Source organism: Pongo pygmaeus, chromosome 21, assembly GCF_028885625.2.
Source record: "Pongo pygmaeus isolate AG05252 chromosome 21, NHGRI_mPonPyg2-v2.0_pri, whole genome shotgun sequence".
NCBI classification, from domain to species: Eukaryota; Metazoa; Chordata; class Mammalia; order Primates; family Hominidae; genus Pongo; species Pongo pygmaeus.
The window spans coordinates 43,424,256-43,894,338 of NC_072394.2; the positions used below are offsets into that span (position 1 = coordinate 43,424,256).

At 44.7% G+C, this 470,083-nt stretch overlaps 6 protein-coding genes, 1 long non-coding RNA gene, 1 other non-coding gene and 2 pseudogenes across 62 annotated transcripts; 6 read left to right on the forward strand and 4 right to left on the reverse strand.

Annotated features, from left to right (window-relative positions):
- Nucleotides 1-44,097: 44,097 nt before the first annotated feature.
- Nucleotides 44,098-93,867, forward strand: LOC129021636 (uncharacterized). Of its 2 annotated transcripts, XR_008496099.1 has the most exons (4): nt 44,098-44,306; nt 74,756-74,904; nt 87,611-87,696; nt 92,238-93,867. XR_008496099.1 is itself a non-coding variant. In XM_054467306.1 (3 exons), exons 1-3 carry the CDS (start codon nt 44,146-44,148, stop codon nt 92,318-92,320), a joined length of 393 nt encoding a protein of 130 aa, XP_054323281.1. In that variant the 5' UTR covers nt 44,098-44,145; the 3' UTR covers nt 92,321-93,867. The 2 variants fall into 2 exon arrangements, 1 of the variants encoding a protein (XP_054323281.1); XM_054467306.1 differs by lacking the exon at nt 87,611-87,696.
- LOC129022207 (U2 spliceosomal RNA) lies at nt 92,674-92,862 on the forward strand. The gene has a single exon (XR_008496292.1). It is a non-coding gene; the product is annotated as a U2 spliceosomal RNA (small nuclear RNA).
- A 3,164-nt stretch (nt 93,868-97,031) lies between the features above and the next one.
- On the forward strand, nt 97,032-193,435 carry TOP1 (DNA topoisomerase I). Its single transcript, XM_054467307.2, has 21 exons — nt 97,032-97,526; nt 97,858-97,882; nt 129,955-130,057; nt 144,807-144,930; nt 146,229-146,284; nt 148,724-148,819; nt 149,804-149,879; nt 153,124-153,230; nt 161,441-161,556; nt 166,217-166,338; nt 167,210-167,332; nt 169,006-169,193; nt 170,160-170,304; nt 181,825-181,968; nt 183,001-183,186; nt 184,359-184,427; nt 185,268-185,382; nt 187,113-187,240; nt 190,641-190,735; nt 190,953-191,102; nt 192,143-193,435. Exons 1-21 carry the CDS (start codon nt 97,494-97,496, stop codon nt 192,243-192,245), a joined length of 2,304 nt encoding a protein of 767 aa, XP_054323282.1. The 5' UTR covers nt 97,032-97,493; the 3' UTR covers nt 192,246-193,435.
- On the reverse strand, nt 167,069-204,016 carry LOC129021638 (uncharacterized). Of its 2 annotated transcripts, none has more exons than XR_008496101.2 (3): nt 200,979-201,276; nt 200,736-200,895; nt 167,069-167,817 (listed from the first exon to the last, which is right to left on the reverse strand). It is a non-coding gene; the product is annotated as an uncharacterized LOC129021638 (long non-coding RNA). The 2 variants fall into 2 exon arrangements; XR_008496100.2 differs by lacking the exon at nt 200,979-201,276 and adding an exon at nt 202,952-204,016 and having other exon boundaries at nt 167,326-167,817.
- A 154-nt stretch (nt 204,017-204,170) lies between these two features.
- Nucleotides 204,171-242,948, forward strand: PLCG1 (phospholipase C gamma 1). 5 transcript variants are annotated; one of them, XM_054467310.2, is made up of 33 exons: nt 204,171-204,280; nt 204,766-205,103; nt 226,830-226,982; nt 227,090-227,183; nt 227,326-227,373; nt 229,647-229,731; nt 229,837-229,920; nt 230,154-230,188; nt 230,399-230,471; nt 230,574-230,675; nt 230,911-231,029; nt 231,112-231,197; nt 231,272-231,392; nt 232,123-232,291; nt 232,435-232,557; nt 232,640-232,741; nt 232,829-233,016; nt 233,383-233,583; nt 233,665-233,784; nt 233,868-234,048; nt 235,040-235,117; nt 235,956-236,059; nt 236,268-236,364; nt 236,646-236,715; nt 237,297-237,454; nt 239,376-239,472; nt 239,604-239,828; nt 239,912-240,060; nt 240,628-240,742; nt 240,869-241,030; nt 241,140-241,228; nt 241,341-241,528; nt 241,684-242,948. In XM_054467310.2, exons 2-33 carry the CDS (start codon nt 204,887-204,889, stop codon nt 241,724-241,726), a joined length of 3,876 nt encoding a protein of 1,291 aa, XP_054323285.1. In that variant the 5' UTR covers nt 204,171-204,280; nt 204,766-204,886; the 3' UTR covers nt 241,727-242,948. The 5 variants fall into 5 exon arrangements, 3 of the variants coding, with proteins under 3 accessions (XP_054323285.1, XP_054323284.1, XP_054323288.1); XM_054467313.2 differs by having other exon boundaries at nt 204,179-204,280; nt 241,344-241,528; XM_054467309.2 differs by having other exon boundaries at nt 240,628-241,030.
- Nucleotides 242,949-245,658: 2,710 nt separating this feature from the next.
- On the reverse strand, nt 245,659-414,607 carry ZHX3 (zinc fingers and homeoboxes 3). Of its 42 annotated transcripts, XM_054467351.2 has the most exons (9): nt 414,556-414,601; nt 414,036-414,085; nt 413,410-413,738; nt 413,067-413,151; nt 412,856-412,928; nt 336,783-336,875; nt 322,339-322,386; nt 270,084-273,093; nt 245,659-252,404 (listed from the first exon to the last, which is right to left on the reverse strand). In XM_054467351.2, exons 8-9 carry the CDS (start codon nt 272,941-272,943, stop codon nt 252,394-252,396), a joined length of 2,871 nt encoding a protein of 956 aa, XP_054323326.1. In that variant the 5' UTR covers nt 272,944-273,093; nt 322,339-322,386; nt 336,783-336,875; nt 412,856-412,928; nt 413,067-413,151; nt 413,410-413,738; nt 414,036-414,085; nt 414,556-414,601; the 3' UTR covers nt 245,659-252,393. The 42 variants fall into 42 exon arrangements, with proteins under 42 accessions (XP_054323326.1, XP_054323328.1, XP_054323319.1 ...); XM_054467353.2 differs by lacking the exon at nt 322,339-322,386 and having other exon boundaries at nt 336,772-336,875; nt 414,556-414,607; XM_054467344.2 differs by lacking the exon at nt 322,339-322,386.
- Nucleotides 399,373-399,909, forward strand: LOC129021644 (acireductone dioxygenase-like; annotated as a pseudogene).
- Nucleotides 408,544-428,309, forward strand: LPIN3 (lipin 3). Of its 8 annotated transcripts, none has more exons than XM_054467358.2 (21): nt 408,544-408,792; nt 413,560-413,759; nt 415,316-415,411; nt 416,383-416,651; nt 416,848-416,931; nt 417,528-417,648; nt 417,809-418,151; nt 419,569-419,668; nt 419,808-419,968; nt 420,354-420,447; nt 420,546-420,615; nt 422,391-422,483; nt 422,566-422,609; nt 423,641-423,767; nt 424,764-424,912; nt 425,085-425,171; nt 425,606-425,758; nt 425,961-426,075; nt 426,163-426,266; nt 426,443-426,636; nt 427,225-428,309. In XM_054467358.2, exons 2-20 carry the CDS (start codon nt 413,568-413,570, stop codon nt 426,585-426,587), a joined length of 2,547 nt encoding a protein of 848 aa, XP_054323333.1. In that variant the 5' UTR covers nt 408,544-408,792; nt 413,560-413,567; the 3' UTR covers nt 426,588-426,636; nt 427,225-428,309. The 8 variants fall into 8 exon arrangements, 7 of the variants coding, with proteins under 7 accessions (XP_054323333.1, XP_063515657.1, XP_054323334.1 ...); XM_063659587.1 differs by having other exon boundaries at nt 416,851-416,931; XM_054467359.2 differs by having other exon boundaries at nt 426,443-428,309.
- Nucleotides 427,688-434,709, reverse strand: EMILIN3 (elastin microfibril interfacer 3). The gene is made up of 4 exons (XM_054467363.2): nt 434,216-434,709; nt 432,789-432,911; nt 431,367-431,590; nt 427,688-430,779 (listed from the first exon to the last, which is right to left on the reverse strand). Exons 1-4 carry the CDS (start codon nt 434,632-434,634, stop codon nt 428,993-428,995), a joined length of 2,553 nt encoding a protein of 850 aa, XP_054323338.2. The 5' UTR covers nt 434,635-434,709; the 3' UTR covers nt 427,688-428,992.
- Nucleotides 434,710-437,420: 2,711 nt separating this feature from the next.
- On the reverse strand, nt 437,421-437,505 carry LOC129022211 (small nucleolar RNA U3; annotated as a pseudogene).
- Between the last annotated feature and the right edge of the window lie 32,578 nt (nt 437,506-470,083).

Consider the following 470,083-nt stretch of genomic DNA (forward strand, 5'->3'; position numbering starts at 1 on the left):
CCATAGGATGGGAAAAAGTATTTGTAAATGACATATATGATAAAGAATTTATATTCCAAATATATAAAACTATCAAAACTCAATAATAAGCAAAACGGCCCAATATTTTTTAAAATAGGCAAAAATTGTGAAGAGATACTTCCCCAAAGAAGATATTGGGATGGCAAATAACCACATGAAAACAAGGTTTGACGTCATCACACCTTAGGGAAATGCAAATTAAAATCACAATGAGATAAAATGAAGTATTCTGTCCCCCACAAAGACTTGTACAGATATTTCCACAGCAACATTAGTTGTAATAGCCAAAAGCTGGAAAAAATACAAATGCCATCAACAGGTGAAAGAATCAACAAGAAGCGGTATACCCATACAGTGGAATACTACCCAGCAATTAAAAGGAATGAACTGCTGATACATGCAACAATATGGATGAGTCTTAAAGTAATTATAATGAGTTTAAAAGTCAGGCCAAAAATGCATACTGTATAATTTCATTTATATAAAATTCTAGAAAAAAAAACTAATCTGTAGTGACAGAAAGCGGAGTGGTGGTTCACTAAGGATGAAATGCACGGGAGAGGTGGGAGGGGCAGGAGGGAGAATATCAAAGGATCATAAGGAAACATTGGGAAGGGATGATTATGTTTATTTATTATCTTCAGTGTGGTGATGCTCTCCCAGGGGCATACGCACGTGAAAACTTTTCCAGTTGTGCATTTCAAATATGTGTATTTTATTGTATGTCAATTATACCTCCATAATGCTATAAAAAATTAATAGGACTTGTTGATGGACTGGATATGGATATGGAGTTGAGAGGGGGAGAAAATGTTGATGATGGATATGGAGGTGAGAGGGGGAGAAATGTCAGGGATAACCTCCAGGCTTCTGGCTTGAGTCAACTGTTGGATGGAGGGGCAGTTTCCTGATGGGAATGTTCAAAAGAGGAGACGGTTAGGGTGCCTTAGCACGTGGGAGAGAGGTCAAGAACTGAGTTTTTGAGATGTGAAATTTGATGTCCCATTGAAAATGCACAGAATGTGGTTGCGAATCTGAGCCTGTGGCTGAAAAGAGAGATCATGGTTCAAGAAAAGGAAGAAGGGGCCAGGCGCAGTGGCTCACATCTGTAATCCCAACACTCTGGGAGGCCAAGGCGGGCAGATTGATTGAGGTCAGGAGTTTGAGACCAGCCTTGCCAACATGGTAAAACTCTGTCTCTACTAAAAAATACAAAAAATAAAAATTAGCCGGGCTTGGTGCCACTTGCCTGTAGTGCCAGCTACTCGGGAGGCTGAGGTGGGAGAATTACTTGAACCTGGGAGGCGGAGTTTGCAGTGAGCCAAGACGGCACCACTACACTCCAGCCTGGGCAACAGAACGAAACTTCATCTCAAAAATAAAGGGGGCGGGGAGGGGAGAGGGAACTCATGCAGGGAGAACCGTGAGCCAAGACATGGAGGATGGGAACAAGGGGGAGGAACAGAAAGGGAGTCCTTCACTGGGGTGGGGTCAGGGCAAGAAGCAGTGAGCAGAGAGGGAGCCCCCAGGTGGCTGCGTTGGGACCTGCTGGATTCACAGGGCAGGGAGGATGACAAGTTCTGGGAGTCCTAGAAAGGGATTTGATTTGAGGTGTTGGGACAGGAGAAATGAAGCCATCAGCTCTAGAGCTGCCACATCCCGGTGCGACATTCCACAGGGAGCTGGATCCTGGGATCTGGATGACCAAGGAGAGATGTGGTGCAGAGAGGGATCTAGGGCTTCTCTGGGAAGAGTATGTTGGCCCAGGAGGAGTGGGGGTGGTGGGAGAGAAAGATAGAGATGCAGGAGCTCTCAGAGAAGCCCCAGGAGAGCACGTGAGAATGGAGACAGCATCAGGCTAGGGGCAAAGTAGGGTGACAGCCAGACCCACGAAGTCCCCAGAGGTCTTACGGGAACATCTCAGGGCAAGGACCCAGAGCAGTGTGTGCCAAGGGCTGGTCACCAGGGCTGAAAAGGGAGACAGCCTTGGAAGGAGGGAGATGTGTTGGTCCCTACAAGGCTCTGGCATATACATCTCCTCATTGAGTGCTCACAACTCCTTTATGAGATCAGCGTAATCATCCACATTGCACAGACAAGAAAACTGAGAATCAGAGAGGTTAGGAGACTTCTCCCAAGGCCACAAAGCTTGTATTTCATCCACATCTGGGGGCTCGCACTCTCTTTTTAGGCACTAGGGTGCCCAGAATAAGGTTCGCAAGGGCAACCAAGCACCCACTAATGACCCCCAGGGTGGCTGTGCACAGGCACATCTGAGGCAGTTAGCATGAAGGAGGGAGTGCAGCTAATTGCCCGTACAAATTAATTCTAATGTGGTCGGCATCAACATACTTATCTTTCTTTAATTACATTAATCAATTAATGAAGAAGATGGCTTCCTCTTATTATGATTTCCAAGGCCCATATGTTCTCGAGAGTCCAGCTGGAGTTGGGCTTCTTCTCTGTCCCTGGCTTGAATAGAGAACTGAGTGACATCAATAGGAGAAATTGTCCCCCAGGCCTTCTCCACCCTGAAGCTGATCTTCAAGATGGGAGAGGTAAGAAAACGGAAGCAATGATCCCCGGAAATGGTAACCAGTGGAAGAGGCCTAAACTCCTTGATTCGGCATTCAAGGCCCTTCTCCAACATTGTTCATGGTTCCTTTGACCCAGGTTTATCAGCCTGGGCAGACTGATTTTCTCTGAGCTGCCCTTGCATCCCCCAGCCTCCAATGCATTCATGCCATTTCCTCTACCAGGAAGGCCAGCTCCCATCAGTCAGGGTCCAGGTCAGTCCAGTGGGTTTGTCACCTCCTCAGGAGAACCCTATAGAAGGCCCACCCTGCAATAATCTCCTTCACTTGTTAACTTTTTTCAGCTTTATTTAGGTATAATTGACAAATTAAAATTGCATACTTTTAAGGTATATAACTGGATGTTTGATACACATACACATTATGAAATGATTACCACAATCAAGCTAATTACCACACCCATCACCTCACTTGGTTACCATTTTCTTTTCTTTTTTTTCCTCTGTGTATGTGTGTGTGGTGAGAACACTTAAGATCTACCCTCCCAGCAAGTTTCAAATATGCAATATAGCATTGGTCACTATAGTCGCCCGGCTCTACATTAACTCTCCAGAACTTGTTCATTTGGCATAACTGAGACTTGGTACCCCTTAACCAACATCTACCCCCAGCCCCTGGCAACCACCATTCTACTCTCTGCTCCTATGTGTTCGGCTATTTTAGATTCCACATGTTAGCGAAATCTTACAGTGTTTGTCTTTCTGTGTCTGACATTTCACTTAGCATAATGCCTTCCAGTTTCATTCATGTTGTTGGGAATGACAAGATTTTCTTCTTTTATAAGTCTGAATAATAATTCACATTTATTATTCATATTTTCTTTATCCATTTATCTATTGACAGACATTTAGGTTGTTTTCATATCTTAACTACTGTGAATATTGGCACAGCCATAATGGAAGACAGTATGGAGGGTCCTCAAAACATTAAAAATAGAGCTACCATATGATCCAGCAATCCCACTTATGGGTGCATATCCAAAGGAAACAAAATCAGTATTGCAAAGAAATATCCCCACTCCCATTCATTCATTTTTCATTCAACAAATATTTACAGTCCCTCCCCTTGTGTAACTTCTAAACCTTTGGGACAGACAGACACTAAACAGACAAATAATTACATAGACCAGTGGTTCTCAGTCTGCTAGAATCATCAGGGGAGCTTCTAAAAATATATTGCTCATGCGGGCACAGTGGCTCACACCTGTAATCCCAGCACTTTGGGAGGCCAAGGTGGGTGGATCACTTGAGGCCAGGAGTTCGAAATCAGCCTGGCCAACGTGGCAAAATCCCATCTCTACTAAAAATACAAAAATTAGCCAGGCGTGATGGTGCAAGCCTGTAATCCCAGCTACTTGGAGGCTTGAACCCAGAAGGCAGAGGTTGCAGTGAGCCGAGATCACACCACTGCACTCCAGCCTGGGTGGCAGAGCGAGGCTCTTTCTCAAAACACACACATACACACACACACACACACACACACACACACACACACAAGTATGATGCTCAAGCTTCATCCCAGAAAAACTAAAGCTGAATCTCTGAGGGCGCAAGCTGGGCATCAATAATTTTTTTAATTGCCTAGGTAATACTAGTGTGCAGTCAGGCTGACATGCTGGCATGGGGGATAAAGGAGGGTAATTGTAAGGAGAGTAATCTGCAATGCTGCCACCCGGGCTTGCTTTCCCTAGAGGTTTTGAAAGTATGATCAGCCAATTGTGTTTTCTGTAATTATTTATTTAAATAAGATAAACTTATATTAGCCACCCCATCTTCCGTGTATAAAGAAGTCACAAATTACTTAGATGAGTGCTTCTCAAACTGTAGCAAACATCAGAATCACCTGGAGGGCTTGTTGAACTAGATCAGTGGGCACCACTTCGAGCCCAAGAATTTGCATTTCTCACAAGTTCCCAGGTGACACTGATGCTGCTGGTCTGGAAACTCCACTTTGAGAAACACTGAATTGGAGCAAGTTTTAAAGAAATTCAAGTGGTTGAGCACCATCCTTCCTCACCAAACATCTGCTGTTCACAGACTCTGTTTAACCAAACTGCTGCTTTCTCGCAGGCTGATGTAGAAAGCCTTCAGATCTCCTTTGTCAGGAGAAGAAGCTGTGAAAAATCATACCTCTCCATCATACATGCGCCTGTTTTCACTGCAGGACGTTTCACAACCCCATTGCTTCAGAGCAGGCAACTTCTCTTCTTTAACTGCCAATTTCACATCACAGCAGTGGCCGTCAGCATCAGCATCACTGGACACCTGTTAGACATGCAAATTCCTGGCCTACTCCAGGCCCATTTAATCAGAAACTCTGGGAGTGAAGCCCAGCAGTCTGTGAACTAGGAAATCACACAGGTGATTCTGATGAACCCTCAACTGTGAGAACCACTGGTCTATAAAAAATGTGTTAATTGACCCTTCGAATTCTTCAGGATCCTATTCACTCTGATTATTTGTATCATTTCTTCCATAAAAATAATAATAATTTCCTTCCATTTGTCAAGTCTTCCTATGTGCCAGGGACTGTGCTAAGTACTTTACATTAAAGATCTTATTTAAACCTTGGAACAACCCAATATTCATTATACTATTTTATAGATAAGGAAACTAAAGCTTGGAGAGGTTGAGAGTTCGGCCCACCTGTTAAGTGGCAAACCAAGGAAAACACTGCTCTCTGCCCCACCCTGGTTCATCTTTTCCAAACATTGGGCATTGTATTAAGTCTGTTTTCACACTGCTATAAAGAACTACTTGAGACAGGGTAATCTATGAAGAAAAGAGGTTTAATTGACCCAGTTCTGTAGGCTGTACAGGAAGCATAGCTGGGAGACCTCAGGAAACACAATCACAGCTGAAGGTGAAGGGGAACAAACACGTCTCACCACGGCGAGCAAGAGAAAGAGAGTGAAGGGGGAAGTGCTACACACTTTTAAACAACCAGATCTTATGAGAACTCACTATCACAAGAACAGCAAGGGGGAAATCTGCCCCCATGATCCAATCACCTCCCACCAGGTACCTCCCCCAACTTTGGGAATTACAATTCTACATGAGAGTTGGGTGGGGACACAGAGCCAAACCATATCAGGCACTTATCACACCCATACGGCTGTGGTTTATACCTCCATTGTAGTGCTTTCCCTCAATCATAAGATTTTTTTAATACCTCACTACTTTTTTCTACCCAAATACCTGCTTTTTAAAGCTAGTGTTCATTTTCTTAAAAAAACTAATTGTTGAAATGCTTTAAAATCATCTGTTTGCTGCCCTAACTGACATCACGCATTTTTCTTTTATGAAAATTGTGAAACTCAGTTAAATGTTTAAAATGCAAAGAGCAGACACACAAGTTTCCCTACTGGAATGAAATGGAAATGGAAAGTGGCACTTCACAGGTACAACTACCTTAAGGTCCATATTGCTTAAAAGAGTGGAACTCAAGAGCCAGGAGCCATGACTTGCACCTGTAGTCCCAGCTACTTGGGAGGCTGAGGTGGGAGGATTGCTTGAGACCAGCTCAAAGCCTCAGTGAACCATGATCATACTACTGCACCCCAGCCTGGGTGACAAAAAAAGAATGGAACTCCAAGTGAAAAGTATGTGACCTCGAGTCCAAACAGTCATTCTCCAATACATTGGAAGCCTATTACTCACATCCAAAGGTGTTTTAATCAGCCAGTCAACCCGTATCTACCATGTGGATGAAGTGGTCAACGTGACTCACCTGGAAATGTGCTATGGATAGAGATTATTCCAAAACATGGCAATAACTACCTGGTGTCTTCAGCAGGAGTAACATGCAACTACTCTGTGTTACAATCACAGACAGCCTACGGTGACCAACAGGCCCCAGTTTGCCCAGGACTGTCCCAGTTTTGACATTGAAAGTTCTGAGTCCCAGAAAACAGTTGGCCACTCTAACAGCAACATGCTTGACTCACATCAAGGTGCATGAGAAGGAGTTTCTGTTTCCCTTTGGCTAGCCAGGGGCCTGGCTCTAGGGCTCCCATGGGGCAGGACACCCTGGCCAGGACCAGTGTCAAAGAACTGCCTAGCAAAAGGAATATGTCTTAGTTCCTGCTGCTCTAACAAAATACCATAATCTGGATGGGTTTAAACAACAAGTATTTATTTCTCACATTGCTGGAGGCTGGAAATCCAATATATCTCTTGTACCCTCAAAGAGAGAGCTCTGGTGTCTTCATCCCTTCTTAAGGGGGAATGAATCCCATTAGGATATTTTTCTCATGTCCTATCTACTGCCCTAAAGCCCTGCCTCTTAATACCATCACATTGAAGATTTAGTCTTCAACATATAAATTTGAGGGGACCCATTCAGTCCATAGCAGGGTACTTGGGGACAGAAGGGAAACTAGTCTGAGCAGTGACCACATTTTCTCCTAACTACCCTCCCCTCCCCCAGGTAAACTCCAGATGATTCTGGGGCAGGCGCTCCACCCCCAGGTACCTACCTCTTCCTCCAATAGAAACAAAGCCCAGGCCAGTCCTCTGGGATGGGAGGGAGGGGACGTCAACAGAGGACAGAGACAGCTGAAGACTCCATTCCTGGCTTCCTCTCGGCTCTCCTGTGCCACAGAAGGTAGAGAAAGTGGGAGAAAATGTCCATCCAGCCCTAAAACCCTGGGCCTCCTGAGCTGGCTGGGCCACCGTGCTGCCCACAGTGGGTCCACAAAAGCAGGGGCTTGGCAGCTGAGATGGTGAGCTGATGAGGCCACCCACAATAGGTGGGTGCTTAGTGCACATCTAGACAATGTGTAAGTGCTCAGTGAATCTGAGCTGTTTTTAAGCAGCTATCGCCCGCTGGGACCCAGGACATGCAGAATGGGCTCATCCTCCCTCCCTCTGCCTCTCCTGTTTCCATCGCAGCCCCACCTCCTCCATTGCTGTGTGGCTGAGAGTTACCCTGAGTGTCAGTTTTCTCACCTACAAAATAGAAAGAGTAATAGTCCCAACCTCACAGAGTCTCCTTGAGGAGTAAATGAAACAGAGTGTGTAGTAGCCTGCTTTGGACGTAGTAAAGGCTCAGTGAGATCATCATTGTCATTCCTCTTATCGCCAAGGGCACCCGGGGGTTGGGGAGGCACTGAGGTAGGAAGAGGAGGGGTGGGTCCCACATCCTTCCTCAGCCTCGAAGCAGGAGGCCTGAGCTCCATATCCTGTTTGTTCTTTCCACAACACCAGTGCCGACTTCTCCATTAGGCACTATAGCAACACAGTGTCCACATTTTAGAGACCTACAGAATGTTCTCATTTCCTTCAAAATCAAGGAAAATATAAACTTTTAGGTTAGACAAACATGTTTCATTTTCTTCTTTCATCAGAAACAAATAGAATTTTTAGGACCCATGAAAATCTATTCTTGTGGGAGGGGACCATGAAGGCAGAAGCGTCTAGGGCCCACAAAAGTCACAATGCAGCCCTGCTCAAAAGACAAGAACAAAAACAAAAACCTGTGCCTGGGCCGGCCACGGTGGCTCATGCCTGTAATCTCAGCACTTTGGGAGGCTGAGGCGGGCGGATCACTTGAGGTCAGGAGTTCGAGAACAGCCTGGGCTATATGATGAAACCCCGTCTCTACTAAAAATACAAAAATCAGCCAGGCATGGTGGTGGGCACCTGTCCCAGCTACTCAGGAGGTTGAGGCACGAGAATCACCTGAACCCAGGAGGCGGAGGTTGCAGTGAGCCGAGATCATGTCACTGCATTCCAATCTGGGCAATAGGGCAAGACTCAGTCTCAAAAAAAAAAAAAAAAAAAAAAAAAAAAAAAAAAAAAAAAAAAAAAAAATCCTGTACCTGCCTTTTTTTCATCCCCACTGCTGCACCTGTCCTAACTCAACCCATGTCCACCTCTCACCTAGACAATGACCAGAGCCTCCCAGCAGGTATCCCAGCCTGTCTCTGAAATCCTTGTATCTGTCCTCCACAGAGCAGCCAGCACAATCTGTCGAAATCACAAATCTGACTTTGTCTCCTCCCTCCTGAAAACCTGCTGTGCCTCTGGATTGCCCTTAAGACAAAAGTCCAAACTCCCCTGCAAGGCACACAAGTCCCCAGGGGGCAGTCAGCTGCACTCTCCTGCGTGCGCCCAGCCTTCCTGCTTTCACACCTCCACACCTTTGCACTTGCAGTGCCCTCTACCCAGAACACCCTTTCCCCTGCAAACTCCTAGCCATCCTTCAAGGCCCAGCTCCTCTCAGAGAAATTCCACTCATTTGTCATACTGTGATTTTGAGTGAATGTCACTTCGAGGTCAAGGACTATGTTTTCTTCCTTTTCATCCCCCCAACCACCTCCCTAGTGTCTAGCTTACAGCGACTGTCTGGCAGTGTTTATTGTTCCCCTGAGGTCATGGTCAGCATCTGGGTGCTCCTCTAACCCACTGCTCGCTGCCCCGGCACTGCTGCAGTCCTGTGATTTCCAAATGCCAAGGGAAACTCTGTGGTCCTATTCACCTTTCCTTGTCTGGCAGGCTGGGAGTGCAGCCCCTCTGGGGCGCACAGACAGCAGAGTAGCCCTGAATGGGTCAACCTTTCACCAACAACACCCACCTCGAATAAAAGCCATCAGCTTGCCAGCATTGGAGAGGAAGCTTCACGTCCCCAAGAAAAACCCAAGGACCATGTTCAGAGACTTGGCCAGACCTGAGCCCTGTTCAGCCTTTGTCTGTGTGTGACAGTGTGCCTCTCTGTGCCTCAGTTTCTCCATCTCATAACAGTGAATTGGTCTAAAGCCTCGAAAGAAAGGGTTCTTCCAACTGGCTGCACAGTCTCTTCCAGGGCCTCCCATCAGCCCAGACCCAGTTACCAATGCAGAGAGAAGAGTGCCACCTACTGACTCCCAGCCTCCCTCCAAGACACTGAGCCACCAAAGGAGTCAGCGGAATGTGCAAAGCTCAAAGTGAGCAGTTGTCTGCATTCTCCCTTTGCAGAGCCGCAGCAACCTCCCCTTTCATGGGGCCAAGGGGCACCCCTCCAGCCTGGACAGAGAGCTTTAGCTGCACTGCTCACCCCTGCTGTCCTCTGCTCCAAGCCCCAGGAAAGCCAGGCGCCTCCACGCCATCCTGCGCCTGTGCCAGACCCAACATCAGGGTAGCCCCCAGCTGCCAGCCCCCCTCACACTGGGCCGGTGGCTGGAGGTGGAGAACAATGATCCCTATTGTGACTAAATTTCCTCCTGAAGATCTCATTCAAGATGTTAGAGTGAGCGATCATAAAAGGAATTAATAGTTGATTCGCTGTATAATTTCCTAGTTCAATATACTTTAGTGCAGCGACTAAATGAGGCGTCCCGGCCGTTCGGTGGGGCCAGATAGCAACTTTATCACTGGGATCTCAGGCTGAGGAATAAAAGCAATTCTTCTGAAGTAATTGCGTCTAATTAAAAGAAACATTTAAAAAGTGTAACCAAAAGGAATTCATTTCAAATGGAAAATTAATGCTGAAAAATAGCCCTGGGCTCTCTTGTCGCAGCTAATAGCCAGGCAGCCGCAGAATAATTAAACTGTTTTGAAATGTCGATACCATCCTCATCGGGAGAAGATGGGCACGGCTGAGCACATCCCGGGCATCAGCAAAGAGGATGGCTTCCAAAGAGATGGCCAGCAGTCGGACTTGAGGTCAGCCACAGGCTTCCAGGTGGGGTGAGGCCCAGGTCACCGCGGACAAGGCTGGAAAAGGTTTGTAATATGGTATTTAATGAAGGAAACCCCACTTCCTGGATATCTGAGCACCCCACTGACTCTTCAGAACAACCCTGCAAGTCAAGCATCATTAGTAGTATTATCATCATCATCATCATCATTGCCATCATCAGTTCAAAAAGGAGACTCCTTGTGACTAGCTACCTTGTCCAAAATCACAGCCAATATGTATTAATAGCAGAGCCAGGATTTGAACTCAGGTCTGCCTGGCTCTGAGGTCCACATCAATTCCACTACACTGGATGTTAGGATTCAGCATCAGGAAAAGGGCTGTGTGTTTTCCAATGCTGTCATTCTCAGTTCTGCCTGCATTAGACTCAACTGACACCCCCCTGAGGCGCTTTAAAAAAAAGTCCCAGGCCAGGCGCGGTGGCTCACGCCTGTAATCCCAATACTTTAGGAGGCCAAGGCAAGCAGATCACAAGGTCAAGAGATTGGGACCACCCTGGCCAACATGGTGAAACCCTGTCTCTACTAAAAATACAAAAATCAGCTGGCTATGGTGGCGCACACCTGTAATCCCAGCTACCCAGGAGGCTGAGGCAGGAGAATTGCTTGAACCCGGGAGGTGGAGGTTGCAGTGAGCCTTGATCACACCACTGTACTCCAGCCTGGTGACAGAGCAAGACTCTGTCAAAAAAAAAAAAAAAAAAAAAAACAGTCCCAGACTCTGCCCTCAAAGACTCTGCCTTTATTGATCTGGGAACAGCGTGGGCATGAGCATTTTTTTTTTGAGACAGGGTCTTGCTCTGTTGCCCAGGCTGAAGTGCAGTGGCATGATGACAGCTCTCTGTAGCCTTGACCTCCTGGGCTCAAGCGATCCTCCCACCTCAGCCTCCCAAGTAGCTTGAACTACAGACACACACCACCATGCCTGGATAAATTTTTTCTTTTTAAAGATGGTGTCTCACCATGCTGCCCAGTCTGTGGACATCAGTTTTTTGTTTTTTTTTTTAAGTTTCCCAGGTGACTTAACTGTGCAGCTTGGGTCTAGAACCATTAGTCTAAATCCCAGTCATCAGGCACCCTTCACCGCATGAACATTCCCTGAAATTTTCCTGCTCACTTCCCCCGGGGAGTTTTGCCTTGTGAAAAATCGAAGGGTGAACACTTCCCTTACAAGTTTGCAGCCAGGTTGAAATAAACTAAAAGAGACTAATTGAGAACCAGCACTTAGTAAATGCTAAATAAATGTTAGTTTTGAAATGGGGGGCAGCAAGAAGTAAGAACCCAAGATGAAATTGTCCTGAAGGAGTCCTGAAGCAGACCCCAAGGGAGGGTTCTTGGACCTTGAGCAAGAAAGAATTTGAGGCAAGCCCATAGGGTAAATTAAAAGCAAGTTTATTAGGAAAGTAAAGAAATAAAGAATGGTTACTCCATAGGCAGAGCAGTGGAATGGAATGTTTGACTAAGTATACTTACAGCTACTTTTTGGCTATATGTTTAACAAGGGGTGGATTATTCATGAGTTTTCTGGGATAAGGGCAGGCAATTCCTGGAACTGAAGGTTCCTCCCCTTTTTAGACCATACAGGGTAACTTTCTGAGGTTCGCATGGCGTTTGTAAACTGTCATGGTGCTGGTGATCATGTCTTTTAGCATACTAATGCATTATAATTAGCATATAAGGAGTAGTAAGGACGACCAGAGGTCACTTTCATGACCATCTTGATTTGGGTGAGTTTCGGCCTGCTTCTTTACCACAAACGGTTTTATCTTTAAGGTCTTTATGACCTATATCTTGTGCCAACCTTCTATCTCATCGTGTGACTAAGAATGTCTAACCTCCTGGGAATGCAGCCTGGTAAGGTCTCAGCCTTATTTTACTCAGCCGCTGTTCAAAATGGAGTTGCTCTGGTTCAAATGCCTCTGACAAAATGTCTACCAAGCATTAACTATAGCTTCTAACTCCTTTAAAACCTGGGGCCAGGGGTGGAAAACTAAATCTGAAAAGTTTAACAGTAAAGATGGTCTGGCCAGAAGGGTTATGTTCCAACGTGAATTTAAAATGGAGGGAGATCACGCTAGCTTTAGCACCAAATCTTACGGTTTTGTTTACAGTTACTTGAACTAGGCTAAGAGTTGCCTTCAATCAGTGATTACGGAGCATGTTTTAATGAACTAGAAGAACAATTTGTAATCCATGAGTTGTTTATTATGCTGACAGGCACTCCTAAAGACCTTGAGAATGTTCCCTAAAAGTTTGTCCCCCAAGTAGATTTAAACATGCACCTAAACCTTATTTACACCCTTATAATTTTCAGAAAACACCTTCTTTATACATATGCAAAGATCCCAGTGCCCCTTTTCTGAATTGCAAATACATCCCAGTTTCCAAAGATCATCAGCAAAGCACCATCTGCTTCATTATGACTAAACCCCTTAAAAGGGAACCCGGGGTCTCTAAGGGTGATGGAGGACTTGGGATGAACCACTCATAAGAGAAGCATCATCTTACCTTCTGATGAAATGGTGCTTATAGTGACCACAGGGGATTGGCCAAGGCTGAGAGATTTTCCCAACATTCTGAGGGTTTTTTGTTATTTCTTTGCCTGAGGACTTTCTCTGTCCACAGAAGCCACTTTGTCCACCTCTGTGGCACACCAGAAGTGCCACACACACCCAAAGCAGCTCTCAACCAATGCATGGTGAAAGTCAGTGGACAAATACCCCAGCTCCCTCACCCCACGGGTGGAATAACTCTATGGTGTAGTCCATACAGGCTCCCACAGTTCCCCAGCACGATTAAGCCTCAACCACCCTGGGAGCGCTAACAGGATGATGGCCTCTTTATTGTCTGCCTTCTCCTCCCTGTCTCACTTCCTCACTCCCTTACCTGTATTGCCTTTTATCTCCCAGATAAACTGCTTGCATTTGAGTCAATATCTGCTAAGACGGGGTAAGAACAATACCTTTGGGACCATTGGGTTAGCAGTTGTGGTGGAGATCCACCCCAATATGGCCCCTGTGCCTGCTGCATGAAAAGAGGATGGGCTTTTGGAGCAGAGATGCATAAGCTCCAAATCTGGTCCAGATATTTACCAGCTGTGTGACTTACGGGAAGTCAGTGAGCCTCGCTGAGCCTCTCTGTCTCCTAGTATGATATGGGAATAGTAATGGGAGCCACTGCAATGAGTTGTTGAAAAGATGCATTGAAATTCTGCAGGTTAAGCCCATGGCACAAGCAGGTGTTTATTCAAAAATATTAGTAGAAGATTTATTCCATAATGGACTCTGAGTGTGGCACAGTGGTGTGTGCAAAGGATGAGGCCAGATCCCCCTTCCTGGAGGTCCCAGGGAGATCAGATGTAAGGAGATTAGTCATGATGTTGCCATTTATGCTAGGAAACTCACGGGCTGGGGGCAGCCGGGGAGCTGCACCAAGATCTCCAAGAGTCTAGCAGTGTGGTCCAATAAGAAGCCACCAACCACATGTGGCTATTTAAATTTACAATAATTAAAATCAAATACAATGTAAAATTCAGTTCCTCAGTTTCACTAGCCACATTTCAAGTACTCAGTAGCCACATGTGGCTCGTGGCTACCATATTGGGCAGTGCGGATCTAGAACATTTCCACCATCGTAGAAAGTTCTGCTCTGGCCTAGTATCCAATAGACCTGGAATTCAGACCTAGCACTGTCCTTGCTGGCTGTCAGATTTGGGCATAGCTCCTTACCTCCCTGAGCCTCAGTTTCTTCTCCTGTGAAATGGGCTGTACTAATCATCTCACTCTAAGCAGCACAGTTATCGCAAGCACCAAAGTAAAAGTTTTCATGAAACCACTAGACTAGCACCTTGTCTGGAAGACTCTAGAAGCATAAATAATGTTGACCAAATCTACTTCAGCATTTGGTCTTGCCCTTCTTCATCTTAGATCCAGGGGTCCCAAACCTCCCTGTTTTTCTAGCTGGGCCCTCACCACACCCCACTTCCATCCCCACTCCCCGGTCCATCCTCTGTGATCCCTGTCCCTCTCATCTCCAACTCTGCCCACACCTTCAGGCAATCAGCACATAGACTAAGTCCTTACTGGGGTCTGCACAGACAGAACCAAAGGCTTGGACACATGAAAGGTGGAGATCACGGAAAAGGCTTTCCTGGGCTCTAAGAGATGAGCTTGGAAAAGGGATGTCCCTAAAGGCATGTTACTAAGTGGAAAAAGCCAATCCGAAATGGGTACACACTGTATGGTTCCAACTATGTAACATTCTGGAAAAGACAAAACTATGGAGACAATCAAAAGACCAGAGGTTGCCAGAGAGGGATGAATAGCAGAGCATGGAAGATTTTTAGGGCAGTGAAACTATTGCATATGGTACTATAATGGTGATACAAGTCATCAGACATTTGTCAAAACCCATAGAATAGCCAACACCAAGAGTGAACCCCCATGTAAACTATGGGCCCTAGGTGATACTGATGTGTCAAGGTAGGTTCGCTGATTGTGACAAATGTCCCACTCCCAGCAGGATGTTGATCATGAGGGAGCCTCTGTGTAAGGGTGGGGGTAGGGTAATGTGGGAACTCTGTACTTTCCACTTAATTTTGCTATGGACCTAAAAATGCTCTAAAAGAATAAAGTCTTCTTTAAAAAAAAATGATGGAACTGACTTTCAGTACCTTGGTCCAGTGAAGATGCCAACAGCACTAACCAGTTAGAGGATGGACGAGTCATCATTTGGGGGGCTAATGAAAAAGACACACTCCAACGCTCAATAATAAATACATTTTTTTTAAGAATGCAAAAGAAAAGATCCTGCTAGAGTAGAAGGGAGCAGCACTTAGCTTAGATCTGTGGCACCCAGGATGCCCTGGGACCCTCCTGTTCTTAGCCACACCCCAGCCTGACCCCACAAAGTCAAGCCTTGCAGGGTAGAACCTTCATAGTCTTCCAGCAATCATAGCCCCTGTGCCTGACACTTTCATTTCTCTTTATTTGCTCGTTCTCTTCCTTCCACCACACCATGCTCAAATCATCCAAAACTTTCCCTTTATCACTGAGCCTCCCTAATTAAGCTAACATTATTAGAAGGTTGGGAAAAAAAAGAAAAAGAAAACCCTCCCAAATTCTCTTTGCGTTTCAGTAGCTCTTTAATATGCGAGGCAACGAGAGATGAGCTGCTCCTAATTGCCAGTCCCTGGAGTAGCCAGTCAGAAAATGAATTGATGCGTTTTTTCCTTATGAACAATGCATGTAGCACAAATTGCAGTGGCCGTCACCAGAGATTTAATTACAAAATATCATTACTTTCACACATCATTTCAGATTTGGCCTGATCAAATCAAAGTTAGGGAGAGAGGGAGAGAAAACTGCACTTTTAGCAGGGGCATTCATTCAGGAGTGGCTGCAACGCGGGTGGGAATTGGCATTGTCGAAACTTCCTCGGGGCCATTGCAGGGGAAGCAGCTGCCAGAGATGTCTATGCAAAGGGATGTTTCTGAGCTTCAGGGTTTCAGCAGAGTGGAGGCTGTGGGCCTGCAGGAGGGGCCCCAGGGCATGGAGCATCCCTCAAGGAAGAAATCAGGCTGCAGAGAGTCTCAGGACCCTGCAATTCAAAGGAGCTACAGAAAGTCCCTTCACCAGTGGCTCATGTCTCCAGTTCATTCATTCCACAAATATTTGTTGAGCACCTAGTGTGTGCCAGATGCTGCGCCAGACCCTGGGGAGGCAAAATTGTCAGCAAACAAATGTGGTCTCTGCCTTCAGCAGGTTCACACTCTGGTTGGGAAAACAGATTTGAATCGAATAATCACAGCATAGTGAGAGAGACAGGAGGGGTAGTGGAGCCCAGACTCCCTGGAATTTGAATTCCTGCTCCATCCATCCATCAGTTTACACTCTGAAAATGGAAAAAAACATAAATAACATGAATTCCTGTTCCATCCTTTAACAGCTGTGTGACCTTGTCTTGGTCACTCAGCCTCTTGGTGCCTCAGCTTCCTCACCTGTGACATGGGGAAAATAACAGGCTGGGTGTAGTGGCTCACATGTAATTCTAACACTTTGGGAGGCCAAGGCAGGAGGATTGCTTGAGGCCAGGAGTTTGAGACCAGCCTAAGAAATGTAGCAAGACTCTGTCTCCACAAAAAATTTAAAAATTAGCTGGGTGTGGTAATGTGTGCTTGTGATCCCAGCTACTCGGGAGGCTGAGGCAGGAAGATCACTTGAGCCCAGGAGTTCAAGACTGCAGTGAGCCATGATGGTGCCACTGCACTCCAGCTTGGGTGACAGAGCAAGACCCTGTCTCTAAAAATAATAATAATAATAATAATAATAATAATAGTACTTGCCTCAAAAATGTATTGAAGATTAGATGATTTAATATTTATAATACACTTGGAATAGTGCCTGGTATATGGTAAGCTCCATGTAAGTGTTTGTTAAATGAATACAAACTTAAAACTGCAACTGTAAAAAGCAAAGTATGTTGTATTCTGAGAGTCTATAATAAAAGGATTCAACCTAGCCGGGAAATCAGGAAGGGCTTGAGCTGAAGTGCAAAGGAGGGGGTACATTAATTAAGGGAAACACTAAAGTAGAGTAGTCTTAGCAGAGAAAACAGCATATGCAAAAGCCCTGTGGCAGGAGGAAGCATTTTAAGGACAAGGCACTGGAAAAAAAGGCCAACGTGGCTGGAACATGGTGTAAGCTAAGGATGAGGAAGTTGGCAAGGCTAGTCTATATAGGGCCTTGTAGGCCACAGTCAAGAGTTTGGACTATAAAAATTACTCGTGAGCATTAGAATCTTCTCTCAGCTAGCTTTAGTTGTGATAGATTTATTGCAAAGGTGGCCCAAATTTTTTCCTTCCCTGTACCCACATCCCTTCCAATGAGACTTTACAGCTCCTCCCATCAAGAGGTGAAGTCTATTTTCCCATCCCTTGAATCTGGGCTGGCCTGGTGACTTGCTTTGCCTGATAGAATGTGCTGGAAGTGACACTGTGCCAGTTCTGAGCCTGGGCCTCAAGCAGCCGGGCATGATTCTGCTGCTTCTCCTGGAACCCTGCTCAGCCACCATTAGCACAAGTTTGGCCTAGCCTGCTGGAGGGTGAGAGACCACGCAGAGCAGAAATGGGTCATCCCAGCCAAGGCTGTGCTAGATCAGCCAACAGTCAGTAACACATGAGGGATCCCCAGCTGAAAGTTAGTAAAACTGTTCAGCCAAGCCCAGCAATGATCAGCAGAACCACCCAGCTAACCCACAGAATTATGAGTTACATACACAGCCATTGTTTTTAACCACAAAGTTTTGGAATGGTTTGTTACACAGCAGTAGCTAACTGATACACACATTGAGGGGTCGGGAGCATGGTAAGAAATGACGGGGGTGGGGACAAAGAAAGGAAGAAGAATTAGGAGGAGGAGGAGGAGAAGGAGGGAGAAAGGTACTATAGCAAGGTGTAATGCTGACACATCCAAGATGTGCACAGAGCTCTGGGAGCACCTAGGAGGAAGAACTTAGTTCTGCAGGGAAGAACGAAGAGCCACAGTCAGGACAGGCTTTCCAGAAGACAAAAAATGAGCACATGTCTGTCCAGGGAGGACAGGTGAGAGAAGAAAGAAGATAGGCAAAGGCATGGAGTCATGAAAAGAGAGGTGGCTTGGTCAAGAGCAGGGAAAATGGTTGAGGCAGCCATTGGCCCTGGGCACATGAGCATCAGCCTTCTATAGGCCATGCTAGGGGCAGAGCTAAAGGTGTAGCACCAGCTAAGGAGCACCCAGCTAGGAGGAGGCTGGAAGGACCTGATATGAACATTTGCTGTGGTTGCAGAAGATGGGGTGAGGGATTTGGACAGAGAATTCCAGGATAGATACAACCACAGCAAGGGGGGACCAGGAAGCAGGGATCCTCAAGACCCACATAGCTCCTGGAAGTGGTATAGGTCACAAGGGCATCTAGGACCCCACAAGCCAAGATCATTTCATGACTGTGTGGCCTTAGGTCTGTCCTCTCTGAGCCTGGCCTCTCGGAGGTTCTACCGAGGAACTCATAAATGAAGGCTGGGAAGGCATTTTGTAAACCAAACCGTGAAGCCCATGCAATTGGATGGGGTGGAGTTACTCGCATTCCTCATTCAGTGTATTTCCTCCAGTTTTATCCAAAAACGGAAGTTTTCCCAGAAAACCATGAATCAGTCAGAATCCCACAGGAAACAGGTAGCAATTGAGGAGGGTTTAATTTTTTTTTTAAGTGAGCAAAACACCAGGATGGTGCCACACTCCAGGAACAGCAACAGTGGGGAACCCTTACCACACCAAGGCCTGCAGGGACAAGGAGGAGAGCAGTTAGTGGGGGCTGGGGAGAGAAGGGGCTGCTAACAGCAGCTGCGGCTTCAGCCACCAACCTGGTGGGGAGGGAGCTGGAGAAATAAATGCCCCAAACCTCACTGTCCTCCCACCCTCCAGTCTCCAGCTAGAACCTCCCATTGGTTGAACCTATTCCAGAAGTTGGAAGCTTGTAATACACTCATAGGTCAGCCCCCAGGGCCAGAGCAGGGAGAGGAGGTGGGCAGAGGACCTGGGTGAGCACAGGAAGACATCAGCACTACCTCCATAGAGGGTGTGTGGGAGGAGAGGAAAGTAGGCTCTTTAAGACCTAGCAAGACATAGGCCAGGGACAGGATTCGGCGTCTCCAGAGGACCACCTCTGTGTCCAGGCCCTTCTCCAGGCTGTCTCCATTTCAGTGGTTCTCAAAGTGGGGTCTGGGGACCCTGGGAGCCCCTGGAACCCTTTCAGGGGGTCCACAAGGTCAAAACTGTTTTCATAATAATGCTAAGACATTATTTGCCTTTTTACTCTAGTTCTTCCATGGATATATGGAGGAGTTCTCCAGAGGCTACTTGATATAGCCACAATTACCTGAAAAGACTATTAAAATCCTTCCTTCCTTTTCTAACCGCATATTGGAATGAGACCGGATTTTCTTCACAGCCTTGAACCAAAACAAGTTATCAGAACAGATTGAATGTAAAAGTAGATGTGAGGCCAGGTGTGGTGGCTCTTGCTGGTAATCCCAGCACTTTGGGAGGCTGAGCCCGGCAGATTGCGTGAGTTCAGGAGTTGGAGACCGGCCTGGGCAACGTGGTGAAACCCTGTCTCTACTAAAAATACAAAAAAATAGCCAGGCTTGGTGGTGCATGCCTGTAGTCCCAGCTACTTGGGAGGCTGAGGCATGAGAATCACTTGAACCCAGGAGGCAGAGGTTGCAGTGAGCCAAGATCGAGCCACTGCACTCCAGCCTGGGCAACAGAGTTACACTGTCTCAAAAAAAAAAAAAAAAAAAAGTGGATATGAGACTCTAAAGATTTGCAAAAAATAGAGTACAATGACACTCTTCTCACATTCTTCTTACTTTAGAAAATACAGTTATTTTTCAATAAAAATGTTATTTATGTTGATATGTATTCGGCTTATGATTGTTTAAGTCAGTAAGTAAATTTTCTTTAATTTCTAATATAATAAATATTGATAGAGCTCACATAGAGAAAAGTTCATGGGGGGGGTCTTCGACAATTTCTAGGCACATAATAGGGTCCTGAAACCAAGAAGTTTGACACCACAATGCTCAGAACAACTCTCTAAGGAAGTTCCTGGTGACAGGCTCTTGTTCGGGAAGAGGAAGCTGAGGCCAAGAGAGGGGATGACAGCTAGCCGGGGTTACACAGCTGGTTGGTGGCTCAGCTGGGATTCAAATCTGGGCTGTCTGGCACCAAGGCACGCTCACACTCTCCCCATTGCCCCGGCAGCAAGAAGCCACAGGAGCAGTGGATGGTGGAACAGCACCTGGCTTCTGCCACCTCTTCTAAGAAGGGAACTTGACAGGGATTGATTGATCTCAATGATCAGCTACAAATGGTCTCTACACGTGGCCATGTTAATCAGCTCCTACCAGCCAGGATCTGACCAGTTTGAAAGGTTTATAGCAACAACGTGGTGCTGATTTATTTCTCCTTAATAAAAAAGTGATCAAGTGAAACCTGCATCTATCATTCTATTTATCACTTAGGATGATTTATTGACTAATTACACTTGCAGTGGCCGCTGGCTCTAAGTATGGACGATGGGGGGAGGTGGGGTCAGTCCGGCCATCAGTGCTGCCCTGGACACGTCTGCTGCCTTCCGTTCCAGCCTTGCCATTCACATATAGGCAAGAACATGCTCTCGAATATGGATGTTCAGCCTCTGAAGGAAAAGGGAGAGAAGGGAGAAAGGGATAGGTGAGAAATGGAGAGATTGTCTGGTCCCAGCTATTTGCCCCTTCCTGCCCCTTTATTCATGGAGAAGACACGGTGCAGAGAGCAGCAGGCAGGGCCGCCAGGTAAACACAGTTGCTCAGTTACTTTCAAATCTCAGATAAACAATGAACAATTTTTTAGGGTAAGAATGTCCCAAATATTGCATGGATGTCCTGTAAAACCTGGCAACCCTGGCCCCAGGGCCATGAGGGACCTGGTAGGGTATTCAGCTGATGTCACTATGAGAAGTTCCAGTGTCCATAACCATAGCCCAGTGTCACTCTGCATGCTGCCCTCCCCCTGCTCAACCCATGGGCGTCCCACTAGGGGCTCTGGGAGGATGTGACTTCTCGGAGCTGGTGGACAAATCACACAGCCTTGCTGAGCCTTATCTGCAAAACGGGGGCTCCCAGCCTGTCCCAGTTCTTCCCCTACATGCTGCACAGGGCTGATGGGGATGGACAAGTCTGTCCCTTGCCAGCTACATGGTGGAGGGCCTATGGCAAGGGCTGGCATTGGGGCTGGCAAGACTGGGCCCCCATCCACCCTAGGAAGGTTGAGTTTCCTTTAGTCCTCTTGAAGACATAGTAACTATAACTCAAAACTTTTATTTGTATCATTTTCCTTGAAACCTTGGCTTTGAGCTAGGAAAGGACAGAGGGTCAGCTGGCACAGCCTTTGTGGAAGAGCGCAGTGTATCTATCAAAGTTAAAAATAAGTGGATATTGTGGCCTCTAATCCCAGCACTTCCGGAGGCCGAGGCGGGCGGATCACCTGAGGTCAGGAGTTTGAGACCAGCCTGACCAGCGTGGCGAAAACCGTCTCTACCAAAAATACAAAAAAAATTAGCCAGGCGTCGTGGCACGCGGCTATAATCCCAGCTACTCAGGAGGCTGAGGCAGGATAATCGCTTGAATCCGGGAGGCAGAGGTTAGAGTGAGCCAAGATCGTGCCACTGCACTCCAGCCTGGACAACAGAACAGGACTCCATCTCAAAATAATAACAATAATAAATAAGTGCCTGTTGTATTTAAAATAGAAGCACTATATGAGGACTTAGTAAATCAATCAACCAATAACTACCCCTTTGACGTAGCAATCCCACTCCCAAGCATCCAAACCAGGGAATAACAAGGATGTTTCTATTAATACCCCCAAATCAGAAACAACCTGAAATCAATCAAAAGGGGATGAGACGGATGGACTGTGATGTAGTCAAAAGAAGACACAGAAGTCATCACAGACTGAGAGAAAGATATTGCCTAACCTGCAAAGATTTCCAAGATATATTATTATTATTAATCATTACTATTATTAGAAAAAAGCAAGTTGAGAACATTCCAGACCAGGATTCCTCAACTTTGGCACTACCGACATTTTGAGCTGGATCATTCTTTGTGGTGTGAGCTGTCCGGGGCGAGGTGGGCTGTTAGCAGCACTCCTTTACCAGTCTATACACCAGATGCCAGGAGCACCTCCCTCCCCAGTCATGATGATCAAAAATGTCTTCAGATGGTGTCAAATGTCTCCTGGGGAGTAAAATTCCCTCCCCACCCCGCTTTCCCACCCCCCACAGTGAGAACTGGTCTAGACAGCATTTTCAGGAATGTTTACATGAACCAAAGTAAATACCTAACTAGAACTTCTATAGGAACTTAGGTAAATGTACGAATGCATAGCAGAAAGTCTGAAGGGAGTCTCCAAACTGGGAGCTGGAGTTGTCTCTGAGGAGGGGACTGGGAATTTGGGTGGGGGGAAAAGAGGGATCGGGGAGACCTTTGCTTTTGTTGTATGATCTGCATGTTTGACCATGAGAATGCATGCATCTGTTCAGTACTTTTTTGTTCTTTGTTTGTTTTCTTTGAGAAGGAGTCTCGCTCTGTCGCTCAGGCTGGAGTGCAGTGGTGCCATCTCGGTTCACTACAACCTCCACCTCCCGGGTTCAAGGAATTCTCCTGCCTCAGCCTCCCAAGTAGCTGAGACTACAGGTGCCCACCACCACGCCCAGCTAATTTTTGTATTTCTAGTAGAGATGAGGTTTCGCCATGTTGGCCAGGCTGGTCTCAAACTCCTGATCTCTGGTGACCCACCGGCCTCAGCCTCCCAAAGTGCTGAGATTACAGGCCTGTGCCACTGCACCCGGCCATCTGTTCAGTACTTTCATTATAAGAGAGAAAGGAGGAGAGGGAAGGGAAAGGGAGGGAAGGGGAGGGGAAGCGAAAGGGAGGGAACGGGAGGGGAAGGGAATCAATGGGAAAGGAAGGTCAAGAAGGAGAAGGAGAGAAGGAAGGAAGGAAGTGAGGGAGGAAGAGAGGAAGGAAGGAAGGAAAGAAGAAGGGAAGGAAGGAGGGAAGGAAGGGAGGGAGGGAGGGAGGAAGGAAGGAAGGAAGGAGGGAAGGAAGGAAGGGAGGGAGGGAGGGAGGGAGGAAGGAAGGAAAGAAAGAAAGAAGGGAGGGAGGGAGGGTGGGAGGGAATGAGTGGCAGAAGCCAAGTCTGCAGCAGGGAAATCATGGGACCTGCTGGCTTTTCCTCTCTGGTCCTCAGTGTCCTCAAAGAGAAAGGCACAGCATAAACAGGTCTCTAAAGACCCCTCCTGCCCCGTCCTCTGTTGAGGAGAGCCCCAAGGTGACCTGGCCCCCTCCCTCCCGGCTGTCCCTCCCACACAGCCCAGTTGTTGCACAAAGAAAAGAAGTGCTTGGGGCTTCTCCTCCCTCTCAGCGTCTCTGATTATGCCTCCTTGTGGGAGGAGGGGAGGTTGGGGCCTGGTCAGCAGCCCAGCTCCACACCGAGGACTTGAGGACTCGCTGGGGCTTGATTAAATAATTACACAGAATCTACCGAGTAATCATGCCCGTCTCAAGAAGCAAGGAGCACCTTCAGAGGGAGGCCCCATTAGTGATTTGGGGGCGTGTGAGTGTATCTGTCTCCTGCCTATGATAAAATTATCATCAGAAGGCCTCATTTACAAAATGCATCCCTTTCCCCCATCTCCTTCAATCACCTCCCAAACCCAGAGATGTGTATAATGTAATCCCCATTCCACAGCAGAGGACAGGGACTCACAAGCTTTGGGGCTGGCTCAAGGTCCCAGCAGCAGGGGCTGGTGGCAAAGGTGGTCCAATACCAGAAAGTGCACACAGAGTGGGCACAAGGCTCAGGACTGAAACATTTCAGAAGAGGTTTTGTTTATTTTTTATTGTTTGGTTTTGTTTTCTCACTAGGATTATTTCTCTCCTTTCAGTTTTTGAAAACAAATCTAAAATCAGCCATGGGAGCCTCCCTAGGTCTTGCTGCCAAGAAAACAGCCAAGCATGGTGGGTGAGGGCTGGGACCCACTGCAGCCACCCTCATTTCCGATTTACCCAGGCCAAAGGGGACTGCCAGGTGGAGAGGGGAAGCCCAGGCCATCCTGGGGCTCTGTTCTCAGGCCTAGAGGCTGAGATCTTCTGTGAGCCACCTGCCCCCCAGCTCCAGGATAAGGACACCCCTTCCAGCCAAGCGCCTGGTTTAATTGGGAAGGAAAATAAACGGCTTACAAGAGGCTACACCAGGGCTCTCTGTGGCCCACATGGCCTGGTCCTGAGATGCCCGCTGCCTGCATGGCTTGGCCAGCTACCCACGCCAGGCCCCATTGACTCATTTACACTGGAGCAGTCCAAATTGATCAATAATGATTTGTCTCTCTTCAAGAAGAGGCTCGCAATCAAAAGGCCATTAAAATTAAGTGCTGGAGGAGCAGGGGCCAGGGAAGGGGGAGGGGGAAGAAAAGGGGGAGGGGTGGGGCCAGGCAGAGCTGAGTGTGAATCTCCACTGGACGTGGACACTTCCTTGTTGCAGGACCTTGGATGGGTCACGTCTCGTCCTGGTTTCCTCTTCTCTGAAACAGAAGGGCAGATGTGGCTACAGTATCAGTGACACTGTGTATGGAAACACCCAGCAGGAAGAAGCATGAACTGACCCTGCTATGAGTCTTCCAGCATTGGGATCCATGGGGAAGGTGATGGATACTGAGCAGGGGTAATGCCAGCCTGCTAGGTCAGATCACAGGGCAGCTACCCCTCACTGCCCAGCTGTCCTAACTCCAGCCCCTGAGTAACCACCCGTTACTGGGCTCAACACCCCAGGGCAGGGCCACAGCTCGGCCCTGCTCTAATCTCTGGGCAGAAGCAGCAGAAGCATCAGGACACCCAGGCCAGCCCTAGACCTTGGAAGAGGCTGGACCAGACAGGGCTCCCCAGCCCTCAGCAGCCTCTCAGCCCTCAGCCTTCCCCCTGCTATCTGGAGCATGGCATCTCAGGAGGCCTCAGGTGCAGAGAGGCGACCCCAGTGTCCCACACCCACCAACTGACCCTCCTACTGCCCTGGGTGTTAAGAGGCCAACATGCAGCCCTCTTTTGGGCACCCAGACAGCTAACATGGAGTCCTATGCACAGATGGCTGAGAAATGCACCCCTGTCCTCACCCTGCCTTTCTCAAGAAATAAAATGCAAACAAGAACAAAGAAAGAAAGCAAAAGGAAAAAAAAATTGAATTCTGCAGCCCATCCCACAAGGTCCAGGCCTTCCTTGGGAGAAGGGGAGGTGCCAAGAAGTCCAGATGTGCTGATCCCTGGGTTTACACAGCCATCTGATTCTTCTTGAGGACAGGAAATGAAATTTTACAAAGGTGCCCATTATGTGCCCAGCGCTTGTTACTTCATAGAACAACCACAAGGATACCACAAGGTTGGTATTAGTCATTCCTGTTTTTAAGGGAAAACTCAGAAAGATGAAGATCCTTGCCCAAAATCATGAGTCTCAGACCTTCACAGTGCCAAAGCCAAGATTCAAGCCCTGGAACATCGGAGGCTGACTCGATTCTTCCTCCATGCTTCCACATGGCCACCCAAGCACCTGACTCTGGGGGCAGTTCGGGCGTGGGCTGGAAGGAGCCTCTCCATGCTGATGCCAATCACAATCATGGCCACTACTTCCTATGCGCCCCCGGGTGCCAGGCTGCAACTCCGAAGGTTGGAGTCACTCCATCCTCCCCAAAACTCAATGGGGGCGGGATTCTCATTCACATTTCACAGTGAAGACGCTGAGGCACAGCAATGTTAAATGACCTGTCCAAGGTCACAGGATAAAGTCATGGCAGAGCCAGGTCTCCACCTGATGGGCTGAAAACCCCACAAGGGCAGGGGTAGTGCCCAGCTTTGCTCCCCACTGGGCCCCACAGAGTGACAGCTTAGCAAGTGTGTGCTGGATAGGGAGACTGGTAGAGGGAGGGAAGGAAGGATGGACAGGTCAGCACAGCAGTGGAAGAGAAACGCTAAGAGGTGACACTCAGAGCCAAACTGCCAGGGCTCAAACCTCAGCTTTGCCACTTTTTACCTGCAAGTTTCTTAATTTGTCCCTACGTCAATTTTCTTATCTGAAAAATGCAGATAATAATAGTTCTTACTAGCTAGGGTTCTTAAGAGAAACAAGTGAGTTCACATGGAGCCTGGGACATGGTGGGTGCCCTATACTATTGTGGATGAGTGGAGGACAGTCAGGTCTAAAGCTGTGGACTGGCCGCAGCCCAGCCCCAAGGTGTCCTCATGAGGCCTCCAGTGAGGTCAGCCCCACCCTTGCACACTGAGAGTGAGCGCCTCCTGAGCACCTCTCTGGCCTCACCTAAATCCCTTCCAACCCTGGTCAGCCTATGACTTTCCATCTGGGCTTCCCCAGTCCCCCAGGGTCCAGTTGCCCCAACCCAGAGGATAGAGACGCTCAGACCAGCCCCGAAAGAGTCTCCAGCCTGGGAACAGTGAGTGCCCCATCTCTGAGAGGTTAAAGCAGAGTGGGACGGCCACTTGGGGACCTGCAGACAGGCTTCTGGCTGGGAAGGAGACTGGAAGCCACTTTGAAGCTTTGTGCCAGCGATGGGCAGAGCATCATCGGGGCGAATGGCCACAGCGCCACCTGGTGGAAATATAAGAAATGACCTACCGGGCCCCAGAGGGTGGAACACAAGCAGCATCCTCCCTGAGTAGGGCAGGCCCCAGCCCAGGTGCTTCTCACAACATGGGTACTTGAACATTCAACAAATAAATGAGGCCCCAATACCAAGCACTTTGGTGGGTTCTTTTCACGCGCTATACCATTTAATTCTAACAACACTCTAAGGAAGGCATCCTTACCCTTTTTACAAATAAATATATTGAGCTCGGAGATGCAACGTTTATTTGACCAAGGTCACACAGCTAGCAGTGGCAGAGCCAGGATTTGAGCTCTCGAATTCTGACTCCACAGCCTGCCTTCCTAATCGCTAAGCCTTGGGGGATTCCATGAGAAAGAAAACCAGCACCCGTCCCCTGTCCCACCCCTTCGTTTCATGGAGCTTATACCTAGTCAGGGGAACAGACAGAAATCAGAAATTCATTAACTAGGTACCATGTGTCAAGCACTGGGCTAAGTTCTAGCAATACCATGGTGAAGAGGGTGGTCAGGGTCCCTGCTCGAATGAATCCTGTAGGGAAGGAGGACATTAACCAAATAATCACACAAATATGCGACTATAACAGGAGACGTAAAGGAAAGATTTAGGTTCTGAGACCCAGTGTCCAGGCACCTACTGCCCTGAAGCGGTGACATACTGAGCTGAGAGCTGAAAGGTGACCAGGACTTACCCAGGCGAAGACACACTTATTCATTCTTTGACAAATGAAAGCACTGTGTGTTCCCCATAGTGTTTTCCTCTTTTGTTACAATAAATAAATAGACTGCATATATGCTATTGCAACTTGCTTTCTAAGTCTACATAGTTTTTTGGTTCTTTGCATGGCAATACACAGAGATCATTAGTTTTAACTAAGGAGGCTCTCACACGACATATCTGCCTTATGCACCACGATGTATTTGTCTGTGCCCCTGCTGATGACACTTGAGTTGTTCCCAAATTTTAACTCCTACAAACTTCTACAGCCACATCCTCCAAGTCCATAGTCTCTCAAAGTGCATGCATATGAGTTCCCCTGTGGTAAGTGCCCATGTTCCCTTTAATACTTGTCAACATCGTTTTGCTGGAGAAGAGAAGAAAAAAAATTTTTTTTTTTTTTTTTTTTGAGATGGAGTCTCACTCTGTCACCCAGGCTGGAGCGCAGGGGCATGATCTCGGCTCACTGCAGCCTCCACCTCCTGGGTTCCGGTGATTCTCCTGCCTCAGCCTCCTGAGTAGCTGGGATTACAGGCACACGCCACCACGCCCAGCTAATTGTTGTATTTTTGGTAGAGACAGGGTTTCACCCTATTGGCCAGGCTGGTCTCAAACTCCTGACCTCAAGTGATCAGCCCACCTCAGCCTCCCAAAGTGCCAGGATTACAGGCACGAGCCAGTGCACCTGGCCAAAAATAATTTTCCATTACTAATAAGTTTATACAAAAACAAATTCATTCACTCGTTCATTTACCCCAGCTGAAGCCAAGTTAAGGATCTAAAACACATTTGCCAAAATGCTTCCCACTTTTCTATAGGTCTTATTCTTTCTTCAGTTTTCTTTTATAATTTTTCTAAGACATGACTTCTTAAGAGATACATGTAAAGGGTTCTAAATTTCATTTCGTAAAAAAATCACCTGTCTCATAAACATTTTGCATTCCTAATTTCAGGATTTCAGCTGACTACTCCATGGCCTTCAGGCTGGCTCATCTGAGAGTTGGTGGCACCTCCATAGTTACACCATATAACTTGCAGACACATACCTTCTTACAGATAGATGAGGCCTGGGAGTGATGGTTTACATTTCTTTTTTTTTTTCAACTTTTATTTTAAGTTCAGGGGTACATATGCAGGATGTGCAGGTCTGTTACATAGGTAAACGAGTGCCATGGTGGTTTGTTGCACAGATAATCCCATCACCTAGGATTAAGCCCAGTATCCATTAGCTATTCCTCCTAATGCTCTCCCTCCCCCAACCCCATCACATAGGCCCTAGTGTGTGTTGATTCCCCCCGAGGTGTCCATGTGTTCTCATCATTCAGCTTCCACTTATAAGTGAGAACATGTGGTGTTTGGCTTTCTGTTCCTGTGTTAGTTTGCTGAGGATAATGGCCTCCAGCTTCATCCATGTCCCTGCAAAGGACGTGATCTTGTTCCTTTTTATGGCTGCATAGTATTCCTTGGTGTATATGTACCACATGTCTTTGCTATTGTGAAGAGTGCTACAATGAACATACGTGTGCATGGTCTCTTTATAATAGAATGATTTCTATTCCTTTGGGTATATACCCAGTAATGGGATTGCTGGGCCAAATGGTATTTCTGCCTCCAGGTCTTTGAGGAATTGCCACACTGTCTTCCACAATGGTTGAACTAATTTACATTCCCACTAACAGTGTAAAGGCATTCCTTTTTCTCTGCAACCTCGCCAGCATCTGTTGTTTTTTTACTTTTTAATAATAGCCAGAATGACTTACGTTGATATCCAAGGGTAGACCAGTTCCCATGTTTCCCAGCCTGTGAGGAGTCTCCTGTGAAAATCTGAGCTAGCCAGCACTATATTTCCCATCGATGCCCATCATGTGTTATGGCCCCTGACCTGGGTGCAGGTGCCTGAGTAAACTGAAGGTTTCCAGGGTGTCAGCTCTAGAGGAGACATCGTCAGCACTGACCTTGAGGCCTGTGAAGCCCGTGGTGGTCTCTTTGGAGGAGGATGAGGGTTAGGGCAGGGTGGCTGCCCAGTTCCCAATAACAGCCCTTTTTCTGGAATTGCCCTTGATTCTCAGAACTATGGTGAACCTGGCCAGTGCTAGGATAGTGAAAGGCAAAAGGGACTCTATGGCCCAAACTTGCCACCGTCTCTACCAAATTTATTCTCTGGGCCCTCTCTATTGTCCACTTTGTCAGGAGCTAAGATGAGCTGAGCTAAACAGGGTGGAACTGAAAGTCGAGACCCCAAGAGAGGAGGCATCTGATCCAACAGCAGCTCCAAAATCTGCCACCAGGTAACAGCAGAGCTCCTGCTCTGTCTCTGGTCTCTCACTGTCAGGGGGTCCCCTGGGACTCTGATCTGCACCCAGTCTTGGCCTTGAGGTTCCTCTGCTTGTCTCAACTCTGCGACTCATTGTGAGCCCTCCAGTCCCCATCAAAAAGCACCTCTAGCAGGATAAGATTCTGTGGTCTGTTGGGGCACAGGGACTGTCTTGTGCCCCCTGAGAGTCTGTTTCCAAAGGAGCCTGTTCATTTCACTGGAGGCCTAGGGCAGGGCTACCAGGCAGCTCTGGAAAACCCAGGAGACAACACGGGGCAGCTCAGGCTGCCCTCAGAGAGAGAATCCTCAGAGAGAGGATTCTAGAGCCCAATAAAGTGTCCCTGCTGCTGTCCCCTCATCTGTGGCCACAAGGCCTTGAACCCCAACTCAGCTTCACTCCCTGCAGCCACAGGCCTGAGCCCAGCCCAGCCTGGTAAGCCGTATTCTGAAATTGTTAAAGAAAAAGATGAAGGCCTGAGGGCTCGCAGTCTGGGGCCATGTGCCAAGCCCTGCCTTCTCCCGTGCCCATCATTCCAAGCAGCCTTGACCTTACTGAACTCAAACAAGGACTCCACACCCCAACACCCAATGTACCAGCACAGGAGTCTCCCTGTAAGGCCCCAGATTTCTGGATGAGCACAGACCCATCTGATGGCCCCTAAGAGGCTGTCTGTGGCCTGAGTTCTGGTTTGGCACCCTATCCATGATCAGGGCAGACCAGCCTAGGTGGGAAAACGAGACCTGGAGAGGTTGGAGAGCCCGCCCAAAGCCTGGGGCCTGAAACCTGAGGTCTGGCAGGTTCCTGGCTCCACACTCTCACAGCTCCCTGTGACAATCCCTTCACTGCGCACATCACAATTATAATTCCATGATGCATATGCTTGCAGGGCCTTTTAATGTCCTGCTACCCTCGTGACCTGTAAGCCCCATGAAAGAAGGGACTATGTTCACTCCTGTAACCCCTTGCAACAAGTGCAATGTCTGGCACACAGTAGATGCTCAGAAAATAACTGGAATAAGTAAAATAATAAAGGAACATCCTCCTAAAGGAGACCTTAAGACATTTATAAAATGTTTTACAATTTACAAAGCACCCCCCACAGTTTTCCAATTTCATTCTCCCCACCACCCTGTGAAATAGGTACTGTTAGGCTGGGTGCGGTGGCTCACACCTGTAATCCCAGCACTTTGGGAGGCCGAGGCGGGTGGATCACCTGAGGTCAGGAGTTCAAGACCAGCCTGGCCAACATGGTGAAACCCCGTCTCTACTAAAAATACAAAAATTAGCCAGCCATGGTGGTGGACGCCTGTAATCTCAGCTACTCTGGAGGCTGAGGCTGGGGAATCGCTTGAACCCGGGAGGTGGAGGTTGCAGTGAGCCAAGATTGTTCCACTTCACTCTAGCCTGGGCGACAAGAGCGAGACTCTGTCTCAAAAAAAAAAAAACAAGAGAGAGAGAGAGAGAAATAGGTACTGTTCTGTCTCAAAAAAAAAAAAAAAGAGAGAGAGAGAGAAATAGGTACTATTATTGCCCACATAATGCAGTGTATTCATTTTCTATCTCCGCAACAACGAATTAACACACACAGTGGCTAAAACAACACAAGTTTATTATCTGACTGGAGGTCAGATGTCCAACACAGGCCCTATGGGCTAAAATCAAGGTGTCAGCAGGGCTGTGTTCCTTCTGGGAGCTCTCAGGAAAATCTATCTCCTTCCTTTCTCCAGCTTCCAGAGGCCACCCATGTTTCTTGGCTCATGGTCACTTCCTCTAGCTTCGAAGCCAGCAATGTCACATCTCTCTGACTGAAGCCAGAAGAGGTTCTCTGTATTTAAGGATGCCTGTGATTAGGTTAGGCCTACCTGCATAATCCGGGATAATCATGCATTCCAGACATTAGGATACACACATCTTTTTTTTTGGTGGTGGTGATGAGTGGGGAGAGATATTATCCTGCCTAACACACAGAGATTCACAGAGATTCATAAACAGAGAGGTGAATTAACCAGCCCACCTCGCCCAGCTTGTGACTGAAGTGCAATTTAAAGCCAACATTTTGGGGCCACAGAATCTGAGCTCTTTCTCCCCTTTTGCAGAGCCAGAAGGGAAAGACACAGGGGCCCAGTCTCCATACAGTAAATACACATTTTATTTTATTTTACTTATTTTATTTCATTTTTTGAGACAGGGTCACACTCTGACCCCCAGGCTAGAGTGCAGTGGTACAATCACAGCTCACTGCAGCCTCAACCTCTGTGGCTCAAATAATCCTCTCACCTCAGCCTCCTGAGTAGCTGAGACTACAGGAACACACCACCACACCTGGCTAATTTTTTTTATTTTTTTGTAGAGGCAGGGTCTCACTTTGTTGCCCACGCTGGTCTTGAATTCCCGGGCTCAAGCGCTCCTCGTGCCTCAGCCTCTCAAAGTGCTGGGATCACAGGTGTGAGCCACTGTGCCAGCCCACACTTTTATTTATGATTAAAGAGAAAGAAAAAAAAAAGATGTGCTTGTCTGGAGGGTGAGTCCATGTGGGAAAACTTTTTATTTGCTTGCCTTTATTATCATTACTTTAACAATGTATTTAATAAATACAATGTTTTCAACTAGAGGGAAAAAGGATTAACCCAAGTCATTGGTTGAGTGTGAAGGCGTGGAGCCCCCACGGCCCTCCTCTCTGCAATTAAGCAAATGGCCAGCAGATGGCGGGGCATGCTCACAGCAGGGCCTTGCTCTCCGGACCATCTCTTTTATGGGCCACCGAGCAAAGGTCTTTCCTTTCTCTTCTTCAAAACCCACTCTACAAGGAAATCTCCAGAAACATTCCAGCAGGCAAGACAAGGGCATAAAGGCCAGGGGGTCCCCCAGCCTCAGGACAGCAAGTGTGGGGACGTGCCCTACTGCATGCCCCATACCCTGAGCCAGGAACAAAGACCAGAGGTCAAGCCAGCAGGAGTTGAGGAAGAGGGTCAGGCGTGGCTGTGTGTCCGGAATTGGTGGGTTCTGGTCTCACTGACTTCAAGAATGAAGCTGCGGACCCTCGCGGTGAGTGTTACAGTTCTTAAAGGTGGCGTTTGTTCCTTCTGATGTTTGGATGTGTTCGGAGTTTCTTTCTTCTGGTGGGTTCGTGGTCTCGCTGGCTCAGGAGTGAAGCTGCAGACCTTCGCGGTGAGTGTTACAGCTCTTAAGGCGGCGCTTCTGGAGTTGTTCGTTCGTCCGGGTGGGTTCGTGGTCTCACTGGCTTCAGGAGTGAAGCTGCAGACCTTTGCGGTCAGTGTTACAGCTCATAAAGGCAGTGTGGACCCAAAGAGTGAGCAGCAGCAAGATTTATTGCAAAAAGCGAAAAAACAAAGCTTCCACAGTGTGGAAGGGGACCTGAGCGGGTTGCCACTGCTGGCTGGGGCAGCCTGCTTGTAGCTGCAGGGCAGCAGAAGGCAGGATCAGCTGGATTACAGGACACTTAGGATGACCGGACACCTTACACGCTTTTACACCCTTTTACACACATTTATCATTACATCTCCTCTTCCTTGTGGCCCAGTATGGCACCTGGCATCAAAAATACTGAACTGGCTGGGAAGATGGTTGGTAGCAATGCCAGTGCAGTTTTTGAACCCCTCCAAATTTCTACATAAAAATAAACAGTTCAGGTCAGGCGCAATGGCTCACACCTGTGATCCCAGCACTTTGGGAGGCCGAGGCGGGCAGATCACCCGAGGTTAGGAGTTCGAGACCAGCCTCGCCAACATGGCGAAACCCCATCTCTATTAAAAATACAAAAATTAACTGGGCATGGTGATGCACACCTGTAATCCCAGCTATTTGAGGGGGGCTGAGGCAGGATAATCCCTTGAACCTGGGAGGTGGAGGTTGCAGTGAGCCGAGATCGCGCCACTGCACTCCAGCCTGGGCAACAGAGTGAGAATCTGTCTCAAAAATAAAAAATAAAAATAAGCAGGTCAGATTAGCAAGAGCAAAACCTACAGACAATGTTCGCTTAAAATTAGATGATAAGGTATCCCCATGAACACCAAAACACAAGCGGGGAAGCACAGCCCTCCCATAGCCACCTACATGTCATCAGATCCCCCTACGTGCCCCCAGGGAGGCTTCCTTGGTTTAGATTCTGGCCCTTGGTGCCCCATCCAGCAGCCAACAGAGGGAAACAAGGAGCCCTCTCATGGACCTAAGAACAGGAGAATCCCAAAAAAGCCAGCAGGTATTCACGAGGAAGCAAGGAGGGACAACTGGAGACAGCAGCAGAAGCTGGGAGGGTCTCGCCCAGTCCGGGAGCAGGTGAGAGTCAGCAAGGACCGAGGGACTGCAGTGGCAGAGGCTTGAGAACCCTCAACACTGACCCACTTGGCTTCCCTTCCATGACAGGATCACATAGTACTGGACATGGGATCAAAATGAAGCAGGATCTGGACAATCAAAAGGAAGGAAAGAGAAGGCCGGGCGTGGTGGCTCATGCCTGTAATCTCAACACTTTGAGAGGCCAAGGCAGGCAGATCACTTGAGGTCAGGAGTTCAAGACCAGCGTGGCCAATGTGGTGAAACTCTGTCTGTATTTAAAAAATACAAAAATTAGCCAGTTGTGGTGGCAGGTGCCTGTAATCCCAGCTGCTTGGGAGGCTAAGGCAAGAGAATCGCTTGAACCAGGGAGGCAGAGGTTGCAGTGGGCCGAGATTTTGCCATTGCACTCCAGCCTGGGTGACAGAACGAGTCTCTGACTTAAAAAAAAAAAAAAAAAGAAGAAGAAGAAAATTCAGATAGAAGCGGAGGGAGGAAATTAAGCCAAGGAACCTCAGGAAGCAAGCCATCACATTTTTGCACATGAAAACCACAGGAGAGGGCGCTCTTGAAGTTGGAAACGCCATCCTGATCATCTCTTCAAGTTTGAGAACACTAATTCCACATAAAAACTAACAATGGAAAAGTCTTGAGGCCAAATCCCATGCAAAGTTAATTTAAGCAAAAAGAGAATAGGGAGCAAAATGACATTCCTGCAAACAGAAAAGGCATGCCAGCAGGACATATCTCGGAAGAGCTCAAAACTGTAACCTTCTATTTTAAAATGACCTAAAATTTCAATTATGCACAATGTGAAAGAACAACATAACTGAGAATTAGAAACTCATATAAATAAGGTGACACAAATCAGAAAAGAATTAAAAACTTAAGAAAAAAATTTCAGGAATGAAGACTAGAAGGAACATAAGAGCAAACTGATGCAACTTTAAGATAATGCCTTAAAAGAAAAAGGTGAAAAGGAAGAAATATTTTGAATCAGTAGGAAATGAACGCTATTTTCTAAAATCGTCTAGAGAAAATGACAAATATTGAAATTAGGCAAAGAAGTTCCAACGTATCAATAATAAGAGTTCTTGAAGAAGAAAACCAAAGCAAGAAGACAAGTAATAAAAACAAAATCAAGAGAACTTGCTGAAATTTTTAAAAATTGAAGTTACATATTGAAAGCACATACTGCATACCTGAAAATATCAACTCAGAATAATCAGACATATTCAAATAAAATTACAGACTTTGAGAAAAGTGGGGTGGTAAGGGGAGAATCCTTCAGCATCTAGGTAAATAATTGACTTACAAGGAAAAATCAATTATTATCAGACTTCTCAAGAGCAATGCTTTACACCAAAAGAAAGAAGTTACATGTTTAAGATGTTCAAAAACAAAGAATATGTTAATAATTTTATGTCCAGCAAAACTGACTTGAAAGTATAATGGGCACAGGCAAATTGTTATTAGCATGAAATAACTCAGGGAATATTGTTCTCATGGGCTCTTCCTGTAAACGTCTTAGATAAAAAGCTTCAGACAAGCAAATGACTAGGAAGACAAAAAATGAAATTTAAAAAACTGGTAATGAACATTAAACATATAGTTACTTATGCAACTAAGACTAAATAAGAATTGTAAAGGAGAAAATATAGCAGGTAATGGCTATACACTCTGACAATGTAGCTACAAGACCACTTTTTTTATTTTTAATTTTTGTGGGTACATAGTGGTTTGGTTTTGTTTTATTTTGTTTTGTTTTTGTTTTTGTTTTGAGACAGAGTTTCACTCTGTTGTCCAGGCGGTTGTGCAGTGGCGCAATCTCAGCTCACTGCAACCTCTGCCTCCTGGGCTTAAGGGATCCTCCTGCCAAAGCTCCCAAGTAGCTGGGACCACAGGTGCACACCACCATGCCCAGCTTATTTTTTAAGGGTTTTTTTTTTTTTTTTTTTTGGTAGAGACAAGGTCTCACTATATTGCAGGCTGGTCTCGAACTCCTGGGCTCAAGTAATGCTCCTGCCTTGGCCTCTCAAAGTGCTGGGATTACAGGCGTGAGCCACTGCACCGGGCCATAAGTGTATATATTAATATTTGTGGCTTACAGAGATATTTTGATAGAGGCATGCAACGTGTAATCATCAGATCAGGGTAAATGGAGTATCCATCACCTCAAGCATTTATCCTTTGTGTTACAAACAATCCAATTACTATTTTAGTTATTTTTAAATGTACAACTATTTTTTATGATAGTCACCCTGTTGTGCTAGCAAATAGTAGGTCTTATTCATTCTTCCTAATTTTTTGTACCCATTAACCATCCTTCTACTCTGTGTCTCCATGAGTTCAATCATCTTAATGTTTAGCTCCTACAAATAAGCAAAAACATGCAGGGTTTTTTTTTGTTTGTTTTTTTTTTTTTTTTTTTTTTTTTGCAGAGTCTTTCACTGTGTTGCCAGGCTGGAGTATAATGGCACAGTCTTCGCTCACTGCAACCTCCGCCTCCCAGGCTCAAGCGATTCTCCTGCCTCAGCCTCCAGAGTAGCTGGGATTACAGGCACGCACTCCTGCACCCAACTAATTTTTTTTTATTTTTAGTAGAGATGGGGCTTCACCATGTTGCCCAGGCTGGTCTTGAACTCCTGACCTCAAATGATCCAAATGATCCACTTTGGAAGCCTCGGCCTTCCAAAGTGCGGGGATTACAGGCATGAGCCACCGCACCCAGCCCGAAGTTTGTCTTTCTGTGCCTAGCTTATTTCACTTAACATAATGACCTCCAGTTCCAACCATGTTGTTGCAAATGACAGGATACCATTTGCATACTTTTTATGACTGAATAGTATTCCATTGTGTGTATGCACCACATTTTCTTCATCCACTCATCTGTTGATGGATACATAGGTTGCTTCCAAATCTTGACTATTGTGAATAGTGCTGCAGTAAACATGAGAGTGCAAATATGTCTTCGATATACTGATTTCCTTTATTTTGGGTATATACCCAGCAGTGGGATTGCCGGATTGTATGGTAGCTCTATTTTTAGTTTTTTGAGGAACCTCCAACTTGTTCTCCATAGTGGTTGTACTAATTTACATTCCCACCAGCAGTGTACAAGGGTTCCCTTTTCTCCACATCCTCACCAGCATTTGTTATTGCCTGTCTTTGGGATAAAAGCCATATTAACTGGGGTGACATGATAACTCATTGTAGTTTTGATGGGCATTTCTCTGATGATCAATGACTTTGAGCACCTTTTCATATACCTGTGTGCTATTTATATGTCTTCATTTGGGAAATGTCTATTCAGATATTTTGCCCATTTTTAATAGAATTATTAGATTTTTTCCTATAGAGTTATTTGAGCTCCTTATATATTCTGTTATTAATCCCTTGTCAGATGGGTAGTTTGCAAATATTTTCTCCCATTCTGTGGGAGGTTTTTTGAGGGTTTTTTATCATGAAGGCTGTTGAATTTTATCAAATGCTTTTTCAGCATCAATTGAAATGATCTTATGATTTTTGTCCTTCATTCTGTGATTCTATGATTCTATGGGTTGTCTATGATTCTATGGGATTCTATGATTCTGTGATTCTATGGGTTGTCTCTTCACTTGTTGATTGTTTCCTTTGCTGTGTAGAAGTTTTTTTTAACTTGATGTGATCCCATTTGTCCATTTTTGCTTTAGTTGCCTGTGCTTGTGGGTTATTATTACTCAAGAAATCCTTTACCACTCCAATGTCCTGGAGAGTTTCCTCAGTGTTTTCTTTTTGTGGTTTCATAGTTTGAGGTCTTAAATTTAAGTCTTTAATCCATTTGGATTTGATCTTTCTATGTGGTGAAAGATAGGAGTCTAGTGTCATTCTCCTGCATGTGGATATCCACTTTTCCCAGCACCATTTATTGAAGAGAATGTCCTTTCCCCGATGTACGTTATTGGTACCTTTGCCAAAAATGAGTTCACTCTAGATATATGGATTCATTTGGGAGTTCTCTATTCTGCTCTACTAGTGTATGTGTCTGTTTTTATGCCAGTACTATGCTGTTTTGGTTCCTATAGCTATGTAATATAATTTGAAGTCAGGTAATGTGATCCTTCCAGTTTTGTTCTTTTTGCTCAGGATCGCTTTGGCTATTCTGGTCTTTTGTGGTTCCATATAAATTTTAGGATTGTTTATTCTATTTCTGTGAAGAATGTCATTGGTATTTTGATAGGGATTGCATTGAATCTGTAGATTCCTTTGGGTAGTAAGGACATTTAACAATATTGATTCTTCTAATCCATGAATATGAAATATCTTTCCATTTCCTTGTGTCCTCTTCAGTTTCTTTCACCACTGTTTTATCATTTTAATTGTAGAGATCTTTCACTTCTTTGGTTAAGTTAATTCCCAGGTATTTTATTTTATTTGTAGCTATTGTAAATGGGATTAATTTCTTGAATTCTTTTTCAGGTTGTTCGCTGTTGGCAAATAGAAATGGTACTGACTTTTGTATGTTGTTTTTGTATCCTGCAGCCTTATTGAATTTGTTTATCAGTTCTAATAATTTTTGGTGGAGTCATTGGATTTTTTCAAATATAAAGATTATATAATCTGAAAACAAAGATAATGTGAATTCTTTCTTTCCAATTTCGATGCCCTTTATTTCTTTCTCCTGTCTGATTGTTCTGGATAGGATTTCCAGTACTATGTTGAATAACAGTGATGAAAGTGGCCATCCTTGTTGTGCTTCAAATCCTAGAGGAAAAGCTTTCAGTTTTTCCCCATTCAGTATGGTACTAGCTATGGGTCTGTTGTATATGGGTTTTATTATGTTGAGGTATGTCCTTCTATACCCAGGTTTTTTGAGGGTTTTTATCATGAAGGGCTGTTGAATTTTATCAAATGCTTTTTCAGCATCAATTGAAATGATCTTATGATTTTTGTCCTTCATTCTGTGACATGATGTACCACATTCATTTATTTGCATATGTTGAACCATCTTTGCATCACTGGGATAAATCCCACTTAGTCATAAGGAATGATCTTTTTAATGTGTTGTTCAATTTTGGTTGCTAGTATTTTGTTGAGGATTTTTGCATTAAAATTCATCAGGGATATTGGCCTGTAGTTTTTGTTTTTTGTTGTTGTTTTTTGTTTGTTTTGATGTGTCTTTGTCTGGTTTTGCTATCAGGGTAATTTGGGCCACATAGAATAAGTTTGGAAGTATTCCTCCCTCCTCTATTTTTTGGAACAGTTTGAGTAGGATTGGTATTAATTCTTCTTTAAATGTTTTGTAGAATTCAGCAGTGAAGCCATCTGGTCCCAGGATTTTCTGTGCTGGGAGACTTTCTACTACAGCTTCTATTTCATTACTTGTTACTGGTCCATTCAGGTTTTGTTTTTGGTTTTTTGTTTCTTGTTTTTTGTTTTTGTTTTTGTTTTTTGAGACAGAGTCTCGCTCTGTCACCCAGGCTGGAGTACACTGGCATGATCTCAGCTCACTGCAAGCTCTGCCTCCCAGGTTCACACCATTCTCCTTCCTCAGCCTCCCGAGTAGCTGGGACTACAGGTGCCCGCCACCACACCCAGCAAATTTTTTGCATTTTTAGTAGAGATGGAGTTTCACCATGTTAGCCAGGATGGTCTCAATCTCCTGACCTCATGATCCGCCCACCTCGGCCTCCCAAAATGCTGGGATTACAGGCATGAGCCACCATGCCTGGCCAGGTTTTGGATCCTCATGATTCAATCTTCGTAGGTTGTATGTATCTAGAAATTTATCCATTTCTTCTAGATTTTCTAACTTATTAGCATATATTTGCTCATACTAGCTGTTAATTATCCTTTGAATTTCTGCAGTATCATTTGTAATGTTTCCTTTCTCATCTCTGATTTTATTTCTTTGTCTTCTCTCTTTTATTCTTCAATTGTCTGTCTAAAGGTTTGTCAATTTTGTTTATCTTTCAAAAAAACTTTGTTTTGTTGATCTTCTGTATTGTTTTTTGTTTGTTTCAATTTCATTTATTTTTGTTCTGATCGTTAATATTTCTTTTCTTCTACTAATTTTGGGTTTGGTTTGCTTTTGCTTTTCCAGTTCTTTAAGATGTATCATTAAATTGTTTATTTGAAGTTTTTCTTCTTTTTTGATGTAGGTGCTTGTAACTATAAATTTCCCTCTTAGTACTGCTTTCACTGTATCCCATAGATTTTGGTATGTTATGTTTCCATTATCATTTGTTTCAAGAAATTTTCTGATTTCCTCTTTAATTTCATCATTGACCCACTGGTTATTCAGGAGAATATTGTTGATTTCCATGTGTTTGTATAGTTTCCAAAATTCCTCGTTATTGATTTCTAGTTTTATTCCATTGTGGTCAAAAAGATACTTGATATATTATTCAAATTTTTTGAATGTTTTAAGATTTGTTTTGTAATCTAACATATGGTATATCATTGAGAATGATCCATGTGCTGAGGAAAAGAATGCGTATTCTGCAGCCACTGGATAAAATGTTCTGTAAATATCTATTAAGTCCATTTGGTCTACTGTACAGATTAAGTTCAATGTTTCTTTGTTGATTTTTCTGTCTGGAAGATCTGTCCAGTGCTAAAAGTGGGATGTGGAAGTCTCCAGCTATTATTGTATTGGAGTCTATCTCTCTCTTTAGGTCTAATAGTATTTGGTTTATATATCTGAGTGCTCCAATGTTGGGTGCATGTATATTTACAATTGTTATATCCTCTTACTGCATTAACTCATTTATCATTATATGGTGACCTTATTTGTCTCTTCTTATAGTTTTTGTCCTGAAATCTATTTTGTGTGATATAAGTATAGTGACTCTTGCTCTTTTTTTGGTTTAAGAGGCATGGAATATTATTTTCCATCCCTTTATTTTCAGTCTATGTGTGAAGTATGTTTCTTGTAGGCAATAGATCATTGGGTCTTATTTTTTTAATTCATTCAGCCACTCTGTGTCTTTTGATTAGAGAATTTAGTCCATTTATATTTAATGTTATTTATAAGTAAGGGCTTACTCCTGCTATTTTGTCATTTTTGTTCTGTGGTCTTCTCTTTCTTCTTTCCTTCTTTTTCTGTCTTCATTTTAGTGAAGGTGATTTTCTCTGGTGGTATGATTTAATTTCTTGCTTTTTATTTTTTGTGTATCCATTGTATGCTTTTGATTTGAGGTTACCATGAGGCTTGCAAATACTATCTTATCACCCATAATTTTAATCTGATAGCAATTTCATAGTGCTTGCATAAACTAATAAGCAAAAAGAAAACTAATAAAGACTGTATACTTTAACTTCATCCTCCTGCTTTTAACTTTTTGTTTCGATTTATGTCTTACTGTACTGCCTATGTCTTGAAAAGCTTTTGTAGTCATTATTTTTACTGGTTCAACTCTTAGTCTTTCTACTTAAGAGCAGTATAACACACTACAGTTACAGTGTTATAACATTCTGTTTTTCTGTGTACTTACTATTACCAGTGAGTCTTGTACCTTCAGATGATTTCTTATTGCTCATTAATGTCCTTTACTTTCTGACTGAAGTATTGCCTTTAGCATTTCTTGTAGAACAGGCCTGGTGTTGATTAAATTCCTCAGCTTTTGTTTGTCTGGGAAAATATTTCTTTTTCATGTTTGAAGGATATTTTCATCTGATATAGTATTCTAGGGCAAAAGGCTTATTTTTCTTCAGCACTTTAAATATGTCATGCCATGCTCTCCAGTCCTGTAAGGTTTCCACTGAAAAGTCTGTGGCCAGACATATTGGAACTCCATTCTTTTCGCTTGCTGCTTTTAGGGTCCTTTCTTTATCCTTGACCTTTGGGAGTATGATTATTAAGTGGCTTGAGGTAGTCTTTGGGTTAAATCTGCTTGGTATTCTATAACCTTATCATACTTAGACAGTGGTATCTTTTTCTAGGTTTGGGAAGTTATCTGTTATTTTCCTTTTGAATAAACTTTCTACCCCTATCTCTTTATCTACCTCCTCTTTAAGCTCAGTAACTATTAGATTTGCCCTTTTGAGGTTATTTTCTAGATCTTGTAGATATGCCTTATTCTTTTTTATTCTTTTTTCTTTTGTCTCCTCTGACTGTGCATTTTCAAATAGCCTGTCTTCAAGCTCACTAATTCTTTCTTCTGCTTGATTGATTCAGGTATTAAGAGACTCTGGTGCATTCTTCAGCATGTCAATTGCATTTTTCAACTCTAGACTTTCTGCCTGATTCTTTTTAATTATTTCAATCTGTTTGTTAAATTTGTCTGATAGAATTCTGAATTCCTTCTCTGGTTTTTCTTGCATTTCTTTGAGTTTCTTCAAAACAGGTATTTTGAATTCTTTGTCCGAAAGATCACATATCTCTGTCTCTCCAGGACTGGTCCCCACTGGCTTATTTAGTTTGTTTGGTGACGCCATGTTTTCCTGGATGGTCTTGATGTTTGTGGATGTTTGTCAGTGACTGTGCATTTAAGAGTTAGGTATCTGTTGTACTCTTCACAGTCTGGGTTTGTTTGTACTTGCCTTTCTTGTGGACAGGTACAAACAAGCCCAGACTGTGAAGGACAAGTATTGTGGAAGGACAAGGCTTTCCACGTATTCAGAGGGACTTGGGTGTTGTGATCTAAGTGTTTGGTCACTGCAAATGCATCTGCATTAAGGGACACCCCAAGCCCAGTAATGCTGTGGTTCTTGCAGAGTTGCAGAGGTACCACTTTGGTAGCCTTGGATAAGATCCAGAAGAATTCTCTGGATTACTAGGCAGAGATTCTTGTTCTCTTCCCTTACTTTCTCCCAAACAAATGGAGACTTTCTCTCTCTCTGTCTGTGCTGAGCTGCCTAGAGCTGGGGGAGAAGTGACACAAGCACACCTGTGGCCACCATCACTGGGACTGCGCTGGGTCAGACCTGAAGCCAGTGCAGCATTAGGTCTTGCCCAAGGCCTGCTGTAACTGCCACCTGGCTACTGCCTATGTTTGCTCAAGGCCCTAGGGTTCTACAATCAGGAGGTGGCAAAGCCAGCCCAGGCTTATGTCCTTCCCTTCAAGGCACCCAGTTCCCCCAGGCCCCAAGCAGGTGCAGAGATACTGTCTGGGAGCCAGAGACTGGAGTCAAAAAGCTTAGAAATCTACCTGGTGTTCTATTCTACTGCAGCTGAGCTGGCACTCAAACCACAAGACATAATCGTTCCCACACTTCCCTCCCCCTTCCACAAGCAGAGGGGCCTCAACATGTGGCCATCACCACCACAGGCCCATAGGACTACTGCCAGGCTACCACCAACGTTCACTGAAGACCCAAGGGCTCTTCAGTCGGCTTGTAGTGAATGTTGCCAGGCCTGGGACTCATCCTTCAGGGCAGTGGGTTTCCCTCCCACCCAGAGCAGGTCCAGAAATGGCATCTAAAAGGCAAGGCCTGAAACCAGGGACCCCAAGAACCCTCTTTCTGGCCGAGTCTACTGTGGCTGAGCTAGTATCTAAGGTATAAGACAAAGTCCCCTTTACTTTTTCCTCTGCTTTACTCAAGCAAGTGTTCTTGCTATGGTTCTCACCATAGCCACCACAGCTGGAAATGTGCTGGGTCTCACCTGAAGCCAACATGTCTCAGAGTCTCAACCAAGGCCCATGGTAGATACCAGGGTATCGCTGCTGGTTCTTCAAGGTCCCAGGACTCTTTAATCAGCAGGTAACGAATCCTGCCAGGACTGAGTCCTTCCCTTCAAAGCAGTAGGCTCCCTCCTAGCCTAGGGTGTGTCTAGAAATATCATCCAGGAGCTAGGTCCTGGAATGGGGATCTCATGACCCTAACTGGTACCCTATCCTACTGTGGCTGATCTGGCATCCAAGATGCAAGACAAAGTCCTGTTTACTCTTCCCTCTCCTCTCCTCAAGGGGAAGGAAGGAGTCTCTTTTGCAGCTGCAAGCTGTGCTGCCTGGAGTTGAGGGGAGGGTGGTGCAAGTACTCCCTTAGGTGCCCCAGCTGGTGTCTCAGTAGGTCATGTGCCCCGCCCCAGGTCCAGTGACTCTGAGCCCAGCTCAGCACTAGGACTTGCCTAGGAACTGCAGTCCTTGTGACCTTGACTGCCATTCCAGTTTATTTACAACCCAGAGCACTTTACCCCCATGGTGGTAAGGCTTGCTGAAACTCAAGTTCCATCCACTGGGTTGGGCAATTACCCTCTGGCTAGGGCTGGTCTAAATACTCTCTCCATCATCAGCCGTCAGCTGAGTTCAGTTCGGTTTTGCTTTCACTGTGACAAAGCAGCATCAAATTCAATGCAATGTCTCACAATAGCTGCACTCTCCCTCTTCCAAGCACAGAGATTCTCTGTCTATGCCACATAGCCACTGCCATGGGATGGGGACGGGTGGCATCAGCAACTCAAGACTGTCTTCCCTACCCTCTTCATTGCCTCTTTCAACAGTATGAAGTTAAAATCAGGTACTGTGAGTGCTCATCCAATTGTTGGTTCTTATGATGAAGGTGCTTTTTTGTGTGTAGATAGTTGTTAAATTTTATGTTCCTGTGGGAGATGGGGAGATGGAGCCTTCTATTCAGCCATCTTGCTCCGCCTCCTACAACAGCGGTCCCCAACCCCCTGGCCATGGACTGGTACTGGTCTGTGGCCTGTTAGGAACCACGCTGCACAGCAGGAGGTGAGCAGCAGGCAAGCAAGTGAAGCTTCATCTGTATTTACAGCCACTACCCATTTCTCATTACTGCCTGAGCTGCACCTCCCATCATATCAGTGGCAGCATTAGATTCTCATGGGAGTGCGAACCTTATTGTGAACCGTGCATGCAAGGGATATAGTTGCGGGCTCCTTGTGAGAATCTAATGCCTGATGATCTATCAGTATCTCCCATCATCCCCAGATGGGACCATCTAGTTGCAGGAAAACAAGCTAGGGGTCCCACTGATTCTACATTATGAAGAATTGTATAATTATTTCATTATATATTACCATGTAATAATAATAGAAATAAAGTGCATAATAAATACAATGTGCTTGAATCATCCCAAAACCATCCCCTACCCCAATCCATGGAAAAACTGTCTTCCACAAAACTGGTCCTTGATGCCAAAAAGCCTGGGGACCACTGCCCTACAAGACCACTTTTAAAATAGGAATAATGGGAAGAGCATATTCAAAAAAAAAAACTTTTTAAACTGTTTCCAGTAATTATCTTGTTGATGCTATTACTGCTGTCATTTTGAGACCATTGTGTGTGTAATGTGGGATAAGGAAAATAAGTAATTACAGATTGTTTTAATTCTATCATCTCCTGTATTATTGAGGATCTGATTCTCAATGTGGAAGAAAGGAGAGATGTAATATAGAAAAGATTAAGTGAAAAACCTAAGTGTGAATTGGAATTATTAGTATGAACACAGGGTGCTATCCTCCTGGTTTCTGGCTGAAAGGGGTGTGTGTGATAAAATATATTTCCTAATGACCAAATCAGTAGCCATTTGCATCCCTAGCATCCAGACAGTGGTCATGAAACCCTATTTTCCATTTAAAAATAAAACAGGGCCAGGCACAGTGGCTCACCCTTGTAATCCCAAGACTTTAGGAGGCCAAGGTGGGTGGACTGCTTGAGCCCAGGAGTTCAAGACCAGCCTGGGCAACATGGAGAAACCCCTTCTCTACAGAAAATACAAAAATTAGCTGGGCATATTGGTGCACGCCTGTAGTCCCAGCTACTCAGGAGGCTGAGGTGGGAAGACCAATTGAGCCCAAGAGGTCAAGGCTGCAGTGAGCCGTAATGGCACCACTGCACTCCAGCTTGGGTGACAGAGTGAGACCCCATCTCAAAAAAATGTATAAAAATAAAAGGACTTCCTGGAGAAAAAGCTGATTCCAGGTCTGGAGCAGAACATTTTGAAAGCAGATTAATTTGGTACATCCTGTCGTACAGAAAGCATGGCATCAGAGATGACTCTCTCAGAGACGACTAGGGTTATAGCAAAAGGACTCAAGAGCCAACCTAAAGAGAGTCTCACTGGCCAAGAATGGAACCATTTGGGCTTCAAAAAGAGTAATTCTTATAGAAACTGTGGCTTAAGTTAATTTAAAAAAACTTTTTTAAAAAAAGAACTCTTGGCGGGGTGTGGTGGCTCACGCCTATAATCCCAGCACTTTGGGAGGCCAAGGCAGGCAGATCACTTAAGGCCAGGAGTTCGAGACTAGCCTAGCCAACATGGTGAAACCCCGTCTATACTAAAAATAACAAAGTTGGCTGGGCATGGTGGCATGTGCCTATAATCCCAGCTACTCGGGAGGCTGGGGCATGAGAATCGCTTGAACCTGGGAGGCGGAGGCTGCAGTGAGTTGAGATGGTGCCACTGCACTCCAGCCTGGGTAACAGAGCCAGACTCGATCTAAAAAAAAAAAGAAGAAGAAGAAGAAGAACTTGTTGTTGTTGTTTTGAGATAGGGTGTTGCAGGCTGGAGTGCAATGGCACCATCACAGCTCACTGCAGTCTCAACCTCCTGGGCTCAAGCAATCCTGCCACCTCAGCTTCCTGAGTAGCTGGGACTACAGGCACACACCACAGTGCCCAGCTAATTTTTGTATTTTTTGTAGAGATGAGGTTTCACTATGTTGCCCAGGCTGATCTTGAAATCCTGGGCTCAACTGAGTGTCCTGCTTCAGCCTCCCTAAGTGCTGGGAGTACAGGTATGAGCCACTACACCCAGCCGAAAAAGAATAATTCTTATAACTGATTGTAATCCATCAAATATGGTTAAATACTAGAGCTTATAATGATATTGAAAAGAAACCTTATTGGTCTCTTTCAAATAATGATAAAGAACTAATTAATTCTCTTGAACATTGGTAAATAGAATCAAGCATTTATTCTGCCTTTCCTATATGAACTGTACCACTGAGTAACACAGTAAATGAGGGGGAGTGTCACTTTCTAAAAGTGTTCCTCCTCATACATGAAAAAGAAAAGATAGGACTGGAATGCTATCACTTTGCTATCCCCGATGAATTAACGGACTTACCCATGATGAGCATCAACAGTTGCCAACATAAAAGGAGGATGATCCAACATAATGTGCTTCCGGATGAAACACAAGCCTACTGAGAATGTGGCCAAAGGGATTGGACCCAAGTCTGATCAAACCTCTGAGTCCAGCTTCCAAGTTGCAGGAAGCACGAGGACAGAGGAAATCATAGACCTGCATGGTGACAATGCAGTCAGCAAAATGCAGATTGTGGGAAACTCTACTGGCTAAACAGATAACTGATGAGGAAAAGAAAGGGTAGGGGGAAACTTATAGATTAAAAGAGACCTTAAGCCAGGCATGCATGATGGCGTGCACCTGTAGTCCCAGCTACTCAGGAGGCTGGGGCAGGAGGATCACTTGAATTCAGGAGTTCAAGGCTACAATGAGCTGTGATGGCATCCCTGCACTCCAGCCTGGGTGGCAAAGCGAGACTCCATTTCTTTTAAAAAAAAAAGAAAAAGTAAAATAAACAGTAAATAAATAAAAGAGACTTTAAAGATATATCTCTTGGCCAGGCACGGTGGCTCATGCCTGTAATCCCAGCACTTTGGGAGGCCAAGGCAGGGGGATCACAAGATCAGGAGATCACAAGATCAGGAGATCGAGACCATCCTGGCTAACACGGTGAAACGCTGTCTCTACTAAAAATACAAAAAATTAGCTGGGCATGGTGGCGGGCGCTACTCGGGAGGCTGAGGCAGGAGAATGGCACGAACCCGGGATATGGAGCTTGCAGTGAGCCGAGATCACGCTACCACACTCCAGCCTGGGCAACAGAGCGAGACTCCGTCTCAAAAAAAAATAAATAAATAAATAAAGTATCTCTTTTTTTGAGACAGGATCTCGCTCCGTCACCTCTGCTAGAGTGCAGTGGCTCAATCACAGCTCACTGCAGACTCAACCTCTCTGGGCTCAGGTGATTCTCCTATCTCAGCCTCCTGAGTAGCTGCGACTACAGGGATGCATCTTTTTCTTTGTGGGCAAGTCTAAACAATAGTATATAGGAATACATACTTAGGTGATAAAACAAAGTATTGCCAGAAAGTGATTATTGTGAAAGTCATGTTACTAGTTCATGGTGGAGGGAGTAAGGGGGCTAAGATTGGGAACAGATACTTGGGGAGGGTGTTTGCAAAGTGCTATATCTTAAATTGGGTAGTGGTTACAAAGATGTTTGCTTTATAACTCATTGAACCATACATTTGTCTTGGTGATTTTCTTTATGTTTATTTTAAATTTAAAAAGCGCTTTTTTTTTTTTTACAAGATTGAAATACTGAATAAACACTAGTAGGTTTCACTGTCCTCTCCTGATGGATGACAAAGGGAAAACAGAGAAGAAAGCAGTTTTCTCAGGGCCACACAGCTGCTAAACTGCCCAGCTGAGCTTGAAACCCAAGTGAGGTTCATCTGTTCATTCAACAAATAGTTGCTGACACCTGCTGAGTTTACTGCTAGGGAAACAGCTAAGTTAAAACAGCCTGACTTCCCATCCACCTGCCCTTCCTGTGAGAAAGGGGAAGATGGACATGCAAGGGACACTTGCTGGTCTTGGTACCCACTTGGGCATAGCCCCAGCGCCTGTCCCCTGTGCAAAGCTGATGTGCTGCTCTCAGAAGTGGTAGCTAAGCCCACGCCCTTTCGCCCCCAACTCTGAAGATGACAATGCATTCAAATTCACCAGATCATCTAATGAAGTTTCACTTCTGTTTCTTAGCACCTCCCTGACTCTTCTGTTCCCTAGAGTGGAAGGAGGGTCTGGGAAAGGGCCTTTGCCTGAGACTAAGAATTCAACATGATACCTCTCGATATCCCACCTGGGAAGGGAGCTGCCAATGAGCCGAAGCAGATGGGGAGGAGATAAAACTGGGCCATCAGCTTTGCAAGCTGGAGCCCCCTCCTGTATCTGCCTTATCTTCTGGTATCCCCAGCACTTGACCCTTGGCCTTGTAGAAAGCAGGAACACGATACATGTTTGGTGAATGAATGAGTGAATTAATTAATTTAATATATTAATTTGTATCTATTTCAAATAGAGTCTGAAGCTCAATTAATACTTTAAAAATACAGCTGGGCATGGTGGCTCACACCTGTAATCCCAGCACTTTGGGAGGCCAAGGCGGGAGCATCATCCAAGAGTTTAAGGCTAGCTTGGGCAACATGTTGAAACCCCATCTCTACCAAAAATTAAAAAAAAAAATTAGCTAGGCATGGTGCTATGCACCTGTAGTCCCAGCTACTCAGGAGACTGAGGTGGGGGAATCACTTGATCCTGGGAGGGTGAGACTGCAGTGAGCTGAGATCACGGCACTGCCCTCCAGCCTGGGTGACAAGGTGTGGCCCTGTCTCAAAAATAAATAAAAATAAAAATACTATATAATCATTCATTCTAAAACAGAACTTATAATAATGCCTATCCCTGGGGTCATTGGGAAGATTAAATCCATGAATAAATGTAAAACACTTAGACCAGCACTTGGCACATACCAATCCCACAATAAGCTATTCATGTAAACCGAGAGTAGGTTGTCCCACTCCATGTGGGATTAGGGGTCAGTATAGGACCAGGGTCAGAGATCAAGGGGAGAATCACACAAAAATTTAGTATGAGGTTAGGATTAGAGGACCAGTTTGTGTCCACCCAGCAGTCAGATTTTTTAGTTACCATTTACTTGTTTATTTATGTCCCACATTGTTCCAGGAGGAGTCAAGGCAGCTTTCAGGAATTCCAACTACAGAAATCAAGAAAGAGAAAGATCAGAGTTACTATGGACTGAATGTTTGTGTCCTCCCCAAAATTAATATGTTGAAGCCTAATCCCTAATGGGATGGTATTAAGAGGTGAGACCTTTGAGAGGTGATTAGGTCATGAAGGTGGGGCTCTCATGAATGGGATTAGTTCCCTTTTAAGAAGAAACATAAAAAGAAAAAAAAAAGGAAAAAATGCAAAAAAAAAAAAAGAAAAAATAATAAAAAGAGAAGAAACATAAGAGAGGCCCCTCTGTCTCTTTCAGTCGATCAATAGCTAGATCTCCCCCTCTCTACCATGTGAGGATACAACAAGAACACAGCCCTCTGCAAAGCAAGAAGAGTGTCCCCACCAGATACTGAATCTTCCAGCACCTTGAACTTGGACATCTCAGCCTCCAAAACCATGATAAATAAAATTCTGTTATTTCAGCCACCGAATCTGTGGTATTCTGTTATAGCAGCCTGAACTAAGACGAAATGGAGGTGTTACTCCCCAAGGGTACTCATGCTGGCACCCTGAGGCCTTCTCAGCACAGAGCTGCAATTGGGCAACCAAATCCCAGGCCTTACTGGTCGTTCTGAAGGTCACACTGACAGCCTATGGTCAAGCAGAGCCAGCTGCACGAAGTCCTGGTAAGAATTCCATGAGAATTCCATGAATTCCCCCATGCAAAGTGTTGGCACAGAGTAAGTTCTCAACACATGTTGCTATTGCTGTCAGTGCACAGGCTGAGGTGAATGCACAGTGAGCAGCAGGGACCCGCATTTTATCACTGGCCAGACCAGTGCATTCTCTCCCCATGAGCAGCCCTGGATTCAGAGCCAGAAAAAGTAGATGTTCAATGGCATCAGATTGGGGGAGCCAAATACATTCCACGGGGGCCACCCTGACCAGCAGCTGTAGAGATACTGGAAGTCTGTTGGCTCCAACCCTCTCTCCTCGGAATGTGCCTGGACAGGCTCTGGCAGCTCTGGGCTCTGAATGACCAAACCCCAGCCCACCAGACACGACTTTTCTCTATATAGCTGGATATATTTGGCTAGATGAGGAAAAGTCCACAAGGCACATTTCAAATGCTGGGTGTGTGTGTGTGTGTGTGTGTGTGTGTGTGTGTGTGTGTGTGTGAGTGTTGGGGGGTTGTATTCAGTTCCCATTGCTGCTGTAACAACTTAACCACTTAAACAATACATAGTATTTTACAGTCCTGCAAGTCAGAACAGGGCAAAAAATCAAGGTTTCCGCAGAGCCGCATTCTTCCTGGAGGCTCTAGGTTAAAATGTGTTCCTTGCCTCTTCCAGCTTCTAAAGGCTGCCCACGTTCCATGGCTTGTGGCCCTTATCCATCTTCAAGCCAGCCATTGAATCACTCTAACCTTTGATTCTACTTTTTGTTGTTGTTGTTGTTTTTGTTGTTGAGACAGGATCTCACTCTGTCACCCAGGCTGGAGTGCAGTGGCGCAATCACGGCTCACTGAAGTCTTGGCTTCCTGGGCCCATGTGATCCTCCCACCTCAGCCTCCCAAGTAGCTGGGACTTTAGGCATGCACCACCACACCCAGCTAACTTTCTGTATTTTTTGTACAGACAGGATCTCTCTGTGTTGCCCAGGCTGGTCTCGAACTCCTGGACTCAAGCAACCCACCTGCCTCAGCCTCCAAAGTTCTGGGACTACTGGCATGAGCTACCACGCCGAGCCTTGACCTCTGAGTCTATCATCACGGCTCTTTCTCTGACTTTCATCCTGCCTTCCTCTTATAAGGACCTTGTGATTACACTGGGCCCAGCCAGATAATCCAGGATCATCTCCCCATCTCAAGATCCTTAGCTTAATCACATCTGCAAAGTCCCTTGGGCCATGTTAAGGTAAAGTGTTTGCAGGTTCCGGAAGTTTGGATGCAAAACATCTTTGGGGGGCCATACTTCTGCCTGCCCCAGGAGCCTAGTGTTATAAACTCTTAAGATGCTGTGAATCTCCTGCCCTCTGCTCTCCCAAGAGAGGGACTCTGGAGCCAAAAAAACATTTCTAAGTCCAGAAAGAATTTTGGCAAAATGTCCCATCAGAAGATAAAGAAAAGGGGTGAATTATCTCTTTGGGTCTTTCCAGAGTGAGCAAGATCTTATGCTCACCTCTCTGTAGTCCCAACATTCACCTGTGTTACCCATCCGGGGTTCAGGGTAAAAGACAGCAGCCAGTATCAAGCTTCACCTGCTGGGAGTAACCCAGGCCACGAAAGACTTCTTACCTCCTTGCTCACTTGTGATTCAAAAGGCCATTGCTTTACCTCCTGAGATGGCCCAAAGAAGCAATGGCCCAGGGACCATTTTGGGGAGCTGCCTTCTAGATCTGCAGAAAGTATAAAATGGTTCCAAGCAAAGAAACACTGGAGTTCCCAGGGTTCCAGATCCACCTTCCACATCAGAGCCCCAATTCCCACTTTAACTGACTTGCTGGCACTGTGTCTGTCTGTGTGCCCCAGAAGAAATTTCTTCCAAATCTTCATAATAGGAATAAGCATTTTCTCTGGGGGAAAACTGTTCTGCTTTTTACCTGACAAGCTTTATGAATCATGTGATGGATTACATTTCCCTTTTCACAATGGCTGCTAGGAAGCTCAGAGTCAGATTTGTGGCCCACGGTTTCCAAGTACCTAGGAGTCTATAAACTGCATTGCTTGCACTAACCTCTCCCCTGATTGCTCTTAGCTTTCTTCTCCCATTTCCCCTTTGTCCCTATTTCTTCATCCCCCTATTTTTTACTTTTTACTCTTGAAATTGTTAGTCCTTGAGATGAAATAGAAATGAGGGTGACAAGATTGCCTTTGAGAGTTAAATGCAGTTAAATGTTGTTAAATGCTGGGATCAGCCAAGCCTGTCCAGAGCAAAGAAGTGAAAAGTCTCCAGGTGGAGTTAGAACAGCCTTCAGTTACCAACGCTTGATTGTAACCTGGGTTTCATGTGGTCCCTAGCAGGGTCTCCATTCCCCAGCCTGTCTTCCTCTACACACTTCTGCCCAGTGATTAATAGACCGGGTTCTGATCTTGGTATTTGACCACTTCCTCCTTCAGACTATGAAGGTTGACCACTTCCAAGGTATGTGTTTCCTGTAAGCAGAGACAAAAATCAGCCTGTCATTTAAATAAGAGGAAATGTATGACTTTTAGCTAAAACAATTGTTTTGTCCAGGTGTGGTGGCTCACGCCTGTAATCCCAGCACTTTAGGAGGCCAAGGCAGGTGGATTACAAGGTCAGGAGTTCGAGACAAGCCTGGCCAACATGGTGAAACCCCATCTCTACTAAAAATACAAAAATTAGCCAGGCATGGTGGCAGGTGCCTGTAATCCCAGCTACTTGGGAGGCTGAGGCAGGAGAATTGCTTGAAACCGGAAGGTGGAGGTTGCAGTGAGCCGAGATCAGACCACTGCACTCCAGCCTGGGCAACAAGGGTGAAACTCTGTCTCAAAAAAAAAAAAGAATTGTTTTACAAGTATGATACTTGATTGGTTGCCAGTTGTGGAGGTTTCTGCACACTGGCAGCTGGAGAGTCTCCTGGTCATTTCTGCCTCATCCATCCTGCATGATCTCCATGCCTCGGAGCCCAGACACAGTGCCAGCAAGTCACGTAAAGTGGGAATTGGGGCTCAGATGTGGAAGGTGGATCTGGAACCCTGGGAACTCCAGTGTTTCTTTGCTTGGAACCATTTTATACTTTCTGCAGATCTAGAAGGCAGCTCCCCAAAATGGTCCCTGGGCCATTGCTTCTTTGGGCCGAATAAACAAACACTGTGCTCAGCAAGATCAAGACAAAATTCAGCAACTAGTTTCCCAAAGCTGTGTCTTATAACTCTCATCAATTAATACTGTGTGTGTGTGAATATAATATAATATAAATGTATGTGTATGTATATACACACTTCTAGGTACAGAAACGCCTACCTATGTTCACCAATGGACATATGCTACAAAAGTAGTACACTAGTATACTCTTGTATATTACTCATGTATATATATATACACACATATATATAAAACAAATAATGCTAAATCCCAATTTAGCAAAAAATTACTTCCTATTGAATCTTCCAAGCTTAAGTGCAACAAAATGTCTGATCAGATAAGAGTTTTTAGCTGGACACGGTGGCTCATGCCTAAAATCTCAGCACTTGGGGAAGCTAAGGTGAGTGGATCGCTTGAGGCCAGGAGTTCGAGACCAGCCTGGCCAACATAGTGAAACCTCATCTCTACTAAAAATACAAAAATCGGCCAGGCGTGGTGGCATACGCCTGTAATCCCAGCTACTCGGGAGGCTGAGGATGGAGAATCACTTGAGCCCATGAGGCAGAGGCTGCAGTGAGCTGAGACTGCCATTGAGCTCCAGCCTAGGCAACAGAGTGAGACCCTGTCTCCAACAAAAAAAACAAAAGAGTTACTAAGAATAAGCAGTTAAGTGATAGAAGCAGTCCCTTATGAGTTTATGAATTTGAGAGATTTACAAATTTTTGCTTAAATGACTAAAATCTTTTATTTGGGTTTTAGAAGTGTTGAGCTGGATCCCTTTTCAATGTCAATTATAAGATAGCAGGGCCAGTTCCATTAAAATCCCTTCCATTTATTAATAATAAAATTGGGCCGGGCACAGTGGCTTACGCCTGTAATCCCAGCACTTTGGGAGGCAGAGGCGGGCAGATCATGAGGTCAGGAGATCGAGACCATCCTGGCTAACACAGTGAAACCCCGCCTCTACTAAAAATACAAAAAATTAGCCGGGCGTGGTGGTGGGCGCCTGTAGTCCCAACTACTCTGGAGGCTGAGGCAGGAGAATGGCGTGAACCCGGGAGGCGGAGCTTGCAGTGAGCCGAGATTGCGCCACTGCACTCCAGCCTGGGCGACAGAGCGAGACTCCGTCTCAAAAAATAATAATAATAAAATAAATAAATAAATAATAATAAAATTGATACATCTGCACATAAGCTCATCTGCATTGCAGGCCCATCCAAGAGTGATATCATCAGTACACATCAGCCAGAAAGTCTACAGTAGAAAAGACAAAAAGTCTAGAATGAATAGTGTAACGGTATGGAACAACTGGAATTGGCATACCCTGAGTGGGGCATGTAAATTGGTATAACTACTTCAGAAAACTATTTATTAGCATCTACTGAAGCTAAATCAATGCAAAACCCATAACCCAGCAATTCCACTTCTGGGTACAGAGATGCCTAGCTCTGTTCACCAAATGACATATACTACAAAATCCATGGCAGCACTACTTACAATAACCTCCAAATGGAAGTACCCAAATACTCATTGATAATAGAATATATAACCAAGTTGCAGTATAAATTCACATAATGAAATACAGCTATCCCTCAGTATCCATAGGGGATTGATTCCAGGACTCCCACGGATACAAAAATTCAGGAATGCTCAAGTTTTTTACATAAAATGGTGTTGTATTTGAATATAACCTATGCACATCCTCCCATAAACTTTAAATCATCTCTAGATTGCTTATAATACCTAATACAATGTAAATGCTATGTAAATAGTTGTTATACTGTATTTTAAGAAAATAATGGGCCGGGTGCAGTGGCTCATGCCTGTAATCCCAGCACTTTGGGAGGCTGAGGCGGGCGGATCACGAGGTCAGGAGATCAAGACCATCCTGGCTAACACAGTGAATCCCCGTCTCTACTAAAAATAGAAAAAATTAGCTGGGCATGGTGGCGGGCTCCTGTAATCCCAGCTACTCAGGAGTCTGGGGCAGGAGAATGGCGAACCCGGGAGGCGGAGCTTGCAGTGAGCCGAGATGCGCCACTGCACTCCAGCCTGGATGACAGAGCAAGACTCCATCTCAAAAAAAAAAAAAAGAAAAGAATGACAAGGGCTGGGGGTGGTGGATTATGCCTGTAATCCCAGCAACTTTGGGAGGCCGAGGCAGGCAGGTCACCTGAGGTCAGGAGTTCAAGACCAGCTTGGCCAACATGATGAAACCCTGTCTATACTAAAAATACAAAAATTAGCCAGGCATGTGGCAGATGCCTGTAATCCCAGCTACTTAGGAGGCTGAGGCAGAAGAATCACCCGAACCTGGGAGGTGGATATTGCAGTGACCCAAGACTGCATATTGCACTCTAGCATGGGTGAAAGAGTGAGACTCCGTCTCAAAAAAAAAAAAAAGAATGACAAGATAAAAGTCTGTACATGTTCAGTATAGACACAACTTTTTTTTAAATGTTTTTAATCTGTGGCTGGTTGAATCCATGGATGCAGAATCCATACGGGGGCTGACTGTGCACACCAAGTATAACCAATCAACAAGGACACACATCAATGTGGATGAATTTCACCAACATGATATTGGGCAGAAGAAGCCAGACACCGAAAAGAGTATACACAGCCTGGCCAACATGATGGAAACCCTGTCTCCACTAAAAATACAAAAAATTAGCTGGGCGTGGTGGCGCGCACATGTAGTCCCAGCTACTCAGGCACGAGAATCACTTGAACCTGGGAGGCGGAGGTTGCAGTGAGCCAAGATCACACCACTGCACTCCAGCCTAGGTGACAGAGTGAGACCCTGTCTCAAAAAAAAGAAAAGAATATACAGTATGATTTCAAAATATAGAAGTTGTTACCCTTGGGGAGGTAGCAAGTAGGAGGAATTATGAAGATGAAGGTGTCTGGGATGCCAGCAATGAGCATTAGTTGCATGGATATGTTTAGTTTGGAAAATTCTGAATATATGTGACCCTTCCAAAAAAAAGTTTTTAAAGTTGTGTCAGGTCATTACAGTACAAATGTAAAATTAGGGGAATTGTTTAGGAGTACCCCTCTTAGACCCCTAATTAGGAGATGGAGGTCTCAGTCTGTGACCAGGATTAGAGTTCGTTCTATGGCTGGAATCTGGGCTCAGCCAGGATAAGGTTCTGTGTGGATCCAGTACTAATCATCGCTGCGTCAGGGCTCAGCCTGGCAGGAGGGCTCGGGAGCCTTTGCTCTGTGTCCACAGCTCGACTGCTGCCGTTCCAGGATCTGACCACTTGATGTCTCCACTTCATAAATTGCCAAGTGAGGAAAGAGCTGGATAGAGCTGCCTAGACACATACCGGCCCTGAGCTGGGATAGGTTGGAGGCCATAGCTCAGGGAAAGACTTGGAAACTGCAGAGAATGAATCCAAGTGGCAGCAAAGCTGGCTGGGCTGGGGCTGGGGTCCAGGCCCCATGCAACAAGGGCAGCCGTGGGGACCACAGAGGCAAGTCCAGCTCAGAAGCCCCCAGCTTTGCGCCTATCTCAGCAGCGCTGGTCGGTATTCATTCAGTGTTTCATGAGCTCCTGCTCTGAGGAGGAATCAATGGAATCAATGGAAGGAATCACTGAGGAATCAATGGAAGGCAAATAGGGCACAGTCCCTGGCTTCATGGAGCTCACAGTCAGGCATACACCTCCTCTCTCCTTTCCATCTTGTCCCTGCCTAGCACGCCCAGCTCCCTCCAACCCAAAAGAACCTCCAATATTAGAATCTGTCCCCCACCAACTCCTCAACCAGGATCCCATTTTTCTTCTTTGTTGTCTGTCTCCCCCACTAGGGTAGATGTCTGAGGAGCAGGACTTTCATCTGCCTTGTAGACCCTGGTGACCTCAGGGTCAGGCCCAGATGACCAACAAATATTCATTGAATGGAACTTGGATAGCAGTGAGGTGGTCACATCATCTCTGCAGAAACAAGCAGAACAGAGCAGGGAAACTTCCTCTGGGTCTGTGGCACCCAGCTCCCCAGACCTTGCAATTCTGGAGGAAGCCTCAGACAAGGCTTTTTGTGGGGTGGGTGTGGGAACCTGAGTAGGACTGAGAGCTGGAGGTTTCAGGGCTGGGAGGGCTGCATGATAGAAGGTGCTATTAGCCGAGCTCATGAACACTGAGCAGTTCCACTTCCCTCTTTTCAAAGTAAGCGTGGTGGGGGAGGGAAGAGACAGGCCTTGTATCACCCCTTGATAGGCCCAGGGACCTAGCTATTAAAAACAGGAAATATGAGCCAGGAGAGAGTAAGGAGGAACTAGCTGGGGGTGCCCTGTCTGCCTCCAACTCCAGGGAGCCTGCCAGCCACCTTAATTCAGTCTAGGCAGATAACAGAGAACAAATAGACCAGCTTGATGAAGCCTCCTGAGATCCTGGGAAGGAGACCCAGGACATGAATCTGGGCATGACTTTGGAGGAACAGGTTGTAAGAAAGGGGATAAAGAGCTACAGCTGCAGGCAGCTACTCCCTAGAGGAAGGAGGAAGGAGCAGAAGCCTGAGACACAGACTTGAATGGCCGTGTGGATGCGAGCAGCTGTCCAGGACATTCAGAGGACCAGTTTGAGCCCATTTATTGGGAACCAAAGATGAAGATATCAGGACGGACCTCCAGCACCAGGGTTTACACTCTGCCACCCACTATGCACAGCCAATCAACATTCCCAGCACTGCCCAATAGAACAGTGCAATGCTGAAAATTTCTATAGCTAGGTTTTCCAATTTGGTAGTCATCGGACTCATGTAGCTAGTGGCTACCATATTGGACATCAGAGCTCTCACCCCATGTGTAAGGTGAACAAAGAGCTGCCTTCCAATATTTCTTTTACTCCCTCCCACTCCTTCCATTCTTTCACACCCTCCTCTTGTGCCTCAGGTTATCAGTCAATAATTATATTGTAATGAGTTGAATTTAATAGGCCATAAGCTCATGTAAAATGAATATATAAAATACCTTATTTTTGTATAACTGAATTTCATTTCTATCCCAAGTGCCCATCCAACCTAGTGGCAGAGATTTACTGTAAATAAGTTCAGGTTAAATGTGGTCAAGTGACTGCTTCCTCCCTCTCTTCCTCCAGAGTGCAACTAAGTCTCTAGACAGGTCAGAGTGTATAGCCAGCACTCAAGCATTGGGAAGAGGGGCATTTGGAGCCTTAGGGCCCACTGTCTATGCTAGGATTAAGCTATCAGTCCTTGTCCTATTCATTTAATCTTCAAACTTCATTTCTGGGTTCTTCGATTCTTCCCTTTCCTGCAGGGGCAGAAGGAACAGCTCCAGAATCCCTTCTTTTATTTATTTATTTATTTATTTATTTATTTTTATTACTATTATACTTTAAGTTTTAGGGTACGTGTGCACAATGTGCAGGTTAGTTACATATGTATACATGTGCCATGCTGGTGTGCTGCACCCATTAACTCCTCATTTAGCATTAGGTATATCTCCTAAAGCTATCCTTCCCCCCTCCCCCCACCCCACAACAGTCCCCAGAGTGTGATGTTCCCCTTCCTGTGTCCATGTGTTCTCATTGTTCAATTCCCACCTATGAGTGAGAACATGCGGTGTTTGGTTTTTTGTTCTTGCGATAGTTTACTGAGAATGATGATTTCCAATTTCATCCATGTCCCTACAAAGGACACGAACTCATCATTTTTTATGGCTGCATAGTATTCCATGGTGTATATGTGCCATATTTTCTTAATCCAGTCTATCATTGTTGGACATTTGGGTTGGTTCCAAGTCTTTGCTATTGTGAATAGTGCCGCAATAAACATACGTGTGCATGTGTCTTTATAGCAGCATGATTTATAGTCCTTTGGGTATATACCCAGTAATGGGATGGCTGGGTCAAATGGTATTTCTACTTCTAGATCCCTGAGGAATCACCACACTGACTTCCACAATGGTTGAACTAGTTTACAGTCCCACCAACAGTGTAAAAGTGTTCCTATTTCTCCACATCCTCTCCAGCACCTGTTGTTTCCTGATTTTTTAATGATGGCCATTCTAACTGGTGTGAGATGGTATCTCATTGTGGTTTTGATTTGCATTTCTCTGATGGCCAGTGATGGTGAGCATTTTTTCATGTGTTTTTTGGCTGCATAAATGTCTTCTTTTGAGCAGTGTCTGTTCATGTCCTTCGCCCACTTTTTGATGGGAATCCCTTCTTAAAAACTTATAGCAGCATCTAACTCTACTGTTCCACCTGTCCACATATTCCCATACTTTCTATCCCTTTGCTAATAAAAATAAAAGCAGCTAACATTTATTGAACATTTTCCATGTACCAGGAAAATTCTAAGCACTTTATTTATTTATTTATTTATTTATTTATTTATTTATTTACTGAGATGGAGTCTCACTCTGTTGCACAGGCTGGAGAGCAGTGGCACCATCTCAGCTCACTGCAACCTCCACCTCCTGGGTTCAAGTGATTCTCCTGCCTCAGCCTTCCAAGTAGCTGGGATTATAGGCACCCACCACCATGCCCGGCTAATTTTTCTTTTCTTTTTTTTTTCTTTTTTTTTTTTTTTGGAGACAGGGTCTCCCTCTGTCGCCCAGGCTGGAATGTGGTGGTGCAATCTCAGCTCACTGCAACCTCCGCCTTCTGAGTTCAAGCGATTCTCCTGCCTCAGCCTCCCAAGTAGCTGGGACTACAGGTGCCCGCCACCATGTCTGGCTAATTTTTTGTATTTTTTTTAGTAGAGACAAGGTTTCACCCTGTTGCCCAGGGTGGTCTTGAACTCCTAAGCTCAGGCAATCTGCCTACCTCAGCCTCCCAAAGTGCTGGGATTACAGGCATGCGCCACCATGCCTGGCCCTAACTTTTACGTTTTTAATAGAGACAGGGGTCTCACCATGTTGGCCAGGCTGGTCTCGAACTCCTGACCTAAAGTGATCCGCTCACCTTGGCCTCCCAAAGTGCTGGGATTACAGGCATGAGCCACCATGCCCAGTCTATTCTAAACACTTTAAAACAACTAGCCCATATAGTCTTCCCAACAACTCCCTGAGGTAAATACTGTTATTATTCCCATTTTGCAGATGAGAAACTGAGGCACAGAGAGGTAGTGTGAAAAAAGCTCACACAGATAGTATTCTTGTTGAGGCTGTGGATGTGTTAACTAGCTTGACTTAAATCTTCCACATTGTATTCATACATTATAACATCACTTTGTACCTCACAAATTTATACAGCTATAAATTGTCAATTTACAGTGAAAAGAGTTTTGATAGATTTTGCTATTTAAAAAATAACGAATAAAAAAGAAAGCATTCTTGGGCTAGGATCTCAAAAGCCAATATTACATATGCATTTACTTAGCAATACAACTTCCATGAGTCAATCCCAAAAATACTCTGGCAAATGTCTGACACAAGGTTCTTTGTTGCAGCACTCATTGTAATAACAAGGGGCTAGAAACTACCCAAACATCCATCAACAGGGGATTATGTGAATAAATGACGGTGTATTTACACAGTGGAGTACTATGAAGCCATAAAATGGAATGACAGCTATCTTTGTCTACTGTGGTAGAGTGATCTTCAGAATATATTGTTAGGCTGGGCATGGTGGCTCATGCCTATAATCCCAGCACTTCAGAAGCCTGAGACAGGAGGATCACTTGAACCCAGGAGTTCAAAACCAGCCTGGCCAACCTAGTGAAACCTTGTCTCTACATTAAAAAAAAAAAAAAAAAAATTGAAGGAAAATTAGCCAGGCGTGGTAGTGCACGCCTGTGGCCCCAGCTGTTCAAACGGTTGAGGTGGGCAGATTGCTTGAGCCCAGGGGGTTGAGGCTGCAGTGAGCCATGTTCACAACACTGCACACCGGTCTGGGCAACAGGGCAAGACCCTGTCTCAATAAATAAATAAATAAATAAATAAATAATAAAATATAAAATGTGTATACATATATTATATATATATAGTTAAGTAAAAGAAGAAAAGTGTATGGTATGCTAACATTTATGTACAAAAGAGGGGAAATCAATATGTATATTTGCTTATATTTTTTAAATAAAAGAAAATAACTTTTTAAAAAATGACTCGATGAGAAAGGAAGACATCAGAGTACAAAGAACAAGTAGAGAAGCTAGACTTACCTGAATATACTTATTTTGAAGATTTGGCTATGGAACGATGTAAATGTTCCACATAATCATTAAAACAAAATGGAATTTTAAATAAAGTAACCCCTAAAATGAAAGCAAAATGAAATGAATGTATCAAACTATGTATTAAATTGATGGTATAAGTGCTCAGAGAAGAATTATTTCAAATGACTTTAAACATAGTAATTTGTACATTCCCATCAGGATATACCCAAAGGACGAGAGGAACTGCCAAAAAAAGAAAAGTTTTTAATTTTTTTTTTTTTTGAGATGGAGTTTCACTCTTGTTGCCCAGGCTAGAGTGCAATGGTGCAATCTCAGTTCACCACAGCCTCTGCCTCCCAGGTTCAATGATTTTCCTGCCTCATCCTCCCAAGTAGCTGGGATTACAGGCACGTGCCACCATGCCTGGCTAATTTTTTTTGTATTTTTAGCAGAGACGGGGTTTTTCCATGTTTGTCAGGCTGGTCTCGAACTCCCAACCTCAGGTGATCCGCCCCCCCTCAGCCTCCCAAAGTGCTGGGATTACAGGCGTGACCCACCATACCTGACCAGTTTTTAATCTTAAAATGTTTTCCATAATCATATTATTAATATAAATTGTTATTTTATACATTATAAGATAAAGCAAATAAATCTAATGTTATTGCCACTAAAACCAACATTTTCAGCGTAAGAAAAAATATAAATATAAAATAAAAGAAATAAAAATGCTATACCCTAAATTGAAATTTAAAATATCAGTATGAACTCAAGATCTCTTAAAACTTTTTTTCTCTAGCTCTACCCACTAAAAAGGCCTAGAAACAATTACCAATGCAGTAACTATGAGCACCCCTAGAGAAAAGGTTGCAATATCAAAATACCATTTCCCACAAAAGAACCAGGGCTCCTAGGAGAAATAGCTGATTCAAGGTCTGGAGCAAAAAATGTACAAGATGAACCAGGAAGACTTTTTCATTCCAGAAAGCAATAAAGCTACAGTGTCATGTCAAAAGGACTCAGAAGCCAATGTCTTGAAGAGGCTCTTGTTGACCAAAGATGAGGCAATTGAAGCATCAGTAGGATTTAAAATAAAACAGATTCAAAATCCATAAGTTCATAATGATACTCAAAAAAAGAGAAGTCATAGGTTGGCTAATTATCCTGATTCGTTCGTTACACATTGTACACATGTATTGAAATATCATGCTGTACCCCATAAATATGTACAACTATTATGTGTCAATTACAGGCAACTTATTTGCTATATTTTCCTTGTTTTTCTGAGTTTTTTTTTTTTTGAGATGGAGTTTCATTCTTGTTGCCCAGCCTGGAGTGCAATGGTGCAGTCTTGGCTCACTGCAACTTCTGCCTCCTGGGTTCAAGCGATTCTCCTGCCTCAGCCTCCCAAGTAGCTGGGATTACAGGCATGCGCCACCACGCCCAGCTAAATTTTTATATTTAGTACAGACGGAGTTTCACCATGTTGGTCAGGCTGGTCTCAAACTCCTGACCTCAGGTGATCCACCTGCCTCAGCCTCCCAAAGTGCTAGGATTACAGGCGTGAGCCATTGCGCCTAGCCAATTTTTTTAAGTAAGTAGGTATGGAGCCATCCTTGAGTCAAGACAGTAACAGCAGTAGCAGTCTTTTTATGATACTTATTATCAAATTATATACTTTAAGAATGAGCAGTTTATGTTATATAATTTCTTTTTTAGTAAAGCACCTAAGAAAGCAAGAAAGAAAAGGGAGGAAGGCAAGGAAGGAAGGGAGGGAAAGAAAGAGAGAGAGAGAGAGGGAGAGAGAGAGAGAGAGAAAGAAAGAGAAAGAGAAGGAAGGAAAGAAAGGAAAGGAAGGAAAGGAAAGAAAAGAAAAGGAAGAAAAAGAGAGGAGGAAAAAAGAAAAATATAAAGAGGAGGGAGGGAGAGAGGGAGGGAAAAGGAAAACTTCACTGGATTCCCTTTGAGCATGTTAGGACACCAACTCATTATTTTGAAAATGGGTGAATAAAGGGAAAGAATCAAGCACCTTTTCTACTTTTTCTGTATGAACCATATCTCACTGTAACCAAATAATTGGCTAGAGGAAATTTCTCCTTACAGAATTATTTCAGCTAATTAATGAGGAAAAATCTAAAGAATTTGAATTTTGCATTTTGTACTTTACACCCTTTAAGGAAACAACGGATCTAGGCCATCATCGTCAACAGCTAGGAATTGCACAGAATGAGACAAATATACTGAATGTGCCTCCTGGTATAGGTACACAATATTACCTATGAAGCATTCTTGCTAAAAACACTTAACCTGACTTTATTAAGATACTAGTCACATGAACTAGAAGTCAGAAGAATGTGTTAGATCATCGGTCCCCAACCTTTTTGGCACTAGGGACCGTGCCGTAGAAGACAATTTTTGGGCTAGAAGACAGTTTTTCCACAGACAAGGGAGGGGTTCAGGATGAAACATAGAAGACAATTTTTCATAGACTATTTTTCCACAGACAAGGGAAGGAGTCAGGATGAAATTGTTCTAACTCAGATCATCAGGCATTACTTAGACTCTCATAAGAAGCACGCAACCTAGATCACTCACATGGGCAGTTCACAAGAGTTCGCACTCCTATGAGAATCAAATGCTGCTGCTGATCGGACAGGAAGCAGAGCTCAGGTGGTAATGCGAGCGATGGGGAGCAGCTGTAAATACAAATGAAGCTTCGCTCAGTGGCCCACCACTCACCTCCTGCTGTGTGGCCTGTTAGGAATCAGGCCGAGAACCAGTACAAGGGATTGGGGACCCATGTGTTAGATGATACCACACAGATGCAATCCACAAACCAGAAGGTAGAAGACTCTACAAGATAAATACTATATATATTTTTTTTTAATTTTTTTTATTTATTTTTATTTATTATTATTATACTTTAGGTATATCTCCCAATGCTATCCCTCCCCACTCCCCCCACCCCACAACAGTCCCCAGAGTGTGATGTTCCCCTTCCTGTGTCCATGTGTTCTCATTGTTCAATTCCCACCTATGAGTGAGAATATGCGGTGTTTGGTTTTTTGTTCTTGTGATAGTTTACTGAGAATGATGATTTCCAATTTCATCCATGTCCCTACGAAGGACACGAACTCAACCTTTTTTATGGCTGCATAGTATTCCATGGTGTATATGTGCCACATTTTCTTAATCCAGTCTATCATTGTTGGACATTTGGGTTGGTTCCAAGTCTTTGCTATTGTGAATAGTGCCGCAATAAACATACGTGTGCATGTGTCTTTATAGCAGCATGATTTATAGTCCTTTGGGTATTATACCCAGTAATGGGATGGCTGGGTCAAATGGTATTTCTACTTCTAGATCCCTGAGGAATCACCACACTGACTTCCACAATGGTTGAACTAGTTTACAGTCCCACCAACAGTGTAAAAGTGTTCCTATTTCTCCACATCCTCTCCAGCACCTGTTGTTTCCTGATTTTTTAATGATGGCCATTCTAACTGGTGTGAGATGGTATCTCTTTGTGGTTTTGATTTGCATTTCTCTGATGGCCAGTGATGGTGAGCATTTTTTCATGTGTTTTTTGGCTGCATAAATGTCTTCTTTTGAGTAGTGTCTGTTCATGTCCTTCGCCCACTTTTTGATGGGGTTGTTTGGTTTTTTCTTGTAAATTTGTTGGAGTTCATTGTAGATTCTGGATATTAGCCCTTTGTCAGATGAGTAGGTTGCGAAAACTTTCTCCCATTTTGTAGGTTTCCTGTTCACTCTGATGGTAGTGTCTTTTGCTGCGCAGAAGCTCTTGAGTTTAGTTAGATCCCATTTGTCAATTTTGGCTTTTGTTGCCATTGCTTTTGGTGTTTTAGACATGAAGTCCTTGCCCATGACTATGTCCTGAATGGTAATGCCTAGGTTTTCTTCTAGGGTTTTTATGGTTTTAGGTCTAACGTTTAAGTCTTTAATCCATCTTGAATTGATTTTTGTATAAGGTGTAAGGAAGAGATCCAGTTTCAGCTTTCTACATATGGCTAGCCAGTTTTCCCAGCTCCATTTATTAAATAGGGAATCCTTTCCCCATTGCTTGTTTTTCTCAGGTTTGTCAAAGATCAGATAGTTGTAGATATGCGGTGTTATTTCTGAGGGCTCTGTTCTGTTCCATTGATCTATATCTCTGTTTTGGTACCAGTACCATGCTGCTTTGGTTACTGTAGCCTTGTAGTATAGTTTGAAGTCAGGTAGTGTGATGCCTCCAGCTTTGTTCTTTTGGCTTAGGATTGACTTGGCAATGCAGGCTCTTTTTTGGTTCCGTATGAACTTTAAAGTAGTTTTTTCCAATTCTGTGAAGAAAGTCATTGGTAGCTTGATAGGGATGGCATTGAATCTGTAAATTACCTTGGGCAGGATGGCCATTTTCATGATATTGATTCTTCCTACCCATGAGCATGGAATGTTCTTCCATTTGTTTGTATCCTCTTTTATTTCCTTGAGCAGTGGTTTGTAGTTCTCCTTGAAGAGGTCCTTCACGTCCCTTGTAAGTTGGATTCCTAGGTATTTTATTCTCTTTGAAGCAATTGTGAATGGGAGTTCACTCATGATTTGGCTCTCTGTTTGTCTGTTGTTGGTGTATAAGAATGCTTGTGATTTTTGTACATTGATTTTGTATCCTGAGACTTTGCTGAAGTTGCTTATCAGCTTAAGGAGATTTTGGGCTGAGACAACGGGGTTTTCTAGATATACCATCATGTCATCTGCAAACAGGGACAATTTGACTTCCTCTTTTCCTAATTGAATACCCATTATTTCCTTCTCTTTTTTTTTTTTTTTTTTTTTTTTTTTTTTTTGAGACAGGGTCTCACTCTGTGGCCTAGGCTAGAGTGCAGTGGTGCAATCTCCGCTCACTACAACCTCCACCTCCCAGGTTCAAGTGATTCTCCTGCCTCAGCCTCCCAAGTAGCTAGGACTACAGGCACATGCCACCACACCTGGCTAACTTTGTTATTGTTTTTGTTTGTTGTTTTTGGGGGGGGTTGTTGGTTGTGGTGGTGTTTTTTGTTTTTTTTTTGTTTTGGTAGCAACGGGTTTTCACCATGTTGACCAGTCTGGTCTTGAACTCCTGACCTCAAGTTATCCACCAGCCTCAGCCTCCTAAAATGCTGAGATTACAAGCATGAGCCACCCTGCCCAGCCTCTTATTTCTTCAATAAACAAACTGAAGACAGAGCAAGGGAAAATCTCTCCAATCCTGCTTATTCCACCTTCCACACTTAAAAAAGAGAGAAAGGGAGAGCCTAAAGGGTAAAAGAGACTTAATTACCAATCGGTGGATTGTGTGGACCTTGTTTGGATCTTGATTCAAATAAACACATTACATGCAACAATTGGGGTATATAGACACACACACACACACACACACGTATAGACACATATATATATATATATATATATATATATATATATTTTTTTTTTTTTTTTGAGACAGTCTAGTTCTGTTGCCCAGGCTGGAGTGCAGTAGCACCATCTCGGCTCACTGCAACCTCTGCCTCCCGTGTAGCTGGGACCACAGATGCGTGCCGCCATGCCCAGCTAATTTCTGTATTTTTAGTAGAGACAGGGTTTCGCCATATTGGCTAGACTGGTCTCGAACTTCTGACCTTGAGTGATCCACCCGTCTCGGCTTCCCAAAGTGCTGGGATTCAGGCATGAGCCACCGTGTCCGGCCAATTCAGTATATTTAAACATGGACTGGATATTGGATGATATTAAGAATTGTTGGTTTTTTAGGTGTAATAATAATAATTGTGGCTATGTGTTTAAAGTTCCTTTTTTAGAGAGACATGGAGAAATGTTTTCTGATGAAATGATATGATGTTTGAGATCTGCACAGAAATTATTCCATAAAGGAGAGGGTAGATGGGCATATAATTAAAGAAGTTTATCCGGCCGGGCGCGGTGGCTCAGGCCTGTAATCCCAGCACTTTGGGAGGCCGAGGCAGGCGGATCACGAGGTCATGAGATCGAGACCATCCTGGCTAACGTGGTGAAACCCCCTCTCTACTAAAAATACAAAAAAAAAAAAAAAAAAAAAATTAGCTGGGCGTGGTGGCGGGCGCCTGTAGTCCCAGCTACTCAGGAGGCTGAGGCAGGAGAATGGCATGAACCTGGGAGGCGGAGCTTGCAGTGAGCTGAGATCGCACCACTGCACTCCAGCCTGGGTGACAGAGCAAGACTCCATCTAAAAAAAAAAAAGTTTACCCGTAAGTTGATCACTTTAAGCTGGGTGATGAGTATGTAAGGGTTCATTACATTATTCTCTTTACTTTTGTAAATGCTTAAAATTTCCCATATTAAAAAGGAAAAAAGCTAATATTTGCTTATTTTCATTCTTTCTGCACTTCTGCTATAAAAACCACCTCCAAGGCCAAAGGAACCAGAGAAATGTGATAAGATAAAAGGCATTATACAAAAAAAAAAAAATACATTGGCTAGTACTTCAAACTACTTAGAAACAGATGTATAGACCAATGGAACAGAATAAAGAGATCAGAAATAAATCCCTACAACTACAGCCAACTCATTTTTCAACAAAGGTGCAAAAAACACACATCGGGGGAAAGGACAGTCTCATCAATATATGGTGCCAGGAAAATTGGGTATTTATATGCAAAAAAAGTGAAACTAGACCCCTACTTTTCACCATATGCAAAAATCAACTCAAAATGGATTAAACACTTAGATCTAAGATCCAAAACTATGAAACTCTACTAGAAGAAAACATGGGGACACATTTTTTGACATTGTTTTGGACAAGGGCTTTTTAGATAAGCCCTCAAAAGCACAGGCATAGGCTGGGTGCAGTGGCTCATGCCTGTAATCCCAGAACTTTGGGAAGTCAAGGTGGGTGGATCACGTGAGGTCAGGAGTTCGAGACCAGCCTGGCCAACATGGCGAAAACCCGTATTTGCTAAAAATACAAAAATTAGCTGGTCGTAGTGACATATGCTTGTAGTCCCAGCTATTCTCAGAGGGCTGAGGCAGGAAAATCGCTTGAACTCGGGAGGTGGCGGTTGCAGTGAGCTGAGAGCACACCACTGCACTCCAGCCTGGACGACAGAACAAGACTGTCTCAAAAATAAAAATAAAGTACAGACATCAAAAGCAAACATAGACAAATGGAATTACATCAAACTGAAAAGCTTCTGCACAAAAAAACAATCAACGCATGAAGAGATAACACACAGAATGGGAGAAAATATTTGCGAACTATACATCTGGTTAATATCCAGAATATATAAGTAACTCAGACAACTCAATATCAATAAACAAACCAAAAACAAAAACAAAAAACAAACCAATAATCCAATTTTAAAGTGGAAAAAAGACCCGAATAGACATTTCTCAAAATAAGACTTACAAATGGCCAACAGATATTTGAAAGAATGCTCAACATCACCAGTCATCAGGGAAATGCAAAGCAAAACCATAAACAGATATCTCACTCCAGTTAGAACCACTATTATCAAAAAGACAAAAGACGAGTGTTGGCGAGGATGCGGACAAAAGGGAACCCTTACACACTGTTGGTGGAACTGTAAATTAGTACAGCTGTTGTAGGAAACAGTATGGGGGTTCCCCCCAAAATTAAAAATGGAACTACCATATGATCCACAAATCCAACTACTAGGTATACATCTAAAAGAAATAGGCTGGGCCCAGTGGCTCATGCCTGTAATCCCAGCATTTTGGGAGGCTGTGACAGGTGGATCTTGAGGCCAGGAGTTTGAGACCAGCCTGGCCAACATGGTAATACCTTGTCTCTACTAAAAATACAAAAGATTAGCTGGATGTTGTGGCACGTGCCTGTAGTCCCAGCTATTTGGAAGGCCGAGACAGGAGAATCACTTGAACCTGGGAGGCAGAGGTTGCAGTGAGCCGAGATGGCACCACTGCACTCCAACCTGGACAACAGAGTGAGACTCTGTCTTGAAAATAAAATAAAATAAAATAAAGGAAATGAAATGAAATGAAATCAGCATGTCAAAGAGGTATCTGTACTCCCATATTTATTACAGCATTATTCACAATAGCCAGTGTATGGAATCAACCTAAGTGTTCATCAACGAATGAATGGATGAAGACAATGGAGTACATGTAAACAATGGAATACTATTCAGCCATAAAAATGAACTAAATCCTGTTCATTTGTGACTACATGGATGAATCTGGTGACTTTATGTTACGTGAAATAAGCCAGACACAGAAAAACAAACTGTATGTTCTTATCTGTGGAACCTAAAAAAATTGATCTCCACTTGGCACAGTGGCTCAAGCCTGTAATCCCAACACTTTGGGAGGCCAAGAAAGGAGGATTGCTTGAATCCAGGAGTTCAAGACCAGCCTGAGCAACATATGAAGACTCCATCTCTACAAAAAATTTAAAAATTTTTCTGGGTAGTTGCGGTGGCTCATGCCTGTAATTCCAGCACTTTGGGAGGCTGAGGTGGGCGGATCACGAGGTCAGGAGTTCGAGACCAGCCTGACCAATATGGTGAAACCCCATCTCTACTATAAATACAAAAAAATTTAGCCGGGCGTGGTGGCAGGCACCTGTAATCCCAGCTACTCGGGAGGCTGAGGCAGGAGAGTTGCTTGAACCCGGGAGGTGGAGGTTGCAGTAAGACGAGATCGCGCCATTGCACTCCAGCCTGGGCAACAGAGCAAGACTCTGACCCCAAAAAAAAAAAATTCTGGGTGGGGTGGTACATTCCTGTGGTTCTCAGCTACTCAGGAGGCTGAGGCAGGAGGATCACTTGAGCCCAGGAGTTCAAGGCTGCAGGGAGCTGTAATTGCACCACTACACTCCAGCCTGGGTGACAAAGACCCTGTCTCAAAACAAAAAAAAAAATTTTTGTTTTAAATCTCATAGAAGTAGAGGGTAAAATAGTGGTTACTAGAGGCTAGGGAGGGATTGGTAGAGGGAGGAGGAGGAGAGGTTGGCCAATAAGTACCACGTTACAATTACGTAGGAGAAATAAGTTCTGGTGTTCTACTGCACAATAGGGTGACTGTAGTTAAGAATAATGTACATCTCAAAATAGCAGAAAAGAGGATTTGAAATGTTCTCGCCACAAAGAAACGATAAATGGTTGAGGTGATGGATTTTCTAATTACCTTGATTTGATTATCATAGTGTATATATGTATTGAAACATCACATTGTACCCCATAAATACAATCATTATGTGTCAATTAAAAATAAAATAATTACAGGTGTGAGCCACCATGCCCAGCCTGAAGTGCCCTATTGAACATATGAGTCTAGAGCTCAGACTATCTCCCTCTCAGATACCAAACAACCCTTATTTATTTCACACTGGCCTTCTCTCTTTTTTTATTTTATTTATTTATTTTTTTGAGACAGAGTCTTGCTCTGTCGCCCAGGCTGGAGTTCAGTGGCGTGATCTCGGCTCACCGCAAGCTCTGCCTCCCGGGTTCACACCATTCTCCTGCCTCAGCCTCCCGAGTAGCTGTGACTACAGGCGCCCACCATCACGCCCGGCTAATTTTTTGTATTTTTAGTAGAGACGGGTTTTCACCATGTTAGCCAGGATGGTCTCAGTCTCCTGACCTCGTGATCTGCCTGCCTCGGCCTCCCAAAGTGCTAGGATTACAGGCATGAGCCACCATGCCTGGCCCCACACTGGCCTTCTTTCTTTTCCTGAACAGGCCAAGTTTCCTCCAGCCTCAGGACCACGGCATTGCTATTCCTGTTGCCTGGCACATTTCTCCCCTAGATGGCCACATGACTAGCTCCTCTTAAACATTCAGATCTCAGGTCAAATATCATCTAATGAGAAAATCCTTGCTCGGTCGGGCATGGTGGTTCACGCCTGTAATCCCAGCACTTTGGGAGGCTGAGGCGGGCAGATCACCTGAGCCCAGGAGTTCTAGACCAGCCTGGCAAACATGGTGAAACCCCGTCTCTACTAAAAATACAAAAATTAGCCAGGTGTGGTGGCAGGCCCCTGTGATCCCAGCTACTCGGGAGGCTGAGGCAGAAGAATTGCTTGAACCAGGGAGGCGGAGGTTGCAGTGAGCCGAGATCGCACCATTGCATTCCAGGCTGGGTGACAGAGTGAGACACTGTATCGAAAAAATAATAATAATAAAAAAGAAAATCCTTGCTCAAGACCCAAGCTAAAGTCAATATAAGGAGTGAGCCAGGGATCCACATTGGTCAGATTTTGCTGTGACAATGATGCATAAAAGACAACTTCCAGAAGCCTGGTGCTTACAACAGTAAACATTCACTTCTTGCCCAGGGGTCTGTGGGTCAAGCTGGGGCTCTGCAGGGCTTTCTGGGGCTGGCTGGGCTGGGCTCCAGGCTGTGGGGTGAGTAGGTGGCTGTCTCATGTATCTTCTCATTTGGAATCCAGGCTGAAGGAACCTCCACTGTCTGGGACTTGTGGTTCTCATGGCCGAGGACAGTTGCTCAAAGGGATGAATGGAAACACTTTGTGCCTTGGGCCTGGCCCCTGTGACTTCCACACATATTCTCATGGCCAAAGCAAGTCACGTGGCCAAGTGCAATATCAACAGGGTGAGGAAGTATATTCCTCCTGTGGTGGTGTGGGCTGGGGAAAGTAAATATTTGCTGAACAGTAATACAATCTACCAAATCACCCAATTCTTTTTTTCCCCCTAGATGGCTATGTTTATTGAGTCATCCCTCCACATTTTTATGAAATACCATCTTTTACAAATGAATGAATGAATGAGAAATGTGCCTTTCAAGGCAGGAGGATCCTCCCCATGCTTCAAATGAGAAACCTGAGGCTCAGAGAAGGGAGTGAGTCACCCAAAGTCCTAGAAACCACCTGTGGCAAGCCCGGCCTGTCGGGCTCCTCAGTTCACTTCTCTACATACAATAAATGAGGCAAGAAAGTACAATTTTCTGGACAGCGAGGACACATCACCCATCCTGCCCTCCCACTGAGGCTTGTTGACAGGCCCATAATCGGGGCAAGTATACCAAAAAGTTTCCTTGCTGATTCAATCTCGGGGCTCACTCTGAAACCAAGTAGGACCTTGATTTGTCATTTCCGGGTCTCCGAACCACAAATGTTAAGTACGTATTAAATGAGTGAGTCACTGGTACTGTGGACATTTTAATTGCTGATTAAGGGTTCCATGAATTCTGGGTCCCGCCCCAACTGTGCCTGCCCCTAAGGTACAGACAGTCATCTCTACTTCTTTGGGGACCTGCAGTGTCTAACACCGACTAGGGTACACAGTGACACTCAAAAATGAGGCATAGGCATAGAGGCCGGGCATTGTGGCTCATGCCTGTAATCCCAGCACTTTGGGAGGTCGAGGCGGGCAGATCACTTAAGCCCAGGAGTTCAAGATCACCGTGGGCAACATGGCAAAACTCTGCCTCTACAAAGAAAAAAAAAAAGTCAGGTGTAGTGGTGTGCACCTGTGGTCCCAGCTATTTGGGAGGCTGAGGTGCTAGGACTGCTTGAGCCCAGAAGGCAGAGGTTGCAGTGATCCAAGATCATACGCCACTGCACTCCAGCCTGAGTGACAGAGTGAGACCTTGTCTCAAAAAAAAAAAAACAAAAAAAGGTATAGGGCTTAGGAAAATTCTGGAAGGACATGCCTCAAATAAACAGTGGGCAACCCTTTTGAAGCAAGTTTACTTAGAACTTTAACTCTCTGCTTTCGGTCTTTATGTAGCATTTGAACACTCCACAATCAGTATAGATTGCTTCTATAGGCGTGAGTATAGGTATGCTTCTGATTGCACAGGTAACATTCAGAGAACCAATCTGAAACTGGTCTAAGTCCATACTAGCGTGCAAAAAGCGTTACTTGCTGATTGGTTGGGAAACTCCTGAAAATCATCTTTCTCCAGAATCCTCCCACACATTGTCAGAAGCCTGCTTTCAGAAATACTGAGTCAATTCCCAACCACTCCTTCAGTCAGTAAGCCCGGGAGCACCTACAGCACGCCAAGTGCTGAGTGAGCCACCAGGGTGACAGGTGATAGGCAGGGAAACAGGTGGTAGCCAGAGTCAGTGGGGCCTGCATTCAAACCGTAGCTGACATAGATGGCACTGGACCATGGGCCAGACACTGTGCTAAATGCCCCACAAGGATTATCACGTTTAATCCACACGACAAGTTGATGAGGCAGGCACTATTATTATCCTGTTTGACAGCTGTGGAAACTGAAGTGCAGAGAGGCAAAGGAACTTGCCCAAGGTCACATAACTAGCAGATGGTGGAACTGACATTTGATTCCAGAGTCTGTGATCCCCACTGTGACCCAAAACTGCTTCCCACTAGGAACTTGTCCAGATTCCACAGGCAGTAAGTGGCAGTCAAAATTCAAACTCAGAAAGGTTCATCAGCCTCCAAAGAATATTGTCTCAACTGATAAGACGTTCTCCCTTCCAACTCCCTCCATTTCTGGATCCAACACCAACATGCTGGGTGACCTTGGGGAGCCTCCCTGGCCTCAGTTTTCATGGCTGCAAAATGGAAAGAACACTGCTTACCTTAAGGAGCTGCAGAGGGGCTTTTATGCGAAGACAGTTCCTCCTGTGGAAATATGGTAGGCACTCAGTTGAGATACATCTGTGTTCTTTCTGGTTTCCAGGAGTTTGGGGCAGTTGGACAAGTGGGCACTGGAGCAAGTCCGTGTGATAAGCTCTATGACTGAGAGTGCACTAAGTGCTGGGCCAGAGGCTGCACATGGGATGGAAAGCCAAGGGCTGCTGTGTACCCAGAAAACTCAACTGAAGGAACACTGGAATAAACAACCCTCAGAAGGAGGGAAGCTTTGTTCGTCATCTTTCCTGTTTTCCTAGTCTGGCCCAGTTCCAAAACCTCTTCTTAATCTTGTCAGGAGTTTGGCCCAGTGCCCCAGGAAGGAGCCGCCAGGAGGCTTATAGTGAGCCAAGTCTTCAAGGAAGTGATGTCTTCTGTGAGTCAAGAGAAGGCAAGAGACTTTCTGGGAGAGAGAAGGAGATAGGGACAGAAACAGGGAAGGGCTCAGCTGGAAGACCCTTTCTTGAAGAAGTGGAGAAACTGAGGCTTAGAACAGAGCAAGGTTTACTGATTGTGCTGGTGGCAGGGTAGGGGCAAGTAGCTTATCTTCCTTCCTCCCAGGCCAGAGTCCTCTCCACTGCATGTATTGACTGCTCACCCCCTTCCTATTCTAGGACTACCCAGGCAGGAGGAGCTGCCTTCACTCACCCTTTCCCACTACTGCTTCCAGAAACATCTCCCCATCACTACACTAGGGACTTTGTAAGCACAGATGTGGGACCGATGAGTACTAGAGAAGGAAGCAGAAGCTGCAAAGACCTTGGTAAGTTTGGCCATGCGGGAAACGAGGATGATAGATCCTCTGAAAGAAAGAAACAATGCTTCCCAATGCCTACTGTGTGTCTGCGCAATGCCAGGCACATCCAACATGTCGTTATGGGATCCTTGGGCTGTCACTTCACCAGCCAGAAACCTCTGTGGCCAGTGGTGCCTTTGCCAGAGTTTTGCTCAGGCTCACTGCGCCCACTTGGCCTGGCAAACTGTGCTCAGCTCGTGCTAATGGCCTGGATCCCATGCCTGCCAAGGGCGAGTGGAGCGGTAAGGGTGTGTGTGAGCAAGCAAGCGTGGGGTCCAGCCACTGTGCACAGCCAGGAACAATGGCTGTGGTGGAGTGGGCAGCTCCAGGTGCCAGCATGAGTGCTGGCTTCCTACGAGGCTGCAGCTGGAACAGGCATCCTGCAAGCAGCTTCCACTGCTGCCACTGGGGAATGCAATGGTTCTTGGGGGCTTGGATATGTCAGGAACCACAGACCCCCAAAGAGGGTGTCACAGCCCTGGCTCAGGGAGCTCCTAGGTCTGGGGTCCCCAAAGGGCCTCAGCTCTTCTCCCCTTCTTCTTACCCACAACATAGTGAGCAAGAGGTGTGTTTCAGCCCTGTTTGTGTTATAGCTCTTTCAGCCCTGCCATTCAGGAGGTCCTGAGTTCTTGTCCCATGCCCGGGAAGAATGAGGTACACAGACAAGTGGAGGGTGAGCAAGCTGAAGAGCTTTATTGAGCAACAGAGCAGCTCAGAGCAGACTCACAGTGGCTAGCTCCTCTCTGCTGCCAGGGTGTCCACTAATGTTCAACTTTAATGTTCAGCTCTCAACAGAAAGGAGCTACAAGACCCTGGAGTGGGTAGCTCCTCTCCACAGCTGGTCGTCCTGATGTCTGCTGAGCTTCCAGCAGAGAGGAGACTCCAGAGGGGATAGCTCCTTTCTGCAGCTGGTTGTCCTGACATCTCTCTGAGTCTGGCTGAGTCCAGGGTTCTTATGGGCTTCAGAGGGGAAGAAGTGCGTGCTGATTGGTCCATGGGTGGCCATGGGCAGGCCCAGAAAAGGCACCATAAGTTCCTACTCCAATCTGCAGGACTGGCAGCCTGGCCCCTAGGCTTCAGGCCTTCCCAGGATTGAAGGTGAGGCTTCACCAGGGACCCGCCCCTTTTTGCCCAGAGCCTATCTGCCTCCTGCCACTGTTCATAGCACCCAGGCTGTTCAGGCAGAGGGGCACCTGCAGGCCAGTGCTGAGCTGCCCTCAGCCCTTCCTTGGTCTCCCTTCCATGTTAGTTGGTGCCCAAAGTCTGAAGTGGGCCAAAGTGGCAGGGGGCTGGTGTGTCAGTGCTGCCCCAAGCATGCAAACACCCAGCTGGGTTGCAACAGCGCCTGGGATCAGCCTCAACTTTGCTCTGAGATCGAAGCAGGTGCCAGGAGCAGGGAGAGGCCAGGCAGTGGAAGCAGGTATTTCTGAGCCTGCAGGGGCAGGGGGGCCTTCCTGGGCCCCCAAGAGTGCAGAGATGCCTGGGTCTGCAGCCCTGGCTTGGGCAGCTGCAGCTGTGCCCAAGGAGCGTGAAGCTTCCACTGTGTCAACTCAGAAGACAGCAGGGCTTCTGCCTGTTCCCGGCCCCTGCTAGTTCTGTGGAGTGCCTCCCCCACTGCAGCCTGCATCATGGGAGTGGCCACTCTAGACAGGCCACCACTGCCATCAATGTTACATAATCTAATCATCACACTAACTCTGGGAAGTAGATTACATCCCCATTTTGCAGATAAGGAACCTAAGGCTCATAGGGGAGACATTTCCTGCCCAACTCTATCTCCAGCCCATAACTGTCTTCCAACCTCTAAACCTGGCTATCTACTTTGTCTCAGATATTCCCACTTATAACCCCACATGCTTCTCAAAGTCACCTTGAACTCATCCTCTTCCCCTGCCATAGATTTCTGGTCTCCCATCATAGCCTTACTACTCAGAACCCCAGATATTAATGTTGACTCCACCCTCTCCCCTATTTCCATCTCCAAATAGCCTGGGATTAGTGGTCCCCACTCCAAGTCTATTTCCTAAACATTGGCTTCTTCAATTCAAAGGGATGTAGCATAGTCCAGACTTTTATCATCTCCCTCTTAGATAACTTCAACAGTTTCTGTAAAAGCTCCTCTGCCTCCAGTTTATCCTTCCATCCATCCCTACCCCACTCAAAATGTCAGGGGCAATCTTTCTAAAATGCAAATCTGTCTAGTCTCAACCAGCTGAAAACTCTGCTGTGGCTTCACAGTGCCCTCAGATAAACCCTTTACAGAGGCTTGCCTGGCCTAAAAGTCTTGGCCCTTGCTGCCTTCTCGGGGGTCAGGTTGGGTCACTGTCTACCCTCTGCCCCTGAAGCCTTGGACGTCCTGGAATACATACAGTTCCTCTTTCACTTCAAGGCTTTGACCCCTGCTGTTTTCTCTGCCTTCCTCCAGCTAACTCCTTCTCATCTTTCAGGTCTCAGCTTAGTCACCACTTCCTGACCACCCTGCTCTTAGGCTTCCTGAGCTGCCCTTCCAGTGAATCCCGCAGTTCCCTTATACTTCCTACACTGGGCTACCCACCCCCTCCCTCTCACATTTCCCTGTGCAGCCCAAAACAGCCTTCCCCAGCAGCACAGAACACTGGAGCAGCACTCTCCAATGAAAATACAATGCATGCCATGTGCATAATTATAAATTTTTGGGTTGGGTGCGGTGGCTCATGCCCGTAATCCCAGCACTTTGGGAGTCCGAGATGGGTGGTTCAAGTGATCATGGTAAAATCCTGTTTCTACAAAAATACAAATATTAGCCAGGCATGGTGGCATGCATTTGTAGTCCCAGCTACTCAGGAGGCTGAGGTGGGAAGATTGCTCAAGCCTGCCATGAGCCATGACCGTGCCACTGCACTCCAGCCTGGGTGACAGGCTGAGACCCTGTGTCTAAAAAATAAATAAATAAAATAAATCAATTTTCTAGTAGCCTCTGTCTCCCAGGCTCAAGTGATTCTCCTACCTCAGCTTCCAAGTAGCTGGGACCACAGATGCACATCACCACACCCAGCTAATTTTTTGTAGTTTTGGTACAGATAGCATTTCGTCATGTTGCCCAGGCTGGTCTCAAACACCTGAGCTCAGGGGAATCCACCTGCCTCAGCCTCCCCAAATGCTGAGATTACAGGTGTGAGCCATTGTGCCTGGTCTCTAGTAGCCACGTTTTAAAAAGTAACAGTAAATAGATGAAATTAATTTTAATAACAAATTTTAACCCAATATTTCAACATATATCAATATAAAAAGTATGCATATTTCATTTTATTTTTGTACTAAGAATCTGAAATCCAGTGTATATTTCACACTCAAAGCACATCTGAGTTTGAACTAGCCACACTTCAAGTGCTCAGTAGTCCTGGGTGCTAGCGGCTATCAGATTAGACAGTGTAGTTTTAGAGGATGCTTACAGCTAACTGGCCTATGTCCTGTATTGGAGGACATTCATTCTGAGAAAAATTCATAGACATTTTCCTCTTTGGAAAAAAGGATTCTAAGTCAGACCAGTCACTGACAGAGTGAAACAGGATTTTTAATGCTTCAGGACCTCAAGAGTCTTCTCTGTGCTAGTGTGAGATGTGATACAGACCAGAGAACATGTAACATCTCCCCAGCTTACTTGAGCTCAGAGCTCTGTTTTCATAAAGATTTCTGGGGAATGAGATGTGATAAAGACCAGAAGAGCAATATAGCATTTCCCCAACTTATCTGAGCTCAGGGTTCTGTTTTCATAAGGCCTTACGGGGGATTAGTGTCCAGTGGAATGTTCTTTGGCAAATGTTGATACAGCCACATCCCTGACTCAGTAGATCCCAGGATCCCCACAGGAAGAATGTGGAGTTCAGGAAGTCTGCCTCAAGTGCCTCAGCACCTGAGACTCGATTACTGAATTGACTAAACTAATTATGGGAGGCCACACCAGGGCAGGACTAGAATTAGTGAACAAAAATTGCAGCGTATTTCAGCTCAAACAAGGATTTTTTTATTGTGTGTGTATGTGTGCGCACACATGTGTGTTTTAAAAAATTTAAATCTAAGTTGCCAGATCTGTCTAAAAAATGCAATATGTGGCCTTATGAGATGATGATTTATCTGTCACTTGTAATCAAGGCGTGATCAAGGCTAGAGTTCTCTGTGGGGTAGGGGGCTCCTAACCAGTCTCTAATTTTTTTTTTCCAGAACTTAAAAAAAGAAAGAAAAAAAGCAACAATGGGCAGAGAACTCGAGCATCAGAGGAACTGATAAGACATGCTCTGGACCATTTATTAAGAGCACACTTTGGGATTCTGGAGCCTTCAGTGAAAGATTGGTTTACAGCCAAATCCCTTTTGAGGCTACAGATTCTTGGTTCAGTTCAGATGATTTTTTTTTTTTTTAGACAGTCTTACTCTGTTGCCCAGGGTGGAGTGCAGTGGCCACCATCTCAGCTCATTGCAACCTCTGCCACCCAGGTTCAGCAATTCTCCTGCCTCAGCCACTCTAGTAGCTAGGATTACAGGCATGTGCCACCAAACCTGGCTAACTCTTTCATATTTTTAGTAGACATTGGGTCTCACCATGTTGGCCAGGCTGGTCTCAAACTCCCATATCTGCCCACCTCAGCCTCCCAAAGTGTTGAATTACAGGCATGAGCCACTGCACCTGGCCTATATTACACTTTGATAAAAGGTTTTAAGGCCGGGTACGGGCTGGGATTACACCTGTAATCCCAGCACTTTGGGAGGCTGAGGTGGGCAGATCACAAGGTCAAGAGATCGAGACCATCCTGGCCAACGTGGTGAAACCCTGTCTCTACTAAAAATACAAAAATTAGCTGGGCATGGTGGCGCACGCCTGTAGTCCCAGCTACTCAGGAGGCTGAGGCAGGAGAATCGCTTGAACCAGAGAGGCAGAGGTTGCAGTGAACCAAGATTGTGCCACTACACTCCAGCCTGGCAACAAAGCTAGACTCCGTCTCAAAAATAAAATTAAATTAAATTAAAAAAGGGTTAGCCATGCTACCGAGAGGCCCCTAACCACCCACAGACAGACAAACAGACAGACAGCAGATGGAATCAGACCAATCATCTCAGAGCCTCCAGGTGCCCATCAGTAAGATGCCTGGAAGGACCTGGAAGCTGAGGCCTTTAAAGGTTGAGTTCAGTGTCTCTATGTCAAGCACGGGGCCTGGTACAATGTAGGTGTTCAAATAGGTGTCTCTTTCCTTCCTCATATGGATTTTAGGTGTGGCAGTTCCAGAAATGCCGTGGCCTGCGTAAGAAGGGTCTGGAGTGCCTCATTTAAAGCTCACAAGGATCACAGAGGCTGGCACAGCTGGGCTGAGAACAGAAGGGGAAACGAAACCCCTTCATGGCTCACATATGCTCAAGCAACTACAAAGAAGCCACCTGTGGTCAGTTGAAGAGTGGATGGGGGAGAAAGAGGGAGCTTCAGAGAAGTGGGGGTGGTGGTGAGGAAGAGGGTTTTTAGGTGGTAGAAATGGAGGAGGTCAAAGAAAACAGCAGTTAAGAATAATAGGCAATACACCATAGGGTGAGGGTAGGGGTGGGGAAGGTAGGTTTTGGGTGGTGGAGATGGGAAAGGTTAAAAAAAAAAAAACACAGTGGTTAATAATAGGCAACACACCATCCATCGTGCAGAGGAAGAAACCCTGGACTTAGAATCATGTGATTTTGGCAAAACATGTAACCAAGCAGCTCTCTCATCTGTAAAAATGGGACAATAATAGTTCCTTTCTCTTGGGGTTATTGAGAGGTTGAAATCAGTTGATGCATGAAAAATGTACAAACCTCACTGTTGATGTTAATAATAACAGTATTGATAATATCATAGGAAGAAGCTTCTGCTTCTGAAAGGAGACCAGGTGGACTGATTTGGGAACCAAAAACAACCAGAAATCTAGAGGGGAGGGGAGAAGGCAAGGAGAGATCTTGATCTAGGTGCACTGGAACTTATATGCAAAATGCTGTTTTTAAGTGCATAGGTATTAATATTTATTAGAGGAAGAGATACCATAGCCCACATCAGCTTCTCAAAGGAGTCCATCTCTCACACACACACACACACAGACACACACACACACACACAGTAGTTTAAAAATGACTGATCTAGAGAAATTAAGAGCCAAGAGAAAGAAGCAGATGAGACAAGAGGCCCACAATCATCCATGGTTGGAATGAGCCATCTCCATGGACCGAAGACTTGGGATCAGGGGTGGCAGAGAGTATAAAGAGAAGAGGCAAAAAAAAAGAGTTTGTTGGAATGAAGACTTAAGGAACCAAGTCAGCTCACAGTGGGAATGGAATGGGGGTTAGTTCAGCTATCACATGGCCCAGAGCAGGCTCACAGAGGCTGTTGGCTGGCTGAAGGCTGGGTGAGTGGATGGATGGGCAGGGAGCCCGACCCAGCAGCTGAGGATTGGGGAAACTAGGGAGGCAGACTGCAGATCAGGAGGCGAGGAATAAGAGAGACCTTGACTCTAGAGGACTGGCAGGGATTGACTGGAGAAATGATTTCTGTTTGCCTGGTGTGATAGGAAAGAACTGTCAGCCAGTGTATACTTCTCCCTATCTAAAATACTTCTGACTCTGTGGGTGAGGATTTGCAAGAAGGCACTCTGCCAGGGAGAGGGACTTAACTGTTGGATCTATGGCTGTCTCAGGAACACTCTAGGGCAGAGTGGGGTGGGGTGGGCACAGACTTTTCTTTTTGAAAGTTGTGAGTTTGTATCCTGACTTGCCCATTTCATTCATGTATTCATGCAACAAATATTACTTAAGCACCTATTATGTGCCCACCTTTCTGCGAGGTGTTGGAGATGCAACAATAAATAAAAGATAGAATAGTCCCTGAACTTAAAAATCTTACATCTAGCCAGGCGCCATGGCTCACGCCTGTAATCCCAGCACTTTGGGAGGCTGAGACAGGCAGATCATGAGGTCAGGAGATCGAGACCATCCTGGCTAACACGGTGAAACCCCATCTCTACTAAAAATACAAAAAAAAAAAAAAAAAAATTAGCCAGGCTGGTGGCAGGTGCCTGTGGTCCCAGCTACTCGGAAGGCTGAGGCAGGAGAATGGCGTGAACCCAGGAGGTAGAGCTTGCAGTGAGCTGAGATCGCACAACTGCACTCCAGCCTGGGTGACAGAGCAAGACTCCATCTCAAAAATAAAATAAAATAAAGTCTTACATCTAGTTGAGGAAATGGATAATGAGAGTGCAGTATGATAGGCGCTGAGACTGGGGCCATGCGCAAGTTGCTATAGGAACAGAGGAAAAGGGCACTTATGCTTCCCCAAGCCTGTCTTCTTTTTATTTATTTATTTATTTATTTATTATTTGAGACAGAGTTTTGCTCTTTAGCCTAGGCTGGAGTGAAGTGGTGTGATCTGGGCTCACTGCAACCTCCACTTCCCGGGTTCAAGCCATTCTCCTGCCTCAGCCTCCCAAATAGCTGGGATTACAGGCGTGAACCACCACGCCCAGCTAATTTTTATATTTTTAATAGAGACGAGGTGTCGCCATGTTGGCCAGGCTGGTCTCAAACTCCTGACCTCAGGTGATCCACCCACCTTGGCTTCCTAAAGTGCTAGGATTATAGGCGTGAGCTACCACACTCAGACTTAAGCCTCAATCTTCTTATCTGCAAAGTGGGAATCATGGCCGGGTGCGGTGGCTCACACCTGTAATCCCAGCACTTTGGGAGGCCAAGGAGGGTGGATCACCTGAGGTCAGGAGTTCCAGAACAGCCTGGCCAACGTGGAGAAATCCCATCTCTACTAAAAACACAAAAAAATTAGCTGGGCGTGTTGGCTCGCACCTGTGATCTCAGCTGCTCGGGAGGCTGGGGCAGGAGAATCGCTTGAACCCAGGAAGCGGAGGTCACAGTGAGCCAAGATTGTGCCATTGCACTCCAGCCTGGGCAACAAGAACGAAACTCCATCTCAAAAAAAAAAAAAAAAAAAAAGGGAATCATGTTATTCACTATAAGGAGTTTTCTGGTACATTCAGGCCTCTGCTTGACACATATTAGGAGCCCGTTGCAGCCCATAATTCATTTATTCAACAAATGTTAATTGAGTACCTTATGTGTGTCAGGCACTTCTGTGGATGGTAGAAATGTGGCACTAAATAAACTGAGAAAGCCAGGCACGGTGGCTCATGCCTGTAATCCTAGCACTTTGGGATATCAAAGCAGAACACCTTTAAGCTCAGGAGTTCGAGACCAATCTGGGCGACATAGGAAGACTCTGTGTCTACAAAATATAAACAATTAGCTGAGCGTGTTGGCGCACACCTGTAGCCCTAGCCGCTCAGCAGGCTGAAGTGGGAAGATTGTTTGAGTCTAGGAGGTCAAGGCTGCAGTGAGTCATGATTGTACTGCTGTACTCCAGCCTGGGTGACAAAATAGTATTATTTTTGTCTCAAAAATAACAAATACATAAATAAATAAGCTGATACGAATTGCTGCTGTCATCAAGATTACATCCTACACGGGGAAAATAATAAGTAAAATATTCCGTAGGCCAAATGGTGACGAGTGCGTTGGAGACAAATAAAGCAGGGATGGAAAGAGGGAAGAACTGAGGGAAGGGGGTTGTAATTTTAAATAGAATAGTCAGGGCCTGTCTTAGTTTAGCAAGGATCTGAAAGAAGAGAGGCACTAGGCCATGGAGATATCTGGAGGAAGGAAGTTCGAGGTAGAAAGATCCACAAATGAAAGGGCTAATGCTGGAGAATGAGTGGTGTGTGATAGGCTTTTACAGAGCCCAGGGTGGCTGGAAAGAGGTGACCAAGGTGTACAGCACCAGCAGATGAGGTCAAGGGAGGCCTTGGAGGGGAGCAGGTGTGGCAGGGCCTTGGGGCCATTGTAAGTCTTTGACTTTACCCTGAATGAGATGGGAGCCACTGGAAAGTTTTGCGCAGAAGAGTGACAGGATCTTACTTTTTGTTTTGTTTTGTTTTGAGACAGAGTCTCACTCTATTGCCCAGGCTAGAGTGCAATGGTGCGATCTTGACTCACTGCAACGTCTGCCTCCTGAGTTTAAGCAATTCTCCTCTCTCAGCCTCCCAAGTAGCTGAGATTACAGACATGTGCCACCACGCCTGGCTAATTTTGTGTTTTTAGTAGAGACGGGGTTTCACCATGTTGGTCAGGCTGGTCTCGAACTCCTGACCTCAGGTGATCCACCTGCCTCAGCCTCCGAAAGTGCTGGGATTACAGGCATAAGCCACCGCACCCGACCTTCTTCTTTCTTTTTTTTTTTTTTCTTGAGATGGAGTCTCACTCTGTGGCCCAGGCTGGAGTGCAGTGGCGCAATCTCTGCTCACTGCAGCCTCGGCCTCGTAGGTTTAAGCAATTCACCCTGCCTCAGCCTCCCAAATAGCTGGGACTACAGGCGCCCACCACGACACCTGGCTAAATTTTTTGTGTATTTAGTAGAGATGGGGTTTCACCATGTTGGCCAGGCTGGTCTTGAATTCCTGACCTCAGGTGACCCGCCCACCTTAGCCTCCCAAAGTGCTGGGATTACAGGTGTGAGCCACTGCGCCCAGCCCTTTTTCTTTTCTTTTTCTTTCTTTTTTTTTTTTTTTTAACAGACAAGGTCTCCTCTGTCACCCAGGCTGGAGTGCAGTGGTATGATCATAGCCCACTGCAGCCTCAAACTGCTGGGCTTGAGATCCTTCTGCCTCAGCCTCCTGGGACTAGAAGCATGTGCCACCAGGCCCAGCTAAATTTTTAAAAATGTTCATTGAAATAGTATCTCACTGTTGCCCAGGATGATCTTGAACTCCTGGCTCTAAGTCATCCTCCTACCTTGGCCTCTGAACGTGCTGAGATTACAGGCATGAGCCACCATGCCTGGCCAGGATCTCAAGTCTTAAATAGGACCACTCCGTTTTAAAGGATCACTTGTTCTGACTATATACCATGGGATGACAAACATAGAGCAGGGGACACCAGTTAGGAGACTCCCGCATTAAACCAGGTGGAGATGATGGTGATTTGGGCTAAAGTGAAAGCAAAGGGCATGCTGAGAAATGGTTAACATCAGGATATTTGAAGGTGAAGTCAACAGGATTTGTTGACAAATTGGATAAGGGGAAGTAGGCAGGCAAAACAGAATCAAGGATGCGGGGCGTGGTGGCTCACGCCTGTAATCCCAGCACTTTGGGAGGCCAAGGTGGGCAGATCAAGAGGTCAGGAGTTCGAGACAAGCCTGACCAATATGGTGAAACCCTGTCTCTACTAAAAATACAAAAATTAGCCGGGCATGGTGGTGTGCAACTGTAGTCCCAGCTACTCAGGAGGCTGAGACAGAAGAATTGCTTGAACCCTGGAGGCGGAGGTTGCAGTGAGCCGAGATGTTGCCACTGCACTCCAGCCTGGGCGGCAGAGCGAGACTGTCTCAAAAAAAAAAAAAAGAGTCAAGGATGACCTGAGCCATTAACTATGACTGGGGAAGACCAAAGGAGGAACAGGCTTGAGAGGAAAGATAGAGGGTTGATTTGGGACACATTATGTTTAAGAAGCCTGTTGGAAGTCCAAATAGGAATATTGGGTAGGCAGCTGGATACATAAGTTTGACACCTGGGGGCAAGGCCCTGATTTTAGGTAGGAACTTAGAACTTTTCAGTATATAGTTGGTATTTAAAGCCACAGGAGTGAATAAGATAGTGAATCAAGAGGACAAAGAAAAAAGGTCTAAGGATTGAACCCAGGGGCTCTCCAACATCCAGCAATGCGGGCCTCACCTGCTTTTAATTTGGGTGTTCCAACGCTAGGTTTGAACATTCTGTAAGGACTTGTGCAAATATTTTCCCTAAGTTCTGTCTCCCCCTTTGAACCCAAATGCTCACCATGAAGGGAAAAGTCCACAGAAGAAAAAAAAATAGTTTTAAATAGTTGTTTAAATTATTAGGTTATGTTTTCCAAAAATAGAAGGAAAGCTAAGTTCTGGGTCAGTGGGAGAATTTAGAGTTTTTAGCATTATCTTTCCCCCATCAAACCCTTAAGGCTGGGCTCCCAAGGAAGAGTCTTCCTGGCTTTCCAGCCCTGAGGGCTCTCTCACGAGGTCCCAGAACTCTGTATTGTAATTGTCTATTTTCTCTACCTCCAGGTGGAAGCCATGTTGAGTTCATCACAGAACTACTAGCCGGGCCTGGCACCAAATAGGCATCAGGGAATGTCAGTGGAACTTGACTGCATTGCAGAATCTGATGAGGAACTTCCATCTTCCTGGGCTCTGAGTATCTTTCTCTAGTTCCACCACTAGAGCTGGTGTCTGTTCTGCCAGGCCCCTTTCCAGGCACCCATAGCTGATCCTGGAAAGGTAGGGACAGACCCTGTAGGCCTGGACTCTGTCCTTTGGGAGGAGAATATCCTCAGGGGCCTGCATGAGCCATCCTGAAAAACTAGTTCTGTGAGTCAATCCTCAAGTGAGTTCCTATGGGAAAGGTACCAGAATCTTGGAGGTGAGGTTGGAAGCAGCTTGTCACCTCTTAGGGGCAAAGAGGGGTGTCTCCTCCGAACGGACCTCACTCTTTATCTGACCCAGAGTTCCTGGCATATCAACTGTGCTAGTACTTTGTCAAGGGTGCTGGGATGAGCCAAAAGGCCCTGAACTGGAAATCGCAGACCTTCCTATTAGACATGAGTATGTCATGTCCATCATAAACAAAGAAACAAAAACCCTCTCTTAACGCCAGGCTACTTTAGTTGCTGCATTATATTCTTCCTACTGTTTGTAGCTAAATCTTTTGAATGACTTGTTCAAACTTGCTATCTCCACTTCCTCACCTTCTATTTCATTCCTAACTCAGGCCCATTCCTAAAATAAGGCTGTCCTTCCAGGCCCTCCCAAATGATGTCATCTAGTGTAATTAACTCCAGGCACTACCATGATACTAACAAACTGCAGTCCCTCTCCTGAGCTCCAAACTCACGTATTCAGCTGCCTACTAGACATCTTGACTCAGCTAACCCACAGACACTTCAAACTCAACATGTACAGAATGAACTCATCATCTTTCCTTAAAACAGATCCCAAGTGTTCCCTGTCTTTGTGAATGCACTGCCATCCTCATCCTTAACTCACCCACTCCCTTTCCTTGGTATATATATAATCAGTTGCTAATACATTAACCCTATGTCATGAATATCCCCCAAACACATACACTTCTCTCCATCCTCATGGCTTTTTTGCTGATCAGGGCCATCATCATCACTTTTGCCTCAATGATGACAATAACCTCTTAACTGTATTCTAACAAGCTTTGTGTAGTGTTTTGTTCTGTTTTAGAGACACGGTCTCACTCTGTCACTCTGTAGAGTGCAGTGGCATGATTACAGCTCACTGTAACTTCAAACTCCTGGGCTCGGGTAATCCCCACACTTCAGTCTCCTGCCTAGCTAGGACTACATGTGCATATTCCCATGCCTGACTAATTTGAAAAACATTTTTGTGGGGAGAGATGAGGTCTTGCTATCTTGCCTAGGCTGGTCTTGAACTCCTGGGCTCAAGCAATCCTTCCACCTTGGTCTCCCAAAGCATTGAGATTACAGGTGTGAGCCACCATGCCTAGCCAAGCCTCGTCTTGAATACTTTAAATCCATTTTCTTTCTTCTTTTTTTTTTTTTTTTTTTGACAGCGTCTTGCTCTGTCGCCCAGGCTGGAGTGCAATGGTGCAATCTCAGCTCACTGCAACCTCTGCCTCCCAGGTTTAAGTGATTATAGGTGTGTGCCACCACACCCAGCTAATTTATATGTGTGTGTGTGTATTCTTACTAGAGATGGGATTTCGCCATGTTGCCCAGGCTGGTTTCAAACTCCTGAGCTCGGGCAATCTGCCCACCTCAGCCTCCCAAGGTGCTAGGATTACAGGCATGAGCCACCATGCCTGGCCTGTAGGTAGTATTTTCTAAAACACATATTATGTTCCTCCATTGCTCATAGCAGCTCACAGTGACTTCCCAGTGCTATGAAGATAAACTGCAAATGCCTTAGAGATCCTGCATGAATTGGGCCTTGCTTACCCCTCCAGCCTCATCTCTCACTACTCCTCTTCACCCTCTACCCCTTAGCCATACTGAATTACCAGCAGTTCCCCACATAAACCCTGCTCTTTCCAGTTTCCAAATTTTTGCCCATCTGTTCTCTTGGCCTTGTGTGCTTGTCTCCCTCACTTGCCTTCTTTATTCTTCCCAACCTTTACCTGGCTGACTTCTGTTTCCATTTTGAGACCTAAGTTTAAGTGCCATTTCCACTGGAAATCTGTGCCTGACTCTGTAATTCTGGATGGCAGTTCTTCTAAAGGGCTCCTACTGCAAACACACTGTACTTTATCCTCGAGGCACTCATCACAGTAAGGGACAATTACTTGTTCCCTTTTCTGTCTCACCCACCAGACCTGAGCTCCTTGAGAGCAGGGGCCTTGTCTTTCTAGTTCACAGCTGAATTCCTAATACTAGCATGGTACCTGGCTTATAGTTGACTCTGTGTGTGTGTGTGTGTGTGTGTGATGCAGGGAAGCCAAAGAAGGGTCAGGATACAATGAGAACCTGGGGAAGGAGGGACAATTACAAAAGAAAGTCTTGGGCAGATTCCATACAGGTAGTAGCCACCAATGGGATGTGGAGGACAGGATCAAGGGTTAACTCAAGAGGCTTCAAGGTTCTGAGCCTGAGTGACTGGGAGGAATAGAGCTATTCGCTAAGCGGAGACCATAGAAGTGAAGGGCAGTTTCAGGAGAAAAGCTGAACCCAGGACCAAAGGGCTGTGGGGGTCATCAGGTGGACACATGAAATAGGCATATGGGTAAATATTTCTATGTTTCTAAAAAGAAGTCAAGGCTGGAGACATTCATTTAAGAAGCTACCTGGCCGGGCTCGGTGGCTCACACCTGTAATCCAGCACTTTGGGAAGCCAAGGTGGGCAGCTTATTTGAGGTCAGGAGTTTGAGACCAGCCTGGCCAACATGTTAAAATCTCGTCCCTACTAAAAATACAAAAATTAGCCAGGTGTGGTGATGGGCACCTGTAATCCCAGCTACTCGGGAGGCTGAGGCAGGAGAATTACTTGAACCTGGGAGGTGAGGTTGCAGTGAGCTGAGATCACACCACTGCACTCCAGCCTGGGCAACAGAGTGAGACTCCGTCTCAAAATAAAAATAAGGCTACTAAGAGGGGGGCATATAGAGAGAAGACAAGTTTGATGATATAATCTTGGGGATCCATTAAATTGTGCTGAAAGAAGAGAGGGAGAGAGAAATGGTATTTGGAGAGGTAAGAAAAAAGCCGGGAGAATTAATGGTCATTGGATCCAAATGCAAAGGACCTCAAAGAATGTGCTCATCCACCTCACTGAGTGCTGCAGGAAGGTGGAGAAGAATAGGCTACTCTATTTGGAAACTAGGAAGTCCCTGATTAGAATAGAAGCCAGACTAACAGTGTTAAAGGAATGAAAAATAAAGCAGAAAAGGCAGCACGTGTAGACTGTCCTTTCTGAATCTTTCAAACACAGGTGAGGGCAACAGTGACCTAAGGACAACTTGGGAAGCAGGTTAGGGGTTCTAAGACTGGGCTCCATACACACACACTGCTTGAGTTCAAATCATAGCCCCACCACTCAACAGCTGTGTGACTTTGGGCAAGTTAACTTACTTAACTGTCCTAAGTCTCAGTTTCCTTGTCTGTAAAATAGTGGAACAAGTAGCCCCTGTTTCATATGGTTATTGCAATGATTATATGAAAATGTATGTGAAGCACTCAGCACAGGGCAGAGATATGGTAAGCAACCAATTAACGTGAGACATGAATTTTAACAGGGTCAAGGAGGAAAACTGGGAGGAGGAGAAGTTGCCATGCAGGAGGGAGAGAAGATGCTTGAGTGAAATAGGCTCTGGGGAGGTGGAAGGGAGGGGATTGAGGACTTGGAGGGCTTGTGGGGAGGGAGGATGGGGAAGTAGGCCTTTTCAAAACACAAGTTTGGCTAAAGGATCACCTGCTGGTTACTGAGTGAGGCAGCTACTTCTGTTCCATTTTCTTGGGGAGTCATGCTGAGGCATCTGGGAGCTTCTCTCACTCCTAGAATCTTCCAGTGTTTCCTGGAGCCTGGTCTCTGCCTCTATGCCTCCCACTGCCTGCTGGTTCTCTAGCTGGAGGCAGCTGGACTCAGGCAGCCGCAGGATGTCCCAGCAGCACACATTGAGAGAGGGGGATTCAGAGAGAGCTGCTTCACAATTTCTCTTTGGGCTATACCCTTGACACAGGCCAAATCCTTCTGTCCCCATCACAGATACAGATACTTTCTATCTTCAGGTATTCCAAATGATCTTCCATGATTAAGGTTGCTTATGAACCACAATGGTCTCCCTGGACCTCCGAGCTAATCTGCTTTTTTCCAGTGTCAATTCCACCAAACTGTTCCCCCTCTGCTGCCTGTGATTGTTCTCATACCTGTTTAAAACCCTGTCACAGTTCACCTTGCAGTATCTCCACCAGCACTGGGAGGGCCTCTCCCACCTGCCCAGCCTACATTGGTTACATCTTCACTTTTACCTTCTGCTCCATCCTGACCAAAGCTATGGCTCTGCATATATTGCCTCTCTTCTTGCAATATCTTTTCTTCTCTTCCACAGGCTAGCACCCCCTCATCTTTCAAGAATAGTGTCCAACTAGAAACCTTTCCTAATATTGCCCCCACCACCACTGGTGAGTTGGATGTGCTCCTTTACTCAAGAGTTCCCACAGCAACTGGTGGCTGGCCCCCTCTTCCCTATTATTCCTTATACCTTAGCGTTACAGTTGGGGAATACGTCTGTCTCATTATCAGACTAGGCACTCTTCCAAAATGAGGATTAGGTCTTATAAATAGCTATATCTCTAGGGCTTAGTATAGGACCTACCAACCTCAAATAGGTAAGTAGTACCTATTTGCCTTCATTCCTCAGGGAATACTGGTTGAATGAATAAATGTCCTCATCACAGAAAGGATGTATTCTGGCAGGAAGACAATGGAGATACAAGTGGACTACTTTTCTTGCCCCAAGCCACATGGCCAGGATCCTACATCTTTGTTGCTTGACTGCCTCTCATTTCATAATTCAAGAGTTGCCAGGTTTCTTATTGATTCTGACCCTTTTTTTTTTTTTTTTTTTTTGAGACGGAGTTTCCCTCTCATTGCCCAGGCTGTAGTGCAATGGCGCAATCTTGGCTCACTGCAACCTCCACCTCCCAGATTCAAGTGATTCTCCTGCCTCAGCCTCCCTAGTAGCTGGGATTACAGGCGTGCAGCACCACACCTGGCTAATTTTGTGTTTTTAGTAGAGAGGGGTTTCTCCATGTTGGTCAGGCTGGTCCCAAACTCCCGACCTCAGGTGATCCGCCTGCCTTGGCCTCCCAAAGTGCTGGGATTACAGGCGTGAGCCACCGCGCCTGGCCTGATTCCGATCTTTTTATTCCACACATCTCAACTATTGCTGAGCTGTTTCATTCTAGGAGGCAAAGAGCTTTTCTGGTTGTTCCTGAGATCACCAGCCTGAATCTCCTTTCTTGAGCACCCAGCAGGTTCTTTTCCAAGGGTATTGGAATCTTGAAAGGGCAGCAGATTCTTAGGCATGGGTGGGGAGAGCTGGTAGAAGACATCACTGTCAAAGAATTGGCAAAGTCAAGAATGTGCCAGCATCCAAGGGTCAAAACGTCAGGAGGGGCATCCTGTTCCACAGCATGATAGCCCCAGAGGGGGTGCCAAAAGGATGACAGAGGCCTTGTGAGTACCCAGGAATCAAATAGTGATTAGGGCCAACCCATCAGAGTGCAATTAAGCAAAAGGGGAAATCAATTTAAAGGTGCCAGAACAGGAACCATGCAACCAGGCTTCAGGAGAAAGTAGGAACCAGGGTCCTGAACTTCATTCATCAGGGTCCTCTCTCTCTCTCTTTTTTGAGACGAGGTGACACTCTGTCACCCAGGCTGGAGTGCAGTGGCGCGATCTTGGCTCACTGCTGCCTCAGCCTCTCAGGTGTTCCTCACCTCAGCCTCCCTAGTAGCTGAGACTACAGGCACACACCACTATGCCCAGCTAATTTTTGTTTGTAGAGACAGGATTTTGCCATGTTGCACAGGCTGGCTTCAAACTCCTAGGCTCAAATGATCCAGCCGCCTCAGGCTCCCAAAGTGTTAGGCTTACAGGTGAGAGCCATATGGCGGCAGGGACTTCTATCTCCTATCTCTTCTCTTCCTCCACCCACTTTCTCCTATATCCTCCCCCACCTCCAGGTTTCTCTGGCCCTTCCGACAGCAAGTATCGCCAGGAACAGCTCCCTAATCTACATACTACAGATCTATCCACAAGAAGATAGATGGAACCACTCTTCTCTTCCAAATTCTAGAGCCTTAAGGAAGTTAACCTGAGTGGCTCAGCTTGGATCAAGTGCCTATCCTGGTCCAAACAACTGTAGCAGCACATCTGTGTATTTGTGTATCTTGTTCCTCCATAATCTTGCAGTCCGGGGAAAGTGTGCAGATGGATGGGTCCCTGAAAAGCAAGAGTTGTTTAGACAACCCTACAGGTGTTCAGTTCTGGGAGACAAGAGTTGGGCCAGGTTGATAACTGGCCTAAAAGAGTCAGAATCAAATGAATAAGAACTAGATCTTGGGTGACAACCTAGATCAAGAGTCTCGAGGTTCAGTCATTTCAAAAAGCTCAAGTCTCATTGCTTTTTGGCCTCTGGCTAAGATCATGTGCAGTATCTGTTCTTACCAGTTTAATATCTGATACATCCTCTATCTGAGGATAATATAATAAATAGATTTTTGGAGCAAGGAGATGGAATAAGAGCTTGCTCTGTCCACTCTACACATTGGCCTGGATTGCAGTACCTCCAGGAATGGTGCACCCTCTCTACCACCCCCAAAAAGCCCAAGTCTCAAGAGGTAGTCTGGAAAAAAGTGTTTTTGGATTTACCTACATTGTTTTTTCCAAGACGGAGTCTCACTCTGTCACCCAAGCTGGAGTGCAGTGGCACCATCCCGGCTCACTGTAACCTCTGCCTCCAGGATTCAAGCAATTCTCCTGCCTCAGCCTCCCAAGTAGCTGGGATTACAGGTGTGTGCCAACCATGCCCAGCTAATTTTTGTATTTTTAGTAGAGACAGGGTTTCACCATGTTGGCCAGGCTGGTCTCAAAGTCCTGACCTCAGGTGATCTGCCTGTCTTGGCCTTCCAAAGTGCTAAGAGTACAGGCGTGAGCCACTGCGCCCGGCCTAATTTTTGTAATTTTAGTTAGAGACGAGTTTTCACCATGTTGACCAGGCTGGTCTCGAACTCCTGACCTCAGGTGATCCACCCCGCCGCCCTCGGCCTCCCAAAGTGCTGGCACTACAGGCATGAGCCACCGCTCCTGGCCAGGTTTGCCTACATTTTGGAGATGCTGCACACCATGTCCCTCTTTTCAAGAGTCACATAAGTATTTACATATGGAAGACCCTGAGAAGGCACCTGGGAAAAAACCTGTTTAACTGTAAATATAATAATGTATGTATTTGTATGTGGAGCTCTTCTTTTAGTGGATTATCTATAAACCGTCCACTGTTCCCAATGCATACTTTGGAGACAGACCTACATTACCAGTTTTCACCTGCTAGTTATTTTTATAAGGGTTGGGATGGTCCATGAGTGAACAGTCTTGATTTAAAGCAGTGTTTCCCAAACCTCATTTATTTGCCTATAACCTTCCTGGAGTTTGTCTTATATGTCCGCTCTGTGCACTATTCCTATATGTTTTTATGTAAATCAATCACTTTTTTAAAAAGCCTCATCCCAGTTATATCCTTAAAACAATGGTTATTTTTTCTCATACACATCGAAATACATATCTATTAGAATTAAAATGCTTGTCCATGCACTATCAATAATCTCCTCAAGTACCATATGGTGGGGACATGTGTTTGAAGTGTTAGGAGTCAGGAGTGGTCTCTGTAAGACAGAGTAAGTCAGTCAACCTCTGAGCACTGCCAGCCACACATGCTGGCAGAGAAGTTCAGCCTGTGACAAGACTGCCCGGATATTTCCATGTCTGTGCACGGGGATGTCCTCGGTCTGCCATTGTGAAGTCTGTGCTGTTTTCATGCCTACCTAGTCTTCTTTGGAGGTACCTGGAAAGCAAATGCAGGCCGGGTACAGTGGCTCATGCCTGTAATCCCAGCACTTTGGGAGGCGAAGGTGGGCAGATCACGAGGTCAGGAGTTCGAGACCAGCCGGACCAACATAGTGAAACCTTGTCTCTACTAAAATTGCAAAAATTAGCTGGGTGTGGTGGTGTGTGGCTGTAATCCCAGCTACCCGGGAGGCTGAGGCAGGATAATTGCTTGAACCCAGGAGGCGGAGGTTGCAGTAAGCCCAGATGGCGCCACTGCACTCCAGCCTGGGTGACAGAGACTCCATCTCAAAAAAAAAAAAAAAAAAGCAAATGTAGATTCTCCCTGGGAAACGGGGGTTGGGAGAGTGGAGTAGTGTGGATGCACTGTTATTCCTGAAGGCCGTCCTCAAATTATCTTGGACTCACTGCAGCAAGCAGATGCCTCATCTTCTGGCCAGGGATTGATCCTGAGATGGGAAGAGTATGAGAAGAGACACCAAGAGCAAGGCGAAACCGGCTCTGGCAGCTTGCTTCAGAGAAAGAGTATAGCTTTGGAGTCAGGCCGACCTGAGTATGAATCCAAGACTCAGCACTTACTAGGTGCCTGCCCTCAAATAATTATTTTTTGATAGTCATTACATACCCACAATGATCACCATGGAGTGGATGAGGAAACAGGGACTCAGAGAAGTTAAACAACTTGCCTGAGATCACACAGGTAACAAACAGCAGAGCAGAATTCAAAACTAAGTTGATTCAACTTCCAAATGTGTGCTCCTAACCAAAGCAGGGTAACCTGCTTTGATTTGCCCATTTCTTGAGCACCTCTTCTGTAGGAGGGCCTATTGCTGGGTGCTGGGAATTCAGTGGTAGGCAAGATGGACAAGATTCCCCCCTCTCACAGACCTTGCTTTCTATAGGAGAAATAGACAGGAAACCAATTACTCCATTTGTAACTTAATAACAAGTGTCATAAGTGTTACAAAGGAGATAGATACTATAAGGCACCTTTTATTTTTATTTGTTTATTTATTTTTTGAGACTCACTGGCTCTGTTGCCCAGGCTGGGGTACAGTGGTGCGGTCTCGGCTCACTGCAACTTCTGCCTCCCAGGTTCAAGCGATTCTCCTGCCTCAGCCTCCCGAGTAGCTGGGATTACAGGTGTGAACCACCACACTCTGCTAATTTTTGTATTTTTAGTAGAGACAGGGTTTCACCATGCTGGCCAGGCTGTTGTTGAACTCCTGACCTCAAGTGATCCACCCACAGTGACCTCCCAAAGTGCTGTGATTACAGGCGTTAGCCACCGCGCCTGGCCTATAAGGCACCCTTGGTCAGCCAGTGGAAGCAGGGTCAGTAGTGCGCCGGAGAGTCACTTTGAAAAAGTGATATTTAGGTTGATCTTGAAGCATTCACAGGATGTGGTAAACACATCTAATGTTTACCATTAGATGTGATAAAGATACTGATGGTCCACTGGATGAACAGTTTTCATATTTACTTCCAAATGATTTCATAGATATTATTTCACAGATAACACTTAGGATGAAGGTAAATAAAAAGGAGGCCAATTAAAATATGAAATAATAATAGTGAAAGTGGTAATAGATGTGGCAATATCCACAAAGGAGTAATGGTTAGATTAGCATGTTGAGAAGATCACTTTGGCAATTGTTGGAATGCAGTTTAGGAGAGGGCCAAGAATGGAAGCAGCAATCCCTCTTAGGAGTGCAGTGTTTTTTGTTGGTTTGTTTTTTGTTTTTTTAGACCGGGTCTCACTCTGTTGCCCAGGCTGGAGTGCAGTGCAGCCTCGACCTCCTCCTCGGACTCAGGTGATCCTCCCACCTCAGCCTCCCGAGTAGCCAGGACTACAGGCACGTGCCACCACACCCCGCCAGTTTTTGTATTTTTTGTAGAGTCAGGGTTTTGCCATGTTGCCCAGGCTGGTCTTGAACTCCTGGGTTCAAGTGATCTGCCAGCCTCGGCCTCCCAAAGTGCTAAGATTACAAATGTGAGACACCACCCCCAGCCAGAGCATTGTATTAATCCAAGCAGGAGAACGCAGACTTCAAAGGCTTATGGGCAGCGGAGAGAAGCAGATGGAGTGAAAAGATGCAATCAGCGGGACTAGTGGGAAATGAGGGAAAGGAAGGTGTCAGGATGGGGCTTTTTCTAGCTGAGTGGAGTTCAGTTCATTCTCAGAGAAACTTGAGAGGCATCCAACTATAGATGCAAGGTAGGTGGCTGTTGGTCCCTTGTCTTTAGGACAGTTTGACTTTTGTAATACAGGCGACCTCACAGAGCTATTGTGAGAATTCAGCTGGGCACAGAATAGATGCTCTATAAACGGTAGTTCTATTCCCCATTTGCCCCGTCCTCCCAGCATGCCAGGGATACAGCGGCGGATAAAGGTTCAGTTCCCTTTGGTCTCTTGCATTCCCCCTTCCCTCAGCACAATTCCTGGGCTCATAGCGGATGCTCAATAAGTATTTGTAGAATGAACCAAAGAAATCAGACCCTTGGTGACCCAGGGCTACATGTACTCGGCGGAAAACTGGGGTTAAACCGGACCCTTGGTTGGTTGAAAAATTAAAATAATTTTTAAAAAGTGGGCGTGAAATAATCCAGAAGTTGGAGGGCCTGGACAAAGGCTGGGGAGGGGACTCCTCCCACCAGGCGGCCTCAGGGTCGGCTTAGCAAGAAAGGAGGCGCTGGGGAGACCTCTGGGGTCCCAGCTGCCAAGGTACTCGCCGCTCCAAGGAGATGCGGACGCCGGATACCAGCTCTGCCTAAGATTGCTGGGTCCCGCCGCGGCCTTTAAAGGCCCACCACGTGGCTGCGCGGTCAGCCCTGGTCCGGAGGCGGTGCCCGGGTGGCGCCTGCGCATTGCCTAGCAGAGGGGTTGGGGTTCCGAGAAAAGCCGTCGGGAGAGGAAGGGGAGGCTACTTGGGAGTGGGACGCCGTGGGAGGAGTCGGCTCCTTATGCAAATCACAGCGGCGCGCGCACGGTCCAGAGGCGGGGCTTGCGATGCAAAGCCAGGTCCGTCCGGCGAACCGCGAGGGGGCGGGCCGCAACCCTCTGCCTCTTTCCGCGAGCGCTGACGTCGCCGACGTGTTGTTTAAAAGCGGCCGCGCAGGCGCAGTGAGCCCAAATGCGAACTTAGGCTGTTACACAACTGCTGGGATCTGTTCTCGCCGCCCGCCCGGCAGTCAGGCAGCGTCGCCGCCGTGGTAGCAGCCTCAGCCGTTTCTGGAGTCTCGGGTCCACAGTCACCGCCGCTTACCTGCGCCTCCTCGAGCCTCCGGGGTCCCCGTCCGCCCGCACAGGCCGGTTCGCCGTCTGCGTCTCCCCCACGCCGCCTCGCCTGCCGCCGTGCTCGTCCCTCCGGGCCGACATGAGTGGGGACCACCTCCACAACGATTCCCAGGTACGGCCCGGCCTGACCCTGGCGGCCCCGGACCCCGGCCTGGCCGTCCCGCGACCTCCGGCGCAGGCCCCGACCCCAGCCCCGGCCCGGCAGCTTTGACAGGCCGGAGTCCCCGGTGAGGGGCCGCCTGCCGGAGTAGATCGGCTCTCTAGGCCGCGAGCGAGGGCCGCGAAGTTACAGTTCGAGGCGGGGATGGCTGCCCTCCGTGGCCACCCCCGGGGCCCCGTCCTCCCTGGGGGCGCAGGGTGGGCCAGGCCCCCGGCCGCGCGCGCTCGCCGCCGGAGGGGTTAAAGTGGCTGTTGTTTGATATTCTCTCCTTTTCTTTTTCCAGATCGAAGCGGATTTCCGATTGAATGGTGAGTGTGCCCCCTGCCCCGACTCCGGGGCCCCCCAGCCGCCGGCCGCCTCCCCCGCGCCCTGCCGGTGCCGGGCAGAGGACAGACATGGCGTCCCAGAGACTAAGTCCCGGCTCCTCGCTCACCGGCCCCATTGTTCCCATCGGGCCGCCTCTTGACCCCCTTTCCGGGGACCCCAGCTCCCCCAGATCCCGGCCCTCCCAAGAGGGGGCAACGGAGACCCCGTGTCGTCCGCCACCGGGCCTCGGGCGGTCTTTCCGGGCCGGGATTCCTCCCGGGAAAGTCGCCTTGTCGACGGTCGGGACTTAGTCTCTGCGCCATTTTCTTTTTCTCTCTCCTCTCCTTTCTGTGCCTGTGTCTCTTTCTCTCCCTCCCTCGGCTCTTTCCTTGAGCTGCCCAGAACGAGCTTTCTGCAGAGCAAAGCCGTATAAATCACATACTTCACCAGAGAGGGAAGGCTGGGGGACTGAATTATTATTTTTTAAACTTTATTTTGGGGGTTGTTCCCTTTATGCTTCGTGTTTGTTTCCTTTTCTGCTTCCAGAATGAAAGATTTCCTTAAGCAACTGTTAATTTTTTTTTTTTGATAGGCTGTTTATGATAGGAATTATGGCTCTAAAACTAAAGCCACCCTTTGTGGAGTTCTTTATATTTCCAGGTTGTTTTTCCCAAGTTACGTTCTTTGCAAAGGTAGCAGTACCTCCCTAAAGAAAGTTTGCAAGTTCTCTGTGGGTCACCCAATGTAAATGTTGGATTTTTTAAAAATTATGTTAGTCACTGGAACTTTTCATTGTGGCCGAGGTTCCCAATGCAGTGTTTTTCTGGAAACGCAGTTTAGTGTACTTGTTGGAAGGAAAGATTGTTGAGCATCTCTTGTGGACCTAGTGTGTTGGCCTTTTTGTTTGGGTTGTAGGGAGGAAAAAAAGATTTTGTTTATTGAAGCAAAGAGTGTCCAGTACCCACCCCTGCTTCCTGTTAATTCTTTTTCACAAGCCACTGTTTTTCAGGAATCAAGAACTAGCTTTTTTTTTTTTTTTCCAATTCTTTATGTTTTTGAACCCTTTTCAGCCAAATCAAGGCATTTATTCTTATTGTATTTCCACTTCAGTTACCCAGGGAAGATTCCTCCAATAAAAAGCTCGTCCTTGCAGGCTTTCGAACAACCCTGTTGAAGGAGAGGTTACCTTCTGTAGTGTGCTGGGAATTCCCACTGATTTTGATAGTGCATAATCCTGCTCAATTGAGTTTGGGTTCCGGGAACCTCTCCAATGGGAGAAGCTGATGAGTACGTTTTCTAATGTTGTAATCAGCAGTCCATCATGTTAGCCTGCTCTACTGAGAGCAACCTTATGTTCAGAGTTTGAAGTGGGGCATCCAGCAGGAGATGGTACTCAGCCAGGAGAGAATCTGGTTTAAAGTATGGCATTTCTTGAGCACCAGATATGTGCCAACCACTGTGCTTGGTGCTAGAGCTGATCCTGTAACCATAACACTCCCTTGCTCTCAATTCAGTCTATTGGGGGAGACATAATTAGTTAATTATAAGGTAACTACTGGGGCATATGTGTACCCAAAATGCTTTGGAGTATAGGGGAGTTAATTTTGTCTGAGGGTGGAAAAATTTCTCGGAGTAGGTGACTTCTGAGCTGGGGGTTGTGGAAGACTGGGCGCAGAGAATTGTCAGGGGTTGGAGTGTTTCTTAAGTACATTTAACCAACCTATCACAATTTTAAAAGAGGGAGGAGGTGAGGCCTGCAGTTTAGAAAACCACAGTATAGACATGTTTCTTTGGGATACAGGGACAAAGAAAGGATGTGCAGGTGAGGATGTAAGAAGTCCTTTTGACCTTGCTAGAGGAAGGTGGGATCTTAATATAGAATGTGTTCTTTTGGCTGTCAGGCTGGGCTGAGTAGGTAAGGTAAGTAATGAAACAAAGTTTAGCCCTTTCTTGTGAGAAAGTTAACTTACATGGTTCTCACCTAAGTCATGTGAATGATTGTGAGCTGGCTAGGTTATTGATCTTTACTGACATTTTTATAGAGGCTGAAGTAATCTGCGTATGTTGACTTTTAGAATGTGTTGGCTCACATTTAATAGCAATAATAGCTAATATTTATTGAATACTTACTGCCAGGCATGAATCTCAGCTCTTTCCATGGATCATCTAATTAAACGTAGTCCTTGGAAGGACGCTTGTGAGTTAGGTCCTGTTATTTCTGTTTTGTAGATGAGGAAACTGAGGCTTCAGTGTATTTACTAGCTTGTCCAAGGGCTGTGAGTTGGCCACTCTAAATCCCATGAGCTGAGCCACTATGCTAGAGTGATACTATGTGATACTAGCATGAAAAAATAAAAAACCACAAATCTCTATTTTCTTACAGAGCTGAAAAAGGAGAGAGGGAAGGAAGGATTTGATAATTTGTCATTTGCTTTTTATCTAAACAGAGAGAATCTCTCTGCCACCATAAAGGTCTGACATTGGTGTAATTATTCTTTGTGAATATTGTCTGGAAGATGTGGTGTTGGTAACTATGCTTGCTATCTCAAGTAATACATTGTTAACCAGTGATTGATTTATGTAACTATGAAAGACACTTTAAAAAAAGTAGAAATCAACGTTTAATTATGCCCAGACATGTCATTATTGAACTTCGTATTAAGAGATTGTTTAAGCATGCTTTTAAGAGGGCCTAACCCATCTTACAGATTAATGTACAAGTTCATATATTAAAATCAAACATCTCTCATTTTGCCTGCCCTCATCCCCTAAGATATAAAAGATTTCTCCCCCGCCCCCCCACTTTAGAGCTCATTCTTCGCAATGTTTAAAATTGTAGCTGTTTGTATGTAACTTAGAACATTCTGACCCATACTCAACTGCTGGGAGACTCTGTTATTTATATTTAAGATGTTGACAGTGAGTTAGGAATTTGGAGCAGAAACCATATCTAAGTCTAAGTGAAAAGACTTCCTAAGTATTGGTAGAACTAACTGTAGTGGGGCTGAGTCATTATTACAGTACTGTACAGGCTGCGTAGCTATCTGTAGAATTGATAATGGTAATACCAGGTTAAAGTGTTAGCGATTCTTCTGCTGTTTCAGAGGTCTTGAAGTTTTTGCCTGTCTGCTGTGGAGATAGGGAGTTCTCCCCCATTTGACCCCCTTAGCAAAGCACAATACTTGGCTCCATCAGTCTTTATTCTAATAAGTGGTATATGGGATCATGGTTTGACATCATCTTATGCTGATTCTGGTTGGCTTAATGGAATCAAATTGGATGAAGGTAATTAAATATGAATTGTTTCTGATGCTAATAGATAGTTGTACTTCTGTCTGTTGGGTATGGGTTGGGATGAGCGGTAGCATAGCTGATTGCGGTGGGGGGATTTCAGATAGCTGATGATGTGGCTATCTGAAAATTGCCACTACGTTTTTAAAACTGAAAAGTGATGGTACCGCCAAATGAAATCTGCAGCATCCTCAGACTCAATCAGGAAATACTTAAGCATTATGCTCCAGGGTGGTTGTCTTTCCTTACATTGCAACTGGACTACTTGAGGCACCTTTTTAGAATTAGTGAGCCGCTAGGATTTTTATACTACGCTTTGACATAAAAGAAAGTTGCTTGTCAACATGTGTTTTTTTGGTTTACCAGCGTATCAGATCTCACAAACAAATTTTAGGCTCGGATTGGATGTTTCTAGTAAAAACAAGAAAATCCAGGCATCACTAAAAGAATCAGAAATACGTTGTGGCTTGAAAGGTGCAAACTAAATAATATAGCTAGCAGTAACAGTCACCAACTCCTGCTTTTCTTTGGTTCAGTAGATAGAGTAAAATGGAAAATAGGAAACCAAGGTCAGTCCCCAAATCTCATTTTAACCAATAGCAGCAAAAAAAAAAAAAAGGAATTGAGTCTGACTTTTTCCCCTTGCTGTCAGCATAAAGATGGGGAATTGAGAGTTGGAAAGACATTCATTAGTTTGTTCAGATTATTAAATAACATGTCTTAAAGTTTATATTCCAAAATTGGGCTGTGAGGTTTTTTTGTTTTGCTTGTTTTCAGTGCATGTGTGGGGTGGGGAGGTGCAAAAAAAATGTTTGCCTTCTAATATACAGCTGTGTTGTATATTAATTATATAGTAACAGTTGTCCCCTGCTGCTAGTGGTATGGAAAATGATTCTGTTGTGCTTTCTGAATGCATATCATTTTAGAAGATTTCAGATTATACTAAAACCATGTTATTTCATATTAGTTGGACATGAATGCATATTTACATGACACATCATTATCAACTTTTGCCTTTTGCCATCTTTTTAGTGCAAAGTAAAACTGATATTCTTCAAATCCAAAGTTGTTTCCTCAGAAGTGTGTTTTGTGAGGGATTGCATCTTTCCCATGTGAAACTGTGTCGAACTCCAGTAAACTGGGTTCACTTGGGAAAATGAATTCAAATGTAATTAGTTTGAATGAAGCTGTGGAAATGTTTGAAATGAGTATTTTGACATTGGACCTGGAGGTTTTAAAAAAAAAAAAAACCCTCTTGAAAGAATAGTAAAATATATTGGATGTGGAGGTGAGAGTCAGTTGAGTGAATTTTCTGTGTTGTATGGTTTAGATTATCTGACTATCCCTTAATTATTTTGAAACCATTAACTTTGGATAATAAGGGCATTTAGGCAAACAGTTGACACATGGATTTCTTAAGGTAAAGAGTTTAGAGACTTCCAAACTAGTCCTTAAGAGGCGAATGGGTATTGTGTTTAAAGGAAGCTTTCAGATTGTGTTTAAACTTTGAGTAGTAATATTTGGAACTGTCTTTTCTCCCTATTTCCATGCCTCATACATCTTAAGTTTGGGCAGCAGCTTTCCATCCCCATGGCTCCAGGCCAATAGCTGCAGTAGAAAATCTAAAATAGAGGCCAGGGTTGGAATAATTAGCATTTTGCCAACCCCCACCCTCCCTGCCACCTGCCTATCTAGATGTGGACAGTATGTGCTGTGTTGATAGCATAGGGCCTGGGAAGGGTGGAGAGGGATGTAAATGAGGGCAGGGTGGACAAAGTTTGATTGGGGGTTGCGGGGAAGCTTGTAGAGGAATATCTGTTAGATATTAATGGTATTTTGGTGGCGTTATAAGAAATGGCTGATAGTTTGCTGAAGTGATTTAATAGTAAATAGGTATTGTTGAACATTTTCTGTGTGTATGGGAAAGATCCTAGATATTTTTCAAACTGGGAGAGAAGTGATGTTACTGGTATCTCATGCGTATCTCTGGAGTATATAGATCGTAATATCAACTTTGGCTATCTGTATCAAAGTTTGTATTAACTGTCTTTATGTGTGTCATTTATGTCTCTTAACGTTTAGTAAAGAAACAAATGCCAAGGGAGGTAGGCAACTTTTACTTTTAACTTCTTTCCTTTTCTTTTTTTTTTTGGGCGGGGTGGGGGGCAGACAGGGTTTCTGTTTGTTGCCCAGGCTGGAGCGCAGTAGTATGATCACAGCCCACTGCAACCTCTGCCTCCTGGGCTCAAGCGATCCTCCTACCTCACCCTCCCAAGTAGCTAGAACTACAGGTGCACGCCACCACGCCAGGCTAATTTTTGCCTTTTTTGTAGAGACGAGGTTTCTCGCCATGTTGCCCAGGCTGGTCTTTTGAACCCCTGGGCTCAAGCAGCCTGCCCGCCTCAGCCTCTCAAAGTGCTAGGATCACAGGCATGAGCCACTGTGCCCGACCCTTAATTTCTTTTTGGTAGGTATTCATTTTTCATTTGTTGTCTTAAGCTTCTAGTTTCACTCACTTACCTGTCTGCTAAATTTTTCTGAAATGTGTAATAAATGTTTTAATTTACTATCTCCCTTCTACCCTTCCCATCAGATTTGGGGTGGGGAGGCATCTCTACCAGGCCATTAATTCCCCTCTGAGCCTTTGAAATTAACATTTTTGTTTCTGTGGATTCAAGGAACCTAAAGAACACAGTTCATTAGCATTCCCAAGAAACACCTAGGTAAGCTCCTACAAAAGATGTTAAAGCAATCAGCATTTTTAGGGACTTCAGATCTCCTGTATTTGTTGTTGTAAATGATGATGTTGGGAAAACAATTTAACAGATCCCTGGGTATTCTGACGTTTTCCTATATTTTAAGAACGAAACCGACCCAGCCAGCTTGTGGTCCCATTATTCTTTATATTGTTTTTCTTAGCACACGCTAGCAAAGATAGATTCCTAGGACTTTTCTTGGCTGTTGGAGTTTATAGAAAAAAAGTTCTTTGTTGAAGGTTAGTCCTCCACCAAAATAATACACCCTTTTGCCCCTTAGTAGAAGTCCAAATGTTAATCTTGCTATCATATATGTATGAATGCCCAGATTTATAAAGCTTTGTAGGTATATTACTGATTGTGCAGGAGACTAATCTAGGAGGCTTCAGAATCATTGTCATTTGTGGATCTCATTGGCTAAGACCTTTTACTTAACCTGACTCCAGTAAGGTAGCCCCTTTGTTTCCTTGTAGTTGGCTATGTGAGCTCTTGCCAAGCAGCAGAAGGAGAAGTGGGATGAAGGGAATGAATTCTGAAAACTTATTAGGCACCACATTTTTATGTGCATTAAATCTGAATTGAATGAAGATAGTATAGGTTTCATAGGCTTGTGGGGAGAACCGGAGACCAGGAAAGGAAACGTTTTTTTCTTTTTACCCTTTATGCCTTTTCATGTCCTCTTTTTGATAACATGCTGCCTTGGTCCAGATTCTGGAAACCCCACTCAGGCTGTAATTGGTAAGCTTCTAGTACAGATGTCACAACCTGCCTTTGATTATCTGCTGGTAGAGATAGCTTGGACCCTTTGTATGTGGAATGTTAGGTCTAGGGGAAGAGTGGGGGTGTGAGGAGACAGCTGTGGTAAAATAGAAAATTGGTGTAGGATTCCAAAAAATCTAGATAAGTCCCTGTTCTTCCTATGAAACATGATCTGGCCACTGAACCTTGTTTTCTTATCCATAAGCAAGGATAATATTTATGTTTCACAAACTATTGAGAATTAGATAAGTATATGAAGGTGCCTCTCTGTCCTCATTGTAAAATGTAAACTTTGATGAGACAGCCTCTATTCCCAACTGGATCTTTATTTTGAATGTTAGGTTTGAAATAGTGATTGATGTTGGGGAGTCTGTCTTTCATTCGTATTCCCTGTTAAAGTTTTAAATCTTCTTGACATTTACACAGTGAGTTGTAACATGTAACTAGTGTTGTTGAGTCTTTACCTAATTGAATCAGCAGAGCCTACACTGATGTCTTCCAGTTACAAAGTGGTCACTGTAAAGTAAAAGGTGTCTTCATATATAGGTTTGGGCTAAGAATGAGCCAATTGTATATCTAGTTCCTACTTTTCTTCCTTTTTTTTTTTTTTTTTTTGAGATGGAGTCTCGCTCTGTCACCCAGGCTGGAGTGCAGTGGCGCGTGATCTCAGCTCACTGCAAGCTCCGCCTCCCGGGTTCACGCCATTCTCCTGCCTCAGCCTCCCAAGTAGCTGGGACTACAGGCGCCCACCACCACGCCCGGCTAATTTTTTGTATTTTTAGTAGAGACGGGGTTTCACCATGTTAGCCAGGATGGTCTCGATCTCCTGACCTCATGATCCGCCTGCCTCGGCCTCCCAAAGTGCAGGGATTACAGGCGTGAGCCACTGCGCCCAGCCTAATTCCTACTTTTCTAAGAATGTTTACAGCAAAGTGGTCATTGCCGAAGGAACTTCTAGCAGTACAGAAGATGGGCTCAGAAATGAAAGAAGTCTATTGATGTGACTAATTTCTCAACCATTTAATAGAATTATGGATTTTCTATTAAAAATGACCCTTTTCGATGCATTTAATAAAATGCCAAGTCCATTATTTGTTAATTTTTTAAAACCACAAAATTCAATATGTCTTGTGTCAGCATATTTTTTCAAAGGCCACTATTTTACTTCTCCCCCAAAACGTTTTTAAATTAAACAGAGAACTCTCAAAGCACCTGAGAATTACTTCAGTTTTTCATTTATTCAAATAGTTGCTTAAAGTGACCAACTTGGTTTTCTTTGAAATAGTAATTCTTGGGAATAAGAATACCTTAAATAATATAATAAAGCTTATGTGTGAGAATTTAGTACCAAATGCCATGTTAACAGTTATGCGTGAGTATAGGCATTTGGGAGATTCCATGAAAAAATTGGATAAAGTCAGTAGAAATTTCAGTAATAGCTCATAAGTCTAGCTGATGCTGAATATTGAATTGCCTTGAATTTGTTATTTTGGAAGTGTTACTTAAAGGAAATAAACGAAGGTCATTTAAGGATGTGTTCACTAGTGTTCATTAGATTTAAGCCAAATGGATCTTAGTAGAGATCTTAACGCCATTCAGCAGAAGGATTATCACAGAAGCATCACAACAGGCGCAGATTTATATTCAATTAAAAGTAGGAAGGAGGACATAATTTTGTTGTATAGAAATTATGGAATAGGGCCTAATTTTAAAGAGTCTTCAAAGATAAACATATCAGGAAAAATATAGCTCATAAAATATGGGAAAAAAAATCTGGGAAGATGAGTATTTGTTAATGCTCTGTAGCTCCATTGCCCTCAGTATACAAGGAATGTGCTCACAATAGGGTTGGATTTAAAAGTCTTCAAAGCTTTGGTCTCTTTTTCTTTCGTTTTCCTCTGATACAGAATGCGAATAGTCTCCCGCCCTCCAACCCCCTCTACATCCCCACCACCCCATAATAGAGACTTAAAGGGAATTTAAATTCGAGTTCTTGAGTTTCTGCTCAATGGCTAGGTCTTTGAACAAGTTAATATCAGAGCCTTAGTTCTTCACCTATAAAGTAGGTTTAATATTTACCTTACAACGCTGAGGATTAAAGAGCATGAGAGGATTACTTTATGAAAGGTGAAGCTTAGAACAGAATTTTTAGTTCCTTGCCAATGCAAAAAAAAAAAAAAAAAACAACAACACCGTTTTCAGAAATTGCTTTATTAGTCTTTTGTACAAAGGGAACATCTTTAATTTCTTTAAATTTGGACATATATCTATTGTGAAATTTTAACCAAGCTGGAGGGGTCACTAGGGAGCATTGAGTATTATACTATTGCTGTAAATCATAGAAAGGCTGGCTCCGGGGGGTACTGACTTGCTTTGACTTTGTGGCAACTTCAGTTGCCCAGTGACAAGACTTGCTGCATACGCACCACTTTGTTTGTTTCTCATACCTTAAATTGTGGATTAAAAATCTTTGGGGGGCAGGCCTGGAGGCTCATGCCTATAATCCCAGCCCTTTGGGAGGCCGAGATGGGCAGATCACTTGAGCCCAGGAGTTCAAGATCAGCTTGGGCAACATGGGAAAAACCCATCTCAACAAAAAAATACAAAAATTAGCCAGGTGTGTTGGTGCACGCTTTTAGTCCCAGCTACTTAGAAGGCTGAGGTGAAAGGATTGCTTAAGCCCTGGGAGGTGGAGGTTGCAGTGAGCCGTGAGCATGCCACTGTACCTACCCCATTTTGGGCAACAGAGTGAGACCCTGTCTCAAAAAAAAAATAATCATCATCATCTTTGGCAGTGATTAACTTTCTCTTTTCACACTTGGGATGGTGCAATATTTGGCAGTCTACTTAGGAAACTAAAATTTTCACGTTTAATTGTAAATGGAAAAGTTTAAGTTGCCATATTCATTCATACAAACATTCAGAAAGTGAATATTGTAACTAGACACAGATGAACAAGACAAACCCACATGCCTATCAGGATGAACTTTGAAATTAGCACGTTGTAGGTATATACAGTTACTTCCTCTTGAGATTTTTCATTAGGCCTCACTACAAAGGCTGCTGTCATACAACATGAATGGGGACTGGAGGTACTTTCTGGCAGTTAATATTTCACTATCAGTGCAAGAGAGTGGCGTCTCTATTTAGTCCTAATCGTGAGTTTTTCCCCCCTTAAAGAAATTGGAGACCTAGGACCTTGGATTTCCAAAGATTTCCAAACTCTTATTTCTTAAAATGTTACAAAAAATGGTTTTTTTTTAAGTATACCTATATACCCATTAAACTTTTTTGCCTGAAATAGGCAAAAAGATTAAGTTCTGTGTATTTATTTCTCATTATCTTTTTGTATCAGACATCCATGTTGCATGAATTTTAGAAAAATAGTTTTCGGCTGGGCACGGTGGTGGCTCGTGCCTGTAATTCCACCATTTTAGGAGGCCGAGGCGGGTGGATTACGAGGTCAGGAGATTGAGACCATCCTGGCTAACCCGGCGAAACCCCGTCTCTACTAAAAATACAAAAAATTAGCCGGGCGTGGTGGCGGGCGCCTGTAGTCCCAGCTACTTGGGAGGCTGAGGCAGGAGAATGGCGTGAACCCGGGAGGCGGAGCTTGCAGTGAGCCGAGATTGCGCCACTGCACTCCAGCCTGGGTGACAGAGCGAGACTCCATCTCAAAAAAAAAAGAAAAATAGTATTCACATTTCCTGAGCAGGTAGGTTGTCAGAATGGCTAGAGATGTTCACATTCTATGTGAGAAATCATGTGACAATAGCTAATTCAAGTATTTGAAATAATTTAAATCCTTGAACTGAATTGAATGAAATAAAGAATTTAAAATCACCATCTTCACATATTTGAAGAACTAAAATCTTAGAGAATAAACTCTACTTAAAGTCCTGGGAAGCTAATTTTATGAAACTATTTAAATATTATTGCCCCTTCCTAATCCATGAAGTATCTTGATATGGGTAATACATAAAAGCTGTTAAAGCTCTTCAGAGAAAGATGCAGAGTACATAGTGGTATTACTTACAGTGGTTTGAATACTAGAAAAGTGATCGGGACAAAATGTTAGACTTACTGTGCCTTAATCGTACAGTCAGTGCATTTTTGCAGGAATGGATGCAATGTGAGTAGTTCTTACTATTTAATACCAGAAATGAAGAAACAGTAGCTTCTTAGGAATTGATTGTGGCTCAGGACCTATTTCTTAATTTTTAATGCTTCCACTTAACTGGGAGAGGAAAGGAAAGGGAGAAGGAACACAAATTTGTTAGTCTTTATAACTACTGGCTTGTTACACTTGATTTCCAAACCGCAAGTGTTCCAGGGCCAGGCACCCAACACTGAGAAGTCCCTAAGAAGTATATTTATCGGAAATTTGATTTTTTAAAAAAACCTCATCTCTACTAAAAATACAAAAAATTAGCTGGGCCTGGTGGCGCATGCCTGTAGTCCTAGATGCTCAGGAGGCTGAAGCAGGAGAATCACTTGAACCTGGGAGGCAGAGGTTGCAATGAGCCGAGATGGTGCCACTGCACTTCAGCCTGGGAGACAGCGAGGCATCGTCTCAAAAAAGAAAAAGACCATGTTAGGTTCTGTTTAAGTAGTATTTCTTATACCCTGGAATGAATGAATGCCTCTTAGTCTTTAGAATTTGATAAGGTTTAGCTAGGCATACTCAATACTTCTCCATTTTATTACATATTTTTAGGAAGGCACTAGGTATTGTGAACTCCTTGAGAGTTCTAAACATCTCAGAGCCTGTTTTGAGTATTGATGGCATAGTCACAGATACTCCATTTCGTTTCTAGGGAAGTCTGCCTGCATTACCACCTAACCCCAAGCCATAAGTGTAACCACTTTTCTCTGGCTTTCATTGAGCTTTTGTTATCCTCTTTTAATATTTCATTCTGTAGTAGTCTGTATTTATGTGTTTTCCTTATTAAGAAGTGGCCAGCACTTTGGGAGGCTGAAGTGGGTGAATTGCTTTATCCCGGGAGTTCTAAAGCAGCCTGGGCAACATGTCGGGACCCCATCTCTACAAAAAAAACAAAATTAGCCAAGCATGGTGTTGTGCACCTACAGTCCCAGCTACTTGGGAGGCTGAGGAAGGGGGATCGGTTGAGCCTAGGAGGTTGAGGCTGCAGGGAGCCATGTTTGCCCCACTGTGCCCCAGAACGAGACCCTGTCTCAAAAAAAAAAAAAAAAAGTAAGAGCACTGTTTCATCCTATATGGTCAATACAGATGCTTTTACCAAATGTTTCAGTTGTGAAGTGCAAAATCCTTTCTCCCCTAGCTTGCCAGCTGGTTGAAGATCAAGTGAGAGACTTTTGAGAGCTTAACAATAAGTTTTCATTGTTGTTCTCAAGCTAATATGCCTAAAAGTCACCTGGGGATGGTTGGTGAAAATACGTATTCCTACTCGTACACCTTGAAGTTGATTCTATCGTGGAAGGTACTGAAAATCTACATTTTTAATGTATCTTCAACAATCCCAAATGATTCTGACTAATGCAGGTGACCCATAACCTCCTTTGGAGAAGTTGATCTATCTGAACTTTACTATTTTATTTGGCTAAAGATGTATATTTTGCTTCATTCAATTACGATACTCCATTGGTTAAGTTATAAAGCTTACAGGATGATGATGATGATGATTATTATTATTATTATTATTTGGAGACAGAGTCTCCCTTTGTCACCCAGGCTGGGGTGCAGTGGCACTATCTGGGCTTGCTGCAACCTCCACCTCCTGGGTTCAAGCGATTCTCCTGCCTCATCCTCCTGAGTACCTGGGATTACAGGCACACCACCACCACACCTGGCTAATTTTTGTATTTTTAGTGGAGACGGAGTTTTGCCATGTTGGCCAGGATGGTCCCAAACTTCTGGCCTCAAGTGATCCAGCCGCCTCAGCCTCCCAAAGTGCTTGGATTACAGTAGTGAGCCACCACGCCCAGCCAAGCTTACAGGATATGTTTAAAGGACCAGAACAGTATTTTTTAATATATGTTTATAAAAGCTTGATACTTCACTCTAAGTTAGTTTCTGCCTTTCAGTGAGCATTTACCAAATAGCAGATACAGTTAACTGCCTTTGCAGCTGTTTTACTGTGTGTCAGAATCCTAATCCTTTCTCCTACTTCAGTGTTTAACAAGCCATTTAATTCTGATGTTACTTTTTCAGATTGGGTGACAAGCAGAGCACAATGAGCAGGGTTTGTTTTCATACTAATACTAGGATGGTTAAATCAGGACTTTAGAAAGTAAGTGGAATAATTTAGTGGAATACTGAAAATCAATCTATGGAGCTCACTGCCTTTAGATTAAATTAGTTGGGGACTTCAGCTCCTGATGGTACTGATTGAAATGGAAGCATTTGAATAAAGCAGTATAGTTGAGGCTTGAACAACACGAGGGTTAGGGATGCTGACTCCTGTGCAGTCAAAAATTCGAGTTATAACTTTTGACTTCTCGAAAACTTAACTAATAGCCTACTGTTGACCAGAAGCCTTACTGATAACAGAAACAGTCAATTAACACATATTTTGTATGTTATATGTATTATATACTATAATCTCACAATAAAGTAAGCTAGAGAAAAGGAAATATTAAGAAAATCATAAGGAAGAGAAAATATATTTACCGTTTATTAAGTGAAAATGGATCATCATAAAAGCCTTCATCCTCATTGTCTTGTTGAGTAGGCTGAGGGGGAAAAGGAGAGTTTGGTCTTGCTGTCTCAGGAGTAGCAGAGGAGAAAGAAAACTCTCATGTAAGTGGACTCAAGCATTTCAAGCATGTATTGTTCAGGTGTCATCTGTGGTTCTCAATGTGTGGTTTCCTGATCAGCAGAACTGCATTGTTTGAAAACTTGTTGGACACGCAGATTCTTGGGCCTCACCCACATCTACTGACTCTTAAACTCTGGGAGTAGGGTCTTAGCCATTTGGGTTTTAATGAGTGTCTACCAGGTGATCAGATGTGCACTGAAGTTTCAGAACCAATAGAATAGAGCAAGATACCAGTTTTGTAGTAATTGAACCTCTTAAGCAGTATTCCTTGTTCTTTCACAAGGAACCATGGATGGAGTTCATTACTTGTGCTTTCTTACAGTTGTGAAGTTGGAGTTAATTCATAATCGGGGGAGGATCTTCTGGAGTATAAAAAAATTTAAGGAGCAGTTATATGATTAACACCAGAAAGGTTTCTTGTATTTCTACAGAATATATGCCACCTCAGTAGGAGAGGGTGTGTTCAGTCTTATTCTTTCTACAGCTAGTGGCCCAGAGAATGGCCTGCACATTTCAAGCCCTGTCAGTAAGAATTGTCTAGACAAAGAAGGTCCCTTGGTTGAATTAGTAATAGGATACATGAAACAATGCATCAGCACACTTAAAATCTTTATGGCCAGACAAGGTGTGGTCTTACTGTGTTAGGAGGCCCCTGACCATTGGAAACAAAGGCAGTTCAGGCTGAGCTGTGGATCCCCACGTAGGCCAGAGGTTTGTAGTCACTCTCACTCTTCCCAGGCATTAAGGGTTCCTTAATGGAAGCAAAGGAGGACAAGCCTACAGGAATGGGCCTGCCCTAATTGAGCTGGCCTGAGAAGATACATTTTCAGGCTAGACAAGTCCTTTTTCCCTTTTAAGTTCTGCCTTTTGGGAAAGAAGATGCATTTGTAGTGCAGGGATGTCCTTGTGAAAATATGACTTGTTATAGAGCAGTATATGAAATGCAAGTGCCCAGCTGGGCGTGGTGGCTCACGCCTGTAATCCCAGCACTTTGGGAGGCCGAGGCAGGCAGATCACCTGAGGTTGGGAGTTTGAGACCAGCCTGACCAACATGAAGAAACCCCATCTCTACTAAAAATACAAAATTAGCCAGGCGTGGTGGCAGACACCTGTAATCCCAGCTACTCGGGAGGCTGAGGCAGGAGAATCGCTTGAACCCGGGAGGCGGAGGTTACAGTGAGCCAAGATCATGCCATTGCACTCCAGCAGGGCAACAAGAGCAAAACTCCTTCTCAAAAAAAAGAAAAAGAAAAAAAGAAAAGCAGTTGCCCATCTTAAGGGTCTTGTACTAGTTAATTACTTTAAGAGACAAGTAAAAAAATTCCAGTGTTGTCTTCTATTAAGAGAACAAAGGTAGTTAGTAAAAATGGGATTTGTTTGCCCTCCTCCTGAAGCTTAAAATAATTGCTCTATCTCAGTTTTGTCTTATGCTTTGGCAGACTAATAACTTCAGTTGAAATGTTTTCTGGGCAGGTGCTCATTGAGGGCCTGATTCTCCAGAGGTTCTGTGCAGAAGCAGGCTGCTTTGAGATAGCCAGCTTAGCCAGGCCTGGGAACCACACAGAATAGTGCAGTGCCATGTAGGGAAAAGTCCTTGACTGGGCTGCAATAGGCAGAGTGGAGAGTGCTAGGAAGCAGAGTATTTTCCTGGATAATTTCATCCAGTAGAACTTTTCGTCATGATGGAAATGTCCTATATTTGTGCTGTCCAATATGGTAGCTATTAGCCATATGAGGGGGGTGTGTGTGTGTGTGAGAGAGAGAGAGAGAGAGAGAGAGAGAGAGAGACAGAGACAGAGACAAGAGTCTTGCTCTGTCATTCAGGCTGGAGTGCAGTGGCGCGATCTCAGCTTACTGCAACCTCTGCCTCCCAGGCTCAAGTGATTCGACTCAACCCTCAGCCTCCCGATAGCTAGGATTACAGGCGTGGGCCACCACACTCAGCCAGTTTTTTTGTATTTAGTAGAGACGGGGTTTTGCCATGTTGACCAGGTTTGTGTCAAACTCCTGGCCTCTAGTGATCCACCTACCTCAGCCTCCCAAAGTGCTGGGATTACAAGCATGAGCCACTGCACCTGGCCTATATGAGGCTTTTGAGCCCCCTTGAAATATGTGGCAAGTGGGAGCAAAGAACTTAATTATTTTATTTTAATTTAAATATAAACTAGCCAATAGTGGCTACCATATTGGACAGCTCTATATAAAATTTAGGTAAGACCCAAGAGAAAGTGGTTTAGATTCTGCTTGGAATATGAGTGATTGGGGCTCTTGGAATTTAAAAATCCAAAGACACATGTGAATTTGATGTATCATGAGTTTGAATAACAGCCTTCCTTCAGTATGTCTACATTGTTTTATCCTGACTGACATTGTAAGTCCTAAGAGGACTTACAATTGGTAAGTAAAGTTGTGTTTACCAAAGCAGTTGGAAGTTCAGGCAGTTGTCCATTTTATTTGACCCCTTAGAGCTAAACAGGTGAAAATTTCAGGTCCTTTGGATGAAGTAAGTTCTCATTTTATCTCAGCAACCCTATGAGGTAGGTTATGTCTGTTGCATAGTTGACAAAATAGATGAACTTATATTTATATACACCTTTATGGATTAGTAGCCTTTAAAATTGTTGGTTTTATCCCACAACTTCAATTGAAATATAACACAGGAATATTTGTTATAGGCATGTTGCCTATAACAAGAAGGTAATTTATTTGTATTTGTTAAATTGTTATCAGTAATAAGTGAATATCCTACTATAAGTGGTAGAGAATCAAAGATTGTAGACTACCAAATAGCACCCAAGAGGCTAACTCATGCAAGGTGTTGCTTATAGTAAAAGCTGATCAGAACTCAGCTTCTGTATGCCATCTGGGGTTATCTTCTCACTTGCATGCTCATGACCAGTGTAGGCTGCATCTTATAAGTAATCTGGCTCACAGTTAGCTAGACATGTATTAGTCTGATGGAACAAAATTGGATTGTAGCTTTGACCACTATGAGGACCACTGTCGTATAAGGTCTTAGATACCAACTTGAGTAAATTGCTTAAGGACTGGGAATAGATCCAGATTCCTCCAGGTTTAGCTTCAAGTTATGATCAGTTTTCGGGGGATGCAAGGAGAAAATGAATATGAATGAAATAAATAGCTGATATTTGAACATTTTTAATGCCCTAGGCAGCGTCTTAAGAATTCTAAGCTTTCATTTATCAATCCTGAGGTAGTTAACATTACTATTTCCAGTAATGTTAACTGGGCCAGTTTACTTTTGAAGAAATTGAATCTCACGGTTTAAGTAAAGTAACTAGCTCAAGGCTATATAATTATAACTAAGCCACAGAGCAGGGAGGCTAATCTAGGCCTACCTCATGCCACAGCCTGAGTTCTTAGTTGTGATACAAAACAAGGTAAAGGGGGACCTGGGGTGACTTAGTTGCCTCCCGAGAATTCTGGGCTGTGGTGGAATTACCCATCAGACTGAGGGCTCCCATCTCTTCACTTATGTGTCCTTAACAGACTAAATGCAGGCTCTGCTGCACTTTAATGTAATACTTTCCCTGTTAAGGGAAGCTTGCTTGCTTTTGCAGCAAAGCCCCCTGGATAGTTTATTTTTTAGCAGTTCAGCTTGTGCTTGGACCCAGTTATTCCAGAAATCAGTAAAACCTATTTGAGTATTCAAGAAAAAGGATCTTTTTGTTATCTAAGGATTAACTACAAACCTTATTTTATAAGGGTTCGGGAAGTCTGCTTATTTACTAAGGAATTTCATCAGAGGTGGTTAGCATTTTGTGAACAAGTATGATGTTGTTCCCACTTCAAGGGGGATAAATAACAAATTTAACCAGCTTGCTGCTTAAGAAGCAGAATTAGCAGTGGGCCAATCATTGGCCTCTCTTCAGAGTTCTCATGTGACTCACTCAGTTTTGCAGAGTGGAGGTAGATTTTAACCACTTTCAAGTCAAGTTGGTTGGCCATTCATGAGCTGTGTGCAGGGAGAGAAGAGAGAGGAGAACAAGTTAGCAGAAAGCTGAGGTGTGTTAGACAGGAGTTGTAGGTAAGTCAGGGAGAGGATATTCTTCATTTAGACCCTGAGCTTGAATAAGACACCTTTCTACAGGAGACATTGCGGATACTTTCTAGTTAATACTAGCGCAGTGTTCTGCAAACTACACCTGCTTTTGTGTGGTCCACAAACTAAGAATGGTTTTTGTATTTTTAAATTTAGGCATGTGCCACATAACAAGATTTCTGTCAACCATAGACCACTTATATAATGATGGTCCCATAAGATAGAAGGTGGTATTTTTACTGCCCCTTTTCTGTGTTGTAGATACGTTCAGATACACAAATACTTAACACTGTGTTACAGTTTCCTACAGTACTGTAACATGCTGTACAGGTTTGTAGCCTAGGAGCAACAGGCTATACCATATAGCCTAGGTGGTGGTAGGCTATACCATCTAGGTTTGTGTAAGCACACTATGATGTTTGCATGACAAAATCGCCTAATGACACATTTCTCAGAATGTAGTTGGAGGAAAAAAAATTGAAAGGAGAGTATTACTTCATGACACAGGAAAATCATTTGAAATACAAATTCCAGTGTCCATAAATAAAGTTCACTAGAATGTGGCCATGCTCGTTCATTTACATGTAATCTGTGGTTGTTTTTGTGCTACTGTGGCAGAATTGAATACTTGCAGTGGAACTTGAATGGGCTACAAGGCGTATTTAGTACCTGGCCCTTCACAGAAAAAGTTTGCTGACCTGATTGAATGTGCTTGTGTGTATCACAGGAAGCTTGCCAGGACTCTTGGTACGTAGTAGCCTCTAGCTCCCAAAGGCATCTGAGCCCCACTGGCAGGACTCAGTTACCTGTCTCTCTCTAAGCATGACTCCACCCACTAGTGTCCAAACAACAAAGAAAACTCGTATTTTAAAGAGCTTGACTAACCCCGTCCTTATTATCTAAGTTAGAGTAGCTGTGCCACCCCTTAAGTAGCTTTTCCTTCTTCCTCTCAAATAGGGGTTGGAAGAGTAGCAGGTGAGAACAACCTCTTTCTTCCTCAATTGTAGAGACTCAATAGTCTAGGCTATAAATTTAAAAAAAAAAAAAAAAATCCCCAAAGGCTGACTCAGCACATGCCTGCCTTTTAAAGGAACAGAGAGACCCAGTTGGAATAGAAACTGAAAATAAAATCAGCAGCACATCAATTTTTGTAGGTGGCTTGTATTTGGTATTAATATTGCTCAGAAGACTCAGGAATAAGAAATAATAATGCAGGGTTTCTTCAAAATATGGTTCTGGACAGTGGATTATAGTTACCTAGAGAGCTTGTGTTAAAATATCTGAGGATGATTCCAAGTACCAGGGCTCATACACAGGAATATTTGAGAACCACTGCACTCAAGCATTTTAAATTTTCCTTTTACCTAAATCCACATGGGCCAAGACAATTTTTAAAATTCATAGAATTCATGTGACCAGACGTAAGGGGTCAATAAAGGTCATTTTATAGATCAGAAAACTGAGACCCAAAGCAGAGAAATAAGTTATCTAAAACCCCACCAGGACATTGCATTAAAGGAGTTGCTCTAAGCATGTCTTCTTATATTAGAAAGTGAAATTGACTTTTAAATCTGTCATTTAGTTTTTGGCATAATAATAAAGCAATGAACGGTCTGTTCTGGCTCTAACTGCGCCTGGAATCTCCAGATCAGAAGACCTCCTTGTAGATCAAGTAACATACTTCTCTGAAAGACAGTTAGTCGGTCCTATCACTGAAGTCTGAATTATTTTTTTGATTTTTAAATATAATTAATTGGTCCCTGGAAATGAGAACCAGAGGAAGACAAGAAGATGAACTTGAATTTAAGGAGCATATGGAAGAAGTGGGATGGGAAAGAAGGTTGTAAAATAAGACAGACAGGGGTTGTGGAGAGACAGATTAAGGTAGGGAGAGAAGGTTGTAAAATAAGACAGGAAGGGGTTGTGGAGAGACAGATTAAAGTAATTGTGGTGTTGTAAAGCCATAAAAGAAATTTAAATGCGGAAGTGGCCTGGAAGAGAAAACATTCTCTGACCATTTAACCCTTTTGTGTGTGTGTCAGTTTGAGGCGTAAAGTAGATCAATAGGCTCCTTCTTGTGTGTCTTTTCCATGGCAAAGCCTTTAAGGATAATAATAGCTGACCACTAATCTCACACAGCTGCTGATGTTTAAGAACCTGATTCTTGAAGTGTTTTTAAGTCAGTTTGTGGCATTTCTTCTGAACACGTGGGCACTTTGGAAATTGTAGTGACAGGTTTTAGAAATTTGAAGTTGTGTTGCAGAGATGATAACAAAATTGGGTCTTTGAGCAACTCTGAGTCTTTTAATGCAGTGCACTTCTAAGTTTCTGATGGTATTTCCCCAAGTTTTGAATATTGAAGAGAAAGACCACACTTTGCAAAATAATTGGCAACTTTCATTTAATTCAGTTTGACCCTGTCTTGAACTTGGTCTTCGTAACTTCTTATGAGGGTCTTTTCCAACTGTAACATTAGAGGCTGATTCTGGAACTTCATGGAGGCAAGTCCAGTGAAACTTGGGCAGTTAGGGGGACCCTTTTCCCCCTCCCTTTTCAAAGTTAGTCAGTAGCTGCTACTGTTGGGATGGCATGGTAAGGTGGGTATTATGCTTATTATGAAACTTGATGAAGGCAGGGACTCAGTTTTGGGGCTGAGTTGTATTTCAACACTGAAGTGGCACTCAGTAAATACTTGAACAAATGAATATTGTGAACCCCAACTTCCTTAAGGACAGAAGAACTATTTATACTTGTCTGCCATCTTCTTAGCTAGAGATGTTTTTTTTTGTTTGTTTGTTTTGTTAGCTTTCAAGTTGAGGTCCCTGACAGGGGAACCCCATAGTTTCAATGATGAACAAGTCCATGACAAAAATTCTTGTTTATATGCAATACACATTTAGGGAGAATAAATGGTCATGTGGACTTTAAAAATTGGAAATGTTACTAGTCTCTTCTCTCATTCTTTTGTTTTGTTTTATGTTGAGGCAGAGTTTCACTCTTGTTGCTTAGGCTGGAGTGCAATGGCGTGATCTTGGCTCACTGCAACCTCCGTCTCCGTGTTCAAGTGATTCTCCTGCCTCAGCCTCCCAAGTAGCTGGGATTACAGGTGTGCATCACCATGCCTGGCTAATTTCTGTATTTTTTAGTAGAGATGGGGTTTCACCGTGTTGGTCAGGCTGGTCTTGAACTCCTGAACTCAGGTGATCCACCTGCCTTGGCCTCCCAAAGTGCTGAGATTACAGATGTAACCCACTGCTCCCAGCCCTCATTCGTCAGTTTTTTAAGGGTTTCTTTAGAGCTGAATCCTCCCAGCTGTTTTCTTTCCTTTTGAATTCCAGAGCTCTTTGGGCCTTTAGCCAGAAACAGTCTCTGTCCTGCTTACTTTGAAAGGCTGTTAACTATGCCCTGGAATTTTGGAAATGTTCTCCTTGAGAATTGCTTTAAAGTAGTGATAAGGACTCTTCTGTAGGCTACAAATTGAAACCAGCCACCATTAAGATGGCTCACAGACAGGGTGTCCTGGATTGAAACTGGACCAACATTGGTATAGTCTGAATTTGAAGAGTAAAAAGAAATACGCCCTTCCCTCTCCCCTAACAGTTGGGGGATACTTGTTTTTACTCCTCAACCATTCCCCTTTTAATGATGACAAGTTTTCAGGCTTTTTCACTGCCTTTAGTTTTGCATTAAGTTCCTGGGAGATTCACACACCCCTGATATTTACTGCACTCCCGGATGCCAGTTTTTTATCACTCAAGACCAGCTTGTTATCTGTCCTAGACAGAAGCAGCCTTCTTTTAAAAGTATTAGAATATACTGGGTATAGAGTGTTAAAGAGAATGTTGATTTTGTTAAAACTCCTGCTTTTGGGGATGTGATATGGGTTTGAAAGTCAGGGAGGAAGTAGAAGATGTAAGGGTTTACCCCAGTACAAGAGTTTTAATAATGAGGTGATAAATATTTTCTTTAAATAATTTACTCACCCATTGTGTTCACTCAAATGGTTCTAGTGTTCACTTTCCTTATGCACTAGTTGTATATTTGTAAGTCAGAGAAGAGCAGAGATTATCTTTGACAGATGTTATATTGTGAGTGTCTTTTTGGAGAAGGTAGGTTTTGATTGTGCAACTATGCCCCACCTCCATTCCCCATACACTTGACTTGATGATTATCTTTGAAGGAGGAGCCCATCATATTATACAGCTGCCCTAAGTCTCAAATCTATCATCAAAAGGCAGTGTAAAGGGGACTGGCTCAAAACATGGCAAAGAGTCTCCTTTGTATCAGAAAGCTCTCTGCCTTTGCTTATAAAGCAGCAAAGGACTCTTCTTCCTGCCCTGATCTGATTACCCTAAAAGCTTTGAGATCGTGGAATAGTTGATAAAACAATCAGTATTCTGTGCTGATGACTTATCCTTTTCTCCCTTAAGAAAGAGTAAATGTTTTTGCTTGGATTGAGTTTAGAGACGCCAGGTAGAATAAGATTGGCAACACTGTTAGCCACCTGCTGACCACAGCTAAGCAGGCATATGTGCTTCTGCAGGGGGATGCTATGGCGTTAACAGTGCCTTCCTTAAAACCTGTAAGTTCGTTAGGCTTCCGGGTACCAGGGTTGTTAGAGTAGGCCAAAGTTTACTTCCTTTTTCATAAGTGCTTTTCTTTCCTGGATCTCCGTATAGGAAGGAAAATCAGACAGCATTTCTCAGTTGTTGGCTCGGTGGGCATTGTGAATGGGTATGGTTGCTGCCTCAAATGCACATATACAACCTGAGCTAAGTTGTATGAAATGATTGAGTAGGCTGACTTCAGTTCTATGTAAATTAATCAAGGAGAAGGTTTAGGAATCGTTGTACAGCATTGACAGTTGTTAACATGTTTATAATTTCTTGGAGATTAGCCAGGAATTCTGTTAAAACTATACACAAATATTGATTGACTTTCAAAATAAAATTCTTTAAAATCACTGAAATTCTCTGAGCCCAAGTTTCTTCATCTGTAAGATAAGCAAATTTACTAAGGTCGTGGGTATCTAGTACATGATGGACAGAGATTTGAAGCTCTTTACCACTGATTTATGCTACCTTCTCATAGATCTAGTAGTTAAGTGACTTTTACCCAAGGTCATACACTGAGTGATAGAACAAGGAATTTGAATAAGATATTTTTCACTGTTGAACTGGTCTGCTTTCTCCAGCTTCCTTCAGAGGTCCCTAAAGGTGACCTCTGTGCTGCTCTGCAATGCCTCTATCACATTAGGGTTTGGTCATGGTCTTTTGTGCTCATCATGTTTGAACATGTTTATCAAAGTATTTTACAGACTTGGTTATTTCTTCCCCTAATATAATTTGTGTATTTGTCTGTTTTCCCTATGGAGAATGAACTTTTTATCTTATATATGCCTGATGTGACATTGATTTGGCCACTTGGGGTTGACCTTGTACTTGGTTTCCATATCTGCAGCTTCATTGTCATTTTGGGTTTAGGCCAGCTTTCAGGAATTTTTTAACAGTTGGATCAAATTTTGTTGGATTCATTTGATACTGAGTTTCTTATTCCTGTATATTTTGTTTCCTTTCTATCTAAGCAGAGAACTAGGACTCTAGAGTTACAAGAAGTGGGAGTATATCTATAACTTTTTTAAAAGAAAAAAAAAAGGACCAGGCACAGTGGCTCACTCCTGTAATCCCAGCACTTTGGGAGGCCAAGGCGGTTGGATCACTTGAGGTCAGGAGTTCGAGACCAGCCTGGTAAACATGGTGAAACCCTATCTCTACAAAAATACAAAAATTAGCTGGCCATGGTGGTATGCACCTGTAATCCCAGCTACTCGGGAGCCTGAGGCAGGAGAATCGCTTGAACCTGGGAGGCGGAGGTTGCAGGGAGCTGAGATTGCACCACTGCACTCCAGCCTGGACAATAGAGTGAGACTCTGTCTAAACAAACAATCAGCAAAAAAAAAACCTCTGTTTTGGACACATGACTTTAGGGAGATAAACATAACTCTGGGATTTTATTTTTTAATATGCTCCTGAAAACAGTCAGCTCTCCCATTTCCTAGCTGGGAGAAGTATGTCTCACTTAATTTTGCTCATTCAGGAGAGGATGAATTTTTCAGCAATGATAGTAATAGTTGGCTGTCGCGGCTCATTTCTTGCTGCAGTGTAGCACATCCACCAAGAATGCCCTTTCACCTTCCTTTGTCTTGCCAACTCCCTCTTAGCTTTCAGTAAGACTTGGCTCAAACTGCATCCTCCAGGAAGCCTATGTTAACTCCTAACTGCCACTCTTGGATCCAGGGTTTTTATTTCATCTTGTTCGCTGGTGGAACCAGGCTGTTTTATCTCATTATATTACTCTTCACTTTGAAACAAGGAGGCAGTTAACCTAGATTCAGTATTTTTACTCTTAGACTTTTTCCCCCCCAAAATGCCCATAAATTAAGCAATCTTACTGCCTTACTGCGCTTACTGAAAAATAGCAGCAGGGCAGAAAAATAGAAAATCTTGCTATCATGTAAGAGATGTGGAAGTAATGGTGCCCACATGCTTCATTTGGAAAATGTCTATTACCTTTATAAAGAGTTTGTATAGTTTCTAAATACAGGAGCATCATGATGCAATAGAGACTGTTACTTTAATGTTAATTGACATTTGAAATTTTGAGTTTCAAATGTTTCCTAAAACATTTTTTCTTAACCCTTTTGCTGTTCCATTGATCTGCCATTCTACATTCTGCCTCCTTTGTTTCCCTGTCACTTATTAAAAATACTGCCTCTTAACTTTGTCATCATCCACTTATTTCTCTAGATACACCTTGGAGTGTTTTTTCAGGCTGAATTGTTAGGCATGGGATTGTTGGGTTTAAAGAGGGAGAGTATGTGAGTTTGTTTGATTTTGCTAAATTCTTCCTTCATGGGGGTTATACCAACTAGATGCACCTTATTTTCAGAGATGGTAAAATGAGGCAAAAAGTATCTTAGATTTGAGGAAATCGTTACCACCCAGAGTTGTGAAAGTTAGAGGTGATATATGTAATACTGCCTTGCACAAAATATACATTTAGTAAAGGATACTGATATGGTTTGGCTGTTTCCCCACCCAAATCTCATGTTGAATTGTAGCTCCCATAATCTTCATGTGTTGTGGGAGGGACCCGGTGGGAGGTAATTGAATCACCCGGGCAGTTACCTCCATGCTGTTCTTGTGATAGTGAGTTCTCATGAGCTCCAATGGTTTTATAAGGGGCTTTCCCACCCCGCCCCCCCGCCTGCCCCACTTTGCTTCACACTTCTCCTTGCTGCCACCATTTGAAGAAGGACGTGTTTGCTTCCCCTTCCACCATGATTGTAAGTTTCCTGAGGCCTTCCCAGTTCTGCAGAACTGTAAGTCAATTAAACCTCTTTATAAATTACCCAGTCTGGGGTATGTCTTTATTAGCAGTGTGAGAATGGACTAATACAGATACCTAGATACCCATTATTATCTTTTGTGAACTGGGACTATTTCTCTATCGTAAGAGTAGTAAGAAACTTGAGTTGAGATAGTGTTTGAAAGCACCCTAGCATGGTGCTGGCACCCATATTAGTGCCCTTTTCTCTTGTGTGCCTTGGGCAGCCAGCTACTTGAGATTATATCTTAATTACCTTAATGGATTGTAAACTCCTTGAGGGCAAAGTCCTTGTCTGGTGAGTCTTTAGCAGTATGCTTTGGACTTGAATATATTTGGTTTTAAATTGAATTAGTCTTCAGAATATATTTCTGAAACAGTAGGAAAAGGATTTCTTTTTTTCTTTCTTTTTTTTTTTTTTTTTTAACACATTAACCCTCAACTCCTGTGTAATGCTACCTAACACCTATTCCTACAGTAGGAAAAGACAGAGACACTTTCCTTTTGTCTGTTGGGAGCTTCTTTACTTAAAAGCTTTTTAAACCCCAGGGAATATGTTAGGTAACAATAGCAAAAGATGTTGATTCCTGTTCTATCTGTTTAACCTATCTGTTTAACTTATCTGTCCTTAGGGAGTAACTCCAGTTAAATTACAGTGAAAGGAGTTAGTTGCCGTAAGTCTTCTGTTTTATTAAGATTGCTTTATTGCAGGGGGCTTCCTCCCATGTCTTCATCTAGAATTTTCACTAGGAATTAAAATATTTGTTACTAGAAAGCATTAGTTGGCCTGAATTCACAATGAATTAGGTTTTCTGATGATTTAATATGCAGTGGTTTGCATCTTTCATATCTGTCAGTTAAGTTCAACACATTTCTTTTTGCACTTAACAGGTGCTTGAAGTGGCAGGGTCCTTCCTCTAAAACATTTTAAATAATACTAGTAGATGAATTCCAGTTAAGGGGAAAAGGTATGTGCTGAAAGTAATCTTCAAGGCCACAGTATGTTCTCTCCAAACACATATTTTCACCACGAGGGATGTAGATCTGCGTGCCCTTATTGGCTGTACTTTTTCACTTACTGGCATCTCTTCTGACCAACATCTTTAGTCAGATGTCCCACTGTTACCTTAGATACAATATGGCTCAGGCTGGTCCATCATTTCTCCAGTATTTTTTGCCATCTTTATTCTGCACAAGTTTCTTGTTTTTGCCAAGGCCCCTTGTTCCCCCAGTCACCTGGACATAAAGACTTTCTCTGACTCTTTATTACACTGCATTTATTACACATAGTAGTGAGTTCCTGGAACTGGGTTCTACTTCCATTTTCCCAAATGTGCTTTTACATTTTTTCCTTCCTTCTTAGTTCCTTTGCTATCACTTTTTTTGTAGATTGCTACAGAAACCTCTAGCTATTTATTTTGCTTTTACTTTTATCTCTTACTGTTCCTTAACACAAACCCTCTCTTGGAACTAGGCCAGTCTTCTTGCCATGCCCTCATATAATAACACAAAAATGAAGGGTTGGAAAGGAAGAAGCTTAAAGATAATGTTCAACTTATGAAAAGTTTCAAGCATACACATAGAGAAATATAATGAACTCCCATGTGTCTGTCACTCAGCTTCAGTAATTATCAACCTTTTGCCAGTCAAATTTTGTCTATCCCCATATCTCTTGGTGCCCCCCTCCCCCCACCACCACCAGAGAGTATTATAAGCAAATTCCAGGCATCATTTACGTGGAAGTACTTCAGTACTCATCTTTAGAGATTCTTTAATCTGTCAGTTTACCTACTGCAGATCATCTCTACAGTTTCCCTTTCAGTTGGTGATTTAGTTTGTTTAAATGCTTTTGGCGTTCAGAAGGCATCCCATTCTTTTAGTGGTTAGTTCTTTTGTACTGACCTCAATTTGCCCCCCTATCATTTCTCAGCAGTAATATAAATTTATATTTACTCAGAAATTACAAATTTACTAAGTAAATTTATATAATACAATATAATAGTCATTAAGATATTTGAAGAAGTTGCCATGTAATACACTTTTTGACACACCTTTCACAGCACACATAGCACATGTAATAACTTTTATTTGTATTTTAGAGAGAGGGTCTTGCTCTGTACCCCAAGTGGAGTGCAGTGATGTAATCATAGCTCCATCCTTGAACTCCTGTGCCCAAGCAGTCTTCCCACCTCACCCTCGGAGCAGCCAGTATTACAGGTGCACCAACATGCCTAACTAATTTTTTAAAAAGATTTTGTAGAGACGAGGTCTTGCTATGTTGCCCAGGCTGGTCTCAAACTCCTGGCCTCAAGTAAGCCTCCCACCTTGGCCTCCCAAAGTGTTGGGATTGCAAACATGAGCCACCGTGCTCAGCCATTCCTTTAAAATAGGAATACTTGGGGTTCAGATCTTTGACCTGGGTCTTATTTGTATCAATGAGATTAATGAGCCACAGCCCCGAGTTTCTCACCAGACATTTTTTATTTGCATTTTTAGACAGCAGTTGCTTTAAAAAATTTGGGGACCTGGCTTAAAATCAATTTTGAAATTTTGTGCATTAAAAAAAAAATGTGGCCGGGCGCAGTGGCTCATGCCTGTGATCCCAGCACCGGACTTCGGGAGGCTGAGGCATACGGATTGCCTGAGCTCAGGAGTTCGAGACCAGCCTCGGCAACATGGTGAAACCCCATCTCTACTAAAATACAAAAAATTAGCCGGGCGTGGTGGCATGCACCTGTAGTCTCAGCTACTCAGGAGGCTGAGGCAGGAGAATTGCATGAACCGGGGAGGCTGAGGTTGCAGTGAGCCGAGATCACACCACTGCACTCCAGCCTGGGTGACAGAGTGAGACTCTGTCTCCAAAAAAATTAAAAAAAAATGTTATTGGCAGACTGTTATCTGAAACCTGCCTGGAATTACTTTCAATTTATCCTTCACTTAATTTCCTTTTTAAGTTTAGAGCTTTTTAGTGATTTAAGCAAATTTTCCTATGTACACTAGTATTTGTCAAGATAAATTTTTAAAGTTTGGTCCATTTTTTACTATAAAAGTAATTGTGGGGAAAACTAGAAAACAAGATGAAGTATATGCACAAAAACTCAAGTTACTCATAAATTGACTACCCTAAGATAACTGCTTTTAATATTTTGATGTCTATATTCCAGTCTTCTTCATATGTATTTATGCGTTTGAATTATACACAGAGTAGTTTTTTTTTAATGTGATGTCCTTGCCATACTCTAGGGCTGTATTAGCAGATCTTGATGTTCTGAGGCTTGTTTATTGAATCTGGCCTGCAAACAAAATTAAATGACACATGCTTTATTCCAGATTGTAGTGCTATTACATGTATTGTCATTATTATGATTTTAGCCATAAGTGTTTGGTTTGAGGCGGAAGTAATGGGATATTGCTGTCAAGTAAACTGGGGCCACTAACCTTGTGTGAATCAACTTAACATTTTAAGATTATAGACTCGAGGTTTTTAGAAGAAGCTGAAGGGTTCTGTATGCTGCATGGAAGATTGAGTTCAAATCCTGCTTCTGACACCATGTGATATTATTTTTCCCATCTCTGTAGGATGGGAATTTCTTACAGTTAGTACTACGATCATGCAGATTTCTATTTTCCCAGGGCCTGACACAGAATAGATGCTCAGCAGATTATGACACATGTGGCTTCTTTTGCTGTGAGCCAGTCATGGGATGAAGACACATTGCCTATGCATTATTAATTGATTGCTATAAAACATATTTTGCCTCAAAATATAATAGCTTAAAACAACAGACACTTATTTTCTCATGTAGTTCCTGTGAGTCAGGAATCCAGACATAGTTTATCTGGGTGGCTTTGGCTTACCATCTGTAGATTGCAGTCAGTATGTCAGCCAGGGCTGCAGTCATTTGAAAACTTAATTTAGGCTAGAAGGCCCACTTCCAGGATGGCTCATTCACATGGCTAATTGGCAGGAAGCTTCAGTTTCTTACTACATGGGCCTTTCCAGAGGGCTTCTGAGTGAGTACATGACAATGTGTCACTGGCCTCCCCCAGAGCAAGGAGAGAGCAGGAAGGAAGACCTAATACCTTTTATGTCCTAGTGTCGGAAGTTGCCCCCTCACAATTCCACTTCATCTTTTTTGTTAGGAGTGAGTCACAGTGTCCAGCCCACACTCAAGGGGAGGGGAATTAGGCTATACCTCTTGAAAAGCAGAGTAACAAACAATCTTATAGTCAAGATAGTGTGTGTTTGTGTAAGGTTAGAATAGAGGGTCCGGAAATAGACCTATAATTATATGACCGCTCGAAAAGGCCAAGACAATTTAATGGGGAAAGGGCCATCTTTTAAAAAATAATGCTAGACTATTCACAGTAGCAAAGACATGGAATCAACCTCAATGTTCATTAATGGTAGACTGGATAAAAAAAAGAATGTGGCACATGTACACCACAGAATACTGTGCAGCCGTAAGAAGAACGAGATTGTGTCCTTTGCAGGAACATGGATGGAACTAGAGGCCATTACCCTTAGCAAACGTAACAGAGGAACAGAAAATCAAATATTGCATGTTCTCACTTATAAGTGGGAGCTAAATGATGAGAACACATGGACACATGTAGGAGAACAGCAGATACAGGGGCCTTTTGGAGGGTGGAGGGTGAGAGGAGGGAGAGAATCAGGAAACATAATTAGTGGGTACTAGGCTTAATTCCTGGGTGATGAAATAATCTGTATAACAAACCTCCATGACACAAGTTTACCTGTATAACAAACCTGCACATATACCCCTGAACTGAAAAGTTAAAAAAAAAAAAATGGTGTTAGAACAACTTGACATCTTTATTGATTAGGAAAAAATGAACACTGGCCCTTAACTCTGCAAAACTGCTAGAAAATAAATAAATAAATAAATAAATAAGGTGGTGATATGCCTTTGTAATCCCAGCCATTCCAAAGGCTGTGGCAGGAGGATTGCTTGAGCCCAGGAGTTCGAGAGGAGCCTGCGTAACGTAATATAAGAAAATGAGACTCTTTCCCTGCCTTTCCCCCCAAAAAGAGAGAGAGAAAATCTGTGTGGCCCTTGAGTAGGCAAAGATATCTTGGGGCAAGAAAATGAGACTCTTTCCCTGCCTTTCCCCGCAAAAGAGAGAGAGAGAAAATCTGTGTGGCCCTTGAGTAGGCAAAGATATCTTGGGGCAAGAAAATGAGACTCTTTCCCTGCCTTTCCCCGCAAAAGAGAGAGAGAGAAAATCTGTGTAGCCCTTGAGTAGGCAAAGATATCTTGGGGCACAAAACATACAGACCCTAAAAGAGAAAATTGATGAAGTGGACTTGATCAAAATTTAAAACTTTTGCTCTTTGAAAGACACCATTAAGAAATAAAAACAAGAAAATGATGGGGAGAAAATATTCACAGTTCATATAGCTAACAAAAAATTGGTAATCCAGAATGTATAAAGAGCTCTTACAACTAGGTAATAAGAAGACCAAGAAAGATTTGAGCAGATACTTCACCAAAGAAGGTATATGAGAGGCCAACAGGCACACCAAAAGATGCTTGTCATTAAACATCATTTAATCATCAGAAATATGTGAATTGAAACCATAGTGAGATACCACTCCACACCTGCTAGAATGGCTAAAATTAAAGACTGATAGCAGATATTGGTGAAAATTTGTAGCAATTGGAACGCTAATGAATTTTTGATGGAGATATACAATGGTACAATTTGGCAATTTCCTATAAAGTTAAACATACATTTTTTATATTACCCAGTAACTTTTCTCCTAAGTGTGTACCCAAGAGAAATGAAAACATGTCTGTAGAAATATTTGTATATGAATGTTTGTAGCAGATAAATAATAATCAATGCCTGGAAACAACTAAATTGTCCAGCAGGTGAATGGGTAAGTTACAGTATATCTACACAATGTAACACCACTCAGCAATAAAATGGAACCAACAACTGATATATCCAACAACGTGGATGAATGTCACAAATGTTATGCTGAGAGAAAGACATCAGACACAAAAAGAATAAATCTTATATGATGTTATTTACATGAAATCTAGAAATCTAGACAAATCTAATATATAGCATGATCAGTGCTTCCTTTGGGCAAGGGGTGGAAGATGGGGAACGACTGGGAAGGAGCATAAGGGAAACTTTCTGAGATGATGGACTTGTTCTAAATCTTTATTGTAGTGGGGATTGCACCTGTGGGTGTCTTTGAAATGTTTATTATTACAGTTATTTCTTAATATTTGTAGGGTATTGGTTCCAGGACCACCCCACCCCCGTCCCTAGTATACCAAAATTTGCAGATGTTCAAGTTTTTTTGTATATAAAATGGCACAGTATTTGCATATAACCTACACAATCCTTACATATACTTTAACTCACCACCACATTACTTAGATTACCTAATACAGTATAACTATATAAATAGTTGTTATATTGTGGGGGGATTTGTATTTTTTTGGTTGTATTGTTATAACTATTTTTATTTTTCCTTGAATATTTTCAGTCTGCAAATGGTTGAATCTATGGTGCTGAACCTGTAGATATGGAGGGCTGATTGTATTTTATTGTTTAGAAATTATACCTTATTAACATTCATTTAAAAACATATCTCTTGAGGTTTGGATTTTTCAGAAGTTATAACATCTGATCTTTAGAGTCAGTGTTCAATACTATCCCTTTGTTATCATTTAGAGGTCAGGCTTAATAGTATTATGTCTAGGGAGAAAAACGCCAAACTGTGGCTTCTTTCCACAGAATAATTGGCTCTCATTTCCTCATCCTCCCCATATTAGTGACTTGTCTTGATTGTAGAAGCAGGCTAATGGGACGCTTTGTCTGGGCTTCTTTGTGAAAGCTTTTTTTTTCAGTGGCATGTGCTATTATGCCTACCATGCCATTTGAATCCTGTCATTGTACTTCTTGACCAGCTTGTCAAGGTAGGCATACAGAAGATAGCTCATGACTCCTGTTAACTGACTCATCTCTTATGGTTGCAGATTCTCATAAACACAAAGATAAACACAAAGATCGAGAACACCGGCACAAAGAACACAAGAAGGACAAGGAGAAGGACCGGGAAAAGTCCAAGCATAGCAACAGGTAAGGGTGGAATCAAGCAAGTCCCTCATCATTCAGCAGTGGGTTGGCCATTGCTTGGCTTACCTGGAATATGTCTTAACTTGAGCTACAGGTAAAGATAGCAAAGTAAGTAGAAACTGTATTTGATCCTAGAGTTGCTATGAGGATGGCCATGATTTAGGCCTTAAATGGGATGCCATTGTTCAGATCAAGATGTATAAAGCAAGTATGTTTAATTTTCTTTTAATATATACCTCATTAAAAATACAGTTGTTCACTAAGATAGGTAAGGATTCATTGTGACACATGATGGCATTTAATCAAGTCTGTAGCAAGCTTGCCTTGATAAAAGGTAACTGGATTGGAGACCTGATTTTTTTTCTTCTTTCTATATTTTAAAGAGTTTACATTAAAAATTCTTAACTTGAGCTTCCATGGTCTGTTAGCCCCTGAAATTATATGCAAATGGTTGAGTATATGAGATTTCCTGGAGAGACTATTCCTAGCTTTCATCATGTTATCAGAGGAGTTCAGCTCCCACAAAAGCCTACAATCACCAATATGAATGAAACTCAATAATGCTGCCTTCTGGGATGCAAGCCTCAAGAAGATGTTTCTCTTGTTCATTTTGCCCCCATTTTTTTTGGTGTAGGAGGCAAGTGGTTAAATCTAGTTATTGAAAATGAGGACTTGTACTTCCATTCTGATTTAAAGACAGTTGTTGGTGAGAAAGCCATATGGTATTCCCATTCCCATAGTGGCCTGAGCTAGGTTAGGGAATGTAAAGATCTGTCACACATTAGAACAAGTGTCTCCATCCTAGAGTTCTTAGAACTTCTTTATTAACTTGTCTTATTGTCTGTAGACAAGTTAAAGTGAGAATTGCTTTCTAAGTCTGTTCTTTTTTGCGAATCATTAAAATAACCAGATTTAATTTTCTCTATTGGGGACATTTCTTTGGGAATCATGTATCATGCCTGTGGCCTTTTTTCCCTGTCCCTCACTCATCTCTTATCACTTGATCATCTAGTTTCCATTTTCATTATTCTGGTAAATTTAATCTCAGTAGTTGAATCTACTCTACATCTTTTCTAGTTTATAGTTGTCTAGCTTATGTTAATATCTACCATACAGCAAAGAATATTGTCAAGGATAAAGAAGTTCATTGCATAATGATAAAAAGGGACCCGTTAGGAGAACATAACAGTTATAAATGTTTATCCACTAACGTCACAGCCTCAAAATACATGAAGTAAATCTGATAGAGCTGCAAAGAGAAATAAACATTCATAATTATGGTCAGAGATTTTACTATCTTTCTCAATAATTTTTAGTCCAAATAGAAAATAATTAAGGATATGGAAGACTTGAACAATATCAACCAACTTGATCTAATCGGCATTTATAGGTTTTTCCCATCCAACAATATTAGAATTTTCTCTTTTCTTTTCTTTTCTTTCTGTCTACTTTTCTGCTTTTAATTTTTTTCAGGTTTTATTTTAGATTCAGTGGGTACATATAGGCAACTTTGTTACCTGGGTATATTGCTGTGATGCTGAGGTTTGGGTACAAATGATCCCGTCACCCAGGTACTGAGCATAGAACCCAACAATTAGTTTTTCAGCCCTTACCGCCCTCCCTGCTCTAGTAGTCTCCAGTGTCGATTATTGCCATCTTTATGTCCATGAGCACCCGATGTTTAGCTCCTGCTTAAAAGTGACACCATGTGGTATTTGGTATTCTGTTCTTGCCTTAATTTGCTCAGGATAACAGCCTCCAGTTGCATCCATGTTGCTACAAAGGACATGATTCAGTTCTTTTTTTATGACCATATAGTATTCCATGGTAGATATGTACAACATTTTCTTTATCCAATCCATCATTGCTGGGTACCTAGGTTGATTCCATGTCTTCGCTATTGAGAATAGAGCTGCAGTGAACATGTGAGTACATGTGTCTTTTTAGTAAAATGATTTGTTTTCTTTTGGATACATACCGAGTAATGGGATTGCTGGATCAGAAGGTAGTTGTTTTTTTAAGTTCTTTGAGAAATCTCCAAACTGCTTTCCCTAGTGGCTGGACTAATCTACATTCTCATCAACAGTGTATAAGTGTTCCCTTTTTTCTGCAGCCTTGCCAGCCATCTGCTGTTTTTTGATTTTTAATAGCCATTGTGGCTGGTGTGAGATGATATCTCATTGTGGTTTTGATTTGCATTTCTCTGATGATTAGTGACGTGGAGCATTTTTTCATACATTTGTTGGCCATTTGTATGTCATCTTTTGAGAAATGTCTGTTCATGTCTTTTGCTTGTTTTTTAATGGGGTTACTTGTTTTTTGCTTGTTGAATCATTTAGGTTCCTTATAGATTCTAGATATTATACCTGTTAGATACATAGTTAGTGAATATTTTCTCCCATTCTGTAAGTTGTCTGTTAACTCTGTTGATAGTTTAATTAGATCCCATTTGTCAATGTTTGCTTTTGCTGCAATTGCTTTTGGCATCTTTGCTATGAAATCTTTGCTCGTTCCTATGTCCAGAATGGTATTGCCTAGGTTGTCGTCTAGGGTTTTTATAGTTTTAAGTTTTACATTTAAGTATTTAATCCATCTTGAATTGATTTTTGTATGTGGTATAAGGAAGGGGTCCAGTTTCAGTTTTCTGCATATGGCTAGCCAGTTATCCTAGCATCATTTATTGAATAGGGAGTCTTTTCCCCATTGCTTATTTTGGTTGACTTTCTTGAAGATTAGATTGCTGTCGGTGTGTGGTTTTATTTCTGGGTTCTCTTTTCTGTTCCATTTGGTCTATGTGTCTGTTTTTGTACCATTACCATGCTGTTAGTGTTTCTGTACCATTACCATGATGTTAGAATACGTTCTTTTTAAGTGCACACGAAATGTGCCAAAATAGCTCATATTTTGGACCCCACCCTCCTTAAACCATCTTCTTTGGCTTTAATGCCTCCATGCCTCTCCATCTTTCCGGCCACCTTTTGCACCTCTTTCTAATGCACAGTCATTCCTTAACAGTTTTTGGCTTTACCTGTTTTGCTGTTTATCCTTATTTCACATTCCATATTCGGTCTTGTGAACTTCTTTTCAGTTCCTTAAACATAGCATGTTTTCTGATGCCACTAAGCCTTTAAACATGCTGTTGTTGGTTCTGTAATACTCTCTTGCCTTTTTGCTGTCATTCTTTTAGTTGCAGCTCAGACTTGACTTGTTCCAGGTATCCTTTCTACCCGTCTTCTCATATTAAATGCCACTTTTGTGTGCTCTCTGGTGCCTGGAATATATTCCTAGCATAATAATTATTATGATATTTAATTGTCTCTTTACTTTCCTCTATGGCCTCCTGGGCTCTAAAGTCCCTGAAAGCAGAATTGGGATCTTTTTTGTTTTTTCTGGGGTGGGGCGGGGGGCTGGTTTTTTTTGTTTTTTTTTTTTTGTTTTTTTTGAGACGGAGTCTTGCTCTGTTGCCCAGACTGGAGTGCAGTGGTGCCATCTCAGCTCACTGCTATCTCCACCTCCCAGGTTCAAGTGATTCTCCTGCCTCAGCCTCCCAAGTAGCTGGGATTAAGGTGCATGCCCCCACACCCAGCTAATTTTTTGTATTTTTAGTAGAGACAGAGTTTCACCATGTTGGCTGGGCTGGTCTCAAACTCCTGACCTCAAGTGATCCGCCCACCTTGGCCTCCCAAAGTGCTAGGATTACAGGTGTGAGCCACCACGCCCGGCCTTTTGTATTCATTTTGCATCCTTCAGACTTAGTATGGTACCTGGCAGATAGCTGGCACTTACTAGTCTATATTTATTGAATTAATGAGCGGATGATCTATGGGTATATTAATTTCCATCTTCTTTCTTCTCACATACTCTTAATCTTTTATAGGATAGTTATTAAGTCACTTTGGCTTATCTCATTTTTCACACAATTGTGTGTGGTAAAATAAACATAACAAAATTTACTGTTTTAAAGTAGCATTTAGTACATTGACAATAGTATGCAACTATCACCACTATCTCCAGAACTTTTCATCATCCCAGTCTCTGAATTCACTAAATAATAACTTTTCATTCTGTTCCCCCATCCTAATATCTTTCTACTTTGTCTTTTTTTCTCTTTCCCTTCTACTTTTTATCTTTATGAATTTGCCTATTCTAAGTACTTCATATAAGTGGAATAATACAATATTTATCTTTTTTTAATCTGTTCTATATTCCCTTAATATGTTTTCAAGGTTTATCCATATTGTAGCGTATCAGAAATTCATTCTTTTTTATGACTGAATTATATTCCATTGTATGCCTGTAATCACATTTTAAAAAGTCCACCTGTTGATGGACACTTGGGTTGTTTCCACCCTTTGGCTACAAATACATGTTTGAGTTCTGCTTTCATTCTCCGGGGTGTATACCTAGGAGTAGAATTGCTAGATCATGTCCAACAATGGGTGGCTGCCTGCTATGTTTTTACTGTGCCAGTTGATGTGAAGTGTGAAAAAAAAAATTAGATAACCTTTGACCGTGAATGGTATCATCTGAGGAGGTGAGAGACCTGTTTACAGATCAGATGAAGAATGCTGATTTTTATATTACTAGACTGTAAGAAGAAATTCCAAAAGACTTTAAGAAGAAAGAGGTTAATATTTAAAACATAAGCTTTTGAAAACTTATCTTCTCTAACACATTCTACTTTGTTTTGGGAGGAAAGATACAGTAAAAGTGACATAAAGAGCTTTGAGACATATAAGTTTGGCCCTGTCCTGTTTTACAAAAATCTTCTCTTAAAAAAAAAAAGGGATGTGATTTTTTTTAGAAGAAATCCTCATCCTTGTGCATTCATTTAAGTCTCATGTGATCTTGGCTAGGTTACTTAACCTTCTTCAACTCAGTTTCTTCATCTTCATCTTGATACATGCTTCACAGGGGAACCATGGGAGTCAATAAATATAGAAGCTCTTCAGTTGTGAACTGCTCTACAAATGTGCAGAGATGACACTTTTACATCTATTTAAAAGCATACTTTTCCAAGATCATATTGTAGGTAGATTCAATAATTTGTTGTATGTGCTTTTGTCCCTCTTTTCTTTCTTTTTTTTTTTTTTTTTTTTTCAGACAGAGTCTTGCTCTGTCACCCAGGCTGGAGTGCAGTGACACAGTCTCGCTCACTGCATCCTCCGCCTCTCGGGTTCATGCCATTCTCCTGCCTCAGCCTCCCGAGTAGTTGGGACTACAGGTGCCCGCCACCATGCCCCGCTAATTTTTTATATTTTTAGTAGAGACGGGGTTTTACCGTGTTAGCCAGGATGGTCTTAATCTCCTGACCTCGTGATCCACCTGCCTTGGCCTCCCAAAGTCTTGGGATTACAGGTGTGAACCACTGCGCCCGGCCACTTTTATGCCTTTTAATATTTTCTTCATTCCTATAAAAATAGAAGCCTTTTTGCCAAGAGCTATTGGAAAAACCTGGCCCAAGTTTCTGTTTACATATGACATGACTAAATGTAGCCCTTGGTTTCTTATTCACATGAGTAAATTTTAACAGTTTAATCAGATGATCTGTTGTAAGCAAACTTTTAAATACTTCTTGTTTTGATGTCTACTGACACAGTACCTCTTTGCAACAAAGCAAGGATATTGGTTATATTCCAGTAAAATTATTTTATTATTTTTTTTGAGATGGAGTCTTGCTTTGCCGCCCAGGCTGGAGTGCAGTGGTGTGATCTCGGCTCACTGCAACCTCTGCCTCCTGAGTTCAAACAATTCTCCTGCCTCAGCCTCCCAAGTAGCTGGGACTACAGGCACCCGCCACCACGCCGAGCTAATTTTTGTATTTTTAGTAGAGACGAGGTTTCACCATATTGGCCAGGCTGGTCTCGAACTCCTGGCCTTGTGATCCTCCTGCCTCGGCCTCCCAAGGTGCTGGGATTACAGGCTTGAGCCACCACACCCGGCCTCCAGTAAAATTTTATATACACTGTGATCCTTTTAAAGTACCTCTGATCTTTTTAAATAGTTTAGGGTTTCTTTGATTTCTTCTGTAGCAGATTAAAGAAATCTGGGGGATTATTTAATCACATCTGAACCCCAGAATAATTAGTATTTAGCATGTTCTGTTCCAAAATGCTTTCATTTATTCCAATCCTTGCTAATCAATTGTAGCTAATTTTGTGGACATTTGTTATGAGAAAACAAGTGTTTCAAATGTGTTTCTGTGTCCCTTCCTTCTCTGCTAGATATTAGCACCAATCATTTGTCATCAGGCTATACTTAGGACCCAAGCCCAGGAGGCATTTACTCTCCTGTGCAGTAGCAATACTGCAGACTTGGAGTGGGAGAGTAGCCTTTCTGCAGAAACAAAATGGGGCTATGGATCCACATCCCAGGAGATGCCATTTGGTTTCCTCTTTATTGTCCTCATGCAAGGTGCAAAACAAGGGAGTAGGTATTAAGAATCATTTCATCTTGTCTTCTCTTTGTGTGGACAGGAGTCTGAGGTCACATGCTCAAAGTCCCACGGTGATGTGGTAGCAGAAAGAAGAGGATGTGAGACCAAGGATCCTGAGTCCCCACTACATTATTCCTTCCAGTGAAAAATATCTCCCTGTGTAAAAAGAGTTAGTTTTGTAGCCAAACTGTCTGTTTAAATACAAGCACCCCTCACTTGTATGCATATGGTAGGCAACTCAGGTTTAAAAATGTCAGATCACCTCAGGCACTGCCTTTATCTCTCTTTGTCCCCAAATCCCTGAAATCTTTGGCACTGAAAGTATTAATCTCATCAAATTCTGAACCTATGAAAACTTCATCTCTTTCTCTTGTCTGGCCTGTAACATCACAAGAACAGCTCACACCAAAGTTAAAAGATAATTTCATCAGTCATCACTTATCTCTTGACACTGCTTCTTTCTGTTAGCATTAATATTTTGCTCCTCAGATCCTTTTTCTTTTTTTTTGGAGTCAGGGTCTCATTGACTTCTAAGCTTGGGTGCGGTGGTGTGATTATAGCTCACTGCATGCAGCCTCCCTGGGCCCAAGGGGTCCTCCCACCTCAGCCTCTTGAATAGCTGGGACAATAGGCATGCACCACCATGCTTAGTTAATTAACTTTTTTGTTTTTAGTAGAGATGGCGGTCTTGCTATGTTGCCCAGGGTGGTCTGGAACTTCTGGGCTCCCACATTGGCATCCCATAGTGTTGGGGTTACAGGCATGAGCCACCATGGCCGGCCCTCTTTTAAAAAATACATAAATAATCTCAAAAGGAATACTCTTCTAGATGGCCAAGGAATTACGTAGCTTGTAGGATCTCACGAGCTACCTTTCTTAAAGGGTTACATTCTTATCCATTGTTTATCTTTAATAGTAGATCTCTTGTATAAACAATATTATTAAAAGCAATTTGGGAGGGGGGCTTGATTTTAGAAAATAAGAGAATTGTGTGAAATGAAATTCCTCCTCCTAGTTTTTGACTCTGTGCATCTCTTGCCAATTTTAAACCTGGCATTCACACTGGAGTGACAAATTTGTGGAAAGCAAGGGAAGACAGAAAACTGCTGTGAAATAGCAAGGGAAGTACTTTTCCAGCCATATTGGCAGTGCTATTCTGTACTGTCAGTGTGAGAAACATCTGAGAATAAGGATGCTTTTGGCTTCTGCTTTCCTTTTAGTTCCAAATCCTACCTGAATTGTAATTGAGAGAATGTAGGATTTTAGGAATATGCACTTGAATTAAGCATCTAGTTCTCAGATTAGGGGAGATTTTTCTGAAATTAATAAAATTTAAAAGATATGTTTGCTGCTTTCCTTGTGAGTGGTTTGCCAAAGCCCTCCCTTTGTCTACACACCACTGTATCATCCTGTCTGGCGGAAATGGACAACTAACATAGGTAGGCAGAGAAGACTGAACAGTTTGGAAATGAGGAAACTCAGTACCACCACCATTCACATGGGAGTCAGTATGATACATTGAATAGAACACTAAGATAAAAGTTAAGAGGCTGGGTTCTGTCATTTATAAGCTACGTGTCGTGATCCAAGCTGCTTAACTTCTCTGGGTCTCATTTTCCGTTTTGGTCAAGGGTTGATAACAATACCTGCTTTATCAATCTTTCAAGTTTGTTTATGCACATGATAGCTCTTTGGGAACTGCAACATACTAAATAATTGAGATAATGATGGTGATGATGATAATTACCACAAAGCCTAGTATAATATCATGCAGATAAATTGGAGCTGTTGAGTTTGGTAGTTGAATCTAATTCAGTAGTTGTTGATAGCATTCAATTTGGAGCCCTGATATTTTCAATATTATATTTATCCCTATCATAGTACACCATAATCATTGTTTTTAAGATTTCATGGTGGAGACAGCATTTGAGCTAGACATTCAAAGATGGTTAAAATTTTGCTAACGGAAAGTAATGGTTAGAAAGAAAAACATAAGCAAAACACAGAGGCATTGTATATGCTTTGTTCTGGGAGGAATCTAGTTAGGTGGGTTACACAGGGTGGAATAGTAGAAAATGAGACCCAAAAAAGTGGCTTGAGGCAAAACTATTAAATGCCATTTCAAAAAGTTGGGACTTGTTACTTACACTAACTAAAAATCGGGGGGAAATGTTGGGACTCGATTCTGAGCTGAGCAAGAAGCCGCTGGAAATAGTTGAGCAAAGTGGATATAAGACTTAGCTACAAATGACATGAAGGGTCTAAGAAAAAGGGTTCCTGTCTTGGATAACTGGGTGGCTGTTTACGCTATTAATAGAGACAAAGAACTTAAGGGAGGAATGGGAGTTAGAATGGGTATCGGTTTTGCCATCTTTGGGCACATCCTTTTATCCTCTCTGGCCTGAAAACAAAGGACTAAATAATTTCTAGGAAATTACATTTACCTTGAAGTTTTGATACTTCTGTAATATAAAACGCCGGAGTCCTTGTGATTTTGTTTAGTGATATATAATTGGCATTGTAGTATATAATGATGATGGACATTAAGGAACCCTTGTTTCTTAGTGCCTTTTGGAAACTGGCTCGTTTCAGAAGCTGTGCTCTTTTCCCAGAGGCAACTTTTGAAGTTACTTAAATATTTAATTTAACAAACATCATTTAAGCTTTAACTGTCTACTATCCTTGAAAGGGTCGTGAGTTTCCCTCCTAAACCAAGACTTTGAAGCTCTCTGTGCTGTCTCACAGGAATCCGCATGATCCAACTTCATGTGACCTGTAGAGGTCTGCTGCCTTGAGGAGTAGACAGGTATCTGGGCTGTTAGTGGCTAAGTCCTTTTCTCAGAATATATGGAGGCTCCTTCTACCTTTAACAGTGCTTTTTTGCTTTGTTTGGGAAGTAACAGAGTAGTCAAGTTCATGACTCTGGAGCCAGACTGCCTGAGTTTAAATCCTGTTTCTCTCTTTAGAGGTAGTTCCTTGGGTGAGTTACTTAACTTGTCTGTGCTTCAGTTTCCACATCTGTGAAATGAAGATACCAGTAGTTACCTGAGTTTTGTTACCGATATCAAATGTGCTTAGATAAGTGCCTGGTACTGGGTGCTACTCAAGTATCTGTTAAATACTTTTATGGGGGATAGAGGACAGATTTAAATGGTTTCCCGTAGCCAACATTCTAACTTTCCAGAATATCAGTATTTTGTTGTGGTAGGGGTGGTCTTTTTTCCTAAAAAAACAATGCTTCGCCAGAAGAGAAACATTGTTCCTACTGGCTGCCTACTTCCACCCTTTCTCCCACTCTTCTATATAAGTGCCTTAGAGAAACCCTGGTCACCCTTTTCCTGTGGTCTGCTTAGCTCCAACAAGAATCATATAGACCAAAAGTTTTGCTGTCATCACTTTAAAAATAGTGTGAGTTATTTTTTTCTTTCTTTTTTTAAAAAAATTTTTTTTTTTTTAAATTATTATTATACTTTAGGTTTTACGGTACATGTGCGCAATGTGCAGGTAAGAGACAGAGTCTTAGTCTGTCGCCAGGCTGGAGTGCGGTGGCGTGATCTTGGCTCACTGCAGCCTCTGACTCCCTGGTTCAAGTGATTCTCCTGCCTCTCAGCCTCCTCAGTAGCTGGGATTACAGGCATGCGCCACCACGCCCAGCTAATTTTTGTATTTTTAGTAGAAATGGGGTTTCACTGTGTTGCCCAGGCTGGTCTCGAACTCCTGACCTCAGGTGATCTGCCCGCCTGGGCCTCCTGAAGTGCTAGGATTACAGGCGTGAGCCACCACGCCCAGCCAGGTTATTTTTTCTTTAGTGGAATTCAGCCAATTGAAGCATAACACATGGCATGAACACTCTGGAAAGGTGGCTTTGGATCTTTCCATTTGTTCTCTTTAGCATTGACTTTTGCTTTCTAGTCCCTGCTAGTGTGTTGGAATCTTGCCCCATACAGATGCAAACTATGAACCAAGAAGTCAGCATCTATGCCTAGCCAATAATTGGTTGTTTTCTCGTTCAGAGTTCCTCATGCCCATGGGGTAAATTCATGTTTCATCCATAAGTGTGACCATTACAGAAGTTCTAGGACTGCTACTGTCTGTATTTTTGTCCTTCAGCATATCCCAGACTAAACTTACTCTTAAAATATGTTTGTCCAACCTTTGGTTTCCTTCCTATGGTTGATATTAAGCCTTTCTTCTACTCTTAGAAGACAAAATGGGTGGGGTGGGGAGACAAAAAAGGCAACCCCAAAGGTTTTTATCCTTTCAGGGTATCCAGCATTTTTCTAATTTAGCCCTACTGAGGTTTCTTCTGTAATTAATCATCTGTTTTTCAGCCTCTAACCTGGCTAATATTATAGCCTTCAATTGTACTTTTAAAGCCCTTTTGTAACTTTGACATATTGTGTCTATTGTGTATGGAAAAGTAGCAGGATCAGTATGAAGATAATACAGTATCTCTTAAAACAGGCAGCCAGCAAATGAACTTTCTGCATTGGTCAGAATTTCCATCATTTCACTGTTAATGAGGAAAGTACAGTTCTTTAGCTACCATGAAAGTCAAACATGTCCTAAGCCTTTTGGAAAAAGACATACATGTTAGAAAATCTCAAATGAATGAGTCAGCCTGACTGACCCCACATTGACTCCGTTTTATATGCTGGCCAAATCCTGTTTCTCACTTTCCTGGCACAGCCCTGGACATGCTTCTGTATCATAGGACTTGTTCCCCAGTGCCTTTGCTACTTCCTTCAGGCACATTCCTAGGAAAGATTGGCAGTGGGGTTTGCTCTTTGCCAGCACTCCTGCCGGTTTGGGGGTTATGGATGCCAGGTTGGGCTCCCAGGCACTCTGCTCTGTGTTTGTGGAGGCAGGGACAGTAACAGCACCTGACAAGTAGGGATGATCACATTGTATTCAGAAGCCTGGTGGAGCTCTATAAACCCAAATTTGTAACAATCTCCAATGTAATGCCTTGTAACAGAAGCTGTCCTTAACCCTCAATCATCTGAGTTCAGCTAGTATAAAAATGCAAATCTGCTCTTATGCCTAAACAGTTAGGAGTAGAGGAGACTTGGCTTCCTTTGGAAAGTCAGGATGATAGCTTCATCCCATTCTGGTTTTTGTGATTAATTGTGACCTACAAAGGGGTTTACTACTCTAGCAGGAACTTTGAATTTCCTATATACATTTCTCTCTGGTTAGCAGGCAGAGGAAATATCATTGACTTTTGGCTTCCTGGCAAATGTCTCATTTGCCTTGTCATTTATTGATTCCTTTTCCCTGATCTCTGTTTGGTGTGATAATGTACAGCAAAGCTGAAAACTGCAGGGCTACATGTACACTTGTAGGTACCTATGCTGTGATTGCCAAAAGGCTCAGAAAGCCAGTTTTCTAGTGAAATTGGCTAAAATTCTAAGAAATGCTCTCATTGAGAAAGAGAACGGGTCAGGGGAAGGTGGAACTTAAAGGAAGATGGAGTGTTCCTGAATTCAGATTCCTGAATTAGCCATTTATAGTTTCATGGGAAGACAATGGAAAAAAAAAAAAAAAAGAAAAGAAAAGAAACAAGCAACCCCAAAGGTTTTTATCCTTTCAGGTATCCAAACATCTTTATTCTAGAAAGTTTCTGCTTGATGGTAAAATAAAGCTAGGACCTTATAGCAAGTCTCAGACTCACCATGGCTGTTTCTTAACACCAGTCTACCTTAAGCAGTAGGTATCAATTTAGTGGAAATATAAGGGTATTGATATGTAGTGGAGGCTGCTCTGAACTTGGAGGTGGAAATACTAAGTTTAAATCCCAGCTTTGCTTTTAACATTGCAACTTTGAGTAAGTCTTTTAACCATTGTCTCCTGTTTGTATCAGCATGAGGGGATAGATAATAAAACCTGCCTCACAGGAGTGTTGTGAGAATTGAATGAAATAATAATGTATGTGAAAATACCAAGTACAATGCTTGCTTAGAAAGTAGAATTTTGTTTTGCCGTCCCTTCCCCCACTATAGTTGACAGGGCAGGGGGAGGCAGTATATTCATCCATCAATATTATAGATGCAATTGTTCCCAGATTTTTTGCTTTTAGGCAAAACCTTGTATAGATGACTGTATACCCTCTTACAGTTGATGCTTAATAAAACAAAACTACCATGCTTTTATAATGGAATGGTAAGCTCAAACATTTTGCTGGTAGTATAAAAACCAAGTGCCTGTGATTACATATACATTAACTCCTGAAGAATCAATTATAATCTCAGCAACCTTGTTCTTTGACCATTCATTCTAAAGCTTGGCGAAGTTAATGAGAACAGATAATACGAGTGCTAATGCAATTGGAAGACTTTTTTTTTTTTTTAAACAAAGTAAGGAAGGGATACATTTTTAAATAAAACATTGCATTTTGGTAAAAAACACAGATTATGAGAACACATTGAGTTAGAGGAACATCATATTGATTGCAAGAACAAAAAGCATGGTGAAGAAATTTTGTAACCATGCACATCCAGTGTGCTCTGTTCTCATGAGTTAAAAAGAATTTTCCTCCTATAGAAACTTGTTATTTAAATGTGTGTCACATGTAAATAACAGTCTAATGAGAGCAATATAGAGGGAGAAATATGTAAGCAAGGGAAAGTGGGCATTGTTTTTTTTTTTTTTCTCTCCATCTATTTCAATACTTGGGTCTTTCCTAACCTATAGTGTGTCCTGTTTCTCCCTGGCTAGATTTCTTAAAGTTTCTGCCTATTCATCACTCAAGCACCTATCTCAAGTTGTAGCTACTTTTGTGTGCAGGGTGTAATAGCAGATGTTCTCCTGATCTAGATTTTGTTGCTTCTGCCTGACTGCATGCCATCATTTGTTTCTCCCTTTGTGATCTTCTGCTGTAGTCAAGTGTCCCTTTAGAACAAACTTCATGGGATGGACATAGCCTAATGAGCTCATTGCTGATGAAGTCTTTTTTTCTTGTGCATTGGTTAGTGCAGTAAGCAAGGCTCCTTAACTGCCTGTCCCGGTGTACTGAAAAATAATAGTGTTCTGTCACCTTAAACTACAACTTGTGGTTTTTGCTTATTGCTTCTTTAGTCTTTGACCACATGCATGTTTTTACATAGTTGCAGTTATTTTATTATATTTCTTTTTCTGTCATAAACACTTTCCAAATGTATTTGTGGTACTCAAATTATAGCTGAGCAGTTAAATAATTTGATATATTACAGTTTCCCCTCTTGTTAGGTGTATCCAATTTTGGGGTTTGTTTGTTCGTTTTTGTTTTTTTTGTTGTTGTTGTTTAAGGGAAGAACCAAAATAAACATCTTTTTAAAATTAATTAATTAATTTTTTTGAGGCGGAGTCTCGCTCTGTCGCCCAGGCTGGAGTGCAATGGCGCTATCTCGGCTCACTGCAAGCTCTGCCTCCTGGGTTCATGCCATTCTCCTGCCTCAGCCTCCCGAGTAGCTGGGACTACAGGCACCTGCCACCACATCCGGCTAATTTTTTGTATTTTTAGTAGAGACGGGGCTTCACTGTGTTAGCCAGGATGGTCTCGGTCTCCTGACCTCGTGATCCGCCTACCTCGGCCCTCCAAAGTGCTGGGATTACAGGCGTGAGCCACCGCGCCCAGCCCAAAATAAACATCTTTATATGTAATGTTATTTCCCTAAGATAAATTTCCAGGGCTTGATCCCAGGGTAAGAAGCTATGAACATTTTCATGGCTCTTGCCTTATAATGTCATATTTTGCTTTTTAACCTTTAACAAAGAACATTCCTATGCCCTTGCTTTCAGATGGGTCTTTTCTTATTGTGAGGAAAGGGCTAACGTAAGTCCCATCTAGAAGTGACTAACTTGCCTAGTTAAAACTAGAAGGAAATATCCACTGTATTGGGCTGTTTATTCCATAAACCCTGGCTTGGCTACATGTGTGGTATGTTTCAAGTCTGGCACAAAGCCACCAAAGACATTTTTGGTGAGTTGGTTTTAACCTCCTCACATCAGATATGAATGCTGAAGTTGGAGCTTTCATTATTGTTTTTGTGCTGGTAGAATGTTGCAGAAATACACAGGGCTGGCTGTGTATTCTTAATCACTTTAAAAAAAATGTCCTGGTGTGTTTAGAATGATGGTTTCTGTTCTTTGCAAAAATAAAAACATCAAACAAGATAAAGTCCGATATAGCCAAGACCCTCTACTTGAACCTTCTGTCGGTACTGTTTGTTTAAGTACTGTAAGTTTTCACGGTTCATGTTATCTTAGGATATCTTGTGAAACGAATCCTTGTGGTCCCTACTCAGGGCTAACGCTTTGTGACTTAACTTTTTACAGTGAACATAAGGATTCTGAAAAGAAACACAAAGAGAAGGAGAAGACCAAACACAAAGATGGAAGCTCAGAAAAGCATAAAGACAAACATAAAGACAGAGACAAGGAAAAACGAAAAGAGGAAAAGGTACAGAGTTTTCTAGTAGGGGAGGAAGGAATGTGGATGCACTTTTGTTTACCTTTGAAAGCAGATATCTTAATTGCGTAGTAAGATCCCTTGGTCTTGAAGTGAAAGGTCTCTTGTCAGGAGAATTTAGAGCAAACTTTAGTCTTAAACTATAAAAACTAAGCCTTTTAACCACCATATGTCTCACAGTAGCAGATCTGTCCATATTATTACCTTTTTTACTTTATATTGCCAATGGATACATTGAGAATGCATTAGGGAAAATTAATTGTTTTTGGGAGAAGGCCTAATGCCTTGTTGGTCTTCTGTCCTTTAAAGGTTCTTCCCGAGTGAAAATTTAGTGATGCTGGTGTCCTTTGTGGCTTTTGGTTCCAGCATAACCAGTGCAAGCCTTCTAAAAATGACTAAGCTCACCCGGCTGAGAATGAATAGTACTCTGTATAGTTTTAAAAGGAGATTGTTTTTATTTTAGCTTTGAAAAAGTAATTTTTGTACTTGGTAAATTCAGATACTATGAAATAAGGAATATGGTGAAGAAGACATCTCTTCACTCCTGACTCACTGTCTCCCATCCTTCTCAGAGGCAACTACTATACTGATTATGTTTTGTATCCTTCCAGAGATACTCTGTATATCTGTGTGTGTGTGTGTGTGTGTGTGTGTGTATCCCTTTGTGTGTATATATGAAGATTTTTTTGAAAGATAAATTTTCTGACGAATCTAGAAAGCAGGAAGTCAAAGGGGGAGGGGGTCATGAGTATACTTTGCCTAAGTCAGAAAAAGCAGGGCATAGACTACTTTTTTGTTTGTTTGTTTTTTAAATAAACATGGGGGTCTCACTGTGTTGGCGAGGCTAGTCTCGAACTCCTGGCCTCAAGCAGTCCTCCCACCTCATCCTCCCAAAGTGTTCGGATTACAGGCATGAGCCATCACATCTGACCCAGTTTATATGTTTTGTTTGTTTGGTTTTTGCTTTTGTTTCCTCTCTGCACTGCCAATGGCAAATTCTTGAGTAGTGGAATGTATTGGGGAAAAGAGACCTGCCACCACTTAAAAGTAAAAAGCTGCCATTTTTAAGGGAAACCTTTCTCAGTGCGTTGGACAGTTCACCCAGAAGAATTGTTAAAAACGAGTTTTGGACACATGTCAGGACCTTTAGTTCATCTGTTCAGTTTTGCTAACATAAGAGCCAGCCTGTGATCATGATGTCCCAGGAATTGATGCTACATATTCTCAAAAAGAGGTTTCTTCAGATTTAGTCCTTTCAAGGTACTAATTACTGTTGTTTTACTTTTCAGGTTCGAGCCTCTGGGGATGCAAAAATAAAGAAGGAGAAGGAAAATGGCTTCTCTAGGTAAGACTTTGCTGCTGCGTGGGCTTTCCTTTCTCTGGGTGGACAGCAGGCCAGCTGCCTGTGTTGTAGTGTTGTCTGAGTTAACCCAAAACCCACTGACCTGGCCATCTTGATGGTTCCCAGAAACTCAGCAGTGAGAAAACTTGGTCTAAGCCAACCCGAGCCTTTCTACAGTGCCATATAGTGAGACTGACTAGCACATTTTCCAGAAGGTTATTTCAAATAGAGAAGGTTGACAGGAGAGATTTTTAAAAATTGAGATTTGATTTGCATATCACAAAATTTGTATTTTAATGGTATACAGTGTACTGTTGTTTTTTTTTTTTTTTTAGTATGTTCACAAGGTATTACAGCCTCTTCACTAATTCCAGAACATTTTCATTTCTCTAAAAAGAAACTTCATATTCAGTAGCGATTATGGAGTTTTCTGAAAAATCACTTAGTCTGATTTCGTCGTTAGTAATATTGGGAGGCTTATATATAAAAGATCATTTGACCTACATGTTAGGGATGAGTGTAGATTTGGGTAGAATTATGTTATCTCTTTTCTAGAAGGAGAGGAAAATGCGCACAATCTAGAGGTTACTTCCTATACTGTTTTTACCTTTATAATTTTGTTTTCCTCAGCCTCGATTTCCTAAAATAAGCCCAGAGGTCCCCTCTAGTTTCGAAACAACTAGATGTTTATTGTTATATATTCTCACTTCACTGAATGACAGAAAGGATTTATTAGAAATGGTTTAAGTGTTTGCATTATTGACTAGAACAAAACACTTTGAGAGTTTTTCTTCCTTGAATCTTTGAACTTTCAGTTTCATTTGTTAAAATTTTTGACAATTGTGCCTGGTACTCTGGGGTCCTTTAGACAAGGAGAAAAGCAGGTGCCCTCTTCAGGCATGTTTCATAATTGTTCTAGGAATGCAGAATAATAAAATTCAGGAAGCATTAGAGCTGCAAGCTGCCCTAGGAATTTTGATTTCTGAGATAAAGTGACTGAGGCACTGCTGGGCCAATCTCTGCCAAGAGACTGCCTTGGATTTTTATTAAACTGATATGAATAAACTTTTTGGACTTGGTGCATAGTCATGAGTTCATTTTCAGACTTTTTGGGTTAGAAGATTAGAAACACAGCCTTCTTTGAGGCAGTGGTCTCTAAGTTCACTTTGCTGGACTCCTTGCTGGCCTGTGTATATGTCTTTGTAGAGAATCCAGATGCTTCACTGAAATACAGTTTTCTGGTAAATTGTTTTAGGACTTCTTCCTTCAGACCTAAGTAACCCTTCCCACAGTTTTTGTCTTCAGTGTGACAAACTTAGGATCTAGCATTTACTTAGCTAGTTGGGTAAATGATAGGCTTTCTTTCCTTCTGGACCCTAGGGTCTGTGTCAGTATTCAGGCAGGAGGGGGAGCAGCTGTAGAAGCTGGCATTTGGTTAGTGTGCTAAAATAAGTTCTTTAAACATTCAAATTCTATCACAAGCAAGGGGACCCAGTATGCTTTTTTTGGTCGGAGGTACTCTTGAAACCCTGTGAATATACTTTGCAGTGGAGTCTGGATTCTTAATCCTTGGATCCCTCCACAGGGGGCAGCTGCATGTAAGGAGGCCATTTCTTGTACAGTGGGGTTCTGAAGTGGGGTTCTGAAGAGATGTGCCAGGCCAGGGAGCATCCCATGGCTGCAGTGATGGCTGGGCTCTATGGTATTTTTTACTTGTTCCTTCTTTGTTTTGGTTCAAGATGGTCGTCTCAAAGGATTGTCTTTTTATATTTACATTTTGAAGGTAAGATCTTAACAAATAGTAGTGAGACACTCTTCTGTATATAAAGTAAACCTAAGTTAGGACGTTGAACAATGAATAGATTTGGCATAGGATACCTTCTGTTTATTCTGGTTTAACACGTGCCCTACTTTTGTTGTAATGTTGTCAGCTTGGTTATTTTTCCATGTAACTAGATATACATGTACATTATTGCCACATTTTTAGAACTTTAAGGTACTAAGTTGGGGAAATCAATGTTTATTCCTTTCCTTGTAAAAGCTGTACTTTAGCTTTTGGAGTACTAGAACAATCAGTTCAGATTGTGGGGTCAAATATATGGTAGGTTTCTCATGTAAGGCAAGAAAACATCTTAGGTTTATTTCTGGAGGGGTTCGTGCCATGCTGGCAAAGATAGCTAAGAAATAGAAAGAATTCTGACTTAGAATAAAGAGTCTTGATCCCAAATCCTGATATTGCCCATTCACCTGTACAATGAGGACAAATACTATCTACTTCACAGGATTGAAGTGAGAAAAAGTGCTCACAGAAAATCTTCATAATATGTACATGGTTATCCTTATTTATATTAGCTTCTTTTCAACGAGACGACATATTCCTTCTTTGTATTAATAGAATACAGATGTTCTAGCACTCTGACCAGCAATTTTTTTTCTCTTTAGTCCACCACAAATTAAAGATGAACCTGAAGATGATGGCTATTTTGTTCCTCCTAAAGAGGATATAAAGCCATTAAAGAGACCTCGAGATGAGGATGAGTGAGTATTTTCTTAAAACTTTGACTTTTGAAAACAAAAAGGAGGAGTTTAAAGAATAAATGTGATCTGTTTCTTTATAATACATATAGAAACTGCATTAATTGGCTTTTACTCATTTGGAATTTGTGATTAATGGACTGATTTCTCTGAACTATGAGAAGTAGAATTTGCTAAACAAGTAGTATACCCAAGGCTTACATGAAGATTATATAAATTTTTCTTACTGAAAAGGCAATAGATATTTATTGTAGAAATTTCAAATAATACAGAATTCATGAAGAATAAATTATTTAAGTTACTTAAAATTTCTTATTGCCTACCACAGATAACTTAAAGCAGTTTCTCTTAGACCTATTCCTGTCAAACATTGTAAGTGAAGTTTCAGTGTGTAAAGATAATAAAACTACTCATAAAACAGTTGAGGCTTACATGTACCTCTTTCCCCAGATTCAATGAGATTAAATTATATTCATTATTTTCACTCTTAGATAGCTTACTATGCTATTGTTATAGTAGAAATTGGATGGAAAGGGGGAAAGGAAATACTTAGTGAACTCATTTGTATTCATTCAATATAGAATTTCTTTCCTCCACATTCCAGTGAGTTACTGCTATGTGGTAGCTAGTGTGCTGTGTGTTTGGTTCTCACACTTTCATCTTTTATTTTTATTTATTTTATTTTATTTTTTTTCCCAAATTTCCATCTGATAATGATATTAATTTGTGCATATATCCCCCCACCCTATTTTGCTTCCAGGCTGGTGTAAGTGGTTTGTTTTGTTCTGTATAGGGCTGTAACTATTACTCTTTGGTCTGACCTTCATTATCTTCTCTATTTCTGTTAGTCTTGACCGTAGAATGCCCAGCCAAGAATAACAGTAATTACTCCTGCCATGGAGGCTTCCAAGAGTTTGTAGGTCTCCTATGAGTGAGAACTTCTGAATCATAATTATGTTAACTGTGTATTCATGTTCCCCTTTCTAGTGCTGATTATAAACCTAAGAAAATTAAAACAGAAGATACCAAGAAGGAGAAGAAAAGAAAACTAGAGGAAGAAGAGGTTAGTAAAGAGACTTAGGCCCTTTGGGGCTTGAGTTTGGAAGTGGGAGTTTTCCAGTAAGCAACTTCTTAAGACAAATGAGTTTTAGATATTTATTGGCTTGTTAGAGTAATAACATTAGGGAAAACAAATTTAATAAGTGGTGGCTGTGGCACTGGTAGTTTTAAGATCTCTGTGAATCCCCACAGTGTCTTAAGTTAACCACAACCAGCAGTGATTCTGCTCTCAGCCTTCCTGGGTGTCTGTCTACCCACAGCTAGGCTGCCAACAGATGTTCTTCCAAAAACTATGTCATCTTCATATATACAGAGGCAGTGTTAACAAGAAACCACATTTTGGCTTATAACTCTGAAGAAATTTCCCTAAGAATTTTTTGCTCATCATTCACTTTAGGTAACCATCCCTATCTAAAGTTCTTTAATGGGTACCCCTTTGACATATAATTGACACCCAAACTCTTTACTGCAGCTCCTCCCAATCTGGTGCCTGCATCTTGTGTCTCTCTTCATCTTGTGCCTCTTCTCTAGCTTAATTGTACCAGTCACACTAGCCTCCTTTGTTTCTTTTCCACACCAAATTCTTTCAAACTTCCGCGCTTTATGTAGCACCTGCTGTTCCTCTGTCTGGAACACACATGCTCCCTTCTTTATCCTTTTGGCCTATAACCTTCCTCAAAAAACTCAGTTCCGTTTAAATGCTTTCCTAAATGTTCTTGTTGATGCTTGTGGTAGATTGAAAATAGAATCATATGCTTCCTCCTTTTGATACTTTTGAGTTCTTATACTAAAAAATTGTTAGCAGGTAATTCAAGAAAAGATGTCAGAAATTCATAGGGGTCTTAATGATGCCCTCCCCTAAGACAAGAAGGGGTTGGGTGAGTTCTTAGCTCTTATGCTACGTTTGAGGTTAGCCACTGTCATGGGCAAAATGGGTTCACAGATGTAAAGTGGATAGTTTGAAGTACCAGCAGTAAAGAGAGTGATAGTGAAGGGGCAGGGAGTCTTAAGAGGATAATCTATCATAATAGAATGATGTTAATAATCACAATTAAATGTAATAGGTGCTTACCATGTGCCAGGCACTCTTCTATATATGTATCATTTCATTTAATCCTTACAACCTGAATAGGTTGTTATATCCCTATTATCATCTCCATTTTGCAGATGCAGAAATAGAGTATAGAAATATTTAATCGTTTGCCTGAGGTCACATAGCTACTAAGGTGGAAAAGCCAGCATTTGATCCCATGCAGTCTGACTTCAGTGCCAGCACATCAGCTACTATAGTATCCTACCTCCCCTGGGACTTTGCTGATGCTCTAATTCTGGAAGGAGGGAGAAGAAAGGTCTTTAATGAAATCATATGAAGACTTAGTGAGTTGAGCCATAGAGAGATGATCAGGTCCTGAATTTAGAAGGTTGCAGTTTTTTTGACAACTAGTCTATTCTTGGCTGAAGTTCAAATTAATAAGCACTAATTCAAGGAATTGAGAGTGAAATGTTAAGTAGTGATTATGGTAGCCAGTCACTCCACTTCCATATACCTAATCAGTACAGACTAGTCAGTAAAGGAATATAAAACTTGAGTTCTCCAAGTGTTTTTTTTCTTTTATGTTTATATTGCATTTATGCAAAAATAATACTCTGAGTTTGTTAAACCATTGGGAAAAAAGAACAGTTGACTTCATTTGTTATTATTCTATTTAGCAGCCCTACCACATAGGGGGAAAAATGCTGGCTGAAAGACTGAATTAATACAGTCTTACTGTGGCAGGGACCCCAGATGGCAGAATCTGTCATTAAACCTCACTTGCCAGCTATGGTTTTTTTGTTTTGTTTTGTTTTTTTCTCTTGTTTTTGAGAATTGTTCTGAGGTCTCTCAGTGACTGACACACCAATTTGAGGCTTGAAAACATGCAATGTAGCCAGTAGTTTCCTGATGGGACCAGCTGGATGCCTACTGAGAAGCTGTTTAGAGTATCTTCACTGAAAAACATTTCCCTTTCCTGTGGTGTGTTTCACCCTAAATAGTAAACATTATCTGAATTAATGAGATCCTGTAGTACCTTCTCCCAAACATACCCACATATTTATATTCTCCGTGCCTGTTTTAAAATATGGATGGTACTGTAAGCTTTCCTCTTTTTTCTGTTCCTCCTATCTTGATTGCCCTCCCATTATGAGGGTCTAAAATGTTTATTCCAGTTATTCCCATAAGTCACATTCTGTTATTTTTCTCATAAAGTTAGGCTCTTATCATAGTTAATAACAGCTATATGACCTTGATCAAGTGACAAAACATGTTTCAAAGTCCTTGATTGTAACTGGAAGTGGTTAAATGAACCCATCCATACACTTTCCAGCTGTGCCACTCTTTAATTGATTTTAAGATGGTTCAAAACCACCTTTCATTGCTATATAAAACTTGTTGAATAAAGACTGAATAAGTAGTTAAATTATGTTGAATAGGCAGGACAAAGGAAAATATTCTTCAAAAGAGTTCAGATTCTGAGTGGGATCTTCACTTGTTGAATATTACATTTTTGTTTGGGTTTTGTGTGTATGTTTTGAGATTTATCTCCTGTATTGGTGAATTGTGCCTGTTTAGGTTTGATGCCCTTTTATTGTGTCACTGTGATCAGCTCATTTACATTCAGAGTTCAAAGAAGAGCCCTAAAGAAATACCACCATAGGAATTGGTATCATTTTAGAACCTCTCAAATAACTTGCTTACTGCGTCATGACTTTGTGTGTACAAGCAGAAACGATAGTACTATACTCCACTAAATCAACTGGGAATTTTCTTTCACCCTGAATACTAAATATCCAATGCAAAGCCTCGTATAGCCGTTATTTGATTTTACTGGAAGAGGTTTAAAGATGAGTAGGATTAAACGTAAGTGAGGAAAATACACTCGGATTACTCTCTAGAGCAGTACTTTTCCAAACTCCTTTGAGGTTTTTTTTAAAAAAAAAAAACAAAACAGTTTCCCAGTCTCTTCCCCTGCAGAGTGTTTTTTAACTACTTTCTGAAGTAGTTGTTTGTCAGGAAATTTTAGGAAATACTGCTCTAGAACAGAGCACCAGTACATTGTTATTCATCTGTCAAATGAGAGGAGTACTAAGATCTTCTTTAGTTCTAATAGTCTATGATTACAATTTTTCTTCCTCATGGCTCCCAAAAACTGCCTCCAGAAGTGTGATCAGTCCTTATTTAAGTGCTTTCTCACCATGTTTCTTTGTAGGATGGTAAATTGAAAAAACCCAAGAATAAAGATAAAGATAAAAAAGTTCCTGAGCCAGATAACAAGAAAAAGAAGCCGAAGAAAGAAGAGGAACAGAAGTGGAAATGGTAACATCTCAGCACTGGGTTAAAATGCCACCTCTTTTATTGCATATCCTTACGAAGCAAGAGTGTTGAGTTATTAAAATTAATATCCTGATATTTGGGGGGAAATACTTAAAACAATTTCTCTAGAGTAACATTCTGAAGTAAGTTTTCCAACTTCTAGTGAAATCATTAACTGGTTCTAAATCTATTGGATCTCAAACTGGTTTCCACCACTGTGAACAGAATAGACTGTAGAAGCAGACCTATGTATAGGTGGGAATTTAGCATACGAAGAGAGTACAGATGCATTTAAAACCATAGGGAAAGGATAGATTATTATGTAAGTCGTGTTGGGAAAACTGCCTGTTCAACAACAGAAGAAACCTCAACAAGAAAACGTGGGTGAATATTTTTATAATTGTGGAGTAGTGAAGATCCTTTGAAGCAAGACATAACCAGAGCCATAAGGAAAGGTGTTTACATTTGATACATCAAAGTTCAATTTATGGCAGATGGACAACTTCATGCCATTTAAAAAAAAAAAAAAAAAAAACTCAAGGCAAAATATTTGCAATACAAAGGGCTGATATTCCTAATATGAAAAAAAGCTCTTTTAAAACAAATATGAAAGGAATGATCTAATCAGAATGTGAGGAACAGGCAGTTTAGTAAAATAAATAGTTAATAAACATCTAAAAATGTGATCAACTTCATAAGTAATCAAAGATGCAAAAAAATGATAAATCTTTTTGTTTAATGCCTCTCAGATTGGGAAAGATTAATAAGTGAAAATATCTAGAGTTGCAACTGTAAGAAAACAAGCATTCGCCTTCCCTATAGGAGTGAAAATTCAGTCTTTATGAAGGACAGTTTAGTCATAGCTGGTTGCTCTTGAGAAGTGTATTTAGGTGGAGAACTTTTCTACTTTTGCTGTTTGGAATCTTGAAATAAACATGTTTTTAAAAAATACTTATTTCTGTTAACATGTTCTATTTACTATACCAGCAGTACATGATTTTGTGTTTATGATGAAAAAACTCAAATGATTGAGAGATTTAATAGTTAGAATAAAAATCAAAGTCACCTTTACCTGTCTTCTCCCATTCTCATTTTCCCTTCCAGCTTTCCAGCTTTGAGGTAATCACTGTTCATAATTTGATGTATAGCCTTCCAAATCTGTTTATGTGCCTTTATGGCTTTTGTAATTTAGAACTTTGATGTCCACAGCACCTCTGAGGAAAGGGAGAAAGAGCACTGACCAGGAAGGTGGCAGAGAGGAGAGCCACAGTGGCAGAAATGTGGCCACACGTTGACAGCTATGTGATTGGCATGTTGCTATGGCATCGTGGGATTAAATGGGAAGTATAGAAAAGGAATATCACAGAGTAGAGCAATCCTGCCTCTTTCCAGAGGTCAGAGTCAGAAAGTAAAAGAAGAGGCATGGTGGCTCATATCTGTAATCCCAGCACTTTGGGAGGCCGAGGCTGGTGGATCACCTGAGGTCAGGAGTTCAAGACCAACCTGGCCAACATGGCGAAACCTCATCTTGGCTAAAAATACAAAAACTAGCCAGGTGTGGTGGCACACACCTGTAGTCCCAGCTACTTGGGAAGCTGAGGCAGGAGAATCACTTGCATCTGGGAGGCGGAGGTTGCAGTGAGCTGAGATCACGCCACCGCACTCCAGCCTGGATGACAGAGCGAGACTCTGTCTCTCAAAAAAAAAATTAAAAATTAAAAATTAAAAAAAAAGCACAGTGGCTCATGCCTATAATCCCAGCACTTTGGGAGGCTGAGGTGGGCGGATCACAAGGTCAGGAGTTCGAGACCAGCCTGGCCAACATGGCCAGAGATGAAACCTCATCTCTGCTAAAAATATAAAAATTAGCCAGGCGTGGTGGTGCGCACCTGTAGTCCCAGCTACTTGGGAAGCTGAGGCAGGAGAATTGCTTGAACCCGGGAGGTGGAGGTTGCAGTGAGCCGAGATTGCACCACTGCACTCCAGCCTGGGCAACAAAGCAAGTCTCTGTCTCAAAGAAAAAAGAAAAAAAAACCCACATGGGTTTATTTTCCTCATTTTTATTTCACTTTTCTTTAGAACTAATACATTTTCGGTGATCTTGACCTTTAAGAAAATGATTTTTAGAAATAAAGTGATTGTGTAAATTAGGGGTTATTATTGGGAGTTAAGAGAATGGTAGGTTAGTAATTCATCAGTCAGGGTTCTGTGGTAGGTACTCAATAAATGCTTGTTAAATGAACAAATACATTTCCTTATCAGGAGCTCCCTGCTGTCTCCCCTTTACTTCGGAGCTTTGGCTCTTCTTGGGATCCAGGCAAGTGCGCTGGGTCCAGGCTTGTATGTGTAGAATTAGGTGCCCTTGAGGGGTTTAGGAGCCTAATTTTGCTTTTGTGGTTAAAATCCTTATCAGTGTTGCCACACATTCACTCTGACAGACCATGACTTTTGGTTTTTATTCTTATTTTGGGTTAAAGGGGAACTGGCAAGTCTTTAACTAAAAGTTGTTTTTTGAGGAATGAGCAGACTTTGCTACAGCTTCTAATGCATGCATTTCTCAGGTGTGATGGTTAAACCTTGCACATTCTTTTCAAGCACAGTGCTTGAATGGCACACTGAGTTTTTGGTGTTGAAAATATGAATGAAGAGCGTCTTAACTGATAGCTAGAGGCTGTGTATCATACTGTGAAGTCAGTTATCCAGTCCTCAGTGACTGCCACTGATGACCTAGTCGGGGAGTTAAATGGCAGATACTCTCATTTTTACTATTCCTTATGCTATCCCACTAAAAGAAGTACACACTTTACAAGCTTGACAAATTTGCAGATCTTTTGCTTCCCTCGTAAGTCCGCAGACCTGTTTGTCTTTACCAGAAGAAACCACTTAATCTGATCTTTATCTCCCTCCTTTGGTAATTGTTCAATTGAAAAGGTCCAGGTCCCTCAGGGTTTCTTTGCTATATCACGTTATCTCCATAGAAACATTGTTATAAGTGGTGGCAGTGTGCTTGGGTTCATACATGAAATCCTGTTTATCCCAGATGTCCTAATTTTTAACTGTTGGCCATTGTAGCTGAACAGGGTTTCAGCACTGTTGGGTTAATTGAGTACACTTTTGTGTCAGGGCTGACCTGTGGGAATATAAGTTGCAAGTTAATTCTCAACAGATGATTCTTCATAAAGAATTAGAACCTGGCGAGTTTATTGCAGGCGTTAGGTGTGACTTTAAATGGAGTTTTGAATCTCTTAGCAAAGGTAAAATGCTATGATGAGTCAGGACTATAATGTTGTAAGGAATTAGTGTTGCAAGACCAAGACTCATAAATATATGGTCAATGATAGTGATAAGAAATTTATGGAATATGGATTATTGACATTTTGCTCAAACCAGAAAAACTGCCCTTAATTTCAAGGATTAGCATTCAGAAGCTACAGTATCTGACCTTTATTTCTAAATTTAAAAAAATTAAATATGAGTTTTATAGCATACTGTGAAGTGCTTGCTAACTGCAAGGGAACTTGTTATCAAACAGCACATGGAGTTTACTTTCCTGTCTTTATATTTCTAGCACTTTTCCACCTTTCCCCTTTCAAGCAAATTTTATTATTAAATTGGTACTTGATTATTCAAGTCAAGCTGCCAAAGGGAAGCCATTTTGATGTCTAAGTACATGTTTTTGTTCGTTTGTTTATTTGTTTTTAAATTTGGGGGGGCAGATATATGCACTCATGGGGAGGCTAAAAGGACAGAACTGTTTGCTTTTATTTGTATAATAATAGCTGTCAACCCAGTCACATGAGCTTACTGAAACAGATATTCTGTCTTTCTGTTTAAACTGAAGTTTAGTGTTGTGATTTGCTGAATCTCTTAATATGCTTAAATGGTAAAGAAGTTGCTGTGGGTCTTCAAGATACACATGTTGAAATAGGAATTGTAAAAACAGTTTGGAGTCTTTATTTAAAAACACTGTAGGGCCGGGCGTGGTGGCTCACACCTGTAATCCCAGCACTGTGGAAGGCCGAAGCAGGCAGATCACAAGGTCAGTAGATCGAGACCATCCTGGCTAACATGGTGAAACCCTGTCTCTGCTAAAAATACAAAAACAAAATTAGCTGGGCGTGGTGGCGGGCGCCTGTAGTCCCAGGTACTCAGGAGGCTGAGGCGCGAGAATGGTGTGAACCCTGGAGGCGGAGCTTGCAGGGAGCGGAGATCACGCGACTGCACTTCAGCCTGGGCGACAGAGCGAGACTCTGTCTCAAAAATAAATAAATAAATAAATAACACTGTAGTCGATGAGAAGAATGGTGCCAAAGTCCCAGGATAAGGGAAAGGGTGGCGTTCAGAATCTCCTCACGGTTACTCTGTGACTGCTGCAGATAGGCTCCTTGCAGATGCTCTCATACACCTACATATATGTATATTTTCTCTATTTGGAGAGTAATAGACTCTAGGATTGGGTGGTTTCCTGCATTGAGATCTTTCTATTAATATATCAATGACTCTGCCAATTTCATATCTGAAAAAGTGGTAGGTTAGTTATAGAGGATCTTTAATGTTCCTTTGAGGTCTAAGATTCTGTTTAATATTTTTGTTTAAATTGTGTAAAATACATATGACATAACATTTATCATCTTAACCATTTTTAAGTGTACAATTCAGTGGCATTAAGTACATTCATATTGTTGTGCACCATCACCATCTCTAGAATTCTACATCTTGCAAAACCGAAACTCTGTAGTTATTAACAATTCCCCACTTCTCTGTCGCCCCAGTTCTTTTTTTTTTTTTTTGAGACGGAGTCTCGCTGTATCGCCCAGGTTGGAGTATAGTGGTGCAATCTCAGTTCACTATAACCTTCACCTCCTGGGTTCAAGCAATTCTCCTGCCTCAGCCTCCCGAGTAGCTGGGATTACAGGCTCCCACCACCATTCCCGGCTAATTTTTTATATTTTTGGTAGAGACGGGGTTTTGCCATGTTGGCCAGGCTGCTCTCAAACTCCTGACCTCAGGTGATCTGCCCGCCTTGGCCTCCCAAAGTGCTGGGATTACAGGCATGAGCCGCCGTGTCCAGCCTATTCCCCCAGTTCTTGGTAAGCACCATTCTACTTTCTGTCTCTACGAATTTGACTACTTTAGGTACCTTGTATTAATAGTCATACAGTATTTGTTCTTTGTGACTGACTTATTTCACTTAACAGAATGTCAACGCTCGTCTGTATTGTAGCATGTTTCAGAATTTTCTGACTTTTAAAGGCTAAATAATATTCCATTGTTTGTCCTGCATTTTGTTTATTCATTCATCTTTTGATGGACACGGGTTATTTCTGCCTTTGGCTGTTGCAGATAGTGCTGCTGTGAAACATTCGTGTACAAGTATTTGTTTGAATATTGGGTATATTCCTGGGAATGGAATTGCTGGGTCATGTGGCATTTCTATGCTTAACTTTTTGAGGAACTGCCATGCTATCTTTTCCACATTGGCTGCACCTTTTTACGTTCCTACCAGGACCACACAAGGGTGCTAGCTTCCCTACACCTTCACCAACACTTGTTATTTTTTGTTTTATTGCCATCCTTATGACTATGAGTGGTATCTCATTGTGGTTTTGATTGGTATTTTCCTAATGATTAGTGATGTTGAGTATTTTTTCAGGTGCTTATTGGCCACTTGTATATCTTCTTTAGAAAAATGACCATTCAAGTTCTTTGCCCCACCCCCACGCTTTTTTTTTTTTTTTTTTTTTTGAGATGGGTCTTGCTCTGTTGCCCAGGCTGGAGTGCAGTGGCGCAATCTTGGCTCACTGCAACATCTGCCTCCCAGGTTCAAGTGATTCTCATGTCTCAGCCTCCTGAGTAGCTGAGATTACAGGCATGCACCACCACGCCTGGCTAATTTTTTGAATTTTTAATAGATACAGAGTTTTGCCATGTTGGCCAGGCTGGTCTTGAACTCCTGACCTCAAGTGATCCCTCTGCCCGCCTTGGCCTCCCAAAGTATTGGGATTACAGGTGTGAGCCACTGCGCCCAGCCCCTATTTTTAATTTTATCTTTATTTCCCCTCCACCTTAAGACTGAGACTTTGCCCATTTTTTTAATTGGGTTGTTTATTGAGATGTAGGAGCTGTTTATATATTTTGTATGTTAACCCTTTATCAGATACATGATTTACAAATATTTTCTCCTATTCTGTGAGTTGTCTTTCACTCTCTTGAAGTGTCCTTTGATGCACAGAAGTTCTTAAGTTCAGTGAAGTTCAGTTTATTTATTTATTGAGACAGAGTGTCTCTCCATTGCCCAGGTTGGAGTGCAGTCACGTGATCTCGGCTCACTGCAACTTTCACCTCCCAGGTTCAAACGATTCTTGTGTCTCAGTCTCCTGAGTAGCTGGGATTACAGGCGTGTGCCCCCATGCCTGGATAATTTTTGTATTTTTAGTGGAGACGGGGGTCTCGCCATGTTGGCCAGGCTGGTCTCGAACTCTTTTCCTCAAGTGATCCGCCCACCCCAGCCTCCCAAAGTGCGGAGATTACAGGTGTGAGGTACTCTGCCCAGCTGCATTTATTCTTTTTGTTACCTGTGTTTTACGTGTCATATCCAGTAAATCACTGTCAAATCCAATATTGTGAAGCTTTTCCCCTATGTTGTCTTCTAAGAGTTTTATATTTTTGCTCTTATATTTAGGTCTTTGATCCATTTTGAATTAATTTTTGTGTATAATGTAAAGACCCAGTTTGATTATTTTGCCAACACTATTGTTGAAAAGACTGTTCTTTCTCCACTGAATGGTCTTAAGCATCCTTGTTGTAAATAATTTGACCATATACGTTGACTTTGGTTTTATAGTAATACCATTGTTACAATATGGTTTGATACATGTAATTTTTATTTGATGTTTCTGAACTTTGTTTAAAATATTGGACTTGTTCCATGGCTGAATGATTGATAATAAAATAAAATAATAAATAAAATATTGGACTTGGAAAGTAAATATGAGGGTAGTAAGTTAGTTATCTATTCGAGTAAAAGAAACTTGAGGCATATCAGCCAGTTGCAGTTTGTGAGCCTGAGTTGGATTCTGGTCTATAAAATAAATTTAGATAAAATAGGGAAGTTTTTAACATGGACTGAGAATTAGAATTATACTAGGAGATTATTTTGTTAGATGTGATAATAGTTTTGTGGTTATGTGGAAGAATATTATTTTTATAGAGATACTTGCTGAAATATTTAGTGGTGAAGTATAAAATCTGCAACCAGCTTTGAAAATGGTTCAGCCAAAATAGGAAATGTAGCAAATTATTAACCTTTTTTTTTTTTTTTTTTGAGATGGAGTCTCACTCTGTTGCCCAGGCTGGAGTGCAGTGGTACAATCTTGGCTCACTGCAACCTCTGCCTCCTGGGTTCAAGCAATTCTCGTGCCTCAGCCTCCTGAGCAGCTGGGACTACAGGTGCGCGCCACCATGCCCGGCTAATTTTTGTATTTTTAGTAGAGATGGAGTTTCACCACATTGCCCAGGCTGGTATCGACCTCCTGACCTCGTGATCCACCCGCCTGTACCTCCCAAAGTGCTGGGATTACAGGCGTATATGGTGTTTATTGTATTACTCATTTTTTTCCTTATGTTCGACCATTTTAAAAATACATTTTCAAAAAGTTGTTCCCACTGAGCTTTAGATTCACTTATCAGTGTTTGCTAGATAGTTCCAGGTAATGCATAAGTACCTTAAACTCAACATGCCCCAGTTAAGCTATCATTTCCTAGTCTTCTTGCTTTATGTCCTTTCTCATAGGGTTGTTTTCCCCTCTACCTTCCATCTGACTGACATCACCACTCTGAGGAGACCTTTTCCTTACAAACAATGTAAACAATCCCTCTGTCATGTATGCCATTGTGGTAAAACAACTGTTTACATTTTCAAGTCCCTCACTTGTTGCTGAGCTCCTTCATTGTTGATCTCTTCTGTCCAGTATTCTTGAACTGAGCTGTTGAAATGTATTTTCCTTTATTTACCACAGTATTTCATCTTGTGAGTGTTGGCTTTTTCAAAATGAGAGACACTGGTTCTTTTGATCCAGGCCTTGAATGTGAGGCCCAGAAGTCATTCCAGAGCACTAATCAGTTGAGCGGATAATTATTTGGCATTTAATCAGAGATGATCCCCATGTTAGACAAGGCGATCACTAAATGAGGCTGTGCTTTGTCTTTTAAAGGTGGGAAGAAGAGCGCTATCCTGAAGGCATCAAGTGGAAATTCCTAGAACATAAAGGTCCAGTATTTGCCCCACCATATGAGCCTCTTCCAGAGAATGTCAAGTTTTATTATGATGGTGAGTTGTTTCAAGGTTCTTGATTCTTGGCCAAGAAAAGAAATCTGCTTCTATTTAGGGATAGAAAACAAGGAAGGATCCTATGTAATAGATAATCCTTTTTATTTCATTTTGTTTTATTGCCATGCAATTTTGAGGAAGGAGCATCAGGTGTTAACTCTTAAAGGACCATTTGCTGCTGAAAAAGTGCCATGAAAAAGGGGCTATTCATGTCTTCCCTACATAGTCCAAAAAAGGTTTGTCAACATGGCTCACAGTGTGTGGTCCACAAGCTGAAGGTTTTGATCTGAACTTCATTTCTAGGGAGCAACTCTTCGCAAGAGTTATTAGAAAAGCCTCACTTGAATGGTAGTATTTTATGTTAGCAATATAACAATGCAATCGGACAAGCTGCTCATCACTAGAAACAGTACTAGTATATGGTTGAGGATTAATAGTCTGCCATCAATCTCTAGATAGGGCTGGTAGGCATCTGTCACCTATTCTTTGTAGCATAACACTATGCCTTTGATATATGTGCAGTCAAGTCTGATGAGCTGCTTTAAAGAAATGCCCTGCCTGGGTCTCTTAGAACCCTCAGAATTGTCCCTTATCTGTCGTTGGTATTTGTATCCTTGGGTTGAAGGATTTGAGGGTAGCCTTTGACACGCCTCCTGTTGGCAGTGTAGCAGTATGTAGATGGTAATAACTGATTTTCTTCATTCCATGAGTTTTATCCAGAAATGGTTAGAGCATTGTTCCTCATACCCTTATGTGCTTATGACTCACCAGAGTGGATCTGAGCGCATTTAACAGTTGTGGGGTGGGCTTCTTTTCCCTTTCCCCACTGTCCCTCTTCTTCTTTCCTCTTTCCCAACCATCCTTCCCTCTTCTGTGCCCTTTCCCCACAGTCCCCCTTCTCCTTTCCACAGCATTCCTCTTCCACCTCCACTTGTCTTGCCACCATCTTTTGGCCACTGTTATTTCACCACCCCATTTCTCCACCATTTTTCCCACCCTCAACCCCCCACAGTTTTCTTCTCACCCATCCCACCGCCCCCACCGAAAAGAAAAAGTTCTGGGGTGGGATTGAGTACTTCTGAACCAAGTGGCCTGCTAACCAAACTTTGAGAAACGCTGGTTAGGATAACTGCTGAAAAGCATCAGTGGTGAACACTCAGGCATTCTGGTGCATCTCTCTTCCCACCAGTAGTGGCCTTAGGTCCACCAATGCTTGTAGGCCTAGGTAGTAGTTTACACTAAAGGGCTGGGTCTGCAACTGAAGAAAGTGCCAAACTTGGCAAGCTGAAATTTGTTTTTTAAAATGACGTATTTATTAGCCAAGTGTGGTGGTGCACGCCTGTAGTCCCAGCTACTCGGGAGGCTAAGGTGGGAGGATCGCTTGAGTCTAGGAGGCAGAGGTTGCAGTGAGTCCAGATCGTGCCACTCCCCTCCAGCCTGTGTGACAGAGTGAGACCCTGTGTCAAAAAATAAACTAATAAATAAATAAATAAAACATATTTATTGAATGTATTTGTGTTCAGACACCAAGACCCAGCAGTGGATAGTACTACTGACTTAGACCCTGATCTTGGGGAGTGTTTGCAGCCTAACAGGACTCCATAATCTCAGAGGCAAATGCTTATATTACGTAAACATTTTGACCTGTTGACCAGAGAGCCTAAGAGAGTTCTTTCAGCCCTCACGCTGGTCATCCCTGGAGACTCTTAAGTATAACTCAAAGCCAAAACTCCTAATTAAGAGAAAGGGCCTAGGACCTTGAAGAGCACCATCTCAAAGCGTAGGTATTCCGTAGCCCTGGTCTGGACTTACCAGGAGCTTTAGGATGCTCCGCTGGTAAAGCCTCACTTTGAGGTTCAGAGTGATGGGAGGGAAAGCTAGATTTCCTAGTCCTGTGGTTTCTCTTCCTTTTCAAGATAGGAAGCAGAGGCCTGGTCTAGTTCACAGGTTGCCATAGTCCTTTCCTCCCATTCTTGCCCAGTCCTCCTTTATAGGATCTTGCTTTAGGGCTCCAGCATTTTCTCAGTTGGTCCTCCGCTGGGATTTCTTCTCTTTGATTGTGTGAACTCATACTCTGCAGTAAGTCAAGAAGTCACATTTGACTTTACTTCAAACTGATACAGTAAGTGCTGCCTACTCTCTGGGGAGGAGAATTCTTAGACTCCTTTAGAACTTGCCAGGGAGGTGGGGCATGGGCTAGCTGAAGCAGTGAATTACTGCCTCCTCTAAGGACCTTCAGTTTACAGCTTTGACTCAGCAGTTTCCTTTTCCTGGAGCTCGGCCTTTTCCACAAAGTGTTAACATTGCCAGGAACCTTCCAGTCATCCTCCCACTACTCTGCTGCAGGGAGCCATCATTTCATCTTTTGACAGCTCATCTAAAATAGGAGTCACGGTTGCTTCTCCCTCTATTAGGACAGAATTCAGTAAAACAGCCTAAAATCTCATTTTTTTAAATTTATTTTTATATTTATTTATTTGAGACAGAGTCATACTCTGTCACCCAGGCGGGAGTGCAGTGGCACAATCTTGGCTCACTGCAGCCTCCACCTCCAAGGTTCAAATGATTCTCATGCCTCAGCCTCCCAAGTAGCTGAAGTTACAGGCACGCACCACCAACCTAATTTTTGTATTTTTAATAGAGACGGGGTTTTACCATGTTGGTCAAGCTGGTATGGAACTCCTGACCTGAAGTGATCCTTGCACTGCCTCCTAAAGTGCTGGGATTACAGGTGTGAACCACCATGCTCAGCCACATTTTTTTTTAAATGGTGTTAACATTTATTTTATACCAAACATACTTGAAAACAGTTTACATTTTTTTCTTGCCATTTTATTTCATTTATTTTATTCCTAGTGACTTAATGTTTTCCTTTATATTGGAAACATGTTACAGTTTTCTAAAGAAGTTCAGGGAATCTTTTAATACACAGCCTATCTTCCCCGAAGTGTCTTTCTTCCAAAGCAGAAGCTTGGGGGTTGATGGGGTGGCAGCTGCGCCACCTGTTGGCCTTTTAAGTTAATGGCGTCCAAAGTGGGTTCTCTCTATTATAACTGTTTCAATATTGTGCTATAGTTCTCTACACCCCTGCAAGTCAGATTGCATATCATTATGAGATAAGATGTCTTCTGAGTTTCGAAATAAATGGATTTCTGGTTAAATTTTAGTTTTCTATAAAGAATGTGGGCACCCTTGGTGAATTATTAATACCTATGTAATAGTAAGATGGTGAAATTATAGTTAACCTCATATTAAGTATAGCCAAATGCTCTTAGTATAGCATGGATTGGTTCCAGGTGATGTAGTAAAGTTGGATTTTTAAGAAAGAATGGAAATTGGCGCTAAGAGTACTGTCAAAAGCATTGTTTGAAAAGTGGATTAAATTCCCAAGTACTTTTCTTTCATTGCTTTATTAACTAAATCAGGTACATAAAACCCGTAGGCCCTATTCAGATTTTCTTTACCAGTTAGCAGCTTTCATTGTGAAACATCTGAGTCCCTTTAGACAGCTTTTTGTTTATTTGAGACAGAGTCTCAGTCTGTTGCCCAGGCTGAAGTGCAGTGGCGCGATCTTGGCTCACTGCAACCCCTGCCTCCTGGGTTCAAGCGATTCTCATGCCTCAGCCTCCTGAGTAGCTGGAGTTACAGGCTCCCACCACCACGCCCGGCTGATTTTTTATATTTTTAGTAGAGATGGGGTTTTGCCATGTTGGCCAGGCTGATCTGGAACTCCTGACCTCAAGTGATCTGCCTGCCTCAGCCTCCCAAAGTGCTGGTATTACAGGCATGAGCCACTGCTCCCAGCCCCTTTAGACAGCTTTTACATAAACAATTGGATACACCAGGGACCCCAGTCATCCCCTGTGCTGTGGATGCATCCTGGTTCCCTGAAAGAGGTAGCATCATGGTACCTATGTTCCAGAGCAGTGCGTCGCAAACTCTAGTGTGCATCCAAGTCTCGTTAAAAATGCAATTTCTGTATAGGATTCAGTAGGTCTAGGAGGGGGCCTGGGATTCTGCATTTCTAAACTCCCACATGATGTCAATGCTGCTGGTCTGTGAACCTTACTTGTTGAATAGCAAGGTTCTAGAAGAAGGTCTTATTAGGCTTTTCATATGGGAAATCTGGGCTTGCCTAGTATGGATATATATTTTTTTATTCATATTCCACCCACCTAACATTGAAGAAGAAAGATGCCTATTTCTTTTCCCCACAATTCCTTTCTTCCACTCCCTGCCCTATCCCTTCCTCCCCTTCTTGAACAGAGGCTGCTTAGCTTAGCAGTGGCAGGAGTCCCTCTGAGGATTTGATTTTTAAAAACCATTGAAGAGGTGTAAAGGACCCTGCTTGCTGAAAGGAAAAGGAAGAGTGACTGGGCCTCCCCCAGGTCATCCCTGTCCTGAGCAGGCACCTGGGAACAATTAACTGGCATAGTCTCCAGAGAATGACCCAGGTAAATATATGCTAAAGAGAAGGAGAATTTGTACAAGTAGATATAAATCAGTATGTTGTCTTTGTTGTTGTTGCTACTATGTGTCACCAGACCTTTATATACCATGAGAAGGCAAACCATTATTAAAGAGAATTCACTAGCCCTGGGTATTTATACTTAGAACATGAATACTATACCTCACTTTTTGGAACCACTTTTTTCTCTAGGTAAAGTCATGAAGCTGAGCCCCAAAGCAGAGGAAGTAGCTACATTCTTTGCAAAAATGCTCGACCATGAATATACGACCAAGGAAATATTTAGGAAAAATTTCTTTAAAGACTGGAGAAAGGTACTGTAGCCCATGTGTTAATATCCTAGTACCTTGCAAAACAATCAAGTACTAAGTAATAAATTATCATTTTGCAAAAACATTTCCTGATGTAAAATTTGAGTTTTATGGATTTTGTTGTATTTAAACTTGCGCATTTTTTGTCTTCATTTACTATATTATGTAGGGTTTCTGTCCAACAAGAGTACTTGTATATCTTTGCTATCGGCTCTCATGTGATGGCAGGTAGGGGGTTATCAGATTAGGCCAAACAGAAAACCTCAACTCCAGTTGCGCACAGGAAAGTTTGTCTCTGCAGGACTGCCCCGTGTCTGCTGTTGCAAAGAGAAATGTTAATCTGATGTCCCACTCCCTGTTAATTCTTGCTCATTTGTTTTAGGTACTTTCTACTCTTGAAACCACATATACTATATTTGCCTAGGTGATTTTTTAAAATCTCATTATTCTCAATTTGGATAATGTGGACAGAGGCAGCAGTAAAGTTTACTTCCTGAACTAGCTCTGAAAAAGCAGATTTAATAAATGAATAGAATAGGGGTAATGTTTCCAAGAGAGAATCAGTATGGGATTTCAAACTCGTATTCATAACACCTGGGGGCTGTGTGCCACGGAGTCTAACAAACCACATAAGAGTTCATTTTTTTCCGTGATAAGTCATTTTAAAACATTTTAATATTAGTAAGTACATATTTTATAATAAAGTAATACAACTGTGTTTTTTTGTTTTTTCAAAATTTATTAATTGAGATTGGCTACTTCCAGAAAACTCTGACTGAAAAAATGGTGCTTGGGTGTATTTGCAAAGAAACCCAAGGACTTATTAGTGTATTTTCGTTGTTTTTCTTTCATCTCCCCGTTTTCTTTTGACTAGGAAATGACTAATGAAGAGAAGAATATTATCACCAACCTAAGCAAATGTGATTTTACCCAGATGAGCCAGTATTTCAAAGCCCAGACGGAAGCTCGGAAACAGATGAGCAAGGAAGAGAAACTGGTACTACAGAATTTATTAAACCTCTGGAGAATTTTGGAATTGTGATTGGTTCATTTAATTTTCCTCTTGGTTCTTATGACACAACATTAACATCAGTAATTTCAAATCATTCTATGCTAAAGACTTAGAATTTTCAAAGTCTAAATTTTCTTAAAGGTTTTAGTTAGACTGAAAATTGTGAACAAGTACTTTGCTCAGTAGCTCTGTATAGGAACCTTGGTGCTTCAGTGACCTAAAAACCAGTCAGTAACTCCAGCCAATAATATAGTAATTAAGGATGGGCAGACCTGTCCCACAGTGGCTACTGGATATTAAGGATTTAAGACATGAAATCATATTGGCCATGTACCTCCCTGTTCTTTGATCTATTTTACTCTGGAATCTTGTGATGCTCATCCATCTCCATCTTCCAGCCTTGGCCATCCTCATTACTGAAGGATCTTTCTGGTATCCAGCTGGGATGTCATTTTTCTTCTACAGCCTGCCTGTTTTTGTTAAAACAAACAAACAAAAAAAAAGTTTATTGGAACCAGGTGCCTCTACTTGTCTACATATTATCTATGGCTGTGTTTATGCAACAATGACAGAGATGAGTAGTTGCAAAAGAGACTGTGTGGCACTCAAGCCTAAAATACTTTCTATCTAGAAAAAGTTGTCAGCCCCTGAACTAAAGGAATCCAGGGTAGAATTTCATTTTTTCCAATCGGAAGTCCAGAAGTTAAGGACTTTAAGGAATTCTTTGCACTTCAAATTCCTGTAGTTTCAGTATTTTAAAGGACTTGTGTGTTTATATAATTCAGACCATTGTATTTATATAACTCATTGTTTCATGGTACTTATTTGGTCACTAGTTTAAAAATCAATGCATTACTATAAGAATGTTAATTGCATCAGACTTTGTGTCTCAGATAAATCTTATCCTCAATATTCCAAGTTAGTGAAATTTAGTATATTATTTACTTCAGGGGCATTTTGAAACTTAAAAGATCACTTTGGAGCTTTGTTCTTAGAATATTGATCCAAAGATAGATTTTATAAACATCCCCTTGTCAGAGCCTCTGCCAAGGACACCTGCTGCCACAAGGTCTGAATCTGTTCCCACCCTTAGTTAAACTGAATCAATAAGTATATAAAATGCAAAGAGTCAATAGAGGGTAAGGAAGCTCAAAATCTCCCCCACCTTTTTGGAGCAAGGATCATAGTATAGAGTGTATATACCTGTATACTTACAAAAAAATTAGTGACAGATCTGTCTGGGCTTAAAAACCCATGCTGTTTAGCTGCTGTTTAATTAAATGGCTTGAGCTATTCTTTTATGAGGCTCTATCAGAGACTCTTCTCCATTTCCTGTTTTGATAGTACTCAGTAAAACAGTATGAATTTTTAAAGTACATTTAAAAACACCCAAATAACATTTACAAACATATATCCTTTAAGACACAAGAATCAGTTTTGAATCTAGTTGAAATCAATCCTTATAGGCAGATCTTTTTGGGGAATTTTATGATATTTAAGTTTGAGAAAACCACTAGAAGTTTTCCTTTATTTTAATTTATTTTTTAGTGATTTTCAGACTTTCCTCTACCTTGACTTAGTCTCCCACAAGAGATAAAATGCATTAGTAGAGAACAGCAATCTGAAACTATTTTGAGTACTTTCTTGCTGTCTTCCAGAAAATCAAAGAGGAGAATGAAAAATTATTGAAAGAATATGGATTCTGTGTTATGGATAACCACAAAGAGAGGATTGCTAACTTCAAGATAGAGCCTCCTGGACTTTTCCGTGGCCGCGGCAACCACCCCAAGATGGGCATGCTGAAGAGACGAATCATGCCCGAGGATATAATCATCAACTGTAGCAAGTGAGCTCACACTTCATCCTATGGGCCAAAAAGCGGGTGGAGGGCGTCCTTTATTGTACTTGGGAGTATTTCCCAGGTTACACAGGACTGTTTGGGAAAGGAGATACTTAAGAGCAGGACAGTATTTCATGCGTAGGTCTCCAGATGTTTTTGAGGTACAGTTGTCTCCCCTCATCCACAGGGGATATGTTCCAGGACCCCCAGTGGTTGCCTGAAACTTCGACCCAATTGCTGTCAACTTCGAACACATTTCTGTTGATGTCTTCCACCCCCAAATTTAATGCCTTTTCCATCTTTATTAAGTACTTATCACATAGAGTGGCTATAACTTTTGCAGTCTGAGGCACAACAGCAAAACTAGCACGACTTTCTTTTTCCTTCTTCACAATTTCACAGATGGAAGATTCATTCTTACCTTAGATCTTAGCAACTTCAGCATACAGTTTTTTTTATTAAGTTGATAATTTTCACCTTTTCATTTAAAGCACTCTGTGCAGCTTCTCTTTGGCATATCCAAATTGCCAACATCACTACTTTCGCACTTTGGGGCCTTTATTAAGTAAAAGAAGGATTACTTGAACACAAGCAATGTAAAACCATTAAAGTCAACCTGATAACTAAGGCAGCTACTAGGTTACCTAGGGGCAAGTGATGTATACAGTATGGTATGTTGTGTATATGGTTCATGCGTCCCAGGTGGGACTACAAGAGATTTCATCATGCTCCTCAGAACGATGTGCAATTTAAAACTTACAAAATGTTTATTTCTGGAATTTCGTATTGAATATTTTCGGATGACAGTTGACTGAGGGTAAGTAAAACCATGCATAAGGTGGGACTACTGTATTGACTGTTAAGAAGGAAACTTGGAAAATTATGCTCAGCAGATATGTCCACTTGGGATCATGAAAGGTGAAATTATTCCTCACATCTTATTTCACTATCCTCGTGCTCTGTTATTTCCAGAGATGCCAAGGTTCCTTCTCCTCCTCCAGGACATAAGTGGAAAGAAGTCCGACATGATAACAAAGTTACTTGGCTGGTTTCCTGGACAGAGAACATCCAAGGTTCCATTAAATACATCATGCTTAACCCTAGTTCACGAATCAAGGTAAGGGGATAGTTGAGAGCTGCACTGGTTCATGGTGCTGATAACCTTTTTTTGTTGAAATGTAACGTTCTCGTCCTCTAGAATCACTTTGACAAATTAAAAATCCTCCCCATTGAAAGAAGGCAAGTACTTTCATAGTTAGCATTATGGTGATCTTCCTACAGTGCCTCCATTTTTTTGGTCACATTGTAATCTTATTTATTAATTCACAAATATTTACTGAAATCCCAAATGTGCCACGCACAGTATACATTTGGTGCTAGGAATTATGCCGGTAAACAAGATAGACGTAGGCCCTGCCTTCACGTTGCTTAACGTCCAGTGGTCAGAATGTATTGAAGTATGGTGGTTGTATATTGGCCTCTGCAGATGTCTTCTACTTCCTCACCTCTCTTGGCTATGAGAAGGGAATGTAATTTCTGTATATCCTGAAACAAGTTGTAAAATCTAATGTCTTACATACTTCTGGCTTCCTGCAGTCTCATCTGGGTAGGTTCACCAGGGCCAAATGAAATGATGTGTGTGAAAGCACATCATAAAACGATGTTACATACCTATGCATTGTTATTTATTGATAGTGTTATTGCAAGGAGATAACTGCCTTGTGGGGAATCAGTTTTTGTTTGCCAGATAGCTACGTATATCCAGCTTTGGAGAGTCCCACGAACTTCTTCCCTCCAACATACTATGAAATATAAACCTAACAGAGACAAAAACAGTCAAGGAATTAGTTCTATGTAGACTGTTACTGTTTTATGTGCAGGAGACCTGGGACTAAAGACCTTCTTGATCCTGGTTCATAGGTTATAACGTCTGTTAAAATGTGAAAGCCACAGCTGAAAAGGCTATGTGAATAGGCAAGACTAAACTGTACATTTTCTGGCTTGTAGCCTTGTGTTCTTCTGTATATCACTACTTTTCTAATGAAAAATACCTGTTTATATATTTTCTTCAATTATAAAATATACTTTTCTGGCCGGGTGTAGTGGCTCAAGTCTGTAATCCCAGCACTTTGGGAGTCCGAGATGGGCGGATCACCTGAGGTCAGGAGTTCAAGACCAGCCTGGCCAACATGGCAAAACCCTGTCTCTACTAAAAATACAAAAATTAGCCGGGCATGGTAGTGGGTGCCTGTAATCCCACCTACTTGGGAGGCGGAGGCAGGAGAAACGCTTGAACCTGGGAGGCAGAGGTCACAGTGAGCCGAGATCATGCCACTGCACTCCAGCCTGGGCAAGAGACTTAGACTCTGTCTCAAATAAATAAATAAATAAATAAATAAAAATAAAATGTAGTTCGTAGTTTAGATAAGTACAAAATCAGAAAGTGAACACTTATGTTGAGCAGACTAGTCATTTAAAGAAACATGTATTCCTCTTCTGAAGTATCACAAAGCTGTATATATGGCTACAAAAGCAGAAAAATAATAGTTTTAGCCCTTAAGGAACTTATAGGCTGGTGGGCAAATCAGGTAAGAATTCACAGTTGTATTAGAAGAAAGATAAAAGTTAAATGCATTAGATAAACAGAGGAGTTATTTGCAGTACCTTAGAGATCAACAGCAACTGTATGAAGAAAAGTAGGTTATGGTTGGGTCTTAAAAGTAGTATTTCAAACAAGAGAGAACTGTGTCATGGACAAAGGGGAGGGTGGTAAGCAGAGTATGTTGAGGATAGGGGTTGAGAAAAGGTGTGATAAAAAGAATTATCAAGTGGGGACAGTTGCACAACATTGTGGATATACTACTAAATGTCACTAGTGGTAAATTGTATCAATGCGTAACTTACCACAACTTAAAAATGATCAAAATAACAGAGTTACTATTAAAAACATTTGCACATAAGTTAACATTTGGATCTTTTAAGCATACCGCACATACATATACTAATGCCACCATTTATAGATGAGTAAATTTAGTCTCTGGGAGGCCCAAAAAATTTGCCCAAGATTCAATGGCTAGTAACTCTAACTTAGATCTTCTTAGAATGTAACTTAGATCTTCAGTCTCTGCATGCTTTCCTGTGACATCCACTGCTAAATATGGCCAGCTTTAAATGCCATGTTAAAGAGACCGAGCCCTTAAAGGACTTTGAACAGTGGAGTGTCTTGGACATAGCTTCACTTCAGCAAGATTTACAGGCATTATATGTAAATCACATCAGTAAATATAAACTGTTATAAATGCTGCAAAGGAAAAGTACATGGTGCCATCTGAGAGTATACCAGGGTACCTGATCCAGCCTCTGGGGTTCAGGGATGGCCTTTCTGAAGAAGTAACATTTAAAGGATAATGTAAAGAAAATTTTTTTAAAATTAGTACCTGAAGATCTGGCTGGCCTCACTATCTATATAGCTTCCTCTCCTGCCTCTTTCTTCCCTCAGAACTACCAAGCTCTTGCTCACCTCTGGGATTGCAAAAGGCTACTTTATTTTCTCTATTAGAAACACCCATTCTCCTATTCTTTCCAGGGATACAATCCTATTCATCTTGTAAATCTCATCTTAAATGTTAACTCTTCAGAAAGGCCATCCCTGAATCCTAGAGGCTGGATCAGGTACCCTGGTATACTCTCAGATGGCACCCTGTACTTCTCTCCTTTGCAGCATTTACAGCAGTGTAAATCTACTGGTGTGATTTACATATAATGCCTGTAAATCTTGCTGAAATGAAGCTATGTTCAAGACAACTCCACTGTTCAAAGTCCTTTAAGGGCTCAGTCTCTTTAATATGGCATTTAAAGCTGGCCACATTTAGCAGTGGATGTCACAGGAGAGCATGAGGAGCATACACTCTAAGAAGATCTAAGAGTTACTAGCTATTGGATCTTGGGCAAGTTTTAGGGCCTTTAAATTTAAAAGGAAGCCACCAACCTGGGATTTAAAGAGGGAAATGACACCAGATTTGTATTTTGGAAACTTGTTACATAATTGATCATTCTGACTGCTGCTCTGTGAAGACTGGATTGGACACAAACAAGAAGTAGAAAGATCAATGGGAGGCTGTTGCAGTACTCCAGGCAAGAAACAGCGATGACTTAAGACAAATGATGGCAATGGGGATGGAGAGAGGTAACAGATACATAATGTATGCTGAGTACTTGTAGAGGTAGGGATTAGAGTTAATTGTTGGAGCCTCTCTGAGGGCTGAGATCCTTGTTAGATAGACCAGGTGAAATGCCTCAAGAGCAGAGAGCCAGTCAATTTTATTCCAGACAATATCCAGCTAACTGCTATACACAATAGACATTTGTGCAAGTTTCTGGATGATGATCATGGTAGTGAACCTAAAAGTCACCCAGAGTTAGACTCTGAACCTTATATAAGCTCAGGACAAAGTGCCTGACTTGAACTGCAATGGGATCCCAATAGGAGTCATTAAAGGCCTGGAAAAGTGGTGCCATTAGGAGAAAAAGAAATGATTTCTTGAGCTTGCTCTCAGTTCTCTTTTAGGCTGTCTGGTACTCAGCAAAATAGTGAGATCTTCAAAGGTTGGGGTTTGATAGTGCCTTGAATAATTTTTAACTTTATATTGCCAGCAGAAGAAGCATTCTCTTTTTAGATTTAAAAAAAATAGATACAAATATTAGGGGTTTTATTTTTAGTGAAATATTTCAAACATACAGGAACAGATAATTATGTAATGAACACTCGTATGTCCACCATCTGGCTTTGTAAAATCTTAAAATTATGTCTTATGTGCTCAATTGTTTTATTTCATAAAAAATACTGATAAACATAGCTGAAGCCACTTGTATACCATTCACCTTCTTCCCTGTAGATTACTATGAACTTGGTGTTTTTATTCTCATACATATTTTTTGTATTTTTACGTGTGCATAAACAATATGTTGTAAACTATTGTAAGCTAAAGACATATTGTACAACCTATTGTAAACTAAAAACAAGTTTTAGTTTTAAATTAGGTATGATGTTACTGGGATCATTCTGCAACTTGTTTATTTCTCTCCAGCTTTGATTTTGTGGTTTTATTATCTTAACCTACACTTTTAATTAATCCATTTTATTTGTTACATGGTATTCTATTATATCATAAAAACTTATCTATTCTGTTGGTTTTTGTTGTTGGTCTTATGAGACAGTGTCTTCCTTCGCTCTGTCCCCCAGGCTGGAGTACAGTGGCGTGATCTTGGCTCACTGTGACCTCTGCCTCCTGGATTCAAGTGGTTTTGGTGCCTCAGCCTCCTGAGTAGCTGGGATTATAGGCGTGTGCCACCACGCCCAGCTAATTTTTGTATTTTTAATAGAGACAGGATTTCACCATGTTGGCTAGGCTGGTCTTGAACTGACCTCAAGTGATCTGCTCACCTCAGCCTCACAAAGTGCTGGGATTACAGGTGTGAGCCACCATACCCTGCCTCTATTCTCTTGTTAAGAGGCATTTAGCGTTGTTATACAGTCTCTTGCCCTTATAAACAGTGCTGGAAGAAACACATGTTTCTTGTGTATATGGATGAAAATTTGTTTTAAACATTATTAGATATTTCCAAATTGTTCTCTTAAGTACTTCAATTTACATCATTACTCTCCTCCTCCCTCCCCTCCCACCCCCACCCACAACATTATTCCTCTTTTTCCATATCCTTGCTAATGTTTCTAAAGTTTTGCTTTTTACATTTGGGTCTTAGATCCACTAGAATGTATTTTTGCATATGGGATGAAGTTGAAACCTAATATATTTTCCAAATGAGTAAACTGTTGTCACAGAACTATTTAGTTGTATTACCTCCTCTCTTGTATATCAGCTGTATCTACATATATGTCAGACTGTTTCTGGGCTCTCTGTCCTCTTTAATTAGTTTGTGTATCTGTTTCTGCATCAGTAGCATACTGTCTTAACTACTGTAGCTTTATAAAGTCTATTGAGTAGGACAAGTTTGTTTCATTCTTCAAAATTGCTTTGGCCATTCTTGGCCCTCTGCTGTTTCATATTAACTTTAAGATAAGCTTGTCAAATTCTAATGAAAACTGTTAATAAACTTGTTGATGAACAAATTCTAATAAAAACTGTTGAGATTTTTATTGGAATTGCAATACATTTATAGATTAATGGGGAAAGATATTGATAATATAATTGAGTTTTCAATTCACGAACATGTTATACCTCTCCATTAATTCATGTCTTTTGAATGTATCCACCAATATGGTTTTGTAATTTTCTTCATAAAGGTTTTACATTTACAAAATTTTTATTTTTAAGTGACCTTATAGTTTTTATTGCTAATGTGAATGAGATTTTTTTCCATTACGTTTCTGTTGGTTATTCCTGAAGTGGTAATGCTTATAATTTTGGGGTGTTGGTCTTGTATCTGGCAGCAGATTCAAGAGGTGCTCAGAGTTGTTCAGGGTTGCTGAACTCTTAGTTCTAAAAGTGTCTGTCATCTGGGGTTTCTATGTAGATAATTTAATTATCTATAACAACAGTTCTTCATTTTCAGTTCATATATTTCCTATTTCTTTAAGTTAATTTTTATTTTTAAACACAATTATCCATAAAACCCTAACCCTTTCCCTAGTCAACAGCAGTCACAGCCAAATGTTTTATTAATTGCTATACTCAGTGTTTCTTGTATCTCATACCTTCTGGGGTTTCTTGTCTTGTTGAAATACACCCTTTAATGCTTCTTTAGTGAAGACCCAACAGCGGCACTCACTCACCTTTGTTTACCTGAAAATTTCTTTATTTTCATCTTAATTCATACATAATCTGTCTTTTCTCCAGTCAAGAAAGTGTCTTATAGGGAAGATTCTGGTTTCACTATGCTGTATCCAGGGATATATATGTATTTATAGATAGACTTTTAATCTGAGGACTAATGTATTTTATCCTACAGTATTACCAATCATTATTTCTTCCATAGCTTCTAGACCATTCCTTCTATAGTTATTTTTTTAGAGTCCTATTAGATGAGTGTTGACACTTTTCAATCTAGACATCTTTTTTAAACTATATTTTCATACTCTTTGTCTCTTTAGGTCTGATTTTTTAACTTCTAAGTTCAGGGGAATACTTCATTTTGGGTGAGTTGTAGCACTCACTTCCAATTCACTAATTCTGTTTCTAATTATATTTAATCTAAAATTTATTCCATCTATAATTTATTTCAATTACCACTTTTTGTTTTCAAAATTTCTAATTTTATATCTGATTTTGTTTCATTTTTGTTTTATAATTTCATGTTCTTTCTCGATTTTACATCTTTTTTTGCATACTAAACATACTTACTTGAAAGTCTTTGTAAGATTGTTCTATAAAATGTTACCTGAAGTGAATTCATGTGCTAATTACTGTTGGCAGTTTTTCTGAGCCATTTTCCTTGTGTCTTTTGAAATTTCTGTTTGTAAGCCCTTTTAACTGGGAGGTGTTTTTTGCTTATGTATTGTTCTCTTTTCTTCCCCTTCTTCTCCTTCTGTGTTCATTACTTTTTGTCTTGGAGGGAGTCTCTTAGCCCAGCTCAGCCCAAGCTAATAAGGCCTCCGACTTCAGGTCCCCGCTTCTTGCATGGAGCAAGCAGCGATCCTCCTGTCTCAGCCTCCCAAAGTGTTGGGTAGGCGTGAGCCACCACATCCAGCCTAGAGCACTTACATTGCTACATATTTGGAGCAAACATAATTAAAGTATGACTTATTGTGACCCAGCAGTCAATAACAGATACGTTTTTGTAGTAGAATGTTGAAGGGTGGTAACTGGTGGTTTTACTTCATGGAGGGCTTTAGGTCGGCTATATGGGAAGCTACCATCATGATGCTTTTGTTCTACACATTTCTGCTCAGCCTCCAGAGGTGTCTCCTATTCCAAGAGTCGTCTTTGTTTACTCTTGTGTCTATATTTTACTTACTTACTTCCCTCACATAATAGTGTATCATTGTATCCCATCTGTGCTCTATCAAGAAATGTAGCACAAGCACAATCTGAACTATGAATTTTCGACAATTTGAAAAATTAAAGGAATCATTCAAGGGTAAAAAGCACAAAGTTGTACAACAGCTGAAGTGTGTTCTTTTTATGTATCCTGTCTTTGCCCCCTTTCTGGAAACTTGGATTGACCTACTTGCAGTCATTGCCACAGTTACACTACTTCTAGCCTCAAAGGTCATTGAAAGGATTGGGATTTTTGAGAACCACAATAACACTTGCTCTAGATACTGAAAAGGTTGTCCTGAACTCATTCATATCTTTTTATGTTCATCCCAGTTTGTTTTTGCTTTTCCCCCCAGGATTTTGATTACACAGACATCTTGCAAGCGTATTTCCATTCTTTCTCTCCCACTCTGTGCCTGGTGCCCATAGGATCTGAAATAGCATTGGAATGACAGCTAGCCTTCTGGAACCTGCAGTTTCAACCAAAGAAACTCTGATTCCAGATAACCCAGGAGTTTCTTATCCTGCATAATCTAGGAGTTTCTTGTCCTGCATAATCTAGGAGTTTCTTATCCTGCATAATCTAGGAGTTTCTTGTCCTGCATAATCTAGGAGTTTCTTATCCTGCATAATCTAGGAGTTTCTTATCCTGCATAATCTAGGAGTTTACAGAAAGTCTGCTTATGGGTACTCACTGCTAAGTACAATTCACTGCCAAGTTTGGAAGCATTACCTGCTCTCACAACCCAGGGAAAGTAGCCCTTAGTAAAATTCAGGTTTTTCAAACCAGGCTTAACCTTACAAACAATTTATCATCATGATTTTTCTTTCAAATGCAGTACAGCAAACTTTAGGATCAATGTTGACATCGTATTGCGTTTAGTCCTGTTAAAATACTCTCAGTGCCAAATACACACTTCTGCTGCCTTTTTTCTCTTTAGAGTCTAGAATTCTGTGGGGTTCCAAAGATGTATGTGCCTACAACCTTTTATATGTAACCACCTAGGGATTAAAGGGCTAAATGTGAAGGAAAGTATCTTTACAAATATTCATCTTGGGAAGCTCTCATTTTGGTGAGTTCTATTAGAGAAAATAAGACACAAGCTCATTAAAAATATACATATATTCTGAGCCTGGCATCTTGGTATAAAATTCAAAACATTTTAAATCTATTTATTAATAAGACTAACATAGACCTAAGTGTGAAGACTAAAATATTAAAGCTTGTAGGTAATATCATGGTTGAATATGACCTTAGAGTAGATTCCTTAGGACAGAAAAACACCAACAAGAGAAACAATTGACTAAATGGACTTCATTAAAATTAAAAATTTATGTTCAACAAAAGACACTGCTAAAATAAATACAGAATTTACAGACTAAAAGAAAATATTTGCACATGTTTCTCTGACAAAGGGCTTATATCCAGACTACACAAAGAATTCCTATAGCTCCATAATAAAAATACAGACATCCCATCCCCATAATAAAAAGAGCAAAAGACTTGAACATATACTATACAAAAGAAGATACAGGAATGGTCAATAAATAAGCAAATGAAAGAGTGCTCGACATCACTAATTATCAGTGGAGTGAAGATTTAACCACAGGGAGATACGAATTCCAGTTCTAGGTATTTTTTACCTCAAGTGAAATAAAAACATATTTGTCCATGAAAAGACTTGTACAAGAATGTTCATAGCAGTGCTCTATTCATAAGAGTGCAAAACTGGAAACATCCCAGAATAGATAACATATTATGGTATAGTCATAGAATATACTATATTTATCAGCAGTTAAGAAGGGAACTACTTATATATTCAACAACATGGATGAATCTTAAAAACATGGTTAAGGGCCAGGTGCGGTTGGTGCATGCCTGTAATCCAAGCACTCTGGGAGGCCAAGGCGGGTGGATCACTTCAGGTCAGGAGTTTGAGACCAGCCTGGCCAACATGGCGAAACACCGTCTCTACAGAAAAATAAAAATATTAGCCGGGGGTGGCGCACACCTGTAATCTCAGCTACTCAGGAGGCTGAGACATGGGAATCGCTTGAACCTGAGGGGTAGAGGTTGCACTGAGCCAAGATTGCATCACTGTACTCCAGCCTGGTGACAGAGCGAGACGCTGTCCCAGAGGAAAAAAAAAAAAGTTAAAAAGGCAGACAGAGGAGTCTATACTGTATGATTCTATTTATATAATCTAGACTAGGCAAAATTAATCCATGATGATAGTAATCAGACTGAAGAATCAGTGTTTGCTTGGTGGAAATTGACTGAGAAGGGAAATAGTCATGTAAGAATACTGGCAAATGTCCTCTTCCCCAATACAAACGTCTGAGAAAGTTACTAGAAAACAATCCAATTTGCCTTCTCACCCCTAACTTTGTAATCTTGAATCCAGATCCTGATTCCACCCAACCACTCTGCTAAATGGATAGCAGCTATATTAGAGAGACAGTATAGTGGGCCTACTAGTTTAAAAAGTCACCCAAAGAATGTCATCTACAATCAGTTAAATTAGATTTTTACCCATTACTGAAGTGTGATTGAATCAGGGAAAGAGGAGAGGTGGTCAAAGGCAGCCTTCTCCAGTGGATTCCTTGTCTTCTTGAGATGGTTTTGTGAGACCTTGCCTGGAAGACCTAGGTGGATAGTTTATTTTCTAAAAGTAGTCTAAGAAAGCTTGTTCAGGGCATTGAACACTGCAGGGACAAGCATACTTCTTGGAGGCCAGCCATCTCCTGCTGGATCTAAGCGGGGTGGCTTCTGCCTCCACCTCCATCTCAGCTTATATGAGAGAATCCTAGGTCCTTGGTGCAGAAGCCCAGCCAGCCTGTGAAGAAAAGTTGGTCTGGTAGTATCCTGTGAGTGACATACGGGTTGGGTTTTTCTAAATCTCGTTTACCTGACTCCTACCTTACATTCCAGTGGTGTGACTAAGGAACTGAGCAAACGTAACCCTAGGGGACTTTGAGACAGGCTTTGGTAGTCCATGTGCACTAGAGTGAGGGGAAAGAGGCCACTCCTGAGCTGGGTACTCTACTGTTGAAGGTGAGCCTTTTGTGTCCAATTTTTCCGTGCATGTGTAAGAACAGTTGTCATGGAGATTTACTACTGACTTGTGCATGAGGACAGCTTGTATCTCACCTTTTCTTATTCCCCCTGTTAAATATCAAAATGTACTAAGACTTAGGTATTTTTTCTGCGTCACCAACTACTAAATCACCCACCCATAATAGCAGGTAGTTACTGAAACTCGTTTTGTAGCCAAATAAGTGCATAACACTGGTACACATGATGTGAGAATGCAGATGACTCCTTAGCTTAACTGTGTAAGCTTTTAATTTCTGAGTACTTTTAGGATTGAGAAGTGGAAGACATTCTTGCTCTAGGTATCTCATGCTTCTGCACACCCAGAAGGCTGGTTCCCCCCACCCCACCCCCACCCCACCCCCTGCCCTTTTTTTTTTTGATAGGGTCATGCTCTGTTTGCCCAGGCTGAAAGGCTGGTTATCTTCATTACAGGTTTATGTCTCAAGGACCACGGGTCCACGTCATAGTCAGGAACCAGGCATGTGTGGGCACAAATCACTACCACTTTCCTTTGTTGCAGGTGGGGAAATTAAGAGCAGAGATTCTTGGATTCTTAAATTCCTTCTCTATGTTTATGTCATCTAGTCTGTTTTATGCTGTTTTATGTAATTCCCTGCTTCTGGGATTTCTTGAATTTTTTCCCCTTCTCACTTGTCATAATTGGCTCTTGCTTGTGAGTCTATTTTCATTCAGCTTGGTAGCAGAAGTCTTCTTCACTATTGTTTAGATTCAGTTTTCACACGGTTTTAGTAACCCTTCATTGGCTTTAGAATCAACTTTTAACCCTTCCACCAAAAGCTCTTATTTTTTTAAAGGCGTCCCAGAAACATAGCTTCTCTCAATCTCATCAAGAAATACTTTTAAATGCAGAAGTTAGAAAATGGTGAATAATTATGGCTGTTCCTGGAAGTCATTGTGTCCTTAGTAATTACATGTTGTAGTCTTTGGTTCTGCTTCTTTGACAGCTCCACCACACTGTAATTTAATGGAATTCACTTAGATTTAATGGAATTCAGTCCTGGTAGAAAACTGCTGTTGGGTCACAGAGTTGGCAGCAAGGCTGTGAAATTGATGTGGGAATGGGGGTGATTATGTGCTTTGTGTTGACAGAAGTTAGTTTTTGGGACATCCCATGTGGGTTTTTCCCAGGAACATAAACATTTTACAGAATTAAAGCTAGAAACTTTCTTCTGGGAAAGCCTTAGAAGTCAGTTGTGCTTGGCAGTGAGATGGGACAGTGTGCATTCTTAACAGGTTAAATGTGCCAAACTCTCTCTTCAGTACTATTCCTTTGTACGTTTGCTTAAGGTCAAGTTCCTGCTCTTTTGTTCAAAGTCTTGCTTTGTCACCCATGCTGGAGTGCAGTGGCGTGATCTTGGCTCACTGCAACCTCTGCCTCCTGCGTTCAAGCAATTCTTGTGCCTTAGCCTCCCGATTAGCTAGCTGGGATTATAGGCTTGCGCCACCTTGCCTGGCTATATTCAAAGTCTGTCTTTACTACACTGTCCCAAAGTAATCTACATTTGGGTTTGGGTCTTTACAGGGTGAGAAGGACTGGCAGAAATACGAGACTGCTCGGCGGCTGAAAAAATGTGTGGACAAGATCCGGAACCAGTATCGAGAAGACTGGAAGTCCAAAGAGATGAAAGTCCGGCAGAGAGCTGTAGCCCTGTACTTCATCGACAAGGTGAGAGCATCTTCCCATCAGCATTGTCTAGTGTTGAGCTTAACAAATGGAGTTTCTGCTCTGCCCCAGGCCCTGTGCCACGTACTGTATATCACAACTCAACACACATATATTTGTGTGTATAACTGAATCAAAAGTTGCACAAAACAATGCTTAGCCTTACTGTGAGCAGTAGATTCTGATTTTTTTTAACTCTATTTCATTCCTTTAGAAAGTTGGTTATAACTTATAAAATTGGTTAAATAAACCATGCAAGTATCACCATTATATAGTTTTAAAGACCGTGCTCTAGAGGAGATCAATTTCTTGGCACTCATGAGAAGAAGAAAAAGTTCATGCTTTTCCCCCAGTCTTGTATTTTAATGTAAGTTCTGAATTGTCTCAAAATTCACACTAGCTTTTTGAGTTTGATTGCCCAGAGTAACAGCACTCCCTCATTTGCTGCCTTATTTAATTTTTTTTTCCTTTTCTCCGTCCCTATTTCAGAGGACAGAATAGACAGAAAAGGAGCTTGAATATTTAACATCCCTATAGATTTCATAGTGAGTGGGGGAGGAAGTAACACTGCAGAATCCAGAGTTCCCAGGCCATGCTGACTGATGCTGTGGCTTCAAACAGAATTGGGAGGCCTCTGTTTTGGATTCCTAGAAATTGCATAAGGGTCAAAAGGCTGGGCGCAGTGGCTCAAGCCTGTAATCCCAGCACTTTGGGAGGCCGAGGCAGGTGGATCACGAGGTCAAGAGATCGAGACCATCCTGGCCAATGTGGTGAAACCCCGTCTCTACTAAAAATACAAAAAAAAAATTAACCAAGCGTGGTGGCGGGCGCCTGTAGTCCCAGCTATTTCGGAGGCTGAGGCAGGAGAATGGCATGAACCCGGGAGGCGGAGCTTGCAGTGAGCCAAAATTGCGCCACTGCACTCCAGCCTGGCAACAGAGTGAGACTCTGTCTCAAAAAAAAAACCCATAACGAAATTGTGTAAGGGTCATGTCTCTTCCATTCATGCTCATCTTTTCTTTCTTTCCTGGGCAGCTTGCTCTGAGAGCAGGCAATGAAAAGGAGGAAGGAGAAACAGCGGACACTGTGGGTTGCTGTTCACTTCGTGTGGAGCACATCAATCTACACCCAGAGTTGGATGGTCAGGAATATGTGGTAGAGTTTGACTTCCTCGGGAAGGACTCCATCAGATACTATAACAAGGTCCCTGTTGAGAAACGAGTAAGTTAATGTACCTGTACTGTCTGACTTGTTTTTCATTATTCAACAAGCATGGGTTGACTGCTTTTTTGTGTGCTTTGCACTTTGCTGGGCACCAGCAAAAGTGACTTGAGACAGGCAATGTGGCACATACCTGTAGACCCAGCTACTCAGAAGGCTGAGACAGGAGAATCACTGGAGACCAAAAATTTGAGGCTGTAGTGTGCTGTGATCACACCTGTGAATAGCCACTGTACTCCAGCCTGGGCAAAATAGTGAGACCTTGCCTCTCAAATTAAAATAAATAAAAATAAATGACTTGAAAGAGGGGAGAGGTATTATTTGATATCTTGTTTACCTCCTTTTAGTCACTGTCCCACCCTGTGCTACCTTCCTGGTAAGGAGTGGCCTTCTCCTATAGCAGTATTCAATGGAGCATGCTGTAGAATAGGCCCTTAGAGCAAACTCAGCATATGATTTAACTATATCTTAGTATCCCCTGGTCATGTGGCACATTTGTCACTTTTCATCTTTGCTCAGCCTCTCTCCAGCTCCTGACTGAGTGAAAGGTTAATGTTAGTCCCCAGATCTCTCAGCCTATCACTGAAGAGGGTACTACAGCTCTATAGTCCCAACCTAATCTTTTCCATAGTATTGGGCTTGAACCAGAGACTTATAGTGTGCAGGATCCTAATAATCCAGCCCACCAGCAGTCCTCTTCTTATAAAGACACCTCTTCTCATAAGGACACCATAATCAGTAATCAGGTTTTGCTGGCTGTGGAAGTACTCTGGACATATTAGATAACAGTATATATCAATGTAAATTTTTGAAGCTGATACTGTGTAAATGTAAGGGAATATCTATTTTTAGAACATACTGAAATGTTTAGGACCATATTATAAGTAAGTACTTATAAATGTACTTTAGGCCCATATTATAAGTAAGTGCTTATAAATGGCTCAGAACAAATAATTATGTATATATATCTGTAAATATACACATGGAGAGAGTGAGCATACATGCGCACTGTGCAAATGATGAATGGGGTAAAATGTTAACAGTGAATGTCGGTGACGGATGTATGCGTGTTCCTTGTGCCTTTTTCTTTGCAAGTTTCTTTAAGTTTGGGGTTATTTCTAAAGTTAGGATTTTTTCCAAGAGAATAATTAGGATTCACTTATATCTTTTAGGTTTTTAAGAACCTACAACTATTTATGGAGAACAAGCAGCCCGAGGATGATCTTTTTGATAGACTCAATGTGAGTAGACAAAACACACAATGTGGAAGGGAGTCCCAGCCAGAGCTTCACAGTACCTAAAGGGGAGGGTTGCTGGCAGATGACTTGGGCTCTCCCTTTAGCCTGGCCTGCTCTGTGGCATCCCATACACTCTCTCTTCCTCCCTCTGAGCCCACGGTGAATCCGTAGTCAAGAGAAGACACATCTGCTGCAGAACAACTGCTAAAGCACTCAGGGTGGGGGGTAGACGAGCCCTACCTTTTATCCTTCCCTGCTCCTGCAGAGCTTTCCCTTCACTGGATGCCCAGCCACCCCTGCTGGAGACCCAAAACCTGTCCCTGATATCTTAATAGGGAAGGACAAATTTGCTTTATTGGTCTATTAAGCCCACCAACCTGGGCCAGGCTTGGTGGCTTACGCCTGTTATCCCAGCACTTTGAGAGGTCAAGTAGGGCAGATCCCTTGAGGTCAGGAGTTTGAGACCAGCCTGGGCAACACGGCAAAACCATTATCCAGGTGTGGTAGTCCACACCTGTAGTCCCAGCTGCTTAGGAGCCTCAGAAGGATTGCATGAGCCCGGGAGGTGGAGGCAGCAGTGAACCGAGATTGTACCACTGCACTCCAGTCTGGGTGTCAGAGTGAGACCCTGTCATACACACACACAAAGGTTGAAATACTTCATAGATAGGCATCATGTAACCCTGTATTCTGGAATTCTTTTCCTCTTTCCCTAACTTCCCACTTGTAGGGCAATAAACTTGACAAGATTGTGACTGCACTGGCATAAATTATTCCTAGGGCTGCCAGAAGGAGCAGGTAGTATAGCTTTGACCTAAATCTCTGTTGCTTTGTCACCTCCAGACTGGTATTCTGAATAAGCATCTTCAGGATCTCATGGAGGGCTTGACAGCCAAGGTATTCCGTACATACAATGCCTCCATCACGCTACAGCAGCAGCTAAAAGAACTCACAGCCCGTAAGTATTGCTTGGCCAGACAGGGCCCACACCCCTACTAATGGTATCCGGTGACCTTGCTTATCTAAGTCCTAGAGTCAGTTCTACTTTTTTTTCCCTACCATTGTGGTCAGACACTTTTTCCCTTTAGACCTCTAGTAGCGAGCTAATGCTTTGTTGTATAAACATAGGATCAGTGCTGTTTCCCCCTTCCCACCCCAACTTCAAGATTAATTTCATGGAATGCTGACAGCTTTTCACCTGCTATAAAAATGCCTGCATTTGTGTTTTATATATATGTTACTTAAAAGCCCAGAGTGAAGACAGTGCTGTGATGTTCTGTTAAATTGGAGAGAGTAAAGTTGTCATGGTTACCAGAAAAATACAGGAACAAGTCCTTTCTTTGAGGTTTCTGTCATTTTTTTCCCATAAGAGAGTAGATACTTTCTATAGCTGATTTTTAGAATATTATCACCAAGATCCACAGGCTTTTTTTTCCTGGAGCCCAGTCACTATTGAATTTCCACTGCCCCTCTGTAAATATGTCAGATGGCCTTAGAATATGAACCAGAAAAGCCAGAGGTAGGTATGTTGAGGGTCAATATTTTAAGGTGGTATAAAGAATGCCACACTATACAAATAAAAACAATTTTTTTGGATGGCATTTTTAATTTTTCTTTTTAAATAAGATACTACCAGGCCATGTGCAGTGGCTCACACCTGTAATCCCAACACTTGGGTAGCCGAGGCAGGAGAATCACTTGAACCCAGGAGTTCCAGACCAGCCTGGGCAATGTAGTGAGACCTCGTCTCTACTAAAATTTCTAAAAATTAGGCAGGTGTGGCGGTGTGCACCTGTCATCCCAGCTAGCTGGGAGGCTGAGCCCAGGAGTTTAGGGCTGTAATGAGCTACGACCATACCACCGCACTCCAGCTTGGGCGACAGGATGAGACGCTATCTCTAAAATAATAATAATAACCATAATAATACTACCAACTGTGGCTTAAAATTTTTTTTTTTTTTTTGGAGACAGAGTCTCACTGTCGCCCAGATTGGAGTGCAGTCGCGCGATCTCGGCTCACTGCAAGCTCCGCCCCCGGGGTTCATGCCATTCTCCTGCCTCAGCCTCCCGAGTAGCTGGGACTACAGGCGCCCGCCACGTCGTCTGGCTAATTTTTTGTATTTTTAATAGAGACAGGGTTCACCGTGTTAGCCAGGATGGTCTCAATCTCCTGACCTCGTGATCCGCCCGCCTCGGCCTCCCAAAGTGCTGGGATTACAGGTGTGAGCCACCGCGCCCAGCCAAAATTTTTAAACTTTTAATGTCCCTTCAATTCTGTTCTGGCTACCTTGGGTGGAGAGGTGGGGAGGTAGGGAGTGGCCAGTATAGAACTTATGAATATGGGCAACAAACCATAGTAATAGCAGCAGCACCTATGATGAGCATATGGGTGGGGAGGAAGCAAGGAGATGAAGGGTCCCTAGCCAAGTTCCCTGAGTAAAAAGAAAGGTGTAGATTTTATTATATTACCTAGACTCAGTTCCTCTTGTGATAGGAATTTACCCAGGCCAAGCTTACATATAAACTTCCAAATTTTGACCTTAGTCCTTGGGGGCAATTTGAATTAATCATCTGAGTAAGATAAGGGCCAGCAAAATCATGGGGACGAGACACTGGGGGAAGACATACTGTGTGTTCACTTTTGGTGTACAGACTGACCCTCTTGCTACCATGTTCCTTTCTTTACAGCGGATGAGAACATCCCAGCGAAGATCCTTTCTTATAACCGTGCCAATCGAGCTGTTGCAATTCTTTGTAACCATCAGAGGGCACCACCAAAAACTTTTGAGAAGTCTATGATGAACTTGCAAACTAAGGTATCTTGGATAAAATGAAGGGAGCTGTGTCTGCTGTGGGCAGATGATCTGCAAATGAGAGGATTCAGGGCTGAGATATCAGCAGGCCAGTTCTGGGTCTGTTGTAGAAGGTCTATGCTAAAGATAAACAAATGGAAGTATGATAGTAGTTAATCTCTGATCAAGATACTGAATATCAGAGTATCCATTATTCAAGAAGTCTTTATTCTACGGATAGAAGTTCTATACTGGCCACTCCCTATTTTGAAAAACTAACTTTGGTGTACATTCTAATTGCTAATTACTGTCCTTATTGTACATGAGGAAAGTGGATTTAAAGAGAGTCTTCATAATTCCTTGCCACAGCCCAGAAATACAGCCATTTCCAAATTAGATTGTTTCAAACTGAAAAGATGATGAAACAATTATATATTTAAAGTCTTTCAAATCCTAGAATAGCTATTTTTATTTTTACGCATTCCACATGAATCATATATTTATATAGTTCATCATCAAACATCTGTTGAATACTGGCCGTGTGCCAGACAAATTGCTGCCCTAGAGAGAAAGACTGGTGTGCAAATAGGTGCTATTCCTTGTCCCTGAGCCTCTTTCCTCCTCCTAACTCCGCCTGGTACTGAGCTTTTAAACCATAAAGCACTTAACATTTGATGATGAACATTTTTGTGTTAGCAGTGACTTCATAACTAATTCATCCTAACGTGGTGGTCCACAGTGAGAATTTGCAGATATTTCATTATAGAACAGATACACAGGGTTAAAAAGGAAACAAATTATATTGAAATACAGTTATCAAAATATATTTTAAAGTCCGATAATAGATGTGCTTCCTTATTAAGGTCTTGAGGTGGCCTGTAGTAAATTTCAAGGTAGTAATTAATTAATATCAATGATACTTTTAAGATTTCTGCAGCAATTCAAATATGAAATGAAAATGTCTTAACATCTATTGATGATAAAGTCATAAGTGCTGCTGCTGTTACTATGGTTTGTTCCCCATATTCATAACTGAAGAAGAAATACTAAATTTCAGCTAGAATCTGGGTGCAGTGGCTCACACCTGTAAGCTCATCATTTTGGGAGGTTGAGATGGGAGAATCACTTGAGCTGAGTAATTCAAGACCAACCTGGGCAACATAGTGAGACACCCTGTCTCTATTAAAAATTTAAAAATAAATATAAATAAGTTCCAAAAAGAGGTTATTGAAATTATAGATTTTTTTCTCATCCAAATTCATGGAATTCTATACTTGTACAACTGGAGTTTAAGAACTACTACTATGGAATGAGACTACATTTTAAGGCCCAGAATGTTTTCCATTTGTTGAGATTTCCTTAAGTACCCATGAGTAATACAGCTGGTTCAAAAGGTACACACAACCTATAATTTATGCTACAGATGCCATCTGGCTTTCTTGAAGAGATGTACATGTCCATAGTGAATGAATATACATCCATAGACCTTGAGTCCTTGGATCATATGATTGGCAGGCAAAGAACTCTATAGACGGCCCATCCTAGCAGCTCACATTTGCTGCCACTCTGTTAAATGCTGGTCATCTGGAATTGTTTATTCTCCTCATGTTATCATTACAAGCCAGAAATAAAAGCATGAATATTCAGGTGCTGTTTACCTAATTCAGGAAAACCCCTCCCAGGAGCATGAGGAGGTCTTTTGTTGCTCTTGCTCTGGAACCACTGTTTGGGCAGCCCAGGCTGCCTGCCAGACGAGCCCTCCAAGCCCAGGATTCCTCTCCTGTGTGCCCACAAAGCAAACACACGCCCCTGTTTGCCAAGTGAATCAATGGAGTCTTTGATGCTTTGAGAGAATTTGACATAGCCTGCCAATTTAGCATTCACAGAAATGGTTAAAAGATTGTGGTTTGCTACATTTCTATCCTAAAAAGAATCTGGCTAGTGGTGTCTGTGATGCTTTTGTATATAGAATCAGTCCCCTCAGTTTGGCTTTAGACAACATAGATGTTGGAAGTAAGCCATTCATAGTAAAACATATTTAGTGATCCTCTCACAATGGTGGCCTCTGTTTCCAATCTTGGGCTGTGCGTATCTAACAACAAACAATTCTAGGTTCAGTGAGCAGCCCAGTGTGTGTCAGACATGTTATTTACTCTGTGGAGGTTGTCTTCACCTCACATAGATGATCATAGGTATGGGGTTCTCCTGCCCTCCAAGCAGCGTGAGCTCACTGACAGGGGCTCTAGCTCCATGTTGTTATCCACTGCTGTCTCTAAGCAGGAATCTGAGAAGAACTTAGATTCACCAGGGCTGCTTCAAAGATTCTAACAAGCAAGAAAGGCTGAAACTGCCCTTGTCTCTTCCCTTATAGATATGGATTCCATGAGAGTTCACATGGGAAAAAAAGCTCCACAGCTAAAAGTGTTTTCACATCCATTGAGTGACAACTAAGGTCCTTCCCACCTCAGACCTCTCTCCTTTATTTTTTTGAGACGGAGTCTAGCTCTGTTGCCCAGGCTGGAGTGCAGTGGCACGATCTCAGCTAACTGCAAGCTCTGCCTCCCGGGTTCACGCCATTCTACTGCCTCAGCCTCCCGAGTGGCTGGGACTATAGGCACCCGCCACCACGCCTGGCCAATTTTTTGTATTTTTAGTAGAGATGGGGTTTCACCGTGTTAGCCAGGATGGTCTCAATCTCCTGACCTCGTGATCCGCCCGCCTCAGCCTCCCCAAAGTGCTGGGATTACAGGCGTGAGCCACCGTGCCTGGTGACCTCTCTCCTTTTAAAAACAGAATGCCAAAGCTAAGCCCTGCCATGTCCTGGTTTGGGACAGACTGGCTGAGCTGTTTGGCTTCCTGGGTGTCTTTTAATTACCAGTTTGTAGCCCCTTGAGTACTCTCTTCAGTGCATCCATTTTCCTTGAGAAGCTGGCACCGCCTTCCCAGAGTACTGGTGGGATCTGAGGAACGAGCTGGGGTTGCCCAGTAGATGCAAGTATCCTGCTTCAGCTTCCTGAAGAGTAGCTCCTACAGTGTTCTTGGAATGAAAGCTAAAAACTGGCACAGGATCTATTTGATAAACAACTGTCATTTGTAGCCATCCTCCCAGATGTATGACAGCAGAGTATTCTCTGATGGAAAGATCAGCACCCAGATTCCCAGCCCCAGCGGGTTCCTTTCCCTGAGTCCCTAGGTTACTGCCCTATAAAACCCTTATTTCTTTCCGGATCACTGAAGAACAAATAGTTGAATTCAGTAGTCCTTGTGCATCTTCTCCCTGCCTTCATGAAGCCACCCTTGGTTTTTTTATCTGACAAACCAGTGACAGAGACAGCCTGGTCCAGATAACATCTTGGTTTCACCTTCTCAGGTGGAGCCATTTTTCCTCTACAGCTCATAACCTTACCACTGTTATTTCTCCTAGATTGATGCCAAGAAGGAACAGCTAGCAGATGCCCGGAGAGACCTGAAAAGTGCTAAGGCTGATGCCAAGGTCATGAAGGATGCAAAGACGAAGAAGTATGTACCTGGTATTGTGAAAGTTGGGGCTGGTAGAGAAAAGTGTGTGCAGCATCTGTCAGGGCCCCTGGGGCCCTGGCTTTTCGATGGTTTCTGAGAAATGTCCTTTGGAAATCTCTGTACTAGGGCTTTTATTGACTCAAAGTGGCAGGATGGGTACAGTGTGCTCTTGTCTAGAGCCCAGGCCTGGTTCTTGAGGACTCTGCTATTCTTCTAGGGTAGTAGAGTCAAAGAAGAAGGCTGTTCAGAGACTGGAGGAACAGTTGATGAAGCTGGAAGTTCAAGCCACAGACCGAGAGGAAAATAAACAGATTGCCTTGGGAACCTCCAAACTCAATTATCTGGACCCTAGGATCACAGTGGCTTGGTAAGTGTTGAGCCCTCCTTGAGCTCCTGCTGCTAGCTCGAGAAAGGTGGAGGGGGTTCCGAGAGCACTGGTGGCCTTCACATGCCATTCCTAAGCTACACACTTTAGTCCTCTGGGGAAACTTCTGGCTTCAGCTGTGTACAAGTTACTCTGGTTGCTGAACCTTGTCTGTAAATGCATTGCAACATTCTGGTTGCTCCTAAATGGTCAGTGCTGTCATACTGCCTTGTAGTGTATGTTTTTAAGAGGCAGGTGCCATCCCTATTCCTAATGGAACTTTAGGACAGGAATGGAAACTCTTAGCTTTTGGAAGAATAGGAAAGAGCCCATCCATCTCTACACTTCGACAAAACTTTTCGTTGAATTTTTTTGCAGTTGAAGGTAGGAACAAGAGATAAAGATGAGAATACAGATCTGAGCAACTTACACAGAGAGGCAGAGGGACCTTTAACAAAGGCAGATAAATACTAGGTTTCTCTGTGTGTCACACACACTGTCACATAACATCTGAAAGAAGTGGCTTTGTTTTGGAAGATGTTTAGTTTGAGCTGTTAAGTTCTGAGCATAGGTGGAGATATCCTCCCCTATGGCACTTGCTAGTCTGGGCTAAAGGTTCCACCTAGGTCTTTTGTACCTCTTTCTGCTCATTTTGCCTTGTTTGGTGCTAGAGATTTGGTTAGCTCTTAAAAGGCAATATAGTATAGTGGTTAAGAACATGGAGAAAAACTGCTTGGGTTCAAATTTCAGGTCACTTACCAGCTAGCTGTGTGAGAAAATCAGTAAATTACCTAATGTCTCTTGCCTCAGTTTTATCTGTACCTTTTTCACTTGTACATCTGCAGAAGCACCTACTTTAGAGATCACTGCCAAGATTAAATGAGTTGATCACATAAAACCTTTAGAACATGCTTGGTGCACTATTAATTTGCATCCTCACTAGACAGATGTGAAAGAGAAGATGGAACATCTGACCCTGGGCCTCAGATATGGGCCATTGCTGAGTCACCCTAATCCCCCCCTTATTTCTCCTTTGTTTGCAGGTGCAAAAAGTGGGGTGTCCCAATTGAGAAGATTTACAACAAAACCCAGCGGGAAAAGTTCGCCTGGGCCATTGACATGGCTGATGAAGACTACGAGTTTTAGCCAGTCTCAAGAGGCAGGGTTCTGTGAAAAGGAACAGTGTGGTTTGGGAAAGATGGATAAACTGAGCCTCGCTTGCCCTCGTGCCTGGGGGAGAGAGGCAGCAAGTCTTAACAAACCAACATCTTTGCGAAAAGATAAACCTGGAGATATTATAAGGGAGAGCTGAGCCAGTTGTCCTATGGACAACTTATTTAAAAATATTTCAGATATCAAAATTCTAGCTGTATGATTTGTTTTGAATTTTGTTTTTATTTTCAAGAGGGCAAGTGGATGGGAATTTGTCAGCGTTCTACCAGGCAAATTCACTGTTTCACTGAAATGTTTGGATTCTCTTAGCTACTGTATGCAAAGTCCGATTATATTGGTGCGTTTTTACAGTTAGGGTTTTGCAATAACTTCTATATTTTAATAGAAATAAATTCCTAAACTCCCTCCCCTCTCCCCCATTTCAGGAATTTAAAATTAAGTAGAACAAAAAACCCAGCGCACCTGTTAGAGTCGTCACTCTCTATTGTCATGGGGATCAATTTTCATTAAACTTGAAGCAGTCGTGGCTTTGGCAGTGTTTTGGTTCAGACACATGTTCACAGAAAAAGCATGATGGGAAAATATTTCCTGACTTGAGTGTTCCTTTTTAAATGTGAATTTTTATTTCTTTTTAATTATTTTAAAATATTTAAACCTTTTTCTTGATCTTAAAGATCGTGTAGATTGGGGTTGGGGAGGGATGAAGGGCGAGTGAATCTAAGGATAATGAAATAATCAGTGACTGAAACCATTTTCCCACCATCCTTTGTTCTGAGCATTCGCTGTACCCTTTAAGATATCCATCTTTTTCTTTTTAACCCTAATCTTTCACTTGAAAGATTTTATTGTATAAAAAGTTCCACAGGTCAATAAATTTAGAGGAAAATGAGTATTTGGTCCAAAAAAAGGAAAAATAATCAAGATTTTAGGGCTTTTATTTTTTCTTTTGTAATTGTGTAAAAAATGGAAAAAAACATAAAAAGCAGAATTTTAATGTGAAGACATTTTTTGCTATAATCATTAGTTTTAGAGGCATTGTTAGTTTAGTGAGTGTGCAGAGTCCATTTCCCACATCTTTCCTCAAGTATCTTCTATTTTTATCATGAATTCCCTTTTAATCAACTGTAGGTTATTTAAAATAAATTCCTACAACTTAACGGAAACTTAAGTGTCTGCCTCTTTGTTACAAAGGGCCTCAGGCCAGAGTTGGGGCTGGGACTTAGTGTGGGATGAGGTCTCACCACTCAGGTCAGCAAGAGTAGATTCCTCCCAGGAGCAGATGAGGCAGGGCCTGGCCTGGAAAGGGGTGTTGTGTGCCTGTCCTGCTGCTGTGGGTGTGGGTTAAAGGGGATCCAAAGTCCATATCCTCAGATAAAGACAGGAAAGGAAGGAAGAGTGCAAAAAATCCACAGTAAGAGGTGTGGTGCAAAGACAGCATCGGAGGCCTAGCATAGGTAAAGTATATTGAGCAGGATGTTGCAGCCGTATTTGAGAGTCAAAGTTTTGGAGAGCTTTCCATGTGTACTGGCCAGAAGCAGAAGGGAGCTGCTTTAGGTTTGCTCACGTGGCTAAGCTTACAATCAGAATGAGGAGAATTAAGGTTCCAGATCCCAGAAGCCCCTTCCCACATGGGATGCAAACTTCTCCCTGCATTGACTGCTTAATTGAAAAAGGCAGTGTGGTCTCTGACCACTTTCTAGTGCTCCAGATACCCTAGCTGGCTATGGTCTCTACAAAAATTGTTCCTTTGCTCATCCTAAATTATAAGTAAGTCTGGAATTCAGAATGAAAGTGAGGTCTCTAGGTCAAATGGACTGCAGGGAGCAGGAAGGCCAGAAGGGTCAAAATTGGTAAATTAATGGAAGGGCCCTGGGCCCTCTAGCTTGTTAGCACGAGCAGGTAGGTGTCTTCGGGGAGGCGAACCCATAGTCTCTGTTCTCCCTGAGGCTGGAGGCAGGGCTGGTACTAGGCCCACAACAGAGAATCCTGGAGGTCCTTGGCAGCCTGTATTTTTATTAACCAGTGAAAGAGGCAGCATTCACCCCAGGGAATAAGGGAGGTTATGTAGCCGTCACTGCTTTGGAGCAGAGAGACTCCAGCCAGGAGTTTTTGAATTCTGTGTTGAGGTAGCTGGGCCACTGAATGTAGGGAATACAACAGAGAGGCTCTTTTGGTACCCATTTGATACACTGTGGCTGGTAGGTAAGTAGGTAGGTGTAAGTGGACCTCAGATGCCACAGCTAGGGGACAACCTTTGGTCCAAAACTAGAAGTCAGGTAAGGAGGCCTTGCAGGCAGAAGACCTTACTGATGAACAGGAAGTAATGCCTACCTCTCTGGCAAGGACCTCCCTTGCAAGTCTGAGGGCAGATGCTGGGCAACAAGATGCTGCTCAACACAACTGAGAAGGGCATCCCAGACAGTGGCAGCAGGCCTGGGAGACCAAAGCCAGAGAATGGGAAGCTGACCTGGCCACTGGGGATGAGAGAAGAGGCTGAACAGGTAAGTGGGGGCCAGATGTAAAGGACCTTGAAGGATGCTTGACCCAGGAGTCAAGAGTAAACTTACCCACTTGCCTAGTCCAGTAGGTTTTACTTCCAGCCACGTCCAAGAACAGGCCAGATGGGCAGGGTCTGAGAAACTCCCTCCCATCAGGCCTTTCTATGATGCCTGAGTTCGGTGTGGGCAAAGGGCTTCCACGTGCTACCCAAGCCAGATATCTGTGTGCTGACTTGGCTTTTCTCTTCTCTTACCTCACCTTCACCTCCCATCCCCCAAATCTGGCCAGCAAGTCCTGTCTGTCCATTCTCCCTGCCAAAAGCTGTCAAATTTCAGACCTCTGCTACATTAAAACATGAAAAGAAAAAAACCTTCACAACCCTCAGCCCTTTCCAGCCACTACCTTTCCCTTTTTTCCCAAACAAGCACCTGCAAAGAGTCATCATCCAGTCATTCCCCCACCCACTGCAACTAGCTTCTGTCCCATGAGCCCACAATTGCTTCTCTTCACTCTGACCACTATCGCCAATGACTAAATGACCAAACCAATACATGGGCTCTCCATTCTGCGTCTTAAGAGTCTTTGTGGCACTGGACACTGTTGACCACTCCTTCCATCATTTTGAGGGTACAATGATTTTTAGCAACTTTGCTGAGTGGTGCAACTATTAACCATGTCAATTTTAGAACATTTTCATCTCCCTGTAAGATCCCTTACGCTCATTTACAGTTAATCCACATTCCCACTCCCGACCTCCACTAACCTTTCTAAATTTGCATTCTGAACATTTTATGTAAATGGAATCATTCAATAGGTGACCACTCCCTTCTCTCTGGTTTTCACAATGCCACCCTCTCCTGGTTTTACTCCTGTCCCTATCAGGCTTTTTCTGAGTCACCTCTTCTATCAGGTTCTAAGTGCGATGATTCTTACCTCAGCGTAGCTGATTTCATTTGCACCTAAAGGTGATGACTTCTCTTTCTCTCTAGCCTAGAGCCCTTTTCTAAGCTCCAGACTCACATTATCAACTACACCTCTGCAGGGCATGTCTACGGGCACCTCAATCTCAGCTTCTCTAGAACTGAGCTCAGTACCCACCACCCCAAGCCTGTTGGGCCTGGGCTTCACATTTCAGGGAAGGGCACCAGATCCTCTGTCCCCCAACCCAGAAACTAGGGTAGCCACCATCCTTCACTCCTCTCGTTTCCACACCCAGTAAATTACTCCAAAATCATCTCAATACCATAAAATTTAATTTTTTTCTGAAGAAATTTTACTCCTTAGAAATTCTTCAAATAATGAGACACTGTCAACTTGTTTTGAACCAAAAAGCACTTTTTAGAGAAAACACATTACCCTGAAATGACCTCAGTCAGGCCAGTTTTGGATGCTTGTAAGTAGTCCCCTGACAAAAATCAGTAAACAAGGAGACAAAGAAATTTAACACAGACTTAGTAATTATTTTTCACAATCCCAAGAATTCCATTTAAACAAGCCTCTTAGAGATCACTAAATAGCAAAGCCTTTTTTAGATTTTATAATTGTACTGTGTGTGTGTATATATATACACAAACACAATTTTTTTTTTTTTGAGATGGAGTCTAGCTCTGTCACCCAGGCTGGAGTGCAGTGGCAAAATCTTGGCTCACTGCATCCTCTGCCGCCTGGGTTCAAACCATTCTCCTGCCTCAGCCTCCTGCCACCATGCCCAGCTAATTTTTGTATTTTTCGTAGAGATGGGGTTTCACCATGTTGGCCAGGCTGGTCTCGAACTCCTGACCTCATGATCTTCCCGCCTCAGCCTCCCAAAGTGCTGGGATTACAGGCGTGAGCCACCGTGCCTGGCCCACACAAATGTTTTTAAAGGAGTCTTTTAGGCCAGGAGCAGTAGCTCATGCCTGTAATCCCAGCAGTTTGGGAGGCCAAGGCAGAAAGATCACTTGAGCCTGGGAGCCCAAGGCTGCAGTGAGCTATGACTGTAACACTGCACTCCAGCTTAGGTGAGAGTGAGATTCTATCTATACACACACACACACCACATAGTCTTTTAGAAAAATTGAGATAGTAATGGATAACACAAGAGTTGAGGTTTGGGTCAAAATAATACGGGAGGGGTTAGTGGGTAGAATTTGGCATGAAACAAGAGTGGCCACCAATTCATTATTGAAGCTAGATGATGGGTATGTGGGCATTCACTATACTATACACGTAGACACATTTGAGATTTTTCTTTTTCTTTTTTTGAGACGGAGTCTTGCTCTGTTGCCCAGGCTGGAGTGCAGTGGCACAACCTCGGCTCACTGCAACCTCTGCCTCCCGGGTTCAAACAATTCTCCTGCCTTAGCCTCCTGAGTAGCTGGGATTACAGGCATGTGCCACTTGTAACGCTAATTTTTTTGTATTTTTAGTAGAGACCAGGTTTCACCATGTTGGCCAGGCTGGTCTCGAATTCCTGACCTCAGGTGATCTGCCCACCTCAGCCTCCCGAAGTGCTGGGATTACAGGTGTGAGCCGCTGCACCCAGCCCAGCCACCGTACATGGCCAAGATTTTTCTTTAAAAATGTCTTTTTTATTTAGACACAGGGTCTCACCTGTGTTGCCCAGGCTGGAGTACACTGGTGTGATCATAGCTCACTACAGCCTTGAACTCCTGAGTTCAAACAATCCTCCCACTTCAACTTCCTGAAGAGCTGAGACTACAGGTGCCTGCTACCATGCCTGGCTAATTTTTTTATTTTTTTCTTTTTAGAGACAAGGCCTCACTATGTTGCCCAGGCTGGTCTCCAACTCTTGGGGTCAAGCAATCTTCCTGTCTCAGCCTCCCCAGATACTGATATTATAGGTGTGAGCTACCATGCCCAGCAGAGATTTTTCATAACATGTTTAAAGCAATACAGTAACTAGTTATTTTGAAGATTATTAGTATATATCCATAGAGGAATTGAGGGCAGAAAAAGCAATATCTTACTGTTATACTAAAAGGTAATTATGCTTAGGTTACAATTTTCAGTGATAACATCACATACTAATTCAGAAAGTATTCCCTTTGTTGCAACATGGATGAATCTAAATAACATTATGCTGAACGCAGACACAAGAGTACATACTGTATGATTCCATTTATGTGAAATTCCAGAATAGGCAAAACTAATCTGTAGTGACAGAAAGTCAGTCAGTGGTTGCTGGATGGGGACAGAGGAGACTGACTGCAAAGGCGCACCAGGAAACATTTTGGGGTGATGGAAATATTCTCTATCTTGATTGGGTGGAGGTTACATGAAGGTATACATTTGTCAAAGCACAAATTTTACACTTAAAAATGGATGTATTTTATATGTAAATTATTCCTCAACAAAAATTATTTTTTAAGTAAAAAAAAAAACGAAGTAAAAAAAGTTGGCCGGGCACGGTGGCTCACACCTGTAATCCCAGCACTCTGGGAGGCCAAGGCGGGTGGATCACCTGAGGTCAGGAGTTCAAGACCACCCTGGCCATGGTGAAACCCCATCTCTACTAAAAATATAAAAAATTAGCCGGGCATGGTGGTGGTGCGTGCCTGTAATCCCAGCTACTCGGGAGGCTGAGGCAGGAAAATCGCTTGAACCCAGGAGGCGGAGGCTGCAGTAAGCCGAGATCACAGCATTGCACTCCAGCCTGGGCAACAAGAGCGAAACTCCGTCTCAAAAAAAAAAAAAAAAAAAAAAAAGTTGTTTGCTCTCTGTCTCAACTTAGAAGGGAGGAAAAGCGATGATATGCTTTGAGAGATTCTATTAGATGACTCAAAAAGCGACTCATGGTGAAAATACAGAAATCCAAGGTTCATGTAAAGAGTTGAATATAATTTACTGAAAATGTGAGTGGGAAAAATCAATGTTCATGAATCAATATATTGTTTTAAATGTGTGATTTAAAGTATGTACATGCAGCTAAATAAACTATGTGGACATTTGCATCTCTAAAAAGTTTATATTTTAGTTGTAAAAAAAAAAAAAAACCCCACAAAACAACTTGGAGTGACCCTATCATGAAAATGAGTGTTTGCCTTGTATCTGGAGTGGCCATCTCTTTCAGGCATATACAGTCTCTCACTTTGCTCTACCTCCACAGACACCAACAGGTTTCAATAAAGCCAAGTGTCCCTTCTCAGTGCTCCAAGGGCCCCCATCACACTGAATTGTCATGGTCTGTTGGCATTTTTGTACCCACTGCTGGAGTGGGAACTTGTTCTGACTCAGCTGTACTGTCTTAGTGCTCTAGAGGATGCATCGGTGAAGCATGTTGCAAGGAGGAAAGAGAAAAACAGAAAAGTGCGGGTCTGCCCTGGCCTGGGCTTTCCCCTTCTCTTCCTCTATTGCCGTATGTTGCCTCAGTGATGCAATCACAGTGTCCCTGCCACCTTTCAGAAGAAGGTACATCTGCAGCCCAGCTGGAGAACCTCAACATCTGGGTCCCACTACGGGGGCCAATCAGCAGAGATACACCAAGGTCAATGGAGAAAGCAGTCCCTGGGAGCAGCCGAGCCAGGTGTGATTTTGCCTTGAGAGAAAACACAAGGCTCTTGAGGGACAGATAATACAGCCCAGGTGAGGAGGAAAGCAGGTGGACATGACCTAAGAAGTGTGAGGCCTGGACTAAGTTGGAGCCACAGATAGATTTGGGGGCCAGGGGTCAGGAGCCTAAACAGCAGGTTGTGGGTGGAGTTCAAGGTGCACTGAGGTTAGTTCTTAGGAAGTAGTACTGGCTGTGTGCTGAGGTGCAGCCTGGCTCACAAACCCAGAGGAGGGGCTGTTCAGATGTCTAACACGAGAAACTGAGTAAAAATTAAAGAATGGTTTAGGCCAGGTGCAGTGGCTCACGCCTGTAATCCCTGCACTTTGGGAGGCTGCAGTGGGTGGATCCCCTGAGGTCAGGAGTTTGAGACCAACCTGGCCAACATGATGAAACCCCGTCTCTACTAAAAATACAAAAAATTAGCTGGGCATGGTGGCACGCGCCTGTAATCCCAGCTACTCAGGAGGCTGAGGCAGGAGACTTGCTTGAACCCGGGAGGCGGAGGTTGCAGTGAACCGAGATTGCGCCACTGCACTCCAGCCTGGACAACAAGAGTAAAAAAAAAAACTCCGTCTCAAAAAAAAAAAAAAAAAGAATGGTTTAAAGAAAAAGGACAATGTCTTACACATGGATCAAATTAGACACTGCAAGACTATAAATCTGCTCCCTTCTAATGTGAAAAGGGCTTCACTGAGCTATACTTGTGTATTATGCCTTCGATATTCACTCAAGGCTATTACAAGGAACAAATGAAAACGGCATCAGCATTTGCTATTAACCAGTTGAGAACATTCTCCACTATTTCAATTAAATAAGTATCCAGGTGAGAAACTTCTTTTATCATTTAACCCCAGAAATTTTTTTGACTCCAAAGAACCAGTTAACAGAATAGAAAGTGTTATTGTTTTGGCTATCAGGAAGCTCAGCCATGTTTAATTCTCAAATCACATCGGCTACGTTAACCCATAAACCATATTATCATCCTTCTCCTTATAATCTCATCTCCTATTTCTATATTTTGTTCTCTATTTTTAAGTACTCAAAACATTTTTTAAAGGGCTGAAAAAGAATACATTTGTGGTAGACATAGCAACGTGCCACCCAGATCCCCTTCAAGGAAGGACTTGTTGACCCAACTATTGGGAGAGCTGTCAGCAGAACATCTTTAGCTGTCAGCCCCTCGAAGATCATCTTGGCTGCAGAGTGCCATCTGGCCCAGGCTAGGCTCTTCCCAGGACATTACAACTCCTTTCCAGGCTAGTGCCAGACAACAGAGATCCTGGGGTTGGCTAAGACTGTCATCAGGCCTGCGTCTCAGTTTAGTTTTCCCTGTGCCCACTCCTGTTTCTTTCCAGTACCTCCCAGAGTGTTGATCCCAGGGCCACTCTCCAGTAAACATGCTGCACACTAACCTGTCACAGAGTCCACATCCAAAGAACCCAACCTGTGACAGCACTGAATCAAAAGAGACTCAGGAGGCTGAGGCAGGAGAACTGCTTGAACTCGGGAGGTGGAGATTGCAATGAGCCGAGATTGTGCCATTGCACGCCAGCCTGGGCGACGGGAGAGAAACTGTCTCAAAAAAAAGAGAAAACATATCAGGTAAGGGTATTTTACAAAGGAGAGAGGATATACAATAAAGTGTTCATACATACATGGGAAGCAAAACAGCATTGACTCTGGGGCCAGACTACCTGGGTTTGAATCCTGCCTTTTAGCTCTGTGCCTCAGTTTTTTCATCTGGAAAATGGGGATAATAAGAGCACTTACAGGGCTGTAATGAGGAAGAAATGAGACAATGTGGATAAAGCAGTTCCATAGTGTTTACTATATGCCAACCACTGTTCTAAGTGGTCATTTAATAAACAGCTGTGAGGCCAAACCCATAGGTCCCTAGGGGCAGTTGGGCTGGGATTCTCCCCAGACTCTGGGCACGGGCACAGCTACAGTGTAGGCCAGGGCATGCTGAAGCACGCATGTTCACAGAAACAGGCCTGAGCAGGGCTAGCATGGGTGACGTCACAGGCGTGTGCCTTGTGTGGGTGCTGGGCTGCTCCTCCCAGACAGCGCAGCTGCACGTATTGCCATTCACACCCACGCACCCATATATATGCTGAGCTGGGGGAAGCCCACACAGACCACACCCTCCGCATGCCCCGTTTTTCCTGCACCTCCTTTGATGGAAGGAGGCACCTGAGGCCTGGGATGCTGGCCCAGAAGTCCCAGGAGGAAATGGGCCCTGTTCCCTGATTACAGGCCTGGCAACAGGCTGAAAACTCAAGCTCTTGTTGGCAGGGATTTCTTGAGCCCCTAGAGGTCCAGACCTAGAGGCAAAAGTAAAAGCAAGGAAGCCTTACCCTGCATGTTAGGAAGCTCCCAAAAAAATGGAGAAACAGGTGTAAAAAGTGCATCAGAGCCCACAGGCTGCCCGAGTCAGCACAGGAAGCTCAATGAGGGCTGCGGCACTTAGGAGGGTGCCTCCTGTAAAAAACAGGATCAGACAGCCAGAGAGGGGCCCCATTCAGCCCCCGTCTGCCTTCCTGGCCTCATCACTCCCTATCCCCTCCTCAGTCAGGAAACTCTAGCTTTGTAACCCTAAATTCAACAACCTCTTCCTGGCCTCAGGGCCTTTGTACATGCTGTTACCTCTACTTGGAATGTACTTTTCTCCAACCCACCTTTAATAATTCACCTCACCATCGACTCACTTCCTTTAGACCCCTGCTGAGGTCTGAAGAGATCTCGACCCAATGTTTTTCCTTCTAGCCCTCATCATAATTGTCTTTATGTAACAGAGTGTTTATTTAATGTCTGAACTCCCGGAGAGCTGGCGCTGTGTCTCTCTTGTGCTCCTCATGTTGTCAATGCCCAACACAGAGAAGAGCAGGGTCCACAGAACTTCAAGCCTAAGCCAGTTCAAGCCACACTCTGTGAGCACTCACGTTCTGCTGGATTCCCTGTGCCCAAGGCCAGTGGTGAGCATGCCTCCCCTCACCCATGCTGATTAACCATATAGCCTCCATGCCCACTGACTACTGACCACCAGGACTTACCTAAGCCAGTGGATCTCCTGTGAGGCAGAAAACTCATGGAGTCAGGCTGACTTGGGTTCTAATTCCCACCTAGTTACGTTAATTATGTGGCTTTGGGGCAAACTGTAGAACTTCTCTGAATCTCTGTTTCCTCATCAGTAAATTGTGGACCATCATTCCTGATTAGAGGATAATTATGAGGATCAGGTGTGACCACAGGTGCACGCCTTCAGCACAGGGTCTACGCTAGCTCCTTCCCGCCCACGTAAAGGCCTGCCACTAGGTGGCAGTCCATCTCAGCTACCCCACCGCTCCTTACGCTACAGAAGCTGGCTAGGAAAAAGTGTCTCAATGTCATGCTGAATTCTGAGCTTCTTAGGGGACGCACTTGAGGAAATCAACGTTAACACACAAGTTTCCACTACAGTAAGACAGAGTCAGAAGCAGCAGCCCCAGGTCACTATCCAGCCGAGTGGGTTGCCCGAGCACACGCTCTTACATACTTACAAACTCTAGTCTAGTCCTACTATCTCACAAATCCCAGGAAGCCTGGCTCTTTCTCTGGCATCAGCTGGAAGCTCTGTTGGGCTTCTCACCTCTGAAATGCAGTAAGTTGTCCTGCTGTGTCTGGCAGCCGACCCACTGCCTGGCTCAACATGTCAGACAGGCTCCACCGCGACCGTGGGTGTCCTCAATTTTGGCGGTGCTGACAAGGGTAGATAGATTGCAGGGGTGAGTTTCAAGAATGGCTTCAGAAAGACGAAGAGTATGAATTATGTTCCATAACCAGAAAAAGGCCTTGTGGCTGGAGAATGGAGAGTGAAGGATCACTTGTGAGAGATGAAACTGATGAGATGGGCAGGTCATACAGAACCTGCTAGGCCAAGTAGGGAGTGTGGATTTTAGGTGCAATGGGAATTCACGGAGGGTTTTAGGCTGGATGTAGGGGATCATGATTTAATTTCATTTTAAAGATTTAAAGCATGATAGATCCAGGCAAAACCAAACAAGGTGAGTAGTCTGGGTGACAGGAGATGGGGCCTTCAGCTTGTGGGCTGAGTGAACAGGTCTTGATGGATTGGAGGTGAGGCAGAGGGAGGAAGCAAAGTTAGCTGCAAGGTTTTTGGCCTTCCAACTTAGAGGAGTTTAGCGCCGCGTTCTGAGAAAATGAAGACTGTGGAAGGAATCGTTTGGGGAGGGAAGGTGAGCTGTCTAACGGGGGGATGTGGAACATGCAGTGGGATGCTGGGGCCTGGAACGTAGGGGAGATGCAGGTTTGGAGTCACCGGTGCCTGTGTTGTGGGCAAAGCCAGCGGAAAGGTCAGGTCGCCTTGGGATCTGGCCTAGCACTGAGTGCAGAGGAAGAGAAGTTTCTGAGATCGAGAGGCAGCGGCCACAGGAGGAGGAGGAAAGCAAGGCAGGGAAAACCAAAGTTCAGGAGAGCATTTGCAGGAGGGGCGCTGCGGGGTACGGTCTGAGCCAGAGCCCCGAATCGGACTTGAGTCCTGCCGCGTGGGGACGGAGCGTGCAGAGGCCCATGCGAGGGACAGACACAAAGGCCCTGGGAGCTGCAGGTCAGACCGCTGGACAGCGCGGCCGCGGACCTAACGCCCCTGCAAGGGGTGCTCACGCTTGGGGGGAAACTCTCCGAATGAGAGGACCACTGAAGGCCACCCTGGCAGCAGGGGGGGAACAGACAGACGTAGGTCTGGCCGTCGCCAGAGCAGCCTGCGGGCCAACCCCGCGCTGCCGGGGGGCGGGACATGTCGGCTGTCCATCAGTGCCCGCGACCAATCCGCAGGCAGCCCCGCCCCCGCCCCTCCCGGGAGAGGGCGCGCGGAGGACCCGCCGCCGTCGCCGCCACCGCCGCCGCCGCCGGTGTGAGGCGACCCGTCCTGGCTCCCTTCTCCGGGAAGCCCGCCCAGGTAACTGGGTTTAGCCGGGCATTCCCGGAGGACGCGCCATCCCTTCACGTCCCATCCCGGTCGCTGCATGGGCGGTGTTCGGGACTCGGGGGCTGCGTCTGTGCGGGACCGCGGGCTGCCGGCCGCCCGTGCGAGTACGCCTGACTGACGCGCCGGCCGCGGGGCCTGCGGCCTGTGGGCGGGGCTGCCGTGCGTGACAGGGCCGCTCGTGGCCGCCGGGCTGTGTCCGGGGCCACGTGAGAAAGCTCTGCGGGACTGAGGGCTGGGTGGGTCGACCGGGAACGGCGCGCGCTCCCGCCGCAGTCGCGCCTCCGTCCCCGCCTGCGGCCTGTCTGGGGGTCGCGGGGCGCAGGCGCGGCGGGCCCGCGGGCGGGGGTCCTCCCCACGGGTGCGCGGGCGCCTTTGTTCCCGGCGCGCGGGCGGGGCGGGGCCTCAGGGCAGCCCCGCCCCGCCGCGCTCAGGCCCCGCCCCGTGTCCGCCTGCAGGAGCCGCCGCCGGGTCCCGCTCGTCGGCCGCCTCAGCCTCAGCCCCAACCTCAGCCGCCGCCGTTGCGCCTGCTCCCGGGCGGTCCCGGCCTGTGCCGCCGCCGCCCCCAGCGTCGGAGCCATGGCGGGCGCTGCGTCCCCTTGCGCCAACGGCTGCGGGCCCGGCGCCCCCTCGGACGCCGAGGTGCTGCACCTCTGCCGCAGCCTCGAGGTGGGCACCGTCATGACTTTGTTCTACTCCAAGAAGTCGCAGCGACCAGAGCGGAAGACCTTCCAGGTCAAGCTGGAGACGCGCCAGATCACGTGGAGCCGTGGTGCCGACAAGATCGAGGGGGCCAGTAAGTGCGCCCACTTCCTGCCTGGGCCCGCCGTTCGCGGGGGTCGTGGGAGCCCGGCCCGACTGCCTGCGCCCCGGCCGGCCGCCCCAGCGACTTGGGCAAACTTTCGGGCCCTCCCCCACTCCCTCCGGGCCCCGCCCCCGCTTCGTCTCGGGTGGTCACTGGGGGCGGGGGGCATCCGGGTCCTCGGTCACCTGACAGGACACCCCCCCTCTCCCCCAGCTGGGGGGAGTGTTCCAGGCGCTTTGCCGTGAGGCCTAAAAATCCTCGCGGGCTGGAGACCTGCGGTGCAGGCATCGGGCCCCCCAGACCCTGGGAGTGGTGGCGGCGTCGGCGAGGGGAGCTAAGGCAGTGGCCCCCACCCTGCACGGGAACCTGGGGCCTGACCAGACGGTCCGCTCCCACTCTTTATCTATAAAGAGCAGTCTGTGAAACTCTCCGGGCCCCCAGGCTGGGCTCTTATTTGCAAAGGAACTTTTGGGTTCCCTAAGTAGAACTTAGGCAGATGTTGGGTAGGGCTGGTCTTGGTGCAGAGCGAGGCCTACTCATCTCCCTCTAGGGGAGGGGGAGGAAGGTGGTCTTGTTTGGTTTGGAGAAGCCTGAGAGAAGCCAGTGGCTGGATTTTTTTTTTTTTTTTCTGCTACTTTTGTCCCAAAGCTGGGTTTTGGAGGCCTATGTGGGTGGGCAGACACTCAGTGCCAGGGCAGGGACTCCCCTTGCCCTGGGAAGCACGTTCCCAAGAGATGGGCCCCATAAAGGCCTGCCCCAGCGCCTTGGAGTCAGGTACTGTTCTTAGGAGTGCAGCTAGTTTGTGAGTCTAGCCCTTTGTCCTCTGTCCGGTGGCTTCAGGGAGCGGGAGCAGCTTCTCTTGGTTTCCTGCCTTTTCGCCTTCCCAGGCCTGAGCTTAGCTGCTTTTGCGCTTGTCTCTAGTGGGAGGAGGGAGTTGGGGGATTTTGAAAAACCCCAGATCTTTGAGAGTTCCACTTAGCGCGTGCCTGTGCTGTGGTCGGATGGGCACTCTGCTCTGCCCTCCATTCCCCCGCCTCTCAGTGTGAAGAGATGGTGTGTCTGCAACTCTAAACTGGGTTGCTTCTTGCAGGGACCCCCGGAGACTGGGGTTAGAGAGACCCAGGCTCAGAACCAGGTCTGTGTGAAGGAGGGAGATCAGGAAGTGACACCCCAAGGGGGGTCCCACAAACCTTCTTGGGTATGGTGTGCATGTGTGTAGATAGTTGAGGAGGTTGGGAGGAAGGAAGGTCTTGTGGTGAGGCAGCCAACCATCCTCAGCTACAAACTCCAGATCTGACACAGATCTAACGCAGCTGCTCAACTTAGAAATGGCAGCCGCCTTCCTCAGTGCCCCCACTGACCCTGTCAGCCATTGGGAGAACATTTTAGTGACTTGAGAGCCTGTGGATTCCAAAGTAAAGGAAGGATCGACACTGCAAACAGCTGACATAACCCTGGGAACATCATTCAGGCATCAGGCTCCAGGCATAGTCTCCTTCCTTTCTCTCTATGCTGTGTTGAGTTGGTGGCACTGGCTGGAAGTTCTCAGAGATCTCCTGGGTAACAGACTGCGTTTTAAACCACGCATATTAGCAGGCAATAAACGTAGCACAGTAGTTGATGGCAAGTCTGGATTTGAAGCCCATATATTCGTTGTATGTTTCCCGGCCAGTTACTTACCTTCTCTGAGCCTTGATTTCCTCATGTGTAAAATGGGGGTAATAATATATCCAGTATGTATGGTTGCTCCAGGATCAAATGAGACAATTCATGTAAAACATCTAGCATTGTCTGACACATAAATGTTTAATAAATGTGAGCTGTTATTAGCAATAACATTAACGATAGACCGTGGCTGCCCTTCAAGTCCCTGAACTGGGAATGGTGAGGGGGTGAGGTGTGGCTGTGGGTGAGGATGAAGGTGCAGGAAGGGAGGAGGACAGTGACCAAATTCACATTTCACTTAGATTGCTACTCAGAAAAAGGCAGGAAACAGTTTTGTTTTGCCCCAACCCATGTGCCCACTCACCCACCCACCGTGTAGAACAGTGTTTCTGTAGAGAAAGTGTTTGCAGTTGTGCACATTTGACTCCTGGGTGTGACCTTTCTTGTTTGTAAGTTGGGGCCTGAACAGAAAAAAGGGGTGCAGAGAGGGGATGATTTATCATGCCTCAGGTCTTTGGGGGATGGAGGCAGGCATACAGAGGACCTGATAACCCCCTACCCAGGGGTGAGCAGGTGGGTCAGCCAGAGGTGTACACATTCAGTGATCTCATCAGTTAGCTAGGATTTAACAGGCCTGGAGAGTAGGCAGAGGATGTAGGAGGACCCTGGCTCTTGGATTTTGGGGGCTCAGATTGAAAGGAGCCTGGATGAAAAGTCTGGTCGATGCTTGTGTGTTCAGACTTTACTAATGGAGGCTTCCACTGAAGCCCTGCCCTGCTTCTGCCCATTCATGGGCTCTCCTTGTTGGTGGGTTCCGATCCCTGTGGCCTCTGAGGAGGTTGGACTGCCAGCCAGGTTTTCTGCCACCTGGACTTTTGCCCAAGCACCTCAGGTATCTAGCCTTTCCTACTGACCCTACCAGGGTACCAGCAGTGCCTGAAGCCTGGCCTAAGAGAGAGACACTGTGCTATCTTCAGCGTGTTGGTAGACCTGAGGGAGAGACAGTGTGGTTTAAGGAGCACCCATATGTAAGACCTACTTGTGCCCTGACTCTGTGCCCTCTCTTGTCAGCACTTGTGAAATGGAGCTGACACCTGCTGATTTCTAGGGTGATCATTTGGCTCAAAAGCAGGGTGGGGAAGTGCTTAGGTGTTGACAAGTTTGGTTGTCCTGGTGGTATGACAGGAACCAGGTTGGTGTTTGGCCTTTTATGTTGCAGATACTGACATAAATCAATAAAATGCAGTTATGTAGAGTTCCAGCTGAGTGCTATCGAGACCTTTCGTCCAATTTTACAGATGAGGAAATGGAAATGGAGAATCGTTTGTGCCCAAGGTGTTGTGTCAGTGTGTGCCAGGGCCTCAGCTGGGGCCAGCTCACTAGTCAGTGGCTGACTAGCAACCCCAAGCCCATGTTCCCTGTGGTCCACGTGGCTCCTCTGTGAGACACCTTTGTGCTCAGACCATGCGTTACAGGGCAAAGACCACTTTGGCTTTTGTATCCCAAGACAGCCTCAGCCTCTCTAGGCTCTGGCTCCACACTTTTTCTTCTGGTGTCTTCTGAGTTGAGATGGTTCAGACTCGTGTTTAATGAGGTTGTCCATTTGAGGGTCTTTGTGGGCCCAGTAAACACTGGTGTAGACACTGTGGAGGTACTCTGTGAATACTGGCTGAGCATGTCCGTGGGGACTTCTGGGGCCCCAGGCTTCTGTCTTTGGCTGATTCTTCACTAGATACTTTTCTAGATGCCAAGCCCTCTGAGGTGAATGAATATGGGTGCTTGCTTTTAGGGAAACGAAAACAGGCAATGACAATTGTGAGCAGTACCTTTGATGAAGAGGGTGAGGGTGGTGGAAGAAAACAGCTAACTGCCTTGATGAGGCAGGCGGGCTCAGAAGGGAGGTAGTAGTGGAACCAGCTGGCTGGGGCTTGACCCCTGTGGCTGGGGAGCAGACCACACCAGGAGGCCTGCTCCGAGGGCTAGGCCCATAGCACGGGAGAGGGCAAGGCCCAGGCCGGTGTCATCAAGGGTTTTCTTTGTACTGGCTGTTACTCACAGTGGGAGAGGGGCAAGAGCCCATGTCCGGATCTCCAGAGCTAGCCATCCCTGCCTGTGTGTTTCCTGTCTGAATGTAGTTTTTTCCAAGGGAAGTCAGACCTTTTAGTATTTCCTCAGCACCCCATGCTTGCCCCGATGTGTGGGTTTCCAGGCCCCCCTGCCCAGCTGGGATCCTTTGTTTCCTGTGAACCTAGGAAAAGGGCCTGCTTCACAGATAACTGGAGTAGCTGAGCACACCCAGTCCTGGGACCCACAACACCTCCAGCTTCTCTGCAGACTCTTGTGTGTATGTGTACACAGATGCATAGGATTCAGTTGGAGTTTAGAGATCTTGGCTACCAGCTTTGCTCTGGGTAACTTCTTGGAATGAGGCACATTTATTAATATTTGCAATAAGTATTATTACACCTCCCCATTTGCCCAGTGCTAGGCACCAAGGATTCAAAAGTTTATTGAGACATGGTTTGTGCCATTGATGAACTCTTGGAAAAGACAGATGTAGAGGCATATGACCCTGCCTGTGTGTTACCTACCGTAATATAAAGGCCTCTAGCAAAAACTGTGAGGAGCTCTGCCAGGAAGGCATTAAAGGAGAGGTGACCTTTGAGGTAGGCCTTGAATTACTGAGGCACCTGCCTGTGCTGAGGCTGAGGAACTGGGAATCACTCTGTGCAGGGGTAGGGAACAGATATGGTGTGGTAGAGAGGAGGCTGGGACTGGTTGGAGACAGCTGTCGCCCTGGTATGCTGTGTCCAGCAGATTACACTCAGTCCTGGAGGCGATGGGAGTCAGCAGAGGCTGTTGTGGGACTGACTTGCCTCTGCCTGGGAGACCACAGTGGCAGTGGTTTGTCAGACAGGTGTTGGGGAGGGAGGCCAGTGAGCTCCTACAGTTTGCACAGTTTGCAGGAGAGAGCTGATGAGGGCCCAGACAAGACCTTCTTGCTGAGGCAGGGCGGGGATGCCATGATGGTAGATGGGAGAAGGGCTGGGTCTTGAGGGGTGAGACAGAGCTTAGTAGTTAAGCATTTGGGCCCTAGACTCTGCTTGAATTAAAATCCTGTTGTGCAGCTTACTTGCTCTGTGACCTTAAAGCATATGACTACCTCTCTGGGCTGCTTATCTGTAAAAAGGATAGTATCAAATGGCACTTATTTTATAAGGTTTTTGTGAGGATTTGATGAGAACCTGTATAAAGTGCTTAGCATGGATTGTGGCGCAGTGTAAGTACTTACTACATAGGATCCCTGACAGGACAGAGATGAGGATTAAGTTCCCAGGAGGACCTGGTGGGGAGGAGTTCAAATGCACCTGTTGTCCTAAGGGGCTGGTGCCTGGCCACCAAGCCCTTTGATTCAGAGGCAAGGAGGCCCACTCATCCTCTCTTGCAGCTCTCAGCAGTCCCTCTATTGTCAGGGCTCTTTCCCACTGCTGGTTTGGCAGGGAGACAGGGCAGTTGGCTGGAAGCAGCTGCTTTGGGTGGTAACCCCTTCTGTAGAGTGAAGGTATGTTATTGTCCTATTTCTAAGTGCCTAGCCCAGGACGCTATCTGGAGATACCTTGTCTTCGAGGACATGCTCTAATGCCACAGCCTCAATGTGGTAGGGCCTGCCTCTGCTGTCACTGTTCTGTGTCAGTCTCCGTTAACTCACAGCATCTCTTCTCACTCTGTACCTTTTCCTGTGGGATGTGGCTTCAAGGAGACCACAGATGATAAGTTGGAGGAAGGGAGTGAGGCCTGAGATTGCAAAGGTGTGATATTAGGAGACTGATTTTTCCCCCTTTCCACTTGCTTTGTTAGAACTAGAGAAGTCACTGCAGACTTTGAGGAGAGTCCTAGGAGAGATGGGTGTGGGATAGGAGGATGGGAATATTCTGGTGCCCCTTGTAGAGTGCCTTGTTTAGAGGAGCATGGGAACAGTGCTTCCTTGGAGGGAATCTCTGAGAGCAGCATGTTTACAGGTGGCAAGACTCAAGGTGGAGCCACGGGTGAGGAGTGGCTTCAGGCCACCATTGACCAGATAGTCCCACCTTGCTGGTAATTGAGCTGAAGTGCCTGGAGATTTGTGGCTAGAGCTGGTCAGATTTGGGTTCAGGTCTCAGCTCTTACTGTGACCTTGGGCAGATTACTTTTCCTTGTCTGAAATCGATCTTTAGCCGTAAAAGTAATTTCTCCTCACAGAGCTGTATATTAATAATAAGGGAGATTATATATGAGAGTAAGAGATTTTATGTGAAAACTACCCAGCACAACATTTGTACTTAGTGGCCACTTAACAGTATTCATTTCCTTTACTCTCACCTTCGTTAACTACAGAGCTCCAATCTTTTCCACCACTAAGCTCGGCCACAAGTGGCTGCTCCAACAACCTGGGCTAGGAGTCTGTTTCCTATTTGCTTTGTGTGTTCCTTCCCTGACTCTGTACACAGAGGACTGGGGCATCAGAAAACTCTGGAATTGGAATAGCAAATTGGGAGTTCATGGAACATTTTCTCACCTGTTGTATTTGAACTTCACAGCAGCTCCATTAATCCATGGAGGGCAGGAGTTACTATCCCTCTCTTACAGAGGAGAAAACCAAGGCTCTAAGGGTAAGGTCACATAGCAAGTTCATGGCAGATCCTAGGATTTCTGATTCCTGTTATAGTATTCAGTTTATTCTCCCATTCTGGGGAAAATGACAATAGGATGGACTGTTCTATAGGAACAGAGGGTTATTTTTTTGTTTTGTTTTTCTTCCTTCTGGCCACATGTGTTTTACCAGCCTAGACTTCCATCTGTGGACAAGCTGGACTCATTGCCTCAATTTCAAAACCCGTCCTGCACTCATCCTTGCCACAACACCGGTGTTGAGAGGCTTGGCCCACCCAGACCTTTCCCACACTCCTACATGGGGGTGAATGTAGCCGCTGATTGGGGGAGGGGCACAGAAGAGCCTCACCCTCTTGACTTTCTGGTTCGTGGTGACGCTTCCGCCTAAGCTTCTACAGAACATGGGAACCTGGGGCTCCGTGCCCCAAATGTCCTGAGAAGGACTTTTCCAGGATTCTCTATGACAACTCAAGAGCATGCATTCATTCATGTGCTCTTTAATTTGTCATACATTTATTGTAGACCTTGCTACTGTGTGTTGGGCACACTGAGCTGGATGTGATTACTCCAGCCTCTGACTTGTTCATGGTGCAGTAGATCTCTAGCTTGGTTTGTGTTCCATCTCACCATAGCTACTCTCCTTAAAAAAAAAAAAAAAAAAAAAAAAAAAAAAAACTAGCTTTCTTGGGCCTCAGTGGCTCATTGAATAAGTGAGAGACGACTTGTGCTTCCCTGGCTTTAGACTCTGGCATTTGCTAACTGTGCCAAGCACTGTGGAGACCAGTAGTGGACATAAGGTTAGGGTAGATACAGCAGAAAGGAGATAAATAGCCAGACAGATAAAATACTTATAGGATTTGGTGAGTTCTGTGAAGGAAATAAAGCAAGAGGCTGCTCTGTCAGGGTAGGTGAGGGTGTGCTGTGATAACAAATGATGCCCACATATCAATGGCTGGCAACAAGGAAGGTTAATTTCCCCTATTTGCTATGTGTGCTAACCTACACCACCATCCCTGGAGAGTGGCCTCTGGTTCTGGGTGAGGCCTCTAGTACAGAGCCTGAACACCCTGGGCAAACTAGGCTGGAGAGGGATTTGGAGTATGGAGGTTTAGAAGGATTTAATTTCTATGACTTAGGATGCATGTGGTGAGTGTGGCTTTGCTGTTGTGGTAGAGTAGAGTGCTGCCTGTGTGGGTCAAGAGACTGTCCTGGCTGACATCTTTGAAATAGGTATATTTGTGTGGCCCTTGCCTAATTGTCACCTCTGCCATAGCTGCCCCCCTTCCCCACCGACCCATGGCCCTACTTGAGCTGCCCGCTGAGCCTACTCTGTTGTGGCCACAGTATCCTGCTGCTGCCCAGAGTTTGAGTTTCTCGCTACTTCTGCCACTCATCACAGTTGCTTCCCAGAGCTTTGCTGGGTGTGCCGGAGTCTCCAGAGAAAGTGGGGAATATGGGTGCCTGGAGACTTCTAGGGGGTGTTTTCAGCCCCTAGAGAGTAGAGAAAGAAGTGTGAGAAAGGGTTGGTCCCCGAATATTCTGTAGTTTCGGGGAAGAAGCAATGGGGACAGTGGAGTTGGTTGCCTTAAGAGAGGCTATGGTCCCAAGAGATGGGACTTGGAGAGTCTCTACTTGCATTCCTGGCTAAGCCCTTAATATTCTCGCACCCCTCCTTGCAAGACTAGTTCCTTTTGAGGTGGTTCTTGGCTAGCTTTTGAGAGGCTGCAGTGGCTGTGTGCCCAGGCTTAAGTCCTAGCTTTCTCACCACTCTTTACCTCCTAGGAACCAGGCCCATCCTGGGGGAGGCAGGGAGGAGCTCCTTTTTATAGTCCACATGTAGGCTTTGTGTATAGGCTCTACTGCTTCCTTCCGGCCCTGGCCCTTCCTGGTGTTGGCCGGTGGCCCTGGCTTCAGCAAGACTCAGGATGCAGAGTAAACGGGGCAGGGCGTTCTCCTGCAGAAGACTGGCATCCCTTTTTACTGAGCCCAGGCCTGGCACAGAGGAGGCTGGAGTTAGGAAGCAAGAAAAGGAGGTGACCCAGTCCTTGATCCTGAGAAGCTTGTGATCTGGACCATGCAGAAAACCACTAATGCCCAGGGCTGGCAGGAGACAGCTGTGCCTAAAGTGCTGTAGGCTGAGCCTGAGGGCCAAGACAGAATCGTGTTTCTCCCTGTAGCAGCCCATCCTACCCCCTGAGGTCCCTCCACCTGCCAGCTGGCACACAGGTGTTAGGTAAAGCATCTGTACAAAGGCTGTGAGGGGCCTGGGCGCAAGGCAGCAAGGCTTGGGTACGGAGGAGAGTGGGTGGTCTCACTGATGTTCTGGGTCCTGACAGTGAACAGCTGGCCAAACTGGTGAGGAGTTGGGCCATGGAGAGTTTGGCCACTTGTTTGTGTGTGTTTAGTTCTTCCTCAGCACAGGTGGGGAGTTCACTTTGGGGTTGGCTTCCTGTTTTCTTGGACACCTGGGGATATGGTTGAGTTAAAATGTTCTGAGGGAAATGATTGTTGAGGGCATGGGCTTGGGTCATAGTGTCCTTGGCTTGGCCTTGCCCGTGGTAGGAGTCGGGTATTGACCACACTGTGTTCTGGCTGTGTAGGTGTGGATGTGTGGTGGGAGAATTCCAACCCCACCTTGACTTCAGCCTAAGGCCCAGAGAGTGTGGGCCTGAGTTCACAGGGTGACTAACCCTAGGAAGGAGTGAAGGAGAGCTCCAGTTGGCCATAGGTCCCACAGGTTTCTCAGCTTACTTGGGGGCAGGAGGTGAGCTAAGGAATACAACTCCATTCCCTCAGTTGGGAGGTTGGGCAGCAATGGGGGCAGGGATGATGGTCCTTCTCTGAGGCGCTGAAGACCCACTTTATGGTCACCCTCTTCTGCCTGATAGTCCACCAGCTGTTTGGAGGCAGCTCCCCTCTTCCTGCCCTAGTCACTTCCTCCACCTTCAACGGTAATTGAGTATAATGTGCCTGTGTTAGCTTGTCCATCCTAACTGGGACTGTGGCCTTTTCTTGGGAGTTCTTAGCATGTCCACCGAGGAGGTTAGAAAAGGTAACGTATGTCACTTTGTTAAGGATTTTGCTGAGTGCCTTTTGAGGCCAGCAGTGAAACACAGAGCATTCCCTCCAGTGAGAACAGAATGTCTGTTGCCAGACTGATCCCAAGAGGATGGCCTGGTTGTGGTCGTAGAACTGGTCTACACTGGAAGCATGAAGCTCCATACAATCATGTGTGCTAGTAAAGGTTGGGCAAGCAGCTGTCCTAAGCAGGTAAAACAATAGGGTATTCAACTTCAGCTTCGGAGAAAGAAATCCAAGGTAGCCATCTCTCTCAGTAGGGGAGGTGACTTCAAAGAATTTAAGCTGGGCCGGGCACGATGGCTCACGCCTGTAATCCCAGCACTTTGGGAGGCCGAGGTGGGTGGATCATGAAGTCAGGAGTTCAAGACCAGCCTGGCTAAGATGGTGAAATCCCATCTCTACTAAAAATACAAAAATTAACCAGGCGTGGTGTCGGGCTCCTGTAACCCAGCTACTCAGGAAGCTGAGGCAGGATAATTGCTTGAACGCGGGAGGCAGAGGTTGCAGTGAGCCAAGATCACGCCATTGCACTCCAGCCTGGGCGACAGAGCAAGACTCCATCTCTTAAAAAAAAAAAAAAAATTTAAGCTGGGCTTTCTGGGCAGGCAGTGAGTGAATGAGATCCCTGGCACCTTGGAGTGAGGTCAGAGACTAGATCACTCACTGGGGCCCTGTTTCCCAGGAAGCAAAAAGGGGACAGGAGAGTGGCTTGGCTTGGGCTGGCATGGCCCAAAGGGAATGCAGCCAGATGCTGTGGTGGCTGGGTCAAGTAGCTCTAAAACAGGAGAGCCTAGTGGGTTCTGCTGAAGCAGGATGTCTCAGCAAGCAGGCCTCTGACCTGATGACTTCCAGTCATTATTTAGAAGGTCTCCAACCTCACAGATTTACTCTGTTGGAGGCTTAAGGACTAAACCCACATTTACCATCCAAGAGGTGGCAGTAACACAGAAACCAAAGAGGCAGGAGCCAAGGTTGGGGTGGTGAGATGTCATGGGGTTCAGTGAGTGGCAGAGGGGAAGGCCTCTATTCTCCCTCTCCCACTTGTCTCCCTACCTCAGCCCCTATTGCTCTGACGCTTCCCCCACCACTATGAGTCCTAGGCACCTGTTGTTTCCTTGTGGGAGGGAGACCGCAGATTTTTATTTCTTCTCCCAACCCATTCCATTTCCTCTGCCTTGTGAGAGGGCTCTGCAGAGACAGGGCAGCAGAGAGAGACTTGGAGATATGCTGGGCTGTGGTCAGGAGGGCCTCATTTATCTAGTGAGCAGGAACAGGTTGTATAGCAGTGATGCTTTCATTGTATTTTTCTTGAATAAGGTCCCCAAAACCTTATTAAGTTCTTGGTAGGCATGGAGCATTGAAGATGACAGACATGGTGCAGTCTCTCAAGGAGTTTACACTCTAGTGGAGAAAACAATCAGACAGCCTTAAGATACATGTATGGCTACTACTGTAATAAATACTGTGAAGCAGGAATGCATCACGCAACCTGGAGTCCTCTCCATCCTCCCCTTCTGTCTGTGCTGGCCCTGCTTGGCCACTTCCAACAAGGATTCTGAGGCATTACAGAGCACACGTCTAGGGTACAGGCAGTCTTGGCTTTGAAGTATTGTTGGCTTTGCCACTCACCAACTGCCACCTTAGGTAAGTTAATTAACCTCTTTGTGCTCAGTTTCCTCACTTGGGAATTGGGGACCCTAATACTTACTTCATAGTGTTATTTTCAAGGATAAAATATAAGGCAGTTTTTATCCTTGTAAGGCAATCTTATCAAGAGCTTTATACAATGTCTATGCAAAGTAAATATGCAAGAAATGAGTGTCAGGATGCCAGATGCTGCTGTTGCTCATCGTCTCTTCCCACCCAGCAGAGGTAGTAACTACTTCGTCCTCTACTTCTCAGCTTCTCATAGTATTTGTCTGTGGACTCTAACGTAAGCTATCTAGCATAATACTCATATCTAATTTTTCCTTCCACATTCAAGCTCCTTGAGGTACTTGTATTCCAAGTATCTAGTTTAATGTCTCTCATGTAGGTGCTCAGAACGTATGGTTAATTTTGAATAGTAAAGCCAGTAGGACTTGTCAGAGGGCGGATTGGGGGCTGGTGAGAGAAAAGGAGATGCAAAGGATCATTCTGAAGTTTGGAGTTTGGATACCTGTTTGAATGGTGATGCTCTTAGCTGACCCAGGGGGTATGGCAAGAGGCCTGGGTTCTGGTGAGAGAGAGAAGACAGTGTTTGGTTTTGAGGAGTTGTCTTTGAGATGTTTTGAGATAAAGAGTGGGGATAGCAAGTAGGCAGCTGAATTGAAGGATCTGAAGCTTAAGAGGAGAGGACTAGGCTAGGCTAGGCTGTTTGTGAATTATCTGTACATAGGAGGTAATTAAGGGTGTGGGCATGGCTGACACTGATGAGGAAGAAGGCAGAGCGCCGGAAGAGAGGACCTTGACCTGAGCCTTAACCAAGGCCATTGCTAAATGCAGGTAGGCCTGTAGCGCACAAAGAAGCATGAAAACCAGGCAAGGTTGTGCAGGAGAAATCAAGGGCAGAGCTTCAGGGAGAGAGGGCGTGATCAACCGTGTTGATTGCTCTGAGGGATCAGGAAGGAGGACTATAGATAAGTGATTTATGGGTCAGGCACGGTGATTCATGCCTGTAATCCCAGCTCTTTGGGAGGCCAAGAATGGCGAGTCATTTGAGCCCAGGAGTTCAAGAACAGCCTGGGCAACATGGCAAAACACCATCTCTGCAAAAAATATAATTAGCCTGGTGTCGTGGTTTGCCTGTAGTCCCAGCTACCTGAAAGGCCAAGGTGGGAGGATCCACCTGCACCTGGGGAGGAAGAGGCTACAGTGAGCCCTGGTGGTGCCACTGCACTCCAGCCTGGACGACAGAGTGACTTATGGGCCAGGCATGGTGGCTCACACCTGTAATCCCAGCACGTTGGGAGGCCGAGGTGAGAGGATCACTTGAGGCCAGGAGTTTGAGACAAGCTTGGGCAACATAGCGAGACCCATCTCTATAAAATATAAAGAAAAATTTTAAAAGTGACTTATACCCAGTGCTCTGGTTCTCCAAGTAGCCTGAGTATACTATGTGGGGGAGCATTTTATGAGGGACTTTTGAGGTCCTGGGCATCCCTGAAACATGGCCCTGGTAGGTCCCCAGTCTCTCTCCTGTAGCCAGGAGCCTGGCATACACAGGCCATCTAGAAAGAACTTAGGCAGCATCAGTCTGCAAGGGAGGCAGAGTTTGGAGCACACTAGGCTCCTGACACAGAGGCTGACCCATGGCTGCCTGGAGAATCTTGTGGGCTTGTGCAGAAAAGTTGGGGAAAGCCACCTTTCCCTACTGTGGCAGTCAAGGCTTGGTATAGGCCATCTTCTCTCCCTTCTCATCCATGATACTCTGAATGCCCTGTTTGTGGAACATAGTGGACTCCTGCACCTCTGTCTTGGTTTCCATGAACCCCTCTGCCTAATGTGTGCTTGTCAGCCCTCCAGACCTGGCTTTTACAGAGCACTCCAAGACATTGCTCTACACACACTCAGCTCCACAGACACCTCCCTGTTGTTCTACTCTTTGCATGACCTCATAGTTATCTGCTTCCCCATCTGTTTCCTCCATCAGGCAGGGGTTTTCTCAAAGGCAGGAACTCAAATGCCTTATTGATCTCTGTTTCCCTAGGACCCAGCCCAGGGCCTGACATGGAGTAGATGGATGCCTGATAAATGTTTGATCAGATGATGGAATGACTGCATAAGCCAAATAGATCACTGCTGAGTGCTCTTCCAGCTTTAATTTCTCTGGGTGGGACCTCCTTTCCCTTCCTTCCTTTGGATTCTGTTCTTACCTCTGAAATAGGTAAGATTAATTTAGAGTCCTAGGGAAGAGGGCTGCCTGCCTGGATGGTACAAAGGCTGGCTATGGCTGCTCTGTGTTTCTCTGTATACCCAGTGTCAGGGGTAGCAGCTGCTGTGGGGACACTGCAGAGTGTCCCAGTTCTGCCATGACGCACCATATGACCACGACAAGACCCTTTGGACCCTCTGTTTCCTCATTGTTTCAAAGAGATTTGTCTAAAATCTAGACCAAGCTTGTCCAACTCGCTGCCCGCGGGTCTGGTTTGAAGGCAGCTGCTGCACAGTAATGGGAAGGACAGTAAGCCCCACCATTGCCTTCCCTTTGCCATATAACCCTGTGACCTCGGAAGTCTCTGAACCCAGATCCTTGTTTGTAAAATGGAAATGGATAGCTACCCACCCCTCCACTTTGGCCTTCCTTTGGTGGCAGCCAGATGTGCTTAGGGAAACCTCAGATTTGTGAGTATGTTTCTACTGAGAGACAGAAGGAGGAATATTATAGTCTCAGGAAGAGAGAGGAATGAGAGGGAGAGGGGAACTCTTACCCTTTCCACAGGCTTTGGGCATACACAGCCAGCTTGGAAATGCTGACCATCCTGTGGCCTGGCTACTACTGCATCAGGCTTCCTTCCCACCTGTGTCTAGGTCCTATCTTTGTCTCTTCTTTGGCTACCTCCATCCTTTTCCTTCAGAGCTGCAAAAACCTTGCCAAAGCCGTATGGTCCTGATGGGTGCAGAGCCCCTGTGCCTCTGGCTGCCTGTGAAGGGGGATCTGCAGTGCAGTGCCTGCCCTACCCCACAGGGAGTTGTATAGGAACCTGGGGATGGGCTGACTGAGGTAGGGGGCCAGAAGTGGCCCAGATGATACTCACTTCTGCTGGAACTTTTCTTTGTCCGTCTTTCAGCATCCTCTGGTGGAGAAGGCTTAGCTCCATTAATGCTCTCCTAGGTCCTGGCTGTGTATTTTCTTTGGTACGGGGGTGGGGAACTGGGAGGGGCTCATCTGTTTGCCACAGGCTACATGTGGAGAGGGTGATTGGTGAGAAGTCATTTTGGAGATCTACACACCTCTTCTGACCCCTGGGATCACTCTCCTGAATCTCCTCATGGTCTTGGCTTAGGGCCCAGCAGGGCGTGGGTGCTCAGCATCCTGCTGCTTTTACTGTTCGGTTTTTCCCAAAGCTCTGTTAGCTTCCCATGGTTCCCACTGGCTATAGGAATCTTTATGTAAGGACCTCCCAGTGTTTCCAGACTGTACTTGCCCCCAGGGGTCACATTCCCCACAACTGTGCCTGCTTCTTCTTTTTCTGTTCCCATTGTTACCTCACTGACCACTGCATTTTCAGTATTTGTTGTAGCCCCACAGTCTCTGTGGCCCACTGTGCCACCTCTTCCAGGAAGCCATCCTTGATACCATCTTTCTAGTACCATCTTTGAGCATCTGTGGCCTTTGCTGCCTGTTAGATAATTAGCTCTGGAATCTAACTCCCATGTGTTTACTCCTGCTCTTAAGTACTCTAAACATTTTGAGGCCTCCCCAGGCCCTGGGTTTGTGTTGGACTGGTAGGGAATGGAGAGAAGAGTCAAATGTGGTTTCTTCCTTGGAGGAGCTCATAGGCCAGTGGCCTAAGACACCAGGGAAGCACCAGCAGGTGTGACAAGTGGTGACACACAAGAGAGGAGGGGGCACCTAGTGTGCCCCTGGCCTGGGCCTGGTGGGGGCTTAAGTGAGGAGGTAGGAGTGGCTTGTGCAAAGGCTGAGGCAGGAAGGAGTATGGGGAGACATGGGCTGGTGTCTGTGTTGTGTTAATTGGACTTGGACCCTTTTGAGGAGGGCTGGGCTTTCCCTGCCTTCCTCCAGTGCCCTCTTCAGAGCGGGGCACACAGGCCTTGAGGGGTTCTGGGGTCCACAGGCCACAGGTGGGGGTAGTAAAAACCCCCAGAAGGGAAGGAACCTGTCCAGGAAATCTTCGCTTACCTCTTTCAAGCTCTTTAGATTTTAAAGAGACCTTTCATATTTACTATGAGTTGCAGTTTTTTTAAGTTACAAAATTTCTTTATTCCATGCATGTTTAAATGGATAGTTTTTGCTACCATTTACATCAGGTTAACTTACACACTTTGGGTTTTGTGTTTTTGTTTTGTGTTTTTAGAGAAAGGATCTCGCTTTGTTGGCCAGGCTGGAGTACAGTACTGTGATCATAGCTCATAGAGCTTCCTACTCATCTGCAGCCTCAAACCCTTGGGCTCAAGTGATCTTTCCCACTGCCTCCCAAGTAGCTGGGACTACAGGCATGTGCTACCATGTCTAGCTAAGTTTTTTTAATTTTTATTTTTTTGCAGAGGTGGGGTCTTCCTCTGTTACCCAGACAGGTCTTGAACTCCTGGCCTCAAGCAGTCCTCTTGCCTCAGCCTTCTAAAGTGAGCGTATGCGCTTTATAAAGGGAAAACCCTCTCTGAAGATAAATATTTCAGACAGGGCATGGTTGCTCATGCTTCTAATCCCAGCACTTTGGGAGGCCGAGGCAGGCGAATCACTTGAGGTCAGGAGTTTGAGAGCAGCTGGCCAACATGGTGAAACCCCGTCTCTACTAAAAATACAAAAATCAGCTGGGCATGGTGGTGTGCATCTGTAATCCCAGCTACTTGGGAGACTGAGGTATGAGAATCACTTGAACCCCGGAGGCGGAGGTTGCAGTGAGCCAAGATTGCACCACTGCACTCCAGCCTGGGCAACAGAGCGAGACACCCAGACCCAGAGAAATATTTCAGTGAAAGCATGTTTCATGTTCAGAAATTTGGGGTACTTTTTGTTATGTTTTTCTTGGCCATGTCTTCATCATTTGGTGGGTTTAGTTTTCAGTATGTCCTCCTGTCCCTTTCTGATTAAATCACTTTTGTATCTCTTATCTCGTGGGCATCTCACTGTAGTCCAATGAAGGAGGTGCCAGGAGTGGTGATTCTGTTTTGCAGATGAAGAAAATGAGGCTCAGAGAGATGGGTCCAGGCCTCCTGCCCACCTTGCCAGTGCTTTTGCTCATAATACCTCTCTACACCCTTTTTGCCTGATGAGTGGTTAACAGGCTTATAAATTTGGGGGACCTCTGTCTGTTGGGCTATTTGGAAGTGGCTTTTTCGAGCACAGGGGATACTAGGACACAGGTTCCAACAAGAAACTTAGATCTAATTTAGAGTCTTGGATTTGATGATTGGGCTCCCTCTCCCCCTTCTAGGGCCTGCCATGTGTCTGCCCCCTAGGGCAGGATTGGCTGGCTCTCACTGGCTGTGCTCTGAGGAGCCCTGCCTTTGCTCTTCTCTTTCTCTTCCCTAGGGTTCCTGCTGTCCTTGAACTCTGCTGGGGCAACAGGAATACTTATGCACATCCTCGTGGTGGCCAGACAGGGTGGTTATCCCACTTTACTGGACAGGAAGAGAGCTGGTGGCAGGCCTGCGACTTGGCCTGATGTCTCGGGGGAGTCCGGGTGGGAGCAGGAGTCACAGACAGGAAGCAGCCGTACCTTCAGAACAGCCAGGCACACAGATGGGTCCTCTGTGGTGATTGTCTTCTCCCTTTCCCAGGTTCCAGACTGGCTGCCCGCCATGTAGCTTGTCCCTTCGACAGCACCCTCTCTCCCCACTCAGTGGATTGGGTGCTGTCTCAGGGTGGGGGCTTACTCTCCTGCAGAGGCAGATTCTCAGCTGGCCCTGAGGGTTGTATAGCTTCACAGCTCCCAGAGTGCTTGGGCATAGGGTGGCTCAGATGAGGAAACAGGCTCCTCTTTTAAAAGGAAAGCAACTGCCATTACTGGCATGTTCAAAAGGGGGATGCGGTCCAGGACTGCATGGCCCAGAAGCTCCGCTCTGAGTAACTGCTGGTCTCTAATCTCTGTGGTCTCAGGCCAGGAGTCTGTCCCTGGGCTGAGAAGGGAGGGGAGAAGAGGGAAGAGATGGAAAAGGAACATTGCTCTTCCCAGTCTCCCTGGCCTCGTCATATAAGCTTTTATTTTACAAATTCAGTCTTGTGGCATTTTGCCTTAATGCTTAGAGCTGGCCCCAGGTGCCAGGCAGCAGGCACATTTCCTTCTGCCCAGAAAACAAAACACACATGAATTCGAGGTTGGGCGTGGTAAGGGCAGGCCAAGGCTGACCATCCTATGTGGGTATCTGTGAGGTAGTGTGCCTACATGTAAGGGTCTGTTGTGGGTCTACTCCCACGAAAGCCTTCATCTTATGATGAACCAGAGAGGACTGCAGACTTGCCAAGGCCTAGCTATATGCTTGGAGCCAGGATTTGAAACTTGATCTTTGGGGATGCACGTGCCTCAGACTATTGGTGAGTGTGCTGGTGGGGCACTGCAGGCTCAGGAAGCAGCGTGTCTGCATATGCTTATCTGTACACAAGTCTGTAAGAGTCCCCCTTCTCCCCATTCAATGCCCCCATCCCTGCCAGGCTTCTTTTTGAGCTGGGGAAATAGCTGCTTGTATTCTTCTCTTCATGGACCATCTTTATTTCACCTAAGTTTGGGTTTGCACCTAGTGGAGCCTTGGCAAGTGGCCTTATTTTTCTCCACTACTGCCAGTTTTTGTAGGCTCCGTGTGAATGGCACTAGGCACACAGGTAGACAGGTGGGCTGTCTCCAGAATTCTCTATTACCAGCACTTCCCAGCATGGCCCTCACAGCAACCATGTGAGGTAAGAGGAATTTCCAGTTTCCTGATGGGGAAACTGAGACCGAAAGAGTGAGGGACTGCCAGGGCCTCATAGCTAGAATTTAAGAGCTGTGTGGTTCTCGTCACTAAGCTGGGAAGGGGATGGTCAGGGAAAGCTTCTTGAAAGAGCAGGAGAAGGCAGATCTCCACCAGGGCAGGGAGCAGAGCAAGGCCCCAGGATTCTGCCTGGGGCACCAGGAAGCCTGGCTTATAAGAAAGTTCTCAGTCCTCAGAGCTGACATGTGATATACAGTCCAGGCACAGGTGTGTGTGGTCCCTCATTACTTCAGAGCCCCTTAAGAAAGACTGAGTCTGTTTCTTCATGAGAGTTTGTGAGAGATTCAATATAAGGGACTAAATCCCCCTCACTACCCCAAGCAGCTTATCTTGTCACTGTCTACCATAGCCACATTTGGAATGGTAATGCCCAGGCCATTCCTGAAGCCCAGGCAGCATTCACTGTGGGCTTGGGGACATGGTGCCATTCCTGAAGCCTGGGCAGCCATCACCATGGGCCTGGGGACCTGGTGCTGGGCAGAATGAATACGCTGCAGCCCTAATGGGCTGTGCTGGCTGGGCTGTGCCGTCTTGGGTCAAGGCGAGCCTGGGCATTAGGCCTTTGTCATCATGCTATACATCAGGCCTCTGGGCTGCTACTTGTGGGATCCTGCCCTTGTTCTCAAAGAGTTCCTCCTTCTCACTGCCCCATCTTCTTCATAGTGACGGCCTCTTCGTACCCCTGGCTTTTCTTTTCCCCAGAGTTCCCCTGAATGTTGTTCTCTCATGGTTCTGAGTTGGGGAGGAGTGCTAGGTCATGGATTTTTGGGTATAAGGTGTGACTTTCCTACTCCCCTAAGTAGTTCTCCCCTTCTCAAGCTCCTAAGTTCTGGGAAGGTCTCTTTTCCTATCCTCCTGACTAATGGCAGGGAGGTCTGACCCAGACTGTGCCAGACTGGATCATTCTCACTGTCACCTGCAACCAGGGCAGAGGCCATTCCTCTCTGGGGAGTCTCCTTGTGAATTCCTGGGGACCAGCTCTGGCTCTCTCAGGAAAGAGGATGCTGCCATATTTGTTCTGGGAGGCAGGAAGATGAAGGGTGAGGTTGGGAGGTAGCACAGGATGTGGCTTTCAAGAACCTAGTAGAGCATCTCACTGTGCTGCCAGGGCCAGGCTGGTGCCTTCTTATGGAAGACAGTACAAGGGACCAGGTGTGGCCAACAGGAACTTGGGAGCGTTGGATGCCTGGCCTGGAGCTGCGCTGTGCCTACCTGGTCCCTATCTCAGGCGCCTGTTCTGCCTTCAACTGATCTCAATGGAAATGTGTGCAGGAGTACAGGCCTGTTGACTGTGTGTGTGTGTGTGTGCATGTGTGTGTGTGTGTACAGTCACACTCACCTTTGCAAGAAGGTGTGGGAGGGGGATGACAGCAGCTCCACACCGGAAGAGCAGACTGGTTTCTGTTTCAAAAGGCAGAGTTTGTGGTTGTTCTGCAGTTTCTGATCTAGCCATTTCCCCTGATGGAAGCTCCTCCTTCTGTCCTTGGAAGCCCTGTGTTCTCGGTTAGGTCTTTTATGGCCCAGTTCTCCCTGCCCCTGTTTCTACCCGAGTGTAACTATTCATTTTTGTTCCCCATCCCTATTTGGTTTTCCCTCCTTCTGCCTGTGTACCTGCGTTTTTCATTTCTTCATTCAGTCATTAAGCAAGCCCTGGAGGGGCCCTGCCTGGCCTTAGCTATGTGAGCAATGTATGTACATGTTTGTATGCACGAGGCATCAAGTGTATTAGTACCACAGGAAGGAACTTCTCAGCTGGGCCCTTGGTGGAAGAGAAGGGAGCCTTGGAGGTGGACATTTCCAGACTAGGAATCAAGATGAAATAGGGATGGGAAGCAACAGCTATCCTTGCCTTAGGTGTGGCTTAGTGTGGATGGAGCAGAGAGGGTGAAAGGGCAAAAGCTGGGGAGGTAAATTCCTGAGCCCTGTCACAAAGAGCCTTCAAGGCCATAGAAGGTGTTTGTTGTTTGTTCTCCTTAGACTGGCAGTGGGCAGCCTCAGGAGGGGCTTGAATGAGGTCTAGGGGGATCAGAATAATGTTTTATGAAGAGCCAGAAGACTGGGGAAGGATGGCTGATTGGTGAGAACCAGGGGTCAGGGAAAACAGCAGAAAAGGCAGGACTCTCAGCTGGAGGACAGGCTGGAGGGGTTTGCTGAGGGGACAGGTGGTTCCAGGTGGAACCAGAAATGTGTCGGGGAGCTAGGGTTAGGGCCAGAAGCAATGCCCACTGTTCCAGGTGGGATAGATATGAAGTTTTGTGGCAGTTGCTAGAGGGACAGGACAGGAAGAGAGCCTCTGGGGGAGTTGGGCCGTTAGGACATTCCAGGCAGGTTGGTGTGCAGTTTGGGCTGGAAGGGCTCCTGGGGTGGGGGCTGCCAGGCAAATGCTGGCACTGCATCTGGCTCCGAAGTTACCAGGCCAGTCTGGGTTTAGAGCATTTTAAGAGGCTTCAGAGCTTGGGGAATACTCAAAGAAAGTCATAGCTGTTGGTTAAGCCAAGCTTTTTTCCTTTGACCTAATCTACCTTAAATCGGTGATTTCTGGGCTGGAATGTCTGCCCTCCAGCCAGCGGGCAGCCCCTCCCTGTGCTGGAGAGTGTGTCAGAGCCTGTGCACCTTTGCTGAGGGAGCAGAGGAGTCCATTGGATGGGCTCCCTCCATGTCCCACATATAGTGCTGGGTGTTTCTGGCTGTTACGACTTTTGATCTTACCAACATTTTTCTGATGCTATTGTGTTACTCTTATGTTACTCTCTTCACAAGTGTAGCAGTGAGGTCAGAGTGGCTGTCACTTTGAGATCACATAGCTAATGTGAGGTGGAGCTAGGATTTTAGTTCAGCCAGTCTCACCCAGAGCTCGTGCATGTTTTTTCTACCACCCTGCCTTCTAGAGAAACTCAGTCAGGCCCTTTGCTTTACAGATGGTAAAACTGAGGCTCTGAGAAGTTAAATAAATTACTCGTCATTGTCTCAAGTTTTAGTGGCTGAGGCAGGTCATCTGCTATTCAAGCCCGTGTCCCTCTCTGACTATGCCCTGTGAAGGCCAGGGGAGCATGCAAGGGCCTTGGATAGCTAAGATAAGGAAATGGTCCCAGGCAAAATGGTGGTCTGGGTCCAGGATGGCTGCTGCTCTTGGACAGCCAATGCCTTGGTCGGGGGATGGGGTGGGGATTAGGCCCCTTGCTGAGACTTGTGTGGGGATGTCCTTAGCAGTTAGGCATTTCAGGGATGCACCAGTCGTCTGGGCCAGAGCCTCCTTTCTCCCAGGGATCCTGAGGCCCATCTTGACCTACCCAGCCCTGCCTCTGGGACTTTATGATTTGATTTGTGTGTACCTTGTGTCAGGAAGTGGTCCTCATGAACAGCCTTGGGTCCCTATTTCTCCTTCTGGAGTCTAGCTCTTTTGCAGGTCAAAATGTCTCAGTGAGGGAACAAAGATAGGGAAGGGACACCCCACAGAACCGCCTTTCCCCTATATAGCCCTCTCTGACATCTCAGCCCTTACTTAGCAAAGGCCTATCCCTAGACTCAACCCCAGCCCTCTTATTACCAGAGTGACTGAGTAGTCTTGGCTCTGCCTCTGGGGTTCCTCCCTGAGAGAGAGTGTAAGAATGAGGAAACCAGGCTGCCCTCCTTTCGGTGTTGACTCTGGGAGACCCCAGCTTAATCTTGGCCTCTTTGCTACCTTCGTAGTTGATATTCGTGAAATTAAGGAGATCCGCCCAGGGAAGACCTCACGGGACTTTGATCGCTATCAAGAGGACCCAGCTTTCCGGCCAGACCAGTCACATTGCTTTGTCATTCTCTATGGAATGGAATTTCGCCTGAAAACGCTGAGCCTGCAAGGTGGGAGTCAAGGGGGTGGAGGAGGTAGAGGATAGGATAATGCCCGCTGGCTCCTGCCCAGTGGGAGGTATGTGCCCTTGGGGCAGCTGTTGATACCTTGCTCACAGCCACATCTGAGGATGAAGTGAACATGTGGATCAAGGGCTTAACTTGGCTGATGGAGGATACATTGCAGGCACCCACACCGCTGCAGATTGAGAGGTAAGAACCACTCCTGAAGGGGTTAAGGCTGGGAGCATTAGGGACCAGGGGGACAGGGACAGCAGACCTTTGTGTGCCCAGACATCTCCCAGGCCTGGCCGTAGATGGAGAAGTGGCCCTCACCTCAGGCTTCTTTCTCCAGGTGGCTCCGGAAGCAGTTTTACTCAGTGGATCGGAATCGTGAGGATCGGTAAGTACTGAGCTGTGGCTGTAGCCCAGCAGGGTGGGGATGGGCATCCAGAACCTTAGCCGGGCCTCTCAGTAGCTGCCTGGAGAGCCAGAGGACCCAGGGGACCTTAAGTGGGGCCAGGAGGGGGCAGAAGGTTCTGCCACATGTAGCTTTCTGCACAAAGTCCTCTGGTGGCCTTGGTGTGAGCTGGTGAGAGGAGCCAGCCACATGCTGTGTGCCTTGCAGCTATGGGCAGAGACTGGATGTGCAGAACTGGCTTTGGGTGTCCTGGAGGTGAGGGTGGCCAGCAGTGTGTGAAGGGTGCCCTGAAACTCTGGCTCTGAGGCCTGGTATGGCAGCCAGAGGGGCCAAGGAGAGAAGGGGGAGCAAAGACCAGATGGTGTGGGTGCTGCACCATGGTGAGGTCCTTTGACCTGAAAGAAATGGGAACCCATGGAAGGGTTGTGAAGAGAGGAGTGATGTGACCTGACTTGGGTTACTCAGGGTCACTCTGGCTGCTGTGTGGAGAGCTCAGTTAGGAGCTGTTTCCACACTCCAGGTGAAAAATGAGAGGCCTTGGATCATGATGGTAACGGTAGGAAGTGGCTGGATTTTGGCCATGTTGTATTTTGAAGATAGAGCCAGAAAGAATGTCCTTAACAGATTGATTTTGGGGTGTGAGAGGCATTGAGGATAATATGCTCTTTGGCTTGAGCAACTGGAAAACAGAGTCGCCATTGACTGAGATGAGAAGATCATGGGACGAGCCCATTTGGAGGGAAGCTCGGGTTCAGTTTGAGGCATGTTAAGTTTTCTGGTGCCTATTAGCTGTCCAGGGAGAGATGTTGAGTAGGCAGGTGGTTAGAGTGAGTTTAGGTACATACACAGTAGGGGCTACAGATTTTAACTTGGGAGTATGTAGATAACACTGAAAGCCACAGGGCTGGGTGAGATCACCTAGGGGGCAAGCAGACCAAGAAAAGGGCAGGATCCAGTGGCTGATCCCAGACTACCCCCATATTAGAGATTGGAGGGGTCGGGGACAACTAGTGCGGTAAGAGGAGAACCCCGAGAGTGTTGAGTTCTGGCAGCCCAAGGAAGAAGACAGTGGTGAAATCTGACCGTTGACCCTTGGATTTAACATGGTGAGAAGAGCGGTGCCAGCCTAGCGGTGAGGGGCTCAAGGGAATGAGAGGGAGCAAGATGACCCTTGCAAGGAGTTTTGCTGTGGAGGGGAGCAAAGAAGAGGGCAGTAGCTGGCGAGCTAAGCAGGGGCAAGACAGGTGTTTTTGGTGGAAGAAGTAACAAGCTGTTCGTATGCTGATAGGAAAGAGACCACAGAGGGCAAGGTTGGTGATGCAGGCAGTTGCATCCAGAAGGCCTCTGTTTCCTCACTGGAAAACAAGGACCCTGATAGCACCTACTTCCTGGGTGACTGAGGATCAGAGGAGGCGGCGCCTGTACAGAGCCAGCCCTCCCTCCGCGGTGCTTGATCCACTCAGTGTGGCGCTCAGCCCCCTCGGGGAATTTTGGTGCCTCCTCCCAGGCTCTTTGGGCCCAGAGGAGGTGGTCCCACCCTCCCCTCCCCTCCTTGACACCACCTTCCAGGAGAGAAAGCCCCCCCTTCCCCCTTCTTGCCCATCCTGTTGCCAGGTCCAGCAGTGTCCCCAGCCTCACATCCTGGGCAGGACACCCCTGGAGAGCAGGGGCGCTTGTTCTGAGTTTCTTTCCTGGATCCAGGCCCTGTCTAGCCCCAGGAGGTGCCCAGCTGCCAGTCATTGTATTTAGTGGAGCATGCACCTCCTCCTTCCTCCCTCTCATGGGTTAGTGGGTTCTGAGGACCAAACTCCCAGCATCCCAGTGGGCAGCGGGTAGGGACCTGCTGCCGTGCTGCCCCCAACAGGGAAGTTGTGAGTGAGCCCTGCCTTCTGTCTTGGATAGGCTGACTGCCACCTTGGCACAGGCCTGAGCAGTGCCGGTGGGAGGGGAGGCCTGGAGAGTGGTTTTTCTTCCTCTCATGCCTGACCCACTTTACTGAATCTGTTCACATCTTCCTTGCCAGAATTACAGGCTTTTTTTTTTTTTTTTTTTTTTGCTCAGATGAGGAACTGAGGTCCAAAGAAAGGAAGGGACTAACCTTGGTCACCCCATGGGTTCTGATCCAGTCTTGCCCTCAGGACTCCAGGTTCCCAGAATAGTGTTGTTTACCTGTCCAGCCCCAGGTGGGCTCGACCCACAGGTCAGAGGTCATGAGAAGCTGGATGAGACCACTGGGGATGTCCCTGTTTTCTCAGTATATCAGCCAAGGACCTGAAGAACATGCTGTCCCAGGTCAACTACCGGGTCCCCAACATGCGCTTCCTCCGAGAGCGGCTGACGGTAAGTGCCACCCAGGGCTGTCTGTAGATGGGGGCAGGGGAAGCCAAGAGCCCTGCAGCTGGGGGCCTGACTGCCTGACTGGCACTCCTGCTCTATACCATGCAGGACCTGGAGCAGCGCAGCGGGGACATCACCTACGGGCAGTTTGCTCAGCTGTACCGCAGCCTCATGTACAGCGCCCAGAAGACGGTGCATGAGCCACCTGCCCTCCCTCAACCCCTGCCCCTGCTCCTCCACCCCACCCCCCAGCTCTGCCTGCCTCAGCCCTGCTGCCCTGCTTAGGGGCTTTTGGGTGCCATTTCTCCAGTTCTTCTCCTCTTGAGGCCTTCCCCCATCTGCTGCTCTAGCCTGCCTTCTTACTAGCCCCTTTCCCATATGGCCTCTCAGGGGTTCTTGCCCTGACCAGCTTCTGTTTCCTACAGATGGACCTCCCCTTCTTGGAAGCCAGTACTCTGAGGTTTGGTTTGGAGTGGGGAGGTGGGGTTTTCCCTGGGCCCCCTTCATCTCTCCACTGGGCGATTCTTGATCCAGGTGGGAGGCAGTGGGAGTAGGGAACCATGCAGGACCATTCTGGGAAGCTGTGCTGGCTGGGAGTTGGGTTCTGCCTTCCATGGGGCACCTTGTTGTCTGTTGACCATACTAGCTAGCTTACCTTCTCTCCTTGCAGGGCTGGGGAGCGGCCGGAGCTTTGCCGAGTGTCCCTTCCTGAGTTCCAGCAGTTCCTTCTTGACTACCAGGGGGTATGGCTGGGCTGACATTGGCCCAGGCTGTCAGGTTGTTGGGGGCTGGGCTCATCCCTGACTGGAGGCTTCTCTCATCCCCTGCCCTCCCTACCCCATCAGGAGCTGTGGGCTGTTGATCGCCTCCAGGTGCAGGAGTTCATGCTCAGCTTCCTCCGAGACCCCTTACGAGAGATCGAGGAGCCATACTTCTTCCTGGATGAGGTGAGCCCGATGTTTCACCCATTTTTTGTCAAGAGAATGAGTAGGGGTGACCAGGACCCCATCTGGGCTCCAGGAGCTAGACCCTCCTTAGGGATGCCACCTTGTTCCTACCTACTGTGCACCTTGCCTACCCCCAGTTGGGACAGAGCACTGTCTCTCCTACCCCCAACCTACCATCTTGGGTTGGACAGGGCAGGGACTCACTTTCTCTTCCCTTCCACATGTTCCTGGACAGTTTGTCACCTTCCTGTTCTCCAAAGAGAACAGTGTGTGGAACTCACAGCTGGATGCAGTATGCCCGGACACCATGAACAACCCTCTTTCCCACTACTGGATCTCCTCCTCGCACAACACGTGAGTGTGGCTCCTTCAGGCCCACCCAGCTTCTTCCCAGGAGGGCCCATATGACCATACCTGCCTCTCCTTGCCTCTCCAGGTACCTGACCGGGGACCAGTTCTCCAGTGAGTCCTCCTTGGAAGCCTATGCTCGCTGCCTGCGGATGGGCTGTCGCTGCATTGAGTGTGCGTGGGGTCCAGGGCCGGGGGAGGGAAGATGGGAGGCCTGCCCGCTTGACCATGGTGATGTTGCTTCCCAGTGGACTGCTGGGACGGCCCAGATGGGATGCCAGTTATTTACCATGGTCACACCCTTACCACCAAGATCAAGTTCTCAGATGTCCTGCATACCATCAAGGAGCATGCCTTTGTGGCCTCAGAGTGAGTCGGAGGCTGGATGACCCAGGGGTTAACTTGGCTCCAGGTCTCTCTTTCTAGAGGGACAGAGGGCAGAAAGACTCCTCGAATGCCCTGTCCCCTCTCCCTCAGCCTTTCATCTTTGTCCTTCCTCTTGGCCTCTCCTCGTCACCTGCTCCCTGCTTGAGCTGTTGCTTCCCAAGTTACACTTTCTGTTTCCTACATGTTGGGCCCACTCTCTTCTTCATGGGTCCTTTAGACTGTAGAACACATGCTCTTCTCATCTTCAGAAAACATGCTCTGGTTTCTTTAGGCCAGTGTCCTGCCAACTCCTTTGCCCTCACAGCCCAGAAGATTGTCTGTGTTCCCTGTGTCCCATTCCTTCAATTCTGTTTACTGCTTAAACTGTGGTCACTGGTCTCCCTTAGCTCACCAGGGCTCTAACAGCTAACGTTGGAGGCTTCTCCTCTCTCCTGGCCTCTTTGGTGTGAAACATTTTTCTTGCACTGCTGAGCAGCCTCCATAATTGGGCCAGCTCGGGACTACATCAGTTGTCACCCTTTGGTTTCCACTGCTGCCACAGCTGTAGAACCCCCCTCTGCCCCACCAGTGGCTATGGCCTGCCTCTTTTCTGGGATAGTTTTTATAGACAAGAAGCCCCCAGGCCCTTGGCTCCCAACAGCTCACTGTGAGGGGCTACTTAGACCCAGAGAATTGCAGAATCTATTTCACTGTACTGTCCCCCATCCCGCAGGTACCCAGTCATCCTGTCCATTGAGGACCACTGCAGCATTGCCCAGCAGAGGAACATGGCCCAGTACTTCAAGAAGGTGCTGGGGGACACACTCCTCACCAAGCCCGTGGAGATCTCCGCCGATGGGCTCCCCTCACCCAACCAGCTTAAGAGGAAGATCCTCATCAAGGTGGGGTGGCGGGCTTATTGTGGAAGCCCCACACTTCTCAGTGCCTTGCCCAGGCCATGGCTTCAGCTGTTGGGCCTAAACCTGGGTGAGGAGGTGGGGTGAGGACTTGGGTCTGCATTGCCCTGTTCTGGTTGCCCCTACAGCACAAGAAGCTGGCTGAGGGCAGTGCCTATGAGGAGGTGCCTACATCCATGATGTACTCTGAGAACGACATCAGCAACTCCATCAAGAATGGCATCCTCTACCTGGAGGACCCTGTGAACCACGTGAGGACTGGGCCAGGCTGGGGGTGGTAGACCAGTGGGTGTGAGGATCCTTGCTCACAAGTCCTTCTTTGGTCTGTTCCAGGAATGGTATCCCCACTACTTTGTTCTGACCAGCAGCAAGATCTACTACTCTGAGGAGACCAGCAGTGACCAGGGCAACGAGGATGAGGAGGAGCCCAAGGAGGTGAGGAACCAGCTCAGGTCTGGGGGCTGGGCCATGTCAGGCCTGGGCCAGGGTCACAGTATCTTTGCTGTTGCCTTCCCCTGACAGGTCAGCAGCAGCACAGAGCTGCACTCCAATGAGAAGTGGTTCCATGGGAAGCTAGGGGCAGGGCGTGACGGGCGTCACATCGCTGAGCGCCTGCTCACTGAGTACTGCATCGAGACTGGAGCCCCTGACGGCTCCTTCCTCGTGCGAGAGAGTGAGACCTTCGTGGGCGACTACACGCTCTCTTTCTGGTAACACTTACCATGCAGATGGATATGTTCAGTCAGTGTGTGTACACAGACATGACATCACCCAGAGATAATCAGTTAACATTTGAGCCTTTGATCCAGGACAATAATTATGCTTTACATGGAATACAATTTCACCTACCTACACACACACACTCTCCCTCTCACCCCCCACCATACCCCTCCCTTTTCGGTTCATTTGAAGCCCACACCTTCAGTTCATGTGACTGCCCACACCTGAGCTCCTCAGGAGATTGGCCTCCCTCCTTGAGGCTCCCTCCTTGAGTTCCACCCTCATTTGGGGTGGAACTTGGTCTTTGGGGCCCTGGCCTGTTTCCCCCAGCCTCTCTCACCCTGTGTCTTCCGCAGGCGGAACGGGAAAGTCCAGCACTGCCGTATCCACTCCCGGCAAGATGCTGGGACCCCCAAGTTCTTCTTGACAGACAACCTCGTCTTTGACTCCCTCTATGACCTCATCACACACTACCAGCAGGTGCCCCTGCGCTGTAATGAGTTTGAGATGCGACTTTCAGAGCCTGTCCCACAGACCAACGCCCACGAGAGCAAAGAGTGAGGGAGGGGCCTGGGGGCGGACAAGGCAGGGCAGGGCCATGGGTGGTGCTGGCCGGGCCTGACTCTGCCTGTTCTTAGGTGGTACCACGCGAGCCTGACCAGAGCACAGGCTGAGCACATGCTAATGCGCGTCCCTCGTGATGGGGCCTTCCTGGTGCGGAAGCGGAATGAGCCCAACTCATATGCCATCTCTTTCCGGTGAGGGGTGTGGCACTGGGTTGTGGGGCCTTGCTTGGGTCTGAGCTGCCCTGACTCTGTGTGACTGTTTTGTCCTTATGAAGGGCTGAGGGCAAGATCAAGCATTGCCGTGTCCAGCAAGAGGGCCAGACAGTGATGCTAGGGAACTCGGAGTTCGACAGCCTTGTTGACCTCATCAGCTACTATGAGAAACACCCGCTATACCGCAAGATGAAGCTGCGCTATCCCATCAACGAGGAGGCATTGGAGAAGATTGGCACAGCTGTGAGGGGGCTGTGGTAGACGGGGCATGGCAGGGGAGGCAGGAGAGACACAGAATCTTACCAGTCTCTGGATGTGTGTAACAGCAATACCTGGGGTGTTGTAGAAGTTCGTAGGAGGGCCCCTGAGTCCGTCCAACTGGGAGCCACAGTGTGGGTACCAGGAGGGTGTCTGGAGTAGGGGACATCTGAGCAGTGTCTGTAAGGATGGGGACAGGCACATAAGCAGAGGGTTCCTCATGAGTCAAGGTGTGGAGTGAGGAGGTTCTGGGGCTCACACTGGGAGAGGTGCACACAGTGGAAGCTCATCCACCTGGACTTGGCCTGGACTCTGTCCTAGGGCAGATGAGATGAGGCTACCCAACAGTGGTTGTGGAGCCTCCGCCTGGTGGATGGTATGGAGGGCAGAGCCACAGGAGGTGAGACTAGTGAGGGAAAAAGTCAGGACCCATGGCAGCACAGCTGGTGATAAGGGCCCTGGACAGAAGGAAGGGGTCTAGGACCAGGAGATCAGTTGAGAGACTGCTGTCCTCAGTAGACAGGGCTGGCTGGGGAGAGAGAAGCCTGTTGTCCACTGGCACCTGGGGCTCAGGTGATGGAGAGGAGCGGCAGGAGGAATGTGGGGAGTGAGAAGGCTCTTCCTGACTTTGGGCTCAGCAGTGAACCAATGAGCCACTGAACTAAAGCACTGAATATGGGTAGTCTGTGAAGGGCCCACCTGCACATAGCTCAGAAATACTTGGGAGTTTGGGCATTTAGGACCTGAGAGATTTTAGAATCCTGGGCTGGGCCTTACATGTAAGAATGTGAAGAAAGGGAAGGGTGAGGCCGGGCCTGAGGCCTCTGAAGCCCTCTCCACTGAGGTTGAAGGATCCCTGTGGATCAGGTGCAAGTTTGCTGCACTGGGGGAAAGGGAAGCTGCTCCAGAAACCAGTAGCTGCTTTCTACCTCTGGGCTCTGGGGCATTAACATATCCCATTGTGTTCTGTTTCCAGGAGCCTGACTACGGGGCCCTGTATGAGGGACGCAACCCTGGCTTCTATGTAGAGGCAAACCCTATGCCAACTTTCAAGGTACAGCTCAGGCCTCTGGGCATAGGAAGCTGGGGAGGGTCCCCAGCTGCTTGGGGCTTCATTTCTGTGTTCTGGGCCATCTGTGGTCTTTGTGGAGAAGTGGTGGTTGTGGTTTTCCGAGGCTCAAGAGGTTGTGAGAGATGTGTGGTTGGTGAGCGACCGCAGGTCTCCCAGGGCCAACCCACTCCCTAGCCCCTACCCCTTAAGTCAGCAGTGACCCTTTAAAACTGCTCCCGTGGGTGACCCCTGTTTCCTTCCTGGGCAGCAGTGGGGTAGGAGCTGGGAGGCACACTGGCCACTCATTCCCTGGCCTCGTGGAGCCCTGTTACACAGGTTCTTTTTCATTTTGCCTTTTTCTCTAAAAAGGCCTGGGCCCTATTTCTCACCCCCTCCCCTCCACAGCCAGGGGACCTGGAAGGAGGTTTTTCTTTCCACTTCACAGATGAGCGGTGGGGTCCCATCCAGGCCCCATATGCTTCCAGGTCCCGGGGAGGCACTAAGGGCCATTGCAGACCCTGCCTTTTTGGCCTGCCAGCCCTGACTCCTGGGAGCGGATTCAAGGTTCTCCCTGTGGTCCAGGGTGGGGCTTAAGGTTCCACCTGGGTCCTGAGGTATTTCACTGGCAGAGGCCCTGCCTCTCTGATCATATCTGTCCTGGAGCTTCCCTGCAGGGTACTAACAAGAACTGTAACTAGGGCCTGTTGATGGCAGTGTCATCTCCCACTGGCCTGACCCCAGGCAGGGAAGCCCAAGCACACGTGTGTGTGCACATGAAGCCCCAGGTCGGCAGTGGCAGGGAGAGCCTTTCTGCTCTGACTGGTGCTTCTCACCTCTGCAGTGTGCGGTCAAAGCCCTCTTTGACTACAAGGCCCAGAGGGAGGACGAGCTGACCTTCACCAAGAGCGCCATCATCCAGAATGTGGAGAAGCAAGAGGGAGGCTGGTAAGCCAGTGGTGTGGTAGGCCCAGAGTCCAAGGGCCCCAGTGGAGCTGGGGCTCCAAAGACCTGCATTTGTGATGTGCTTGTCTCCTGTGTGCACCAGCAGTGCCTGCCTCACCTTGGCTTAGGCATGGGAACCCCTACCAAAGGATACCCTCCTCATGGGAGTTTGGGGTGGTTGCTGGAGGTCAGCACCCTGTGGCTCCCACAGGTGGCGAGGGGACTACGGAGGGAAGAAGCAGCTGTGGTTCCCATCAAACTATGTGGAAGAGATGGTCAACCCCGTGGCCCTGGAGCCGGAGAGGGAGGTAAGACCAGAACCACCTGAGGAACAGCATTCCCTATTCCCAGATTCTCCTTGGCATGCCCCCATCACACAGTCCCAAGCACGCACATGCATGCACAGACACCTGTCACATGGGCTGGTCACACAGCCCATGTGGCCATGCTCGTAGTCTCCCATATACCTGTGCTACATTTGGCAGTCACAGGTACACCCACAAGATGTATTTGTCCCATGCACACGGATATCCCCTCACACACATATGCAGTAGCCATGCTGACCATTGGTGGGCTTTGCTTCCCACAGCACTTGGACGAGAACAGCCCCCTAGGGGACTTGCTGCGGGGCGTCTTGGATGTGCCGGCTTGTCAGATTGGTGAGCTCCCATCCGTTTCTCTTGCCCACTGTTCCCTAGGGTGAGGTTCTTCTTTGTATCTCTTTCCTGCTCCTAGGGAGGAAGCTGATGGCTGAACCCCAAAGTCTGCCCTCACTCCAAGCTCTCCCCATGCTCTGACATCCCCTTGACACCCTGGGCTCCCTTTGTCACCCTCAGCTTTGACCCCTGCATGTTTACCCTATGCCAGGCACTGGGGAACCCGTCAGAATCGGCAGAGCAAAGATGATGCTCCTGGTTGGCTGACATCCCCAGGCCTAATGGGTTGTACCACAGGGATGTGACAGAGGCTTGGAGATGGGGTGGAGAGGGAGACATGGCCTGAGGAAGAAGCATGAGTCAGAGCTGAGTTGGAACACTGGCTGCACCACAACCAGCAGTGACTTGAGTTGCAGCATCGTCATCTGTCAAATGGGCCAGCAGAGTAGTCCTTCCCCTCATGGGGTGTGGGAAGGAGGAAATGGGATGAGATAGAACTCATTTGAGCCAGTGCCTGCGGTGCGGAGTGGGGTGGAGGGGGTGAGATGTCTATTCCCAGCTGTTATCTGCTCTCGCCCTCCCAGCCATCCGTCCTGAGGGCAAGAACAACCGGCTCTTCGTCTTCTCCATCAGCATGGCGTCGGTGGCCCACTGGTCCCTGGATGTTGCTGCCGACTCACAGGAGGAGCTGCAGGACTGGGTGAAAAAGATCCGTGAAGTGGCCCAGACCGCAGATGCCAGGGTGAGATTCTGCTGGAGCCTGCTGGGGGGCAGTGTGTGGGCCTGTCAGGCGGCTGAGGCCTCCAGCTCCCAGCACAAGACCCCTCAGAGCAGTGGGGCAGCCGATGGCCTATGCTAGATAGGCCACAGCCCCTGCCTTAGCTAGGGATTGAGAAGAAACAGACACATAAGATGCAATGTGGTGTGTTTAGGTTGTGTTGAGTTTGAGATACTGATGGGTCGTTGAAGTGGGTCTGCTTAGTGGGCAGTTGGATACACAAGACCAGAGCTAAGAGGAGAAGTCCTGGGCTGGAAGCAGGAGTGGAGTGGGGGCTGAGGCTTAGAAGGGATGAGGTGGTGTCGAATAGGAAGAGAACTTGGAATGGATTGAGAAGCTCCATATGAGAAGGCATGGGCGAGGAAAGGAGCCCAGGAAAGGCAGGCCAGACAGACTGCAGGCCACTGGTGAGGGAGGGGGTCTGCTGTGTTGAGAGCTACAGAGGTAAAGACAGGCACGATAAGAACTTGCAAGTACCCTTTGGATTCAGCAGCAGCAAATAGCCCTGGTGAGACTTTTGAGCTGCATGAGCAGCATGGCTGGCATTGGATGGCAGTGGGCAGCAGGGAGTCTGGAATGGCAAAGGCAGAGCCTTTGTAGGGCGTGTCCTTGAGGGAGAGGACAGGTGACTGGGGTTTGAGCAGGCTCTCATACATATGGCTGAAAGGAGTGAGCAGCGTGTGGGAGGAGGTGGAGCCCAAGCTTAGCTGGTAGGACCAGCCTTCTGGAGAAGGGTGGCCTCTTCCACTGAGCCTGGGGGAACAGAGAAGTATTCTCAAGGGTTAGGGAATTCCTACTTGGTGGCCCTTTCACCAAGTGCATTTGGTAGATGGGTCTGTAGCTGCTCTGGAGAGGGCACCTGCAAGCCAAACAGAGAAGGGATAGGGTGCTTGCCAGGCTGTCCCCTAGAAGGAAAAGGTGCTGGCATACCAGGTGGTTGAAGAACTGGATCCGGGGGTCTAGGCTGAAAAGGGAAGAGTCTGAATGTAAGAGCCACTGAGGCCGGGCGTGGTGGGCCTGTAATCCCAGCACTTTGGGAGGCCGAGATGGGTGGATTACTTGAGGTCAGGACCTCGAGACCAGCCTGGCCAATATGGTGAAACCCTGTCTCTACTGAAAATACAAAAATTAGCCGGGCGTGGTGGTGGGCATCTGTAATCCCAGCTACTCAGGAGGCTGAGGCAGGAGAATCGCTTGACCGTGAGGTGGAGGTTGCAGTGAGCCGAGATCACACCACTGAACTCCAGCCTGGGCAACAGAGCAAGACTCCGTCTCAAAAAAATAAAAAATAAAAAAACAGCCACTGAAAGAAAGTCCTCCAGGAGTGAGAGGATGGGGTGGGGTGCTTGTAAGTGGGCTTCTGTAGAGATTTGGCATGGAGATTTGCCATGAAGAGTGGGTGGTTATATTTGAGTTGGGGTGGCTGAGGCAGTGAGGATCATCCTTAGGACACAGATGGAGACCAAGCCAGGGGCCTGTATCCCCAGTGCAGTCACAGGTAACACAGAAGAATCATTTTTACCCCAGGATGAGGCTGGGTAATGAATGGTCAGAAAGTATCACTTGGGAGTGTGGCCAGTTCCAGGATCCCTGGAAGGTCACTGGGAACATGGGTGGTGATGAGGAGTCTGTATCCCCCACCCCCCTAAGAGGGTTGGAGGGCAAATGTGTCCTCTGGGTCAGAAAAGAGGAAAGATGATTCCAGGATGAGGCTGAGGACAGAGCTCCCTCATTTACTGTTGGGTGTGGTATCTGGAAGGTACAGGGGAAGGTGGGAGAGGGGCCCAGAGCACCTGCAGTGTGGGCGTGCCCAAGTTTGGCAGGGGCTTCCTTCTCCTGGGCAGGGCTGTAGCCTGGGGCTACAGGGCCTTGTGTGTGTCACCAGCTCACTGAAGGGAAGATAATGGAACGGAGGAAGAAGATTGCCCTGGAGCTCTCTGAACTTGTCGTCTACTGCCGGCCTGTTCCCTTCGATGAAGAGAGTAAGGGCCAGGGCCCAGGCGGGGTGTGCATGTGCCTGGAGGGCCTGGTGGGTGCAAAAAGAGTATTTAGTTATCCCCCCAACACTTCATGGGTGGGCGGGCTCTGTAAGTGTTTTCCCTGTTTGGCCCAGAGATTGGCACAGAACGTGCTTGCTACCGGGACATGTCATCCTTCCCGGAAACCAAGGCTGAGAAATACGTGAACAAGGTCAAAGGCAAGAAGTTCCTTCAGTACAATCGACTGCAGCTCTCCCGCATCTACCCCAAGGGCCAGCGACTGGATTCCTCCAACTACGATCCTTTGCCCATGTGGATCTGTGGCAGTCAGCTCGTGGCCCTCAACTTCCAGACCCCTGGTGAGGAGGTCCCCTGTGAGGAGGGTGAGGAGGGGCACTGTGGGGCAGCTGGACTGGAATACACCATAATCTGCCTCTTCCAGACAAGCCTATGCAGATGAACCAGGCCCTCTTCATGACGGGCAGGCACTGTGGCTACGTGCTGCAGCCAAGCACCATGCGGGATGAGGCCTTCGACCCCTTTGACAAGAGCAGCCTCCGCGGGCTGGAGCCATGTGCCATCTCTGTTGAGGTGGGTGCTGCTCATCTGGGCTTCAGGGTGGGAAAGGGGCTGCTTGCTGTTGGAGTCTGTTTATGTTGAGTTCCCCAAAAGTGGGCATTTTCAGGCATCAAGGTAGTCAGGGTGGGTGGGGCCTGAGCAGAGTCTTTGAAGGGGTGAAGATAGCAGGCAGTCACTGTATGCATCTAGGACGTGCAGAGCCACGGTGTGACTTGTTCTAATGACTTGTTTTGTTCTGACGAGATCTTTTTTTTCCCTACGGGGAGGTCACTTAAAAGATTTCTGTGTTAAAATAGTAATGGATTTAACATGAAGTAGATTGCAAAACTCACGTGGAAATTTTGGCTAAAGCTCAGACTTCAAATAAACTACAAAACTAAAGCTCAGACTTCAAATAAACTACAGCAGTTGCTCTGGGCAGCTTAGGGTCCCTGGTGTCGTGAGGGACTCCATGGGCAGTGTCCCGGGGGCCCAGCAGAGGGCGCGCTGCCTCCACTTCACAGATGCTGCCTGAGCCTCTGCAGTGGGGGATTGGAGGGAGCAGGAAGGACAATCCCAGGCCCTTTGTCTGCCTAACAGGTGCTGGGGGCCCGACATCTGCCAAAGAATGGCCGAGGCATTGTGTGTCCTTTTGTGGAGATAGAGGTGGCTGGAGCTGAGTATGACAGCACCAAGCAGAAGACAGAGTTTGTGGGTCAGTCTGTCTTCACAGTCATCCTCCTCATCCTCCTCATCCTCCTGGAGCACTGCAAGCCCCTCCCCACCAGTCATCCCATCCTCTCCCAGGGTGACCTGAAGCCTTTTGTTGTTGCCTTCACAGTGGACAATGGACTCAACCCTGTATGGCCAGCCAAGCCCTTCCACTTCCAGATCATTAACCCTGAATTTGCCTTTCTGCGCTTCGTGGTGTATGAGGAAGACATGTTTAGTGACCAGAATTTCTTGGCTCAGGCTACTTTCCCAGTAAAAGGCCTGAAGACAGGTGAGGACCATTCCTGGAGGCAGTGCCCCTGCAGTCTTGCTGGCAGGGTGGGGCTGGGCCCCTTGCTCTGTCCCTCGTGGGCTGAGGGCCAGGCTTTTCCTCCTCCTAGGATACAGAGCAGTGCCTTTGAAGAACAACTACAGTGAGGACCTGGAGTTGGCCTCCCTGCTGATCAAGATTGACATTTTCCCTGCCAAGGTATCTGCAGCAGGGGTGGGCTGGCCTGGGGTAGGTGGGACGAGAGCCAGGCAGCAGCCTCCAGAAGTGCAGAGGAGTCATTGACCCTCTTGTGCACCTGGCTTCGTTGAAGCAGGAGAATGGTGACCTCAGTCCCTTCAGTGGTACGTCCCTGCGGGAGCGGGGCTCAGATGCCTCAGGCCAGCTGTTTCACGGCCGAGCCCGGGAAGGCTCCTTTGAATCCCGCTACCAGCAGCCATTTGAGGACTTCCGCATCTCCCAGGAGCATCTCACAGACCATTTTGACAGTCGAGAACGAAGGTGAGGGAGATGGAGGGGTGCTAGAGCCAGGAAGGCAGTGGCTAGGTCCTCCTCCTTCAGTGTTTCTTTCTCCTGGGTAGAAAAGTTGTAATATTGTCTGGCATTGGGCTGCAAGGCCCTGCCTGCCAGTAAGGACACTCTTCCCTTCTGTCCAGGGCCCCAAGAAGGACTCGGGTCAATGGAGACAACCGCCTCTAGTTGTACCCCAGCCTCGTTGGAGAGCAGCAGGTGCTGCGCGCCTTGTAGAATGCCACGAACTGGGTTCTTTGGAAGCAGCCCCCTGTGGCGGCCTTCCGGGTCTCGCAGCCTGAAGCCTGGATTCCAGCAGTGAATGCTAGACAGAAACCAAGCCATTAATGAGATGTTATTACTGTTTTGGGCCTCCATGCCCCAGCTCTGGATGAAGGCAAAAACTGTACTGTGTTTCGCATTAAGCACACACATCTGGCCCTGACTTCTGGAGATGGATCTTTCCATCTTGTGGGGCCAGGACCATGGCCGAAGCCCCTTGGAGAAAGAGGCTGCCTCAGCCAATGGCACAGGAGACTCCAAGGAGCTACTGACATTCCTAAGAGTGGAGGAGGAGGAGGAGCCTTGCTGGGCCAGGGAAACAAAGTTTACATTGTCCTGTAGCTTTAAAACCACAGCTGGGCAGGGTGAGAAGCTAGATGCCCCTGCAGTTTGGCCCTGGAGCCAGGGCAGAGGAATGTAGGGCCTGCATGGAGAAGGGCTCTGCCCTGCCTGAGGAGGACACAGCACAAGGGCACATTGCCCATGGCTGGGAACATGACCCAGCCTGAAAGATACAGGGGATCATGTTAAAAATAGCAGTATTATTTTTCTTCTCAATGGTATTGTAACTAAGTTATTTACTCCTCCTGCTCCTCACCCTTGTAGGGAAACCTTGGAGTAGAGCCTTGGAGAGGAGAGTGGCAGGTGGGCTGCCTGCTGTGTTAAGAGGGCTTAGTTTGTGATGTTAAGGCACTGTCAGGAATGGGGGGCGGGCCGGGGTAGGAAGAGAAGAAATAGCAGAGCCTATTTTGGTGAGATTTTTTTGTTTTTAAGTCAAAGAAGACTCAGTATGCTTTCCCTGAGGAATGAAAAAGGGATTGAGGAGTTGCCTGCCTCCTGGGTGGGTGGGGTACAGGCAGTTGGGTGCTGAATGAAGTTGCCATCCTTATTGCAGCTTCTAACTGGTAAAAAGATCCAGGGATGGAGATGGGAAGGTTAGAAAGGCAGCCCCCACCTCTGAGGACAGAGGCCGGGGTCCAGGCCCGTGGGCGCAAAGGTGCCTCATAGCATAGCCAGCATTCAGCACACACAAACCTACTGCCCACATTTGGGCTCAGGGTTGGCCATTTGCTAGTTCTGCTGCCCTCTTAAGATCTGACTGCCAAATAAATCATCCTCATGTCCTTTTTCCTTTGACTTGTATGCTCTTTCGGGGGCTCAGGAAAGCCTGTTGCATGGGGACATGCTCACTAGAAACAGTCGCCGGATGATGATTCTGCAGTAGAAGCAGGTGGGAAGTTTCTGGCAGGTTAAACAGCTCTTCCCTCCTCTGGGCTAACAGGAGTTGTGGGTCCACTCTCTCCTGCCCGTCCTCTGAGGGTGTGTCTGAGCAGAGTACATCCTGCCTGGGTTCTTCGTGGCCGGCCAGTTTTGGTGGTGAGCTGGAAACAACCAGAGCCCCTTTCCAGTTCCACGGAAACCTCTCTTTTCAAAAATGTTGCATTCAGTTAACACTGCCAGGTGCCATTCTGGTTGCCTCTAGGACTTGGCAGCTGAAATCTCTGGGCCCTTTCAACACAGTTGAAAGGCCCTTCCTTCTCTTCCTGAAGCTCTGTTTCCATAGTTGGCTGTGCTGGGATGGAACAAAAATGACGCCACACAAAAAATTTAAGATAGATCCGGTTCCGTGGATGACATGAACTGATAGCCAGTATCAAACAGCGATAGTGCTCAGGTTCTTGTGTGACTTTCTTTTACAGCTTCACAGTTCCAGCTCATAGAGAGGAGGGTGGCTTTTCCCCATACACAAGTGGTGGGTGGGAATTCACCTGGGCCCTCATGATCCATGTTTCCTCTCTAGGTTTTTATGGCCTGGAGAGAAAGCTTTCCTATGAATCAGAGAAGGAAGAGGACTGTGTAGGCCCTTCTGTTAGGGCCCATCCATGTTGGTTCGGACGTCCTTGGCCTGTTAGTGTTGACCCTTTTAATTTTCATCAATACATATCTCTATTTGCTGAACAAGTGTCTTTCTGGAACACAACCTGGGGAACAGACAGCTCTGCCTTTCTTAAGGCAGCTTTGTAGACCTGAGGCTCACCTCTCTTGGGCTCTGTAAGATATTGCCTTTGCCTCACTGCAAATGTTTTGATTGTTCTTCCTAGTGGAAAACGTGCCAACTCTTAAGCAAATTTAAAGATCATTTTCACTTCAAGATTCCTCCAGACCTGACAAATGCTGATTGACCCAGAAGGCAGAGTGTTGGTGGGGAAGACCCTTACTTGGGGCCAAATGCTTTGACATCAGGAGTTGTTTGCCCCATCCCATGCATGCAGGCCATGTCCCTACAGTGCGACAGCTCGGGTTTATGACCTGTGGAGTCTCAACCCTAACAGCACATTAGCACCACTTGGGGAGCTTCTGAAAAATACTGTTACCCGGGGCCTTAGCATAGGTATTGTTCAAAACCTCTCAAGGTGATTTAAATGAGTAACAAGGGTTGAAAAACCCTGATTTTGGCAGCGCAAACCAAAAGAGCAGGCAGGGCTGGGAGAGGGAAGTCAGTGGTACCAGAAGGTAGATGGGCTCCCTTGGAGGCTCCTTGCTCTCCTGCCATCACCAGTAGAACCTTCTGGCTGACAGACCAGGGACAAGTAGACTGGGTTCAAAGTGACAGACCTTCACTTTCAACAGCTTTGGCCCAGCAGACATGTACACATACAGAGCAGAGCCTACAAGGTCAGGGGCATTCTGCCCCCTGCCACAAGACTAAAGGCTGCCCTGCGGGAAGATGGCAGGAGCAGTTTCTGACCTCAGTTGAGTATCTGTGGCCATGAGCAGAAAAGGCAGGGGTCTGCCTCCTGACCAAGCACATCTTGAACATCACCTGAGAGCTGGGTCTGGACCTAGAAACTCACTTGTCTTTCAACTTGAGCCCATCACTCACCATGTGAGTTCTGTTGAGGGCGGGTAGAAAGCAAGTAAGTTCAGGTTATCCCACCAGACTAACTCGGTGAATGAAAAGATCGTGCCTTCTTCACATTTTAATTAAATGGATCAAGCACGGTCTCAGATTGCGACTCCTGTCTTCTCTGGGTACTTTAGTAATTCCCAGGGGACTTGTGCTTAGGGGTTAATCTAGGCATTCTGTTCCCCGCCTGGAGGAACCCCACAGCAACCCCCTGGCTGGCCGCTCCTGCGAATTCCACCCATAGTGTCCCAACTGAGTCACTGCCTGAGTCTACCCACTACAGCATTCAGCTGATTGGCTTTGCCAGTTGCATGCCAGTTTGGTCTAGTTTCCAAGGACCTGGCTTTTGGGATTCAACACACACAGCTGCTTCCTCATGACATAAGCTGGACTCCTATTCTGGTGTCCAGAATCACTGCCTGGCTCCACTGTAGGTGATTTCATTTCAAAGGACCCTTTTCTTTTTCCTTCTGTCCCAGGCCTTCAGGGCCACCCCCAAAAAATTCAAATGCTTTGGGTCTTAAAAGCTGGGGCTTTAGTCTTTTTCCTCCAGAAGGCCCCTGGGTCCTTATGCATATTCCCTAACCCCCCACCCTACCCCAGCAAATGACAGGCTATGCTTTTCAGCACTCTCACAGGAAACAAAAAAACTTGCCAGTGTCCTCTCACCAGATGATACCAGGTTTGACTGTTTGCCTTTGTTTATTTAGCATAATTTCTAAAATATCACAGTTTTCTCATGTAGAAGCCAGTGTGGTGAACTCAGCAATGCAGAAGACAGTGAGTTGGAACTTCTCTGGTGAGCTGAGGGAAACTGCCCCACCCGCCCACTGGAGTTTAAGATCCACAGAAGTGGGCAAGAACAAGTGAAATGTTTTTGGCTTTTTTCCTGACCCCCCCCCCCCCACAAAATAAGTCAGCAGATGTGAAATATATTTATGTTTTTATTTAGGAATAATCAAAAGGTTTGAAGTACCATTGAGGCCCATTTCAAATTGTACAAGCAATTTGTCCCTGTTCCCCTCCCTTATCCAAATCCACAGATAGAAAATCTAGGAAATGTGCAATTTGCATCTTAGAAATAGCAGCATCCCCACAGGGGACCTCATGAGGCCTGGAGATTCAGCCCCAAGAGGGCAACCCCACTCCTGCCTCGGCACGATCACAGTCCAAACCAAAGTTAAGTTCCATTTTTTTGTTAAAACGTTTACCCAGGGTAAAGAATTCCCATTCTACCCAAGGCTTAAGTGATAGAGTATGCTGTTTTCTCGGTTTGGTCTCTCACACCTGGCCATGGCAGGAGATGGGACCCTCTTGCAGAGTTTGGCTAAAGTTTCATTGTGCCTCAGAACAAACAAAAATGGGGCAGTTGCCTCTTACTTGTTTAGCACCAAGATGATCACCTTTTCAGCCATCTCTCCTGACAGCAGACTGCTCAACAGTCACTCCCCAGTCTTATTGCCCAGCAGTCCAGCCACAGGGAACAAGGCTTTGTGCTGAAGACCAAAATGCAAATGGGTGCTAGAAAACCAGGAATCAAGACCTTGTCAGGAGGCATCTACAGGCCTTTGGCAATCTCCCTGACTTCCACAAAGGCTGCGCTCAGTAAAACTCAATGAACAATGGCCAGCAGGGGAGAAAGGAAGGTGGGCGTGTTTTCTCTTTAATAACAATTATGGCACAATCTGACCCTCCTAACACTTCTGAACAAAGCAACTGCTCAGAAGCACAGCGGGAACCGTCTACACAGGGGTGACTGCTTCTCCCCTGGCCCTGACAGTCTAACAGGGAACAACCGGATTGCTGTGCTGGGTCCCTGCTGAGGAGTAGGCACTGGCACTCCTCACTCCTGCTGACAATCTCATGTGGGGCTCTGGCCCTGTTTCAAGCAAACTGCAAGAATGAGACCAAACTGTATGGGCAAGAACCAGGGATGAGTGACAAGATCTCCCTAAACAAATTACAGGATTCATAGGTACCATGTGGTAGATTTTTCTTTTAAATGTATTTCTACTCAGGTTTGATTCTTGGGAAAGACCAAGCACTTGTAGCTCTCTGTATTCAGTGACTAAACAACCTGACATTTCACTTTTAACTCCAGTCACATTAATTTTTTTTTTTGAGATGGAGTCTTGCTCTGTCGCCCAGGCTGGAGTGCAGTGGCACAATCTCAGCTCACTGCAACCTACACCTCCCGGGTTCAAGCGATTCTCCTTCCTCAGCCTCCTGAGTAGCTGGGATTACAGGTGCGCGCCACCACGCCCGGCTAATTTTTGTATTTTTAGTAGAAACGGGGTTTCATCATGCTGGTCAGGCTGGTCTCGAACTCCTGACCTCAGGTGATCCACCTCCCTTGGCCTCCCAAAGTGCTGGGATTACAGGTGTGAGCCACTGCGCCCAAGTCATGTTAATTTTGAATCGTCCACTTATGGAAAGGAACAGAAGTTAAAAAGCATTAACCAAGAAAAACTATTCATTAACACATACAAGTGCTCGTGTGTGTGGATGCACATGCACACAAACACATTTCAAGCCAGTCTCCTGAAGGGAGAGGCACTAATGGCAGGTAAATGCTTAGGCTCCTCTCAGTACCCTGGGGCTCACCGCCTATCCAAGTGGACAGCAGGGAAGGTGCCTAGAGTCCCCACAAGAGCGGCTGCCTTCCTCCCTTCTCCCTTTGCTCAGCTGTCAGAGCAGCCACGAAAGCCAGGTTCTCAGGGCTGTGGAAGCTTGGGACCAGCAACAACAAGCTAGTACCTGTATGTTCTTTATCATCCTCAAAGTCCTGTGAACCCAAAGATAGGACTTTCAGAAATTGAGAAAGGGGGTGCTTTCCCCTGTCCTTGTCCATATGGTAACCAGGGTCTGTCTAGTCTCATCCCCAGCCTCTGGGTTCCCTTCCCTGCTCTAGACTTCAGGGCAGTTAGAATGGATGACTACGCTGGATCTAGAGCTAAATAGAAACTTCTCTGTCATACCTTCAGTCTGATGAAGGACTGTGTCCCCATTCAAAGAGGTCAGATTTGTGGGCAGGCAAGAGCTCAGGAATGAAGAACCAAAAAGGAGGCTCTCAACCCCTCTCCAAGGCCAGATGCTCTATGTACTCCCATTAACTTCACAACTAAGTGCAGATGCTCCGTGAATTCAGAGAGAACTTGGTTAGCCCTGCCCCACCCCTCCTGGTGTGACCTGGCACTGGGAACACACAGATTGCAGCAGAAACCTGTTGGTTCCATTTGCACTCAGAGCAAACCAAGCAGCACCTTAATTGCCACTTTTCCTCCAGCCACTCTGTCAAAATCAAAACTGGTTGTCTCACCAGCCCTGGTGTGGCATGGCCCAACCATGTCCCTGCCGCCCCATTTAAATGGCCGGAGAATACGACATGGTGGGTAGATGAGGTTGAAGCCTTGCTTGGGGAAGGGACTTGAGCACAGGAGAAAGGCTTGAGCTCCACAACTCCCCATTTGCTCAGACATTGGAGCTTTTCTGAGATCAAGTGCTCCCCAAACTACATGGGAGTGGCCCCCCGTGGTCTGGGCAGGCTGGCTGAGTGAGAGAGGTCTGTGCTCTCAGGTAAAAAGAGAGAAGGAAGCTGGGTTAAGAGACCCTGAAGAGGAGGGTCCATGTCTGGAGTGAGGGGAACTGAGCCCTGCTGGCTACCTGACCTGGGTGGGCTGCTGGCTTTGCCCTGGAAGAATTGACTATGTGGGCCTTCATGTGTCTAGAGGATTTTTCTTCTCCAGCATATAACTACCTTGAGAATGGATGTGATATGTGAAAATTTAAATTTAATACAAAAGCACATCTTCTGCAAATGGTGAGTCAAACTGGTGAAAGCTCCCAGGTAAACTCTGAGCAAGAAAAAAAGAGAAGATGACTTTAGGAAAATCCCAAACTAGATTTGGTTTTAAAATTTTCTTCTTGGCTGGCTCTCCTCTCCTGCAAGTTGCCTTTATCCACTTGGGGTGTGATATCTGAACTGAAAAAGCTGCACCAATCAGAGGATGTTGGTCCAAGAAGACACAAGAGACCACGAGGCTCAAGCAGAGAGCATCCACACAGCATCCAACCAGAAAGGCCAGTGTCCTTCCTCTATGAAAGGCAGCCAGGGACAGATGTCCCAGAGCCAGAGGGAGAGGGAGAGAACACATGACCTGCCACTAGGCCACTGACTGAGCAGGATAAAACCCACAAGGGCCACATCTCAGGCTAGAGAATATACAAATTTCCTGGTGGGACGGCCTCCCAAGGCCAGGTGGAGATGAGACCACTAGTACATGTGTGAGCCCACAAGGCACTACCCAATGTTCTGTCCAACTTCCTCCTTGTGCTACTAGAGAGCAGAGTGTGGAGTCCTTGTGTCAAGATGCTTTGGTCCACCTGAACAGCCGCCTGTCACTCAGCCAAGAGAAAGGAGCTTTAAGTTGTACAATCACTACCAAACCCCAAGGCCCCAGCAAGCCATCCAACTAGGGCGTTCTTTTTCAGGAACCCAAGATTCTCAAAAATGACACTCCTCCCCTCCCAAAATAAAAAAGCTCCTTTATAGTCAAAAACGAAAACAAGTAATCAAAATATACAAAGCATATGTATCAAATTTAAATTTCCTTTATCAGAATGATCATCTGGTTTCACCTTTGAGAACTCAATCTACAACCCCATGTAAAAAACAAACGGGGACAAGACATCAGCAACAACAAAAACACTAAAAGATGATTTTACTATCTCTGACGAGTCCAACTGCATACAGAGAAAAGGGATAAGATTAGCCACTTTTTATAGGCTTTTTCTTCAGGAGAAACTAACCTCACCCACCTCTCAACTCTGCAGCCCACAAATGCCTTCTACTGAAGGCAACAACACAATTTAACCCTTCGGCAGTGTGCAAAACCACAGTAAGCTGTCCTGTGACAGGGCTACATACCTGGCTGCTGCCATCCCACATCCCCCACTGCCACTGGGCTAGTGTGGGTGTGTCTGTGCACGACTGGCTGGATTCAGGGTTTTGCCCCCAAACCCTTGAGTACCTCCTACAATGTCCCTTTAAGCACCTGCGTGATGACTGCCTCCCTCATCATCGCTTTTGATCATCTTTCAAGGATAAGGTCCAGACCATACTCACTCACTCTCATCCAAGAGCAGAGGAAGAAGGATCTGTCCAGACTGCTGGGCTCCTTACATGGGCATTCTTGCCTTTTGTGGTGTAGCCCTGGCTGTTGGGCAGGGCTAACATCTGTAAGAAAAACATACTAGGGCAGGCAGCACTGTACTTTTCCACCTGAAAGATAAGCTAGTGCCCATGGCTGGGTCACTGTAGGTCCTGCATGAACTTGTCCACCAACTGTGTTTTGCTGTTTGGGTCGTAAATTAACTGTGAATACAAAAGTAACCAAGAAAATCCTCTCCACAGACCAACTTTTCAAGCCAGTGCATGCAGGGCTCTGGAGGTGATGCCAGCAGGATCTGGAGGTGAGGCACTGGGTGGTTTCTCAGACACCTGGAGATGGCTTCGGTCTGGGCCGCCCCACCTGCCTAGTGCACTGGTGTCCCTCCAACACAGGCTACTTCCCCAACACCCATGTGCCACCAAGTTTTTCAACTGCACACGCCAGATGCGTGTTTTCCAAGAATCAAATGAGTATTTATACTGTATATGTGTGTGTGTATATATATATAAATTAATCTGCATGTATATAAACACTAAAAGGAGAAATTCCAAGTGTCTGTTCTCTGAAGGAAAGCAATCACTCGCCACTCTTGGCAGTTCCTCAAAGGTTTTTGAGACCAAACATCTTTACTCCCCAAATTAAGAATACAAAAATAGGCTGCAAAATTTGCCAAGTACCCTGTTTGAGACAAATAAAGTGTGGTCCCTATTGGGACAGGGAGAGCAGAAGATGACACTTTAGAAGAATATGATTTTGGTTTCCAAAGCAAGCCCTCTCCGGGAAGGCAGAAGGGGCCACCGCCATGCTTGTCCTTGGAGCCACATGAGCACGGTGCCCTGCCAGGTCCAGTTCCCTGGGTAGGGGAGAAGGACGGTCCCTAAAACACCACCAGTGCTTCTTGCCCAAAGCCCTTGCCCTCTCTCTGGGGTCTTCTAGCACTGTCACCCAGCCCAGCCCAGGAGGTGTCTGTGCCCACGAAGCCTGGTACTTGTGGCTTGGCACTCTGGGAAGCAGGTGGTTTCTAAGAAGTGAGCGGAGCTACAGGTGGACAGGTCTTTAGTTCACCCCTCTTTACCAGCTACTCTCAGAGCAACCGGTCTTGGGGAAATTGAGGATTTACCATTTAGTACAGCTCTGTAAGCAAGTTTTCTAATTTTCAAAGGCACCATTTCCTGTAATTTTCTCAATTCAAAAAAAGGACATGAGGGTTAGGCTAAAGTAGAGTTCTTGTTTCCAAGTTTGGGGATATAAATGTAGAACTTTAAAAGCATCCTCACAAGGACCAGTGATGCCCAGCACCCTCAGGCATGCATCCAGCACACCGGCCAGACCCTGGGGTGGGAGCCAGGGGCACTCTGGGTGTTCTGCCAGGGATCTCTGCATGCAAGTCTTTGTGCTAAAGACCACCCTACCTCTGATAATTCCAAGAAGTCAACAAATCCCTCCAGGCTTCACCCTTACTAATGGGCCAGTGTGTTATTCCTTCCCAAACCATAGGAGGCTCTGAAATGAGTGTGGAGAAAGGGCTCTGAAAACCGCAGTGGTCAAAGCTACAGGCTGCGGCTATAGACTTCCACTTACATCCCTACCCCATGTCTTTTTTCCATCTTTCTCTCACTCCAAACATGTCTAGATTTAAAAAAAAAAAAATGCAGGCACATAGGTCAGCACATTAGGCTTAACAACAAATGTTTCTTTCGTTGATCTGATAACCGAAAAGTTATGGTCCATGATTCAAACTCCCATGAAAAAGCAGAATTACGGTAACAACTAAACAGAATGGTAAAGCATCCAACACTAATCACATTCCCAGTCCATTTTTTGAACTGAGGGTTACAGCAGGTTCTGCACTGAGTAGCCCACAAGGCAAAGCAAGCCTGACATGAAACGTAGCCGGTCATCATTTAATGCAGCAGAGATCTCTTCAAAGGTACTGCTTCCTTGAGGAACACAAAGGGGGCACAAAGAGGTTCCAGATGTAGCTTTGTGCCTATAACTTCCCTGCCTGACTGTGGAAGGTGAGGGGCACCTATGACCCAGCAATCCCCAGAGAACAGACACAGGTCATTTTTAGAGATGACGTAAATGACAATGCACTGCTTGGCTAACCAAAGTTTCTACGTAATGACAGTGTTGATAATCTGATGTTTTATTTAACATATAGAGGTGGATGTATATGTTAAAAGCTTGATTCTGTGTCTATGAATATGACTATGAAATCTGAACTATTTTATCCATTGGAAGGTAAAGGAAAGGTCCTACATTGTGGGAGGAAGAACTGATGAGAACCCCATCTTGCTTGCTGCTTGCTTGGTGGTGGGCAGGCCGAGGGTAGCGGCAGGCTCTGGGCTGTCTGCGAGGACTCTGGAAGCTCTCCTAGGTGCCCAGCAGCCGGGCATGGGAACGGCATGTGGCAGCAGAGAGTCGGGTTTGGCTCTTCCACTTGGCAGGCGGTTTCCCAGACTGGCCAGTCCTTCATATTAATCAGATCAAATTCAGTCTGTTTCTGAGAAGAAAACACATGCCTGTCACTCTACGGCAGCTGCCACCACCTGCCCCCCAGGCAGCCTGGTCCTTGCTATACCAGGGTGGCATCACTGGCTTTGAGGACCTCTTAATTCCATGAGCAATGGCCTTCTGCCACCCACTCCCCCACCCTCCAGCCTGAGGGAATGTGGGTTAAGGACAGGATGCTGCCTCAACCTTGTAAGGCCATCAGACTCTCTGAGACCCCGCTAAACCCTAGGCCTAGCAGCAGGAGCAGCGGTTTGGCCTCTCCAGGCCCACTAAATCCCCCTAGCTCCCCAGGCTTCCGCCAGCACCGTCTCTGGAGTCCTGTCCTAAAATGCTTCATCCTGCCCTCTCCTTCCAGGCTCTCCAGAACATACTGTTCCAATATAACAGCAGCTGGGTCTAGTTCTGATATGTATTCTACTGATGTCTTCACTTCATTTGTAACTTGCAACCCTAATGTCAAAGTCAAAGTAAGGCTGATATCAGACAGGTCCATCATCTGTGATTCATAAAGAAATGGTCCTTAATTGCAGCTGGCTGAGAAAGCCATGAGAAACCAGGTACAGATAAACAGACTGGCCCTTCCTTTACCCACAGTTACCTGTCTCAGACAGAAGAGAACAATGCCAATGGAAAGCCACCCCCTGCCATTCCTGCTCTGTCCCACAAAGGACAGCAACGTGTCACTTTGTGTTGGATTTAGTAGCTGAGGGGAGCCAATGCTTGTGATTCAAATCCACTCATCACATTTCCATGTTGATTTTAAGAAAAAAACCATGGTAAAATATAAATAACATAAAATTTACCATTACAACAATTTTAAGTGTACAATTCAGTAGCATTAAGTATATTTACAATGTTATGAAACCATCACTCTATTTCCAGCAATTTTTCATCATCCTAAACAGAAATTATATCTCCATTAAACAATAACTCCCCATGTCCTCCTCCCCTTAGGCCCTGGTAACCTCTATTTTACCTTCTATCTCTATGAATTTGCCTATTTTAGATACCTCATGTAAGTTGAATGGTACAATATTTGTCTTTTTGTGTCTTGACATTTCACTTAGCAAAAATGTTTTCAAAGTCCATCCATGTTGTAGGATGTATCAGAATTTTATTCATTTTTTGGCTGAATAATATCCTACTATATGTATACACACATTTTGTTTATTCATCTGGTGGTAAGTACTTGTTTCCACCTTTTGGCTACTGTGAATAACGCCACTAAGAACACTGATGTACATGCATATGTGAGTCCCTGTTTTCAGTCCTTGGGGTGTATACCTAGGAGTGAAATTGCTGGATCACATGGTAATATTCTATATTCACCTTCTTGAAGAACCACAAAGTTGTTTCCCAAGGGGCTGTACCATTTTATATTCCCACCAGCATTGCACAAAGGATCCAGTTTCTCCACATCCTCCCAACACGTTGTTTTCTCTGGGTGTGTGTGTGTAACAGCCATCTTAAGTGTGAAGTGGTATCATGCTGTGGTTTTGATTTCCTAATGCCTAATGTTCGTCTTTTCATGTTCTTATTGGCCATTTGTATATTTTCCTATGAGAAATGTCTAAATCATTTGCCCATTTTTGAATTGGTTTTGTTGTTCAGTTTTAGGAGTTCTATACATATTCTGAATATAAATCTCTTATCAGATGTATGATTTTCAGTTCTTTTCTCCCATTCTGTGGGTTCGTTTCATTCTTTTAACAGTGTTCTTTGAAACATAAAATTTTAGATTTTGACGTAATCCAAATTATCTATTATTTTCTTTTGTTGCCTATGCTTTGGGTGTCATACATAAGAAATCATTGCCTGGCCAGATGGGGTGGCTTGCGCCTGTAATCTCAGCACTTTGGGAGGTTGGGGAGGAATGCTTGAAGTCAGGAGTTCAAGACCAGCCTGGGCAACATAGCAAGATCCTGTCTACACACACACCCACACACAAAATAGTAATAATAAAATTAGCCAGGTGTGCACACTTGTAATCCTAGCTACTCAGGAGGCTAAGGTGGGATGATTGCTTGAGCCCAGGAGTTTGAAGCTGCAGGAGGTTTGATTGTACCACTGCACTCCAGCAACAGAGCAAGAACCTGTCTCAAAAAAAAAAAAAAGTAATAATTGCCTAATCAAAAATCTGGAAGGATTCTATTTTCTTCTAAGCATTTTATAGCTTTAGCTTTTTTGTTTAGTTCTTTGATCTATTTTAAGTAAATTTCTGTATATAGTACAAGGTAAGAGTATAATTTCATTCTTTTGCATGTAGATATCCAGTTTTCCCAGCACCTTTTGGTGAAAAGACTGTCTTTTCCCATTGAATGGTCTTTGCACCCCTGTCAAAAATCAATTGACCATTACATGGGGATTTCTGGGCTTTTTATTTTATTCCGTTGGTTTTGTATGTCTCTCCTTATGCCAGTACCACACTGTTTTGATTACTGTAGCTTTGTAGTACAATTTGAAATCAAGTGAGTGTGACTCCTTCAACTTTGTTTTTTCTCAGTTTGTCTATTTGGGGTCCCCTGAGATTCTATATAAACTTTAGGATGGATTATTCTTCTTTAATTGATAGTTTACATATTTATGGGGTACATGTGAATATTTTTTACATGCATAGAATGTGTAATGCTCAAGTCACATATTTAGGGTATCCATCACCTTAGTATTTATTATTTCTGTGTGTTGGTAATATTTCAAGTCCTCTCTTCTAGCTACTTTGAAATATACAATACAATGTTGCTAACCATAGTCACGCTAGTCTGCTATTTAACATTAGATTTTGTTTCTTCTATCCACTGTAAGTCTATACCCATTTACCAACCTCTTTTCATTTCCCCCTTCTACTCTCACACCCTTCCCGACCCGTGCTATCTATCATCCTATTCTCTATCTCCATGAAATCAAGTTTTTTTAGCTGCCACATATGAGTAAGAACGTGTATTTGTCTTTCTGTGCCTGGGATAGTCCAATGAACATAATGACCTCCAATTCCATTATTTTTTGTCTTTTTAATAATAGCCATTCTAACTGGGATAAAATGATATCTCATTGTGGTTTTGATTTGTATTTCCCTTTTGATTCGTGATGCTGAGCGTTTTTTAATATACCTATTGGCCATGTGTGTGTCTTCTTTTGTGAATTGTCTATTCATGTCTTTTGCCCCCCTCCCCCACTTTTTTTTTTTTTTTTTTTTGGACACAGGGTCTTGCTCTGTCACCCAGGCTCTGGAATGCAGTGGCACAACCACGGCTCACTGCAGTCTCAACCTCCTGGGCTCAACTGATCCCCCCACTTCAGCCTCCTGAGTAGCTGGGACTACAGGTATGTGCCACTACACCCGACTAATTTTTGTAGAGATGGGGTTTCACCATGTTGCCCAGGCTGGTCTCGAATTCCTGGGCTCAAGTGATCCACCTACCTCGGCCTCCCAAAGTGTTGGGATTATAGGCGTTAGCCTCTGTGCCCCGCCTTTTGCCCACTTTTTGATATGATTTTTTGTTGAATTCCTTATATATTCTAGATATTAGTCCTTTGTTGGAGGAATAGTTTTGCAAATATTTTCTCCCACTCAACATGTTGTCTCTGTACTCTGATTATTTCCTTTGCTATGCAGATTTTTAATATAGTTCCCTTTGTCTATTTTTGTTTTAGTTGTGTTTTTGAGGTCTTAGCCATAAAATCTTTGCTCAGACCAATGTCCTGAAGTGTTCTGCACTAAGTTTTCTTCTAGTAGTTTCATAATTCAAAGTCTTATATTTAAATCTTTAATCTGTCTTAACTTTTGTATATGGTGAGAGATACAGGTCCAGTTTTATTCTTTTGCTTATGGATATCTAATTTTCCCAGCATCATTTATTGAAGAGGGTGTCCTTTCCTCATTGCATGTTCTTGGCACCTTTGTTGAAAATCAGCTGGCTATAAATATGTGGCTTTATTTCTGGGTTCTATTTTCTTTTCCTTTGGTCTGTGGGTCTATTTTTATACCAATACCATGTTGTTTTGGTTACTATAGCCTTGTGATATATTTTGAAGTCAGGTAATGTGATGCCTACAGCTTTGTTCTTTTTGCTTAGGATTGCTTTGACTATTTTAGCTCTTTCGTGGTTCTGTACAAATTTTAGGGTTTTTTTCTACTTCTGTGAAAAAATTACATTGGTATTTTGATAGCAATTGCATTGAATCTGTAGATTGCTTTGGACAGTATGGTCATTTTAATATTAATTTTTCCAATCCATAAGCATGGGATGTCTTTCCATTTGTGTCCTCTTCAGTTTCTTTCATCACTGTTTTACAGTTTTCCTTGCAGAGATCTTTCACTTCCTTGATTAAATTTATTCCTAAGTATCTTTTTTTATTTTTGATAGCTATTGTAAATCAGATTACCTTCCTGATTTCTTTTTCAGCTATTTTATTATTGGCATATAGAAACTCTGATTTTTGTTTGGCACTGCTCAGATGGTAACTTTCTTTTGATTTTCCATATAAAACAACCACATCACACACTGTTTCCATAAATATGGCCAATAGAATATAATATTAATGTTTAATTATTATTATTTAAAAGGTTTACAAAATACTGATGTTTTTTCATTGAAGTCAGCTTTGCTTGGAGAAGAAAATTGCAGAGCATATCATATATTATGATCTCTCTATCTAATGAAAATATGGTATCAGAATAATAGAACTTAAATGAACTATAGTGGTAACCTGATCCAGTCCCTCCCTTTAACACATGAAAGAACTGCATGAGCCATTTGCTCAAAGTAACAATATTGTTGTTGGTGACAAAGATGGGTCTCAAAAGCAGATGTTCAATGTTCATTTCCTTTATGCCATACTGACACTTATAATAAATTGTTTTCAAAGCTCTCAAAAAAAAAAAAAAAGAAACTCTGATTTTTGTACGTTAACTGTATATCCTGCCACTGTGCTGAATTTGCTTACCAGCCTTAAGAGTTTTGGTGGAGTCTTTTTGGTTTTTCTAAGTATCAGATCATGTCATCTGCAAAAAGGGACAATTTGACTTTCTCTTTTCCAATTTGGATGCCTTTTATTTCTTTCTCTTGCCTGGTATCTCTGGCTAGAACTTCCAGTACTATGCTGAATAGGAGTGGTGAAAATGGGCATCCTTGTCATGTTCCAGTTCTCAGAAGAAGGACTTTCAGCTTTTCCCCATTCAATATGATGTTAGCTGTGGGTTTATTATTTATGGCCTTTATTATCTTCTTTCTATGCAGTTTTCTGAGTGTTTTTTTTTAATCATGAAGCGATGTTGAATTTTATCAAATGCTTTTTCTGTGTTTATTGAGATGACCATACGATTTTTGCTCTTCATTCTGTTGATGTGATGTATCGCATTAACTGAATGGTGTACGTTAAACCATCCTTGCATTTCTGGTACAAATGATAATTTTTTGAGACAGAGTTTCGCTCTTGTAGCCCAGGTGGAAGCAGAGGGGTGCAATCTCGGCTCACCGCAACCTCTGCTTCCTGGGTTCAAGCAATTCTCCTGCCTCAGCCTCCCGAGTAGCTAGGATTACAGGCATGTGCCACCATGCCTGGCTAATTTTGTATTTTTAGAGATGGGGTTTCACCATGTTGGCCAGGCTGGTCTTAAGCTCCTGACCTCAGGTGATCTGCCCACCTTGGCCTCCCAAAGTGCTGGAATTACAGGCATGAGCCACCATGCCCAGCCAAGGATTATTGATATGTGAGGTTTTGTTATTGTTATACTGTTGTTTTCTAGTTGTTTTATATATTTTTTTATTCCTTTTTCTTTTGTTTGGCATTGTACTCTGGTAGTTTTCTGTAGTGGTAGCATTTGAGTCTTTTCCTCATCTGTGTGTTTGCTTTGCCAGTGAGTTTTATACTTTCGTGTGTTTTACACAGTGTTAAATGTCGTGCTTTCACTTCCATGTTTAGGACTCCTGTGAGCATTTCTTGTAGGGCCAGTCTAGTGGTGATCAATTCTCTCAGCTTTTGCTTGTCTTGGAAATACTTTATTTCTCCTTCATTTATGAAGGATAATTTTGCTAGACATAGTATCCTTGGCTTACTTTTTTCCCCCTTCAGCCCTGTCAATATATCATCTCATTTTCTCCTGATCTGTAAGGTGTCTGCTAAAATCCACTGTTAGTCTGATGGGGCTTCCTTTATAGTTGCTTACACACATTTCTCTTACTGTCCTTAGAATTATCTGACTTTAGAGAGTTTGACTATAATGTGCCATAGAGAAGACCTTTTTGCACTGTATCCGTTTAGGGGCTATCAGGGCCTCTGTATCTAGATGTCTAAATCTCTTGTGAGATTTGGGAAGTTTTCACCTATTAATATTATTTCATTAAATAGGTTCTCTCACTCTTTCATTTTCTCTTAACCCTCTGGGATCCCAATAATTTAGATATGTAGTTGCTTTATTGTGTCCCATATGTCACAAAGGCTTTGCTCATTTTTCTTTATTCTTTTTTATTTCTGAGTTATGTTAAAAGACCTGTGTTCCAGCTCTAAGACTTTTTTTCTGCTTTATCTAATATATTGTTGAAGCTTTCAATTGTATTCTGTACTTTGTTTCATGAAGTCTTCTATTCCAGAATTTGCTTTTTTATGACATATATCTCTTTGATAAAATTATCATTCATTTCCCAAATTGTTTTTCTTTTTCACATTCTCTTACATCTCATTGAGCTTCCTTACACTCAATAATTTGAATTCTTTTACTGGGATTTTGTGAGTTTAGTTTTTATTGGAATCTATTGCAGGAAATTTATTGTGTTCCTTTGGAGGTGTCATATTTCCTTGCTTTTTCATGTTTTTGTCCTTATGTTGATATCTGCACATCTGGCATAACAGTTGCTTCTTCTAATTTTTTGCATTTGCATTTGCATTTATAAGGGAAGACTTTTTCCTAGATGTATCTATGGTATCGGTTGGGTAGGACACTTTGGCTTTGATTCTTGGTATGTGCAGTAGTGTAGTCTCCGTATGATTTCTTTGGCTATAAATAGCATCAGTGGTATCTGTGATTTCCTCAGTGGCTCAGCAGTTATTAGTGGAAGCTAAGGATGGAATGCCAGGTGGGCCATTCTCCAGGCACCAGTGGTAGCAGCAGTGGGCTAAGCATGCCTGTCTTTGGACCTCAGAGGAGCATACAATGGCACCAGTGTTAGTGGGTCCAAGCAGGCTGATTCTTGGGCTTTCGGGTGGCTTACTCAGATGTCAGTAGTGGCAGCAGTTCCCAGGCATGTAAGCAGGTTATCAGGCCCCTGGGCAGCTGGCGTGGCATGGGAGATGGCAGTGACAGTGTTGAAATGACCCTCTGGGTCCCAAGTGATATGTGCTTGTGTTGGCAGTGGCTGCAACAGGCTGGGCGGCCCATTCTCCAGGGCCACAAGAGGTACATACAGGTAGTAGTGACCAGGTGGGTAAGCCCCAACCTTAGGTACCCAAGAGGAGTATTCAAGTGCCAGTGGTGGTGGACTAGGCTGGACAATCCTCCAGCCCCTAGACTGTGTGCTCTGGCCAGGGAAGTGGTGGTGTAAAGCCAGGCTGGGCAGTCTCATCCTCAGGCTCCCTATGATGTGTGCAGGTGCCAACCAAGGTGGGCAGGGGCAGGGCAATCCCTAGGCCACCTTCAGAATGCTTGGATAGGGAGTGGCAGTGCTGTACTATTGCCTTCCATTGGGGAGCACAGGGTTGCTGGCCAGTGGGGAATGCATGTGCCACTCAAACCTCACTCAGCTCCAGTGGCACTGGTGCCTCAGCCCCTGCTATGGTAGCTGGCACCATGGTTGTAACTCAGCCACAACAGCAGGAGCACATGCCTTGTAGAACTTCAGCCCCAGCTGCAGTAACTCAGTCACTTATGCCTCAGCTCTGGGGAAAACAGTCTGCAGTTCTCTTACACCTCAGTCCTGGCACCCAGGGACTCCAGGACAGTGTACAGTCTTTTGGGGGCTGGGCTTTAAATGGCATCTTGCTGTAGCTGTTTTGTTCTCAGGAAGTGTGGGGGACTCAGTGCGAGCTCCCTTGTGGAGCAGTGCCATTGAACAATCTCCTGGCACCTCCTATGTTAAGTTTCAGGGACTGCAAGGGCTGAGGAGCTCTCCCGTGGCTAGAACTGCAGAATCCTTTCATGGTGGAAATGTGGACCACCGAGGGTCTCTCACTTACCTTTTCCCCATGCTGGGGGGTCTCTCTCAGTTCCCAGCCAATCCCGGCTGAACAAGCTACCTTGCTTCTTTTTCCTTCCTTACTTTGTTTCTTGTCTCTTTTCTGTGAATTCCAGTGTTCTGTCTTGGATAATCTATTCAAAGTGTGATTATCCACTCTCTATTTTTGTTCTTAATGGAAGAGGCGAGTACAAAATGCCTCTAGTCAGCCATTTTGGTTGGGTCTTTCTGGATTTTCTTATTTCTGTAAAAATGCAACTATGCTTTTGATAGATTTTACACTGACTCTGTAGTTTGCTTTGGGTCGCATCTACATCTTAATAATATCAATCCATGAACATGGGATATCTTTCTATTTATTTAGGTTATCTTTAATGTTTTTCAGCAACATTTTGTTGTTTTCAAGATACACTTCTTTTGCCTCCTTGGTTAAATTTATTCCTAAGCACTTTTTCTTTTTGATGCCGTTGTAAATGATACTATTTTTAAAATTTTCTTTTCAGATTGTTCATTGCAAGTGTATTAAAATACAACCAATTTTTTTAGACAGGTAGGGTCTTACTATGTTGCCCAGGCTGGCCTCCTTGAATTCCTGCCTCAGCCTCCCAAGTAGTGGGACTACAGTTGTGTCACTGTGCCCAGCTAAATACAAATGATTTTGTGTTTTTATATCCTGCAGCTTTGCCAAGTTCATTTATTAGCTCTTATGTGTGTGTGTGTGTGTGTGTGTGTGTGTGTGTGTATTCAAGTTTTTTGTGTTTTTTATGTTTTTATTTTTATTATTTTTTTTTTTTGAGAAGGAGTCTCGCTCTGTCACCAGGCTGGAGTGCAGTGGCACAATCTCGGCTCACTACAAGCTCTGCCTGCCAGGCTCAAGTGATTCTCCTGCCTCAGCCCTAACCCTGAGACTAAAGGCGCGTGCCACCATTCCCAGCTAATTTTGTATTTTTAGTAGAGACGGGGTTTCATCATGTTGGCCAGGGTGGTCTCGATCTCTTGACCTTGTGATCCACCTGCCTTAGCCTCCCAAAGTGCTGAGATTACAGGCATGAGCTACCACGACCGGCCTCAAGTTTCTATATATATGATCATGTCATCTGTGAATAAAGATAATTTTACTTCTTCCTTTCAAACTTGGATCCTTTTTTTTTTTTTTTTTTTTTTTTTTTTGCCTAACTGCTCTGGCTAGAACTTCCAATACTGTTTTGAATAGATGTGGCAAAAGTGGGCATCTTTATTTTATTCCTGATCTTAGGGGAAAAGTTTTTGGTCTTTCACCATTGTTGAGTATGATGTTAATTGTGGGCTTTTCATATATGGTCTTTATCATATTGTCATATTCCTAGTTATTGAGTGTTTATTGTCATGAAAGCAAGTTGACTTGTCAGACGCTCTTTCTGCTTGAATTAGGATGATGTGTTTTATTCTCTTTATTCTTTTAATGTGGTGTATTACATTGATATTCATGTGCCAGGCAATCCTTGCATTGCAGGGATAGATCCCTCTTGGTCATGAGGTATAATCCTTTTAGTATGCTGCTGAATTTGGCTTGATATTTTGTTGGGGATTTTTGTATCTATATTCATAAGGGATATTAGTCTGTAGATTTCTTTTCTTGTAGTGCCCTTGTCTTGCTTTGGTGTCAGGGTAATGGTGACCTCATGAGTTAAGAAGTGTTTACTCCTCTTCAATTTTTTTGGAGGAGTTTGAGGAGAACTGGTGTGTTAATTCTTCTTTCAGTATTTGGAAGAATTCACCAGGGGTCCTAGACTTTTCACTGTTGGAATGTTTCTGATAACAATCTTCTTACCAGTTATTGATATATTTTGGTTTCCTATTTATTTGTCAGTTGATTTTCGGAGAGTGTGGGTTTCTAGGAATTTCATCTAGGTTACCCAATTTATTGGCACATAACTGTTAATACTAGTTTCTTATAGTATCATATTAATGTGAAAATATCTTATATTCATGTGAATATGTAACATCCCCTCTTTCCTTTCTGATGTTTGTAATTTAAGTCTTCTCTTTCATTCTTAAAGGTTTGTCAATTTTGTTTTTTCAAGAACCAACTTTTGGTTTCATTGATTCTCTATCTCTGCTCTAACCTTTATTTCCTTCCTTCTGGTAACTTTGGGTTTCGTTTGCTCTTTTCTAGTTCTTTAAAGTGTACATTTAGTTTACTGATTTGAGATCTTAAAAAAAGTGTTTTTAAGACATGGGGTCTCACTCTGTCACCCAGGCTGGAATGCAGTGGTGCAAGTATAGCTCACTATAACCTCAAACTCCTGGTAAACAATCCTCCCACCCCAGACACCTGAGTAGCTGGCACTACAGGAACATGCCACCACACCTGGCTAATTTTTTACTTTTTTGTAGAGACAGGATCCCACCTTTGTTACCCAGGCAGGTCTCAAACTCCTGGCCTCAAGTGATCCTCCTGCCTTGGCCTCCCAAAGCACTGGGATTCTAGGTGCAAGCCACCGACAGAGATTTTTTTTTATTTTTTGAGGAGTTTTGCTCTTGTTGCCCAGGCTGGAGTGTAATGGTGCAGTCTCAGTTCACTGCAACCTCCACCTCCTGGGTTCAAATGATTCTCCTGCCTCAGCCTCCCAGGTAGCTGGGATTACAGGTGCCTGCCACCATGTCCAGCTAATTTTTGTATTTTTAGTAGAGACAGGGTTTCACTATGTGGGCCAGGCTGGTCTCGAACTCCTGACCTCAGGTGATCCACCCACCTTAGCCTCCCTAAGTGCTGGGATTACAGGCATGAGCCACTGTGCCCAGCATGAGTTCTCTTTTAATGTATGCATTTACAGCTACAGATTCACCTCTTAGGATTGCTTTCACTATGTGTCATAAGTTCTGGTACGTTGTGTTTTCATTTTTCTCAAGGTATTTTTTAATTTCCCCATTCGTTTTTAAATAGTGTGTTAATTTCCACATATTTGTGTCTTCCCAGTTTTCTATTTTCAATGTCTAGTTTCATTCCACTGTAACTGGAAATGTACTCTGTATAATCTCAGTTTTTAAAAAATTTATTAACACTTGTTTCATGGCTTAACATATGGTTTATCCTGGAGAGTATTCCATGTGAATTTGAGAAGACTGTGTATTCTGCTGTTGTTGGGTGGTATTCTGTTTATGTCTATTTGGTCTAATTTGCTTAGAGTGTTGTTGAAATCCTCCATTTCCTGACTGATCTTCTGTCTGGTTTCTATATCCATTATTGGACATGGAGTATTAAAGTCTCCAACTATTTTTGTGTCTTTCTCCCTTTAATTCTGTCATTTGTTTCATATGTTTTGGAGCTCTGTTAGGTATATATATATTTTTATATATAAAAATATATATTATATATATGTTACATATATATAAATATATATTATATATATGTTACATATATATAAATATATTATATATATGTTATATATATATATAAATCTTTTATCAATATAATATCCTTGTCTCTTGTAACCTTTCTTGATTTAAAATGTATTTTGTGTGCCTTTTTCTTTTTTTATTTTTTATTATTATTATTATTATTATTATTATACTTTAGGTTTTATGTTACATGTGCGCAATGTGCAGGTAAGTTACATATGTATACATGTGCCATGCTGGTGCGCTGCACCCATTAACTCGTCATCTAGCATTAGGTATATCTCCCAATGCTATCCCTCCCCCCTCCCCCCACCCCACAACAGTCCCCAAAGTGTGATGTTCCCCTTCCTGTGTCCATGTGTTCTCATTGTTCAATTCCCACCTATGAGTGAGAATATGCGGTGTTTGGTTTTTTGTTCTTGCGATAGTTTACTGAGAATGATGATTTCCAATTTCATCCATGTCCCTACAGAGGACATGAACTCATCATTTTTTATGGCTGCGTAGTATTCCATGGTGTATATGTGCCACATTTTCTTAATCCAGTCTATCATTGTTGGACATTTGGGTTGGTTCCAAGTCTTTGCTATTGTGAATAATGCCGCAATAAACATACGTGTGCATGTGTCTTTATAGCAGCATGATTTATAGTCCTTTGGGTATATACCCAGTAATGGGATGGCTGGGTCGAATGGAATTTATAGTTCTAGATCCCTGAGGAATCGCCACACTGACTTCCACAAGGGTTGAACTAGTTTACAGTCCCACCAACAGTGTAAAAGTGTTCCTATTTCTCCACATCCTCTCCAGCACCTGTTGTTTCCTGACTTTTTAATGATTGCCATTCTAACTGGTGTGAGATGGTATCTCATTGTGGTTTTGATTTGTGTGCCTTTTTCAAAAGAGGACACTGGAGGTGAAGAAGGAAGCTCTTGACACTCCTAAAGCTGATCCCAAAGTGAAGGCTTTGAAGGCCAAGAAGGCAGTGCTGAAAGGCATCCACACAGCCACCAAGAAAAAAAAAAAAGAAGATCCACACATCACCCACCTTCCTGTGGCCCAAGACATTATGACTCCAAAGGCAGCCTCAATATCCTCAGAAGAGCACTACCAGGAGAAATAAGCTTGACCACTATCCCATCATCAAGTTCCCACTGACCAGTGACCACTGAGTCTGACATGAATTAGATAGAAGACAACAATACACCTGTGTTCACTGTGGATGTTAAAAGCCAAAAAGCACCAGATAAGACAGGCTGTGAAGCAGCTCTATGACACTGATGTGGTCAAAGTCAACACGTTGATCAGGGCTGATGGAGAGAAGAAGGTGTATGTTCAACTGGCTCCTGATTACAATGCTTCTGATGTTGCCAACAAAACTGGGATCATCTCAGCTGAGTCTGGCTGGCTAATTCTAAATTATATATATATAACATATGTATATATGTTTTATATATAATTGTATATATTTAAAATATATATATATATAATATTTTCTCCAGAAAAAATAGATTATTTTGTCTGGTGATAATATAGCCACCTCAGCTGTCATATGGTTACTATTTTCTAGATGTATCTTTTTCTATCCTTTTACTTTCAACTGCCTTGTGTCGTTATATCTAACATGAGTCTCTTAAGACAGCATATAAACACTATTTTTTTAACTCCAATCTGCCAATCTTTGTTTTTAATAGAAGAGCTTAATCCCTTTACATTTAATGTGATTACTGATCAAGGATTTACTTCTGCCATTTGGGTATTTGTTTTTAATATGGTCTTATGTTTTTGATTCCTCAATTCCATTACTACCTTCTTTTGTATTTATTTGATCGTTCACAATGTACTGTTTTGATTCTGTTTTGTTTGCAATGCACTAATTTGTCAGTTTTATTATTTACAGATTACATCTTACTACATTCTATGCCCATTAATATAGATTTATAATTTTTTAATGAATTTGTCTTTTAAATTACAAAGCACAAAAAGTTATAAACCAAAAGTACAGTAGCAGTGGCTCTTATATTTACCTCTGAAGTTATTTTAACTAGAGCTCTTTCTTTTTTTTTTTTTTTGAGACAGAGTCTTGCTCTGCCACCCAGGCTGGAGTACAGTGGTGCGATCTCAGCTCACTGCAAGCTCTGCCTCCCAGGTTCAAGCGATTCTCCTGCCTCAACCTCCCGAGTAGCTGGGATTAGCACCACCAGGCCCGGCTAATTTTTGTATGTTTTGTAGAGACGGGGTTTCACCATGTTGGCCAGGCTGGTCTCAAACTCCTGACCTCGTGATCCACCCGCCTTGGCCTCCCAAAGTGCTGGGATTATAGGTGTGAGCCATGGCCCGGCCTATTTTTTCTTATGGCTTCAAGTTTCTGTTCAGTATCCTTTCATTTCAGCCTGAAGGATTCCCTTTAGCATTTCTGGTAGGGCATGTCTACTAGTAATGATTTCCTTCAATTTTATTTGGAACTGTCTGGATTTCTTTTTCATTTTTGAAGAACAGTTTTGCCATATATAGAAATCTGATTTAGAGGTTTTTGGGTTTTTTTTTTCCCCCTTTCACGACTTTAGATATGTCATCTCGCTGCCTTTGGGCTTCCAAGATTTTTGATGACGAATCGGCTGTTAACTTTGTCAAAAATTCTGTGTGACGAGTTGCTTCTCTCTTGTTGCTTTCAAAATCCTGTCTTCAGGTTTTGACAATTCTGATATAATATGTCTTGGTGTGGATCTGAGTTCATCCTGCTTGGATTTTATTGAGCTTTTTGGATGTGTAGATTCATGTTTTTCATCAGATTTGGGAAATTTTCTATCATTATTTCTTTAAATATTCTTTCTGTCCCTTTTCTTTTTCTGGGATTCCTATATGAGTATATGAGTATGAATATACTAATGAATATAATAACTATATGAATATATGAGTACATTAGTATGCTTGATGATGTCTCACAGCTCTCTCAGGTTTTTTTTCCTATTTTTTTTTTCTTTCTTCTCCTTTGGATAATTTCAATTATTTTCTCTTCAAATTAACTGTTCTCTTCTTTTGCATGCCCAAATCTTTGTTGAATCCCTCTAGTATGTTTTCCATTTCAGGGATTATACTTTTTAGCTCTAGAATTTGTTTTGTTTCTTTTTATAATTTCTATCTCTTTATTGATATTCTCATTTTGTTCATGCATGGTTTTCCTGATTTCCTTTAGTTCTTCGTCCATGGTTTCCTTTAGCTCGTTGAACATACTTAAGATAGCTGATTTAATGTCTTTGGGCAATAATTCCATCGTCTGGACTTCCTCAAGGATGGTGTCTGTCAATTTTTTTTCCTGTGAATGGACCATGTTTTTCTATTTCTTTTTATGTTTTGTAATTTTTTGTTGAGAACTGGACATTATGAGTATTACATTGTGGTAACTGAGAATCTAATTCTGTCATGCCTCAGAGATTGCTGATTTTTGCTTATTGAGGGCTGGAGCCAACTATTTGTGACTTTTCCAACTATTTTTGTGAAGTGTGTATTCTTTGCGGTATGGGGTCAGTGAAGTTTCTGTTGTGATATCTGTGGTTAACCAGTGACCTAAGATTTCCTTAAATATCTGGCTTGCCAAAAGGAGGAATAAAGAAAAAAAAATAGGTACTGTCCCTTTAAATCCCCTTGTGGCTAGAAAGCTCCGTCTGCCCAAGGGCGTTGAGACAATGATCAGCCTCTGCACTGACCCCCTCAGTGATTAAATGCAGTAATCAGAAATCAAAACATAAAAACTTTTTTTTTTTTTTTTTTTTTTGCAATGGAGCCTCACTCTGTTGCCCAGGCTGGAACGCAGTGGTGTCATCTTGGCTCACTGCAACTTCTGCCTCCCAGGTTCAAGTGATTCTCCTGCCTCAGCCTCCCAAATAGCTGGGATTACAGGCACTCACCACCATGCCCGGCTAATTTTTGTATTTTTAATAGAGACAGGGTTTTACCATGTTGGCCAGGCTGGCCTCAAACTCCTGACCTCAAGTGATCCACCCACCTCAGCCTCCCAAAGTGCTGGGATTACAGGTGTGAGCCACCACACCTGGCCACGAAAACTTGACTTTTGGAGGACAAAGTTGTTATTGCCCACCCTGGCACCAACAGTCTGCACCAGGAACATTTTCCACAGTTGCCTGCTGCAGAGCTTGGGGATGCTGCTATGTGAAACAAAAAAAAAAATCAAAATTTATAAGCCTCTCCATCAAGCTCTTCCCTGGATGTTGCAAGTGTTCAACTAGACTTCTGAGTCCCAAAACAGTTGCTTGAGACAATTACTGCCAGCTCAATTGCTTTGGTGGAGGAAAAGATTCCTGGTGCTGCTACTGCCATCTTCCATAACATCATTCTCCATGTCAGCTTTCGTAATAAACTTGTTCAAACATCCTCATCTCTCTTGAGCATGACACCCTGGCCTACTGGTGTATCACAAGAAGCATAGAGCTGGGTATAACATAAGGACCAACTTACAAACTTGGACAAAGACTTGTAGGAGAGACTACCTGTTCTGCATTATAAAAAGGTCAAACCAGCCATAAAAACCTGGTGTTCTGACTCCAGGGTGTGCCATCAGCTACTTTATAAAGCAGGCTGTGAGCTGTGGGCCCCAAAGGAAGGGAGTGTTTTGTTGTTGCCCTATTGAAAACATGGCTGGAGTTGGAGGAGGCCATAAAGGAGCCAGTGGCCCTTGTACTCCTACCCTAACTGCTGACCAGTGGCTTTGGGCTCCACCAGGTGTTTGCTCTCACTGTGGGCTTTGTGGAACTGGATTTTGCCTTAGTATGTGAAAATGAGAAGAACAGGCTTTCTGCAAATGCTAAACAGATAGATGACATGGTACTCCCCGCCCCCACCCCACCAAATTATGGGCCAAAAAGGAAGTCTCTTTTTCCTTAACTCAGTAAAGAAACAGTAGCATAACTATGTTTCAAACTGTTGTGTTCAAATGAATTTAAAATATTCAGAGAAAGAAAAAGAATTTTGTCCTTTTTAAGACACCCTAAGTAGAAAGCAACTAGGGTGGAGGCGATGGGATTTGCCAGGCCAAAATAAACAAACAACAATGGTTGGCTATTGTATGGAAACAATGGAACACCATCCAGGAAATTCTGTGGGATTTCTGAGGGATAGGACACTATGGTTGGCCCTGGGGATGAGGTACCAAACACAAGGCCCCACACTGTGGCAGCTCATGCCAAAGTCACCACGGAACCATCACATTGCCCAACACCACAAATAGTGTCTCCTGTACCCCCTCCCACCATTGCCAACTCAGCTAGCAATGCTGCCATTTTGGAACCCCCAATCCCTTCAGCTTCTATAACACTCCGCCCTCCTGGCTCTCACCTGAGCTTCTGGCTGCCCTCTGATGGGGTCTCTAATGAGAACACAAATGTCAAAGAGTAAGGAGGGAAGGGAGAGGCCCTGGGAACTCAGTGACCAGGAACCTAGAAAATCAACACGTAACAACATGACTTGTCTGTGGCTTCAAAACTATGTCTTAAATAATCTTCTATAATACATTTTGCTTTCGAGTACAATCCAGAGAAACTGAGGAACAAAATTCAAGCTTTTGATTCCATGTATGTCAAAGAAGGAAGGTGATTTTCCATTATACTAAACATTTCTTCTACATCAGGCATAACCAGAGAAACACAAGACTTTCATCATCAGAAAAAAGCACATTATGTATCTAAGGTCAATTAAAGGCTCTCTTTCCTTTTCATCAATTTGAGCTGAATTTCAACTCATGTCCTGTTGCTGTCTCCTACCCAGTGGCTGTGGATCTGCCTGACTCAGAGGATGTTTTAACCTGTTCTCCTATTGCTAAGAATTGGCTAGCAAAGCTTGGACCCCTTTAGGGTCACCATGTTCCTTCCCCTGCGCAGGTTTTTAAAAACACATAAAACAAAAAACAGCTCTCAACCATTTATCATATTATGTTCCTATGGCTTCTGCTGCTAGTTGTCCTCTGAAGCAGCCAGGCAGTTAATGCTGCTGCCAGGCAGCCTTAGAGACAGCAGATGCCCCTGTGCAGTAAATTCAGTGCCCAACCATAAGTGCCTCCTCCCCTTACCCACACAGGATAGCCATGGCCCCTGTGGACTCCTTACCGAGCTGACGTCCAGCCTGGGGACTCGATGTGTCAAAGGGCTCTGAGCTGGCCTCAGGAACACTGGGCTCCCACGACTCACTGTTCTCAGACACCTCTGAATAGGTGTCACCCATCCCTTTGTGAACTGCTGTGAGCTCACCAGTACCAGGGCCCTGGTCCTCACTGCCTGTGTCTGCCACGGCTCTGGTCTCCTCCCCCATTTTCTCAGCAAACCACTGCTTGACCTGCTGGGAGCTCATCTGGGTCTTGTCACAGAGGTTCTGCAGGTCCTCTTCATACAGCATCTTGTGTGTCATGTAATAGTCCTGCAGGAGCTCCCGGTTACCAGGGGCAATGACCAGTAGCCCTGGTGGGAAGTTGCCTCGCTTATAGTCTTCGTACCATTTGAGTTGGCCGTTCTTCAGTGCGTACCTGCTATCTCCAAACCAGCGCACCACCTCTGGCCGTGGCAGACCCGTCTGGGCCATGATGGAATCATAGTCCTGGTTGCTTGGCCACTGTGTCTGGACAAAGAGCTGCCGCAGCAAGTGCCGCTGCTGGGCAGTCTTTTTGCAGCTCACTTTGCCTGGGAGCTGCTCTGCCAGTTTGTTTGACCCATCATCCTCAGGGTCACAGGCACCCAGCCCTGGAATCTCATTCCTGCCATTGGCTTCAGTGACCCGCAGGTTCTTCAGGTTGATTTTAATGGGGCTGACTTTGCGCTCTGCCAAGGTATGGCTACTGGGCATTTCCAGAGAGCCATTTTCACCAGAGACCCTTAGCTCACTGGCCAAATCCTCTTCTCCACCCTCATCCTCAGCAGCCTCCTCTTCCTCCTGAGAGGGATTCTCCTCAGTCTTCTTGGTCTCCTCAGCATTCACTTTTTTCCGTCTCTCTGAAAACCAGCTATCAATTTCTCGTCGGGTCATTTTGGTTTCACTTCTCAGGCGGTCCAGTTCCTCATCAAGAGGAAGAGGGTTTTGTGCAAAACTGCTCTCCAGGGCTCTGAGCTGCTCAGGGGCTCTCTCCTTGTATTTGGTTGGTGTGAAGTCAGGAGTCTGGTGCCAAGATTGTCGTTTGGCAGAAGGGTGGGTTGCTAGTGTGGCTGCTGTTGGGATGCAGGTTACCTCAGGGACCTTGGACGACGGGGAGAAGGACACCTCTGGCACAGAGTCAATGATGATGGAGCTGTGATCTCCAGGCATCATCGCTCTGGAGCCCTTCAAGTTCCGGCAGTGGTATCTACGATCACTGAACCATTTCCGCACCTCTCTGGTACTGAGGCCGGTCACTTTGGTGAGATGTTCAACTTCACTCTGCCCTGGGAACTGGTTCCGACAGAAGCTCCCTTTCAGAGCTGACAGCTGTTCATGAGATTTCTTATTTTTGTAGATGCTAGCATCAAGGAAGGCTTGGGAGGTTATGCTGGGGCAGGCTGTGAGGAGCGACTGGGCCGCATTGACAACCTTCACAGCTGACGTTGTATTTGAACACACAGTGTTAATGGGTGCCACACCTGGCTGCTTGGGGACAGATGTCACCGTGAGGGGGAGAGAGGAATTTGTTGCTTGCAACCCATTGGCCATCAATGGCTGAGTGACCAGAAGACCCCCTCCTGTACCCTCTGGCTGCCCCACAACGTGACCTGGGAGAGCGGCCTGGATGAGATGCTGGACATTGCCAGCACTGGCGACGAGTGGGGTATTTAGAACCGTAATTGTGGGCTGAGGCACAGACTGGATGACTGTATTGAACATCTTTTTCCGGGCATCCTCAATCTCCTCAGGGGACCAGCTGATCCCCTGCTTCAGCCTTTGGGCTGTGAACCAGATCTTGAGCTGTTCTTCTGGATACTTGGTCACCACAGTCAAATAGCAGAGCTCGGCTTTGGTGGGGTAGGGGAACTTGTGGAAGGAGTTCTTCAGGAAGCTGTTAGAGTCCATGGCTGCATTGTACGTTGGAATGCTGCTCAGGGGGATCATCACTTTGGGAAGGGCCTTGGCCGTGGGCAGTGGCTGGTGGGCATGGTGTTGGGCATGCACTGGGGGCTGCTGCTGGAGGGAGAGGAACTGTGCTATGCCAGCTGGCAAAACTGGCACTGTTCCTATCAGGGGCCCGTTGGCGGCATGGGGGGTTTTTGCAGAGCTGGCAGATGCCTGGCTGACTGGAACTGCCCCATTGATGAAGGAATGGTCCCCCTCTCTCACCTCCATTTCTCCGGTCGACAGCTTTGGTAAGGCCTCACCCACAGGCTGGCTAGGGACATTCTCCTTGAGTGTATGAATTTTTTTGGCTTCAGCTTTGCCTTTCATTATCTTCATGATTGGAGTTTTGGTAATGATGATTTCTGCCTGTCCATCGGCCCCTTCAGCACTGGGCTCACCCGCTAGGTCAGGAGTGCTGGTGCTCTCAGGGATGCTCTGCTCCACAACCACATGATTGTCTGGCTTGGCCACGTTCCACACAAAGCTGGCTTCCCCGGAGTGGCATGTGGCATTGTGCAAGGAAAGCCCCTCAGGGGTTTTTGCCAGAAAACTGCACCCACTGCATACAAAAGTTGGGTCTTTATTAAAGTCTGTGTGCTCTGAGTTCATATGTCCCACAAATTGGGTCATGTCATGGGATCTGAAATCACAGTATTTACAGGAATATAAATAACCATCTAAAGTGCTCCGATGCCCATTGGCCAGTGCAGAGCCATCAGTACTGCTGGGGTTCTGCGCTGCCTCACTGCTGGCAGCAGATGCTTCTGGGGGCAGATCCTGCTGGGGTCCCTCAGGCAAGGTCTCAGAGGGCTGGGCCTCCATGCTGGCATCTTGCAACACCACCGTCTTCACTGGGATCATGCATGGTGTGGTGGATTTCCTCTTGCTGGCCATGGTGACAATCACTGGGTGATCAGCAGTTGAGAGCTTGTCCCATAAGGGGCCTCACAATACAAGTTCCAGCTTCTCGATGAGGGCCAAAGAAACAGTTTCTAAGTGCAGCCTTTTCAGTTGTTTGCAGAAAGCAGGTTTTCCCTATTCAATCTAAGGAAAGGGAGACAAAAATGATTAAGTTCTCTTAAGTGCTTTCTATATATTTCTCAGATACCCAGACACATTCCACTGCTTGCCTTCTACCATCTAGGTCTTGTCACAGTAAGTTCAATCAGCAACTTGGATGTGAAGTCTAAGTTAGGAACCCCCTAATGACAAAAACTGGACCCTGAAGAATGACCTGGGGATGGTCCAATACCAACTGATAGACTTAAGCAATGTATTTTTGTTTCTTCCCCACCACCCCCTACATATCCTTGCATTAAGTAATTCAGATTAAAAAACAAAATGCCCTCTTTTTGGACCTCCAAATTAATTCTGACCATGTCAGAGTGAGAACAAAAGATCCTAGTGTAATTCTTGTTTACATTTGGGACCGACACGGGGTTTTCTTTTCACAGCCTTCCCACATATGAGAACAAGATGACGCCTCTGTCTCTCCCAAGCCAGGCCCAGGGACCAAGTTAGCTGCAGTGTGTGAACAGAAGGGGTGGGGTGGGTGGGGGTGGCTGGAAAGACTGGCTGCTGTAAGAGCCAGGCCTCTGTAGCCTTTCCTTGCCTGCCACACTTATTCCAGGCCACAGAAAAGCGATCACCTTACAGTTACTGGCTGTTATGTACCCCGGACCACTGTTACTGAGATGAAACCAAAGGTCAGAGGGTCAGGGAATCCACAGAACCAGTTTGTGGCCCAGCAAGCTATACATTCTCTGTGTACGACCACTCAAAGTGTGGTCTCACCTTGAGATCTGAGAATGGTCGGACTGCCTCCCCAAGTGGGTCCCTGACCCCCGAGTAGCCTAACAGGGAGGCACCTCCCAGTAGGGGCCGACTGACACCTCATACAGCTGGGTGCCCCTCTGAGATGAAGCTTCCAGAGGGAGGATCAGACAGCAACATCTGCCGTCCTGCAGTATTTGCTGTTCTGCAGCCTCCGCTGGTGATACCCAGGCAAACAGGGTCTGGAGTGGACCTCCAGAAAACTCCAACAGACCTGCAACTGAGGGTCCTGACTATTAGAAGGAAAACTAACAAACAGAAAGGACATCCGCACCAAAACTCCATCTGGATGCCACCAACATCAAAGACCAAAGGTAGATAAAACCGCAAAGATGGGGAGAAACCAGAGCAGAAAAGCTGAAAATTCTAAAAATCAGAGTGCCTCTTCTCCTCCAAAGGAACGCAGCTCCTCGCCTGCAATGGAATAAAGCTGGATGGAGAATGGCTTTGACAAGCTGAGAGAAGAGGGCTTCAGATGATCAGTAATAACAAACTTCTCTGAGCTAAAGGAGGATGCTCGAACCCATCACAAAGAAGCTAAAAACCTTGAAAAAAGATTAGATGAATGGCTAACTAGAATGAACAGTGTAGAGAAGACCTTAAATGACCTGATGGAGCTGAAAACCATGGCATGAGAACTACGTGACGCATGCACAAGCTTCAGTAGCCGATTTGATCAACTGGAAGAAAGGGTATCAGTGATTGAAGATCAAATGAATGAAATGAAGCGAGAAGTTTAGAGAGAAAAGAGAAAAAAGAAACAAACAAAGCCTCCAAGAAATATGGGACTATGTGAAAAGAACAAATCTACATCTGATTGGTGTACCTGAAAATGACAGGGAGAATGGAACCAAGTTAGAAAACACTCTTCAGGATATTATCCAGGAGAACTTCGCCAACCTAGCGAGGCAGGCCAACATTTAAATTCAGGAAATACAGAGAACACCACAAAGATACTCCTCGAGAAAAGCAACTCCAAGACACATAATTGCCAGATTCACCAAAGTTGAAATGAAAGAAAACATGTTAAGGGCAGCCAGAGAGAAAGGTCAGGTTACCCACAAAGGGAAGCCCATCAGACTAACAGCGGATCTCTCGGCAGAAACTCTACAAGCCAGAAGAGAAGTGGGGGCCAATATTCAACATTCTTAAAGAAAAGAATTTTCAACCCAGAATTTCATATCCAGCCAAACTAAGCTTCATAAGTAAAGGAGAAATAAAATCCTTTATAGACAAACAAATGCTGAGAGATTTTGTCACCACCAGGCCTGCCTTACAAGAGCTCCTGAAGGAAGCACTAAACATGGAAAGGAACAACTGGTACCAGCCACTGCAAAAACATGCCAAATTGTAAAGACCATCAATGCTAGAAAGAAACTGCATCAACTAATGAGCAAAATAACCAGCTAACATCATAATGACAGGATCAAATTCACACATAACAATATTAACCTTAAATGTAAATGGGCTAAATGCACCAAGCGGACCTAATAGACATCTACAGAACTCTCCACCCCAAATCAACAGAATATACATTTGTCTCAGCACCACATCACACTTATTCCAAAATTGACCACATAGTTGGAAGTAAAGCACTCCTCAGCAAATGTAAAAGAACAGAAATTATAATAAACTGTCTCTCAGACCACAGTGCAATCAAACTAGAACTCAGGATTAAGAAACTCACTCAAAACCGCTCGACTACATGGAAACTGAACAACCTGCTCCTGAGTGACTACTGGGTACATAATGAAATGAAGGCAAAAATAAAGATGTTCTTTGAAACCAATGAGAACAAAGACACAACATACCAGAATCTCTGGGACACATTTAAAGCAGTGTGTAGAGGGAAATTTATAGCACTAAATGCCCACAAGAGAAAGCAGGAAAGATCTAAAATTGACACCCTAACATCACAATTAAAAGAACTAGAAAAGCAAGAGCAAACACATTCAAAAGCCAGCAGAAGGCAAGAAATAACTAAGATCAGAGCAGAACTGAAGGAGATAGAGACACAAAAAACCCTTCAAAAAATCAATGAATCCAGGAGCTGGTTTTTTGAAAACAGCAAAATTGATAGACCGCTAGCAAGACTAATAAAGAAGAAAAGAGAGAAGAATCAAATAGACGCAATAAAAAACAATAAAAGGGATATCACCACTGATCCCACAGAAATACAAACTACCATCAGAGAATACTATAAACACCTCTATGCAAATAAACTAGAAAATCTAGAAGAAATGGATAAATTCCTGGACACATACACCCTCCCAAGACTAAACCAGGGAGAAGTTGAATCCCTGAATACACCAGTAACAGGTTCTGAAATTGGGGCAATAATCAATACCCTACCAACCAAAAAAAGTCCAGGACCAGACGGATCCACGGCCAAATTCTACCACAGGTACAAAGAGGAGCTGGTACTATTCCTTCTGAAACTATTCCAATCAATAGAAAAAGAGGGAATCCTCCCTAATTCATTTTATGAGGCCAACATCATCCTGATACCAAAGCCTGGCAGAAACACAACAAAAAAAGAGAATTTTAGACCAATATCCCTGATGAACATCAATGCAAAAATCCTCAATAAAATACTGGCAAACCGAATCCAGCAGCACATCAAAAAGTTTCCACCACGACCAAGTTGGCTTCATACACGGGATGCAAGGCTGATTCAACATATGCAAATCAATAAACGTAATCCATCATATAAACAGAACCAAAGACAAAAACCACATGATTATCTCAATAGATGCAGAAAAGGCCTTCGACAAAATTCAACAGCCCTTAATGCTAAAAACTCTCAATAAACTAGGTATTGATGGGACATATCTCAAAATAATAAGAGCTATTTATGACAAACCCACAGCCAATATCATACTGAATGGGCAAAAACTGGAAGCATTCCCTTTGAAAACTGGCACAAGACAGGGATGCCCTCTCTCACCACTCCTATTAACATAGTGTTGGAAGTTCTGGCCAGGACAATCAGGCAAGAGAAAGAAATAAAGGGTATTCAATTAGGAAAAGAGGAAGTCAAATTGTCCCTGTTTGCAGATGACATGATTGTATATTTAGAAAACCCCATCGTCTCAGTCCAAAATCTCCTTAGGCCGATAAGCAACTTCAGCAAAGTCTCAGGATACAAAATCAATGTGCAAAAATCACAAGCATTCCAGTACACCAATAACAGACAAACAGAGAGCCAAATCATAAGTGAACTCCCATTCACAATTGCTTCAAAGAGAATAAAATACCTAGGAATCCAACTTACAAGGGATGTGAAGGACCTCTTCAAGGAGAACTACAAACCACTGCTCAACGAAATAAGAGGACACAAACAAATGGAAGAACATTCCATGCTCGTGGGTAGAAAGAATCAATATCGTGAAAATGGCCATACTGCCCAAGGTAATTTATAGATTCAATGCCATCCCCGTCAAGCTACCAATGACTTTCTTCACAGAATTGGAAAAAACTACTTTAACAGTCATATGGAACCAAAAAAGAGCCCACATTGCCAAGACTATCCTAAGCCAAAAGAACAAAGTTGGAGGCATCATGCTACTTGACTTCAAACTATACTATACTACAAGGCTAAAGTAACCAAAACAGCATGGTACTGGTACCAAAACAGAGATATAGACCAATGGAACAGAACAGAGCCCTTCGAAATAATACCACACATCTACAACCATCTGATCTTTGACAAACCTGACAAAAACAAGAAATGGGGAAAGGATTCCCTATTTAATAAACGGTGCTGGGAAAACTGGCTAGCCATATGTAGAAAGCTGAAACTGGATCCCTTCCTTACACCTTATACAAAAATTAATTCAAGATGGATTAAAGGCTTACATGTTACACCTAAAACCATAAAAACCCTAGAAGAAAACCTAGGCAATACCATTCAGGACATAGGCATGGGCAAGGACTTCATGCTAAAACACCAAAAGCAATGGCAACAAAAGCCAAAATTGACAAATGGGATCTAATTAAACTAAAGAGCTTTTGCACAGCAAAAGAAACCACCATCAGAGTGAACAGGCAACCTACAGAATGGGATAAAATTTTTGCAATCTACTCATCTGACAAAGGGCTAATATCCAGAATCTACAAAGCACTTAAACAAATTTACAAGAAAAAAATCAAACAACCCCATCAACAAGTGGGCAAAGGATATGAACAGACACTTCTCAAAAGAAGACATTTATGTAGCCAAAAGACACATGAAAAAATGCTCATCATCACTGGCCATCAGAGAAATGCAAATCAAAACCACAATGAGATACCATCTCACACCAGTTAGAATGGCCATCATTAAAAAGTCAGGAAACAACAGATGCTGGAGAAGATGTGGAGAAATAGGAACACTTTTACACTGTTGGTGGGACTGTAAACTAGTTCAACCATTGTGGAAGACAGTGTGGCCATTCCTCAAGGATCTAGAACTAGAAACTCCATTTGACCCAGCCATCCCATTACTGGGCATATACCCAAAGGATTATAAATCATGCTGCTATAAAGACACATGCACACATATGTTTATTGTGGCACTATTCACAATAGCAAAGACTTGGAACCAACCCAAATGTCCATCAATGATAGACTGGATTAAGAAAATGTGGCACATATACACCATGGAATACTATGCAGCCATAAAAAATGATGAGTTCATGTCCTTTGTAGGGACATGGATGAAGCTAGAAACCAACATTCTGAGCAAACTATCACAAGGACAGAAAACCAAACACCGCATGTTCTCACTCATAGGTGGGAATTGAACACTGAGAATACTTGGACACAGGGTGGGGAACATCACACACCGGGGCCTGTCGTGGGGTGGGGAGAGGGATAGCATTAGGAGATATACCTAATGTAAATGACAAGTTAATGGGTGCAGCACACCAACATGGCACATGTATACCTATGTAACAAACCTGCATGTTGTGCACACGCACCCTAAAACTTAAAGTATAATAAAAAAAAGAATTATAAGTAATCTTCACATATGCTTTTAAGTATTTTTTAAAAAGAAAGGAAAGAAGAAAGAAGAGGAAACCAGAAACAAATAATCATTACACTATCCGGACATTACATAACATCTCTTACCTGTGAATTTACATGTATTGAACTTTTAATAAAATAGATTGACTTCACACTTTTAAAATGCTAAGAAAGAAAACAGCTAAGGCAGAAAACTAACCTAAGAACAAAACCAATAATTTTATATATAAAAGACCTAAATTAAAGAGTTGATACCTCAAAAAGAAATAATAATAATAATTGTTTCACAGGATGCCATGAGAAAAGGGCTTCTGTGAGCCCTATTACTAATATATAATGATAATCATCATTATCACTTTTCATTTTAGCAAATTATAATGCCCTAATGACTAAAACAATAGTAATTCTAATACTAAAATCAAGTTATCAGTATTTGGATTTGATACAAAGATGTAAAGAAAATTAAAATATCTCTATTCAAATTCTCAGTAAACAAACACGGCTATTTTATGATGAAAATAATTTTTAAAAATTTGAAGGTGAGGGTAAACATAAACCCACTCTAACAACTTGTCACCCCTTCCCCCACCAATTTGAAATATCATGCACACATTTTTTACTTACTTTTTAATTATAAAGATAACATGTAATTTAAATAAAATTTAATAAGTCTATAACTTTGTATACCTTCTCATTTAGTCCGGATATTTTATACATATTTTTATCACAATAAGCACACATTTGTGCTTTTTTCACCAAACATTACGTTATAAACATTTTTGTTACACAAGCTTCATAAGTATAACATTTAACAGCTACCTAATAATGCACCACAATGAATTTGACTTATCCACCCCTGCTGTTGAAAAGCATGCCAATCTCATGGGTGACAGTGAAACAAACATCTCTGGGCATACAGGATGTTTTTCTTCTATCAAATTATTTCCTGAGGTTAAGTGCACAGGAATGGGCTTACTATCTCAAAGAGCATCAACATTTCTAAGCTCCTTTGTATATATAATTGGCAAACATTTTAAATCAAGTGCTTTATGATCCCAAATCAGGGAAACTAAAAATAATACAGTTATGGACCCAGTGAGCAAATCAGATTTTCAGACAAGTTATGGAAGACATCAGGTAGAATATCTGAAAGCACAAATGACAAAAGAAAAAACAGATAAACTGGATGTCATCAAAATGAAAAAGTTGCATTCTTCAAAGGTCACCATCAAGAAAGTGAAAAGAGACAATCCACAGAAAGAAAAGATTTGCAAATCATATATCTGGTAAAGTATATCCAGATTATATAAATAACTCTTACAATTCAACCATAGAAAGATAACTTTTAAATGGGTAAAGAATTTGAATAGACATTTCTCCAAAGAAGATATACAAATGCCCAGTAAAGCACATAAAAAAGTGCTCAACATCATTAGTTATTAGGATACCACAAATCAAAACCACAATGAGATACCACTTCATACCCACCAAGATGGCTGTAATTATACCAACAGATAACAAGTATAGATGAGGATGCAGAGAAACTGGAGCCCTCATGTATTGCTGATGAAAATGTAAAATGGTATAGCTACTTTGGAAAACTGTTTGGCAAACAAAATGTTAAATATAGAGTTGCCATAAGATCCAGCAATTTGGCGGGGTGCAGTAGCTCACACCTATAATCCTAGCACTTTGGGAGGCCAAGGCGGGCGGATCACCTGAGGTCAGGAGTTCAAGATCAGCCTGACCAACATGGAGAAACCCCATCACTACTAAAAATGCTAAATTAGCCAGGCATGGTGGTGCATGCCTGCAATCCCAGCTACTCAGGAGGCTGAGGCAGGAGAATTGCTTGAACCTGGGAGGCGGAGGTTGCAGTGAGCCAAGATCGTGCCACTGTACTCCAGCCTGGGCAACAAGAGCTAAACTCCATCTCAAAAACAAACAAACAAACAAACAAAAACCAGCAATTTAATTCCTAAGTATATACACAGTATAAATAAAAACATGTCCACCCCAAAATATGTACACAAATGTTCATAGCAGCATTATTCAAATAATGGCCAAAAGGTGGAAACAACCCAAACGTCTATCAGCTGGTGAATGGGTAAGTAAAATATGATATATCCATACGATGGATTCTTCAGCCATAAAAAGGAATGAAGTTCTGATGCATGCTGCAACATGGATGATCCTGATGCTAAGTGAAAGAAGTCAGACACAAAATGTCACATACTGTATGATTCCCATTTATATGAAATATCCAGAAGAGGCAAATCCATAGAGGCAGATCGTAGATTAGTGGTTGTCAGGGACTGAGAGTAGGGGAGAAGGGGGAGTGGCTGCTAATGAGTCACCAGGCAATGAAAATGTTCTGAAATTAGATAGTGGGGATGGCTGCACAACTCTGAATATGATAAAAACCTCAGGAAGGACATCGAAACCAAGAAAGGTAGAGGACAGTAAATTATAGCACTCAGTTCTATAGAAGAGGGTCAGCATTTACATTTCTAAGGTTTCAATATAGGTGACACAGTTCTGTGCTACTTCCTGACTCACCTTGGTAATATTTACTGTGGCCCTAGAGAAGCTGAATGGCAGTGCCTGTGAACATCAGGTTTGCCAGAGGAGAGGGAAGAGAGATGCAGACCTACCATCTGGAAGTAGCATCAACACAAAGGAAAAAGAGCATGAGCACACCAGAAGGCCAGGCAGCAGAACTCAGGAGAAGCTAACTGCAGAGCCCTAGCGACACAACACAAACACCCCAGGCACAGGGCCAGAACTGCTATTTGTAATGGGGACTGGGTTTCACTGAGGAAAAGGTATATAGTGTTCCTGGTATCTTACTTACTAAGGCTGGGAAGTGGACAACATGAAGATGGATTTGATTTTTGGCAATGGTCCCAATGTCATTCAAAATTAAGTCTTGGCCAGGCACAGCAGCTCACGTCTGTAATCACAGCACTTTGGGAAGCCAAGGTAGGAAGATCATTTGAGGCCAGGAGTTCGTGATTAGCCTGGGCAACATAGGGAGACCCCATCTCTACAAAAAAATTGTAAAAAATTAGTCAGGAACAATGGTGTGCACCTGTAGTCTCAGCGACTCAGGAGGCTGAGGTGGGAGGATCACCTGAGCCCAAGAGTTCAGAGTTACAGTAAGCAAGGATCATGCCACTGCACTCCAGCCTGGATGACAGAGCACGACCTTGTCTCTTAAAAAAAGAAAAATTAAGTCTCAAATTAGACCTAAATTATCACTCGAATAAATGACTAACAAGGGTGCCACTGCTAACCATGTTCTGGGTAGGTGGACCATTGACTACAGGCAATTACAAAAAAGCAGTACTGGCAGCAGTGGCAGCCACAGCCAGCGTTTACTGAGTGTTTCATATTGTTGGAAGTGCTTTTATACACATCCCCTCATTTCACTCATAATAAACCCAAGAAAAGGCACTATAATCATTCTCGTTTTACAGACAAGAAGGACAAGGCTCAGAAAAGTGCAGTGACTGCCTGAAGCGCACACAACTAGGAGACGACAGAAGCTGAATAAGAACCCAAGCAGTCTCGCTCCAGAGCCTGCAACTTCAACCACTCCACACAGTGAGCTCTCTGAGAAACCTCCAGATTGTTGCAATAAGGGCTACAGACCTCTTGAAGTAATATTTTCCCCCAACATTTATTAAGAAAAAGTTCAAACAAATGGCAAAGTTGAAAGAGACTGACAGTGAACACCCATATCCCCACCACCTGGATGCTTACTAAGGTGGCTGTTTTTAGCAACATTACCCATTTAGGTAAGCTTGAGTTTATTTGTTATGTATTTTTAAAGGGGTTAAAAATGGTGCTTAAACGGCAAAGTTCTAATTATCTAGAAAATCATTCATCCAAAAGACACTCATGGAGCATGTCTGATAAATGAGGCACTACCATGTGGAAACATGCTATTGTCTAAGTCAAGCCCTAGTGAAGTGAGCTGATAGAAATGTAAGGTGCGGCCAAAAGAGATTCAGAAGGAAAGGCCAGGTAACATTTGCATTTTGTCATTTTTGTACAATCCTTTACATGCCCCGTCTTGAAACCTTCTGCCCTGTAAATGGATCTTTTAAATGGGGCCAGGGCAGTGGCTCACACCTATAATCCCAGCACTTGGGAGGCCGAAATGAGTGGATCACTTGAGGTCAGGAGTTCGAGACCAGCCTGGCCAACAACATGGTGAAACCCCGTCTCTACTAAAAACACAATAAATTAGCCGGGTGTGGTGATGTGTGACTGTAATCCCAGCTATTGGGAAGCTGAGGCAGGAGAATCACTTGAACCCAGGAGGCAGAGATTGCAGTGAGCCAAGATCGAGCCACTGCACTCCAGCCTGGGCAACAGAGTAAGGCTCCGTCTCAAAAAATAAATAAATAAAAATAAAAATAAATAAATGGGAAAATAAAAACAAAAGTGCATAACTTTTTTTAAAAATCTGTCTTTGGGAATTGGCAATTGCTCAATTCACTAAATTAGCAAAGCTATAGTTAATAGCCACTATATTTCAGCACTGCAGTATACATATGTGAGTTTTTTAGATAAAAATCTTAAAGTGTTTATCTTTAAATTATAGACTGAATTAGGAACTTTAAAAACTTCTCAGGAATGAACTGGAAGAACAGTAAGAATTTGATGAAGTAATTCAAATACTTAGAAAGTAACTCCTGACAGACTCTTTCCAAGCATTATGATAGTCAGCCTGCAGCCCTCTTGAACATATCACCCAGGATTTATCATTAAAAACGGAAATAGCCCCCGTGCAGTGGCTCACGCCTGTAATCCCAGCACTTTGGGAGGCCGAGGAGGGTGGATCACGAGGTCAGGAGATCCAGACAATCCTGGCTAACATGGTGAAACCCCGTCTCTACTAAAAATACAAAAAATTAGCTGGGCGTGGTGGCGGGCGCCTGTAGTCCCAGCTACTCAGGAGGCTGAGGCAGGAGAATGGCATGAACCCAGGAGGCGGAGCTTGCAGTTAGCAGAGATTGCGCCACTGCACTCCAGCCTGGGCGACAGAGCGAGACTATCAAAAAAAAAAAAAAGGAAATAATGGTAGAAGCTGACAGAATTACAGAAACATAACTATAGTGGGAGATTTTAAGATAATACTCTAAAGATCAAGCGGACAAAGAAAAAAGATGTAAAGAATGTGACTACTGAGGTTGATCTGGCAGATATGAACATAGTCTTGAGTATTCTATAGTAATTGACTTCACATTCTACACCATGAAACACATTTAAAAGTTAGTCATGGTGTATAACAGACCATAAATAAACCTCAACCCATTCCAAAATAAAAATTCATAGGTAGCATTCCACTATTTAGTGCTAGCAACAAAGACGAAATTTATCCTTTTTACTTTGTTTCAAATTATGCTCTAAGTGGAAATTTCTCTCTCTCAGAAAGAAAAGTGAAAATCCTTCCTATTCACCCCCAGAGATAAACCATTGTTAACAATGCAGTATACATGATTTCAGGCATGTTTCCTAGGCACAGCTTACTATAATTAATTCTTTTAAAAAACCAAAAATGGAATTGTATTTTTACATCCTATTTTGACCCTGAGTTTTTGTCTCACAATTATTTAATTTCAATATCTTTCCATGTCACCATCTCTAGTTTACCTCAGTCTTTTAAACAACTTCAGCATTCTAGGTTATGGATGCATCATAATTTATTTAACCATTCTCCTGTTAAGAGACATTTGCATTTCTCCAGGTTTTTAACTATTACAATGACTCGGTGACCATCCCTGCACATATTTTTATACATTTGAGAATTTCTGAAATACTGAATTTCTTACAAGTAAAATTGCAGTGGCATTTAAAATATTGTTAGCAAAACACAAAATTGTCTTTCAAGTAAACTGTACTGATTTTCGCTGTTACCACCAGAGAACTGAGGATGCACTCACTATCACTGCATATTCTTGCTATTTTTACTCTTTGTTAATTTGATATATAAAACACTAATTACTAGTATTTGGAACCTACATTTCTTTATGAGCAAGGCTGAATATCTTTTCATATGTCATTGACGATTTTGTATAAAATTATCTTTTGTCCATTTTCCTATGAGATGTTAAGTGTTCTCCATATATTAAGAAAATGGGCTATTCTTTACCTGTCATAGATAAAGCTGGGGTTTCATCTCCATTTTTTGGAGCCCATCTACCACAGGAGGCAGTAAATGACATTAAAGAATTACTGTTAATGTTGCTATGTATGATAATGGTATTTCAGTTATGTTACAAACAAAAGTCTTAATCAGTTGGTGATGCACACTCAAATATTTATGGGTAAAATAATTTGTTATATAGGATTTACTGGGAGGAAAAACCCAACTCCCTAGAAAAAAATGAGGGATGGGTAGAAATAAATGAAATAAATTTGACCATGAACTTATAATTGTTCAAGTTGGGTTGGGATATATATGGCTTATATATGCTCTTATGTATATTTGACATTTTCATAATTTAAAAAAAATTAAAAGCTTGAGACATATTTTAAAAAGAAATCTTGTATCATAAATGAAGCTTAAATTTATATTTTTAAAAAACATTCTGTTTTAAATGTTTCTCTCTTCCCTTCCTTTGGAAAACGCTGACCTTGGAAACAAAAATCAGATGCAGCCACCCACCCTACTGCTGCCCAAGCCAATCCTAAGTAAATCAGTTGGCTTTCTGGGAAGTTTCCATGACCGAAAAGGAAACAGAATTCACTTCAATTTCATCATCAAAGTCCACGAAAGCCTGCAAAGCACTTCCATATCCTTCTCAATCCATCCCCATAGTCTCCTGAGTTGGTTATTATTGGCCTTCCCCCATTGTAGTATTGAGGAGCTATTGAGCAAGAAAGGGGAGGTGATATGACCAGTCACATACAGCATATTTTTGGCAGAGCCAGACATTCTGATTCTAAATTCAGCGTTCTCTTTTAGCCTATATTCACTCTGAATACCAACTAAACAATACATCCACTACCTGTAACTATTTTGACATTTTTTTCTTACAGAGGGTTCGAAGATTTTACAACCTGAATTATTCTAGTGTTTTGTTTTGTTCTTTAAAAAGGCTTTGACAATGTAGTCCTAGCTACTTGGGAGGCTGAGATGGGAGGATCCCATGAGCCCAGGAGTTTGAGGTTGAAGTGAGAGCTATGGTTCCGTCATTGCATTCCAGCGATGTGGGCAACAGAGCAAGACCCTGTCTCCTAAAAATGAAAAAAGAGGTTGGACCAGTGGCTCATACCTGTAATCGCAGCACTTTGGGAGGCCAGGGAGACAGGATTGCTTGAGCCCAGGAGTTTGAGAACAGCCTGGGCAACATAAGGAGACTCCGTCTCTACAAAAAACTTAAAAATTAGCTGGCCTGGTGGCACGCATGCTTGTACTCACAGCTAATTGGGAAGCTGAGGCGGGATGACTGCTTAAGCCTGGGAGGTCGTGGCTGCAGTGAGTTGGGATTATGCTATTGCCCTTTAGCCTGGGCAACAGAGAAAGACCATGTCTCTAAATAAATAAATGGTAAAAAGGCTTGACAGTTTTTATGATCCTTAATATTTATAACACTTTTATACTGTCAGAAGAGGGTCTGTATTGCTTACTCTTATATATTAATAGAGAACCCTTTTAAAGTGAGGCGTGGTGATTAGACCATGGTAAGTCAGTAGGACTCTATAACAAAAAGAACATGTGGAAAACTGTCTCTCCTCAGGCATGTGTGTGGGCAGGACCTTGGCAGTCCAGTAAGTGGATCTGCTCGTTGGAATTGTCAGATTTCTGCTGAAAACAAAAAAGTTACAAAGAACTCAAGTCTATTTCCAACCCCAAATCCTCAAGCGTCAAAGCAATGTCAAGCCCAGAGCTGGCCTCAATTTGCCCTCTGGTTACTTAAGGGTCACAATAATTTCTGCATTTAGTAATCACCATCAGCCAAGGGCTCAAGGCTAGAGCTCTCTACTTGTTTTTCCTCCTCAAACATTTTTTTTTTTTGAGACGGAGTCTCGCTCTGTCACCCAGGCTGGAGTGCAGTGGTGCAATCTCGGCTCACTGCAAGCTCCGCCTCCTGGGTTCACGTCATTCTTCTGCCTCAGCCTCCCGAGTAGCTGGGACTACAGGCATCTGCCACCATGCCCAGCTAATTTTTGTATTTTTAATAGAGACGGGGTTTCACCGTGTTAGCGAGCATGGTCTCGATCTCCTGACCTCGTGATCCTCCCGCCTCGGCCTCCCAAAGTGCTGAGATTACAAGCGTCAGCCACTGCACCTGGCCTTCCCCCTCAATTCTTATTTTTGTCTAGTCACCAACAGAAATAGCCCACTCTAGTTAGATATTATCACCTCTAAAGTAAACACTAATTTGTTCTTTCTCAAGCTCAGAAGGTGATTGTGATATAAATACAAAGGCCTCAGAATTAAAGAGACTTTAGAGATCATATATTCTAACCACTCACCTTTGCATGAATTTTACCTTAAGTACCACTACCAGGTGGTTAGGATGGCCTATACCTGAACATCTCCAAAGATAGGGAGCTTGGCACCCATTGACACTAGAAAGATGTTTGAAATGGTTCCTTGTAGTAAGCACCAAAAACAACAAAACCTTCCTATAAGTTTTATTTGCTAAATTTGTTTTTTCTCTCAAATAGAGTTGAGGACTTACTATGTGCTAGGCACTGGGTATACAAGGATTTTTGAAAAGATGCTAGCTATCCCTATAACTCAAGAAGCTAACAGTCTGTTGTGGTTATTAAGCTATCCACCAGGGCTCTGGGCCTTACCCTCCACTGGATGCATTGGATTTCCCTGCCTACTTGAAGTTAGGAGAAACCAATGAAACGTGAACAAATGTGTCACCTCCAGGGGAAAAGTTTTAGGAGAAAGTATAGGCTTTGTCTCACTATTTATTATCTGGCCTGCAACTGGTTATGTTCCAGATGGCGGCTACTCTATCAGCCTGAGTCCTAAAAGAAGAACAATAGCTGACCTACCATGTACGTGCAGTATGAACAAAACATAACCCTTGTCACTTTAAACTACTGAGGTTTTTGGAGTAGCTTGTTACTGTAGCCCATCCCGACTGATACACAGTCTGAAGACAGACAAACAAAATCATCAGCAAAATGATCAACAAAGTCATCAACAAAATGATCAACACCAATCAGACAATAAGCTGAGTGTTGTGGTGGAAGCATGCACAAAGTTCTGTGGGGCATAGGAAAAGACTTTCTACCCACCAATGTCTTCCGGGGAACTTGGGGTAAGGCCTCATAGAGGAGGTTGTTTTTGGATTAGAGCTCGAAGGATGAATAAATACTGCCAAGTAGATAAGTTGAGAAAAGGGTGTTCTAGACAAAGGGAACACTTTATACAAAAACCGTAGAGGGAGGGGAAAACATGGCATGCTTGGAGAGCTAGGAGGTGATTCTAGGTATACAAACAAGATATTTGACTTTCTACATGATGCAGTTTTTTTTGGTTTTTTTTGTTTTTTTTTTTTGAGGCAGAGTCTCACTCTATCACCCAGGCTGGAGTGCAGTGGTACAATCATGGCTCTCTGCAGCCTCGACCTCCCAGACTCAAGTGATCTTCCCGCTTCAGCCTCCCAAGTAGCTGATACTACAGGTGCGTGCCACCATGCCCAGCTATTTTTTATGTAGAGATGAGGTTTCGCCATGTTGCCCAGGCTGATCTTGAACTCCTGGACTCAAGTGACCCACCCGCCTTAGCCTCCCAAAGTGCTGGGATTACAGGCATAGCCACTGTGTCCAGCCGACACATTTTTCAATTAGAAAAATGTGATTTTTTGGAAAAAAAGAATCATGTTCCCTAAAAGTCTTCTTTTCCCCTAAACCAATAATCCTCAGTTCCTATACTTTGTGTGACTGGGAGAAAGACTCCACACCACTCTCCACTGTTCTTCTCTGAATGTGCTCTTATTTGTCTATAGCCTTCTCAACAGTGGCATCTAAATCTAAATCTAATTCTCCAGATATAGTCTGAGCGTATTTATCACCTTCCTTAAACTTACTCATGTCATATTTAGTCTTTCACAAAAGTTTTTACCCAAACGATGCCATGTTATTTATAATGTGAGATTCCCCTGAAAAATATGGATCAATGCTCTTGGATTTAATCCACAGCACCAGGACTTGTACCAAAATACAATCCCTGCTTGTTTCAATTTAGGTTTGGCAGAATTTGAGGAACAAGTTTGCAGAGGAAAGATAGTTAATTCATTTAACAAATGTTTACTAAATGCCTTTCCTATGCCAGACATGCCAGAATATGGGGAAGACAAAAAAGACAGATAGAAATCTCTGCCTTCCTGGAATTTACATTCTAGTTTGGGGGAGAGAGATAATAAATAAAATAAGAAAATGAAATTATGTGTCACAGCAAAAAGTGGAAGAAAAGCATAGCAGTGACAGGCTGAAGAAGTGTGGAGCATGGGAGGGGTGAGACTGCAATTTAGATATACAGTGGTCAGAAGAGACCTCACTGAGAATGTGACACTGGAGCCAATACTCAGAGGTGTGGAAGTGAGCCATCTGGGTATGTGGGGAAGCACACTCCAGGCACAGGCATCAGCTGGTGCAAAGACCTTGAGGTGAGAATGTGCCTGACATGTTCAAAGAACAGCAAGGAGGCCAGCAGAGCTGGGCAGCAGTAGTAGAAAGACAGTAGTATGAGACAAGGTCAAAGAGGCTGGGGTAGGGGGCAGGGAGGGGATCTGTGCAGGTCCACTGCCATGATCTGAGTCTCTCTGAGATGGGCAGTGCCAAGAGAGGGCTTTGAGCAGAAGGTTGGCGTGATCCGACACATGTCCTTCAGCATGGCTCTGCTGGCTGTGTTGAGAACAGACTGTAGGAAAACACAGTGGAGAAGTAGGGAAACCTGTCAGACATCAATCTAGGCAGGAGATGACAGCAGCGTGGACCAGGATGGTAGAGATGGAGGTAAGAAGAAGTGGCTGGATTCTGGATATGTTTTGAAAGTAAAGCCGAAAAGACTTCCTAAAGGAATGGATAGGAGGATGTGAACATTGTACCCACAGGAATCAAGGATGACTCCAAGATTTTTGATCTAAGCAACTAGAAGGACAGTGTTGCCATCAACCAAGATAGGTTTGAACCTGGGAAGCTTTGTGAAAAAAGCAAAGCAAATCTGTGCTGCTAAAACTAGAAGGTCCTTTTCCAGGGGAAAAACTGGATTGAACTGGTTTTGTCACAAGTGTTGTAGGGAATTAATGGGTCAGACTGCTAATGAGCAAAGAGGCTGCGTAGTGCCAATGTTCCCAATGAAAAGACTCTGGTCTTTGCCAAAATCTGCTAAAATCTACAGAGAAACTACAGAAAGTGGGGGTTGGGGGGAGGCTGGGACCAAATCTAGGGTATTATAAGAGCCAAGTAGTTAGAAATTGCACTCTCTGAGGTGTGAGACAGCGCATTTCAAAGTTAAACATGTTACTTTAAATGTACTTGCATCCTAAATTTTGTTCCAAGTACAAAGTAAATTACTTTATTAAATTTAAAACTAAACAGTAAAAAAGAAATTGTTCTGGATGTGGTTTTACTTCTGAGATTACATTTGTTTTGTTTTAATTGAAATTTTCCAGTGTGGGCCAGATAGTTTACAGGCTGAATAGCTTGCAGGCTGGTGAGCTCACTTGAATCTCTCCAGAACATTTGTTAAAAAAAAAAAGAAAGAAAGAAAGAAAAATTCTCTCTGGCTCACCACTGTGGATAAGATGTTCCTTTTACCTCTTCCAGGCTTAGTCTGTATTGATGATTTTCTTCAATGGCCTCACTACAAAGTCCAGCAAGATCTTACACACAAGAAAAAATGCTCAATTTCACTCACAGTAGGAGAAATACAAATTAAAATTGCTCTGATTATTTTTCTTTCACTTACTTTGGAAAGGCTTGAAACATTGGATAATAATATCCTGAGTTGGCAAGGGTTTGCAGAAATAGGCACTCTCACACACTGCTTGCTGGAGTGAAAATTGGTAAGACTTCTATTAAGAAGTATTTAACAGGAACAAAATTATAAATGCTCATTCCCTGACTCACCAGATTCTGCCTCTAGGAAGGCAGCCTGCTGATATACTTTGCAGATATGGGAAGTCATACATGTATAAGGCAATCTACTATCAGCATGGTAATGGCAAAGGACTGGAAATAACCTAATCACCCATCAACAGGACATAATCAAATCAATTATGGCACATTTATACAATGGAGTAACACACTCGTGAAAAAGAATGAGGGAGGTGCTTTTTATGCTGCTATGGATTAACCTTCAAGGTATCTTGATATATGTTAAGTTTTTTAAAAAAGCAAAGCACAGAATAAAAATTATACGCTAGAAATACCTCAAGAAAAATATGTGAGAAACTAATAATAGTGTTTGCCCCTGGGGAGGGGAAGAGGGAGATGTGTTTGAGGGAAGCTTTCCCCTGTAGCCCCTTTTAAATTCTGAACAATGTTAATGTGCTATGTATTCAAAACAAAAGGTTAAAAATTGAATAAATACATAAGTGGAAAAAATGTTAGCACATTTCCCAAAATACATGGGTTGTTACAAATAACAAGTGAGAAAGTGAGAAGCTAATGGCGTCAGAGTAGAGGTCCTTACAGAGTATGTAACTGGGTCAAATACCAAGTAGTGCTCCTTTACATTTCAAACTTCTAATAGCTACAGATGAGAGCTTTTGGTTTAACTTCTGTAGGGGTGCACATGAGCACTTCACTTAAAACTATATATTATATATTCCATTTGCCTCTGGCCATAAAGCCATAGTTCAAAAATAACTTAGAGATATCCAATATACAAAACAAAAAATAAGTAAAAGAACAAGCAAAACAAAAAAATACCCAAAATGGAGGAATGGGACAATATATGCAGTCCAACTTCTTTCGTAATTAAAAAATCCTGCAGCAATCTGGTATCCAGTCTCCAACTGAGTATCTCCCAAGCGTGGGAGCTCATTATCATTTATGACAATTTATTACAAAGTCCCTTTTCTTAGTTGGACCTGGTTCCCAGCTTTTAGATTTGTCTTTTGGACATAAATCAACTCTTTTTACTACATGACGCGTCAACTCTCTTTTCTATATATCAGCTTTTCACACAGTTGAAGATCATTTCCTCTTTTAGTATTTACTTCTGCAGCTAAGTGTCCTGAATTCATTGCACATTCTCTCTATACATTCTAACTTGTCTGCATTTCTCTCAAAATGTGGCAATTAGAACTGAACAAAGCATTCAAGATGTAGCCCGACCAGAAGAGAATTAAATGGAAGCTGTGTTTTCATCATCCTATTACCATTACTAATACAACCAAAAACTGAGCTAGATACAAGTTCTATTCTCCCCCTCACAGAGGAGGACTTTGAGGTGAAGTGACCCAGTGGGACAAGGGAACACTGCTAGAATTGAGGAGGATTAGGATTCTTTCATCACAAGGCCATTTGGATACACGTCTTCAGACACTCATTTATAATTCCAACAGAGGACTTCTGAGCTATCTTCCCCTTTGCCTCTTTGAAATCTACCTTCTTGTCTTAAGAAAGGAATGTTAGACTTTCTCTGAACATCCTATCTAAATATCTTTGGTGGCTCCCCCAAATCCAAGCTGAATTATTCTCTATCACAGCATCCTAATTGTTTCTTTCATAACATTTACCAAAATTTGTCTGGATCTTCATCTGATTCTTTTCCTGCTTATTGTCTTTCACTTTGGCTAGGCTGTAAGCTCTGTAAGTAAGGTCAGAGCCTATATCCACTGTTTCCGTGGCATATAGCACAATGTCTGGCACATAATAATCATTTTCAGTGAGTGAATGGGTGAATAAACGGTAGATGATAATGGAGTTAAGACTCTAACATCAGACAGAGCTGGGTTTGTGTCCTAGAGCCCTAACACTGTGGACTGTATATTCCTGGGCAAATGACTTAAGTCCTCACAATCCATTTCCTCATTGGTAAAATGAGGAGCTATTAACGCCTACCTCATAGAGCTGATATGACATTCGGTGAATTGATAGGAGGTACACAAAATGATTTAGCATGCTGTCTGATATACAGGAAACACTCAATAAATCATAGTTACTGCAGCTACTGCTACTGTTCTAATTACCACCACATCCCATTCAGAGGCTGGCCACTGAAGGATGACAATTAACTGTAACAGTTAGAGGTACATCAGCTGTTTTATCCAGCCTTTCTTTTTTTTTAAAAAAAATTGTGATAGAAAACACACAAAATTCATTGTCTTAACCATTTGTTTTTTTCTTTTGAGATGGAGTCTCACTCTTGTCGCTCAGGCTGGAGTACAGTGGCGTGATCTTGACTCACTGCCACCTCCGCCTCCCAGGTTCAAGCGATTCTCCTGAGTAGCTGGGATTATAGGCACCCACCACCACGCGGGGCTAATTTTTGTACTTTTAGTAGAGACGGTTTCGCCATGTTGGCCAGGCTGGTCTCGAACTCCTGACCTCAGGTGATCAGCCTGCCTTGGCCTCCCAAAGTGCTGGGATTACAGGCGTGAACCACCGCACCCAGCCTGTCTTAACCATTTTTAAGTGTACAGTTAGGTAGTGTTAAGCACATTCACATTGTTGACCAACAGATCCCTAGAACTTTTTCATCTTGCAAAAGATGAAAATGCTATACCCATCAAACAACTATTCCCCTTACTCTCTTCCCCCAGCCCCTGGCAACTACCATGCTACTTTCTAAGAGTTTGATTACTTTAGATACCTCATATAAGTGAAGTTATATTTCAAGACGTAGCCCAACTAGAAGAGAATGAAAAGCAAGCTGTTTTCATCATCCTACTACCACTACTAATACTACCAGAAACCTAGCTAGCTAAAAAAAGTACTTATCTTGGGCTGGGCGCGGTGGCTCACGCCTGTAATCCCAGCACTTTGGGAGGCCGAGGCGGGCAGATCATGAGGTCAGGAGATCGAGACCATTTTGGCTAACACGGTGAAACCACATCTCTACCAAAAATACAAAAAATTAGCCGGGCATGCTGGCGAATGGCATGAACATGGGAGGTGGAGGTTGCAGCAAACTGAGATCGCGCCACTGCACTCCAGCCTGGGTGACAGAGCGATACTCTGTTTCAAAAAAAAAGAATTTCCTTTCATTTTAAGGCTAAATAATATTCCATGATATGTATATATCATATTTTATTTATCCATTCATCCATTGATGGACATTTAGGTTGCTTCCCCCTCTTGGTTATTGTGAATAATGCTGCAGTGAATATGGGTGTGCAAATATCTCTTTGGGATCTTATTTTTTATTCTTTTGGGTATACACTTTTTCTTGTTTAAGCTCTCCACAATCCTATGATGCTGACAGCGCAGCAGAAATCACAGGAGTCATCAATTCGTCTTCACCTTTTTTTGATCCTGTCATCAAATTATCTTCCTCTCAAGCTCACTCCCTAGTCCTTTCTGATTACCTCCTGGTTCCTCTATTTTCAAGTGAATTCAACAGGTCAAATTTAAAATTTATTTTACTTGTCCAAAAGGGAAGGAAGCTATTATACCTTTCCTATCCCTTTCTGTTGGAAGAACTCTAGGTCCCTCATCCAGAGAAGGGTGCTGCCCCAGGTCTGAGCAGAATGAAGCTGGAGGTACCCAGGGTCTAAGCCCCCTGGAACAATAGAGGGCTATGGCTCTACCTTAGTCGGCCCAGGACAGTTTCTAAAATGTTTACTTTATGAGTAGTGTTTTGAATGCTGTTAATATTTCATCAGGAAGTATCAGTTTCCCTTGACAGGTAAGATTAAGTCCTATTCACTGGGTTGATCAGCCTTATCATTAGAGCCAGGATATTTCTCTGCAAATCCCCTTCCAATCTTATGCTGCCCAACTAATGGGACCAACTGGATTTGCTCAATAAAGTTCTGTATTTTCCCAGAGCTCTTCATTTTCACATTATGGTCCTGGGGTAGGAGGCAGCAGAACAGAGATGTTGACAACCAAATGGAAGATGCATTGGGAAGCTTCTGAAGATACTTGCTCTGTCTTTGAGAAACCTTAGAGCATCAAGGTGAGGCAAAAGGAAAGGAGAGGAATAGTTCTCAGTACCTGAGCCTTCTCTAATCTAAAAAGCAATAAAGTCAATCATAAATCCTGAAAATGAGAGTGGCTGTGATGGTGCAAAATATAAAACTCCAACAACTATTTATCAGGAATCAAGTACATATATCTCCCTATTCGCATCTCAGCCTTCTTCCTGCAATATATGAGTGCGTGTGCATGAACCCACACTCACCAGTGATACACTCAGGAGAGTACTGGGGGAAGAGTTAACTTCTGCTACAAGATAGTTAGCATATTTATTTCCTTTCCATGAGACTTCAGGAGCCTAAATCAGAAGTTTCTAAGAGCTTCTCTTGATCTCATATATTCTGAGAACGGATACATCTAAGAACTGATGTAATGTGTCTGCCATTATGAATTTGGTAAAAGTTCTATTTATCTGTTTTTAAGCAAAAGGACTGCTTTAATATTACATACTGGTTTGTTATTACATATTGGTTGGTTATTTGTTATTGGTTGTTTCTATGACACACTTGGACAAGAAAATTTCTAGTCCAAGTATATCATAGTGGTATTACTTGAGACACCACTTAAATCTCATAAAAAAAGAAAAGATCCCCTAACTGGCCTCTCCCATCTTTCCCCTCCCCCATGCCAGCCTGCCTCTGTCCCACTTATTCAACTTCCTTGCTCATCAATCTTTGGTGCATTGCAGGCCCCATTCCTTCCTCTCCTTCTGCCCAAACCACTTGCACCAAGGTCATCAGTCAAGTGGCTCTTTCCTACTCCTTCCAGTCTCAAACCACTCAGGACCCAAAGGAAGTTAAGACCCATACCTCTATAACCTCTCCAAAGGGAGCAAACTCATGCCCAGGACTTTGCAATCTCCTCTACCCAAGAGATTTCCAAATCAACCTTGCCAGCCCTGACCTATCTGCCAAGTTCCAAATCCATTACTTCCAACTGCCATTGATCCCTGCAAGTTTTAATAAACTACATGCATAAATTTCTGGCTCCGTTGACCCTGGCACTCACCCTTCCAAAAAACGAAACAAGCAAATAAAAAATACAACCTAGGTCTACTCCCTAAATTTTCATTTCACCTCTCACCATTTGTCTTAGTCTGTTTGGGCTGCTATAAAAAAAAATACCATAGACTGGATGGCTTATAAACAACAGAAATGTATTTCTCACAGTTCTTGAGACCAGGAAGTCCAAGATGAAGGTGCTGGCATATTCAGTGTCTGGTGAGGGCCTACTTCCTCATAGACAGACAATTTCCCACTGTCCTCACATGGCAGAAGGGACCAGGGAGTGTCTGGGGTCTCTTTTATAAGGCCACTAGTTCCATTCATGAGAGCTCCATCCCAGTGACCTAATTACCCTCCAAAGGCCTCACCTCCTAAGACAATCACATTAGGGATTAAAATTTCAACACATGAATTTTAGGAGATACATTCAGTCCACTGCACCATACATCCAGATTTCCAAGCATACTTATTTTTTTTCCTAGTTTCCTTTATTCACATCTCTCTTCTTTTTCTCTTTTCCCACATGAAATGTTAATGGTCTCGGAAGCACTTACATCTTTTCTTGGTAGAGGGACTTTTAGAAATTGTGGTAAAATACACATAACATAAAATTTACCATCTTAATCATTTTTAGGTGGAGAGTTCAGTATTAACACAGTCACGTTGTACAACCATCATCACCATCTGCCTCCATAACTCTTCGCCTTATAAAACTGAAACCTTACACCCATTAAACAATAACTCCCATTTCCTGCCCACCCCTGACTCCTGACAACTACCATTCTGCTTTCTGTCTCTGTAGATTTGGCTACTCTAGGTATTTTACATAAGTGGACTCATATAGTATTTGCCTTTTTATAACTGATCAATTTAACTTAGCATAATATCCTCAAGTTACATCCATATTATAGTATATGTCAGGATTTACTTCCTTTTTAAGGCTGAATAATATCCCCCTGTATGTATATACCAAATTTTATCCATCCATCTATCAATGAACACTTGGGTTGCTTCTACCTTTTGCCTATTATGAATAATGTTGCTATGAACATGGACATACAATCTCTTTGAGTCCCTACTATCAACTCTTCTGGGTATCTACCCAGAAGTGGAATTGCTGAATCATATGGTGATTCTATTTTTAATTTCTTGAGGAATCACCATACTGTTTTCCATAACAGCTGCACCATTTTACATTCCCACCAACACTGCACTGAGTTCCCAAGAGTTCTCCACATCCATGGCAATACTTGTTATTTTCTTTTTTTTTCTTCAGAGTTGCCATCCTAATGGGTATGAGGCTGTATCTCACTGTGGTTTTGATTTGTATTGCCTAATTATATTAACGCTGAGCATTTTTAATGTGCTTTATTGTTCATTTGTGTATCTTCTTTGAATAAATGTCTATTCAAGTCCTTTGACCATTTTAATCAGGTTGTCTGGGGTTTTTTGTTGTTTTTGTTGGGTTGCAGAAATTCTCTATATGTTCTAGATATTACCCCTTTATTAGATATATGGTTTGCAAGTGTCATGAAGCTTTTCTCCTCTGTCTTCTTCTAAGCATTTTATAGTTTTAGATCTTTTGTTTAGGTCTTTGATTCATTTTAACTTTTATATATATGGTGTAAGGTAAGGATCCAATTCCATTATTTTCCACGTAGATAGCCAGTTTTCTCAGCACCATTTGTTGAGAAGACTGTCCTATTCCCATTGAAAGGTCTTGGCATCCTTGTAAAAAATCATTTGACCTTATGTGTGAGGATTTGTTTCTGGTCTCTCCATTCTATTTCATTGGTCTATATGCCTTCATTAACAATTTTTAATATTAAATAGATGTTGAAATAATATTTGGATATATTGGGTTAAATATATTCTTAGATTTTGTTTTTTTTTTTTTTTTTTTTACTGTTTCAATGTGGCCCATAGGACACTTATCATCACGTATTGGCTCTCATTATATTTCTGTTGGACAGCACTACCTAGATGCTTCAGACTGGAGCCACTGGGCAGTGTGGAGAGCAACAGCTAACGTCACGGGATTAGATGATCATCTGAAAGCTCCTCTCCTCTTGTGTTTATCATTATAGTACTTAGGGAACAGGATATCACTGCGGCTGAGAATTGAGGCCTCTGAGTCAGGCAAGTCCAGGTTTCAAGACCTGCCCCATCCAACACAGTAGCCACTAGCCATAGGTACTCATGTGTGTACTGAGTATCTGAAATGTGGCTAATGTGAATTGAGATGTACTGTAAATGTAAAAAACAGACCAGATTTCAAAGACTCAGTACCAAAAAAAGTAAAATATCTAGTTAATAACTTTTATATCAATTACATGTTAAAATATTAGTATTTCTGATAAATTGGGTTAAATAAAATGTATTATTAAAATTAATTTGACTTGTGTTTCTTAGTAGGCTATTTTTTAGATCAAGTTCACAGCAAAACTGACCAGAAGGTATAGATATTTCCCATATACCCACTGCCCCACACATGCATAGCCTACTCCATTATCAACATTCCCCACCAGAATGGTACATTTGTTACAAATGATCAATCTACACTGACACATCATTATCACCCAAAGTCCACAGTTTACATTAGATCTCACTCCTGGTGTACATTCTATGGGTTTGGACAAATTTATAATGATATGTATCTACAATGTTATAATATCATACAAAATAGTTCTACTGCTCTAAAAATCTTCTGTGCTCTGCCTGTTCATCCCTCCCTCCTCCCTAACACCTGGAAACCACTGATCATTTTACTGTCTCTATAGTTTTGCCTTTTCCAGAATGTCATATAGTTGGAATCATACAGGTATGTGGCCTTTTTGGATTGGCTTCTTTCACTTAGTAATATGCATTTAATCTCCCCCCATTGCTTTTTATTTTTTGACTTGTTAATTTTGATTTTTTTAAAATGTGGCTCCTAGAACATTTTAAATGACATATGCAGCTCACCTTATGTTTCTGCTGAACATTTCTCAGCTTGGCATGGGCAGTTTTTCTCAGCATGGCATCTTCCTGTCTTTCCAGTCACTCAAGTCCAAGCCTGGCTGTACTTGGTTTGCCGCAACCTAAACACACCAGCCTACCTTGCCTTCACACAAACTAGAGTTCCTTCATTAGAGTTTTCTTTAACCCCCTCCCTCACCTGAAGACTAATTCATGCTCAGACCCAATTCAAATACGACATCTTCAGTGAAGCCTTTCTAAACTTCCACTGTAACTAAATCATTTTTTATAGCACATTCTACCTTATAATTTTTTTGTATGTGGCTCACTTTCTCTCCAGATTGTGAACTCTTTGAATTAGGCCCCATGTTTTGTTCATCTTTGGATCCTCAATCCTTAGTACAGAGCCTGACACATGGTAGGCAATCAGAGATGTTAAGTTAATAAATGAATAAAACACAGGAAAATTAATATATCCTCTAATAAGAGATAACATATTCACTTACAATCAAATAGCTTAGAAAAGAACCTCAAATGCCATAAAAGAGGGTGTAAAATTCTATCAGCCAACAGCTAAAATTATTCACAAGCTAAAATTTGTATCTTCAGTCAAAGCAACACATTAATCAATAATATTTATAAAGTATATCACAATGAAAAGATGGTAAAGCAGCTCCTAATGGTTAATGATAGTGATTGGCCTGGAGATGTGGAAACTAGCTATGGAAACTAGATGGTTAAAACAACCACATTCTGTATCCATTAGACGCTGACAGCCCAGACCCCACCAAAATAGAGGCAGTGAAACAGCCTTTGAAGTTGTTTTCAAAGGAAGCCACCAAGATGATTAAAGGGTTGGAAAATGAGATTTATGGGTAATGGCCACAGAAACGAAGACAATTTTGCCTAGGCAAGAGAAAAGGCCGAAGGGTGACTTAATAACCATCTTCAATCATTGTTATTACACAGAGGACGATGACCAGATGGTCTCCATTTTCACCAAAGAAAGAATATTGAAAATGGACTTAAGCTGCAGCATAAAAAAAAAAAAAAAAAGGTCTAGTTTTAAATAAAGAACTCAATAGTTAAGAACTAGTATACAGCAAAGCAGACCTGGGGAGTGTGTGGTGTAGCCATGCCTGAACTCATCTGTTATGCTGGGAAAGCAGCAAGTGGGTAGGGTGTGTTCAGGTCTTCAACAGTCCTTTGTTGAGGGCAAATTCTCAACTGGCTAGTCCTCAAATGAATCACATAGCACACAACCACAGGAGTGGAAAAGAAAGATGTGAAAATTGAAACACAGCACCCTCTGGTGTACATAGCTGTCTTTTAATCTAGGAAAATTCTTCTTTTTTTTTTTTTTTTTTTTTGAGACAGAGTCTCGCTGTCACCCAGGCTGGAGTGCAGTGGTGCAATCTGGGCTCACTGCAAGCTCCGCCTCCTGGGTTCACGCCATTCTCCTGCCTCAGCCTCCCGCGGAGGACTACAGGCGCCCGCCACCTCGCCTGGCTAATTTTTTGTATTTTTAGTAGAGATGGGGTTTCACCGTGTTAGCCAGGACAGTCTCCATCTCCTGACCTCGTGATCTGCCTGCCTCGGCCTCCCAAAGTGCTGGGATTACAGGCGTGAGCCACCATGCCTGGCCAGAAAATTCTTGATATGTATCAGTATTTTTCAAAATGTAAGGTCCAAATCATGACAGAGTCAGGAGAAACTTACACAAGGCTGGTCTTAGGGTTCGTTTAATCACTACATCCATCTTTATCAAGCACCTGCGATGCATTTCTCCCTGTTATCAGGAGGTACCAGGAAGCCTGTTACACAAGCAACCTCAACTTCTGCCTATAGCAAACTTGGATACTTCCCAATCACCTTTTGAATGCTGAATTCAGACTCTGATACAACTCTGATACAGCTGGCACATGACTATGCCATGCTGAGACATGATAACATCTGCCAGATAATGTGAATTTTGCCGTGTGTTCAGGAGTATATTACATATAAAAGTTAAGCAACACCTAAATGGGGGTGTTCCCTTAGACATTCTCCCTGCTATGTTGTGGGGTATACACCCTTCTTTACTGATCTCTGTCTCCCAAATCCCAGACGGCCACTTTTTACATCTTCCTAGGCTTTATGCTGCAAAACCTTCCTCATATCCTTTTAAGTACAAAAGACGTTCAATGAGCTCAAAAAGTTTGAGACCCAATCAAGAATCTTTTGCAGCCCTCTCAGTATCTTTAGCCATCTTGGTGCCAGATGGGAACTTCATTCACATGACACACATACTTCCTTCATGTGACTCACCATTGCTAAGCAACTGGTATGCCCTAGGTGAATAAAACATATGCCCTGTGTCTGAGATTCACAGTGCAGTAGGGGAACATGGATAGATACGGGTGTAAATAGATCAGTTGAAGCATGAGTTGAAGCTCAAGGCTCTACATGCTAAGAAGAGAGGAAAAAGGCAATGGAGACACCAGACAAGAACTATCAGGACATCAGAGCAGAACTTATATCCTGTGAGAGCAGGACTTATGCTAAAAACAAGTCTTAAAGGATGAAAAGAAGTTGTCCAGGCAGACAAGACAGGAATATGTATCATCCTAGGCATAAAGGTCCCAAGACATGTCACCTTTTGGAGAATGGAGCCACGTGGCACACTGTCCTCCGATCCCAAAGGTCTCCTTGAAGAGACATGAAAATCCCACCTGAAGAACTGACCCTTGCAGATTATACATAGCACAGACCTAAAAGGCAACAAACAAGCAAACAAAAAACCCAATACAGACTAGGCACTGATCTGATGGAAGCGAGACAGGCTGGAGTAGCAAAGGGTCTGACTAAGAAGTTCAGGAGGAATTCCTCTGATACCCTTCTTAGTGCCCCCCTCCCCAGCAACATCTAACAGCCTCACTCGGGCCCAACTCCCCTGTTGCACTGGTGGCACTGCATTGTAATTGTGGGTACAAGATTCCTCCCCCACAAAACTGTGGGCTGAGGCAAGAGTTCTACCTTTTTATTACTATGCCTCTGACACCCAGCACATATGAAGCACAAGCAAAATTTGATGACTAAGCTAAGTAATTAGTTCATATGTGTGATTAGGGTTTGAAAGGGCAGAACCCTGGACCTATGATCCCAAATACCTTTCTCTATCTAGTTCACCTGGTTTTGTTCCTCCTCAGAAGCCATCTATCCTTACCTTGGTTCATGTTTTCCTATCTCTCCATTTTATACACATAAACCAACTCCTACCCTCAAATCAGGGAAAAGGGACAGATATTCCTGTCCTCAAGTTAAGAGTGACCTACGTCAAAGTGAAAAACAACCAAGCCAAAGAGGTAACAGGGAACTGGCTTCTTGAGCACTCAGAAGAATTTGAGATTACTGCCTCGCGAGGGAAAAAGAGAAACCCAACCCGATTACAGTGTAAAAATAGGTCACTGCTTGAATACAGCCCTTTGGTTACTGGCTGCAAGCCCCTTTTTGCTTTTGACTCCAGTGTCACAAGAAAGTGGCAGCATAGTCTTAGAATAAGGGCTCCACAGCCAGCTGGCTGCTCGGCCTGGCCTTCCTGCTGGCATTCTAGAAGCAGCATGCAGGGCCAGGCACCTACTGGGGGGCTCAGTAAGCCTTTGTCACTGCTGACATGAAATACCAGAGTTGGTAAGTTTCTTTGGTTTTGTTTTGAACAAACTGGGAGATAGTTCAAGGTTGTCCTTGTAAGTCTCTCTCGCTTGCATTCAGCTATACATTGCTTAGTAGAAAATGAGTACAGTTCAGCTAGTTCACTTATCCCCATGCCAAACCAGCAGGAAGCCTCTTTTCCATGAGAGACAGTTATAATTTTGAATTATTGTAATGCTGTACTTGCAGCAAACTCGGTGTGTGTGCGTGTATATGCACACATGGCTGGGAGTGGGGGGTAGTGCCAAAATGTTGGTTCTATGGCAAACAACAACAACAAAACAAACAAACAAAAACGGCTGTGTATAGCTAAAAAAAATGGCCAAGAAAAAGGTAGAATAGAAAATATGTTTTATTATCCTGATACCAAAGCCTGGCAAAGACACAACAAAAAAAGAGAATTTTAGACCAATATCCCTGATGAATATCGATGCAAAAATCCTCAATAAAATACTGGCAAACCGAATCCAGCAGCACATCAAAAAGCTTATCCACCACGACCAAGTTGGCTTCATCCCTGGGATGCAAGGCTGGTTCAACATATACAAATCAATAAACGTAATCCATCATATAAACAGAACCAAAGATAAAAACCACATGATTATCTCAATAGATGCAGAAAAGGCCTTTGACAAAATTCAACAACACTTCATGCTAAAAACTCTCAATAAATTAGGTATTGATGGGACGTGTCTTAAAATAATAAGAGCTATCTATGACAAACCCACAGCCAATATCATACTGAATGGGCAAAAACTGGAAGCATTCCCTTTGAAAACGGGCACAAGACAGGGATGCCCTCTCTCACCACTCCTATTCAACATAGTGTTGGAAGTTCTGGCCAGGGCAATCAGGCAGGAGAAGGAAATAAAGGGTATTCGATTAGGAAAAGAGGAAGTCAAATTGTCCCTGTTTGCAGATGACATGATTGTATATCTAGAAAACCCCATTGTCTCAGCCCAAAATCCCCTTAAGCTAACAGGCAACTTCAGCAAAGTCTCAGGATACAAAATCAATGTGCAAAAATCACAAGCATTCTTATACACCAATAACAGACAAACAGAGAGCCAAATCATGAGTGAACGCCCATTCACAATTGCTTCAAAGAGAATAAAATACCTAGGAATCCAACTTAAAAGGGATGTGAAGGATCTCTTCAAGGAGAACTACAGACCACTGCTCAATGAAATAAAAGAGGATACAAACAAATGGAAGAACATTCCATGCTCATGGGTAGGAAGAATCAATATCATGAAAATGGCCATACTGCCCAAGGTAATTTATAGATTCAGTGCCATCCCCATCAAGCTACCAATGACTTTTTCACAGAATTGGAAAAAACTACTTTAAAGTTCATATGGAACCAAAAAAGAGCCCACATCGCCAAGTCAATCCTAAGCCAAAAGAACAAAGCTGGAGGCATCACGCTACCTGACTTCAAACTATACTACAAAGCTACAGTAACCAAAACAGCAAGGTACTGGTACCAAAACAGAGATATAGGCCAATGGAACAGAACAGAGCCCTCAGAAATAATGCCGCATATCTACAACTATCTGATCTTTGACAAACCTGACAAAAACAAGAAATGGGGAAAGGATTCCCTCTTTAATGGTGCTGGGAAAACTGGCTAGCCATATGTAGAAAGCTGAAACTGGATCCCTTCTTTACACCTTATACAAAAATTAATTCATGATGGATTAAAGATTTACATGTTACACCTAAAACCATAAAAACCCTAGAAGAAAACCTAGGCAATACCATTCAGGACATAGGCATGGGCAAGGACTTCATGTCTCAAACATCAAAAGCAATGGCAACAAAAGCCAAACTTGACAAATGGGATCTAATTAAACCAAAGAGCTTCTGCACAGCAAAAGAAACTACCATCAGAGTGAACAGGCAACCTACAGAATGGGAGAAAATTTTTGCAATCTACACATCTGACAAAGGGCTAATATCCGAATCTACAATGAACTCAAACAAATTTACAAGAAAAAAAAACCCCATCAACAAGTGGGCAAAGTATATGAACAGACACTTCTCAAAAGAAGACATTTATGCAGCCAAAAAACACATGAAAAAATGCTCATCATCACTGGCCATCAGAGAAATTCAAATCAAAACCACAATGAGATACCATCTCACACCAGTTAGAATGGCCATCATTAAAAAGTCAGGAAACAACAGGTGCTGGAGAAGATGTGGAGAAATAGGAACACTTTTACACTGTTGGTGGGACTGTAAACTAGTTCAACCATTGTGGAAGACAGTGTGGCCATTCCTCAAGGATCTAGAACTAGAAATACCATTTGACCCAGCCATCCCATTACTGGGCATATACCCAAAGGATTATAAATCATGCTGCTATAAAGACACATGCACATGTATGTTTATTGCAGCACTATTCACAATAGCAAAGATTTCAAACCAACCTAAATGTCCAACAATGATAGACTGGATTAAGAAAATGTGGCACAGATACACCATGGAATACTATGCAGCCATAAAAAATGATGAGTTCATGTCCTTTGTAGGGACATGGATGAAGCTGGAAACCATCATTCTCAGCAAACTATTGCAAAGGCAAAAAACCAAACACCGCATGTTCTCGCTCATAGGTGGGAATTGAACAATGAGAACACATGGACACAGGGAGGGGAACATCACACACCGGGGCCTGTTGTGGGGTGGGGGGAGGAAGGAGGGATAGCATTAGGAGATATACTTAATGTTAAATGAAGAGTTAATGAGTGCAGCACACCAACATGACACATGTATATATATGTAACAAACCTGCACGTTGTGCACATGTACCCTAAAACTTGAAGTATAATAATAAAATAAAATAAAGAAAATATGTTTTATTAACAAACAGCATATTTTATAATGGCAGTGATCAATATTTATTAAACACAAGGTTCTAGAGGGCTCTTCTGGTAGGATAATTCTAAGAAAGAGGCTCCAGAATGTCAACTTACATATTCCCTTATAAAACACAGCCCTGGCTTACACAGTATCTGGTGTACATGTCTCTTCTCTCCAATGAACTATAAGATCTTTGAGGTAAGGGTTCAGTGCTGCACCATTCAGCTACACTAACGGCGATGTGCACACAGTGAGCACTCGTTAAATACATCAATTACAGTTCACTTGCAGTTTCTTGCTTACTACCAAAAACAGGGGTCAATCATTATAAGCATTCCCATCCAACACCCAATTTGTTGCATGGGGAATGAACTTCAGTTTGGGTCCCTTGCTATTAAAGCACTCAATACCCATTATTTGTTTGCATTTATGTCGAACTCATAGATGCAGGATCTGAAAAGTTAAATGAAGCTTAACATAGGCATCCAAATAAAATTAATTAGAATTTATATCTCAACTATTTCTAACAGAGTTTGAGTAACAAGACTCAACAGAAGGAAAACAGGGTAATAACAGAGACTAAGAGGGAAAAAAAAGGAAGGGAGCAGGGAGTGAAGGCAGGAGAAGAGAAGGAAGGAAAGGAAGGAGGGACAGTGGGTGGAAACATCTATCTAAGCAAGAGCTTCTTCCTCAAGTCAAAAATTTCTGCAAAAAACAAAATCTTTTTGGACAAATTTACATGATGCTTCTAACATCTGGTCATTGTGAAAAATACAGGATAAAAACCTACAAATTCAGTATTTTTATCTAAATTTATAGTTCATCAAAACAGCAAGATAAATTTGAAAAATATTAATACATATATAGGCAAGACATTTCCTTACTTTGCAGAAATATGCTCACATAAACAATCCATTCCTTGCCAAAATAGAGCCCTTCCAACCCCTGTTCCCCAACCTCCAAGGCAGGGTCTTGGTCCACGGGTTAGCATCACTAAAATACACAAAATACAAGGAAATGTATCTATCAAGCACCACTCGGATTATAAGATGCAAGTAAGAAACCTAATTTGAAAGGGCTTACATAATAAAGGTGGTTTGCTGGTACATGCAAATGGAAAGTTCAGCGGCTTCAGGTTGAGTTTGAGTCAGTTGCTCTATGATGAAAACAAGGGCCTATTTTCTTTTTTTGTTTGTTTTTGGGTTTTTTTGTTTGTTTGGTTTCTTGGGAGACAGAGTCTTGCTCTGTCGCCCAGGTTGGAGTGCAGTGGCATGATCTTGGCTCATTGCAAGCTCCGCCTCCCGGGTTCACGCCATTCTCCTGCCTCACCTCCCAAGTAGCTGGGGCTATAGGCGCCCACCACCACGCCCCACTAATTTTTTTTTTTTTTTATTTTTAGTAGAGACGGGGTTTCACCGTGTTAGCCAGGATGGTCTCGATCTCCTGACCTCGTGATCCGCCCACCTCGCCCTTCCAAAGTGCTGGGATTACAGGCGTGAGCCACCGCGCCTGGCCAACAAGGGCCTATTTTCTTTCTTTCCACTTCGTTAACCACATCCTAGGGGTAGCTTCCCTCGTGACAGCAAGATAACTCCAGCAGCCCCAAGCTTCATGTCCCAAACATCCAGAAGGACACAGAGACAGGGCTGTCTTGGGGAGGTCTATCATAAGACTGAAGAGCCTTCTTCCCAAAGTCCTCAGCAAGCATGCTGGTGGCCTGCACAGGTCACACGCCCAGCCATGAACAAACCTCTTGGCATGACTGCCACTGGGTTAATCACTGTGCAACAGGTGTGGGGTTTACCTGACTGGGCTTAAACAACCAAGATCCGTCCCTAGAGCTGGGGGTGGGACCAATCCCTCTCCTACCAGAAGACAGAAACAAACATTCCCTGTTTCCTATGGAAGGGACTGGGGAGGGAGGGAGAAGAGACATTGTGAGAAGGGGAACAATTAGAATGTCCTCCACCCTTCACCTGGCACTGAATTTGACCCTGTGATTCCCAGTATCAAGGGCAAATATGGAAATGTATTTTAAGTGACACTATTTTTATCATTTAACAAAGACAAATGTTTATTCTTACACAGAGATAAATTCTTTTGAAGGGAAACCCAAGGAGAAGAATGTCTTGGAACTGTGTTTAAGAGAAAATAGGTAAAGCAGGAGGCTTAGTTTGGAAAGATGTAGTCACACTCAATAGGCCATTCCTTTTTTTTTTTTTTTTTTTGAGACAGTCTCTTGCTCTGTTGCCCAGGCTGGAGTGCAGTGGCGCCATCTCGGCTCACCGCAACCTCTGCTTCCCAGGTTTAAGCGATTCTCCTGCCTCAGCCTTCCAAGTAGCTGGGACTGCATATGCGTGCCACCATGCCAGGCTAATTTTTGTATTTTTTAGTAGAGATGGGGTGTTTTGCCATGTTGGCCAGGCTGGTCAATAGGCCATTCCTACATGGATCCTCCAGAAGGCAGAGCATGGGACGGTAAATCATAATCAAGTGAAGTTATTTTGACAGAGGGCTGAGATGATATAGCTCAGATGCTTTCCCTTCAAATCATCGAACTTACTGCAAAGAGTAGTAACTCACATATCTTAGAACCCCTTTTTTAATGTTTATTTTTGTAGGTACATGGTAGGTATATATATTTATGGGTTACATGAGATATTTTGGTACAGGCATGCGACACATAATAATCACATCAGGGTAAATGAGGAATTCATCGCCTCAAGTATTTATCCTTTGAATTATACTGTTATTTGTAAATGTACGATTATTTTCTACAATAGTCACCCTGTTGTGCTGGCAAATACTAGGTCTTATTCGATTTTTTTGTACCCACGAACCATCCCTATTTCCCCCCTCCGTCACCCACCCTACTACCTTTCCCAGCCTCTGGTAACCATCCTTCTACTCTGTATCTCGATGAGTTCAATTCTTTTAATTTTTAGCTCCAACAAATAACTGAGAACATGCAAAGTTTGTCTTTCTGCTCCTGGCTTATTTCACTTAACATAATGACCTCCAGTTCTATCCATGTTGTTGCAAATGACAGGATCTCATTCTTTTTTATGGTTGAATAGCACTTCACCGTGTATGTGTACCACATTTTTCTTTATCCATTCATCTGGTGATGGGCACACAGTTGCTTCCAAATCTTGGCTATTGTGAATAGTGCTACAATAGCGTGCAGATATCTCTTCGATACACTAATTTCCTTTTTTGGGGGTATATACCCAGCAGTGGGATGGCTGGATCGTATGATAGCTCTATTTTTAGTTTTTAGAGGAACCTCCAAACTGTTCTCCACAGTGGGAAGTTACATTCCCACCAACAGTGTACAAGGTGTCCCTTTTCTCCATATCCTCACCAGCATTTGTTATTTATTGCCTGCCTTTTGGATAAAGGTCATTTTAACTGGTGTGAGGTGATATCTCATTGTAGTTTTGATTTGCATTTCTCTGATAAATGATGCTGAGCACTTTTTCCTATGCCCGTTTGCCATTTGTATGTCTTCTTCTGAGAAACGTCTATTCAAATCCCTTGCCCATTTTTAATGAGATTATTAGATTTCTTTCCTATCGAGTTGTTTGAGCTCTTTATATATTCTGATTATTAATCCTTTGTCAGAAAGGTAGTTTGCAAGTATTTTCTCCCATGTTGTGGGTTGTCCCTTCACTTTGTTAATTGTTCCCCTTGCTGTGCAGAAGCTTTTTAACTTGATGTGATTCCATTTGTTTATTTTTGCTTTGGTTGCCTGTGCTTGTCCAGGTATTACTCAAGAAATCTTTGCCCACTTCTGTTTCATGGGTCTATGTGTCTGTTTTTATGCCAATATCATGCTGTTTTGGTTACTGTAACTCTGTGTATAATTCGAAGTTAGGTAATGTGATTCTTCCAGTTTTGTTCTTTTTGCTCTGGATAGCTTTGGTTATTCTGAGTTGTTTGTGGTTCCAATATAAATTTTTGAATTGTTTTCTCTATTTCTGTGAAGAATGTCATTCATATTTTGATAGAGATTACATTGACTCTGTAGATTGCTTTGGGTAGTATGAACATTTTAACAATATTTATTCTTCCAATCCATGAATTAGACCCCTTATGTATCATATTTATAAAAGTAAGCTCAAACACTTTAAAATCATGACCTCTAGAGTATTTTAAATTTTTGTCATTATCAGATTATCCTCTAAGAGTGTGTGTGTGTGTGTATACATGTGTGTACCTGTCATTATTTCAAATTTTAAAATATTTGAGTGCTACTAGATGCTCAGCTCTAAGAGACAGGGTACAAGGAAGAAGAGTTCAAAACTATAGTGTCTCTGCCCTCAAGAAGTGTAACAACTACTACTACCATCAACTGGATAAAATCATAGGACGTCAGGCACTGTTTTTTACATTTATTTTCTCATTTAATTTAATCCTCACAATAAACCTATGAGCTAAATATCAACTTGATTTTCTAAATTGGGAAACCAAGGCTTGAATGGCTAAGTCACTTGACTCAGTCACGCAAGCAACAGGCCACAGCTAGGATTCAAAGCCAGGTATTCCCAATTCCAAAGCCTAGATTCTTAACCACAGCACATTTGGCTGACGAGAAAACACAAACATCCATTAAGGGTGAGGAGTAGAAAGAGTATATTTACAGTGAAGAGCTAAGTCCTGAGACGTGGAGTAAAGTGGCTTAGGAGAAATCAAAGAATGCAAATAGGATGAGGAGGAGCCACATACACAGCTGTTAGCTTTGTGAACCCTGTGAACACTGATGCCTAACTGATCAAACACAATCTGTCTGCTGGCCTCTGACCCATGACCTACTAGTAGTGTACTATGTCTTTAGCCACTGACAGAATGGAAAACCAACGACGTTTCAACAGGCCTTAAGACCTTTCAAAGTTATCTCCAAGGATGGAATCAGCTCTTTCCCTGATGTGGACAGACTTCTATTCTGTTCTAGATATAAGGCCATATATGGAGGAAGTTTGAAATCCTCTGGCCAAATACTAGATAGTACTTCCATTGTTTAATAATTAAGTGATTTTTATAACCCTATCCCTAAGAGGATATAGCAATTGTCTTTGCCCACAGGATCAATTGTCACTAACCTTTTAGCTTGGTGGAAAAAGCTAAATGTATTATAATGTCTGAACAAAACATAATACCACTTCCTCTGTGCTTGTCTCCATGTACCAGAAAGTCGTGGGTCTAAGTGGATGTGGTGTCCTTCTCATGCCTCAGCAGTCCCTTTACAAAGCAGCAGACTTCTGGGTACCCAGGTCGGGGCAGACCTCCCAACCTTCAGGGTATGCTTCTAGGTTCCCAGTGCTCCAAGAGAGGGAAAAATACTTCCTCTATAAAATAATGGGGAGTCAGAGGTATATGGGATTTCCCTTTGCTTCCATGAAATTAGGAGAAAGCACCAACACTTTCTAGTAATTCCACAGTGAATAGGATGTGCTACCAGCCCAGCATCAGTAGGGTTTCTCTTCATTCTCAAGAAGGATAATGGTGACGTGGCTGCCTGGAATTAAGATTGCCATTATCAAGGTAATAAGAAACAGTTCCATTCTTCCCCATGAGCCAATTATTATCAGGGTCACATCTGGAACATTGGCTTCATTTTCCCAACTCAATCCATATTTGAATGACCACTATGGACCAGGTTCTATGCTAGCATCTCACTGACTCAAACACTCTTAGGAAATGGATATTATTTCTGCCTTACCTACGTGGAAGCTAAATAAAGCTCAGGAAAGTTGTATCTTTTGTCACAGAGCTGGACAATTATAGTTGGATACCAGACTGAATCTCCTGACACTATGTTCTGGGCTGACTCCACTATGTGCCACTGACTCCCCTAGTGCTAAGGTTTGGGGCCTTATTATTATTATAATAAAAATACATGGGATTTCAATGGTCATCCTCATAATCAAGCTCTTACTCTACTCTCAAAGGAGAAAGAACATATCATGTTGAAGGGGGCTATTAGAAGGCAAATGTGGTAAGTGCTGTGATGAATGGACACAAGCAGTTTAGAAACCCTATGGCGAGGATCAACTCTGACTGGAGTGAGGATGAAGGAAAACTTAAGAGATGTGAAGCCATCCACTGGGGAGGAGATGCTTTTGAGGTTAACAAAAGCTCTTAAACAGATTTGGAAGCAGGCAAACATAAAGGGATTCGTGGACCACCCCTTACATCAGGGTTTCTCAATGTTTTTATTGACATTTAGGACTAGATAATTCTATGTGCTGGGGGGCTGTCCTGTAAATTGCAGGATATTTAGTAACATCCCTGACTAGATGCCCACTAGATCCCAGTAGAGCACACTGTCCTCAGGTCATGACAACCAAAAAGTCTCCAGACACTGCCAAATATCCCCTAGGGGACACAGTCATCCCTAGTTGAGAACCAGTGCCTTTGGTGAAGATGTGCCAGAAACTGGGGATTGGCTAAATGTGGAGGCTGGGGAGGTGCAGAGTAAGAACAGGAAGCCATGAACCAGATAGGAAAGAGGGACAGATGTGTGACTCAAGTCCTCTCAGCAACTCCCTCAGGTATGGACTCTGACTACCTTAAAGCAAACGGAGGGCCAGGCACAGTAGCTCACGCCTGTAATGCTACCACTTTGGGAGGCTGAGCCAGCAGGATCACTTGAGCCCAGGAGTTCAAGACTAGCCTGGGCAATAGAGTAAGGCCCTGTAACTATTTTTTTAAAAAAACACATATTTAAAAAAAGACAAATGGAGGCAAATGAGATCCCATGATGAGGGCCCTTTGATGAATGTCCAGTAGGACCCTGATTGGGAGTAGGACATTTATAAGTGGAGAGGATGGATTCTAGACCCAGGCAGCTTGGAACAGAAAAACCCTTACTCTCTTTCTCCTTTCAGTAAATCAAAGAAAGAGAAGACAACCAGGGGGAATGCTAATAGAATAGTCATAATGAACCTGGAATTCCCACGCCTATTTGGGAGGATTGGAGAGGAACTGGATAAGGAGAAATACTGATGTGTGTTGTGTCTGTGACTGCAGTGCCATCCTTACCTTCTCGGGCCATCTCCTATTCCCTCACCTCTCACCCTTGGAAGGGTTTTGGCCCAGGAAAAGCAAAAGGAGTTGGGATACTTAGTTCTGGGAGGAAGGAAGGAAAGAAAAGAAGGGAGTAGAGATGAGAGAATTCTGAGGTTCAAAAGAGATCTATTGACAGTGTTCACAAAAAGGACCATGTTTCCCAGTAAAAAGAAAACAAGGTAAAGCTGAGGCTGGGGATGGGGGTTGAGGAAAGGGAAGGGGCCTACAAGTAAATGTTTACAAAATGCCCACTGAGTGTCAATTCTGGGCAAGGCACATTGCATAAGTCACCACCTTCAATTTTCACAGCATCATGTAATACCTATGTATGAAGTGGTTATAACAAGCTCCTTTCTGTAGAGAAGGAAAGTGAGGTTCAGAGGCATCTTCACAGACTGAGGGGCCTCCCAGGGTGGCCAGGGGCTCTGGGCTTGTTTGGCAGACTCCTCCATGCTGTGCCTCCTCACACTTCAGCACCCACAGCCTCTTGCCCCATGCAAGCTGTAGCTGCCTGCTTGTCTGTTTGCTCTGCAAGATTAGAGCAGAGGGGCTCTAATCTGTGTCAGGGGCTGTGTTTTGAGTTCTGTGACTCTAGCATTTCCTTATGTGCCAGGCACAGGCCCCAGTGATACAAAGAAGGGAGCAAGAGTTAACACTGAGGTGAACAAAGGACCCGCAGAGGCCCAGCTGTGTGAATTTACAGCAGAACTAATGAGCACACCCAGTTACATAACTGCCTCTCCTGCTCTGCTCCTATGCTCAGCAGCCACTAGAGGAAAGCAGGGCTGTCTTTCTTTTCCTGTGCTATATATAATTCCAACTGTTTGGGCAGGGAAGCGTGCTACAGCTCCACAGCTCAGTTACATTAGATCTTAATTTTTTCTTAAAAACCTAGCAATTTCTACCAGTGATGCCACAAAGATAATAATACAGTAATCTTAAGATTGAGATACTTTACCCACATTTCCTGCACTTTTCTACCTTGAAAACACTCATTATTTCTGGTTCCAGTTCGAGAAGCAGCAAGCAAGGAAAGGGTGAAAATGTGAGATGCTGAAGAGACAGCTTGCAACATTCCATAATTACAGCCTTCAATGCTGGAACCTCAAGTCTCCAATATCAAATAGAACAGTACTTCCCCTTGGTAACTAACTAGGAGCTGATCCATTAACCAGGAATATATTTTTGATATAGAGTAGGCCAGTTTTGTTTCTGGTTCTTTTGCATCTCCTTTCCTAGGCCCTAACCCCAGACTCCATGACCTCATGACAGTAGAATGAATGCTGCATAAAGAGAATCATTCATTTGTCCTGGGACTTCATTGAAGATGATTTTTGCTTAGTAAGCCTCTTCTTCAGATATAATACTAAAAGGTATGTTTTCTGAGACCTATTAAAGCACACATTTACTAAAACTTACATTAAGTTCATGTCAGTCCTAAAAGGTTCTCTAATTTCTGAAAGCCGTAGTCTGTTATTCTAATGTGAATTGTTACACACACATACAGACACACCTTGAACATTTTAAAATTACATTTATTTAAGCATACTCACTCACTCATACTTTTTGCCAATTTGGTTGGGCTTTCCCCTAAACCAATTCTTCTAAAATGGTGAGATTTTAACAAATAAAATGATACAGCTGATGTTTTCATAGGGTAATAGGTTAAGAAGAAAAAAATCTGGGCTTTTGAAATATTAATTGTATTAGCATTAATACTAATACCTAGGTCAGGCGCAGTGGCTCACACCTGTAATCCCAGCACTTTGGGAGGCTGAGGCGGGTGGAACACTCAAGGTCAGGAGTTTAAGACCAGCCTGGCCAACATGAGGAAACCCCATCTCTACTAAAAATACAAAAATTAGCCGGGCGTCGTGGCGCATGCCTATAATCCCAGCTACTCGGAAGGCCAAAGCAGGAGAATCACTTGAACCCAGGAGGTGGAGGTTGCAGTGAGCCGAGACTGTGCCACTGCACTCTAGCCTGAGGGACAGAGCAAGACTCCATCTGAGAAAAAAAAAAACCAAAAAACTAATATCTAAATATTAGTAGTACTATGATTTACAGACATGAACTCTTAAAAAGAGTATGCATATGGCTGGGCATGGTGGCTCACGCCTGTAATCCTGGCACTATAGGAGGCTAAGGCTGGCAGATCGCTTGAGCCTAGGAGTTTGAGACCAGCCTGGACAACATGGCAAAACCTTATCTCTACAAAAATACAAAAATTAGCTGGGCATTGTGGTGTGCGCCTCATGCCTGCAGTTCCAGCTACTCGGCGGGGCTAAGACAGGAGGATTGCCTGAACCCAGGAGGTCGAGGCTGCAGTGAGCCAAGATCATGCCACCACACTCCAGCCTGGGTGACAGAGGGAGAATCTGTTTCAAAAAAGAAAAAAAAAGAGTACATACACATTTTGAGACTTGCTTAATACTGGGCAGCTCAGTTATAGCAAGTACTAGTCAAGGGTGACATGTCACTGTGTTCAGAGTTGGATGAACCTGGGTTCTAATCTGGACTCAGCTACTTCCTAGTGTAGGTCATTTGGGTCTTGGGCAAAGTATTGAACCTCCCAAACCTCAGTTCTCTTTTGCACAATGGAAATCATCTGAATATAGACAAGATAGGGCCCACTATAAAAATTAAACAAGACAGTCTGTGTGGAAGTGTCTTTAACAGGCATTAAGTGCCTGTTAAGTGTCTTTAGCAGAAGAATTAAGTAGCAGGTTCAGGCTTTTTGCCTCCTTCCTCTTCCCCTCCACTCCCCAGTGACCAACTTGCACCCTGAGTAAGGTTTTGCAGCACCATCCTTCTCCTGTGGCTTGTAAACTTCTGCAGTAACTTCAGCAATCTACACTGCCTGCACCCTGCCCTCCCCGTATGCTCCGCTGAATCACAACTATATTTGCCTTTCTAGAACACATATCATTGTCTTCAGTGATTCCCTGCAGGACAAAGTCTGCCCACTTCAGCCTGGTATCACGGTCCTGTCTTAGTCTGGTCCAACCTACCCTTTCTGAACAGTTCCTTACAAACCCACATCTTCCTGCCTCAACTCTGCCTAGGCCATTCCCCTGCTTCAAGCTCTTACAGAGCCTCCCATGGCCTACAGTATAAATTCCTAACTGTTTCAGGTGGCATTTGAGACCCATGGTGTCAGGTCCCTGCGCCTCTCCAGTTTCACTGTCTGCTACTCGTTTCCCTCCTTATACTTTACACCCAAGCATAAATCTACTTATAGTACCTGAAACCCCATGCTGGGTCATCACTCTTCAGCTTTACATATACTCCTCTCTTTGACGAGAATACTCTTCTCATCCATTCAGCAAACTCTTCAACAGACTTCAAACCTCTCTCAAATGCCTCTACTTCTGTGGTACAGTCTGTCCAGAACTGTGTCTTGTACGTTTTTCTACTACTTTGCACCTGCGCCTGTCATACAACAATTTCTCAGGTTTTTTTTTGTAATTCACTGACCATTATTAATGTCTTCTCTGCTAAAAGTATAACACTCAGCTTTGCACAGAGCAGTTACTTGGGAAATGTTTGCATTGCTGAACACAGGCAGCTTCCAATCTCATGGGAACATCAGATGAAATGCAGAGGATACATGCTATACAATACAGTCAAGAGGACTGAAAGCAGGCAGCAGGAGAATTCCACAATATTCCTGTTTAAAATGTTAAAATGTTGGTGGCTGCCAGAGCTCAGGAAAAGAAATTTTTTTTAATGTGGTTATAGCTCACTCTAATGAGTCAATTACATTGACCTAAAGCCCACGGAGCTCAAAGCTGTATTTCTCTCCCCAAAACCTCATTCTTTTATAAAGCTCCCTCCTCTGTGGAATGAATGTGGGCAATCGCTTTTGCAGTTTTTGACGATGCCAGTTTATGGCTATGTTTTTCTGTTCACTGAACTGGCTCATTTCTTCAGGAGAACAAACTGTTCTCCACTGAAGCAGGAATTGGCTGGGTTCTAACAAAAAGATTTTTCCCCCCTGACAGTGTTTTTGCAAAAGACCCAAGTCAATTTATAGCCAAGTAACAAAAGGTCAGAAAGGTTAGTCAAGCAATGGGCGTAATTCCTGTGTGTCACAGCCAATAAAGGAAATGGGTGGGAATAAATAGTATGCAATTTTAACCTGAAATTATTTGTGCAAAACTATTCTTGTAAACTATACAAAATTACCCATGACTTCCACTATAAAGGATTTCTCACTCTGATTTTTTTAAAGGCACATTTACTTTGGAAGAACTGAGATGACCTCAAATTCCTCATTCACAAATGGAAAATGTTAAAAACTTTCTTCACACTAATATAAGAAAAACTTGGTCATTGTTTTGCAGCCCTGAAACAGAAATGTTCACATTAAAAAAAAAAAAAAAACTCATAGTTAAGTCACAATTAAATACAATTTGCATGACTGAATTTAAAATAAATTGCAAAATTCCCTTGCCAAAAGGGAAACAATACTGACCAAAAGGATAGGCCAAGAAAAGACCCTACAAAAGTGACAGTTCATCTGTTTTAATCATGCTAAAAGTATAACAAACTACTGCATTATTCAGTGAGCGTAAGAACAAGAAAAGCCTGCCTTTAAAGCAGACACGAAGAACTGACATCACCAGCCAAGCAAGAGGAAGGCAGATGAGTAATAGCCTGCACTGGGCGGCCAACCAGGCCCAGGCCCATGAGTCTGTGGAATAAGAAAGCCTTTCAGATATCAAGGCCGTTGGGAGGCCTCCTTCCCCCAGTTCTCCAATACAAAGTCTAATCTACTCACCATTTAAAACAATCTTAGCATCCAAAAGATGAATGGTTAAATAGAACCCTGTCACCGTTCAGACAAAATGGTCTAAACCCATTTCTCCCCCCACCTCCTTGTAAGCACAACTGTAAATCCTTAAAATAACACAAAAGGCAACCAAAGGAGAAGTCTGAAAGAAAAAGGAAGGTGAATTACTTAGGGACCCAGGATTGGAGGAACAACATAGCAGCACACCTTATGACCACACCCCCATTCAATAGAAGAAGGTGGCCGAGGGTGTTTCCCAACCCCCAACCTAGCAACAGAGGGCAGCAGAGGATTGAATGGGAGTTCTGCCGACAATACCAGGCCAGCTGGAAGCACCAACAAGGGGGATAGCTCAGGACCCCACTAACAATAAAGCAGTCTGGGGAAACACTTTTCCCCCCGACTACAGGGCCCCCAGGAAGCAAGCTTCATCCCAGCAGGATGGAGACTCCCTCCTCTACCTAGATATCAGGCAGCAAGGCCTGGGGAAACTCCCTACCCCCATCAGACAGCACCAACAGGGACGAGTGGGAGCCGTGGCAGCACCAGATAAACCAAGTGGACCAAAAGAGTACTGCAAAGGCTCTGAAAAGTAAATCATCATTGGAACCACAAGAGTAAATCCCAACTCACATGCAACATCCAACACTGTGACTGCCTGCTAAAATGGAAGATTTAAATAGGACCGAGACTCTCCTAACAGACAAAATGTCCAAAGTAGATTTAAAAAAATCACCTGTTGGCCAGGCGTGGTAGCTCACGTCTGTAATCCCAGTACTTTGGGAGGCCAAGACGGGTTAATCATTTGAGGCTAGGAGTTCGAGACCAACCTGTGCAACATGGCAAAACCATGAAGATGGACTGAAAACAGACAGAACCTCCAGCACTTATGAAACAATAGCAAAAGATCCAATATTCTTATTATCAGAGTCACAGGAGAGAATAAAAAGAAGGGCTGAAGGAGTATTCAAAAAGATAATGACTGAAAATTCCCCAAATTTGCTGAAGGATGTAAACCTAGATTCAGAAGGTGAACATATCCCAAATAGGATAAACTCAAAGAAATCCACACCAAGACACATCTTAATTATATTTCTGTAAATTAAAGACAAAGAATAACTCTTGAAAGCAGAGAAAAACAACATACTACCTACAAGGGAACATCAATTCAAGCGACAACAGGTTTCTTATCTAAAACCATGGAGGCCTGGCCAGGCACGCTGGCTCACGCCTGTAATCCCATGACTTTGGGAGGCCAAGGCGGGCAGATCATTTGAGGTTAGGAGTTTGAGACAAGCTTGGGCAACATGGTGAAACCCCGTCTCTACTAAAAATAAAAAATAATAAAATAACAAATAAAATTAAAAAATAAAACCATGGAGGCCAGAAGGAAGTGGCACAACATTTTTATGGTTAAAGAAGTTTTTCAAACAGAAAGGAAATGATTAAAAGAATTCTGAAGCATCAAAAGGGAACAGAAAACAACAGAAAAGGCAGAAATATGGGAAGATATATATATATAGATTATCCTCCTGTAGTCCCAGCTATTTGGGAGGCTAAAGCAGGAATATTGCTTGAGTCTAGAAGTTCACTTCTACCCTGGGCAACATAGCGAGACTCTGTGTCTTAAAAAAATTAAAAATTAAAAGGGGGAATGTAAAGGGACCTGAATGGAAGTCAGGTTTCCACATTTCACTCAAAGTGGTAAAATGCTGATCATAGTAGACTACAGTAAGTCACATAGGTATACTGTAATACTCAGAGCAACTGCTAAGAAAATGATACAAATACAGTTAAAAAAAACTATTAGAAAGTCAAGATAAAAACCTCTCAAAATGTTCAAGCAACCCAGAGAAAGACAAGAAAAGAAACAGTAAATAATAAATAGCAGATTAAAGCTCTAATATGTCAATAATTAGCTTAAAGATAAATGATCTAAATACGCCAACTAAAAGGCAGAGATTGGCAGAGTAGAATAAAAATACAACCCAACTATATGCTGTTCACAAAAACTCACTTCAAATTCAACAAAATAGTTAAGTTAAAAGTAGAGTATTGTCTATAGAATAGCTAGAATAGCAATGCCTATTTTAAATTATGCTTATCATTTTTGATACAGAAAAATATTTGGATTATATAAGACATGATAAATACATACATATCCTAAAAATGAGATACAAAAAATATATATATAAAACATGGCTTTACACCATATGTAAGCAATTTCTAAATAAACACCTAAAAGGAATGATATCAAGATATCACTAAGGAAATCTCAATTATCTTCATTATTCTTTCCTATGTTTTTCAGATTATCTACAATAAGAAAGAATGGCTTTTATAATTTAAAAAATGTTTTTTCCAAGTAAAGCAGTCTATTCAAGATAACTGTATTGCTGCCTAGGGAGGAAGAAATAATCTTTATCATTGCTAGCCACCATTAATGTGGATCTTTCTACTGATGAGTTGGCTGTCTATACCTGCCTTACCCTCCAAAAGACCAGAGGCACAGGGCAGAAGGCCTGAAAGACCAGGAAATGTCCTCTTTTCAAACTTTGGGTATGGGATCCAGGGAGGAGGGGCTGGGAGTGGGAAATGAGAAGTTAGGGAGCAGAGGGATAAGGGACAGGGGGTAGAGAGAAGACAGTACAGACAGCAGAGCAGGACTACTGGATGCCTGCCTCACTTCTTGTGGTTTCCAGAGACATTGCTCTAGGTCTTCTTAGGCCTGGCCACTGAGCTAGTTCCTGTGTTTTCTTAATCCATCACCCGAGACCATGTGAGTACATCTTAGTCCCCTGTGGCCCAACAGAGCCAAATCCAGGTGTCATCCCGCAATGCTGGTGGCCACAGCCCAGAAGAGGAAAGTCTTCCATTTTATACTGCCAAGTAAGTCTAACTCTAACATGCCCATCTTCTTTGATTTTTGTTTCTCTCTAACTTTATCCAGGAGTCTTGTGACAGCCTTCCTACCATATAACATGCCCAATCCCTTTTCTGGCATTTTAAGTAAGAAATTGTAAAGTAATCTTCAGTTCTTCCTCACCCATTACTTATATATACAATATATTATTATAAAGGAGACAACACAGAATATAGAAGGCAGATTTCTAAGGTCCCCTATTAGAGGTTTATAATTCTTTTATAAAATATTATCTTTTCTCTTCCTTAACACAACAAACGAACCCCATTAAAGTCAAAACTGAAAACTCTGGCCAGGAATCTGTTATATGTAAGATGCCTCCTTGTTGATGTTGCTATAGTCCTAATTAACAGTCGACAGGACATTTCAAGACTTCTCACTCTTATCACCAGTCCTGGAAAAGTTGTCTTTTTCTATAACTGAGGACATGGAATCCCATCTCTAGGGCCACACAGGATAACCCAAAGCCACTTTGACCTTAAGGAACTTTGTAAGGACTGCAGGACTATTTTAGTGCCCCCACCCTTGCCATCTCTCATGGTCAAAGTACCAACAAGAAGAGGAAACACAATTTTGCAAATACTTTAGCGTATATTATTTGAGACCACATTCACAGTTAAAATAAGCTTTTATTTTACCTGTTGTCTTGGTTTTTGGGGCTAAAGTAAAAAAAAAAAAAAGTATGGACTTGGAGTAAGTGTCCCTATTACTTATTAGCTACATAGCTTTGTAGCCTCTTTGTCTATAAAATGGAAATAATTATGTATATCTTTTGTGAGGACTGAATAATGTATTACTTATAAAAGTTCCGGGTGGTCTCCTGGTTCCATTTAATATTCCTAGGTTGGATTCTTTTTTCCATCTACTTCTCATTTACGTTTTCTTCTTGCATTTTATGGACCAGAGTGCGTCACTTTAAATTCCGGTAGAACAGGATGGCATATGAGTATACAATACAAAAATAGTAGATATTCCTCTGGGGAGTAGGGGTGGGCACTGACTGGGAAGGGACATGAGGAAATTTTCTGGGTAATGATAATATCCTGCTAGGTGTCTGGGTTCTATAGGTGTATTCATTTGTCAAAACCAGGTCCATATACAGTTAAGATTTAACTACAATAAAATGCACACATCTTACTTCCAAAGAAAAAACCTGTAAACAAATAATTACCTCTACTTAGCGATAAAACATGCTGAAATAGTGAGGGGGGAATGCATCAAAAATACTATGACAGATGACTAGATAGAGGGTAAGCAAAATCAGTAAAATATTGATGGCTGAAAACTGGTAGTGGGTATATGGTTGTTCATGGTAATAATCTTTCAATTTTGCAGTATGTTTGAAATTTTTCATAATAAAATGTTGGAAAAAAAATTCCTACCGAAAAAAAATGGAAGGTACTCAATACTTGTTAGTTCTCAGCCAGGCGCAATGGTTCATGCTTGTAATCCCAGCACTTTGGGAGGCTAAGGCAGAAGGATTGCTTGAGCCCAAGAGTGTGAGACCAGCCTGGGCAACATTGCAAGACCCCGTCTCTACCGGAAGGAGGGAAGGAAGAAAGGAAGAAAACTTTAATGCCATGAGGGGGACACTGCAAAAATAAAAATAGAAATACTTGTTAGTTCCCTTCTCAAACCCTATCCCTATTGTTACTCATCTATTTGCTTATTCACCCATCAACACATACTAGGCACACACTCTAGCATTGCCTGGTACAAGCTGTTTAACCCCAGCTCCTCTGCATCTCAGTTTCCTCATCTATGGAATAATAATTACAAGTGCCTCATGGGATTTTTGTGAGGATTCAGTGAGATAATAAACATGTAGCACTTAGCTCAGGGCCTGCCACACAGTTGGTGTTTGAGAAGTGCTAACTGTTATTATGTCATTATAGCATACAATAAGGAGCATGGGCATCACAGCAGATTATTCCAGTATCAAGTAATGACTAGAAGCCCTGACTCCTGACTGCTTGGCTTCAAATGCCAACTGTACCACTTATTACCTTTGTAGCTTTGGGCAAAATTCTTAAGCTGTGTCTCAGTTTCCTCATCTGTAAAACAGGAATAATACGTGTCACTCTCATAGGGTTATGACAAATGCAATTATATTGCTTATATTATTTTGCTATATATACATATATGGCTTAGACAGTAGCTGAAACAGTGTAAACACTCAATTGATGTTAGCGAATTCACTATGCTGGATACTCAGAGGATATAATGATGAATGCCTAAGTCCCTGACCCCTCGAGGAGTTGACAGTGCAGGAGACAAGAAAGCAACGTCAACAGAGGGATCACAAAGCAGCCTATAATGAATGTGGTGTGCTACAGGAAAGGTACTACAATGGGCATGCAACACCCGAGGGAGACTGATAATAGTGAGTGAGGAAGACCAAAGAAGACTTCAAGGGGAGGGTGGCATTGATGAACAGGGACTTGAAGTCAAAAAAGGGGAAGAAAAAGCTTGTTAAAGGACATGGTATAGGCACCCTACTAGAGTTCAATAAAAGGTAGGTCAGGGTGGTTTGGAAGATTCATGCCTGGAAGGGTCAAAAGGATTTTGAAAAAATGATCATCTTTTTTTGTTTTTGACACGGAGTGTCGCACTGTCGCCCAGGCTGGAGTGCAGTGGCGTGATCTCGGTTCACTGCAAACTCTGCCTCCTGGGTTCACGCCATTCTCCTGCCTCCGCCTCCCAAGTAGCTGGGACTACAGGCGCCTGCAACCATGCCCAGCTAATTTTTTGTATTTTTAGCAGAGACGGGGTTTCACCGTGTTAACCAGAATGGTCTCGATCTCCTGACCTCGTGATCCATCCGCCTCAGCCTCCCAAAGTGCTGGGATTACAGGTGTGAGCCACCGCGCCTGGCAAATGATCATCTATTCTTATACTCCACTGGGTTCGTAGAGCTAAGTCTTACAAATTAATTATATCAACCAGTAACTTTTCCTTGATTTTTCTAAGAAATAAATACTACTCATCATTTATCCACTGCAGTCTTTATATAGAGAAACAAAGAATTCATAACCATAACCATTTTACCAACTCAAGGCACAAGGACATATCTCTACTAAATAATATGTCCCAGAGCCTCTAGAGGAAGAGCCAGGAAAGAGGCTACTAACAGTGTGGTAGACTCGAGTGAGTTAGTGCCACTCTAGTTGTTTCACTACTTTGAGGTTACAACTTGGAATCTGACTCAAGAAATTAAATTCAGGAAGGGAGAGGTGTCCATGTAGCAGAGGAGAGTTGGCTCCCTTTGGCCACTGCCAGCTGGCCATGCTGGGCCTCAGAGATTGCTATGCCTTGGTAAACACATTTCTGATTTCTATAGGCACTGAGCAAACTCACTAAGCCTTACCAAAGTGTTTTCAACATCACAGCCCGAAAGAAGTGGCTAGGACAGGGGCAGGTTTTGTGATTAAAGGCACCAAATGCTACTTCAAAATTATGTAAATTAAATATATAAAGTATAAATGAAAACATTTTTTCAACACTGTTGGAAATTAAAATAGTAACAATTTATTTTTACATTTAACTTCAAGGGAAAAATAAAAAGCAAACTTATTTTGGTGTAAACCAAGGCTTTTTAGCAGAGGCACCTTTGAGTGAGGTAGGTGTGCTGGCTGATTTAGGCTTGGAGGAACAATCTCCTGGTCTGTGAGCTCCATGAGGACAGGGACCATGACTGTCTTGCTCACTGCTATGTTTTTAGGGTGTTAATACAGTGCCTGGCATATAACTGCTGCTGAGAAATACCCACTGACAGAATAAGACTAGTCTCCAGCTTTGTAAATTGAGAATTTTCTTTTTATTCATTAAGAGACTATTCAGTTCTTAATTAGGTGAGGGTAGAACTGACTTAATACCAATGAAACTTGATGGAGACAAATTAGATTTTTTCCCCTCATTTTTAGAAGGGGTATAGCTTTCTAGGAGCCTCACTATTCCTGTAATTTACCCAGAGCTGTCCCTTCTTAATATCAAAGCATCTAGGAAACAGAATCCCTAATCAGGTTGCTGCATAAGGAACAAATTTAGAGCCCCTTCCGGGGTTTTCAACCTGTGTATCTAGCATGCCCAGCCTTGCAGCAATCAGAATGTCTGCCCCAGGCCAATATGGCACTTCCCTTCACAGACAGAGCCAGGTGTACTCAGAGAGTCCCGCACTCCAACTCCTCCTAGACTCCATGCAGACTTCCCGTCTGCTGTCCCTTTGCACCATTCTTCATCTAAACGTGTTATAAACCCTTAGCTTTTGCAATTTTTAAAATAGATTTAGGCAGTGGTGAAGTCTGGGCTTTTAGCATCCACATCATCTAAATAGTATACATTGTACCCAATAGGTAGTATTTCATCCCTCAGCCCCCTCCCACCTTTTGGAGCCTCCAGTGCCTATTATTCCACTCTATATGTCCATCTATACCCATTGTTTAGCTCCCACTTATAAGTGAGAACATGCATAAACCTCTAGCTTTTAAGATTTTTCTGTGTATGGTGCTTCAGGTTGGCTGCTTCCTAATGACAAAGGAAGGAGGCATTTGTTCATCTACAAATGCCTCCAGAAGATTGTGTGGTCACCTTCACATTGATGTGCACCAATTTTCAGGCCATCTTGGCCTCAGCAGCAAACACTGAGGCAACATCTTCAGAGAACTTAAGACTACTAAGTGGTATCTTGGGACCTGTGATTCTGTATAAAGCTGGTTTGGAATTTCTTTTTTCCAGTAAGTGCAGTATCTTGCATTGACTAATTTTCTGCTATCATAGCCTCATAAAATGTTCATGAAAATCTCCCGTCGTAGCTTTCCACTACTGTACCTTTTAAAAAGGTCTAGGAAATTAAACATATTGGAAAATGAGACTATAGGCAGCACTGTGGACAGTCATCATTCATATTTTACCCACTTATAGAAGGGGATTTAACCCTAAGCTTTCTTTCATATTCTTAATCCAGTTTCTACTCAGGTCCAAATTGATTCTCTAACTCCACAATGGCTCTTAAAAGTGAGATAGAAAATAAGAAATCTTGCCAAGATTTTTTTTCTTTTTTTTTTTGTTTTTTTTTGTTTTTGAGACAGAGTGTCGCTCTGTTGCCCAGGCTGCAGTGCAGTGGCGTGATCCCAGCTCACTGCAACCTCCGCCTGCCAGCTTCAAGCAATTCTCCTGCCTCAGCCTCCTTAGTAGCTGGGACTATAGGCACGCGCCACCATGCCTGGCTAAGTTTTCGTATTTTTAGTACAGACGGGTTTTCTCCATGCTAGCCAGGCTGGTCTCGAACTCCTGACCTTGTGATCTGCCCACCTTGGCCTCCCAATAATGCTGGGATTACAGGTGTGAGCCACCACGCCCAACCCCTTTTTTTTTTTTTTTTTTTTTGTGACGGAGTTTTGCTCTTGTCAGCCAGGCTGGGGTACAGTGGCACAGCTCACTGCAACCTCCACCTCCCAGGTTCAAGTGATTCTCCTGTCTCAGCCACCTGAGTAGCTGGGTTTACAGGCACCTGCCACCATGCCCAGATAATTTTTGTATTTTTAGTAGAGATGGGGTTTCACCAAGTTGGCCAGGCTGGTCTCAAACTCCTGATCTCAGGTGATCCACCCACCTCGGCCTCCCAAAGTGCTGGGATTACAGGAGTGAGCCACTGCACCTAGCCAAGATTTCTTTTAAAAAATCATTTTGAGCTAATTTTAGTTACAGAAAAGTTGCAAAAATCGTACAGTTTCCATATATCCTGGCCCCAGCTTCCCCAGTGTTAGCATCTTACATAACCATTGTATATTTACCAGAACCAGAACTTTAACATTAATACTATTAACTAAACCAAAGACCTTATTCAAGTTGTACTGGTTTTTTCTACCGATGTCCCTTTTCTGTTCCAGAATCCTATTCAGAATCCCTGCTGTATTTAGCTGTTATTTATCCTTAGTCTCCTGTAGCCTGTGACAGTTCCTTGTTCTTTCCTTGTCATTCATGTTCTTGACAACTTTTAAGAGTATTAAACAGTTATTTTGTTGACTGTCCCTTGATTTGGGTTTGCCTGATGTTTTCTCATGATTACTCTGAGGTTATGCATTCTTGGCAAAAATACCACAGAAATGATGTTGTGTTCTTAATACATCATATCATGGGGCTCACGATGTTGATATGTCTTATTGCTGGTGGTGTTGGCCTTGACCTCTTGGTTAAGGTGGTTTCTGCTGGGTTTTTCCACTACCAATTTATGACCTCTTTCTTTATAGTTAATTAACATGTTGAGGTAGTTTGAGATGATGCAAATTCTTTCAAAGCTTTCTTGAAGGACTACTGGCTCCCTCATTCACAAACCTGCTCACTCTCCTTAAAATTTCCAAGAGATTAGTTGATATGATTTCCCCTAACTATTTCTGCCACACAAGCACTCTGATTACTTTTGTTTGTTCAGTGAATTTTACTTTTCTTCTGCTTATTAAAAAAAAAAAACATTTTCATTGTTTAAAAATATATAATCGTGGAGCTCTCATAACCCCACCTTCAGAGATTAGCACTATAGATAATTTGATGTATATTCCATATGAATCTTTTTTCCTCTTTTAATACCACCGGAGTCCAATACCATGAGCTTAAATCACAGTTCCACCATGGACTTTGGGCAAGTTGCCTAATTTTGTGTGCAGGTAATTCTTTCTTTTTGGGAGGCCAATGACTTCTTTGTAAATCTGATCTACAGACTCTCATTCTCAGAAAATGCACAATATACAGTACACATGACATTTTGCACACAACTATAGGGACTCACAGACTAGGTTAAAAACCCCTATTCTATTTATCACCTTTGATCCACAATTCTGTTTCTGGTAATCTAGCCTATAAAATACTTGCACATACAAACATGTACCAAAAACATTTCATGTAGTGCTAGCAAAAAATTGGGAATAATTTAAACATCCACCAACAGGGAACTGGCTAAATTATGATGACTCCACACTATGGAATACCCTACAAAGAATGAAGTAGATACATGTGAATGGACATAGAAAGACTCCCATGATATACTATTAAATGAAAACATTTCAGGACTTTGCATGACTCCATTTTCGGTAAGATGAAGGGAGAGAGGGATGGAGAGGGAGGGAGAAAGAAGAGAAAAAGAAAAGAATTAGAGATGGCATGAAACCTATATATATGTAAATGCATAGAAAAAAATCTGGAAAGTTTCACAATAAACCCAACATCAACGACTCTGGGAGAATAGGATTATTGGGTGAATTTTATTATTTATTTAGTCTGTAACTATTATATTATTTGAACTTTTTACAAAGAGTACAACTTTAAAAACCCCAATAAGATTTTTAAAACCCTTTTCATAGCCAACGACTCTGAATGAATATAGATTTTAAAATGTTTAATGACTGGCAGAAATAATTTAATGATAAAAGAATAACCAAACTGATAAGAATTTTGCCCAGAATGGAATGATAGTTCAAGATACATATGACACAAAATCAAAGAGTTAAATGAGAAAAACCTAATGAAACTCTCAATGGATACAATAATGTAATTTGCTAATATTCACTTCTAATAAAAATACTAAGAACAAAAGGCATACAGGTAAAGAAAGATGATATAAAACATCTCTCTAAGCCAAATGTGAAAAAAAAAGGCAATAAAAGACAGGCCACTTTTACCATCTTAAATAGTTTTGAAGTTCTGGCCAACACAGCAAGACAGCTGAAATAAGGTAGGCATATATATTGCATAGGAAGTTAAATATATTATCTACAGATGAGATGATTAGACAACTATAAGAGCAAAAATAAAAATTTTTGGAAGAGCTTTTTGTAAGGTAGAAATAAAACTTTTACATCCCGTTTTTAAAAGACATCAATTGAACACTGCCATGGGGTAGATGAGGTCACATAGTGGACACTCGAACTCCAGATGTCACTTCTGGACCAAGGTTAAAATTGTTCTTTGTTGAACTCCTTAAAAACTTGAGGGAATACAACCCAATTCCCATGATTTGCCTACTTCTAGTTCATCAAGTAAGGCTCCAACAGCCTGAAATTTATCACTATTTGTGTGGTCCAAATGACAATGAGGAAGAGGTTATCTCTCGCACCATTTTTCCCTAGAACAGTAACAACAATGGCAACACAAGCAACTAACAATGGAACACACACTGGACACCTTTCTAAGCACTAAAAGTGGTAGTTCATTTAACCTTCACCACAACCCTTGGTAGTAGATTCTAATTTTGCCTCCAGTTTACAGATGAGAAAATTGAGGCACAAAAGAAGCTAATAACTTGCCCAAGGTTACTCAGCTAGTAGCTGGAAGAGCCAGGAGTTAAACCCAGGCAGTCTGGTTCTGGGCCCATGCTGTTAGCACTACACAATCCTGTTGCCTAAGAATGCACAGGCAAATTGTCATCTACAGGAAAGATACAAGCTATGAATTAGAGTTCTGGAGGAAACTGAATTGAACAAAAGATTCAAATGACAGAAGAAAACTACTTTCAGCATGGAAAGACCTGAAAGAAGAAACAAGAAGGCACTCCCAGGGCCTCACACATCATTAGCAAAGAGGATCCCTGGGACATGACCTGGAAACATCTGAAAACAATGTGAGAAGGAAGAGAGAAAAAAAACTCCAAGTAAACAAGTTAACAAATAGATTACATGAAGGGGAATCTAGCAGTTATTTTTTATTTTTTTAAATAACAGAAGTCTAGAAACGAGACAATCTAAGATATAAAACCTCAAAGAAGCTCAGCAAATCAGAATACCTCAAGCTGTCATCTGTAAACAAACAAAAATGATGCCACCAAGTGCAGACCAAGTGGCCTCATCATTCATCTACCAAACTGTTTCCTAGAGTGGCAGTCAAGCTGCATTTCCTTGCCTCCTGACTCCAGAGGGAGCTGACTTAGGTTGTGTGGGAACTGAGCATGATGGCATTGCTGGCCACTGCCCCTGAAGGAAAACACCTCTTCCACACCACTTTTCTGTATCTCCTCTACTTCTTTCTCTAGCATGGATGCGGCATTTGGGCCTGTCGTGAAGACTAAGCCAGCCATCTGAAAAAGCTCTAGCCACCCCATGTTGGACATGTATTACAGTGCTCAATATGTTCAATTTCCCAAACATAAAGACTGATCTTTGCCAACTGCCAATCCTAAGGCCGTTTAATTTCTGTACATGCTGTACTTGAGGGATTTTATCTCTCTTCTTATGGCTTTCATATCCTCCTTGGTACAAGTGAGTCTCACACCTTTATCTCCAGCCCCATCATCTCATCTGAGTTTCTGATCCATATATCCAACTGCTCCTAGATATGTTTTCCTGGACATTCAACAAGTCCTAAACGAAACTTTCCCCTGCTTCTCTCCAAATTAGTCTCTGCACCCAATCCACACCCTTTATGCCACTCCCTAAGTTGGTCAGTAGTTCCACCATCTATCACCACCTTCCCTAAAACTAACAAACAAAAACTCCTCTGAGGCATGCCCTAATTCCCAATCTCCACCATGGCAGGCATTGGTAATTTCAGATTCTGCCCCAAAATGCCTCATATCTCCTCTTCTCCATCATCACTGCTATCTCCTTGCTCAAGTTGCTCTCACCTCTTATCTGGACAACTGCCACAGCTGCTTAACTGACTTTCCTCCCTGCAGGCTGTGCTTCACATGACAGTAAGAATTATCTACCTAAAACATGAACTAGAACACGACACTCCCTTGCTTTAAACCCTCTGGTACAGACCACAGGATACGAACTGAAACTTGTTGCCCAACATTCAAGGTGCTTCACAATCTGGCCCCAACATCCCTTGTCCAGCCTCATCTCCAGCCACTATCCCAAGAACAGGGTGATGTACCTGCGCACCTTCAGACTTTTGCCCTCTCACTTTATCCTCTTTCTCACAAAGCCCTGCTGGTACATACAGTAACATTTAGCTCCCAGGGTGCCTGCACTGACTCACCAAACATCACTCCCTCTCTCTTTCTCTCTCTCTCTGTATCCAATACACCTGACACATCACATCTTTTGCCATTGTTGGCTGATTTGCCCATCATGCCACCTCATCAACCTTGAAGGCAGGGACAGAATTGCCTTTACTTTTGTATCTCCTGCACCCAGCTCAGGATCTGTTGGCTCAGAGTGAGACCTCAGTGGTTGTTAACTAACTGAATCAAAAATAGCAAAATACTTATCAGTACCAGGCTGAGGCTCAGAAGAATTAAGACACTTCACAGAACAAACGTTAAGTGGTGAAAAAAAAAATAATTGGAGAGATAGGGTAGATAAGGAATAGGAAGAGAAGATGCCAAAAAAAGGGGCAAATTAAATTTCCTTACATGGAAGAAAAGGCAAGTTCTTGCTTTTGCTTTGATTATAGTAGATAAATACAGAAAAATATGTTTAGCACTAAGAGAATTTGAAAGATTGTTCACCTTTAAAATTTGTTTAAAAGCTAAAGAAAGCAAAGAATGTTCTGTAATATAGAAGACATAATGGAGAAGAAACAACAAATATAAAAACAAAGAAACATACAATATACAGAAAACATAATACAATAGCAATAATAAATTAAAGAGTATAAATTCCCATATAAGATATAGAACCTTCAAAGATAAGTTAAACAGACAAAATCCGACAACATTCTGTTTGCAAGAGATAGGCTATGAAATAACGATAATGAAGTTGGAAAATGTAACAAAATCATTACATAAGAAATTATAGACCATGAAAAAAGAACAGAGAGCAGTAGTGCTTTCTGTGCTACCGAAAAATAAAAATAAAAACTAAATACACAACTAATAATCTTGCGAAACAAACAAAAGAATTAGAGGAATTTTTTTTTTTTTGAGATGGAGTCTCGCTCTGTTGCCCAGGCTGGAGTGCAGTGGCGCGATCTCGGCTCACTGCAACCTCTGCCTCCCGGGTTCAAGCAATTCTCCTGCCTCAGCCTCCAGAGTAGCTGGGACTACAGGTGTATGCCACCATGCCCGGCTAATTTTTGTTTTGTATTTTACTAGAGACGGGGTTTCACCATGTTGCTGAGGCTGGTCACGAACTCCTGAGCTCAGGCAATCTGCCTGTCTCAGCCTCCCAAAGTTCTAGGATTACAGGCATGAGCCACCACTCCTGGCTGAGGATTTTTTTTTTTAAAAAAAGAAATGTTAAATATTTTGAAATTGAAAACCAAAAAACTTTTCAAGGATTCATAAGAAACTGACAGGAGCTGCTGCCTAAGAGAGGGGAGCTATTTGGCCAAGGAATAAGAATGAATGGGAAACTGACTTTTCACTACATCCTTTTGTATTTTTTAAAGTTTTATATTTCAACTAAAAGTTGCTGTGAATAGACTAAAATTGATACTACTGGCAAGTGCAAAAAAAGGAAACATAGAATTGGAAAAACAGGACACAAAAAGAAGCAATAAAATTGTAAGAGAATATGTGTGTTAATATATTTGGATAAAACTAAATAGATGAGTTTTTAATCAAAAATGTAAAATTCTAACACTGGCAAAAATAAAATACCTAACCAGACCAACATCTTTTAAAAATCAAATAACTAGGCTGGGCGCGGTGGCTCACACCTGTAATCCTAGCACTTTGGGAGGCAGAGACGGGCAGATTGCCTGAGCTCAGGAGTTCGTGGACCAGCCTCGGCAACATGGTGAAACCCCACCTCCACTAAAATACAAAAAAATAATTATAAGGCATTTTGGGGCAGAAATCCCAGCACTGTGGGAGGCCGAGGTGGGTGGATCACGAGGTCAGCAGTTCAAGACTAGCCTGACCAACATGGAGAAACCCTGTCTCTACCAAAAATACAAAAAAAAAAAAAAAAAAAAAAATAGCTGGGCATGGTGGCACATGCCTGTAATCTCAGCTACTTGGGAGGCTGAGATGGGAGAATCACTTGAACCCAGGAGGCAGTGGCTGCAGTGAGCCAAGATCACGCCACTGCACTCCAGCCTGGGCAACAAGAGTGAAACTCTGTCTCAAAAAAAATAATAATAATAATCAAATAATTACACCCCTAAAAAGTAGTGAATTCTTTCACAGTCTCCAGGAACAAATGATTCATGTTATAGAAATCATGCCAAAAATGGGTCAAGATATAGGTTATCTAATTATTCTACTAATCTGACCCTAAAACTGGCTAAAAAAAATGGAAAGAGAGAAAACTATACACAAAGCACATAAAGTTCACTCCGAACTTATGCTCAAAAATTTAAAAGAATAGTAAGTAGAACCTAGACATAGATTTTTAAAATTTTTATTTGTATCATGTCAACAGAAATAAAAACATTCATTTGTTAAAATCTAACACCTATTCTTAATTTTAAAATTCTAAAACTAATAATAAAGGTACATTTTCTTACCCTGATTGAGTACCTAATTTATTGAACCAAATGTCAATTATACTTCAAGGGAAAAAACAAGCTATGCAGTCATTAAAAATAAGCACAAAATAAGCATTTTATCATCACTGTTAACACAGTATCAGAAGTTCCTTCCAACAAAAAGCAACATAAAAATGAAGGAGAGACACAAATACAATAAAGACAGATGTTATATATACTTTTTTTTAAATATAACACCATTATAAACTTATAAAACCCAAAGGAATCACTTAAATCATTACGATAATTTTTTTTTTTTTTTTTAAACGGAGTTTCGCTTTTGTTGGCCAGGCTGGAGTGCAATGACACGATCTTGGCTCACCACAACCCCCGCCTCCCAGGTTCAAGCAATCCCCCTGCCTCAGCCTCCTGAACAGCTGGGATTACAGGCGCCCACCACCACGCCCGGCTAATTTTGTATTTTTAGTAGAGATAAGGTTTCTCCATGTTGGTCAGGTTGGTCTCAAACTCCTGACCTCAGGTAATCCTCCTACCTCGGCCTCCCAAAGTGCTGGGATGACAGGCGTGAGCCACCGCGCCCGGCCGTTATGATAAATTTAAAGTGACCACAGTCATCATCAATATAGAAAAACTTATAGTATTCCTGGTCCTCAAGCTTGAGTGCACATGAAATTCATTGTGCAGCTTTTTAAATGTTGATGTCCACACCTCCCCCAAGACAAATTGTCTCAGAGTTTCTGAGGGTGAGACCAGGGATTAGAATTTTATAAAGCTTCTGAGGTGATTTTAATGTGTAGCCAAGTAGAGATGCCCACTACTATATACTTAATTACCTAAATATCTTTAAAAATACAAAGTAAAAAAGTATTACTATTAACCGTTCATAATATTCACAAATGGGTAGAGAAAGACTGCCATAAGGAACAAATGTTCAAAAGAAGAAACCTGAGAGAAGACATAGCTCCCGTACAAATGCCTCTAGTCCACCGCAGTTTAGGCAAAAAGGTGGGCAGTTAATACCAGAACCAGTGGAGGGGGACAAGACCCATGGCCACAACAGAACAATGGTAGCGATAGATAATTATTCTCTTTCCAAGTGTTACTGAGGTAGGAGGCATGTGTGAGGATTTCATAGAGGCTGAGGTACTCTAGGATTACCTGCATACCTGTATGAGGTCATATGTAAGATAAATTTCTAGAAATGCTATATTAATTGCTGAGTCAGATGGTATGTGCCTCTAAAAGTGAAAGATTAATTTTAAAAGACTTTAAAGGTGAAAGAGAAAAAGCATAATGTGTAGAATAAACATCATACTTCATAGGTAGAAGCAGAGTGGCAGAAATGAGGTAAGCTGGAGTTAGTCAAGATGGCTCAGTGTCACCAGGTAGTAGGTACAGAGACTGACATATAAGAAAACTCTCTGTGATTCCAGTTTGACTTTGACCTTCCCATTAACCTTCCTCCACTGCAACCTCCAGTCATATGCAATGTCCCCATCCTACCAGTTATCTAACTCAACAGGCACTGCTAGGGGCCACCTGTTCCCTCTATCCTGACCATGATATTCTTCTTTCAGGTCACCTCTCACCTGAACCACTGTAACTCTTTTTGTTAATCTCCCAATGTTTTTTTGTTTTGTTTGTTTTGTTTTTTTTTTTGAGATGGAGCCTCGCTCTGTCGCCCAGGCTGGAGTGCACTGGTGCGATCTCGGCTCACTGCAAGCTCCGCCCCCCAGGTTCACGCCATTCTCCTGCCTCAGCCTCCCCCAAGTAGCTGGGACTACAGGCGCGTGCCACCGCGCCCGGCTAATTTTTTGTATTTTTAGTAGAGACGGGGTTTCACCGTGTTAGCCAGGATGGTCTCAATCTCCTGACCTTGTGATCTGCCCACCTCAGTCTCCCAAAGTGCTAGGATTACAGGCGTGAGCCACCGTGCCCAGTCTTTTTTTTTTTTTTTTTTTAAGATGGAATCTCACTCTGTTGCCCAGGCTGGAGTGCCGTCTCAGCTCACTGTAACCTCCACCTCCCGGGTTCAAGTAATTCTCGCACCTCAGCCTCCCAAGTAGCTGGGATTACAGACGCCTGCCACCATGCCTGATAATTTTTTTTGTATTTTTAGTACAGATGGGGTTTCACCATATTGGCCAGGCTGGTCTTGAACTCCTGACCTCAAGAGATCCACCTGCCTCGGCCTCCCAGAGTGCTGGGATTACAGGCGTGAGCCACCGACACCTGGCCTAAACCTCCCAATTTATTACCACCCAAAGCTTTCCTAGACATTAGTTTAATATTTTATGTCTTTTTTTTAGTGTAAATATAGAATCTGCCATTTATATTCCTAAAGTGGCTATAAATTACCTTCTAGATCAAAGAGCTATTTTTGACAATGATTTTTAAGCCCTGCTGTTTAGCAGGCTTTTAACGTACAGTTTAAGATACTTCCTCCACAACATTTTCCCTGTTAATCATTTTCAATCCAATCACATGATCTCCAAATCTACTTAATCCTCCTAACGTAAGCATTCTTCATTCATTCACCCAACAAATACTTACTGAGCATCTATTGTGCAGCACTGGTTTAGATCCTGGGGATAAAGTTCTTGCCCTCAATGAGGAGTTCAGGCAGGGAAGGTACTGGGTGTGAAGGGAAGGCAGGGAGACAGCCAATCAAATTTATCTACAGTGGCTGGATGGTGATAAATGCTATAGAAAAAATAGAGAAGGATAGAGTGATTCCAGGGTATGGTAAGGTATCATTTTCAATTGAGGGTACCATAGAAGGCATCTTTGAAAGGTTAACTTTGGAGCAGAAACCTGAAGGAGGAGAGCAGTAGCCATTTGGCTATCCGGGAGAAGATGATTCCAGGCAGAGGGAACAAGAACAATGGCTCCAAAGCAGGAATATTTCTGGGCAGACTGAAGCATGGCCAGCAGACCAGTGTGATGAAGCAGTCAGTATGACAGTGAGCACTAGAGATGTGTACGTACATAAGAAACTTGTCTTATGACATTTTTGGTTTAGAGGATTGATATATAAAGCCACTAAACAGTTTTACTCAATTTTAAGACTCAAAGTTAAATAATGATCAAGGTAGAATACCCAAGATTACACCTGCAGCAATCCATTACTGAAGCATAGGGAAGGTGCCCACCACAAGACAGAAAGTTCCAGAAGTTACATTTGTGGGAAAATTCCCATGGGCTGGTGGTCCCCAGGCTTGTGAAGGAGGAGAGAGAGATGTTGCCATGGAGTTGTCTAAAGACGTTGTACAGAACTTCCAGCATCACATATCATCAATGACTCTGCCTCCATTTCTTTCTCTCCTTCTAAAAATTTCTATTCAGCTTAGTGGACAAAGTTTCTTAACAATGGAAAATAATGTAAAAGACATGCTTTATTTAAAAAGCTTACTAGGGCATACCTATTTCATCAAATGAAGGCTCTATTTACAATGATTGTTTGCTAGTGTGCTTTGTTTTCTGTATTAAGTTTAGCATTAAAAAAATTTTCCCAATTTAAATTTTAATACGTTTTGTAACTGCTTTTTAATAGTATATATACTGTGAATATATATCCATCATTAAATACACTAGATCATTTTTTAAAAGGTTTCCTATTCCACAGATCCCAGAGATAAGTGTAGTGTCACATATATTGTAACCTGAGAATATGGCTTGAATAATCGGTATTCAAATTAGTTTTCTAGTTTTTCAAGTCAATCAAGTGTAAGTTTTGCACTCAGACTAAAAGCTGACACTTTGACTCACCCTGCACATCATAGAGACACAACACAGGATACTCTTATGATCTCAATGGTCAACCTATAACAGATTCCTATCAGATGATCAAAGAAATCATCGAAGTTGTAGATTCAATGCAGATTTTTAGATTAATCCAAAAAAGAATCATTTGATCAAAGAGTTCAGCAATAAAAAACAAGGGAGGAGAAAATAATGTTTAATAGCAATGCAAAGACTAAATATAAAGACTTCTGCATTACAAAGTTGTGGTAATTGATGTAGCAAGAAACTTGTGAAAACTCAGAAGCATGCTATTTACCCGGGAAACATACTTTTTCCTTACTTCATTGTTTTTTCCAGTTTCCCTCTTCACTTTATGCAGTCCCACAAGCATCTTTAAAAGGTCGCATGTTGCTTCTGCAGTTGCATTTCAGTCCTATAAAAGAAGCAGCACATCATCACTTTATGAGTAAACATTTTAGGAGGCTGAGTTATCCAATCTCATCAGTCTCCTTTCCTAATTCATTCGCATCGGAACTATACATAAACAGAAAAACCAGTGAGACAAGGGTGAAAAAGAGGTTATCGAAATACAAACTAGCAATTTGAAACTATAAAATTCCTAGTAGAAATAAAGCAAACTCAATGGTCTCTGATAACAGATCAGAACAAAATCTGTAATTTTAACGCTCTTTCCGCCAATGAGTTTCCATGTCTCTCTCCCAGCTAAGTTTGAGACAGCTTGGCAGAAATAATACTAACAGATGTGTTGCTTTGTAACTTCAAGGATGTGCTATTTTCTGATGTTCTTCCATTCGGGTTTTCCTGGTATGGATTCTAGAGGTACAAAAATGGCTCAGACTGTGAGTTCCAGGCCAAGGAACTGTTTTCATCTCTGTTTCTGACCATTACCCCTATTTCATCATGGGCACTTTCGGTAAATGAATGAGACAGTAACCATGTTTTCAACAGACAACCAGAGATACTTCATGGGATCTTAAAATTACTTGGGAAACAGCTGAAAAACCACTACTTTTGAGTTCTTATTTCTTTCTTGAAGAATTATCTTTGGTTGAGATGCCCATTAGCAGTAAAATGGTCCCAAAGCGAGTATACCAGAAGGTCTCAGAACTTCCAACAGATGTCTAGGCATTGGTACACTAGGCTCTAGTGTATCATGACTAGAGCATCATGACTATGAGCAACCATGAATGTACACAGGTTTGTCCCTCAAAAAAATAAAAAATCCCTCACCCAAGTGGCTTAACTTCTTAACACCAGCATCTTATGTCTTTAACATACACATATCTAGCTTTACACTGCATCAGGGATTGTTCTAAGAGCTTTAAATACATTAATCCAATCTTTACAATGATGCTATGAGGTTGATTCTATATTCTAATCACCCAGATAAGGAAACTTGTTAGGTAAATTACCCAAAGAAAAGCATTACGTTAAGGCCGGGTAAGGTGGCTCACGCCTGTAATCCCAGCACTTTGGGAGACTGAGGCGGGCGGGCGGATCATGAGGTCAGGAGTTCGAGACCAACATGGTGAAACCCCGTCTCTACTAAAAATAGCTGGGCATGGTGGTGTGCGCCTGTAATCCCAGCTACTCGGGGAGCTGAGGCAGAAGAATTACTTGAAGCCAGGAGGCAGCGGTTGCAGTGAGCCGAGTTCGCACCACTGCACTCCAGCCTGGGCAACAGAGCGAAACTCCACCCAAAAAAAAAATGCCGGGTGTGGTGGCTCACACCTGTAATCCCAGCACTTTGGGAGGCCGAGGTGGGCGGATCACGAGGTCAGGAGATCGAGACCATCCTGGCTAACATGGTGAAACCCTGTCTCTACTAAAAATACAAAAAATTTAGCTGGGTGTGGTGGCAGGCACCTGTAGTCCCAGCTACTCGGGAGGCTGAGGCAGGAGAATGGCATGAACCCGGGAGGTGGAGCTTACAGTGAGCCGAGATCATGCCACTGTACTCCAGCCTGGTTGACAGAGCGAGACTCCATCTCAGGAAAAAAAAAAAAAAAAAGTATTATGCACTATGCTGCTGTTCATAGTCGGGGTACCTGGGCAAATATAACTGTGCAGTAAGCTACAGTGTCATCCATCTATTTCACTTTTTCTACTTCTGTCCTGGTATGCCTGAAGTAGCTCAATGTCTACTGAATTAGCTCTTGAAAATTTCTCCTTATTAATAATTTACTGAGAAACAACTTCTAATTCTCCCTAACTTAAACCTCATCTTTGCTTTTTTTTGAAAATTATCCTTTGGGAGGCTGAGAAAGAGGATTGCTTGAGGCCAGCAGTTCAAGACCAACCTGAGCACCAGGGTGAGACCACAGTCTCTACAAAAGTATTTTTGTTTTTTGTTTTTGAGAGAGAGTCTCACTCTGTCCCCAGGCTGGAGTGCAGCAGCGCTGTCTCGGCTCACTGCAACCTCCGCCTCCCAGGTTCAAGCATTTCTCCTGCCTCAGCCTCCTGAGTAGCTGGGACTACAGGCATGCGCCACCACACCCAGCTAATTTTTGTTTTAGTAGAGATGAGGTTTCACCATGTTGGCCAGATGATCTCAATCTCTTGACCTCGTGATCCACCCACCTCAGCCTCCCAAAGTGCTGGGATTACAGGCGTGAGCCACCATGTCCGGCCTACAAAAGTTTTTTTCAGAAAAATAGCCAGCATGATAGATATTTTCCTATGCTTGCCAGATCCCTTCTAACTTTAAAATTGCAACACCCTTACTCAACCAAGGCATTAGAGTTCAGTTGATTGGTTGATTCAGATGATGCCTAAAGCTATGGGTTCAATCCACTATAAACCAGTTAGCTTTGTTTGCTTCACATGTACAGATTTGTAGTCTGGATGGCATATTTTGGATCATAAGAGGAAGCAGGTAGGAGTGTGGAAGACAACATTTGCTGGAGAAACAAGTCTCCAAAAAGAGCACTGACTGTGGGCCAGAAGCAACAGCCTCATTCATAAAAAAAAAAAAAAAAAGCTTCATAATAATTGGCAAAACACTTCTAGCTTTCTGAGTAAGAAGCTCTTCTCAGATCATTTGCCAGAATATAGCCTAAAGCTCCTCCTTCAAAAAACAAAACAGATGAGATAAAAATAAAAAATTAATGTTTTTCGTTTTTGCACAGGCTCTGCTTGACTGATCTGAATACAATTTTCTTATTCCTGACACCAAGGTCACTGACAATAAAAAAAAAATTTGAAATGATTTTAGAAGGTATTACAAAAATCTCTAGCAGTGTAGCATACAAAATCACCAGAAAAACTTGACTGCAATTCCATAACCATGTCTTAGATTCTTTTACAATTCCTTTAAATTTTCATAAAACCAAAAAATTATTCCATCTCCAAACAGTTATTTTAAACAAGCTTTTTCAAATTAAATGAAGGAAACAATATCAGACCAATGTGGTCTGATAAATTTTAAAACAACCCGGACCCACTCAAGGTAGAAGCTTTACCAGTTTCAACAAATAAAAATAATTGTTAGTTTAGGGAGAAACCTACTTGGGATCATCTGTTTTCATGTTTTCCTGTCCAGAGCTGGAAAGAGCTTCCCAATGTACAAAGTACATGGGTTCCAACAGTCACAAGGTAACTATGACAGCAAAGCCATAATTATCTGTGAGATCACAGAAATTATATGATGTAATTTTTAAAAATTGAAAATTCACATAATGTAATATTAACCATTTTTAAATGTACAATTCAGTGGCATTTAGCACATTCACAGTATTGTGCAACCATTACATCTACCTAGTTCCGAAATATTTTCCTCACCCCAAAATGAACCTTGTACTCATTAAGCAGTCACTTCTATTCCTCCTCCTCCTCCTCCTCCAACTCCTGACAACCACGAATATGCTTTATGTTTCCATAAAATTACCTCTCATGGATATTTCATATAAATGCAATCAAACAATATGTGACCTTTTGGGTTGGCTTTCTTTCACACTGCATAATGTTTCAAAGTTCATCTACATTGCAGCATGCATCAGTACTTCATTCCTATTTATGGCTGAAAAATATTCCACTGTATATAGATGCACATCTTGCTCATCCATTCATTCATTGATAGACATTTGGGTTGTTTCCATCTTTTGGCTATTGTGAATAGTATTGCCATGAACATGAGTGTACAAGTATTTGTCTGATACCTGTTTTCAATTACTGGACATATAACCAGGAGTGGAATTGCTGGGTCATATGGTAATTCTATATGGAACTTTTTGAGGAACTACTAAACTGTTTCCCACAGTGGCTTCACCATTTTACATTCCCACCAGCAAAGTACAAGGTTCTAATTTCTCCACATTCTCATCAATGCTTATAATTTTCTGTTTTTGTTTTGTTTTTAAAGTATAGACATCTTAGTGGGTGTGAAATGGTATATCATTGTGGCTTTGATTTGCACTTCCTTAATGACCAGTGATCCAAGAAATATTTTCGTATGTTTTTTGGCCATTTGCATATCTTGAGAAAATGTCTATTCAAGTCCCTTGCCCATATTTTAATTGGGTTATCTTTTCTGTTGTTCAGTTGTTAAGAGTTTTTTGGTTTTTTTTGTTTGTTTTTTTAACAGATTTGCAGATATCTCCTCCCATTCTGCAGGTTGCCTTTCCACTTACTTGATAGTGTCCTTTGCTGCAAAATTTTAACATTTGATGCAGTCCAATCTGTCTATTTTTTCTTTCGTTGCTTGTGCTTTTGGTGTCTAATAATCCATTACCAAATCCAAGGTCATGAAGATTTACCCTTATGTTTTCCTCTAAGAGTTTATAGTCTTACCTCTTATAATTAGTTCTTTGGTCCATTTTGAGTTAATTTTAGTATGTGTGGGGTCCAACTTCATTCTTTTGCATGTAGATATCCAGTTGTACCTGCACCATTTGTTAAAGGGATTGTCATTTCCCCAGTGAATCATCTTGGCACTGTTCTCAAAGATCACAGATGTACAGGTTTATTTCTGGACTCTCAGTTTTATTCCACTGATCTATATGTCTATTCTTATGCCTATACCTATTTTGATTATTGTAGCTTTGTAGTATCTTTTGACATTGGGAAGCATGAATTCTCCAACTTTTTCTTTTTCAAGATTGTTTTGACCATTCAGGGTCCCTTGCAATTCTATATGAATTTTAGGATCAGCTTTCCTATTTCTGCAAAAATAGGTACTGGAATTTTGGTCGAGATTGCACTGAATCTTTACGTCACTTTGAGTAGTATTGCCATCTTTGTAATACTAAGTATTCTAATCCATGGATGTGTTTCCATTCTATGATGTAATTTTAAGGTTATTTTAAAATGTCCTTGATAAGATGATACACTAACTTCTTTAGTTGTCTGTATCGCTATGGTAATTTACTAATATCCTGGAGTATGTCACAAATATGAAGTTTACATTTGCCATTGGTAATCCAAAATTCATACTTCAGAGAATGAGTGTAAATTATGTAACGTCTGTTTTGTTTGCTTTGGGCTATGGAAAAGGTCAGAACTTAAGGATTTTCATTTTCCTGATTTATAATTAAGTTTCATTATCTTCAGTTCCCAGTAGAGGAACAGAGACGCGTGAAGCTTATTTGTTCACTGATAAGAGTTGTTTAACAGACTTCGCAGAATGGTATCAGGAACTCTTTTTCATGTAGTTCAAATCCCCCCAAATTGATTATGTCACATTAGCTACTTCGCCAAAGATTTTGCTCACAGAAGCTTGAGAGTAAGAGCTTAAAGTATCAACTATAGTTGGACAGGGTGTCGGTTGGAGAGGAAGGGTTTTACAAGTCTTTAAAAATTTTTGGCTGAAGTCTGTGAGAGAACAATCACTTGATATTATAAAGGTAACTTGAGCTGGATACAATCTGTTTTTTGCTCACACATCAAAATTAGAACTCAAGATAACACAATAACCCAGGAAAAATCACTGTGGAGTTTTCTATGACTCGCTATTCCAAGGAAAGTATATATTCCCCTAAGATAAAAGTCATTTGAAACCAGTAGATTATGAGTCTGAGTGAGGGGCAGTGATTGCCTCAGTAGTGATGTTTGGTGTCAACTTTTCAAAGTTTCAGTTTGCACCTCCTCTCCATGTATAAGCTACATGAAACTCATAGTCCAAGGTGATCCAGCAACATCAGAAAGGATCTTAAGAATCAAACTGGGCCAGGCACGGTGGCTTATGCCTGTAATCCCAGCACTTTGGGAGGCCGAGGTGGGTGGATCAACTGGGGTCAGAAGTTTGAGACCAGCCTGGCTAGCATGGTGAAACCCTTTCTCTACTAAAAATACAAAAATTAGCCGGGCGTGGAGGCAAGCACCTGTTAATTCCAGCTACTTGGGAGGCTGAGGCAGGAGAATCACTTGAACCCAGGAGGCGGAGGTTGCAGTGAGCTGAGATCATGCCATTGCACTCCAGCCTGGGCGACAAGAGTGAAACTCCATCTCAAAAAAAAGAAAAGAAATAATCAAACTGTTTATAAATATCTTCAGTCAGAAAATACCATCTGTTGAAATAAACAACCACCAAATCGCAGGAAAAAGAAATCCAGTTCCATATATTTTGTGATCTATAATGAAACTAAAAGCAATAAAAAATATCATCTGGCAGGTGCTCAGGGTCAGTGCTTTGGCAGAGCATGTTAGCTAACATAAAATTTGAATTTCTGACTCAATGTTTATTTTTTGCTTTCACCAGGAAGTTTAAGTTGAAGAGGGCAAGGGAAAAAAAAAGTAGGCCCAGGCAAGGAATGGGGGCCAGAAGGTAACCAGGTAAAAACCTGATGCAGTGACGCAGCAGATAGACAACAGTCCAGTGATGAGGAGAACTGGGATAGGATGGACATAGGGTGGACTTCAGCTGGCTGAGTCCGATGCCAAGCAATCAGCACAGTGAGCAAGGCTGGTCAGCATAATATCCGTAGGAGACTCACTCTCATGGCATGAGTTTTGCCACAAATTCTTCCAGAACTGGAAAGCCCTTCTAACATGGCAGGTGGAGAGGACTTCCTATTCTTTGGTCTTACCACTGCCTGATGAGGGTCCTATCTTTAGGGCCCACACAATTTCCCATCTTCTAAAAGTGTCTTCAATACGCTAACTGAATGACTGTACTTCTCCCTCTCCATTTCTTCAGCTCTAGTTGCACTCAGTTAACTTGAACTCTGTATGAAGGTTCAGAGGACAGAAGACATACAAAAAACAAAAATAAATTTATAAAAACACTAAACAAACAAAGATTCAGAGGATGGGTTGGATACAGAGGCAGTGTCCGAAGAAACAGGATAAAGGCCACATTCTCTTTGGTTGGTGGTGGCATAGAGGAAAATGAACTCTACAAGGAATGAGATAGGAGAGGAGGTGCTGTGCCCTGCCTGTCGCAGAAAGAGGCATCCTGGGCCTCTCAAACCCAGAGCTGAGAATTCCTGTTCTTAGGGAGTATGCTCAATACCTGAATGTATGATAGCCACTTGAGTCTGTGGGATTTTTTTTGTTTTCCAGTTATCAAGTATGTCCCCCAACCCCACCCTTAAGAGTCTGTTTTTCTTTTTTTTTTTTCTTTTTTTTAAATGTAGCTCATGTTGGAAAAGCAGTCAGGGAAGTACTTTAAGAGTATATCCTCGTACTCCTTAGCCTGAAGCCTCTGTAAAAGGGAGCCCAGATAAGGCACTTCAGGGACATTTGCTGCAAGGCTGCTGGGGAAAGGAAGTGCCCTGCCTCACTCTCAGTATAGTCAAGGCTCAGCGTTTTGAGTAACCTCTCTGTCTCAAAACAACTGCTGTGATTTGATCCAATGTGGTAGTGGCTCTCTTGGTCTCTAATTGGGTGCCCTGAGCTCTCTCAATGCTTAGCTCTTTTTTTCTTTCTGTAAAGGGAGTTTTCAGTTAATTTGCAGGCCTGCCGTTCTGTGCCCAAGAGCTGAACTCTTGAGGCGTCCGCCTGGGACTTGGCGGGCTCACTTTAGTTTTGTTTTCTGTTCTCTTTGTGGTGGTCTTAGTTATAAGCGCCTGGAAACAAGCCCTTAACTGCAGGGCAAATGCTTGCTTCACAAGCCCTGCTAGACAGGAAAAAGGAGGAAGAAAGCACACTGGGGTTTATGACATAGCTACAAACTATCCTCAATTTTTAAATAGCCAAAACCTGGACACATCCTACATATCTGTCAGCATAAGAATAGATTTTAAAAATTGTGATATTCATACAATGGAATACTACTCAGCAAGAAAAAGGAGTATGTTTCTGATACACGTCATGGATAAATCTCAAAAGCATGGTGAACAAGATAAGTTAGATATAAAATAAAATGTGGAATTCTAGAAAAGACAAAATTTCTGGTGGTAAAAATCACAACAGAAATTACCTTTGAATGGTGAAGACAGACAAGACAGCATGAGGAGGGAACTTTTCTAGAGTGGCAAAAATGTTCTGTATACTGATTGGGAGTGGTGTTTACATGAGTATAAACATTTGACAAAAAGTTTACCAGGCAAGGTGGGGTATATACTTGTAGTCCCAGTTGCTTGGGAGGCTGAAGCAGGAGGACTGCTAGAGCCCAGGAGTTCAAGGTCAGCCTGGACAACATAGCAAGACCCTATCTCTTACAAAAGAAATAAACTTATTCAACTATATACTTTTTTTAAATGACACAAACATTTTTGTAACATTTTTTAATGGCACAAAGTCAGTTTTCCATCATGTTGCATCTACGTGGCTAATATTTTGAGAAAAAGGTATATTTTTAAAGTATTTGATATACTCAAATATACCTCTTTAAACAAACATAAATCTCTTTAAAGTAGTATGTAAATTTATATTGAGTTCAATTAATTCTTAAGACTGAATTACACAGAGAATTCTCTCAAATTTCTCTTGCCCTACCCTCAATGTTAATTTTTTTTTTCTTTTTTTTTTGAGACAGAGTCTCGCTCCGTCGCCCAGGTTGGAGTGCAGTGGCGTCATCTCAGCTCACTGCAAGCTCCGCCTCCCGGGTTCATGCCATTCTCCTGCCTCAGCCTCCCGAGTAGCTGGGACTACAGGTGCCCGCTACCATGCCTGGCTAATTTTTTGTATTTTTAGTAGAGATGGGGTTTCACCATGTTAGCCAGGATGGTCTCGGTCTCCTGACCTCGTGATCCACCCGCTTCGGCCTCCCAAAGTGCTGGGATTACAGGCGTGAGCCACCGCGCCCGGCCCCCTCCATGTTAAATATTTTAAGCATGTTTTAAAAGCAGAAAGTATAGTGTAGGGGATGGAAAGATTAATTTAAGTGGGGAAAAAAACTCCCCTGATTACAAGAGCAATACACTTTCAATATAAGCAAACTGGAAAATACAAAGGAGTAGAGAAGATTATAGCTAGGGGAGGCTGGGTGTGGTGGCTCATGCCTGGGATTGTACTTTGGGAGGCTGAGGTGGGCAGATCACTTGAGGCCAGGAATTCGAGACTAGCCTGGCCAACATGGTGAAACTACATCTCTACTAAAAATACAAAAATTAGCTGGGTGTTGGGGGTAACACTTGTAGTCCCAGCTACTCGGGAAGCTGAGGCAGGAGAACTGCTTGAACTAGGGAGGCAGAGGTTGCAGTGAGCAGAGATTGTGCCACTGTAACTCCAGCCTGGGTGACAGAGAGAGACCCTGTCTCGAAGGAAAAAAAAAAAAAAAAAGATTATTGTTGGAGGAAAGCTCATATAAGCCAAAACTATCCACTACCAAAAGATAAGCACTGTCAACATTCTGATGCACACACACGTGCACATGCATAATTTTAACCATACTGGGATCATACTGCACATACTGGTATTTTTTCTCACTTAAATATAGGTCTGATAAACATCTCTCATGTTATTGAGCATTCTTTGCATCTTTTATTACTACTGAGGTTAAATCTTTTCACGTGATTAGTGGCCATTCATATTTCTTTGTGGAACAGCTTGGCGATTTAGAAAATAATACCAATATTTTCCTGAATATACTTATTGTAGATATATGGAAAATACAGAAGAGTTTAAGACTATAGAGGAAAAAATTCACATAATTCAAATCACAGAAACAATCACTGCTGCTAATTTTTACTTTTCTCTGCACAGTTTTGTGTTTTTGTTTTTTTTTTTTTTTGAGATGGAGTCTCCCTCTGTCGCCCAGGCTGGAGTGCAGTGGCATGATCTGGGCTCACTGCAAGCTCTGCCTCCCAGGTTCATGCCATTCTCCTGCCTCAGCCTCCCGAGTAGCTGGGACTACAGGCGCCTGCCACCATGCCCGGCTAATTTATTTTATTTTTAGTAGAGACAGGGTTTCACCGTGCTAGCCAGGATGGCCTCGATCTCCTGACCTCGTGATTTGCCCGCCTTGGCCTCCCAAAGTGCTGGGATTACAGGCGTGAGCCACTGCACCCAGCCTGTTTTTATTTATTTTATAACATCTTTGTAAATAAACTATTGTCTTCACCCGTGATTACTTCCTTGGGATGGACTGCCAGAATTTGAATCCTGGGTCAACGAGTATGAAAGTTTTAAAGGCCCATATTGCCAAACTGCACTGAGTATTGTACCACTTTGCATTCCACAAGAAGTATATAAGAATGTCTATACTTCTACATCCTTGTTAGCATTAAATTCTCTTTCTCATATATGATCCTCACCCCTTATATACTCCCCACCACAACCCCCACTCCACACATACACACAAAAACACACTTCACTAATTTGATACATGAAAAACAGTATCTTACAACTTTAAATGCATTTTTTTTTTAACTAACAGAATGAAGAAGTTTTTCTTCTGGTTAAACCACCTCAAGTTCCTCTTCTGTAAATAGACAGCTAAATTCCTTGAATGTCTGATACTTTTCAGAAGTAACCAAAAAGTATTTGAGGACTTCCTGTTCATCATAAATAATGATTAACTTAGAATGTACTTCTCCCCTCTCTTAAAATGACCAATATAAAAGACTACTTATTAAAAGAATATATATTATAAAAATACAAGAGTAATAAGTTCACCGCAGCACAGGATAAACAGGAAAGATACCATCAGAATTGCATGAGGACTTCCGGGCCAAAGGGAGGGGAAATGCCATCAGGACTGACTGAATGACAGCAATACTAAGACGTAAAGGAAATTTCAATTTGAACCAAGCAAAAGAAGGAAACTCTAAAACTGTGAATATAACCATAGAACCCTGGGGGGAACAAACTCAAATTCAGAGATAAGGGAAGCTGGATGTAGAAGTAGAAGTGACCCCAGGACTGTCAGGAGAATAATTAGAGGCCTATGGAACAGCTGCATCCTCCAGTGTTCTCAGAAAGGCTAAGCTGTGAGAACAGCTCTCTGTAATAAAGTGGAGGATCAGCTGTGGGGGAACCACCCACATAGGTGCTGGGACTACAGAATGAAGAAATAGCACCACAAATGACAATGCACACACCCACCCAGAAGGCAGCTGACTAGAATCCCTGGAGGTATATCCCTGGTACTTAGCAGGACCAGTGCTCCTGTACTCTGAATTTACTTCTGGAAGAATAATTCCCACTTGTGCTGAGAGAACCCACTACAGTTACCACTCTGATCACACACAGAGTTCTCAATCCTGGATGCACATCAGAATCATCTGCTGAGCTTTTTAGAAATACCAATTGCCTGGGTCCCACTGCAATCCAATTGAATCAGTATTTCTAGAGGGAAGAGGGATCCAGGCATTTGTATTTAAATATTCTCCAGATAATTTAATGTGCCCTTAAGTAATAACAAATAAAAACAGCAAAGGAGGCAGAAAATAATTGTAGTATTCTCTGAAAGATCTATTAAGATACCATTTCAAAGACCTATGGAGATACTAAGGGAGAGGAACAATACTAAAAAGTTATTAGTGGGGAATAAAAAAACAAAGCTATGTTTTTTGTTTTTGTTTTTGTTTTTTTTAGTAGAGACGGGGTTTCACCATGTTGGCCAGGCTGGTCTCAAACTCCTGACCTCAAGTGATCCAACCACCTCAGCCTCCCAAAGGGCTGGGATTATAGGCGTGAGCCACTGCACCAGGCCAAAAAAATTTCTTAATCCTTCAACAGAGGTCTGAATAGCAAAAGGGGCATAACCAAAGACAAAAGTAGTGATTTAGAAGATCAAACTGATGAATTCTCCCAAACCACGAAACGGGAAATGAGAGAGGAAAGGAGGATAAATCTAGATGATCCAATATGTCTAACCTTTTTTTTTTAAAGGAGAGGACAGAGGAAAAGAAATTACCAAAGAAATAATAGGACCAAATAGATCTGAGTTAAAGAGATCTGAGCATTAGGTTGAAAGGGTCTGCCAAGTTTACATGGTGTATAACAATATTGAAAAAAACTACCTAAATGTAACTTGGTGAAATTTTTAAATTACAAAATAAAATTGAAATCTAGGAACATGCTACAGTTAAGGAAGCATGCTAACTGTAACAGAAGGAAAATAGTATTTGCACCAGACTTCTCATCTGTAATTTCGGGATGCTAAAACACAAATGAAGCAATTTCTACAAAGTTTAAAAGGAAAAATAATTTTAAGCATAGACTCTCATATATCCCTAAAACTGTCACTTAAGTATGAAGGCAAAATAAAGTTATTTGGGGATATACAATTGCTCTATGAAGTTCACCACTGTGTACTCTGGGGGTAAGTGGGAAGAGACTCAAAGGTGTACTGTAGCAAATTAAATTTGAACCCAAGAAATAAAAGATGACTTGGGATACAAGAAGCAGTGCTGAACAAAGAAACAGGTTTAAAGCTCTACTCCACAATTATCGATAAAATAGACATTAGGTGAAGTGCAACTGCTAATAAGAATTATTGAAAGAAAAAAGATATAATGTAGAAAATTAATGAGAAACTTTGAAAAATAGCTGGGAGTAGGAAAGAATAGCAGACATAAAATCTTTTCTTATTTGTGGAAGAACCATAGATGGTAATTAAATTTTGATGCTTACAGAGAAAGTTAGGTTCAAATAAAAGGATGACTTCCTCCAGGAACTGGAAGATGGTGGTAAATGGAGGTGAGCACAACATGAGGTTAATTAGTCCACAGCCATGTCACATATCACCTTGCAAACAGTGATGGGTGTTTAAACATTTTATCCTAAGTGCAATGGGAAGCCATTTAAAAGTTTTAAGCAGGGGAGTAACATAATTGACTTATGTTTCCAAAAAGATCACTTTGGCTGAAATGTAGAGTGGATGGGAGTGAGTAGCAGCTGAGAGAGAAGGCAGAAGGCTATTGCAGAAGTCCTGGGCTATGAAGACAGTGGCCCACATTAGGGTGCTGGCAGGGAAGATGGGTTCCCTATGTGTTACAGGTAGAATCGGTAGTCCTTCTTGTGGATTGGGCATGAGGGACAGAGTTGTTAGGATGACTCCCAGGTTCCTGACTTTAACAACTAAGTCCATGAAGGTGTCATTTACCCCAAGATGAAGAAGACCAGAAAATAAATACATCAGCAAGCTGTCAAAAAAATCTTAAGTACCCTTTCAGTGCTTGAGCTCTAGACTAATTTTTCATTTAAATTCTAGATACTGTGGTATGCTGCAAATGCCAAAGGCAATCACTTAACTTCTCATCTTCTCACCAAGTAACAATCTTCCTCAACCACATATTTTTATGCATATTTAACACTGGAGAAGTAATGTCTTAGAGGTCCATTAGACACAACTCATCTTTTTTTTTTTTTTTTTTTTTGCAAAGTCTAGCTCTGTCACCAGGCTGGAGTACAGTGGCGCGATCTTGGCTCACTGCAACCTCCACTGCCAGGGTTCAAGCGACTCTCCTGCCTCAGCCTCCTGAGTAGCTGGGATTACAGGCATGCCCAATTACACCTGGTTAATTTTTTGTATTTTTAGTAGAGACAGGGTTTCACCATGTTGGGCGGGCTGTTCTCGAACTCCTGACCTTGTGATCTACCCACCTTGGCCTCCCAAAGTGCTGGGATTACAGGCGTAAGCCACCGCACCCAGCCCACAGTTCATCTTTCAATGGCTTTAATGAAGTCCACCTTTAAATGATGGCCAAATATCAAGTCTAAAACCCAGGTACATTGCATGAAGTTAAACTGGGCAAATAAGGAATCTAATAAAATACATGACATCTCATGACTGTTTCTAACATTTCCTAAATTATTTTGATCAGCTAGAGACTGGTACATGTAATAACACTAAAAATTCACTGCATAACCAAAGGCTTTCACAACTCTTTATTGTTTTATTTATTTATTTATTTTTTGGAGACAGGGTCTTGCTCTGTCGCCCAGGCTGGAGTGCAGTGGCATGATCTTGGCTCACTGCAACCTCCGTCTCCTGGGTTCAAGCCATTCTTATGCCTCAGCCTCCCAAGTAGCTGGCATTACAGGCATACCCCACCATGCCCAGCTAATTTTGTACTTTTAGTAGAGACAGGGTTTTTGCTATGTTGCCCAGGCTGGTCTTGAACTCCTGAGCTCAGGTGATACACTCGCCTTGGCCTTCCAAAGTACTAGTATTACAGGTGTGAGCCACCGTGCCCGGCCTCACAACTCTTTAGACATCGCCATCAGGGTGCATGTGTGTGTGCATTCACATGCCAGTGATTTTCTATACCCTGGAAATGAGAGCCCTCTCCTCCACATCTGTCCAGCTATGGTAGAGCTTCCCAAAGTCCATAATGCAGGGTTTCAGCTCCCCACTAACTATGCAGTTGAATGACTTCCTATAAAAACAAGGTCACACACCACTAAGGGCAAAAGCAAGTGCATCTCCTGGGGAGACAGTCACTGAACATTAATATCACTTTTATCAGGCCAGGCGTGGTGGCTCACGCCTGTAATCTCAGCACTTTAGGAGGCTGAGGCGGGCAGATCACGAGTTCAGGAGATTGAGATCATCCTGGCTAACACGGTGAAACCCAGTCTCTACTAAAAAATACAAAAAATTAGCCGGGCATGGGATACAGGCGCCTGTATCCCAGCTACTCAGGAGGCTGAGGCAGGAGAATGATGTGAACCCGGGAGGCAGAGCTTGCAGTGAGCCGAGATCGCACCACTGCACTCCAGCCTGGGCGACAGAATGAGACTCCATCTAAAAAAAAAAAAAAAAAAAAAAAAAATCACTTTTATCTATGGTCACTGTGAGTCAAAGACAAACATGAGGATCACACTCTCCAGTCTCCAACCTAGACTGTCCAGAACCCAGCTCCTCTTAGGAACAGTACAAGACTTTCAAAAGGTCTTGAGTGGGGAGAAGATGAGGAGAGAAGAGAAAACCTTTTTACTCTCTGTACTTCTGTATCTTTTGGATGGTACAAGTATTAATATATATGCATTATTTATGTAATTTTAAAAAAGAAAAAAGGAAAGGCTATTAAACAAAAATCTCTTTTTCTCAAACCTTTGTGATAGAATGAGTTAGCGTCCCCAGAGTAATGAGAAAATTGCACCTGCTTCATAATGTTTCAATTACCAAATAAAGAATGCCTATTACCTAATTACTTAAGAAGGAATACAGCTGTTGATCAAATAAATGCATTTATAAACATTTGGGTACTTACAAGGTGCCAAGCAGCATGCTATCCTAGACTCTCTCCTCTTCTCAGGCCACTCACTTTCCTTGCTGATCTTCTATTCTCCAATTGCTTCAAGTCCCATCTTACATGCCAACTATCCCCAAAGCCAGCTTTCTCTCACCACAGAGCAAGCTGCCCATTAGGTATCTGCTCCTGGATGGCCCACTACCCCCTAGGTTCAACATGTCCCAAACCAGAATCATTATTTCCCTGAGGCCTGACCCACTTCCCTATGTTGCCCATCTCAGTGTATACCCAAGTGCCCAGCCCCTCACCTTTCACCAATATCCAACAATGGCCAGTTCTCCACTTCCTAAATCTTCAATCTGTCTGTTGGTCCCTACAGTTATATATTTTCTCAAAGGACTAGCCCTTCTCATCAAGACCCCAGCCTTGAAGCTCTCTGCAATCATTTTCCTCACTGTTCCAGGTTTAATCTTTCTCACTAAAAATCTGATTGATTGCTCTCATCCTGGAAAGTTTTCGGGAGCCTTTCATCAAACCCTCAGCATCAAATCTAGGGATGTTATGATCTGGATCTAAGCCTTTATCACCTCTCCAGCCTCATCCTCCACCAAGCTAACCACCTCTCTTCTCTCCCAAGCTCCATCCTACCCCCTACACAGCATGCTCTCACTAGCTATGCTTCATTACTTTAGGGTCCTAAATACAAGCACTCACTTACCTCATAGTTTTTCCCCTTACTATTTGGTACACCTTTCTTCCTCCATGTACTTCCTCTCCCATCCCTTGACTTGGTACACTCTTACTGGTCCTTCAGGTTTCAGCGTAAACACTTCTTTATCTAAGAATCTTTCTCTAACTACCCTTGCTTCTCCCCACTCCAAATACTGGGTCAATGGTCCTTCTGCTTGCCATTCTGTTTTACCTGTCTCATGGAACCTAACATGCTGAACTGTAATTTCTTTTTATTCCTCTATATCCTCACTAGACTGTAAATTACTTGAGGTGAAGGGTTCTGTCTGCCACTCATCTCCATGGAAGGCATTTACATCAATATTGGTATATGAATGTCAACTTACAGAATAAGCATCTCTGGACAAATCATTTACTTACTGAAGCCATTTCAATAGAACCCTGACCTTTTTTAAGGCTAAATACTCATATTCCAGAGGAAATGATACTAATGTTGGTGTTAGGAAGCCCATCTTCTAGATGTTGCTGCTATCACCTGTGCGGCCTTGGACATGTCAGTTAACCTGTTTGAGCCTCTGTTTCCTTGTTTATAAAGTGAGGGAGCTGAACTAGTTCATTAAAATCTCTTTTGTTTATAAAATTCTATAACAGTAAATGCAGCAAGGCATCATTGTCAAATTATTTTCAAGAGAAGTCCAGTTTACTGTATCAATAAACTGATACCATTTATCAAAATAAAGTAATCAAAACTGGGTAGAAGAAGGGAGAAAATAGTGTAGCAGTTAGAAGCATGAATTCTAGGGTCAAACTTCCCAGGTTCTTGTTTTAGCCACGCTGTTCACAAGCTGGTGTTATCTTGGCTGTGCTACTTAATAACTAGTGTTATCATCACAGAGTTACTCAACTTTCATAGCATCAGTTTCTTCATTTGTAAAAGAGAAATAGCAATAGTGCCTTTCACACAGAACTACTGAGGATTAAATGAGATGATACATACAAAAGGTTTAGCATAGTATGCCTAGTACAGAGTAAATGATCAATAAATGCTATTATCATTTTAAACTATCAGCGAAGAGTTCTTATATTGACAAGGATGAGAAACATTATAATAGCATCAGAGTAGTAGTCACTGTTGAGAATGCACTTTCTTGAATACTTGTAAAGTCTCTTTTCAATTAAAAACGCAAAAAATTATAAAGACAAATAGAAAACACGCTTACTCATTCCCATTACCCAAAATTAGCCACTTATTATTGAAAACATTAAAAAACTTTCAGAAAGATGGCTACTGTCAAGTTTATGAATTGTATAAATTGGAGTATAAATTGTATAAATTAGGAGTCAGCTGCCTGACTCCTAATCCTTCCTTCTGCATTCATTTTTTGTACTTCCTAAGGGGTTTTTTAGCAATGGTCAGTGGATGATAAACTTCAGTCTTTGAAAAAAGCCATTTCACTCACACTCTTGAATTATAGTTAACTTGAGATCTAGTGATAGTTTAACTTGATATCACACTCTTGCATGACAGTTTATTCTCAGTTGACAGTTTTTTCCTCAAAGCATTTTGTTCCATTGTCTTTCAGCCTTGATTGCTGTTGTTGAAAAGTCTTCTGTAAGTCATACTTATTATAGTCAAGATTCCTTGTAATTCTTATATGAGAACTCTTGGAATGTTGCTACTCTTTCCTTCTATTCTTTTCTTATCTCTGCTCAAAACCTTCCAATGGCTTCCCATTTCAGAGTACAAACAAAAATCCTTTCCATGGGCTAAAAGCCCTGCATGATCTATCTTCCCCACTCCCGTTACTCTATAACCTCATCTCTTCTCTTCTCCCCTTGATTACTCCACACCTCTGGTAATCAGAGTTTTGCTCTGTGTCCCCACCCAAATCTCCTCTCGAATTGTAATTCCCACATGTCAAAGGAGGGACCTGGTGGAAGGTGATTGGATATGGGGGTGGTTTCTCCATGCTGTTCTCATGATAGTGAGGGAGTTCTCTCACAATACCTGATTATTTAAAAGTGGCAGTTTCCCCTGAGCTCGCTCTCTCTCCTGCCACCTTGTGAAGATAGTGCCTGCTTCCCCTTCCACCACGACTATAAGTTGAGGCCTCGTCAGTCATGTGGAACTGTGAATTAATTAAACTGCTTTTTTTTATAAATTACCCAGTCTCAGGTAGTATCTTTATAGCAGTATAAGAATAGACTAACACGTGAACTCTGTGCTATTCCTCAAACATGCTGCTGACTTGAGGCCTTTGACTTACTATTCATTCTGATTTGACTAACAGGAATCAATCATTTATCCCAGGAATCCACATCTGTTCCCTTTATCTTCCTCAGAACTCTGCTTAAATATTACTGTTTCGAGAGGCCTCCTCTGACTACACCACCCCAAGTAGCAGTCAGACTCCCATTCTATCATTCTCTATTCCCTTATTCTGCTCTATTTTTCTTTACAGCATGTATTACCATTTGACACATTATATTTATTTATGTCTTACCTTCTGTGTTAGGCAGGCTCTAAGATGGCCCCTAATGATCTCTGCCTCCTGGTATTCATGCTTTTGTGAAACCTCATCTCCTTGAGTGTAGGCCAGACTTACTGACTCACTTCTAACAAATACAGCAGATATGATGAAACGTCACTTCCAAGATTAAGTCATATAAAGACCATGACTTCCATCCTGGGTTCTGTCTCTTACTTTCTCTTGGATCATGCCCCAAGGGGAAGCCAATACCAAGTCATGAGGCATCCCTATAGATAGGTACTTATGGTGAGAGACTGAGGCCTAGCAACAACCACGTGAGTAAGCTTGGTAGTGGGGCCATCCCTGTCCTGAATCAATCCTTTAGATGAGACTGCAACTCCAACCTACAGCTTGACTGCAATCTCCTGAGAGACTATGAGCCAGAGGCACCCATTAAGCCCTGCTCAGATTCTCAACCCATTCCTGTTACATAATAGGTATTTGTTGTTTTAAGATGCTATTTTGAGTCATTTATTATGTAGCAATAGATAATATACTCTCATGTGTAAAATATAAAATATCATGGGATGTACTAAGAAAGACACCACTCTATATCCACTGTGATGATATAACCAGCCCTTTAAAATCAAATTTGGAGTAAAGCAAGGACTTCATTTTATTATTTATTTATTTTTGAGACAGGGTCTCACCCTATTGCCCAGGCTGAAGTGTAATAGCACAATCTCAGCTCACTGCAACCTCCACCTTCTGGGCTCAAGCAATCCTCCCCACTTTAGCCTTCCAGGACTATAGGCACATGCCACCACACCTGGCTAATTTTTGTATTTTTTGTACAGATGGGGTTTTGCCATGTTGCCCAGGCTGGTCTTAAACTCATGGCCTCAAGCAATCCACCCAACTTGGCCTCCCAAAGTGGTAGAATTACAGGTGTGAGCCACCGTTTCTAGCCTTTGGCTTTAGAGCCACTCATTCATGAATCTGAAATCTTCATGGTGGTAGTGACTTTTTGCTGAATACTATCATCCCTTTTGCCTAGAAAAGTGACAGGCACACAATAGTCACTTAATAAATATCTGCTAAATGAATACATAGTTAAAAATTATATTCTATAATGTTTATTACAAATTTAGAAAATGAAAAGATCTTGAGATGTTTCCCTAGGCAATGCCAAAATTTACTTGAAGGGCAACACACTGGTGGTGCACAGGCAGAAACCAGCCTGCAGAAGACAAATCTTAGCTAGCCAGAATGATATTTTGAAAAAAATTGTATGACAAATAGGGCCCAAAAGTTTGCCATATATGTAACTACCACTCTTGTCTTATAACTAACAAATTTCTACCTTTATATTATATGTCTATGACCCCTGGTCTATAGTTAGTCATTCTCCATCACTAGAGGTGTTGAAAATAGCTGCAGGCATTTTCATACTATAAGGGTGGGTATCCTAAATTATCTCTAAAGTGACTTTGAATTTCAGGACTCTATAATTTCATTCATTTAATTGTATGTGTTTTGCAATTATTTAATACTTAGATGTTACACTGAATAGACATATATTTAGAAACTTTTTAGAAGAATCAGCACAGTTTTAGACATGCTAATTAATGGAATCTAACAAATAGTTTTTTCTTTTTTTGAGACAGGGTCTCACTGTCACTCAGTCTGGAATGCAGTGGCGCAATGATGGCTTCCACAGCAACCTCAACCTCTTGGGCCCAAGTGATACTCCCACCTCAGCCTCTCAAATAGCTGGGACTATAGGCATTCACATCATGTCCAGTTAATTTTTTTTTTTGTAGAGACATGGTCTCATTTTGTTGCCCAGGCTGGTCTCAACTCCTGGGCTCAAGCAATCCCCCTGCCTCAGCCTCCCAAAGTGCTGGGATTACAGGCACGAGCCACAGCACTCAGCACAAACATTCTTGAATATATAACCATTTTCAATAATTACCAGGTCATTGGTAAATAATTTTGTCAGGTGCATTGTTTAATGTAACTATGCCTCCCATTTCTAGTTCATGAATGAGTGGTTCCAAAGTCACAGTCAAACAGAGAAAAATAACAGTGCTCCTTGTTTTACTCCAAATTTGAATTTAAAGTGCTAGTTACATTATCGCACTGGTTAGAGTAATGTCTCCCTCAGTACATCTCATTTTATTCATAAAGAAGGCATCTGTCTTCCTTTTAGGTAACATGCCAAGGATGTGATCTTATTGTACTAATAAAATCACATTCGAAAATTTGTCCATTTCCTTTCAGCAGCTTTAACAATGTTATTTAAGATTTTCACTTTTTTTTTGTTAACATAATCCAAGGTGCCAATGAAAGCTCTTTGCCCCCTAGATTACAAATGCCACCAAGAAATGATCCTGTCTTACTTGGTTCATGGCCATATTCCGAGTGCCTAGCAGAAGCCTGACAAATAGTAGGTAGTCAATAAAAGATTGCTGAAAACATGGAAATAACTAATTTGAATTATGTAAGTATGCACTTCTATCCTAGTTGTAGTTTCAATAAAAAGAAACTTAGAAACTAAAAACTAATAATAACACCAAACATTGGGGCAACATTAAAATAAGAGGCCTTCAAGATAACCAATTTGAAAGGAAAGCATTCATGTTTGACAAAGTTCCATTATGGTTGTTAGAAAATCTGCTTAGTCTGTAGTCACAACTAAGAATTTTATTAAAAGTCACTAGAACTCCACAGTCTTCCTTTAAAAAGACTAGGTCTAAAGAGAAGTAAAAGACGAGTAACAGTTTGTGTTATTGAATGCTGATTATGTGCCAGGTACTATGCTTGGCACCTCACACATTTCTTACTATTTATTTATTTATTTATTTATTTATTTATTTTGCCAGTACAACAGAATAGATTTTATTTCTTTTAGGGACAGGGTCTCACTCTGTTGCTCAGGCTGGAGTACAGTGGCTATTCACAGGCATGATCCCACTACTGATCTGCATGAGAGTTTTGACCTTCTTCGTTTCTGACCTAGACAGGTTCACTCCTCCTTAGGCAACCTGGGGGTTCCCTGCTCCCAGGAGGTCACCATATTGATGCCAAACTCAGTGTGGACACCTGACTGGCATAGCGTACTACAGCCCTAACTCCTGGGCTAAAGCGATCCTCCCACCCCAGCCTCCCAAGTAGCTGGGACAATAGGCACATGCTACTGCACCTGGTCACTTATTTCATTTAATCCTCACAAACATTGTATGAAGCAGAATCTGAGTTATCTCTGTGTCTGATGAGAAAACAGATGCAGAGAGGTGAAGGGACCTGCCTTAGGTCATACAGCTACTAGCATGCAGTAGGAAGGCAGATATTTCAACCCAAGCTACTGATCTTAACCATTTGGCTACGCTGGCAGAGCCAGTTTCTTCAATCATAAAATCTCCAGGGCAGCTTCAAGGTCTAAATGAGCATGTGGAAAAGTGGCTACAGGGACTCAGTTAATTAGTTACCATCTCCTCTCCCACTTTCTTCATCTGGGGGCCTCCCAACCCGGCTCCTTAGGCAATGCTAACTTGTAGTTTGGGACAATAAGCAGTGACCCAATAATTTGCTTCCTCCCTGCCTACAACTCTGGGGAGCTTTAGGATATTTTAAGCAATCTGTGGTATTGTTTGATGAAGCCCACAGAAAGGGAAGTAAATATGTTGCTCAATTACAAAGTAATTGGGGAAGTTAAATACATTGCCTCAGGTCATACAGCTAGTAAGTGATGGAGCTGAGATTTGAATCCAGACATTTTTCCCACACAGAGCTGAGATTTGAACTCAGACTTTTTCCCCCATGCAGTGTTCTTTCCACAACTGAAAGAGAAGCTGCATAAATTCAAGGTCAGTAATCCATATAGAAAGAGAAGATCAGAGAACAGAAGTCACAACAAATCTTAAAAATATGTGGAAGTAGATGAGAAATGCTGCCAGAGAAAGGAAAATTCAGAATGACACAAATGTTGCAGAATTAGGATTACGGCAGCATCTCTAAGAAGATGCTAACATCATGTTAGGACAGGATTGGAAAGGGTGGCTGCATCAACTTTTTAAATCTCTTCTAACGAAGACGCAGTAATTATGATAGAAATGACTACACTTTTCTTTGTTAATAACTCAGCAAGCACAGAGCATAAGTACTATATGAAAGCTGTGGTTACATAAATAAAAGATTGATAGACAAGCATATATACTATATATATATTTTGTGGGTTTGGAATATATATGTGTATACGTATACACACATACATGTATGACACACGTGTTTGTGTATGCATATGTATACACACACAGATATAAGTTTATATATGTATATATTCAAAACCTACAAAAGTTTTTGTATGGGCCATCAATTAAAAGTAAAGCATGAATCTAAAAAAAAAAATGCATTTTTGAGCAATCAGGGAAATTTAAACATAGACTGAGTATTAGATGATATTAAAGAACTATTGTTATTTAGGGGTAAGTTAATGGCACTCTAGTTGTTTTTAAGTTCTATCATTCAAGCCTGGCAAGGTGGCGTGCACTTGTAATCCCAGCTATTTAGAAGGCTGAGGCTGGAGAACCGCTTGAGCCAGGAGAGTTCAAGACCAGCCTGGGGAACACAGCAAGACCTCATCTTTATAAAAAAGTTCTATAATTCAATTACTATTAATACATCCAAGTCATTTCATTTTCAATCTGGATTGAATATTGGCATTATTGCTTATTTTTTACTGAAAATAGAGCAGCTGAATTGTCAGTCAAAGCTTTGGGGTTTTTTGCTGTTGTCTTTATCCTCTGATTGGGACTTTTGAATTTAATGTCTAGTTACAGGATTCAACTTTTGTGACACATTAGGAAGACACTGTCTCTAATATTTAGGAACCAGAATTATCTGAACATATTAATCAACAGTGTACAGAACTGTCCTGTCCCACTGACCAGGTCACAATGAGCTCTACAAAATAAACAAGTGCAAATGCTTTGTTGTCTAAACTTCTTTACTTTCTAACCAATGCTTAATAGTAATTTTGTTTTGAAATGACCAAAAAAGTATGGGTCACAGTGTTGTTTGCCATGTACAAAGGGCAAGAGAAAAGCACCTCTCCCCTAAGCTAAAAGATTAAAAGCTTGGAGAAAAGGGAGATCAGGTGATCATGAACTCTCTACTCTGTGTTTCTACAGAACTCACTTGCTCATCTACGATTCAAAAGCTGCCCTTTGCATGAGTACCTTTCAGTTTAGGAATGTAATTTCAATGGTGCATCCATTTTATCCAAATTCCAATAGACTAAGAAAAGAAATTGGATGCTCCATAACATTTCTTATAAAAGAATTTTATCAGTAACACTGTACTTTCTAGCCAATGCTTAAAAAACTGTTGACTGTCTCTTTTCTGTAACTTTCTGGTATGTGAGAGTATCTCAGATTAATAACTCAAAAAAACAGTATACACAAGCACTTTATCAGATGTCCAGATGACAAGAAACTTGAAAAGATACTAAGTATGTTGGGTAACAGCTTGTCTGGCTAGAATAAAAGGTCCAACTGAACATACACAGAGGTGTGCCACCATTTGGAAGCTGGCAAGACAGCCCTGCTGCTGTTTTCTTCATCTACCTAGTGAGGTGGGAGACACACATTTGATTATAGGATGTCAAATACCGGCATCAGATAGTATCTGCTGGGGGCTCTGATGGGTACAGCACAGCTACCCAAATACCAAAGGATTTGCTTTCATGAACAACTTTCACCAAGAACTGTGCCCTGCTACTCAAAAGATGATCAGGGAGACCCATAACATCAGCACAAGCTTAGGGAAAACTTGTTACAAAGGCAGAAGCTCTGCCTCACCCAGACTTTCTGAATCAGAATCTGCATTTTAACCAAATTCCCAGGTAATTTGTATGCACATCACAGTTTGAAAAGCATTTTAACCAAATTCCCAGGTAATCTGTATGCACATCACAGTTTGAAAAGCATGGATTTAGAGGATTATTGTCAGTTTGGAAGGAGGGTTCCACAAAACTCTTCCTTGGGCCCCTCCTGTTCCTCATTTTTACTGATGAGTCACATAAGGATATTGAAGAACCCTCATCAAATCCCAAGTAACACTAAACTAGAAGGAAACAATTGCACAAGCACCTCTTGGAAGAGACCAGGCTTGACAGCTGATCATGTAAAAGAATATAAACAACCAGAGATCTGCTAAAGAAAAAAAAAAGTAAGGCACACTTAAGTATATTGCTACAAATCAGACCACTTCTAGAGAACTGGCTATAAGTCTGGTCACACATTCTAAGTGACTGACAGTGAACTGTGGTCACACAGTTTGGTGAGAAACAGGGAGGGAAAGGGATCTGGAAATTCTATCGAAAAGAATGGCTGAACTGAAGGACCTTAAACCTGAAGAAGAGGTGACAATGTGGGGACATCATGGTCATATTCACACATCTGAAAGATTGTCTCAAGACATTTCATTCTACAAATGTGGTTTTGAGCATCTGCTATGTGCCAGGCACCATGCCAGGAGCTAAGGATACAGAGAGTGAAAACCAGAACAGATCTCTAATTTTCTGATTTTCTTGCCTAATGGAAGAAACCTGCCTGTTTTTCCAGAAAGCACAACTCCAGACAATCAAAGGCAAGTGGAAGGACATGGGCACCATTCAAGGAAGCCCCTTCTGGCCAGAAGGCTACAGCTTTGTAAAGAAGTGAATAGACAAAAGTTCCGAGGCTCCCCAGGGCTGGAAAGAATGAGTTAAGGAAGGATGACCACCTCCCAGGGAGTAGTAGCTCAGCAGACTAACAGGCCAATGCTAATATTCCAGGGCTAGAGGATGCTTGGGGCCAATGACATTAATCTAAGATTTGTTTAGAATTATGCTACATTCAATTTAGCTGACAACAAAATTTTTAAAACTAATTTAGGATTAACAGCTAAATTTTGTATGTAAATGATGTCATACCTTAAACTTAGGAGTAAATGATGTCTAATTTCTCATTTAGTAATTGTTGTCGTTGTTTCGAGATGGAGTCCCACTCTGTCTCCCAGGCTGGAATACAGTGATATGATCTCAGCTAACTGCAACCTCTGCCTCCTGAGTTCAAGTGATTCTCCTGCCTCAGCCTCCTGAGTAGCTGGGATTACAGGCACCCCCCACCACACTTGGGTAATTTTTGTATTTTTAGTAGAGATGGAGTTCCAACATGTTGGCCAGGCTAGTCTCGAACTCCTGACCTCAAGTGATCCATCCACCTCAGCCTCCCAAAGTGCTGGGATTACAGGCGTGAGTCACCGTGCCCGGCCTTAGTAATAGTTTTTAAAACCTAAGATTTAATAAAAATCCACATTACTTTATTTATTGATTGATTTTTTGAGATGGTGTCTTGCTCTGTTGCCTAGGCTGGAGTGCAGTGACACAATCTCTGCTCACTGTAATCTCTGCCTCCTGGGTTCAGGAGATCCTCCCACCTCAGCCAGACCATAGGCATGCGCCATCACACCTGGCTAATTTTTATATTTTTTGGTAGAGATAGGTTTTCACCATGTTGGCCAGACTGGTCTTGAACTCCTGACCTCAAGCGATCCATGCGCCTCGGCCTCCCAAAGTGCTGGGATTATACATAGGCGTGAGCCCCTGCGCCCAGCCCACATTAATATTTTAAGTAACAACTCTGTAACAACTCTGTATTAATGACTTATTTCAATTGTACTCTTCTCTCAGCTATCCCTCAAACTACTATATTTCCAGTTCCTTGATGTAGCTTCAGAGTTGCTCATTCCACTCCCAAAATTATCCTAAAGAAATAATTCCATTTCTTCTTCCAGAAGAACAAAAGAGGGAGGAGTGAGGAAACTAGTTGCCTGAGATGCAAATAAACAATATTTATAAAGAAAAATAATACGTAAAACACTTCAGTAGAATGCAGTCCTTTTCACAGAATGCAGCAAGGCATAAAAAATTAAAAATATATAATAAGAGAATATTTAAGGTAAACTGAGAAACTATCATATATAATTATGCAGGTTACATAGCAACATGGAAAAACGCTTACAATGACATGAGAACAATACAAACTTGTATAATTCTAGCCATATAAAATTATGCATGCATGTGATCAAAAAGTAGGAAAGAAGAAAATCCAAGAATTTTCTAGAGTATTAGAATTCCCTTTTTAAAAAATTTAAACTTTCTATTTCATTGTTGGCTGTACAATACTTTTTTTTTTAATTTTTAAATTATTATTACACTTTAAGTTTTAGGGTACATGTGCACAATGTGCAGGTTTGTTACATATGTATACATGTGCCATGTTGGTGTGCTGCACCCATTAACTCGTCATTTAACATTAGGTATATCTCCTAATGCTATCCCTCCCCCCTCCCCCCACCCCACAACAGTCCCCAGAGTGTGATGTTCCCCTTCCTGTGTCCATGTGTTCTCATTGTTCAATTCCCACATATGAGTGAGAACATGTGGTGTTTGGTTTTTTGTCCTTGCAATAGTTTGCTGAGAATGATGGTTTCCAGTTTCATCCATGTCCCTACAAAGGACATGAACTCATCATTTTTTATGGCTGCATAGTATTCCATGGTGTATATGTGCCACATTTTCTTAATCCAGTCTATCATTGTTGGACATTTGGGTCGGTTCCAAGTCTTTGCTATGGCTGTACAATACTTTTATAATAAATTTATCAGGAGCCAGCCAAGCGTGGTGACTCACGCTTGTAATCCCAGCACTTTGGGAGGCCGAGGCGGGAGATCGAGACCATCCTGGCTAACACAGTGAAACCCCGTCTCTACTAAAAATACAAAAAAGTTAGCCAGGCGTGGTAGCGGGCACCTGTAGTCCCAGCTACTCAGGAGGCTGAGGCAGGAGAATGGCATGAACCCAGGAGGCGGAGCTTGCAGTGAGCCGAGATTGCGCCACTGCACTCCAGCCTGGGCGACACAGCGAGACTCCATCTCAAAAAAAAAAAAAAAATTATCAGGAGCCAAAATAACTAACTCATTACAAGTGTAAGAATTTGTACATTCACAAGAAATGAAATAGTAAAAGGTGACACACACAGTTTGATCTTCACGTTCAGTTGGTTGTCCTTTATAAAGCTATTTAAGTTCATAAACAACCAAAAGTAAAGATAATGAGATTCATGTTATTAAAAGTGCTTAATATTTGTGGAAAGCAAAAAGGACTTTGTACAGCAACTGCCCATGAACTTTGGGTAAAAGCAAAACTAAATTTCTGGAGTCTATTTTGCTTTTCACCTTATTTGATCTCACTTAACATCACTCATGCCAAGTTGAGTTTTTTTCCTCTTCTTTTCCCTTCTCCTCAAGTTCATAAAGTGAAAAAAAAAAAAAAAAATACACAGCAGCTCTGTTACAGTCCTCACTGTTCTCCCAGCAATACTATGTATGAAGTGCAGCTTTCTGGAATGGGCCACAGAGAAAGTAAGATAAGAGAAATATCCAAATACTACCTGTCACCACAGGGATCACCAGGACTGAGTTGACTTAGGGCCGAGAGATCTGGGCTCAAGTTCTCCACATCTATAACATGGAAATAATACTGCTTGCCCCAAAAGGTGATGTCACAAGAAAGTCCCTAGCACATGGTGATGCTCAAGAAATGCTCATCTCATCCTTTTTTCCCACCTTCTGCCACACACGTGCACACAAGCTCTGCCCATTCTAAAACTACAGGGGTCCTTAAGTCTACTATTTCCCAGATGCCCACTCCAACTTTCTCTACCCTGCTCTCTGCCTTGGCAGGCTAATCATTATGAATCACATCAACAGGTCCCTATGACCTTGACCTCTGATTGGGTTTAGCCAATGCTAAGTCCCAGAAAGAGATCGGGGGAGGAAAGGAGAGGCGAGGGAGGGAATAAGGTTGGGAATTCATTCTACTTGCGGCGTATGCATCCCTCAACCAAAAGTCACTGCTCCTCTCAAGGTAGCCTCTTGACACTTGATAATGACAGTCTCTTCTGGCTCCTGATAACTACTTTCATCCATTTTCATCCATTTGTCTCTTTGGAGCTAGGGGTAGTAACAGCTCCACCATCACTATAACCCTTGGTTCCTGCACTATCCCTTATGGTTCTCTCTACATCCTGCCCATACCTCTTGAAGTAAACTCTCTTGGAATTATCCTAAGTTGAGAATGCCAACTTTTCCTGTTGGGACTCTGACAGATAAAGTCCTATCTATAGAATCCCAGAATCATTTATATCTTGAATCAACACAAGGAGAATGGCAGTTCTGGGGTTTCAGATTGAGATGCACATGCAGGCAGGATCTGATAATTCTAAAATACTCCCAAGTATTGATGATTCAAAACTCCCAAGGCTAGCCTGTGTTCCCCCAATAGGCCTGAGTTGGTCCCACAGCTGAGCCATTCTCCTCAGACCCCAGAGGAATAACATCAGCTTCTAAACCCTTGGGACCCTGTGAATTGAACAAGAAGTTCTAGGCCTCCCCATGTTTTAAATCTTCAGTCCAGCCTCAGTCAGTGAGTCCCAGTTTTATCTCAAACTAATAAAGGTGTCCAAATTACCAATCTCTCAGAGACTGGGGGAAGGGGAAACATAGCAGCCTCGCAAACATCCCATCTTTCCTATTGTGCCATGGTTTCATGTGGAGTTAGAAAATAGAGTGCAAGAATGGACTCTCCAAAACCAAAGGGTTGTGTTAGCCTCGGATGGAGTGGGGAAAGAATATGAAGTAACCCCCCTACACACACCCTTCTCTCCTTTCCAATTCCCAGAGCAAGTGAGGAAATGGGGACCTAGTCACCCAGGGTAAGTAAGTATGTAAGGCAGAGCCAAGACTGAATAAAGGCAACTGACTGCCAGTCCAACTTTAATGACAATGGCCATATTTTCTCCCATTTGGTCTGTGCTGTCCAGGTGCCCAAAGGCGAGCTAAAGGAAACACCCCTCAGTTGAGTCCTAGCCCACCATAATGTGTCAGACTTTTACTGGTTTAAGATGCACTTACGAGGTCTAGAGTGGCCCTAGTCATCCAAAGACTGAAGAACTCACAGAAGTTTCATCTATTTCTATTGAGTCTAAAGATACAGAGCTAAGGACAGCCTTAGCTGTCAGCACCCACCACGTGCAGAGGGCTCTTCCAGATGGCCTGGTGAGTTAAAAAGAGTCATCCAATTCTTTTTTTTAATTTATATTTTAAGACCAGAGAAGTAAATACGAAGTACAAGAGAAAGGAGCTGTACACAGAGCATTACCCAGCAGGAAGGCATTAAAGCATCAGCATAGTGGCACATTAGGAGCTCGTTGCTCTGGGTCACACTGTGACATGTGAAACACGGAGCATGCCCCAGCCTTTCCAAACCTCCATTTCTTCATCATTAAAATGAGGTCAATAACACTATCCACTATTAATGACACTACTATTAACACAGGGTTAATGATACATGTAGCAGTCCTTAGCACAGTGAGTGACATGCCATGAGGGCTCAATAAATGCATGCTTTTATCATCAGACCAAACTGAAGTTGGTTAAGTCTTCTCTAGCTGGAAATCAAATTCTACAGCCTTACTGGCATCTTACCTGCACCCTAGGGCTTAAAAGCCTTTGTTTACTTTTAGAGGAAGCATATTACAATATTAACAAATGTAACAAAACATAGCAGTAAAACTATGCTAGTAAGATCACTGAGCTAGAAATATTTCATTAAATAGATGTTTTAGAACCTACATTCAGAGGGGAGTTCCATGAGAGTGGGTGTCAGCCAGGAGTAAGTTCAGTAAGGGACTGAACCATTAAAATGCTAACAAAACCTCAGGATAATTCATTAGGAACACAATATGCAGACTAAGGAGGGAGTTTACATCTGAAGAAACCAGGGATCCAGAATCTGAAGAGAGGGACTTGGGAGATGAAAGTGAAGAAAGTTTCTTCAGGTACTTGAAGGGTTGTATATGTTATATATGATGGGAAAGACTAAGGAAGTCCAGTGGGTCAAGAGTCCCAGGACAAATATTGTGGCTTCCTATGAGGAAGACTGTTCTTGTGCTAACCGAGAGGTGTCCCCTACATAAGATGATGAGTTGGCATCTCACCAGTGGGCATACTAGAAAATCCTGTGGTCACTTCCTACCTGAAAGTCTGCAATCCTAATGTCTTATTTGGACACCAGAAATAAACATAATTGGGAATCAATAGAGTGCAGCTCCTATGTGCCAGCATTTCTCACCCTGCTAACAACAAAACCTTCAGAAAATAATATAACAGCTCAAATTTAGTCTGCTATTACATTTACTTGGGCAGTCTTATTCCATTTGAGAGGCATTCTAGTTAAAAGTAAATAACAACTCCATAATGTTTTTTCTTAAAGATAAATTAATCAGCCCAACACTATATCAAAAAAGGCACAAGGATAATCTGTCACATGATTTTGAGTAATTATGCTAAGGGTTTCATTTAATCAAAGGCATCATTGCTTTTTTGCTCTGCTAGGCTTAGAAAACTAAACATTGAAAAAAATCAAGAAATAGTCTAAAAAATCACAGCCACTGAGAAGAAAGTGATTCAACATTATATTTTCTTTGTTCCACCTGCCAAAAATGATAGAGTGAATTTGGAACTGAGAAAGACAAAAAGAAAAAATTCAAGAGTAGAAAAAGACATATGAAAGACAAGCATGAGGCTGGGTGCAGTGGCTCACGCCTGTAATCCCAGCACTTTGGGAGGCTGAGGCAGGTGGATCACTTGAGGTAGGAGTTCAAGACCAGCCTTGCCAACATGGCGAAACCCCATCTCTACTAAAAATACAAAAATTAGCCACGTATGGTGGCAGGCACCTGTATTCCCAGTTACTCAGGAGGCTGAGGCAGGAGAATTGCTTGAACCTGGAAGGCAGAGGTTGCAGTAAGCCGAGATTACACCACTGCACTCCAGCCTGGGCGACAGGAGACTCTGTCTCAAAAAAAAAAAAAAAAAAAAAAAAGACAAGCATGAGAGTTTAGTGACATTAACCACCCAAAGCCTTCCTGAAACTCCAGATGTGTGATTTGTGTACCTAAGCATATAGTGCAGTCTCCACCCGCGTTTTCTTTTTCCTTCACCACAGTGAGTTGGGTAGCAGGAGAGAAGGATATAAAGGCAGAAGCTCATCTTTCATTCAGTCTGTTTGCTGCCTTTGACGGCTATCACAATTCAGCACACAAGAATGTTAGTGCTCATCACCATGGAGGCAATTGTAATGTCAAACCCAGAATTGTGGAATCACAAAATACGAGACACATGTAACAGGCTTTGGGATGGGAGGGTAGGAGTGGAGATCCAAATTACCAGGCAAGAAACGCAAGTCTTTAGAAGCCCTTTTGAAGCAATTCAGATTCTTAGTCATTTTTTTTTCCTTTCAGAAAATTGAGATACTGATTATTTCTAGTTAAATTAATCTCTTCTGTTCACAGAATATATTATACCAGAATTCCAGCCTTCAGACCCAGTGAGAAATGAATGCACTATTAAAGGATATACAATCAAGTATAGATACCTTCATTATAAAGTGTGGCTTTCACCTGAACTGGAGAAAGCAATCTTTGTCCTAGATCACGCGGTATTTCATTGTAACTCTATCCCTCAAGCACTACTAGACTGGGGAGACAAGTAAGTCAACAGGGTGCTAAGTGCTATCACAGAGGTAATCTACTTTATGCTCCAGGAGAAATGGAAAAGGAGAAGTGGCGCCTACCCAGCCCGAGGGGTCAGAGAAGGCTTTTGGAGGAGGGGCACCTGAGATGAAGCTGGAAAGGCAAGTAGTGTTGGCCTAATGAGCAGGATAGGGTTTATTCTACACAGAGGGGCACAGGGAAAGCCAGGAGGACCAACTGGAAACCAGAAGCCTGGGGAATGCTAACATTTCAGGGCTGGCCTGAGGACTTGGGGACCAGAAACGGGCCACAGAATGACGGGTCAGAAAGACAGATGGGCCAGAAAGACAAAAGAGCTAAGGAGGAGGGCCTTTCAAGGCAGAAGTCGCTCACAGTGTGAAGGAATGCAAGCCAAGTCAGACAAGGGCTAAAAGCCTAGACTTAGGTAACCACAAAGGGCCTAGGGTGCCCTTTGCCTGAGACATTTCAGGGAAGTAAGTGGCAGCAACAGAGGCCAGAGTACAGAGGGTTAAATTGCAGGAGGTGAAGAAGTAGAGACCATGGATAAGGCTACTCGCAGGAAGCCTGGCTAAGAACAGGGAGTGAGCTAACAGGAAATACAGGATCAAATTGTATTTTCCAGCCTGAACCTCTTCTTTAAGCTCCAGACTTTCAACTCCTCTTGAATTCCTCCTTTTCCCTCACCCACTACACTCAATTTATATTCTGGCCTCCCCTCTACCCATTCTCCATACAACAGTCTGGGTGGTCTTTTTAAACTATAAATCAGGCCATCATACCACCCCATACTCAAAATATACAATGGCTTCTCACTGACCTTAGAGTAGAATCTTAATGCCTTGCTATGCCCTGTAAGTTCTTGAGTGATATGGGCCCTGCTTTGCGCTCCAGTATCCTCTCTACACCTCTCCTCCTCTTAGTCTTGTACCAACCTGATCTCCTTTCAGTCCTTGAATTCATTAAGAACAGTTCTGCCTTAGGATTTTTGCCCTTCCTCCTTTACCAGGAACCAATCCTAGACCCCCAGGCCCTTCCCAAGCTCTGTCCATCGAGGCAGGTGCCTCTTCATTCCCTCCTGTGTTTGAACAGGTCCTGCCTCACTCTTCTCAGAGCTCCCTCCACCATTTTGTGCAAATAAACACCCACACACCCCAAAATCACCTCTCATCCAGTAGATGCACGCAAAGGATGAGTTACCTATAAAGGAACAGGCCACCGCAAGTGCTCTTCCAACCCCATGCCCAACGGTTTACCTCAAACCAACTTCTTCAGAACCCAGGTTTTCCAGCCCTCCCAGTGGGATGTTTCCCGGGTCTCACTACTAGGGGTTTTGATGTCAAAAGACCCAGGCCCTAGCTCATTTCTCTGCTGCCAATTAGTTGTGTGCCCTTTATCAAGGCACCACTGCATCAATTTTCTTATCCTAAAAAAGATAAACAGTGTCTCCCTAGCCTTTAAGAAGCTCACCACAAAGGTGTACTAACACCCCAGTTCTCAGTTCCCTCTTCCCTGACCCAGGGACCTCTCTCCCACCTTTGCATCACTTGCCTTCTTTACCAGGAACAAGTCCTAGGCCGCTTGGCCCTTCCCAAACTCTGCCCATAGAGGCAGGAGCTTCTCCATTCCCTCCTGGGGTTGTGCAGGTCCTGTGCCTCACTCTTCTCAGAGCCACTTCAACCATTTTCTGCAAATAAACACCCACACACCCCAAATTCACCACCTATCCAGTAGATAGATGCCTCTTCTCAACCATCTCTCCTTTAGCCTTGGTCACTAGCTCCTATCCTAGGCCTGGTATACAAAAGCCTCCCAGACAATCATGCCCTCTCACTGTCTTCTCCAACACTGCTGGCAGGCCACTGACACCCAGGGCAACCTTGGAAACCATGGTTTGAAGATGGCAGAGCATCATTAGTGTGGGCCCCCTCCATCCCCACAGGTGACTGGATTTTAAATGAGCACAGAAATGTCTACTGTTTTAAGTCACTGAAGTTTCAGCAGAGTTTATCTATTACAGTAGCTAGTGTTTCTCTACACAATACAGGCTGAATTAAAATGGCGGCTAGAAAGAAGGGAGAGGACTCTAGTGGTAATGAAGAAAGCCTGGAGCTAGGATTAGGGATAGCCTGATGACCATCTCCATTTCTGTATTACTTATCCTCTTCAAAGTACTTGAAAATATGTTTTCTCATTTGACACACCTTCATCAATACTATTGTTATTAACAATTCACAAATGAAAAAAAATGGACTTAGTGAAGTTAAGGTATGTCCAAGATCCCATAGCTGATAAGTGGCGAAGCCAAACTGGACACAGGACCCCTGACTCTTAGTCTAACAGCATCTTCCCTACAGCATCTAATCTGTCAAAGCCACATTCTAGTGCCACATCAGACACACTCAACTAAGGTACAAGGGTGCTAGAATGAAACAAAAAGGATAGGTAGTCTGGTAGAACTGATAAAAGGTAGATTGTGAAGGTCTTTGTAAATATCAGACTGTGGAGTATAACTTTTATTCAAAACACAATGAGGAGCAAAAATCAACTCCCACTTCCAAGCACCACACAGTAATTTTATATCTTATCTGCCTTCAAAGACCTTACTGCATCATCTACCCTTGGTTATCAGTGGATGCCAATGCTCCACTTCACACAAAAAAATAGAAGCTTTTACAAGGGCAAAAATTCCAGCCCCCTGCCTTCTATAGACTTCTCTGTATCCCCAAATAGCCTTTCCTCTTTCCACACAGTCAAATGAAACAGGCACCCCTCCTCTGGCAATGCTACTGGCCATCTCCTGTGCATGCCCCTCCATCCACAGAAGAGACCCTGTTCAAGCACTCATCCTTTCTCTTCCTGAATCTCTGATTTTTTTTCCTTTCTTCTGGCTCTTCCTTTCCTTGGCCTCTGAACATGCTAGAGGCCCTCTCATCCTAAAATCACCCCTTCCTTGGGAAGCCCATAGCCCCCTCTTATCCTCACACTTCCTAGCTGAGCTCTTTTAAGCATCGGCAGTGAAAATGCATCTCTACTTCATTACTATGGATTCTCTACTCCACCCCCACCCACAGTAATGTGGTGGTGGGATGCTGAAACATTTACCTCCAGTGATACCTCTTAGGAGCTAAATCCAAAGGACAATTTCCAACATTTCTCTTACTTTACCTTTTCATGGCACTTAACACTGCTGTACTCCCACCTTCTTGAAATTACCCCCTGCCTTTAGTTTCCATGGCCCCATTCTCTCTTGATCTTCCCCTCTCTGTCTACTCCCACTTGGTTTCTAGTATATCTCCTCCCTCTGCCTCCCCACTAAATGCTGGTATTTCCTGGGGTTCCACCTTTATACTTCCTCTTACTCTACATACTATACTTTCTGTTTGAAATCATCCACAAATATAACTTCATCTGACGGCTGCACACTGGAGACTTCCACAGTGTGTAGCTGTGGAAGTGTAGCTATATCTCCACAGTCCAGACCACTCATGTGAGCTCTCCGCAATCTGGCTACACGTGCCTGCCAGTATTTCCACCTGGATTCCATGGGTGGAATTCCAGCTCAAATTCAACATGGCTAAAACCACAGCAAGCATCCTGTTTACCATGCTTGTTCCTCTTCTTACTGCAACCATAAGGAGAGCATTTATTGAGTATTGTATCAGTAAGGGCTCTATAGAGAAATAGAACCAATATGAAACAACTATATATATGTGTGTGTGAATGGATATCTGTATGAATACACAGTCATACTCACACACTAAGATTTATTTTAAGAACTGGCTCATGCAATTGTAGGGCTGACAAGTCTTAAATTTGGGGCAGACTAGCAGGCTAGAAATGGAGGCAAGAATTGCTGTTGCAGTTTTGAACTCCCCTACTCGAACAAGTACCCAGCAGACAGGGTCTGGCCTCTCACCTCTATATCCCCAGCATCTTACACAGGCTTGACACACAGCAGAAGCTCAGTAAGTGTTGGCTAATGGCCAAGTGGGTATAAAGTGAGATGTTATTAAATGAGAATGGGACAATAGGATGAATCATCATGGGGAGGAATCAAGACTTGACCAAGGACTATGTTACAAATCAAGACATAGCCCTTCTGGGGCATTCATTTGCCAGAATTACCGCATCATTACACCCATGACTGAACAAGGACCATTACACAGATAGAAGCATATCCATTCAATACTATATTTGAATATCTCAACAACACTGTTAAGTTGGCATGGCAAAGAAAAGGTCACATTTTATGAGTAAAATTGAGGTTCAAAGATTAAATGTCTTGTCTGGGTTGCTACAAAAAATACCTACAATGAAATGTCTTAGTTGTTCAGTGATATGCAAGGTAAGAGGGACCATTAAAACAACAGAAAGTTGGCCGGGAGTGGTGGTTCATGCCTGTAATCCCAGCACTTTGGGAGGCCAATGCGGGTGGATTGCTTGAGCTGAGTTCAAGTCCGGCCTGGGCAACATGGTGAAACCCTGCCTCTACAAAAAATACAAAAATTAGCTGGGCATGTTGGTGCACACCTGTGGTCCCAGCTACTCGGGAGGCTGAGGAGGGAGGACTACTTGATCCCAGGAGGTAGAAGCTGCAGTAAGCTAGGATCACACCACTGCACTCCAGTCTGGGCAACAGAGCAAGGCCCTGTCTCAAAAACCAACCAGCTGGGCGCCGTGGCTCACACCTGTAATCCCAGCACTTTGGGAGGCCGAGACAGGCGGATCACAAGGTCAGGAGATCGAGACCATCCTGGCTAACACGGTGAAACCCCATCTCTACTAAAAATACAAAAAATTAGCCAGGCGTGGTGGCGGGCGCCTGTAGTCCCAGCTACTCAGGAGGCTGAGGCAAGAGAATAGTGTGAACCCAGGAGGCGGAGCTTGCAGTGAGCCGAGATCGCACCACTGCACTCCAGTCTGGGTGACAGAGCAAGACTCCGTCTCAAAAAATAAATAAATAAATAAATAAATAAATAAATAAATAAATAAACCCCAACCAACAACCAAAAAAGTCAAAACCAAAAAGTAACAGTTCAGTTCAAAAGTCCTTATCAACCTAAACCTGCAAAAAGTAATCTTCTACTATTTACAATGAATACTTTTTATTATAACTATTGTTCTGATTTTTGTACTATATCGTGGTATGTATTGTATTATTAGAATTATATATCCATTGTTGTAATAATAAATTTCTGGTTATATAGTAAACATCCAGAAGCACTGTTTTCTGAAATAAAGCCAATATGTATTAAATCTATGACCCTTTAAAGATAACTATATAAAAAGCCCTAGGTACCACCTAAGTAGCTGGTTTCCTTATTTATTAATATACATTAGAATTAGTGAAATGTTAATATTCAGTTCAAGCACTGTATTTGGGGATGCGATACATTCTCTGAAGCCACAGAGAAGTGAAAATGCTCCATTAGTCATTCTTGTTAAAGAAGACAGGGCTAATTACTCCCAACTATATTTGCATATATAGTAACTTGACCTTTGCAAAGCTCTTTTCTACATAGTCTCAACCAGTCTTAGAAAAATCTTATAAGTCAGGGCAAATCCTTTTTATTTTACTTGACAGAAAATAGGGTCAAATACTTAAGGTCATGTAATTGATAAAAGGCAAAAGTGGGACTAGACACCAGTCCTTTCTTCCCCAAAGCCTACAGTCATTCTATAAAGCTCTCATGGCTTTCTGGCCATAGGTCCACCAGACTGTGAGTACCACAGAAGACCATGTCTGATTTGCTCTCCACTGGTGTCCAGCATAGTATCTGACACATAGTAGGCACATAATAAGTATGTTATTTGGTGAATTACTAAAATCATTTTCTTAAGTGGCTTTAGTTACCTGTATGGTAAAATGGGGCCTATAGCATTGCCAAATATCTTGGCTTTTTAAATGGTATTGGCATTATCAGGAATAAACAAAAAGAAAATGCTATCTTCTGTGAACTATATATGTTGATTCCCAAGGGGATCAAAATTCTGGGCCAGGGCCCCATTTCAGCACAAAAGGTAGCAAGTAGTATGTTTTTCAGCTTCCTGGAAAATTAAGAGTTGAATGGAGGGGTCAAGTGGAAGAGCCTTAACATGGGAAAGGAAAAATTGAATGCAAGATTTCAGGCATAACGATGACCACCTACAAGGCTAGCACAATGGTCCAGCTATAGCTAACTTACCATGGTAAGAAATGAGCTTGCCAAAGGAGTGTGAACTCATCCAGAGAGTACACACACCAGTGAGACAGAATCCACTCCATGGCAGGACGACATAGCTTTGAGGTAGGCCAAGCCCAGGAACCAAGTGTGCAAAGGTCTAGGGCAGAAAGAGCCACTCTGGACATGGCTTCACAGGCTTTCTGTAAAACCGTCTGTGCTTAGCCACCTAGAGCAAGGCAGAATGAGGAGCAGCTGACCTCCTTTGGTTTACTGTGGCCAACCCCACAGGGATCTACCGACCATATTGACAACCACCCCAGAGAAAGATACTCAGAAATGAGATGGTGAGTATTCAAAAGTCCTGCTAACCCGGCAGACTATTCATTTCCTATGAAGGCCTCATTAACATCATTTAGAGCTCCATTTTCCCTCCATTTTAAACCATATATTCAAACATATACATCCCATTATCATTCTGGTTTTCTATTCACTACCATACCACTATATATCCCATTCTTTCAGATATCTACTATGATCCCAAGATCGTTTTCACCTATGCTTCCATAAAAGCCCTTCTCCACCAAATATTCCTTAATGCATCACACATTAATTACAGAAACAAGGTATCCAAAGTAATTGAGTCATTTCAGATAACTGAAGGCTAATTCATTAAGCACTATGTTGTAGTCTTGCTAAAACAAATGATGCCTTAGTAAACAGAAAATATCAAATGTAATTTACTAGTTCCAAAATTTTACTCAACCTTCAAGATCCAGTCTGAATACAAACATTCCCTTAAAGCATCCTCCAATCTCCTCTTGCCACCTTCATCCACCACTAGAAATAAACTCTCTTTCATCTGTGATCCTAGGACATTTTGATTATATCTCCTTCACAGCACATAGCATGGTCTGCTTGAGGTTAGCGATCTAAATGCACCTTGACTAACTTTTTAAAAAGTTCCTTGAGGCCATGGACCCTCTTTTCAACTAAGGTACCTAGTTCACAGCAGGTATACAAACACTTCACAAGGTGAATACCTTTAGTGATTTAAACATTATAAAGAGCACCGTAATACAGCAGAGCCTGCAAGGGTTCCTGAGCTCTGACGGGAGGAAAAGTGTGACATTAAAGAACATATTATCACCATCACACTGATTGGTTGAGTATTCCTCAGCTTTAGAAGGAAATGTTTTTCTAAAAGGGAAAAATACTCTGAATTCCTTTTTTTCTCTAAAATGGAATCACTTTTTACAAATCTCAACTTGCAAAATGAAAGTTCTGGTTGAATTGGCATTGCTAATCCTCCACGGCCACATTTTCTAGGCCTCATGATGTACATTTGACTAGCTCCCTGTAGTTCACTGAGGAGAGGAGACAGTGAGTGGAAGGATGTGGTAGGTGACTGGAATGCAACTGAGGTGCTGCTATTCACCAGTTTGAAAGCCAGCCTTCTCAGTCCAAGAGGAAATAAGAAATGGAACACATGATTGAGCAAATCAAGTTTTAGGCTCAAGGTCCATAGCAACCACTTCAACAGTGCTGACAACATTCTTTTCCCAAAGCTTTAGTGTTTGGGTATGATAAACCAGGTGGTATAGTGTTAAGTAATCTAAACAACGCAACTCAAATTCAGAACCTCCTTAATAGCAACAGTGGGAGTGTAAGTGGTCAGCCAAGAATGACTAACTCCAAGTTCCCTCGTGAGCAGCTATTCTTTTGCAGGATTCCTCTCCTTGTCATGGAAAGAATTTTCCCAGGGAAAATAGGGAGAATGGAGCAGTAAGGCTACCAGTATCATAATATTAAATATCTAATCATATAGACAACCCCTTGGGGATAAAAACTGTTCTTAACTTTGGCTTGTTGAGTAACACTTTGTTTTTAAATCCAGCATCTTCAGAGACAGAATTGTGCACATAATTTTACAAATACCTAAAGCACTAAGCATGCTGGTTTATGACAGAAAGCTTTCTAAATTGCACAACTTCCTTCTCAGCCTTTCTGAACAAACTAAACCCTAATTCGACCTATTCCTGTTGAACATGATAACAATTATAATCAGTTGATGTATTCGGAGACCACTGAGGCAAACAGGATTGTTTTTCTCTGTAACAAATGTCTCCAAACAGCTATACTTTGAATTATTTTGTAGAGTATTTCTGTTTCTGTCATTACCAGCTGTCCCTTCCTGCTGTTGTCAGTGTGTTTGCCTCTGATAGAGCATTCTTAGGTTCACTGTTTCTAATATCAGATGTAGCAGGAAAGCCAAACTCTTAAGTGTCATGGGCTAAGGTTCCCTCCCACCAGTCCCACCTTCTTCAGACCCAGGCAATAGGCTTCCAGATGCCATGTTCTTAATCACTACAGCTGCATTTCCCAAACTTGCCTAATTATAAAGAATTACTAAGTGGGGAGGGTGTTAAAAATACACATTCTCAGTCTCCTCCTCCTAAAGACTGTAGTTCAGTGGGCCTGGGATAGAGCCTGGAATCTTTTTTTTTTAAGATACATCCTCACATGATTTTCATGAACACGTTTAGAAACACAATACTACACGCCTCTAGTGCTGCCCTCTTGAATTGGGATTCCTTCAGAAGTATAATGAACTTGGGCCATGGCCGACTCCTTCCCGAGAGACCTGGCAACCAATAAACCTTCCAGGTCACTACTTTTCCATCTCCCTCGGGTAAAATCCCCTGATCCTTTTAGATTCCTGCAGGGTAACCACAACATCTCATTTCTGGGATCTCCGACCCCACCTCATTTACTGAAGATTTGGCCCACTTTCCTTTTCTCCATCCTAAATATCCTACAGTCCTTCTGATGGCTTCTCTGACCACACAGATGGCCGAAACAACTCTCCAGCCTCTCAGTTACTTGACCACCTTGAATTCAGCCATCTTCACTGAGTTCACTTCATTTCAGTCACTTATATCTGTGGCAAAACACAGGAATCTGTCATGCCCAGTAATTAATTGCTCCAACTCTGAAATCTTCCACTCATGCGTCCCTCTCTAGCCACATCCTCCTATTACTCCATCACTCCACACACCCATTCCTTGACTTCAACAACACTGGTCCTTTTCTCCTCCCCATCTAGCCTAGATACCTTTAGCTATCACGTTAGTCACCCCCTGGCCAATATCCCAGTTCCTCTGCTCCACTGTCTTTCTGCCACTCACCCCAGCAAACCCCAACCCTGGCTCAATCCAACTATATGCCTTCTTTGCTCCTAAAACCAGGCAGCTGAATGCTACCAGTGCCCCAGTTAATCCATGGTCCTATCTCAGCGGAGCCCTGCATACTGCCTGGAGATCATGGACATTGTCTTAAGTTCATTACCCACTCTTGCTGACCTCAATGGTATGTCAAACCTTGTTTTCCTCTGACCTCTTCCCATTTATTCTTAGCAGACCTCACCTCTACTTCACAGAGATGATAACCACCACCAGACTTGGCACTTGCTCATAAGGCATCCCACCAGAAAATATAACAGTGTCCAGATATTCCATCATGCGAGCTGTCAAGCCCATTATTCTTAAACTGAGTCTACTGTTCACTTGGTTATTTGAAATAAACTCCCTGGTGGTAAGCATTACTGACGTAAACAGTATGCTGGTGAATATCTTTCTAGTGAAAAAAAATAAAATAAAATAGTATAGCCAGCTTCTTGAAAGATCTCTCTACCCTGAGAATCCCTCTAAAGATGAGGAAGAGTTGTTTTTTTTTTTTTAAAAAGAAAGCTATCTTACTTCACAAGCATTTAACAAGCATAAATCCAAACATAAGTTGTCATACATCAATAGAATAATTATAAATCCCAACCCAGATAGTTAATTCTGATTTTTTTTTTTTTTTTTTTTGAGACAGAGTCTTGCTCTGTCACCAGGCTGGAGTGCCGTGGCGTGATCTCGGCTCACTGCAAGCTCCCCCTCCCGGGTTCAAGGGATTCTCCTGCCTCAGCCTCCTGAGTAGCTGGGACTACAGGCACGTGCCACCACACCAACCTAATTTTTTGTATTTTTAGTAGAGACAGGGTTTCACCATGTTGGCCAGGATGGTCTTGATCTCTTGACCTCGTGGATCCACCCGCCTTGGCCTCCCAAAGTGCTGGGATTACAGGTGTGAGCCACCGTGCCCGGCCAATTCTCTGATAATTTTTATAAATTCAAAACCACGGTCAGTGAAAGAACACTAAGTTAGTTATTGTCTGTCATTCTTACCCAAACTCTAAATTGTTGATGAGTTTACAAGTCTTTTCTTGAGGATTTTTTTCTCCTTATAATAGTAATAGCTAACATTGATAGTTTTTTGTGTATAATTCTGCTCCTCAAAAGATCCTATGAGATAAGAACTATTATTTTTCCCCCATTTACGGCTGAAAAAACAGACTTAGACATGTAATTTTTCCAAAGGCTTAGAGCTAGAAAGTGGCAAAGGTAAAATTAAAACACCCTGAAAGCAAACTAATCTATATGCTTTGGCATAGTGGTTATTAACAGAAGCTTCCCAGGAGAATATAACCTCCTAACCCAAGTGTTCTTATTTTTAATGCTCTCATACATGCTTAGAAAGACAAGAGAAACCATCAGGGATTAATATTGCAGCATATTTCATATTCATTCATTCCTGCATTCATATCAGAAGGCAGTAATGAATAAGAGGGAAGGTTCTAAAGTCACATCACATAGATTAAAATCCTAATTCCACAATATTCTTAGCTATGTAACTTTAAACATTACTTAAATTCTCTAAGTTCAATTTTCTCAACTAAAAAAACAGAAGTGGTAATATAATTACCATCATCACCATACTGGGTTCTTCCAAAAATTTAGAGATAATGTGGGAACACACATAGCAATGGACCTGGTACATACGAATTCTCGAAAAAAGTAGCTATTAAAATAATTACTCAAAATGTTCTGAGGCCCTACACCTACTGGACTCTGGGCAGAGCACTGGGTGCTAGGACTGTACCATATACAGGACAAGGCTGTCCCTGCCCTCCTAGATCTTGTAGTCTCTATTGGGGGAGTGGACAATAAAGAAGGAAACATATAAATGAAGTGCTATTGAGGGGGTAAAGCCAGCTGGACTTCCTGGGTCGAGTGAGGACTTGGAGAACTTCTTTGTCTTACAAGAGGATTGTACTATGCACCAATCAGCACTCTGTAGCTAGGATTGTAAAACGCACCAATGGGCACCCTGTAGCTAGCTAGAGGTTTGTAAAATGCACCAATCAGTGCTCTGTAAAAAGCACCAATCAGCAGGACATGGACGGGGACAAATAAGGGAATAAAAGCTAGCCACCCCAGCCAGTAGCAGCAACCCGCTTGTGTTCCCTTCCAGGTTGTGGAAGCTTTGTTTTTTCGCTCTTCACAATAAATCTTGCTGCTACTCACTCTTTAGGTCCATGTCATCTTTAAGAGCTGTAACACTCACCACAAAGGTCCGTGGCTCCTTTCTTGAAGTCAGCGAGACCACGAACCCACCAGAAGGAACGAACTCCGGACACACTATGAATTTTAGTGAAGTGCAAGCAATAAATGCACATGTGCTGAGATAGAGGACAATGGGGAGGAAGCTACTATAGAAGTGGTGATCAGGGAAGGCCCCTCTGAGGAGGAGATGTTTTAGCTGAGACTGGATGTTTAAGGATCTTTCTATGAGACAAGTGGAGGTCTTGAAGAGCCTGTACAGAAGAGGAGAATATGGCATGTTTGAGGAACCGAAGGTGTTCAACCTGACAAGCATGGCAAACAAGGAGGGGAGCCTGGAGAGGGAGCACGTCAGAGTAACTGTGGATGCGAGTCCAAGTGCAGTGGAAGCCACCAAGCGGCGGGGTGGCATGCTTGGGTTTACTCTTTAGTAGGATCACTCTGGCTGCTGTGAGGAAAATGTGCTAGAAGAAAGCAACAGTGGAAGCTGAGAGACCAACCAGGAGACAGGGAATCATCCATCTGAGAGAGGTGGGTAGGTGAATTAGGAAGATGGAAAAAAGGAAGGGTTTGAGATATTCTAGAGGCTAGGCCAAAAAGCCATACAGATGGGTTGCATGTGGAGTGAGGAAATGAGAAGAATCACAGACAACTTTCAGGTGTCCAGCCTGAACAATGAATAGACAATACTAACTAACAGTGAGACAGAAGGCTGAAGGGGAGAGTAAAGAAGGGTCAGGAATGAGGAATACAAATTTTGAAGCTTGAGAGGGAGATTGAGAGATCAGTTCTGAACCTGTGAAATTTGAGATCACTGGGACAGGAAGGTGGTAGCTGAAACTGCAAGTCTGGAACCAGAGAAAGGGTGGGGAGATGTAAGAGAAAGAGTCATCTGCATCCAGGGGGTTCTAGGGTCCTGGAAATTGATGAGATCATTTAGAGAGAGAATATGATGAGAGAAGGGAGGTAGCAGAGCCAGAAAAGAAAAGAAAAGAATTAAAAATCACGTTGATAATTTAAAACTGAACATGGTAACATAGCCCACACAAACATAGAACTGGCTCAAATACATGCTCAGTCAATACCTGTGGAACAAGTAAAAATAAATTCTTAACACATACTTTTAGGCCTTTTTTTTTTTTTTTTTTTTTTGAGATGGAGTCTCATTCTGTTGCCCAGGCTGGAGTGCAGTGGCAAGATCTCAGCTCACTGCAGGCTCCGCCTCCTGGGTTCACGCCATTCTCCTGCCTCAGCCTCCCAACTAGCTGGAACTACAGGGGCCCGCCAACACGCCCAGCTAATTTTTGTATTTTTAGTAGAGACAGGGTTTCACCGTGTTAGCCAGGATGGTCCCGATCTCCTGACCTCGTGATCTGCCCGCCTCAGCCTCCCAAAGTGCTGGGATTACAGGCGTGAGCCACCGCGCCTGGCCTCCTCTTAGGCCTTTAAGAAAATAATTTTCATTTAGGATTCCCCCCTTACCACCACCAGCACCAACTTCTTGTATATTTGGAGGATAAGAAAAACAAGTTTTGAAGGTCTCTGTTTGGATTGTGTTCAAGGAGATCCTTTTTCTTAAAAATAAGAAGCAACTGTTTTTTTCCAAAAAGTCACTAAAATGAAAAGTAATCTACCTGAAATTCAACCTTTGAAAAGCTTACGCTCACATTACAACTTCTCTGTAAAAATTCTGCCCCAAGATACAATTTTCCCATCCTCATAAATTAAAATGCAATTATACATTTTACTACAGATGTTTCATCCTGAAAGATAAAACTGGTACTTTCAAACAGTTCAAGAGTCACATGAGAGATGTAAAATTGCAAAAGGTCAAGGATTTATTTTAAAATGTTAAAAAAAAAATTAAGTATACCTGCTAGGCCATCCAAAAACTGATAAGCAGGGAGAGGAAAAGGATAGAATTGCCAGAAAAATAAGTAAACATGTAACAGCTATTCCCCAAATGAAAACACATTAAAGCTATAATTATATCTCTGGCTATCTGTTGACACAAAAACCCCACTATGCTCTTGAGGCTTACACTATCACTATCAACTACCAAATTGAAATCACAGCTGTAAACATAACTGGGAAACTTTATACTTTTCAAAAATGTCCAATGTGACACAGGGATAATGCATAAGAAGGAAAGCCAACAACATTTGCCAAAAATGTTCCTTCCCTCAATTGTTCAAGTTAAATCAAGACCGTAATTCTTTTTAAGACCATAGCCTCACTTTGTAAAATTCTTCTCAGATATAGATGAGAAAGGAATATCCTGACTTTTAAGAGATTGTCATTTTAACTCATGACACAGCTACCTAGAAGCCTAAAAGGCTACCAGCAAGGTCATATGAATAGATAGATAATGAGCATTCATTCTTTCCTTCATTCATTCAACAAATATTAAGTACCCACAGTGGGCCAGGTGCAGTTTCTGAGCCCTGAGGATATATCAGTGAAAAAAAGTCTCATACTTCTGGGTTAATGAGGGAGAGAGACAATACACCAATAAATAAATATGTATTACCAAGTGGTGGTAAGTAAGGCAGGATAAGAACAACAGGGAAATGGGGTGTATTTGATAATGCGCTCAAGCAAAGCCAGACAACCTAACTTTGAGCAGAGACCTGAAGTAAGGGACTCAACTATGTTAATATCCAGGGACCAGAGTTCTAGGCGGAGGGAACAGCAAATGCAAAGGCACCGAGGCTGGAGTAAGCTTGACTTCTTTGAGACAGAGTCTTGCTCTGTCTCCCAGGCTGGAGTGCGGTGGTGCAATCTTGGCTCAATGCAACCTCCGCATCCCAGGTTTAAACAATTCTCCTGCTTCAGCCTCCTGAGTAGCTGGGATTACAGGCACGCACCACCAGGCCCGGCTTTTTTTTTTTTTTTTTAAGTAGAGACGGGGTGTCACCATGCTGGCCGGGCTGGTCTCGAACTCCTGACCTCGTGATCCGCCCGCCTCAGCCTCCCAAAGTGCTGTGATTACAGGTGTAAGCTTGACGTTTTTAAGAAACAGCAAAGAGATCTGTCTGGCAAGGCTCGAAGTGAGGATGATTGTGGGGAAGAAGGTTAGCCTGGCGGGCCACAGCAAGGCCTTCAGATTTTACTTTAAGACAAAAAGCTATTGGAGGGCTCTAAGGAGAGGACTAACATGATGTGACTTTTTTAAAGGATTGCAAAGAGAAACACAAGTTCCTACTCATAAAACCAAGATGTATCTCTCATAATCTAGTTATAAGTCAAAGAAAAAAAGCATAGAATAAAAGTTGTGTAGTATGATGGCATTTTTGTAAGAAAAAAACACGTATACATGGGAACAAGGCTAAAAGGCTTAATACCAAATTGTGATTTACTATGGTTTGTGGGATTATGGGGGGGGGTTGTTTTTTTGCAATGCTTTTCTTTGTTTTTCAAGTTTTCTGCCTTAAATATGAATTACTTTGGTCATTTTTAATGTTATCTTTAAAACGAAAAAAGCACTCCACCATGAGACTTCCCTTGTCTGAAATCTTACTTCAGTATGAAAATAAAAAAAACAAAAAACTCAAAACCAAAAACCAAAACAACATGGGGAACATTTTTTTCCAAAAATTACCACACTTCCCATGCAATGTTTGCCTGTCATGAACCACTGCACAAATCAAGCCCCGCTCAATGTATCAAGGTCACAAAACCAACTTGGTTAATATGTTGATCATTACATAGTGGCTCTGTCCTCTACAGCAACTTTGATATCATCTTTCCAAGGCAGCAACAGAAGGGCCCTTTTCATTCATTTTCTAAGTGTCTTTGATACTATTTTGTGCTTCTGGATTTTTCCACTGTATGTCTCTTAGAAACAAATTAAGCTCGAATAAGTTGTTCCAGCTAATGAAGTGCGCTTTTGGCTCCTTCTCCGTGGTTCAGAATTATCCGGCAAAATACCAATTGTTTTAGGACGCATTTTCTCTTAGTTTTGAAATATTGCAATACTAAGTTACCACAAATAAAGAACATCGAGATAACAACACACAAGAACGTGTATAAATGGAAACTACTGTAATCCTTTTTTAAATTAAGGTTGTGTGGACGCCTCATGAATAAACATTTAGGATATCTGGATAAATATATACTATGTGTTCACATAGATAAAAACAGAAAGGAGCATTCCTTCCCACCTCACTCCCCCACCCCAAGTCACATAAGTTTCTCGCAGGGCACAAGCCCAGGGCAATCACTGCTCAGAAATGTAAACCATGCAACTTAAAATGACTCAAGCTCTCAAACACTTCCCACCTAAGTCCTACATCCCATCCACTCCTCAATCACTTCCAACAGGCTTCCCTGAATGAAAATCCCAAACTGGGAAGGCTTAACAAGCTCCAAACTCCACTCACACGCCACTCAGGGAATCCGAGGACCTGGGGCCCACGTGTAGTGTTTTCGCGTGGGCAAACAAGGGTCCCAAGATTCAGGATGCTACTGTACCCCGAGTGGTTCGAGTCCTGGCTCTGCCGCCTTCCCTGGTCGAGCTGACGCTCTTTACACCGGGGGCATGGGCTGCCACATCCCAGCAGAGTGCAAGGGCCCTCGGGCGTGGACGCAGGCGGCTCTCGGGTGCACACGCGGAACGCACACTCGGGCATGCACTCTCACACGGTCAGGCGGGCCTGCGCGAACGCCCCCGCTTCTCCTCTACCACCCCCTTTTGCGCCTTCCGCGATGGTGGCACGCGGGGCTACCCTGACCCCCAGGACCCCTGGACGCCCGCGCCTGGAGCTCGGGGGGTGATGACAGATGGCAGAGGGCGGGGCTCCGGGGGGAAGGGGCGGAGCATCTCAGCATGGGGGTGCTGGCGGCTGACAGAAAGACCAGGGGCAGCCGGCGGGAGGGGGCTGACTGAGACTGCGGGCCGGCCGCGGGCCAGGCGTGGCGGGAAGGAGCTCGCGCAGACACAGGGGCTGACAGGCAGAGAGACACACAGACACCGGGGACTGACAGCCGCGGGGGCACGCGGGGCCGGCTGGCCGTGGCGGGCGCTCACCTGGCAGCGGCGGCGGCGGTGGCGGCGCCCGCGACCGGGCCTCCCTCCCCGCGGCCGGGCGGGCGGGCGGCCGGCGCAGGCCCCGCAGAGGCGGCGGCGGCGGCGACGCCGGAGCCGCGGACTGCTGAGCGGCGGGGACGCAGCTGCACCAACCGACTCCGGGCCACTCGGCTGGGCTCGGCCGCTCTCGGAGGCGCTCGGCTCTGCTCGGCCTTGCACGGCTCCTCTCGGCCTTGCTCGGCTCGGCTGGGGGCGTGGCCCAGGCCCCCCCCCCCCCCGCTCCCGCCCAGGTCGCCTCTGGCGGCCGCGGGGCGGGGCTTTCGAGCGGGTGCGCGCCCCCTGACGTCGCGGGGAGCGGACCTTGCCCCCAGCGCATGCGCCAGCACTCCTCCTCCCCCCACCCCACACAGTGTGGAGGCTGAAGAAGACGGGGAAGGAGGGGCTGAGGGCGGATGCTGCGGTCCCAGAGGTTCCTGGCTTTTGTACTCCATATCCTGCTCTTTCCAGAGGACCACTTAAAGAAGGTCACACCAGGTTACACTTTCAAAAGGATGTGTGTGTAGGCTGGCAGGGGCTCTGGCTCCTGTCTGCCCCCACTCCTCCAATTCCAGTGTTTCCCAACAAGCGTCGACTAGGAGTGGTCTTTTATCCCACCAAGGCTTCACTGCAGTTTTAATATTTTCTGTTTTCTTAAAAATAATAACAAGAAAAAAAACTAACTCTTGATCGCTGTTTTAACATTGAGTCTTCAAGTACTTGAACTTTCAAGCATCAGTCAGCCTCCTCAAGTCCACTAATACCGTCCTTTCTTCATAGCTATTGTGTAACCTGTAATGCCTGGGATGGGGTTGGGTTCTTTCCTGAATTCTTGTCACATGATCCAGGCACCTTTTTAGTTATGGAACCAAGTCTGCAGCAAATATGCTCAGAAAGTGATTCCCACCTTTAGAATCCAGTGATTAGTAAACAGCAGAAGCTCTACAGTCTTGACACACCTGGGTAGGAATCCCAGATCTGCATTAATCTCGCAGGTTAATAATTGTCTGAGTGACTTTGGACGTGTTAATCTCTCAACTGTAAAAGGGCAATGAAACATGAGTAAATCAGTAGAAATATTAAAAGGGTTAAATGACACCACATATAAAGGTTTCTGCACAGTGCTTGGTGTTCAATAAATAAGGCTGCCTTTAACTTCAAGTAACGTTAGAACCTTCAGATCCTGAAAACCAGGGAGCATATACACAAGTGTGAGCGATGTGTCCAAGTAAACAAGTCCATAGTCAAACACCCATACATGGCACCTTAGCTTGCTCCTTTCACAACCTTCCCTACCTCAGTTCATGTCAACTCCATTCTTCTGATGACTCCGGCCAAACCACTGGAGTCATCCTGGACTCCACTCTACCTATCATATCCCACATGCAACCCATTGGAAAAGCCTGTCAGCTCTACCTTTAAAATACCCCTTTTCCTCTTTCCTGAAATATTGTAGTAGCCTCCTAACTGTTCTCCACGATTCCACTGTGCTCTCATGGAGCCTTCTTCTCAACACAGAAGCCAGAGGGATCCTGTTGAAACCTAAGCTCAAAGCCCCCAAAAGGTTTCCCATCTCAGAGTAAAAGCCAAAAAAAAAAAAAAAATGGGGGCAGTAGGGTGGAGAGTGGGACACGGTCTCACTCTGTCTCCCAGGTTAGAGTGCAGTGGCGCCATCACAGCTCACTGCAGCCTCAACCTCCCAGACTCAAGCAATCCTCCCACCTCAGCCTCCCAGGTAGCTAGGACTACAGGTGCACGCTACCATGCCCGCCTATTTTTTTCATTTCCAAAATGTGGTTTTTTTTCCAAAGGCTTCCAAGATCCTATGTGTCTGCCCTTCTTCCACTTATGCTCTCCACCTCTCTAACTGCACCTCCTTCCACTCGGCCTCCTTATTGCATGCCAGGCACACTAGCCTCCTTCTTGCTCCCGGAATATGGAGGCTTACTTCTACTTCAGAACCTCTGCACTTGGGTGTTTCTTCCCCCAGATATCAGAAAGGCATGTGCCCTCCAAGTTTCTACTCAAAAGTCACCTCCCCAGACTTTCCCAAACCACTCTACTAAAGTATCAAGTCCCAACTCCAATCACTATTCTCTAAGCCTGCTTTACTTTTCTGCCTAGCCCTTCTAACCTGAATATCATCTATAATATCTCTGAAGGTGGGAACTTTGTTTTTCCCATCTTCAACATCTAGAACATGGGTCGACATGTTCAGGTACTCAATAAGTATTTCTGGGATGAATGAGAATGTATATAGGTTATGCTGCTCCAATACAACTTCATTTATTCAACAAACTTTTCTGAGCATCTATTTTGATCCAGGCACAGTGGGATCCTGAGAAAAACGAGGTATTCTCCCAACCTTTGAGGAACAGTATTTCAGAGGAAACAGTCATGTAAAAAAAATACTTCTGGCCGGGCACAGTGGCTCACGCCTGTAATCCCAGCACTTTGGGAGGCTTAGGTGGATGAATCACCTGAGGTCAGGAGTTCGAGACCAGCCTGACCAACATGGTGAAACCCCATCTCTACTCAAAATACAAAAATTAGCCAGGCATGGTGATGCACACCTGTAATCCCAGCTACTTGGGAGGCTGAGGCAGGAGAGTCACTTGAACCCGGGAAGCACAGGTTGCAGTGAGCGAGTTTGCAGCATTACACTCCAGCCTGGGCAACAAGAGCGAAACTCTGTCTCAAAAACAAACAAACAAAAAACTTCTGGAAGAAAATATGTAACAAAGATGGATGTGCCAACTGCTTTGGGAAGCACAGAGAATAGCATAATTAACAATATACAGGAGAGTGTGGGTAGGCTTCCCAGAAAAGGTGACTTTGGGGCCACATCTGAAGAGTTGTTGAGACAGAGATTCCAGGCAGAAGAAACAGCATTTAATACCAGTGTTGGGGGGTATGTCACAAATGATATTTACACACGGAGGCATATTACTTTCCTTTAAAAAAAATTAAGCAGGCCGGGCGCTGTGGCTCACGCTTGTAATCCCAGCACTTTGGGAGGCCGAGGCGGGTGGATCACGAGGTCAGGAGATCGAGACCATCCTGGCTAACACGGTGAAACCCCGTCTCTACTAAAAATACAAAAAATTAGACGGGCGTGGTGGCGGGCGCCTGTAGTCCCAGCTACTCGGGAGGCTGAGGCAGGAGAATGGCGTGAACCCAGGAGGCGGAGCTTGCAGTGAGCAGAGATCGCGCCACTGCACTCCGGCCTGGGCAAAAGAGCAAGACTCCGTCTCAAAAAAAGAAAAAAAAAAAAAAAAAAAAAAAAAATTAAGCAGATTTCAGGTAATCCCTATAATAATGTCACTTGCACTCACATTCTGATGAGCTTTCTCAAGCAGTAAGGAAACTGCAAGTATAGTTAATGCAATAGTTACCATCTGACCTCTATTTTATTGGAATGGGCCACACCTGTGAATTTTTTGTGCCAGGGTCCAGAGGCAAAGAACTATCTGAAGTTTGCTGGCTGCAAGGACCAGAAACCCATCAGACCAATTTAAGGAAAATAAAAGGGGACTTTATCTTTAGGCTTTGGGTGGGATAGATCTCACAGAGGCCAAGGGAAAGAACTAGCTGGGATTTTGGATGGGCTGGAAGCAGAATAAGGGGAGCCAGTATGACTCCAGCAAACTTGTTTTCTCTGCCTCCAGGTATTAATAATACAATGGGAAATGTGTCTACCAACCTCTCCCAAGTATGAGATACAATTTCAACTACCCAGAGACTAAAACTCCCTAATCATTCTAATTATCATTCTCATTACAAAATCATGTAGAAAAGGCTCTAACTGACCCAACTTGTGGTAGGTACTCTTCTCCTCCAGAACAGTCATGCCAGCTTCCAGGCATGAAGTTCACCAGGAAGCCACCTCTGTGAATCAAGAAATGGCCAATTACCAGAAAAAGGGAAATTGTTTCTAGCTGAGGCAATATCTTGAAAGAAGTCCCCCGCAGAACTGCTGGTTCCACATAGTGGCAAAACCCCCGGGGAAACATTTGGTAGTGACACAGGAAACAATTGTTGAGTTCTTGATTTCTGCATAGTAGGGAGGCCTTTTTTAAGCGGCAATAAAAAAAAAAAAAAGTTGGTTTTTTTTGTTGTTTTGTTTTGAGACTGTGTCTTGCTCTGTCACCCAGGCTGGAGTGCGATGACATGGTCTTGGCTCACTGCAACCTCTGCCTCCCAGGTTCAAGCGATTCTCCTGCCTCAACATCTCAAGTAGCTGGGATTACAGGCGTGCACCACCACGCCTGGCTAACTTTTGTATTTTTAGTAGAGACAGGGTTTGGCCACATTGGCCAGGCTGGTCTCGAACTCCTGACCTCAGGCAATCCACCAGCCTTGGCCTCCCAAAGTGCTGGAATTACAGGCGTGAGCCACCATGCCTGGCCTGAAAGCTGTTCTTTTCCCAAAAAAAAGGGGACAAAAACTGGGATGCTCTCCATAAGACCTCAGTAGGCACATGATAGGATTGTACTTCCTTACAATAGCTTGGATTTGTGAATAGCCATGTGACTTTCTTTGGTCAATAAAATGTGAGTAGAAGTACAGTCACACATTGCTTAACTACAGGGATATGTTCTGAGAAATGCGTGATTAGGTGATTGCTTCATTGTGCAAACATCATGCGGTGTACTTACACAACTTAGACGGTAAAGCCTACCACACACTGAGGCTATATGGTATAACCTATTGCTCCCCGGTTACAAACCTGTACAGCATGTTACAGTACTGAATACTGTAGGCAGTTATAATACGGTGGTATACATCTCTGTATCTAAACATAGAAAAGGTACACTAAAAGTAGGGTATAAAATATTTTAAAATGGTACACCTGTACAGGGCACTTACCATGAAAGGAGCTTGCAGGACTGGAAGTTGCTCTGGGTGAGTCAGTGAGGGAGTTGTGAGGGAATGTGCAGACCTAGTAGATTACTGTATGCCACTGTAGACTGTATACACACTATACACTTACTGCTAAATTTTTTTTTTCTTGAGACAGAGTCTCGCTCTGTTGCTGAGGCTGGAGTGCAATGGCGCCATCTCGGCTCACTGCAACCTCTGCCTCCTGGGTTTAAGCGATTCTTGTGCCTCAGTCTCCCTAGGAGCTGGGATCACAGGTGTGCACCACCATGCCCAGCTAATTTTTTATATTTTTAGTAGAGACAGGGTCTCGCTATGTTGGCCAGAGTGGTCTCAGACTCCTGGCCTCAAGTGATCTGCCTGCCTCGGCCTTCCATAGTGCTGGAATTACAGGAGTGAACCACTATGCCCAGCCATACTTACACTAAATTTAGTTTTTAAATGTTTTTATTTGTCTAGGCACAGTGGCTCATACCTGTAATCCCAACACTTTGGAAGGCTATGGTGGGAGGACTGCTTGAGGACAGGAGTTTGAGACAAACTGGGCAATACAGTGAGAACCCCATCTCTACAAAAAAATGTAAAAATTAGCTGGGTGTAGTGGCACATGCTATAGTCTCAGCTACTCAGGAGGCTAAGGTTGGAGAATCACTTGAGCCCAGGAGTTTGAGGCTGCAGTGACCTACGATCATGGCACTGCACACTAGCCTGGATGACAGATGGAGAGCCCATCTCTTTAAAAAAAAAAAAAAAAAAAAAAGAAAAGGAAAATAAAAAATAAAAAATAGGTAAAAAAGGTTTTCTTTAATAATTATCTTTAGCTTACTTTAACTTTTTTAGCTCATATACTTTTAAATATTTTTAACTTTTTGACCGTTTTGTAGTAACACTTAGCTTTTTTTTTTTTTCTTGAGACGGTCTCGCTATGTCACCTGGGCTGGAGTGCAGTGGTACAATCTCAGCTCACTGCAGCCTCGACCTCCTAGGCTCAAGCAGTCCTCCCATCTCAGCTCCCCAAGTAGCTGGGAAATAGCACTGAACTTAAAACACAAACCCACTGTACAGTTGTACATTTTCTTTCTTCATATTTTTGTTCTGTAAGCTTTTTCTTCTTTTTCCGAAACAGGGTCTCATTCCAACGCCCAGGCTGGAGTGCAGTGGAGCGATCTCAGCTCACTGTAACATCCACCTCCCAGGTTCAAACGATTCTCCTGCCTCAGCCTCCCAAGTAGCTGGAATTACAGGTGTGTGCCATCATGCCTGGCTAATTTTTGTATTTTTAGTGGAGACAGTATTTCACGATGTTGGCCAGGCTGGTCTCGAACCCCTGACCTCAAGTGATCCACCCGCCTTGGGCTCCCAACTATAAGCTTTTTTCTATTAACTTTTTAACTTTTTAAACTTTTTTGTAAAAAGACATATCAGCCTTGGCCTACACAGGGTCAGGATCATCAATATCACTGTCTTCTACCTTCATATCTTGTCCCACTGGAAGGTCTTCAGAAGCAATAATATGCACGGAGCTGTCAACTCCTATGATGAAAATGCCTTCTTCTGGAATCCCTCCTGAAAGACCTGCCTGAGACTATTTTACAGTTTTTTTTATAAGTAGTACACTCTAAAATAATGATAAATAGTAAATACATGAACCAGTAACATAGTCATTTATTACCAGTATCAAGTTATTTGTATTACCTGTATCATGTACTGTACATAATTGTGTGTGCTGTACTTTTAGACAACTGGCAACACAGGTTTCTTTACATGAGAAGCACCGCAAACCTGTGACTAACGTGTTGCACTCTGATGTTATGATGGCTATAAGGCCACTAGGTGACAGGAGTTTTTAGTCTCCATTACAATCTTATGGGACCACCACTGTACATGCAGTTCATCGTTGACTGCACATACAATGTTGCACCATTGTATATGCAAAACGTCATTGTGTGGTGTATAATTCACCGTACATCATTCCCAGGTCCAAAGCTAAGTCTTGAGATATTTGTACCCCCATGTTTATAGTAGCATCATTCACAATAACCAAAAGGTAGAAACAACTCAAGCATCTATTGACAGATAAATGGGGAAAATATGGTATATACATATGAAAGATTATTTAATCTTTAAAAGGAATTAAATTCTGACATGCTACAACATAGATGAAACTTGAGGACATTTTTCTAACTGGTTTAGTAAACCAGTTAGAAAAAGGCAAATATTGTATGACTCCACCTACATAAAATACCTACTATAGTCAAATTCATAGAGACAGAAAGTAAAGTGGTGGTTGCCAGGGGCTGGGGGGAAGTGAGAATTGGAAGTTACTGTTTTATGGGTATAGTGTTTTGGTTTTCCAAGATGAAAAGAGTTCTGGAGATTGGTTGCATAACAATGTGAATGAAGTTAACACTAGTGAACTGTTCACTTAAAAATGGTTAATACAGGGCCGGGCATGGTGGCTCACACCTGTAATCCCAGTATTTTGGGAGGCTGAGGCGGATGGATCACTTGAAGTCAGGAGTTCAAGACCAGCCTGGTCAACATGGTGAAACCCCATCTCTACAAGAAATACAAAAATTAGTCAGGTGTGATGGTGCTCACCTGTAATCCCAGCGACTTGGGAGGCTGAGGCATGAGAATTGCTTGAACCTGGCAGGCAGAGGTTGCAGTGAGCTGAGATTGCACCACTGTACTCCAGCCTGGGCAACAGAGAGAGACTCCAACTCAAAAAAAAAAAAAAAAAAAAAAAGTTAATATGTAGATTTTACCGCAGTTTAAAAATAAATAAATCAATCAAATGGGCCGGGCGGCTCATGCCTGTAATCCCAGCACTTTGGGAGGCCAAGGTGGATAGATCACGGGGTCAGGAGATCAAGACCATCCTGACCAAAATGGTGAAACCCCATCTCTACTAAAATACAAAAACTTAGCTGGGCGTGGTGGCATGCACCTGTAGTTTCAGCTACTCGGGAGGCTGAGGCAGGGAAATCAGTTCAACCCGGGAGGCGGAGGTTGCAGTGAGCTGAGATCGCACCACTGCACTCCAGCCTGGTGACAGAACAAGACTCCGTCTCAGAAAGCAAGAAAAAAAATCAAATGGAGATAATAAAATGGAATAAAAAAATACTTGGCTACTCCAGAAGAAGGACAAAAAAATTAAACAGGGACAAAAGCCAGGTAGGACAAATAGATTTTTTTAAATAGCCAGATTATATACTTAAATGGTTTGAAATCATATCTGTAATTATATTAAATGGGAATGGACTAAATATTCTAGCAAAAGGGGGAAATTGACAAACGGAAATTAAAACAAACACGACTCAACTATTTGATGCTGGCCAGGTCTGGTAGCTCACTCCTGTAATCCCAGCACTTTGGGAGACTAAGGCAGGTGGATTGCTTATGACCTAAATACACAAAATAAAACTATAATCATGGCCTGACATACAGAAGATACTCAATAAATATATCTTGAATGAATGGGTGCAGATATGTGATATGTTGCTCCAACTTAACTTCACTTATTCAATGAACAGCCAAACCAATTTTTGTTGGATATGGCCTTAAACATGAAAGGTAAAACAATAAAACTTTAGAAGATAACATACAATAATATCTTCATAACCTCAAAGTAGAAAAAGTTTTCTTGGCCGGGCGCAGTGGCTCAAGCCTGTAATCCCAGCACTTTGGGAGGCCGAGGTGGGCGGATCATGAGGTCAGGAGATCGAGACCATACTGGCTAACATGGTGAAACCCCGTCTCTACTAAAAATACAAAAAAAATTAGCCGGGCATGGTAGCAGGCGCCTGTAGTTCCAGCTACTTGGGAGGCTAAGGCAGGAGAATGGCGTGAACCCAGGAGGCGGAGCTTGCAGTGAGCCTAGATCGCGCCACTGCACTCCAGCCTGGGCGAGACCAAGACTCTGCATCAAAAAAAGAAAAAAAAAAAAAAAAAAAGAAAAGAAAAAGTTTTCTTAAACAGAACAGAAAAAGCACTAGCCATAGGAAAGATCAATAAATTGCACTTTTTTTTTTTTTTTTTACAATTAAGAACTGTTCAACAAGGACATCACTAAGAGAGTGAAGAAGCAAGCCACAGAAGATTTGCCATGCACATAACAAAAGTTTTATATCCAAAATATACAAAAAACTACTATAAAGATAGACCAATAGAAAAATGGGCAAAAACAGGCTCTTCACACACACACACACACACACACAAATCCAAACAGCCAATAAACATGTAGCAAGTGCTTAGCCTCATTAATGAGGAAAATGAAATACAGTGAACAACTACTACGGATCCAGGTGGCTAAACATTCCAAGTCTGACAGTAACAACTGTTGATGAGAACTGTTGGTGAATGCATAAGGGAAGCTCTTATACATTGCTGAAGGGAGTGCACTTGTATAAACATTTTGGAAAACAGTTTAGCTTTTTTTTTTTTTTTTTTTGAGACAGAGTCTCGCTCTGTCACCCAGGCTGGAGTGCAGTGGCACGATCTTGGCTCACTGCTGCCTCCGCCTACCCGGTTCAAGCAATTCTCCTGCCTCAGCCTCCCAAGTAGCTGGGACTACAGGTGTGTGCTGCCACGCCCTGCTAATTTTTTGTATTTTTAGTACAGACGGGGTTTCACCCTGTTGGCCAGGATGGTCTTGATCTCCTGACCTCGTGATCCACCCACCTCAGTCGCCCAAAGTGCTGGGATTACAGGCGTGAGCCACCGCACCCAGTAGCATTATTTTAAGTTAAGCATAGGCATAGCTCATAACCCAGAAATTCTGCTCCAAAATACATAACCATCAGAAACACGTGCCCAGATACAGCAGTAGACATGTACAAGAATGTTCACAGAAGCATTATTTATAATAACCCCAAGTTGGAAACAACCCAAACGCCCATCAGTAGCAGACGGAATAAATTGTGATATATTCACTCAGCAGAACACTACAGACAACACTGAAAATGAGTGAAGTATAGCTGTGCACAGTACCATGGAAGAATCTGATAACGAGTGTGAAGCCAGAGAAGTCAGACACACATCTTAAGACTGCCTTTCTATAGAACCCATAGCCACACAAAACCAAACATGTCCCTCCCCCACAATCCCCCACCACTCCTCTACTTATGAGACACAGAAAGAGTGGTAATAGAGACAGATTTCATGGTAACTAGTTAGGGAATCACCATTTTGTACCCAGGCACAGAAAACTAGCCCCCTACTGGGATATCTCCTGTATGCAGGGATGAGGAGAGAAACTGGCCTTGGAGGTGAGGGAATTCAAGGAAGTGACTGACAGCTCTCTGTTGTGGGGATAGAAAACATTATTACGGTCAGGCCACCCTTCTGTTAGAATCCATTGTAATGGCTTCAGTGTTACTTTTTTTTTTTTTTTTTTTTTTTGAGACAGGGGCTCACTGTCACCCAGGCTGGAGTGCACTGTCACTATCATGGCTCACTGCAGCCTCGACCTCCCGGGTTCAAGTGATCCTCCTGAGTAGCTGGGACTATGCACCACCATGCCCAACTAATTTTTCTATTTTCTTTTGTAGAGACAGGGTTTCACTATGTTGCCCAGGCTGGTCTCAGACTCCTGGCTCAAGTGATCCACTTGCTTCAGCCTCCCAAAGTGGTATGATTACAAGTGTGAGCCACCGTAGCCAGCTACAGGGTTATTTTAGTAAAGCTGAAAGTTAGGGGGTCATAATGACCCATTTATAGCATGCTAAACCTTCATCAGGCACTGGAGGCCATGATATGGGACAACAAGCAATTCCTGAGGTGCAATGCACATTAGCAAAAGAAGGCCATGCACCTCTGGAAAGATTATCAACAATAAACATAATTTTGTTGTATGTTCCTCCAGATTTTTTCAGGGTATCTAAACATTTTTTATTATAAATATGGTATTGTATTACATGTATTGTTTACCTTTTTTAAACTTAACAGTAGCTGCTAAACATCTGTTAAGCATATTTTAATACAGAGAGACCTACTTCATAATTTAGGGGGTGATGGAAACTTCATAATTTTGGGTGTGATTAATATATTTATTACCTTGATTGTGGTGATCATTTCACAGGTACACACATCAAAACTCAGTGTATACTTTAGATATGCGTTTTGTTTTTTTTTTGTTTTGTTTTTTGAGATGGAGTCTCACTCTGTCACCCAGGCTGGAGTGCAGTGGTGCCATCTCTGCTCACTGCAAGCTTCGCCTCCTGGGTTCACGCCATTCTCCTGCCTCAGCCTCTCGAGTAGCTGGGACTACAGGTGCCCGCCACCGCGCCCGGCTAATTTTTTGCATTTTTTAGTAGAGACAGGGTTTCACCGTGTTAGCCAGGATGGTCTCGATCTCCTGACCTCGTGATCCACCCACCTTGGCCTCCCAAAGTGCTGGGATTACAGGCATGAGCCACTGCGCCTGGCCTAGATATGTGTTTTATTATACATCAATTGTACCTCAGTAAAACTGAAAAAAGTTTGTGTTTTAAATCTCTCCCCACCTTTTTTTTTTTGGTGCAACAGGGTCTTACTCCTCTGCCCAGACTGGAACTCAGTAGTGTGATCATAGCTGACTGCAGCTTCCAACTCTTGGGCTCAAGCAATCCTCTTGCCTCAGCCTCCAGAGTAGCTAGGACTACAGGCACACACCACCATACCCAGATAATTTAAAAAATTTTTTTTGTACAGACAGCCTCTTGCTTTGTTGCCCAGGTTGATCTCAAAATCCTGGCTTCAAGCAGCCCTCCCTCCTTGACCTCCCGAGGTGCTGGGATTACAGGCATGAGCCACCACGCCTGGCCTTGTGCTTTAAATCTTTTACTGTTTTCTTCCACTTAACACTATAAATTCCATCCATGCTATTTTATGTCTATTTCATGTACAATTCCAAGGTATGTATCCACAACATTTTACTAACTCATCCCCTAGTTCCTTTGCCTCTAGTTCCTGTATGCCATTAACACTGTAACAAATAACCTCCTGCTTTTCTTGCGGATCTGAACAAACTTTCTTCAAAATGTATTTCCAGGCATGAGACTGCTACACTACTGAGCCCTATGCATACTTAATTTTACTCAGAACTACCGGCTTATTTTATAGAAGGGCTGAGCAAGTTTATATTCCCACCACTCCAATCTCTTCACATGGGTTTCTGACCCTTCACGTTGCAGTAACACTGAAAGGATGGATGTTGATTCCTGGTGCCCTGATTCAATTTGAAATCGACTTCATGGTCACTGACAAATTATTCTTCAGGTTGTGGCAGGGCTGAGACCATTTCCTAGTGACTTAACAGATGGAATTTCTTCTATTTTCACTTGTTTTTTAAATATTTTCGGGGAGGGGTGCCAGTTAGAGACAGGAGCACTACAGACTGTCTTCCCTAGGCACTCCCTGGCAGCCTTCTAAGTCCCTAACTACATGGAGAAACTGCCTTGGGTCAGTGTTTTAAGCTGCAAGGAATGTTGTGACTCAGCTAGTCATTCAGGGACACCTCGATGAACAAGGCCATGGGAAGGAAGTCATTACACAGAGAGCTGGACTGTAAAAACCAAAAATACTCTACACACCAAACTCTAGAGCAGTGCAGCAGTACATCCCATGACTCAACGGGACAGCTTCTGCCACGTGGCACACAGCTCCGGATATGTAGTGCGCAGCCCTCACTCGCAGCTCTGCTGCTGCTCTGAGCTGCTTGGGAAGTTGATGGGGTGGGGAAATCTGTGACTGTATTCTCTCTCCACCCCCTCCACTCTGACCATTGCTCCTCTCATCAGCTCCCCCTCTTCCTACTCCTTCTTTAACCCTCTTGCCCTACAAAACCAAAAACAGCTGGAATTTAGTATTTCACACATGCTGGCAATTTGGTGGGGACACATGGAGGTCAAAACGCTGGCACTCTAGGAAGACCCTACTGATGAGGCAGACACTGGGCAACAGGTCATATCGCCTGGGACAGGGTCAAGAGTACTGGACAAAGAGGCAGCCCCAAGGAACGGAGACTTCAAGGTACAGGCAAAACCTTCAAAGATGTGGACATTCACTCACTAATCTTTATCGGAGACCTACTATGTGCCAGATGCTTTTTGTTTGTTTTTTTGAGACGAAGTCTCATTCACTGGAGTGCAGTAGCGCCATCTCGGCACACTGCAACCACCACCTCCGGTTCAAGCAATTCTCCCGCCTCAGCCTCCCCAGTAGCTGGGATTACAGGCATGCACCACCACACCTGGCTAATTTTTGTATTTTTGGTACAGACAGGGTTTCACCATCTTGGCCTGGCTTGTCTTGAACTCCTAGCCTCAAGTGATCCACCCACGTTGGCCTCCCAAACTGTTGGGATTACAGGCGTGAGCCACCATGCCCGGCCCCAGACTTTTTTTTAGGAACTATCAGTGAAGACAGATCAGATGTCTTGTCCTCACGGGGCCTGCATTCTTTTGGAGGGAGACACACACATACCAGACATCCTCAAGAAGTAAATTAGCACTCAAGGAAGCTGTTAGGGCTACTGGAAAAGATTAGAGCACGGAGAGGTGTCTGGGCATGGTCAGGGTAGACTTCATGGACATTGGTGTGGTCTTGAGGTTAGTGAGGGAGCCAGCCAGGTAGGCATCTAGGGAAAGAAACTTCTGGGCAGAGGAAGCAGCCAGTGTGCTTTTTTTTTTTTTTTTTTTTTTTTTAAAGAGAGGGAGTCTTACACTGTCACTCAGGCTGGTGTACAGTGGTGTAATCACAGCTCTGCAAACTTGAAATCCTGGGCTCAAGCGATCCTCCCGTCTCAGCCTCCCAAGTGTTGGGATTAAAGACATGAGCCACTGCATCTGATCAAGTATACTTTTAAGTGTACTAATTGGTTTCCTTTTCCTCATCTATAACAAGTTTCCACCTTTTGTCCAGCTCCTGAGAGCTTTGAGTTCTAACCACAACAGCCCCTCACTCCCAGTGGCAGCCCTTCCATGCAGCCTCCCCTCTCTAGCCCCACTCTGCCTGTTGGCATCTGCAGCCATGGTGCAGGCCTAGTACATGGATGAGTCCCCAGACTACTGGAGGCAGCCCCACCACCCCGAGCCCCTGGCCACTCAGTGGGCCAGAAACAGCCATGCTGGCTCAGGGTACACTACTAAAGCTGGACAGTGACAAATAAGAGAATGATCCAGAATTAGAAAAGACTCAAAGACAGAGAAGCTACTACTGGATAGACATAATAACCATATGTAAAGATAAATTACCAATTATGAAGAAAAGATTAAGGTGTTTTATGAGGAGCATTTACACTTGGATGATCAGATCTGTTACATCCCGGGTAGCAGTGGATACTTTTGATATGACAGATAAAGAGGACAAGTGAATCCACATCTTCATGGAGAAAGGAGACATAACTCTCCCGGCAGGAATTCATCACCACCTCATGCTGGATGAAAAGAAGTACGTGAAGGCCATATGGCCATTCAGGGAGACCCAGTGTGGACAGCATACAATGGGCCAGCTGACCATTTCAACGTCCAGGGACAATACATGAAATTTCTGGCACAGACAGCATAGCAGGGCTCCCTGAGAACATGTGCTTTGTGAAGGTCCTAAACATAACCGAGCACAAAATCATTTTTCTCTTTGCTTTTATATGGTAAACTTGTCTTTCCTTTGCAAGATTATTTGATCAGAATGTTTTTTATCTAATTTTTATTTTTTGAGACAGAGTCTCACTCTGCTGCCCAGGCTGGAGTGCAGTGGCATGATTCCAGCTCGCTGCAATCTCAACCTCCCAGGCTCAAAAGGTTCTTATGCCTCAGCCTCCTGAGTAGCTTGTATACAGGTGCACGTCATCACGCCTGGCTAATAGAGACAGGGTTTCAACATGTTGGCCAGGCTGGTCTCAAACACCTGGCCTGAAGTGATCTGCCTGACTCGGCCTCTCAAAGTGTTGGGATTATAGGCATGAGCCACTGTGCCTGGCTCAGAATATTTTTTAATGAAAGGAGCTATAAAACTGATTTTTACATGGAAGCAACTGACAAAACAAGTCACCTTCGTTTTGTCTAATGCAATCAAGACTAGTGGTTCAGTAGCCCTGTGTTAGTACATGCACTCATCTTTAGTCCAATGAGAGTTTCATCTCCCAAAATGTATCTCCTTAGATGTTCTATCTGGACATGATATCGTGCCTGCCTTGTAACAAGGTGCAATAGTAGATAACTAACCAGATAGAAGACACTTTTTTCTTCCAAAATTATACATTGAGGTGGGGAGTGGTAGAGGGAAGAGCTCTTATGTTAGGGGACACATTCTGAGTTGCTTATGCCACTTCCTTGTTCAAAATAAAGTCATTGCCTTAATTTTATGCTCATGGCTTGGCATTATCTTATATTCAAGTATATATGGTATTTTGCCTAGCTTGTTAAAATCACCAGTTTAGATTCTTTGTGTGATGTAGGTGATTAATGTGTATATTATCTGTGTTAGTATTTTTTTTCAGTGAGAGATGTCTAGGTTCTTTCACAATCAAGATTTTAACAGAATTAGTATTTTAAAATTTATCAAGAGAATTAGTACGTTATTTTTCTACTCAATTCTAAGACACAATTATGCCTAGTTCATTATAATTATAGAAAAACCCCAAATAAATTTCATGTTTTAGAAGGTCAGGTTGTTTTCTAAGTATTTTTCTAAAACTGGATGAAAATTTTTCATGTTAAAATTAATTTTTCATTACTTTCACACTGGTCTTGGGGGTCTGTTTCTCGCTGCACAGAGGAAAGTCGAGCCTTAAATGTTATTATCATGGTGCCTGTGTACATTTTAATCCTGAAATTATTAATTTTAGAATTAAGGTCGGGTGCAGTGGCTCACATCTGTAATCCCAGCACTTTGGGAGGCTGAGGCGGGTGGATCACGTGAGGCCAGGAGTTTGAGACCAGCCTAGCCAACGTGGTGAAACCCTGTCTCCACTAAAAACACAAAAAATTAGCCAGGCATGTGGCACACGCTTGTAATCCCAGCTACTCGGGAGGCTGAGGCAGGAGAATCACTTGAACCCAGATGGCAAAGGTTACAGTGAGCTGAGATCGCACCACTGCACTCCAGTCTGGGCAACAAAGTCTCTATCTTTAAAAAAATAAATAAAATAGTAAAAAAAAGGATTAAAATGTAGACAGGAAACATGATAACATAAATATTATAGGGCTTTCTTCTGTCAAATTTTACTCTGATAAAGTGCTGATCTGATTTTTTTTTTATGGATTCATTTCTAAATGGTCATTGTAAAATGCAACTTCCTTCTTTTTGGAGACAGGGTCTTGCTCAGTTGCCCAGGCTGGAGTACAGTGGCATTATCACAGAATCACTGCTTACTGCAGCCTCAACCTCCTGCTCTCAAGCAATCCTCCCACTTCAGTCCCCCAAGTAGCTGAGACTACAGGCATGTGCCACCACACTCAGCTAATTTTTTTTTTTTTTTTTTTAGAGTCAGGGTCTCACTATGTTGCCCAGGCTGGTCTCAATCTCCTGCGCTCAAGCAATCCTCCTGCCTCAGCCTCCCAAAGTGCTAGGATTACAGTCGTGAGCCACCACACCTGGCCAAAGCAGAATATTATAAAATGTAACATAATCACAGGAGTGATAGTCCATTACCTTTGCCGTATTCTATTGGTTAAAAGCAAGTCACAGGTCCTACACACACTTCAGTGAAAGGGATGACACAAAGGCATGAACACCAGGAGGCAGAAATGCAGGGGCCACCTTAGAGTCTGTCTGCCACTGAAGACAGTAAGAATGGATCTGGAATCTGAAAAATGAGTTGGCATCAACAATGTGGACAGAGGGAGGGAAGAACTGTCCAGGCAGAGAAGGGGCAGGACAGTGAAGGCAGACGGTGTGTACAACTTATACAAAGGGTCTAGTCTAGTGACTAGCAATATCGTATCATTCTCCTGCTGAATAATCATTGATGGCTCCCCAGTGCCCATGGTTTTGCCCCATATTCAAGGTTATCTCCTTGCATTAGCTTTGTCTTCAATACCTGTGCCTTCACTCACCACTTCCACCCACTTAGACTGCCTATTGCCTCCTATATTTACCCCATCTATATATAGTTCGAGGCCCAACATAAACTGATATTCTGTAAACAATATTTCTGAATATCTAAGTGGAGGGCACTGTGCCAGATCCTCTTCGAGTTGCAAAGCTTAAGACATGGTCCACATGCCAGATGGAGGGTGGGGGGTGGGGGCAGAAGGTACACCCCAAGAAGACAAAGAATAGGAGGTCCCTTTGTCGAGGATCAAGCCCATGGGGCAGTCGGGAAATCCTGAAGGGATTTTTTAGGCCACAGAAAGCTCCACTTCCTACATTGGTTAATGATCTTTCAGGATTCCTCTCCAGGCTAGAAATTACAAACAAATTCCAAAAAGGCTGCTAAACTGACGTCTTTCCAGGAGTCGGGAACTGCACAGCTGCAATCTAGCCAAGCCAGGTCACTCCTCATCTGGCACGAAAGGTACCTTTAGCAGGAGCTGGGGATGGCAACAGAAGTCTCCTGCCCTCCAGCCTGAGGGTCCCTGATAACATCCAGGACCTGTTCCCATTGGCTGGGAGGAGAGGCCCCCAGTGGCTGTGCACAGTTCTGGCCACATCCTCAGGAGAAGGAAACAAGGAAGGCAAAAGCAACCCAGCCAGGGACACAGAGCAGGAACCTCTCCAGCCAGGGGCGGAGGGGGCTGCTCCCCCAGCTCCGTCTCTCACCTAGCCCAGGAAGGAGCTGCGCTTGGACCCGGCAGCCCCGACCTCGCAACCACGTACCTGCCCACTGCTCACTGACATGGCTGGGGGTTGAGCAGATGTCTTCAGAGCAAAAGATCCTGGATTGAAGGAAGTGGGGAGGCCTGGAACCTCCTGGGTCTCTCTTCACACCCCAATTTCCATCCTCCCCAGCGTTTACTCCATCTGGAAGGCAGAGGCTTTACCCTCAGCACTCACTACAGCGTCTTCCTTCACTCTGAGGGCAGGGATTTTATACCCTTCCCGCCTCCCAACCTAAAGTATCCCCAGGTGGCTCAGCCTGGCCTTTGTACAAATGAGTCCCTGCACCTGGAACACTGTCTTCACCTAATTCCAACTTACTTTTCTACTCTCTGGAAAGCATTCTCTGACCCTTCCCACCCCACTATGGGCTCCTGGGCTTGCCCCACCTCAGGTTTCATCATCTTATATTGCAATTCCCTGGTTGCTGGTCTGTTCTTCCCCTCCCCTCCCCATCCTCTAAGACTACGGGGCTCCTGCAGCATCTCCAGTGCCTGGCCCAGGCATGGTGCTCAGGAAGAACACAGTCACCCTGTTGTCCTCTGTTCCTCTGCCGGGATGGGAGAGTCTGGTAGTCACTTTATCTTTTACAGCAGCAGGTCTCAGACTAGAGTGAGCATCAGAATCCACTTGGTGGTGCAGGCAGGGAGGGACTTATTAAAATACAGATTCTGGGCCCTACCCCCAGAGTTTCTGATTCAGTAGGTCTGGGGTAGGGCCTGAGAACTGGTATTTCTAACAAGTTCCCAAGTGCTGCTGCTGGTCCAAGGACCACACTTTAAGAATCACTGTTGGGGCCGGGTGCTGTGGCTCACGCCTGTAATTCCAGCATTTTGGGAAGCCGAGGTGGGTGGATCACTTGAGGTCAGGAGTTCGAGACCAGCTTGGCCAACACGGTGAAACTCCCTCTCTACTCAAAATAAGAAAATTAGCCAGGCGTGGTGGCACAAACCTGTAAATCTGTAATCCCAGCTACTCAGGAGGCTGAAGCAGGAGAATCACTTGAACCTGGGAGGCAGAAGTTGCAGTGAGCCAAGATTGCATCACTGCACTCCAGCCTAGGTGAAAGAGCAAGACTCCATCTCAAAAAAAAAAAAAAAAAAAATACAAAAATTAGCTAGGCATGGTGGTGGGAGCCTGTAATCCCAGCTACTTGGGAGGCTGAGGTGGGAGAATTGCTTGAACCTGGGAGGCAGAGGTTGCAGTGAGCCAAGATCACACAAATCCCCATCTCAGGGTGTCAGTTTCTTCACGGGTAAAATGGGAAAACTACTGTCCCCACTATCCTGGGTTTTGTGAAAATCCAATGTGATAATGCAAATGAAGAACTCATGCACCCAGTAGGCGCTCAATAAATGTTAGCGATCCCTCCTGGGAGTAGGCAGGAGACATGGCAGGCAGGGAAAGCATGAACAGGAGCAGAGATGGGAAAGGGCCCAAGCAGGTCAGCTGGGCTGGCAGAAGAGCCAAGGCCCAGCACAGCAGCCAGGGAGTGTCCTGTAGAAGCAACTGGGAGCCACGCACAGTTCTGGAGCTGGGCAGTGACAGGTGGAAGCTGAATGTGGCAACATGGGGCAGGAGGCCATTGCCGGCAGCAAGTCCCATGTGCTGGAGACTTGGCTGTTTGGCTAGACATAGGGTTGCCAAATTTAGCAAAGAAGATAAAGTATGCCCAGTTAAATTTGAATCTCAGATGAATAATGAATACTTTCTTTTAGTATAGGTATGTCCCAAATATTGCTTGGGTATACTTATACTAAAAAGCAGTTGCTGTGTATCTGAAATTCAGATTTACATGAGTGTCCTTTATTTTTATTTGCTAAATCTGGCAATCCCAACCAGACACCAGTTGCCTGCCCCCCAGCCCTTAGTCCTGCATACAGTGGGAGACCCAGCCCCAGGGTCCACTGCCTCCCTTCCCACCTTCAACAAAGCCACCAGGAGTGATTGATGAGCTGCTCCCAGAAGCCAGTCTTGCTGCTCTGAGTGATCACAACTACAGGCCTGGGTAAGGGGGCCCTCTCACCTCATGCCAGGTTCACCCAGCAAGAAAGTAGAGGGGCACAGTCACTAACCACTGGGTCTGTGAATTAACAAAGCACATAGGGTGAATGCAATGACTCATGCCTGTGATCTCAGGACTTTGAGAGGCAGGGACAAGAGGACTGCTTGAGCCCAGGAGTTTGGGACCAGCCTGGGTGACATAGTGAGACACCCATCCCTACAAAAAATTTTTAAAAATTAGCTAGGTGCTGCTGGGCACCATGGCTCATGCCTGTAATACCAGCACTTTGGGAGACCCAGGCGGGTGGATCACGAGGTCAAGAGTTCAAGACCAGCCTGGCTAAGATGGCAAAACTCCATCTCTCCTAAAAATACAAAAATTAGCCGGGCATGGTGGCAGGCACCTGTAATCCCAGCTACTCATAAGGCTGAGGCAAATAATCGCTTGAACCTGGGAGGCGGAGGTTGCAGTAAGCCAAGATTGTGCCACTACACTCCAGCGTGGGCAACAGAGCGAGACTCTGTCTCTAAAAAAAAAAAAAAAAAAAAATTAGCCAGGTGTGATCATGCACACCTGTGGTCCCAGCTCCTCGAGAGGCTGAAGTAGGAGAATTGCTTGAGCCCAGGAGGTCAAGGGTGCAGTGAGCCGTGATTGTGCCACTGCACTCCATCCTGGGTGACAGAGCCAGACCGTCTAAAACAAAACAAAACAAAACAAAACAAAAAAACAATAAAACACATAAGCTACCAAATTCTGTAAAGAAGGAAGTACCACCTGCATTCTTGGATTAATGAAGAAACAAACAGCTGCCAGCGATATAGGCTCATCCGATGAGTATACCCAAGCAGAGGAAAAAATGGCCTCCACCTTCAACCCCAGAAATGGGCAAACACAAGTGTCCATGCTGCTTGCACCCTCAGAGAAAGCCCTGGAGATGGTGATGTCAACCACAAGCTAGAGTGGGACAGTCTCTGCCTTATTCAGTTCCATTCAGTGTTAGAACAAGTCATACTAGCAGAGGCTGCTCTATCCCCCTTTCTTCTCCTACCCTCATCACCAAATCCCAGATGATTCAGAGTTCCAGAAATGAGCCTGTCAGAAATGCAATTTCTTTTCTTTTCTTTCTTTTTTTTTTTTTTTTTTGAGACAGAGTATTGTTCTGTCATCCAGGGTGGAGTACAGAGGCGCCATCTCAGCTCACTGCAACCTCCACCTCCTCAGTTCAAGCGATTCTCCTGTCTCAGCCTCCTGAGTAGCTGAGACTACAGGTGTGCACCACCATGCCTGGCTAATTTTTTTTTTTTTTTTTTTTGTATTTTTAATAGAGACGGAGGACAGAGTGCAGTGGCTAACGCCTGTAATCCCAACACTTTGGGAGGCTGAGGCGGGCGGATCACGAGGTCAGGAGATCAAGACCATCCTGGCTAACACAGTGAAACCCTGTCTCTACTAAAAATACAAAAAATTAGCTGGGCATGGGGGTGGGCGCCTGTAGTCCCAGCTACTCAGGAGGCTGAGGCAGGAGAATGGCGTGAACCCGGGAGGCGGAGCTTGCAGTGAGCCGAGATGGCGCCACTGCACTCCAGCCTGGGTGACAGAGCGAGACTCCATCTCACAACAAAAAAACAGAGACGGGGTTTCACCGTGTTGGCCAGGCTGGTCTCCAACTCCTGACCTCAGACGATCCGCCCACCTCTGCCTCCCAAAGTGCTGGGATTACAGGCGTAAGCCACCGCACCCCAGCCAGAAATGCAATTTCTGCAACAACATTTATATCAACTTTTTTTCCTCTAACAATGAACAATGAACAATGAAAACAATTTGTGCTCCATCTTTAAAAATGTGTGATACAAAAATTTTTTAAATAAAAATAAATATGTGATAAACATTCCTGAATGCCTAGTGTGTGCCCTGGCGCTGCGCTCTGCATTTAATTTGGCTCAGCACTTCTCAGCCTTGTTTGTACATTACAACCAACTGGAGAGGTTTTTAAACTCCCAGTATCCGGGGCATCAGTATTCGTTTAGGGCACAGTGATTCTAACACACAGTCAAGGTTGAGAACCACTTACTTAATTCATCCTGTAAATCCTCACAATAGAATCCTGCAAGGTAGCTTTTATCACCACCTTTGCAGATGAAATTGAGGCTCAAAGAGGTAAATTGATTTCGGCATCTGTAGCCCCAACCTGTGACCTCTCCTTCCTTCCTTCTCGGGCTCCCTTCAGGGATTTCCTGATGTTACAGAAAATGGTATGGATGACGCTGCCCTCCTGGCCACCTTGACATAGCTCTGCTCCCAACAGGGCTCTTCTGAGATAGCAGCCAGGCACTACCTGGGATCAGGACTGATACTAAATGACTTCTGCCAAAATGAGGACAACTGAGGCCAGTCACTTCCAAACAGGTTCTGTCACCCTGAGTCAGAATAATGGCAGCTACCTCTCCTCCTCACCGCCCAGTCGTTTCTAAGCCTGGCTCGTCGCCGTTGCTGCTTCGCCAAGCCTTTCGCCGGTGCCCTCTCTCTTTTAGAACAAATTACTTCATCTCCAGGCCCTTCTCAGAGCAGCTTCTTTGCAGCGGCCATAGGGCGTCGGAAAGGTCTTTGGTCCAGGAAAGCTACGAGCCACAGATCCAAGAGGAAAAAGCCGTTCCCGGCCCGGGCCTTACCCAAGGCACGAGAGTAAATGGACCTTCCGCGTGCCTCGGCGCACCTGAGCTCACCTGTCCGCTCCTGCAGTGCCTGCAGCCAGGGAGGGAGCGTGGCTGGGCGAGAAGACTGATCACCGCCTGCCCCCTGCTGGCCAGTGGCAGTATTGAGCCCGCTGCCGCTCGACCAGAACGTCCCAGGGATGGAATGAAGGAGCGGGCATTTATGGAGCGCCTGCTGTTTGTCGGGCGATGTACTGATAAGCGCTGGAGTGTAAGGATGCACATGACCTGCTCTCAGAGTTCAAATTTAAATGAAGCGATATACATTAATCAAGTAGTCATTCAAGCAAATATGAAATTACAACTGTGGGCTATGCGAACAGATGACGCGAGGGGCCTGTCCAGTCTGGGAGATACGGGTGCGTTCAGGAAAAGCTGTCCCCAGGAGGGGACGTTTGAGCGCCAGGAGCCGCGCAAAGTCATTTCATGTCATCTCTAAAATCCTGCAAGGCGGCTTTCCCCCTTTGACAAAACAGGAAATGGGATCAAATTGAGGAAGGAATTCACCCAAGATCACACAGCAAGCTGGAAGCAAATCTGGGAGGAGCTAGGTCCGCCCCATTCCGAAATCCACACTTTTCTGGAGGTGGTGCAGGCGGTGGCACAGGGACTTGGGGCGGGGTCTGGTGGGCGGGGCATGAAGTCTGGCCCCGCCCCCGCCTCAGAGGCCAAAGGGCGCCCTGGGCGGGGATCGGAGCAGGGGCGGGGTCTTTCCAGGGAGTGGAGCCTGGGCAGATTGGGGCCTGTGGAGGCCGCACTAGGATCGTAGAAGGAGTGGAGCCGTGATCTCACCCTGTCTTAGAGGACGCGGAAGCGCCAAGTGAGTGAGGGCCGAAGACACTCACCTGTGGATCCTGTGCACGCAGGTAGAGGCGGCGGCTCTGAGTCCAGGAGCTCCAGTGGGCAGCTCCCCAGGTAGGGCCCAACTCGGGGGGAGAAGAGATGACCCTCTCCCCTCCCGCCCTGCCCATCTGTCCTGCCATCCTACATTCCTTCCTTCCTGTCCGCGGGCCTAGGTCCACCCCTAGCTATAAGATGGGGACGCAGGGGTGGAGGGACTGGCCTCATTTTGTCCCTCTCTCCCTGGCCCAGCGGCTGCAGGCCCCCTGGACACCCAGAACGTAGAGTCTGGAGAGGAGACGTCGAAACCTCCCAGGGGAGGCTGGCCCAGCTTTACCCCAGCCTGACTGTGTGACCTTGAGGAGGACAGCCACTTTCTCTGGTACCCAGTGTCCTCAGTTGCAAAACAGTGACTGGCCCTTGCCCTGCTTGCCCTGAGACTGGGCAGGTCAGATGCTGTAGCTGCTGGGGGCTGGGGTGGCACTTTCTCTCTACTGGGGCACTAGGAGTGCTTACTCTCCTGCTCCCTCTGGTCCTCGGTGGAGAGCCACACCCTTCATTCACCCAAATCTGGGAGCCCCGAGGGCTGAGAGCCCAGTCCTAGGGCAGCTTGCTCTGCCTTCCCTGTGCTAGAGTTGTAGTCTAGCCTGGAAGGCCTGTGAACATCCCCAAGGTAGGGTGTGAGGCCTACGTGGAGCGCACATGCTCGTTTTGCAAATAGTGGTGCCACCATTGTGCACGGCCTTGAGTGCCAAGTTAAGAAGTCCAAACTCCGCTGGGCGTGGTGGCTCACGCCTGTAATCCCAGCACTTTGGAGGCTGAGGCGGGTGGATCATGAGGTCAGGAGATCGAGACCATCCTAACACGGTGAAACCCCGTCTCCACTAAAAATACAAAAAATTAGCCGGGCGTGGTGGCACACACCTGTAGTCCCAGCTACTCGGGAGGCTGAGGCAAGAGAATTGCTTGAACCCGGGAGGCGGAGCTTACAGTGAGCCAAAATCGCGCCACAGCACTCCAGCCTGGGTGACAGGGCGAGACTCCATCTCAAATAAATAAATAAATAAAAGAAGTCCAAACTCTCAACTGCTGGCAGGGGCAGTTCATCAGAGTATGACCTGCAGTGCCCACAGGACCAGCCTGCATGAGTGGGGCTGTCATGATGCTGCTGCTGATAGGTGTACATACAGGCTTTTATTGCATTCCAGGGCTTTACACAAAGTCATTAGTTACTCACACTCGCCTGATGTTATTCCCATTTTGGAGGCTGAGACTGAGGGTCAGAGAGATGAAGTCACTTGCCCATGGTCACAGCTAGCAAATGGCAGAGTGGGGATCAGCACCAGATAATCTGGTGCCTTTTCTCCTAATGTCCTGTGGCCACCCGTGATCTGGGCATCTGGTTATAAAGTCTCAACCTAGGACAGCTGGAAAAAGGAGGGGCTGGATGAGCAGGAAATTGGGCGAGAAGGTTCAGAGGGCTAGGGAGGGAGGGAGGGGTAGTGACTAGTCCTAAGGGGTATTCGGCTTCCTGGGAAGGTGTGAGGAGTGAAGTGGCTGATTTTAGACATGTTAGTTTGTGGGTGGAGGGTGATAGAGGGGAGCCAAGCAGAGCTCTCCTCTGTCTGGAAATGAACAAGGAGGTAGAGCTGGGTCCTGGGAAAAGGGGGTGCCTAAGGGATAGGTGAAGACAGAGGCGGGCTCACAGGAGGCCCCCAAAATGCTGAGCAGGTAGATGTGGGGGGCTCACTGGAAGCCCCCAACATGCTGAGCAGGCAGATGTGGGGGGCTCACAGAAGGCCCCCAAAATGCTGGGGGACATCCATTGGTGAAGTGGGGGGAACAGAGAGAGGAGAGAATTCTGGACTCCCGTGACATTAGAGCTGAGATGGGTCTAAAAAACTGAGGCCTTGGTTCACAGAAGGGGAAACTGAGGCCAGCCAGTTACTTGCCTGAGAATACTCCAGGGCTGGATCTGAGTAGGACCCTGGGTGCCATCTCTGCTATTCGGCCCTTTCTACTGGATCAGTGGTTCTCAGCTGGGGGCAATTTTGTCCCCCAGGAGACATTTAAAAATGTTTGGAGACAATTTCGCTGTCACAACCTGGAGCTGCGGGGGATGAAGTGCTACTGGCATCTAATGGGCAGAGGCCAGGGATGCTGTTAAATATCCTACAGTGCACCCACCCACCCCCCAGCAAAGAATTATCTGGCCCCAAAGGGCAGTAATGCCGAAGCTGACAAACTGCACTAGGGCTTAATAGGGCAGAAAGCTCAGGCTTGGACCTCCAGCTGGATGGACCTTTGCCCCAACCCCGGCTCTGCCCCTCCCCATGCTTGCTCCTTAATTCCTGGAAGCCTCTGGAGTCCTCTCTGCTTTTCCTGGGCACGGTAGTTTAGAGGTCTGCCCACCAAGTGTCTGTCACCAGTCTGTCTCCCCAGACCTATATTCAGAGTTTGGCATTAGGTAGGGAGAAACCAAAGTGGAAATGTCCCATCTAGCACATGGCAGGTGCCTTGCAGATAAACTTGATTTGAGTGACATGTTAGGGGTCCAAGGAGTTTCATTTCATCCCATTTTCACTTTGGCAATTCTAATTGTGTCTTATGTTTGTGACGCTCTGGCATAGACTGAAAGAATCCACTGCTTCATCCGATGTCCTAGGATGGGCAGGATGTGGCATTATCTGAGAAATGCTGTGGAGGTGGGGGTCTTGTTGTTTAGGCTCTTCCAAGAGTAGACTGTGGACTGGGAACACAAAAGCAGTTCCTTTCAAACACATGAAAGGCTGCAGGAATCACCTGGGGATCCTGTTAAGATGCAGATGCTAGGCCAGGTGCAATGGCTCACGCCTATAGTCCCAGCACTTTGGTAGGCCAAGGTGCGAGGATCACTTGAGTCCAGGAGTTTGAGACCAACATGGGCAACATAGCAAGACCCTGTCTCTACAAAAGAAATTTAAAAATTAGCCAGGTATGGTGGTACATGCCTGTAGTCCCAGCTACTCAGGAGGCTGAGGCAGGAGGATCACTTGAGCCTGGGAGGTTGAGGCCACAGTGAGTCATTTTGGTGCCACTGCACACCAGCCTGGGTGACAGAGTGAGATCCTGTCTCAAAAAAAAAAAAAAAAAGAAAAGAAAAGAAAAATATGCAGATGCTGATTCAGTAGGGCTGAGTTGGGCCTAAGTTTCTGTTTCTAACAAGCTCCCAGGTGATGCTGATGCTGATGTTTGTTGCTGGTGCACACCACATTTTGAGTGCAAGGCATTGCAGGGCTGTGCAGAAGTGGCCATGGGCCATGCAGCCAACTCTCGGGTGGTTTGGAAGCATGGAGTGGAAGGAGACCATGCTCTAGAGTCAGGAGAGCTGGATATGAGTCTTTACTCCCTCTCTCCCCTCCCTATACCCCTTCTATGGCCTGTCGGCTTAGAAGAGCTTGAATAGTTTCCTCACCTACAAAGTCACTTAACCTTGGGTAAGCCACTTATCTTCTTTGCTAAGTGGTCATGCATGGCAGGCTGTCCTCCAGGGGTTCTGACCCAGGGTCTGAGAGAAGAAAGTGCCCTGTAGAGGTGGGACAGTTCGGGTCTTGGCAGGCAGAGGGGCGGCAGGCCACTGGCCTGGCCAGGAGGGCAGGGTGATCACCTGAAGCTGCTGGGGCAGGCATTGTGCCAGCTTGGAGGAGGCTCTCATCATAGCCCTGTTTTTTCTCTGAGGCCGCCTCAGCCTCCTGCTTTGGGCTTACCCAGCCCTGTCTGGTGTGGGAAAGCTGGAGAGACTGGTCTGACTGGGAGAGGGAGCGGCTTCAGTGGGCTGAGGCCAGCCCAAGGCCTGATTGTGGGTCTGAGCACAGCTCAGCCCTGGTCTGAGGAGCTGGGGTTAGGGTTGAAATTGGGGTCTGAGAACTATAGCCTGGACACCGTTGGCGTCAGGCTGTGCATGGACAGGCTTCCCACCAGGGAAACTGGGAAGGAATTTGTAGTTTGGGGCCTTAAGCCCCCAGCTATAGGGGATGCTCTGCCTTGAGCATCTGACCCCAGGAATGGGGCTGAACAGAGCCTTGAGTACCTGGGTGCTCCCACCCTTGGTCCCCCATAAGTCAGCTACAATCGCCCAGCAAGACACCTTCCAACTCACAGGACCAGGAGATAGCAAGACAGCTGAGCCCATTTCTCAGATGGAAAAGTGGAGGCTCCTTCCTTCCCACTTCCTGGGAAAAGAAGAGCACTCATTAGCACAGTCACCCATTATCCAGCAGGGCCCTGGGCCTGCTATCTAATGAGGCTACCCCCTCTTCCTACCCCCTCCTGTTTTCACAGTTGGACCATCCCAGTAGAACCACACAAACCTGGGTTCAGATCTCAGGTTCCCTCCTTCATAGTTTTGGGGCTCTGGGCAGGTCACTCCACCTCTCTGAGCCTCTGCTGGCTCATCTGTAAACAGGAATAATGACACCCGCTCAGCCAGCCCCACAGGGTTGTTGTGAAGATGAAATGAGCCGTACCCACGGAACACTGCGGTCATTATCATTAGTCATGGCATTTAGAGGCACAAGGCAACTGGGTATTGTTTTACCTTGTGCCCTATTTTACAGATGTGGAGATTGGCACTTGGAGAAGGAGGCGGCTGCCCAAGGGTCCCTTAGCAGGGCAGTGGGCAAGCTGGGGTTAGACCCATGTCTACAGGTGTACCTTCCATCGCACGGCTGCTGCCATCTATGCGAAGGCGCTCCAAGGCGTGACGCAAATGTAAACTTGGGGGTCTGAGTGGTCAGGCTGCAGGAGCTTCTTGTGGAGGAGCTGGAGCAGACCTTTGTGCAAGCCACTGCCTTTCTTTGCCAGCACCAGCCATGAACTACGTGGGGCAGCTGGCGGAGACGGTGTTTGGGACGGTGAAGGAGCTGTACTGGGGCCTGAACCCAGCCACGCTGAGCGGCGGCATTGACGTGCTGGTGGTGAAGCAGGTGGACGGCTCGTTCCAGTGCTCACCCTTCCACGTGCGTTTTGGCAAGCTGGGCGTCCTGCGGTCACGGGAGAAGGTGGTGAGTGCTCAGGCTGGCTGAGGTGGCTACTGCAGAGTGGGCTTTTTAAGCTGGGGCAGCCACTACAGTCCCAGGGCAGGACCTGGGGCCTCCCTTAGGTGGGGATCTGTCCTCTGGACAGGCTTCCCTTCGTTTGTACTTTCTTTGAAGGTTTTTGAGTTGATTTGGGGGTTTTGGTCTGGGAGGGTTCACAGTTAGTTTCTCATGGAAACAGACCAGTAGGGCTCATCCCAGTGCTGGGGCCGTCAGACCTGGCTCAGTTTACTAAGACCTTACCTGTGTGTTCTTGGTAAGTCACTTCATGCCTCTGAGCCCAGTTACTTCACCTGCACAAATGGATATGATTTTATCTGCCTAATGATGCTGGTGGGACAAGTCAATAGCAACTGATAATACTGTCCCAGGGCCAGCTATGTGGGAAATACTCAAATGTTAGTTTCTCTCTCTTAATAAATCCACTTGAGGCTAGGCATGGTGGCTCACGCCTATAATCCCAGCACTTTGGGAGGCCAACGCCGGTGGATCACCTGAGGTCAGGAGTTTGAGACCAGCCTGGCCCACATGGTGAAACCCAGTCTCTACTAAAAATAAAAAAATTAGCCGGGTGTGGTGGTGGGCACCTGTAATCCCAGCCACTCCGGAGGCTGAGGCAGGAGAATCGCTTGAATCCGGGGGGCAGAGACTTCAGTGAGCCAAGATTGTGCCATTGCACTCTAGCCTGGATGACAAGAGTGAAACTCCGTCTCAATAAAAATAAATAAATAAATAAATAAATAAATAAATAAATCCATTCCACCTTCACTGGGCTCAGGCAAGCACAGCAGAGATTTTTGTTAGCAGCAAGGTCTAGGGTGTGAATCACAATTCACACTGAGGCAACTGTGACGTTTCCAGGATCCTAATAGAAAAGTGTAGCCTGTGGGAAACAGTGTATCTAAGAGGCTAGTAGCTTGGGTTGTAGACTCAGCCTTTTTGGCTTCATAGGCTCACTTGCTGTGAGGCTGCCTCCTAACGAATTACTCAAATCTCCAAAGTCTCAGTTTCCTCATCTATAAAGTGGAGGTAATGATAGGAGCTACTGCAAGGGGTTGCAAAGATTAAATGAGATAATCTATAGAAAACACTCCACAAAGGGCCAGGACACCGAAATTCCCACCACTGTTCATGCAGTCAATAACCTGGGGGCTGGGGACACAGTGATCACAAGAGAGATCGCGTCCCTATTCTTGTGGATGTGAGAGAGGGAAGAACTTGGAAACCAGGCAATACACAAGAAGACTGAGACAGTGACAAGTACAATGAGGCTCAGACAGTGGGGCAGTGTGAGTGAGGGAGAGATGGGTACAGAGCTCAGTGAAGGCCTCTCTGAGGAAGCAGAGATGCAGCAGAGCCCCCCTTCATGGGGAGCAGCCAGGCACTTGAGGTCCGGAGGGAAGGAACCCCAGCAAGTACGGTGTTTGGGGCAGCAAGGAGCCACTGGAGGACCAGCCAGGAGGCCTGTGGTCAGAAGCATGGGCGTGAGGGCCCATGTCCCTGCCACCGCTTTCCATTTGCAGGTAGACATTGAGATCAATGGGGAGCCTGTGGACTTGCACATGAAGCTTGGGGACAGCGGGGAGGCCTTCTTTGTTCAGGAGCTGGAAAGCAATGACGTGAGTCTGCCCTCCTAACAGCACCTGCCCCACTCACCCCTTTCCTGTGCCTCTTCTGGGCAGAGCCTTGGGATTTGTCATCATCCTTGCCCTTCCCTGGGAGCACCCCACCAGCAGAGGTCTGAGGCAGGGGTATCAGTTGGGGCTGGCCTCTGGCACACATGATATGCTGTGGGGGCCCAGAGGAAGGGGCCAGGGTACCAGCTGACTCTATTTACTGGGAAGTTGGGGACGGTTTCTCAGAAGACTGGACCCCAGAGCTGGGCCCCTGCGGGATGAAAAGGAGGCCTTCCCCAGGCAGCTTGGAGAGGAGGTGGGAGCTGAAGAAAGGGGCTGGGAAGTATAACATCTGGCTTGTCCTGGGTCTGGTGCCAGCTCCGTGCGGCTGGAACCTAGAAGTGTGTAAGTGGTGGGTGTTCGCACAGGGGAGGCAGGGCCCAGCAGAAGCCAGCAGAGGAGTTGAAACAGAACTTGAAAAACTTTGAGTCCCTACTGTATGCCAGACACTGTGCAATAGACTCAGACGACGGGTGACCTCTGCCTTCAAAGAAAGTTCCAGACTGGTCTGGGAGCTAGACATGTAAACAATGGATGATGAATTGTTTGGTCATTGCAGTGAGGGATGTTGGAATTGGGAGAGGGATAGCCAAGGATCCTTCCTGGAGGAGGAGACATCTGGCTGAATCTTAAAGCAGAAGTAGATGTCTGCTGTCATAGACTTGGGTAGAAGAGGAGATCAGAGGCTGATGCCAAGATCTCTGCCTGGCCTGCCAGGGTGGCAGGTGGCTCTGTTGGGGAGCTCTGAGGCCAGCAGTGGCTACAGGGCCAGGCTGGTGCCTCCACACCTGTTTTCCTGACCCTAAATGAGCTCACTCCAGGGCTGGGACCCAGGCAAGGCTCAAGATGACTGTGTGGTGAGCGCAGCCCCACTAGGGTCAGCCCCCCACCTCAGTTCTTGGTCTGTTTCACAGGAACACGTGCCTCCCGGCCTGTGCACCTCACCCATCCCTTGGGGGGGTCTGTCTGGCTTCCCCTCGGACTCCCAGCTGGGCACTGCCAGTGAGCCTGAGGGCCTCGTCATGGCAGGCATGGTCTCCACTGGGCGGAGGAAGAGGCGTCACAGGAGGAAACCCAAGCAGAAGGAGGATGCAGTGGCAAATGATTCTAGTCCAGAGGAACTGGAGGCAGGCGCTGAGAGTGAGCTGTCTCTGCCGGAAAAGCTGAGGCCAGAGCCCCCAGGGTAAGGACCAAGGGACTTGAACCCCAGTTTGGGGGTTCAAGTGCTGTTTCCTCTGCTCATGCTGTGTAAGTTTGGGCAAGGGCCTTGACCTCTCTGAGCAGTAGTTCCTTCACCTTACCAAGCCCCTGATGTCCAGGCTCTATTCCTGCCTGGGGCATCCTGCCCGATCAGTGACCATTTCCTTGTGGCCCCTCAGCAGTGTCCAGTTGGAAGAGAAGTCTTCACCACAGCCCAAAGACATCTACCCCTACTCGGATGGCGAGTGGCCCCCCCAGGCCAGGTGAGAGTCCAGGTGGGCTGCAGGCCAGGACTCCAGATCAAGGTCTGAGGTTTCCATTTGCATTTTTCCTGATGACTAATGACACAGAACCCATTTAATGTGTTTACCAGCCATTCGTATTTTTTGTTTGTAAAGAGTTCAAGTCTTTTATTGATTTTTTAAATTGTGGTAAAATATACATAAGATAAATTTACCATTTTAACTGTTTCAAAGTGTATACAGTTCAGTGGCATTAAGTACATTCAGTGTTGAATGACCATCACCACTATCTAGTTCCAGAACGTTCCATCCTCCAAATGGAAACCCTATGCCCATTAGGCAATCCAGCTACAACTTTGCCATCTTCTTTTTTTTTCCTTTCCTTCCTTCCTTCCTTCCTCCCTCCCATCCTTCTTCTTACTGGATTGTCTTCTTGTTGTTGATTAGTATAAGTTATTCATATATTTATATACTCTTTAGATCTTTACATATTCCTTATATATTCTGGATTCAACACAGGCATAAATATAGGTTGCACATATTTTTTTCCCTGGCTGGGGTGGGCAGCAGCGGGGATGGGTAGGCAGGCTCAAGGCCTCTGAATATGTCTCCTGCAGCCTCTCAGCAGGTGAGCTAACATCCCCTAAGAGCGACTCGGAGCTGGAGGTGCGGACCCCGGAGCCCAGTACCCTGAGAGCCGAGTCCCACATGCAGTGGGCCTGGGGGAGGCTGCCTAAGGTGGGTCCCTCTGTATCAACCCCAGGCCCTGCCTTTCAGGGGCTCTGTGGCCCCCATGGGTCAGGGATGGAGGGACTGAAACTCGGGCCACCGCCCCCAAAGCTTTGTGGGGCATGGGCCTTGCCCTGGCCCACATCTTCCTCCATTTGTTCCACTGAAGGTGGCCAGAGCTGAGCGGCCCGAGTCCTCAATGGTCCTTGAAGGCAGAGCTGGGGCAACCTCTCCTCCTTGGGGAGGACCCAGCACTCCCTCTACCTCTGTGGCTGGCGACGTGGACCCTTTGGGACTCCCAATCCAGCAAACAGATGCTGGTGCTGACCTTCAGCCTGACACAGAGGATCCCACTCTAGTGGGTCCCCCTCTCCACACCCCAGAGACAGAGGAAACCAGGACTCAGAGCTCTGAGGACATGGGCCTCCCTCCTGCCTCCAAGTCATGGAGCTGGGCCACTCTGGAGGGTCCAGTTTCCACCGGGCAGCCAGAGAGGGTCTCCAGGGGGAAAGGTGAGTGACGCTGGGTGTCTCCCACTGCCTCCTTGGCCTCGCTCTGTCCCCTGGGTGGGTGCTGGAACTTCAAGTACATTTCGAGCACCTGCTGTGTGCCAGGTGCTGTTCTTGGCACCAGCCTCATGAGGCTCACAGTGCAGTGTGGGAGACAGATGCTGCGTGTGTGGAAGGGCGTGCCACAGGCATAGTCATTGGTTGGAATGGGAGCTGTTTAAACCAGGTGGTCAGAGAAGGCCCCTCCGAGAAGGTGATGTTGGAGCTGAGACATGGATAATGAAGAGTCAGCCAAGTGAGGCGCAGGGGAAGGGAATTCTAGGCAGAGGAAACAGTATGTGCCAGGGATGTAAGGCTGGAGAGAAGTTTCATGTCCAGAAATTGAAAGCAGCTGGCATGCCTTGAGCGAGAAGTGGAAGACAGTCGGGATAGGAAGTCGGGGAGATGAGCAGACTCAGATGGCTCCAGCTCACAAGCTCAGGTTTATCAAAAAGTGCTAGGAAAGCACGAGACCTGTGCCATCCAAATCGGTAGCCACTGGCTATATGTGGCTATTTCAAATCAAATTAGGGACAGCATGGTGGCTCATGCCTGTAATCCCAGCACTTTGGAAGGCTGAGGTGGGAAGATTGCTTGAGGAGTTCAAGATCAAGCCTGGGCAATGTAGTGAGAACCCATCTCTACAAAAAAAAAAAAATTTTTTTTTTTTAACTAGCCAGGCACGGTGGCATGTGCCTGTAGTCCCGACTACTGATGAGGCTGAGGCAGGAGGGTCACTTGAGCCCAGGAGTTCGAGGCTGCAGTGAGCTATGATCATACCACTGCACTCCAGCCTGGGTGACAGATAAATAAAAATTAAAAATTAAAATTAAATTAATTGCAATTAAAATATAAAATTCCATTTCTTTTTTTTGAGACGGAGTCTCACTCTGTCGCCCAGGCTGCAGTGCAGTGGTGCGACCTCGGCTCACTGCAACCTCCGTCTCCCGGGTTCAAGTGATTCTCCTTCCTCAGCCTCCTGCGTAGCTGGGACTACAGGCATATGCCACCACGCCCAGCTAATTTTTGTATTTTTAGTAGAGATGGGGTTTCACCATGTTGGCCAGGATGGTCTCGATCCCCTGACTTTGTGATCCACCCGCCTCAGCCTCCCAAAGTGCTGGGATTACAGGTGTGAGCCACCACGCCCGGCCTAGAATTCCATTTCTCTGTCACACTGTGATCACATTTCAAGTGTGCTCAATAGCCACATGTGGCTAGCAGCTAATGTATCAGACAGTGCAGACATGGGACATTTGTATCACTGCAGAAGGTACTGCTGGGCAGCACTGCCTTAGAGAATTCAGAGTCAGAGGGCACTTAACTGTCCACACTGCTGAGCACATGTCAGTTCTACATATATCCTCTCTTCAACCCTCAGGCTCCCCAAAGAGAAGCCAGCACCTGGGCCCCAGTGACATCTACCTGGACGACTTGCCCTCCCTGGACTCTGAGAATGCAGCGCTTTACTTCCCCCAAAGGTGCCTGGGTTCTGGATGCCAGGGTGTCTTGAGTCTGGGCTCCTGGGGCCAAGGGTCCACTATCAAGGGCCTGGGAGGAGGGAGGACCCATCTCCCACCCTCCTCGTATTCTTGTCATTGTTGGCCCCTTTGCCCGCAGTGAGTCTGGGCTGGGGGCCAGAAGATGGAGTGAACCCAGCAGTCAGAAGTCCCTGAGGGACCCCAACCCTGAACATGAACCTGAACCCACTCTGGACACAGTGGATACAATAGCACTGTCCCTCTGTGGCGGACTGGCTGACAGCCGGGACATCTCCCTAGGTATGTTCGACTATGGCCAAGCCCTTTTGAGGACTGGTGCTGTGCCCAGAGGATGGGGAGGGCAGGGAGGACCGTGAGGGTGGGGCAGTAGAGGTGGGAGGCTGGGCTTCCCTGCAGCTGTCTGCCCTGTGCAGCCCACACTCCGCCAGCAGGGGCTGGACCTTCCCAAGTCCCCATGAAGCAAAACGCTTGACGCTAAGTTGTGAGTTATCCTGTGAATCCTGGGGTGGGAACAGGTGTAAAAACCACAGGTAGGGAGGAGCACTGCCAGGTTACAAAGCCAACCGACAGGAGGTGAGCAGCAGAGTGGGGAGCACCAGGGGGCTGGGGCAGCGGGTCACATGGGATGTGCCAGCCTCACCCCTCACTCTGCCTCTGTGCCCAGAGAAATTCAACCAGCACAGCGTCTCTTACCAGGACCTCACCAAAAACCCCGGACTTTTGGATGACCCAAACCTAGTGGTGAAAATCAATGGAAAGTAAGTCCCACAGCTGGGGCTGCTGGCGGCCGGAGAGTCAGTTCCCTCTTCACAACCCTGCAGCTGCTGCAGCCTGATGCCCTGTTCTGTCTCTCTAGGCATTATAACTGGGCTGTGGCTGCCCCCGTGATCCTCTCCCTGCAAGCCTTCCAGAAAAACTTGCCCAAGGTAATGGTTAGAGCACCATTGCCCCTGCTGGGGAAGGTAGCCATAGACTCAGGGCAGGGAGACCCTTGGCAAGGAAGTGAAGGGTGAACAGAGATGGGCCTGGGGGCCAGGGGATGGCTGGCTGCAAGACTCACTCTGGGAGAGGCGACACAGGTCCCTGAAGCCTTGCCCCACCCTTCCCTGGTTTCCTGGCCATGGCTGAATCCTGTTGTATTGAAACTTGACTTCAGAGGAGCTCAGGACAAACCAGAGGGGAAGAAAAATCCAACAGATGCTTACACAAGGACATGTCTTTAGCAGGAGGCCTTTGCATCTGAAATATGGGGAAGCCTTTGCATCTGAAATATGGGGTTTGGGAAATGGAAGTTGCACCCTTCACCTTGCCTGAAGACTATTCCTCCAGGCTGGGCTGAAGGGTGCTTACTTTCTTTATCTGCACACGTTTCTTGAGTACCTACTATGTCCCAGGCCTAGGCTGGGGACAGTCATGAATAAACAAAACAAAATTATCCCTGCTCTCGAAGGAAGACGAAGTTAACCAAAGACTCACCCAGATGAATATAATTCAGCCCTGAGTGCTGGGAAGGACAGGTGTGCAGTGCTTGCAGAGCCTACAGCAAGGGGGTTTGATAAGCAAGTGCCCGCTGTGCAGAGATTGAAGGATGGATGGGCCTTGAGCTGGCCAGGGGTGGGGAACAGCATGTATGATGCCCAGAGAGGGAAAGGAATGAGGGTATGCCTAGCCTCTTTACTCTTCCCAGAACTTCTTCCCTGGTCTTCCCAGCCACCTTCCCCTACTCGTAGAGGATGGTGCCCTCCTGGGCAGTGCCAGCCTGTGCCAACCTGTACCTGCCCCTCTGGGAGCAATCCAAGGCACCACACTGACCTGGCATGGCCTATTGTTCTTGGCTTGCCCAAAGAGCATCACTAACAGATGTTGACAGCTGTCACTGCCATTGGATGACAGCTTCATCCTCTGGCTGGTACAGGGTCTGAGGTAGGACCCAGAGTCTGTGGGAAGGAAAAGGGTCCCTTCCCTGCTTGGATCTCCTCACCTTACCCAGACAGACCCACCGCTTGAGGCCCCTGAGAGACCCCTGCCCCCAGCCTGTTCCCAGCTCAAGGGGCCCCCCTGGCTGTTCCCAGCCCAAGCCCACATCCTCCTGACTTGGGTCTGTAGGATGCTGGTGTGTCCCCAAGATGGGCCTTGGCCTGGGCTCTGCCTGGGGTTATCTATAATAGCGTAGATCTAATCAACATTTTTTCACGAGGTCAACTTGCCCCAACCAGATAGTTATGGTAACATACAGAAAAGGGGGCTGTTCGTGGAATAGGATCACCGACCTTAGGAGGTTGCCTGGGGCAGTCTTGGAGGTTGAGGGGAGTACCGGCCAAAGATTGTTCTCCCTGCTGTCACTTGGTCACAGCATAGGGAGTATCAGATCTTGAGAAACTCCCAAAGCATTGCTTTTAACTACTGTAGTAGAGGAATGGATCCACAAGATTTGGAGGCCAGGCTGAGGCTGGGTTAGAGCTAGGGATCAGGGCTAGGGGCAGGAATAGCCCTTGGTCTTTTGAGCATAGCTCACCCGAGTCATTGCTTGGAATCCCAGGATGGAGGTGAGCACACTTCCTTGGCTTCCAGATGTTGACAGCACCTTGCCCTAGGGTTGGCCCAGACTCTGGGCTCATGTGTGGAGGGTCCCAAGAACAATGTAAGGTAGGAGGTTTATGTGGTGCAGGAAACACTGCCATGGCTTTCATCTGCCCCACAGAGCACCATGGACAAGCTGGAGAGGGAGAAGATGCCCCGGAAGGGCGGGCGATGGTGGTTTTCCTGGCGACGCAGGGACTTCCTGGCCGAGGAGGTGGGTAGTCACAGTCGAGGGGCAGGGCCAGGGCCAGCACAGGGCAGGAGGTGGGATTCACTAATAGATGTTCTTTCCACAGTGCAGTGCCCAGAGGGAGAAGACTGCAGCCAAGGAGCAGCAGGGGTGAGTGAGACCCCCTATCGGGGCTCTGCAGTGGGAGCCTGGGAAAGATGGCCCTGGGTCGGGGGGCGGCAGGGAGGAGCCAGCACCCTGTCTCCAGCTGTGGGTTTTTTTTTTTTTTTGTCATTCCCCAAGCACCAAGCACTTCTTTTTTTGTTGTTTTTGTTTGTTTTTGAGACAGTCTGGCTCTGTCACCCAGGCTGGAGTGCAGTGGTACGATCTTGGCTCACTGCAACCTCCACCTCCCAGGTTCAAGAGATTTTCCTGCCTCAGCCTCCTGAGTAGCTGGGATTACAGGCGCCCGCCACCACACCTGGCTAATTTTGTATTTTTAGTGAGACGGGGTTTCACCCTGTTGGTCAGGCATGTCTTGAACTCCTGACCTCAGGTGATCCACCCACCTTGGCATCCCAAAGTGTTGGGATTACAGGCGTGAGCCACCGCAAGCACTTCTATACCTTTTCTTTCTGAGAAATGGCCCCATTTTACAGATGGGAAAAATGAGGCCTAGAGACACATTTCCTGGCCCACAACCAGGAAATGGCAGAGCTGGCACAGGTCCTCAGGCTCCTGCCCCAGACAAGGGGATCCCTATTAAGGAGGGGCAGGGCCTCTCGCAGCCCAAATAAGCCAGCTGACTTTGTTTCCTTTTTCCACATCTGAAGTGACCCAGCTGCCTACGGCTGGGTGGAGAGCAGCTAAGGATGGCCTGACTGAAACCAAAGCAGGTGGGGTTGGGAATAAGCCCAGAGATACACTTTAGGTATTTCAGGTAAATATCTCCAAGGCAGACACTGAGGGCTGGCAGCCCTGGGTCTCGGCACCCTCTGCTGTCACTTAGCTGGGTGGAGACTGCCAGCCTGCACCCCTGTGTCTGCCACCACTCCAAATGGGTTGCATCTAGAGGGAGGGATCACTGATACCCTGGGTAGGCCCTGGCATGGTGCGGACAGGTCCAGCCTCCTCTTGGCATCTCCCGGGAGTGAAGGCCCTTTGGCTGGAGGAGATGGCCTGAGAGCCAGTGTGGTCCACAGGGAGAAGACAGAAGTCCTGAGCAGTGATGATGATGCCCCAGACAGCCCTGTGATCCTCAAAATCCCCTCCTTGCTACCCTCCACTCCTACCTACAAGAAGTCCCTCCGCCTCTCCTCCAATCAGATCGTAAGTGTGGGTTGTCTGTGTGGAGCTTGGGGAGGGGCTGAGCTAATTCTGTCTTACAGTCCCTCAGGACCCGGCTAAGAAATGGCTCCAGGGAGCCACATGTTCACCAAAGGCCAGAATCTATCCCCTTGGGAGCCTCCCTGATGGCCTCCACTTGAATACCTCAAAGGGCAGGGCGCTCACTTCTTCTCATGCCAGCCCATTTGTCTGTCAGACACCAGGAAAGCTGTCTCTTAGGTCCTCCTAAGATATCAATCTGTAGTGAGCCAGCAGGCTCTAGGTCAGCCCTTGGAAACAACACTAAAAAGAATCAGATAATGATGACAGCCCCTCAGATTCTGGCAACCCTTGGCCCCAAGTCACATCTTCTCTAAGCTCAGTAACTGGTGGCTCCTGGAATGAGAACATATTTTCTTCATGGTTGTGGCTCCATGGTCCGGGAGGTGTCCAGGAGGGGCTGACCAGCCAGTACAAAGCAGCTGCCATCTGTCTGGTACCCTGGAGCTCACACTCAACTCAGGGCTTTGGTGGGAAGCGGCCCTGATCCTTCCCTATGGACCAAGTATAGGGTTAGGCCTCTCCTTAGGACAATGTTGACTCAGGTACCCTGGCCCCAAGGAGGGGCTTCCTATGGAGATCCCCACAGGACCCCCATCTATGGAGGGGGGTGTCTCCCAGCCTTGGGGCTGGCCTGGGAATCCTGGGCAGGGAGTCATGGATGCAGCTTTGTCTGTGAGTTACATCTCAAAGGGCAGTGAAGGGAGGCTAGGGCTCCTGTGGCCTGCACTGGACAGGGCCCTGATCAGCATGGCCACCCTCTGCCCGCACGGATGTATCTGTGCGTGGCTATCTCTGATGAATCCAAGAAGGGTCTCTGAGCTAGGAGGAAGAGGAGAATGAGAGGCCCAAGGGGATCAGAGGCCACGGCGTAAGGGGAGAGGTAGGCAGTGCCTGGCTGTCATCAATCACAACACACCCCCCTTTGTCTGGCCTCAGCGGCGCCTGAACCTGCAAGAAGGTGCCAATGATGTGGTCTTCAGTGTGACCACTCAGTACCAGGGCACCTGCCGCTGCAAGGCCACCATCTACCTGTGGAAATGGGACGACAAGGTGGTCATCTCTGACATCGATGGCACCATCACCAAGTGAGGCCCACCTGGCTGTGGGAAGGGGAGGGAGAGGGGTTGTGGACTCGCCTCCCTCTGTGCTGGGTGTGGTGGGGAGTGAGAGGAGCCCTCCCTTCCTGGTGGGCCATCCTGGGGCTGGAGCTGGGCCACGTGGAGCTGCCTTGGAGTAACCCTTCCTCTCTCACTCTAGGTCGGATGCTCTGGGCCATATCCTGCCCCAGCTGGGGAAAGACTGGACACACCACGGCATCACCAGTCTCTATCACAAAATCCACCTGTGAGTGCCTGGGCTGGTGCTGGGGCTGAGGCGAGGGCCCCAGCTCTAGAGAGGGAGTGACAGGACAGGACATCTTGGGGACCAGCAGGGCCCACAAGGGAGGCCGCCAGGGCAGGTGCCTGGAGTGCTGAGACCTCTCTATTGGCCTGCAGTTCTGCGAAAGGCTTATCCCCTGGGGCTGTGTTCTAGGATCAGGGCCCATCTACTGGCCTGAGGCCGGAGGGGAGGCGCTCTCCATCCTGGTCCACCCAGGCCTCAGGACTCTGTGCACCGTCCAGCTGAGTCCACTGCCTGGCCGTTCTCTTCAAGTCCCCTCCCTGCAAAGGTTGGAACATCAGAGTCCCACAGTTGGGCTAGGCAGGCTAAAGCTGGGGAAACAGATGGGGGCTGGCTGGTCTCTGATGGCTCTATGCCACCCTGTCCCCCACTCTCAGAAATGGGTACAAGTTCCTGTACTGCTCAGCGCGGGCCATTGGCATGGCAGACCTCACCAAGGGGTACCTGCAGTGGGTGAGCGAGGGGGGCTGTAGCCTCCCCAAGGGCCCCATCCTTCTGTCTCCCAGCAGCCTCTTCTCTGCCCTCCACAGGTAACCACCCCTACACATACAAGCCCATGGCCCCCTGGTGGGGAGAGGCAGGCCCACTGCCAGGCCAGCCTTAGCAGGCTGGCATTAAGCTCTCAGGTGGCAAGGAGGGTGGGGTCAGACCCCCCGTCACCTGAGCCTGCCATCCCCTCTGGTTTCTTCCCTACTTTGGCCCCCTTCCCTGCTGTGGTTCTGGCCACCCCAGAGAGGTGATTGAGAAGAAACCAGAGGTGTTCAAGGTCGCCTGCCTGAGTGACATCCAGCAGCTGTTTCTGCCCCACGGACAGCCCTTCTATGCTGCCTTTGGGAACAGGCCCAACGTGAGTGTGTCCCCTCCCCTCTGCTAAGCCACCTCTCCCCAGCTGCCTGCAGGCCTCCGTTCCATGGGCCCCTCCTGTCTTCCACAGGATGTCTTTGCCTACCGGCAGGTGGGCCTCCCTGAGTCACGCATCTTCACAGTCAACCCCCAGGGAGAGCTCATCCAGGAGCTCATAAAGAACCACAAATCCACGTGAGGCCAAACCCTGTCACGTTCCCCATGCCCTGCCACGTCCCCCTGCCCCGGCTTCTCCCTGGGCCCCAATTTTACCTCTTACCGGGGAGTCTGTCCCTTACTCTGGGTTCCCATGGCCGAGGCCGTCGTTTGGTGGCAGCTCAGGCTCAGTGCTGGCCCCCTTCTGCCTGTAGGTATGAGCGGCTTGGTGAGGTGGTCGAGCTCCTCTTCCCACCTGTGGCCCGTGGCCCCAGCACAGACCTGGTCAACCCTGAATACAGTAACTTCTGCTACTGGCGGGAGCCACTGCCTGCTGTGGACCTTGATACCCTGGACTGAACCTGCCCTGGCTGGCTCCTCCTCCCTGGCCCGGCCCAGGACTGACTAGGTGTCCTGGGGTATAGGAGGGTGGGAATTGGAGTGTCATGGGGCAAACCCACTGAAGGGGAAGGAGGGGGCTGCAGGTTGGTTGGCAGCTAGAGATACTCCCCCATCTTCCGCGTCCTATTTTTGCCAGCTAAGCTGCAGCTGCTCCAGGCGTCAGTGTGGCACTGGCCTGGGGCAATTAGCTTGTCATCTGGGCCCTTGCAGGGTTCTCTCTTTTTTTTTTTTTTTTTCTGAGACAGGGTCTTGCTCTGTTGCCCAGGCTGGAGTGCAGTGGCATGATCTCTCGGCTCACTGCAACCTCTGCCTCCCAGGTTCAAGCGATTCACCTGCCTCAGCCTCCCAAGTAGCTGGGATTACAGGTGTGTACCACCACGCCTGGCTAATTTTCGTGTTTTTAGTAGAGATGGGTTTTCACCATGTTGGCCAGGCTGGTCTCAAACTCCTGACCTCAAGTGATTTGCCCACCTCAGCCTCCCAAAGTGCTGGGATTACAGGCATGAGCTACCGTGCCGGGCCTCCTTGCAGGGTTTTCTATGCCTTTGATATCTGTCTCCCTGTCAACCTGGGACCTTGCTGTAACTCTTGATAGGACAGGGAGAAGAGGGAGGCCCTACCGAGGCTCGAGGCTTCAGTGAAGGATTAGTGACAGCAGTGGGAGTGTGGTACAGCCTCTGCAAGGACACAGTGTTCTCCCCGCCCCTTGCCTGGGAGCCAGGATTGTACCCTCTGAAGCCAGACATCACTGCCAACATATCCCCCTTGCTGGTGCCCTGGCATCTCAGCACATGACACACACCCACACCTGCAGGCTGAGAGAGTGTGGTTCCAGCTTGGCCTGCTCCCCGTCCGGCTGCTGCCGCTGCCTCTCCAGACCTCCCTTAAGGACAGTCCCAAACTCAGCTGGGGCAGGTGTTGGCCTGACAGTCCTCCCCCAGCCTCTGCTGGCCAGCTTGGTGCTCACAGCTGCTGGGTAAGCTCTTGCCTAAGGAGAGGTGGGAAGCAGGGCTGATGCCCCAGCAACCTCTCCTCCCACTGTCTTTGAAGAAAGTAGCTTTAGACTGGCTAAAAGCTTTAATCCAGAGCCTACCCTACTCTGATAGTACCAGAGTGGAGGGCAGAATACCAAATGTCCAGGAACCAAAGGCAGGGCTGTGGGGACCTGAAGAGCAGCACAGTGGGGCCCGTGCTGCTGTGGGGGAAACTGAGGCTGGGAGCCTCAGCAGAGACCGGTGTCAGAGTCTCTGGGAACTGCATAGGCCTGAGGAACATGCATTTTCAAGTTGTCCATTGATGGTTTTGTACCTTAATTTCTCACCTTTTGTGAACATCCTGGGAGGGTGGGGGTTTTGCAGGGGTGTTAAAAGCAAGGCTTGGAGCCCCTTTCCTCCAGCTGGGGGCTCCTTCTCAGGGCCTGGCCTCATTCGGGCCACTTTGTAAAGAAATGCCCTGACCTCGCAGGAAGGATTTCCCCACCCCCAAGTGGAAGGAAGAGGACAGTGTGGGCACCAGAGGGCCCGGAAACATCTTAGGGGAAGGAAAGGAAAAGGATAAATTTGGAGTGGGGGGCGGTCTCTAAACAGATTGCCTGGATTCCATTCTTTCCTGGGGCTCTACAGCTGCCTAAGCCCTCACCTTGGGGCAGGATCAAAGGGAATAAAGAGAACTCTTGGCTGAGTCTTTGTGCTTCTGTTCTGTCCTGAAGGACACGTGAGGAGCCAGAAACATCTGGCAGCCTCTGGTCCTTAGTCCAGATACAGCATCCGTGAAGCTGCCAGGTGTGAGGAGAGTTCCAGTGGGCATCACCTTCCTGCACAAACCTAGTCCTGATGGCTGCGAAGAGAAGCCGAGGGGACAAGGAACAGAAGCCACCAAGGGCTGTGGACTGTTGCTTGTGGGCACAGGGCAATGCGGACAGGCCACTGGCTGTGGGCCTGTAGGTCTCTGCAGTTGCTGACGCTGGTGCTGACTGCCTGCAGGGTCCTCTCAAGGCCTTACATACGGGCACTGATCAAGGCCAGTTGGCCACAGCAGCTGCCCCTGCCAGCCACGCTCAGGCCCTGCAGCTGGCTGCCCAGACACTGATTTGCAGAGAGTGGAATGTGAAATCTCTCAAGTCCACCCTGGCCTTCAAGCACGACATCCTTGCCTTGACCGCTGTCCGGAACTGTCCAGTTTGTGCAGCACTGCGCATGGGTTTTGGTGGCTGGGATAGCCACATGGAGGATTCCCTCAGTGGCCTCCTTAGTGCCATTTGGGCTAGCCAGGGAAGGCTGGAAGGCGCTGCTGGATAAGGCTGGGCTCTGGGGTGATGTTCCCCAAGTTGGTGGGATCTAGGGGTTGGGTCCTGGCCAGCCTGTCTAGTTGGCTTGCCCTGGCCGTGCCTGCTCAGCCAGCTGGGCCTGGCAGTCCAGTAGGTCATCCCGGAGGCGGGCAATGTCCTGCGTGTGCTGGGCCAGTGTACGATTCAGCTGGTCCACATGGCTCCACAGGCCCTCTCTGGGCCTCAGTGGCTCAGTGGGCAAGCTGTCCAGGCCCGCAGCCAGCAGGCCCAGCCTCCTGCACGCACCCTCCACTTGTGCCAACCGCTGGTCAAAGTGTCCCACTGTGTGCTGAAGTTTCTGGGCTGTGTCCTGGCAGCGGCTCAGCCCACTGGCCACCTTGGCCACACCAGCCTTGAGTTGCTCCAGCTCCCCACGCAGGTTCAGGACCTGCCTGTGGCCAGCCTGAAGCCTGGAGCCTTGGCTGCTGACCTGCTCCTGGATGGCCTGGACTTCGGCTTCCACCTTGCGTTCCCGCTCATCCAGGGACGTGTTGGCAGCCAAGAAGGCATCAGAGTACTGGCTGACAGAGTCACTGAGGCCTGTGAGCGACTTGCTCACTGAGTTCAGATTGACCTTGAGCAGAGTGATCTCGCCTTGGAGTGAGCTGCCCGTCCCTTCTGCCAGCTGTCCCTGGACCTCGGCCACAGTGCCATTGAGCTGCTGGAGCAGTGCTGTGTGGCTGGCCACCTGGCGTAGGAGGGCCTCGCTCTGGCTCTGCCAGGCCTTCACCTCTGCCACGAGGTTGTCCAGGATGGCTGAGGTGGTGCTCGGGGTGCATGAAGTCTCCAGTGAGACCAACCGTTGCTCTAGCACGGCCAGCTCTGTCTGCACGAGGGGCCGAGTTGACCTGCCCGGAGAGGTGCCGTCATGGCTTAGCTCCCCAGCCAATGTTGCTAGGCGCTCCTCGAGGCTCTGCACGCGCTCTTCCAGCATGGTCCCAAAGCCGCCCACTCCCCACCCCCCCATCTCCAACCTCAGACAGCATCCCCTTGCTCCACCCTCTGTCCCATTGAGCGTCTCCAGACCCTCAAGCAGCCCGTCCACACCTCCCTCAAGCATGGCAGCAGAGAGCCTCGTAAGCTCATCCCCGGCCGGGGCACCGGGGCCCCTTTGGGTCTCGGTGACTGCCTGCAGGGCCCTCTCAAGGCCATCCATACGGGCGTTGATCAAGGCTAGTTGGCCACAGCAGCTGCCCCCGCCAGCCACGCTCAGGCCCTGCAGCTGGCTGCCCAGCTGTGACAGCTCCTGGCGCAGGGCCAGCTCCCGGCCATCAAGGCTGTGGTGCAGCCTCCGGCTGGCGGCCTGACCCTCCTCACATTGCCGCCGTACCTCCTGCACCCGCAGGTCACACTCACTCTGGACGCCTTGCAGCTTCTGCTCGAAGCCATCCAGCAGGCTCCCCCAGAGTCGGTGCAGCCGTCGGTCCACGTACTCCTCCAGCAGGGCCAGGGAGGTGAGTGGCGATGGTGGGGCTTCCCGCAGCCGCTGCAGGTGGGCCTCATGGCCGAGTGCCAGCCCATGCACCTTGTCTAGAAGCTGCACCTTGGTCTGAAGAGTGTTGCTCACCTCTGTTACCTTGCTTAGGATCTCGTCTAAGGGAGGTGTTAGTGGCCCTCTGGCTCTGTCTCCTGGGCCCACAAGCCCCTCAGGGATGACCCCAAAGCCCACAGGGACAGCAGGAGCCCTGGGGCCACCAGTCATCCTGTTGGGATCCTCGGGGCTGGCCACCAGGCCACTGAGGGTACCATAAGTTTGAGCCAGGCGCTGGACATCACCCTCCAGGCGTTCCAGCCGCTCACCAAACAGCCCTGGGCCTTTCCTTCCTGGGAAAGAGAAGAGAGCCCCAGGGGCATCACTGGCCTCACCCTCTCAGCTTGTCACAATGCCAGGCCACCCAAGAGACTTTCTGTTCTTTTTTTTTTTTTTTTTTGAGACAGAGTCTTGCTCAGTCGCCCAGGCTGGAGTGCAGTGGTGCGATCTTGGCTCACTGCAAGCTCCGCCTCCTGGGTTCATGCCATTCTCCTGCCTCAGCCTCCCGAGCAGCTGGGACTACAGGCGCCCACCACCACGCCCGGCTAATTTTTTTTGTATTTTTAGTAGAGATGGGGTTTCACCATGTTAGCCAGGATGGTCTCAATCTCCTGACCTCGTGATCCACCCGCCTCGGCCTCCCAAAGTGCTGGGATTACAGGCGTGAGCCACCGCGCCCAGCCGAGACTTTCTGTTCTAAGCCTACCTTCTCACTGGGCATAACTCTCTCAGCTTTATGGTGGGGTGAAGGTGGGGCTTGGGGCTTGCCCCTCCCCATCCATGCCAGAGCTCAGCCAGCCTGGGATCAGTCCCCTCCCTGTCCCTGCCACTGAGCCCAAGAAACCCAATCACCTTGGAGGGTCTCCTTGGGCAGACTCACCGTGAGGGCTGGGGGCTGCTCTGCTGTAGGAAGGGGGCCTGGGGCCTGGGTCCAGCTGCCCCGAAGGAATCTGAGGCTCAGGCTCCAGCTGGGGTGGGGCAGGCCCATGGTCCGTGAGGTGCTCAGGGCAGCGTTCCCCAGTGAAGCTGGGACAGCAACGCCAGGCGAGGTCTGTCACTGTCTTGTAGCCAACCTTGTATTTGGGTCTGAGTACTGTGCGGTACCTGGGCCAGGGAGGGCAAGAGAGCGGGATCCTGCACCTGAGGGCTGTGCTCCTCCCCCTAGCTGGCACTCAGGGCTGCCCGCAGACACTTGCATAAGGCTGGGTATCTCCCCACCTCCATATCACCCACAGGGCTTTACTTTTTCTGTGCTTAAGGTGACAGGGGTGGGGTAAGGGCAGGCCTTCCTGAAGCTCACAGTCATGTTAGGGAAGGATGCAGGTAGAAGTCCCACCCATCCTGGTAGCTTGGAGAGAAGCAGGAATTTTGCCCCATCACTCCCAAGACCACTTGGACCCCCTCTAGCTCATGCTGCCATGAGAAATTCCACTCAGGCTGCAGTAGCACCTGGGAGAATTCAGACACAGCCCCAGCCCTCCCTGTGGGCTGGGAGGGGCACTGCCCTGGAGCTGGCGCTGGCAGCCCCCTCACTGCCCTGGGGGCCACTCTTGGCTCCCACCTGCTCCCCTTAGTTCTTTCCACTCCTCTCTAGCCTGCTCCGGGACCTCGGCTCCGGTCAGAGAGGCAGATGGATGGGTACCTCTGATTGTGAGCAGGGAAGGGAAGGTCTGGGGTACAGGCAGGCTCGCGAGGGTCCATGCCCTCACCTGTTCAGCCACGTACCTGTTCACCCACTGACACACTAGAGACAACAGGTTTGTTTCCACACACACACATGAACCTCTCCAGGTACAGAGCTGTGCATCCCATGTGCATGCAGCCCCACAGGTCCTCACATGCAGCCCTGCTGCTCCGGCTTCCTCTCCCTGCCCCATGGCCTGCCTCCTTGTGGTCACCACAGTCTTCCCTGGGCCTGCCAGGCCCCCCTGTGGCATCAGCCATTGCCTAAGGGGCCCTCTGCTCCCTCCTCTCCCCTCACCTTCTGCCTCTGTCACTTCCTCCTAGCCTTGTGCTGCCTCTGCCCCCAGAACCCTCCCCTTGTCCCTCTGTGGTTCCTGGGCTCCAACCCAAGCCTGCCCCTGTCTGTGCGGGTGATGCTCTGCTGCAAGCCCAAATCCCTGGGGTCCTCCTTGGCACCCTCTTTTCTGGGGCCGCCTTCTACTCTGGCCTGTGTTGGGGCTCAGGTGGGCTCTCTCGAGTCCAAGAAGCCCCTTGTGGAGTTGGCAGCTGCTCTCAGCTGAAGGCAGGACTGGCGCTTGTGCCAGGGGATTCCAAGTGTGTAGGTGAGGAGTGCACTTACGTGACTGTCCCGGGGCACTTGGACCCCCATCCACACTGCCGGTATTCAGCCTTTACGTAGCTCTCCGCTCCCTCCTGTAGGATGCAGGTCACATTCCTGTGCACCACATAGGCACAGAGGGCCCTACAGAAGAAAACGGCACCCCTGGAATATCTGGCTGAGCGAGGCCCACAGAGGCGCCTACCCTCCCACCTCCATCTGTGGGCCTCAGCAGGGCTCCAAACCCCCATGTCTCTTCTGTCCTCTGTGTCCCTGGGAGCCAACGCCCTTGGTCTGGGGTCCAGTCCTGCTGCTGGTCTCTGATTCCAGCCTCCCTGATGGGTGGCCCCTGGGCTAAGCACTATTTGGAACCAAGAGCCTGATGTGGCTGCCCCTCCCTGCGTGGGGAAGAGGCCAGCCCGGATTCTCCCTCAAGTGCCCTGCCACACCCCCCATCCTTGGCTGATTCCAAACTCCTTATCTTGGCATTCAAGGCTTCGGAGTCCCCACTCAGTGACTCCTTTGAGAGCACCACGTCTTGCCCTTCCTCCCTGCCTGGCTCGCGGGGAAATCCACCTCTCCTCGTAGTTTTGCAGCCCTTGCCTTTGGTCCTGTTCCCTTACTCTCAGAGCAGTTTTTGTACCACCTCCTCCAGGAGGCTCGCTGTGATGTACCCAGGCCCACTGAGTGTGGGTACTCTTCCTCCTACAACAGCTCTCAAATTCAGCTAGAATTCAAGTTCAGCCAGCACCCCAGGCAGAGCCTCCAGCCCACTTAACTGAGGCCAGTTCGCAAGCCACTGCCCACGAAACACCAGAAGCTGAGGCGGGGGCAGCAGGCTCCTTGATGAGCCACAAGGGCTGAGGAGGTGGCTGCCTGGCATAAGCCGACCACTGTGGACGGCTGTGCCACAGCACAGGCCCAGAGCCAGGAGCCCGCACTGGCTCTGCAGCCCGGCCACGCTGGGGCTCCCATGGGGTTGCTGGGGCCAGGCTGACTGCGAGAGGGCAGCGGCCGCCCCGATGCGCAGCTCCATCTCCTACCTGGCCGGGCCAGGGGAGAGAGGGGAGGCCCGGGGCGGGGGAGCCCCGCGTGCTCAGCGCGCGGACCGCCCTTCCTCCTCTCCCTCCACCTGGTCCGCTCGCCCGGAATCTGCACACAGCGCAGCTGGAAAATGTTACTTCGCTGGAAAGGTTTCCGCGGGCACTGCCAGGATCCCAAGCCGCCGCGCCAGGCCCCCTTGGTTCCTTTTTCCTCGCCAGCCCCGCAACCTCCTGGAGCGTGAGGCGCCCGCCTGGGCAGGTGCTCGGCCCAGGGCGCCGCCCCCTCTGTGCAGCGGCCTCGGGGTGCCCGGAGCCTCGACACCCCCGCGGGTGCGGGCAGGTGGGAGCGGCGGCGCGCGCGGGCCCATCTCTCCCTCTTCCCGCCCGCCGCCCGCCCGCGCTTACTTGTGCGGCCCCGGGCGCAGCCGCGGGCGCCATCCCGTCGTGTAGAGACTGTAGCGGGAGGCACCGGGCGGCGCGGGCCGCGCCAGGAGCGGGGTGCCCCTGGCCTGCGCCCCCGAGAGCAGCGCCGCGACGGCGCACAGCCAGACGAGCAGGCGGCGGCGGCCCATCGCGGCCCCCGCGCCTCTGCCCGGCCCCGCGCGGTGCCCCCCGCCGGGTGTCCGCCTGCAGCGCCGCTCCGCCCCCGCCGCTGGTCGGCCCCGGTCCGGCCCCGAGGGTCCCGGGGTCCCCTTCGGCCCCCCGAGCTCGCTGGCCCGGCCGCCTGGCGCTTCGCGGCGGCTGCGTCCCGCGGAGTGGCCGGCGCTGCTCGCGGCTGGGGCCGCGGAGGGGAGGCGGGAGGCGGGCTCTTTGCGGATTAGCATAAACTTGGGGCCGCGCCGCTCGCCGCCGCCAGCCCCCTCCGCCGTCGCCAGCCCCTCGCCCCAGCTCCGAGCGGGCGGCCGAGGCGACGCCTGCGAACAGGAGGTTCCGAAGGGAGTAGCCCCAGGTGGCAGGGGCGCAGGCCGCCGCGCCCTGGGAGGCCCCCCGAGCACACCAGCCACTCTGTCGCCTGCGGGCACGGGGCAAGAAGCAGAGAAGCGGACCCCTGGGCCAGCCTGGGCGTGGGCTCTCCAGGAGTCGCCCACCCGCAGGATACGCTTGTCTTCAGACTCCGTGTGAACCCGGCAACTGCTCTCCAGGGCTCTGGAGCCGAGATGGCCGTGTTTGGGGGCACACCAGCACCACCTCCCCCGCCACCTCTTTGGAATAGATCCCAGATCATCCCCGTTTGCTCGCTCTGCCTCCTGGCGCCATCATTGCCCGGGAACCTTAGTTTGATAACTCCGCTGACCTCTCCCCAGGCATCCTACCTCCCCCTTACCCCGCAACCTCTGCCACCTAGCCTGGTGGCCCGGTTGCACCTCTGGTTCTCTGGAGGCGCCTGTGTTGCCTCTCTGTCTTAGGTATGGGCTGCACCGAGCCCGAAAGGCCTATCACCGCCCCAGCCCAGCCAAAAGTGCTGTGCTTTTTGTGCAACTGAAGGTCTAAGCCGGCTGGTCAAAGAAAATCTTCAGGTCTTTCTCACAAGGCACTGCCGCCGTGAAGCCAGGCATCGTCCACATTTTGCTTGTGAAGTTGACTCTTGGAACCCAAGAGTTGGGTTTTATCGTCGTCCTCATTCAATATCACCTTGCTAACTCTCTAACCTGCACACAGCCCTTCTGATTCTGTCATCAGAGCGGTACTTTCCTGGCCTCGTCTCATCCAGACGGGTGGCTACAGCCTTCTGTGTCTTTGCCCCAGGAGCTGATAGGTGTGCAGAACGCACAGAACTCTGGGGCTTGCCTGGAGAGACCTCCCTCCAAATTGACCTTGAGATATGAATTAATGCCTTTTGGATAGGGCGATGGTTATCAAGGATACTGGAAGGGGCAGCTCTGAAACCCACATCTATTCCCTGCCCTTAGCTTTAGTGGCTTGTGGGTTCTGTGGGGCAGACACCTGACCCCAGCTAGGCCCATCCTGCTTTCTCCCAGGCTTTGGAATCAGAGCACAGAAGCTGAAGGAATCCAGCTTCCAGGTGTAGGTTGCATGAGTTTCTCAGGCCTGTGGTAACAGCCACAGACTCAGTGGCTTAATACACAGAAATGTATTCTTGCACAATTCTGGAGGCTAACTCCAAAATCCACGGGCCAGCAGGGCAATGCCCCCTCCAATGGCTCTGGGGAGAAGCCTTCCTTGCCTCTTCCAGCCACTGGTGGTTCCTGGCAATCTCTGGCGTTCTTTGGTCAAGGATTCTTTGTAGCAGCATCACTCCAGCCTCTGCTTTCCCTCCACATATCCCTCTTCACGTGACCTTTTTTTCTCTGTGACTGTGGTCTGTGTCCTTTCCTCTTCTTTCTGTTTTTGTTTTTTGAACCAGAGTCTCGCTCTGTCACACCCAGGCTGGAGTGCAGTGGCGCAATCTTGGCTCACTGCAAGCTCTGCCTCCCGGGTTCACGCCATTCTCCTGCCTCAGCCTCCCGAGTGGCTGGGACTACAGGTGCCCGCCACGACGCCCAGCTAATTTTTTTGTATTTTTTTTTTTTTTTTTAGTAGAGACATGGTTTCACCATGTTAGCCAGGATGGTCTCGATCTCCTGACCTCGTGATCCGTCCGCTTCAGCCTCCCAAAGTGCTAGGATTACAGGTGTGAGTCACCGCACCCAGCCTTTCTGGTTTTGTTTTTAAATTTGAGACAGGGCTGGGCACGATGGCTCATGCCTGTAATCCCAGCACTTTGGGAGGCCGAGGTGGGTGGATCACCTGAGGTCAGGAGTTTGAGACCAGCCTGGCCAATATGGTGAAACCCCATCTCTACTAAAAATAAAAAAATTAGCCGGGCGTGGTGGTGGGCACCTGTAATCCCAGCTACCTGGGAGACTGAGGCAAGAGAATCGCTTGAACCCTGGAGGTGGAGGTTGCAATGAGCCGAGATCATGCCATTGCACTCCAGCCTGGGTGACAAGCGTGAAACTCCATCTCCATAAATAAATAAATAAATAAATAAATAAATAAAGACAAGGTCTAGCTCCATCACCCAGGCTGGAATGCAGCCTCGACCTCCTGAGCTCAAGTGATCCTCCTGCCCCCGCCTCCTCTGTAGCTGGGACCACAGTTGTGCACCACCATGCACAGCTCATTTTTAAAATTTCTGTAGAGATGGGCTCTCACTTTGTTGCCCAGACTGGTCACAAACTCCTGAGCTCAAGTGATGCTCTCACCTCAGTCTCCCAAATTGCTGGGATTCTAGGCGTGATCCACTGCACCCAGCCCAGCCTCCTCTTCTTATAAGGACACCAGTCATTGGATGTACAGCCCAACATAACCTCATCTCAAATGATTACGTCTGCAAAGACCCTATTTCCAAATAAGGTCACATTCTGAGGTTCCAAATGTTCATGAATTTTGGGAGGGGCACAATTCAATCCACTACAGGGGCACTTGGCTGGTAATGATAGGAAAGACCACCAGAGCTCTGGGGGAATCATGGGAAATGGAGAAAGAGGGTGGTCAGGGGAGAGAGGGGCAGAGTCAGGTGCTGTGTGGTGAGTAACCATCTGGGGACAAGCTGTGACTTCCCTATCTGCTTCCAATAGTCCACCACTGGAGCTAGCTTGAATGGGTTTCTGATCCCAGAAACCAAATGTGCTCTACAGAGAGAAACTTCTCTAGTCATGAACTGTAGAAATGATCCCTAAAAGTATAGTCTTACAGCAACCACATGGTGCCCAAGACAGCCTTTCACTCTCCCTATAAAAGCACCGAATGTGCTATTATATTCTCCAACCTCTAAGAGAGATGTTATGAACCATTTTGCTGAGGGCAAGATACACCATATCCACAACACACTCTTGATCTTGTAACCACTGACTTTGCGCTTTTTAGTAAGTGAGAAACATCTGAGCCAGCTCCTCATCCTAGGCTGGGTGCTGACTGCTTGGCAGCATTGCCCAGCCTGGCTCTGGGAGGAACTCCCCCACCCCAGAGGCTGTGATCTTTTTCCAAGTAGTCCCACCCCTTCCTCTCACTCTCTTCCCCAGCCCCAGATGTGGGGCCCAAAACTCACAAGGAAGAGGCTGAACCCTGTTTGAGCTTGGAAATGTCCATGTCACAGGGGCTAAAAGGATAGCTGGACCCCGCTTCCCCCTTTCCCAGGTGGCTGACATCAAACACCATGCTCCCTCTTTCACTGCAACAGTTTTGGGATCCAGGATCTAGGCCCCATTCTAGTGGGGGCAGAGGACCTCAGTACAGGGAGATGCCCGGGGTCTTGGCTGGATCAGGCCAGAGCCGGGGTCCCCCCATAGATGATGAGGCCACTTTGCATCTGCCAGACAGGAAACCTAGGGGGGCCAGAAGCAGAGGAGGAAAGGAGGCAGTCATGTTCCTCTGACTCAGAATGGAGTTTCTACACCTGGATGGAAACGGGCCACACACGGGAGCGGGAGTGCAGTTTCAGTTCACAGGGACATGCACAACCACACCCAACCCATCTCCCATACCACTATCATGCATGTGCATGATTTTTTCCTTTTGTACAGATGGGGTCTCACTATGCTGCCTAGGCTAGTCTCAGACTCCTGGCCTCAAGTGATCCTCCTGCCTTGGCCTCCCAAAGTATTGGGATTACAGGGGTGAGCACTATGCATCCTGCCTTCCTTTTCTGTTCTTTTCTTTTTTTTTTTTTTTTTTTTTGAGACGGAGTCTCACTCTGTCGCCCAGGCTGGAGTGCGGTGGCGTGATCTCGGCTCACTGCAACCTCTGCCTCCCGGGTTCAAGCAATTCTCCTGCCTCAGCCTCCCAAGCAGCTGAGATTACAGGCACACGCCACCACGCCTGGCTAATTTTTTGTATTTTTTTTTTTTTTTTAGTAGAGACGGGGTTTCGCCATGTTGGCCAGGCTGGTCTCAAATGATCCGCCCACCTTGACCTCCTAAAGTGCTGGGATTACAGGCATGAGCCACCACATCCGGCCTTCCCTTTTCTTATTGAGGGCCCAGCATATAAGAGTATTAAAAACCACACAAAGTTGTATGGGATGCAGTTCCCCTAAAAGAGACAGAAATAGAAAGCACTGAAGCTGCTGGCTTTCTGGTACAAGCTCTTCCTGCTGCAGATGGACCCCTCCTGCACAGGGACCACAGCCCTTGAAGGCACCAGCCCTAAGGTGCAGCCCTTTGTCCCTGCCCATCTCCCCTACCCTCTTTTTTTTCTTTTTTGAGAGTGCACAGCTAGGCCTCCCTGCACACAGAGCCACATTTGGAAGTTCTGTGCAGCAAGGCTCTTTGCCCAGGTTCACTTTTTTCTCCACATCATCACCATCAGCATTTTGATTATACCTGCACCATCATAAAAGGTTATACCAAATGCACATGAGTTTCTGGGGCAGGGGTTTGCACTGACCCCATCCAGCTAGGCAGAAGCAGGGCTCGTCCAGAATCCTAGCGGGGATAGATGTGTAGCCTGGGGGCAAGGTCCTGGAAGAGTCCAGAAATCGTGGAAACTGGGCTCTGTAAAGCCTGGATGGACTTCCATTAAGTGAGAGTAGCTTAGGAACAGCTTAGAAATTGTGCAATGCTGATGGGCTCTCAACATGGACATATGCAAACCAGATGCAACATTATGCAAATTCTATACAAAATACATGCACAGGTCTCTCAACTATTGCAAATGCCAGATATGGTCCTTGAGGACCCTAAGTTTAGCTGAGACCTGTTGTGGGGCAGAGAGATCACCCTGGACTTGCCAGTTTCTTTCTTTTTTTTTTTTTTTGAGACTGAGTCTCACTCTGTTGCCCAGGCTGGAGTGCAGTGGCGTGATCTTGGCTCACCGCAACCTCCGCCTCCCAGGTTCAAGCCATTCTCGTGCCTCAGCCTCCGGAGTAGCTGGGACTACAGGCATGAGCCACCATGCCCAGCTAATTTTTGTATTTTCAGTAGAGATGGGGTTTCACTATGTTGGCCAGGCTGGTCTTGAACTCTTGACCTCAAGTGATCCACCTGCCTTGGCCTCCCAAAGTGCTGGGATTACAGGCATGAGCCACTGTGCCCAGCTAGGACTTGCCAGTTTTCTTATGGTGGGCAGGAAGGGCTTTGCTCCAAGGTGGTTCACACACTGGGGAAGAAATCAGGCAAGGAGTCAATTAGACTCGGGTTTGAATCCCAGCTCTTCCACTCACAAGTTGCATGACCTCCCTTGAGTCACTTCACCCTTCTGAGCCTCTGCTTTCCTATGCTAAAATGATTATTATGAGGAATAGATGAGAACTTTGGCCAAGGCTCCCATGTGCACAGTCGTGCACATAACAGACGCCCAGTGAGTGTGGCAGGGCTCTGCACAGAGTCCTTTCTTGGGGGTTGGATATCTGGGCCTTCTTTCTAGTCACTGCAGTAGCAACTGTGCTCCCTCAGGCTGTGGGCAGGACCTTCTTGCAAAGCAGCACATGCAGCTCTGGGTTTGGAAAATGTCAGTGCTTGGATGGACCAGGAATCCATGTACCTCTCACTCGTCAAGAAATCTAGCAGAGGTCACACTCAACGGGTGCTGTGGGTACCCCACCCAGACTCCCTTTCCCTGGTCAGTGTACCCATGAATCCCCTGGCTGCAGGTGTGACGACTGGGAATGCTCCCAGCTGCCCCTTCTGCGAATTGCCCTTGGCTGAGGAGTGACTGGCTGATAGGGTGAAATGGTTTGGCTGTGTCCCCACCCAAATCTCATCTTGAATTGTAACTCTTACAATTCCCATGTGTCGTGGGAGGAACCTGGTGGGAGGTGATTGGATTATGGGGGCAGGTCTTTCCTGCACTGTTCTCATGATAGTGAATCAGTCTCACAAGATCTGATGGTTTTAAAAAGGGGAGTTTCCCTGCACAAGCTCTCTTTTCTTGTCTGCCACCGTGTGAGACGTGCCTTTCACCTTCCACCATGATTATGAGGCCTCCCCGGCCACATAACTAAGTCCAATAAACCTCTTTCTTTTGTAAATTGCCCAGTCTAGAATATGTCTTTATCAGCAGCATGAAAACGGACTAATACACAGGGGAACATAAAAGGCAGCCTCCTCACCTCATGGTGGACAGCCCAGTGTTAGTTTATGTTGCAGAGCCCCCTTGGTCAGGCCCCTCTAGACTCTACCTGGGATCCATTCTTGCTCTATTTCCATCCTCTCCTGTTTTCCTACCTCCCTTATGTATCTCTCCCAGGAGCCCCCTTGATAAATGACTTATAACTAGATCCCTGTCTCAGGATCTGCTTTTGTGGAACCCAACCCAAGAGAGGGGGACAGACCTGCATGCAGAGGGGAACATGAACTTGTATAGTCAGGAACTGTAGGGTAGCGTGGGCTCACAGAGGAAGAAGTGCCTGGGTGCCTGAGCTTGAGGGAAGGCATCAGAGGGTGTTTCACAAAACAGGCAACACTAGAGTTCACTGCACGGGGAGAAAGCACCCTGGGTGGTGGGTGCGGCATGTGCATGGCCTGGAAGCAGGAGAGAGCCTGGTATGTATGGGGAACCCTGCAGAGCTCTGGGTAGCCCAAGCTCCAAGAGAGGTTGGCAGGGGCCAGACAAGAGGGGCCTTGAATACCCCAGTGAAAAGTCTGGACTTTACAGCTGGGAAACGATGCATACAGAACTGTCAGGAAAAACATCCTGTGGCTGCAGCTGTGTGGAGCAGACACAGGAGGTGGGGTGCCAGTGGGGTGGCCCTGGCAGCGGTCAGCCACCAGGCTAACAGGGACCGAGGGATGGGGAACAGGGCTAGGTTCTAGAGGCTTTCAGGACAAAGGACTGAAAGGTTTTTGTGGCTAGTTTGGGGGCTCTGGGTGTGAGAAGGAGTCTAGAAACTACCACAAAGAGGGGAGACAAAACATCAGGGCTGAGGCAGGGTTGAATGAGCTGTACAGGGCAGGGGTCTGCATTCCCTGTGCCTACCACAGCTAGAGCCAGGCTGAGCCTCCAGTTGGAAGGTCCGGACACTGAACAGAGTATGTGGCACAGCTGGCCTGACCTCCAGTAAGGACCTGGGGCTGTCCCTCACTGGAGGGGCTGGCCTCCAGGCCTGATTAGGACAGGGATGGGGAGAGGCTGGGGGTGGGGGAGTGAAATGCAGAGCTGCTCAGGCATCGATGCGGGGGTGTGGTTGCAAGGCCCTGAGAAGGGCTCACCGTCAGCTCTCCTCTAACTCTTCTATTCATGGGCACCAGAGTAAAAACTACACAAGATTACCCGCTGGTGATGGGGGAGGCAGGCTTGCAATGCAGGGTGTGTGCAGAGAGGCCAAAACGAGCAGGGGAGGGGGCTACCCTCCATGGGGGGAAGGAAGGGGAGAGTGTTGCCATGGAAGACTCATGCTTGGACAGGCAGAACCTGACCTTCACCCAGACACTGTCCTTATCTCAGACCTGCTCTGCCTTAATTCCTTAATTTGCTGGGACATTTGCTGGGCACCTGGTGCTGGAAGCACAGACAAGTCGGCTCCAGGCTCTGTGCTCAAGGCATCCAGAGGGGCAGAGGTGGATGAGAGTTAGAGAAGCCCCAAGAGGGGCCAGAAAGGGGCCTGGGGAGGTGAAAGGGGAAAGAGCATCCATGGTGGGAGGCACGTGCTCCAATCAGAGGGAGGGAACTGGGACTTAGGAGGGGACATGGCTGGAGGGGAGAGGGCTGCGTGCAGGCCGAGGACTTGAGGAGGCTGGGGGGGAGTGGTGCATATTGACGCTTGGCCTTCAGCCCCTTGAATCCACTCCAGACCACTTCCTAGTGCCACGGCCATTGTCTATTTCTGAGTCGAGCTCCAATCCAGACTGGCAGTCCTGGATGCGGGGGGCCATCTCCTGCCCAAGTTTGCCAAATGAATGCACCGTGGGTGTTAGATGGGTCATTCTGTAGCCATGAGGAGATGGCACTAGGCAGGCTGGCACTGGCATCCAGGCCAGAGATGCTGGAGATGAGAGAGGGTGGGCATTTTGGAGAGAGAGTCACCAGCCTTCAATGAGCTGGCTGGAGAAGGGTCAGGGCTAAGGTCAGGGTCATGGGCCCAACCCTGGTGGGGCCCCAGGATTCTGTCTTATGCTTAAGGCTAGATGATATATCTGGCATCTATTCAAAAGGGGTCCGTGCCGGGGCCTGACCCTCTGACACCCCATTCCCCTCCAGAGCAGCCCAGCCTTCTCCTTTTGCCCAGGTCCCACCCACCTGTCCTTGCCATGTGACCTTTGAAGCCTTCCCCAGGTTGAGTCTTTGCAGCCAGGGCTCCCGCACTTCTGGCTATGCTGGTGTTGGCCAGCAGCCCCAGTTCCTTTGGGAAAGAGCGGACAGGAGGCTCCCACAGCGGGGTCTGTATCCTTTCCTTCCCTCCCTTGCCCCAGGGGCTGCACTGGGATTAGGGTATCTTCCTCCCTGGCCACATCACCACAGTCCCACCTCCAGTCACAGTTTCCCCTCCCCTCCCTCTCCCTCCCTCTCTCCATCCTCCTCCTGTGTCTCTGGCCTCATGAAGAGCCCCATCGTCCCCCAGCTGCCCACCATGGAGTGGGTGGTTGGTAGTGCCAGTTAGGTGGCAGTGTTAGTGCCTGAGTCAGGGGGAAGGCTGGAACCATGTTGGTGAGGATGGAAGGGAGCACCTAAAAGTATCCAGGCGATGAGGCCTTTTGACTTTTGAGGGGCTCCAGGATGACTACAGGTTTCTGGTGTGGGGGGCCTCTTTTGCTGAGACAAAGACAGAGGGGCACACTAGTTTGGAGGGAAGCCACACTGAATTGGAGGTGACTTCAGGTATCCCGGGGGAGAAGGCTGTCTGGGGGGCAGCAGGATATGCACACTGTTAAGGTGTCCCATTTGTTGGCTGCCCCTTTGAAGCTGGGGGCAGGGCAGGGGGCCAGGGCATGCTGTAGTGCAAGGTCAGAGGCCCACCCTACCCCACTGCTGTCCAGGGCTCCTGTTAGAACCACAGGGAAGTGGCTGATTGGCTGTCCTTGTGCCCCCTCCTCCCAGATAGCTGATGAAGGCACTTGGTCAGAAGGCACGGCTGGCTGAGGCCACAGCCCCTCTGCTGCCCCGAGGCCATCCTTCCCTGTTCCACGGGCCTGGCACTTCCCAGGTGGCTGCCGCACCACCGACCACCCTTCCAGCTTTGGGTCCCTTGTGTGTTTTTCGTCCTTCCCCCCATCCCTAGCCTCTCTTCTCACCATCTCCTTCCCAGGGACCCTCCCTTTCTCCTCCCGCAAACCTCATTCTTCTCCTTTTCCCATAATCAGGAAGAGCTTTGATTGCCCATTATACCCGGAGCCCAAATTGTCAGCAGGAGAGAAACTGGTTTCCACCACCTTGAGGGCCTGACCTTAGACACTCAAGTGTGCCAGTCAGGGCAGCATTCCTGGGAAGAGAGGGGAGAAGTCTAGGTTCCAACCAGGCGAGGGTCACCCTCCTGAGAAGAATGGGCCAAATGGCTCCTAATACAAGGGAAAATAGAGACAACCCCCCAAAAAAAGTTTTACAACAAAACCAGCTGAATGTTCAAAACCTGCCCCATCTCATTTCTTTGAAATTGGAGAGAATTTAACTCATCAGCAAAAATAAAGGCTATGGGAATGAAGAGATCTCCAAAGGAGTTTGTAGGCCGGGCACAGTGGCTCACGCCTATAATCCCAGCACTATGGGAGGCCGAGGCAGGCAAATCATTTGAGGTCAGGAGTTTGAGACCAGCCTGGCCAACATGGTGAAAGCCTATCTCTACTAAAAATACAAAAATTAACCAGGCATGGTGGTGCGCACCTGTAATCCCAGCTACTCAGGAGGCTGAGGCAGGAGAATCGCTTGAACCTGGGAGGCAGAGGTTGCAGTGAGCCGAGATCATTCCATTGTACCCTAGCCTGGGCAACAGAGTGAGACTCTGTCTCAAAAAACAAACAAACAAGCAAAGGAGTTTGTGTGGTGTAAGAAGAAAACTGGGGACATTTAAGGCGAAAACTAAGGAAAATGAGTCAGTGAAGGAGATCAGAAAGATGTGGTCAGAGGAACTGGAGGAGGGGTGGGAGAGGAGGGGAGAGAGAGAGGGTGAAAGATGGGAGGGAGACAGAGAGAGAGAGAGAGAGACACCAGCCAAGATAAGAGAGCAAGAGAAGGAGGAGTTTCCAAGAGACTCAGAGAAGCTGTAGGTGAAGAGTTGGAGTTCACAACCCAGAGGGAAGGTGGTGGTGCCCTCTGCCTGGACCAAGTTGGGTGGAAGCAGGGTGGAGGTGAGGGAGTCATGGAGTGGAGGCAGTGACTGTGGGGATGGGGCAGGAAGAAGTCGAAGGCAGCTGAAGGAGAATGAGTGAGTCCAGGGAAGGGTAGGGTGCTGAGCTGGAAGAGCTGAGATGTTTCTAGGCAAAGGGGAGGGAGCCAGAGAGAGGAAAGCAAGGACCCTAGCAGGCAGGACCCAGGCCAGAGGGAAGAGAGGGGCAGGAGGAGGAGGAGGCGGCAGACAGGCTGGGAGGCAGAGTACCTGCAGGTGTGGCGGGGGCTGACGGGTTGGCAGGAAGCAGAAATGACCTCTGCTTATTGGTCTGAACAGGAAGTGAGGTTTTCTCCTGAGATCTGGAGAGAGGATGGAGGGATATTTAGATGAGGCTGAGGAGAAGTGAAGGTTTGAGGACAGGCTAGACCATAGCCTCTGCGGTGGCTGCAAGGCTCTGGTGACGGCCCCTTGGCCACAGCTCCCAGCAGTTTGAGGGTGGGGCCAAAACGTTGCCTACAGGGGCCTGTCCAGGGCTGTAAGGGCGGATCTAGGGAGGGAGAGGGAACCTGGTGGGAGTAAGGATTGCTGCTCTCCAAGCAGTTTCCTAGGGAAAACCAAATTTAGAATCAACAAAAACATGACTGAGCTTGGTGGCTCATGCCTGTAATCCCAGCACTTTGGGAGGCTGAGGCAAGTGGATCACTTGAGGCCAGGAGTTCAAGACCAGCCTGGCCAACATGGCGAAACCTCATCTCTACCAATAAATTACAAAAAATTAGCCAGGCATGGTGGCACATGTCTGTAATCCCAGCTACTCAGGAGGCAGAGGCATGATAATTGCTTGAACCTGGGAGGCAGAGGTTGCGGTGAGCCGAGATCGCACCACTGCACTCCAGCCTGGGTGACAGAGTGAGAGACAGTCTCAAAAAAACAAACAAACAAATCAACAGAAACCTGGCAGGGGCTTCAGAATTGTAAAATGTGACCATTTGCTTTGTGGCAATGTAAAAAAAAAAAAATCACATTTTCACTGGAAAGAAGAACAAAGGAAGAAAACTGAACGTCTGGCAACAAATTGATGCTGACATTTCTCTACCTTGCTGGTGTCCACCTGCCCACGTGCCTGGCTTGTTTATCGCTGTGCTTACAAATATTTCCTACTCTTTACTTCTTGACATCTTGACCAAGATAACTGTGATGAGTTAAGACACAGTCTGTTGTCATTTTCCAGCAAGAACTCACCCAAGGAGTTAAGTGATGGCCCAGAGTTTTCCAGAATCATTAGCACCTGGCACTAAAATAGAGGCAGAGAGTGAATGATACTGTTCCAAGACAGGTGTCTCTTACCATGTGAAGATAAATGCTGGTTGATATCGCCCATTAGGCCGGGTGTGGTGGCTCACACCTGTAATCCTAGCACTTTGGGAGGCTGAGGCAGGTGGATCACCTGAGGTCAGGAGTTTGAGATCTGCCTTGCCAACATGGTGAAACCCCGCCTCTACTAAAAATACAAAAATTAGTTGGGCGTGGTGGTGCACACCTGTAGTCCCACCTACTCAGGAGGCTGAGGCAGGAGAATTGCTTAACCTGGGAGGCAGAGGTTGCAGTGAGCCGAGATTGCACCACTGCACTCCAGCCTAGGAGACAGAGCAAGACTCCATCTCAAAAAAAAAATTATAGGAAAAGAAACCTTTTGATCAATGAAGATGAGTGGTGATCTTTGCAAAAGTGTACAAATTCTAAATGGAATTGCTGGGAAAAATAAAAACTGAAACATTACAAGGTTTTGTATCTATCAATGTATCCCCAGTTTAAAAAAAAGGAATCATTGGACCCTAGTGTTAGGTCCACAGAGATTCAATATGTTATGGCTCCCCTTTTGTGTGGTGTGTGTTCAGAAGTTTCCATAATTGGGCAGCCTGTAATCCCAGTACTTTGGGAGACTGAGGCAGGCCGCTCACTTGAGTTCAGGAGTTCAAGACCAGCCTGGCCAACATGGTGAAAACCTCTCTCTATATATACATATACATACATATATATGTAAAATATATATTATATATTATATATATAATGGTTCTGTAATAAAGTCTTAAATTTTTTTTTTAAAGATGGAACAATTGACAATAGACACCTGTCATTCTTCTTTTTCCCTTCTTATTTTGGAAGCTCTGCTAGATGCTGCTGTCCGCAAGTACTGACCTTGCCTTTTCTGATTTTCATTAAAAAGAAACTCATAGCAACTAGGTACCAGTTAATTCCTCTCACTGGAGAGCTCTTGTCCCTGTTTCTCTTCCCTCAGGCAACAGGAGATATGTAAAATGCCTTTTCAGGCTCCCTTTCCCCTCCTCAACGCCTACACTTTGCCATCATTCAGCACTTTCCCTTTAGGTTAGCAATATGTCTTATTGCATCTCTCTTGTGTTTAAAAGAATATACTTATTTAGCCCTTACACTACAAATTCCATCCTATCATTATTTATTCGGAGGTAATTGTACATGATTTGGTCGGCTCACATCTCACCACAGGTTCCTCTTTTCTTCATCTCCTTGTCTCCAATCTGATTCATCTATTTCCTGAGTAGATTCCTTTCTATGGTATTTCCCCCATATGGGAAAATTACGTGGACCTTTACATTTCTTCCATCCTAGGAAGGTGAATGGCGACCTGGTTGGTTTAGGAGGCTTTTCTCAGTGGTCTGTGGAGGTGATTCATATTGGTTTCTAGCTTGCAAATAAGATGTATGCTTTCAGTCTGATTCTCTTCTTTCTATGCAACTTATTTTCTCATTAGGGAAGCTTGTCTGAGTTTTCTCTTTAATCGTGGAATTCGGGAACCTTACCAGGCTATGCCTAGATGTGTGTCTTTTTTCCATCATTCCTGCCTGGAACTCAATGAGCCTTTTAATCTGCAAACCCAAGGCGTTCTTCAAACCACGGAAAATTTTCTTTCTCATTTAAAAATGATTGCTTCTCCTCTATTTCTTCTTTTTTCTTTCTGAGATTTTTATTCTTATTTTCATTATTCACCTATTACAACTCCTGGATCTCTCTCCTCTGAGGTGCTTTTAGATTTTTACTTTGGGTTTTGCATTATCTCTTCCACATGGTTTCCTCTCCTCCAAGTCATTTTAAATTGAAAACAATGTTTCTTCACTCAGGAAAGTATTTGATTTCACCTTTGACTATTTTATTTTATTTTTGAGATGGAGTTTCACTCTTCCACCCAGGTTGGAGTGCAGTGGCGTGATCTCGGCTCACTGCAACCTGTGCCTTCTGGTTTCAAGCGATTCTCCTGCCTCAGCCTCCTGAGTAGCTGGGATTACAGGCACCCGCCACCACACCCGGCTAATTTTTTTATTTTTAGTAGAGACGGGGTTTCACTATGTTGGCCAGGTTGGTCTCGAACTCCTCGTGATCCGCCCGCCTTGGCTGCCCAATGCCTTTGATTTTTTAAAATGTGAGCTTATGGTTTTGTTTGCTTTTCCTGTTGTGCAAGTTGTGGTTGGTCTCCTCTTGCAGTGCTGAGTGAATTGCAGGCTCTTCCTTCCTGGCTGCTGGATTCCCTCAGGTGCCGACTGTCTTTCTGCCTTGTTGCAGTCCTAATCATCTCCAAGGCTCAGATCCAGCTGACAAATTGGCTGCACCTCTCTGTATCCCAGGAGAGAACGCTCTGCTCATTCTGCTGCTCTGCATCCCCGTCTCCCAGCCTCGGGGCAGGGAGGGATTCTGCAGGACCTCCCAGGACCACCCAAATCTGCTGGCTCTGCTCTCCTCTGTGCATCCCTGCGCCAAGTTCTCTCTTGGAGCCTTGGAGATCCCATTCTTACCCAGGGCTTTCTCTGCTGCGGGTCCCTACTGTCTGCCCCAGAGGGAGACTAAGTCCTAAGCCAACGCTATCAAGACAAAGGCCCTGTCCAACCGACCAGGCCTGGCTGCTGGCTGACCTAGGAGCTCTGCTGTGGGAGCCCATTGGAGATTGGAAAGGAGGGCAGCAGGGCAGTCAGGCTGCCTTCACCCTGGAGGTTTAATTAAAGAGAAGTTCTTGGGTTTCATGATATTGAAGAGATGACTGGGATCAATCACCTTGCAAAAGTTTACTTATACTTGCAAAAGTATATCAGAAAAAAATAAAAAGCAAAATGGAATGGATTTGAATAAAATCAGTTTTTTTTAAAATTTACTAGGTCTGTGACGATGCATCTAGCATGCATAGAAAATTGAGTGACATTGAAGGAGTTCTGAGGAATTCCACACATTTTTTGGTTGTGGTAATTATAGCATTTTGTGAGGAAAAGAATAAACCTTGGCTGGGTGTGGTGGCTCACGCCTGTAATCCCAGCACTTTGGGAGGCCGAGGTGGGCGGATCATCTGAGGTCAGGAGTTCAAGACCAGCCTCAACATGGAGAAACCCTGTCTCTACTAAAAATACAAAATTAGCCGGGTGTGATGGTGCATGCCTGTAATTCCAGCTACTTGGGAGGCAGAGGCAGGAGAATTGCTTGAACCTGGGAGGTGAAGGTTGCGGTGAGCCAAGATCGTGCCATTGCATTCCAGTCTGGGCAATAAGAGTGAAACTCCATCTTAAAAAAAAAAAAAAAACAACCTTAAATGCTCTCAGTTCTCTCCTTGGCACACCATGTACCCACCAAAAGAGTTTTCCAAACCTTTGGACGTGGGTGAAGATGAAGTGTGCAGGGAACAGGGTGATTTCTTTTTTTTTTCCTTTGAGACAGAGTCTTGCTCTGTCACCCAGGCTGGAGTGCAGTGGCGCGATCTTGGCTCACTGCAAGCTCCGCCTCCCAGGTTCACGCCATTCTCCTTCCTCAGCCTCCTGAGTAGCTGGGACTACAAGCGCCCGCCACCACGCCCAGCTAATTTTTTGTATTTTTAGTAGAGATGGGCTTTTCACCGTGTTAGCCAGGATGGTCTCGATCTCCTGACCTCATGATCCACCCGCTTCAGCTGCCCACAGTGCTGGGATTACAGGCGTGAGCCACCACCCCCGGCCAATTTCTTGAAAACACCCTGATTTGGTTTCTCCACCCAAAGATGGGCGTCACAGTCCATCTTCAGCTGTGACTGAAGAACTTTCAGATACCATTAGACCACAGGAAGTTGTAACAAATGACTCTTCAGCTGTTGCAGGTGATCGAAGTATACAATTGCTATCATTGATTCCAAATTTGATTTTATCTTTTGTTTTACTTTTTTTTAATCACATGATAAGTGTCCCAGGATTTTTTTCTAAAGAGCTTCAAAGTGAAACTGTAGACATTTTCTTTGCCTTTAAAAGCCAAAAAAGATCATCATCTGAGAGAAATTATGAGCCTTTCAAGGCCACTTGGGACAGAGTGGATAAATTATGCCAAAAACCAATTCCTAAGGACTTCAAAGTTCAAAAATATTTCCTTCAGAAGAAAAGAACTTCTGAGATAAAACAAATGATGGCAATTCCAATTATGCATTTTTCCTACTTTCTCATAAGAAAAGTATTAAATTAATGTCTTTTATGAAGGATGGGTTCCTAGATTACATTTAAATTTACAGTTTCATAGAAATAATCATATTGAAGTGAAGCAAATTTCTGAGCAGTCCCATTCAGTTGAAATAAAATAATACACAGAAATAGTCAAACACGTGCAAAATTTGTGCAGCCTGGAAGCACTCTGAATCCCACAATTCAGAGTGTGTTTTATGAAACTCCAAAAGGATCACTTCTGCTACGATTGTTTCAACTTAATTGATCTTGGCAGCCTGATGATTTGACACTGTCTTCACTACCCTGCTCCTTAGTCTCAGCAATTACAATAGCAGTGCAGAAAGCTCATTTTCTACTCTTAGTGGCTTAGAAACCCACTTTTGCTGCTCTGTCCAGTGAGAGGCTCTGGCCCCAACAGCTGCAGAGTGAGACAAATCACATCGAATGTTTCCTGAGTCTTTCCTTTTCCACCCTGATATGGTTTCTCCACCCAAATCTCATCTTGAATTGTAGCTCCCGGGAGGGACGGGGTTGGGAGGGACCGAGTAGGAGACAATTGAAACATGGGGGCGGGTTCCCCCATACTGTTCTTGTGGTAGTGAATAAGTCTCACGAGATCTGATGGTTTTTTGTTTTTTGTTTTTTTGAGACAGAGTCCACTCTATTGCCCAGGCTGGAGTGCAATGGCGCGATCTTGGCTCACTACAACCTCTGCCTCCCAGGTTCAAACGATTCTTGGGCCTCAGCTTCCCGAGTAGCTGGAACCATAGGCACGCACCACCATGCCCGGCTAATTTTTGTGTTTTTAATAGAGATGGGGTGTCACCATGTTGGCCAGGCTAGTCTTGAACTCCTGGCCTCGTGATCTACCCACCTCGGCCTCCCAAAGTGCTGAGATTACAGGCATGAGCCACTGCGCCCAGCCGAGATCTGATGGTTTTATAAGGGGAAACCCCTTTCTCTTGGTTCTCATTCTCTCTCTTGCTTGCCACCATATAAGACATGCCTTTTGCCTTCTGCCGTGATTATGAGCCCTCCCCAGCCACATGGAACTGTGAGTCCATTAAACCTCTTTTTCTTATTACCTAGTCTCAGGTATGCCTTTATCAGCAGTGTGAAAAGGGACTAACACACATCCTAAACTCATTAGTTCATTCAGTCTTCAAGCAACCCTGCAGGAAGAAATTACTAGTCCCATTTGCTGTAGGAGGAAAGTGGGGGTCAGAGATGTTGAGTGACCTGCCCAAGGTTGCAAAGCCAGTGTAATCACTGTGTTCAGTTTGCAGCCAAAGGAATGAAGATCTGAGGCTCCTGTGATATCATGGATCATCTATATTTGCTGAGATAAAAATGATGTGCTACTAATTTAATCTCATCTGTAAGAACTTTTCATTCCCGGAGTTATGATGTCTTTTATCAGGATGGTTAGACATCCATGTATGGTTCCGAAGCTCCTGCTGAATAGGGTGGGCCATGGAATGTCTGGTTTGTTGCTGGGATGGCATAAAGGGCATACACTGAAGTGAAATGCTGCCAAACCATTCCTCTGTTCTTAAAAAAATAAAAAATGTGCCTGGCTAAACAAACTGTGGAATATTAATATAATGGAATACTACTCAGCGATAAAAAAGGAATAAGGTACTGATTCTTGTAGCAACATAGATGAATCCCAACAGTCTTACACTGGGCAAAATAAAAAGCCTGACACGAAAGGGCACAGAGCAAATGACTTTATATGAAATTCTAGAAAAGACAAACTTAGTGTATTATTGTGCTAGGGCTACCACGACAAAGTACCAAAGACGGGGTGGCTTAAACAGCAGAAATTTGTTTCCTCACAGTTCTGGAGGCCAGAAGCCTCGATCAAGGTGTTGGCAGGGGTGGTTTCTTCTTGGGCCCCCCTCCTTGGCTTGTAAATGGCAGTTTTCTCCCAGTGTTTTCATGTGGTTGTCCCTCTGTGTGTATCTGTATCCTAATTTCCTCTTATTATAAAGACACCAGGCATATCGGATTAGGTTCCACCCTAAGGATCTCATTTTAAGGTAATCACCTCTTTAAAGACCCAACCTCCAAATACAGTCACATTTTGCAGTACTAGGGATTAGGACTTTAACATATGGATTTTGGAAGAACACAATTAGCCCACAACACCTAGACTATGGTGAAAATAACCAGAATTGTGGTTGCCTCTGGGAGGAGTGTGGGTTAGCGATATACTAGGAAGCGGTTTGGGAGACTTTCTGGGGTTGATGGAAAATTGGATTTGGTGATAGGGTTTGGGTTATAAAAGTATCTACATTTGTTGCCCAGGTGCGATGGCTCATGCCTGTAATCCCAGCCCTCTGGGAGGCCGAGGTGGGTGGATCACGAGGTCAAGAGATCGAGACCATCCTGGCCAACATGGTGAAACCCTGTCTCTACTAAAAATACAAAAATTAGCTGGGCATGGTGGCACATGCCTGTAGTCCCAGCTACTCGGGAGGCTGAGGCAGGAGAATTGCTTGAACCCAGGAGACAGAGGTTGCAGTGAGCCGAGATTGCACCACCGCACTCCAGCCTCGCGACAGAGCAAGTCTCCATCTCATAAAAAAAAAAAAAAAAAAAGAAGAAGTATCTGCATTTGTCAAACTCACTGGAATAAAACATGTAGTCCACATGGTACATGGAATATTACAATTTGTCCATTTAATTGTCTGTTAATTTTGCCTCAAAGAAAACCAGAAACAAATATTGAACTCTAGTTAATAATATGCATGCCTGCTGTTAAGGGATAAAGTGTACTGCTGTCTGCAAATAGCTTTTGAATTGAAGGCTGGGTCTACAGATGGATAGATATTTGAAAATGCAAATATAGCAACCTACCAACAATTGCAGAATTTAGATGGTGGATTCCCTGTACAATTATTATTATTATTATTGTTATTATTATTATTATTATTATTATTGTTATTATTATTATTATTATTATTATTATTATTATTATTATTGAGATGGAGTCTTGCTTTGTCGCCCAGGCTGGAGTGCAGTGGCGTGATCTAGGCTCACTACAGCCTCTGCCTCCCCGGTTCAAGGGATTCTTCTGCCTCAGGCTCCTGAGTAGCTAGGATTACAGGTTCCCACCACCACACCAGCTAATGTTTGTATTTTTTTAGTAGAGAAGGGGTTTTGCCATGCTGGCCGGGCTGGTCTCAAACTCCTGGCCTCAAGTGATCCACCTGCCTCGGCCTCCCAAAGTGTTGGGATTACAGGCCTGAGCCACTGCGCCCAGCCCTTTCTTTTCTTTTCTTTCTTTTCTTTCTTTTTTCTTTTCTTTTTTTTTTTTTTAAGACAGGGTCTTGCTGTGTTGCCCAGACTGGAGGGTAGTGTTGTGATCTCAGCTCACTGCAACCTCCGTCTCCTGGGCTCAAGCGATCCTCCCACCTCAGCCTCAGGAGTAGCTGGGACTATAGGCGTGTGCCACCACACCCAGCTCATTTTTGTATTGTTTTATAAGAATTGGGTCTCACCATGTTGCAGAGGCTGGTCTCGAACTCCTGGACTCAAGTGATCGGCCTGCCTCAACCTCCCAAAGTGCTGGGATTACAGGCATGAGCCACTGTGCCTGGCCTCATTGTATAATTCTTTCAACTTTTCTGTATGTTTGAAATTTTTCATCATAAAATGTTGGGGGGGGATAAAATTTCCATTTGAAAATATTAGCTAGACGTTTCTCATAAAATCTTTCTTCATTGCTAGATCAAGGTTGCCACGAGCCTATGCCAAGTCAATTGTCCTTGTGTCCCCCACCAATGTGCCCAGGAAGAAAGAGTAGGGAGACAATTCCAAAAGAGGCCTTGAGGGTGCTAGGGAGTTGTAGGGACTAGCTAAGGCGTTTGGGCTCTGTGTTTGAGGCAACTGAGGCTCAGGCTGTTTTGCGTTGCTGTTTAGAATCCAGGGAAGTCCAGGATGTTTTTTCTTAAGCCATGTTGGGGTGCTTAGGCTCAGTGGAGAAGCTGGGCATGGCCATATGAATGATATGCAGTTGGCAGCACATAGTAGGCACACAAGTGTTTGTTGAATGAATATTTACATGAAATTGGAAAGGAGCCTTCCGAAGATGGAGCCAACAAGAGACAGTGAAGTTGCCTGTGGGGGCCGGGGGAGTCTGTCTCTGTCTCTGCCCCAGCCCACCCCTGGCCTGGCCTGAGTACCTTGAGAAGTGGGCCCAGGAGAGGCCCCTGGATCCCTGGGTTCCTGGACAGCCAGGGTGAGGGCGCTTTGCCACATTCTTAGGAGAGAGCACATCCAAAATAATTTCTTTTTCTAAAAACTCAGTGCTAACGGATTCCAGATGTCCATTTGTTATATAATGGGGTTTGTTTTAATAGCGTCAACTTCCAGATGTGCAGCCTGGAATCAAGAAGCCCATTGGCCCCCTAAGGACACTGTGAGCCAAGCTGAGAGCTGCCCGGGGGAGAGACATGGACGTGCAGAACCAGGGATGGGAGAGGAGCCAGGGTGCCTTCTTGCTGCCCACTGGGCTGCTCACCTGCCCTGCAGCTGTCCCCAGACTGAAAGACAGGGAGGGTGTTCCCGCTTCCTTTTTCTTCAGCCCTGACTCTGAGCAGGGGCTCCCAGGGGACAATCATAGACAGGCAGCTTGGGGAGGGTCTGCTTTGGAATCTGGTTCAAACAGGCCTAGCTGGATGAGCCTGGAGAAGTCCCTTGGCCTCCCTGTCTCTGAATGGAAAATAGAATAATGCCATTCTACCCAGAGAGGTCATTGTGCAAAATGAAATGCAGTAAGCAGCACAGCGCGGGACTCAGAAAGTCTTGGTTTTCCCTTTGGGCACAGTGGAGAGAACAGGGGCCCAGGTCACCAAGCATCCTCCCCTACTCCTCTCAGCAACACAGATGCCCCTGGGCAGCATGGGCTGCATTTTCCCTGGAACACTGGAAAAGAGCCAAGGTGGGGAGCTCACCATCTCCCCCAGTGGCTCGTTCCATGGCCCTGCAGCTCCAACGGATAGAACATTCTTCCGTTCACTGAGCCAAAGGCGGCCTCTGTGTGACCCCCAACTGGTCTGAGTTCTGCTCTCTGGAGCTCTGCTGAGCAGGCCACACCCTCTTTCACCTGATACCCTCGAGTATGGGAAGACAGAGACCAAGTCTCCCAACCCTTTTCCTAGTAGGCAGCTGCAGTTATGACATCAGATGGACGAAGATTAAGATGCTCTAAGGAGAGATGTTCAAAATCCCAAACAAGAAAAGTCACAACGTCTGAGGGAATGATTCTGTGGTTCTCCCTGTGTACATGTTAATAAAATCTGTATGCCTTCACTCCAATTCAAAGAGAAAAGGGCCAGGCTCACGCCTGTAATCCCCACACTGGGAGGCCGAGGAGGATCACTTGAGCCCAGGAGTTTGAGATCAGCCTGAGCAACACAGAGAGACCCTGTCTCTACTAAAAATAAAAAAAAAATAACCAGGGGTGGTGGCATGTGTCTGTGGTCCCAGCTAATTGGGAGGCTGAGATGGCAGGATCACTTGAGCTCAGGAGGCCGAGGCTGCAGTAAGCCATGATTGTGCCACTGCACTCCACCCTGGATGAAAGAGCAAGACCCTGTCTCAAAAGGAAAAAAAGAAAAGTCACAAAATCTGAATGCAGTCACAGGGGCGAGATGTCCACAAAGAGATAAAGTCATCATCTTCTCCAAATGAATCTATACACACAATGCCCTTCCAACAAATTTCCAATCAAATTGGTGGGGGTAGGGAGAGGGTGCAATATAAAGTTGAACGTAAGTGTAGAATACTCACCATGTCTCCGCAGATGAAAAACGTTAAGGCGGGACTTACCCTCCCAGCTGTTAAAACACAGGTAACACTGAAATACGTTGAACATCATGGTACTTGTGCCAGCGCAGCAAAGAGGGAAATGGCGCAGAAAATGGAAACACGAGCAGTAGACCCATCTCCAGATGAGAATGTGGAATGTGGCAAAGAAATGCCTGTCACACTAAAGCAAATAGGAAATTTCAACAGTGGTTACCTTTGGGGAGAGGGACTTGGCGTGGGACAGTAGTGAGTGAGAGGGAAGTGTTTACTTTTCATTTTGTATCTTTTAGAGTTGTTTTATTTTCCAGCCTTATATATTTTTGTTTGTTTGTTTGTTTTTGTTTTTGAGACAGAGTCTTGCTTTGTTACCAAGGCTGGAGTGCAGTGGTGCAATCTTGGCTCACTGCAACCTCTGCCTCCTGGGTTCAAGTGATTCTCCTGCCTCAGCCTCCTGAGTAGCTGGAACTACAGGCGCACGCCACCATGCCTGGCTAATTTTTTGTATTTTTAGTAGAGACGGGGTTTCACCGTGTTAGCCAGGATGGTCTCGATCTCATGACCTTGTGATCCGCCTGCCTCGGCCTCCCAAAGTGCTGGGATTACAGGTGTGAGCCACATGCCCTGCCATATGTATTCTTTTTTTTTAAAAAAAGCCAACATATATATATATATATATACACACACACACACACACACATACACACACACGTATACATATATACACACATATACATATATATACATATATGCATATATATATATATATTTTTTTTTTTGAGACAGGGTCTTACTCTGTTGCCCAGGCTGGAGTGCAGTGGTGTGATCTCAGCTCACTACAACCTCCTTCACCTGAGAAGCCAACATGTTTTTATGCCAAAATATGTTCCAGAGGTTTTGATCCCTTTTGGGTTTTCTCTTTTGAACATCTCTGCACTTGAGAGAAACCTAGTAAGTGTTATAACATGAATAATAATAGGATCTATAATAAATGATGAACAGTTATTGCCTCTACCTCAGGAAGGTGAAAGGGGAGGGCTTTTACTTCCTAAGCCATACATTTCCACACTTCTCATCCCCCTCCTGCTCATTCCTCTTCCTTTTTCTGGATAGCATGTATCCAGAAAATACATTAAAATCTTTAAAATCGAGGAGGGGGGAAATTGAAAATTTGAAAAAAAAAACCAGGGCAGAAATGATGGATTACTTAAGATGTGGGACTGGACAACTGGCTAACAATTTGGAAAAAAGTTAGATTTCTACCTTAAACCCAAATAAACTGCAGATGGCTTAAAGATTTAAATGCTAGAAGGTAAACCATAAAAGAATCCGAATACTTACACAATTTTAGGATAGGGGACAACTTCCTAAGAAGATATCACATGAACAGACTGATAGATTTCACGACATAATAATGGGAGGCTTCTTTCTATCAAAACATAATAAAATAAGGTCAAACTGTGAAAAAAAAGATAGACAATATTTAACAGAGGATCAAGCATTTTAATATAGAAAAAGCTCTTATAAGAATTCCTGCCTCATAATTGTTTTCCCTAAGCCAAGAATGGAGGAGAATTTGACCACAGTGAAATCAGGGTTTCTAAGGGCAGGAGGAAGGTAGGAGGGGAGGGCCTGAACGGAGTTTTCAGGATGGGGGTGGACAGCTCAGGGGGACAGCTCCAGGGCCGGGGTTGGGTTACCTCCATGTAGCAGGGGTTCCCCACTCTCCCTGGCATTCACAGTCTTATTTGGTGCCAGTCACTTCCCCAGCCAGCCTGACCTCCCTGCCTGGGACATTTAACATTTTGCCATCTTCCTCACACATCAGGCATTTCCCTGTTTCCATGACTTTTGCAAATGCTGGTCCTTCTGCTTGGCTCACTCTCTTTCATCTCTACCTGAAAAAAATCTAACTGCTCCTTCAAGGCTCAGCTCAAATATCCCCTGTTCTGCAAAACTGTCTTTAATCCATCTGTCCCCACTGCCCCCAAGGAACTCCCCTTGGGCTCCTATGGCAACTGCCCATCAGTCTATTCAGCACTTACTATACAGCATTGTCATTTTCTGCTCACTGGCTCACTCTAGACAGGGAGCTCCAGGGACCCCTCTCCCCTTCTCCAGGTCCGGCAAAGAGCAAGTGTTCAATTAATATTGCATGAACAAATGCGTCGTACTGTGAGTGACAGAGCAGGGCAACTGAGCCGACACTAGTTGAGCTTCAGGTTCAGTCCATTTCTTTTATATTTTTTGAGACAGGGTCTCGCTCAGTCACTCAGGCTGGAGTGCAGTGGCATGATCATGGCTCACTACAGCTTTGAACTCCTGGGCTCAAGCAATCTTACCACCTCAGCCACCTAAGTAGCTGAGACTACAGGTGTGTGCCACCGTGCCTGGCTAATTTTTTATTTTTTGTGGAGATAGGGCCTTGCTATGTTGTTAAGGCTGGTCTCAAGCTCCTGGCTTCAAGAGATCCTCCTGCCTCAGCCTCCCAAAGTGCTGGGATTATAGGCATGAGCCATTGTGCATGGCTGATTTATTTCCTAAAATAGTATGCTTTTATTTAAAATAAGGGCAAGTTATTCAACTATGATGCAATTAAGAGAAATAATTATGTATAATTCAATTATGATGCAATAATTTATCATAACTGCATCATAGTTAAAAGATGCCAAGTTACGGTAAGATCAGAAGACTTACGCTAAGGGACAGTGGTACGTGAATGCACTTGAACTATTGAAAGCTGCTGTCAGACTCCACAATGGCTTTCATTTTTATTTATTTATTTATTTATTTATTTTTTATTTTTTATTTTTGAGACAGAGTCTCGCTATGTCGCTCAGGCTGGATGGAGTGCAGTGGTGCGATCTCGACTCACTGCAAGCTCCACCTCCTGGGTTCATGCCATTCTCCTACCTCAGCCTCCCGAGTAGCTGGGACTACAGGCACCCGCCACCACGCCCAGCTAATTTTTTGTATTTTTAGTAGAAACGGGGTTTTACCGTGTTAGCCAGGATGGTCTCAGTCTCCTGACCTTGTGATCCGCCCGCCTCAGCCTCCCAAAGTGCTGGGATTACAGGCGTGAGCCACCGCGCCCGACCCATGTTTAAAACATTTATAAACAAAAGAGGTTTAATTGACTCATAGTTCTGCATGACTGGGCAGGTCTTACAATCATGGTGGAAGGCAAGAAGAAGCAAGGCACATCTTACATGAGGGCAGGAGGTGGCGGGGCAGAGATTGAGAGAGAGAGAGCGCCTCAGTGGCTTTCAATAGTTCAAGTGCATTCACACCAGGCGCATTCCTGCCCTTGAGATTCCTAGCATCAGCCAGGAGCGGCTTAGTGGGAGAAAGAGCTGCGATAGTGATGATAGTGACATTCCAAAGTTTTGTGGCAACATGAAGGAGGAGGTGTGTCTGCGCTTGCACAGTGACTGCAGCCCTCGGGCAGATGTGGAGAATGTGTGAGGCTAAAGGCTCCCACGCAGCATGGGGCATGGGGAGCCTGAATGTAAGCCCCAGGGCAGGAAGTTTTGCCTATTTGCTCACCGTGCAATCTCCAGCATCTAGAATAGCATAGTAGGCCTTTGGTAAATATCTGTTGAATGGAAGGACTGAAATTAGTTCTGGAAGTGTCTGGGGATGGGGCTTAAGTTACCTCTGAAGGGTCTCCAAGGCTAAATCCTTTTCCTGAGTTAGAAAAACAGGGCTGTTCTCACTGAAGTTTTGGCCTTCAGAGTGTGATGAGGAGTGCAAAGGGGCACGGGGCGGCTTCAGGGACAGAGCCGGGACCACGGGGTGAGAAAAGGGCACAAAGGAGGAGGGGTGCTCCCAAGATGGCAGCCCATAGAGAGCAGGCCTGGGTCTTGCTTTCCTCCCTGGGGCCAGTGCAGCAGGAGAGGGTGCTGGGTAGGGTGCTGAGAGGACCAACCCAGCTTCACCAGGCCCAGAAGAGAAGGTGCACACAGGGAGAAGGCAGCTGTATGCAGTGGGCTCAATAAAGAGGATTTGGGCTGGCTGGGCGTGGTGGGTCATGCCTATAATCTCAGTGCTTTGGGAGGCCAAGCTGGGAGGATGGCTTGAGGCCAGGAGTTCAAGACCAACCTGGGCAACACAGCAAGACCCCATCTCTATGATACATTAAAAAAAAAAATTAGCCAGGTGAGTGGTGCACACCTGTAGTTCTAGTTACTTGGGAGGCTCACGTGAGGGGATCACTTGAGCCCAGGAGTTCAAGGTTGGTTACGGCAAGCACTCCAGCCTGGGTGATGGAATGAGAAATGAAACCCTGTCTCTAAATAAATAAATAAATAAAAATATTTGCCTCTGTATAACAGGAGTTTGAATTTAGGGCTCAAAAAGTCAAGTACATTCTCGAAATCACTCAGAGAGTGACAAAATCAGGATTCAATTTCACATCTTTCTAATTCCAGAGCCTGACTTTTTTTCACTCCGCTAAAAAAAGTGAGGTCACAGGCACATGGCAGGCATGGAGCCCCGGGCGAGCCAGGTCTCAGTCTGGGTCACTGTAGCACCAGGGCTGGGATCAGAACCACAGTCGTTCTGGAGACAGGGCCAAACTAGGGTTAGAGGTCAGGGAGGCCAGGCCTGAGAACAACAGGCTTTCCAGGCTTTGTGCCACCAGCCAGACACAGTGTCCTGGGATTGGTGGCAGGGCCTGCTGGAGCCCCCAGCTCCCTCTTTCCACCCCCCATCTAGGGCCTGGCCTGACCTTCCTCCCCAGGGCAAGGAACTGGCCTGGCTCTTATCCTGGAGGAGGCTGCAGCTGCTCCTGCAGCCCTGGTCCCGGCAGACAAAGGCGCTTTCTTTCCTAGTACAAGGTCTTGATTGCATGTTGCCCTGGATCCAAAAGTTCCTATGGAGGAAGCGGTTTCCTCCCAGGGGGTGTGTGTGTGTGTGTGTGTGTGTGTGTGTGTGTGTGTGCACGCACGTGTGCTGGGTTTCAGGGAGTTGGGTTGTCAGGGAGTGCAAGCCCTCTCCCAGCCTCCTGGGTTTAGCCTGGCATTGCTCAATCTGCATCCTTTGTGTACATCTCTAAGTGTCTATGCCTGTGTGTACGTGGTGGTGTGTGATTGTATGTATGAGCATGTTTGTGCATGTTCCTGCAGCTGCAGGTGTGACTGCCTAGTATGTACCTGTGAATATTTCTGTACACATCAGCACATGCTTATACACAGTCGCAAGCCTACGTATCTGTGTAACTTGTGTCTGTGCCCACATGCGTTTGGGGGTGTATGCATATGTTTCATGTGTGTGTCTACATGAGACACCTGGTACCAGGTCCCTAAGTCTGCTGCCTCTGGCCGTGCCTCCCCACACCCTCTGCTGCTGTGTGGGGGCTCTGCAGTAAGCAAGTTCTCCTAAAATAGCCCTTTTCTTCTTTCCAACCCCCGGCCCCGCCTCTGCATTTGTCTGGGAACAACCTGGCCTCTTTCAGCTCTGGGAGGAAGACAGGTTTGTACAGCTTGGCTTGGCCCATACACTTTCCAAAACTCTCTGGCTCCCAGCCAAACTCTTTATAAAAAGGCTCATGGGGAATAGCCTAACAGGAAGGTGGGAACTCTGCCTGGGGGGCTCAGGAACCCTGCTCCAAGCCCCAAGATTAAATGGGAGCATCAGTCAGCTGAACTTCAGCCAGAGACGGCCCTGCAGCCTGAAGGTGAACTTGGTCAATGGACGCTTCACCCCCAAAGATGGGGACACAGCATCTCAGGGTCTCATGTCCAGGGTGGCAGAGCTCGGAGGGGTCCCAGGGCTCAGGCAGCTCAACTCCCCATGGGCACACAGGAGGGAGAGGCCCAGAGTGACGCCCCAGGCCAGGCAGGAGCTGAGCCACTTCCTAGCATCCTGCAGCCCCAGACCCTGGTGACCCTGCCGTGGATAACCCTGGGTCTGCCTCTTCTGCAGGGAGGTGGGTGCCACTGCCAGACATCAGAGTAGCAGGCTCGGAGCCTGGCTGGCCCTTTTGCTCAAGGCCTCCTCAGTCCATATTACAAAGTCAGTGTTTGAGCACAGCGTTGGTTTACCCAGCACTTGCCTTACTTGGGGTGCAGGGGACCTCAAGCTGTTTCTCCTAGTCCCACTGAGGCACAAGGGAGGGGCTTTCTGTACTGCCATCTCCCCTACTGGGGCTCAACCCAGTCTTTTTTTTTTCTTTGAGACCGAGTCTCACTCTGTTGCCCAAGCTGGAGTGCAGTGGCGCAATCTCGGCTCACTGGAACCTCCGCCTCCCGGGTTCAAGCGATTCTCCTGCCTCAGCCTTCTGAGTAGCTGGGATTACAGGCATGCACCACCAGACCTGGCTAATTTTTGTATTTTTAGTGGAGATGGGGTTTCATCATGTTGGACAGGCTGGTCTCGAACTCCTAATCTCAAGTGATCCACCCAACTCGGCTTCCCAAAGTGTTGGGATCACAGGCGTGTGCCACCCCACCTGGCCTCCACTGGGTCTTAAGGGTGCCCTAGGGTGAAGATGGGAGGGCAGTCCAATGGGTAAGAACCTATCTCAAGTGGATGCTCAGGGCACAGGTGGCAGCCCCCTCACTGGTCTGTCACAGGAGGCACAGGGGCTGCTGCTGGAGATGCCGCAGCCTTGTGAGAGGGGCAGGCTGGTGGGGCACCTGAGGAAGAGGAGCCCAGAAGCCTGGGTCCAGACATGGCTCCAGGGGACTCCTGGGGGCTGGAAACAGACGAGACACCCTCAAAGAGGCTGGTTCTTTCAGTCCATCCCCACTGATGCCCGCCAACCACCCCTTTCCTCTTCCCTTCAGGAACCCTTTTCCAGGCGGGAGGGATGGTAGCTGGGAAGCTTTGCTCTTAATTGGCATGTGCCCAGGCCAGGCACCGAAACTCAAAAGCCAGGCAGAGAATCTTTTTTTGTCTGCTTCCAATTGTCATACCTTGTCCCTGAGAAACACTCATGGACCAGCCCAGCTTGAAAAGGAGCCAGAGAACACAAGAAACAACCAGTAACTCCAAAGAAAGGTCAGGGTTTCAAGAACATTGTGCCACCCCAGTTGACTGTGCAGAGCAAGTACCTCTTTGGATGGAGGTTTTATTTCTTTGAACTCTTGTTCTTTATAGAGGCTGGGAGTGGTTGGGCCCATGGGGTGGGGGTGGTAGAACCCGACCCCTTGTCCTTGGGCCTGTTTTGGGGATGCTGGGTTGCGCATTGGGAGTGGAGTTGGTGGGGGCTCTGAATTCTCCTCCCACACTCAGTCTAGGGATGGGAGCTGCCTCTTTGTTCCCTCATGGGATGCTAATTATCCTCAACTTGTCTGGGAGAAGAAAGGAAGTAGCTGCAGGGGCTTAGCCAGGAGGAACACCTGCTCCCCTGCCCCACCACCCTCCAGCTCTCCCTCCCTCCCTCCTTCCCTGTCTCAGATGCACACCAACACTAGGCGTATCCTTATATACCTATGTGCTGCTTCTTGACGGGGAAATTTGACAAGGGACTGGGGTGAGGGTAGGAGTGTCCTCCACCTGGAGAAGCCCAGGGGGCTGCGGCTGGGGGCTTTCCTCAGCCTCATACAATCCACCGCCCCGCCCCCAACCCCTGCCCAAGGCACTCACGGGGACTTGGCCTCCGGGCTCTTTGCCGGTCTGGAAAGTCTGGGATCTGTGAATGGAAAAGCCTGGGTCAGAGCTGGAGTGGGGAGTGGGTGGGGGTTGGGAGCTGTGTCTACAGAGTTTAGTTTTCTTGGTCTGAGCCAGGAAAGAGTCTAAACACCCAGCAGTGCTGAGTCCTTGCCTGCCCTGTGCAGCGTGGACCTTCCTCAGCCCGGCTCTCCTGCCCCACGCAGGCTTCAGGAGTCCCTGAGGATTTTCAAAGAGCCCCAAGGCGCTGGGGACAGAGAAAGGTGAGGCCAGGTTGTCATCCTGAGGGGGAACAGGCACACACAGCCAGCAGGGGCCTGATGGTAGATGAGACCAGGGTGACGTGGCAAAGCTGCTTCAGTCTGGCCACAGCACTGCGTCGACCTGGACTCTTGGGCCTCTCCTAGTGTCCTGCTTCTGAGAGCCAGCTGGACATCTCAATGGGGAACAGGACAGTCACTCTCGAGGCAGGAGGATCGCTTGAGCCCAGGAGTTCGAGGCTACAGTGAGCTGTGATCACACCACTGCACTCCAGCCTGGGTGACAGAGGGAGATTTTGTCTCAAAAACACAAAAACAGAAACAAAAACAGACAAACAAAAAAGACTTAGTGTGAAGAGGGGAAGGGGACAGGGCAACTCCAGTGTTTCCTCCAAGGTGAAAGTATGCCCTCGGGTTTGGAGGCTGGCCCTCAAGAAGTATGCCCAAAGCCGAGGGCTTCTTGGAAGCATTTTATCTCAAAAGTAGACATGAATCTTATATTCCACTACGTGATTCATTTTTATACAAAACTATGTTTGAGTTAATATGAAATATACATATATATATGTGTGTGTGTGTGTGTGTGTGTGTGTTTATTTTTTGAGATGCAGTCTCGCTCTGTTGCCCAGGCAGGAGTGCAATGGTGCCATCTCGGCTCACTGCAACCTCCGCCTCCTGGGTTCAAGCAATTCTCCTGCTTCAGCCTCCCTAGTAGCTGGGATTATAGGCTCCTGCCACCACACCTGGCTAATTTTTGTATTTTTAGTAGAGGTGGGCTTTTGTCATGTTGGCCAGGCTGGTCTCGAACTCCTCACCTCAGATGATCCACCCGCCTCGGCCTCCCAAAGTGCTGGGATTACAGGCGTGAGCCACTGTGCCTGGCCATATGAAATATTTTAAATGAGTTTTTGCATTGAATCTATGAATAAAATTGATGCTGCAGGATGGGGATCAACAAACTTTTTCTGCAAAGGATCGGACAGTATAATAAATATTTTCGACTTTGCAGGCTGTGTGGTCTCTGTGGCCACTGCTGTCATAGCCCGAAAGCAGCTTTGTGTAGACAATACACAAAGGAATGAGTATAGCTGTGTTTAATAAAACTTTATTTATGGCCACTAGAATTTGGATTTGGGATCTTTTTCTTTTTTTTTTTTTTTTGAGACAGAGTCTCGCTCTGTCACCCAGGCTGGAGTAGAGTGGCGCGATCTCAGCTCACTGCAAGCTCTGCCTCCTGGGTTCACACCATTCTCCTGCTTCAGCCTCCTGAGTAGCTGGGGCTACAGGCGCCCACCACCACACCCGGCTAATTTTTTGTATTTTTAGTAGAGATGGGGTTTCACCGTGTTAGCCAGGATGGTCTCGATCTCCTGACCTCGTGATCTGCCCGTCTCGGCCTCCCAAAGTGCTGGGATTACAGGCATGAGGGGATCATTTTTATGTTCATGAAATATTTCCCTTTGATTGTCCAATTATTTATAAATGTGAGTCCTCGTTCTTGGCTTGTGGGCCGTAGCTCTGACTCCACCCTGGGAAGAAAGCGTGTTGGGCCTGTGGCTCCACATGCAAAGCCAAGGCCTGAGCAAGAACACTAGATTTTGGAATCAGACCCATCTCTAAATTCTTGTTCTTCCTCATTAGTTGTGCCATTGAAGGCAGGTGACTACCTGAGCCTGGTCCTCTCCTGGAGAACGTGTTTTGGAATGAGCTCACAGAAGGCCTGCACAGTAGGTATTGACTAAGCAGTGCTGTGGCCACCTTTAGTGGTGCACGTGGCTGAGCTGCCCTGGGTAGGAGGAAGGTCATGGCCAGCATAAGAGTGGGTGAGGTGTGCCTCTTCCCCCTCCCTGGTCAGCTCCCCCATCCTTTTCCCCAGGCCATTCTAGCTGAACAGTTGTCCTACCCCCTGCCATCCTTCTTTCCACCTTCCAAGATTAGACACTCTTCTCACTGGGCCCTTTGGCCCTGGGCTGGTGAGTCCAAGCACTTAGACACTTACTCCCTAGGATAAGCCCCAGCTCAGAGGCCTCCAAACACCAGCACGGCAAGAATGGGAGGGAAAAACTGAGGCTAACTGCCTCCCCACTAGCCTCAGGGATGGTAGCTGCAGCCCAAGGGCAGCAAGGGCCAGAGCAGCCTCTCTACCCTTGCTCATCATTTGTGCTTAGTGCTATTTTATGAAGCTGTACTCTAGAGGGATGGCCTGCTGCAAGCCTCAGACTAAAGATGCCCAGCTCCCCTCCTGATCAGTTTACAGTTCTGGGTTTACTCCTTCTGAGTCTCCGAAGCCCAGCCCTGACATTTTCCAGCTGGATGATTGGGCAAGTTACTTAGCCTCTTTGGGCCTGGGCCTGTTTCCTTGTATGTATGAGGACAACCTCATAGGGTTATTGCGGGGATTAAGAATTTGGCCATAACATACGTAGAACAAATCCTACTCACAGGAAGTGCCTAGTAAATAGCACACTATTGCTACTAAGTAAGGTTACCAGATAAAATACAGGCTGTCTGGTTAAATTTGAGTTCCAGATAAACAACAGATTTTTTAGGCTGGGGGTGGTGGCTCATGTCTGCAATCCCAGTGCTGTGGGAGGCTGAGGTGGGAGGATTGCTTGAGGCCAGGAGTTTGAGACCAGCTAGGGCAGCATATCAAGATCCCATCTCTACAAAAGATAAAAAATTAGCTGGGCATGGTGGCTCATGCCTATGGTCCCAGCTACTCCAGAGGCTGAGGGGGCGTCGCTTAAGCCTGGGAGTTTTGAGTTTGCATTATTTTTTAGAGACAGGGTCTGGCTCTGCTGGCCAGGCTGGAGTGTAGTGTTGTGATCACAGCTTCCTGTAGCCTCAACCTCCTGGGCTCAGGTGATCCTCCCACCTCAGCCTCCTGAGTAGCTGGGCCCACAGGCGCACACCATCATGCCTGGCTAATTTTTCAAAATATTTTCTGTAGAGATGAGGCCTCCCTATGTTGCCCAGGCTCAAACTCCTGGATTCAAGTGATCCTCCCCCCTCAGCCTTCCAAAGTGCTGGAATTACATGGTGGGCCACCACACCAAGCCAAAAATATTTAAATAAATTTAAAAAGGGAAAATTTTAAAAAGTGCATACACCAAATACTGTATGGGATATACTTACTCTAAAAAATGTTTACATGAAATTAAAATTTAACTGGGCGTTAACTTTCCTTCCTAAATCTGGCACTCCTACACTGAGGGAGGCTCCACAAACCCAGGAACCTTCCTGTTCCCCAGCCCCAAAACAGCCCCCACATCCCTCTAGTCCACCCAGCACAATGGGATCATGCAGAAAAACCTTCTTTCCTGTGGGCAGGACAGAAAGCTGGTTTCCCGCAGTGCTCTGAGACCAATCCCAGATCCACTCTGTACTTGCCTTGGGACTTGGAACAAGCTCTTCCTTGTCCCTTCCTTATCCTGTTTTTCCAGTGAGACTGGTAAATCCTCTCGCTGGCTATCCAGAAGGAGTAAAAGACCTATGATTCAACAGAATCAGCAGTATTAAGAATCTCATTGATTGGGCCAGTGGCTCACGCCTGTAATCCCAGCACTTTGGGAGGCCGAGGCGGGCGGATCACCTGAGGTTGGGGGTTTGAGACCAGCCTGACCAAAATGGAGAAACCCCGTCTCTACTAAAAATACAAAATTAGCCAGGCGTGGTGGCGGGCGCGTGTAATCCCAGCTACTCAGGAGGCTGAGGCAGGAAAATCGATTGAACCCAGGAGGTGGAGGTTGCAGTGAGCTGAGATTGCACCATTGCACTCCAGCCTGGGCAACAAGAGCGAAACTCCATCTCAAAAAATAAAAATAAAATAAAAATAAACAAAGACTCTGATTAATCATTTCAATGAACCCCATCAACAGCCCTATTAGTGCAAATTATCATTATCCCCATTTTACAGATAAGGAAACAGACTTGGAGAAGGGTGTTCCAAGTGGCTGTTCCTCCCCCGAAACTGGCCCTCATTCTAGTTCTTCCCATTGTCCTCCAAGGCCTGGGCTGAGCCAGAACTCAAACCCCAAGGTCGTCTAGGAGGCACCAACTTGTCACAGCCATGCTCAGACTCCATGTCCAAATCAACCTCATAAAACAGCTTCCCAGGAGCCAGCGTTGAACTCACCCTTTTCCCTGTTCCCTATTTTGTCCCATAGATACCTTGCTGAATTTGGATTATGAAAGTGGCCACAATGCCCGCCGCTACGCAGCCAAGATCTAAATTACTGGGCTGGGTGAACCCTACTTCTGACCTAATAAAGAAATCCTGTGGTTTCCAGAAGAGGTAAATGAACAATACTTCTTACAAGAGGCCATTTAAGGAATCTAGTGTAAATCAATCTAGCATCAAGTTTTCCAGAGGGTGTGACACTTATTTGAGTGTTCTGTTTTTCCTGGTGCCAATTTTTCCGAGTGTAATTTCTTCATTCAGTTTTGGTTTCTGAGATAGAGGCCCCAGACTGTTATCACGAAAGGCAAAATTGGGGTGCTGTCTCCCCAGCTGGTGGGACTGCGGGGTCCAGCCCAGCTCTGCTGTTCGTGATTGACAACATAGCTTTGGCAGCCTCTCTGGTGGCTTTCAGGAGGCAAATTCGATGTTGGCATCCCTCTACCCAGTGCCCAAGATGCTGTGAGGACAAATGAGGTCACTAATGGCAAACACACACCAACAGTAGTCCAGTGTGCTGAACCAACTATTCCTATTCTGCCCTTGTACAAGGTAGTATTTCCTGGAACAGGGTTTTAGGTAAAAAATGAAACCAAGACGCTTTACTACTTATTAAGTTATTATGAGGGCTCCCTATGTCTTGATTAGAGGCCTATAAAACCTAAGGCCTTACTGTAACAATGCCCATCCATGCTTCAGGCCATTCATGCACCCATCTGGTGGTGCTTAGTTGGGACCCAACAAGATGAGGCTGGGTCAGCCTCTTGCTCAACCTTGAAAGAGGCTTTGGCACTTTCCTGCCAGCCTCATCGGTAACTTCTGACCCACCCCTTTTGGGGTTGAGACACCATGCTTAGGAGCACAGAGTTCTGAAAAACCTTGAGAATTTCAGCTACCCTGGTGATCCTATGTCTTATGAACCTACTGTAACCTATGCAAGTCTAGTTCCCCCATACATTCCAGGTGTGTGATTGAGGTGGGACTCTTGGTATGGAGCTTAAGAAGTGGCGCTGGGGATGTACCAGCTGAGAGCATTCAGGCCTCAAGTCTGTGGAGCAGGATGCTGTGCTGCCAATTCCTTTTTTTTTTTTTTTTTTGAGATGGAGTCTTGCTCTGTCGCCCAGGCTGGAGTGCAGTGGCACGATCTTGGCTCACTGCAATCTCTGCCTCCTAGGTTTAAGCGTTTCTCCTGCCTCAGCTTCCCGAGTAGCTGGGATTACAGGTGTCCGCCACCAGGCCCAGCTAATTTTTGTATTTTTAGTAGAGATGGGGTTTCACCATGTCGGCCAGGTGGGTCTCGAACTCCTGACCTCAAGTGATCTGCCTGCCTCGGCCTCCCAAAGTGCTGGTATTATAGGCGTGAGACACCTTGCCCAGCCCCGACTCCCTTCTAGGGCATGTTTTAACCAGGTGTTCTGGTCAGTTGGTCGAGAGATAGGCCAAGTCAACCCTCATGATGAATATTCAACAAGTCCTCAGTAGGGTGCCCAGCACGGATCAGACACCTCAGAAAGACGGTGGGCATACCATGCACTCCTCAATGCCCCAGGCAGCAGGAGACACCCAAGTGCCACTGAATTCCTCAAATACAAATGTGACTTTTAAACTTTTTCTTTTGTTTTTAAATCCAGGATCAAGACCACAATTTATTATGTAAGACATGGGGTGAAGAATGATCAAGGAAAGTTATGGCCGTGAGTGACATGGAATTAGATGAAAAGGCTCAAG

What these genes read in the sequence shown, in the direction of transcription:
- LOC129021636 (XM_054467306.1), top strand. Translation starts at nt 44,146, where the DNA reads ATGTCTCACAATAGCTGCACTCTCCCTCTTCCAAGCACAGAGATTCTC. An exon ending in CAGTATGAAGTTAAAATCAG is followed by an intron (nt 44,307 to 74,755) that starts GTACTGTGAGTG and finishes TTCCTATTCTAG; the next exon opens with GACTACCCAGGCAGGAGGAG. An exon ending in CAGAAGCTGCAAAGACCTTG is followed by an intron (nt 74,905 to 92,237) that starts GTAAGTTTGGCC and finishes CCCCACCTCCAG; the next exon opens with GTTTCTCTGGCCCTTCCGAC.
- TOP1 (XM_054467307.2), top strand. Translation starts at nt 97,494, where the DNA reads ATGAGTGGGGACCACCTCCACAACGATTCCCAG. An exon ending in AAGGAAAATGGCTTCTCTAG is followed by an intron (nt 146,285 to 148,723) that starts GTAAGACTTTGC and finishes TTTTCTCTTTAG; the next exon opens with TCCACCACAAATTAAAGATG. An exon ending in ATAATCATCAACTGTAGCAA is followed by an intron (nt 169,194 to 170,159) that starts GTGAGCTCACAC and finishes TGTTATTTCCAG; the next exon opens with AGATGCCAAGGTTCCTTCTC.
- PLCG1 (XM_054467309.2), top strand. Translation starts at nt 204,887, where the DNA reads ATGGCGGGCGCTGCGTCCCCTTGCGCCAACGGCTGCGGGCCCGGCGCC. An exon ending in CATACTTCTTCCTGGATGAG is followed by an intron (nt 230,676 to 230,910) that starts GTGAGCCCGATG and finishes GTTCCTGGACAG; the next exon opens with TTTGTCACCTTCCTGTTCTC. An exon ending in CCCTGGAGCCGGAGAGGGAG is followed by an intron (nt 236,365 to 236,645) that starts GTAAGACCAGAA and finishes TGCTTCCCACAG; the next exon opens with CACTTGGACGAGAACAGCCC.
- ZHX3 (XM_063659572.1), bottom strand. Translation starts at nt 272,943, where the DNA reads ATGGCCAGCAAGAGGAAATCCACCACACCATGCATGATCCCAGTGAAG. An exon ending in CCCAGATGAGCTCCCAGCAG is followed by an intron (nt 252,405 to 270,309) that starts GTCAAGCAGTGG and finishes TTTTCTTCTCAG; the next exon opens with AAACAGACTGAATTTGATCT.
- LPIN3 (XM_054467359.2), top strand. Translation starts at nt 413,568, where the DNA reads ATGAACTACGTGGGGCAGCTGGCGGAGACGGTGTTTGGGACGGTGAAG. An exon ending in TGCGGTCACGGGAGAAGGTG is followed by an intron (nt 413,760 to 415,315) that starts GTGAGTGCTCAG and finishes TTCCATTTGCAG; the next exon opens with GTAGACATTGAGATCAATGG. An exon ending in GCAGCCAAGGAGCAGCAGGG is followed by an intron (nt 422,610 to 423,640) that starts GTGAGTGAGACC and finishes TGTGGTCCACAG; the next exon opens with GGAGAAGACAGAAGTCCTGA.
- EMILIN3 (XM_054467363.2), bottom strand. Translation starts at nt 434,634, where the DNA reads ATGCTAATCCGCAAAGAGCCCGCCTCCCGCCTCCCCTCCGCGGCCCCA. An exon ending in AAGTGCCCCGGGACAGTCAC is followed by an intron (nt 431,591 to 432,788) that starts GTAAGTGCACTC and finishes TCCCTGGCCCAG; the next exon opens with GTACCGCACAGTACTCAGAC. An exon ending in AGCAGCCCCCAGCCCTCACG is followed by an intron (nt 430,780 to 431,366) that starts GTGAGTCTGCCC and finishes TCTCTTTCCCAG; the next exon opens with GAAGGAAAGGCCCAGGGCTG.